This window comes from Phascolarctos cinereus, unplaced genomic scaffold, assembly GCF_003287225.1.
Source record: "Phascolarctos cinereus isolate Bilbo 61053 unplaced genomic scaffold, phaCin_HiC Scaffold_4;HRSCAF=312, whole genome shotgun sequence".
Lineage (NCBI taxonomy): Eukaryota > Metazoa > Chordata > Mammalia > Diprotodontia > Phascolarctidae > Phascolarctos > Phascolarctos cinereus.
In genome coordinates, this window is record NW_027555847.1 from 179,401,037 (window position 1) to 179,902,192 (window position 501,156).

General features: G+C 38.6%; 2 protein-coding genes and 2 pseudogenes across 3 annotated transcripts in view; all 4 read right to left on the reverse strand.

Moving 5' to 3' along the window:
• Positions 1-139,202, reverse strand: part of DMRT1 (doublesex and mab-3 related transcription factor 1) — a 148,502-nt gene extending 9,300 nt beyond the window's left edge. The window contains exons 1-4 of the mRNA XM_021001756.2: positions 138,617-139,202; positions 131,741-131,915; positions 75,516-75,799; positions 48,684-48,828 (exon numbers count right to left, since the gene is read on the reverse strand). Of these exons, the coding sequence (XP_020857415.1) occupies positions 48,684-48,828; positions 75,516-75,799; positions 131,741-131,915; positions 138,617-138,985 (973 nt within the window). The 5' untranslated portion in view covers positions 138,986-139,202. The remainder of the gene's footprint in view (positions 1-48,683; positions 48,829-75,515; positions 75,800-131,740; positions 131,916-138,616) is intronic.
• Positions 50,416-50,887, reverse strand: LOC144456652 (large ribosomal subunit protein bL27m pseudogene; annotated as a pseudogene).
• A 72,154-nt stretch (positions 139,203-211,356) lies between the features above and the next one.
• Positions 211,357-211,569, reverse strand: LOC110218793 (ATP synthase F(0) complex subunit k, mitochondrial pseudogene; annotated as a pseudogene).
• Positions 211,570-235,150: 23,581 nt separating this feature from the next.
• Positions 235,151-486,689, reverse strand: KANK1 (KN motif and ankyrin repeat domains 1). 2 transcript variants are annotated; one of them, XM_021001791.2, is made up of 13 exons: positions 486,527-486,686; positions 393,300-393,410; positions 306,981-307,098; positions 267,618-270,287; positions 254,563-254,775; positions 253,280-253,385; positions 251,774-252,004; positions 250,209-250,296; positions 246,853-247,072; positions 242,406-242,548; positions 241,670-241,870; positions 236,958-237,056; positions 235,151-236,239 (listed from the first exon to the last, which is right to left on the reverse strand). In XM_021001791.2, the coding sequence occupies exons 3-13, from the start codon at positions 307,015-307,017 to the stop codon at positions 236,177-236,179; spliced, it is 4,071 nt and encodes a 1,356-aa protein (XP_020857450.1). In that variant the 5' UTR covers positions 307,018-307,098; positions 393,300-393,410; positions 486,527-486,686; the 3' UTR covers positions 235,151-236,176. The 2 variants fall into 2 exon arrangements, with proteins under 2 accessions (XP_020857450.1, XP_020857451.1); XM_021001792.2 differs by lacking the exon at positions 251,774-252,004 and having other exon boundaries at positions 486,527-486,689.
• Positions 486,690-501,156: the final 14,467 nt, after the last annotated feature.

Genomic DNA, 501,156 nt, shown 5'->3' on the forward strand with positions numbered 1-501,156 from the left:
TATACAGGGCTCTCACTCCTCGATAACGTCTTTCTAAACTTGTAATGCTTAAAGAAAACTGTCACACTTTAAATGCTTGTTGACCTTACATCTAACCAAGCTTATAAAGCTGCAGCAGATTATATACAAATTTTACGGTTCTAATTTTGACAGAAAGAAAGAGTAACACTGAAACGACGTTTTAAAAAAATAATGTCTTACAAATAACAAGCAACCATTCTAAGTACTCCACAAAGAGGTGAATACCAGAAGTCCTCAGTTAATCTACCAAGTTTCTCATGACCTTCAGGTGCTGAGCCAGCTTCTGAAAAGTTGTGATGAAGCTTCTGAACGTGGTGATCACATCACAACTTACCTCTAAGACTAATCCGCTCAAGGCCACATAGACCATATACAGGCATTTCTCCCATTGGGTAACATAAAGGGACAGTGCTGGAGTTACATAGCTACTTACTGGTTATATGAACAACCACTGGGAGCCCAAGTTTGCTCATGGATAACAAAATCAGGATAACACCTAGAGAAAATACATCTTGGAAGACTGTTATGAGTTTCAAATGGGATACTTACGTGTAAACTTTTTTTTTTCCTTTGCAAACTTTAAAGTACTATCATCATCATTACTCAGAGCTTGAGTGTTCCCCGACTGGTTAACTGAGGGGGTTTATTTGAAGGAACAAAACCATCAGATTCATAGAACATTAGTGTACTTCTAGGGACCTTAATTCTACCCCATTCAAGAAACTTCAATGGCTCCCCACTACCTCTAGAATAAAATAGCAACCCCTCAGCTTGTCACAATTTTGGTTCTAACCTGTTTTCCATGTTTATTGCACATTACTCTCTTTCACAAACTCTTTATGATTTAGCCAAACTGACCTACTTCCTGTTCTTTGAACTTCTGATATAATACTGCACCTCTCACTACCACGCCTTTGAAAGGGCTGTCAAATGCAGGCCTCGTTATCCCCACCTCTTAGGGCAAAAGTCATCTCCTATGGGACACCTTTTTTGATCTCCTTAATTGCTGATGCCCAATCCCTCTCCCTCCTCCTAGAATTATGTAGTATATACTAATCTGTCTACCTGTACCCCATCCCTCCCCAGATAAAAGGTAAACTCCTTGAGAGGAAAGAGTATTTTTAAAATTTTCTCTTGGTAGTCCTGCAGGCCAAATCTAGTGCCTGGTACATGGCAGACACTTAATGAATGTTTGTTTGATCAGATTGGATGTTAGAGATCAGTCTCTTCATTTTACAGGTGAGGGAACTGACCGAAATTCAGAGGGGCTTAGTGATAATTGTCACAAAGCTAATTAGTGGAAGCTTCAGACCAGAATTCAGGTCTCCTGACTCCTAGCCCAGGGTTCTTTCCATGATATATTCTAGAGCCAGCCTCCCCTTTTTGTGTGGGTAATGGAGGGTACAGGTGGGTACAGTTACATAATTATACAGATACTATCTTTTTTGAAGGGAATGAGAAGATGGTCGATCAAGAAAACTATTCTCTAAACCACAGGTGCTTGAATGGAGAAAGAACAGCAGTTAGGCATTAACTTTCAGACCAAAGTTATCTGGTAAAAGGAGCTTCTCTCCCTGAAAAGTGTACAACCAGTGAACAGAAAATATATACTTGAACTTGCCTCATATATAAATGTTCTGTAATAACAGCACTCCAAACAGAGATCATAGGATCATACATTAGAACTAGAAGAAATCTTAAAAGTCATCAAGTCTGCTACCAACCCTCTCTCCATTCTACAGATAAGAAAACAGGTGGAAAGAGATTTAAGTGATTTGTCCAGGATCACACAGCTGGTAAATGTCTGAGGCAGGATATGAACTCAGGTTTATAATCCAGCACACTATCTACCATACCACCTACCTAACCTGTGCCATCAGAGAAATTTATAAACAGAAAGGGAGGGCCAGTTAGAGAGAAGGATAATCAGTGGGCAGCCCACATTCTTCATTGGTAGCCATGTCAAATGATCTAGTAGAAAGCCACCAGCACTTTGGGTAAGACCTCATGTCCGAATTTATAAGAGAACACAGCCAAGAGTGGCACAGAATGGGCAGATATGGGTATGTCACAATCTTCATCACTGAAGGAAATGTTCCCCCTGACAAGGGAACAACTTAGGTAACACCTGCCTTACCTGTAGCATTTAATAATGAACAAGGGAACAAGTGAACACAAAGGCCATATTGTCACAGGGACCTGCAGCCATTCACTGATGATGTCTGGCCTTGGACAAAATCAAAACACCACCACCAAACAGCCCCTTGCCATGCAATTTGGCGAAGAATGGAGTATCCTATTCTTTGCCAATCCTGCTCTCTCCTCATTTCCTTCCTCCTGTTTTTAGATGCTTGGTCAGGCAGTCAGTCAAATATTTATTAAGAATTTAATATGTGCCAGGGCAGTGTTGGAAGTAGGCCTCTGCTCTCTTCTTCCCCCAAAAGAAGTTCTTGTTTCCTTTGGAAAAGGGGGGTGATTTTTTTCATTCCTTAAAGTTTTTTTTCCTTTTTCTTTGAGGCGATTGGGATTAAGTGACTTGCCCAGGGTCACACAGCTAGTGAAGTTTATTTTTTTTACATAATGAACTTTAAAAAATCAACAAATAAAAATATTTCAATATTTAAAGGAAAGAAAAAGAGGATTATATATGACACTATAAACTTCAATCCCAGTTTGGTTTTTTAAAAAAAATGTATTAAATTGAATGACAGTAACAAAACTCCCCTATCTGCAACCCCTTCTTCCTACTCTATTCCACATATTTTTTAAATGTCTAATTGACGCTCTTTTCTCTAAAGAGAAAAAAAAATCATTACTAATAATCTACTACTCCTAGTCCTCTCTCCCTCCAACAAATAAAAGCCTTTTCTTGTAACAGACAAGTTTAGTTGGGACAAAATAAATCCGAACATTGGCTGTGTCTAAGAGTATATTTTTAACAATCTATACTTCTTTGCTGAGAGATGGGAAGCATTCTTCATATTAGTCTTTTTGATTTATGACTGTTCACTGCATTATTAAGTCTTGCAAACTAAATAAATACAACCTAATCATCATTAAATCTTTCAAACTTTTAAAGTTTACCTTATTGTAGTCATTGCATAAACTGTTCCAGGTCTGCTCACTTCATTTTCCATCAGTTCATACAAATCTTCCTAGGTTTCTCCAAATCTGTCCCTTTCATTTCTTCTTACAGCATAATAATATCCCTTTACATTAATATAATACAATGTGTTTTATCATTCCCCAGTTGATAAATACCCACTTTGTTTCCAGTTCATTTCTACAACCAAAAGTGCTAGTAATAAACACTTGTCTACAAATTGATCTTTCCCTTCTATCTTTACCCACTTTGGGTATTGTGCTTGGTGGTGGTGGTCAAAGGTGTGCACAGGTTAGTGACTGTGTGGATATAGTTCCAAATTGCTTTCCAAAATGGCTAGGCCCATCAACAGAGCATCAATGTGCCTGCTCATATTCCCACAGGCCCAAGGAGGATGTACTAAGTATACTACCAGGGCTATCTGTGCTGCCAACAGGATATGGTCACAGGCAACAGTGCCACCCTTAACATGACATTGGCCAGGCCTGAGACAGCACCCTCCTCCTATCTGTAAGGTCTGGAGCTGCCCACAGAATGTTGACCTCCAGAGTGCAGACAGAAGAAAACAATGTGGAGAGTGAACAGTTAACGCATCTAAAGCAATCTCCTCCCACTGCCCATGCCCAAATCCACTGGCTTAGTTTCAACAATTTTAATGTTCAGGGTAAGGTGACTTTTGGTTTCCTTCATCATTCATTTACACTCAAAGGCGCAAAGTTAAGATCTACTCCAAAATGAAATCGGAGCCTGTTATTTTATGTCTTTTGACCCAACTCAGCCGTTGACACAGCACACAGGACTCAGGTTACACAGACACACTTGAAGTCTGGGGCCAAGGATCAAGCTCAGCTCTTCCAGAAATATTAACTTTTGATGAACAGGCACCAGAAGGGCCGTTATACTCAATATTGCCAAAATGGCATTAATTCAATTAAGCTTTTGTTAGGAGAAACTCTGGAAGCTCCTTGAGGACAAGGCCTATTAATGTCAGTTTTTTTCCCCTTTGTTTCAATCATAAATGTAGGCAGCCACCCATTAATCTGAGAAGGGTCCCACAGGCTAAATTTCATAGTCCATAGGCTAAAAAATGCTCAATTTCCAGACCTCTGTTTCTTTATTTGTAAAATAAGGAGACTGAATTAGGTGACTTAAGTTCCTTTGTGGATTCCTTAAGAATTCTTATAGGATACCTATGATCACAGGAAATAAATGCTATAATTCAAGTGTGAGGGAAGGCAGGAGACATTTATTAAGCACCTATTATGTGCCTGGCACTGAGCTAAGCACTTTACAATATTATTTCATTTACTCTTCACAATAACTGTGAGACAGGTGCTGTTATTATCCCCATTTTACAGTTGAAGAAACTGAGGCAGACAGATTGAGTGATTTGCCCAGTTAGGTATCTACGGCTGGATTTGAACTCTAGTCTTCATGATTCCAGGAGCCAAGTCACTGCCCCTAGGGTTAAACGGGGTTAAGAGCAAGTGTTTGCTTAATGTTAATATTAAAGTATAAAGTTAATGTTTGGTTCCTTCCTCTACTCTATGAGCAGAATAATCCTCAAGTTTTCATATCCTTCTCCCTCTATTTAGCAAGTAGGACTTTGGAATCCCTTTCTATCCCAGGTTTGTTGTGAATTGTTTTGGCTCATCCTAATAATGTAAAGATAATTCAAAATCCCTTTCAAAAATAAAACTGTCCAATTACTTGTCTTAGTATAGAAGGAAAACGCTGGATTTACAGCCAGAGAAACCGGATTTAAATTCCACTTTGGACACTTACTTAACTAGCTACTTAACCATGGGTGAGCCATGGAATTTCTCCAGGTCTGTTTTCTCATCGGGAAAATGGGAATAAGAAGATCTTGAGGTCTTCCTTCACAAGGCTCAAATGAGATAATTTACCTAAAGCACCCTGCAATTTCCAAAGAGTGATATAAACGTCAGTTGTTATTGTTATTAGGGCATATGGTGCAGAGGAAACAGCACTATCTGGAGTTTCCTGTCAGAGAATTTGGATTTCGATGCTGACTCTGCTACTTACAACCTGTATAACCCTAGGAAAGTCACGGGTTTCCCCCTCTGTAAAATGAGATTAGATTAAATTATCTGTAAGGTGTGCCTCAACTCCAATTCCTGTGGGAACCTGGGATAAGTTCATCTGACACCGATCTGGGCAAGATGCTTTGCTTACCTGCTCTAGTCTCAGTGACCACCTTGGTTTAATCATCTACTGTATAAAAGAGGAAAGATAGTCAAACAAGTCTTAACAGTGGTATCTTCTCCCATTCAAACAGGTTCCAATCTGTTCACACATTTTCAACATAACAGGACTTTTAAAACCACAGCTTTACATAGTAGTTTGTTTCCTCAGAGGGGCAGTAATGCAATATAGGCACCTGGATCCTTCATGACTAAAATTTTTAAAAACTACAAAACTGAAATTGATGAGAACCTTGTTTAAGCAGAGGGGAAAATGAAAATAATATAACTGTTTATAGAAAGAGGCAGCTGCACTGGACTTTTTTTTGTATCATGGACCTCTTTGGCATTTAGTGAAACCTACAGACCCCTTCTCAGATTAATGGTTGGTTGCCTAAATTCATAATTGGGGGAAAAGAAGCTAAATTTCAATTAGAAGTTAATGAAAATGAAGATGAGTTTTCTTCCCCCACCCAAGTTCAGAGACTTCTTGGGATCTATCCATGGACCCCAGATTATGAACCCCAAGTCTTGACTCTCAGGTCCAATGATGTAAGCCCCCTGCATCTAATCCCCCCCCCAACAACTTATGGCAGTACATCTCATTGAATTTGACACATAATTCTACATGATATTTTGTGAGGACTTAGTATTTTAAATATCTCATTTTAAAATGCACACCTTTAGCACATCTCTGAGGTTAATATTTCTAGCAACACTTTCTTCATTTAAAAAGACATAATTCTATCCATTTTAGGTAAATGTAAATATAATACAAATATTAAAAAGCTACTTTTAATATATGATCTGACACTTATAATTTAAAAATAAATATAGTGCCCCAAATTAATGTGTTAATGGGCTAATGGACCATAAATGTATGCCTTAGCTTAATATACAAATCTAAAGAAATATTACATTCCAAGTGTTTTGCCCACTTTAAAGGACTATGTAAATTTGAACTATTATTATTATCTATAATTACCAAGGCAACTTATTCTCTTTAAAAATAAAATTATATATCCGATGCATTCTGCAAGATATGAAACTGTGCCAATTCTTGAAGCGGCCAAAGACAATTTTATTTCTTAACTTTCTGTTGCTTTGTCATTTGGTACCAATTAAGTACTTTGATATCTGTTTTATGGCTAGTCTGTTAGTAGAGAATGCACAAGATGGGGATCTGAATTATATCGACATTATTAGGATCAGCCAAAATAGCTCACAACAAATCCGGGATAGAAAGGGGTTCCAAAGTCTTACTTGCTAAACAGAGGGAGAAGGATATGAAAACTTATGAATTATTCTGATTATAGAAAGATGAAGGAACCAAACACTAAGAATGCTCTTGATTAAAAGAGAACCCAGATTATTAGGATGAGGACAGAAAATTTCAGGCATTTCTGGACAGGAGAGTACATGCCTACTACCAAATAGCATGTGGTTTTTTTACCACCTCAATACTACATAGCTACTGCTGATAGACTTAGGAGTTCAGATTACAGGAGCAAGCCTACACTGTTTTGGAAAGGTTGGTGTTAGGGGTGAATTAAATCAGAAAATAACTGCTCAGATTAGAACCTTTAAGAAGGCATTTCAAACTATGTACATAAGATCCCAAATGGCTAAACACTTAATGTGTTAAGTGTTTTTAAAGTATTTAAATCCTTTCCACTAAGTCTCCCAAGACTAGGCTTCCACCTTGGAGAAATTAAACAGAATAGTAATAAGGAATTTAGATAATGCTCTCTTGTCTACACCACTCCAGGTGTTAGTGACATTCCCACATGCTGGCAAGGAGAAGACCTCCAAGTCTTGTTTTGACAGGTATTTCAGTCTGCAGGTATCCTTATTTCCTGGGCCTACCTACAAAACTAAAATCAATCATATAGACTTTCCTTGATTGAGTGATTTTTTTATGGTCTTGGTCATCCTTGGTATTTGTTCCCTTGATAATGAGATTCTGAAAAATTGTGTTCCTAATACTAAGTGAAAACTTGCTCATTTCTGTACAAAAATAGGACAAATTCCCCCAAATCAGACCTTAAAGGTGTTTACACAGGACAAATTACAGGTTTGAGTGTTCCTTTTCCCAAGTAAACAAAGTGGGGTTAGAGTGTATTGTTGTTTGGGGGAGTTCTTTTGTTTGTTTTAAGCTTCGCTCTTGTATATTCTTTGTGGAAACTGCAACTTGGTGGGGAAAAAAGGAAACACTTTGACCTGGAAATTATGATTTGTAAGATGCGCGAATGGGAGCAAAGCAGGCTCTATGATGTTTGAAAATCTGTCTACAGTATAGAAGAACCACAAATGTAGAGCTACAAGGGACCTTAGAGGCCACTGTGTTCAACCCCTTCATTTTACAGATGAAGCACATTTTACAAACTGAGGCACAGTGAGACGAAGTGACTTTCCCAAGCCAAAGTCACAAAGCTAGTATCTAAGGTGCGATCTGAATCCAGATCTTCCTGTCTGAGTAGAAAGTAGTTTGTTTTTGTACCTTACTATAATGCTCTACTAATAATGCTAACTGTAAGGATTCAGACTAGAAGGGACACTTTCAAGTCCAACTTGCTCATTTCATAGATGAGGAAATTTCATTCAATAAATCTTGACTGCCTGCTTGCTCCAGAGTCCTCATAAAAAATCAGTTTGAAAATATAATGAAAAGAACAATATAAGGGACAGAAAACGGCAAGGTTCCTACAAAGAACAAGTCTACCCCAAAGGCCACGTGTTTGTTGTACTGAAATAAATTAGCCCTGTGTGCCTCATTGAAGATTTTGACATATTAATGCCATTTGTGGAACATTAGTAGATAGATGTGCTAGTTCAAAGACAAAACTTTATGAAGATATTTCTTCACTTGAATAAGGTTTTTTATTTAACCTTTCCAAACAGAGAGACACATACACAAACACAGCATTGCTATCCCCGAGAAAACGGAATATAGACCACAAAAGAAAGAGGTTACATGACTAACTGGCTTGAGTTTACTATCCACAGAGAAGTTATCAATAAGGATCATTAACAACCTGGCCTTCGCTTCAGACATTATTCCTCATCCCAATATCCTTTAAAATATTCTTCAATGATCAGTTGAATAGAAAGCTTGTGCATTAATTTTGTAAATGACACCAATATCAGGGATTCAGGGTAGGATCAAGAAACTGAGATGTGGTATTCAAAGTGACCTTGGGAAAATAGGAATCAATCAGAAACAAACCAAGTGTAGTTTAGAGAAGGGAACATAGTCAAAAATACAAAGCCTAGAAGAACTAGCTGCATGTAAACATAACAGAAAAAATGAGGACTTATTACGTGCACTGCAGATGACAAGTCTATAGCGTATGACTTGGTAGTTAAGAAACCAAGTATGACAAGAGGCTCATATACCTGCAGGAACCATGAACCACGAAGTGTAAGCATCCTATTATAGTCAACCTTACTCACAATTTCTGGGTTCTGCAACCAGAGTTCTATGGAAAGGAATAAAGTGAACCCCCTGCCATAATTTTAATGGTTGGGAAAAGAAGACCAAGGGGAAAATTTAAAGAAATTAGGAGAAAGGCATTAAAATGATTCAGTGACGACAAGCAACTAACTAACTCAATAATAAAGCATTTAGGCACTTACTATGTCCCAGATACTGTGATAAGTGCTGGAAATACAAAAACAAGCAAGCAATATGATCCCTGTTCCTAAAGAGTTTACATTCTTTTTTTATTTTATTAATTTATTTTTACTTTTCAACATTCACTTCCATAAGCTTTTGAGTTTTCTCCCCCTCTCTTCCCACCTACTTCCCCAAGATGGCGTGCAATCTGATATAGGCTCTACATATGCATTCCTATTAAACGTATTTTCACATTAGTCACGTTGTAAAGAAGAATTAGAACCAACAGGAGGAACTACAAGAAAGAAGAAACAAAATAAAACAGAAGAAAAAGAAACAGCAAATTGTATACTTCAATCTGCATTCAAACTCCATAGTTCTTTCTCTGGATGTGGATAGCATTTTCCATCAATAAGACTTTTGGAGATGTCTTAGATCCTTGCATTGCTGAGAAGGGCTAAGTCTATCAAAGTTAGTCACCACACAAAGTGGCTGTTACTGTGTACAACATTCTCCTGGTTCTGCTCACTTCACTCAGTATCAGAGCATACAAGTCTTTCCAGGTTTTTCTGAAGTCTGTTTGCTCATCATTTCTTATAGCACAATAGTATTCCACTACATTCATATACCACAACTTGTTCAGCCATTCCCCAGTTGATGGGCATCCCCTAAATTTCCAATTCTTGGCCACCACAGAAAGAGCTGCTATAAATACTTTTGTACATGGGGGTCCTTTTCCAATTTTTATGATCTCTTCAGGATACAGCCCTAGAAATGCTATTGCTGGGTCAAAGGGTAGGCACATTGTATAGCCCTTTGGATATAGTTCCAAACTGCTCTCCAAAATGGTTGGATCAGTTCACAAGGAGTTTTCATTCTAACAGAGGAAGACAGCAAACACACAAGGGGAGATGGAAGGAAGGACATAATTTGGAAATGTCCAGGAGTCTTGGTTCTGAACAAGAAAATATGAAAACCTCATCTATCAGACCTTCCTTCCCTGCAAAATCATTCTGTATCTCCATTAAAGGTAGATAATGTTCACCAAAATATAAAAACGAAATAACTCTGAAAGACATCAGAATGCTTACCAATATCGTGACCAAGTGAGCTTAAATTGCAATGTGAGTTACAGATAAAGAATGAGTCCTAACAGCAGCTGTTACACTCAGAAATGAGTGACTGAGACAGGAAGTGGAATGTCTTCTTAAAGTCTCTGAAATACTAGATTTCAACACTTTTTAAGTGCTTTCTAGGTAGAAAGACAGACTATATTTCAGTTTGTTTAGGTTCTAAACCTGTAGACAGAGCTAAAGGAGCCTGAAGATTATCAAGCCTGAATGCAAGGAGTGCCAAGAAGCTGACAATTTGTCTGGATCAATTGATTCCTCTTAAATTTCACTTTTATTTTACTGCAGCAGCTTACAAGAGTTCCTTGCTTACATGCAGCATTGATACTAATCAACCAACAGAGAATTTAAAGTGTCTATTATAGGCTAGGGCTAGGCACTGAACTACATTCTGGAGATACAAACATGAAGAATGAAACAAATTCTATTTTCAAAGAAAGAGCTTTCATTCTATTGGATGAAACAAGGTATAGTGAGACTTTGGAATTGTGGGTTCAAATCCTACCTCAGATACTAAGTAGCTCCATGACCTTATATATTGTCACTTAGGCTGTGCCTCAGTTGATCACCAGTAAAATATGAGAATTGGGCTTAATGTCCCTGGAGGTCTAATCTATGATCTGGGTACATATATAAATATGAATGAAATAAATACAAGAGTGACTGACGGATGGAATTTGCCTTACCTCTTCTTTATGTGGACACAAATATAATCTTTTTCTTACGAAATTTAAAAAAAAGGTTTCTTACTCAGTTTTACAGTTTTTTTCTGTGATTACTGTTTTCTATTTTTCATTGCAAATGCCAAAATATTTCGGCTACATTTTGAGTTAAACTCTTCTAGCCTAACTACCATCTCTATTATTGATCCTATAGGAAAATCAATCAATCAATTAATCCAGCAATTTTTAGAGGACCTACTATATACTCAGCAGTGTGCTTGGTGCTGTACAAGCTCTGCAAATAATAAAATGTCCTTGTCTTGACGAAGCTTACAGTTAGGCAGGGAAAATGAGTTTTGAGTAAACAATATACTTAGAGAATTATTGCTAAACAAGCCATTAAAGCAATGGTTCTTAGCCCTTTGGTGTCCCTGGTCTCTTTTGGCAGCTGGCTGAAGCCTATGCACCTCTTTTTGGGAAAAAAAAATGTTTTTAAATACATACAATAAAATACATAACGTTTACAAAGTAAACTAATTACATCAAAATATAGTTACCGAAAAAAATGATAAACAAATTCACAGTCCCTAATTTAAGAGTCCTTGGATTTAAAAAAAAGCATTGGAAACTGCCTAGACTAACCATAGTAAAAGATGTCTTAACTTTAATTAGACAATCATGTTAAGAAAGCATGGGTACATTCAAGCAAAGGGTTGGTTTTTTTTTTTCCGATTTGGTTTGGTTTTTTGCTATTCCAGAAGTAAAAGTCAACTCAGAATACCGTAACACCTCACTTCTCTGTGGACCAGTCTTCTAACAATCCTAACCATGTGGGGAACAGAGCCAGGAACTTAGAAATAAGGGGGAAAGGCTACTGCATCTCTAGAATAATTTCTTACCAAGCCATAACAACTAAGACATAAATTTTTCTATTTTTGGTCAAAATTTTCCTGAAATTTCTTTAATAAAACATTTTAACAAGTATGCTTATATATTTTTCCCACATACAGAAGAAGTTCAGAAAGAGCAGCCTAGAAAAGGGATGTGTTTGTGTCTTTGAGGTAGAGGTTGGGGAACAAAAGGTAGGACTATTAATATCAGGCAAGATACAGTGAGACCAGTCACACTCACGACATGACAATGCAATACTGAGTGAAAAGACAGAACATTAAAAAAGCAGATAAACTCTAGTGTAGTACAGGCTATAAAATGATGATGGCCCTGAATTACAAAGAAAAGGTTCAATTTGGGGTCCTGGTGCATGTAACACATTTTGGAAAAGTCATCATGAAAAATGTTAAAAAAGAAAAAATGTACAATTGCACATAGGGGATAAATTTTGTTTTTTAAATTATTTTTTATTTCTTTCATGACGTATTTTTCCCAATTACATGTATAAAAATTTTAGCAATCACTTTCCAAAATTTTGAGTTCCAAATTCTCTCCTTCTCTCCTGCCCCCACTTCCCTCCTTGAAAAAGAAAGCAATATGATTTCACTTATAATGTGAGGTCACGTAAAACATATTTCCATACTAACCACATTGGCAAAAGGAAACAGAAAACAAAACAATAAAAATAAATAAAAGCTTAAAAAGTATGCTTCAATCTGCATTCAGAGTTCATCAGTTCTCTTTCTGGAGGTGAATAGCATTTCACTTATTTATTTTGCTTTTTGGTGAGCAATCGGGGTTAAGTGACTTGCCCCGGGTCACACAACTAGTTAGTGTCAAATGTCTGAGGCCATATTTGAACTCAGGTTCTCCTAACTCCAAGGCCAGAGCTCTATCCACTCATTGCACCACCTAGCTGCCCCATGAATAGAATTTTTCATCATGAGTCCTTTGAAACTATCTTCTATCACTGCATGGATCCGAGTAGCTAAGTCTTTCCCAGTTGCTCATTGTTACAATATTGCTGTTAGTTTACAATGTTCTCCTGGTTCTGCTCACTTCACCCTGCATCAATTCATGTAAGTTTTTCACAGGTTTTTGTGAAAGTATCCTACTCATCATTCCTTATAGTGTAATAGTACTCTAGCACAATCATATACCACAACTTGTTCAGCCATTCCCAAACTGATGGGCATCCCTTCAATTTCCAATTCTTTGCCACCACAAGAAAAGCTGCTATAAGTATTTTTGTACAAATATATCCTTTTCCCACTTCTTTGATCTCTTTGGGATACAAATATAGTAGTGATTTTATCGGGTCAAAGGATATACACAGTTTTATAGCCCTTTGTATATAGTTCCAAGTTGTTCTCCAGAATGATTGGATCAGTTCACAACTCAACCAACAATGTATTAGTGGTTAAGTTTTAGTGGATAAGTTTTAGTTCCATAGAAAACCTCATTCCTCCTGTAATGCCAAAAAAATGCGTGTTCCATTCTTGTCCTCAAAACCAACATGGACATAAAGAAACTAGACTTAACAAAAATGCCATTGATTCACTCACTCTCATTCATTAATTTGTTCAACAAATATCAAATGAGAATGGTATAATTAGTTTATAGTCACTTTGTGTATCTCTCAGTATTATGTTCAATTTATAATTTCTTGTTACTGACAGAAATGTAAGGGGGGAAAAGAGAGAGAGAACAATGGAAAGAACACTGGAGTCAAAGGACTTAGGTTCAAATCCCACTAGTGATGCTTACTACCTTTGTGATATTTCCAGGTCACCTAAAACTCTGAGTCTTGGTTTCCACACCTGTAAAATGAGTTCGACTAGATAACCTTGGAGACCCTTTCCAGCTGTAGATCTATAATGATTAAGACAACACTAAAGCGGGACTAGATTACTGCAAGTTTTGTGTCCATTAATAATGGCCCTTTTAAAAATTGTTGTTGTTGTTGGGGCAGCTAGGTAGTGCAGTAGACAGAGCTCTGGCCTTGGAGTCAGGTGGACCCGAGTTCAAATCCGTCCTTGGACACTTGACACATGCTAGCTGCGTGACCCTGGGCAAGTCACTTAACCCCTACTGCCTCACCAAAAAGCAAAAAAAATTATTGTTGTTAGTCAATCAATAAACATTTATTAAGCACCTACTATGTGCCCATTACTGTGCTAAGCACTGGGATACAAAAAGAGATAAAAGACCATCGCTACCCTCAAGGAGCTTACAATCTAACAGGAGAGACAAGCAAACAAGTATGTACGAACAAGCTACAGACAAGATAAATGGTAAAGAATTTTAGAAGGGAAGAGATTAGAATTAAGAGGGCTTGGGAAAGGCTTCCTGTAATGATGGGATTGTAGTTCAAACTTAAAGGAAGCCAGGAAAGCTAGCAGGCAGAGTTGAGGAGGAAGAACATTCCCCCAGAGAAAATTTCCAGGGCTGAAAGATGGGAGTGTTTTGTTCATGGAACAACCAGCAGGCCAGTGTCCATGGATCTAAGAGTACATTTCAGCAAGTAAGCAGTAAGATAGGAGGGGACTAGGTTATGAAGGGCTTTGAATGCTCTGGCTATTGGGAGCCACTGGAGTTTATCTACTTGTTTATTTATTTATTATTATTATTTTCATACTTTCTGTCCTATGAAGCACTTCACTGGAGCTATAATCCCACCAACACAGCCATTCTTTCCAATGGTGCTCTTACTACATTAATGGCCCAGCTCATTTTGTGACCGTACACTTCTCTCTTAAACCACTTCTTGACCACAGATTATTATTTGCAGTGATGAATTCAGAAAAACCTAGAAAAACTTGAAAAAACCTTGAAAGACTCTCAAACTGGTTGAGAGTGAAGTGATCAGAGCCAGGAAAACAATTTATATGAAGTTCATAATAATGTAAGTGAAAGTTACTCTTAAAGACATCCAAACACTTATCAACATAGTGAGACCAATCACAGCATTAGATGACTGATGATAAAGTAGGACTCATGGCTGCATGACACAACATGTATTTGTAGGCATGGCCAATGCGTTTATTTGTTCAGCTGAATTATACTGTCTTTTACAAGGGAAGGATACTATTGGGGTAGGGGATGAAACAGCTAATTGGGTCTTTCTTTACAATTATTTTTACTTCTACTGTTTTGCTACTTATAAGCAATGCTGATTATAATCATCTGCCATCCTCCTTTTCCTTACATTTTTACCAATGAGTTTACATTCTCAAATGATGTTTTTCTAAGGATCTCTCTGTCTCACTGTCTCTCTCTGATAAAGAGATCTAGACTGCTCGTTAAAAGTTTGCAGGCTTTTTTGGCCTCTTTCTTGTGGTGACTACATTATGTCAGTTAAACTTTTGCAGAAAACAATGCCAACGAAGGTGAGCATCATTGCCCTTTTCCATTAGCAGCCTTATTACCTTATGACTATTACTAACTATGAAGAAGATGAAGAAAAGCAAGTAGAATATGGACCATTAGACTTGGAGTCAGAAGACCCAGCGGTTCCCAAGTCCAAGCTCTACCTACCTATAGTGTGACCTTGAGAAAATCACTTACCTTCTCTAAACCTCAGTTTTCTTCTCTGAAAACTGTGGATATTAATACTTACATTATTTACTTCACAATGTGATTACTAGAATAAAATGCTATTATATAAATACTAGTTGTTATTATTATAGCTGTTATTGTTAAAAATCATAATATTATGGCTAAAAGACTGGGCCACCATGGGGCTAATACCATCTTAAGAAACGAAAAATGTAAAAAAAAAAAAAAATACACATTTGATTAAATCTGACTAGCCAAAAAAATACCAGAAACTTGGTCACAATATCCTGAGCTTCATCCTTAATGCTACTGTTGAAATATTTTAAATGCCTGAGCTCTGAACACAACCCACACTTTCCTCCCCTGCTCCCATATTCCATGTAGATCAAGTATTTTCACACTTGGTTCATCTCCAATGAAGACTGTAATTAAATCTTTAATTTGAAAACAAGAGTGAAAGTCCAGCACTTACTGCGTTATTGGCAGTATTCAAGAGCAGGTCAAAGAGCAATCAAATAACAAATGATGACCTCAGCTCTTTCATGCTTAAGTAGTCTGCTAATTTCAGAAAATACTAGCTCAACTCAGAAGTGACAAATCTACATGTCTTAATGCATAACCTTTTAGGAAATCAACAGGATACTATTTAAAGTTGCATTAACAAAATGCTAATTTTAAATGTGCTACCCCAACTTTATAATTAATTACACACAGTTTGATCATTTCCAAACCTCATTTTTGGTAACTATTTTACATACAAGGAGGCTCCCACAGTCCAGAGCTGCTGTCAAGATGACTGTCCTGGGGGTTTCAAACTGCACAGCACAACGGCAGGAGTCCTGCACAGAGATGTCACAGCACTGGATTCTAGTGCACCTCTATAATCTCTGTGTAACACTGTATAAACTATTACAGCTATCCAAGCCACAGTTTGCACATCTGTCAAATGAAGAATTAGAGATCAAATGATCTCCAATTGAAAATTCTGTGATTCTATTATCTGCTTGGTAGCCCTGCTGGACAAGAGCCTCTCAGAACACAGTAGCTAACAGCTCCTGTATGTGTACAGGGAGGGAGCAAGGCCATCCATCTGTGTTTTTCAACATCCACCTTAACTGATGTGATGACAGACAGTGGAAGTTTGACCTGGCCCCAAAACATCTTCCCTCCTACTAGCTACACATTTCAACATCATTCCTTTTTGTGCACTGAGGCAGTGGGAGAACCAGTGAAACTCAATCCATCCCCCTACCCCCCATAGTTACCTGAGATAATTCCTAAAGCACAAATATGACCGTATCACTTCCCCCTCCTCAAGAAACTTCAGTGGCTCCCCATCAGGATCAAATACAAACCCTTCTGTTTAGCATTAAATCTCTTCACAACACCCATCCCCCTACCCTTTCTGGATTATTACTCTCCTCTCCACACACTCCACAGTATTCGTGCACAACGTACCATTCAGGCTCTTTCTCACACCTGGAGTGTAATCTTTCCTCACTTCTGCCTCTTACAACTTCTAGTTTCATTCAAAACTCAGCTCAAATACCACTTCTTAAATGAAGCCCTTCCTGATTCTTCCTCCTCCCATTATATTTGTATTTAAATATTTTTACATACTAAAATGTGTACACATTACTTTTCCTACCCCATGTCCACAGAATGAAAACCCCCTTGCTGGCAGGTCTGTTTTGTTTTTCTTCCTTCCTTTCCTTTTTTTTTTTTGGTCTTTTTATGATCAGAGCATAACACTGTGCTGCTTAATCAAAACACTTGTCAAATAACTGACTGGCTCAAATCTATGCAGAAAGGATAACAATTTAAGCAACTGGCAGACATTTATACACCGACTCCATTTAGTTTTTTCCCTATTAGTTTAGGAGATCCTAAAAGACCCCTGGGCAAACAAGACCATAGAAGTGACTTTTGATGGGGGGCAGATTCAGGAAAATGCCAACGCAGGGGTATTACTCGAAGGGAGTTATCGAAAAGGAAGCCATTCTGTGCTGGCTGTCTCCTACCATGGTTACTACTTCTGCCTTCCTCCCTCACTCTGCATCCTCTTCCTAGTCTGCGAGGTGGGACAGGGGATTGAGTGCTGGACCAGAAGTTCAAAGGTGGCCTCAGGTACTTCCTAGCTTCGTGACCCTGGGCAAGTCACTTAATACTTTCAGCCTCAGTTTGCTTATCTGTAAAATGGGGATAAGAACACCTACTTTGGAGGAGTTATAAGGTTAAATGAGAGTATCTGCAAACAGCTTTGCAAGTTTTTTAAAGGGCCATATGAATGGTGGCTATCATCATCACCACCACCATCATCATCATCATCATCATCATCATTTCCTAAAGACCACTTAATGTTGTTACTTCCTGATATCCTATCTCTGACTCTTATTCCTTCCTCACAGCTTGATACAGATGATACCCAGCATCTCTCACAAACTCTAATCCCACATTTCCAATACCCTATAAAACAGCCCAACCTGTGTACTCTCCCTCAGCATCTCCAGCTCAACACGTTCAAAACTGAGTTAACATTTTCTCCTAAACCTGCTTCTCCTCATGACTGGACTGTCTTTGGCACCCCTACAGTCCATTTCCAATGGTAAGTTTGAAGTTATTGTTGGCTGTCTGCTTGGTCCTCACCTCTCCTATCTAAATAGTTATCAAGTTCTGCTTACCATCTCCTGCCTTCCTCTGTTTCCCACTCCCACCATGCTCATGCAAATTATCATTGCCATCTACTTGGACAACTACAGTCACTTCCTAAGGAGTCTTTCTGTCTCCATTCCAATCCATCCTTTTGTTGTTGTTGATAATGATGATGATGACTTGTTTCAGTCTTGACTTCATTTGGGGTTTTCTTAGCAAAGATACTAGAATGGTTTACCATTTCCTTCTCTAGCTCATTTTACAGATAAGGAAACTGAAGCAGAGTTAAGAGACTTGCCCAGGATCACACACAGGTATTAAGTGCCCAAGGTCAGATTTGAACCCAAATTTTCCTGACTCCAGGCTAAATATTCTATCCACTGTGCCAACTAACTGCCCAAAAGGGCATGTGTGGCTAATATGGAAATGTTTTGCACAACTCCATGTGCATAATCGATATATTGTTTGCCTTCTCAAGGAGTAGGGAAGGGCAAGAAGGAGGGAATTTAGAACTCAAACTTTTAAAATGAATGTTAAATTTATATGTAATTGGGATTTATTTAATTAAATAAATAAAAATTTATCAAAACCCCCCAAAAAGAGCATGGTGGGAATGACTTGGGGTAGAGAGAGGGCAAGAAGTCCTCTGAACTTAAAAGCTACACAGTGGAGTTTTTAATACTTCATATATGCCATGGGTAGTGAGTGGCTGCAGACTTCTTAGATGCCTACAAGCCAGGAAGTACATTCTCAAAAAGGATACAGATTTTTAGAGGAAGGAATAACATTGACCACAAATAACAACCTCTCCTCCCCCAAAAAAAGTTCCCAAGGAGAAATATGTTAGCAACTGAAGAGATCAGAGGATAGCAGAAGGAGCAGGCACAACCCCAAGATCCAGTGAGATGAGAGATTTTGTTTCTTTTCCCAATCTGATGGTAGATACCAGTAAAAACACATGCCCAATAAAAACTGAAGCTCTCATCCTCATAATGACAGGTGACTTAAAAACAGGGAGGCTAGTCTTAACACTCAGAAAAGCGGGGTTCAAGTCCAAGCCTGACATTTGCTAGGCATGTGACCCACTGCAAATTACTTCCCCACTCCCTAAGCCTTGGTTTCTTCATCTGTGAAAATGAAAATGACAGTTATTACCTACCTCAGAGGGTCTTCATAAATAAAGTGCTTTGTAAACTAAAAAAGCACTGTACAAATATGACATATTATTGTTACTTCACTCCCCCAAATAATTCTTGTCTCCCTTTACTCAACACCTTGTACATCTCCATTTAGCTGCCTTAAATACACACAGAGAATTCTCCCTGGAGCTTGCTAGGTGCGGATTCCATTCAAATCCACAAGGCAGTGTTTTCTGTCTGCGTAAATAATTACCTGGTGTCACCTTATGTGACCTCCTAGTGAGAGAAGGACAGAGACAAAGAAAAATGAACCCATTCACCCCAGTGAGCTCTAGCAGGCCAGTCAGTACTGCCTCATGGCCAGCCATATCAAGGGCTACTGATACATCTTACAGAAATGGTATGGTCACTGGACCTTTGTCCACCATCAGAGGAAACCTATCAATCAGTGAAATCAACAGAGACTACATTTCATGCTCAAGCCTAGAATGCAGGTAACAGGAAATTAATAGTAAAATAATGACGCTTTAAATTTATATACTACTCTTCTCTGAGAACTAAAAGAGAACGCTTTACACATTGGCTGCTTGACTTTGGTTAAGTCACTTAACCTTCTCTGGGACTCTGTATCCTCATCTATAAATGTAAATATCTTTAATGTTTCAGCTCTGAATAATCACAGCTTAAAAGTTGTTTCTCACAGTGCCCCTTAATGATCATCATTTTTTATTGCAGATAAAGGGAACTGTTTAATTCATTAGCATAATTACAGGATCAATATTTATTTCAAGATGAAAAGGGGTAAATGGGTTTACATGCTTTATTCCATGTCTGAATTAAATTACCAAAACTGAGTTGGCAACTAACACCAGCTGATAGTTTCCAAAGCAAATCAAGAGTGGAGGGGCATCTTCCTGCCCAAAAGACTTAGCTGTCTTTATTGATAATGGACTCAGAGCTCTAGCGTGTCCCTGAATTTGATCTTCTAAAACAGAAATGGCTTACTACTTCCATGATTTCTGTGCACAGGACTTCCCTCTGGCTTCACGATGACAATATCTACACAAGTCAAAATTATCATGAGTACTCTGTTCAGACAGCTTTTGTGTTATCAAAATATTTATTGATTTTCTCTTCTTCTGATTGGAACATAAGGTGCATTCTATAGAGTTTTGGGGAACGAAAGCATGACACAACATAGTAACAATGTAGTTACAAGAGCAGACCCCTCCGTCCCTCCCAAAAAAACCCTAGAACTGCCAATGGTGCCTCTGCTCAGATGCAAACCGTTAGTATGTTTAAAACCATAACTATTAAGAAAGACATGATTACATCAGGGGATGTCTGACTCCAGATCTGTAATAACTTGTCCTGTCTGTATTCTTCTTTGGTGTATCAAGTCAAAGCACCAGTCACTTGGAAATGCATCCTGACATCTTGGAAATTGGCCACAAATGGCAGGAGTGCTATTTTGCTGCCATGGTTACTGACCCAAGAATGGGTGATGGGGAGAATTAACTATAATAGTGGTACAGTAGCCTCCCCTCAAAAAAAAAGTTTATACAACTGAAGTAAGCAGCAACAGACCCCTTGGCATAATGGGTAGAATGCTAGAGCAGGAATCAGGAAGACCTGGGTTCAAATCCTGCTTCTGTCAATTGTATGACCCTAAGCATATTACTTAGTCTCTCTGTGATTTAATTTCTCATGAGGAGGTTGGAGTAGGGGGTCTCTAAGGTTCCTTTTTATGACCCTATAACTACTCTATCTGGAGAGAGTGTCTCAGAGCAAGGGACAGGAAAACAGGGCTGTATTTAACAACCTAAGTCTCTTCTTATAATTAGGAATCTTAAGCCTCCTCTAAAGTTCTGCTCTGATGTTTCACTCTGGCATAGAAGCAAGCCTGGATTATGAGTAGGCCCACTGTATACAAGCTAGGGCAGGTACAACCTACAAAGATAGAAAAGATTTCAAGTATGAGGCCCAGTAACAGATGGTGTATTTATCGTCCTAGCAATAGCCTAGCTATGTTCAGAGAGGCTCACTGCCAGAAAGATGCCCACTCAATAATATCCTCTCCCCTGGAAAGCAACTCATGAAACCATCTCAAGGATGATTTTTACATAGCAGCAACAGAGGAAGCACATCCCTAAAATCACAAAAGTTTTGAAGGATTTGATTAAAAATCATAGAAGTGTAAGTGTTCACAGAGATCACCTAAGCTAACTCATGGATCAGCAAAGGTAGAACTGGAAACTAGGTCTTCTGACTCCCCATCTATAAACTCTCTGCCTTTCACTTGTGAAATCAGGGGTCCACATCTAAATGATAATAAATATACCTGAAATATTTTTTAAATATCATATTATATAATGCTATGCTACATATTACATATTATATCATATCACATTGTATTATATCATATTATATCAGATGTCACTTGCAGCAATATTGCATAAAAAAAAAACACCTGAATTAAGGGAAAACTTCAAATGTTATCAGGGAAAAATTCAAATGTCCTTTCTGACACTTGCTAGTTTTTTGACCATGCACAAGTCACTTAAAACTCTCTGAACATTAGTTTCTTCATCGGTAAAATGGGGATTATATGCCTGAAGTATTTACAAGAATTAAATGAGATAATATTTATAAACTTCAACATACTAACACCAATTCCTCTTCTTATTATCCCCAAAAGGGGGCAAGAAATTATAAAAATAACAGCTACCTTTTTATATAGCTAATGTTTGAAAAGTACTTCATATATGTAACTCTATTTGATACTCAAAATACTCAAAACCACCCCATGAGGTAAATGCTAAAGGTATTATCTCCATTTTACAGATAAGTAAACTGAGAGCAAAGTTAAATTAGGTGTCCAGAATCACAAATGCCATTAATTGGCCAAGGCTAGAGGTGACCCCCCCAGGTATTCCTGACCCTAAGTACAACATTCTGGCTATTTCATACCACAGAATATGCATCATAAAGACTAAGAAGGAAATCTAAGTGTAAAAGTGAGAAAATCATCCTTTTAGTCTGTCTAAAAAGTAAAGTCTATGAATTCACTATTACTGTTTTTCAAAGAATAACTTGATCTTCTCTGTCTTTGTCAAATTAGGTGTTCTATCTGTAACATGGATTAACGGCTTGCAAAACTTTAATTGTTTTAACTATAGGTTCAGGCACATGTCTCCCAAACCACAGGTTTCAAAAGTTCCTTTTGGCTGCTGTCTTTTGAATTTCTGGCATAAAGTTTAAAATGAGGAAAGACAAGCTGTGCAGCAAGTTTCATCTTGATGGAAAGATGAAATGACCGAAATTCAAACTTTTATGTAAAGCTGAAAACAAAATATTAAAGGGCTTTCAAACTAAGCACCCATTATGTACTTTGTCATTATTTTTTAATTAGATTGTGCTAAGTTTATAATTCACATTGATAAAATTTGAAATTGTTGTTTTTCAGTCATTTAGTTTTGTCTGACTGTTTGTGACCTATAGGCCCTACAGGGTCTGACTGAATCCAAACTTCACAGAACAAATCTCCTTAATAAAATGATTTGTTCTGTAAAACCCGGACTCAGCCAAAAAGCCACACCCAAGGACCTGGAAGGCCACATGTCTTCTCAAGGCCACAGGCTCCCCACCCCTGCTATAGGAGTTTTTCTGACAAAGTTATGGGAGTGGTTTGCCATTTCCTTCTCCTGTGAATTATAGTGAATAGAGGTTAAGTGACTTGTCCAGGGCTACACAGCTAGTGAATGTCTGAGATCACATGTGCACTGAGGTATTCCTGACTCCTAGGGCAGCTAGGTGTTGAAGCGGATAAAGTAGCAGGTCTGAAGTCAGTAAGACTCATCTTCCCGAGTTCAAATCTGGCCTTAGACACTTACTAGCTGTGTGACACTGAGCAAGTCACTTCACCCTGTTTGCCTCAGTTTCCTCATCTGTAAAATGAACTAGACAAGGAAAATGGCAAACCACTTCAGTACCTTTGGCAAGAAAACCCCAAATGGGGTCACAAATAGTACAATACAACTTAAACAACTGAACAATATACAATAACTTCCTGACTTTAGATCCAGCACTCTATCCACCAAGCCACCACCTATAATTTGAAACAATTTCTCCCTATTACTTCAATGAAATTACTACTGATTTTTGTTAAAATGTCAGGGAAAACAGGAAAGAAGAGTTAATTCTACAGGGGAGTAAATAAATAACCGACTTGATAGGAATGAAATGGGCATGTCAAAAAAGACACTTTTATTATTTCTTAGTCACTATCAAGGTAGATTTAGCAAACAACATCCAGAGTTTAATGCTCACACACTTCCCAAAGTGTTAAAACTCAAATCCAAAAGGAAAATCTGTAATTAATCAACAAGCATTTATCACATGTCTACTATGTGCCATGTCACACTAGTGCTGGAGACACAAAATCCAAGAAATGAAACTCCTTATTCTCAAAGTACTTACGTATAAGCATTTGACGTTATAAAGGAAATATATTTATAATAAGAGGAGTCTACCTACTACCTGACAGAATAAACTGTTGCTTTAGGTGATAATGAGGGAATACAGGTGTCAGAAGCTATAAGAAAACAGAAATAAGGGTAAAGAGAGAGGCAGGTCTGGCCTTTAACAAATGGTGAATGCAACAAATTGCTCGTAAATAACATTTGATTCCTGAACCCTGGACCAAGCTTGCCCCGGATTAGTCCCTTGAACATAACATTCTGCTTTAATACAGTACTTGAAGGTTTGCAATGCATTGTGCATGCCTTACTGTCCGGGGGAAATATCTAAGGGAGAATGGCTTTATATCCACCAGCCTGGAATGAGGAATTCCTGAGTTTAAATCTGAGCAAGTCACTTAACCTCTGTTTCCCCATCTGTAAAATGAGGATAATACTAGTACTTACCTCCTAGGGTTGTTATGGGGATCAAATGAGAGAATATTTGTAAAACACACAGCACATATTAATTAAGCATATTCATTCTCTTCATCACAGATAAACTAATTTCTCAAATAAAGTGGTTTCCAAGGAGTTAGGCACTGAGTCAGCATAAGGAAACAGACAACCACCTACCTACTCCCAAGTCAGTTTTTCACGCAGTAGCTTCTCTACTTTGTCCCAACCGCATTTTAAGTATGACCAACATGCATGTATTAAAATGCATCAACCAAATCAACAAACACTTATCAAGGCCTTCCTAAGTGTTCTAGGCCCTGTGCTAAGCCCTGGGGATACAATGACAAAAGGCAAACAATCCCAGCCTTCAGGGAAATTAAATTCAAATCAAGGGAACACCACATACACATAACATTCATGTACATAATAAATATACAGGAAAAGGTAATCTGGGAATGGGGTGTGTTCACTGCAGAAGAGCAGACAGAGAGGACACCAGAAAGACTATTGGAAGGAGGTGGAGCTTGAGCTGAGTTCTGAGGAAACCAGGGGGATTCTGAGGGAAGATGAGGAGGGGAGTGTACACTCTAGGCACCAGGGAAAGCCAGGGCAAGAGGCAGGGAGATGGGAAATGACCTGCCCTGCGTTTGAAGCAGGGAGTAAGCTAGTATGAAAATATAGCTGGAGGACCTCTTACTGCACAAGAATTAGTAGCAGCCATATTAATAGAGTTTGCTCCCAATTATACACAGAGAGGAGACTGAAAAGACCGGCAGGAGCCAAACTGTGAAAAGATTTAAATGCCAGACAGAGGAGTTGAGGGTTGATCCTGGAAGCAATAGAAGCCCCTGAAGTTTGCTGAAGGGGGTGAAATGATCAGACATGTGCTTGTATTTATTGAGTCTGTACTAAGCTAACAGCCCAATGTGAGCTATTGTGGGGAAGATAAAGAAGTTTAATAGAGCAGGAGTTCTGTGAACTTGCTTTTTAAAGAAATATATATTTTGATAAGTGTATTACATGATAACTGATTTTTTTATAACCCTCTTTATTTTATGCTTTTGAAAACATTATTTTGAAAAGGGATTCATAGGCGTCACCAGATTGCCACAGGGGCCCAAGAACCACACACACAAAAAACTAGGAACCCTTCATTTAAGGTGTAATTCTTATTCTTAAGAAGCTAATAATCTAATTGGAGAGAAATAAAATGTAAACACCCCCCCAAAAAAGTTGCATAACAAGAAAAAGATTTAAATAGTGGTTTAAGGAAGTGACAAAAGAGACATCAGAAGGCAGTCCATGATTAATGGCCGCGTGAATTGTACAAACAGTAATTGCTGTGGATTCAAAGGAGGGAGAGATCCCTTCAAGCTGGGGCAGCCTGGAGAGCCTTAATGGAGGGGCTGGGGCTAGTAATCAAGCCGCATCTTTGGCTAGACACAGGGGCGCGGGTAGGACATTCCAGGCTGGTCCAAAGAAAAGGAGCTAAAGCAAGAGGGAAGGCAAGGGAGAGGCTTATCCTGGGATATAAATAAAAGAAAGTAAGTTAAAAGAAAACACATTACCAAGACAAATATAAATGATTCTTGGATTATTGATGCCTTTCCCCCATCTCTCTCCACTAGTATAAATACATTGTGGCCCCTTCTCCTCTGGAGAAAACATATGAGTCAACAATAATGCAGTCAGTGTTAACATAGTAAATGGTTTCCATTCCAACTAATGCATACCATGCATTACGCCTTCACAGTGCAATAGAGCACCTTTGGCTCAGAGCAAGGGATGATCAAGAGTGGGGTTAGATGCTAAAAGGTCCAGGTCAGAAAATAAATGCAGCTGCACCAGGACAATATTTATTTCTTTGGTAACTCAAAATCAAGACACCAGCATACACTTGCATGCCTATGATTTTATCATTATTTTATATTTCAATTGGAAAAAATGCTGGTGACTGAGATCTCATTCTGGGGTATGAATAGTTCCTCCACATTCAGGCCTACGTCCAGGGCAACTTCTCTGCTGTTCACAACCCAATTCCCTCCTAGGTACTTCCCTGTATCTATACATGGTACTTCTCCGAATGCTCTATGTCTAGAAGCAATGGGCACAATTACAATTAAGTTAAGGATGGAAGGAAAGCTTCTAGCCTAGATGTATGTTTTTCCAATACATGTCAGAGATCAATGATTGCATTTGACCATAGAGCACAGGAACACAAATGCTAAATTACCTCTCAGCACTCATAGATTATTAGAACTGGAAAGGATGGCAGAGGTCAATCTAATCCAGCCCCTTTCATTTTACAGATAAAGGCAATTTACAGATTAGGCCCAGAGAATTCCTGTGACTTGATCAAGGTCACACAGCTAATTTTTGACAGACGCAGGTCTCCTAACTCCTACTAATGCCAGTACTCCCTGAATCCTTTAAAGAAATGGCATTAAACCCTAATACTCTAGTACTAAACGCCAAAGATGAGACTGTTCATAGCAACATCTACCAGAAAGCTAGAAACAAGACATGTGCCCAATGATTGAGGAATTACAGGCCAATTATGGTGTGCAAATGTAACAGATATTACTTGATAAAGAGTGATGAATGTGAAAAATTCAGAGAAGCATGAAAAGACTTGTATTAATGCAGAGTGAAGAAGAGAGAGCCAAAGGAACAATCAATCAATCAATCATCAAGAAACATTTATTAAGTGCCTACTACATGCCAAGCGTGGTGCTAAATGATAGAGACACACACAAAAAAGCAGAAGACAGTTGGGCTTACCTCAATTAACAAAACAATATAAACGAAGTCAATACTGAGAGGCAACAAAATGCTGATTTTTTATGTCTGATTACTACCATGCTGTTTAAAGATACAGATATAAACTATCCTTCCCTCTTCTGTTAATGACAGACGAGACTTTTTTCTGGGTTTTTACTGCTGAGGGGGGTTTGTTTGGGTATTTGAGGGGAAGTTTCTGTTGTGTCAAAACAAAATTCATCAGTAACTTTTTTCATATAATCTACAGCTGTTTTTATTTTTTAAATTAACTAATTAATTTTTAGTTTTCAACATTCACTTCCACAAGACTTCTGAGTTCCAAATTTAGTAATTTTTTACAAATTAGAAATGAATGTTGCAGAAAACCAAGAGTCGAAGAGGTTGAAGATCTATCACAAACACTAAGAAAATACTGTGCTTTGGAACTAGACAAGTAATAGACAATCTTTTTACTGCTAGGATGAATGTGATTAAACAGTACCTCCAAACATCAAGAAATCAGCACATTCCTCAAAGTCACTTTGACAGGAGAAAGAATGCAGTTATTTCAACATTTTTTCTTTCAATAGTAGAGTAAATACAAGTCAATTATCACATCTTTACCCAGTGAAATAAAACCAAACAATAAAAAAGAAAATATTTCTAAGCTTAGTTTCTTTTGCTTTTGAGTTCCTTATGTGTCAGAATGTTCTTTATAGCACTTGAGCTATGATGTAAATTAAATATTAATTAATAATATCAGTTACGGATATATTTGGTGTTATTACATGTGCCTAAATGTGATTTTGGTTGTGAAAATAATTCAGCTTGATTATTGCATTTGATTTCCCCCCCCCCAAAATGTTACAATGCACAGAATTTCTTGGTCAATTAAATGACAGTAAGATGGGCAGACTTTCCAGGTGCCCATAGATTGGAGAATGACTGAACAAACTGTGGTGCATAAATATACTATTACTGTGACATAAGAAAAAAATTAATTTAAAGAATGCAGAAAAGCCCAGGAAGACCTATAAACAGATGCAAAATAAAGTATGCAGAACCAGAAAAAGAACACAGACAATGACTAGAACAATGGAAATGGAAGGAAAAAAAATGAAACTGAGTAATCATAATGGTCAAACTTGGCCCTAAAGGAGAGAGGAGAAAAATGCACTTTCCCCAACGACTATGGGTGTGGAACACAGCATACACAGTCAGAGTCAGCTGATGAGTTGCTCCTGAAATGCTTTTTTCACCCCCTCTTTTCTTTCTTTGCAAGAGGTAAGTTCTCTGGAAAGGAAGGAAGAGGGGTATATTTGCAAATAAAGGTGATATAAAAACAAAATATATCAATAAATTGTTTTTTAAAGACAGGCAGACCTTCAAGATCTGCAGCCAACAGGATTGAAAAGGGCACAAATTATTTGCCCCTAGACACACATATTATTCCAAGCTTAAAAAAAAATCATCTGTACACAAAGAAGGGCAGCTTTAATATTTGCAGTTCTGATTTACTTCAACAGGTCTGGAGGGGACGTGATTCATTACAATCCATTTAGCCTTGCAACAATTGCAGCTCAAAAAAAAAAAATCTAAACATTTCTGAAAACGAACACATGTGCTCTCTTTGCAGCGTAAACCTCCAATAGCCTGGGGCCAGTGCTAATACAAATGTAGTACAAGGCATTACAACACTGTTGGGTGCTAAAGCTAGCAATTATACTGGTATTTAACCAAATCTATCGCTCATCAGAACAGCGGTTAGTGCAGGAGTCAGAGCGAGACACGCTGACACAGAGTGCAGCTACTTAACTGTCCCCTCCAGCGATTACACTTTCTCAGACTGAGAGTCATGTCAAATTAAACAACTGCACATTGACATTTCGTTTCTGGAAACATTAAGGGGTGATTGACAGCTCCAGGATGTGACCAGCCAATCATTATAATCAACTAACCTCCCGTTAGCTTATTGGTTATGGAAAGGTTTGGGCTCTTCTATTCTGCTTTTCTGAGCATGGTGAAATGGATAGGGCTCCAGACTTGGAAGCCAGGAAGATGTGAGTTCAAATACAGCCTGACACATTTAATGGGTGACTCTGGCCTAGTCACTGAATGACTCTACGGATCTGTGTATCTTCACCTGTAAAATCAGGAGTTTGTACTCTGACCTCTAAGGTCCCTTCTAACTCAAAATCTATGATCCAATGATTCTTGTAACATTTCAAAGTCATCCTTCTGTTTGAGGGTCTAGGAGTTACAAAAGACCGGGGTCCTAATGTACTCAGAAATGCACATTTAAACCCAAGTGGTTTAAGTGGTGAACATTTGTCATTCACATCATATAAACTTCAATTCTCACTCTTCTGCTTCAAATTCTAATTTTAGAAAGAGTCTCTGATTTATTTCCACTCCACGCCTGTTCCATACTCTACTAGTAGAAAAAGAGAATAGGTCAAGAAAATGTGGAAGATTAGGAAAGACTTTTTTTTTTTTAATTCATGAAACAGTTCCTGGCAGAGGACAAGAAAACAGAATCTGATTTGTTTCTAAAATTTAACATCTTACTTTTGGATGGAGGTAGTGTGTCACAGAGGGCAGCTAAGTGGTACAGTGGATAGAGCGCCGGGAAGACCCCATTTCAAATCCAACTTCAGAGATGCTAGCTGTGTGACTCTGGGCAAGTCATTTAACCCTGTTTGCCTCAGTTTCCTTATCTGTAAAATGAGTTAGAGAAGGAAATGGCAAGACATTCTAGTATCTTTGCCAAGAAAAGCCCTAACAGGATCAGGAAGAGTCAGATATGACTGAAATGACTAAACAAAGAAGTAAGTGTGTCACAGCAGAGGGCACTGGAAAGGAGGGTCAGGAGTTCTGGTCTGTAATAACTCTAGCATGATGACACATGATAACTTGCAACAAACAGTTTCAGTCTCCTCATCTGAAAAATGGGAATAATAATGTTTGCACATGAACTCTGCCTCATTTTGAGGGAATTAAATGCTTACAGTCATAATAAAGTTGCATCATTCAAAAGCAAAGCTGGCAACAAGTAAGTATACAATTCTGTTCAACCTCACAATTACACTTCTTCCAGCACTCTACAGTTCTAGGACAAATGACTCAAAACTCTGGAGAGAAAAGAGGAAGAATAAATATAGAAAGTAATACGAAGAGTAACAGCAAATACCTGATAGCTGAGCTCATCATTCTTTTTCACTGTGTCAGTAAAAAGTCCTATATCTAGTACCTTATTGTGACTTGGACAATTCAACCAAATTCAAGTGTAAGTCTCATCACATCTCCTCCCTACTCAATAAACTCCAATGGTTTCCTACTGCCTCCAGGAACAAAAACAAAATGCTCTGTTTTGCATTCAAAGCCCTTCATAACCTAGCCCCCTTCCAGTCTTCTTACTCCCCGACACAGAGTCTTCCATCCCGTTTCCACCAACAAGCCACTCCATCTCAGCTCCGGGCATTTTCTCTGGCTACTCTCCATGCATGGAACACTCTCCCTTGTCCTCTCTGGCTTTCTCTAAGTCCCAAATAAAATCCCGCCTTCTACGAGACTTCCCTATGTCCCCTATTATTAATTCTAATTCATTCTGTTAATCATTTTCTATTTTATCCCGTATATAGCATCTGTTTGCACACTGTCTTCCTGATTAGATTGTGAGCTCCTTGAGGGCAAGTACAGTCTTTTGCTTCTATTCGTACCAGCACTTAGCATAATGCCTAGCACATAGTAGGCACTTAAATGTTTATTGATTGACTGGTTGGCTGGAGAAGAAAACAAACTGGGCCACAAACGCAAGAAGGAAGACATGAGGCATGAGGCCACTGCTCTGGGAGAGGGCAACTGATGGTGGGGCTGCATGCAAACAGTATAGTTAGAAGAGTTAGGGCAGTCATTGCCAGTGTATGCAAGATGGGTCCTTTACAATTTTGCTGAAACAATTCAGGACACCATGGAACGACAGCAAGATGGAGGCAAGTACAGTTTAAGTTAAGGTGACAAAGAGCAGACACACTGACCCAGTGTCCCTCCCTGAGTGTGTCCCTCCCTGCCTTTCTCTGTGTCCATCGCTGAGCTCTGCTGATTCGCTAAGCCCTGTAGAAGAGAAGCTAGGAAAACAATGGTATACGTTCCCCCTCAGGGCTCCTCATTCTATGTGATCCAGCTGACATGCCCCCTTTTTAGTCTGATTTAGGAGTAATCTGTGCCTTCCTACTCTGGACCCGGTAGAACTGTCAGACATTATTTCTGCCATTAAGACATGCCCCAGCAGGAAAGTATATTCACAGGGCTGAGAACAGCAGTTAGGAAAAATAACAATAATTATGTGGCACAAAAGAATTAGATTAGGAAATACTGGACAAGGAAACAATTTCAAAATGTTTCAGAACTTGGCAAATTTTAGTACAGTAAACAGAGTAATATATATATATATATATTCCCTTCCTATTTCCCAGCTACTAAACAAAAAAAAGAAGTTCAAATATGAAGAAATAATGCTGTTTGATAATAACAGCTGGCAGATTTTGCATGAAGAAAACTATTATAAATTCTCAGCTTTCTAGTTTAAGAATCTTAAGGATTAAGGGGCAGCTAGGTGGCATAGTGGATATAACACTGGTCCTGGAGTCAGGGGGATCTGAGCTCAAATCTGGCCTCAGACACTTACTAGCTGTGTTACCCTGGACAAGTCACTTAACCCAAACTGCCTCCCCTCCCAAAAAAAATACTAAGAATTAATTAATAATACGAATCAGTTGCAACATTTTGGAAAGAGCTAACTCAGAAAACTTGGGGTCAGGCCTCACCTCTGACACATAATAGTTGTGTCAACCAGGGCAAAACAGTTCATCACATGAGCCCCAGGCAACCTTCTAAGTTAAAGAGAAGGTGCCAAGAGAGGAAGCTCCTCACTGAGAGATCTCTAGAAGGATGAAATCACAGGTCCAGTAAAAAAAAAAACAGGATTTATATGGTTTAAAAGTAAGTTTTCATTGGTACCTCTACATTGCCTCCTCTAATACGAGCTATGAAGAAAAGAGACCATCTTCCTTCTCCAGCACTTAGCGAAGTGCTTTGCACATAACATTTTATAAACACTTCTTCATTCATTCATTCATTCATCTGTCGTTATCCTGACTTTACATTAGCTTCCCTAGTTTTAGATGGACACTCTGGGCTACATTTCCACTTTCCTTCTCTACTGAGTTTAATGTCACCTTGCAAGTCCTCTGGTTTACTCTAAGAGCATAGTTTTATACCACATGTCCTTTTTCTCCAGGATGGGTCTTCCTTTTCTGGACTCTAAATGACTATCCTTAATTCACTGGCACAAGTGGGGCCCATTCTGCCCACCAACAGGTGGGATGCCCACAATTTCATAATTATTTAGATCATTAAGAAGCTTACAGATACAAAGAAAAAAATCACGAACAAATGTTATTATTTACATTTATGTTCCTGTTCCCCATTGATGTCTGTGTACCATTTTCTTGTGAATAGCATAGTAAAGTATGCCACTGATAATCACAGAAGCTCAGAACTTGAAGTGACCTTTGGAGTTAACCTAGACCAAATTTCTTCTTTTATAGAAGAGGAAGCTCTAGAAGCTAGCAAGGTTAAGCTACTTCTAAGCGTATATATCTAGTTCGTGGTAGCACTTGGGTGAGAATCCAAGTTTCTAACTCTGTCTTCCTCCTCTTTCTCTTTTCCTCTTTTCCCAGACCCACCCTTGCCAAACTCCCTCCTCCAACCCCTCAGTGTAATGTCCTTTCCAACAGACTCTAGTTTAGTTATGGAAAATCAAGACAAAAATAACCTCAATACCTAACCATGGCAAATTATTAATATTTGAGTATGCTGACTTGGAAAAGGATGACTTGCCTTTGTCAGGGACTTCAATGGGAAAGGCATTGCAAGCACACATTTGGCACTCAATGAATAAGCACCCATGATGTCTGATTATAAAACAAGTTTGTATCACCTGCATAAAGAAAGGCATCTCAGATCCATTTACAGAACACTGAAGCCCTTTGAACTGTAGACAGGCAGCTCTCCACACATACAATCAGCTTGCTGTATCCAAAGACCGAAGAATTCTTAGTGGCTGTGCTAACTCCTTCTGCCTCATAAGAGAGAGGAATGAAGGAGGGCATTCAGAAAATACTGCAGTCTCCAAACCCGAATTCCTGTAAAACTGCCGGCTATGTATCAACACTTGTCTTTCATAACAGTATGAGGCATACAGTTGACAAGCAAAATAAACTGCTTTCTAACTGACTCAGCTCCCGATAGGGAAGAAGCAATCAGTAAGCATTTATTAAGTGTCTACTGCATGACTTGCTTGGTCCCAGAGGACAGAACTAGGATCAGTGGGAAAGGGAAGGGAATAAGCATTTATTAAGCACTTGTTATGTCTCAGGCCCTGTGCTAAGCTATGTACCATACTGTTGTTCAGTCATTTCAGCTGTGTCTGGCTGTTCGTGACCCCATTTTTCTTGACAGATACTGGAGTGGCTTGCCATTTCCTTCTTCAGCTCATTTTACAGATGAGGAAACTGAGGCAGAGTTAAGTGACTTGCCCAGGATCACAAAGCTAGTAAGATTCTGAGGTCCGATCTGAACTCACCAAGATGAGTCTTCCTGACTCCACACCTAGCGCTCTTTCCACTGCACCACCCAGCTGCACCTTTACCATATTTCTGTTTTTGTCCAGTGGCTCAAGGAAGCAAAATCCGGCTCAAAACAGAAGGGAAAGCCATAAAGATTAATGCTCCCACTGTGACTACCATGGGAGGTAGCAGGTTCCTCTTAAGTGGAGATCACCAAGCAGGGCCTAACTGGCAACTCTGCTAGGGTGCTGCAGCCAGAATCCATGCAACAGGCAGAGATCGGGACTATCTGATCCTTAAGGTCCCTTCTGACTCAGCAGTTATATGATTTTGAAAGACTGTTTGAACCTAATAAAGCTCTTAACATTGTGAGGAGCACCTGCTCCGGAGGAAATGGGTTCAAATCCTGACTCTCATGCTATCTTTGTGGCCTCAGGCAAATCACCTTGGATTGGATTAAATCGCCTCTGAGGTCCCTTCCAGCTTCACATCTCTATGAGCCTATAAGCCAAAAGGAGACCAGTAAGCTGAATGTATGAGAACTACTGATTAAAATTTCAAATGTGAACACTGGCACAATTTTAGTTATGCTGATATTCAATTACACAACTTTTTAGGGGGAAAAAAAAGCTGAAAAAAATCCAGCATCTTTTTTGTATAAAATACAGTATGTTAAACAGGTGGTATAGTACATGCCTATTTCCTAAGAACAAATCATAAGATTCAGTTCCTCTTACTGTAAATTTAACCTTACAGACAACAAAATATAAAAGTCTTCCAAATATAATAAACTCTGGCTATAATCAAATCACCAATGTATTAGAAGTCAAACTCTAAAACTGAGCTATTAAAATTGATGAAAAGGCTTTCAAAAAAAGAATCTGATCTCATGTCAACTCTCCCCCCCACTTTTGCAGGATACCATTTTCCCCCGCCCACGCCCCACTTCTGAGACCCTAACATTTCAGGTTCAGAGGACACAAATGCTGTAATGCACTGTACTTGTTGTTTTAAGCAGCTGGACAGACATGGGCACTGTCAGGTCAGCCACACGTTTTCTACCTCTTTCTTCAGGATCAAAACAAAAGAATACTCTACTGTTGATCCTACATTACACTCCTCCAGAGGTCATCACAGTGAACCTGCGAGTGTGTTTTTCTTAAATACATGTTTCATGAATTAGGATTTACTCATTAATCTACATGCCACATCCCCATGGCCCCACTTCCATTCAGTCTAAGTAAATAAGGAACAATTCACATAATAAAAGGTCCAGGAAAACAAGTCTAAATGAAATCTAATATTATTTATGCTGATCTCTTTTAAAAGAAAAGAAACAATAACAACAAATTACATGATCCAGATCACTGGGAAGAAATACTAGACTTTAAGATAGAATTCAGATCTGTAAATAGAATAAGTCAGGCTATTTTAAAAATATATATATAATAACTTTACTATGCTTAATAGAGAATTTTTAAATTGTGTAGGTTAAACAAGAGATGGTACGTGTCAGGGCCTGAATATTATTTTTTTCACAGTATTTATTTTTAACATCAGAGCTTTTAGTACCAATGTAAATAAACCTGATCGTGCAATAAATTCAGTGTGCTCTTTATTCTGAAGATTTCAGGTAAAACACCATAAATCTCACCTTCAAAGAAACATTTTTCAGGATGACAGACACAGCAGTAGGATTTTGATACTCACTGAAAAATTACTAAGTAACCACCTGACTACCTCAGAAACCCTGCCTGTGTTTGTCATATTCAGTAACACAAATACCACACCATACAAGTCACTGTGGTGGTCCTGCATGACTCTTTCACAAAGAAATATCTTACAATGCTACCTTGAGAATGTAAATCTCCCACTACACCAATAATGTATCTCCTTATCTCCACAGGGAAGGGGCTCTTCAGAATGTAGTTCTCCCACTGCACCAATAATGTAGATCCTTTTCTCCACAGGAAAAGGGATTGTTAAGACCACAAAAGCACAACCCAATGAAACCAAACTCTATCACAAAGTGGCAACTTACCTAATCTTCCCAACCCATTTCAGGCGGTCCCTTTTAGGCCAATTTCAATCCACCATGGTTTAGAAAGGTACATAAAATTGAGTCACCATCCATTACAAACAAAACACACTTAGAATATGACCTAAGTCTCTAGAGTATATTCTAAGTATATGTATAAGAAGACACACACGCATATATAAATACATATAAAGCTAACTTTCAGTGTTCAGAAAACAAAAGCTATCCCCATATAACAGCCAAATTCCTACATAACTCAATTTGGACATCTCATCTGGTGTGAACTGCACTCATTCCTAGTGTAAACCCCACTGCGCTCTGCAGTGATATACTGTAATGTCACATCGCAATGTGGATTTACTATAAAGGGCTGCTGACGAGTTTCAGAGCAGTAAACATTGCAGCGAGGTGTATTTCACACTGAGCTGGTTTTTATGAAGAACACTTCACCGCCCAGGCACGGCACCGGGATGATGAATGGTGAAAGATGCATGACAAGCTTCATCATTGTTTGTAAATCTTAACTGTTCCTGCTCACTAACTCTGGAGGCAATTTTCAAAGACAGCAGGCCGACAGAAGGACAGCACAGCTTTCCTGAAGGTTATTCAAGTTGTACTTGGGCTAAGCCGTGCCTAGGAAGGGCCGGGCAGTGAAAACCAACTCACTGGTTACCCTGAATCCTAGCATTCAAATTGCTATGTGTGGGGGAGATTTGAGGAGTCTCAGGATAGAAATTCTGACTCAGAGGGTTATGTTATACAAAAAGTAAAAGGCATAGGGATATTAGCTATTCAGAAGCCTTAACTATTCACAAAACGAGCCAGGAAAATGGTGGGATCTGATGCTGTAACCAAAGTCCAGATGTTCACAGGAAGCACAGCTGTTCAGTGCCTATATCATCCATAGCAGACAACTCAAGTGTTCACAGTTCAGTGAAATCAGCTTTAAGAGGAATTGTCCTTTTTTGTTGTCTTGTTTTTTTAAGAATTGAAGTTTAATTATGTCACCCAAACTAGGAATCATTACATGTTCAAGTCCTAGTAGCAAAAAACATTATTATAAAAGATAATATAATAATTTTAAATTTGGTAATTAGATGATGATAATTTGATAATGATTTTGCTTCAATATAACAACAGCAACAACAATAGTTGTTATGATAAGCAAGTTTCCTGCTCAAGAATTTTTAACTGGAATCCAAACTTTCACACGCTGTCAAATGATCTATATAGGTTATTCTACAACTGTTAACATTTTTAAAACTTAAAACTCAGTAAAAAAGACAGTTGATTTTTTAAAAAATTCACGAAATAGTAAAACTGTAGAGGAGGATTTTCCTTCTCTTGCAAGAATCGTCGAGGGCAAGGATTTTTAACCATTTTGTGTCACCAACTCTGGCAGGCAGGTAAAGCTAATGGACCCCTTCTCAAGATAACTTTTTTCTAATGCACAAAATGAAATATGTAAGACTACAAAGGAAACCAGCTACATTAAAATAAACATGTAATCTTTTTTCACCCAAGTCTGTAGACTCCTTGAAATCTAGAAAACTGTATAGAGTCATAAAAGGCATAAATCAAAACCCTACCTTTACTATTTGTTAACTCTGTGACCTTGGGCAAAATACTTATTATCTACGGTCCTGTTTCCTCATCTTAAAAATGAGAAGGCTGGACCAAATGACCACTGATGCCCCCTTTCCAGTTTTAGATATCTGATACTAAATGGAAATACCTTTTAGAATCTTAAGATTATTTCTTAGAAGAGGCTTGTAAAATGCATGACATCACATCTTGAATAAATGCCAGCTATGTTTAGAGCAGGAAAGGTCAATTATATAATTCTTTAACTGTGGTTCTGTTGACACTTTGATTTTCAAAGCTAATTATCTGCTGTTTTACTTGAGATCTTCTGCCTTTATGATAATCCCTGCCTTACATCACAGAACTGTAAGAATAAGTGAAAATGCTTTGAAAAACACAAAATATTGTGCAAATATAAGGTATTCCTGAAGGGCACTCAGAGCTTTTTAGAAGGAAGTCAATAAATTCAGGGGCCTAAGTCTTCCTTCAACTTTTCTTTATGTTTTATGGTCAGGGAAAAGAGATCCATATTGTGAGATTACACCACATATTTATGCACATCATGTTAATTTTTACTAGAGTGTGTAATACTATCCAATTCTTTTTGAATAGCTACTTAAGGGGCAGCTAGGTGGCGCAGTGGATAGAGCACCCGCCCTGGAGTCAGGACTTGAGTTCAAATCCGGCCTCAGACTCACTAGCTGTGCAATCCTGAGCAAGTCACTTAACCCCAACTACCTTGCCCCCCCCAAAAAAAGGATAAGACTTGAATAGCTACTTAACTCTGGGACTGTATGACATTACAAAACAGGAAAAATAGCCTGTCTTTGTAAAGCATCACAGTGGGCAGACAGATTTTCCTTAGATAAGTAAGTCTGACCTACTGCAGGTGGTTTTCTTTGAACTGCCTGCCATTTCTAGACAACAGTTTGGTAGTGACTTTTCCAATGGTAGCACCTTACCTTATAGAGTATGTATTATGGCCTAACATCCCACAATCCGGCCAAGATTTTTCATCATGTTATAAAAACTTTTTCTTCCTCCTCAGAATTTCTTAAAAGATAATTTTTAAAGAGGTGGGGGAGGGAAGAGAAGAAAGAATTAACTAATAAGCAAAATCATATGGTGTGTACAGCTATCTATATCTCCCCATAGAATATACAGACATGTATCTCTATATTGTGTGTGCGCATGCGTGTGTGAGAGCGAGTGAGCGAGAGTGAGCGAGAGTGAGCGAGAGAGAGAGAGAGAGAGAGAGAGAGAGAGAGAGAGAGAGAGAGAGAGAGAGAAATGGCAAGCCACTTCAGTATCTTTGCCAAGAAAACCCCAAACGGGGTCATAAAGAGTCAGATAGGACTTAAAAAATGACTCAACAGACAAAGACGCACATAAAGAAAATGTTAAAACTCTAGCATTACCATTTTCCCCTTAGGTTACGAGTTTGCTAAAATTGCTACAGCCAATGATATTGTATGGGAAAGAAGAGAGTACTGGGTGATAAGAGGACCCAGTAAGGGTTCTTAGGTCACTTCTTTCATTTAATGTGCTTTGTGACTTTGGATAAGTCACCCTATCACTGGAGCCTTTAGTTTCAAGTGTAAAGGGGGAGGAGGGAAAGGAGGAGGCAGAAGATCGGATCAAATGATCTCTAACAGCTCTTGCAGCTCTAAATCATATATTCTATCTTCTAGCTAACTATGAAGGAAGGAATGAGGGAAGGAGGGAAGGAAAGAGAGAAGGAAGGGACTGATTTATTAAACACCTATGTGCCAAGCACTGTGCTAAGAACTTTACAGTTATCTCATCTGATCCTCACAACAACCCTGAGAGGTAGGCACCATTATTAACCCCATATTACAGATGAGAAAACTGAGTCAGGTGGAGATTAAGCGACTTGCCCAGGTCACAGGGCTGTTAAGTACCTAAAGTCAGATTTAAGCTCCGTTCTTCCTGACCTAGTAATCTACCCACTGCACCACCTAACTGTTATGCTGAATTACTATACAGCACCACCTTGTTTATTTCAAACTATCTCTGGAAATGAATACAGTCTTTTCAGCTGAATATTTTAATCTATTAAAATTCAATGCTTTATAAGCCAAATTTACAAGCCCATAATTTAATTATCTCCTAAGTTACCTACCATGTTTGAAAACCAAAATCCTCTATACGATATTACCCAAAAACGGACGGGCACACTTCAAGAGAGACATTAAAAAGACTTTCTGATTTTTCTGGACAAACTTTCAGTAAGGGAAGTCACAGTGTAGAGGTTGCACATAGTGGAAGGCATGAAGCATATGCAAGAAGCCACCATTTAATTTGTTGGCCTGCTTTATTCCCCTTGAGTAAAACTCATAAAAGTCCCAGAATCTTTACAGATGGGAATTAGGATAGTTGAAAAATATATGACCAAAGGAAAAGGATCTTGGGGTAAGTCACTTAACCTGCTTGGTCTCTTTTTTCTTATTTATAAAATGAAGGGGATGTACTGGGGTCCTTCCAGCTCAAATACCATGATTCTGTGACCTAAGTGAGTCTTTAGAACATGACACTTTTGTTTCATGACCACTAGAAGGTGGACCTGAAATAGCTGGTCATGACCAAGAAGCTACAGTGAATTCAAAATAGACAGAGGAGTGATGAATTTTGCGCTTGTAATTTGCGAAAATCTACAATTTCATATAACAAATATATGCCAAAAGATAGCTCCTATCATGATCTGAAAGAGCTTTTTTAAAAATTCTGGCCTCCCAAATTTCTAAGTAACTCCAAATAGCTCTTGCAACAGTTTATAGTGATGGAAAATAATAGCTTCCAAAAGAGACACTGATTTGGACTTGAAAGCACCAAGACGGGAGATCTGGAAATAGCTCAGGTGGAGCATGAGAAGAAAATGAAATCTGAAACTATACTTTAGTATGGATCCAAACGAGTCAAAAGTAACACAAGGAAAATAATTACACACTAAAAATTGAGACTGAAAAACAAACTGACAAGAAAGGATGAAGGTACAAGTTTTTGCCATTTTAAATGTGAGCTATTTTGTAGCTGTCCGTGGAAACTACTCTGTAAGAACTCCTTGTATTTGTTCATTTGACTTACAGGTAGATAAATATAGATATCCCTATCCTGTCTCCCACCAGGACTGCACTGGGCAAAAAAAAAAAATCCTATTTATATTTATTGTTTTCAAGTCTTTCAGTCGTGTCCAACTCTTTGTGACTCCATCTGGGGTTTTCTTGGCAAAGATACTGGAGCGGTTTGCCATTTCCTTCTCCAGCTCATTTGACAGATGAAGAAATGAGGCAAACAAGGTGAAGTGACTTGCCTAGGGTCACAGAGCTAGAAAATGTCTAAGATCACATTTGAACTCAGATCTTCCTGATTCCAGGCCTGGTATTCTATCCACTGTGCCACCTAGCTGCCTTCCTATTTATAAAGCACTTTAAAGTTTACAAAGTGCTTTAGATATATTACCTCACTTCATCCTCACAACTCTGTGGAGAACATGCTATTATTATCCCCATCTTACAGATGAGAAAACTGAGTCTCACAGAGCTTTAAGTAACTTGGCTCAGGATCACAATGCTATTCATCTGTATGGTACTATAGGAAAAAAAATTCCAGTTCTGTCACTTACTTGGGTGTCCTTAGCTAATCACTTCTCACCTCTCTAAGGGGCAGGAAGGTGTTGGACTCCATGACATCTGAAGTCCCTTCTACCTCTAAATCTGTGTCTAAGGTGGGATTTCAATATAGACTTTCCTGACTACAACTCTAGCACTCTAGCCCCTAGTCGCCTCATTAGCCAAGTAACAGCAGTGTCATAAAGTGTGACTGCTTCACGTCCAGCTGCCAGCTGCTTCCAGAGAGCTTCCTCCACTACCATTCACAGAACGAAAGCTAATGAAAATCTGAAGTCATCTGATTTCCGCTCTCTTATACCCTGCCCAGCACAAATGGGCAATTAACACAGGAGAAAAGAAGGAATGGAAAGGTACGTTGAGAACATCTATTGTTATAGTACAGGAGAGGCTAGGAACATAGACATCTACATGGCGACTGAGTCACAGAAACCTTAGAAATGGGAGGTGTAAAGAATGAATATCAACACAACCTTTTCAAATCTCATGGAGAAGGAAAGGAAGACACAAAAAAGTAAATCTGTGTTGATATCTAAGTAAATAAATAGATTTGGACAGTGAGGAGAAGAAACTTCTCAGTTCTCAACTAGTGCTCTGGGGGAAAAATGATTATTGATGATGGGACAAAATTTTCTATTAAGTGCAGAAATCACTCAAGGCAGGAAGTATCGGTACCAATTTGTATCTAGGAAAGTACAATTCTTCTGTCACTTTGTACATTCCTCCTCTTAGGGACATTTATTTGGAGGAATAGAATCAGAGACTTCAAGGCCTAGAAGGGACTTTCCATTATATATAGCATTGTCTCCCTGAGCTAAAGAACAGATCACCACCATGCAATGGTAAGGGAATGCTGGAAATATCACTATTTTCAGAGTCTTCAGGGTCTGAAGGAAAGGTCTTGAATTAGATTTGAATTTAGTAGGAAATACAGTAGGGGAGAAAATGTTCGATTCTTACCTTCAACTATGGGCTATGGTGTATACAGTACCATATTCTGGTCATACATACATGTGTATGTTCACACTAAATTTTTTACAGAGTCTTAGAGCCCCTCCAAATCACACACTTCTTTCAAAGATTACAAAAGCACTTTTTTTATCCCAGGCACAGTTTCTTTGGTATAAAAAGGGTTTCAGGCTCAGAAGAATCATTTAATCTCATTAAATTATAAACCTAACAATAATAATGTAGAATAACTTTTCACAGAAATAACTAATCACTCATTGGCATATAGGCCAAAATTCTGTGCATAATTTAGAAATTAGTTGTTTTTGTTATTGTTGTTGTTTTAATTTAAGAGGAGGGATGGAAACTTATGGGACGGGGGAATGTAATAATTGTTTTACAGGGAAGGAAAAGTTTTATTTTCCTTTGAGAATGCTATTTTTTAAAAAAATTAAGTTGTTTTTCACTATCAGATCACTGAGCTTGGATCTAAGCAAAAAAAAAAAATTAATGGAAGCAATTGATGGTGTGATTAGCTAAATTTGGCCTGCCCCATGAGGGTCATTAGTTAGTGGTGCAGAGGTGATTGATGTGAAAATTGCCACCTTCAGACAAATGGTAAGCTTGCTCAGCTATCCAAGACAGAAAATTGTGTAGCTCAGTCTTGGTTAGAGAACAGGGAAGTCACTGAGAAAAGCAAATGAGAAATGACATAATCTACTTCCAAAAGCAATTTAAAGTCCAGTGTAGTCAGTAGTCAAGCCCCACCTATGCAAAACTTCACAGGATATGAACCACTTTGTTGTACACCAAGCTAACTTACACAAGGGGACCACTCTCCTATTATTCTTTTTTTCCCCAACTTGTCTTTCCCACTCCCAGCATCCAATCTACTCCCCAAGATGGCAAAGTGCATTTGGAATTCTGTGCACACTGAAAAGATCCCAGTGGGTCATCTCACACTGTTAGGTAGACCAGATGATACCGTAAGGGACCCTTTCGACTTGAAAATCCTATTATACTACAAAATTCTTTGTCTCCATATATAAGGCACCTCTAGTTTCTCTCACAAGAAGGATATGAAGATGGAGGGAACTTCAGAGATCATCTGGTACAAACAACCCTCACTGGAGCTCAGGGTTGGAATGAAGTAGAAAGAATGTAAGTTCTTGGAGGACTACACTCGTTTCATTTTTCTTTATGTACCCCCAACTCTTAGCGCCTCCACACATTTTATAAGGCGGTAGCTTTTTTCCACAAGTTTTTTCTTGACACTGAGCTGAAATATGCCTCCCCACAAGATATGTCCATCACTCCTACTTCTCAGCAATGAAACCAAGCAGAACCAACTCTCTTCCACAAGATAGTCCTAATGTTTGAATACAATTACTATATCCACACTATCTTCTTTTCTCTAAGCTAAATGCTACTGATTCCATCAAGTAATCCTTGGGGGGAAAGGTTTTCAGCCTCTTCCCAATCTAGTCATCTTCCTGGAGCCATGTTCTGTTCATCAATGCCCTTCCTAAAACGAAGCAGCCAAAACTCAACACAATGTTCCAGGTGAGATATGAGTAGGACCGAGTAGAGAAGTTAACGAAATTAGAAATATCATCTCCTTCATTCTTAACAATATGCCTTTCTCAACATAGCCTAAGGCTGTATTATCTTTTTTTTTGTGTGTGGTTACCACATCATACAATTTAGTCATATTAAGCCTATAGTTCATTAAAGTCCCACATCTCTTCTGTTCCAATTTTTCTATCACAATGGCTCCATAATCCTTTCCTTCTTTTTTTAAGCAAGAGCAAAATTTTAGATTTATCTCTGTAATGTTCTCCAAAAACCTTCTTTAGCTCTAAGATGGACAATGAGTTCTCTGTGTAATTAAATCACTCTCTTTGAATAAGTACTCTTTTTCTTCCTCACTGAAATGACTGATGTGTATTTCATTCTAGAAAGTTGGTAGAATTGTGAATGGATCCAACCATTCTGGAAAGCAATTTGGAATTATACTCTAAAAAAATTAGTTTAAAAGTGCATGCTCTTTGGTCCAGGTATACCACTGTTAAGCCTATACCAAAAAGAAATTTAAAAAAAGGAAAAGATCCTATAGGCACAAAAATATTTATAGATCTTTTTGTGGTGGCAAAAAAATTTGGAAGCTAAAGGACTGCCCATCAATTGAAATTGAATAAATTGTGATACAGGAATGTGATGAAATATTATTGTCTATGAAGAATGAGGTAATAGATTTCAAAGAGACATGGAAGGACCTGTATAAACTGATGCAGAGTGAAGTGAGAAGAACCAGAAAAACAATTTATACTTTAACATCAATATTACAAAAAAATGAACAATTCTGAAGTCTTATAAATGGATGAAGAACAAAATAAGCAGAACCAAGAGAATGATTTTATACATGAACAACAACACTGTAAAGACAAATAATTTTGAAAGCTATAAGAACTATGAGCAACATAATGACCATTCCAGAGACCCGATGAAGAAACATACTATATACTCTCTGACAGAGAGGTAATGGGATTAAGGGTGCAGATTTTAAAAAAAATAGGTACACATACTCACACACACACATGTATATATAAAACATACATACACATACATATATACTATTTTCTTCTTGTATATTAAGAAGATACACTTAAGTCAGGAAATCCTGAAACTAGAGGAGGTTACTACAATAGACATTTGGGTGAGGATCAATAAATAGTCTATATTGTCCTACAAGTATTCAACAGATCACTTGGACAGAAGACTGAAATAGGTACAAAGTTTTGGATACAGACCATGATAATAGTAATAATAATAGGTAAATGTAATTTACTTATTCCGTTTCTCTGGAATAAAGTTATACCCTTCCACAGCCATATTCCAGGCATAAATCCCAGTCTAAGTTATACCTACAAGATCAAATTTGCCTCCTTGCGAGTTCAGTTTGCTTATTTAGCTGTATTTTGTGCATTAAGTATAGATACCCAAGACCATGAGGTGTTTTTGCTCATTCTCTTCATAGATCTCACATTCTTGCCATATCTACTGGCACTCTTCTCATACTGTACTTGCTGTAGTATCTGATTTGGCAGATATATGGGGAGAGCTTTCTCCCTACCCCTACATTTTCAATATAAAGCCCCCCCAGTGGATCTATTTTTACTGCTTCTGCTTATCTGTGCTCCCTCCCTGGCCATCATCATTCCCATCTTATAAACTGGACTAGAAATCCAAATTCCTATCTCAGGAAAGATCTTCTTATTTCCCTAATCACCCTTTCTCTTTTGAAGTCCTACCTCCTAATCATGATGGATACATTACCTATTCCATTCCTCTAAAGGTTTCAAATTTTTTATCCCAAACTTCATAATCACTACAAATACTTCTTAGTCTATTTTTTCCCATATACATCATCAAGAATGGGTAATAGTCATCAGATTTGACCAGTCTGGAGAGGTTCTATGTCATGTCACTCAAATGTCCCTTACAAAGTTATACTGTTCATGTCAGGTTGGCATATGATTGCTTAGTTACCCCATTTGTAATGAGTAAAAAAAAAATCTCTACTTGCTGCTTCTTTTAACCATTCATTTCTGAAAGACTTCTTTCCTAGGATGCCTATGGATCCACACCATAAGAAACTGCTATCTGTTTCCTCTATTGGAAGCACTTTACATCTCTGCCCCTTCTTTCCTGTGCTGAAATCGCATCTTCCCTAATCTTTGAAGCTTTTGCTATTGAACTATAATGTGTTTATAATACAAAACTATCAAATTCCTTGTTAACCACGTCTCATATAAAGTTACTATATTTACAAATAAAATATTAAAAGAAAACAATTCAAAACTGTTCCAGTTAGGATGAATCAAAAATGCAAGACAATTATCTGACTTCTGGAAGCAACTCTTTTATCAGCTAAACCAGAATCTGAATGTTAAAGCTTGCTCATTTTAAGCACTGTAGGTTAGTTTCAAAATAACAACTTCTAATTCAGGCAGAAAGTGTCAATGTAGGTTTTCTCCGAAGGTCAACATCATGTTACTTTGCAGAATCCTAGCATGAATGCTGGCCATTGCTTTTCTTCTCCTACTGCACTGTTCTTTTTCTTGCCAAGTTACAATCTTTGCTGCCCAAATGTCCACTGATAGCTGATGTTCCTATTCTTCATAGAATTATTTTTGAATTTTATTTCTCTTTGTTTAAAATTTTTAAAAAAATTTATATCTAATGTATATTTTTATCAAGGTGCCTCTCTTTTTCCCTGATGCACTTTTGATTCTAATCTATGCAGCCTCAGGTGCCTTCCTAAGTTGAAGTTCCTCATTTTCTTTTCTACTGCTGTACCATATTAAACATAAACTCTTAGTTCTTCTCTCCAAAGACACCAACATCACCTTTTCCCTTGCCCTCATAACATACGTCTTTGTCAATCTCTGTGTCCCTTCCCCATGTGCCTTTGTCAAAATTCCAAAACCTTCAGCGGTCTTCCATTCTGTTTACACTATAAAGCTCTCACTTTTCTTTATGGAAATATTCCTTCACTGAGAATGAATTTCAATCATTTCAGCACTGACACATCTCTAACATATTGAGACACTTGTTTTACCAGACAATATATCGGCCATATGGGGTAGGACAGAATCATAATCATCAACCAATCAATCAACCTACATTTATTGAAAACCTCTGTCAGGCCCTGTGCTGAATATACAAAGACGAAAATGAAACACCCTTGTCCTCAAGAACCTTTCATTCCAATGTATTTGTTTTTCATGAAAAGTCTAATTTACTTACATCCAGAAAAAAATAATTCAAATAAATAATTAACTAATTTGTTGACTACTGAATTAATGAACAAATGAATAATTACAGTGCCTAAGGTATAGTAAAACATACAAATATAAGATAAGATCAATTAATTTACTAATCTGACTCACATATAAGGTTGGTATTGGGAAGCAGTAGAAAAAAAGGTGTATGAAAGAAGGGCATATAAATAGCACCAATATAAAATTTATATGTGAAAGGATAAAATGAGATAATATTCACAAAGCACTTAGCACAGTACTTGGCACATAATACAAACTCTTAATAAACGTTCCCTTCCCCTCTATGGAAAGTTCAAACTAGGCACTGAAATTAGTACAGAGAAGGAGGGAGGGTACAGGAAAAGGGCATTTAGACCTAGGGTAATTAAAAGATTTATCATGGAAGAGGTTTTATCCGAGATGGGCCTTAGGATCACAGACTTAGGGACATTAAGAAAACTTAGAAGTCATTTAGTCCGATCACAGACTCAGGGACATTAAGAAAACTTAGAAGTCATTTAGTCCGATAGACAGAATTTCAACAAGATAAGATGAAGGCCTGGGCCATAAGAGAATCTTAGGATTACAGATTTAGGATTGTAAGAGACCTTAAAAGTCAATGAGTATGAACTCCCTCATTTTACAAATGAGTGAGTCAAGGCCCAAAAAGATGCGAAGAGACTTATGAAAAATCACCAGGATCAAAGATTTATAGTTAGAAGGGACCTTAAAAGCCATCTAAGATTCCAACCCTTCAATTTTATACAAGAGAAAACTGAGGCCCAGAAGTGATTAAATTACTTGCAAAAAGGTCATACAGGTAGTTCAGTGGCAGAGGAGGGATTTGAACCCAGGTCCCTTGACTCCAAATCCATTTTTCTTTGCACTATCACACTGCCTCCAAGTGAAAAGAAATTTAAACCAAGATCCTCTGGTGCTGAATTCAATGTCCACCACATTACCCCATCTCTGCATTCTAAGCAGAGAAACGGTTATAAACAAAGGTGTGGAGAGGTTAAGAAAGCCCACTCTATACAGGAGAATATCAAATAATACCAATCAGCTGTCAAGGGCTGTTTTGCAAGGGACAGTATGAAATAAAGCTAGGAAAGAATGTATGGGGCTTAACAGAAGCCCTGAATGTCAAGCTCAAAATTTGTTTTCTTTTGTTTGGAGGACAGCAAGGAGGATGTTGCATCTAGTGCCCTTTATGCAACACAGAATCAATAACCAACTAAAAATTACACAATAATATGAGCAAAATTCATAATGAAACCATAAAACATCTACCAAATGGCTGTGTATCCATATTCTCTTAAACTCAGGAAATCCCCCCAAACATAGGATTGATCTAGACCCGAGTATTACAGGACACACCAAATTTGAATTTGATCCACTAGACAGTGAAAAAGCATTGGAGGCTTTTGTGCAAGGGATTGATGTGATCCAAATGATGCTGTAGGAACATTAAATGACTGCAGTCTGTAGGATGGATTAAATAGGATAGAATCTGGAGACAGAGAGATGGGTCAAGAGGCTTTAATAATAAATAGATTAGCCATAAATTTATTATCGTTGACTAGCTTAGTGGCAGTAGGAATGGGTACAAACTGCCGAAGGAAGAAACAACAGGATGTGATGACCAATTAGGTGTATTTGGACGAAAGAGAAGAGTTACTTTGAAAATTGAGGTCCAAGTAACCAGCAGAATGGAACTCTCATGAACAGAAACAGGAAAGGCAAGAGTAGAAGAAATCAAAGTTAAGAAAAATATTCAATACACTGAAATCAGTTGCAGAAATAATTTCATGATTGTTAACTATCTTTAAATGTTTACATTTCATGCTTATGACCAAAAAGCACACATTAATTATGTGTATACAATTAATCATTGTAAAAAGATACAAATGAAAAAATCTAAAACTAAAGTCTTTATCTATTCATTTCAGAAATATCAGAAAAAACTATGTTTTGTTAAGAATCATAAGGTGACCCAAACCAGGAGAACACTGATACAACAAACAGGAAAACAATACTGAAAGAGACCAGAACAACAATTCAGTGACCGATGATGATTTCTGAGGACTGATGCTTCCCTCCCCTTCCACCATACATATTCAAATGTGATCAATGTGTTGACTGGTTTTTTATTAACTATACTTATTTGTTAAAATGGTACATTAGATTGGGAAATAGTAATGTTTTCTAAAAAGATGATTTTAAAAGAATCCTTGTAAAATAGATTACTCTGTGACAAAACTTTGCAACACTATTGAATCTTATCCAGTTAGTGAATAACTATTCCCTCAGTGTAAGACTCTTTCTTCCATCTAAAATTAGATCTGGGTGAGTAGGCACCTACCGCTTGCTTTTGCCTCAGAATAAGAAGGGCTGTCTTCAAAAGCAAAGATCTGGGACACACTCTGGCTCAGGTATGAGGTGGCAGGATAATAAGAATGCATCCTGTACTGGGACCCCATGGCATGACGATTCTCGGTGTTCTTCATCTGTTAAAATAGAATAAAACAAATCAAGAAATAAATTCAAATTTAAAATGTGCTTCCTATTTACTATGAGACAAACTCCCCTAATTTTTCAGATTTATGAATCTAGAGTACAGGATCTCATCAAAGAAACATTATCAACCAAGAAGCCAGACAAGTTGCACAGTGAGAGTAAGGAATGGACAGCCCGTGTGTTCAGCTGGAACCCTTACGATGTCAAAAGGTTCCCTCAGAACAATGGGCGGAACCCCTCTGGCAAACTTATGGCTGGGCATGGATAGACAGACAGGAATGGAGGAGTTGTATTCTGCATCACTGAAGGAAATATCCACACTAACGTGCCCATGTTTTTATTTAATATTTTGAGTAGTTCTTCAGATCAAGAAAATAACCTGTATCATTACAAATAAAATAAAAGGGACCACAAACTATTTAAAGAGAGACGTAACCATAAATTCTGGTTCCCAAAGTACATCTCAGTCCAATAGTCAAGGAAGGGAGGAAGGAAGGAGAGAAAGAGAGAGGGAAAAGAAAAAGAAAGAAAACATACTACAGTCCTAGAAATTTCTTATGCTATAATCATACAATACTAAATAAGTATGATACTGAGTTTCCAATCCTAGGAATCTGATCTACCACATAGAGACAGGATAAGGACTGGACCTGTGATTCCAATGGTACAGGGAGCTTCTAGTGAAGAACTATCTCTAACAACAAAGGTTGGGCACCTCTTCCACAATCTAGAGTCTCAGAAAGTTGCCTAGAAAACTCTAAGATGATTAAGTGACTTGCCTAAGGTCACTCAGTCACTGTGTGTCAGAGGTAGGATACAGTTCTTCCAGGCTTGAAGGCCAGCCTCTTTCCATAAACCACATAGACGTTATTTCTTAATTTTGACACAAAAGTCTTTATTAAAGGAATGCACAGGACAAATTATGTGTATGTTCACAATATGATGAAGCAATAACCAAAGTAAATGTTGGGTTTTTAAAAAAAGACAAGATCCTACTAATAAAAAAAATGAAGTAGCACTGGCTAGAGCTGGGCAGTTAATTTTGAGTGTTGTGATTTCTCATAAAATTGTGGAAATTTATTAAATTATTTTCTAAACAAATTATAGACTTGAGTCAATGCTAAATGCAAAGAGATTCTTAAAGAAGAGTCTATAAGCATGTTATTTTAACACCCTAATAACTGTATTCATTATTTATAATCCTACGTATCTTAGGTTGTATATTTAAAAACATTATTCTGAGAACAGGTCCAAAGGCTTCACCAGGCCAAAAAGTTAAGGACCCACTTTCCCAAATCCAAATACACTGCTGATTTCTATATTATGCTTCAGGAAGTTTATGCGAGCATTATCTGTTTTTTTTTTTCCATGCTTTGAACTAATTTTATTTTGGACCTCAGGTTTGTCCACCTCATTACTCCTTCGGTGGTTGCTTCACACATAGTCTCTTCTGTGTTCACAGTCAACCAAACCCACTCTCTCTCAGGGAGACTTGCTTCCACCCTGATTCCTTGGCATCTGGCTCAATCTTCTGGCACTCTGGCTCTAGTTTTCAACCAATGACATGGCCAGGAGGCTCAGAGCATAGCCACCAATTTGAAGGTGCCCACAGGCTTGGCAGGGACAACTTGGACAAAAGTCTTGTAGAGCACAGCACCCTTGGGAAGCTGGGTGACCAAATCTACACCTTCAGGACTGCTGGGATTGGGCACACATACCTCCTTTGTGTAGCAGACAATGCCCTCTTCCAGGACATATAAACACTTGTTCTTACCCAGTCCTACATGAGCTCCTGGATGCCAGCAGAACTGGCGCTGAGTTCCACTGATATTACCAGCATGAACATATTGACCCTCCAATTTCTTGATGCCAGTGTTTGCCTGGTGACTTGCCTCCAAGGTTTTTTAAGCTACCTCCAGTCTTCTTGGAGGCATATCTAACAGTGGCAGCCATGACCTGAGGGGGAGACAGCCCTGCACTAACCACTCCCTGCGCCATGATGGGGCCCATTTTCTGCGCCAGCAATGATAGCAGCACCAGTGCTGCCATGGCTACCCTCGGTTCCTATGCAAGCATTATCATATCCCATCTGAAACTTGAGACTTGCCCTGGCTTTCAAATTTCTTAGAGAGGCAAATTTGTACTCAACCGCATCTTAACCTGCTTGCCTAATTTCAGACAAGGTGATGGGTCTCGCATGGAATTTACTCCACTCCTTTTCCTAATCTATCATTCTTCTAATATGTGTACTCAATTATCTTCTCCTATCATTACATTCTTCCTTGTATCAAGAGTGGAACAGCCTGTACTTGGAAGTGGCCAAAAAACAATGGATAAGATACTGTTTCAAATGTGGGTGAGGCCACATGAATCCCAGCTTCACAATAAGGAGGTATGGAATCCCTCAAAAAGGGAGTGATTGTTTGTGGTAACAGTTCAGAGCAAATAACTCAGCTGCCAAATAAAATAAAAAGGTTCCTTCTTTTGTTGGGACTTGCAAGGCCTCGGAATGGCTTTCTGAATCGCTTTTCACCTGTTACTGAAATCCTCATCCTATTAACAAGGCACAATATTTTTCTTTGTCCTTTCTTATTTATTTTTAAACATCCTTTTCTTTTTAAATTTTCAGTTTCAACTCATCTCCCTCCTTCCTACCCCCTTTCCCAAACACTCAGAAGGCAAGCAATATATCAATTTTACATATAAAATCATGCAAAACATTTCCATATTAGTCATATTTCAACAAAAAGTAAGAAAAATAGAGTGAGAAAATTATTCTTCAATTTCCACTCAGAGTTCATTAGTTCTCTCTCTGGAGGGGGATAGTATTTTTTCATCATGAGCCCTCTGGAATCGTCTCAGATCATTATATTGATCCGAGTAGCCAAGTTTTTCAAAGCTGATTACCATTACCACTTTGCTGAAAATGTGCTCAATGATCTCCTGGTTCTTCTCATTCTACTTTGCATCAGTCGTACTATAAGTCTTGCCATTTTTTTTTAAACCATCCTATTCATCATTTCTTATAGCACAATAGTACTCCATCACAATCATACATCACAGCTTGTTTAGCCATTTCCTAAACAAGATACAATATATTTTCATGCAATAACCAAGAATAATAAAGAAACTTTCTATATGACTAATGCATAGGGATGACAGAATGAGAGTAAGAAACAATGTGATTATATTTTTACTTTTAAGTAACATCAAGCAAATAGCATCTCTCTTGAGAGTTATGTCAATTCTCAGAAGACTAACAAGCAATAGTCAAAAACACACAATTTGGGGGGTGGAAATGCTGTTAGGAATACTATCGCCTTCACATGTTTCTCAAATGGGTAAAGAAATAATTTGAGCCTGCACCTGAAGGAGCAAGGCAGGCAGATAGGGAAGTCTTAAATACAAAACATACCAAAAAAATAAACACATGGAATTGAAGTTAAGATTCATCAATGTGGTACAGTGGAAAATGTGATGGATTTGAAGTCAGAGGAACAGATTTCAAACTCTGCCTCTGTGTCTTAATTGCGTGAGTTTGGCAAGCTGCTGAACCTCCATGAGACTAAGTTTCCTCATTGATAAAAACAAGGAGGATTTGGCTTGCATAATCTCAAAGGTCCCTTTCAGCTCTAAAAGTGAATTATTTTATATACTACCTGGTCAACAACATTTTGTCTGATACTTTGCTTTTAATACTAGCAACTGTCTAGTACTCTATAAAGTTGTGTGATTCAAATTTTAACTTCGGCCAAAGAAAAGGGAAGTCCTTTCTGGTATGAGCTCTTTTCTATAAAGGCTGACAAAATTAAAATATACCAGTTCTAATGAAATATACGATTCCTTTATCTACAATGTCTGAGAAAGAATCCACCTTTTTAATATGCCTGCTTCAAAGTTTTTCTTGTATGTGAGGAATGATGTGAGGGGATAGATGTGGCATTAGATTTAAGAGACACATACAGTGAACGCTATCTAAATCACTTAATCTGAGTCTCAGTTTCCTCATCTACAAAATGGGGATAATGTGTGTATGACATACCTTTACAGGGTTGTGGTGATGAAAGGGCTTTGCAAATCTTTTGTGAGTTATTCTTAATTACCAAGAATGAATAGTGACATGGACAGAACACTGGCCTTGGATTCAGGAGGACCTGAGTTCAAATCTGGCCTCATACACATAATAACACTTACTGTGTGATCCTAGGAAAGTCACTTAACTCCATTGTCTAGCGCCCCCCCCCAAAAAAAAGAATGACTGCACATGCGTAATCTATATCAACTTGCTTGCCTTCTCCAGGAGCAGAAAGGACAGGAAAGGAGGGAGAGAACTTGGAACTCAAATTTTTAAAAAACAAAATGTTAAAAATTTTTGTTTACATATAATTGAGAAAAATAAAAGAATGAATAGTGAATGTGAGTTTTATGGTTAATTAAATATTTTGCTTAACTTAGAGCACCTATACTGCCAGTTTTCATGTTACTTTCCCCATCTGAATGGAAGCTCCTTGAGGGCAGGGTTTGTTTTTGGCCCTTCTTTGTGTCCCCAGCACTCTGCACAGTGTCTGGCACATAGTAAGCCCTTAATTAATGCTTGTTGACTCAATGTGGCTTAAAAGAATTCCAATACTATATACTTATCATGAAATCTATACTGAATGTTACTTAACCTTTCTTTGATCATTCTGACCAAAGCCCTTTGCAACACCTTCATGAAAATGAGTACAACTTAGTACCACAGTCAAGACTCTGATTGCTTGAACTTTATGGTTACTTAAATCCTGATAAACAGGATTCTATACAAACTCAACATCCATTTATTTAATTTTTCATGCACCATAAAGTAGGATTCCCAGTATCTAGAGTTAGAAGGAGGCTTGGGATATTTTTCCAAGATTGATAAACCTAAAATCTCCAACTTCGATACAATATTGTATTTACATATAAAATCAGAGCTCTCGAGTTGAAAAGGACATTAGGTCACCTAGATCCTCTCATTTTCAAGATGAGGAAACTAAGTCTCATAGAGGTTATCTGATTTTCCACCATATTCCAACATATCTAGTCACCAAATCTTTCTATTTTTGCCTCCACAGCAACTATCCCATGTGATCCCTTCTCTCTACTCCAATAGCTACCACCTCAGTTCAAGCCCTAAACACCCCTCATCTACATTTTTCAACAACCTCTGAACTGGCCATCCTGCAGGTCCATCATCCATCATCCATTATCCACGCAGCTGCCAAAGTTGATTTTCCACAAGTCCAACTACAATGATGTCACTCTATCCCAAATAAAGTCCTTGGCTGAGCTTTTAAAACCTTTCACAACCTGGTCCCAACACACCTACTGAGCTTCACTGTATTCCCCTGCCTGCCCTCTATCATCCTAGCAAACTGGCCTTCTCTGTTCCTCACACATAACATTGTATCTCCCGTGCTTTTGACTGACCATCTAGTATTACCATAGGAACTTCATGGAATACTTTCCCTCTTCACCTCCACCTCAATGAAGCCTTCTCTTCCTTTCAGACACAGCCCAATAAAGTTTCCTGAACACCACCACCCCAAATGCTGATGAACTTCCTCATTATTTTTTTTTAATTCACAGTACACAAGAACAATTAAGAAAAATTTGAACTCTAAAGCTTTGTACAAACACACACACACACACACACACACACACACACACACACACACACATTCTAGCAAGTGGCCTGAGAGATTTGATTCCCCAAATCTTAAATTTAGAAGTACTTCCAACTTTTTAGCCTCATTCCCACACAAGTAACAATCACTAATCTCCATTAAGGGCAAACGTTCTTAACTTCGGGTCCACAAACCTCTAAAAAAATTTTTTGATACCTTTTCCCAATAAAATTGGTTTCCTTTGCATCATATGTATTTTATTTTATGTGCTTAAAAATACTGTTCTGAGAAGGGGCCCATAAGTTTCACCAATCTTCTAAAGGGATCTAACATTTAAAAAAAAAAGTGAAGAACCCCAACTGTATGATTTCACCTTTGAATACAAGCAGAAAAAAACCTGTTTTCAAAGTCCTGCCTACCTGCCTCAAATCAGCCTAAATTTAATTTCTACCTACACAGAGCTCAGAAAGTGCAGCAACAACAAAAACTACATCAAAATCGATGGGACGCTCAGTTAGGTGCTGCAGTGAATAGAGCACAGGGCTAGGAATCAGGAAAACTCATTTGTCTGACTTCAAATCCAGCCTCAGACACTAACTGTGTGCCCAGTCATTTAGCCATGTTTGCCTCAGTTTCCCCATTTGTAAAAAGAATGAGCTGGAGAAGGAAACAGCATAACACTTCTGTATCTTTGCAAAGAAAACAGCAAATGGGGTCCTGAAGAGTAGGACACGTCAGAAACAACTCAATAATAACAAAAGTAAAAGATTCCTTCCGGACAAATTATCTGGATAAATTCCAAATTTCTAACTTGAAATTTCTTCTGTTACCCCGACAGCCTTAAAAATGACAATCCTGTTAGAATGTGAATTGGTCATTTTTTTAATCTCTGGATACTGAAAATACAAACCACCTGTTTTGGTTTAGTTTTTTAAATTTTCCTTTTCTGTATCAAAACCTTACTATTCACTATTCCTGTGTCCTTCAGGGTTTTGTTTTGTTTTTTTTTAATCTTCTGATAAGGATCTGGGAATGTCACTGAGGCTTCAGAAGTAACCAAATGGAGGAACTGGAGGAACCATTCAATCCTGTTTAAGTGGATGGTACTTTGGTTTCCTTTGTCTCCAGGAGTGTGTGGAAGATGACCCATTTCTTTTCAACATTGTAAGTTTTGTTTTTAAACCTCTTAAATAAAAAAAACAAGTAAACAAAACAAGTAAAATCTAAAACTCCAGGATTTCAATGAATTATGACTACTATTATTATTAGTGTGTGGTAGCTGGCAAGCAAGAGACATGTTTTATAATCTTATTACTCGCACCAAGTCTATGAACCACAGTACAACCAACAGATGGGAGCTAGACTCTGCCAAGAATATGCACTGTATTAACCACTGAAGAAAATCTAAAGGCTTTAGGTTTTGTTTTATTAAACTGTTCAGAATACACAATCTGAACCATAAGGTTTCCTTTTTATAGATCTTGGCTACCCCATTTTATAGTAACAGTAAAATACCAACAAAGCATAAAAACTGTTTGACCCCAGCTCTGTAGAAAGATTCCTAAATGCAATTCTTTAGTCTTGTATTAACTCTTTGTTGAAGAGGAGTTTTTTGTACTTATGTCAAAATCAGCTCTCCTGCCTGGTAAAGATTTTCGTTTTCATCTTGCTTTGGGATTTAAGCCTCTAGTAATCCCAGCTTGTTTATGCAGGAGTTTTTAAACAGGTTAAGTTGCATCTAAATTGACTGGAAATAAATAAAGGAAGACTCCTTCTGGCACAAAAAATCTGGGCTAAAATTCCAAAACACCAGTAAACAAAGAATATGTACATAAAATTTGATATTTCAAAACTCCAAGGACACCACCAACCTTGGACTTTTTAACTGCAAAAGGACCATTTGAAATGAATCCTAGCTTTTACTAAATCAATATTTTTTAAATGAATTCAGTGCAGCTTCCGATACTCTGAACCTGGTGAACTTTGGGCATCCATGCTGACAGTAAGGGTGGTGATTTTCTAGGATTTCTGTGGTTACAAGTGCTTTTCCCTCCTCTCTCCCCCGCCCAACTCTAAAATTAGAAGCTGATGGTTATCTAAGTGTTCAGCCCTCATCTAATCACTGTGTGATCTTGTTGCAATTATTAACTCCCAAATACGAATTTTTTTAAGGGGAAACATGAAATAATCTTGTACCTTAGTCATCTGCTAATATCAGAATCACTCATTCTATGTAGGATCCAACCACATACATCCTCTTCCCCTCTTTAACAATTTAAGGTACATGTTACAATGTCCTAGGCCGGAAATTCCTTTAGGGGCTGGGGGAGGGGGTGAGCAAGCTTTCTAACTCACTGACAAATTGACTCATTCCTGGCAAATCACTACCCCTAGATGTTTTACAACAGAAATTAGCCAGAGGGGACTTTCTTTTGCCATTTCCAGATTCTGCAAAGGAAGTAATTCTTAGGGCCAAACCTCAGTTTAACAACCTAATTGATGAGCAAGCTAACTCATTTGCTGCTAGATTTTTTTTATAGATAACAGTCCGTAGATCACTGGGAAGTGTCTAAAAAGCCTAAAGATCTTACTTCTTCATGAAAATACTATTCCTTAATAGGGAGCCAGCATAATGAAACTAAACTAGCCACAAAAATAGTTTTCAATTTAGCTGGTTTTCCTAATCAGTACCAAGGACCAGATACAGGATATATTAACAGCCTTTTTATCCCAAATAGCTCACCATCCCACAGTATTATCTAGCAAGGACACACTCAGAATCTTTGCAAAGTGCACCCGGCGCCCTGTCACCAATTCCCACCTGAACTACTGAATCAGTCTTCTAACTGGTGTCTCTGCTCTAAGCTTCTCCCTTCTTCCACCAGGACGCCGAAGTGGTTTTCTGAAGCATACGTCCGACCACATCACTCCTCCTCCACTTGCACAGTGAGTTCCTATGGCTCCCTATCACTTCCAGGATCAAATAAAAAATCTTCAGTTTGGTATTTGCCCCTTTCCTACATCTCTAGTCTTCTTACACTTCTGTGCAATCTGTAACCTAGCAATACTGAACTACTCCTTATATGTGACACACAAACTCCCACCTCCACACTTCTGCACATCCCTGTGCCTCGGATGTCCTCCCTTCTTACCTCTACCTCTTATCTTTCAGGGCAAGCTCTTCCTTCAGCTCTAACCCCACCCGCAAGAAGTTCTCAGTTCCTTCATCCTCTAATGTCTTCTCTTTTGTCACTACTCAGCTTCCCTCTACTCTTTATCTTATACATACCTAGTTATTTACATGTGCTCTCCCCCTTTAGAATGTACTCTCTTGGAGGGTAGATACTGTTTTTGCTTTTCTCTGTAACCCCCAGCTAAGCTCAGCACAATGCTGGGTACCTAATCGTCACCTAATAAACAGCTGACTGGCCATCTGACCTCCAAATATCAGAGCTCCACTCCTCCTAAAAGCTTTCCATCCCTTTACTAAGGTTGTGCCATTGTCATTCTATTTCAACAAGATACATTACATTTCTGGAACCTTGGTCAAACAAAAAGAAACGAAGCCTTCTAATACCACAAAATCTGGATTGAGGAATGAGAAATCATCTACAATACGCTCACACCATCAACCTCCACTGAAGAATGGTGGGACTCAGTTTACTGAGTGACTCAAATTTTACCTACCGTTTGAATGATCTTTGTGCAGTTCTCCTGGTATATAACATCTTATATAGCTGAAATGAAATCCCTACTGAACCACATATAGAGAATTTATTAAAATATACAATGTTTTCACTCCTTTCAAATAATATTAACAGCTTATATTTAATGCTATTATTATTTAAAAGAGTGAAAGCATTAAATATGATCTTCACTGTCATGGATTCTACCAGATTAGGGGAAGACTTACCCCTCTCAGAGTAATATTTTTAAATGTTCAAAGTAAAACTCAAAGGATTACAAAAGAAACCAATTTTGCTAGAAAGAATTTCTTAAAAATCAGCTCCCAGGCCCAAGGTTTAGGACCTTGATGTAGAGCTTTTGTTTCCAAGCAGTTCACAGTTATTGTTGTTTCATCTTCGCAATAGGAAAAAAAATTCGGCATTTTAGAAAATAGAAGCCTACAAGGTGTGTGAGTGAGTGAGAGTGAGAGAGAGAGAGAGAGAGAGAGAGAGAGAGAGAGTGTGTGTGTGTGTGTGTGTGTGTGTGTGTGTGAGAGAGAGAGAGAGAGAGAGAGAGAGAGAGAGAGAGAGAGAGAGAGAGAGAGAGAGAGAGAGATGTCGGGGAGAGCATTCCACCCCTTTAAAATTGTCGAAACTGTAATGGGTGCGCTAGCCACAGCCTGGATGCTCTAGTGAATCACCATAGCTCAGGCCCTAATTCCCTCCCTGGTGGGCTGCTGTACTTAGCATGCCATTCAGTTCTGAGTCTCTGAGCTGTGAAAAGTGGCTAATCAGCTAATGGATATTTCAAAGGGAAATGATTACAGGTGACAACTTACTATGAAGCCTAAGCCCCAAGTGAACAGTGGAGTGTGACAAGAGCAGTTCATCTCCAATTAATGCTAATCTCAGAAGCTGAGTCCCTCTCTTGACCTCTTTTCATTGAACCCCTTTCCTTTCCTTCTTTCTTGCTATACCCCTTCATTTGATTTTCTATATTAATCATCCTCTCTCCTTTCCTGAGTCTCCCACTTCAGTGTCCCTCCTTCTACTTGCCATCATATGGAATCAAAGAGAATATTTTAATATTAGTTAATATTTAATATAATAATAAATATTTAGTACTTAATATAAATTAGTAATGATTTGAGATTGTATTTTCTGAATAAAACTTCAACAGTGGGTAGAGGGCCACCTTTGGAGTTTGAGACCTACAGAGTTAAGTATTGCTTCTGATATATACCGCCTAAGTGATCACGAACAAGTCACTGAATCTCTCAGTGCCCCTCCAAGCAACTTTCTACACTATTAGTTACATGCGTGTTGTTTATATAAATCAGTGGAATGATTTTGCATACCAGCAATTCCCCACACTGATCAAGTTGGCACACTGGACGTCCCCTTGCCCCATCAAAAAAAAGTGAATAAAGATCCCCATTCTTAACTTTAAAGCAAGATTAATGCTTAGTATCTTAAAAAATCAATTATTATTAATTTATTGAGTGCCTACTATGTGCCGAGAACAGTTTCAGATCCTAGAGATATAAATACAAAGAATAAAGCAATGATTCTCTCTTAAGAGCTTATGTTTTATTGGAGGAGCACTAACTTAAGCTTTCCCACTTTGGTACTAATAATACTCATTAGAGAAGAGTCAAGTGCCTTCAAGCATAATTCAGGTCAGGGAAAACTAAAATGAAAGGGATAACAAGATGTCACAAGATGGCCTTGGGCATTTTAGGGAGTGCTAGGGGCGGCCAGAAGCACAGCATAGAGAGTGCTGAACCTGGAATCAGGAAGACCTGAATTTTTCAATCCTCCCTCAAAATCTTACTAGCTGTGTGACCCTGAGCAAACCACCTGACATCTGTTTGTTTCAGTTCCTTCTTATGATAAATGGGGATAATAATAGTATCCCCAGAGCTTATTATGGCTCTTATTATGCCACTGAATAAATAAATGTTTGCTGAATTGCTTTGATTTGGTTCACTATGGCACCACTGTAGTTCTGAGAGTCCAATTTAAATAGAGCTTCAGCTTTCTAGGACTGACTCTCAACTTATATCTCTAGGAACAGGACCTCATAGGGGTTCTTCATCCCTCCAGTTCCAAGGCTAGAAACAGCATCTGCCTTCCTAACCCCTCTACTGACCTAATGCTGGCTTACCAAGGAAGGCACACAAATCTAAGCATAAATAAATTCGAGGCAGAAAGATAAAACACTCTTAGCCTTTCAGAGAAAAGTAATGCACATTCATATAACTTCTGAAGAATATAGTTGATTTGTTTTGGGTCGTGTTTAAACAACAAATCAGTGATGTAAGTTAGGGGAACCAGTTTCCAAAAGTTCAGAAAAAATGATCGGTGTGATCAAATGGAAAAAAAGGAAGACACCTCAAGACGAATGGGAGACTCATAAAGAAGAAAACCTGACAAAAATCACCATGCTTCTGATGAGGAAGAAAGGGGGGGTGTGTACAGTTTCACAGAGAAATTCCGCAAGGACCCCAGGGTTTTATGGCAATTATTCATTTAACAAATTTTGAGTAACTAGTCCAGATCAGTTACTGTTCTAGGTACTACAATAATGTGGAAAAGAGTAGAAGGGAGTGTGCCAAGTATTCAAGAAAGGGTGAGTACGTGACAAGCTTAGGTAGGTGGTAGGGGATGTCTAAGTCAGCACTAAGGGTGAGGAGCATAACAGGACAGGCAGAGATGCTTGGCACTGTACAACCAAGACACATACTATAGGAGGAGGAAAGGTGGATCTGAGCTTAATGCCTGTAAGTGACCTTCTGCATTGCTTAGGTTTCCTGAGGATAAAATGCGCTCTTCACAGGCGCCATTAACCAGCGTGAAGACAGTCAGAAGAGACTGAATGTGTCTACCAGTCCCTGCCTTGTCCATCTTCCAGTATATTCTATAGCAGTACTCAGTACTCTTCCCAATGGAAGAGAGTCTGTTGTCAGTAAAGGGTTAATCTTTGATGGGAAGGCACTTCAAAGGCAGCCCCAGCTAGGTTTCTGGTATGGTACTTCTTCCAAGGGGCTACCCAAATACATACCCAAAGTATGTATTTGAAAGCTCAAGTCAAGAACCTCTATAGTTACTTTTTAAAGCATTACTGAACAAATACCCTTAGACACTAAGGATTAGAGGAGCAAGATGGCGTGTGTAGTAGAAAGAACACTAGATTTGGAGCTATGGGACCTGAGTTCAAATTCCACATCTGCAAATTACTACCCATCCAAGTTTGGGGAAATCAGTTTCCTTCACCGTAAAAAGAGGAGACTGGACTAGATATCCTCCAAGATCCCTTCTAGTCCTAGACCTATGGTCCTATATTTTCTAATTTAAGTAATTTTATAGCTTCTTTGTATCAGATATAAGACTGTATCAATATAGTGAGACTGCTAAAAATTCTCCAAGGAAAGAGCAGAAGAAATTGTCGCCTTTGTAATTCAGGCTTCCCTCATTATCCTCACTTTCATGACAAGAACAAGAAAACTTCAACCCAATTCAATTTCTAGATTTCACTCACATGCACCTTACATGTTCTAATCTATAGTCACGTCTTGTCGTCTCTACTTTCACACGACATTTCTCTTATACACTCCCTTCTCTCCCTGACAAAGACCCTCATTATCTGGACTAGAGCAATAGCCCACTGGTCAGTCTCCCTGCCTCAAGTTTTCCCCCACTCCAGTAAACTCCCCCCAAGTGATCCTCAAACGTGTAAGTCTGACCATATCATCCCACCCACCCAACCCTTGCCCACCTCAATAAACTGTGGTGGCTCCCTATTACCTCCACAATTAAATAGGCTTTTGTTCAGGTTTTTAAATCCTTCACAACCAGACCCTTCCTACTTTTTCAGTTCTCTGACACTTCACTCTCTTCCAAATACTCTACAATCCAGCAACATGGGTTTACTCAATATCCCTTGAACAGGAGGTGTTCTGCTTTTCCACCTCCATCTCTTGGCTTCTCAAGCCTCCTTCAAGACTTAGCTTAAAATCCTATCTTCTGCAAGAAATCCTTCCCATCTTCTCAATTTCTGGTGCCTTCTCTCTCAATAAACATTTATTAAGCATCTACCATATGTCAGGTACTGTGCTAAGTGCTCAGGATACAAAAAGAGGCAAAAAACAGCCCCTGCCCTCAAGGAGCTTATAATCTAACGGAAGAGAAAACATGCAAACAAATATATACAAAGGAAGCCATATAAAAGATGAGCAGGAGATAACTTGACAGAGGAGAGGCACTGGGATTCACAGGGGTTAGGTAAGGTTTCCTATAGAAGGAGAGATTTTAATTGGGACTTAAAGGAAGCCAGAATGTCAGCTCACTGAGGGCAGAAAACATGTTTTGGCCCTTCCTCGTATCCCCAGTGCTTGGCACAGTGGCTGGTTAGTAATTTGTGCCAGATATAATAAAGGGATGATGGGAAAGGTGAGATGATAGATAGATAGATAGATGAATGAGAGATAAATGAGTGAATAAAAATGAATGCATGAGTAAATAAATGCTTACTGTTGATAATGAAGATTACAATGATGATGGTGATGATGGTGAAGATGATGATAAAAAATAAAATTAATTTGAACTTTTTAGGCACCAGTAACAACTATTCCCCCACAAAAGCCCCACGCTGATGCTTCCTTGTGTTATGGAGGTGACCCTGGGTTCTTGGACACCCTGACTGCAGAGTACAAGGTCTGATAGGTCCTACATCAACACAGAACTCCCAAGTATAAGACTAGCAAGGGACTGGAAGTCTTTCATCCAAGGAAAAGATCAGCCAAGTTAAGAGAGACTCAGAATAAGAAGGTGAGCCATGAAGTAATGATTTTTTTCTTTTAGCCAGAGTTACTTATGAAGACTGTCCAAGAACTAGAAGAGTTGTAATCTCCTTTAATACTAACGCTGCCTATAGCTTATTTATCCATAGTTGTCTGCATGCTGTCTTCCCCAATAGATGGCATGCTATTTGAGAACAAGGACTGTCTTATGCCTGTCTTTGAATCCTGAGTCCTTGGTACAGTGCCTAAGAAATGCTTACTGAATGAATGGCTATAAAATCCTTGAGGGTAATCTATCAGTGGGGAGAGCGCTCAAACTAATCAAATTGTGGGTTCCTGAAATATTTTTTTTTTAGTTTTCTTTTTTTGGTGTTTTGTTTTTGTTTTTTTTTAAGGCAATTGGGGTTAAGTGACTCGCCCAGGCTCACACTAGAGTGTCAAGTGTTTGGTCTGAGGCCACATTTGAACTCAAGTCCTCCTGACTTCAGGGCCAGTGCTCTATCCCCTGTGCCCCCTAACTGTCCCCTGAAATAAATATTATTGCAGTTACTACACAAAACTCTTTCTGTCCCTACTTTAATATAACACAGTTGTCTATCACTAACATTTCAAAACCATAAAAATCTTTACAGATAAACCTCTTCCCAGTCCAAATGCTCAGAGATGCTATTCGTAGAACTGATGTTAAGTCTTTGGCCATCCTTCTCACAGCTGTCAAAACAGCATTCCCAAAGCACAAATTCTGACGAAGTCACTTCCCTAATCAAAAATGTTCTTTTGCCTTTAAGGTAAAATACAAACTCCTCAGCTTGGCTTTTAAAGAGCTTCATAATTGGGTCCTGACCTTTTCACTTACTTCACTTTCAGACTTACCCCCAACCCCCCTCCCACTTACTTTCATCAAACTTAATTACGGCTCTCCAACAGAATAGCAAGGGCTCAATTTCCTGACCCCTAGCCTTTGTACACCTTGTCCCTCAAGCCTGGAAAGCACTCCCTCTTCACCTCTGCCTTTTAAAACACTTAGCTTCCTCCACGTCTCACCCCTCTCCTACAAGTTTTTCCCAATCTTTCTAGTTTTAGGTGATCTCTGATTCCTCGACTTTTCTTGGATTTACATAACTGTTACATGTTGCGTACTCCAATAAAACGTAAGTTCATTGTGAGAGAGGAGCAGGTTTTAGGGTTTTTTTTTAAATCTTTTTCTTTATAGCCCCAGCATCTAACACAGTGTCTCGCACACAGTAGGTGCTCAATCAATATTGGCTAAATTGAATTCACCTGAGTTTGAATCCTGGCTCTAACGGCTTCTAGCTACATGACCACTGGGAAATAATCGTAACTTCTCTGAACCTCACTTTCCCCCTCTAGTGAAACTAAAAATGTTGTTTGCACTAATCTGTCTTATAAGGTTGTTACAAAAATAGCACTTGCTAAACTTTTAGGTGCTACAGAGAGGTAAGTGGCAATTTTTTAACTGTCATTTAGGATTCTTCTTATATTTGGTCCATAGAAAGACAAAGAAAGATTTCACATGATATATATTCAGATTTATATAGCTATCACGTAATACGTATACATATATCTGAAGCTTTATATATCATATATGAATACATATGCAACACTCTTCAGTATGAAAAAGGGAAAGAAAAGGAGATAGCAAAGGCATCTTCTGGGACTTACTTGGACTTTAGAATAGGAAATCTCAGAGGTATTCATATCTGTCTCACCTTGATAGACAAACTTAATTAACCTTTGCTATTCTGTTCCAACCTACTGTTTTAGACAAAATCAGTGACCCATAAACAATATGTTACCATCAGAATCTCAATTGCCAAGACACCAAGAGATATAGCCCTATCAGCAGTATCGGAAAATAAACCACTTAGATTAGCTCCTCGAAGAAATATGGATTATATTCATGTCACACATGAGCTGTCAGAAACATTAGGATACTTTTAGCATAAATCTGCTATGTGAAGGCTATCTCATGAAGATAATACATGACATACTGCCAAAAGGCCAGGTTGGGATTATTTGGGGTTATCTACAAAGTTTACCTGTACACATACAAACACAAAGGCAAACAGACCAAAAAAATTACTGATCTGCTTTCCAAGTTATAGTAAAACTGTCAGTGTACTCTCATTTAAATAAATAAAACAGGTGAAAGTAACTGAAGAAATGTAAAATTTAAGATATCTGAGCTGGAAAGGACCCTAGGAATGATTTAGTGCAATACTCAGAGATCTTTAGTAGTTTGCTCAAAATCTCACAACTACTTGGATAAAAGCATCACAAGGGTAGAGAACATTTTATTTATTGGATCTCCCCTAGCACCTAATGAATACTCTTCGCATAGTGGGCACTTAAAATATCGAATGAAAGAATGAATGAATGAATGAATAAATAAATGAATACATAGTGACAGAGCTAAGACTAGAATCCAGCTTTCCTAACTCCCAACTCATTGTTCTTTCTACTAAGAACATTTTCTCCCAAAGAAAGGCATAGGGGTTCAAAGGAGTGAATGGGATGACCAATTCTCTGGGCTGGTATCTGAATTCAAAATTTGTCTCAAATACTTAAGTTGTATGACTACTATGCTGCTTAAGTCTCTTATGCAAATCACTTAATCTGTCAGCCTCAGTTTCCTCATTAGTAAAATGAGGAAACCTCCCAGGGTTGTTGTGAGGATAAAGTGAGATATTTGTAAAGTACTTTGCAAACTTTAAGGTTCAATATAAATGCTTATTATTATTATTTTCACTGGTCCTCAAACACTTTAAAGTTTCAGGACAAGAGTATTAAGAAATCCCTTCTATTAACACATCTTTGAAGGTTATGTCTGTAGAGCAATCCACAGAGGGCAGAAGCCATAGTTATCCTGGGAAACCCAGGATGAGTGCCCATAATGGAGTTTCCTGAATTCCACTACTGGTCTACAAAATGTTTGCTTCTAATTGAGCCTACTTGGGAGTTGTGATCCTTCACTCCAAAAATGAGAGGCAGGGGAGCAAAGCAGATAGACAGCTGTCCTTAAAGTCTGATAGACTTGAGTTCAAATTCTACCTCACACATGACCTGGGAAAAATTACTTGTAGGCAATTATCTACAACTATAAAATGCAGAAAAAGTGCTGATCTGCCTCCGTGGATGGAATTTCTCTACCCAGGAGCTCATTATACCAAAGAAATCACAAGTTCAGTCCCAATCCTTACCTTCACTGTAGTAATGCCCAATAGTAACAATCTTCCTATTTGAAAGAGATCTTCTGGGATCTTTCCACTATATGGGTTTTATATTTTTCTCAAAATAATTACTGCTCTGTTTTCACACATAGTAACTAAAATTAAAGGACAACAAGCAGATAGAAGGTCAAAACAGAAGGGGTAGAAAGACAAAGGAATAGAAGCTCATATCCTCTTGTCACCCTTAAAGATAAAAAATTTCCAGAAAGCTTAAAAGTGTTTGGAGGGGGGAGGAGGGAAGATTACCTCTAGCTCATAAAAAGTCAGAAAGATGTTGAGAAATCATATAACTCAATACCTTAAAATTACAGATAAAGAAACTGAGTCTATGTTAAATGACTCAACCAGGGTCACACAAACTAAGTTCCATTTTTGAAATAATAAGATTAAAAAAGATGAAACTAAATACTTTTTAAAGATCTGACATGATCTGATTAATCTAGAAACATAAAAAAGTATTGTCTATAACTCGGCTTGCCCATAACATTATGATGTTTAACATACTAAGTGTACAGATAAGACTAATTAAGAAAAAAGTTTCCTAATTCAATATATGTTTTTCATTTTTGCTACAAATACAGTTATAAACTGTTAAACTTTAAGGAACTCAGCATCTTTTAGCTTTTTCTAGCAAACAAAAACAAAGAAAAAACATCATTTCACGGGACACTTGCCCATCTTGTATTTCAGTGTTCATAAAAAGCATTTCTTTTAAAAAAGACCATTTTGAAGATAATGCAACTTATATGCCAACATCTCCTGGATTCAAATGCTCATTCTTTATTTACTGCCTGTGTGAACCTGAGCAAGCATTTCCTCTCTCTGGCCTTTGTTTTCCTTATCAATAAAATAAGGAGGTTAGATTAGATAATCTGAGGTCCCATCCAGTTCTAAATCTTAATTTATTTAATCTTATGATCTCTTGCAGAGGATGAGGAGGTAGAAAAATTCTAGGAAGACCTCAGTAAGACTCTCCAAATTAAATCAATATACTTCAGGATAGGAGGCCAGCCTTGGCATCAAGATGACCTGGTTCAAGTACCACTTCTGACATACGCTGGCTGTGTAATCCTAGGCAAATCATTTAATTTCTCCATGTTCCCCAACAACTCACTAAAACATTAAGTTTTAATGCAAATGTTGTTATGTATTGAAGAGAGAACTTCTTCACTGGGAGTTCCTATACCAATAAGATGTTAAGTCTGATCCAATAAGTAAACAGACAAATTGATACACTATAATTTCAATACAAAGAGAGTATAAGGAAGGATGATGAAAAAGATACTAAAAAAATGGTTTAGGATTTAGAATCAAGAGGCCAATCTTCGAGAATGAAGGACAAACCACACACACACACACACACACACACACACACACACACACACACACACACGAGTAATAACAGTCTTTCACAAGAACAATATGGACAAAATGCCCTGAATGGCAGTACCATTACGTGGATTCATGGCTGATTAAATGACTGTATCCAAAGAGACTTGATTAATGCATTAATTTTAACTTGGAGGGAAGTCAAGGCATGCTACAAGGCTCTATGCTTGCCACTGTTCAATATTTTTATCAGTACTTCGCATGTTTATCAAAGCTACAGGGAGACACGATGAGGAAGTCTCTCTACTCTCCTGATTTGGACTCTCTAACTTAAGGCCAAAAGATCACTCACTGACAGTTGGAAGAAATCTTAGAGGCCATTTGGAAGAGTCCCCTCATCTTTCAGATGAGACAAGAAGAAACTATGGAGGTGCCCAATATCTCATGGGTAGTAAGTAGCAGAGGTGAGGTTTAAACTCAGGTCCTCTTTTTTAAGCTCAGCACTTTTTACCTCATTTATCCAGGCTGGAAATATAGGCCAAAGCTAACAAGATTAAATTTAATAGGAATAGGTATAAACTAACCAATCCCCCCAAAGGTATCTACCATATGCCAGACACTGTGTAATTTCCCTGAACTTAGCTTTAGAATAAACTGGAGGAGACATAGCCTGAAAAAATTTAAGTGAAAAGATCTTAAGGATTTTGGTTCTTGAAAGTTCAATTAAATCAACCATAAGGCATGGCTAAGAAAAATTCCAATGCCATCTTGGGCTATAATTAAGAGAAATAATGTCAAGAAAAAAATAAGTAATAGTCTTCCTATATTCTGTTGTCATAATCAGAGCTACAAAGAACACAGAATAGATTTGCTTTGGCCTAAGTTAAAAATCTGTTCACAATTTACTACCTGGGTGACCATGGCTATCTCAGGCTATACACTGTAGCAATCATTTAATTCACTGCATACCTATGAGGAAGTCCTTCATTCTATTAAACATCAAAGACTAGCAGAAATCTATACATAGTCATTTAGAGGTTGCATGGTACAGTGGAAAGATCGTTGGATTTGGTGCTGAAGGGTTTGAATCCCATCTCTGTGTTCTTTCTCCTGAGTGACCTTGGGCAAGTGATGTTACCTCTCTTAACCTCAGTTTCCTCATCTGTAAAATTATGGGTGCCTTGGACAAGACAGCCTCTGAAAGCCCATTCTTCTGTTATGTACTGATTTGCAGAACACTGATGGAAATCAGACTACTGAAATCACAGAATTACCCATCGGAATTTTTTGAAGAGCTGCAGATCATTTCATCTAACTACTTCATTTTAGACATGAGGAAACTAAGGCCTAGAGAGGTGGAATTCTTTAAATAAGGCCACGTAACTAATTAATGGCATAGCAAGTAGAAGAACCAAAATCTCCAGATTCCCAGCCATAGGTATGCATATAGACCCAGGCACACAGTGACATCTCAAAAAAAGTTAGTATTTTGTCTTTTTTTTTTTCAGTTTGTATTTCTAAATTTGAGTTTTTAATTTTTTAAAGTTTAGTTAAGTTTTAGCTATTTACTCTGCTAAATAGAAATAAAGTCCCTTAGGACTAAATGTTCAATAAATGTTTGCCTTTATTAAAAAAAAAATGCCCTCGATGTATACCCCAAATAAATGTGCTGTATACAACCACAATTCAAGCCCAGTATGTTTTGCCTTTATGCTATATGTAACATTAGGCATGGCCTAGCCTTACTCCAAAGAATAAGCGGTAAAGGGCAGGAGGAGTAATCTGATAGATTTTTTAAACAGAAAATATATGATTAAGATCAAGGCAGCAATGGATTTAAGTAGAATGAAGTATTCATTGTATTTTTTTTAGAGGTATATTTTGAAATACTGAGTACAGTAATACTTTTGTTAATGAATAGAATGAGTTATAAAAATGCATTTTGGCATGAGTAACTATTATCAGAGGGGAAAAATAATGAAGGATGATGTAGAGGGTTTTATTCCAGTGAATTAACCCCATTTTCCCTTTCTTCTTCTACTTTTCCGGTCGCACTATCTATATTTCTCCTCAATCAGGTCCTGACTGAGTACCTGAAACAGTGTCCACCATCTCCTTCTTCAGCATCCTTTGTCAATGCCCATTGTGGTAGGGATCTAAATTGAGTGCTAACTCCCTCCACACCTAAGCTAATTTAATTAAAAGGAATCTTGCTCAGAGATTTGTTAATCCACAAAACAGTGTATGGCTGGGGAGTAGAGTAAGCTTTACCAAACAAAAATCAGCCGCCACCTCCCCAAATATACACTAGTGATGATCATTTAAAAAAATATTTTTTTAAAAAAAAACTTTGCCAGGGCAAGGGGAGGAGATGGTTATTAATTGAGGGATAGTTATTAATTGCATAAGGAAGCTGTTTTCATATTTGTTCATTGTAATAGATGGGAAGAATGTGTTATAAGATAAAACTTTCCAAAAATCTACTAAACCCTTCTTGACAACTCTATAGGCTCCTAATTGGTCTCCTTGCCTTTAGATTCTTCTTTTTCTAATTCATCATTTATTCATCTTCCCAAATAATCTTCTCTTTCTATTCTCTCTGTACATGTGTGTGCACACATGCATGTGTGTATGTATGTACATACATATATACACAACACATATAGAAATACTTAAATATAAAACATTACAAACATAGATACCGTGCGTGTATAAGTACATTTCACTTGCCTTGCTCAAAAATAATTGGTTGGTTTCCTACTGCCTACAGACACCTTAGCACAGCATTCAAGATCCTCACTGGTTTTTAACTCCATCCTTCCTTCAGCTCTCTTCTTCCCATTCTATGTTCTAGGCCCTCCTGCAGTCATGGCCTTGCACAGGACTATTCTCTATTTCCTGGATTACTCCATTCAAAACCTCTCCCTTCAAGGTCCTGCTCAATTGTGCAAACTTTACCAAACCTTTCTTGTCCCCTTCCCCAAAAGAGACCTGTCACATTTGGTGGGGTGGGGGAGGAGTGGTCTCCCCATCTCATCCAGGCTGCAAGTACAACAGACTCCCAGTCCTGAACCCAGTGCTGACAGGCAGACAAGCTTGACCTGTTCCATCCGGCAGCCAGATCCCCTACCCCCACCCTAGGGGCTCACCATAATTCTTGTTGGACTTAGGATGGACATTCGATCTGCTTTAGCCCTACTGCAACTCAGAACTCCCGAAACCACCACCCTCAGCCTCTCTAGTAGCAGACATGTGTCACCATGCCAGGACCTCCTCAGGTTTCTCACAGCCCTTTGTCTGCATCTCTCCTTTGCACTTATATCATTCTACTTTGTACCATATTCATTTGTGTTCCTATCATATGCCCTTATTAGACTGTAAGATCTCTAAGAACAGGGACTGTGGTGGTGGTTGTTTTTTTGCTGAAATCTCCTATCCTTTGGTGCCTTGCACACAGGTGCTTAAAAAGTGCACTGAATTGAATGGCTGAATCAATACATACTTATTTAGCACCTAATACGCGTGAGAGAAGGGATAAACTGTAGAATCATCATCGCCAAGGATGTCAAGGTAGTTTTATGTCAGGTGCCCCTCATCCAAGGAGCAGTCTCAGATGAATTTGTCTATCTTCAGCCAATAGAGACTTGTGTCCCAATCACAGATTCTCTGTCCTGTTATGCAACAGGAATGACATTTGTGGCACCGGAATCAACTCACAATCAATGGCTATTGTGGTTGTCCAGCAGCTCAGTTTCACTTCTGCATTTAATTGCCTGCAAAAGCTGTTTATTGCCTTATGCCCTCCTCCACCAGCAACATTATCTCTTAAATAAACATGTTGTACTAGGTTGACAAGGGAGAGGCTAATCTCAAGTAAGCAGAAATAAATATGTGAGAGCCTGGTAGGAAAGCCATAGACTTGTCCGATGAAGCAACGCCTCCCCACCTTTTTTCTGATGCTTTGCTACCTCCCCTTTCCTTTGGTATCACCCCATTCCGCCAAATACTTAGGCCCAAACCTCAAGCATGATGATTAGCAATACTATAAACCATAAAAATATCATGGCTACATTTCTTAGAGGATTTTATTAAGCCATTCTTCAGAAAGTCAACCACTGTCCTAGTTATCTTAAATTCTCATTTCAGAGGTGATAACCACATTGTCTACACACAGCTTGCTAGACCCATCAACATTGTAGGATCAGAGAACTGAGGTCTATAGCTCAAAGGGATCTTAGAGGTTATCTCTTCCAATGCCCTCTCATTTTACAAAGGAGGAAACCAAGGCTCAGAGAGCAAAATGAATTGCCCACTATCATTTAAGTAATAAATGGGCAGAGGTGGGATTCAAACCCACCTTCTGACTCCAAATCCAGTATTTTTCTCACTGTACCATGCTACTTCCCAGTGAGTATAATTTGAGTATAATTGGTATATAATAAAATGACAGATTTTCTCGTGGGTACACAGTGAGATTAAACAATTAGTTGTCACAGGGCACATCCTGAGAGAACCAGAAATGGGAATTGTTCACAGAAGCATAGACAAGGCTCCTCCCATTTCTGCAAAACCGTGAGGGAGGGAACCTTGGGAGAAAAAAGAAGAGAAATCTCTGAACGCCTGGATTAAATGACTATCACAGATGATTAATTCAGTGCAATCCTAAAGCTGAGGGAGATCTACAATACTGAGGAGGTGTTACCCTCCAGAGGAGCACCTGGTTGGTTATTTAACCTCCAGCAGAATGTAACGAGGCCCTTTTTTCACACCTCTCTCAGGTTGTTAGAATAAGGTCAATTCACAATGAAAGCAAAGACATTAGTAAAGGTGACATAGTAAATGTCACCTGAGGAATCTGGGGAATTTGTGAGGGGGAAGATTTCTGAGATTCCAGGCTCAGCTACAACTTAACACACACACACACACACACACACACACACACACACACACGCACGCACGCACACACGCACACTCACATGCTTCTTTCATTCTTTATCCTGTGAATCTTTATACCCATAACTACATTGTCTATCTTCTTTTCCCTTTAAAAACCTTAAACAACAATAACAAAGAAAAAGTCTGCTTGTAGTCTGTCATTCCCAGAACTAAAATAAAAAATACACCAAATTAGTGGGGAAAATTCTTCTTAGAATTTTCACGGGACAGTTCTTAACAAGAATTCAAATGTCCTTCTCCCCCACCCCTTCCTTAAAGCTATAAAGTTTCATTAGTGTGTTGGAGGAAAAAAGAACTATAGTTCCCTGAACATAGCAAACATTCAAAAAACCAGAACATAATAAGCAGGGGGGAAAATGATGAATGGATGAATATAGAAATTTCCATCAAAAGAACTAAATTTATTCCATAATCTTATTCCCTTTGGGGGAGGGGAAGGGTGACAATGCCTCAATACTTCAAGCTGTTTTTAACTACACTTTTCATTTTTTAAAACTCTTTAAAGAACCAACATTTTTAGCACATAGGCAAAGCAATGTTTTTAACAGGCTCTGATGATTAAATGACCCTTCAGAAGGTAGACATAACTAACATAGGGAGATGGCATTTTGGGCAACAGAGGCAGAGTATCTGGAAACAATGTCATATGAACTCCCATCCCTTTCAATCACCATCAAATAAATGAAACTAAAATGGAAGAGTTTTTAAAGTGGGGAGAAATCAGGTCAAAGATACCCCAAAGTCCCAAAGGCAAAGCTTTAGAAATATCTCAAAACTTCAAGATCAGCTTAGTTCAGGTTATCTGCGCATGATGTACCTGAAAGGCAGCTCTCCATGCTCTTGTGTATATTTTCTACACAGAAACTTTTCACTGATCTCTACAGAATGTAGAGTGAAACAGTATGTCTAGTATGTGACCACAATAGAATTAGAGTGCAGAAAATCAGCCACCACTCCTTACACAAACACTTCAGCATAGTGAAATTCAAGCACTCTACTCTAAATTTTAAAAAATAACAAAAGTGGGTACAGTGCAACAGTTCTCAATGTGTGATCCAGGGATCCCTGGGAGTCCCTGAGACCCTTTCTGGGGGTCTAAAAGGCCCAGACTACTTTCATAAAGGGCAAAGAGGTTTTAATTTCTAATTTGGTAAATACTGATATGCTATCTATCCACATAAACAAGACCTCTTTTGGGGGTCCTCAATAATTTTTCGGAGTATAAAAGAGTTCGGATACTGAAAAGTTTGAGAACAGGTTGTATAGTGGAAAAAGGACCAACTTTGGAGTTTGGAAGAACTGGGTTTAAATCTTCCTTCTGATGCTTACTGGCTACATAGCATCGCAGACAATTCCCTAATATAAGCAACAGATAAATTCTAAAACTGTTTTGGTAGTAGTTTCTATACTTGAGAGTGCTTCACACCAATGGAATTACATGTATGGATGTCTCACATGGTCCCCATTCCCCAAAGAAAGAAAATAATACACAACCTCGTTTTCAAAAGTAAGTAGTTAAGAAGCAGGTAGGTAGTGCAGTGAATAAAGCTCCAGCCTTGGAGTCTGGAAGACCTAAGTCCAAATCCAGCCTCAGACACTTGACACTTACTAGCTGTATGACCCTTGGCAAGTCACTTAACCCTGACTGCCTCACCGAAAAGCAAAAAAAAAAAAGAAGTAGTTAAGTAAGTTATGATGTCTACTGCACCACTGGGACATACACCATAAAGGTGTGTCTTCTGGAATGGAATCTGTCCCCAAAGTAAAGTGATCTTACCCTGATTCTTTTCTCCTGGCCCTCCATGCAGACCTATATTTCCTCTGTTCATCCTCCCAAGAAAGAAAACTCACAGAATTTATATGGAGTTGTAAGCTAAGAAAAAAAGCCTATGAGTTCATCTGTCGAAGTCAGAGGATCTTAACTTATTTTGTGTCACAGACCTCTGTAGAAGTCTGATAAAGCCAGGACCCCTCTCAAAATAATATTTGTTTCCTACATCAATAAATTTTTAAATGCTAAATTTCAGTTAGAGGTTATTGAAAATAAAGAGGTAATTTTTTCCCCACCCAAGTTCATGGGTACTCTGCAATCTCTCCACAGACACCACATTATGAACTCTTAACCTAGTCCAGTCCCCTCACTTAACAAATGAAAAAACTGTCAGAGATATAAAGTGACTTTCCCTAAGTTACATAACGAATTTAAATGACAAGAGTTCAGCCTGGAACCCAATTCTGTCAGACCCAAAGTTCAACAGTCTCCCTACTCATTACAATGGTCAATGCCATTCAGAGGACTGAAGTCAGCATGTCTGAAGATGCCCAATGAAAGCCCCTTGATCATATGAAAATAAAAGTGAGGATGAACTACTAGCAGGTTACTTCTTGATGAGAGTTTACCAATTACATAGAGATGCAAAACAACTTTAGAAAATGAGAAAAAGTACAAATTTAAAATACAAATTAAGAATGAAGACATTAAGGGGTAAGGAGGAACTCTTAAGCTTTTTGTGTGTCAGATACCACCCCCACTTTGGCAGCCTAATGAAGCCCATGAACCTCTTCCCCAGATACCATTTTAAGATGTATTAAATAAAATACATGGGATTACAAAGAAAACCAGTTATATTAAAAATAATTATAAAAAATTGAGTTCATAGAGTCCACCTTATGAAATTTTGCATTAAGATAACTGTTTCATTTGTTTTAGTGAGGTTTTTTTTTAAACTGGAAGCACCTTGCCCCTTTTCTGTGATTTTCTCTTGATTCTCTCATCCTCCATAATTAAATTGCAAAACTGAAAAAATAAGAAATCTTTTACACTTGCTCTGTAATTGGTCTGTGTATGACAGAGAGAGAGAGAGAGAGAGAGAGAGAGAGAGAGAGAGAGAGAGAGAAGAGAGGAGAGAGAGAGAGAGAGAGAGAGAGAGAGAGATTGATTTGCCTCTCTATATGTCGGTGTGGAAGGGGGCAAGAAGGTGGGAGTGTACAATATGCTCATTTTCACCCTCTAGGTGATACGGTACCTGCCACTGGTTTCCTGATTGGCCAGACACATAAGTTGCTGGTAGGCTCCGCAGGCTGTTTTTCACTGGGGATCCCCCAAGTGCGCTCCCCATTTCCCCAGAAGAGGAATCAGCGGCCAAGGCCATCGAATACTGAGGGTAGTTGTACAGATTGTTGTAGTATGGGAAGAGAGAGGGCTGGTAAAAACTGCCATAATAGGTGGAATCTGAGACCAGGTCAGATGTGTTCTCCAGGTGCCCTCTGCTGGTGACCGAAGGGATGTCTTGAATGACCATCCGACCCTCTGCAGAAAAAGAAAGAAAATAAACGTTAGTTTTTAAAATGTCTAGGCTCATCAAGAATGTTCCCCCTAAACTCTCAGCATGCAATTTCCTCTTTTTTTCACTCTCTAGTTTTGCTCTTCTGATAATCATACAGAAATTAAGTACGCTTAAGGAAGTGACTTGAAAAATGGCAGCCCAATGATTTCTTTAATTGGTAATATAAAAGGTACTCAAAAGCATTCTCAATTTCATACAGCCTGACAGGTTTGACTTCATAGACCAATATTTCTCAGCTTGGCTTTAGGAGAACCCAAGAGAGTTTAGTTAACCCGGAGTGAAATCCTTGAGACATAATTAATTTTAATGAAAACATAAATATTATGTGCAATACTGTTAGGATGAAGTTGAAGTGATTTTTAAAAAAAAGAGAAAAGCAAACAAGAAACAATAAGATACTACAGTTCTAAAATAGGTGCAAATCGGTATGCTGAACTCTTAAAATCAAGATAAACATTTGAAGCCAACATTATGTGCTTAACTTCCTGTCCCAGCTGATACTGTATCCTTCAGAAGCCTGGACATCAGCCTGAAGTTCTACAAAAGGATGGCAACTATCATCAAATGAATAAACTAAAGAGGCCACAAATAGGCCAGTCTGTCAACTTTCTTCGTCTTGTAGTTTTAAGGGATATATGTAACCAATCAATAGGTTTTTTAATATTCTCTCTGAATTCGGATTCACCAACCCCACATAACGTCCCTGCAAACACATTACTAAACCCTTTCTAAATTTCATTTTCCTTTACTTTTTTTCCTTTCTCCAGTTAATGAGGCAAGAAATTACAATTTCTTTATCTGGATCCTCCTGCTCCCAGCTCCCCTGTGTATGAGAGCTGTACATTTCATTTTCTCCCCTTGTGGGAATATAAGGAGTTTCAGAGCCTCTCCTAGGCAAAGTCTATATCTACTTTCTCCAGACTCACCCAGTGGATTTCTTTCTTCTTCTGACAACTAACTGCATATACGCCTTCTGTTGCCCATTTTTCATTCTTATAGGGAATACACTACATTAAAACTTCATTGGTCTTTGAGAGCCGTAATCATCCACTTACATACTAACCAAGTTATCAGGTAAAGAATAACATTAGAATGTGAGAGGCAAAGAACCTTACTCAGTTCACATTTCTCCTCAGTTTTACTCTACCAATGCAGAGTCACACAGCTCGGACTCAGTTTACCAATAGAAAAAATAGCAGTAACTCTTAAGGACAAAGAAGCAACACCTACAAATTTCTCAACAAGCAATAAACAAAAGGCTACATAAACTCAAAGAAATTACTTTTTGGCAGCATCTGAATGAACAACACCATCACTTTTCTATTACCTATTTTCTGAATTTCCTATTTCCCAACCCCTCCAAAATTGCTTCTTATTATTATTAGGTAAAATAATAATAGTTGACACACACCACGTTTATGATTTTCAAAGACACAGCTTTATACATATCATATGATTTGATCTTTTTAACACTCCTGAGAGGTACATACTATTATATTGCCATTTTCCAGATGAGGAGACGAAAGCTCAGAGATTTTGTCCTGCCCACTGTCACACTGCTAGAAAGTGTCAGAGATGGGAACTGAACTCGGGTTCCTGCCATGTTTAAGTCCAGTAATCTTTTCTCTACAGAAGCACTGTTAGCCATCAAGCCCTACTTTGTTCCATGATTTAAATGAACAATAGAATGATTCTTGACAAAATCAGAAATCCAACTTGTTTTATACCTCTGGGGCAGATGAACATACCTAAAACATATGGTACTTTAAAAATTCAAAAAATTAACTGCTAAGACTCCTAGTCCCTGTGTAAAGGTGGCTGCTTCATGTTATCTTTATTGCAAAGGATCAAATATCCATGGAAACATGCCACGCTTCGACTGTGAAGTGAAAATAAGGAGGTACTCCTGAATCCATCCTGTATCAGCAAGTCTAAATGTTACCAAGGCCACTCCTGACATTTTTTCCATTGTAACTCTCCTGAGATTAGCAAATAGTATCAGCCAAATTAGTTCTACTATGTAAATAACTAGAGTTACTTTGGTATCTAAATCATTCCATTGCCTTATTCACATATCATCTATACATTATATGCAATAAGAAACTCTGCATACACTCACAGTTTAATTCAGTCTCTTACCTTCTTTTGTCCTCAAATCCCTCTGCATAAAAAGTGTAATCAAGTCCTAATTATTCTCATAATGGAGGGAAAGCCCAGTTGTAAATACTCCAAAAGGGCAGGTAACACATATAAACATACATAAGTATATATCTGTATGTGTATTTTTTTATTGTTTAGTCATCTTTCAATAGTGTCCAACTCTTCATGACCCCATTTGGAATTGTCTTGGCAAAGATGGTTTACCATTTTCTTCTCCGGCTCATTTTACAGATGGGAAAACTAAGGCAAACAGGCTTAGGGGACTTGCCCAGAGTCACACAGCTAGTGTCTGAGGCCAGATTTGAACTCAGGAAGATGAGTCTTCATGACTCCAGGCCCAGCACTTTATCCACTGTGCCACCTAGCTGCCCAATATATATTTTTTTACAATATACATACGTGTGCATGTGTGTATGTATGTATGTATATATGTACAAAACCTTGAAATGTTTTATTATATAAAGATTTCCTTTGTTCATTCACTGGAAAAGCATTCACTCAGTGTCTGATATGTGCAATATGTTCTACCTAGGTGTTATGAAGTATAGTATATGTTATCCTCCCTGACTTCCTGACTTCCAGGAGTTCATAAGCTAGTTGTGGGAAATGAGACACGTATACAGAAAACTATCAGAGAGGGCAATATATAGGAGCCATAAATGATCAGGGAAAAAGGACCACAGGACCTCAGAGAGCAACTATGGTGGCCATGAAGGTTTCATGGGGCAAATAATATGGATTTTATTTAAACGGTATTGCATATGGATAGGACTTTTAGCAGGCAAAAAGGGGGAAAGGCATTATAGGCATGGGAGAAAAGTTAATTCATACCTCAGCTTAGAAAGTAAGTTTAGCAGTCCATGAAACATAAATAAATGCATTTTAAGGAAACCTTAATGAAATGCACTATAGGATAAATTATCTTTATTATACAGATAATTGTTATTTTTTCTCAATTTAGTAAACATATCACCAAATCTGACCATTCAAAGGGAGAAAAAATATTAGTTTTAACAAAAATACACCTCATATATACAGTTTTCTCTGCTTAGAAAGTTCCTTTTTTCAAGAGCATTTACAAGAAGTTAGGTCCATAGTCACTGTGGGAAAAGCAATAAAATATGGAAAAAACAAGGCATGCTCAGGTGGCAATGAAGAGAAAAATATAGCTGAAATTCAGGGGGGCAGCCAGGTGGCACAGTGGATAGAGTACTGGCCCTGGAGTCAAGAGGACCTGAGTTCAAATCCAGCCTCAGACACTTGACACTTACTAACTGTGTGACCCTGGGGAAGTCACTTAACCCCACTGCCTAGCCCCCTCGCAAAAAAAACAAGAAATGAAACTGAGGGAGAATTAAAAAAGAGAGAATGCAATCAAATTGTGGAAGGTTTTGAATGCCAAGTGGAGTTTGAACATTATCCTAGAATCCACTGACAGATTCTAAGGACAAGGATGACATGGTCCAGGGGTGTTGCAGAGTAGTTAATCTGAGGGTATTGGGTAGGAAGGAAATACTGGATTCTAAAAGACTAGGTAAGATTCTATTGAAATAGGCCAGAAATGTGGTTAAAAACAAAACAACAAACAAACAAAAATCCCTATACACTAAAGTGGTGGCAAGAGGAACGGAAAGGGACAGATGTGAGCCAGTTGTGTACCTGAGGTTCTAAGAATTCACTTTAAAGGAAAATAATCACATCACACCGTTAATGCCTTGAGGAAAAGCAGTGAAGTCGTCCAGCTTCCTTCACCCTTTTCAACCCTTCTCGCTGCTCAGTCGTTTCAGACTCTCCATGATACCATTTTGGGGTTCTCTTGGCAAAGATACTGGAGGGGTTGGCCATTTCCTTCTCCAGTTCATTTCACAGATAGGAAACTGAGGCCAACAGGGTTAAGTGACTTGCCCAGGGTCATAAGTGTCTAACACTGGATTTGAACTAGAGTTTGGGTCTTCCTGATTCTAAGGCCAGCCTTGGAATCTACATCACCTAGCTGCCCTTCTCAACCCTCCAGTGGAACCATTCCCTGAAACCCACTGCATGCCAGGAATACCTGATTCTCTTAAAATGAAGCAAAAGCAGCAGTCTAGACAGAAATGCATTCTCTTGGTTTCCTTTAACAGTCTGCAAAATAATTAAATAGCAAGGTTTATTTAATCAAACCACAATTCATTTCATCAGAGAAGGTGCTATCCAAAAGACAGATGCCTGTAAATCTAAAAATTAAGCATAAGAGTATGGTAGACGCTAAATGGCAGTAAGATTTCAGCACAGAGTCAATAATCCAACCTTCCAAAAAGGGGACACAAGTTTAAAAAGCACAAGTACACTTTTTCCATATACAAATAGCCACTTCTTTTGAAAAGGGCTATTCCTATTCACAAAACAGCCCACACTTCCATTACAGAAGTCAACATTCAATTCTAAAAACTTCATATGTAACTCTACCAGTTTGTATCATCTTTTGCTTTACCTTCTCCTAATCACAGAAACTGCAGACCTATGAACCCCAATCTGGCACATGAAAGGAAACACATTTTAAGTCTTTTAAATTACACAATCTTAGTGTATGAGTCTAAAAAGGCATATTAAAAAGGCAACTACCTTAACTATCTTAAACTACCTTGAAACACCTAAGAAATCTTTATCCTGGTTCCCATTTCATAATGTTCTAGGATCCAAGTCAGCAACATAACTCCACATTAACAAAACAAAAAATCCTAAGAGTACCAATCTTGGTCCTTAGAAAACATGATGGCTTTCTGAGATCAATCATCACTTTTTAAAAAAAATTTTTTTTACTTTACTGTTATACAAAATGAGAAAAGAAAAACAACTGCCATGGACACAACAGATCATAAGAGAGGATTCAATATGAAACAAATTTCCATTTCAAGAAAACCTATATAATAAATACTACCCATTGTTTCCAAAGCTGCCCAGCTTTCCTTTGCTTCCTTGTTGGTTTTCTTTTGTTACCTGCCGTGGAATTTTTACTTTATTTTTCCCCTCCCACCCTAAAGAAGGTTACTATTAAGCATGGATATATATAGATATCTATAAAAAACACATGTACACTCCTATACTTATTCTGTGCAAAACCATACTATCTTATTTCCTCCTACCCTTTGTTTCTCTGAAGGTAGACAGCATCTTCCTTCATAAGTCCAAATCTTTCCATGTTTTTCTAAATCAACCAGCTAGCTCATCATTTCCTCTACAACAGCAATATTCCTTTCTGGATTCAAAGAACATTTTTCTTCATAGGATCTTCAAGGTTAATTTGGGTATTTATAATAAGTCAGAATGACTTGGTTGATCAAAGTTGTTTTTAAAACAACTCTGTTGTTAGCATACACAATGTTTTCTTGGTTCTGCTGCTCATTTCCCTCTTTATTATTCCATGCTTTTCTAAAATCACTGAGCTCATCATTTCTTATCACTTATATCACTTTCAGAACTAGTGTGCAATAGGCATTTTAGTACTTGCATTTGGGGAAATAAAGCTAAATACATTAAATATTCTCATTGCTGTTACTGAACCAATTTGTATAAAAGGAAGGACCAAAACAACTAATAATGGCAATAAGCCAAAACTAGAAAAATAGGAAGCAGTGGGTGGGGTATTATAGAAATCCTATTATTCTACAGGCCACAGAACTCAGAAAGTAGCATAATCCTCTCCTATCCTTCCTCAGAATTATGTGCAAGGCAGTAGCAGTTACAGACTTTAATAGTTGATAACCTAACAATAGTACCAAAAATTTGCTCAGTAAACTTTTTAGGTTTTTCATAGCACTCATAGTACCTGCTACTTTTTTTTTTGTACTAATATATATAGGGTGAAATATGATTCACTCACTCATGAAAGATCAATATCTACACATGAGAAATACCATTATTGATCTTTCAGTGTTGTATGCTGGTCTTCAGGTCTATGGCATATTAATAGTAGTTAACCAGTAATTCATTTTAAGGTATATGGTTGGTTGGTTTTTTTTTTCTCCCTACAGAAAAGATTCTAGGAGTAGCTACACCTTGAGAGACCTATCAAATCTGTCTGTTGATTTCCTTAAAATCAGACCTCTAGCCTCATCTACCAAATGACACAATTAAGCAATCTCCTAAAAGGTGTACCTAAAAATAAGGTTATTTTACAAAAGAAATCCCCAAGACCTGTCTGCCCCGTTTCCCTCTCTCTCTTTCACTCCCTCTTAGCTGCCCAAAAGTAAACAACAGGCATGAAAACTAATTGCTGAACTTTCAGTGGTTAACAAAGTACTAGAAACATAGGAGGTACCCACTGATTGGGCTAAAATGGCTGTGGTGCATGAACATAATGAAATAACATTCTATGTTCTACAGAGAACAATATGAAAGTTCAGGAGAAGCACACAAAGATTTACAAGAATTTATATAGAAGAAAGTAAAAATTAGGAAAATAATATACATAGTGACTGCAACAACGTAAGCAAAAAGAAATCCCTGAAGTGCTATGTTGGCCCCAGAGATAAGTAGAAATGTACAGCCCCAGAGAAAACATACCTTTATCCCCTCTTTACAGAGTTTGGGGACTATGAGTATGGAATATGGCGTATACTCTCAGACATGGATGATGTGTTAATTGCTCTTGAATTATTTTTTCCCTTTTATGTTCAAATCTTTGTTAGAAGAAATAGTTCACTTGTTAGGAGAGGGGAGAAAGATATATTTCGAAATGAAGGTGGTATAAAGCAAAAGCTATCAATAAAATAAGAAAGTTAACAGCTGAGCAATGAGTCCTAGATCTCCAAGTCACTCTTATCAACTAACATTAAATGCTTAAGCACATACTGTGTTCTCAACAATTCGGTGTTGCTATAGAAGATCCAGGGTAAAAGCAGAGTTTATTCTTTCAATCAGTCCATAAGCATTTACTATGTTCCTACTATGTGCCAGACATGCTAAACTCTCAGGATAAAAAAAAAAAAGGTAAAATTAGTCCCTGACCTAGAGAAGCTCACAATCTTATGGGGGAGACAGCATGCATTAAAAAAGTAATACGCATGATAAATAGGAGAAAACCAACAGAGGAAAGACAGGGAGATTGGGAAAGGCTTCCTTAGGAGGAGAGATTTTAGCTGGGACTTGAAGGAAATCAGGAAGCAGAGGTAAGAAAGGAGGACAACAAGAGAAAATACCTAAAGCCAAAAAATGGAGTGTCTTATTTATCAAAGTTGATGGAGAGAGGGGAAGAAGAGATATGGTTCAAGGTTTCTTGGCATGCCACATGGGAGTGAATGTTTCACTATAATGACAAGGCTTTCCTTTATACCACTATTACTAAGTGGGTTTCTGGTTCTACCTAATTCTACCTGGGTACAATGTTGTTTCCCCAAATTGAGAGGAAAGCCCAACACCACAGAGATACATAAAATCTAGGTAATTGAAGAGGACATTTTTAGGATCCTTCCACTGTCTGGAAGAGAGGCTACATGGAACATACACATATTTTATGATTTGTGATTGCCTCCACTAATGGAGACTGAAAGCCTTCTACCACTTGATAGAATGTCTCTGAAAGTAGTTGTGACCAAAAAGTTCGTTAACTGGAAGTCAACTTAGTGATGAGGCTATCTCCAAACTTACCTATTTTATTTCTCAGGTGCCAGACATACAAAATGTACTCATTTGTAAAATGAGGTCACAAGACCATGGATTAAGAGCTGGAAGGGACTCTACAGTCCATCTAGTTACAGGAGAACAGATTTAGAACTGGACAGAACCTCTGGTCAGCTAGTCCAACATCTCATTTTACAGACGGGGAAACTGAGACCCAGGGAGGAATAAGTGACTTGCCCACAGTCACACAGGCATGGAGTATCATAGGTGGTATTTGAACTAAGTTCTTTGACTCCATTCTGTTGCTCACTCTTCCACACTGCTTCCCTCTTGAAAATCCATTCTGTCTCTGAATCTATGATCCACTGCTGGGCAGGTTCTTGAAGACTACTGAGCTTGCTAGGTGGTCCTAAGACAGCCTGTATACAGCCTGTGAGAACCCAGCATCCCCTGGTCCACAACTCAATGAGGCATCTGAGAAGGACTTTGACTGGCAGTCTTACTTGAATAAATAGAGAAAAATCTTGTCTTATGCAGTGACGTCCTGAAACCTCTCCAACATATATACAATTCCCAGATGGTAAAGAAAGGAGTCAGTTGGTCTCCTTAAAGAAACGAGAGACGTAGGCAGGCACGTAAGAATCTGATAAATGAGTCTGCACTTTACCTACTGTTCCACGCCATTAACCGATAACTGTAATTTTGTACAAGGGGGATGGACAATAAAGAGCAGAAGGCTCATCATAATCCATCATCGCTATTAGAAGAATGATTCAGAGAGCATGTCTTACCACAGTAGGTCACTTGTGCCATCTTCACGTACTAATGAAGACACATTATTAGCTAGCTTGTTTTTCTCCTTCCCTAGAAGTGGTATTGGGGCACAGCTACGTGGTACAGCAGAGTGAGGAATACTTATCTTCCTGGGTTCAAATCCAGCCTCAGACACTTACTAGCTCTGTGACCCTGGCCAAGGCACTTAACTCTGTTTGCCTCACTTTCACATCTATAAAATGAGCTGGAGAAGGAAATGGCAAACCACTCCAGTATATTTGCCAAGAAAATCTCAAAAGGGGTCATAAAGAGTTGGACATGACTGAAAAAAATGGAACTAAAGAGGTGGAATTATTCTTTCTTTTCTTTTGGAGGTAAGGCCAACTAGTTTATCCATACTCCTTTTTCCATTCCCTTTATCTTTCTGAAATGGTTAAGTCAAGGCTTTACAGAGATGATCACCAAGAGAGTCTCTAAAGAAAAGGGGCCTAGGCTAGGTTAAAAAATTACAGCTCAAACCAGGGCAAAGAAGAATGTCTTAAAGATGTTTCTGGTGTCAAAGAAGGCCCAGGGCCATTGTGTATAACTAGAACAAAGCAAGTCAAGCTTCAAATTGTGGGGGATACATGAAAGAGGAGATTAACGGAACAAAATGAAAGACCTTCAAAAGGAAGGCATATTGATCTAGCAAAAACAGCACTGGCAGGGTAGCTGAAAGACACCGCTGGGACAACAAAGCAGTGAAGAAAAATTTTAAATATTGCCTGTTAAACAGGTAAAAGTAAGATGTTAGAGGCAAGGAAAACCTTGACCAAAGGGTTGAATGAGTCAAGGTAGAAGTGTGTGAAGCTAGAAATTATCACCGAAACAAGGAGGAAGTAAAGAATGAGTAGCGGTTAATAAATAAACAAACAAATAATAAATACTGGGGCAGCTATGTGGCACAATCAATAAAGTGCTGGGCCTGAATTCAAATCTGGCCTCAGATGCTTACTAGCTGTGTGGCCCTGGGCAAGTGACTTAACCCTATTTGCCTCAGTTTCTTCTTCTATAAAGTAAGCTGGAGAAGGAAATAGCAAACTATCCCAGTATCTTTGCTGAAAAAGCTCCAAATGGGGTCAACAAAGATTTGCATACAAGATACAACTCAAGAAACACTGGAAGGAAAAGGTTTGATATTTTTAAAGTCATTAATGCACCTAGTCAAGGCATCAGCCTAGTCCAGGGATTCTTAACATTTTTTGTGTTATGCCTTCCATCCCCACCCCCACCCCCAACCTTTGGTAGTCTAGTTTAATCAACAGACTGTCTTCTCAAAAATGTCTATAGGTATATGAAATAAAATATGTAGGGTTACGAAGAAAACCAATTATATTGAAACACAGTGATCAAAATTTATATGTAGTTTTTATAAAAGTCTGTGGACTTGTGGATAAAAACCCATGGCCTGGACACCCCCTCATCATTGACAAACACTAAGGCACTGGTAGAAGGAAGGAATTTTTCCTCTGGAGATAGAAAATGTTCATATTTTCACTCAGTGACTGACAATTTTAAGAGACATGACATTCCCCAAACCTTAAGTTGCCTTACGTGAAATAATGATCTTTCTCCTCTCTATCGGTGGATGCTCCCTCTTTAAAATTACTCACATTTGCCCTCTCTGAAAGAACGTAACTAACTAGATGAGAACACATGGATTCAGGGAGAAAACTCTAAAAGGACATACCATTTCTGAAATAAGTCCTAAAGAACAGCACCCAGGGAAATTGTGGCTATCCCTTCTCATGACATGGATATTATTTCTTTTCTTATATTTCCTTCTCCTTGGACAGCCAAGTAGTGCAATGAACCAGGAATACCTGAGTTCAAACCCTGCCTCAATCACTTAATATATATCTGATATTGGGCAAATCACTTAACTCTTCAGTCTCAGTTAATTCATCTTTAAAATGAAGATAATAGTAGCACCTAGCTCACAGCGTTGTTGTAAGGGTCAAATGAGATAAGATATGAAGTGATTTGCAAATCTTAAAAGTGTTACATAAACTCTAGCTAGTATTCCTGATTTAACAGCACCTACCTACCAGGGTTGTTGTAAGGATCAAATGAGATTATTATAAATTATAAAGCACTTAGCATCGTGCCTGGCATAGAGTAAGTGCTATATAAATGTTAGCTAGTATTATCAGTTCCTGTGCTCTCTTAGTCAATAAAACTATCGACACAATCTCTGTTAAATACCTATTGTGAGCCAGGCACTACTCCATGCATTAGGACCTCAGAGACCACAAAATCCAATCTTGTTCTATAGACAGGAAACTGAAGCCTAAAGTAGTTCAGTGACATACCCAAGATCACTAAGGTGGTAATCATCACAGGAAGGATTTGAACCCAAGTTTTCTGACTTCTGAACTTCTGACAATGCTTTCTTATCCTATCCCCCTCATGACTCACTGGCCTAAGGCTTTGGACATAGTGATACTCCCCTATCATTGCTGAATGCTGTCAGTAATACTCAAGCCCAGTGACAGATGATGTCTGACTAGATTCTAGTCACAACTATGCCAACCTTTTCTCTCTCTAGCTCCATTTTCTTTCAATAATGGCTAGGAGACGGGGATTTTTGAGCCCGAGAAATTTTTACAATGAATTCCTACTCCAGTGCCTCATCACGTACCCATAAGTTCTCAAAGGCTACATCACCACAGCAAAAACTCTGGCAGGTCAATCCATCAATCAGTAAACATTTATTAAGCATCTAATAAGTGTCAGGCACTGTGCTAAGCACAGAAAATACAAATACGAAGAATGAAACAATTTTTATTATGAAGGAGTTGACATTCTAAAAGTAGAGGCAAGGGCATTTATATACAAAATAAACATAAAGAAATAAATATAAAGATACAAGGTAATTAAGGAGGGTGGGAAGAAGAGCATTATAGTAGCTGGGAGGATCAGGAAAGGCTTCATGGAAAGGTTAGTTAGTACTTGAGCTGTATCTATGCAGTAGACGTGAGGAGGGAGTACACTGCAGACGTGCAGTTGGCCAAGGCAAAGGACTGGAGATGGAGTATGGTAGATAACAGACTGAAGGCCAATTTGGCTAGATCACAGAGACTGGAAAGAAAGGTTGAAGCCAAGTAACTTTAAAAGCTAAGCAGAAACTTTAATTCTAGAGGCAATAGGGAGCCGTTGGAGTTTACTGAGTAGGGGAGTGACACGGTCAGATCCCCACTTAAGAAAAATCATGTTGGCAGCTATGTGAAGGATGGACTGGAGCAGGAAGGAAACAAGCATTTACAAAGTGCTTACAGGCACTTTGCAAATATTATCTCATTTGATCTTCACAATAACCTAGTGAGCCAGGTGCTATTATTAACCCCATATTACAGCTGAGGAAACTAAGGCAAACAGGTTAAGTGACACGCCCAAGATCATACAGTAAGTGTTGCAGGCTGGATTTGAACTCAGGTCTTCCTTAATTGAGGCCTAGTGATCTATCCACTGTACCACCTAGCTGTTCCCAGCTTACGCAGGGAAGAGAATTGAGGCAGAGCAACAGTTAGGCGGCCACTGCAGTAAGACCAGATGAGAAGTGAAGTGGGCCAGAACTAAGGCTATTATTTGGTAGAGAGAAGGGGTCAGTTGTAGGAGATGTCATGAGGGCAGCTAGGTGGCGCAGGGGATAGAATACCGGCCCTGGAGTCAAGAGGATCTGAATTTAAATCTGGCCTCAGACACCTGACACTTACTAGCTGCGTGACCCTGGGCAAGTCACTCAACCCCACTGCCTAGCAAAAGGGGGGAGGGGGAGGAGAGATGGAGGGAGAGGGAGAGAGAGAGACAGAGACAGAGAGACACACGGGGGGGGTCATGGAGGTAGAAAAGCAAAATTAGCCAACTGGTCAGATGTGTGAGAGGAGGGAGAGGTCCTACCAAACTGGTGATGGATTACATGTCATTGCCCAAGGACCAGGCTAGTTAAGTGAAGAGAGATTCACCACCAGATTGTTCTTGGGGTAATAGCTTTCATAATCGCAGCAACTCTGAAAGACCAATTATCAAGTTGAAGAAGGGCTGTGATCTATAGGCCAGAGAAGTACTCCCACCTACAAAATTACAGATCCCTGAAATAGTAAATTAAGTATTATATCTACTATCACAATGAATGCACAGAATGTGCCAGGTGTGAGTGGCACACACTTATAATTCTTTAGGAGGCTGGGAGTTCGGAGTTGCAGCAACACTAAAGCTGACCAAGTGTCCACACTAAGTTTAGCCCCAATATGGTGAGCCCCTGGGAGGGGCAGAGGAAGGCGGTCTTAAAGAGGGGTGAAACAGCCCAGGTTAGAAACAGAGCAAGTCAAAAATTCTAGACAGATTGTCAGAGGGACCAGGCCCATGAGTCCTGCTTCCAGCCACATGAGAGACAGGGACAGAGAGAGGGGAGGAGGTGGGGAGATAAAGAGAGAAAAAGAGAGAAAAAGGAGGAAAACACAGAAAGGAGGGAGAGAATGAGAATGCATGGTATAGAGAGAAAGATAAAAAGGAGTAGAGAAGAAAAAAATTCAATAGTGCTTTAAAAAATACAACGCGCAGGTTTCATCTCTGTAAAAGAACATTTTCTATAACATTCTAGTTTCCATAAAACTCCTCCCCCAACTTTCCCCCCATGCATTTCCTATGCCTAACCAAGAAAATTATGTGTAGGGAGTGACAGAATATCTTCTCCTCCTCCTTCCTTCTGCTGTTTGAGTAACAGGAGAAAATAAAGTGCATTGGTCCCAAGGTATACATTAACATGGTGAGTCTAACAACTGGGAAAAACTAGAGAAATGAGAATAGAAGTAAGTCAGAGTCTGAGAGGAAAGCAACAGCAACAGGGTAAGAAGATGTCTTTGCTATCTTCTTCTTCTTCTTTCCACTGGGAAGATGACCCAGAAATTCTAGAGAACATTTTAAGACAGTATTCAAGAAATGTCAATAGAATAAAGGAATATGCTGACTCCTCCTCCAGTCCCCACGCGTCAAAATGCAAGAGATCAAGACCACGGATAGTGACATTATGCACAACTGTCCTCTAAAATCAACTGAGAGGGCATTAATGATTCTAAACTCAACTACCTCTCTCATCTCTATAAAACATATGCTCTATCCGTTAGTACAAAGAAATATTTGTTGTTCAGTCTTTCTCAGTTGTGTCCAACTCTTTGTGGCTCCATTTGGGGTTTTCTTGGCAGAGATACTGAAGTGGTTTTCATTTCTTTCTCCAGCTCATTTTACAGATGACGAAACTGAAACAAACAATGTTAAATGACTTGCCCAGGGTCACACACCTAGTAAGTAAGTATCTGAGGCCAGATTTGAACTCGGGAAGATGAGTCTTCCTGACTCTAGGCCTGGTGCTCTATCCACTGCTCCACCTAGCTGCCCCTTTCACATAAATACACATTTGTATACTTTGCAGCATCTTTATATATCTGTCTAGATGAAAGCTTAACACTGAACAAAGACATTTGGGACACTATACATATTTTCTGAAAAAGATACTACAATATCTACAGTACTATATAGTATCTGCAGATTTCCAGATCTATTGTATAACAGTAAAGTGGATCCAGAATTGAATGGGAGGAGGGGGGAAGGTGTCTTTGTGAAGCAGCAGAGTTGTTTTTACGACCTTGAATTTCTTCTTAAAATAAGGAATCACCTTTTAAATATCAATATTCTACCAATATTGCTGTATGCCTGAAATTCAAGGAAAAAATTATAGGCTCTTCAGAATGGAAAATGAGCATCACTCAGGAGACAACGAAGAGGTGCATGGTGGATGGGGACAGGCTTCAAAGTATTACAAGTAAGGAATTCTGGAGAGCCAGAATAAAGGATTTAGCATAATAAATAAGTCAAAAGGAAGATGTACCAATCAACTGGTAAAAAAGCAAGAGGACAATCAAAGGATAACCCTTGTGTTCTGCTGGTATCCTCAAGATGATGAAAGCAAGGAGGACATCTAAAACGAGAGTAAGGCAATCAATAAGTATTTATCATGTTGACCACTGTGTCCACACAGGTTGGGCAGGCATAGACAGCTTGCAATCTGTACCACTGAAAGGGATGCCAACATTGACAAAATCACAATATTCGAATATAAAATAGTTATCATGGTGGTCTATAAAAGTACCTAGGGTATCACGTGATGAGAACCTAAGAAGGGAAGAAGGCAGGATTTCACAGATACCTGTTTTCAGCTGACCACATCTCCACATTTATCTCACTGACTCAACAGTAGGGAGAATATAAGATACCTCATTGTTTATTCTTGCTTGCTTTGAAAAAGGTACTTGATGTAACATCATAAATCACAATCCGAACGGCTCTCCTCCAAGATGTCTCCCACGAACATAAAAAGGTTTACATAGAATTTCTTGGAAAAGATCAAGCACAAAGTCGGGGGTCAATGTTCCTCTGATTGCCATAAGGTGAGGTACAAAGTGGAGGAAAATGCCCAATGAAAGCACTCATCACTGGTACAGGCACAGCCTATGCAAAATTCAAATGGAAGAGAGATTCTCTACAGGTTAGATTCATGTATGCAGCCTACTGCGTCCCAGAAGTATACAAATACCTCCTCAACAAGATCCAAGACCACTTCAAAGAGTGGCCTAGTGGTAGACGTGAAAAATACTGCATTCTGCCCACCTTACAGTTAGATAAGCAGCCCATTCAAGCAATTCACAAATACATGTATTTGGATGGGCACTGCAGATGAATAATGAGAAAGGCCCAGAACTGATGATGATGAAAAGTACTGGATTCCCACTTGTCAACTGGGGCAAAAAAAAACAATGAATTAATGGTTTTTTGAAATCTTTGCAGCTTTTCAATGACTAGCACTCACTCTCTGCCCCCATAATCTCCAGTAGAACTCTCTGTTATAACAGAGAAATACAGATCAGCAAAAACTGACATACTGGCCACATTTGATAATATATGCTTCATCCTGCATCTACACTCTGCCGTTCTCCACCAAGAGGAGGGAGGATAAAGAATCATAGATTTAAAGTTGGAAAGGCCTAGTCTGACCCCTTCATTTTATAGATAAGGAAATGGAGACCTAGAAAGGTCAAGTGATAGTAAATCCCTGTAAAAAAAGAAAGTATCACTTCTCATTTACTTTTGCATCTCCCCACTACCTTTCAACAATCTGAACATAACAGATTCAAAGGATTAAAAATCTATCTAGGACTAGGAAGGCCAACAAAGGTAATCCAGTCCAACTCTCTCACTGGACACTGAGGCTCAGTGTGGATGTCTCCAGAGCCTGAAATGCTCTCCCTTCTCAATTTCACCTCCTGGCAGCCCTGGCTTCCATTAAAAACCAGCTCAACTCCTACCTTCCATTTAATATATATTACACGCATTAAATGGCTATCATAACATATGTTCTTTAATATACTATGTTCATTAAATTTCATGTTATTTATAATTGTTATGTATTATATTTTGTTGTATTCATCATATATGTGTACATAGGGATTCACATGTTGAATGTCTAATTTTTCCATATTATCTCCCTCATTAGAATATAAGCTCCTTGAAGGCAGGTACTATATTTCTATCTTTCTTTGTAGCTCCCCAGCGCATAACATAGTGCATGGCACATACTAAGACCAAGCTACGTAATTTCTCTGGGCTCAGTTTCTTCACCTGAAAAATGAGAAAAGGGGGCACAGTGGATAGAGCGCCAGCCCTGAAGTCAGGAGCACCTGAGTTCAAATCCGGCCTCAGACCAAACACTTGACACTTACCAGCTGTGTGACTCTGGGCAAGTCATTTAACCCCAACTGCCTTAAAAAAAAATGAGAGAGTAACACTATTAAGTCTTTTTAAAATTTTTATTTATTTTTAATTTATGGAATAAAATAAGCATTGCTATAATACAGCATAATAAAAGATGATTGCACATGAAACTGCAAATCTATTACATACAACTTGCTATTCCTTTTAAATATGAGTTATCTTGTAATTCCCCCCCCCAGAGGTGGCTACCATTAGACACAAATAGGTATATATATGTATGTGTATACATATGTACATATATACATATATAATCATTCTATATATACGTCTATTTATCAGTTCTTCCTCTTGATGCACAGTTAATACAATAGTTAAAATGACTTATTTGCTCAAAGTTGTTCTTAAAATAATATTGCTGTTAAATGTATACAATGTTCTCCTGGTTCTGCTCATTTTGTTCTTAATTATTTCATGTAAGTCTATCCATGTTTTTCTAAGATCATTGAATCATCATTTCTTACAGCACAGCAGTATTCCATCACAATCATATACTACAACGTCTTTAGCCATTCTCCAATTGATGAGCATCCCTGCAATTTCCAGTTCTTCCAAAGTCCCTTCCACCTCTGGCTCAATAATCTAACTTATGGCAGGATTTGGTCATCTGCATACAAGGGGCAGACGCTCTGGATGTGGGATATTCTGGAGGCCAGGAAGACTGCTTTTTCTGCTTTGCCAAGACAAAGGCAGCCTCATGTAACCATCTAAACTAAGTATCAGAGATGCCTACTCAGGAAGGGATAGGGATAGGACCTGGATCTGTTACTTCATGGGAGAAGGAATTCCCAAAGAATGAAACTCCCTCCAGAAGGAGTATTTAAGTAGCCAGCATCATATAAGTTGTTCTTATCCTTAATCCTGAGGCTTTTCTGTCAAGTAATCGATATTATCAAAGCAAAACTAACCTGCCTTGGGGCAGCTAGGTGGCGCAGTGGATAGAGCACTGGACCTGGAGTCAGGAGGATCTGAGTTCAACTCTGACCTCAGACACATATCACTTACTAGTTGTGTGGCTCTGGGCAAGTCATTTAACCTCAACTGCCTCACTTAAAAAAAAAAACTAATCTGCCTCACCAAAGATCTACCACTCAGCCAAAACAAAATTAAATTAAATAACCCAGCTTCAAATTTACCCCTTGGGTACTGCGAAAGGTCAGACTTCTACCTCACAGCCTTCCCCAGCTCAGGTGATCAAGGATATGGACTGGATCCCTTGTTTTACTGCTAAACTATGTTGATTTGACTCCTGGCCTTCTCTGAGGTCAGACAGTAGCCTTGAAGGCAGTTGGTGTGATATCACTCCCTAAAGTCATAATCAGAAAATGCAGGAACAATATGTTTCTCTCACCAGACAATCAGGACAGAGCTAGTGTAGACATCAAACATAAAGTCGACCTCAGTACCCCACTTCTACTTTTTAATGCACATTCAAGCACAGAGTGGGGGTAATGCCGATATCCACCCTGCAAGCACACTTTTTAATCATTTTTCCCCTCTCCTCAGTGCCTCTTTCTGTCACTTAATTCTGCCTTTGAGAAGTAGAGCTCCACAGTATTTCCCCTGAAGCAAGAAAGGAATTTTATTTTGGGGCTGCTGTTGTTCCAGGGCCGAACTTTTAGCTTGTCATAAAGTTAATGTGCTATTCAGTGTTCACTCTAGGTAAGACTGTAGGGCTGTGTATTTTCTGCCACCCCTCAAAAGCCCATTACCTGTAATTACCCATTACCATGCATAATTATTTCTCCTAGCCTGGTCTATGACCTCTAGGACTTTATGCCGTCACAGCTCACTGCACCATCTTATCAAATTTGTGAAGGAAGCTTTTTTGACCTTTACTGCTTTTCAATGCATGGACAAAAGCTGCCTGTAAATTGTCTAACAGGTATAGCATGATTTATTACAGGGACACTATGGGAGCACACAATACATAATTTAGTCAGGAGCATTCCAAATCACCCACCCCTTCTTCTGGGCCCAGCCCACCACTGGAAGGCCAGCCGTTGGGACACCAGCAGCAGCAGCCACTACCTTGGAGAGCCGGGTACTCTCTCTCCTACCCCAGTCCACCAACGGGTAACTGGAAGACAGACCAGTACCACCCTCTACCATTGCACTAAGCAAGTCACAAACCTTTCTGGTCCCCAAACCAAGCCTCACTGCCCACTGTCCAGTTCCTACAAGTTATAGGATGCCCAGTGTCAAATGCCTTTACTGGAGTTATCCCAAAGCCTCTCTGATCCTTGAACCCATTATCCTCTGGGTAGGGGAACACCCATCTGGCCTGACAAGCTTATTGGGAATTGCCATTTGCCTTGGCAATCTCCCATGTCAGAACCTAAATACTACCTGGCCTTTCTGTCATGAAATGGGCATGAACATCTTTTATGTGCTGTCTTCATCAATTAGAATATGAATGGCTTGAGGTCAGGGAATGTCTTGATTTTTCTATTTAAATAGTTTTTGGAACATAGTAAACAATTAAAAATGCATTTCCATTTTACTTTCCAGAATTATCTATTCCACCTGTTAAGGCCCATCCTTAAGGTAAAAAGAAACTAAAACATAATTAACTTTCAATTAAATCAGAGGAACTCTATTAAGTATCTGTTTCCCTTTCCTTTCCTCCTTCCTTTCTTTTGTCTTTTAGTTATATCACTACCTAAGAGCACTTCTACCAAAAGAAGGAATGGTAACAAAGAGGAGATAAAATTCTAATCATAAAGCCAATATGTATTAAGTAGATTTTAAAAAACCAGAAACTTTTAAGGGGGGAAGATAGTTTGAAATTAAAAGCTAAATATATTTATTTCTATTATTCATGGACTTAAATCATACATAATAATAAACAGCATTCATATGTGTATGTATATATATATATACACGCATGTGTTAAGCATGAGTAAATATGTATTTATACACAAGTTATATGTATGTGTATATAAATATATATTTACAAGTTAAAGGTGTGTGTACATGCACACTACATGCATGTGCTTTACAATTATCTCATTTTATCCTCACAAAAACCCTGGGAATTATATTATTATTAGTAATTATTAATGATATTATTCCTATTTTACAGATGAGAAAACCGAGGCAAATACGGCCAAAAACCTAGTAAGTGTCTGAGACCAGGGTTAGATTTGAACCCAAGTCTTCTTTCTGACTGCAGTGTACCCCCTAAATACCTCTCTGTATCCCCAGGAATAAGAAGGAGGAAATTGAATTTGGCTTATTTTTACTTCTGCTTTACATCAAGAATAGTTATTTAGGATCTTGGTTTTAGAATCACAAGAGGATTCAGAGGATATTGAATCTAATCCTCTCATTTTATAAATGAGCTTGAACAAATCACAACCTCTAGGAAACTCAGTTTTGTTACCTGTAAAATAAGAGAACTAGACCTCCAAGTCCCCTTCTGTGTATGACCTTCTTATCCTCCCTAAGAGATTCCTTTTGATTACTGGACATTCTGTTAGATCAGTTTTCCCCCATCCTCCCCCCCAAAAAAAAACCCTATTCCTTGGACTCCTGGTTTCCCCCCAATGGCAACAGGGGTTCTGTGAGAAATTTTTAATGCTAGCCTTCATATCCTCAGATTCTGAGGGAAAGAAAAAAGACAAAGTTAGAAACAAAACAGAGTGGAGAGTGGTCTTTTGTCTCTGAAGGAAGCAAGGAGAGGCCCCAAGAGCAAGTCAAGAGTGGTCAGTGCACTGACCAAGGTCCAGGGCTAGATAAAACACTTATTAAGCTAAGGGCTTACAATATACCTGGTACTGGGCTAAATCTCAGGAATACGAATACAAGCAAGACAGTACCTATCTTCAAGTAACTCACATTTTAATAGCAGCAGACCATGGCTAAAGGGAGGCTGGAACACGTAGCAGGGAGGAAGGATATTGGGTTGGGAGCCCTTTCTAAAATGGTGTTCTTAAGCAGGGGAGCGACCAATAAGAGGTGGGCCCAGGGCAGAGGTTTCTGAGAATCCAGGCAAGAGAGACTGCTAGAATCACAGCTCAAATGAAAGCAAAAGTCCCAGTGTAAATCAAACCAATGCTGTCCAAACTTCGGTGAAACATCTTACAGAGATGCAGAGAAGGGTCTGAAACCAAAAGCAGAACCCAACAACTGTAGAAAGAAAGGCTTGTGTGTTATTACACCCTTCTCTTAGCCCTCTCAGACATGCTAGGCTCCTGAATGGTCCACACAGAATCACTATTCAAAGACTCATCAGTTCAAACCCATTGCCGGCACAGGGAATAATGCAAATTGAGCAGGACAAGAGCAATGTTTGGCTGCAGTCTGGCTGGACATCAAGTGAGAAAAAAGGGAATAATGTGAAACAAGACTGAGAAGGCAGGCTGGAAGCACCCTGCGGGCCTGAAATAGTAGGTTGTGGAGTTCATGTTTTTAAACTCCGGAAATCATAGGGAGCCATGGAAGACTTTTGGGGAAGGGAATGATTTTCCAAAGCACCTTCTCCAGACCATCAAACCACTCAAGCCCAGTCACAATGACAATAATTGTCAAATTAAATAGTAATCCAAAATGAATGGAGACTAGTTTGAGGTTGGAAGGAGGAACAACTTTAAACAACCCCTTGGAATTAGATCAAAACGGTCAAAGGCTTGAGCTTTCATGCTTGCAAATGGACTAGAATTAAGAACATTCTTAATAACAGCTCTTTTTTTTTTTTTTGGCTAGGCAATGGGGTTAAGTGAATTGCCCAGGGTCACACAGCTAGTAAGTGTAACAGATTGTTTTTTTTAATAGGTTCTTTCTTAACAAATTCTATTCTTTTTTTCTTTTGTGAGGCAATTAGAGTCACACAGCCATTGAGTGTTATGTGTCTGAGGCTGGATTTGAACTCAGGTCCTCCTGATTTCAGGGCCAGTGCTCTATCTACTGTGCCACCTAGCAGCCCCCTAACAGATTCTATTCTTAATAACAGATTAATCACCTAAATTTGAAATCTGGTAAGTACTATAGAAATGACTGACCAAATATAGCATAGTTATCCTTTCCACATCACAGAGGTTAAGGGCATGGCACGCCTGCAATCTGGAACATCCTATGAATTTGCCCTCCTAAAATTATAGTTGATGAACCCTCACCAGTGGGTTTGCTATTAACAGACAGCAAGCACCAAGCAAATTTATTTACTAAAATACAACAGTAAGAATGAAAGCTATTAAACATTCTTCTCATAAATCTTAAGTATATTCTTCCATAAATATACACAGAATCCACGGCAAGAGTGGTCATAAACTTATGAATATACTAGTCGTGAGGCATTACACATGTAAGAAACATGTGGCCAAGGCTGTTCAGACTTCAAGTAATGTGGCCATCAATGTCCTTTTCCTCCTCATGAAGTCCTTATTTATACTGTTCCCCACTGAGTGCAATATCCCTGCTGGGTGGATTGCTCAGCTGAAGCTCCCAGGGACCATGCCTCTTTGTCACTCAACTCAACTGCTAAGGTTAGCTCCCTACCTTGAAATGTTGCCTCAATTTATCCGTGTGTGGCTCTGGTCTGTTAGATGTATCTCAACTGTGCCCTCTTCTGGGAAAAGTACAGCTAATGGGAGTAGGAGGTAGCAATCACAGAGTAATCCGTTTTCTTCTTTTTTTTTTAATTAAAAAAAAATTTCTTTTGTAATCCTTTTTGAGGGGCTAGTTTCTTTCTCATCTGTAGTATCATTTCCTGAAGTGACTATAAGAGCTGGTGAGCTTAGCTTTTTTTTAAAAATAACTTTATTTATTTGTTTGTTTGTTTGTTTATTTCTAGGCTATTGGGGTTAATTAAGTGACTTGCCCAGAGTCACACAGCTAGTAAATGTCAAGTGTTTGGTCTGAGGCCAAACTTGAACTCAGTCCTCCTGACTTCAAGGCCGGAGCTCTGTCCACTGTGCCACCTAGCTGCCCCTGAGCTTAGCCTTTTAAGAGCCATCAGGGCCATGGCCAATCATTCAGCAAATTCTGTCCATTCTAGTTCAATCAAGGACAGATTTACATGCAGTACCAATGAAGGGATGACAAGGTGTGGGCCACATCTATAAAGATAGTTTAATACTTTGTTATCTATCCCTCATTTTCTGTGATTATTTCCCGTGCTTCCTAGGCTAAGAGGGGGTCAAAACTTTCTCTCTCCCCCCATTTGCTTTCTCCAGGTAAACATTTGCTAACTATGGAAAAACCAAAAGGAGTGCTTGGTGTATTCACGGTCTCATATTCTAATGACCTGGGAAGGCTTAACAAAGATCACACTACCTCTCTTATCAAGAGTCCTATTGCCACTTGGACCCACATTAACAACAAAGCTGCTTCTCTATTACATCCTGAAAATGACCCAAGTGGCAATAAACTGGGAAGCCCTAGGGACAGAGGGTTACTCCAATGAGCTACCTTCTCTTCCCGCTTCCCATTTAACAATAAAGCACTTGGCTCCATTTCCAGAGCTATCAGTTACAGTGGTTCCAATTTTATCTAGCTTTATAGTCTTCTTTTCCTCACTAACTATATTTAATCTAGGCACAGATAATAACCAAAGTATTTTTCAACAAAGTTTCATGCCTTAAAGTTTTTATAATGGGCCATGTGCTACTAAGATTCAAATGGCTATACTTAATCATTATTAGCCAGGATGCTGCTTTTCAAAAAATATCAAGCTCTAATAACATGCAACCTTGCAATAACTCTTGCCTAAAGATGGTTTAGGTGCAGCAATAAACCCTGCCAAAGACTGGATGAAACACTCTACAATAAGATCAAAGATTTAACTTCTGTATCTTTGCTTTGCTCTGATCCCAGGCCACCACTAACCATGTCAGCCATCTTGAAAACCCATGGCACTGAGTGTAGAGGGAGAATTAGAGATGAAACGAAGGACAGCTCAGTCCAAATCCATCTGTCACCACTACTAAGGAGAAAAACCTGAAAAACCTAAGTCCATGAATTAGAAGCATCCTTTGGTTGTGTATGTGTCTCTGTGGAAGGTTTCCTGATCCTCCCAACTTCTAGTCATGTCCCCATAAAAATAATTATCTTAAATTTACTTTGTCTATTTGTACATGTCTCTCCTTACAGAATGTAAGATCCTTGAAGGAAGAGATTGATTTTTGTCTTTGTATTCTTAGTGTCTTAATAATCTTATGATCAGTTGTTTTTGCAGTGGTATCTGACTCTGTGACCCCATTTGAGGTATTCTTGACAAAGATACTGGAGTGATGTGCCACTTCCTTCTCCAGCTCATTTTATAGATGAGGAAACTGAGGCAAACAGGGTTAAGTGACTTGCCCAGGGTCTCACAGTTAGTAAGTATCTGAGGCCAGATTTGAACTCAGGATGGAGTCTTCTTGACTCTAGGCCCAGTGCTCTATCCACCTTACCACCTAGCTACCCAATAATCCTAAGAGCCTTATTAAAAAACATAATTTAAGTGTCTGTAATCATAGACACTTAAAAGACTGTGGACTGCTTGACTGATAATGAAAAACTATAGGACATCATTTGAACTATAGGAGGTTGAGAAGGATGACTAGCACAGTGGATGACAAGAGCCAAGAATCAAGCATCTTCATAGGCTAAAGAACTGAGCTGAATCTAATAAGATGAAATTCAATGGGTATAAAAGTAAAGTCTCAGCCTTGATCAAAAAAAATCAATTTCACAAGTATAAGATCTAGGTGGGGGACACCTAGTTAGGGAGCAGTTGTTCTAAAAACTATCTGAGGGTTTAGCAAACTGCAAATTCAATATGATTAACAAGTGAGATGTGGCAACCACCCAAAAAGGCTAACGCAAGCATAGGCTGCATTAAGAGTGGCACAGTTCTCAAGAATAGGGAGGTGATCATCCCTCTGTACTCTGTCCTTGTCAGACCTTATCTGGAGCATCACATTCAGTTCTGAATGAAATAATTTAAACAGGACATTGATAAGCCAGAGGGTTTTCCAGAGAAGGGCAATCAGGATGGTAAAGGGCCTTGAGTCAATGTTATTTAAAGATTGGTTGAAGGAGTACAATGTGATCAGTCTGAAGAAGAAAAGGCTAGAGGGAGCGGGATATAACAGATATTTTCAAATATTTGAAGGTCCATCACATGGAGAAAGGATAAGGTTTGATAAGGGCCACAGAGGATGGAACCATGGCCTAGAACTTGCAAAAGGGAAAATTTAAGCTTGTTATTTAAAAAAAAACTTTCTAACACTCATAGAGTTGTCCCCTTATGTCAGGGGCTGCCTTAAGAGATGATGAGTCCCCCCTCTTCAGAGGTCTACAGGCAGAGCCTCTGCCTTTATGACCCTTTGGCAGCTCTGTTATTCTTTTCTCATAGGGATTCCTTTTGTGTATGGGTTGAACTAGATGGTCACTGGAGATCCTTTCCAATTCTCAAATTCTATGATTCTATGTTTCTGTGAGACACTGCTTCTATCTAAATCTTCAATACAAAACAACACAACTTTGAGAAATCAATTTTGTCAATTAATCACAAAGTCCAGGGGCCTTAAGTGTTCATCAGAAAACCTGATGCAACCCTCAACCTAAATAATTATTACTTAGGACCAGGCATATACTGTTAACTGCCATTTTTAAAAGACAAGAAAATACAAACGTAACTTTAGCCAGGAAACTGATTACAACTAGCTTTTTCTCATCTAAAATTTGCTTTACTGTGCCACAGGAGAACCAAGTCCCTTGAAAAGTAACCTTGTTCTCCTATACTCTATCTCCACTAGAAAGTGAGTACTGATATCAATCTCAGCTCAGTACTCGTCAAAACAGATCTCCTGGAACCTTAGAAAAATCTGCTGGTCCAGTACATCTTGTAACTTACATGGAGGTCAGCAGTATCATGTTAATTCTTCAAAAAAAAAAAATTACACAGTTGTAAACCTAATATAAGGCCTATCTTCTAGAATAAGTTTGCCAAGTCTGTGGGCAGTGGCTGGCATAACCCACAAGTACGTCAAATGCCAACTTCACCAATGTTTCTCAAGGCTTATCCTGTTGCAAGAACAATACTGATTTGAGTATCAAGAGAAAAAAGACTCAGCCAAAAAAAGAAAGAAAAAAATCCAAGGAGGCGAGAGTCATCATCTGACCTCAAAAACATAACCATACTCCTACTAAGATACAAGTTGTAAATTCAGTGATTTGAATTTTAAAACTATCAAAAGAGCGATGAAAACAGTACTACAAAACAAAAAGAAATAGGAACCTGAAAATCTTAACTATCTTAAGACATGGTGGGTGTCAAATTTCTTTTTTATATTACATTTTATAGACTAGAATATAAAAAAGAGAGATAAGACTCTAATCTCGTTTAAATCCTAAGAATCTCTCAAATTATTTTCATAAATATAAGGGATAGGATTTCATTGGCATAGGGAGCACCCTCTATTAAGCAACTTCTAGAGCAACGAGAGGTAAAATAACCTATGGTCACAAAGCCAGTATGTGTCAAAGGCAGAACTTGAATCCAGGTCTGTCTGGATTTAAAGAGGCCCTCTAACCAATACATTATGCTGCCTCATCCAATATTCACAAAGCTACAGGCTTTTAGGTTTGAAGGAAACCCTAGAAAGTCAATTTGTCTATTCTCTGACTTGAGGCCAAATGAACCATCCAAGATAGAGGAGAAATCTGGTCTACATTTAAAGGCCACCGGAGTCTACAGACTCAACTGAATAATAAACTTAGATGGCCAGGACATGACAGTGAGAGACAGAGAGAGAGAGAAAGAGATGAAGAGAGATAAACACAGTACTCTTCCCCAATAACTGAATCACCTTAGAGAGAAAGAATTCAAGGTTTTATTTATTCACAGGTATAGACTTAGAGCTGAAAAGTCCCCCGGAAGTTATTAATACAGCCATTTCCCACATGAGGACATTAAGGCCCCAAAAATGTGTTTTCAAATTCACAAAGATCATTCAGAGTCAAGATGGTAACCCATGTTCTCTGATCCCAGACCGAGTATTTTTTCTATTGCAACAACAATAACTAATGTTTATATAGCATTTTAAAGTTTACTAAGTACTTTACAAATCTCATTATCTCATTTTATCCTCACAACTCTGAGAGGTAGGTGATATAATTATACCCATTTTACAAATGAAGAAAGTGAAGCAGACAAAGGTTAAGTGACTTGCCTAGAGTCACTCAGCTAGTAAGTGTGTCTAAGACTTGAGTACAACTCAGGTCTTTCCAACTCAAGATTTAGGACTCTATTCACCGTGCCAATCAAATGTTGTTCTCTTTTTTTAGTTTCTTAGCTCCTAAATTGTGATCTGTTCTATCTTCATTCAGCTTTTAATATTTGATATTGCAAGGACATTTATCAACACTTTCCCATGTCTATCAAATCTATATTTTTTCCTGTTTCAGTTGTTGTATTTGTTTGCTATTCCACATTTTCCCTTTACAATAAATTACTTAAGTATAATAATTTTACATTCTTTCCATTATAAGGGCCTGGGTTCAAAGAAAACTGTATAAATAGTAGACTTTCAACAGAAAGTCCACTCAGAAATCACTACAGAAAGAGACATGTAACTGATTTAGGAGTTAAAGGGACTATGTATAAAGTTACTATACTGGAAACTAACAAGAAAGTCTTGGTTCTAAAAAGACCAAAATAAGTGGCAATAAATTTGGAACATTGAATCTACAACAACAACAAAAAAAAAAAGAAAGGAAATGAAAGAAACAAGAAGCTCCATCAGCGGCTTCTTTTTAGAACAGAGGGACCAAGAAACTGAAAATGAGCATCCACAGAAGCAACAATGTTATGGCGAGAGGATTTCAGAGCTGTCAAGATTTGAAACAGTGAAAATATTATAAAAGATGCTTTTGTGTAGGGGGAGCCACCAAAAAAGTAATCAAGGAGAAGGCAGAGAAATGTATTTCTAAGCAACGTGCAAGTATCATACTTTTTGTAACTGTTTATCATAAAGAGATTTGAACGTTCGTGCTCACTCATGATTCCTCTCTAATAAAGATAGGATAGACCATTTTAATATCATGCTCACATAGACATATGTTCACTGGAAGTTCAGCTAGAAAGTCCCTCGTGTGTGTGTGCATGTGTGTGCGCACGCACAACCATGAAACAAACCCCAAAAAAGTAGAGGCTTAGATTATCACAAGCCAAAATAAAGATGTTACAGATTTACATTCATAGCTAAAACAAACCAGATGGATAGATAGACAAGGCTAAAAAGTGATATTCAACAGTGACAGGGAATATGATTATTTAAGAAAAATCTAGGAAACAGTATGAAGAAGCAGACTATTAAGGTCTGAGGGGACTGAAGGAGCAAAATTAATAAGAGAAACAGAGTCAATGTAGATTAAATATAGAGGGTTTTAAGCCAATTATAAGAGATCAAAGAGAACATGAGAGGGGAGGAGTAGATTTGCAAGTAACTGGGTTAGGAGACCTTGGGGAGAAATATGACCAGGATAAAATCATTATAGCTTACACTAAAAATAATACAGGGAGTGAGCTTATAGAAAGAATTCACAAGGGACCACTCAAAAGGGAACAGCAACATGGTCACAGAAATCAAAAATATTTTTTAAAAGCTCACAAAACTTTGGGAGGGAATGTGGATCTAATACATTAGGACAAATTATTTAATGGTTCTAATCATTCAATACTTCCGCATTAACAAAACAAAATGTATAAATGAAAACTTCCAGAACCTACAGCTTGCTTTCCAGGCTATTATTTCTTCATAAGCAAACTACACTATGCATTGTTACACGGTAAACAGCCAAGAACTCTAAATGACTAGCTTAAGCTCATTCTTCACTACATTTTATATTTCTAACTTTGTCCCTCCCAAGGAAAAATGTGACATGGCCATTTCTGCAACATTAATTTCTCATAGCTACCTCATGACTGAAACCTTCCCCAGATTTTCATGAGACTGTACCAGATTATTGAAGAAAGGACTATAACTGGTTTTTACACATGATGCTAATAAGGAGATGACCACATTATAACTTTGGGGAATGAACTGAAAAAAATCATACAGCCTCAGTTAGCAGTCCTTTAGAAATGGTTCAACACTAGGAAGATTAGTTAAAATCTTGCCTTCAACACTACTAGCGGTGTGATCCTAGGCAAGTCACTTAACCACTACTGCCTCAGTTTCCACAACTGTAAAATAGAGATAGGGCAGCTAGGTGGCACAGTGGATAGACTGCTGGGCCTGGAGCCAGGAATATCTGAGTTCAAATCTGGCCTCAGACCCTTATTAGCTGTGTCACCCTGTGCAAGTCACTTAACCCTTTTTGCCTCAGTTTCCTCATGTGTAAAACGAACTAGAAAATAAAATGGCAAAGATACTAGAGTTGCTTGCCAAGAAAACCCCAAATGGGGTCATGAAGAGTCAGACACAACTGAAATGACCATTTTAACACATGTTAAAGGGATTTAGTATTCCATAAATCCCAATACCAGAAATAGTAGTGTGGGATTTTCAGCTGAATGGGCCACCAACACCCAAAATACGTAGTACTATGATAGCCCTCATTTCTCCAGAAATAAGGCTCTGGCCAAACTAAATGCCTCTCGACAACACAGTCCCTTGCACACAGTAGGCACTTAATGTTTACTGAAGTCCAACTAAATTCCAGTCACCTCCAGAAAATTGCCCAAGAGTGACCGAAGTTTTTAGGCGATAATAATTCATGAAACTGTCTATTAAATGTGTTGGAAATTGTCATGAGAAGCAGTAAAGGGAGTGAGGTTATTGTTTAGCTGTTTTATAGTTGTGTCCGACTCTTCATGACCCCTTTAGGAATTTAAGAACAAAGGTCAGCTAAGCCATACATCATCCCTGTGGACATGGCTAGAAGTAATTCTTCCTCAAATCTCTCATGCTACAGCTCAACCGCTCCTATACCCTTAATCATATTTTACTTTGTATTAGAGATAGAATACAAGCTCCTTGAGGGAAGGGACTTTTTATTTTTGTCTCTGAATCCTCACATAATTAATAATAGAAGCTAGCCTTTATTTAGCACTTTAATGATAACAACAGCATCTGCCTCACAGGATTGTCGTTAAGAGCAAATGGGTTAATATTAAAGTGGTTTATAAAATCTAATTTTCCAGATGAAGAAACTGAGGCACAGAGACTCTGCCTTGCCCAGAGTCACACAGCTAGGGAGCAACGGAGGCAGGATTTGCAATCTTGCATTTCCTACTCAGAGCCCTTCAACACCTAGCACTCCCCTTTTCATCTCTCCAGTCTTCCCTCCTCTTATATTCCCCTTCCCAACAAATAGTCTTCGATCCAATGACACAGGGCTCCTTGCCATTCCTCATACAAGACTGTGTTACACTCCAGCTCTTGACTCTGGTCATTTTCTCTGGCTGCCCTCTCCCCCTTGCCTGAAAAGCTCTCCCTCCTCATCTCTGCCTTCTGGCTTCCCTGGCATCCTTCAAAACTCCCACTTTCTACAATAAACCTTTCCCAATTTCTCTTAAGTCAGATGCCCTCCCTCTGTTGATTATTTATCTTGTATAAAGCTTATTTGCGCATAGTTACTTGCATGGTGTCTTCCTCATCAGATTGTGAGGGCAGGAATTGTCATTTGCTTTTCTTTACATTCCTAGCATTTAGCACAGTACTTGGCACTTAATAAATGATTTTTTTTTTTAAAAAAGGTCCTTCTGACTCCAATTCCACCTCTCTAAACTACCTCAAAGGCTGGCATAGATGCCTGGCATTTAATAAATGCTTACTGATTGTTTCTGGTTATTTATGTACATGTCTCTCATCTCTAACTTTTTATATATACCAATGGGGCCTAGAATAATATCTTGGTTGCTGAACTCGGTTGAACTGAATTGACAAGGAGGCAGGAAGAAGCATGAAACATGATGCATCAAGATAGGGTTTGGGGGCACTATTAACAGAGTGACTTATTCCAAAGTAAGAAGTCACATCTCTGAAAATATACTGTCTTCCAGAACCCCCAATGAAAGAGTTGTAAGTAATCATTCTCTCTTGTAATCTAGAGACTCCTTTCACAAATTATCTCTGCAACGGCAGCACAAGGAGGGCTTGGGAAACAAAGCCTGGTCTTCACAAATTAAGCAAAGGACAGGGGCAGATCATATCTACTTTCTCACTTGTACTCTATGGGGAGAGAAGGACAGAAAATGCTCCCAACTCCTCCAGGGCCCTGTTATCGAAGTAACATTCCAGAGCGGTCCTTCACAATAGACTATCTAACCTGCTCTCAACAGCACAACAAATGGGATAACGGCATGTCCTCCTTGCCTAATTGTCCTTCTCAGGCACAGGGTTTTGTTGGGGCTTTTTTCTTTCAGTTCTGACCAATTTTTCTCCTACTTTCAGATGTGAGCTTTTGTTCCCTGTCAAGCTGAGCTCCATCCCTGTAAATAATCCCTCCCTCCATCTTATACTACCTCTCAAATATTTATAGCGACTGTTATTTTTCTTTTCTCCAAGACATTCATCATTTTTGTTGCTGTTCTTTTCAATTGTTTCTAGTTTAACTACATCTTTTTTTGGGGGGCAGGGTGGAGACAGATCTGGGATGCTCAGTGATGACAAGAGTCTACCCAAATCCATTAGTACCAGAATAAACAACAGCTTCTCTATTCAAAAATAAGAAGCTAGACTGTTTTTGAAGAAGAATATCTGTTCTATGTGTCTTTCACACTTTAATCCAACCACTTACTTATCTCTCCAAAAACACAAAAGGATAAAAGGCAGCTAGAGATGGAGTTCAATATACAGAGGAAACAGCACCTGCCCTCAAGTAGTTTATAGTCTACTAAAGGAACACACAACATGTACACAAATAAGTAAAATATACAAAGAAAATAGAGATGGAAGAGGTTCACTATCAGTTGATAAATTATTATTTTTTAAACCTGACCACAGCAATCATGAATTACAGTGTGGTATAGTGAAAAGAGACCAGGGTTTCAAACACTGGTTCTCATCATGGGATGTGCAACCTTGAGGAAGTCACTTTTTACTCTCCTAGTCTTACTCATTTATATGTAGTACCTACAAGCTACTATAAACTGTCTAGGGTACCAAAAGTAAAGGGGCTTGGATACTTCATGTTAAAATTACTAGCACTTATAGAGTGCTTTCAGGTTTGCAAAGCTGATTGTCACACAACAGTCCTAGGTGACAGGTGCTATTATTAGTACAATTTTTATAATTAAGGAAACTGAGTCAGGCAGAGGTTAGAATAATTTGCCAAAGGTCACACATCTGATAAATGTCTCAGGCCAGATTTGAACCCTCTTCCTGATACCAAATCCAGCATTCTATCTACTATACTGCCTAACTGCCTCTAAAAGTGAGTAGAGTAACAAATTTTCTTACCACTTCCCAAGATTGCAAATTTTAAATGCTATATGAAGGTACCATGCATTTTTGTGCAACTGTACTTCAAGAAGCAAGTTTATGAAAGGTTTAAAGAAGAATAACGTGCGTTCAATACGAACCCAAACAGAAAAAGGATTCCACATAACTCTGAGGGGTATTGCAAATGCCCCTGTTTTTACTGACATCCTATGATTTCATTAAGCCTCAGAATGCTATAGGGTCTCCTCCATAAGATTCATAACCATTCAAAATATACTGGCTTAACAATACATACAGGAAAAAAAATTACTTTCCCAGATTATCACATGCAGTTTTGTAGACAACCTATCACATTAGCATATCAGTACTTATACTTTGGACAGATACTGCAGATGGAAAACCAGGTACCTAGAATTAAATAAACAGAATGAAGACAGAGGACCATACTGCATTTAAAAAATTGAACAGCCAGCCCCAAATGTTCCATATAACACAAAACTCATCGTTTTAATGCCAGTATCCTCCCAGTTATCTCATACAGCCATAAATTAGAGCACTCCATGACCACTGAAGAATCTCAGTATAACTAGTGACCCAAAGGACAAGGAAAACACACACATGACAGGGGGTAATTGGACTGCAGCTTTTTACCAACAATGACTTCAGTTTAAGAAATAGAACAAAAAGATCTCAAGGAAATTTATGATTGGAAAAGGAGGTGGATCCAAACACATATCAAAAAAAATTTTAAGTGTCAAGGGGAAGAAGTGAGAGCTTGAGTGTTGTGATGGTAACTACAACAAGTTCACAACAATCTGGAGAGACATCTCCAGATCTCTACTGGATGGATCCTGGCTATAGAGTTCAGGGGAGGTCATGAGTAAGAACTGCCCAGAGAATCATCAGATCCATGGTGATCCGCTCCTCTACAGGAAGTGCCCACCCATCAACGATAAGTATCAAAATACAATTAGTATTCAAAGCCATTAGTATAAAAATACCATGATTATTACTAAGATATGGAGGACTGCAATCTTTGTCAGTGGAGGAAGTACCCAGCATGATAAAATAATAAATATTTGGAAGCACACTGTCTAATGCTTCTACAACTTATGTTTTTAACCCATTCCTTGCCCAGACAGAGCAAAAAGCACAGGTCTAGGATCAAAAGAAACCAGAGAATGAAAAAGAAAAACTTTTGATAAAAATTAAAAACACAAAGCCTTCATATTTTGCTCTAGTTACTCCTATAATTGTATGCTTCAATGATCACATCAAGTATAACACTCTCTGACCTTATGCTACATTATGACTCTGAGACAGCTGACCATGTTGCATGGTATTTGTTCAACAAGAACCTTGAGTCAATTTTTTTAATGGCAAAAGTACTATCTTTTTTAAATTAGCAGCAAGGTGTAGTGGATAGGTGGTAGGCCTCATAACTGAGACCATCTGGGTTCAAGTTCAACCTTTGACACAGGCCAACTGTGTGACCCTGGACAAGTCACCTATCCATCCTTTCAGGGCTCTAAGACAGGAGTTCTTAAACCTTGTTTTGTTCCGTGGACCTCTTTGGTGAAGCTTACAGATCCCTTCTCAGAATGTTTTTAAATGCACAAAATACATAGGATTATAAAGGAAACCAATTATATTGAAATACCGTTATCAGAATTTTTTAAGTTCATGGTCCCCAGAGGTTAAGAATATAGGTCAATGAACAACTACTTATTAAGCACCTACTATGTACACTGTGCTGAAGATACAAGAAAAGGCAAAAAGCAATCTGTTCTCAAAAAGCTCACAGTATAATAGGGGAGGAACCATGCAAACAACTACATACAAACAGGATAAGGCAGGAAAATTGGAAGATAATCAACAGAAGGAATGCATTAGCATTAATGGGAATGAGGAAAGGATTCTCGTAAGAAGGTGAGACTTTAGCCAGGACTCAAGGGAAGCCAAGGAGCCCAAGGAGATAGATTTCAGGAAGAAGAGAATTCCAGGGAAGAGGGACAAACGCTGAAAACGTATCATCTGAGGAGTGTTTCAGGCAAAGAACGGCCAAGAAGACCAGTCACTGGATGGCAGAATACGCCGGGAATGGGCTGGGGTGTGGAGGTATGGAGTCAGGTATGAGAAGACTGAAATGATGAGAGCAGGCCAGGTTAAAAAGGGCTTTGAATGCCACACAGAGGATTTTATACTTGAGCTTGGAGATGACACAATTTACAAATTTATATAATTTATATCCCCTATGGGGAGGGGAACCTATGGCCCCTTAATAAAAGGATTTGTTCTGTAAAACTTGGACTCGGTCAAAAGGCTGCACCCAAGGACCTAAGAGGCCACATGTGGCCTCGAGGCTGCAGGTTCCCCACCCCTGCCCTAGAATTCATTACAGATGTGCTGGGGGGAGGGGGTTAGGAGAGGGTGATAAGCACCGTTCTGTACTTTAGGAACATCAATCTGACAAGTATGCCAAACTGCACTGTGTGAGTAAGTCCCCGACTAGGAGCTCCGTATGTGAACAAACACCACAGGTCTATTCCTGATCTCTATTCCATTAAATTTGTAATTCTCTAGAACCATGCAGCAATTCCTGTTCTGAGTCACTCTCATTATCAGTACCTGTGTTTGCTATCCTTTTTGGTATGATGCCCAAAGCACTTACATTGTCCTGAGAGACAACATTTTCGCTACTCATTCATTTGCTTTTCCCCCCCCTAATTATCAGCTATCTATCGATTGCATTTTTTCCCAAGTAGTCAAGATAGCATAACACGGATCTTTTCAGCTGCCTTTAATCTCCAAGGCCTTCACATAAGGTGCTCTACAACAAAAACCAGCTTAGCTCATATTCCTTAAGGTTCCTCTATTTCAGTTCAGGCAACTAGATGGCACAGTAGATAGAGTGCCAGGCCTGGAGTCAGAAAGACTCATCTTCCTGAGTTCAAATCTGGCCTCAGATGCTTATAAGCTATGTAATCCTGGGCAAGTCACTTAACCCTGTTCACCTCAGTTTCCTCATCTGTAAAATGAGCTGAAGAAGGAAAATAGCATACCACTCTAGAACCTTTGCCAAGAAACCCCCAAAAGAGGTCAAAAAGAGTTGGACACAACTGAAAATGACTGAACAACAGAAATGATATTTCCACACATCAACCAGACCAGCAGAGCTGATTATCAGAATGAGCTGAAAGACCTGGAGAATTCTAAAGGGATTATTTCATCAAAAAGAGATCAAATATACTTGGTAAAGTATATTCTGTATTCTTTAAAACTTGGTGATCTCTGCCTGGCTCCCTGTGGGTTACTTAGTTAGTTAGTTAGTTAGTTAGTTAACCAAGATATCTGATAAGCTCAAACACCCCATACTTTTACCATGGCACATAAGAGAAGTTGATTGTATATGGTCTGGCTGAGTGGAAAGCCAGTGGACAGCATTAAAACTCAAATGAGAAGTTTTTTGTTTCCCTTCAGCCAAAAGTCAGAGCTATGAGCTTACTTCCAAGTCTTAAGAATTAGCCACAATTTAGAAAAAGAAATATAAGACAAGAAGCCAAGGAAAATATAACACTTCTTGGCTTAGAAAATATTGAAGTGAATTCATGAGAAAAAGAAATCAGAGATCACTTAGCATGTCCCTAAACACTTAGGTCCTTAATGAATAAGGTCCATAAGGAACATAAACTTAAAGCTAGGAAAAAACCTCATAGAAAAGTTCTTTCTAGATGAATGCCACTACTTTATAGATGAGAAAATTCTGGCCCAAAAAGACCTGCCCATGGCCACAAAGGCAGGTCACGAGTGGCAGGTCCAAGATTCAAATCCACCTTTCTATGGCTCAAGATTCAGTGCTCAGTCTGAATCAAAGCCACACTTCAGAATTATCAACATTTATTTGTATAACTGTACAGTGCTTTAGAGTCTACAAAGCAGATTCACATACATCATCTCTTTTGATCCTTACAACTATCCTAAGAAATTGGCAGGAAAAGTGCATTACCCTAATTTTACAAACAAGGAAACCAAGAAACAAAGAGGCTGACTTGTCCAAAGTCACACTGAGGATTGCAAACCCAGTTGTTAAAACTTAAGTTCAGCGTTCTTTCCACTATACCATAGCTCATATTATCATTCATATAAACAGTAAAGACATGGTGGCTTCAGAGGAGGCCTTGGAATTAGGAAGACATGAGCTCAAATCCTGCTTCAGAAATTTTAATAGGCACTATATGACTCTGGACAAATCATTTAATTTCTTTCAGCCTCTATTTTTTATCTATAAAATGTAGATAATAATAGCACCTCCCTAACAAGATTGTTGTGAGGATCAAAAAAAACAAAGATAAGCATTTCACAAGCCATAAAATACTATGTCAATGATAACCAGTAGGTGGAGGTAGAGGTGGAGATGGTGGTAGTGATGGTGGTGTTAATAGTAATAACAGCAATGTACCACAGTGGATAGAAATGGCCTTGTTCCATGCAGGCTGTGTGACCCTAGACAAGTCATTTAATATTAGTGCCCCAGGCAACTGAATTAAAGACATAAGCTGCAAAGCAGGTATTAACTTGCACTGGTAGGGGAAATCTCATTGGGAGAAATCAGATTCTAGTCACCTCAATATAGATATGGTATTGTCAATTATTTACATAAATACATAGTACACAGTATGTAGAAAAATATATGTCCAAGAGGACTTATTTTCACTATTATATTTTTTTCGATTTCCATTTTTTCCCCCAGAAGGAATCTAGAGGTAGCAAAATTCTCTAATCTCTCTCTAAAATGAATCTGCCACTAATTGCTTTGTAAGTGAAAGGACATAGGAAGTCAGGATTCCCTGAGGTCACAAAAGACTTCTCTCAGACAAGTTACTAAACAAAAGAATGAAAAATATCCTCTTTTTGCTTCCTCTCTTCCTTTCTTCTTTTTATTTTTGTTTTGTTTTGTTTTTAGGCAATTCGGGTTAAGTGACTTGCCCAGGGTCACACAGCTAGTAAGTGTCAAGTGTTTAGTCTAGGCCGGATTTGAACTCAGGTCCTCCTGACTTAAGGGCCAGTGCTCTATCCACTGTGCCACCTAACTGCCCCCCTTTCTTCTCCCCAGCTAGACTTTCAGTCAAGAGATCAAATTGTCACAGTAACAAAGGACCACATGGTAAGATTCAGACACCACAATGAGCCCCACGCAGAGGCTGATGAGAATTCTGAACTCCTCAAAGCCTGCTCGCCAGATAATGAGCCTGGGATAATGCTCATCACACCTGGATTTCTTTATTCATGAGTCTGAGACAGGATAAAGTAGATACCCATTCCCCCTTTCTTTTTTTAATTAGCCTTGAGTGTGAAGTCTTGGGGGTGGGGGATCCCTATCTGCACAGAAGAGGAGAAAACCAGAAGAACTAGAATAGGATAGTTTATTTATTTAATCTTCCTTTTAATTGTATACTTTGTCTAATAAATTATATGATTATGTACTGAGTTATCTAAATCTACAGATGCTTTAGGATGTGGCTTGAGAGAGGAAATGCTGCTAAGGAGTGGGGGCAGCAAGCCTTCTATAACAGATTTTATATTTTAATATCTGATTAACGTGCCACTTCATCTCTTTAAATAATAAACTAGAACCTGGTCGGCAGGGTTTTTTGTTTGTTTGTTTTTTTAAATCACTTCTACGATAAGCATAAAAGCTAAGCCGCAAAAGGAGCAAGACTCCAGCCATATATCCATATAAAGGGATACTTCAATATGTTTGGGGAAGTAAAAAAAAAAAGTAGCACCCACCAGACAGTAACCAGAGATCAGGGAACAGTAGATCAAGTAGAAAGCCACCTGGTGGCCAACTAAGATATTGCACACTGAGCTAATCCAAACCTCTTGGCTGGAGAATTAATCCAAGGATAGCTGTGTCCATGAGAATAGTGGCAATGCTGAGTCAATGTCACACAAATCTTGTGCTTCACAGAAATGCTATTAATAATTAGACTACATATAACAGATGGAACAAAATGAGAAGTAAATTGTGTTAGTAAAGACATCAATACTGGAAAGTGTTTATTAGTGTATACACATAACTTGCTATGCTGTCATTTAGGAACTTTTATCACCAGTAAATATTCAGAAAAACATACCTAGTACAACATCAGATAAATCAGTACATATCTTCACACAAAAAACATATTGGTTATTCATAACTGCCTTAGAAGTTTACTATTTTCTCAAGATTTTTCATTCTACTTACATGGAAATGTGTTTTCCATGACTACACATGTAAACCTATGTCAAATTGCTTGCCTTCTCAATGTGGGGGAGGGGATAGAGGGAGAGAATTTGGAACTTAAAATTTTAAGAAAAAAATATTAAAATTGTTTCTGCATGTAACTGGGAAAAATAAATATCAAATAAGATGTTTTAAAAGGATTATTCATTCTAACTATATGGTATGAAAAAATTATGGCAAAAAAATTGTGACTCTCCCCTCCCCAGCTACACTCATAAGATAGACTGAATATGAAAAGTAATTAGTTTTGTTTGCATCAATTAACATCCTTGGCTTTTTAAATAAATACTAGTGGACAAACTAAATATATTTTAGAAACTGCAAAGTAAGAAAAATCTACCATCTTATTGTGACATACAGATTATCATTGATGTTTGCCTCTGACATAAAAAAATTCAACCCTGGTGAGTCAAAAACTAGATGGCAAAAGAAACCACTGAAGGAACTGCTTTAATTCAGTGAGCCAGCTAACAGCAGCACATGTGCTTTTAAACATGGATTGTGACATTAAATCCTTTTTCCTAGTTTTCCTTTTCCCTGTCAAATCAGCCTCAAAAACTCAATGTCACTATTATAGAACCCAGTCCCAAACAGGATGTAAGACAAAGAAAAACAAACATAAGGGGGAAAAAAAGATGACAAAGATCTGAAGAAGAGAGAGGGTAGAAAGAATAAAAAAAAAAGTTCTGTCTTAAGTGAGTTTAAAGGCAATGAGACCTTTAAGGAAACTGAGATTCAGGAGGGGCTTAGGAGACTAAAAGGTCCTAGATGACCGACAAGATGGGTGCAGAGATTTCAAGGGGGAAACATAGTAACATATCTGTAGATCCTCAAAACTAGTAAATTTTCTGACAGGGCAACAAGCTTTTAAAAAAAAAACTATAGATATCTGGGTCAAGTTTGACTCTCCCTCCCAAAAAAATAAGTAAAAAAGAAAATGGGCTGGTCACACGGTGAGAGCAAAGCATAAGCAATGGAGGAAAGAAATAAGGAAGGGAGGAAGAAGGGAAAAAGGGGAAAGAAAGAAGGAAGGGATCAAGAAAGGGAGAGAGGAACAAAGAGGAAAGAAAGGAGGAAGAGAGAAAGGAAGGAAAGGAGAGAAGGGAGGAATGAAAGGGAGAAGGGAGAAAAAGAAGAGGAAGGAAAAGAGGAAGGGAAGAAGGAAAAGAGGGAAGGGAGGAAGAAAATGAGGGAAGAAGAGAGGAAGAAAAGGTGGGAAGGAATAAGGGAGGAAGGAACAAAGGAAAGATGGAAAGAACAAAGGAACAAAGAAAGGAAAGAAGGCAAAAAGGAAGGGCTGCAAATACTGGACTTATCCCTGCGTCAAAGAGATGGGAGAACCTGGACAAGTCAGATTCTAACAGAATTATCCAGCATGCATAGGTTGTAATCTGCAATGATGGAGGGAATAGTCACCTTGATATGGTCATAAATACACTTGAGAAACTGAGCAAAAAGGTACTTATATTATCTTTACTAAAAGATTTTCAATAATATATGTGCTATTCAAAGCAAGTTTTTAAGTTGCACTTTTTAAACTGACATCATGTTATACACAAAAGTCCTTTTCACTACCCCTAGTTTTTTCTCTGAACTGTACAAAAGATTAACAATAAACTATTTTTTTTTTGTTAAAAAGAAAAAATGGCACCGCCAATTTTCTATGGCCACCCTCACTCTTTTTGAAGAAATGCTTGTCACAGGAGGTCTGAAAAATTACCTCAGGCTTTCTCAGGCTCTCTAATACTTTTGGCCTGTCAATAATATGGTTACAACGAAGAAAGCCTGTCTCTGGCTCCCTACATGATTTGTGTGACTCCTTCAAACACTATTCCTCTTTCACTGAAAAATGCATGTGATGATGGAGTATGAGAGGAAAAAAGCCCTGCTACACCTCAAGTTACACATTTGCAATAAGGAAAAATCTACTACGTCCCAAGCAATGCCACATGAACTCTACTTCTCTCATGAACAAGTAAGTATCTAGTGTTATTTCAGGAGATCCAGCAATGCTTCACTTTACTCATGGATCAGCTCCCTCTCTAGACTTCTCCTTCTCCTCCTCATCAGCCTTTCTACCCTGGAAAAGCATCTGTCCTCAGACCCTCCTCTCCGGATTGGTGAATCCTGAGACAGACCTCTATGTCAGAAGTCCCCTCCATCATGCTTCCCCTCACTCATAGCTTGGCTTACTTTGCCAATTTTTCCTCTTCTCCTCCTCCTCTTTTCTCTTTCTCCTAGAAAACTGCACTTTCTCTGCAGTGGGAATACCCTCCCCATTCCTTTCAGCTCCCCTTAATGTACTGTTTTCCTTTATAAAAATGTAAGCTCCTTGGGCAGCTAGGTGGCACAGTGGAGAGAGCGGCCCTGGATTCAGGAGGACCTGAGTTCAAATGCAGCCTCAGACCAAACACTTGACACTTACTAGCTGTGTGACCTTGGGCAAGTGACTTAACCCCATTGCCTAGCCCAAAAAAAAAAGAAAAAAGAATGTAAGCTCCTTGAAGGCAGGAAGGGTCTTGCTTGTTTGTATTTGTATCCCCAGCTCTTAGCACAGTGCTTGAGACAGTAATCCCTTAATACATGTCTGTCCATCCTTCCTTCCTTTTCTATCCATCTATCTGAGTCTAAGAAAATTTAACTGCAGTTTTTGTTTCAAAATATTTCCCTAAATTTAACAAGTATTACAACCGTCATGTCTCATATCATTGGATTTTCTGTTTTGTTCAGGGGTCAAGGAAGGGGTCCAAACATAGTGTGGAAAATACTGTCCAAAGACATAATCAATCTCCAACGTAAAGCCTTAAAACAGTTGTCTCCAAACGTTTTTGATCATGTGTCCCCAAAATATGCATATTTATTTACAAATTACATACATGATTATTGTACATCACATATATCATTTACAACAAAAATATATGCAATGGTTAGATAAGCTCTTAAGAGGATGAGATAAACATGAAATAAATACATTTTGAATAATTTTTACTTTATTGGTTAAAAAAACTTCTTTCATCAAAAATATTATTAATGATCTTTAGTGACAGCAATGGGTCTGGATATACTTCATTATCTTTTAAAATCTAAGTTTAACATACCTTTGTTGAAATTTACCAGCAAATTTCTATCTTCCCTGGTAATTAGATGATATATGTGTATTTGTAAATATATTATGTGTGTATGTAAATATATATATATATACACACACATATATATTTAGGCATACATTATATATGGAGAGAAAAATGAGAGAGACAGAAACAGAGACAGGATAGATAACTGAAAATGGACTTAAATCCCACAGAAATTCTTCATTTGGAAGCTTTTTAAACAGGTTGGAAAATTTTGTTTCCAAAGGTTGGTTGTTTTTTTTTTTTTAAAGATAAGAGTTTTTACAGGTGACATACATTGTTTCTGGAAACAGAAGTTTGGTTTTTAAAAATCTTGTTAACCATGATGGCTTCATACTATCAGTAGTTAATATCTAAAGATATAACATACATTTAAGAGTTCATGGCTGATGATAGTAGATATAAATCCCTATTTCAAATAATCTTCATAATTTCTAATTTGGGGGCCAACTTCTGGTAAGGTCTTGTGTATTGTCACCAATCTTCTTATAATGTAGCTGATGAAAAGACTGTACTATAAAGTGCTGTTTAAAGTTCCTTAACTTGCAGAACCCTAGAAAGCAACCCAGGCTTTTAGGCATTGCGATCAGAATCCTTTCCAAATCAGACCTCACAAGCCCGTTTTTATTTTTACTAGGTGGCCAAAGGAAATAGTTCAAATAAGTTATTTCTAGATGTGCCTGGAACTAGGCAGAGGTACTCTGATAAATATTTACAACCAGCTCTCTCCTACAAAAAGTACACAAACATACTTTTCAGTTTCATCTGCGATGTTAACATTTTCTCCATTGCTTTCTTAAGTCTAGACAATTGACAAAACAATAAATTAAGTCCTGATTTGTACCATTTGCCAATTTGCTCATATTGAAAATTTAACAACTGAGTTTCCAGGTGGGTCAAGCTGGCTCTAGTACTGGCTCTAGCCTCTGACTGAAAGTCACACGCCACACAAGTTGCCCATCTTTCATTTTACAGCTGAATTATAAGGTACTTCCCCTTCATGCATTCTAGGGACTAGCCAAAATAGTACTCTTGCTATTCCTCACACCCATTTCTGTGCCATCTTAAAGGCTTAACCCTACTACATCTGAAAAAGAAGGTGACGTGGGCCCATAGATGAGATGACATGGCAACTAGGAAGGAAAACAGCCAAGAAGACAAGGGGAAAGAAGGAAGAACTAGACTGCATGATTTGGGACTCAAAGTAATTCCTATCATGTAGCACTATTTCTACCTAGTATTGCTTCCCTCACAAACTGAAGAGTGGGGCACAAAACAGAACAAAAAATAGGAGATGATGGAGCAAGATCTATACGGGTAATAACACAGATACTGGCTAGAATAGGAAGCTGAAACACACTACTCAGAAGCTTTAAGTCCAAAAAGAAAAAAAGATTAAAGCAGGAATAAATCCGAGAAATTAGAAAATAAAACTCTGGAATAAATAAGAAGGAAAAGAATGAAGAGAATAAATCAAAGAAAATTTCTTAGGAAATATGCAAGAGGAAAAAAAAACATAAGACCCTAAGAAGTTGTAGAAATTTTGAATTAGTCACATAACTGAGAGAGGAAAGAAAATGACAAAAGAAGGGGAATAGATAACTAAATAAATTTTAAAATGAACAATTTAAGTAAAAATAGGGAAATAGGAAAGGGGAAATGGGGGAGACACAGAAAGAGAGCCTGTGTGAACAGAGCTGCATTTTAAGCAAAGGAGTTTAAGCAAAACTAATCTCAGTGACAAAAAGTATTCACTTAAAAGAAGGGAACAGTTTCTAGCAATACTACTACTAGGTCTGCATCCCAAAAAGATCCAAAAAAAGGGGAAAATACCAATTTGTACAAAGGTATTTATAGCAGTTCTTTTTGTGATGGCAAAGAATTAGAAATTGAGGGGATGCCCTTCAATTGGGAAATGGCTGAACAAGTCGTGGTATGTGATTATAATATTACTATGCTACAAGAAGTGATGAGCAGGACAGTTTCAGAAAAACCTGCAAAGATTTATATGAACTGATGCAAAGTGAAATGAGCAAAACGAAGAAAACTTTGTACACAATAACAGGAATACTATACAATCATCAACTATGAATGACTTCACTATTCTCAGCAATATAATACAATTCCAAAGGGCTCATGATGGAAAATGGCATTCACATCTATTGAAAGAACTGATGAAGTCTGAATGCAGATCAAGGTATACTGTTTTTCACTTTTGTGTGTGTGTGTGTGTGTGTGTGTGTGTGTATGTGTCTGTGTCTGTGTGTGTGTTTCATTACATGACCCATATGGAAATGTTTTCCATGACTGCACATGTACGCCCTATATCAAATCACTTGCTGTTTCAGGAAGGGGGGGAGGGAGACAGGGAAAGAATTTGGAATTAAAATTTCATTTTAAAACTTAATGTTAAAAATTGATAAATCAAGGAAAACAAACTTAACTGTCATACATTTAAATGAGAATGTACTAAACATTCCAAGAAAATAAGAATGGAAAAATGGGTATAAAAACAAAACCCTTTAATCTGTTCTTAAAAGAAATAAATATAAAAGGCAAAATCACAAATAGAATGAAAATAAGAAACTGGGACAAAATTTATTCTTCTGCAAATAAATCCTAAAGAACAAAAAGTTGCAATCATATTATTAGACAAATCAAAACAAAAGATCACAATACTGAAAGATGGTCAAGGAAATTATACTGCATTTAAAGGAACCACAAACACTGAACCAATATAAATGTTAAACATATTTGTACTACTATATTCATAAAGGAAGAGTTAACCAATCTGCAAAGACACAGATGGTAACACAATAATAGTAGATTATTTAATGTTCCTCTCTCAGAGCAAGACAAATCAAACAGCAAAATGAACAAAAGGGATACTATAGTTCTAAACAAACTGATGGAGAATATAGAAATAAAAGATTTATACATCTTCTGAATAGGAACATTAAAAATATATATTATATATTAAAGACCATAACAGCAGCTAGGTGGGGCAGTGAATAGAGAAGTGGAGCTGGAGTCAAAAGGATCTGAGTTCAAACTCAGCCTCTAACACTTACCAATTGTGTGACCCTGGACAAGTCACTTAATGCCTCAGTTTCCTTAGCTGTAAAATGAGGATGAATATTAATAGCACCTACTCACAAGTCTGTTGTGAAGATCAAATGAGATAATATTTACAAAGCCCTTTGCAAACCTTAAAGTGCTATATAAAAGCTAGCTATTATTATTATTAACAATATACATGTTTACCAGAATTGCATGGCACCTTTACAAAAATAAATCATTAAACACAAGGAAATGGCCAATACATGTAACAAAGAAGAAACATTAAACCTATCCTTTTACAGACCACAATGCAATAAAAATACTAATTCAGAGGTTACAAGAAAAACCAAAATATCTAAACATAGATTCAAAAAAAGAAATCCTAAGAGTGAGCCAAAGAATGAACAACAAATAATTAATAGCTATAAGAAAGACAATAAAATAATGAAACATTCATCAGAGGAAAAATTAATTAACTCTAAAAACATTAACTAAAAAACAGAGAATTAGTTAATTTAATACTAAAATTAGAAAATTATAAATGAACAAACAAATCCAAAATAAACACAAAGAAAAAATCTTGAAAATAAACTGAAAACCAAAAGACTATATAAATGAGAAACAAAAATAAAAGCTGGTCCTTTGAAAATACTAAAATAAAAGTTGATAAAGTTTAGCCAAACTGCTTAAAAAAAAAGTAGAGGAAAATCCAATCAACACAATAAAAATTGAATAGAATGAAATCACAATAAAGTAGATATAAAAAGGACTGTCAGAACCAATATACTGTCTGAACTATATATAGTTATATGCCGACAAAACTGAGAATTCAAAAGAGGATTATGTACAAAAATCTAAAATATCCAATTTAACAGAAAATTCTCCCCCTCAAAATTTAAATAATACAATCTCCAAAAAGAAAGAGGAAATTAAAGTAGCTATAAAGAAACTACTAAAGGACTAAGGGAAAGTCTTTGATTCATATAAATTTACAAAAAAAAAAATTCTATAAAACTTTTCAAGTAAACATCTATACTATATGTTCTCCAAAACTGAGAAAGAACTCTACAGAAAAAATGTAGTCCTAATATCAGGCCAAGACAAAGCAAAGAAAGAGAACTATAAACTACTATCCTTAAATGAATATATATAAAATTTATTTTTGAATATTTATGAATGTATTCAAAAATTTTACATAAAATCCTGGCTAAAGGACTCCAGACTACAGCAAATTATCTGTTATACCAAAATTCTGGCTAAAAGACTAAAACAAATTATAAAAATTATGCCAAAATCATTTCTTATGATCAAGTTAGACTTACATCAGGGATGTTCAAAAAATCTTATAGAGTCACCGAAGAAATTAATAGCAGAAAATTAACTGTTTCAGATTTAATTTTATACCAATCAAACTACCAACAAGTCTTTACAGAGTTCTGACAAAAATGACAAAATTCAACAGGAGGAACAATGTATTTAGAATATCAAGAGATGTAATGGGGGGAAAAGTAGGAATAAAGGATAAATAGCACTTCCAGACCTTGAACTATGTTATAAAAGCAGTAATTGTTTAAACCAGTGTTATCAAACTCAAATAGAAACTGGGGCCACTAAATTGTACGTAAAAATCCCCATCACCTCATATTGACTTAAAAAACTACATATTAACATTATTTATATTCTACCGTACTTTCATTTATTTTGTTAAATTTTTCCCAATTACATTTCAATCTGATTCAGGTAGCACTCAGAGTAATACTCCCAGGCCAAGTGTTTAACACTTCTAATTTAAACTATTTGATCCTGGTTAAAGAATAGGAAAAAAATATTTTTTAAAAACTATCTACTAGAACAGGATAGACAAAGAACAATAAAAAATAACAACTCAATAACCCAATATTCAATAAACTCAAACATATAAATTACCTAAGACAGAAGGCCTTATCTTCCAGTCTGGAAGACTATCTAGACCAATACCTTACCCTACCCAGACAAAATGTTGTCACACCAGAAACTCAAAATGGACATATGATGGGAATACTAAAGAACTTATCATAAAAAATTAGAAAAGAACTATATCAGCTACCTTTCATAGCTATGGCTAGGGGATGAATTCTTAACTAAACAAGGGATGAAGGCAATTACAAAAGCTATACATAAAATTTCATTAAAAATAAATGATTACTGACTGATTGAATGATTTGATAAAACAGCATAGTAGCATAGTAACATAAGTAAAAAGAGAACATCCCCTTCACAAACTTGGACCTCACTCTCCCTCAAAACAGCACCCAAACATAGGCATGTTCATGGGGACGTGTATTCCAGTGGAAAACCCAAGGGGAAAAGCACACAAATAGGAAACACGGTGCCAGGGTACCAAGGTGGAAGGAGAGATCACAGCACCTCCTGATGAAAGAATTCCACTGTTCTCTGATGACTCTTGTTTCTTACAATCCATTATTTCCTTGCTCCAGCTAGTCTTCAGCTATCTAGTTATCTTTAGGACTACCTACCATCTCAGGGAGGAGGTTGGGACTAGAAAGTCTCTCCCCAACAGAAAACTCAGTTCACAGTCCAATGGGTAATGCTGTGATGAGTAAGCCTTTTTTCTAGGCAGAGGAAAGCTCCGGATCTTTTAGCCAATGGCTATAAAACCTGAAGCCAGCATGTCTCAAAAACTGGACTTTCACAGAGCATGACCATCAGGAGCTAAGCCATTCGAGCTCTGAATTCTCCAGAACTATGCAGCCTCTTCATCCTCTATGTTTACTGCCCTGCCACAAAACTCATACTGCATTCCTACCTTTTCTGCCTCTTGATCTGAGAACTAGAATTAAATATAAGCAAGACTATATACAACTACCTCTGAAAGGATGTGAATGCCTTCATCCACCATTCTACTTACCATCCCTATGACTTCCCAGACCAAAACTCTCTTTTCTGACCACCACTTCCCTAAACGTTGTTTCCCCCATTAGAATGTAAGCTCCTTGAGAGCAGGGACCACCTCACTTTTCTACTTGTATCCCCAGCACTTACCACAGTGTTTGGCACACAGTAAATGCTTATTTTTTTTCACAAACTTATTCATGCAGATGTTCAGGCTAAGATCACATCTGTTCTTCAATGATTCTCTTTTTTCCACTGTTTCCTCTGACTTCCTCAATTCAATTCTCATCTGACTTGTGGTCAGAAATCACTTTAATTTTCACTATTTATCATACTCTGTTGTGCGTGGCAAGCAAGCTGAGTTAGCTGCCAGTTTCAATACCAAGAATTAGTTTTTGTACCAGCTGACCTTCATGCCACAAACTCCCTCTTTTTTTTTAAACCACTTCTATATGTTCTTCCTCCCATACCACCTTATACTTACTCTCTAAAATATGTATTCCTATAGACACATATATGAACTTGTCTAGCCAATTAGAATGCAAGCTCCCCAGGAGCATATTTTTTCAGTCTTTGTACCTTTACCTCCATCACCTAGCACATACTCTCTTAATATCTTGTATGTACCTAATTTTTTACCACTTGTCTCCCCCATTAGAGCATGAGCTCTTTGAGAGAAGAGACAGTTTTTGCAAAAGTGTGTCTGGTACACAGTTAAGTGTTTAATAGATGCTCATTGTCTTCACTTGATTAGGTTAGCAAAATGCCTGAACACAGGAGGCCTTCAATAAATGTTAAATGAGGGACAGCTAAGTGGTACAGCAGATAGAGCTCCGGCCCTGAAGTCAGGAGGACCTGAGTTCAAATCCTGCCTCAGAGGCATAACACATACTAGCTGTGTGACCCTGGGCAAATCACTTAACCCCACTGCCTAGCAAAAAAAAGCAGAAAACAAACAAAACAAAATAAATGCCACATGATTCATTTATTCATTGATCAGGGATAACAAAAGGTATCTGAACAAAATTTATGTTTTTGTCTGTTTCACAAATCTTAAAATTTCATCACCCAACGGCCAACCTGATGATAGAGGACACAGACTATCACCAATTTCCACATTCAAACTGCTGGCACAGCCTGGGTTCTCAAGCCCTAAAAAAGCCATTTATAAAGATTTTCAAAGAGCATACTTTGACATAGATTCAAAACAGTGGCTTATCGAAGAGCATTAATAATATTTGTATCTTCTTTATTGCATTCAAATTTTAATTATTTATCTTCTAATGTTTCTGTGACCCTTTGTGAATTATTTCCATTTCAAAAACTAAAATATAGGAATGATTTGATTTGCACTTAAGTTTTTAAAACCACATGGCCACTAACTTTTTTCTCTTCTGCCTGAATTTAGAAGCTTTTCATAAAACCAATTAAGTATTAGTGGCGAGGGTCCCAGGAAACAAATTCCACAATCAATCTTAGTGAAAATACTTTGACAGTTTTGTTGAAAATGTTTTAATAACTTCATTTGAGTATATAAAGAGAGATGATTTTCACCTACATGAAACTGAAATGGTGTATTAACTTTGGATAAAAGCTTCATTTGTTAATAGGACTTTAAAAAATATTTTCAGAGAAGCTACAATTTTTATTAGTCAATCAAGCAAGCATTTATTAAGCATCTACGATGTGCAAAAAGGGTACAGTGAGGACAAATGGGGAGCTGAAGAGAAGCCCCATCTAATGTTAGAGGCCAAGCTCATCTGGTCAAAGCAGCAAAGAGAAGCAGAACTAGGGAGAGGCTCCAGCTGCCAAGAGGGCAGGCCAGCATGAGTGGGAGGTGGTTTCATCAGGGGGAGCAGGGGAGTGGCAGCTCCCCAAGCCAGAGGGCTCCCAAAGGGAGGACACGGAGATAACATTCAGGGTTTCACTTACAATGAATAGAAGGGGGGAAAAGTTTCTTAAGGAGGTCAGAGAATCTGGACCATTACAGGCATCCAGAAACTGTGATAAATAACTGGCTACCACAGATGCCAGAAATTAAGGGGACAGTCCTAATAACTACTCTGTGATCCCATCATAACGTCAGGATTCATCCCTATCTTTCCCTCTGCAAGTCCCACTATTCAGAAGGAGGAATTTTGCTCATTTTCACAGGAAGACTAAAAATACCACCAGGCAACAGCAGGAGCAACCAGGCCTCGGTGGAAACCTACAAAGTTTACAACAGCACATTTCTAAGCCTTTTTCACAAACACCATCAAGTTATTCCCCCTTCTTCCTAAAAAGAGGTACAGTACTACATAAGACAGGGTGCAAAATAAAACGACCAACATTGTTAATCTCAGGTGACATTCCCAAGAAAACAGGCAGCCCAAGAATTACGTACGTACCTGCTAACACAGGGGTTCTTAACCTTTTTTTGTATCAGAGATCCCATCCCTTTGGTAATCTGGTGAAACCTATGGACCCTTTCTCTGAATAATGTTTTTAAATGCATAAAATAAAATACATAGGATTAAAAAGGGAAGCAGCAATATTAAAAATAAAGACGTGATTTTTTTCCTATCCAACTTTACAGTTCCTCTGAAATCTAGCCACGAACTAACCGTGAACTCCTTTAGGGTCCTCAGACACCAAGTTAATAACCTTTCTGCTAAAGAATCAGGTGAAGGTGCATTTCACTGGTTGCAGATATAGGGACGAGAGGAAGAGGAAACGATGAAACAGAAAAGGAGGGTGTTAGTAGTCTATAAGGTTGTCCAGAAAAATAATCGAGAGAAATGGCAATATCACAGCCTTCCTAAAAATAAAAAAAGTTAAAGCATTACACTAAAATGTCAAGATATAGCTTGTATGTATATCAATATGGAAAGAGCTAATTACTGGTAAATTATAATTTGGAATAAAAATTATTATGTACCTATCTATAGTTCTGCTTTCTTTCTGAATATCCCACAACATCTTAAAAAAAAGACTTTATGGATGTATATTCTTATTTACCATCTAATTCTACTAACATAGCTGACACCAATGAATGGAAAATGTTCCATAGCTAAGTCTGGGTGGCAATTTCTTTTAAAAGATGTCAAACACAGAGGTACTGTAGCATAATGAACACCCCACTGGGATTGGTGGCAGGAAGAACCATGTTCAAATCTTGTTCTGTGCCACTTACTTGCTATGACTACGGGAAAATCTTTTAACCTTTCTATGTGCCTCAGGCAACTCCCTAAGATTTATCTATTAAGGTTGTTAAGTTGGTAGAGGGAGTTCCTCACAGGAAATCACAGATCCTTCCCGTACTTTGCCGGATGATAGCAATTTTAACCCAGAAGATCAAGTACACACACCCCTCCCCCCAAAAAATCTCATTTTCTAGTCTTCTAGAACTCTTGACCAGTGTTTGAGAAAGGTAGGAAAGAAATGGACTCAAAGACATCAGGTGTCTAATAAGGCAAGCAACAGAAAGGCAAATCTAATTACCTACTCTTTAGAACTCTGACAATATGATAATAAAAAAACCCCCACAATTATTCAAGTATTTTTCATACTTGCCAAAGAATGGTTATTCTCTTAACAGCCAAAATGAAAGTGGTCTGGTAGAAAGAGTGCTGGATTTGCAGTTAGAAGCCTGGGTTCACATCCCAGCTCTACCACCGTATGGCACCAAGGAAGTCACAAACTCTTTGCCCCTTAGTGCCATCATGTGCACAATAAGGAGGTTAGAGAAGAAAATCTCTCCCAGTGCAGCTCCAATCTAAGCTGGCAAGAGGAATAAAATTGCTTTGAACATAGAAATCACTTGATCCGTATTTACTAAATCTACTAAAATTACCAGATATCATCTAAAACCAAGTGTTAGATAAATGTATTTAATCACTCTCCCCATAACAGTTCTCCTCATTATTTCCCTACTTAGAATTAAGAATATTTTAAAACCAATACCATGCACAGTTTTAAAGAACCAGTCATTATGCCCAAAGGGCTATAAAACTGTGCCATATCCTTTGATCCAGCAATACCACTGCAGGGTCTATATCCCAAGGATAGCCAAAAAAAAAAAAAGGGGGAAAAGACTTATTTGTTCAAAAATATTTATAGCAGGTCTTTTTGTGATGGCTGAGAATTGGAAATCAAAGTGATGTCCCTCAATTGGGGAATGGCTAAACAAGCTGTGGAATATGATTGTGATAGCATATTATTATGCTGCAAGAAATGACAAATAGGATGATTTCAGGAAAACCTGGATTTACATGAATTGATGCATAGTGAAGCGAACAGAACCAGGAGAACTTTGTACACAGTACAAGATGAAGAACTGCAAATGACTTAACTACTCCCAGAAACACAATGATCCAAGACAATCCCAACGGGCTAATGATGAAGTATGCTATGTGTCTCCAGAGAAAGAATTAATATTGATTCAATACAGACTGAAACATACTCTTTTTCCCTTCCCTTTTTTTCTTGTATTCAAGTCTTCTTGTACTAAATGACTAATATGGAAATGTTTTACATTATTACACATGTATAACCTATATCTGATTACTTACCATCTCAGGGAGCGAGGAGGGGAGGGATAGAATTTGGAACTCAAAATAAAATAAATTTGGAACTGAAAATAAAAATGTTTAAAAAATTTTGAAAAAGAACCTACCTAGGAGATCCCTGACAATCAGTAAGTGACCTCTGAAATTTTTCTATTTTAAAGAAGGTACTGCATTAAAAACATCAATTCAATCAAAGCATACTATTTTCACTTTGTTTTTCTTCGTGGTGTTTTCCTTTTGTTCTGTTTCTTCTTTTACAACATGACTAAGATGGAAATATTTCACATGATTGTGCATGTATAATCTGTATCAAACTACTTACCATCTTAGGAAAGGGGGAAGGGAAGAGGGAGGAGAGGGAGGGAGAAATTTTGGAACTCAAAATTTTATATAAAAAATTAATATTGAAATTGTCCTTACATGTAATTTGAAAAAAAAATACTATTGGGGGGGCGGGCAGGAATCAATCTTCATTCCCAAATGAACTCTCTACAAATTCCATCTCATTTTTTGGCTCCCACTGTGGATATTCATGTCTTAATTTTGCTCACCTCTTAACAAAACCTAAAAATTATCAATCTCACTAACGCAGAAATCTCTCCAACTGGCTGATGTAACAAATGGTGGCAAACAGGAGCAGCTGGGTGGCATGGTGGATGGAGTGCCCAACCTAAAGTCAAGTTCAAATCCAGCCTCAGACATTTACTAGCTGCATGACCCTGGGCAAGTCATTTCACCCTGTTTGCCTCAGTTTCCTTATCTGTAAAATGAGCTGGAGAAAGAAATGGCAAACCACTCCAGTATCTTCACCAAGAAAATCCCAAATGGGATCACGCAGAGTTGGCCGTGACTAAAATGACTGAACAATAACAAAGGGGCAGCTAGGTGATGCAGTGTATAGAGTGGTGGGCTGGGAATTAAAGGAGGACCTGAGATCAAATCCAGTCTCAGACAGTAACTGTGTGACTTTAAACAAGTCATAACCTTTCTGAGCCTCAGTTTCAGCTGCAAGATGAATGGGTTATCCTCGGTGGGGTCCTTCCAGCTCTAAATATATAACCCTAAGGTCCCCCCACTTTGGGGCTCCTCCATGTGGATAGCACTCTGGCTAGCAGAGGAGAATGGCGATCACTTCCTTACAGAGATCCTTCTCTACCTGAGTCAGCTATTATAAAGCTCTCTTTCTGAAACCAAAGGATACAATCGCCTTAAAAACTCTCAAGGTCCTTTGGCTCCTGAAGGAAGAAGAGAATCTGGTCACCCTCCTTTGACCTTGAACTTTCTATCCTGCTCCCACGCCTCCTGTGTGTAACTTTCCCTATCAATGCCTCTGAAATGCTCTGTCAGAATTTATGTTTACTTTGAGAATTTCATCTCTCCTAAAAATGCTCTTCTAAATGCCCTTGCAACTAAGGTCACCCACCCTGACACTCTTTTCCTCCACTAGCGAGATCTAGAGTACATTAGGTGTTCAGTCATTTCAGTCACATCCGACTCTTCACAACCCCATTTGGGGTCTTCTTGGCAAAGATACTAGAGTGGTTTGCCACTTCCTTCTCCAATTCATTTTACAGATGAGGAAACTGAGGCAAGTAGTGATTTGCTCAGGGTCCCACAGCTAGTAAGTGTCTAAGGTCGGATCTGAACTCAGTAAGATAAGTCTCCAAGCTGGGCATTCCATCCTCTGTGCCTCTTAGTCACCCAAAAATGTATTAGGATGGTCCCTAATTTTCTATTCCTGACCTAACTGAATCCATCCTCACCTAAATATTTTGCAATGATGCAATTTTATCTATCATCAATTTAATCTACAGTAATCAAGGCAGCTAGGTAGCACTGCGAATTAAAAGTGCTAGATCTGGAGTCAGAAAGATCTAAGTTCAAATCCAACTTCAGACACTCACTAACTGTGTCATCTTGGGAAAACTGCTTAACTGATGCTTGCCTCAGTTTCCTCAACTGTAAAATGAGGATCATAATGTTATCTACCTCCCAAAGCTATTGTGAGGATCAAATGAGAAAACATTTGTACAGAATTTATATTGTTAATTATCATTGCTGTTGTTATTACAGTCTCCCTGGAGACCAGTGACTACCACCCTCAGAATCACAGAACGCATTAGAAAGGAAACTTAGAGATTATCTTTTCTAGTTCAACACCCTCATTTTACAACTGTAAGGTCGAGAGATGGGTAAGGACTTGTCCAAGACTATACAGCTATGTAGGACACCCAGGACTAGACTTCTGACTACAAATCTGACGTTCTTTACACTAAACCAGGCCTTCTGCCCTCAACATTATGATACTGTGATGGGAAAGAATAATTCTATCTAACTCTGGATGTGTTCTTCACATCTACCTCCTCCTTGGCTCTTTCGTTTTTCCTGGGCTAAACTCCAAAACCCTAATTTCCAGGACCAAGTCGAAAGGATCAAGGATCTTCAACAAGTTGATTAAATATTGCAAACTGGTTAACTCCCATAAGAATCAACGGGAAGCCACTGCAGATAGGATTGAGTACAGGGGAATAACATGGTCAGATCTGTGACTTTTAAAAAATCACTCTGGTGGGTGTATAGAAGGTGGATTGTTGTGAGTAAAAGTGAGGAAGGGAGACCAATACAACAGGAGAATGGAGAGATGATGAGGCCCTAAACTAAAGTGGGGCAGCTAAAGTGGTACAGTGTATAGAGCCCTGGGCCTGAAGTCAGGAAGATCCATCTCCCTGGCCTCAGACACTTACTAGCTGCATGACCCTGGACAAGTTACTTAACCCTGTCGGCTTCAGTGAGCTAGAGAAGGAAATGGCAAACCACTCCAGCATTTCTACCAAGAAATCCTCAGAAGGGGTCACAAAGGGTCAGACATGACTGAAAACTGCTAAACACCAACAAAAAGTCGTGGCTCTAAGTAGAGGGAAAGTGTTCTTTAGATGGACTGCTGAGGATTGTAGGTAAGTCTGATGTTATGAAGACTTGAAAGTTTCCATGCCTTTGCACATTATTTGATAATATTCAGTAGTTATCCTTTCTCAAATTACTAAAAACTGTGTACATAGTCCTTATTTCTTTGGCAGGGATGTATACCTATTAGGGAACTTCTCGTTTTGGAGGAAGAGAAGTTCTTTAATGTTATTTTATAATGATTGTTATTCTTTTTTTTAGATTTTTATTGATTTCTTTTGGGGTTTTATTTACATTTACCCCTATATCCCTCTCTATCCCCTTCCCAAAGAGCCATCCCTTATAATGAAGAAAATACTAACCAACATTTTAAAAAACTATGAAATTCTATTGTGTCCCACGGACCCCTCACTTCTGTAAAGAAGGGGAGGCAGATGTCTTTTTCTATCTCTTCTTCGGGGTCTCCTCCATTTTAAGACTTGTATCATGATTTTGGGGGGTTTTGATGGGGTAGCATTTATCCACAGCCTTCTTTTCCTCTCTCAGTTTTCGCCCAGTAACTAAACCTAGTTTAATGGAGCCTAGGATTTGGAATATCCTTAAACCATTGTACATATTAAAGCAGTTCCCCTAAGAAGTAATGGGACTACAACAAGAACATACTTACCTATAGTACAGATGGTTGTTTCCTTCATGTCAAGTTTCTTCTCACCCAAGTCATCCTCCACACAAATCCCAAAGAATTTCTCTTTAGCAGATGTGACCATATTATTCAGTGAACTCCAGTGACTCCTTATTACTTCCAGGTTAAAATATCAAATCCTATTTTGACTTCAAAGTCCAACTTGGCCCCAAGCAATGAGAGCCTAGTCTGTAGAAACTGGCACAGTTTTGCTTTAATGCAGCCCTCCATACGGAGACTATCGGGCCCCCATTACAACTCTATCTTGCGTTTTTTCTACGTGTATATGCTTTGTCTCTGCCATCAGAATGTAAACTCCTTGAGAGTAGGGATTGTTTCTTTTCTTTTCTTTTTTTTTGGTCCATTGCCAGAACCTATGTCTTTTAACAGAGGCCTCCAAAAACAGGTCTAGGAAAAGCCCTTTAAAAGAAATATGGCTAAGGGCCAGGGGGTGGGGGTGGGGAGAAACACTAATCCTTTTGATTTAATATTGTATGTAATGTTTCCATAATTCAATTTTAGCACTTCCTTTGTATCTTAAAAATAAAAAGGTCCAAACTTGGCTCCCCTCGTCTAATTACCAACTAATACCTGAAAGGGGTGAGACTCAACAAAGAGGTTTACCTGAAGACGTAGTTGGAGTGCTTGGGGCCTGGGTTGGGCTGCTGCTCTCGGACATCAGGCAAGAGTTGCTCCCATTATTTTCTCTCTTAACAAGCAGTTCTGCAGCACTGGGCAAGGGAATAGGATGGCTGATCCCGAGCTCCTCCTCTTGCGCTTGCTGCCTTCTCAGTGCCACCTGAAAATTTGGAAAATAGAAAACAATTTTTAAGTACCTCCATTTTTTTTAACTTTTAGGTAAATTGCTTTTACAGACATTGTCCCTTACATTTATTTACAAAAGATTAATTTGGCATCAATCTTCAAGTATTAAGTGCCTACTACCACACACAATTCAGACATAGTGCTATCTGCATACAGTGAAGGAAAACAATCCATGCTCTCATGGAGCTTAGATTCAATAGGGAAGACAACATGTATGTACTTAAGTATATTCAGGATAAATAAAGGTAGTTCAGGGATAGAGACCACTAGCAGGTGGGATGATCAGGAAAAGGATTCACGAAGAAGAAAGCACTCGAGGAGGAGGTGAGAATATTCCAGATGTGGGGCGCAGCCTGGAAAAGGGCAGGAGATGAAATGCCCTACGTGATAAATGGTAAGAAGGCCAATTTGGCTAGATGGCAAAGTGAGGGAAGAGGAATAATAATAACTATTAGCTAACATTTATATAGCATTGACTATGTGCCAGACACGTGAGAAGGCACTTTATCTCTTTGGTCCTCACAATAATCCTGAGATAAAGGTGCTATTGTCATCCCCATTTTACAGAGGAGGAAACTGAGTCAAGTTTCCACAATTTGGGGTATCTGTAACTATAGTAAGCACCTTCACAGCATGGACTTTCATTTCTGTCTTTGTATATCCCTAGCACCCAGCCCAGCACCTGGCACTCAATAGCAGCTTTATAAATGCTTACTGAATAAATTAAGCTCCCTGCCCGCCTTCAGAAGGGAACTAAAATACAGTAGGGAATCCATGTACATCAATAAGTATACAAGCAAGCCTGTGATAAATGTAATAAAAAGAAATAAGTGCAGTGTCAAGAAGAATGAGGACTGAGAAAAATACAATTCGTTTAGACATTAAAGTGGTCCTTGATGACCTACCTCTAAGAAAGTGAATTTCCAAACTGTGATAGGGATGGAAGCATGTGTAAGAGATTAAGAGGGGAGTGAGTTATGAAGTCACCAACCTGCAAGTATGAAACGAAATAAAAAATCAAAGAAATGGGGTTGTAGCTAAAGGGTACATCAGGGGCAAACTAAGAATTTTTCCAATTTTGAGGCAAACAAGACAGCTGAGTGGGATAAAGTGAATTTCTACTAGAAAAGGAAAGAATAAATATGGGAGCAGGGTCCTCTTAGAGTAAAGAAAAGATGAGCTCAAGGGAACAGATAGAAGAAAAAACTAGCATTTACACAGCACTTAAAAGTTTGCAAAGTCCTTTAGATATATAACCTCATAGGTGTACTCTCAAACACCCTGGGAGGTGCTATTATTATCCCCATTTTACAGATGAGGAAACTAATTGTCTACAGTCATACAACTGATATCTAAGGCAGGATTCAAACTGAGGTCTCCTAACTCGAAATCATCACTCTATCCTCTATGCACCTAGATGCTAGTAATAAGCTAAAATAATGTAGTAAAATAGCAAGGTAAAATAAAATAGTCTCCCTGTGAAAAGGAGGATGAGATAGGTGTATATGCATAGAGATGTGTATACTATGTCAGTGTCTGCTACTTGGGGTAACTTGGGGACTGACTTGAAATTTCTTCCTATAGAAGGTAATATTCACTGGTTAAAGATAACGCTTAAAATGCAAATACACTGAGAGAATAATACACGGCACTAATCCTAATTCAAACATGGATATAAATGATTGCTATTAGAGCCTTTCTCCAGAGCTGATTTTGAGAGAAGAGCACAGCATGAAGAAAAAGGAAGAAGGAAGAAAGGGGAAGACTAGACAATTGCCTGAGAAGCAGAGCTGTTTACTTCAGTTTTAGTTTTACCTGGAGAGAGAAGGGTGGTCACAAGGGATGCAAAAATCACCTAATGAGAGAATGTGATCTGGGATAGAGTGCAGGCTTTACATGGCAAGCCACTCCAGTGTCTTTGCTAAGAAAATCCTAAATAGTGTCACAATTGAAAAATGACAAATTACCTAAGGAATGAGATATAAAACATATTTTGTCTCATTATTTCTAGAAAATAACTTTGCTCTGGGGGCAGCAAGGCCGCACAGTGGATGGACTCAGAAGGAGCCGAGTTCAAATTGGGCCTCAGACACTTATTTAGCAGTGTGACCCTGGTCAAGTCACTTAACTCAGATTGCCTCCCCAAAAAAGAAAAAAATAACATTGCTCTGGAATTTCCTGGGTTATTAATAACAACATTTTTTCTGTGCTCCTAAAGTAAGGAAAGGCAGAGGGGTGTAGGGATTTGTAATCAGAGGCCCTAGATTTGATTCCCAGCTCTGCTACTTACTACCTCTGAGAGCTTAGGCAAGTCTTCACCGCTCCATGCCTCAATTTCCCTATCAATAAAATTAAGGAAGTAGACTAAATGACCTCTAATGTCCAGACCTATAAACCAAAACACATCGGTGAGCAAAAGGACAAGTACAGAATCCCAAAAATTTAATTGCCACTTGCCAGGCTATTGAGTACAAATTCAGCTAGCTAATCTCTTGAGGTCCATTTCAATTCTTGGACTGTGGCTTCAGGAATTAGCTCTTTAGGCAGTCACGATGCAAAGTAGTAAACAGCCCTAGTTAGCCCCCAAACCACCATAGAAAACATGAAAAGTGCTAAAAAGTTCCTTGATTGAAAAAAAAAATCTTCTATAATACCAGCATCAAAATGTTAAAAGGTTTTCAACCAAAGTGGGAGAAAGGAAATTGGTCTTTGGAGATATCTAAGTCAATCAGTGCAAGACTTGACAGAAATACCATTTGTCCCCTCTCTAGAGAGGAAAAAAATGTTTGGCTAAAAAAAAATCATCAAAATGGGCTCCTAAAACACAAAATCAGTATTAGGTCAAGTCCAAAGCCCCAGATGCTACAAGGAAGACACCAGGGCAAAATCATCAGGGGGAAAAAAAAATAAATGTGTGTATTAATAATTTCACTATTCATGCTCTGAAAATGGAAAATATGATTTTAAATTAATGCCAAATCCTTCCAAATTTAAAAGTTATGGTATACTTTACCAGTCAGTAGCAACAGAAATCCAGGAACCTGATTACAAAGAAACATTTTAATAATATTAATACTTTGCATCTGAATAAATGCCTCATTTTATTCTCACAACCTTTTGAGAATATATCCCAAGTAAAAAGACTGACCTTTAAAAGCAGGATAGAGGACTGGTCTGACTGGTATATTATTTTCTCAATAGAATTTTTTAAAAGGTTCAAAAATTAAGCTTTCATTGATTTGCCTATGTTTATACTTATAAGTTAAACAGAGCTTCCCAGGTTAAAATGAAAAATGGGTACCCTACACATTTATTCTAAACCTTTAACAATGTGTTCACTTTTTAAGTTTACAAAGGACTTTCGTCAAAATATAGGTAATACAAGTATACTGTCCCCATTTTACCAAAAACCATGATTTTCCCATGATCATACAGGTTAAGTATGCAGCAGAGCTGGAATTTGTACTCAGATCTTTTGACTCTAAATTCCACTAAGCCACCTGAGAGTTATAGGCACAAAGGGGGTAAGAAAAGGAGAAATCAAAATGATCAGTAAGGCACTAAAGAAAAATTTGGAAGTCAGTTTAAGAAGTCTAATAAATTATAAAGATTATAAGTATTATTTAATTTAGAATTTAAAATTTACTTAAAATTACTTAAATACACTGCTAAGGAACAGATGTTAAACTTTGGTTTACAAACTGACTAGTATACTTAACAGGAAGAATGGGGCAAAAGTTTGAAATGTTTCTATACAAAAAAATGAAAAAGGATCTAGGAAATTTTGTTTATGAAAAAATAACTAATATTGCAAAAAGTCCATTTAGCAACTAACTTTTTTGAAGTGGATGTAATAAGAAAATGTACACTTTTGCAAGAGATTTTTAAATGGAATTTTTAATAATTCTCACCAGCAAAAACTTTGACAGAGAAGGAAAGTATATTAAGAATGTAATGATGTATTGGAGACCTCCATCCAAATTCTGCTCAAACATAACCTAGCTATGTGACCGGGAGTCTCATTTCACCCCTCCAGGAAAAAGATATATTATTTATCCAACATCACAGAGGTACTGTGCAGAAAACTCTTTACTAAACATTAAAATACAGAGAAATGTAAGCCGTTAGGTTAATAGTAGTAAGCAGATTTTTAAGGATTAACGTAACAGGAAAAAAAATAGTGTTATGTTCTAGAAATCCTGAATAGTAAATCTTAGAAGAACTTACCTTTCAAAAATAAAAATAGCCAACCAGTAGCCAATATTTATACAAAACATTATGGTTTAAACTTTAAGGTTTGCAAAGTACTTTATACAAGAATATATCATATATATTATCCATAATATGTATTTAATAATATGTTTATTAGTTATATTTACATGCTGTTATATTAACCACATTGTGTATGCTACATTAATGTACTGCTTTATATTTATCTATTATATACATTATGTATAATATATTTATATATTGTATGCATGGTACAATATACTTTATGCTGTGCATTTATACATTATATACACCATATCTAATATACAGATATATAATAATGTTATGTTCACTATATCTAACATTATATCCAATATTTTTATATAATTATATATTATTTCATTTGATGCGAACAGTCTACTAACACATTACAATGCAATTTTTTGTTAATTTTATTTAAAACTAAGAAAATTTATTATGAAATGTTAAATCTTCATAAACAATACTGGAAAGACCTATTTTGAAAAATTATAAACTCTATAGATTAAATGCTATGCTCCCCACAATATCTATTTTAAGGTGTATAAGTAAAAATCTATAATATTGTTTCTATCTACAAAAAACTTTTTAAAACCTACAAAAATGCTTTAAGTGAACCATTTCAATATATTTTGGTATATTCGAATATTCAGTATATTCTTTTCAATTAATTGAGATTAACTAAGAGATATCAGGAAAAAAATCACAATCTACTTCCATTACTTGAGTAGCATCCTGTTATCTTTAAAAAAAAAAACTGTGAAAATGCACCAAAAAACTACCTTTGCAATAAAATAAAAATACAAAATCAAAGGCATAAAAGTGTGTCATCTTTTTATTTTATCACTTTATTCTTTTACCACTAAATTTCAAAAATTAACATCTAAAACCAATTTCAATGAAGGATATTTACAAGTCTATAATCAAAAGTAGCAATGTTTGTAAATACTTCTTTTCATTCTTTAGAGTAAAAAATATCCTTTAAAAAGTGAAACACAAACCAGGTGGAAAGAATGTATTTTCCTTTGTTAGATATAAATACAGCCTCTTTTCAGGACGAGGAAGACAAGTCTTTCACAACAGACTAAATTTCTAAGCAGATTTTAAAACTTATTTTCCCTCTAAGATACCTAAAAATCCTTAAGGCAAATGTTTTTATTTTTAAAATTGGGCTTTAAAATAAATTATTATGTTTTGCTTAACTGTACTTAGGTGATACAGAGGTTCTTTTTTCCCCTGTGGGTAAAGGGAAATAAAAAGGGGGGGGAATGAAAGCTTGATAAATGAAAAAAAATAAAAGAGTTTTACAAATACATATAAATTCTAAGGGGTGGGATGTCAAAGAAAGCCTAATAAAACTACCTTTCCAAGTGAATCATATTGCATATTGGAGGGGAAGAGCACTGCATTCAGTCCAAGACAAAAAAAAAAAAACACTCTTCTCCTGGCTATTGCAAAAACTAAGTACACCACAAACTTTAGTTTTTACTACGAATTACTCACATCTTCCCCCACCACCTCCACCTCCACCTCCTCCCCTAGTTCTCCACTTCCCCTTGAAATACATGCGCCAAGAATGTCTCCCCCTTAGCGGTTTTCGGCGTTTCTCAGCCTTTCCCAGGGGATCCACCAGGGATTTGGGGGGAGTCAAAGGGGTCCGCGCAGCCCTCCCGGGAGTGTGCGCGTGTCCAGCTGCCGACCTGACCAATGCGGGGAAGGGGAAGAGGTATGTACTAATACTTGGCGCTTTATTTTTTTAAATTAATTTATTTTTAGTTTTCATCACTTGCACAAGCTTTTGTTTTCCATTTTCTCCCCCTCCCCCCCATGACCGCGCGCAATCCCATAGGGGCTCTCCACATACATTCATATTAAACGTTTTCACATTAGTCGTGCTGCTGGGCGCTTTAATTAAAATCCAATTTCGGCTCCTTTCTCAAATAGAGACCTCCCCCACCAAAAAAACAGGCTTTGTCCCCAAACCAATGAAATGAAGCAGCAGCAAAAGTTAGCCCCAAAGTTTGACGCCCTCTCCCAAAGACAAAATAAAAATAGAAATACAGCATGGGAGAGAATGAAATAGATGAAAGAAGGATGGAAAAAGGAAAGAGGAGAAAATAAGGGAAGAGAAGAAAAGAGAAGGTAAGCGAAGGAGAAGAAAAAGGGACCAAGAGAAGAATGAAAAGAAGGAAGAGGGAAGAGAAGGGAAAGGAGAAAGAGGAGGAAAATGGAAGAGAAGGGGAAGAGAAGAAAAAAGGAGAAAGGGAAGAGAAGGGAAAAAGAATAGAAATAGAAGCAAAAGGAGAAGGGAAGAGAAGGAAAAGAAAGGAGGAGAGGAGAAAAGGGGGCGGTGGCGGCGGGCCCTCGCACCCGGAAAGGCCAGCCGCAGCGCGCCCCGGGCGCCCCGACGCCCTCCCGGCCCCTCACCTGGGCGGCCATGACCCGCTGCCTCTCTGCGATCAGGTTGCACTTCTTGCACTGGCAGTCCCGCCACATGCAGAAGCGCTTGTGCCCCTTCAGGGGGGATGCGTAGCCGTGGTTCCTGCAGCGCGCACACTTGGGCAGGCGCGGGGACTTCTTCCCCGCTGCCCCCGACGGCCCTAAGCCGCCCGAGCCCGAGCCGGGGCCCGAGCCGCCGCCGCTGCCGCCGGCCCCGCCGCTGCTGCTGCTGCCGCTGCCTCCGGCCATCCCTAGCATGGCACCTGCGCCCTTCCCGAAGCCCCCGGCCTTGCCCCCGGGCCCAGGGTGCCCGTCGGACGACGTCGAGGGCTTGCTGTAGGAATCCTCGTTGGGCATGTCTCCACGATTGGGGGATCCCTCCCCTGAATCGGAAGGAGGATCAAAAGTCACCCCAAGGTCTCCTCTCCGCTCCGCCGCAAAGCGGGGCGCAGGAGAGCTGCGGCCTCGGCCTGAGACCCGAGGCGAGGCGCAGGAGCAGCGGCCCGAGCGCGCAGCTCTATTGCTGGAGATGCGACCGGGAGCTGCCGCGCGGAGCGTATGAGGGCGTGTGTGCCCGCTGGCGCTTTTCTACCCTTTCTCTCTCCCCGCCCCCACCGTCCTCTCCCCCACCACCTTTTTTTTTTTTCCCCCTTTGGCGCGCTTGGCGGGGAACTTTTGGATACTTTTTCAGAACGTTCCCGGGACAGCTAGAGGCGAGAGGGCGCGCGGGAGCCCCGCCCCGCCAACTCTTATCTCACGCAGCAACTTGGGCAGCTCAGGAACCGGAGGGCTGAAAAGCTACTGTCTCTGCAACCTTGTCCCTTCCCTCCCTAGCCCAGGACCACAGTTCCCTCCCTCTTTTACTCGGTAGCACAGATATGCACGGCCCTCCTTTCTCGCCTGGGGTTCCCAGTGCAAATATGAGAAAAGGAGGTGTAAAGAGAGTGGGCATTGTATGATCGTTTCAGGAATTAGGGCAGTAGGGGTGGGGAGGGGGGCCCTAATTCACACCCTCAACCCCATAGACTGGGGCCACTTGATGAATGGCTGCTAAAGTATTCTTCCAGAATTACCTTCTTCATCCTGTCACATGCATCCCCTAGCCTTTTAAAAAATTGTTTTTCATGGAAAATCCAAATTCCCATAGCCAGACCTTAAGAGTGCTCTGCTATATGGATTCCTCTTGTATTATTATCAATGCCATTGCTCTTATTTCCCTGCTTGGAACATCGGTTTGCTGTTATCTCCTATGTTCCTTAAAAAAGGTTCTCATTTTAGGGTCTTTGCACATACCAACCTGGAATGCACTTGCCTTTCATTTTCCCAAACCCCTGTATCATTAACTCCACACAACTTGAACATTTGCCCCTTAACATTTGGATGTTGATTTATTTTTCATTTACAAATATGCTGCTTTGTGAAATGTCTTATTTCAAGTTTTGCCCAGTTAAAGGAATTTTTGAAGTTAGGGATTGTGTCTTCTATTGCTTTTCTGTCCCACCAGAGCACCTAGCTTTCCTGCTGTTGACTTATCAATTCCCAGGTTCTTCGATAAGGAAAAAACTCTTAGCCACTGACCCTAAACAAGTCAAAGCAATGTTACCTGCCACTTCACTTAAAAGAAAATTTCCATTTATCTCCAGTGACCTTAACACTCTACTAACGATAATAATAAGACCATATATTTACACAGCACTTTAAATTTTTTTCAAAATCTATCAAATAAATTGAACCATTTAATCTCAACAATGCTGCAAAATAAATCATGAGTCAGGAGAGACTCCAGAGTTCATGTAGTCCAAATCTCTCATTTTCCAGATAAAGAAACTGAGGTCAGAGAAATTAAGTGAATTGCCCAGGAATATACGGGTAGTAAGTGAAAGAGTTGAGATTCAAACCTATAGTCTCTGACTCCAAATCCAATGTTCTTTCCACTGCCTCATACTGCCAGGGAAGCAACTTGATCAAGTTCACAATTAGGAAGAAGGTTCAGGGCTCTTGTCTTTCTCTCTCTCTCTCTCTCTCTCTCTCTCTCTCTCTCTCTCTCTCTCTCTCTCTCTTCTCTCTCTCTGTCTCTCTCTCTCTCTCTCTCTCTCTGTCTCTGTCTCTCTCTCTTTCTTTTTGTCTTTCTCTGACCTCTTTCTCTCTGACTTTCTCGTTCTCTCAGTGTGTCTCTCTGTCTTTCTTGCTGATCACATTGCTTCTCACTAAACAGTTTTTCATTCAAAAGTCATTGAGTACCTAATATGTCCATAAATATATACTATGGCTGGAATATGGTACCCAAACAAATTCTAAAATCACCAACAATTTTAAGTGCCTGCACTCTGCAGCCCGTCCACAGTAATCCTCACTCTGTGGTTTAATCATGGCCAAGTGATGACCTTGACAGTTACAAACAGCAGAAAAGAACCTGTGGCAAATCCTATTTGACTGCAAAACCCAGCAACAGCCTCTGTATCTGTTACCTGAACAGAAATGCTAGCTAGATTAAGAAAGCATCATCACCAGCAAATGGGCCACTAGATGCTGTGGAGGGGTTTTTGTCGTTTTTGTTTAGCTACAGGAACGCAAAAAGACTTTTACTAAGATGCAGAAGACTCGTGCTCTGCTTTAGTGAAGACAGAACCCGTAGCAATAAAAGCCTAGCTCCTCTCAAACCCTGAAGTTCATTGTTGGGAATAAAAAAAACCAGTACTTGGTTTCAAGAAGTTTACAGTCTAGAATGGTCCAGTGGAAAGAGCACAAGCTGTGGAGTCAGAGACTCTGGGTTAAAATCTCACCCCTCAGTTTCCTCATCTGTAAAATTCGGAGGTTGCAGATAGCGTCTGAATTCCCTTTGGGGTCTAGATCTATTATCCTAATAGAGGTGATTAAATAATTATAATAATAAATCCTAAATGGCCATGATGCAAGTTATAATATAAAAGTATATAGGAGATGTCTTAACAAAGAGTGGTGGGAGAGATTTAAGAAGACAAATCTCATTTACAGCTGGGAAAATCAAAGAAGGCTTCATGAAGAAAGGGACACCTAAACCAGGCTTCAAAGGAAGAGGGGAAGCCTTATGACACAGAAGAAATTTTTGGCATTATTGCTTGAATCAGAGAATCTTGGTTCAGATCGAAATCTGGTATTTACTGTAGATGTGACCTTGTCACTTTAATTCACTATCTCATTTTCTTCATCTGTGCAATGAAGGAGTTGGACTAAAGGACCTCGGAGGTCTCTTCTGGCTCTACATCTATAATCTTATGAAGATTTCTCAAAAGGGAAGAGATTAAGAGTCAGGAACAAACTTCTTATAGAAGTTTGTTTTTTTGGAACAGCATATGCAAAGACATGATCCTATAAGGAGGCTTTTTTGGTTGTTGTTGGTTTTTTTGAGACAATCTGGGTTAAGTGACTTGCCCAGGGTCACAAAGATAGTATCTGAGATCATATTTGAACTCAAGTCCTCCTGACCCCAGGGCCAGTGCTCTGTCCACTTCACCATCTGGCTGCCCATTTATTTTTCAAAAGGGCAAAGATTAGAGGTCAGGGACAACCTTATGAAGACATGAAGGTGGGTTTGAGTGAGGCAAGACCAGAAGCGGTAAACTGTCTAGTTTGACTGGAACCTAGAGTGTATGAAGGGAGAATGATGCACAATAAATGCGGAAAGGTAGATTTTGGAGTGGGAAAGGCTAGATTAATGGGGTTTGTGTATTTTTCAGTAAGCAATGAGGAGGAACATATAATTCTGGAAGCACTATGAAAGATAGAATGAAGATGGAGAGAGGCTAGAGGCAGGGAGGCCAGTTAAGGGACTGTTACAATAGTCCAAGAGATAGGTAATGAGGACCTGAACTAGGATGGTAGCATGGGAATGTGAAGTGGGAGACAGATGGGAGAGATACTACAGAACCAGAATCAGCGAGACTTAGCAGCTGTTTGGATGGGGAGAGGGTAGGGGTTGGGTTGACAGAGAGGGAAGAACCAAAGATAACTCATAGGTTTCATTGATATAGGGAACTCCCTCTGTCGATGCAGGTTGGCAAATACTTGCAATTTATCATCTTGGAGAATTACCTGACAGATTATGACTTATCCAGGGTATCACAGATGGTAAATGTCAGAAGTGGGGCTTAAACTCAGTTATTCCTGACTCCAAGGCCAGATATTTATCCACTAGGTCACACCACCTCTCATTGCACATGGTGGGTTTTTTAAGAAGTGTTTGTTGACAAAAAAAGGGGGGAGAGGGGCAACTAGATGGATAGAGTGCAGGACCTGGAGTCATGAGGACCTGAACTCAAATCTGGCCTCAGACACTTATTAGCTGTGTGGCCCTGGCAAGTCACTTAACCCCAATTGCTGCCCCCTCCAAAAAAAGTGTTTATTGAATGAGTGAATTAATGAATGAATTTCTCAAATCCCTCTGCTCTGGATAGAGCTTTCTTAATTTTTTCTTTGTATCTGGAGATAAAGTCTTTCTCCTATCCAGTATCAGTCCTATATTTATATTTTATTTAGGTACACAATTCAAGTTACTAAGAGAATTGAGGGGTTCAAACCCACATAAGTAAAAGCACATATACTCTCACATCATCCAGCTTGACACAAGTTTACAGTATTGAATGGCTCCTTCCAAATGGGTCTTATCATCATTCCTTCTTTAGTTTAACCCTAAAACCTTTTCTCCTCAGCCCCAACCCTTCCAGTTAGAATTCTTCTTCATAGTAGTTCACACTGACCCCGCCCCTCACTTTCAGTCCAAGGTCAGGCCATCTCCGCTAGCCCCCTTTTGGTCCCTGTAAGAATACAGTTCTTTCCTGTTGGGAACCCCAGTCCACCCCCGTTTGGCTTCTGGTCAAAAATTCTGCCTGCACAGCGAGTTCCCTCAACCAGCTCAGATCGTGTTCCTCTGGCTTCATCTCCTAAGAATCCTGTTTTCTCTTATCTCTTCTCTCTAGCCCTTTTCTGAATGTTCTTGAAGGCTGTTCCGCAGCCTTTCCATTCCAAAGCAACTCATGTTGTTCTCTCTATCAGCTCTTTCTTGTTGTTATTGTTGTTGGAAACATTGTTTTCTTTAAAAAAAAAAAGCGCACCTTCCTAATTCCCCACAACTAGACTCTCTTATTTCATACCATTAAGATATAAGGAGGTTTTATTCCTCTATGTACACTTAGGGTTCACATACCTTTTCAGGGGTTCTCCATATAGTTTTGTGCTAATGCCAATATCCACTTACTAAGGAGAGCTCTTCCCACCCCCATTTTCTTCTAAGACATTTAAAGTCCTCAAACTCAACATGTCCAAAAATGAACCATTGTCTTTCTCCCCAAACTCTCTTCTTTTCCTAACTTCTGCTTTGTTATAAGAGACTTTTCACAGAGTTGGGGGAATCTGTACATTTTTGTAATGTTAAATCAATAAAGCAACCAAAAAAATCTACTTCTTTGGCACCACTTCTTAAAAACCCACCATGTGCAATGAGAGGCAGTGTTGCCTACTGGATAAATAGCTGGCCTTAGAGTCAGGAATAACTGAATTTAAGCCTCACCTCCGACATTTACCATCTGTGTTGCCCTGGATAAGTCATAATATATCCAGTAATTCTCTAAGATGATACCAACCTGCATTGATAGAAGGAGTTCCCTATATCAATGAAATCAGTTCTAGTCCCTTTCCCTATGTGCAATGCATTGACCAAAGTATGAAATAAAACCCAACCTCTATACTCAAAGGACTTTTAGTCTAGTAGGAATGATGAGATTGGCATGCAAATAAATAAAACTATTTAGAATATGACTATCTACACGACCTTGGGAAAATCACTTAACTCCTCTGGGCTTCTGTAACACTAGGGAGTTGCACTAGCTGACCCACCTTCCAGATTTAAATCTATGTTCCTATAATCAAGGATGAGAAATAGGAGTGTTGCAGATGAGACGAGGAAAAGAATGCTTTTCAACTAGGAGAAGCAGAGACGGGAAGAGCTAGCATTAAAATTAGCCTTACAAGTGGGAATGGAATATGGGAACATAGAAATGGAGCACGGATGGAGATTCCAAGCTCAGCAATGGTACAGAGGTGATTAATAAGTGTTTGTGTAACATTCCCATGCCTGTCTTTCTGTAAATCCATAACAGGAATGACTCAATTTGAAAGAGGTCTTGCTCCACTTAATACAGGATCAGAATATAATAAGATTTAGAACTGGAAAAGATTTAGTAATCATCTACTCTAGGGGTTCAAAAATTTTTTGGTACCATAGAAACTTCTGGCAGTCTGGTGAAGCCCGTGGACCCCTACCCAGAATGCATAAAATAAAATTTAAAAGCATAAGATTACAAAGGAAACCAATTATATTGAAACATAGGTTGATATATAAATTTTAATTTATCATATTTTATTAATTGTTAATATTTTAATTATTAATTTAAAATAATTATTAATATATCAATTTTTTAAAAAATAAGTTCTCAGTCCTCAGGTTACTCTAACCCTAAACCTGATCTAATCCAACATAACAAAATTAAGCTATAGAGGTGAAGTAACTTTCTCAAAGACACAGCTATAAAGGCAAGACTTAAAATGAAGACCTCTAACTCCGAACAGTGTTCTTTCCAGTATCTCAAGGATACCAATGTAGTCATCCAGGTTTTCCATCTGTTGTCTATCATTCTCTATATTCATACATTTCTCTGATATTTTCTCTTTCTTGGAGTCTGGTTATCTGGTTATACTTTTCAAAATAAATGGTATAGACATATCTATACATATATGTGAATATATAATAACAAATAATAATAATAATTAACAGATCATAGATGGAGGAAATCATTAAAGGATGAAGTGTCAGGGGAAGGATTTGGAAATGAAATAGGCCCAGAAGACTTGATAAATAAAATTCAAATAGGCAGAGAGGAACAGAAGAAAATCCTACATTGGGGAACAGTGTGGACAAAATCTTGGAGTCAGGAATGTAGGGAGCTTACATTATAATGAAGGATACAACAAGTACATGTAAAATATATACATCATAAATATCAAGTAAATAAATACAAATATATACAAAGTAGTTAAATACAAGGTAGTTTCTGAGGGTGGGTACTTATTGTTAATATTGTTGTTTGTCCTTTGTTCTTGAAGAAGACGGGACATCAGGGGAGGTGATCCCATGTGCAAGTGAATTGGATTTAAGTGAGGGAGGGCTGTTCAAGACCTTAGCTTAAAAAGGCCAAGGTCTCCCACTGCATCCAGCTCATCTCCAGGGAGGAGGGTACTAGTGCTTAGGGGGATCAGGAAAGGCTACATGCAGAAGATGGTACCCTAATTTTGAAAGAGGAGAGAGACTCTATGAAGTACAAGTGAGGAAGAGCAACCATTCCAAGGGCATAGAAGTGGAATATGGAGTTTAATGAATGAAGAGAATGCCAGCTTACCTTGGTCAAAGAATACGGGAGGAGGAGAAATGTCCAATAAAGCTGGAAAGATAGATTACAGCCAGGTTGCATCTTTTTTTAAAAGCTAAACAGAGGGGCAGTTAGGTCTTGCAGTGGATAGAGCACCAGCCTTGGAGTCAGGAAGACCTGAGTTCAAATTTGGTCTCAGACAGTTATTAGCCGTGTGATCCTGGGCAAGTCACTTAACCCAGTTTGTCTCCAAAAAAAGGCTAAACTGGGCAGTTTATATTTGATCCTGAAGGCAGTAGGAAGCCATTGGAGTTGGGGGATCATGTGGTTATATGTTGAATATATGTGGTTATGTATTGAATGCATTGGAATGGTGAAAATCCTGAGGCAAAGAGACCAATTATGAGACTATTGCAATAATCTAGGGGAAAGGTATGAAAGGTATTCTGAGTAGAGAAAGGGAGTCAGATGGAAGACATGGTGTAAGGGTAGAAATTAGACTGCGTTCTAGGTCCTCCCAAGTTAGGTTTTGGTTAAAGTAATATTCCACTTATCTGGAGATCAATTGCTTTGAACTTTTATTTATTTATTTGTTTGTTTATTTTTGGTATGGAGAATAGAAGTGGAGATTTCAATGCTTATTTTTGTGGAAAATATTATAGTTATACCTATTACTAATAATCTGCTGATTCCTGAGAACAACCAAAATTTACCTGTAGTAAATGTGGCAACTAAATTAATTTTGTAACTTACAAAATTCTCTTTCATTTAGGGAAAATGTTTGAAAATTAAAGAGATATTTATATTTTATCCATGTCATATAGTTACTCAAATGCTTTCTTCCTTAATTGGGCCCTTTGGTGAAATTAGCATTATTATTATTATTACTTGTTTTATTGCATTTTTAAAAGAAAAAGAAAGAGTAATAGTAAATTCTAAACTAATTTTTAGGAGTTCAAAGATTAATTGGAAATAAAAAGCACATTTGACAGGGGTCTTACTATACCTTTTGTTCCATAGCTTCTTTCCAAAGGCATCGTTAATAAAAGAAAAAGGGAAATGTGAATAGGTCTTATGCTTATCAATGATACTGCTTGAAGGAATAACATTGTAGGTGAGTAAGGTAGCAGTCCATAATTTTTTCCATACATGTTCTACATGGTATAGAAAGACTTGGGAATAGTATAATGAATAGTTTGTGTCTGATTCAGAGCTATGAAAATTGAAACCTTAAATGGACACATATATCTGCTATTATGTATTTTCTACAAGGCTTTTTTCGTGTTTTAAAAGAAAGGCCTGTCAGATTTTCCTCTTTATTAGCTCTTGGAAAAAGCTTGGGAAGTAATAGATTAATTTAATTTGGGGTGAAGGAAATGTTAATTGTGCATCAGAATAAATTAGAGGGAGGGGCAGCTAGGTGGCGAATTGGGTAGAACACCGCCCTGGAGTCAGGAGGACCTGAGTTCAAATCCGGCCTCAGACACATAACACTTACTAGCTGTGTGACCCTGGGCAAGTCACTTAACCCCATTGCCTAGACAAAAATTAAAAAAATTTTTAATAAAACAACAAATTAGATGGAGCATAGTATGTGATGCCAGTGATTATATGCTTGCTTTTTCTTTCACTTCAACCTTATTAACTAAAATCATTATAAAATAATCTGCAACATGAAATGCCAAAAATATTTTAATTACTATTATTTATGTAGTATTATGATGCAAATTATTATAATGTAAATTATAAATTGATAATATACATAAGATGCTGGTAAGAGCCTATTGCTATGATTTAAAGCTCACCAAAAGGGCTGTCTGATCGAAAAAATGATTGATTGATTGATTGATTGACTGATTGATTGATTATAAACTCCTTGAGGACAGAAACTATATTTAGCCTCTATTTGTATACCCAGCTTTAGTAAAGTGTCTGGCACATAGTAAGCAGTTAATACATGTTTATTGATTGAACTAAGAGCTTATTGCCATTCCATTTGACAGAAGTCATAAATCTCAGTGTTGCTAGAATGGGGGGGGGGGAACAGGCACACCCAGATATTGGTTTTTTTAAATATAAATTTATTTATTTTTCGTTTTCAATATTTACTTCCACAGGATTTTGAGTTCCAAATTTTCACCCCATCTCACCCTCCCCCCACCCCATGATGGCATACATTCTGAATATCCCTTCCCCTAGTCTGTCCTGTCTTCTATCTCTCCCCCCTTCTCTTATCCCCTTCGCTTCTATTTTCCTGTAGAGCAAGATAGACTTCTTTACCCCATTTCTTGTATTTCTCATTTCCCAGTAGCATGTGAAAACATTTTTTTTAAACACATGTTTTTAAAACTTTAGGTTTCAAATCTTCTACCTTCCTCTCTCCCCACCCACCCTCATTGAAAAGGCAAGCAACTCAATATAGGTTGTACATGTGCAGTTATGCAAAACACTTCCATAGTAGACATGTTGTGAAAAACTAACTCTGTTTCCCTTAATCCTATCCTGCCCTCCCATTTATTCTATTCTTTCTTTTGACCCTGTCCCTCCTCAGAAGTATTTGCTTCTGATTACCCCTTTCCCAATCTGCCCTCCTCTCTATCATCCCCCTGCTCTCTTGTCCCCTTCTCCCCCTGTTTTCCTGTAGGGTAAGACAGATTTCCATACCCAATTGAATGTGTATGTTATTCCCTTCTTAAGCCAAATCCTATGAGAATAAGATTCCCATTCCCTCTCACCTTCCCCTTTCCCCTCCACTGTAAGAGCATTTTCTTTTCTGTTTTTTTTTGTGAGATAATTTACCCCATTCTACCTCTCCCTTTCTTCTTCTCCTAGTATAATCCTCTCTCATCCCTTAATTTTATTCTCCAGATATCACTTCTTCATCTTCAACTTACCCTGTGCCCTCTCTCTATATATCTTTCTATCTATCTATCTATCTATCTATCTATCTACCCATATATATAATTTTTCCCCTCCAACTACCCTAATACTGACAAAGGTCTCATGAGTTATAAATATCATCTTTCCATGCAGGAATGTAAACAGTTCAACTTAATAAGTCCCTTATGATTTCTCTTTCCTGTTTACCTCTTCATGTTCCACTTGAGTCTTGTATTTGAAAGTCAAATTTTCTATTCAGCTCTGGTCTTTTCATCAAGAATGCTTGAAAGTCCTCTATTTCACTGAATGACCATTTTTCCCCTGAAGGATTATACTCAGTTTTGCTGGGTAGGTGATTCTTGGTTGTAATCCTATCTCCTTTGCCCTCTGGAATATTATATTCCATGCCCTGCAGTCCTTTAATGTAGAAGCTGCTAAATCTTGTGTTATCCTGATTGTGTTTCCACAGTACTTGAATTGTTTCTTTCTGGCAGCTCATAATATTTTCTCCTTGACCTGGGAACTCTGGAGTTTGGCTACAATATTCCTAGGAGTTTTCCTTGGGGATCTCTTTCAGGAGGAGATCTGTGGATTCTTTCAATTTCTATTTTGCCCTCTGGTTCTACTATATCAGGGCAGTTTTCCTTGATAATTTCTTGAAAGATGATGTCTAGGCTCTTTTTTTGATCATGGCTTTCAGATAGTCCAATAATTTTTAAATTCTCTCTCCTGGATCTATTTTCCAGGTCAGTTGTTTTTCCAATGAGATATTTCACATTGTTTTCTAATTTTTCATTCTTTTGGATTTGTTTTACAGTGTCTTGATTTCTCATAAAGTCACTAGCTTCCAATTGCTCTATTCTAATTTTTAAGGAAGTATTTTCTTCAGTAATCTTTTGGACTTCCTTTTCCATTTGGCCAGTTTTGTTTTTTAGGGCATTCTTCTCATTGGCTTTTTGGATCTCTTTTGCCGTTTGGGTTAGGCTATTTTTTAAGGTGTTATTTTCTTCAGTATTTTTTGACTTGTTTTTCATGATTTTCTTGCATCACTCATTTCTCTTCCCAGTTTTTCCTCTACTTCTCTTACTTGCTTCTCAAAATCCCTTTTGAGCTCTTCCAAGGCCTGGGACTGATTCATATTTTTCTTGGAGGCTTTGGATGTAGGAGCTTTGACTTTGTTGTCTTCTTCTGGTTGTATATTTTGATCTTCTTTGTCACCAAAGTAAGATAATATAGTCTGACTCTTTTTGCACTGCTTGCTCATGATCCTGGCCAATTACTTGAGTTTTAAACTCTTTGTTAAGGTAAGAGTCTGCTTCCAATGTGGAGAATGTACTGTCCCAAGCTTCGGGGGTTTGTACAGCTGTTTTCAGAGATGCTTGTAGGGACCTGTAAATTTTCAGTTCTTCCAAGGTGGTATGATAAGGGGTGAGGTGTTTACTCCTTTCCTGGCCTGTGCTCTGGTCTGTTAGTGACCACAAGTACTCCTTTCTGTCCTGTAACTGTGAGGAGGGTTTTCTCCTCACAGCCACTACAAGCTCCACCACGTCAGCGCTCCTCCTCACCCCAGGACCACTGCCCAGAACTGTGACCAGATCCAAGCGCAGGCAAAGCAAGGGATTCCTGCCTCAGCACTGTCAAAGAGATCCCTGCAATCCCTCTCTGATCAGCCACTCAATTCCCCCTCAGTCTGTGGGCTGGAAGCTCAGGACACAGCCAACTGGCTCTGAGACCTAGCTCCTCTCTCACCGCAGAAACAGACTTTTCCCACTGACCTTCTAAGTTATCTTTGGCATTCATGGATTGAGGAGTCTGGAAAACGCCTCAGTCCTCTGAGGCCTGCTATAGGTTTGCTGTGGCCTGCAGACCCACACCACACTGCGCTCCGCTCACAGGCCGGTTCAATATACCCTTCTGATCAATCATCCAGGTTATCTTGGGCTGGAAATTTGTTTCACTCTGTCTTTTTGTGGGTTCTGCTGCTTTAGAATTTGTTTAGAGCCATTTTTTATGGGAATTTGGAGGGGTTTAGGGGAGAGCTCAAGCAAGTCACTGCTTTCACTCTGCCATTTTGGCTCCAGCCCCCCAGATATTGTTTTTTCTTACATGTACAATACAGTCTGCCTGGACGCAATCGTTTTGTACAGAGCAGTCTACCAGTTTTTTTTTTAAATAATAAAAATGACACTTAGAAATTAAGCCTTAAAGAAGTAATTATGATAAAGATTATCATCATTGACTGGACTCTAGGTCACTCTTCTAACTTTCTACATACCTTTAGAACCTGCCTACTAACATCTTTAGGGATATCAGTATTTTTATAGTTGACCCCTCTAATACTCTGATCACATAGCTCATCAGCCCCAGTGGCTTCTTTTTCTACTTCATTTCAACCACACTTTGGCACAGCCTTGACCCGTATCACCTCTAAGCTATAGAGGGCTACACACTATAGTGGACATCAAGCTGAGTTTGGAGTTAGAGGTCCTATGTATTTGAAACCTGGCCCTACTCCCCTTATTAATTCCCTGTGTGACTTTGGATGAGTCATTCCACCTCTGTTGGTTTCACCTTGGACAAGGTTATTGTATTAGACCTTATGGTTAACTGTTTTTCTTTGTTATAAGTAAGGATTCAACTTTTTTTTGAGAGGGGTAGGAAGTATTTCCCAAAAGGACAATGATTTAAAGACAAAATCCATTCGATAAATTTTATTTTTAAAAATTAGAGTATTTAAGTGAAGTGAGCAAAGCTAGAACATTAATAACAGCGATATTATAATGATAATCAAGAGACTTAGCTACTCTGATCAATACTATACAGTGATCCCCAGCAATTCAAGGGACTCATAATGAAAATGCTGTCCATCTCCAAAGAGAGAACTGATGTACTCTGAATGCAGATTTAAGAGTATTTTTTCTTTATTTATTTTTCTTGCTTTCCCCCTCCCACAACATGGCTTATATGGAAATGTTTTGCATGACTTCATATTTATATTGGTTGTCTTATTTCTTGCCTTCTCAATGGGTAGGAGAGAGGTAGAGGCAGGGAGAAAATTTAGAACTGAAAAGAAAAAAAAAAGAAAGAGAGGGTATTTGATCTATTGGACTCCAGAGCATTCTTCTTTCTAAATGCCCTTAGAATGACTACCAATGACTGCCCAGGTCCTTTCCAACTTATTTTAAATCCGTGATTCTCATAGATAGGTCTAGAGTAGGCCACATCCTACATATAACTATTGAGATCCTGTGATCTTCAGTTTTGAATTTTCACTCGCCAATTACCACCTATCCTACCTATTTTATATTTTCTTACACTAAAACTCCTCAGAATCACAGAATCTCAGATAGGAAGGGACCTTAGAAGCCATCTCTAGTGTAATCTGGCCCTAAGCAAGGCTTCTCTCTCCAACATATCTGAAAAGTGGTTTTCCAGCCTTTGCTTGGAGACTTCTGGTGAGGGAGAGCTCACTACCTTTATTCTGACCTCTAGTCATTTGAGGGTTGCTCTTTGCCTTCATTGTAGCCCGATCCCTCCCTATGCTTCCAAACCTTCTCACTCTTCTTTACTCTGTCACTTGAATGATTCTCTGGCCACAGGGGACAATGCTTCAAGAGACTTAGGAGGAGAGAACTGAATGCCTGAGCTAGTCCCCAGTACCTGTTCCCCTCACCCTGGGTTAATTAAGCAGGTAAAGCCGTCAAGTGTTGTCCTTTAACTGAATCCGAACTTCACAGAACAAATCCCCTTAATAAAAGGATTTGTTCTGTAAAACTTGGATTCAGTCAAAAGATCGTACCCAAGGATCTAGAGGGTCACATGTGGCCTCAAGGCTGCAGGTATCCCACCCCTGGACTTTAGCGTATTGACCATTGCCTTGAAAATAATAATACTAGCTAGCATTTATGTAGCACTTTAAAGTTTGCAAAATGCTTTATGTATGTTAACTTATTTGATCTTTATAACAGCTCTGTAACATAGATGTTATCAGTGTCTGTTTTCCAGATAAACAAACAGAGGAACTGAGAGATGATGAGGTGACTTGCTCACAGTCATACAACTGGTATCTGAGACAGGATTTGAACTCAGGTCTTCTTGACTCCAAATCCTGCACTGCACCACCTAGCTGTCGTATGTTAGAAATTGAAAAGAGAAAAAGGGGAGTCATTTGTACCCTAAAATTCTTCTATTAGGAGCACTGTTTTTAATTGTTGTCCAGTCATGTAAAATGAGCTGGAGAAGGAAATGCAAACCACTCCAGTATCTTTGTCAAGAAAAACCCAGATGGGGTCACAGTCAGATATAACTCATTTTACAGATGAGGAAACTGAGGCAAACAGGGTTAAATGACTTGCCCAGGGTCACCCAACTAGTAAGTGTCTGAGGCCAGATTTGAATTCAGGAAGATGAATCTTCCTGACTCCAGGCAGGGCACTCTATCCACTTCACCACCTAGCTGTCCCTACTGTTTTTTGTTTGTTTGTTTGTTTTTGGTGAGGCAATTGGGGTTAAGTGACTTGCCCAGAGTCACACAGCTAGTAAATATCATGTGTCTGAAGCCATGTTTGAACTCAGGCCCTCCTTGCACTAGGGCTGGTGCTCTATCCGCTGCCCCACCCAGCTTCCCCTGTCCCTACTGTTCTTAATAGACATGTTTTAAAAAATGGTAGCAAAAATTTTAAAGAAAGAATTTCAGTTGATGCCACTTCACCACCAGTTACTCTTTTGTGCAGCTCCTTATAATCTGTCTTCCATCACCATCATGTTACTGAAACTGCCTTCACAAAGCTTGAGGGATTTTTTTTTTCATCTTCATCCTCCTTAACATCTCCTAAGCATTTGATACCACTGACCATCACATGCTTTTGGACATTGTCTCTTTCCTTAGCTTCTAGAGCATCGCTCTCTTGTGTTTCTTCCAGCTCTCTGACCAATCCTCTCTCCACTTCCCTAGACCCTCATTCTCTTCCCAGTCTGAGTCCATAGCTATATTGCCTTGTAGCTAGATTGGGAAGTAGAAGGATTAGCAAGCGTGCCTACTGGCACCAAAAAAAAAAAAATGCTGGTTACAGCTAATTCTTTTGTGGGAAACAATTCATCTTTAGGTACAGCCTGATGATCCTCCCTCCACATTGTTATCCTGACCTCGCTCTGCGCAAATATCTCGTTCCCTGTTCCATGCCAATCCCCACCCCCATCCCTGAAGTCTTTCAAAGGCTTATGAACTCCATCTTCCAAGGCTGTCTAAGATCCCTTCCAGCACTACATTTATGAACTCGTGACATATGCATAGGTCATTCTCATAGATTTTGTAGAGACGGGGAAGTGGGAGTATGTATCAGTGGTTATTGATTGTTTCTCTGACGTTGTTATTACTAAAATAATATTTGTAATTTTGGGCAAGTTTTGAATACCTTCCCATCTTTCGGATCTTTAGAGTTAATCCCTCAAAGCCCCAGAATTTCTGTCCCTTCCAACCCAGAGCTCCTCTGTGTATGCTTGGTCTAATCTTGAGTGGCTCTTCTTTTGGTTTCTGTTCACTTCCGTCGATGATTTGACTATGCTGAGAGGTAAGAATGAAAACAGGCACATCACCTTCTGCTGGTCACTGAGTGATGAATCCTTTGATCATGGGAACCAATTAAAGAAACAGGGGATAAGGACTGGACCTGTGGTTTTATTAGTAAGAGGAATTCCCAGATGAGGCAACTCCTCTACTAATACAAGTCAGCACTTGCTTTGCAATTTATAGTCTGAAAGAGTTGTTTGATTAATTCAGAAAACCATAAATTAACATTACCCAAGTTGTAGTGTATTTGTATTTATTTTATTTAATATTTCCCAATTACATTTTAAACTGGTTCTGTCATTCACTCTGGAATTTGGGAGGAAAATAAAGGAAATGATAATGTCAGTTTCTTCATCTGTTAGAAAAGAGGGAGGGAGGAAAGAAAGAACAAAGGGAGGAAAGAAGGAACAAAGGGAGGAAGGGAAGGAGGGAGGGAGAAAGGAAGGAAAGAAGGAAGGAAGAGGCATTTATTAAATAGTGCTTATTATGTGCCAGGCAATGCGCTATGCCTCTTTCAACATAGCCTAAAATAACATTGGCTTATTGTTCTTATGAGTTATATTGAACCTGCTATACACTAAAAACCCTAGATATAGTCCACAAATATTTCTATCTCTCCATGTCTTCTCTATCGTGTTTTGCTAAATTGATTTTAAATCCACAAAAACTTTACATTTATCTCTATTAAATTTCATCTTGTTAGATTTATCCCAATTTTCTAACCTGTTTAGATTTTTCAAAACCTGATTCTGCCATTCATTATTTTAACTATTCCTCTAAGATTTGTGTCATCTGAAATTTTAGTAAGGATGCTATCTATGTTTTTACCCAAAATTTTTAAAATGCCAAACAGCCCAGAACCAAGTTCCCCAGATCCCTAGGGAATTCTATACTGACCCATGAATGAGGCAGCTAGATGGCCCAGTGCATAGAGATTTGGGACTGGAGTCAGGATCAAATCCAGCCTCAGACACCTACTAGCTGTGTGACTTTGGGGCAAATCACTTAGCCCCTGTTTGCCTCAGTTTCCTGAAATGTAAATGAGAATAATAATACCTATCTCAAAAGGTTTGTTGTGAAACTCATATGGCATATTACTTGTAAATCCCTGAGCATAGTGCCTGGAAGATAGTAGGTGCTATCTAGATGCTAGGGCAGCTAAGTGGCACAGTGGATAAAGTGCTGGGCCTGAAGTCAGGAAGAGTCATCTTCCTAAGTCCAAACCTGGCCTCAGACACTTACTGACTGTATGACCTGGGGCAAGTCACTTAACCCTATTTGCCTCAGTTCCTCATCTGCAAAATGAGCTGGAGAAGGAAATAACAAACCACTCCAATATCTTTGCCAAGAAAACCCCAAATGGGGTCACTAAGAGTTGGACATAACTGAAAAACAACAGAACAACAACATGTAAATGTTAGCTATTATTGTTATTATGAAATTCAAAACTGACCTCAAATACTTCCTATTTGAACCTTGGGCAAGTTACTTGACCTTTATCTGCCTCAGTTTCCTCATCTGCAAAATGCAGATAATAATAGCACCTACCTCCCAGGGTTGTTGTGAGGCTTGGGTGAGAAAATATTTGTAAAGCACATTGCAAACCTTAAGGCACAAAAATGCTAGTTGTTATTATGAATGGTTACTTTTTGTGTTCAGTTTTTTAGCTAAACTAATTGTACAATAATCTTGCTCTTCTCTCTCCATCTTGTCCACAAGCAGAGAATGACAGACTGTTAAATGCTTTGCTAAATCCAAGTTAACTCTATTTAAAGCATTCTCCTTATCTACTAATCTTGCAACCCTGGGAGGAAGGAAGGAAGGAAGGAAGGAAGGAAGGAAGGAAGGAAGGAAGGAAGGAAGGAAGGAAGGAAGGAAGGAAGGAAGGAAGGAAGGAAGGAAGGAAGGAGGGAGGAAAGGAAGAAAGAAAGAAAGAAAGAAAGAAAGAAAGAAAGAAAGAAAGAAAGAAAGAAAGAAAGAAAGAAAGAAAGAAAGAAAGAAAGAAAGGTTGTACTTGATAAAGTCAAGCATAGGTAGAAATGACCAGAATTTTTTTCTCATTCATGTATTTATTCCACAAGCAAAAATAAATTATACCTTAAAGCTATAGCATTTAATAAGAGTAAAGGAGAAGTGCTGGGAAGTAACTGTGCAATAGTCCAGTCCAAAGTGCAAAACTTTTATTAAATGCTGTTCTGTTCCCATGGTGGAATAAATACAGAATCTTCATCTCTGGAATATTTAAAGAGGTCAGAGATCAGGCATATAACTCTTTTGAAATTGTATGACAAAGTTATGAGTATATGGATAGTTAACAGAAAATAATTTCTATTAACAGCATGCTGCAAGGTGGAAAAATTCCCCAAATTAACAGTTAATTAAATTCCCAGTGAAATTCTGGTGTCAGAAAGAACAGATTTTTGGCACCAGAAGTTAAAGGACTTCCTGTCACTGGTGCAGCTTCAACGGATAAATCCCCTCCTCCCTTAGCAAGCACGTCTGGTTACAGAAAAGCTTCCCCCACCTGCAGTCTCTCTCTCAGGGCCTCCGATAGGCACAACCAGAAATCCCTGGTGGCCTTATCCAGAAATTTTATAGGTAACACCATTCTACAATCTGACAAAGATGTTTGTGTCTTCCAATCTATCCATTTGCAAAGCTGATTATTCCATTTTAGCATCCTTTAACGTTCTGAAGTAAATAGTAGTATTTTTCAAAGGATGTGACAAAATAACTGCACTAAATGGAAAACTGTTTGTTTTGTGAGTGCCTTGCCTTGATTTACAAAATAATAGCTCATGAACATGAAGTAATTTTCAATTAACTACCCTAGGCATTTGCAGAAAATGCAAAACCAGCACTGAATGTTTCACTACTAGAAAAGTGCCCTGTACCAACTACTTCAAGTCATCACGTACTTTAGCATGGGAAGATGTTGTACATTTGCACTAGGAGGCTGAATATCTTGCCCTGCTGATGATCTTCTCTCCTCCAGATCTCCTCGCGTCCCATTTTCCACAAGAAGGGAGTGGAGGGCGTAGGGGGAGCTGTTCCTGTGGAATTATTTGATCACAGCGTGTGCCTACAAGTTCTGGTCGGAATGTGCTCTACATTCTCCCTGTGAACAAGGAAAGCGCACCAGCTCCTTGGCTAAATAGATGTTGCTGTCATTGAGTCATTTCAGTCATGTCTGACTCTTCATGACCCCATTTGGGGTTTTCACAAAGATACTGGAGTGGTTTGCCATTTCCCTCTCCAGCTCATGAGGAAACAGGCAAACAGGGTTAAGCGACTTGCCCAGGGTTACACAGCTAGTAAAAGCTACTTAATACTTATAGCTCAGAGCCAAGTTATTTGTTGGAAAGGTTTTGTATAGTACCTGTTGCCCATCAGATCACATCCTCCTAGCTGATAGATAGGATACTATCCCTAGATTCAAGTTAAAAAGACTTTTCTTTCAAAAAGTAAAATCAAAAATTACTGGTAGTTTATATTGTATAACCTTTCATGTACATATATGTCATTGTAGTTCTAAGGTTGAATAAGGGCAGCTAAGTGGCTCAGTGGATAGAGTGCCAGGCCTGGAGTCAAGAAGATTAATTTTCCTAAGTTCAAATCTGGCCTCAGACTAGTTGTGTGACCCTGGGCAAATCACTTCACCCTGTGTGCCTCAGTTTCCTCTTCTGTAAAATGAGCTGGAGAAGGAATGCAAACCACTCCAGTATCTTTGTTAAGAAAAACCCAAATGGGGTCACAGTCAGACATAATTGAAAAACTGAATGAAAGTCTTAGATAGCTTAAAATCCTATGTATTAATTATCTCATCTTCACATCCTTGAAAGGAGTAGAAATGCAATGTATTATTGGAGAGACTATGGGACGTGGAGACAGGAATTTAAGGCTTAGATTCTATACTAGTTGTGTGACTTTATTTTTTTTCCAAGTGCTTATATTTCTTTTTTTATTAATTTATTTTGATTTATCAACAATCACTTCCATAAGCTTTTGTTTTAAATTTTTCTTCCCCTCCCTCCCACCTCCCTCCCCAAGACAGCCCACAATCTGATGTAGGCTATACATATACATTCCTATTAAGCATATTTTCACATTAGTAATGTTGTAAATAAGAATTAGAACCAACAGGAGGAACCACCAGAAAGAGGAAACAAAACACAACAGAAGAAAAAAAATAGCAAATAGCATGCTTCAATCTGCATTCAAACTCCATAGTTCTTTCTCTAGATGTGGGTAGCATTTTCTATCATGAGGCCTATCCTTGCATTGCTGAGAAGGGCTAAGTCTATTAATATTAGTCATCACACAACATGGCTGTTACTGTGTACAACTTTCTTCTGGTTCTGCTCACTTCACTCTAGTTGTATGACTTTAGACAAGCCACATTTAACCCTTTTTGAGCCTCACTTTCCTTATCTGCAAAAAAAAAAATGCGAAAGTTCTTACAATGTCTACTTTATCGGATCATTCACAGGATCATAATTATAGAGCTGGAAGAAACCTTAGAGACCATGTAGTCCAATCCTTTCATTTTACAAATGAGGTAATTGAGTGACAGACAAGTTAAGTGACTTGACCAAGGTCACACACATAGTAAGTAGCAGAGCTAAGATTCAAACCCAGGTTCTCTAATTCAGATCCAGCACTCTTTTCATTTTGCTTTGTGTATTGTAAAGTGTGACATAAATGTGAGTTGTTACTATCAGCTATGTCCGTTAGACTGTATGCTCCTTGAGGGCAGGGCGTGCTTTTTGACTTTCTTGATATTCTTATCACTTAGCACAGTGATTGACATATGGTAAACTGTTATTAAAGGCTTATTGACTTACTGATGGCCAAATGGCATAAAGAAAATGCAGGTAACATAAAATAAAGTACATGGTAAACCTCATAGTTACATAAATTTAAGCTATTATTAAGAGAAATAGCAAGATAAGGGCTAATGAAATGAACATTGGACTTGGAGTCAGAAGATCTGAGGGGAAATCGTAGTAGCCAATTCCCTACATTATTTTGTAGACTGTCTGGTGGTAAACCTATATAGACCTGCATAGACTTTCCTTCTGATTTGGCAAAGGCATGACTGCTTAACCAAATGATTTTATTGACAAGATTGTTGGCTAGGGCAGTGATTCTCAGAGTGGGGTACGTGGACCACCAGTGGCCTTGGGAGGGTAGGGAGAGCTAGTCCTGATAAACTGGGCTAAAGTACACGACACATTGAAATCAATGTGTTTAATTTTTGAGTATATTTTACATTAAGATTTGGGGCAGTGAGGCAACAAGGTGGTGCAATGGATAGAGCACTGGCCCTGGAGTCAGAAGGACCTGAGTTCAAATCCAGATTCAGTCATTTGACACTTACTAGCTGTGTGGCCCTGGGCAAGTCACTTAACCCCAATTGCCTCACCAAAAAAAAAATTGTGTGGTATTGGTACTGGGGCAACTAGGTGGTGCAATGGATAGAGCACTGGCTCTGGAGTCAGAAGGGACTGAGTTCAAATGCAGACTCAGACACTTGCTGTGTGACCCTGGGCAAGTCACCTAACCCCATTGCCTAGCCAAAAAAAAAAAAAAGATTTGGGGCAGTAGATAGAGTGCTAGGCCTGGAGTCAGGATGACTTGAGTTCAAATGTAGCCTCACACACTGAATAGCTGTGTGATCCTCACATGGCTGACTTTCCCTAAATTGTAAAATGGGAATACTAACAGCACCAACCTCACAGGGTTGTTACCAAGATCAAACGAGATATTTGTAAAGCACTTAGCTCAGTGCCTGGTATGTAAGGTGCTATATAAAGGCTTATTCTTTCCCCTTACAAATTAACAATATCTGAAATAATAGCCTTTCTAATTGTTATTTGTCCAGTCCTGAACTCTGCAAAACTGTTGGTTTGTTTTGGAGGAGTTTTTTGGCTATCAAAAGAGGTGAAAAACGAATACTTTTTTAGACTTTTTGCTCTGCTGTCATGGTTCTTAGAGAAGTAAAAAATTATAAACCACTGAACTAAGGCAGCCCAGAAGTACTGCATTTCTCTAGGGGAGCTAACGAGAATGAAATCTCACTCCCAGCAAAAATGAAGGGCAAGAATAATTTTGTAGTGACCTGCATAGAATATAGGATGTTAATATTTCTGTCACAGCCAAGTGACTGTTTATCTTTGCTCAAATTGCTGGCTGAAAGAAAAAGTAAAAGGGGTCAAGGAACTCTACTTATCAAAAGAATTAAATGTTCCTTTATAAAACAGAAGGAAGGCTCAATGTGAAAACAAAGGAAAAAAAAGAGAACTGAAAAAGCATAGGAGAATCCTGACTTGTGTCAGGAGATGGAAGAGTGGAAGGAATGTAACAAAAGCACAGGGACAAAGGATCACTAAAAACTTGGTGGACACATAAAAGGTTGTTCCCAAAGAAGAGGAGCTGGAAACTGACGAGGAAGTATCTGCTTTTACTGCAAGGAATATTGTGGGAGATCTAGAGATGCTTTCAGGGGTGAATTCATACAGGAAGGGTCCGAAGAAGAAGAGACAAATGGTCAGTGAGGGTCTTTCTGGTTGCTTTGAGGTGCTGGGTGTGGAAAGGCAAAATTGAACTTATATCTACTTTCTCTCTCAGCCTTCTTGCCAGAAGCCCCTTCCATTCTTTACTACATAGAAGTAAAGTGTCCCCCTAACACCCCACCCTCATAACTCAAGCATGTGAAGACTTCCCCTGACAGGACTGAGTTCCCCTGCTGAGGGGTGCTAAGGCAGCTATGTATGGATCTGAAAACAAGAGTTGAGAGGTCTGATGTCTTAATGAGGCATACACCCAAGAAGTGTGAAAGAAATTCCTAGAACTTACCAAACTAGATGACGACCACCCAATTCTGGTCATTTGTGTGAGCACAAATGATATGACCTAAAGAAACTTAGCTGCCTAAGTATAAAGATTAAGCAGTCGTAGGTAAAAAATTTAAGACCAATGGATTAGAGATAGGATTTTGTCGCTGATGCCAAATGTCAGCAAAGGGCTTCAGAAGAAAGGAGTAGATTTTTTGGTTGTTTTACCAATTTGTTTTCTTTTAATGTTACAAAAATTTACAGATTTCCTCAACTCTATGAAAGATCTCTTATTACAAAGTAAAATAATTAAGTAAAACCAATAAGATAGTGATCTCATCTGAACGTGCTTGCAAAATTCCATATCTGTAGCACCCTTATCTCTCTCTATTTAAAAAAAAAATTAACTAAAATCTATTTTCTGTCCCTCCAACCTGCACCCTATTGAACAAAAAATAGAGCCTATCATCAGCTCATTACCCTTAGCTAGGCATGTTCACGAGTTGAGACACTGGCCCCCTTCTCTGCACTCCATGCAGAGTAGTCTGTAATTGCCATTTAACATCTCCCCAGTAATCCAATTGGTGTTTCCTTTTCTTTAATAGGAGTAGATCTATGAATCCTTCTTAGCTCCGTGAGAAAGGATAGCCATGGATGGGAAGGGGCTCAGAAATACTAGGACTACTTTAATACTGTTGTTGTTCGTTCTTCATTTTGAAGAGGACCAGTGACATCACAGAGTGATGTCTTGACTTGCACATGAATTGGATTTAAGTGAGGCAGAGTTGCACAAAGTTGTCAGTCTAGCTCTTTCTTCTATAGTCATGGAAGACCAATGGCAAGACAAGAGTTAGGATGACTGGTGCTGGCTAGGGACGCAGTGGATGACCCTGGCATCTTTGATGTCTGACCAAGTTCTAATCATTCCATAGCACCCGTTTCAGCTGCCTTCAACAACAAATTATTTTCATCCTTCCATTCTGTCAGGGAAGTCTCACAAGCTTGAGTTATGAGGGTGTTAGGGGATGCCTTACTTCTATGTAGTAAAGAATGGAAGGGGCTTCTGGCAAAAAGGCTGAGAGAGAAAGTAGATATAAGTTCAATTTGCCTTTCCAAGCCCAGCACCTCAAAGCCAGTAGAAAGACATCAAATAAACTAAAGGGAGCAAAAGAACACCATGAATTGAAAAAGTGGTAAAGAGGGAAGACTTTCTTGCATAAGAGGCATTAGTGTCTAGTGATGTCTAAGCTCACCCTACCCCCTCCATCATCTCAAAGTAGCAATAAATGTGCCAAATAGAGTAAAAGAATAATATCAAAAAACAAAGAGGATATAGGAAAGGCTTTGGAATAGTTAGTGACATCACATAAATACCATCAGAGGGGCAGAGAAAGAGAAAAACTGACCACACAATAAAAAGAGAGTCAATACAACAAATCAGTACTATGGGATGAAGGAAATCCACTCAAAAATCTGTGGTAAAGGGGAAAATACTACAATAAATTCACTAAGACTTCCAAAAATGGAGCAGCAGCAACAACATTGAGAATGATTCAAGACAGCAATAAAAAAATTAAAAGTAGAAATAAGGAAAAGGATCAGTCAGAAATAGAGCTTTCAAAGACAAAATCAGCAAGAGAAAAGAATAAGTAATGTACAGAAAATGGCGGAGAAACTCCCCTAAACAAGAGCTCTTCAAATAAAGAGAATGGCAGATTTGGGACTCAAAAAATAAAAAAAAGTCCAAGAAAAACTGATTAAACAAAACCAGAAGATCGTAAGATTAACATATATATATAATATCAATGATATTTACATCAAATTAATATAGTAATGATATATTGCTATATTTATGTAGTATAACATCTCATATATAATCTTTCCAAGCCATAAAAATTGAACTTTAAAATATTATATAAAGAGAAAATAACCCTAGATCTTTCAGAAAAATATAAGGAAATAAAAATCTGAATATCATGCTTCAGGAATGTAATATAGGAAAACTCCACAGAAGTATTGAAAACGCAGGACAAAGTGTAGAAACTCCAAGTTTAATTTAATCAAAAAACAATGTGATCAAATTATGGAATTTAGATTTCAAGTAAAAAATATTCCAGACAATCAAAAGAAAATCCTTCATTTAATAATGAAAACAAATTACAAATGCTCAACTTCTCCTTCTGTATGAGAAATAAAATAACACTACTTGGTCTATTTCCAAAGACAATTAGGGGAAAAAGAAAATAACTTATATGTTCTAAAGTGTTTATAGCAGCTCTCTTTGTGGTGGCAATGAACTGAAAATTGAAGGTATGCCCATCAATTGGGGAATGGCTGAACAAGTTGTGATATATGATTTTGATGCATACTTATGAAAAGGCTTACATGAAATAATTAAGAGCAAAATGAGCAGAGCCAAGAGAACATTGTATACAGTAACAGTAAACAATAAAAATAAAACATAAAAAATGAAAACAGCAAAAAACAAAACAGTATTGTTTTAAGAACGACTGAGCAAATAAGCTATTTTGACTATTATAAATACTGAAATTAACTATGAAGGACATGAAGAAAGACTATCTGCATTGAGAGAAAGAACTGATAAACAGAATGTATACAACAATTTTACAAATATGCCCATTTGTATCTAATGAAATATTGACTTTCAGGGAAAAAAAAGTTATTCCTTCAAAAGCAACTAGAGGCTAGTGAAGTATTTCATATGCCCATGTACCCACCAAATAAAAGTAAGATGAGAAAGGTAAATAAAGGGGCAGCTAGGTGGTGCAGTGGATAGAGCACCGGCCCTAGAGCAAGAAGACCGAGTTCAAATCTGGCCTAAGACACTTACTAGCTGTGTGATCCTGGGCAAGTCACTTAACCTCAATTGCACACACACAAAAAAAGTAAATAAGAACATCTGGTAAGAAAAAATATAATCAATGAATAAATTGCTTTTGTGGTTTGGGGGCTTCAGAACTAGGCAAATCAAGCTGAGAGATAGAATGAGTGGATCAAAAAGCTTACATAAAAATTACATTAGAGAGAAATATAATCATGAGATAGTATATACAAATTTATGGGATTTAGCTAAAGCACTCCTTGGGGAAAGTTTATCTCTCTAAGATATATTTTTTAAATAAAAAAAGATAGGGTTAATGAATTAGGTATGCAGTTTTAAAAATAACATTGACAAATGGAAAGCAACCAGAAAAGAAGAAATTTTTAAAATCAGAGAAGAAATCGATCAAATTAAAAATACAAAGACTTGATAAGCAAGGAAATTGATAAGCAAAGCAAAGAGCTGAGTTGTTTAAGACTAATAAAACTAACAGTATTAACTGATCAAAAAAGAGAGAACATAAAATCAAATTGCAAAATTTAAAAAAAAGTGAATTCACAAAAAATGCCAAGAATTTTTTTTAATTTCAGAAACTAGTATATATATACATATATATATATATATGTATATATATATGTATATATATGTATATATATATATGTATATATATATATATATATATATATATATATATATGTATATATATATATGTATATATGTGTGTGTGTGTGTATATATATGTAATCATGTCCAAGAAAAAATGAAAATTTAAAGCAAATGGATAATTATGTACAAAATATAGGGGTTGGGACTCAATCTGTGATTTAATTAGTATAAGGAATTCTTAGTTAAGGAAACTCCCTTTCCCAATTCAGGTGGCACCTTCTTTGAATCTTACTGTCTCAGTGAATTGTCTACAGCACCAAGGAGTTAAGTGTCTCATCCAGAGTCACACAGTCAATATGTGTCAGAGGTGAGACTGAAACCTAGGTGTTCCTGGCTTCAGTGCCAGTTCTCAGTCCACTACGCCATGATGTCTTTTCACAAATCTCACAAAATACAAAATACTCAAATGACAAAACAAGAAATAAAGATCTTAACTCAATGCTAAACAAAAAAATCAAGTAAATGATGAATTAACTATTGAAAGGGTGTGCAAAGGGGACTCTTGGTGTAAATGAATTATATAAAATGTCTTAAAACCGGATAGCCATGCTATAAAAATTCTTCTCAATAATTGAGATAGAAAGCATACTTTTTACCAAATATGGTGCTTTTAACTAAATCAGAGAAGGGTAAAAAAAAAAAGAGAGAATTATAGCCCAAGTGCACTCAAGAAAGAATATTTATGCCAAAATGTAAAATAAAATTTTAAAAAACAATAGCAATATACCCGCAAAATATTGATTATTATCAAGTTGGATTTATAGCGGGGATGATAAAATGGCTTGATATTTGAAAACATAATTAATTTTACAAATAACAATCCCTACATAATTATATCAATAAAACCTGAAAAATATTTTGACAAAATATAGCACTTATTCATATTTAAAGCCCCCCAAAGAATATGAATGCAAGGATCCCTCTTTGATATGATCAAAAGCGTATTTTTAAAACTAAAATCTATAATTATTTGCAATTGACAAACACTGGAAGCTTTCTCAGCATGGCAAAGGATAAAACAGGCATGCCCCATCCCTTACTATTATTTAATGCAGGACTTGGAACACTAGCAATAGCATTAAGATAAGAAAAAGATATTAAAGAAATAGCAACAGAAAGAAGACAAAAACACTCCTATTTTAGGAGATAAAATAAATAAAGAATATTTTAAATCATATTTAAACATATCATATCTATCATATCATTATTTGAAAGTCCCAGAGAAGCAGTAGAGAAACTTACTGAGACAATTAATAGCTTAAGTAGTAAGGCATAGTGGACAGAGAATTTGTCTTAGTATCTGGAAAGCCTGGGTTTAGTCCTAGATCTGATACATACTGGGGGTGTGACTGAGCAAGTCATGTAACCTCTTAGTGACCCAGGAAAGTCACTATAAGACCATAAGTTGCAGAGCAGGTGCAAATTGGCCTTGGTGAAGGGACTTTCCTTGCAGGAAGTTACATGCGCCAAACACAAATAAAAAAGTACAATAATATGTAAATTTAGTGTTCTGTCAGTCAAACTATCAAGAAACTACCCTACAAAAATTAAACAAAATTATTGCAAAATACGTTTAAAGGAATACAAGATCGAGAATTTCAAGGAGAGAGAAAAAAACTGGGGTTGCAGCCAAAAATATCATACCCAGCAAAGTTAAGCATAATCCTGAATGAAAAAAAAAAGGATATTCAATGAATTACCAGACTTTCAGGATTTTATTGTAAAAAAGACCTGAACTTAACAGAAAAATTGTCATACAAGATCCAATCGAAATATAAGGTACATATCAAAGACTAATTACAAGGGATTCAGTAAGGACAGACTGTCTACTTTTTGTATGAGGAAATATAAACTGGATATCTAAGATTGTAATTAGTAACTGGGTAGTTCTAAAGAAAGATTGGGATAGACCTGAGCAAGATGTGATTCTAAAAAGTAAAACCATCTAGGAAAAGGTAAAAAGAGTAATTATCTTAAATAAATGAGATGCAAGAGGAAGAACTGACGTGGAGGAATTGGATAGGGAAGAAGGCTAGTAGTTCAGGAACTCTACTCTCATTGGGAATGGGTTAAAGAGGAAACAATACATACATATATACATATATATATATATGTATATATATAATATATATATATATATATGGATATAGATATAGATATATAAGCATAAAAGACCTTTAAATTCGGAAAGGAAAAAAAGCTAAGGCGGTAGGGATGGGTTAGGGATTTTTAGAGGGAACCCTACTCACATCAGATCTGGGTTAAAGAGAGAACAATATATACATTTAGAAGGGAATAAAAGTCTTCCAAATTTATAAAGAAATAAGAGGAATAGGGAATAGGATGAGGAGGGGGTATAGAAGGGTGTCTAGATTAATAGAGATGGGATAAAAAGGGAACAACATATATATTTGGAAGGCTATATAAAAGTCTACTAAATTCATAGAGAAACAAGAGGGCAAGGGGAAAGGGTGGGGGGAGAGGATAAGGGATGGATCCTTGGGGAGGCAGGTTAAGTAATAGATGGGCAAGGAAGTGGGTAGAAGTAGAGGAGTCAGGAGAGATGGGAAATAAGAGATATACACAAACATAAAATAAAGATCAGGAGTAGAATTTATTAGGGAAAAAAGTAGGGCTAGTAATCACGATCTCAGATAAAGTTAAAGCTAAAACAAATTTAATCAAAAGAGAAAAATAAGGAAACTACACTATATCAGCCATATTCATCAATATTGTTTTAGACTATTTAAAATAACTAGAGAGCATAAGGTTGGAATATTGCCGTGGCACAGGAAATGATGCATTAGTGGATTTAGAAAAATATGAAAAGACTTGGACTTATGAAGAAGATGTTATCCACCTTCAGAGAAACAGAGGACAAACAAGTATAGTATGGTCTTACATAGATGCATATGAATGTATATGTGTGTATATGTGTATGATTATAGATATGTATGTATATGTATAGGTATGTAAGTATATGTATATCTATATGTATGTATATGCATGCTTATGTGTATATAATATATACCCAGAGACACATATGTGTATATATACATACATGCGTGCATGCATGCATGTAACTGCACTTAATTGTAACCTCCTTGAGGGAAGAGGGGGAGAAAGGGGAAAAAAAAGAACAAAGTAAAAAGTGCACAACGAGAACAAAATAAAACCTACAAGGAAGTAAAGAAAAGACGGAAAGCTCTGAACACAATGGATAGTATTTATTATATAGGCTTTCTTGGAATGGAAATTTATTGCTATATATTTTTAATCTCATGTTCTGCTGTGCACATGGCAGTGCTTTTTTTCTTTTCTTATTTTGTATTTAAGTTTCAATATTTAAGTTTGTTCTTCCTTTTGTGTTTAAATTTAAAATAAAAAAAAGGAATTTCAAGGACAATAATGGGAAAAAGGAGGAATGATGAAAGCATAGCATTATCAGATCTTAAGCCATATCATAAAGCAATAATCAAAACTATTTGGTGCTGGTTAAGATAGATCACTGGAACAGTAGATCAACAAGACCTGTAAGCAAACAAACATAACCAGGTGTTCTATAAATCCAAGAACACAAACTACTAAGGGGAACCACTCTGTTCAGCAAGAATTCCTGAGAAAAATGGAGCACTATTTGAAGGAAAACAAGATTAAACCACCATTTTACAACACACACTACAAAAATCTCCCAGTGAAGAAGCAATATAAAACAGAATCTCACAAAATAATTAGAAGAGAAATAGCATTAGAGAACCTTTCAAAACTATGGGATAAAAGAATAAATGAAATCTAACAATAACCACACAAAATGCTACAAATAAGAGAAATACATATTAAAGCAATTCTGAGTATCTCTTCATTTCTATCAAATTGAACAAATTAAGATTGGAGAAGGGCAAATATCACAATTTTTCAAACAGAGAAGAGAATGGAATCAGGAAACCCCAGGACGGTAAGTCCTAGTAAGTAATAAGTACTTTCTCTTCCTCTGTTGTGAATTCTCCTTTTTCATGTTTGATTTTGGAAATTTAGTATGTCTTTTAAAAAAAAAATCAAGTTCATTGCTTCTTCTGTTGTTTCCTTTTTTTAAAAAGAGAAATACTAATTTCCAAAATCACACATGAAAAAGGAGAATTCATAACAGAGGAAGAGAAAGTAAAGGGAGTGATTATAAACTATTTTGCCCAATTATTTGAAAACAAAATGGATAATATAAACGAAATGAATGGATATTTACATACCCAGATGAACAGAATAAGAAATTGGAAATTTAAATGATGCAATCTCAAGAGAAGAAATTGACTGATCAAAGGATTTGTTCATTTCCTTTAATAAAAGGGTTTGCTCTGTAAAACTTGGATTCAGTCAAAAGGCCCCACCCAAGGACCTAGAAGGCCACATGTGGCCTTAAGGTCACAGGTTAGCCATCCCTGGACTAAATCATAAAAGGACTTTCAAAGGAAGGGAAAAACCCACCTATGAGCAGACAGGCTTACAAGTAAGTTATATCAAGCATTCAAAGAACAAGTAATTTCAATATTGCATAAACTGTTCACAAAAATTGGGAAAGAAGACATACCAGTAGGCTCTTATGAAATGACATCTGAACCAAGGAGATACACATAAAAGAATGAAAACTATAGAACAGTATTTCCAATAGATATCAATGCAAAAAATATAATATTAGCAAAGAGACTACAGAAAATATTTGCTGATTTCTACTATGTATAGAAAACTGATGGATGTTGTATGGGGAATACAAAGAAAAACGATAGTCCTAAGGAGCCCACAGCCTATTGAGGAGACAAAACATATACAAAAATAAATAAAGTTTATGCAACATAATACAAGGTGATTTCAGTGGGGAGACAGCATTAAGAAGTGGGGGAGGGGGACCAGGGGAGGGTCAAGAAAAGCTTCCTGCGGGAGTTGATGCCTGTTCTGTCTCTTAAAGCAAGTTCAGGATAAGAGATGGAGGTAAGGAGAGAGGGCATTCCAGGCAAACCACTTGCACAAACATAGAAAGGCAGAAGATGGAACATCATACACATGGAAGAGTTAGGTCTGTTTAACTGGAATGGAAGGTCCTGAAGGAAAATACTACGAAATAAGATCAAAAGGTAGATGGGGAACCAGTCTGGGGAGGGCTTTAAGAGAATTTAATGTTTTGGGGCAGCTAGGTGGCACAGTGGATAGAGCACCAGCCCTGAAGTCAGGAGGACCTGAGTTCAAATGTGGCCTCAGACCAAACACTTGATACTTACTAGCTGTGTGACCCTGGGCAAGTCACTTAACCCCAATTGCCTAAAAAGCAAAAAAGAGAGAGAGAGAGAGAGAGAGAGAGAGAGAGAGAGAGAGAGAATTTAATATTTTACAAAAAAAAATTTCTATTTTGGAAGAATCTTCTATTTTATCTTAGAGGCAATAAGGAACCATTGAAGATATTTGAGCACAGGGAATGATATGGTCAGATCTACTTTTTAGGAATTCTATACCAATTTGGCTGCTATGCAGTGGACAAAATGGAGATACTGGAAGCAGAAAGACCGATTAGGAAGCAACCAAACAGTCCAGAAAAGAAGTGATAAGGGCTCTATAAGTGAATAAGGGAGAACAGATGAAAAAAAAAATGTAGTGGCAGCTAGATGACTCAGGAGATAGAGCATTGGGCCTAGAGTTAAGAAGGCCAGAGTTCAAATCTTGCCCTCAGACACTTACCAGCTGTGTTATCCTGAGTAAGTCACTTAATCTCTGTCTGCCTCAACTCGTCTGTGAAATGGGGATAATAATAGTACTGATCTCCCAGCATTGTTGTGAAGGTCAAATGAGATATTTGCAAACTTCAATGAACCTGGGGGCAGCTGGGTGGTATAGTAGATAGAGCACTGGCCCTGCATCAGGAGAACTTGAGTTCAAATTTGGCCTCAGACATTTACTAACTGTGTGTCCCTGGGCAAGTTACTTAATTCCAATTGCCTCTCCACTCCCCAAAAGAACTAAATGTACCTGTCCTGGAACCCTGCCTTCACAGGGCTTCCCTGCCTAGCTGTTAGTAACATCCAAGCTGAAATCTTGGGCTCTAAGTTCTCCTGGCTTGAGTCCCTAGGTCCTGGACTCCACTCCATGAAACTAGAACTGAAAAGGGCAAACAGAACAAAACCAAAACCCCAAGCCTGTGCCTCAGGGCCATAGGGCCTAAGAGAATTCCCCAATTACTGTATGATACCATTCAATAAATAAAGAATCCTTCACGCCTAGGCACTGTTGGAAGAGTAAATGAATGTGCCAGATAGATTTAAAGATATAGGAAGTTCTGGCTATGTAGCCAACAGAAGGAGGCTGTTTCCATACCTGTGATAGAGTATAATAGGATGCTGTTTCCCAGAAACAGGTCTCTCACATTTCCCAAATGGGTGTTTTCATATAGGTGACCTCAGCATGCTTCAAAACTCTACTTTATATACATATGAATACACATATATGCATATATTATACATGCATACATGTATACATTATATATATTGCATATATATAATGGGGGAGGGGAGTCCATGCATATATTTGTGTAAATATAACACATACATGTGGGTATAAAGAAAAAAAGAGAAATTTTATTTCCATTGAAATCTTACTAGGAAGTCATATCATGCCATGGAGGATAACCCAGAGCTCTCAAAGAGAGCACACACAGGCTCTGGTAGGTCTCATGATTCTAGAAAGACATTGACTATGAGCCTGGTTTCAGATTATGTACCTGTCGTCTGAGAACTGAGTCTAAGTATGAAAGTTTCATCACAACAAGATTGACCATCAGGTAATGAATTTTCCTGAGCATAACAACACACAAAGATGTTCTAGAGTTATAGTGTGTATTGTAGAACGCTGGTTTCTATACTGATATGTCATAAGAGAATAAAATAACTCTATAAGTGTTTCATTATCTAAAGTTCATTCAAATGTTCAGTTGTGTCTGACTCGCCATGATCTCATATGAGGTTTTCTTGGCAAAGATACTGAAGTGGTTTGCTATATCTTCCTCCAGTGGATTAAGACGAACAGAGGTTAAGTGACTTGGTCAGGGGCACACAGCTAGTGATGGTCTGAGGTCAAATTTGAACTCAGGTCTTCCTGATTCCAGGCCCAATGCTCTATCCACAGAGCCATCTATCTGCCATTTGTTATCCAAATGTACCACAATTTACTTAGTTCCTCATTGTGAGACATGTAAATTGTTTTCACTTTTCTACTTCTGTAAGTATTACTGCTACCTTTGTTTAACTTTTTTTCTCCTGGATTATTTTGTCTTGGCTTTCCAAATGCCCTATATTTAAGGGAAACCTTAGAGAGTGTCTCAGAAGCAGTGACCTTATTTAAGGCAGCAATTTGTCAGCTTAATTGAGAGGTAAAAGAAATAACTGGCAATTCCTAGAAATAAATTACATTTTGAACAAGACAGAAGTACAGGAAGAAGATGGTTCTAGATGTAAATTTAACCATAAGTCTTCATCATAAACACAACTTGTTTCACTGGGGCTGTAATGAAGTTCTTCTGGGTAGTTCAGAAATCCTGATGTGGGATGCCTGTGGTCAGGCTGTCAGAAATTGAGTAATGCAGAGTTAGTTCTACAGCTATTGACAGAATAACAAATTTCTATGGAAATTACTTTTAATACTGAATGACCATGACTTAATTGCCACATTTTTTAAAAGGCTGGCTAAATCAAAGAACACTAACTCTTCTCATTGTTTACAAAATTGAAGATGGATTAGAAATAAATGCTGTCTTCTACATAGATGAGATTACTGAATTGTAGAATTTCCTTTTGTTGCCAAGGATATTTAAAATGTAGTAAAAAATCCAAACCAAAGCTCTAGGAAAACAAAACAGAAAAAAATTCAGAGATACATTTAACATATTCTAAGAAGAACACTGCAGTGAGGAATCCAGACTTTGGAACTTGAAGTATAATGAAGCATGGCTAATCAAACAGTTTGCTTTAGCATAACATTATTCATCCCAACCAGGAATTAATAAAGTTAAAATAATCCTAATGTAGAAGCATCCAATTTTCACAGGTTCACAGACATGGTAGGGGCTCATTTGATCCAAGGTACTGCATTTCTCATGAGGTTCTTGGACTCAAGCTCAGGACTGGTTAAAATTCCCGGGACTGAACTACCATTTATTTACATGAGATTTTATCAGAGAACTGGGGGGTGAAAAAGGAAAAAAAAAAAGGTTAACCACATGGAGAAGCAAATCCTGAAGAGTCCTAGAATGTTCCTTCCCTTCCTAACCTCCCTACGCTTCCTTCTTGCCCTGGATCTTCTACTCATCTCGTCTGAGGCCTTCTGACTCTGGAGCATCTTTCTGCCATGCCAGCCCCCTTCTCCCGCTGATGAGCTCCTTCTGTGTGTGTGTGTTGAGGGGGGATGTCATCTATTTTGGGGATAGGTCCAGGAGAACCATGCTTCTTTCGCTTCCTGGCTCTCCAGACTTTGTATTCTCCCTCCTTCTTTCAGGCTTAATTTTTTTGTCTTCCTCCATTAGCAAGTAAGATCCTTGCAGGCAAAAAATGTGTTTCTTTTTGCTTGTATTCGTATCCTCAGGGTTTAACATAGTGCCTGGTAAATAGTAAGCACTTAATAAATGCTTGTTTTGTGCTGCCTTATTTGGTTCGAAATGAATTTGCTTAAGGGCAACTAGGTGTCAGTGGATAGAGTTCCCCATCTTCCTGAGTTCAAATCTGGCCTCAGGCACTTACTAAGTGGTTTGCCATTTTCTTCTCCAGTTCACTTTACAGATGAGGAAACTGAGGCAGAGAAGGTTAAGTGACTTGCCCAGGGTCACACAGCTAATACATGGCTGAGGCTAGATTTGAATCGAAGAAGATGAGTCTTCCTGACTCGGGGCCAGCACTCTAGCCCCTGCGCCATCTAGCTGGAATACTGTGCTTAGTTCTGAATGCCACATTTTTTGGTAGGGATGTTGACGCAGTAGAGTATATGCTAGGGCGGGGCACCTAGATCATGAAAGGTCTTGAAGCTATGTCATGTGAAGCCATGTATTCTTAAGAGTTGGCATGGAGCTCAAAGGCCATTTCATCTCGTGGAAATTGCGATATTTAGCTTAGAACACAAACAGGTTAGGTGGATTGATAGTGTCTTCAAATATTTAAAAGATTTCCTTATGGGAAAAAAGAGCAGAATTATATTCTGTGTATCTCTGAAGGGCAAAAATTTGTTGTTCATTTGTGTCCAACTCTTCATGACCCCATTTGGGGTTTTCTTGGCAGAGCTGCTAGAGTGGTTTGCCATTTCCTTCTCCAGCTCATTTTACAGATGAGGAAACTGAGGCCAACAGGTTTAAAGTGACTTGCCCAGGGTCACACAGCTAGCAAATGTTTGAGGTCAGATTTGAACTCAGGAATATGAGTTTTCCTGACTCCAGGCCCGGCATTCTATCCACTGCATCACCTAGCTACCCTGCAGAAATTTGTATGGATGCTAAAATAAGCAGATTTCAGTGCTGGATACGAAACAACTTTTCATCATTTAGAACTGTCTCAAAACGAAATGAGTTCTTTCACAAAGTGGTTCATTTCCTCAGCTGAAAGTTTTCAGCTTTCTAGGCAACTGTCTGACTGACTGTCCAGCTAGATGGTTAGCTAGTTATCATCTACCTATTGCCTACGATATGCTATATTCTTTGTGCTAAGGACATAAAGACAAAAAAGGACAGAGTCCCTGCCCTCAAGGAGCTTCTGTTCTATGAAGAGGGAGAGGACCTAAATCCTATTTGTCCCGAATGACTGAACTTTGGCCATCACAGAACCATAGAAGTAGAACTAGAAAGCATCTCAGACACCAACTAGATCATTACCTTTATATTACTGATGAGGAAACTAAAACCAGGGAGACTCAGTGACTTGTCCACAGTTACACAGGTAGTAAGTGTCAAAGGTAGGATTTAAATCCACAGTCTCTGAGTAATCCCATTGCCTCCAGAATCAAACATGAAACACTCTGTTTGGTTTATAAAGCTCTTCACAATCTCACCCCTTCCTACCTTTTCTAGGTTCTTTACCTTTTACCCCCTCCACATAGTCTACGATCCAACAGCACTGGCCTTTGTGCTGTTCCCCACATACAGGATTCTGTCTACCAACTAAATGACTTTTTACTCACTGTCTCCAACGTTAGGATACTGTCTCTCCTCACCCCTGCCTTCTGGTTTCCTTAGGTCCTTCAAGACTGAGCTCAAATCCCACTTTGAGCAAGAAGCCTTTTCTGTCTTTCCCTCCCCCTGCCCCATCCCTGCCCCCCTCCAACTACCTTCCCTCTGGGCTTACCTCTCTATTTTATTTATTTTATATATGTGTATGTATGTATGTATGTATACACTCACATGTCTGTGTATTTATATATATGTATGTGCATACAAATATATAGGCATATATATCAGCTAGTTCATAGACTATATATTCATATATATATATAGTCTATGAACTAGCTGATATAAACCTATATGCTGATAGATAGATCTATAAATAGTGGAAAAGGAAATGGAAAACCACTTCAGTATCTTTGCCAAAAAAACCCAAATGGAATCATGAAGAATAGGAAACAACTGAAAAATTACTGAACAACAATAGATAGATATAGATATAAATACATATAGAGATATCTCATAATATAGTTGATTGCATGTTATGTCCTCTATTAAAATGAGATCTTTGAAAGTCAAGATCATGTTTTTGTTGTTCCGTCTTCAGCATTTAGCACAGTGCCTGGAACACAGTAAGTGCTTAATAAATGCTTGTTGGTTGATTGTTTATTGTGAACTTTGGGAATCACTTGTTGATCAGGTTGAAGCGTTCTGGATGTGGAGAGGGTGGGAATCCTATTCTGGTTTACACATTTTTGTTATTTTGTTATCCTACTAAATGTATGTATATGTGTATGTGTACGTATATTTATATACACAGAAATATATATATGTGTATATATGCATGTTTATATATAACAATATAATGCAGTTAAAATTATTATTACTATTATTTTTTATCTACAGAAGGCTCTTGCTATAATGTATATATGTGAGATGGAAACTGGAAAGAAAGCCCTGAAGTGTTTCTGAAATCATATTCTTAGCATATTAGTATAATGAGTTTATCAAATTAGCTAATTATCTTCATAGAATGGCAAAGAAAGCCAAAGGTACATGTATTGGAGTGGGGGTGCCATGAAGAATGGAGACAACAAAGGAGAGGAATCTCAAATGTGATAAAAAATGTCTTTGCCTTCAGCAGTGTTGTTTGGGATTGGAGAGTGAACATGCAATTTCTAGGTCCAAATGTTATTAATTAAAAGGCATTGTGGTATGGTTGATGGAGTGTTGGCTATGGAAGAACTGGCTTTGGATCTTTCCTTCAATGTTTGGTTCAACTAATAATGACATTCCTAAAACACGGGTTAATTTGGAGAGAGACACAGAGAGAGAGAGGAGAGAGAGAGAGAGAGAGAGAGAGAGAGAGAGAGAGAGAGAGAGAGAGAGAGAGAATCCAACAGCTGGGGAATCAGGGAAGGCTTCACAAAGGATATGGCACCTGAACTAGCTTTTGAAGGACTACTGACATGAATCTCAAAAGATGATAAGGATTCTGAGTACTGGAGATAAGAAAAGAGTGCACTCAGGCATGGGGTATAGCCTGTGTTCATGCGGGGAAGGAGAGGTGACAGAATGTTGAGTTTAGGGAATAGCTAAAGTATTGAAGCTGATGTGAAGGGGAAAAAAAGATATGCTTTTATAACATGTTCTTTGATTCAGGATAATAGTCCTTATATATTGACCTCTAGAAAGTCTGTGAGCCAGAAAACTAAAGTTTGAATATCTGTTGAATACTCATCCTTCTTTTCCAGCTCTTGTAGAATAAATGTCTCGTCTTTCACTGAGGGCGTATAGTACTTAAACTCTTTCTTTCTCAATGCTTATGGTATTTTCCCCTTCTGACTTGGAAGCTCTGGGTTTTGACTATGACATTCCTACTTGTTTTCAGTTTGGGGTTTCTTTTAAGAGGTGACCTATGGATTCCTTATATTTTAATTTTACCTTCTGCTTCTGATAAATCTGGGCAGTTTTCTTATAAGATCTATTGAAATATAGTATCCAGTTGTTGTTTTTTTTTTTAAATTTGGTCATGGTTTTTAGGGAGTCCTATGATTATTAAACCACCTTGACCTATTTTCCAAGTCAGCTATTTTTGCTAGTATATACCTTACATTTTCTTATAGATTTTCAATATTTTGACTTTGTTCTGACATTTCCTTTGTCTCATAAAGTAACTGAATTCTTTTTTTTTTCTTCAATATATTTTTAGAGCATCTCCTACTTGGATAAAATTTTCCACCTTCTTTTCTAAACTATTTTCCTATTAATTGCCCTTTTCTTACTCTCTTATTTCTTTTTTTTTTTCTAGTTACTCTTTTGGCATTATGGTCAAGCCCTCATTTTCTCTGAGGCTCCAATTAGAGCTGCTTTAGAATTACTTTCTTTGGACTTATCTCTTGGGCTTTCTCATAATCCATACTACTTCTTCATTGTGGTTGGTGTTTTCATATGTTTACTCATGTTTTCAGCCTCAGATCTTGATTGGGGATTTTGTTCTCAGGCTAGCCCCCTCTGGCATTCTCAGATGAGTTGGGTAGGCTTTGTGTGGTTCTGTCCTCTCTGAAGTCTGGATGCAGTTGCAGTATTGATTGGGATGGAGTAGCTAGTGTTATGCCCAGCTGACAAGAACCAATTGTTAAATTTTTAGTTGGAGCATCTATACCTTGGAAGTCATCAAATGCTACAAATTAGAACTTGATTTATTGCTTTGTTGATTGCCTAGACATAATAAAGTGATGGGGAAATGTTAATGATGCCAATTAGACATAAAAGTATGTCATGCATACTTTTTTTTTTTTTGGTAAACATTTTCCGGCACACACACCCCTTGATTAGGCTCTACCCTCTGCCTTGATCCTTGGCTTCCTTCTGGTTCAGCCTCTTGGTGGTTCCCTGCAGATTCTGGATTCAACCAGACTATTTTTTTCTCCTTATGTGATTCCCAATCAGGAACTAGATCTATCCTTTGCTGGATATTACAGTGGTCTTGAGCCTCCAGCACAGCCCCCTGCCATGCTGAGTTGGCCCAGTTTCCTGCTGTAGCTCCCAGTGATCCTAGAAGTGCAGAGTCAGACCCTGTCTCCTTGTGCAGTTACCTAAAGATCTGATTCTCTCCTCACTTTTGTTTCTGACACATCAGGGTCAAAATTTACCTTGGAGATCTGAATTACTGGATCTTGGATCAGTTTACAACCACTCTGTCCAGACTGCTGGCTGGCTTCAGGTCCATTTGAGGAAGCTCTCAGGGGTGGGGAATCTGCAGTGGGGAACAAACTTCGCAGAAGTTTGGATTCAGTCAAAGGGTCACACAGGAGGACCAAGAGGGCCACATGTGGCCTCGAGGCTGCAGGTTCCCCACCCTGCTGCATCTAGCTTATCTGGTGTGGCTCCTCTTCCAGGATTTCCCAGACTTCTGGGCTATCTACAATCTATTATTTTGTTGCTGCTGTTATCATTATGGTTGGTTATTGTTGTTTTTCTTACTACTACTATTAACTAAGATTTATATGGCAGTTTGAGATTTGCAAAGCACTTTATATATCTTTTTTCATCCCCTCAACAATTCTCTAAGGCAGCTGTTATTATTATCCCCATTTTAAAGATAGGGAAATTGAAACTGAAAAAGGTTAAGTTACTTGTGGAAGGGCATACGACTACTAAGAATGAGACAGGATTTGAGCTTGGGTATTATTGACACCAAGTCCAACATTCTATCTACTCTGCCACTTCATGACCTAGCCTCTCTATGTACCTCTTTTGGCTTCTAGCCATGTTTTTTGTACAGTTCTAGACTGGATAGAGGTGATATCTTCCATTTTTTTTCCATCTTCTTTATCATAAGTTTCAAGGGTGCCTGCGGGTATTTGCTAGGATTTATGAAAGAAAAATGGTTTTCTCTACAACCTTTTGTGTTTCACCTTAACCAGAAGTTCATTTACTTATTTTGTAAAGGAATCATAGGAGTGGTACCAAGAAGCCAGGAAGTGCTAGTTGTACCCTTGCCAAAAGGAGATCTCTCAGGCTGAGTTAAACGACTTGTCAAGGTCCCACATGATTCCTTTGATTCCAGAATAATTTTATCTTCTAAGCTGAAAACGAAGGGCAGGGCTCAGTAATTCAAAGAAGATCCAGAAGGTGGCAGAAATAAGCCACCCATCTGCAGCTGCTTTTACTCTTCATTGTGTAAATGTATTGTCTTAGCCCTTTGGATTTTAAAACTATGGAATCAGAAAGACGTTTCATTAAATGTAACAGCTGAGGAAATGAAACTTCGTCATTCTTCTGATGTCCTGAATTTTCCAGTAAAAAGTCACTGTTTCTAAAAAGGATTTTTTTTTTTACTATGTCCACTGTCCACATTTCCTAGCCTATTAAAATTATCTTACAATATTAGTAATGTCCCCTTTCTAATAATAAGGATGCTTACAGGGCCTGATATGTACTAAGCACTATATAAATGTCAGCTGTTATTATGATTATTATTATTATTATTATTTTAGTGGTCACACTGGTATACCAGTTTGAGTTGGCTAAGAGCATCATGGAGATCTCAAATACAGATCAATTTACATGGATATTTATCATATTATTCCAATCACCCTGGCCTTCTATTTAAAATGCTTTAATAATTCCCTGTTGCCTATGGAAGAAAATTTGGCCTTGTTAACCTGCCATTCAAGGCCCTTAATAATTTAAAACCTCTATCCACTGCCTTTCCAAACTTATCTCCTACCACTCCCTCTGGGCACACTGGATTGCTTGCAATCCCTTGTATATACCCTGTGGACTCCTTTATGTTTTTTCTCATGCTATTCTCTGCGCCTGGAGAGTGCTCTAATGTTCCACTTCTAGCTTTTGAAATCCCATCCACTCTACAAGGCCCAGCTCAAATGTCTCTTCTTCTAGGAAGTCTTCACTGATTCTCCCAATTGAAAATGATGTCTCCTTCTTCTAGTCTCAAGTAGAACCTTATACTTTATGCTTTTGATAATCTACTCTGCACTGTAGTTATGTTCTAGTATTTTTTATTATTATGTTATATTATTGTTATTATTCATATTGTTAATTATTAATTATTAGATCGAATCCAGTAGATTCGGTAATTAGTATATCCAATTATTAATATTATTAATAAAGTTATTATTATGTTATTATATTATTTGCGCCCCCGGGGGATGACAGACTACTCTGCTAGTATCCTGGGGATATGAAGAAAAAGCAAGGAATGTCCTCAGCATCCTAAGGGCAGGTACCACACTTTATCAAAACTTTGCATCTCCCTTAGGGCTTAGCACAGTATATATAAATTGTCTTATAAACCTTAAAGGTGTTGTTGTTGTTGTTGTTTGTCCCTTTTTGAAGAGGACCAATATCATCGTGATGTTGGGATAATGGCTGAAATCTTCACTTGTGTGTGAACTGGGTTGAAGTGAGGCAGAGCTGCACAAATTCATCAGCCTAACTCTGTCTTCCAGAGTCATTGAAGTCCAATGGGTGGACAAAAGTCAGGATGACTGGTGATGGCCTGGGATGCAGTGGAGGACCTTGGTGTCTTCAATGTCTGACCAAGCTCTAAGCACTCCACAGAACCTGCTTCAGCCACCTTCGTGGCCATTGGAACAAATTGTCCTTATCTGTCCATTCCGCCAGGGAAGTCTTCACATGCTGGGGGTAGACATGTCCCTAACCCACCAATGGGTTCAAGGCTTGTCCGTTACCCTCAACCTGTTTTAGCTCATTTGCTGGGATAGTGTTACTGGGGTGTGGCCACTGTGCACGCTATAGCTTCTTGGAGTCACAGGTCAGAGTGTGTTCAAGGTGGACACCAAAGATAGATGAGCAGCCCTGAAAAGGGCTGGGCAAACCCTCACATCAAAAGTGCTAGTCCTCCCTGGGCACCTCATAACACCTTAGCACCTTAAGGTGCTACATAAATGTCAGCTATAATTCGATCTGTCCATAGAGTAAGGAAAGATGTTCCTGGAAAGTAAGTCTGTGATAAGGCCCATTTATAATCTGGAGGTAGGGGATTAGAGAGTGAGTGTATATAGGAGCTCAAATAGGAACGTGAAATAATTTGGTTACATTTCTCCCAAGACCATTTTTTCTGAGATCCAACTCTAGCAATACAAATAGTGTTGGACTCATTGTAAGTGCTAGATGGCGCAATGGATAAAGCATTGGACCTGGAAACAAGACCCGAGCTCAAATCTGGCCTCAGACATTAACTCACAGTTAATGGGCAAGTCATTAAATTATTTTTTGATTCAGATTCATCCTCTGTAAAGTGGGGCTAATAGTAGCACCTCCCTCCCAGAGATTTGAGGATCTCTTTTGGTTGAACTGAGATTTTATCTTGCTCCCATCTAAAGAGCTGATTTACTCTTGTATATATTCTGGAATATACTAATCTGTATAACTTTTCTGATTTTTGCTTATTATTTGTTTGGATACATGCATTTACTTGCTATTCACTGTTGATGGTCTTTTATGAAACCAACATTTGGTGGAAAGAAGTTAAGATGGTGTGAACTAAAAGGTTACCCTCCCCTGTAAGAGTGACCAGAGAAACAACTTTTTGGGGGAAAAATTATGACCTTAGACCAACAATGTTTAGGGGAGGGAGAGAGCTAGATATAAATTCCACTCAATACCCCTCTTAGAGAGAGATAAAGGAAGGAGTGAGCACCAAGCTATGGACCTTCTTCTGTTCCCTTCTAAATGGGAAATCTCAGTCTCCCTTTGAGAGGGGTGGGCTAGATTGCAGACAGATCTATTCATGCAATCCATTATCATACATCTATATGTTTGAACAACTCATGTGGACATATATATGTTACGTGGGCACATATCCTACATTATGATTATTTTCCCTTGCCTTCAGTGTCATCCTGGCCAGCTCTGAAAATGGCACTGGTTGTAAAATTACTTTTTTAGGCCATTTGGCAGAGACAATAAAAGATAAAAATAGTCAATATTGGATAGCTAGATTATGTGAAGACAGATACCCCAAGATACTGTTCGAGCTGTAAATTACTCCTCCTATTCAGAAAGATAGATAGATAGATAGATAGATAGATAGATAGATAGATAGATAGATAGATAGATGGATAGATAGATAGATAGATAGATAGATAGATAGATAGATAGATAGATAGATAGATAGATAGATAGATAGATAAACACCACTGAATTGTTTGTACCCTCTAAACCAGTGAGCCTGCCACTGGACATATATGTCAAAATATTTGTAGTTGCACTTTTATGGAAGCAAAAACATAGAAACAAAAGTGGATGTCAGTTGACTGAATATGGATGGACAAATTGCATGTACTGCACAAATATAATGAAATATTTTTGCATCATAAAAGATGATGATTATGAGGAGTTCAGAGAAGGTTCAGAAGATTCATATGAACTGATACAGCATGATATAACCAGAAGCAAGAGAATAGTATACACAATGGCCACAATAACATAAAAGGAAAACAACACTAAAGGACATTAGAATTCAGACCAGTGTAATGACTGGTCTTGACTCCAGAGTACTGATAATGAAACCATACCCTTCTCTCCCTTTTGATGGAAGTATGATAGGCCATGAATGTGGAGTGAGTCTTAGACCATCAAAATGTGGTCACTGAATCAGTTTGTTTTATTTTATAAGGGAAGGCTCTAAGGTGGAGGAGAGGGGCTTTTGGATTAGAAAAAAAAATTAACTCAAAACATCAATAAACCACTCTTTATAAGCATTTCAGGAGTGGAATTATACAAATGCAAGGAGAACTAAGCATTCTAGAAACATCCATTTGCTCTATAGTTCTCACATTCCCTGTGGGGGAAAAAAATAATTGAACTAGTGACTTAGAACAGTAAGCCTCTTTGCATGACTCATTAAATTGACATGTTCAATACTTTCACTTCATGCTATACAAATGATAGAATCTTCTGACCAATCTATACTCTTAAGCTCTTTTACATTGGAAAAGCCCCACCATGTAAGTGGTCTTAGTCACAAACATAAGCATCAATTGATATACAAGACAGTCATAATAGAGCTAAATTTGATAAATCATTGAAAGTGTGACCCAGTCACTTCCAGCCTCTTAAATCAAGACACACAATTAATTGCTACTCTTTTATTTATTATCTTTAATCTCTCATTGGATACAGTTGACTTGCCATTTCCCGGGATGAGGCCATGGCACAAACTGCAAAGAATAATTTGTAAATGGTGAAGCAATTTCTTTGTTACAAATCAAAACTCATCCAATGTAAATCTTCCTCATCTTTTCTTCTTCCCAGAGACCTCTAATTTACAAAGAATGACACTCGGTTTTTCTTCTCTTTACACTTGACTAGTAGATAGTGAGGTCAAAATAAAGATATTCTCCTCCTTCAAGGTCATCAGCTTATCTCCTGGGCTGGTCAAAGGGATTCCCATGTATTCCCAGGAGTCATTTCCCCACCAGCCCCAAAAACCTGTATCTAATGCCATATATTTTCTGGTGAAATATTTGCATGGATAATGATAAATGCATCAAGTAGCCTCCTTTGGTTTTCCTTACTGAATACGTGGGACTATAATTGGAGAATCTGGTCTGATTCATCTCCATTCTAGCAACATACTTTTATGATACTCGAAGTTTCATTAGTTGCCACAGCCAAAGAATTCATCACCAGGTGATCAACATACTAGTGATAAGCCTCTCATTACCTAGGTGGACAGGTCCTTAGGAAACAGACATAGTCTGCCAATGTTGTACTTGAAGCCTTTACAGCATGGTAGAAGCTGCCAGAGTCTTTGTTTTTAATTAAATCTAACTTTTTTTTCAACTAGCAAAAATATTCACTTCCTCCTGCCTTATAAGGAAAAAACCCCATAACTTTGTAATAAATATGTACAATTAAGCAAAACAAATTCCTGCATTGGCAATGACCAAAGAAATACATGTCTCCATCTGCACCCTGATTCCACCCCTTCTCTGTGAGGAGGTGGGTAGCATGTTTCATCATCCATCAGTCCTCTGGTATCATGGGTGGACCAGAGTTAAGTTGTTCAAAAAAGCTACCAGAATTTAAACTCCAACAAGAGCCCAGGGTCACCTCCAGGCCACAATGAGCCTTTGGACAAGGACTTTGTGGAGGTATTTTAAATGCCAAACTTATCAATAATTTCACATTTTTGAGGATTTGGACTTTTAGTACAGTAGGCCTTTAGTCAAATTCAGTGAATGTCTACTAAGCGTGTGTGGGCAAGGAATTGTGTTATGTGCAAAAACAAAGACAAAATACAAAAATAGTACCCAGAGAAGTATAATATAAAATGTGATGAGGTAGAGAGCATTAGTTTCTAGGGTATCAGGGAAGACGTGATGGAGGAAGTGGCTTCTGAGCTATGCCTTGGAAGAAAATAAGGATTCTGAAAGGTGAAAAAGAAAAGACTGTGTATTCTAGACATTCTAATCATAACCAAAGCAAGAGATGGAATGTTGAGCTCAGAGAATATTTACTTGTCCAATTTGACTGGACCATTGTGTATGCAAAGGAAAGATATGTGACTTAAAGCTGGAGAGGTAGATTGGTGGTGGGTTGTTATAGGTCTTGATTGCTAGCCTAAGGGGTTCATCTTATATACTAGAGATAATAGGGAGTAACAGAAGTGAAAAGGACAATGATATGTACCTTTGGGAGATTCATTCACTTGTTTGTATATCTATTTATTTGTTTATTTTAGGCGGCAACTGAAGGATGGATTGGAGAGGGGAGGCATTGGAAAAAGGAAATCCAAGGAGACTATGATAGTTCAAGTGAGGGGGTGGCAACATGAATGGAGAGAAAGGGCCCATGGCAAAGATGTAGTGGAAACAAAATCATTAAGATTTGGCAACTGAATAGATAGGGTAATGAGGGAGGGGAAGAGTCAAAGATTTCGAGGTTTTCATCTTGGATGACTATGAAGATGAGGCACCCTTAATAGCAATAAGGATGAATTTAAAGGCCTCAGGGATTGAAGATTTTCAGTTTCTTGTAATCTTATGAGGTGCTACTCATAATTGCCTCCATGGAAGAATTTCAAGAATCTTCTCCTATCTTCCCATGTTGTCCCACTTGACACTCAAGGTTAGAGGATGTAGGGGGCAGAGCCAAGATGGTGGAGTAAAATCAGTGACTTGTTTGAGCTCTCCCCCAAACCCCTCCAAATACCTGTAAAAATGGCTCTAAACAAATTCTAGGGTCACAGAACCCACAAAAAGGCAGAGTGAAACAACTTTCCAGACTAAAACAACCTGGATGGTTGATGGGAAAAGTCTATTGTGCTGGGCTGGGAGAGGAGCACAGTTCAGCGTGGGAGGCGCAGCAAAGACCAGGCCTCAGTAAACCTGGAGCAGGCCTCCAGGGACTGAATCTCTAGCAGCTGCAGCAGTTTCCAGGCTTCTCAACCCACAAACACCAAAGTCACCTTAGAAGGTCAGTAGGAAAGGTCTGTTGGATGGGGATGAGAGAGAAGTGTGGTCTGGCCCCAGCCCTGGCACAGCCCCAGCATGGTGGCAGTGACTGCTTCCAGAGTCCTTAGACCACACAGTGGGGGAATCAAGCAGCTGATCAGAGGGGCATTGTAGGGATCTCTTTGCTGATGCTGAGGCAGGATTCTCTTGCTTTGCCCATGCTTCCTTACTCATCCCTCCCTGCCTTTCTCCCTTCCTTCTTCCTTTCTTTTTCTTCCTTTCTTTCTCTCTTCCTTCTTTTCTTTTTCTCTCTCTCCCTTCTTTCCTTCTTCCTCCCCTCCTCTTTCCCTCCTTCCTTCTTTCCTCTCTTCCTTCCTCCTTTCTTCCCTTCCTTCCTCACTCCCTCCTTTCTTCCTTACTTTCTCTCTTCCTTCCTTTCTTCCTTCTTTCTTTCATCTCTCTCTCTTTCTTTCTTCTGATGAATAGCAGCACTGACTGATTTGACCTACATGGAATGTGCTAACAAACACACTGAACAGACAGTGCAGAAGGTTCCCTGAGCAGCAACAAAGGGCCTGATTAATCTACAGCCTGGATACAAAGTCCTTGAGCAGCTGATAGAGCCTTGCATTTTCTAAATGCAATAACTGTAAGTTCAGGTACATCTACCCTCCTCTTTTTCTCTCTTCCTTGCCTTGGATACATGTTATACTTGCTGTTCTTTGGCGTGTTTGTTTACACGTGTGTTTTTCCTCAGTGCCCTGAAGTCTGTCTATAATACGAGAATATGAGATGAGCCGATCTCTAAATTACTTTTCAGCTCTGATCGTTCATAATCTTCTGATTCAGTTACAAAGTGCCTCCCCGCAGAATGACTCCTAGAACACACAGCCTGATGGTGGTGGTGGTAGAAAGAGCACTGGACAATAATATTATTAATAATAACAAAAATAATAATAGCTAACATTTACATGGCACTTTAAGATTTGCAAAGTTTTATGCACATTATTACATTTAATCCTCACAACAATCCTATGAGGTAGGTGCTATTACTATCCCGTTTTACAGATGAATAAACTGAAGAAAAAATAACAATATCTTATTTATGTAGTGTGTAAAGGGTTGCAAAGGGCTTTAAATAGATTATCTCTTTTGATTTCCCCAATAATTCTTTAAGGTAGATAGTATAGGTTTTACTGTCCCCATTTACAAATGAGGCATCTGAGACTCTGAGAGGTTGTGACTTGCCCAAGGTCTCACAAGTGTCAGAAGTTGTATTTGGACCTAAGGTCTTCTTGACATCCAGTACTCTATCCTTTACGCTACCCTGCCTTCCTAAGGTTCATTTTGCCTTCTTGCTAGTCATAGGATTTTGGAAAAGTCAGCAAAACCTTGGCAAAGAAGAAATTATGCTGCATGAGGATCCGTTGAAAGAGACAAGGGTGTTTATCTTGGAAAAGAGAAAACTAGGAGATATGGCATGTCTCTTTAAGTATAGTCAGTTATATTATAATGCTATGTATGTGTTCCTAAGAATCACTGCACAATGCAAAATTGTGCAATAAAAACCACAAGGCTCATGGGGTTTCGAAATAGGGTAAGGGGTACAACACTCAAAAACTTTTTCAACAACATATAAAAATGATAGGAACCTAATAAAAATGGTAGTACAGTTTTATATTAAATAGTTAACACATAAATACTACAATAATTAGTGGCAGTATTAGAAGTATCAGGCTCCTGCTCGGTCTGTGCCCTTGCTCCTAGGGGACATCTTGGGCTGACAAACTCAATGGCTCTAGGAAAGAGGTTGGCTTTAGTGGAACACAGACCCTGAGCACAGGCCATGCAGGAAGATGTGAGGATGGAGTTTGAGAGTACAGACTAGCCTTCCCCTGCCCACAGTTGTTACTGTACCAGAAGATGTACAAAAAATATGGCACCTTACAGTGACAAATATCTGAAGTTTGCACATGGAAATGGGTGTCAGGAGGGTTGCAGCTTGTGCATTATTGTGAATTAGTGCAGTTTTTTGTGTCGTCACAGTTTCTTGAGGATGAAATCTCAAGTAAGCAAACATGAAATTAGATTACACTTACATTGCTACCTAAATGTATCAACCAAGTTGGGACAAATTCGGATTTTTAAAATAAGAGGTATGGCAGAACTGACTGTATTTAAAGACTATTGTATAAAAAGGAGCAGATTCGTTCTGCTTGGCCTAGCAAGTAAGAACTATGAGCAGTAAGAAGCTCCAAATAGACAAATTCAGATTTGATGTAAGGAAAAACTCCTAACAATTTTAGAAATCCCACTGTTCAAAAGTAGAGTGGTCTCACTCAAGGTTTTTAAGTAAAGGCTGAAAGATCAATTCAATTCAATTCAAACTAATCTAATTCAACAAGCAGCTACTTTGTGCTATGTCTAGTGCTAGGTGTTGGGAATAGAAAGACAAAAACCAAACTGATCCTGCCTTCAAAGAGTTTACACTCTATAACGGAAAACAACATAACCAGAAGAAAAATATTCACAAAATATTAAATCACAGGTACAAATAGGTATGGCATACTGGTAAGTGTTTAACAATCCACTTTCCAGAAAAAAATGTACCCATGAACCATGTTTAAATTTATTCTGCATTATTACATTTTTCCATTGCTTTCTTACGTCTAGAAGTCAACAAAATAATCAATCAAGCCCTGATTTGTACAGTTTACTGATTTCAGAGATTTAAATGGTCACACTGAAAATTTAAGAGTTGTCTCTCCAGAGTTGTGAAAAGGTGACTCCAGAGCATCCCTGTGTGTTCCGATACACTTACCACTTCCCCAAATACTTTTGGGAATGGGGGGAATCCTTTTCCAGGTGTGGGTTGAACCAGATGGCTTTTGAGGTCCCTTCAGCTCTGAGATTTCATGATTCTGATTCTAGGATTTTCTGAGTCTAGTTTTCCTTATTTGCGAGGGAAAAGATATATGATTTTTAAGGTCCCTTCCAACTCTGAATGGTTTTTAGGAGGATCAACTGTGGGCTAGATTTTTCAAAGAGAGATTTGAATTCTGTTAGCTTGCGCAGAAACAGAGAGAAGGGAAGAAATGGTTAACAATTATACAGAAAGTCTGCAGAGCTTTTCCTAGCCAGTGGTCATACCATCTTGGGTGATGGCAGAAGAGACTTATGGCCACATAACTCGATGTTTCTGCAACTTTGTAAGAATAAAGGATTTTTACCAAGCATCATTTGGCCTGATCATTTCTTGGTTTTGAAAAGTGGCTGCTGTTTGTTCCTAATAACCAATTCCTATTATGATATTCGCTCGGCATACGGGTGTAAATTGTATGCATTTTTAAAACTGTCTGAACACCTATTTATGCAATAGACCATATCTCCCCTCTCACCAGGCTGCTGTGATCTATGAAATAAATGATATACATTTAAAAAACAATCTGAACGTATGTTTACCTGAAAGGCAAGTATGGCTTTTTAAAGAGCATATATGGGTCATTGGGTAAATAATACACATTTTAACCAATTTTAAAATTGACGTGTCTGGCTGGGAGTCGTTCTATCCATCATATCCACTCTTGTACACTTCAGTGAAGGTCTTTTTAGGTCATTCTATTTTAAATATCACGTTAAGGTGCTCACAAAATTATGAGATGGAGAAGGCAAGGCCTAGAATGATCAAAGTTTTGGGCATGTGTAGATTCATGTTTCGTAAATGATGGCATTTGCTTTTTTCTGCCCTGCTGACCTTTTCCCTAAAGACTGCAAAAAATTGAAATTCAGGAGCACCCAAAGGGCAATGGAAAGGCACATGATGGGTGTGATAAGGCTGCAATACATCATAAACGAGGACTTACAATAGAAGATTGGTAAAAAGGATCACGTCATCAAAGAAATATAGGCTCAAAAAAGAAAGGCTAGTCATGTGGCAATAATAATAATGGTTCACATTTATACATCACTTTAAGGTTCCCAAAGCTCTTTACAAACATTATCCCATTTGACCTTTACAATGCCCCACGTGAGCTAGGTGCTATTATTTTCATTTCATAGCTGAGAACAAGAATAAAGAATAATTAATGGACAGCCCACATGCCCTACTGAGATATATGAGAGAACATGAGAGATATATGAAAGCTATACAATACAACAAGAAAATCATCCTTCCCCTTTTGCCCCTCATAATGTGCGGTGCCCCTAGGAACATGGAGAAAAGTCAGACAGGATGGCCAGACATGGAGAGACAGTGTCTGAACTTCAGTGTTGGAGGGAATTTTTTTTCCCCAGTGAAGGTAATTGGGGTTAAGTGATTTGTGGAGTCATACAGCTAGTGAGTGTTATGTATCTGAGGTAGGATTTGAACTCAGGTCTTCCTGACTCCAAGGCCAACACTTGTATTCACTGCACCACCTGGCTGCCTCATGGAGGCAATTTTTTGTTCAGTCATTCCAGACTCTCCATGGCCCCATTTCGGGTTTTCTTTGCAAAGATACTGGAGTAGTTTGTCATTTCCTTCTCCAGCTCATTTTACAGATGAGGAAACTGAGGCAAAGAGGGTTAAGTGACTTGCCCAGGGTCACACATCTAATAAGTATCTGAGGCCAGATTTGAACTCAGGAAGGTGAGTCTTCCTCACTTGAGGTCCATTGCTCTATCCATTGAGCCACCCAGTTTCCCACCATTGGAGGGAATCTAGTCCAATCCTCTCATTTAATACTGAGGAAACTGGGGACCAAGGCAATTAATTGATTTGTCTAACATCAAAAAAGTAGTAAAATATTAAAGGTGGAATTTGAACACAGGTCCTCTTAATCCCAGAGCTAGAGTTCTTTTTATTGTACCATACTCTGTCTTCCACTAAAATTATTGTGCTAAAACATTTATTTTTAATAAAATTTTATGTAATTATTATATATTTTTCTTCCCTCCTACTTTGTCCAATTAAAAAAAAATTCTTTATCCATAGATCTCACAAGTACATTTTTCCACACTTCCCTAATTTACTTCTGTTATCACCCTTTATGTTTAAATCATTCATCTATTTTGACCTTATCTTGGTATGCCATTTGAGATGTTGGTCTATGCCTAGTGTCTGCCAAGCTGCTTTCCAGTTTTCCCAGCAATTTTTGTCGAATGATGAGTTCTTACCCCAAAAGCTTGGATCTTTGGGTTTATCAAACACCAGATTACTATGGCCATTTACTACTATATATTGTGTTGTAATCTATTCCACTGATCTACCACTCTATTTCTTAGGCAATACCAAATTGTTTTAATGATTACCACTTTGTAATGTAGTTTGAAATCTGGAACTGCTAGGTTGCCTTCCTTACCATTTTGTTTTCATTGATCCCTTTGATATTCTTTACCTTTTTCTATTCCAGAGGAATTTTGTTACTATTTTTTTCTAGCTCTATAAAATAATTCTTTGGTAGTTTGATTAGTATTACACTTTCTCTGTTTTTGCTTTCCCTGGTTTAAATATCAAAACTATATCTGTGTCATAAAAGGAATTTGGTAGGACTCCTTTACCTATTTTTTCAAATGGTTTATATAGTATTGGGATTAATTGTTCTTTAATTATTAGGTGGAATTCATTGTAAATCTATGTGATCCTGAGGATTTTTTCTTAGAGAGATCAATTGTGGCTTGTTCAATTTCTTTTTCTAAGTTAGGGTTATTTAAGTATTCTGTTTCCTCTTCTGTAAATCTGGTCAGTTCATATATTTGTAGCTATTCATCCATTTCACTTAGCTTGTCAATTTTACTGGAATATAATTGGACAAAATAACTCCTAATAATTGCTTTGATTTCATCTTCATTTGTAGTGCATTCATCTTTTTCATTTTTGACACTACTGGTAGCTTGATTTTCTTCTTTCTTTTTTTAAAATCAAATTAACTAATGGTTTATCTATATTATTTATTTAAAGCCAGCGCCTAGTTTTATTTGCTAGTTTAATTTCTTTATTTTCAATTTTATTAATTTCCCTTTGATTTTCAGGATTTCCAATTTGGTGTTTAATTGGAAGTTGTTAATTCATTCTTTTTCTAGTATTTTTTTTTTAGTTGCATGCCCAATTCATTGACCTGCTCTTTCTCTCTTCTATTGATGTATGCATTTAGAGAAATAAAATTTCCCCTAAGTACTGTTTTGGCTACATCCCACAAATTTTGGAATGTTGTCTCATTGTTGTCATTCTCTTTAATGAAATTATTGATTGTTTCTATGATTTGTTCTTTGATCTTCTCATTCATTAGGATTAGAATATTTAGTTTTCAATTAGCTTTTAATCCATGCTTCCATAGTCCTTTATTAAATATAATTTTTATGCATCATGGTCTCAAAATGGTGTATTTAATATTACTGCTTTTCTGCATTTTGTTGTGAGGTTTTTATGCTTTAATACATGGTCAGTCCAAAAGAATGAAAAAATAGAAGAGAATGTGAAATATCTCATTGGAAAAACAACTGACCTGGAAAATAGACCCAAGAGAGAGAACTTAAAAATTATTGGACTATCTGAAAGCCATGATCAAAAAAAGAGCCTAGACATCATTTTTCAAGAAATTATCAAGGAAAACTGCCCTGATATTTTAGAACCAGAGGGCAAAATAGAAATTGAAAGAATCCACTCATCCCCTCCTGAAAGAGATCCCTATAGGAAAACTCTAGGAATATTGTAGACAAATTCCAGAATTCCCAGGTCAAGGAGAAAATATTGCAGGCAGCCAGAAAGAAACAATTTCAAGTATTGTGGAAACACAAACAGCATAACACAAGATTTAGCAGCCTCTACATTAAGGGACCAGAGGGCATGGAGTATGATATTCTGGAGGGCAAAGGAGATAGGATTACAACCAAGAATCATCTGTCCAGCAAAACTGATTATAATCCTTCAGGGTAAAAAAAATGGTCATTCAATGAAATAGGGAACTTTCAAGCATTCCTGAGGAAAAGACCAGAGCTGAGAATAAAATCTGACTTTCAAATACAAGACTCAAGTGAAACATGGAAGAGGTAAACAGGAAAGAGAAATCATAAGAGACTTATTAAGGTTGAACTGTTTACATTCCTGCATGGAAAGATGATATTTGTAACTCATGAGTCCTTTGTCAGTATTAGGGTAGTGGGAGGGAAAAAATTATATGTATGTATAGATAGATTGATAGATAGAGGGCACAGGGTGAGTTGAAGATGAAGGGGTGATATCTGGAAGATAAAATTAAGGGGTGAGAGGATTATGCTGAGAGAAGGAGAAAGGGTGAAGTAGAATGGGGTAAATTATCTCACATGAAACAGACAAGAAAAAGCTTTTACAATGGAGGAGAAATGGGGGAAGGTGAGAGGGAATGAGTGAATTTTATTCTCATAGGATTCGGCTTAAGGAGGGAATAACATACGCACTGGGGTATAGAAATCTATTTTACCCCACAGGAAAATAACGGGGGAAGGGGATAAGAGAGCAGGGGATTGATAGAGGGGAGGGCAGGTTGGGGTAGGGGATAATCAGAAGCAAAAACTTTGAGGAGGGACAGGGTCAACAGAGAGAATAGAATAAATGGGGGGTAGGATAGGATGAAGGGAAATATACTTCGTTTTCACAACAGGACTACTATGGAAGTGTTTTGCATGACTACATATCCCCTTTATCTTATTTCTTTTCTTCTACTTCCCTGTTGGGTAAGATAGATTTTTATTACCAGTTGAGTATGTTATATATATTTTGTCTTTCTGAACCAACTTTTTATTAAAATTTTTTTATTTTATTTTTCCCCAGTACACTTTCTTTTTTTTTAAATTTTTTATAGTTTTCAACATTCACTTCCATAAGCTTTTGAGCTTTAAATTTTCTTCCCCTCCTTCCACTCCCCGCTCTCCAAGACAGCATGCAATCTGATATAGGCTCTACATATACATTCTCATTAAACATATTTTCACATTTGTCAAGAAGAACTAGAACAAATGGAACCATGAGAAAGAAGAAATAAAACAGAACAACAAAAAAAGAGAGAGAGAGAGAGAGAGAGAGCAAGCAAATAGTATGCTTCGATCTTCATTCAGATTCCATAGTTTTTTCTCTGGATGTGGATAGTATTTTCTATCATGAGTCTTTTAGAGTTGTCTTAAATCCTTGTATTGCTGAGAAGAGCTAAATCTATCAAAGTCAATCATCATGCAATGTGGCTGTTACTGTGTACAATGTTCTCCTGGTCCTGCTGACTTCACTCAGCATCAGTTCATGTAAGTCTTTCCAGGTTTTTCTAAAGTCCACAACAGCACAATAGTATTCCATTACATTCATATACCCCAACTTATTCAGCCATTCCCCAATTGATTGGCATCCCCTCAATTTCCAATTCTTTGCCACCACAAAAAAAGCTACTGTAAATATTTTTGTACAAGTGGGTCTTTTCCCCATTTTTATGATCTCTTTGGGATACAGCCCTAGAAGTGCTATTGCTGAGTCAAAGGATATGCAGTTTTATAGCCCTTTGGGCATAGTTCCAAATTGCTCTCCAGAATGGTTGGATCAATTCACAACAATGCATTAGTGTTCCAATTTTCCCACACCTTCTTCAGTATTTATAATTTTCTTGCTTTGTCAGGTTAACCAATCTGATAGGTGTGATGTGGTACCTAAGAGTTGTTTTGATTTGCATTTCTCTAATCAATAGTGATTTAGAGCATTTTTTCATATGATTATAGATAACTTCAATTTCTTCATCTGCAAATTGCCTGTTCATGTCCTTTGATCATCTACCAATTGGGGAATGACTTGTATTTTTATAAATTTGATTCAGTTCTCTATATATTTTAGAAATGCGGCCCTTATCAGAGACACTGCTTGTAAAAATTCTTTGCCAATTTTCTGCTTCCCTCCTAATCTTGCTTGCATTGGCTTTGTTTGTGCAAAAACTTTTCAATTTAATGTAATCAAAATTATGCATTTTGCATTTTGTAATATTTTCTATCTCTTATTTGGTCATAAATTCTTCCATTCTCCATAAATCTGACAGGTAAACTATTCCTTGCTTTCTCAGTTTGCTAATAGTATCAGCCTTTATATCCAAATCATGTACCCACTTTGACTATATTTTGGGATACAGTATAAGAAGTTGGTCTAGGCCCAGTTTCTGCTATACTATTTTCCAGTTTTCTCAGCAGTTTTTGTTTTTGAACCAGTTTAGACATGAGTCAGATTTAAGCATTGTCCACCCTCACTCCTCACCAGTTTCTTCTCTGGTATAAAAACTCTTCCTTGCAAACCTTTTTTATGTGAAATAATTTCCCCCATTCTTTCTCTCTCTTCTCCCTTCTCCCAGAGCATCCCTCTTTCTCACCTATCCATTTTTTTTTATTATCTCAGCATAATATACTTGCTCCTATACTGTCTTGATAGAATCCTTCTAAATGCCCTGATAATGATATAGAAAGGTATACAGTTTAACCTTATTGAATCTCTTATGATTTGAGTCTTGTATTTGAAAGTCAAGTTTTCTATTTAGCTCTGTTTTTTTCATCAGGAATTCTTGAAAGTCCTCTCTTTTATTAAATAGCCATTTTTTCTCTCTTGAAGAATTATACTCAGTTGTGCTGGACAGGTTATTCTTGCTTGTACTTTCAGCTCTTTTGCTTTCCAGAATATTAGATGCCAGCCGTCTACTCCTTTAACATGGTAGTTGCTAAATCTTGAGTGATCCTGACTATGGCCCCACGATATGTGAGTAGTTTCTTTCTGGCTACTTGAAATATTTTTCCTTTGACCTGGGAGCTCTGGAATTTGGCTACAATATTCTTTGGGGTTTTCATGTTGGGATCTCTTTCAGATGGTGATCAGTAGATTTTTTTTTCAATTTCTATTTTATCCCCTGGTTCTAGGATATTGGGGCAATTTTCTTTGATATGTTGTTGAAATATAATGTCTAGACTCTTTTTTTTTTTTACCGTGGCTTCCAGGTAGTCCAATAATTCTTAAATGATCTCTCCTTGATCTGTTTTCCAGGTTAATTGTTTTTTCAAGCAGATATTTTATATTTTCTTCTAAAAGTTTCATTCTTTTTGAGTTTGTTTTATTGTTTCTTGATGTCTCATAAAGTCATTAGCTTTTATTTGCCCACTCTAATTTTTAAGGAATTATTTTATCCATGGAGATTTTCTAACTCTTTTTCCATTTGGCCAATTCTGTTTTTTAAAAGTGTTATTCTCTTCAGTATTTTTGTGCTTGTTTAACCAAGGTGTTAATTGTCTTTTCATTATTTTCTTCCTTTGCTTTCATTTCTTGACCTAATTTTTCCCCTACCTCTTTTATTTAATTTTGAAACTAAATTTTTTGTAGCTCTTCCAAGAATTCTTGTTGGGCTTGTGTCCAATTTACATTTTTTCTTTGAGGCTTTGCTTGTAGCTGCTTTGACTTCATTGTCTTCTTCTGAATCTGTGTCTTGATCTTCCCTGTCACTATAGTAGTTTTTTATGATTAGCTTCTTTTTCTGTTGTTTTCTCCTTTTCTCACACTATTTCTTGATTAGGAATTTTATGTTAATGTTGGTTCTATTCCTGGCATAGGTAGGTGGCTCAGTGGATTGAGCACTAGGTCTGGAGTCAGGAAGACCTGAGTTCAGATCCAGCCTCAAATGCCTACTAGGTCTGTGACCCTGGGCAAGTCCCCTTAAACTCTTTTTGCCTTAATCCATTTCAGAAGGAAATGGCAAACCACCAGTATCTTTGCCAATAAAACTCCATGCACAGTATTGGCATGCTATGATCCTTGCAGTTATAAAGAATTGAATGCAACTCTTTCAAAGCTGGTGAATAAATAAATGAAAACATATTTATTAAGCACTTTGTATGTGCTAGCAAGAGAGGCAGCAGCCTGGCATTATGGACAGGTCTGTTTTCCAATGCAAGAAGACCTAGTTCAAGTTTGGACTCTGATGCAAACTAAACCTGTGACCCTGTAAGTTATGTACCCTCTCCTTGCCCTAGGCACCTCTCTAAGACTTGAAATTGCAAAGCAGATGACTACCTGAACGTTTAGAAGTTTCTCACCTCACATCCCTACACTGATAAAATCAGAAGTCTGGTTTAAAGAAAAAACAAAACAGCAGCAGTCTGCACAGGGCTAGGTGCTGGTGGTACAAATGCAAAAGCGACTCAATTTCTGTCCTCAATGAGTTTATAAAAGTTCATAAGGAGAGAAGAGAGGGAAGGGAAGAGGGAAAGGGAATTTTCATCTGGAGAGTCACAGGGGTTTTGAGTGGAGCCATTTGGAAGTTAATTATCATACCCTTTCCAAGATCAATGGCAGTAATTGATTTAATTACTGTTCACAGATCAGGAGGTGGAAATTTGGAGGGGGGCGGGAAATGAGAGTGCCCAGATAGGCCCTGATTTTCTGGTTGAGATGTGGTCCTAGAGGATAAATCCTAGGGGGTTGCCTGGGGCATATAGATTGAGATAGCACAAAGCTGCCTTCTCCCCCCACTTGATTGGCCTAAGATTCCTCTAAGCAGCATCTTGCTCCCGCCTCCGCTGGGCATGTCCAGGACAAAGCTGCCCCGGGACCTGATTGGCCTCAGCTACCCTGTCGCAGTTTCCTGATTGAGGAGTATAAAAGGTCTCAGTTTCATGTATTGCCTCTCAAACTTGGTGGGTACCTGAGGTCTTGCCATATGAATTCATCCTACCCTGTCCTGGTGAGTTTCCTTATTGCATGTTCTTGCTGTAAGGTAAACCTCCTTTGTTAAATGTCCAATGATTTGCCAGCGCCTCATTTCATCCTGACATTGAACCCAAACTACATGGGTGCTGGCCCTCGTACCAAGAGAGTGCTGGCCTTAGAGCTCACAACATAGATATTAAATTACCTTCTCAGAGCAACTCAGCTAATTGCTATCTGAGATGGGTTTTAAACTCTTCCTCAGTCCAAGCTAGCAACGTATGCACAAAACCATGCTGGCTACCTTGATAAATAGGGCCTCAGGGCTTTGAAAAACAGGCTACAGCTAATCCCTGAGTAGGTTTGAAGCATGGGCACAGATTAAGAGGGACCATAGAAAACGTGTCAATTACCCAGGGCCTTTGAAATTTGTTCCCCCACTAGCACAGACCACTGCTTTTCAAATGGTGTATGGAAGTCAGGGCAGCATTGCGCTGTTTGATTATTTCCTAACACAAAATGCTCATCAACAGAAAATAAATTAACAGCCGGCATTAGACTACACTGTGTTCTGTGTGCCTGGCGGATCTGTCTTCCTCACGTTAAGTGCTCTGAAGGTCCAGTAGTCACTGATTAGGTACCCACAGACAGTCACTGGCCAACTGAGCCTTTCGGGTGAGCTATTTGTCTACATCATGAAAAAATAAGGCAGCCTTAATGAGACACCTTGGTTAAAGATACCATATTAGAAAAGAGTGCCTGTAACTAGATGGGAACCATTTTTCTTAAGCAGAGTATTAAGAGTCAATATAGACAAGTCAATACTTTGCTTGTAGAGTAAGGGTCAATACTTTGCATGTAAAAGCATCTCAATCACCAGTCCATATTTCACACTGAACTCAATAAATGGAATAATCTATGAATCTATTAACATCCATATTTACTTAGTCTTTGAGGTTGACACCCTGCCAGTGACATTAGCCTAAGTTATTACAACTAAGATTTACGTTGGTAGTAACTTTCCTTTACTGGCTTTAGAAAGGCTAGTAAATCCTTAATTGCTAAAGCATCCTAGGCCTTGTTTGCATATGAATGAGTACTTGTAAAGGAAAGAGTGATGTGTTTAGAAAGATATACATTCCTAAAACACTGGGTTTTTTGGTTTTTGTTTTTGAAATTGTGTTACTCCTTTGCTGTAGATCTGCTATTCCTTGTGCTTCACACAAAATCTGGCCTCCATCTATCTTTCTAATATTCTCTCCAATATGAATCCTTCATTCAGGACAAATTGTACAGGCAGTATCCCTTGAAGTTGTGTCTTGTGACTTCTTGCTTCTGAAACCTTGCTTATATTCTTCCATCTTAGAAAACCGATTGAAATCCAATCTTCACTGACCAGCTCAATTCTACACACACACACACACACACACACACACACACACACACACACACACTTTATACATTCAATCAGTCTTGGAAGAATAGCCATGGTTTATAAAAGTCAGTCAATAAACATTTATTGAATGCCTACCATGCCCCAGGCAGTATGTTAAGTGCTAGGGATACAAAGAAAGGCACCCCTACTTTCAAAGAGCTCACGGTCTAATGGGGCATCCAACATGGAGACAACTATGCACCATGTATGCAGGATAATTTCGAGATCATTGGTAAATGGAAGGCCCTAGAATGAAAGGAAATTTAAAAAAAAATAATTAAAGGGGATTGCAAAGATCTTACAAAGATTCTTGTAGGAGGCAGGATTTTAGGTAGGACCTGAAGAAAACCAGGGAAGCAAGGAGGGGGAGAATTCCAAACAATGCTTCCCAGGTTTCTTGAAAAAACCACCGCTTTGCCATTGCTTCAGGCACAAGAATATTCCACTACATGCTTATGCCACAATTTGTTCAGCTATTCCCCAGCCAATGGGCACCTGATGCAAAGTGAATTGAGCAGAACCAGGAGAATGATTTATACTCTAACAAGAAAATTGTAAAGATGAACAACTTCTCATCAATGCAATGACCAATTACAATTCCAGAAACCCAGTGAAGAATGTTAGCCATTTCCAGACAGAAAGGTGATGGACTAATGAATAAATACACATAATGAGATATCTATTTTTAGACATAGCTAATATGGGAATTTCTTTTGTTTAACTATGCATACTTTTACAAGGGTTTTCTTTTTCTTTTCTGGGGTAAAATAAATGGCTATTAATTGAAAAAATAACATTTAATTTAAAATAAAACACAGAATAGGCAAGGTGAAGGGTCTACCTGCCTGTGGAGTAGGTGTCAACATCCAGGATGGTGAGGTCCTACCTCCCTGAAGTGTCATTGAGTGTGGGCTTCTGGAGAGAGGCAAGCTTGTACTGGTACAACCAGGATACAGTAAGCACCTTGGAAGATAATGTAAGCTGTCTAGAGGAAGAATCTGGGAATTGAGCCTTTTTTTCTGAAGGGGAAAAAGAAGGAGAAGGAGAATGGTGTGCGATAGGAGAGCTATGATTTGGCAAGCAGCACAGTCTGGTCGAACAACAGCTGGATTTGACATCCGGGGACATAGATTTAAATCCTAATTTTGCCATTTTCATCTTTCACCAGTCACACTACCTTGTAATAACTTTGGACAGACCAATTAACCTCTTATTTATCAGTAAAATGAGGGGTGTTGAATTAAATGATCCGAGGTCCCTTCCAACTCTGACTCTATAATCCTCTTTTAAGCCTTCAGGGGCTACCCAAACTCCTATGCCTTGCTCTGAATGCTTGTATTTTTTTTTAAAATAATGATCTTAGACTGTGATATCCCCGTGGCAGTTTGAGGTTCCAGGGCAGGCTCTAAAGAGAATGTTTAATTCCTTCAGACAAAGCATTCCCTCCTGATCACTGACACCAGATAATAAATGTGTCTTCAGGTAATTAGTGTTGCCTCTTTTCAGAGAGCTCCTAGTACACGGCAGTTTAGATATAGGCACCAAAAACTAAGAATGCCGGATGCATACTCCTCCACCTTCAATCATATTTCTATGAAGAAAGATAAATATCTATGACAAAACCACAGAAATTAGTCAGTTCACTTTTAAACACAGAGAGAGAAAATTATACAATACAAAGTGGGAAAAAAAGACACTCCAGAGTATAAAAAGTTATCTTGAGCCACTTCTTATACTAGACTCCAGTTTGATCCTATCTTGGCTTCTCTGAGTATGTCAAAATCCCAGTGTACAAATTGCCAGAATACATTCTGGATTCTCTGTGACTACAGTAACCTCACTGTTGTCATAAATTATATCTCCCTTTCCCTTCCTACATATACAATCTGCCAACAATGCTTTTAAAATCTGGAATTCTTGGAAAGTGCTATTAAAAAAATGTTTCTGTCTAAAGTTTAGGTCAAAATTATGTCATGTTACACTGTAGGCTGTGTTACTCTTATGAATCTTTTTCAATAATAAATTTGTAATATTATGAGATTGGCTGTGCTGAGCTGCACCAAATGCATCTCGTGAAACACATATTATTGGCCCAAATACAATGGAGTCTTTGAGTCCAGAGGGAAGGCCCAACTGCTGATGTGTTCCTGGACTCCCAAGTCCATTTATCCAGGATACATGACTGAGTGACAAGTGATCAGGTCATATTCGTGCAAAAAAAATAATCAAACTAAAAAAACCCTTTTTGATAGATCCATGGTGAGGCTGATGAACTATCACGTGGAGAAACAGTAAAGTTGATAGGGAGGGTTTGAAAAAGGCCTCAATTCTCAAAGCTCTTTCTTGATTTCTAGTCATAAAGGTAATGAGTACTTCCCTATCTATTTTTTTTAAGTCACGTCAATTGATAATTCATAGCAATTGATGGATGACAATATCATAACACTTAAATAAATGAGTGTAGTCTTGTAAAATGGTCAGTGGGGTTTTTGTTGATGATGTAATGGTCATCATGTACTTTCATGCTCTTGGCAGAGAGGGGAGAGAGCTAGTCTTGGAGCCAGGGAGCCTGACCCCGGGCTCTGGCTCTGGCAATGCTGACTGTATGACTCTAGTCAACTCTCTAAGACTTAAAGTTTCAGAATCATTTCAAATCTGCTTCAGTAAAAGGAGTTTCCTCACGGGAAGATTGCTACACCAATTGAATTGGGCAGCTAGGTAGAATGGGCTGGAGTGGGGAAGACCTGAGTTCTATCTAAACTTAGACATTGACTAGCCATGTGACCCTAGGCAAGTCACTCAAACTCTGCCTCAGTTTCCTCACCTTAAAATGGGAATAATAATAGCACAGGTTGTTGTGAGGCTCAAATATTTTTAATACGTTTAGCACAGTACCTGGCATATAAATGGTTATTCTCTTGGAGGAGACTTAGTCTACAGAAGGAATTAAGTAATAAAGGCATTTGTTCCTTCCCCATTTGAAATCATAGTTTAAGACCAAGAGAAAAAAAACAACAAATACACCAAGCACTGTACTAAGGGTTGGAGAAAAAAAAAAGTTTAAATGAAGGACAACACCTTTTCCCACCTCACAGGTCACCAAATGTAGGGAGGCAAAGACCTGGGTTCACAACATGACTGTCAATTTCTGTGATCCTGAGCAAGTCAGTTACCTTTTTATGAAGCTCATTGCAAGTAAGGATTGTTTCATTTCTGCCTTGCACACCCTCCATGCCCTTCAACAGATTTATGAGTTTCAGCCTCGTGGGCATGACCTTTTTTTTTTTTAAGTACTGTCACATCTAGGGTGTGATAAACACAGGTTGAAGGCCAGTAAAGTTTCAGATCTTGCATGAGCGGGTTGAGTTCCAGCTGAGCCCAGGAGAGCCGCTGTGGATTCAGGCTTCTTACCATGCTTATAGCAATTAATAATGAGTGGAAAAAATAATAAACAATCCTCTTTTGCTCAGCTTTCAGGGGGGATCTGAGTGGTAACTTAAATCTCTGGGTTAGCTGTCATCCCCAGGCAGAGAGGAGATTGAGGGGAAGGGGAGGGGAGGGGAAGAGACAGACAGACATCAGCACAAAAAGGCTTTCTGTCCTTTTTTAGGTAGAGAGAGGCTGGGGCTAGGAATAGGGATCAAATGAACTATGAGGTTTATGTCTAATGTTACATGTGTACTTCTACTTTTGCTGCATCTAATCTAATTAAAAAACTTTTATTATTTAGTACTAAAAGTGACAAAGAACATCTGCAAAAGCTTAAAAAAAATCTGGAATGTTCACTAAGTACTTAAAATATTTGGATGTTTTAGGAAGCTGGGATATCCGTTAGTAAGAGAGGATTCAGTGAAGCACGTGGCCAGGGACTTAATGAAGGGGAGGAGTTAGTCAAAGGGGGGGGCATGGGGAATGAAGTAGAGTTGTGATTGGGTAATCACCCACGAAGGGGCGGAGCCAAGGGGAGAGCGGCAGCTATCTAAGAGTAGGAAAGAGGTCTAAGGACCCCCGATCTGGAGCTGGGTGGTGCACATGATAGGTGCCTTTTGAGAAGTGGAGAGTGGGATAGAGTAGTGGTAAGTGCCTAATGCGTAAGAATCTGTATCCTGGTTCTTACTCAAGATAATGTAAATTTTCTCTTCCCTCCAATAGACTGAAAGCCCCTCCCCCCATAATATAAGTTTGGGAGAGCAGACATTGTTGCAAGTTTTTTTGTGTGTTCGCTGCCCAGGAGGTAGGTAGATGGCTTGGGGCTGGAATCAGGAAGACCCGAGTTCAAGTCCTACCTCAGACACTGTGTGATCCTGAGTAAGTCATTCAAACGATTGCCTCAGTTTCCCCAATTGTAAAATGACTGTAATAATATCACCTCCCTCCCAGATCTCTTAAATGAGGTAATATTTTGGGGGAAAAAAAAACCCTTGGCATAATGCCTAGCACAAAGTAGGTGCTTAATAAATGCTTGTTTTTTCACTTCACAAAACAATCCCTGAAACAGCAGACAATTAATACCTGTTTGTTGACAGAAACAGGGCACTGGTCACAGGCACCCTCTATTGTCACATGGCTGTGGTTTTTAAAATCCTATACATATATTCTCTCATTCTGTCCTTAAAATAGCCATGTGGAACAGGTAGTGAAAGTATTGTTACACATGTTTTACAAATGAAGAAGGGAAGGGAATAGTAGAAATAATAATATAGTTCCTACTGTGTGCCAGGTACTTTGCAAATATTACCTCATTTGATCTTCACAAGACCCCTGTGATGAGGGTGCTGTTCTTATCCCAATTTTACAGTTGTGGAAACTGAGGCAAACTGAGGTTAAATGACTTGCTTAAGGTCACACAGCCAGTAAGGGTCTGGAGAAGCTGAGACACAGAGAAATAAATTGACTTGCTCAAACCCATAGTTTCTGACTCCAAGTGGAGCAGTTTCCATTATCTCATGGACTCCTCCTATTTTATAAGGGCAGGGACTTTATTTTAATAGGACAGACTACCCAAGTGAATAACAATGAAGTACAATCTTCCATCAGCTCCCCATGGCCACCCACCCCGCAAAGGAACACACCCATCTTAGACAAGTCCTGCTCCTGGCTGAAAGACTTGGATGGTTTGCTCACTGAGTAGCTGGCTTTGCATGTATACTTCACTGGATCTGCGTTCTACCTTCAGGGCTGCTGTTCTCTGCCTTTGCCACCGCATTTGCTGCTACTATCTCCTAGAGCCTCCATCTGCAGCTGGGACTTCTGTTTTCTCAAAAGAGAATGAGAATTACCCCCCCTCCCAACATCACTGGGGCTAAGCAACACATGTTCAGCTCTTTTATTAGTCAGGCTCATAGCCACCCATACTGGCAAACACCCCCCTGGAAGCTGTTAAGGTCTATATTTTTTTCAACCAAACATCCTTCTTCCAAAATGGGGAGTCTCTCAAGCTCTCTTTCAACTGCTGCTTAGTATGAGGACAGTAGGTCTCTATCCTCCTTTAAATTAAGAAATTAAGAAAGAATTAATAGCAACCTCTGCAATAACAGAAATGGGCTGTTCTAGAATAGGATAAGCTCATTGCCACTGAAGTTATACTAAGCTAAGGCTTTTTCGCCTTCCATCATAGATTCTGTAGGTCCTTCTGTTTGGCTTTTATAGTCCCACTTAAACACTCATCCCCAAGCATAACAAGGTGATCCAGAATGCTCAGATTTTCCCATCCTGGTAGGTTATACAGAGCATGCACAGGTGTGGTGTATTTGCTAACAATTGACTACATAGGATCTCTGAGGATTTCTTCACTCATGGAGTGACCAATTGCTGAAAGAGTTGATATTTTAATATGTCATGATAAACCGTGAATGGTCCCTTGGTTGTCATTATACACACACACACACACACACACACACAGAGCGAGGGAGGAGTTGGGGTACTTCATCCTTGACCTCTTGTGGCTGTGACTCTCCAGGTGATAAGATATAATTCCAATGAGAGATAGAGAAGGATTCTCCTTCTCTACCCCAATATCATGGTGACCCCATTGCCACACTCCATGTATGTGAAGCGAGGCTTACCCTTTGTGTTTGTTTATTCATTATCTTGGTTGAATGAGTCCCAAAAGGGACATATCCTAGGTCCTAGGACCTTGAAAATTTAGAAGATCAGGAGAGCCTATCACTGGTCTGAGCTGAATGGCAGTGGTGGCTAATGACATCCTTGGAGTGATGGGGCTCACAAAGAGGGAAGCTTCTGTGTCAGAAAGAGGCCCAGCTTAGCTTTTCATAGGCAGACTGGTGAGAGTTGGCCAAGCCAAGGTGAAATGTTAAATGGCTAATTAACAGTCTTTCAAATGATGTCCAGATGACACTTAACTACCAGCCTCCCGGCATATTCTAACAGTGTTTATAAGTTACTAAATCCTATTTAAATTATTCTATTAATGTGTACTGATTCTTCCTATATTTATCATTTCTCTCTCTATAGGAATAAACTACCTGTCCCATCCATACCTGATTCATATTTATACATTGAGAATCTGTTTACTCCCCCAATCTTTGGTGATTCCCTTAGACTTTTGAACGATAGCTTTTATTGTAATTAGCAACATTCCTTGGCATCAGGGTGAGGATTTATTAGCAATCCAAGGAATGTGAGAATAGGGTGTCTAATTAGAGCCTAATGGCACTAATTAGAGGTCAGGCTTCCCCTGCACTGAAGCTGATCTACTACTATATCACTGGGGCCATATAGGTCAGGAAGGGAGACAGCCTGGCCTTGTACTCCTAGGAGTTGTTCCTCTGTGTGAGACTTATACCAAAAAATTGGTTAAACAAAACTACTATTTGACAGTAAATACAGGTATATGTACTATAGCTCTGCCCCTTCTATACCAAGAGGAGAGAAACAGTTCATTATGCTTCCCATGACCAAAACTGGTTATTTCCATCAATCTGAATTTTTAAATTTATATTATTATGATTATATATATATATGCATTCACATACATTATGTATATGTATATATAAATAATAAAGATAATGAAATATATGCAGAATTACCTATATATATGGAGAGAAAGAGCATATTTCTCTGAAGGATATGTGTGTGTGTGTATATATGTGTGTGTGTGTATGTATAATTTCTTACAACAAAATAGTATTCTATTATATTCATAAACCAGAATTTGTTAAGCCATTTTCCAGCTGATGGGCACTTTCTTTCTTTCCAGTTCTTTGCTTCTACAAATAATGTTGTTATGAATATTTTGGTACATGTGAGAACTTTGTCTTTGGCCAGGATTTTGGGGGGTTTATATGTCTAGTGCCGGACCTACTGGGTCCTCGGGCATGAATAGTTTCATGACTTAACCTTTTTTTCCAGAATGGTTGGACCATTTCACATCTCCACCATAGAGTTCTTATTTTGACAGTTCACAGAACTGCGATAGGCATCTCAGCATACTCCTCTTCTAGATTTCAAAGGTGGGAAGGAAAGGGGCACATTGACAGTGATCTTTGGCCCTGGGGTGAGACGGAGAATGCTTATGGATGCTTTCCCCTAGGATGTCACAATGTTATTGATGTGCAGTTCCTTGGGACAACCACAAGATGGTGTAAAAACTGCACCCAACTGTGGCAGGGCAGAACAGGGCTTGAAAAACTTTTTTTTTAACCATTGCTTTTGGGAAAAAGTTGAGGCCCACGTTAGTCGAAAGAAACCTATTTCATTTTAGTTTTTGTTAAAAGAGAAAATATCCCCATGTTTCCTTTTTAAATTAACCCCTTGCAATTGCTAGTGGTCCCTAACCACTGTACAGGAGCAGCTTTCTCAAAGGTCAGCCAGATCAATGTCTCAGTCCACATCCTCCTTAAACTCCTTACAGCTTTTGACATTGCTGACCACCTTCTCTGCCCTTGACTTGGGACTCTACATTTTCCTTGCTCTCTTCTTCCTTCTCTATCTCTTTCCTAGAATCATAGATCTAGCTCTGGAAGGAACCTCAGAGAACATCTAATCCAACTCCCTCATTTTACAGTTGAGGAAACTGAGGCCCAGGTAATTTAAGTAAATTGCCCAAAGTCATAAAGGTGTACACGGATCCTCTGACCTAGAGTCAGTGTTCTTTCCACTGTACCTACCTCCTGTCTCATCCTTTTCCTAACTCCTAATTATGGCCGATGCTCAAAGGTCTCTTCTTATATCTCTGCACTCTCTCTTTGGAAATAATCATTTGCTCCTGGGTCTTCAACTAACCCCTCTATTTAGATGACTCCCAAATCTGTGTCTTCTGCCCCGACTTCCTTCTATACTCCAGACCTGAATCTGCAATTGCTCGTAGGACATCTCTCCATGAATATCGCACCAGTGCCTTAAATTCAGCATATCCCATACTGAGCTCACTGCCTTTCCCTCTAACTGGGCTCCTCTTTCTGACTTCACCATTTGTCCATGGCATCACCATCCGCTCTTTCTCCCGCATTTGTAATGTTGGATTAATCTTTTTTGGGTGCACTGCACAGAATGCCAGGCCTGGAGTCAGGAAGATTCTCCTTCCCGAGTTCAAATCCAGCCTCAGACACTTACTAGCAGTATGACCCTGAACAAGTCATTTAGCCCTTTTGCCCTCAGTTTCCTCATCTGTAAAATGAGCTGATGAAGGAAATGGCAAACTGCTCCAGTATCTTTGCCAAGAAAATCCCAAATGGGGTCACAAGAAGTTGGACACAACTGAAACAAATGAACAACAGCAAAGTCTGATCTACCCTGCCTGGCTCTCAAAGCGCTCCACAAACTGGTACCAGTCTCTCTCTCTAACCGGCCACTGTCCTCTACATACTGTCCACCCTCCTTCTGTATCTTGGCTCAAGGTGTTCCTTGTACCTAGGATGCCCTCTTTGCCTGTCAAATTTCTACCTATTTTTTTTTAGGCAGTTGGGGTTAAGTGACTTGCCCAGGGTCACACAGGTGGTAAGTGTCAAGTGTTTGGTCTGAGTCTGCATTTGAACTCAGGTCCTCCTGACTGCAGGGCCAGTACTATATCCACTGTGCTACCTAGCTGACCCCTACCTATTGTTTCTTACTTAAAGAAAAAAAAAACAACAACAAGCCAACTTTATTGGTATCTTTTGTTCTTATATCATTTTCATTTCTGAATACAGGGTGTCCCAAAACTTTTAAACTTTGAAAGTTTAATAACACCCTGTGCATTAATCCTCTCTTATCCAGTGAGTCTTCCTTTATAACAGATAATAAAGGGGGAGGTAGGAAGGCATCTTCGCAAAACTAATCAATGTGCCAAATGGGTCTGACAGTATATACAATGCTCCACAATCAGAGGCCCCCTCCACCTTGCTAAGAAGTGAGTAAAATGCATTTTCTCTTCTCTGGTCCCTCCAATTGGCAACAGCCTTCTCAGGTTAGACTTCAACTTGGTTTTGTAACTTTCTAGTGCATTCAGGTTATAATTTTGCGCAATCTAGTTATCTGCTTGTATCTTACTCCTCTTCCCCTCCCCCCGACTCCAACATTTCAAGGTCCAAAAGAATAGAGACTAAGTCTTTTTTTCTATTTTTATTTTTAATCTTTTAATTTATCTCTCCCTCCTACTATCCTCACATCTTTCTGTACCAGTTCAGAGTTCTTCCCAGTTTCCTTTGAAACTATTTCATCACTTTTATGGCGTAATAAGAATCTATTAACGTTCATATGCTATAATTTGTTCAGCCATTCCAATTAATGGGTACCTCCCTGGTTTTCAGTTCTTTGCTGCCACAAAAAAGAACTGTTATAAATATTGTTTTATATGTATATATATATATATATATATATATATATATATGCATATATATATGTATACACACACACATACACACACATATATATATGTATACACACACATATATATATATATATATATATATATATATATATATATATATATATATATATATACACACACACACATATATATATATATAGGACCTTTTCCACCTTCTTTAATCTCTTTGGAGTATAGGCCCAGTATTAATTGGATTAAATGGTATGCACAGTTTAGTAACTTTTGGGATATAATTCCAAATTGCTTTCTAGAATAGCTGGGCCAATCCACAGTACCACCAACAATGCAATAGTGTGCCTATTTCCTGTAGTTCCTCCAACATTTGTCATTTTTCCTCTGTTGTTGTTGTTGCCAATCTGATGGGTGAGATGCAGAACCTCAGAGTTGTCTTAATTTGTATTTCTCTAATTATTAGTGATTTGGAGGATTTGTATATGGTTTTCAGAACATTTTTTTTTCTTTTGGAAACTACATGTTCTATCCTTTAACCATTTATCTGTTGAAGAATGGCTCTCAGTCTTATAAATTTGATCTATCCTTTATATATCTTGGATATGAGACCTTTATCAGGGAAACTTACTACAAAGATTTGTTCTAATTACAGTTGTATTAGATTTATTTGGGAGTAAGAATTATCAAAACTATCTATGTTCTCCTTAAAAACTAGCACAATACTCCATGCTTAATAAATATTTATGTGAAAAAAAATGTTTATGTGAATATATGAAAAGGGCAAAACAGAAACCCCACCTTTGACATATATCCCAAGGAGGTCAAAGACAGGTTATATACATACAATTTGGAGCAGTACTTTTTGTAGTAGCAAAAAGATGGAATACAACTGGGTAGCCTTTGATTTGGGAAAGGGTTCAGTATTTGTTGTATATGATTGACAAATAACGTTATTGTTCTATAGAAAATACTATGAACAAGCCAGAGAAACATGGCAGAGTCTTGTAGTGATGTAGAGTCAAGTAAGCAGAACCAGAAGAATATCTACAAGGACCATAATAATGTAAATAAAGAAAAACAACAATAAAAGACATAAAAACAACATTAAAAATCTGCCAAACATAGTAATTGTTCTAATAATGACCGATTTGGGCCCTCCTCTCAGTAGAGAGGTAGGGAGGCTGTGGGAGTGGAATGTTATAAATGCTATCACACTGGTCATTTTGGTTTTATTGTTTTTCTGTCTTAGAAGAGAGGGTAAACAGAGAGGAAGGAGATAGAAGGAAATAATGGTGGTGTAAAAAATACATTAATAATTTTTTTAAAAAAAAAAGGGCAACTAAAACCAACAAATACAATTAAAAAAAAATCAGTCCTATATTACAGCCAGTTAAAAAAGCAAAAGGGGGGAAAGAAAATTACATGGGAGAAAGGTGTCTCAATGTTTACGAAAACCTTGAATGGCAGAAGTCTTTACTAATATTTCTTCAAGAACCCAATGGATCTGTGACCTCATTGATATGAGCATTTCCTCTATTAATATATATCACAACCCATGCATTCTTTGTCGAAAGTGACTCTTTTCATGTCCTCCGCAGGGTCTAGGGATATGTTTGCAAATATTTAACAACTGCCTCTCCAGGGAGGAAAAAGTATGCAGAGCACACTGTAAATTTAATCTAAACTATTAATATTTTTCTCCATCACTTAGGTCTAGACAATCAGGAAAACAACGTATCAAGCCTTGATTAGTAGCATTTGCCAATTTCCAAGGTGTAAAAAAGCTCACACTAAAAATTTAACCATCAGCTCTCCTAAAGCTGGCTCCACTGCACTCCTGTATCTATCCAATGTGGTGCGGGGCTTCTTGATTTCTTAACCTTATGTACACTTACTTTAGAAATGTCACTAGCAGTGAACGTACCAGCTAAGTAGCTAGGTGGCGCCAGTGGGTAGAGTGCTAGACCTGGAGTCAGGAAGATCTGAGTTCAAATGTGACCTCACATACTGTGTGACCCTGGGCAAGTCACTTAACCTCTGCCTCAGTGTCTTCATCTGTAAAATGGGATGAGAATAGCACCTATCTCCCAGGGTGGTTGTCTCAAATGGGATAATATTTCTAGAGTGCTTTGTAAATGTTGAAGAGCTATATAACTACTAGCTATTATTAATTCTTATTATCCCTGGATAAACAATATTTCCACCTTCTATTTGGGTTATGCATTTTTTTTTAAGATTCCTTTTTTGTGCAGATTCCATTGTGAAGATTCCATGCTTTGTGCCATGCAGTTTTTCCTCCTCACCCTCCATCTGCCTTGTACCTATCTATTGCCATTTGGGTGACCTTACAATGTCTAATCTGACTACTAGTGCATTATTTAAAAATTTTTTGAAATGATATTTTAGATTAGAAAATAAGCAAATTTTACCACAAGTATTTTAATTCCTGTCTAAGGTCTAGAAGCACTATGATTATTTAAAGTCCTGTTTTCCATGTTTTTAATTTAAAAAAGAAATTTGTTGTTCAGTTATTTCAGTCATGTCGAACTTTTTGTGACCTCTTTTGGGGTTTTCCTGGCAAAAATACTGGAGTAGTTTGCTTTTTCCTTCTCCAGCTCATTTAACAGATCAGGAGCTGAGAAAAACAAGAGTTATGTGACTTGTCCAGGATCACACAGCTAGTGAGTGTCTGAGGCCAGATGTGAACTCAGGAAAATGAGTCTTCCTGACTTCAGGCCCGACACTCTATTCAATATATCATTTAGCTTCCCTTTAAAAAAGTAGAACTGCTTTACATTCTGGAAGAAGATGTACGGGCAAGACTGCATCAGTTTATAGGGGTCTTCTTGATGGGGTGGATCATGGTAAACATCCCTATCTTGTTACCTTTCATTATATTGCTACTAACACTTTTAAATCCATTTTGCAGGGGTTTTTTCTGAGTTCATGTTTTATTTCAAGACTTGCAGATCACATGCTGAGTTGACAGGAGGTCTTTAAGCCAGGGAACTTGATAATGAACAAAGTACACACACACACACACACACACACACACTGGACTCCATTTATGTTGCTTTCACTGCTGGAGTTTTTTAGACCTTCCCTTGAAGTAAAGTATGAGCAAAGCGATTCCTCTGTAAGTGGCCAGTACATAATTCTTTCTGCCATTAAGGGTGTATGAATTGAAGTATTTCTTAAAACCAGGGAACTGATACTGATTGTCAGATTCTGGGCCTGCCATAATTGAAATCCAGACAGCCGAAGCCTCTGCTTCCACTGCCCTTCACTGTCCACTCTTGCATTTTCCTAATAATCCTAAACAGCATTGCCTCTTGGTACATGCCTTGTTGAATTAATGAAAATAAACTGACAGCAAAAGGTGGCAAGCTTCCCAGCTCTGGGGTAGTGAAATAACCATGTCCAAGAGCCAAGAATCTCTGAGATTTAAGGAGACTAGAAGATGATCTCTGAGAGTTGACTTGGTCAAGGACATCCAAGATACCCTTGCTGTTCCCTTCCTGTGGGCTGAAGGAGATGGTATCCAGTGGCCAAGAAGAAGAAAATATTTGGGCACTTTTCAACCAGCCTAAAACATAAAATAAAAAAATGAAATTTTCCATAAAGAGTGTGAGTAATAGAAGATTTTTTGGTTTTGTTTTGGTTTTGTTTATCTGTGTGATGGCATAGAGTAGTCAGGCACAGCGCCTCCCATGGAAACCAGAAAAATTGCAATCTTGCTGTTGCTAATGATAAAGGTGATTAGATTTTTCTTTTTAGGGTTGTGCAGGAAGAGGAGCCAGTAATTCCTAACAGAACCCTCCCTCAAACATACCAGGGTCTGAATCAAGTTCCATTGCTAATGGCCACCAGAGTTTTTAACCAGTTTGACCCCAGCCCACTTCCTGCCTCCCACAGGATTCAGAAACTCCTGGCCTGGTGTGCAGTAGGGGAATGAGGACACCACCCACACCGTACTGAAAGCTGTCATGAGTTGCAACAGATGGTAGCTTTTCCAGCCCCTACCTCTGTATTCTTGTGAGGTAGGTTATTATTTTCTTTCTGTTTAGTCCCTTATTAAAGCTGATTTCATCTTCACATTGATTGGCTGAATTCCAAATGAATGGTTAAGTAAAAAGGCAGGTCGGGCCAGTTAAGATGAGTATCTATTGATAAAGGCAGAGCTTCCTCTTTGTTATCCCCACTAACCTGCTTTTGTGACACCCTAGCTGGCTTTTCCCAAAGGAAGAAAATACCAAATCTCTATTTGATCTTCTGTTTTGATAAAACCTAAGGACCATCTTTTCTTTATCTATCGAGCATGCTTGATTACAGTTCAGTAATAAGACCACAGCCACACAGACACGCACTTGTCACGATTTCGCTTCTCTGCAGAGAACTCAGAACCCTTTAAATCTAAAGGCAAACAAAATACACCCAACCACCACAACGTAGATGAAAAGTTCCACTAAAAGCAGCTAACTCTCTGAGTGACTGAAAAATCCGTGATGGTCCAGGAGAGATGATCAAGCATACTGTCCTTACCTCAGAAAGGTCGCTGTACCAAGAAAGTTTGCTTGTTTTTCTTGAAGCCAGCCTTCAATCTAGAGGACTGAGGAGAAGGAATATTTTTCCCTAGAAATAACAGTAATGTAAAGACAAAATACATTCATAAAACTTGCCTTGCTGTGGTTGGCAGAGAATTCAAACCTGTCCCAGACGCTTACTAGGTATGTGACCCTGGCCAAGTCACGTAATCTCTGTTTGCCTCAGTTTCCTCATCTATAAAATGAGGATAATAACGGCACTTATCTCTCAGGGTTATTATGAGGATCATATGAGAATGTAAAGGCTTAGCACAGTGCCTGGCACATAGTAAATGCCATATAAATGCTATTTTTATTTACCCATTTATTTATTTATTATTGTTTCCTCCCTTAGATTGTAACCTCTTTGGGGGCAGGTCATGTCTTTAGCCACTTTTATATGCCCAGTACTTAGCCTGGTGCCTGGCATATACTAAGTGCTATATAAGTGTTAGCTATTATCATTTTTATATATTTTATTATATATGATTATAAATATGTTATCATAATAATAATTATTTGGAAGAAAAGCAACCAGAAAGACAAATATAGTTTATTATCTGATATGGTAGAAGAGGCCCTAGTCTTGGCTCTGCCATTTATTAGTCATGTGACTTTGAACAAGTCATTTACATTTTTTGGCATCATTTTTCTCAGTTTTTCTTTTCTTTCTGTTTTTTTTTGGGGGGGGAGCCTATTCTCTCATCTGTAAAATGGGGCTAATAATTCCTGCCATATCAAAAAAATAGTAGGCTGGGGAAGAGGATTTGGGGGGGTCGGGAAGGGGAGAAGACTCCCCTTATTAACAAGACTGGCAGCGCTCTGCAGCTTGTCTTTGTGGGACACTGAGCAGCTAAGCCGACTTCCCGAGGGTCACCCAGTCGGAGTATGCTACCAAGTAAGACGTGAAGTACGTCTCTAGACAAAGAGAACAGCTCTCCATCCCTTCAGCCATGGTGTACTGTTACAAACAGAAAGAGACAACCCACAGAAAAGCACTTTTTAAATTATACAAACTGTAAAATATAGAATATAATCTTTGTGAGGGAAAGGATTAGATATGTTCTCAGTGCTTAACACACAGTAAGTACCTAATTAATGCTTGATTGATTTGTTGAATTGATTGAATGATCACTTCTTGTTGTTCAGTCCTACATCTACTGCCTACTGCCTTGTTGGCAAGGACAATTGAGTGGTTTGCCATTTCCTCTCAGGGTTGTTGTGAGGACCAAATGAGCTAACCTAAAGTTCTTAGCACAGTGCTTGGCACACAGAAGGTGCTTAATAAGTCCTTCTTTCCTTCCTTCCTTCCTTCCTTCCTTCCTTCCTTCCTTCCTTCCTTCCTTCCTTCCTCTCCCTCCCTCCCTTCCTTCCTTCCTTCCTTCCTTCCTTCCTTCCTTCCTTCCTTCCTTCCTTCCTTCCTTCCTTCCTTCCTTCCTTCCTTCCTTCTTTCCTTTTTCTCCCTCCTTTGCTTCCCCTCCCTCTGTCCACATATTGTACCCTTACCTGTGAGTGCTCTGCTCAAAGGAATATAAAATTTGATCGCTGAAATAGCAAGATATTGTAGTGTTTAAAGGCTAGATTTCCTTTTTATGGACCATGCCTTAAAACCTCTCTGGTTCTCATTGATTGGCTAACAATGGGTCCCAGCCCAAATCTCACTTGGTCATTGTTTGGATTCTTGATGGCTCTGAGTGAGTGTAAATAGCAATCGCTTCTGTTTTGGCCAGAAACCCCAGAGGGGCTTCCCCTCCTCTGGCTCCTTCTAAGGCTATACTATAGCATCACTTCTTCCAGCAAGGATTTCTACTTTGCTTCTGCAGTCCTGCCAGGTTTCAACTCCACTGTTGCCCTCTTAAAATATACTCATCACTTCTAATCTCATCGCCAAGCTGCTAACTCAAGCCTTGATTGACACCTGGCTCCCTCAGCTTCCTCTCCCCTCTGTTCCAGGGGCTGGAGTAGCAGACTTCTCCCAATGCCTTCCTTTTTATAGATGGCAGAAACTGGACTCTCAGCCCACTCTGCTTTGCATCTGGTTTCAGCTCCACAGACCAAGATGCTCTCATACCTGGCACCCCGATGTGTCCCCCCCCCATTTGTGTGCTGTCTTCTCCTTTAGATTGTAAATTCTTAGAGGACAGAGACTGTCTTACTTTTTTATTAGTTGTTATCCCCCCAACTTGTGCACATTGTCTACTTTTTAGGATAGAAGCTCCCAGAGGGCAGGGACCATTTTTGCTGCTTCGTTGTGCTTAGCACAGAAGTTGGCCCAGAGTAAGAAAGTAGTAAATGCTTTCTGATTGATCATCTTCTGTAAGAACTTTACTATAGCAAGGTGAAAAACGTATTAAGGTATGGATAACCGTGGGGATTTCCCTGGAATGGATTCTAATTCCATGGTGGTCCTTTCCTCTTCCATCAACTTTTCACCTAAATGAGAAATCTGGATCCCATGGGATCCTTTGAATTAAATAAAAAGCTGCAATTCTTTTTTTTTTGGGGGGGGTTGCTTTTTGGTGAGGCAATTGGGGTTAAGTGACTTGCCCAGGGTCACACAGCTAGTAAATGTCAAGTGTCTGAGGCCGCATTTGAACTCAGGTCCTCCTGACTCCAAGGCCAGATCTCTATCCACTGTGCCACCTAGCTGCCTCCCCCCGCTTATTTTCCTTTTTTTAAAAGCTGCAATTCTTTTAGAGAGATTACCATCCAACCTGCTCCTGTAATATACTTGTGAAATCCACAGCCTGGCTGGCAAACACTGCCTATGTACAATGGCTGGTGTGTGCTCCTGGTAAGAGAGGACTGGAACAACTTGGAAAATGTATATTTTATACATTTATTTACAAAAGATATACATAAATGCATGTCTGTATGAATACCTAGGCTGCCCCCACATAAGAAATGGATCCTGGAAATCATATAGTAGAGACAGTATTGAATTTGGAAGACCTGAGTTCTAATCTTGACCCAGACACTGTGTAATTCTGGGCAGATCACTTAACCCTTCTCAGTCTCATTTGTTTTCTCATCTGTAAAATGGGCATAAGAACAGCACTTGTCTCAAAGAGTTGTTTTGAAGATTAAATGAAATAACATAAGCAAAGCACTTTGTAAGCCTTAAAGAACCACACAGATGTTGACTACAATTGTTATTATTAATTATTATGAGTATTTCACTTTTCCAAAATCAAACAGTTTGGGAAAACGTATTTGTTGTTTTTGAGTCATTTTTCAGTCATGTTCGACTTTTCATGACCCCATTTGGGGTTTTCCTGCCAGAGATACTGGAGTGCTTTGCCATTGCCTTCTTCAGATCATTTTACAGATGAAGAAACTGAGGCAAATAAAATCCAGTGACTTGCCCAGGGTCACACTGCTAATAAGTGTCTGAGCCTGGATTCAAACTCCTCTCTTCCTAATTCCAGGTCCTGTGCTCTATCCACTGCCCTTGAAGGAGATGACTTCTTTAACACCTCCTTCAATGAAGCAGGTGCTAGTAAGCATGTCCCCAGGGCATAATTTGTAGATTTAGAACCAAGGGTCATTGAGGAAGTTCAGTCTGTTACCTGCTGCCTGATCTTCTACCCTGAGCAGTTTAATCCCTGGCAAGGAAGATGCTGCCAGAAATGATGCCCTTGGGTACTTCACTGCTAGAAAGGAAGTCACTGGTATGGTTCTGGACAGGATTTGGAAGCAGAAAGGCCGGGGCATGGGTCTTCAAAGCTTAGTTTGCAGTAGCTTTAATGGGCCTGGTTCTGTTTTCACCTCTCTGATGATGGGACATCTGTTTTCACCTCTCTGATTGATTACCCATTATCAAAACTGTGGTCACATCTAAGTTTTTCATGTGTCTCTGTAAAAAGTCTTTCATCATGTCTGTGAAATTAAAGCCTTGAAGAAAAAAGTCCCTTCCAACTTTAAACCCTGGAATCCTGTTTCTCAGGGGCTCTTGGGAATTCTTCAGACTACTGACTCACATTTGTATAGAGCTCTAAAGTTCAAAAAGACATTTTTCTCACAGTTGCCCTGTGGTAAGTAGTGAAAATATCTAGAACCTCTCTGTACAGTTGAGCATTATTCTAAGGCAAGAAAGCCCACATGCCATATACTGTCTCCTTTGTCGTGTTTGATGGAAGGTGGGGGAACAAACCTATTAAGGGAAAGCTTATTAAAAGTTCTAACTGTACATTATCTAATGTTGGATTGTGTCTCCATGGGAGGCAAAATACGTTCTTGACTTTTTGTGTAGAATGTAAGCTTCTTGAAGGCAGCTAGGTGGTACAGTAGGTGGAGCACAGGGCTTGGAATTTGGAAGGTTTATCTTCAAATCTGGCCCCAGACACTTACTAGCTGTGTGACCCTGAGCAAATCACTTATCCCTGTTTGCCTCAGTTTCCTCATGTGTAAAATGACCTGGAGAAGGAAATGGCAAACCACTCCAGTATCTTTGCCAAGAAAACTCCAAATGGGGTCATGAAGAGTCGGACACGACTGAATGACTATAACAAAAAACAAGGGGAAGGGAAAGGGAATATGCATTTATTAAGCACCTACTATGTGCCAGGTACTAGGCTAAGCATTTTATAATTATTTGATCGTCACAACAACCCTGTGATGTGGGTACTATTATGATCGCTATTTTATAGCTGAGGAAACTGAGGCAGACTGAAGTTAAGTGACTTGCCCAAGGTCACACAATGCATGTCTGAATCAGGATTTGAACTCTGATCTTTCTAACTCTAGATCCAGCATTCTTTCTACTGTGCTACCTAGCTGACTATAGAGGCCTTTGTAAAGAGTCGAGCATAGTGCTTGACACCTAAGGACAAAGACCGAACCTGTGATTTCAAATGGTATGGGGAACTCCCAGGGGAGGAAACTCTCTCTGCCAATGCAGGTCAGCAATTTCTCCTCAACAAATAGTCCTAGAGGGTTGTGGAGAGCTCGGAAAGGTTAAATAACTAGCCCAAGATTGCACAACCAGTGTAGGTATCAGAGGCAGGACTTTAACCCAGGTCTGTGACTCAAATCTCAGGACTCCACTGCAACAAAGTGCCTTACAGGCTTCAGGGCTGACTCTAGTCACTCATTTAGAGGCCTTATAAACACGAGTTGATTGATTGATTACGGGATTATAGGCATAGAGCTGGAAGGGACATTCTAGGCCAACCTCATAATCTTACAGATAAGGAAACTGAGGTCTAGGGTGCAGGGGTGGGGGACCTTCAGCCTCGAGGACACATGTGGCCCTCTAGGTCCTCGAGTGCAGCCCTTTGACTGAATCCAAACATCACAGAACAGATCCCCTTAATAAAAGGATTTGTTCTGTAAGACTTAGACTCAGTCAAAAGGCTGCACCCGACGACCTAGAAGGCCACGTATGGCCTCGAGGCTGAAGGTTCCCCACCCCTGGTAGGGAGTTTGTGGTTTGTCCAAGGTCACACAGGTAGTAAGCACTAAGCGTGGGTTTTGAACCCGGGTCCTCTGATTATAGTCAGTAATACTTTCCCTTCTCCCACACTGTGCTTGACCTTGCTTGCTGATCCAGATAGTTCTATTTCTTAGAACTATGGCTCTTCCCATTCTCCCATGTCAACCCTGCACTCTTCCATCCCTTCCTGTAGACTTCTATAGCACGGATCCTCATTATTTTCTGTCTTTTATAGGGGCTTTTTTTTTTGGCTAGGCAATTGGGGTTAAGTGACTTGCCCAGGGTCACATAGCTAGTGTCAAGTGTCTGGTCTGAGGTCACATTTGAACTCAGGTCCTCCTGATTCCTGGGCTGGTGCTCTCTCTACTGTACCTATATTCTGTCTTTTAAATTAAGAAAAAAAACATTGTCATGTACCAGAAAATATAAACTATAAAAAGCGTCAGTAATCCAATTTTCCTTTCCTTCACATTTATGTGTCTAGGATGAGATTTGAACTTGGGTCTTCCTGACTCCTGGTCCAGACACTTAACATTGTTTCAGGGGTACAGGACCATAGTGTAATACAAAATATTAGACAAAGAGTCAGAAGACCTGGGTTCAAGTCCTTGTTCTATCACTCCCTACTCATGTGGCTTTGGGCAAGTCACAACTCACCCTCTATTTCTGTATCTGTAAAATGGGTATGCTAACAACTACCCCATGTACCTTATAGAATTGTAAAATCAGATGAGAGCTTATATGTGAAATTACTTAAAAAATGAGAAAAAATATTCAGAGAGGTAAAGTTGGACACCCAAGGGGTGGCATGAAGTACATTGGGAAGTTTTAAAGGCAAAACATGGGGATCAAGAGTGCCATGACCTGATTTCTCTGTCTTTTATTATGTCCAGTCAAAGTGTAGTGACTCAATTCTGAGTCTTCAGGTTACTTTTTGGTTCTCCCATTTGTGGGGTAAACAATGATTTATTAATTATCTTGTGCAGAAATTGCCTTAGTCATAAGAGCTATGTGTAATGCAGTCAAAACTGTTGAGTGGCAGGGTGTATGTGGAAGAGAGATTTAACTCATATTTAACTGTATTTCCCTGGAATACAGTCCGCATTCCAGATTAATTTCCTCTGGCATGCCCTGTACTTCCTATCTCTTAGAATATGAGTTCCTAAAGCTAGAAATACAATCCTTGCCAGTCCGGACTATGGAGAATAAATGATCTTATCTAGAAATGAATCATTGCTAGAATTCATCAGGATGGCACACACTCATTAAAAGACAGAGCTGGTTGCACCATGAGCCTTCGTGATGGAAACTCCTTGGTGAGGCTGTGTTGGGGGAATTCAATTGATTCTTGCATTATTCCATTCTAGGTCTTAACATGCAATGTCATGTCTCTCCCTTGGAAACACCCCTTGAAAGAAACTCAACCAACAATTTCAGCTCCTTTAATACTCTTCGTCAAGTTCTTGGACTCACTAGACTCTGCCTGTTTGATTAGTTTTACATCATTTACCATTGTGCCTCCTGCTACAGTCCCAGTTATCAGCAGTCTTACTCTGTTGGTAAGATTGTTATTGGCTCTGCTGTTGATGACAGTAATAATAAAGGTGGTGATGACGATGATAAAGCTGATCACTTACATACATCAGGGCACCTTTCATTTGGAGCTCTAAAGAGATGTTATAAGCAGCAATTAGTCCTCATACCATTGCCATGAAGAGGGGTCAGTTTCAACATCCCCGCCCTGTGCTGAAGGAAACTACCACACTCTATAGACATGCTTTTTGTGAGCAACAATGGCATCATTGCTTGAGTTTACTGGGATGGCATGTAGAGTGATTAGAAGGCAGAGCCTGCTGCTTCCATGGCAAATTTATTGCAGGCAGATACTGATTTCCAGCACAATGTGTGCTCTTAGAGACTATGTCTTCAAGTGGATACCAGAATCCTGACTCTGCATGTGCCATCGCCTTTTGTCTGTTCGGACATGTTTGGCGTCCTTGGCAGAAACTGGAGAATGAATGGGTAAAGGTGGTGAGAGGTGACTTGGCAAAGAAGTGAAGAGAAGACTTTCTATAGTTCTGTCAATTGCAAAGAATATATCAGAACTTTCAACACAGGCCGAGTAGTTCATTTGCAGATGATGGAGAATGATGAAAAATGCTATTCACCTCTGGAAAGAGAACTGATGAACTCTTGAGTGCAGATTGAAGCATAATTTTAAACTTTATTTTTCTTGTTTTTGCGTGTGTTTTCTTTTGCAACATGACTAATACGGAAATATGTTTTGTATGACTTCATATGCATAATGGATATATTTTGCATGACTTCATATGCATGGGTGGGGGAGGGGCAGGCAGGAGGGAGAGAATTTGGAACTCAAAATTTTAAAAAATGAATGTTAAAAAAATTTTCTTACATGTCATTGGGAAATATTTAAATAAAATTATACTTTTTTAAAAAAAGAAATGATAGAGAATAGGCTGGCACTGGACAATTAAACCATCCTCTTATGCCTCTGAGCAAAGAATCATGTGGAACAGGGTTAGAGAATACTGTGGCAGAGAAGCAGCATGATGGACAAATTATCCGAATTTGAATCAGTAGGGAGAGGGAAGTTGGAAGAGTTGAGACATAGCTGATATTTGAATTTTGCTGGACTTTCTTGCAGGCAAAAGCTGAAGTTAGCTTCTGTTACATAGTAACAAATTATTATACTATATAAAATATATATTTTTATAAATAATTATAAAAAGTATTTGTTAAGTGCCTACTATGTTCCAGGCACTGTGCTTTGCAGTGGGATTACAAAGACCAAGGATGAAACAATTCCTACTGTCAAGGAACTTAGTCTGCTAATGAGGGAAGACAACAAATACATATAAAGATATCTACACTGGGGCTGTAGCAGGAATCAGGTGAATGTAGCAGAAAAAAATGCCAACTGAACGCAGCAGAGAAAACTAACTTCTGGAGGGGAAAAGAGAGAGAGGAGAGGGGAACTGGGAAGACTGCTGTAAATTAAAAAAAAACTTCACTCAAAAGGCCCCAGGAACTAAGCCTCCCACCCAGCAGCAGGCTATGCTATGAAAGCCACCAATATGAAATTCAGAGGAATGCAGATCTTATAAGCAGATTTTGTACCAACTTGTAGAAGGTTAGCGTTGTTGCCAATACAAAGCACAGGTCACTCTCTCTCCTAGAAAAAAGTAATGGCATTGGAGGAATGCCTCTACTTTTCAAGTTACCAGGTGGAATTGAGTTCCTTGAGAGAAGCGTTTCAAATAATTGCTCGCATACATAGCACTTTTAAGATTTGCAAAGCATTTCACAAACATCTCATCTGATCCTCACAGCAACACTGGGAGGTAGGTGCTGTTATTATTCCTATCTTACAATTGAAGAAACTGAGGCAGACAGAGGTTGACTTGCCCAGGGTCAGACAGCTAGGAAGCATCCGAAGCAGAATTTGAATTCAGGTCTTCCTATCTTCAGGTCCCCCACACTATCCACTGTACCACCTAGATTCCTAGGTGGTTTCAGGGAAAGCAAAGAAAAAAGGGAATCTGAAGAGACAGAGGGACCACAGTTGGGTTAGTAGATTGAAGAGTAGAAGAAGGAAAGAGAGGAATCAAAGAAGGACCATAGAACATCAGGAGCTGCCTAAGAAGTTTTAGGCTCTTTTCGTAGAGGGAAGAGCTGGAAAAAGCAGCTTCTTGTTCCAAGGACTGATGATATGGATTTCCAGGGGCTCCTAGGAGATAGGTCTTCTTGTAATGGTTCATAAACTCAGATCTGGGAGGTCATAGTAAGAGATGAATAGTAGTAGTTGTGAATCCTTGTTGAGGGAAGACCACTTGTTGACCCAATCAAAGTTCTGCTGTCATCTGGGGACATATCCAGGATAAGACAGGCAGCCTCCCAAGACTTGTCATGGCAGACTTGATGCTCACCCCCTATTCCCAATAATGCATAAAGAGAGACGATAACACCTGAAGGAACCCAGAAAGTATTACTAAGCATTATTAATTCCTGGAAGGAAATTGAAGCCCTTCGGGGCATACATAGTATTCTTGTCACCAGTGACAACTGAAAGTTGGAGCTTAAGAAACCAGGCAGATTTGGGAAATGAACAACTGGTTAAGAAAATGGCATCACAGAAGTAGATCTGGATTCCTGGACAACGGCAAACACGTTCCTAGGCAGAGATGTAGTACATTTAACAAGTCAGTAAAAGTTTCGCTGCCCCGAGTGTAAGAACTTTGCCTTTGTGAGGACTTTAAGTTGAAAATGGAGGGAAAAGGAAAAAAAAAACTTGCCCATAGCAGTTTATCAAATGAAATATGACAGAGTAGTAGTTTCAACATAGGAAGAAAATATGAGCAAAGAGATTTGTAGCAATTCATGTGAAATACACATAAAAAGAGCAATCAATAAAAAAAAGTCAATGGTTTCTGGAGCACAGTCAAGAAAATGTACTTCTAATTGGAATGGTAAGGGCCTAAGCGAATGGAATATTGTATATTCAGTCAAATGTAGTCAATGGGTTGATTGTTATATTTTAATATTTAAAATAACTGTTACAAAGGAAGTTTGGCTGGGTAGAGGAAGTAGGAGAGATATATCTGGAAATAAATGTGATGTACGAACAAAAATCCTCAATAAACTTCACAAAAATGCCATAAGACCTCAGATAACAATACACAAATGTACAAAGTACATGCAATAAATGAAATGTACTAGAGATTCCAACTGAGGGATGCAAATTCAACCTCATAAAGATGGTGGGATAAGATTCTTGACTTGAATGTTATTATGGGCAGGTATACCTTTTTCTAAAAAAAAAAAGAAGAGATTACAGGGATAGTGAAATAACAATGCAAATTTAATATATGAACTTCAATGAGGAAATTGGCAGCTAGATGGCACACTGGATAGAGTGCTAAACCTTGGAGTCGGGCAAATCTGAGTTCAAATTTGGCCTCAGATATTTACTAGCTGTGGGACCCTGGGCAAGTCACCTAATTTCTGTCTGCCTCAATTTTCTCATTTGTAAAATGGTGATAATCATAGCATCCACCTCCTGAGTTGGTGAGGATAAAACAAGATATTTGTAAAGCACTTTGCAAACCTTAAAGTTCTATATAAATGCTGTTGTTATTGTTATTGTTGTTGTTGTTGTTATATTCACCATTTGGGGCAATAACAACGAAAGGAGAAACCAAAACATTTATTGTCATTGGGGTGTAGAACTGTAGAATCTGACTCGGAAGGGGCCTCAGAAGCCTGCTGGTTCAGCTAATACATAGGAGTCATCCTGGACGCCTCAGTATCCTATCAACCCCTCACTTCCAAGCTGTTGCCCAGGCCTGCTAATCTCACCTTTGCAACATCTCTTGAATATGCCCTCTTCTCTCCTCTGACACTGTCCCCATCCTGGGGGCAGGCCATCATCACCCCAAGCCTAGCCTCCTGTAATAGCTCACTGGTGGGTCTGCGGCCTCAACTCACTCCCCACTCCAGCCCATCCTCCATTCGACCACTAGAGTGATCTTCCTAAAGCATAGGTTTGATCCTTTCACCTACCTACTCAATGAAGTCCAGCGGCTTCCTATTGCCTCCAGGAGCAAATACAAAATACTGTTTGGCATTCAGAGCCCTTCATAACCTTTCCAGTGTTCTTAATACTTTATTTCCCAACACATACTCTTCAATGCAGTGACATTGGCCTCCTGGCTATTCATGAACAAGACCTTCTATCTCTTGATTGTGAGCATTTTCTCTGGATGGCCTCCATGCCTGGAATGCTCTCTCTCCTCTGCTCCATCTACTGACCTCTCTGGCTTCCCTTAAATGTCAACTAAAATTCCACCTTCTACTGCAAGCCTTTTCTAATCCTTCTTAATTCCAGTGCTTTCCCTCTTTCGCTTCCTAATTATCCTGTATGTAGCTTGCTTTTTTTTTGTTTTATGTTTGTTTGCATGTTGTCTCCCCCATATGAACATAGCATTTAGTACTGTATAGGTTATTCATTTGTTTAGTCACATCTGACTTTTCATGACCCTGTGGACCCATGGCACACCAGGCCTGCCGATCTTCCACTATCTCTCGACGTCTGTCCAAGTTCACATTTGTTGTTTCCATGACACCATCTATCCATCTCATTCTCTGCCCTCCTCTTTTCATTTTGCTTTCATCGTATACACATAGGGGTCATCTCCAGTTGTCCTGATCTATGTCATGCCACTGGACCCCGATGGCTCCGGAGGAGAAAGTGAGGCTGGTGACTTTGCACAGCCTTCCCTCACTTAAGTCCAATTCATTTGCAAGTCATGGCATCACCTTCCTGATGTCACGGTCCTCTTCAAGAATGAAGGGCAAACAACAACAACGCCCACGTGACTGTAAGTTCCTTCATGGCAAGGTCTATTTTTTGCAACCTGTGGTATCCCCAGCACTTAACACAATGCCTAGCATAGTCATTGCTGTGAAGTCATTTTTCAGTCCTGTCTGACTCTCTGTGACCCCAATTAAGGTTTTCTTGGCGGGATACTGGAGTAGTTTGACATTTCCTTCTCTAGCTCATTTTACAGGTGAGGAAACTGAGGCAAACAGGGTTAAGTGACTTGCCCAGGGTCACACAACTAGGAAATGTCAGAGGCCAGATTTGAACTCAAGAAGTTGAGTCATCCTGACTCCAGGCCCAGACCTTTATCCACTTCTGCCTAGTGGCTAGCACATAGGCACTTGATAAATATTTATTGGCTGACTTTTTTGAACATTCTCAAGCAAAGTGGTCAGACAGCCTTCACTTAAATTCTCTAGTGAGGAGGAAGTCACTACTTTCTGAGAAAGCTCATTTTGGACTGTAGTTCTTAAGATGTTTTTCCTTATATATAATGGAAATCCACTTCCCTACAACTTCGTTCCTACTAGATAAGTTTTTGGTCACAGTCATGACTCTCATGCTGCTACCCCCATTTCTTTCATTTGCTTTGTCAAATCTTGCTAGTAGGTTATGATCTTATAAATATTTAGGTGGGAGTAACAGCAACATTGTGAGATGACTGACTTTGATAGACTTAGATTGAAGCATACTATTTTCTCTCTCCTTTGTTTCTTTTTTCCATTGGTTCTAATTCTTCTTTACAATGTGACTAATGTGGAAATGTTTAATATGATTATACATGTACAGCCTATATCAGATTGCACGCTGTCTCGGGGAGGGGGGAGTGGAGGGTGGGAAAGAAAATTTAGAACTAAAAATCTTATAGAAGTAAATGTTGAAAACTAAAAACAGATGAAGAAATTTTTTTTTAAATGGAAAAGGAAAAAATTATTTAAGTGGGGAGCTACTTGTCTCTGCACAAGATAAATTCCTTTAAGAAAACTGGGAGTGTGATTCAAGTTGATTCCTTCTCTCAAAGTGTACAAATATGTTTGCATTATTCCATCAGCCACATAATAGTGTAAACAAAATTTGAATGGCCATGGTTAGATCGTATTGTGTGTTTTGCTCTACAAATGAGGTATCATGATGCAGAAGACGGAGGCAGACCTGGGCTCTGGTTTTCCCTTTACCATTACTGGTTCTACATTAGACAAGTCACATCATCTTTCTGTGCTCCGTTTCTCACCTGTACAAAGTCACCTGAAGGCAGATCTAGGCTCTGGTTTTCCTTCTACCTCTTACTGGTTCTACTGCCTTAGGACACATCATCTTTCTGTGCCCCAAGTTTCTCACCTGTACAAAGACACCTGAAGGCAAGGTGCTATGCCAGATCCAGAGAGTCTTGAGGGATGCAGAAATCTGTAATATTCAGAAACTGCCTTGTTGAATTCCATTATTTTAAAGTGACAATCTTCTCCGACTACCTGCCATAGTTTTAAACACCTGTTTCTTGTCTGCAATAAAGAAAGACATATACCATGACTAGTCCTTTCATATTTATATAAGTAAAAATGGGAGACAACCATGGTGCAGGGAATAGAAAGCTGGTCTCAAGTGAGAAAGATATAGATTGAAGTCCTGCCTCTGACACCGACTAGCTGTGTGACCCTGGGCCAAGTTACTTAACCTCTCACTGTTCTAGGTAACCCTCTCTAAGACCATAAATTGCAGAGAAGGTGCTGTCCTGAGCTGGTGGGAGTTTCCTCACCTAGTGGATCCCTATACTAACGAAATTACGGGTTCAGTGCCTATCCCTATCTAAATAAAAAAATACATTCTACAAAAGAGAACACATACTGGTCCCATATTGCAATAGTGAGTAAAGGAAGGATATTTATTAATGCATTGCCTAACTGAAGAGCTCTGAGGGCCCTGAAGGCATTGATTGCCTCATCTGAAACTCTCATAGATTACTTTATTGATGGAGAGGATGTGAACAAGTCACCCCTCCAGACAACAGCAAGGACTTTCCCAGAATAATATATGAATTCATTTTTAGGTGTCTAGGTAAGGGAAGGAGAGAACACAGGGGCACATCAGAGCATAATCAGGGAAGCTGCTAGGGAACTGAGACTTAAAAATCAAAAGAGATACAGTTTGTGGGAAACATTAATATCTGAAAGAAAGAAAAAAGACCAGAAGACCCTAAATGCCTTTTCCCAGAACTAGAAACACTGGTTTCTTTTCCCTTTTATTGTTCATTTCCATCCAATCAATGAACCCCAAAGCTAAGATGAGAAAACATGGTATGACTTCAGATCGAGTGATTCTTCCATGGGTCCACAGGCACCTGCTGTCTTCTGGCAAATGCTTTTGTCTCTCATTAGTTAGTGAGCACATCCAGGGTGACAGCAGTCAGAATCCCGAAGAGACAAACCATTGTGGCTTCTTTGACAATTCAGATGAAGTACATAAAGTCAGAATTCAGAAGGGAACAGCTGCAGGGAACACCAATTGGCACAGCCCTCTCTCCCTCCACTGTTTGTCTTCTGTGTGTCTCAGAGTCTTGAAGAAGAGTTCATCCCACTCAAATTAGTATTCATTGAGTCAACACAAAGAGTGAAAATGGTTTGAATTAACACAAAAAGGACCTTTTCTCTTTCTCCAAGTGAATGTGTGGAGTCATTTTGCTTATAAGCATCCTGTAAGCGAAGTAAAGGGTCATTGGGCAAGATGCCAGCACTCAACCTAGAATGTGTAAGCGCTAACTCCTAATCTTTCACCCTTTTGGATAAATGATATACACCCTTAAACACAAGCTGTGATTATAGTCACTACTAATAATAGCTAACACTTACCACTTTGAGGTTGGCAAAAGGGCTTTATATATGTTAGCTGACAGATTTGAGTTACTGGGAAAAAAGATTTGCTACGTTACATAGAAGACATTTTCACATTCCCCATGTGAAATGCAGGAAAAGCTAAATGCATGGATCAGACCAGGGAAGTTAGGAAAATGCACTATGGCTGATAGTCACATCCAGGGATTCCTGAACTGCAACCTCATGCACTGGGAAACTCCTTAAGAGACGCATATTTAGGGCTGCGACTTCAGGGCCACAATACCCATCTAGAATAACGCTGGCTGTTAATACTGATAAAGGCAAAAGGTATGAGGCATTTAGGGTCTTCTGGCCTTTTTTCTTTCTTTCAGATATTAATGTTTCCCACAAACCATATCTCTTTTGACTTTTAAGTCTCAGTTCCCTAGCAGCTTCCCTGATTATGCTCTGATGTGCCCTATGCTCTCCCCTTCCCTTACCTACATGTTCCTAAATAAATAGGAATTCATACATTATCCTTGTATCTCATTGCTTCAGTGAGTCTGTAAAATGCCTCTCTGTTTGTTAATTTTGTCTCTTCGGTACAGGACTGTCAGTCTTTTTCACCCCTCACTTGAGGTTGTAAAGGACCATTTATTTTTATAAAAAGCTTCTCTTTTTCTCTACTCATACAGCGAGCACTCATCATTTTTGCTTGGACTATTGCCTCCTAATTGGTCTCCCTAATTCCAGTCTCTTCTCTCACCAACCCATCTCCTCCATAACTATTTAATTAAAATGCCTAAAATACACATGCACCCATGTCATTCCTACACTCAAAGCTCTTCAGAGGCACCCTATTGCAGTTAGGATAAAACAACAGTTTCCAGCCTGGTATTTAAAGCACTTCATTCCCACCTACCTTTGCAGACTCATTTCATATTCCTCCATTCATACACTCGTCATTCCCATCAAACTATGCTATGTTCTATCTGCCAACTTTATGCTTTGCACTGGCTGTCCCAAGTCTTTAATGACCTCCTCCTCACCCCTGCTAGGCTTTTAGAAGCCCTGGCTTCATTTACAGCACAACCCAGGTATCACCTCCTAAGTGAGGCCTTTCCCTGTCCCTATAGTTGTTAATATTCCCTACCTCTCGAAATGACTTTGTATGTGCTTAGCATTTATTTTTCTTAGCATATATTGTATCCCCTTGATAGAATGTAAGCTCCTTCAGGGCACAGACTCATATATTTTTTTTTCTTTATATACCAAGAATCTAGCATAATGCCTTGCAAAAAAAAAAAAAAGCCAAAAACTGGGATGGGGAGGGATAGAAAAAGGGCTAAACTTGTGATTTAGTCTGTTTAGGGAACTGACAGGGAAAAAAAATTCCCCCCACCAATTCAGATCAGTGACTATTCCTAAAGGATTGCCAAGGCTATCAAGAAATTATGACTTGTTCACAGTCACAGTCAATATGTATCAGGGGCAGGACTCAAACCCTGGTCTCTCTGACTTCAAAGCCAGCTTCCTATTTACTATGCTGTGGTGCCTCATGTACCTTACACATATTAGGTGCTTCAATAAATATTTGTAGAGAGAATATGCATTTATTAAATAAGCATTATTTAAGAAATATTTATTAAGTGGCATATAAGTTTTGCGGTTTTTTTTTTAAGGCAAAGGGTTAAGTGATATACCCAGGGTCACCCAGCTAGTGTCTGAGGCCAGATTTGAACTCAGGTCCTCCTGACTCCAGGGCCAGTGCTATATCCACTGTGCCCACACAGGTTCTTAAATGTTTATTGATTGACTTTACACATAGTATCTCATTTGATCCTTGCAACTACAACAGCTCTGGGAAGTAGGTGCTATTATTATCCCCATTTAACAGATGAGAGAGGGGCAGCTAGGTGTCGCAGTGGATAGAGCACTGGCTCTGGAGTCAGGAGGACCTGAGTTCAAATCTGGCCTCAGACACATAACACTTACTAGCTGTGTGACTCTAGGCAAGTCACTTAACCCCAAATGCCTAAAAAAAAAATGAGGAAACTGAGGCAAATAGAGGTTAAGTGACTTGCTCAGGGTCACACAGCTAGTATCTAAGGCTGAATTTGAACTCAAGTCTTTCTGACTCCAGGCCCAGTGGTCTGTGCATTGAGCTATCTAGCTAAATTCAATTCTATTAGAATATTCTACTTATCTTGTCTATATGACAGAATGGGGATGTGCTCCCACTTCATCTTCCACTCAAAATTCCAAATCAAACTGAAGTTTTCTTCCCTCTCCATTTTTTCTGTGCTTCTTCCGCAGGCCCACATTTTGTGTCTCTCCTTTGCTCTTCCATACCCGATGAAGGGTGTTGATCTTCATGTGCTCCAAAGTTCTATTTACCCTCAGGGACAAAACCTCTTTTTTGGGGGGCTTCCCTCTGTGGGAACATGAGGCTCATAATGCATTAGTGGCTGAAGACTGGATTCATCAACATCCCAAGGGGATCTGCATTTGCAGCTAAGCGAGCATTTAGCCCCTTGAGGCTGCAACTTCCAAGAACTGACAGATGATGCTAAAAATTGTTGGCAGGAAAGATGATCCTTGTCAACTTCCTGTGTGCTTCCTGTCCAAAGACCAAACTTTTAAAGGGTGACATATCCCAGCAGAGGAGGGAAGTGAGCTATCTGAGCCCGCAGGGAAATCCAGGAATAATTAATGATGATTTATTTCCACTAAGTGAATAGACAGAATCTTTCCTGATTTGGTGGGGTGTGGACAGCTGGGAGAGAGATGAGGATGGCTTCTGTGTTTCTAGGGTGCTCAGGTGGGAAGAAAAGGTCAGCTCGGCTTGTCCTTGGCCTTTTGCAATATATTTTCATGTCATGTGGCACGTCAGGTGTGCCTTCCCGAATAATGATGCCCGGTAGAGTTCTGGCAACCTTGACCCTCTTAAATAAATAGCTTAGGTGCTGTCAGATATTTTTCAGCATGTGCTAATTGGAGACTTCTGGAAGGCTGAGAATTTTTGTGCTGGCCATATCATAAATTTGCTACTGGATCTCAGACATTTCCCCCAAAATTGTCTGTTTTTAAGAATTATGCAGGGGCAGCTAGGTGGCTCAGTGGATAGAGCACCGGCCCTGGATTAAGGAGGACCTGAGTTCAAATCTGGCCTCAGACACATAACACTTACTAGCTGTGTGACCCTGAGCAAGTCACTTAGTCCCATTGCCTAGCGAAAAAAGAAAGAAAAAAAAATTATGCACATGACAAACAACAATAAAAATGAACGTTTTCATGTAAAATGTGTATGAAATAGTGAGTCTCTATTATGTATAAATTGCTCACCTTTTATTTAGATGGCACATTTAAGAAAGTAGTTACCAGTATTGGCTTACCTTGTGAACCACTACCTTGTGAATATCCTTCTGCTTTCTTCGGCAAATTTTAAAAATGTTTCATTGATATTTTTTTTAAAAAATCTCTAATCATTACTGCTCTACACTGTCCTACTTCAAAAGCACTTCCTAATAATTTAGTCATGCAAAACAAATTCACATTGCTTTTGTCTGAAAAGTATGTCTCATTCGGTACCTACAGTTTATCATCTCTCTGCCAAGAGATGAGAAGCATTCTTCATTGGTCTTTTGGCGTCATGTCTAAACATTACTTTGATCATATGATTATGCCTTCAAGGCTGGAGTCATTATATAAATTGCTCTCGTTTCATTCTGCGTATCTGTTCATATAATTCTTCCCAGGTTTCTCTGAATCTTCCTCAAAGATTTCTTTAGCCCGTTCTCCACCTGGGGTTCTTAACTCATCAAAAGGCCTTAACACTTAAGGCAGAGGGGCTTGTTTCTCAAAATGTCAATTCCTTCCAGCACAGTTGCCTGGCACATAATAAATGCTTGTTGACTGACTTCTGAACGTTCTCCACATCTGGCATGTGTTCTTATTTCCATTCACCTACGAAATAGCCTCTGTGACCTGGCTTTGATGTAAAAGCTGAGCTAGACTGTGGGAAATGGTTTCCAAAGAAAACCGCAGCCTACAGGATTCATTTGTCAGCTAACACCACTCATTATTTTTGTTCTTTTTCCACTCCATGCCATACAAAGTAGTTACGGACATTGATGGATCCAATACCAGTTAGGAATAGGAATACTGGTGCTAAGATAGGAAATGGGAGTCTGTGAACCTTTACCATACTGTGGGGAAATTAGTTCAATCACACCCTCTTGAAAAAACCAACCAAACGCCCTTAACTTATACATGTATATTAATATATACATAGGTATACATATACTTCTTTACTTCAATGGATTCCTTGATCTCATTGATGTCAGTAACCCTTCCCTTCATGGATACAACCCCTCTAAGTCTTTTCATCCTATGCCATTCTAGCTTATGTTTTCCCACAGGCCTTCCATATTGTGTCTGCCTAACGTGCTAGAGGCCTTCCTCAAGGGGCAGGACTCCACAAAATCCTACTTGGATGTATCATTGTGTTGGGGCTCTGACCTTGGGGAGTTCTTGAAGGCTGTGTCACAGTGGTATAAATTTGGTCAGGTTCCACCATTTTGGAAAGGCTTTCAATGCTATTCCAAGGACAGACTATGGTCTGTCATTCAAGGACCAACCTAGCAAAGGACAGGCTCATCACGAGTTGGCTGAACATGAGGTAATGAAATATTTTTGGCCATGGCAACCCATGATTTGCAGATAGATATGCAAAACTCACTGGCTTCTAATCTGTGGCTGTGATAAATAAGAAAGAGGCAAACACATGATTAGTAATTTCCTTATGGAAGGAAACAGAAGAGGTAAGTGGTTTGTGGTCACAGACCAGCGCTAAATAAAAATTGTACTCTCTCAGTAAAACAGAAAATGTAAAACTGATGTGGTTACAAATTCTGAGTTGGAGGTTCACTCCTCTCTTCTGAACTGAGTGGATACATTCCTGCTTTGTAAGGAGTTAGGAAAGGAAAAGATAAGCCTGGGAAAATTAGGAGAAGGACCAGTTTGCTTGACGTATTGAAAGAGCAATCAATTTGGCGTCAGAAGACCTGGGTTCAAATCCCACTTCAGTCATTTATTATCTATGTGACCTTTAAAGTTACAACCTCTCCAGGACTCAAGTTTCCTCTTCTGCAAAATGAGGTTGGACAAGGTGGCCTCTAAAATGCTTTCCGGCTCTTTTGTCCATAATCCTGTATCTACTGACCACTCATTTTGTGCAAGGCAGTGTCATGCAGTTGTGTATACAGTTAACACTCCCTATGGAAATGACTTCTACGAAAGATGATCTAACTGATGGAGACATACTGAACGGCAACAAGGTTCAGAATCAGAAATAGTGTTTTTGTAAAACCCAGGAGACCTTTAATATTAAAAAGGAAAATATCGTATTTTTTAAAATCGTGAAGGAAGATTCCTTGGTTCTTCCAAACATTGTTTCCGAAGCCGACATATGGTAACTGACTTGGATTCGCCAACCCTCTCCCTCTGGTGTTATTTTCTTCAAGCAAAGAAAGTATTACTAAAAGCTTGATGTCCTCAGACCATCAAAGGTTTTTAAGCCCATTTATAAATCCCGGAAATGGAGATTAGAATATAACAATATGTGTCCTTATATTCAACTCAGTCCATGGTTTCACAAAATTACTCCTGTACCAGCCCTGCTGTGGATTCTAGGTTCTGGCTTACATCACTTTAGTTCCAGAAAGCTCACAGGCCTTGGATACAGGAAGCTCAGGGTCTACTCCCAGGCCTGACACTCTTAGTTTGGCTAAATCACAATCTCTCTGGACTCAGTTGGGCCAGAAGCTCTATGAATGCATGATCCTTCAGCACTTTGATCTCTACGGTCTCTCTTGGTTCTTATATTTTATGATCTCTTAAAAGAGCAGCCTTGGTTTGACATGGGCTGAAAAATAAACTTGGGAGCCCTGGTTTCTACATCCTACTCAACTGCTGACCTCTCTTTGTGAACTTATTAAGTCTCCTGATACAAATTCTTTCACAGACTAGCCTCAATAAATCTAAGGCATACCAACAGGGGATAATCAAATTTGTTTATACAGCTTAGATCCCAAGAGAAAAAGAACTCCGAGTGCCTGGTATTAAAGCAACAAGAAATAAATCAAGTTATATGAGCCAAAGGTTATGTATATTGGATAACACTTAAACAGATAAAACAAAACAAAAAAAACCCAAACCCCACTTCCTTTTCTTTATTCTCCTCTCCCCACCATCATATAACAAAAACTATTCAAGGTGCAAATATATTTTTGTATAGATTTGCAATAGCAACTGTATTTTTTCTTTAGAGATAAGATAAATTTTCAGTACCCTGGGCCACCTGAAAGCTGTAACCCTCTATTTCAAATCCTTCTCCCCGATCATCTTGCTTTTAAGAAAAAAAAAATCATGACTTCACAACTTTTACAAACAAGCACACAACATGCCATTTTGATTTATTGTGACATTTCTGACCTGGGGAAATGGGCTTGAATAATTACTGGAGCTGAAATTTAGCTGTAATCCCAGAGCTAACAGTTCTATTCTGGGGGAGAAAAATTCCCTAAGACCTTAATGATTTCAGGAATTCCAACGAGACCTCACTTTCACAGTTCACCTAAAAAGATAGCCTTCCTGGGGCAGCTAGGTGGCACAGTGGATAAAGTTCCAGCTTTGGAGTCAGGAGGACCTGAGTTCAAATCTGGCCTCAGACACATGGCTGTGTGACCCTGGGCAAGTCACTTAACCCCAATTGCCTCACCCAAAAAAAAAAAAAAAGACAGCTTTCCTGCCTCCAGAGCCCCTCTGACACTGAAAGGGCAACTGGCTGAGTCCTAACTTGAAACCTTTTTCTAAATTACTACCCGTTTTCCTACGCTGTTCCTGGTAAAAATCATCCCTCCTGAGCTAGGAAGACAGTATTTCAGATTATAATCCAGCTCTTAGAAAAACGATTTACAGATATACCTCCCTCTGCCCCAACAATGTTTAATGAAAAGCAATGGGTCAAGTAAACTTTCCATTGAGATTTCTGTAGGGCAGTCAACACAAACACCTGGACTTTAAAATTCACAACTCTTTCCTGTGCCATAGCCCCTATCTTTACACTTTGGCTATCACATCTCACTCATTCAAAGATGATAATTTCATTCCCTCTGTGACTCTCTGTGTGGCTTGAAAGGTGCTGTTTGAAAAGAGCAAAAAGGAAGTCCTGGTTCTGCCTGGCCTCACTCCTTTATCCTCTGTGAATCACATGGTCATAGCAGTAAAAATTAGAAATCAAAGGTTGGTATATTTTTTTGGACATGACAATAACTAACTCTGTGGGCCTCCCCCTGGAGATTACCTGTGTGAAGAGCTGTTCGGTTAATAAAGTCTTAAATTTCAAAACCATGACATGCAACCTGCAGGAAAGGTACCAGTGCCCTCAGAAGACGACTTCTCCACATCAGTAGTCCCAGACCGGTGAGGCGCTCACTCTCCCGGCCTCACTCAATACATCAATCAGCTTTTACTGCCTCTGCCATAACTCAACAGTGTTGGGAGTGGACAGCAATCAAAAGCCAGGCAGAGGAAGAGTAAAATAGCATAATGAATTTTTATTTTGAAAATATGGCAAGAGTCTAAGGCACTTCAAACATTTAAATACATATAGGTCTAAGGTGAGTGTGACATGATATAAAGGTTTCCATAAATATGCAGAACTAAACTATCTTCCTCTATATTCCCGATCCCTCTAACATAAATCAAATTTTAAACATTAGCTATGAATAGGGATGTGCAATTATTAATAAAAATATGGTAATATTACACATAATTCTTCATGTGTTTAGTTACTAGAGAATATAAAAGTTGAAAATACTGTGTGAATTAATTTCATATAGTTATCTTTTATATAAAAAGTTACATAATACATCCAATAGACATAATGAACTGTAGACATTTTCTTTAGTGAGTTTTTAGACTTCGGAGAGTTCTACCTTCCATTCCTAAATCTGAAGAAACCCACCAGCTTAGACCCAAGGAGCTTAAACAACCAAAACCATTCCAATTTTCTTTGTTTAAAACGATGGAGATAAAAGAAAAAAAAATGTAATGGAATTTAAGAGAATTATTGCCAGCAAATTCCACATTTAGTAAATATAAATATCTTTCAAGAAAAAGAAACCACACGTATACAAAATCTGAGCACTAGACAAAAGGGATGTCATTGAGACCATGACATTATCAAGAATGTCACAGGGCTGGGGGCAGGTGAAGAGGGGAACAACGTAAAAGCAGCCTGCTCAGGTGAGTTTACAATTCCCGAAAACTGTACATAACGGAACATAGAGACTTGACAGCAACAGAATGGGATGGTGGTGGGTCCAACATAGGTGGAAAAATGGTCAAAAGTTACAGCACTACCTGCGCTAATCAGCAAGGTGCTCCGCCTATCGCTTTCTTTAACGTTTGAATGTTTTCTGCCTTTCACACTGGGCTTCTGCTCCCTGTTTGCTGGTGAGTTCAGGCACAAGACATTTACATTCAGTTTCTGTCACCATAAAAACAGTAACAGTTAGCAGCTTAATGGTGGCATGAATATGCAGGAATATTTGCCCATCGCTAATCAAACGACCCTCTGTGGGTAGGGCCAGGCAATGTCTTCCTTCCAAGCCTAGGTGTGCCCTAGAAAATATGAAGGAAAAAAAATGGGGAGGGTGTTATTTAGAATGACTTCAGCTAGTTAAACAGGGGAAGCGGTGTATTAGGCCACTCGGGTTTCTGACACAATATAGTCACTTTCAAACAAAAATGCCTCACATTAAGCAGATGAGTCTTGGCAGGGCTGAGAACAGTACTGGCCAAACCCCAAACTGGGGCAGCCACTGGAGAGTTGGGTGTCTGAGGGCTCTAGAATCCCTAAAATCAGCAGGAAATTTTGAAGCTAATCCCCTTCCTCCCACCAACCTCTATTTAAGATGATTCCTCCCAAGACAAAGGCTCAGTTAACACAGATACCACCTGTTTCCAAGGCTCAGGTTTCTGGTTAAGTGTGAGCATGGAATGAAGCCCAAACTGGCCTTATCCCTGAAATGGAAAGGAAGAGAGAAGGGCAGAGATATCGTGGTCTGGGTCCTCGAGTAATTTTTCACAATATTTACAAAGAAGACAACAAAAGTAATGGTAGTAGAACAGCCCAACCACTATCTCAGAAAGGATAAGGAGGTGTTGAGGACATCAGGTCTGGCTTGTCCTGTACACAAGGCCTAGGTTGTTGAGGGGGGAGAATTCAAGCTTTATCAGGGAACCAGAACATCTAGATCTCCTGGGCTCCCACCAAGTAAGAGCGAATCAACTTGGGGAATTTTAGCTTATCTCTATATCTTCAGTATTCAACACTGACCGGTGACTGGGGTTTGGAGAAGTTGACGTGGGCATAGAGAAGAACAGCTATGTCTTTGTGTCCTGCTTCCAAGGCAATAGAGAGTGCAGTGCTTCCGTCCTTGAAAAAAAATGGAGAAAACCAAGTCAAAAGTCTCAAAGTGTTAAGATCCTTCATCTAAATTCAGGGTTAAAAGGGGCAGAAGGAACCAACCAAACTCTAGCATTTAGAAGCTGACATGTGCAAAATGGAACTTCTTCTCTTTCCCTCAAACCCAGCCCCCTTCCCAATTTCATTCTTTTCACTAAGAACATTACAATCTTCCCTGATGACCAAGTCCATTGGATGATAAAATGTTAGACTTAGAACAATTCAAAAAACTGCAGCCTTGAGATCAAATGATCTGTTTGTTCAGGGTCACCCAGCTATTGTCTGGAACAGGATTTGAATTCAGGTTTTCCTGACCTCTACTTCATTGAGCTAACTTAAGTTCAGAAACTCAGTTTTCTTTGATTCTTCCTGTCTCCCCAGCCCCCATTCAATCAGTTGTCATATCTTATTAAGTCTAACTCCTCAGCATCTCTTGCATCTACCTTTTTCACACAGCCACCATTCCAGTCCAAGCCTCCATTACTAATTATCTCTCCCTCTGCCTCCAGTCTCATTCATCTCTTAATCTTATTTCACACAATGGCCAAAAGATAATTTTACCAAAGCATGGGTGTGACCATGGCATTCTCCTGCTCAAAACTCTTCAATGGATACAATATAGTCTTCTCAGCCTGGCATTCAAGAACCTCCCTATTTGGCTTCCAACCTATCTTTCCAGCCTTATCTCTCCTTCAAAAACTCTGCATTCTAGCAAACTGACTCCTGGATAGTCTTTAAATCTGTCTTCTCTCACCTTTACCTGAGTTGTGTCCCATGCCTGGACTATTCCTGCATGCCTCACCTACACCTTTCACAAACCCCCTCTGCTTCAAGGATCAACTTAGGTATCGCCTTCTCTCTGAAGCCTTCCTGGATACTACCTGTTAATGCTCTCTCCACTTCTTCAAATCACCTTATAGTTAATTATGTATTTGTCCTTAATTTATTAACCTATATGTTGCATCTTCCCAGTAGCATGTAGGCTTCCAAAGTCAGGATTGCTTTTTATCTTATTATGAACTTACTAAGTTTGACTTGGAATGATTTGTTTTATGAGGCAATGACACTGTTACAGATCCTCTTAATGAGGGATATAGAACCTTAAATCCTTTATTATCTCAGTAACATTACAAGTTACATTGATGAACTAATGATTCCTGATGGCTTACATAAATGATATCAAAAATTAAGGGGATTATAATTTATTTTCTTCATTCCATAAAAGTTCAGCAATCTCAGAATGTCTTAAGTATTTTCATGCTGTTTGAATGCTTTCTCTCTTTTAAACAACAGGAATTGAGATTGATTAAATGCCATCACAGTGTAATTCAATTTATTTTCTCCATAAGCTCAAAAAAAAAAAAGGCTACTTGGTCATAAGGGTGTGAACTGCCTCCTTAACTAGCCTCTGCCTCCAGTTTCTCCATCTTTCACACAGCTACTGAAATGATCTTAGTCATGGAAGAGGGTGGACAGGTCAACTGCTTGCTTGGAAACCTCCAGGAAAAAAACTGCTAATTCCTTAGCCTGGAATTGAAGGCCTTCTATAGTCCAGCTCCAAGCCCTCTGGTAGTCTTACTTCATTCTGCTCTTTCATCTTTATCTCACTTTCCCTCTCACCTACATTCAACCTTCTGTTACATTTATTTGCTCATATCTCACATCATCACTGTTAAAATTAAAAGGAAGCCATGGCATGGACAATTACTGACTCTCCCCTCCCCCTCAGCTCTCATATTGGCAAGCCTTATCCATTCTACCCCCACCACAAGCTTTCATGTCTGTTCTCTCCTATTTATTCTTATGGCTCTCATTCTAGTATAGACACTCGTTACCACATGAACCACTGAAATAACCTCCTAATTGGTCTTCCGGCCTCTGCCCTCCAATCCGTTTTTGCACTCTGTTGTCTGACTAATCCTCATTATTCATAGACCTGGTCATGCTGTCCCTCTGTTCAAAACCTTTGAGCCTTTCATTTTTGTATCCCTACTGTAATGCCTTGCACAGAGTAGGTTCTTTATAAATGCCTCTTTAAATGAAATGTTTGATTAACAGTGACCATAGCCAGTTGCTTGGCTTCTGCCGTTTCACTGCTTAGCTCTGATTCAACGCCCTTATCCTGATTCCCCCCACCCTTTTCCTTTTGATAAATGAGGATACAGAGGCAGTTAATTAAAGAGAGGCAACTCAATCTGAAGACTTCCTGGACAGTCAGTATGGCTCTATCAACCTTTTAACAATGTTGGCACAAGCTGCCCTTCCCTGATATTAGCCAGAGGGAAAAAAAAATGACAACCTACATCTCCTGTCCTGAGGAAAAGGAGGGCTGGAAATGTTAGCTCCTCTGGGGCAGAGTTAAAGGAATCTGCTGGAGCAACAGTCCACAGAGGTAGTGGAAATGCCACAGCGGCTTATTTTTCATGCCCATAAAACCTTCCACTGACTTCCTTATCTTGCTGGCTTAGACCCTACTGAGTGGTTTGAAGTCTGAGACAAAAGAAAACGTTTTTCTTCCACCTTTTCAATGTGCTCTACTGAAAGCAAGCTGTGGTCAAAAGCCATGCTCCCCACAGATAAGCCTTTCACAATTAGAGAAACAAGGACCAATGCCTGCCTCTCCATGCCCTTCTCAATGGACACCCCCCCCCACCACCAGTGCTAATTCCCTTGCTGACCCTCACCCTTGCCCTAGAATGAGATTTCAGGATTGTTTATTTTTCTTTCCCAGTGGCAGGAGGGCAGGACAGCTACAAAAATAAATGTAATACCAGCTGAAGTAGGGAAAGAGGTGGACAGAAAACCAGCCTGAGAATCTGCATAACCTGGGTTCAAACCCTCTCTCTGACACATACTGGCTTTGTGATCATGGCAATGTACTTCACCTCAAACAAAAACCAAACCAACAAACAAAAAAAAACCCAAGAAAAATAGAGTAAAAACCAATATGCTTCAATCTGCATTTAGACTCCACCAATTCTTTCTCTGGAGGTAGAGAGCGTTTTCATCATAAATCCATAGGAATTGTTTTGGATCACTGTATTTTGGAGAACAGCTGAGTTGCAGAGCAAGTGATCCTGCAGCTTCCTCACCAGGAGTCCCTTCTATACTAATGAAATGACATGTCCAACCCCCAAAAGGCAAAAAATTGTGAAAAGCACATGGGTGTATGAAAACTCACGTGATCAAATGTGCAAGTTTTTGACTCTTCCCTTTCCCGAGCTGCCCACATATGACAGCTGATGGGTCCTGTCCATTCTACCCTTGCCATGCCAACATATCTGGTTTTTCCTGGCCTCACTGCTACCACCTTAGTGAAGGCACTCAGTACTGCCCACCTGGACCACTGACATAACCTCCTAACTGCTCTTCCTGCTTCTATTTTCTTTGCCCTCCAGTCCATTTTCACACTGTTAACAGATTAGTCTTTATTCTTCACAGACCCGGATACATCGGTCCCTCTGCTAAAAACCTCTCAATGGCTCCCTACTGCCTAATGAGTGAAACCAGACTCCAAGCCTGATCTGTAAGACTGTCCATAGTATGGTGCCACCCTAACTTTCCAGCCTTATCTCACACTATTTTCCCCTTCAGTATATGCTATGTGCTCACCAAATGTGATTTACTATCCCAATTTCCCAACTCTGGGCCCTCAAGTCTGATACCCAGAATGATTCTCCTTCTTCTGCCCTAATACCTGCTAAATGAAACCTATCAAGGCTTCAAGTTCTAGCTCAGCTAGCATCTCCTCCATGAAGCTTCCCAGATCTCTTCCTAAGTGAGTAAAGACCTTTCTATACTCAGAATTCACACTGTCCTTTGTTTTCACTTACTGTACTATTATGCATTATAGTTGTTTGTGTGATAACAATAATATCTAGAATTTAAATTTTTGCTTTAAGATTTCCAAAGATATTTGCTTTACAAATATCTCACTTGATCCTCACAACAACCCTGAGAAGCAGGTGCTATTATTATCTTGGTTTTTACAGATGAGGAAACTGAGGCAAAGAGAGGTTAAGTGACTTGTTCAGAGTCACACAGCTAGCAAATGTCTGAGGCTGGATTTGAACTCTGGTCTTCCTGATTCCCCAGCACTCTACTGACTACACCATCCAGCTGTAGGTGCTGTATGTCCCTGCAAGATAAGATCAGTGAAGACTGTGACTGTGTCAGTTTTCTGTTATGTCATACAGGATTCAGCATTTGGCTTAATAAGTAACTGCTGACATGCCAAATAAAAAATCACTGTACTTTGTTCTCTTGTCCTAATCTGGCTCTATCTAAAACACAGAATTGAATGTTTCGATCTGGAAGAGACTCCCCGAGTCCAATTAGTCTAACTCCTTCATTTTATAGATGAGGTTTGTAAAGGTTCAGTGACTTGCTCAACATCACACAGGTAGTAAGTGGCAAAGGTGGGATTTGAACCCAGGACCTCTGCCTCCAGATCAATTACCCTTCCCACTAATATCATGTAGGTTCCCATAAACATTGTCAGTATCATTTTCTGTGTCACTCCATTTCTTTCCTCCTCCCCTAAATAAGAAGGCCCAATTCCTAAGGTCTTTGTTTCTGCTTACATTGTCCTCCAAGGTACCATTGCATCCAGGCTGTGCCAGTAGGAGCTTGACTATCTCTACGTGGCCATGCTCACTGGCACACATCAAGGCAGTAGAGCCTTCATCATCCTGGATGTTGACATCTGCTCCACAGGCCAGCAGACCCTTTACCATGTCGATTCTTCCATGACTGACTGCAAGCATTAGGGCTGTCTGCCCAGCCTTCAGGAATGAAAAACAAACAAACAAAACACCCGCAACAGAAAATTAGAAATTGCCACAGAGGCCATGTTGGAAACAGCTGAAGGGTCTAGGGGTCTGTATCAGGCTAGAGATAAGGAAAGGATCTTAGCTGGGAGAGCTGAAGGGTATCAGACCAGGGACAGGATCCAGGTGACAGAAAGATGAAAGGGGGAAGAACACTAAAAAGCAGGCAATATGAGGAGTTCTTCCGGGAGATAATCATCAAATAAAGAGTATCAAATACATTATATCCAGGAGGATTCGAGGAAAAGGAGACAGAAGATGAACAAAGATTCTGATTTAACATTTCTTTGACTTGTCTCTGGCTGACTGGAGGCAGTCTTGTGCTCAGAGACTTCCTGAGCACAGCAGTGAGCAGCCACAGGCTGATTCCACTAGAAAGGAAAATTTGGTATCTGTGCCAGCCATTCCAAGATGCTAAAAACAGCTCTTCCCTAGCCTTCCCCGCCTCCTAGAATGGACCCATCGCATATGACAAAGCAACAGTACTGACCTGGCTAGCTTTGGCATTCACGTCTCCACGGCCAAAAAGTTCTTCCACGACCCTCATATCTTTCTCAGCTTCCACAGCAGCTAGCGCCGCCAGCATGATGGGGGTATAGCCAGCTTTGTTCTGATGGTCTACATTACACACATCTGCAAGGGAGAAGGGGAATCCCTTTGGAATGCGGCGCTCCCCCTGCCCTGAAATTTCTGTATGCAAGAATGTAGCAGGCACTCAAAGGATATGAATAATTCAGAAAGAAAGTTGATGAAATGAGATCTTTTTAAGCAAAATATCCCTTTTATCCCCCCCCAAAAAAGACTGGTATAAATGCAGGGGTGGGGAACTTACAGCCTTGAGGCTGCATGTGGCCCCCTAGGTCCTCAAGTTTGGCCTTTTGACTGAATCTAAACTTCACAGAACAAATTCTTTTTTTTTTTTTTTTGGTGAGGCAATTGGGGTTAAGTGACTTGTTCAAAGTCATACAGCTAGTGAGTGTTATGTGTCTAAAGCCACATCTGAACTCAAGTCCTCCTGACTCCAGAACCGGTGCTCTACGTACTGTGCCAACCTAGCTGCCTCCAACAAATCCTTTTATTAAGGGGATTCTGTGAAATTTGGATTCAGTCAAAGGGCCGCACTTGAGGACCTAGAGGGCCACATATGGCCTCAAGGCCACAGGTTCCCCACCCCTGGTATAAAGGGAAGAAAAAGCACAAGTCACCTTTTGTCTGCAACGGGTGGCTGAGGATGAGGGGGCACGGAAATCCCCCAACCATCACAGCTTAGGATGGTAGGAGATTACTTTACTTAGGTTTATATTTTCCTCCATTTCTAATATATATGTTTTATATTCCCCCCACTTCCTGCTGTTTTTTTAGTTGCTTTGATCTTTTTTTTTTTAAATGGCCTGTTCCCACTGGTTCTTTTCCTCCATTCCATGATCCCTTCTTTCCATTTGGGGTTTTACTTACCCTTTTTCTCGCCTGCTTTTACGTAGTTCTAATAATGATGATAGCCAATATTTATACAGCACTGACTATGTACCAGGCACTATACTAAAAGTACTTTACAATTTTCTCCTTTTAGAAAATGAAGAAACTGGGGCAAACAGACTCCAGGTAACCAGCATTCTATCTATTGTGCCACCTATTCTACCCTGCCTCCTCCCTACCACCACCTTTCTTCCTCTCAGTCAAGCAGATTTCCTTTTGCAAAAAAAAAAAAAAAGATTTCTGTCCATTTTAAAAATTACCCATCTTCTCTATGTTAAACCTTCATTCTCTGATTCATGACCCCTATAATTATCTGATCTCTCTGTTTTCTCGGTATTCATCATATAATCAAAGGTATTCTGGGCCTTTCCCTCTAGATGGTTTCTGCCACTCTTCTCTAGAACTTGCCATGAGACCTCTTTAGGCAATGACAGTCCTGGAGGGGAAAAATAAAGGTGGTGAGGTCCATGTTACAGCAACACCTTAAGATCACAGAATAAGACCTAGAAGGGACTTGAGAGGCCACTGAATCCACCCTCTTCACTTTATAGATGAGGAAACTGAGGCATAATTAAGATTAAGCGATTTTCTCAGGGTCACGGAACTAATAAACATCTCAGGTAGGATGAAATAAATTGTGCAAGTCTGTGAGAAACTAAACCCAGAGCTTGTGTGGACCACTGGCTGCTCCTTGTGGCTACCTGCTGTGGCCACAAAGTATTTTAGAATTCGCAAAGTGCTATTTTTGATGTCTTTGGATCTTTAGAAGTCTTACTCCAACTAAATGACATCAAGCCCCAGGCCTATTTGGTCTGAGAATGGATATACTAAGTCCTCTAAGAAACTGCCAAGAATTAATAGAGTCATTCTTTCTGTACACACCTAATAAAGCCAGACAATTTTCTATTCCTATAATTCTTAAGAAATCTACTGGGGCTTACTAATTTACCATCGAGTGGGTTTTAAATGTGTCCAGCGCATGTTAATTAAAGGAAAGGAGTGGGAAGGGCAGGAAAGGGGCCTTATGAGACATCTGTGTAAGACCAGATGTTTATTTAAGCTAAGACGTTAAAGATGAGAAACTACATCAGTTCAATAGCCTATTACATTCCAGGGACGCTATGTTCTCTGCAAACATGGAACACTGAGGCGAAATGGAGTTTGCATTTTGGGGCCCTTTAATATTTATATTTAGTAAGAAGTTCCCCTCAGATGCTGCATATGTTCTCTCTCTCTCTCTCTCTCTCTCTCTCTCTCTCTCTCTCTCTCTCTCTCTCTCTCTCTCTCTTTCTCTTCCTTCCCTCCCCAAATATAGTTTATTGATCTACACTAGCTATAGGAATATTTTTTTTTGTCCAACCTGAAGGATTCTCTACTTCTAGCAATGGCATTAACTCATTTACTTTCCACAGAATATAGTTAACATTCTCCAATGAACGTTGTGCCTTTTTGCAAATCTATTTTCAACTACCTTCTGACGTTTTCACTTCAAGAATTTATTTTCTGGCATTATCAAGGAGTAGAAAGGAAAAGTCTCAGATTCCTTTAAATCAAAGTAAGTAATTATCACCTAGGTTACCAGTCATGTTGTTGTACTTCATACCTGAAGAGAACTAAAATGACATCACTATGTTGGGGTCAAGGTACAACGTGTCTGACTGCGGGTGATCAGACCAATGTGAGCTCAGAGGGCTCTAGTCCATTTGAATATTTGGGACGGAGATTACCAGGCAAGATAGAAGCCAGATACCAAGCAAACTTAGATGGAAAAAGGGCAGCTCTGCCAAGCCTGCTCCCTTTTTGTGGAGCTAAGAAGTGATGACTGTATCCTCCTTTCTAGGAAATGGAAGAAAATGAGAGAGTTGAGTAGGGAGGTGGAAAATAGCAATGGGAAAACTTGGATGATTTTCTAGTTTCTCAAGTCAGATCTTCCCCTTCTGGCTTCATTATGTGCTTCCAGTTCTTCTTGGCTTTAAAGCCAGTTTTCTGTCTATTATGTCATGCTACCTCTCTCAAAATCAAACCTAAATGATTGAGGGAGGAGGAGAGAAAATACACACACACACATATGTGTATGTGTATATGTGTGCATGCAGACACACATACACATATATTTTTCTACACACACACACACACACACACACACACACACACACACACTATTCTCTTTCTTCATCAAAACAATTCAATGATCAAGGAATAATTCAGTCCACATACCAATCCATGTCCTGTGGCACAGACAGACTATCCTTGATTTTCTAGAATTAACACAATTTTAACTGCAGCGCTGATAAGAGTAATATTGACTTTAAACTCCTACCACTACAGTAGGGGATGTGCTGGCATAGTGGGGTGCAAAGAGCTGAATTTGTAGTCAGAAAATTTCAGTTAAAATCTCAATTTGCTCTTTATAATTACTATGAACCTAGACACATCATTTTACCTTTCTGAGCCTTCCTCATGTATAGAATTAGGAAGTGATTTCTAAAGTCTTTTCAAGCTAAGTATCTATCATCTAATGGTTTTTAATTATTTTCCAGTAGTTAGGTCTGTACATGCATGGTCTCTTGCTCAAATTCTCTTTTTATGATAAATGTTATACCTTTGCAAGATAGCTGGCTGGAATGATACAGTCTATAGCCATGGCCTGCCCTGGAATCAAATCCATAATATGTGCTTCTTTAACAAAGAACTCCAGTCAACTGAGTTGGGGATAGGTGGGTAAAATGAGACCAAAAAAGCTTAAATGGTTCACTCTGAGAGTAAGAATATAATAATACTAAATAACTATCTACAGATCTAACACTAAATAATCCAAGAGTAAGAATATTGTAGTATCAAAATATATAATATTATATACATATTATATTATCATCACAAGATATTACAATATCACTAAGTAAAACTGCCTCTTCTTTTCCTACTTGACTTTAGCAAGATGGTATTCAAAACCTTATTTCTAGGCAGACAAGACATACCCTTTATCTAATATTACTTAGATTTTAAGCTTCACATGTTTTTTCTAGAACTAAATAAACATATGTTGTACTATGTGAAGAGGGAGGAGAAAAAAGAGTCATTTAATTCTGATGCAAATGAACCAGGCTAATGATAACCTACATAAGATCTGAATTCAAATCCAGCCTCAGCTGCTAGCTACTAGCTATGTAACTCTGGGCATGTCACTTAACTTCTGTTTGCCTCAGTTTTTCCCCCATATATGAAATGGAGAAAATACAGCAAAACACTCCTGTGAGATGGCTAGCACAAATATTAATCTCTCCATTTTACAGATGTTAAAACTGCATCTTGGAGAGGATGGCCAAGGGCTTTCAGCTATGAAGTATTAAAGAAAGGGGATTTTCACCCAGGGTTTGTTCTCTTTCCACTCCTCCCACAGGCTCTCTGAGGAAATGTCCCAACTCTTTCATTCTGGGTGACGAGGAGGGCAGCCAACATACCGGCATCCAAAAGCAACTTCACAATCTCGAAGTTTGAGTGGGAGACACTGTAGTGGAGGGCTGTGTTTCCATTGCCATCTGCCATGTTGATGATATACTGCAAGACCTCCGGGGAGACCTCCTCAAAAGCAGTGATGTAGTCTCCAACCATGGCAGGGATAGCTGTCTTCTGACTCGATACCCGAAACCATTCGTGCTGGATGGTATTGAGACAGAATCTCTGCCAACAAAACCAAAAGGATTGCCATCAATTTTTCCCCACTTCTATTTATAGGTGTTCTAAGTCTCAAGTTAACAGTCTAGGAAACCAGGCCTTTTTTAGTCAAGTATAGGCAAGAATCTGGTCTCAGAAACAACCAATCCAAAATAGGAGCTGCTATTTCTTTCTCCTACTCAAAGTTAACAAACAAAATCACAAGCTGCTGAGAATATTGATATGGGCCCCCAAACCAAAAAAGAGCTATAAAAAGACACCTTCCTTTGATGTCTTTTTTTTCTTTTGGGGAGGCAATTGGGGTTCAGTGACTTGCTCAGGGTCACACAGCTAGTAAGTATCAAGTATCTGGGGCTGGATTTGAACTCAGGTATTCCTGACTCCATGGCAGGAGCTCTATCCATTGTGACACCTAGTTGCCCCTTCCCTTGACTTCTTAGAGGAGGTGGGGTACCATGGGTTTGAAGTAATGCATAGAACATTGGACTTTTTCAATACGTTGATTAGTTTTGCTGAATTTTTTTCCCTTTCATTTTTTTTCTTCTCTATTATAAAGCATGGCTTACTAGGACAGAGAGATAGGGAAGGCTAACTGGTTAAATACAGGTGATATAAAAAGATCAATAAAATAATTTTCAAAATAACGTGTACGCTTTAAGCCCTTTTACATACTTTACAAATGACTCCCCTAAAATCAGCAGTAGGATCCCTAATGTCCCCCAACTACACTCTGAGTCACAATCCTGGACGATGTTAAAAATAGCTGCAACAGTATAAAATATTTGTACAATGCTTTATAGTTAAAGATCTCGTTAAATGCACCATCTCATTTGATCCTGCAATTGCAACTTCCTTGCTGAGATTGGAACATTAAGTATTTTTATGCCCATTTTAGAGATTTAGGCAACTTAACTTTTAAGGAAGAGCAGCTAGGTGGTGCAGAGGATGGAGTGCTGGGCTTGGAATCAGGAAGACTCACCTTCCCAAGTTCAAATCCAGTCTCAGACATGTAATAGTTGTGTGACCTTGGGCAAGTCACTTAACCCTGTCTGCCTAAGTTTCCTCATCTGTAAAATGTGCTGGAGAAGGAAAGGCCAAACCATTCTAGTATCTCTGCCAAGAAAACCCCAAACGGGGCCACGAAGAGTCAGACACAACTGAACAAGAAGCTTGAGTAAGTGAAGGTTAGGGTTACTAAGAGCTGGGGCATGAACCCAAGTCCAACGCTCTTTAAATTGTGTTCCCTCCAGTGTGAAGCGGTAGGTACTATCAGCTCTAGTCATGTGGTAAGTGGTTTGCTGAACAGTTTGGGAAAAGTACAATCTGTTGAGTGGGTTTGTCTGAATGTTTGTTGGGTTCTGTCAAAACAAAATCTCCCTCCAAACCCTCACAAATTAAAAAACCAAAACCAAAACTGTCTTCTTTCCCATTTCTACCGATGTTCACACCAAATTACTTACATAGAAATTCATTCAACAAATATTTATGAGAGCCTACCACGTACAGCCAGGTGGTTCTACAGCTCTAGGCCTGTGGTCAGGATGTCCTGGGTTCAAATCTAGCCCCAGACACTTCCTAGCTATGTGACCTGGGCAAGTCACTTAACCTTTGTTTGCCTCAGTTTTCCCATCTGTAAAATGAGGATAATTAACAGGGCTTACCTCCCAAGGCTGCTGTGAGGATCAAATGAGATAATACTTGTAAAGTGCTTAGCAGAGGGCCTGTCACATAGTAGGCACTTAAAAAATGCTCATTCTTTTTACTGTTTTTTCAACACATTCACTGTATTCCCCTTAGATCTTTGAAATTTTGGGAGAATGCTTTAAAATTTTCATCTCTAAACCTCACTGTCACCTTCCTTCTCTGTCCTACTCCACTGATGTTACTAATTGGTTTGGATGGGTTTACGTAATTGCATCAAAAGTGTGAAATGACCACAGGGTATCTTTAACAGAACATATACTTTACTAGTCCCAGAAGCAGAGAGGCTCTATCTTCTGAGCCAAATAAGGCCAAGACGGGGGCTCAGGCAACCTGGGTTCTAATCTCAGCTCTGTTATTAAATGGCCAGCCCTGGGTAAGCCACAACTTATCAAGATTTCAGTTTCCTAACCTGCCAAATGACAGGGCTGGTCTGGGGTGTTCCAAAAATGGACCTCCATGGGATATATGACAGCATGATTTTTTTTTAATATATATTTCAGAGTTTATTTAAAGTCAAGTACAGATATGCATGAAAATAAATGGTCCCATTTGTATGGGCCTGTCCATAAATCTCTTCTAATTCTAACTTTCTCTGATGCTGTGAGTTTAAAAATCAATCTTTTTCATTGAACGGCTACATCATAATTTCTTCTTCACTCAGCTGTTATGCAACCATACCAGTCACTGCAGAAAAACCCCAATGCACGTGATTGTTGAGATGAGCTCTCTGAATGCCCCTAAGCTCTGGGCTGCCAGAGAAGGGAAGAGTCCCAGTTTCAGCTGAGTCAGAAACCCAAGGAGTTGGTAGGCAGGGTTTGTCAGATTCAGTCAGTGTGGCAGAACACAAAAGCAACCTTTCCTAGGACGTTCATAAATAGCAACGCAACCTTAATCCACTTGTTTTCAGTTGTTTCAGAACCTCCTAGAAACCTGAGGCCACCGTGGTCGCTCGTAGGGTTAAGAATAGTTGCCGTATGCATTCCACATCAGAAGATAATATGCAGTTTTGTAATAAAAAGGAATGCTGACTTCTGCCCAGACAACAGGCTTTTAAAAAAAGAAAAAGAAATGTGCTTCAAATTCTAGCAGGCTGATTCCTATGATGAGCCTGAAAACAGGAGAGGAATAGGCTGATGCAAAGAGCCTGAACCTCATTCACATTTCCATTTCTACATGCCTCAAAGATGAATACACGCTCCCAAGAAAAGTACAGGGTGGATAAAAAAATCTGCAGAGACGGAATGGAAGTAAGTGGTCAATGTGTTGCTTGCACTGAGAAGAGGCAGTGTGACTGCTTGGCCCACTCATTCCATTTAAGGTTCAAGGGAGGAGAAGGTTGTAAAGGAAAATAGCCTTAGGCTAGTATATAAACCATGGTTCACATTAACATCAACTTTACAGAGACCAGTAATGGGGACCATACACTGGTCTAGCTTACCATATCTTTGCTGGTCAGGGCTTTAGGATCATTGATGTTATTTTTCAGTAGAATACACGCAGATAGCATCTTTTCATTTAATTCGTACCTAAGGATAAAAGAATAAAAGCTAATTGATTTGGATTTATAAAGAATAATTCTTAAAACAAAATTTTTAATCCTTTAAAATACAGGAGGCCAAATGGCCCAGCTGAAGCCTCAGATATAATACTGGCCCCTGAGGATCCCCCCCCCCAAAAAAAAAGGCTGGTTGGTACTTAAAACTTCACACTTGGATTTTACATTCACTTCCAGCTTCTAGTCTTTGCTAGAAGTTTAGTTCTTATAGTGAAAATGGCTTTTGCTTTTACAGTGGTTCTGGATGCAAATATTAAAACAGAGAATTAGGCTTAAAAAGCATGATTTACTCCCTAATAATGGGTTTAAAACAGAATTATAAGTATAAATATTGTTATTTATATATAAATAATTATTTATACATAGAAATAAAATTAGTATAATTATGAATAATAAAAATAAACAATTTCAATTTATTATTCTTATCCACACACAAAGACTATTACATACACTTATATTATTTTCATTTCTACACCAAGATATACCATACTTTGGGAGCTCATTTATTGATCAGAAAACTAAGTACTTGTTTTAGTTGCTGGGGAAAAAAAGTGCTTCTTTTAAGGAGGTAAAAACTTAAAAGTCAGAACAAGAATGTGAGTTACCTGAATACACCTGCAGATAAATGTAGACCAATAACACTTACCTTCTACTAATGTAGCTGAACTTTTACTTTCCAAGTAAAATTGAATGGATCTTGTAGGGGCTATTTGTACTTATCTTAATGAAGGATTACAGTGTATTATTTGTTTATTCCCTTCAATCCTTGGCTTCATTTTCCCTTTTAAAAAAAGTCTACGCCATATTTGCTGGTAAACATTAAGAGCTCCTGCATTCTAAGCTAAGTATATTTCAGAGCTTTTATTTGGGATTTTACTTCATTTAGTTATTGGTGATGTTCCAAAGTCTACTCCTAGTAATATTCTCCAATGGAAAACTTACAAACAGAATAACGGTTCATCTTTATAATTTTCACTTTTAGTTGAAAACTAACAAAAATTTCTACTCAACAACTAACAATTCTATAATAATGGCTTATTTATATCTGTAAGGATATACATGCCTAGAGACAAAGCTTTTTAAAAAATCATAAAAACTCTTTTCTGTCACTAAAAATTTTCAGTTTCTCTTAGAAGTGAAACAGACACACAAACAATAAAAGCTTTAGAGGCACATGTGAGTGGTGTTCTCGGGTGTAAAATTTGGTCCAGGAACAAAGATTTCAGAAGTCTCTATGGTGATCAAAAGCCAAATAAGAGATGTGGTCACGTTCCCTAGCTTGCCCTTTAATAGAATGACTAGAAATGAGAACATTGGTCCATTTGTTAGTTTTCTTTTTTAAGGAGCTCTGACCAAGATTGCTCTAGTTAGACAACTCTATTGCACCTGAAGTAGACATTACACATACTATAATAGGGTAAGGGGGAGGGAAGAGGAATGTACCACACCTCTCTCTGATTTCCACCTTCTCTGGTTTGCTTTCTGGAACCTTTATCTCATTTTCCTCCACACCGACGGACCTGAAACTTTCAACATTAACTGCATGGTGCCCTTCCGCCATTCCCTGAGTGTCCTCCTCCACCTCCTCCTCCTCCTCTTCAAGGACATCACATTCATCATCTGACTCGGAAGAAGAGCTTTCATCTGAGCTGGAATCTTCGCTTGAGGTTGTTTCATACCTAGGTGGCAATTGGGATTTCAGGAGATGCACACGCGTGTCCAGATAGACCCAGTGATATGACTTAGAAATTTCTATTAGGGTTAGTGGAAAGAATACTGGTTTAAGGGGTCAGAAGACCAACCATTTTAGTCCTATGTGCCACTCACTACCTCTGTGACTGGGAGCAAGTTGCTTAATTTTTTTGGCCTCAGTATCTGCATCTGTAAAATGAGGGGACTGGACAAGATACTCTAAAATCCTTTTCAACTCTACAGTTTTATGTAGGGGAGCTCTTGAAATAATAATAATAATAAAATTAGGACTTTAAACTTTTACATCCTAAGTTAAAAAGACTGACCCCTTTCAAAAGTCATTTAAAGTCCTGTGGCTTTATGAGATGAGGATGCTGAAAGAATTCTGAAAAGAATAAAATGTCCTGGGCAAGCAATGGATATGATGCATAGCTTTAAAAAAAATTCCATCACATCTACTGCAAAGTACGGAAACATACTTATGAATATAATTCAAAAGCCAACCAGGTCTGAAAGTTGCCCAGTTCTTAATTTTATTTCTCATTCCTTTCATTCTTTTCTTTTTTTTTTTTTGGATCAGATAGAACAGAATGGATCAAAACACAGATGTTAACTTTATATTCCTTAATGCTCATTCTAAATTGTTTTTCTTGCAAGTATCTCTATAAGAATTTTTATGCACATAATTTCAGAAAGCTATTTGAGTGTCTTTCACTGGTTAGTTGTCTTGGGCCATTTGTGGGAAAAGTGGCCAGACGCTGAGATGTAGGTCTTTAGGAAGAACAGAAAAACACAACAAATGAAAACCGAATACAGCACACTACTCTACATAATCAGAAGGTCCCTGACCTGGCTGCTCATTAGATTAAAAGGTCAAAAGTCTTAAAGCAGAGGGCCAATTCCATTATGACCCTTTGATTTCTTTCTCTGTTATGTTTTGAATTCTGACAAGAAGTTAAGTGTGTTCAAGGACTAGTCAGAAACCTGCTGGTGGTAATTAGTACTTCAGGAAGGGCAGTTTTCATTAGTAATCAACCAGAAGTGAAGATGATATTTGTTCATTTTCATCAGATACTCCTTAGATAAAAGACACGAGTTATCAAGGAGATAAGAGAAAAGAAGCTCCAAATATGACTTTTTTGGGTATTGTTAAATCCAATCACAGGCTAGGGTAGCAGCAGCCTTGAGGTGATTTGGTACAGGAAAGAAGGAAAGGAGACAGGTCATCAGGAAGAGAAATAGCATCACTCTTTTTGCCTTACCCTCCATTGATGCCAACAAACTGAAGATTCTTTTTTGTGCTGTTGGACTCTTTTTTCCCATCTTTCTTCATAATAGACTTCAGTGTACTGTCATTATTGGCACATACTGTGAAAAATAAAATAACACCCAGGAACACACATCAATACCAACTGGACAAAAGGCTAACGTGCCTCAAAGACAAAATCATCATACATCTGTTATATTTCTGTTTATAATAAATAAAATCTGGGGCAAGTATGTTTGAAAAAGTGAAGCAGAGCCTGCTGGAAAACTGTGGGTGTATAAACAAAATGACATTCTTTCAAAATTACATTAAAAACGCTTTTGAACTAGAGGCGCAGAGTAAGATGAGATCATGCTTTTTTTTTTCAGTGCATGGCTTTGTCTTGGTTGAGTATACTGATCTGTTACAAGACTGGGCTTCTGCCTGGGGAGGAGACAAATTGGTGGGGAGTGATAGTATTCTTCCCCACCCCCTCCCAAAAAAAAGGAAGCATCAGTGCAATTTTATAAAAACATGCAAGACACTAGAAGGAATTTCAGAAGAAAGCACAGACAAACAAGGCAGCTTTGTTGCTTCATGTTAAATTTAAGAACATTAATGTTAGCCACCACTTCTATAGAGCTTTATGGTTTGAGAATCACACAGCCACATGAAAGCGTCTGAGGCCGGACTGGACCTTGGGTCTTCCTGATGCCAAGTCCCATGCTCTATCTACTCTATCACCTGGCTGCTTCACTAAAACAAAGAGCACTTCACAGTTTCACATACAATCTACTTTTTCTGTCCTTTGACCATTAAAATGTTCGTGTTTATTAAGTTTATAATTTAAAAAAGAAGAAAATGGAAAAAGCCACTTCTGAAGTAGAAAAATAGCTGTTGTCAAATCCAGTTTCTTTTGCCATTAAAGCATCACCAGGAAAGGCACGTGAAATTTTTTCTCCTATCAAATTAATCCCTTAACCTGTGATGATTTCATTAATAAAGGAACTTCTAGGTAAGGGAACTACCTCCACCAGTGCTTGTCAGGACTTTCTCTGCAATGTATGGTTTTAAAGGTTGTCTAGACCACTGACGAGTTATTTACCTGGATTCAACAACTTGAAGCTAGGTTTAAGTTCCTAGCTTTGAGTCAGCTCTCTATACACTAGGTCCATGCTGACTTTACATATAGTAGGTGCTTAATAAATGTTTGTCCAGTTACATTTACTTGGATGGCCAGAAATGTTTAACATGGGATTGTGGTGTTAAGAAATAGATTTAACAAGTGTGTGGAATTACCGTAGAGGCCAGAAGCAATCTGATCATCTGTTAGGTTAATTGGAGATGTCGTGTCTTCAGAGAGGAATGACTCTTGGCCACAGCCAACTCCCACCATAAGAACCTTTGTCCCTTTTGTGATCCCAGCCTCCTGTTCATGAGTTGTGATTTCACCATTTGAAGTCACAAGTGATGAAGTAACTCGACTGTTAGAGATACATTCCAAATTATGTCCTGGTGAAAAAGAGAGAGAATGAAACAAAGAGAGAACACTTAGGGTTGCGGTAAACACTACGTCTAAATGCAGATATTTATTTTATATTTATTTTAGATACATCTAAACACAGATTAGATGATACAGATTAAATTAAATTAAATAATATATATTAAACAATATAAACAATGAAAGAGTGCTGGGGCTAAAGTCAGGAAGACTCAGCTTCCTTGAGTTCAAATCTGGTTTCAGAAACTTATTAGTTATATGACCCTGGGCATGTCACTTAACCCTGTTTGCCTCAGTTTCCTCATCTGTAAAATGAGCTGGAGAAGGAAATGGCAAGCCACTCTAGTTATCTTTGCCAAATGGGGTGACAAAGAGTCAGATGTGACTGAAAATGACTGAACCAGAATGATGCATCATTGAGTTAGGAGATTAAATGCCACAGTTAATAACCCCATGGCAGGGATAAGAGAGTTGGCGGGAGGGGTGTCATCTCCAAAGCTTATAACTTAATTGCAAATGTTAAAAAAAGTTTTGATTTTTTTGCCAAGCACATAAACTAAGCAGTGTGCTTTATTCATTCTCCATTCTCCATCCCTCAACACTAGTTCAGTGTCTCATTCAATTCAACCAATATTTATTGTTTCTACTTCTACATCACCTTTCCCAATCCTAGATCATCAGACCCTCATCACTTCTTGCCAGGACTATTGTAACAGCCCTCTCGGTTTGGTATCTAAGAAAGCTACAAATAAGACACAATTTCTGTCCTCAAGAAGTTTACAATTTTGCACAAAATTACAAAGTGAGTGTATTGGAGAGGTGTAAAAAAACTGCTCTGTGAGGTACAAGGGTTAGTACATTGCTCCTAACATGCTCATCTTCCTACCTTTATCCATTCAACTATACTCATTTTACTAAGGCAATTAAAAACACCCCAAACTACCCATGTCTCCTGCCTCTTCAAGAACTTAATGATTTTGAATCCCCAATTAGATCAATTCCTAATCCTTCTTTTCGGTTTAAAAAAAAAATCAGTAAAACTTTATAAAAACATACAGAACAACAGAAGAAAGCACGGATGAACATGGCAGTTCTGTTTTTTCATGTTAAATTTAACATACACTAATAACAGCTAGCATTTTATAAGAGCTAGAACTTATATGAGGCAGTTTGATGGCTCAGTGGATAGTGCTGGGCTTGGAGCAAGGAAGACCTGAGTTCAAATCCAGCCTTAGATACTCATTAGCTATGTGACCCTGGGCAAGTCACTTAACCCTGTTTGCCTCAGTTTCTTCATCTGTAAAATGAGCCTGAGGAGGAAATGGCAAACCACTACAGTATCTTTGCCAAGAAAACCCCAACAGAATTGGACATGACTGAACGATGACAGAACTATATAGTGCTTTGAGGTTAGTAATGCCCTCTACAATTGGGCTTTGACTTTACCCATTTACCCATGATTTCACTGCCCAAAGCTGCTTGTCCAGTCAAGCTGTGGCTGTTTTCTCATCCCCCTTCTTTCCCCCCACGTACCTACCGCCAAATGTTTAACTGGCTTTGCAAGAATGAACACACACAGACACAGACACAGACACACAGACACACACACCCCCACACCCACCAGTATTTGGTTTAAAAAAAAAAGCTAAGAATAGGAACAATATTCGAAAATACATCTCAAATAATGCTACACTTCCACCAGTCTGTGTCTGATCTCTGCTACAAATAGAGGGAACACTGACTTGCATTTGCTCTAATTGCTTTTTGTGTTCCCAAGTGGGTTGTCAATAGCTTGTGCTTGAGTACTCTGTGGCATGCTTCTTTTAGGTCCTTTTCGGTGGCCATCAGCACTGTAAATACTCCATTATTGCTTGAATTCGACTTAGAGGTATCTTTGCATGCAAACTTGGAGAACTCTTTTTGAGATGATTTAAGACAAATGAGAGAAGGAGACTGTGAATTAGTTGTCCTCCCATGTTCTTGGGATCACCGAGATAGAGCTGGGACGGCTTTTCGGATTCAGAGTCAGAAGGCATAAGTTTGGATCTCAGCTCTACAACTGTCTGACACAATAACTTGTCCCCAGAGGTGATCTGGTAGACGTTTAACAACCAGCTTTCTGTGGGGAAAGGAGTAGATCGGGCTCAGGACATTTTTAAGTTTAATCTGCATTACTAACATTTTCACCATCACTTTCTGAAGTCCAGAAAAGCAATAAATCAAGCCCTAATTTGTAGCATTTGCCAATTCCACAGGTATAAATGCCTCACACTGAAAATTTAATAACCAGCTCTCTCATAAGTCTGTATGAGCAGGCACTAGCACACCCCTGCTTCTGGTGGTGGTGGTGTTCAGTCATTTCAGTCATGTCCCCATTTGGGGTTTTCTTGGCAAAGAAAATGCAGTGGTTTGCCATTTTCTTCTCCAGCTCATTTTACAGATGAGGAAACTGAGGCAAACAGGATTAAGTGATTTGTCCACTGTCACACAGCTAGTGGCTGAGGCCAGATTTGAACTCAGGCTTGTACAGATCACTTAATCCCTCTGGGCTTCAGTTCTCTCAGGGAGTTAAGGCTAGATGACCTTTAAGGTCACGTCCCAGGAGCAAACAAACAATTGTGTGATCTTAGTCCAACTCCCTATTTTTAGGGAAGAAAACTGATGTCCAGAAAGTTTACATTATTTTTCCAAAGTCACACAGGTAAGGAGGAAAGGGAATAAGCATTTATATAGCACCTACTATGTGCCAGGCACTGTACATTTTATACTTTACAAACATTAGCTCATTTGATCCTGAAAACAACCCTGCAAGTCAGGTGCAGGTATTCTACTCACTTTACAGTTGAGGAAACTGAGGCAAACAGAGGTTAAGTGACTTGCCCAGGGTCACACTACTCGTTTGTTTTTGAGTCTACATTTGAACACAGGGCTTTCTGACTCATCATTCTAGTCACTGTACCACCTAGCTGCCTCAGAAGCAGTATGTGTCCTAAGTAGCATTTGAATCCAGAGCTTGTAATGCCAGAGCCAGCGAGCTTTTCACTGTCCAACACTGTGTTTCCCATTTGGACAGGACTTTTTTTTTTTAATAGTTTATTATTCCAGCTCGAGTCAGAGGTAACTTATCTCTATTTCTATCAAATACCTTTCAGAGTGTATTTACATTCTGTCTGACCTTGAATAGATCAAACAGTTCTCTGAACATGGGCAGGCTCCTATTTGTATTTGTAAGGTATGCAAGCCATGAAAACTTCTCAGATGTGAAAGTCCAACCAGACAGAGCCATGCTCATACAAAAATTTCATACGAAGTTTCTATTCCACAAACAGAAATGAAAGCTTCCGAGAGGCAAATTTGGTGTTAATGTTATGGTTAAACTTTCCAAAATGGAACTTTTTGCTTTGGGAAGTCACAAGATTAGAAATTTTGAGCTGGAAGGGGCCTTAAATGTCATCTAGTCCAGATTTTCCATTTTATAGATGAAGAAATAAAGGCCCGGAAAAGCTATGATTTGTCCAAAGTCCCAAAAGTAGTTAGTGGCAGAAGTGAGATTGAGATGAAGATCCAGCATTTTTTTTACCCCAAATCCAGGATTTTTTTTTTTCCAGGGTACCACACCGAGTTCCAGTGAGTTCCTTCCCACTGGAGCTCTTTCAACAAAAGCTGCCTGGCCACTCATTCAGGTATGAGTTAGATTATATAGCTTTTGAGGTCTCTTCCAACCATGAGATTCTATGATTTAAACAAGGCAGAAAGATTGTCAACAGGATATAGAGCTGGACAGACCCTTAGATAGCAATTAATTCAACTCTTATTTTACAGAAAGTGAAACTCATGCCCAGATAGGGTCAATAACTCACTTGAAGTCATAAAAGGAAACAGAGCCTGGCACACAGTGGATGCTTTACATTTATTCACTATTTTGAGACCAGATACTTCTGACTCTAAATACAGTCCTTTTCCTACAGCCTGCCACAGCAAAACTGGACTTCTTAAAGTAGTCAAGTAAACTAATGTAAAACAAATGTGACTTAAATCAGAGTTCAAGGCTCCTTTATAGTTCCAACACATTTTTAAAAAAAATCTCTAGTGTTTTTTGTTGCTGTTTAGTGATTTTCAGTCGTGTTGGACTCTTGGTGACCCTATTTGGGAGTTTCTTGGCAAAGATACTGGAGTAGTTTGCCATTTCCTTCTCCAGTTCATTTTACAGGTGAGGAAACTGAGGCGAACAGGGTTAAGTGACTTGCCCAGGGTCACACAGCTAACAAATGTCTGAGGTTGGACTTAAACCCGGGTCTTTGGGACTCCAAGCTGAGTGCTCGATCCACAGAACCACCAAACTGCTCCAAGTGCGTAATGAAGGGGAAGTAGGCAATTAAGTCACTTTCCCTCTGGGATTCAGTTTTAAAAAGGAGGAGGCTGGAGTGGATGTCATTAAGATCCATTCCAGCTCTAAATGCTTATGAGTCTGTAAATAATTAGAGGAGCTGTTACTTTAGTTAACACTCCTGGATAACAAAGTACTAAAGCCGCCGGGATGGTGGTGGTAGTGGGCATTCACTGAGCTTCCTCATCTTTAAAATGAGATTTGAGTAGATGGTCACCTTTGAGGTTCCTTCAAGCACAAGATCTGTGATCCAAGGACCTTCCTTTTCAATACTTAAAAGATCCCTGATCTCATTAATGAGGGTATGCCCTACATAGCTTGAACTCTATCCTTTGGCTGGTAGGTTCATCAACTTCTGTGGCCAAAAAAGGAATCATCACCTGAAGGTTAACCTTCTGGTCATTAGCCTCTTTCACATTTAGCAAGGTTGGTCTTTGGACAAGACACAGTTAATTGTTATTAAGTTGTTTTAGTCATGTACACATTTGGGGTTTTTCTTGGCAAAGATTCTGGAGTGGTTTTGCCATTTTTTTCTCCAGATCATTTTAAAGATGAGGAAACTGAGGCAAACAGGGTTAAGTGACTTGTATAGCTAGCAAATGTCTGAAGGCAGATTTGAACTTGGTGAGACAAATCTTTCCAGCTCCAGGCCAAGCACTCTTTTCACTTCACCACCTAGTTGCCCAACTCAAAGCCTATCTAGTTTGACAGAAGTCACCCACATTGGTTCTCCAGTGCCATTAGAAATAGCCTTTGAGAAGTGAGGGTCTCCACCATATCCTAATGAGAGCTCAGGTGAAGATTTCAGTAGAGGTTTTAGATCTCACCTCCTAACGATAAAAGTCTCCGTAATATTGTGTTCATTCCAATTCCATATTACATTTGGCAGCTACTGTAGTTAGTAACCATAAGAACTCAGACTATGCATCATGACATAAAAAATTTGAAATACTTAGCATAATTCAGCATTTAAAAAATGTTGCAGAATCATAGAATAACGAAGCTGAAGAGATCTTGGGAGATTATCTCTTCCAGCTACCTTTATGGTAATTATTAATTCAGAATGTCTATCAGTTACTGGTATACATTAATTGATCTCTTCTATGTTACATATTTTCAAAGAACAACTGCATTCCATGCTGACTTATTCCAAAATACCTTGGCATGCCAACCCACCGTCCTCTATTTAATTGTGCGCACTTTCTGAAAACGTTGATTCCACGAACAACACAGATGTATTAATTAGCTATGTTACAAAACCAAATTTCAATTCAGTACAAGATTCTCTTCAAAGAATACCTAACATGCTGGTCTATGGCAGGTAGGGCTGAAGTTTGCTACACTGATGTATTCCAAGCATTCACTTTGGAATTCTGGCCAAACTATGTCTAAAAGTCCAAAGGGAAAGAATTCATTTGATGTTGACCATAATGGCACTGGGCAGGACATCAGGTCATTCGTCTCATGGCAGATGTGGGTGGTTTTTTTTTTAAATGAGTAAGAGGTGGGAGTAATACTTGAACAACTTATTCCCTTTCTGCACATTTCAATCATTCTAGAAGTTGAAAGTCAATATTCTTCCTGTTACACAATCTGCACCATGACTACCATGTATTCTTTCAGAGTTTCTCCTAAGAATACTCTCTTGAAAGTCAGTATACATAGCTACCAAAATGGCCAGTCAAGGTGAAGGGCTAAAACCCACCTTTCTGCTTAAACATTCAGACCCTAAATATGGGCACTTTTAGGGAACATAGCCTCGTTTAGGGTCATTTTTATTTCATGAAGACATGCCCAGGATTGCCCCAAATGTAAGGAAGGGCAGATATTTAATTAGAAGCAAGCTAAAAAAAAAAAACTAGATCGGATTAAAAATCAGATTCTCCCTCCTCACTGCCCCACCCACCTTTAATTACATACCCTCCCAAAACTTGACCCAGAAAACCCACTTAAATACTGGATTAGCCAAAGGTGGGGTCAAGCCCATGAACTTCTACATCTTTGCTCACCCAAGGTGAAGTCTCACCTCTGAAACTTCTGTGAGGATACCAGCCCACAACAGGCCCTTTTCCTTCTCCTTAACACTATAGGCTTGCTGTAACTCTGACACTGCCTTCCAGGGTTACCTTCTCCAGTGTTCAATCTTACCTCCTCAGCTAGACCAGAGGGTTGTATATATTTGTATTCCCAATGATGCCTAGCACAGTGCTTCACAAAAAGATATTCACTGAAGAAAGAACCATAGATAGGAATGAACAATAGCTCATAGTAACAGATTCTGATCCCTTTCCCCCCAGATTTGTGACCCGTGCCAGGAAGACTCTTCTTCCTCAGGTAAAATCTGGGCTCAGATACTTCCTAGCTGTGTGACCCTGGGCAAATCACTTCACCCTGTTTGCCTCAGTTTCCCCATCTGCAAAATGAGCTGGAGAAGGAAATGGCAAACCACTCCAGTATCTTTGCCAAGACAATCCCAAATTGGGTCATAGAGAGAGTTAGGCATGACTGAAATGACTCAACAACAACATAGATGTATATATCTCTTTTAATAAGATGGAAGCTGCTTAAAGGCAAGGACCATTCTATTATTTCTTTTTGTATCCCCAGCAACTCAAACAGTCCTGGCATACCAGAGGCACTTAATAAGTGTATGCTGACAGAATGCACTTGTAATTTTCCAAAATTCTAAGTGAATTTTTGTTTCTCAAGTCCCACCACAGAAAGCTTTAAAAGATCCGCTTAGGTAATACTAAACAAATAGCTCCATAAAAATTCTTAAAGATCAGAATTCTGTAAAGTTCTTCCTCTCAGAAGAAAGCAGGGCCTAATACACTCTTAAGTTAAAATTCAAGCCAAGGTTATTAGAGATAATAAAAAAAAAAGTCATAGGAATTTTTTGTGACCACACTAAAGATTTCTATTGATAACAGTAGAAAAGATTTCTCCTTTAATAATTACACTAACAAATTTTAAACTAGTATCTTTACCTCTTTGGTGGCCAGGCAGCATAGTGGAAAGAACATATTGGTTTGGACTTAATTGCTTGCCTTCTCAATGGGGAGGGTAGAGGGTAGACAGAGGGAGAGAATCTGGAACTCAAAATTTTTTTTCAAATGTGGAAAAAATAGATAAACGAAAGAGTATAATTGGACTTGGAGTCAGAAGTCCTGAGTTTTAATCCCACCTCAGATGCTTGCTGGCTCTGTGATCTTGGGCAAGTCATTTAACCTTGCTCGGCCTCAGTTTACTCATGTGTAAAAGATGCATAGTAATAGCACCTACCTCTCTGGGTTGCTTCACAGATCTAATGAAATAACGACAGTTATCCCTTCTATATCCCAACTTTCCTCACTGTGATTTTTATATATCATGGGTTGGCATAAGAAATTAAATGGGAATTTTGGGGAGTTTTGTGGAAACCACAGATGATATTCGAAGACCAGCAGACACCAAAGAAGAAGTTAAGAAACTCAGAAATTCCTAAAAGATATGTATAGTATTGTATTAACATCAACCTATTTTATCTTTTAGTACCATAATAATGTAGACTTCTCTGGCACAAAGGGAAGGCCAAAAAATTTTACATGGATTTTTCAGATCATAGCACCTGTAACCCCTGCTATGTGGAGGTGATAACTGTATCATAAGAAGCGCCTTGCAAATATCATAAACAGCTCTTACTGTCGACTCCGTTCCAGGTTCAATATTGAATTTTCTTCTAAGTTTAAATTTCAGAAACAGTAGTTTTATGTTTACTTCTTGTGCTCTTGTGGCCCTCGTCAGCCAATCAATAACTTAATAATTAAGCAACTACTATATGTGGCATATAGTACTGGGCCACTGCCCTCAGGGAGCTTATGTTCTATGGAATGTCAAAACAATACACTCTAATCTTAAGATGTTATTGAAATTCGGGGGGGGGGGGATGCATACCATGACAGTTAACAGATGCATTCTCTGGGTGGAGGGAGGGAAGGGTGGTGTGCAGAGTGAAGAAAATACAGACACGTCAACTAGAAATAAATGGTAATTTATATAGATTATCCAGCTTTGGCTTGATGGCCATGTCTGCCAAGTGGGTTTTGCAATTACATAAACTGCTTATAATTCACACACTTTATAACAAAATGAAGATAAAAAAGACTATAAATAGAGAAGCTGTACTTGTGAGGGATGGATTTTTAAAAAGTTATGGCAGACAGCCTATCCAAGCTGAGTTCAGCTGTTATTTACAATTTGATTTACATTTGCTCTGAGACAGCACGACAGCTATATTTTTAGAACATCTGTAACAGCAGTGAGCATGTCTAGACTGTCCCTTCTCTTTTTAAAAAGGAAAACAAAACAAAAACCACCACAACCTCTCAAACCAAACCCAGTGCCAATTATGTAAAGAAGTCAAGCACTGACCATTTCTTCAAAGCATTTTAAAAGAACAGCTGATGGAGGCTTACTTTTTCTCCTGATCATCTGGTGACACTAAAGGGGATTTGAACCATATCAAGTCACCAAATCTCAGCTGTATCACTGCCATTAAAGAAGTCTCGTGTTCTAGAGAAATTGATGGAAAGAGCTTTCCCTCATTTTTGCTGAATAAAATGCACGACACTAGAAGACAGTGGATCATTCTACAACACAAAAAGGAAGGAGGAGGGGAACGAGCATTTATTAAATGCCTACTGTTTGCTTGGCACTGTGTTAACTGCTTTGCATATTTAAGCACTTGCAAATATCTCATTTGATGACAGATGAGAACACAGCAGCTTAGCAATAAACATTTCAAATCTGTTTGCTAAATTCACTAATAAAGAATCATTAGGGGGCAGCCAGGTAGTGCAGTAGATAGAGCACCAGCTCTGGAGTGAAGAGGACCTGAGTTCAAATCCGGCCTCAGACCCTTGACACTTACTAGCTGTATGACCCTGAGCAAGTCACTTAATCCCACTGTCTACCAAAAAAAAAATCATTGGAATCATAGATCTAGATGTGGAAGGGACCTCAGAGGTCATTCAATTCGAGACCCTTGTTCTATAGATAAGAAAAATGAAGCATAGGGGGGTTTACCCAAGGGGATGCAGGGAGTAAAGGTCTGTGGGCAGATCTGAACCCAGATCCTCTGACTCCAGAGCCAGTCTTTCCTTTCAGTATGGTAAAACCCTGGATCGAAAGTGTCCCTAAAAACTAAGCCCAGTGTCAAGCATACAGCTGATATTCAAAAAATAGCAGTTATACCACAGACTGAATCTTATCACTTAGAAACATGATATATAGCAAAACCTGATAATCAACCCTCTGGTCATGGCCCTCTCCGTGGGTTGGTCCTTGGACAACAGAGTCACTTAGAGGGCCCAAAGCATCTCCCCTGTGGTGGAGTTCTACTGCCATTGGAGCAGCCTTTGAAAAGCCAGGTTCACATTTACTTTGTCTTTTAAAGGTCTACCTGGATTCCCTCATTGGCTCCTCAGAACACTATAGTGGGGTATTATTTCAGAGAAAAGGAAACTTCAAAGAACTGACCTGCCTATAGTCACACAATTAGTAGCGTTGAATTAGGATTTAAGAATCCAGATACTTCCTGAATCCAAGTCTTTCTATAGCATCATACTGCCTACGCAGCCAAGTGGGGCTGTAGACAGAGCACCTGACCTGGTGTCAGGAAGACCCGAGTTTGAATCCTGCCTCAGACACTTATTAGCTGGGCCAGTCACTTGAAGCTCGCTGTCTTAATTTCTCATTTGCAAAATAGGGATAATCACAGCACCCACCTCCCAGAGTAGATATGAAGATAAAATGAATAAGCACATGTAAAGTGGGGTGGTTAAGTAGTTCAGGAGATGGAGCGCTGGGCCTGGAATCAGAAAGACTTGAATTCAAATACAGCTTCAGACACTTACTAGCTGTGTGAACCTGGGCAAGTCACTTGATCCTGTTTGCCTCAGTTTCCTCATCTATAAAATGAGCTGGGAAGGGCAAACCACTCGAGTATCTTTGCCAAGAAAACCCCAATTGGGGTCACAAAAACAACTGAACAAACATCAACATTTAAAGTGCTTTGCAAACTTTAAGATACATGTCCTATCAGGGTAACGATTCAAGTGGCCTGTAAGGTATATGCTGTCTTTTGCATGTATGGCCCAATGGTACCCTGCCTGTGATCTGGGATTCAAATCACATTTGGAACTGGAAAAGTCTTTAGGTCTCATTTAATCCAACTCCCTCATTTAAATTAAAAAAAAATTAGTATTATTATGAACTACAGAAATATCCACAAATAGGACCATTTCTCCACCCATCATCTCTGTTATGAACAGCTGGTTGTTTTTGCAGATGAGGAAACTGAACGGCACAGGTGACAGGGTTTTTGCCTGTAGTCAAATGAGGAGCAAGCACCAGAGCTGGGATGTGAACCTGCCCTCTGGACTCAAGTGTACAGCCCTCTGATTAGGCTGTCTCTATGAAACCCAAGGTGTTTCTCTATAGCACATTTCACTGGCCTTTCAGGAATTTATTAGTTGGGTTGTATTTTCTCAGGTGTTCCACTGACCCTACATAACTTTGACAAAACGCTCACCCCTTTCCCTTGAGGATTCTCATCTGTACCAGGCAAATCTTTTGCTAAAATTGTTTGTGGTGTGTGATGACATACGTTTATAATGACTATTGAAAATGTTATTATAACAATACGGAGCTGCATGTAAGCAAAATAACTTCTGCGTAATTTGTTTGGTCATTTTCCACAATACTTGTTGATGTCCAAAATACAGCCCTGGCATAAATAAATTTATTTGTATTTATTGATGCCAGAGCAACAGGGATTATATGAGAAACAAAATACGCTGCTATGATGCATTTTGCATTTTGACCAAATTTCATTTTTTTTCCCTTTCCCTGCTCTTGGTAATCTCTGATTGTTTGTAATTTGCAAACTGTGTCAACCATTTACCAGATTAAAAAAATGTTAAACACAACGATGAATTTATCATTTTCATCTCAACTATTAAAACACTGAAAATGGGTCAGGAAAAGGACGGCACTTCCCCAAACTCTCCATCCTTGCTGACTTGTCACGGGAAAGGCACCCTGCAATACTATGATTAAAAACACGAATGTGAATTATAGATACGGACTAGGCAAAGTTGTTCCTGGGTGCCTTAAAGGGACAAGGCATGTTAAGTTTTAGAGATGCTACTAATGTTTAGCATATGAGTACTGTTTCATAAAAATTGATGTTTTAATGGCACCAGACACAACTTTTAATGATTAGTGAGGTGTACGTGTTTGAAGAGGAGTGTGAAGAGTCAGTAAAATTGGAAATAGTCAAAGTAATGTGTATGTAATGCGCCCAGACAGACATTACTCTCTGTTCCCAGTTAATGATTTTATAGACCAGTCATTACAACGTTACACCTCAATATTTTTGGCAAGAATGTGAAACAGAAAGCTCAGTTAGGAAAAATCTTTATTAATAGATGATGTTCTACTGCACCTGTGTCTAGAGATATTTAAAGATTTTATTTTGGACTTAGGATCTGACGTCATGTTTTTAATGCCCTCCCTCCCCCAGCTTCCCCTTTTAAGTGCCTACCCTCCCTTTAAAGTCCAACTCAAATGGGCTTTGAATGGGAAGCCTACTTCATCCAAGAAGTCTTCCCTAATTCCCCAGTTACAGCATTTTCCTCCCTTCCTCTCTGCTTCCCTCCCTCAATTGGGATGAAGTGACTTGCCCTGGGCTGCACAACTAGTAAGTGCGCATTTGCATTTGAATTCAGGTCCTCTGGACTCCAGGGCCAGTGCTGTATCCACTGGGCCATCTTGCTGCTGTTGGTACAGGGTGCTAACAAGATTTTCTGTAGGAAAGGAAGGGGGAAAAACCTAAAATTTGTTGTCAAATTTGAACAGTAAAAATAACTTTGCCATCTCCTAAAGGTCTTAAAGGATTATTTCCCATCTGTCAGTTTTTTTGGGGGGAAGGGAAAGATGGGGGAGGTGGAAACCTTTCATTTCATTGATGTAGGGGATTCTCAGGGAGAAAACTCCTTTTACTAGTGTAAATTAGCAAGTGTTCAGCAACATATAAGAGTTGTGTAGGGTACTGGGTGGTTGTGACATGGCCAGGGTCTGTATGTGCCATGGTGACTTGAATGTTGGTCTCCATGGCTCTGCTTGCCTCCCTCCCCTTTCACCTACACTAATCTTCAATTAAATGAATTCTAACATAATGTTAATTATGGACACAAATGGTAAGGAATTTGTTCATGTGTTCCTTCATAAAATAAACGTTAAATCATGCAAACCAAATGGGATGGCCAGACTATGTCATCTGCAGCCTCATGACCATAAAGAACTCTTGGGCTAAGAAACATTCCCCCCCCCCACAAAATAAGATTCAAACAATCTAAAGAATGCCTCAGAAAGACCTCTTCACCACCTTTCCCCACTTCCAAGCCTATCCCAAATGCAGCCTACCTGCCATTTTGTCCAGGTTCTGTCTCTGGAAGTCTACGTTCCTTAGTTCTTCAGTACTGGTGTACTTCATAACAGAATTGATGGATGACAGGGTGCTAATGAGCTGTGAGTTGAGCGAGCCAATCTGAGAATGAGGCTCCCCGAAAGCCTCTGCCAGTTCACTGTAGTTTTCAGCCAGCAGTGTCTGCTGCTCTGCCAAGAGCTTCTGGACAAGTTCGATGTAATGATCTAAGCCGGTCATTATTTCAGAAGGAGCCTGGGTTGGTGGATCTTCCACCAGTTCACCCACAGGTTCATCTCCAACACCTACGCTCCTCCTGCTGGCTGCCGACCCCACAGTCAACTGGGGGGGCCCACAGGCCATATTCCTCAACTTAAGACCCACCAGGTAGTTCTCATTAATGTTTATTTGTCCCACTCCTGAATCTTTGGTCTTCACAGCAGATGGCCTGTCAAACCCAGAATCGCTGGAAAGCAAAGTCCCAACCCCAATGGAACGAGTCTTGGTGGAAGCATTGACATCCTTGACCCTGCCCTCCCCGACTGCCACAGTCCGCACATCCACAGTCCTAGTATTAGTCTGTTTGTCAAAAGTGCTTAGGAAAGTATTAGTGCTGGAGTCCACCAGAAATGTCACCTCTGTGTTAGTGAACTGGTTTACCTGTTCCAATACTGTAGTGGTATGCTGGTTCATGGTTTGAGGCACAGCCATGACAGAGGATTCCACCAGGAAAACAGACTCCGTGTTCATGCTCCGGGAATCATACTCCTTCGGAGAGCAAATAGTCACATTTATAGAACAGTCTCCACAACCTACAGACCGCACTTCTTTGACATCCAGCTGTGCCTTGCAAGGAGTCTGATCACCCAAAGGCTCTTCTGTATTACTGCCTGTTACACAGACGCTGGTTTCCACACCCACACTCTTGTCACACATCTCCACGGACCTTCCAACACATTGGTCACGCGCTTCCACGTGCTCCTTCACGATCCACCAATTCATGGGCAGCTCGGGCCCAACGATCTTATTCTCCCAATCAGGCTTGCAGGAGATGCCTATGCTACATGTTTGTAGCTGAGTCCCCACACAAGCATCCATCACATCTACATGACTACCAACCATCTGGTCTCTCGTCTGCACCACTGCCTCCACCATCCTGCTGAGAACAAGCGGCTGGACCATGGAGGCTTTGTCAACTTTTTTCCTGGACCCAGCCGCCTGAAGCTCTTGTTTTAACTTAGTCATCTCCCGGTCATGGGTAGTTTCCTTGAGCTGAACCTCAAGCCTATAGATTTTCTCTTTCAGAGCTTCTATGGTCTGCTGCTGCAGCTCTATTTCCTTATCAGCTTCGGTGGTGACACCGAGCATTGTTTCTGTTACCCCAACTCCAGAGTCCCTGGTTTCTGTCTCCGTTCCCACCGCAGCTTCCTTGCAGGGCCTAGAGGACCGGTGATACAGGACAACGTCATCCATGCTGTTATCCTCACCCACGGCAATGGACCTGTACTCCTTGGACGGACACTCCCCATTCTCTCTTATCTCTGGGGAGGTCTCATAGCTACTGTCCTGGATCTTCTTCTCCAAAGCTTGCATCTCTGCAGTGAGCTGTCGAAACTCCCTTATCCTCTGAGTGCTCTGTTCCATGCTCTCCATCTCCTCCTCTTCACAGTCTATGTACAGTTCCCCTCTGCCTCCTCTCCTGACCCGTGAGAGCTGCTGCATCTGGGAAGCATTTCCAGCACTGTAGGATCGCTGCCTCACACCACAGGCATCGTTCTGGGAGGGAGACCTTTGGTTCTTCAACTGGGAGACCAACTGCCTCTTCTCCTCTTGCAGGACCGAGATCTTGACCTGCAGCACTGGAATGGTCCTCACCTGCTCTTCCAGCTCCTTCAAGCGCTTCAGGGCAATGGCCATGTGTTCTCTGATGTGCTGCAGGTGCAACGGGCTCACATTGGTCACGGGAGTGGAAATCCCAGAGCTCACTGGGCTGTGCCGGAGAGAGCTACCCATGGAAGAGGCAGTTGCAGCCGTGGTGTAAATACTGTATTCCCCATTGCCTTGGTACCCATTCTGAAGCTGATGGGCTACGGGATTCCCAGGTCCCATGAAGGAGGGGAGCGAGCCTGTGGAGCCCAGACCGCCAAAACTAGCCAGCCTGGGTCTCCGAAACTCTCCCGGGGTTGCCTGCATGATGACCTTCTCCTGTTCTAGTCTTCTCCGAGTCTCCATCAGAGTTTTGGTGACATGAGGGTTATGCCTGGGGAGCTGGGGTGAGGGAGGTGGCAGCTGTCTGTTTTCTGGGATGGCAAGAAAAGTGGGGGAGGCCTCGGGAGGGGCAGGCTGCCTGGTGGCTACAGAGGCTGTTACTTGGCTCCTGGCTGTTAGGAAGGAGGGGCAGTGTTTGTTATCATCACTATTAGAAGAGGACAGTGATTCAGTGGAAGCCCATACACCTAGCTGGCCATGGGTATCCTTGGTTCCTGTGTATAAAGGCACCGGCTTTCGCCTCTTCTGGATGTTAAGTTTTTTGATGGTGTTCCCCTTCTGTATGTCATCTACATACTTGAGGAAATCTAAGTCCAGCTGATAACCATAGGGGGTCTCCACAAAATAAGGATCTTTCTGTTCTTTCTCACTGTCTCCATTTAGCACACTCTCTGATTTTCCTGCAAGAGAGAGAAAAGAAATGTTTTCACGCTATGTATTTATTGTAATGGTAATGATAAAAAACATACAGTTTATAATAGGAATAGCTTATATGCAAAAACTGAAACTTCAAAGTTTTCCTAAAACAATGAAGTATAATAAAAAGAGATACCAGACTGGGAGTTAGGATTTAATCAGACTTTACCCTTGGCTTTGCCACTCATCAGATATGTTTCAATTTCTTCACTTTCAAAACTTTCAAAGACTAGGTGATTTCCAAGGCCTAGTTCAACTCTAATATTCAATGGTTCTACAGCCAATGTTTCCCTTGTCAATCAATAAGCATTTATTAATAGCCTAGAATGTGCCAGTCATTGTGCTAAGTGCTGAGGATATAAAAATAGGCAAAAGACTGTCTCTTCCTTCAAAGAGTTTAGGATCTAATGGGGGAAGCAACATGCAACCAAATACATACAAAAGTAAGCTATGTACAGAACAAATAGGAAATAACTAACAGAGAGAAGGCACTAGAATTAAGAGGACCTGGGGAAAACTTTCAATAAAAGATGAGATTTTAGTTTAAAGGAAGCCAGGGTGGTCAGTATTTAGAACAGAGGAGGGAGGAAGTTCTAGGCACAGAGTAGAGCGAGAGAAGATGATCAGAGCCAAGAGATGAAATGTCTTGTTTGTGGAACAGCCAGGAGGCCAGTGTCACTGGATTGAAGAATATGTGTCAGGGAATAAAGTGTAAGAAGACTGGTAAGGTAGGAAGCGGTTAAGTCACAAAGGGCTTTGAATGCCAAACAGAGCATTTTGTATTTGATTCTGGAGTCAATAGGGAGCCACAGAAGTTCATTGAGTAGGACAGTGACATGAGCAGACCTGTGCTTTAGCAAAATCACTTTAGTGGCTGAATGGAGGATGGATTGGAGTGTGGGGAGACTTGAGGTCTATTGGTAGGCTACTGCAATAGTCCAGGTACGAGGTGATGCCCTAACATGGTGGCAGTGGCTAAAGGAGAAGGAAGTAGCATACTTGAGAGATGTTAGAAAGGTGAAATTGAGAGGCCTTGGCAATAGATTGGACAGGGGGGCGGGGGGAGAGGTTGAAGAGTCCAGGATGACTGCTGGGTTGTGAGTTTCTGAAGAGGAAGGCAGGAAGTGGGGAAGAATCAGGGGCAAAGAGAATGTGTTCTGCCTTGTCTTCAACACCCCCATTGCAGTGAGGGTAATTAGGGCCACATATTTATAATTCTTACTTTTCCAATGTGCAGATTGCGGCACAGGATTTGTTCTGCATCAGGAGCAGATCAGACCATCCTTCTTCAGTACTGATCTCTCAATCAGTAGTCAGAATTCTAGGCTACTCCATCCTATGTGATTCCAGAGATTCTGGCTCTGAGGGAGAGCTCAGCCTCCAACTGATTATACCCAGAAACCTGCATGGCATAATAGTAAGACTGCTGGATTTGCAGTCAAAGGATATGGGTTCAAATTCCAGTTCTGTCACTCACTACTGCATGACCTTGGGTAAGTCGAGTGTCCCCTTTACATCCAAGTTTCCTCCATGTCCAAAATGAGGGGGTTGGACTAGAATTCATTAACTGTCTTCTTATTTTTTTGGGGGGGCTAGGCAATGGGGTTAAGTGACTTGCCCAGGGTCACACAGCTAGTAAGTGTTATGTGTGTGAGTCTGAATTTGCACTCAGGTCCTCCTGAATCCAGGGCCGGTGCTCTATCCACTGTGCCACCTGGCTGCCCCGTCTTCTTATTTTTTAAAAAAAAAGTTCCTTCATTTCTTTTTCTTTCTTTCTTTCTTTCTTTCTTTCTTTCTTTCTTTCTTTCTTTCTTTCTTTCTTTCTTTCTTTCTTTCTTTCCTTCTTTCTTTCTTTTTTTAAAGTTCCCTCATTTCAAGAAGCATTATTTTCTTCCAACTCTTTGGACTAAAGCAGTCAATAAGAACGTGGAATATTTCAGTTGCATGGTACATCTGAACAGATGAAGTCAATGAAAATAATGGCAAAACCATGCTCAGACCACTGAGTCAGTCATACGGCATTTAGTAAAAGCTGTTTCTGACTAAACTGAACCAAGACAAACAGCAGACTTTTTTTAAAAAAAGAAATTACAGGAACCTCCAAAGTGCAGCCCTACGGATGTGGGAACAGTATATCTGTTCCTGCCAAACATCAATGGGACTCATGTTTGTCTTTTTAAACTACAGACCTTTTCAGCGATATGGGGGGGGGGGGGAAGAAGAAGCTCTTCTGGTGCTATGTTTCAGAGAAAATGAAAACCATATCTAAAAACTAATGCCCCCCCCCAAACCCCTAAACCCAATAGATAAAATAATCCAAGCTGTTAAAGGACAATTGCAAACTATTAACAACCATATTAAAAATGCTAAAAATCACCATTAATAAGAGAAATGCGAATCAAAACAACCCTGAGATTTTATTTTGTATCCAGAGAGCTGGCAAAGATAACAAAGGGATGGAAATAGTCTATTTTAAAGGGGGTGTGAAAAGACAAATACACTAGTACATTGTCAGTGGAACTGTAAATTAGTACAACCACTATGGAAACCAATTTAGAATTACACAAATAAAGCGGCTACAAATATTCATATTCTTTGACCCAGAGATTCTACTGCTACGTATTTTCTCTCTCCTCAGAATTTCTTTTTCTTCTTTTTTTTTTTTTTGGTGGTAGCAAAGGACTGGAAACAAAGTAGATGCCCACTGATCAGGGGAATGGCTATATGACTACAGTATAGGAATGTAACAGAATGTTATTGTGCTAAAAGAAAGGGTGAAGATAACAAACATAAAGAAGTGTGGGGCAGCTAGATGGCACAGTGGATAGAGCACTGGCCCTGGAGTCAGGAGGACCTGACTTCAAATCTGGCCTCAGACACATAACACTTACTAGCTGTGTGACCCTGGGCAAGTCACTCTCTCTCTCGCCTCCCCCCCTCAAAAAAACAAAAAGTGTGGAAAGTCTAACATGAACTGATGTTAAAGTGAAATAAACAGAACCACGAAAACAATATACATAATCACTAAGATTTCACTACTGTAAAATGGAAAGAACCACAAAACAATCAAAAATGAGTGTGGTAAAATTGTAAAGAAAAAGCTTGGCTTAAAAGAAAAAATATGAGAAAATACCTCCCTCAACTCTAAAATATGGAAATTCAAAGAGACAATTTCAAGGGACCCCTTAACATTGTAGAGGGGAAGATGGGTCCCATGGGTGTGAAACACTGTATATAACAATAGATTTTTCCCCCAAAGTATTTCTTGTAATTCTCTTCTTTGGTCTAAGGGATGGCTCTCTTGGAGAGGGAGGGAAGGGGAGGGGGGAAGGATACAGAGGGAAATATGGATGGTGCAATGAAAACCATATCAATAAAAACATTAATTTTAAAACTATACTATGTAAAGGAAAGTGTACTTCCAGAAGTTCCTTTTCCCCCTACCCACTGAATATTTATAGCTGAGACAAGTTTTGCTATTTTGCTAACCTATTACTGTCTCTTAGATTCTTGCCTTTTTTTTAACTCTCCTTTCTTACTTGATTTATAAGAAAAAATAGGACGAAGAGGCCCTTAAGAGAGAATAAAAGAGTTGTACATTCACTTCCTGTGTTTTTTTTAATCCCTCTATTTAGATATTAGGCAATATTTTCAATTCCAACCCCCTTTAAAGTATCCCATTTAAAATCTGATCACAATGCAACTTCTTTCCTACTTAGAAATATACAACAAGGGCAGAGTAGACACAGGGCTTTATGTTAATCAGAAAAGTGCCTTTTAAAATATATCTATTTCAATTCCACAAACATGCTCACTAAAAGTATGCAGTCAGACCCTTTCCAACACTGTCTTGAATTCCATAACCAAAAGAGAAAGTGCAGGCTCACGTGTCAGGCAGAGGCAAACAGTTCTTCCTCACACCCACGGGACTCCTGTGTCATCCAGGCATTCTCAATCAAAGCACCCAGATCTTAGCATAAAGTCCAGGAGGTTCAGTCTCTCTTCCTAAAGCTCTCCACTGCTGGCTAACCACACAACAAGAAAATGCAGTTCTGTGGCTGGACCACGTCCCTCCTCGTCTCAGCAGTCACCAGAAGCACACTTGACTCAGTAACCTTCGGCCCCTCTCCCTCTCCCCCGTTGTGCCAGCGTGATTTGTCATAAACAAGCTCTCAAGCTAGCTGAAGCTCTGCCTCTAAATGTCCTCATCCTTCACCCCATAAGGAAAAGAAATTCTACATTAGTGTAAACTTAGCCAAGCCAAGCCCACGATGTCATAGGCTGAGTTTTCACCAATGAACTCTCTAGCTTGCCCCAACGACACTTAGCTGCTCAGCATTCTCTGTTTTCTTAATGAAAAGAGAAAAATGGGAGCCTGGGGAAAGAAAGGAAGGGGGAGGTAGAAAGGGAGAGAGGGGGAGGGGGGGAGAGAGAGGAGGAGGAGGAGGAGGAGGGGAGAGAGAGAGAGAGAGAGAGAGAGAGAGAGAGAGAAGAGAGAGAGAGAGAGAGAGAGAGAGAGAGAGAGAGAGAGACAGAGAAGTCTAGTTTCCTCTATCCAATTTTCCTCCAATTAAAACAAAGAGCAATTTAAACACCTCCAACCTAAAGACTGTCTATCTACTGTAACCGGCAGTGACTATTTAGTCTACCAATCAAAGACAGTTTGTATTCTGCCAGAAACTGGGCAGGAACACAAACCCTCAGCTACCTTAGAGGGGTGAAGGCACAAAAGATTTCAGTGTTCTCCGTGGCCTCCCAGAAGAGTAGCATTGCACTGAGTAGAGGCTATATAGTGGCTAGCTTTACAGCATTATGTGAAGCCTGGCTCTCTTCTCAACACTCTGGTGTGTAAGTAACAAGGAGTCATCTTTTAGCACGATTATGCTTCTTTGGTACTGAGGGAAAAAATCTAGGAGCCTTTGAAGACAGGTAATTTTTCCCCCCTTTATTTTGAAATGGTTTAAAAAAAACCCAATGTAACCCATTTGACTTTAGGATTTAAAAACCTAACACAAAACGTCATTCTAAATAGCCAACACTCTCCCTGGCAAGCTATTTAAAACCTCCTAGGGTTGTTTTTGCCAGGATCATGAGACCCACAGGAGATGGCAATTTAGGGTGAATTAATTTGGAATTTCTAAATCCAAGTTGCAGTAAAGCTCCGAGCTACAGTGAAATAATTAGCAACTAACATTTACATAGAGCTTTAAGGTATGTATTATCTCCTTTGATCCTCAAAACAGTCCTTCAAAGGTAAGTGCTATAGTTATTATCATCATCCCATTTTGTAGGCAAGGAAATTAAAACTGAGGGAAGGTAGTTGATTTCTTTCCTGAGTCACATAGCTAATAATGTCTGAGGAGGGATTCGAACCAGGGTCTGCCTGGCTCTGAGTGCAAGACATGTTGTCCACTATGCCAGCCAGGATATAACTGTGCACAAATACTGTCTGCTCCAAGACTATCTTCACTCTGACAAAGTTTGCATTATCACTATTTATTTAGCATTGAGAGAATACCTCAGTAGCAAGAAATACTTTAAATCTCTTGCCGTAATTACTTAAAATCCAAGTTTCATTCATCTCCGATGAGAAAACCAGAGTTGTGTTATTAAAGATGTAATTTTTACAGGTCCTTTAAAAAAAAAAAAGACAATCAGGGTTAAGTGACCTGCCCTGGGTTACACAGCTAGTAACCAGAGATGTGTTATTAAAGATGTAATTTTTACAGGTCCTTAAAAAAAAAAAAGACAATCAGGGTTAAGTGACTTGCCCTGGGTTACACAGCTAGTAACCAGAGATTTGTTATTAAAGATGTAATTTTTACAGGTCCTTAAAAAAAAAGACAATCAGGGTTAAGTGACTTGCCCTGGGTTCCACAGCTAGTAAGGGTCTGACGCCAAATTTGAATTCAGGTCTTCTTGACTTCAGGGCTCGTTTGTTATCCATTGGCTCCACCTAGCTACCCTGTGGATCTTTGCTAATAATTGTTTCTATTTTGTTGTTCAGATGTGTCTGATTCTTCATGACCCTCTTTGGGGTTTTCTTGGCAAAAATACTGGAGTGATTTACCATTTTCTTCTTCATCTACAGATGAGGAAACTGGGTTAAGTGACTTGCTCACGGTCACACAGTGACCTGAGAGTCTAAGGCCTAATCTGAACACCTTAGTCTTCCTGACTTCAGGCCCGGCACTCTAACCACTGTGCACCTAGCAGCCCAAATGTTTCTATAATTAAAAGTATTTCAGTGCCACTACTTTTAAAAACAACTTTTATGCTCTTGAAGCATACACTTTAAAAAGCCATAGTATTTATGTAGTTTTGAATTATAAATGCCTGATCTTTCTAACATCTGGAGGTTTTATCGTCTTGATAAAAATGTTTGTTTCATGAGAGGAGTGACACGTCTTCATCTTAGTACTGCGTACATAGCATCTGTTATGTAATTTTTTGATTGAATGACTCAATAGCAGAACATAACAGAGCACATTCTGACTTAGACAAAATATCACTGCTCTATTACAAAATGGAACTATCAGTACCATGACACTTGCACATATTCTATAGAATGGAGGTCTTGTGACTATCTAAAATCAGGTTGGACAACAACCACAACAAAAAATGTATACTAAAATAAAGTATAAATAGTAAAAAGGTTGAGTCTTGGGAGAAGGGTGATATGAAAAAGAATAAAAAACCTAAAGAAGGGTATCAGTTAGAACTTTCACCACAAAACTGACAAAAGAAAATGTTTTATGTATGAATACACTGGTTTTTAAAAAGTATAATGTCAACAATGGTTCTTGTAAGAATATTAAAATAAGTAGGTAATAGTAAAATAGCTAAAAAAAAACCCAAGAAAAACTAACAAAACAAGGATTACTGCTTTTTTTTTAGTGGAGGAAGAATTTTTTTTATTAATTTATTTTGATTTATCAACAATCACTTCCATATGCTTTCGAGTTTAAAATTTTTCTCCCCCTTCGCCTGATCTGATATAAGCTATATATATGTATACATTCTTATTAAACATATTTTCAGATTAGTTATGTTGTAAGTAAAAATTAGAACCAATAGGAGGAACCACCAGAAAGAGGAAACAAAACTCAACGGAAGAGAAAAAAAATAGCAAATAGTATGATTCAATCTGCATTCAAATTCCACAGTTCTTTCTTTGGATGTGGATAGCATTTTCTATCACGAGGCCTTTGGAGATGTCTTGGAGATCCTTGTATTGCTGGGAAGGGTTAAGTTTATTAATATTAGTCATTGCACAACGTGGCTCTTATTGTGTACAATGTTCTCTTGGTTCTGCTCACTTCACTCAGCATCAGCCTGTTCATCATTTCTTATAGCACAATAGTATTCCATTACATTCATATACCACAACTTGCTCAGCCATTCCCCAACTGATGGGCATCCTCTCAATTTCCAGTTCTTTGCTACCACAAAAAGAGCTGCTATGAATATTTTTGTACATATGGGTCCTTTTCCCATCTGTATGATCTCTTTGGGATACAGCCCTAGAAGTGCTATTGCTGGGTCAAAGAAGGATTACTGTTTTAATGACACTCACTTGTAGTAAAAGATTAGAAAACCATAGACTAGTAAATGCATTATAACCTTATACAATGTCAGTAGGCTTTCAAATGGAAGAACAATGAGCATATATACACATATAATATGTGCATATATACATCCATGTGTATATATTACATATGTATCTACATACATACATACACACACACACACACACACACACAGAGCAGACTACCCTTGTTCAAGCAGGGAGATTGTTGAGAATTATAAATGACAAAGTTAGAGAGGTGAGAAACTATTAGCATAAATAACCAGAAAGGTGCTAAGCCCTTCGGAGAGACAGTGTTTCTGATGTTCCAAATCCTATTTATGAAGGCAAAATGATGAAGAGACTTGGTGAAGAAACCTTCCAAGTAAACCTTGTCTTTCTATTATTTTGAGACACTTATAGTCTCTTTTACCCAGAAACGCTACCTGTTGCTGATTAAGCTCCACAGTCTGGCCAATTTGTATTAAGCAGAATATCTCATTAGGTATGAACACAAGGAAGGAAAATTGTTGAGTCAGACCCAGAGAAGGCCCTAGTCATGATCTCTTCCCACATTTACAGACTAGATGGTACAACTGCTTTCTTTGCCCACTGAGCTGTTTAAAAGCTGCAGTATCAACTAGGGTCAAGTGGTGGGAAACTAAAAAAGAATATGCGATGAATTAAGAAAGATGTGGGATTAATGTTCTCAAGAAGCTAATGACTCTGATCATTAAAATAATTAAGTTAACAAATCAGCTTGTCAGAGAGTTGAGCAGTGGGATGAAGAGGAGGGAGAAATGAGAGAGAAAGCCATCTTAAACAGGTTTAACAGGAAGACTTCCCTGAGGAAGTTGTCGGCATTAAACTCTTTGAAAAACTGAGAGTTTCTGTGTACCCTTGTCTGTTGTAGAAATGGTGGCTTGATAAGAAGGTGAGCACAACTCAGTCACTGTAAGGTGACTAAACAATGTGGTCATTAACCTTTCCACAAATATGGCTTGGTCCTGTCAAATGGACTTTCAATAATGAAGCAGTATTTTTTAAAGTGGCTCCTGACCCCTCCCCCACCCTTTTAAGCTAAGTCTACCTTTTAAGGTAACTACTAACCCGGACTTATGCAATTCTCCAAAACATTTCCTGTAAGGGTAATAATAACATTAAGGAAATAGATTACTATGCCAAAAAATCATAAGAAATTACCGGCCAAAAAGAATACTGTGTCATCAATATGTCTCTGTGCTAAATATGAAAATAATGTGCTTATGAGGATAAATCACAGAGAGCTGGGCATCAATTAATGGAACCAATTCATGAAACCATCCACTAAGCTGGGTGTTGAGTGTGTGTGGGCATGCATGTGTGCAATTTACTCCATCATTTGATGGAATACCCACACCAAAATGAAATCAGAAGTCTTTCCAATTCCTTAAGTATAGCTAAAACATAATGGAGTAAACAGTTATAAAGTTTCTCACGTCAATGAACCCTTTTAGCTTTGGTCCCAAATGCCCAGACTTCCTTTCACGAATGGTAACGCCATTTCTTTTTTCCCCATGTGTCACATAAATTACAGGCTGTTTCACTCCCCACATCTGTTCCATTATCTCCAGTCTCTCAAATGCCCAAGCAGCACCATATTTGGATTACAGGAACCGATGAGTGAATCTCCAGACCTCATACTATATGATTGGTCTAGGGGAGATGTGTTACATGGATAGAATAGCTATCTAAGAATTCTGTCCATCCTTGAAGGCTCAACTCAGGTCCTATCTTTAAAATACTTCAGTTCATACTAATCCCTTCTCTGAATTCTTCTCTCATTTGTCTGTGACATCCATTTTGACACTCACCTACATTGCAAATTAATTATTCCCTATGTATGAATATGTGCATTGTTTTTCAAACTAAATTATAAGCTGCTTGAGGAGAGGAACTGGATCTGTGTTCCTTTTTTAAAAATAACCTCACTGCTTACAATGACATGTACATATTAAAGGAATCCAGAGGGTTCAAGTTGTAAGGAACCCCTCTCCTATACATTATAGCACTGGAACACAGAAATAACTTACCCAATATCACATATTAAAAGTTAGTGAAAAAGGCTAAACTAATACTCAAGTCTTTTGATTTCCTGTCTACTGCTTTTTCCACTATAAAACTTCATATCATTAAGTGTCCTGTGTTAATCTGATCAGGGAGTTTAAGTGAGCTAATCTAGGAATCTGAACAAATAGCATCTGGTCTCACTCCTCTTCCACTTGCCAATTCAATATTTCCACTCACCAGAGTCAACCTGACAAGCAGAATTTGGTTTCCCTTCCTCTCTGTAGAATCAGCTCAGTAATTCTGGCTATTAGCCTCAGAGAGACAGTGGTTCTCAGACCCCTGGGGTTTCCTCAGATCCTCTCACAAGGTCCTCAAGATCAAAATTATTTTTATAATAATTTTAAGACATTATCTGCCTAAATACTACTCCCTTTTCTAGTTAAATATCTGTGTGAAGCCAGATTGTTTTCACGTACTTTAACCAAAACAACATATCATAGCAGAGTGAATGTGAATGCAGATATGAGAATCCATTTGTCTTCTATTAAGCTAAATATTGAAGATATCTGAAAAATATGTAAAGCGATGCCACTCTTCTCACTAAATTTTGTTGTGGCAAACATAATGATATCTCATTAATATGTGGTTTATGTTAAAATGTAATGTTTGTTATTGTTATTTTTATAATGAATTCATTAATATTTTAAAATTTACCCATTTTAATCTCTAATATGGTAAAATATCATTAGATATAATCAGTGTTGTACTGGTAAATGTTTAACAACTGGCTCTCCAAAAGGGGGGAAAAAGTACACATGAAACATTTTAAATTCTGATTAACATTTTCCATGATCACTTATGTCTAGGCAATCTTCAAAACAATAAACCAAGTCCTGATCTGCAGCATTTGCCAATTTTTGAGTTATAAATGCTTATGCTGAAAATTTAACAATTGGCTCCCAAGCTGGTTCAAGCTGACTCCACTACATCATTGGATATAATCTATATAAATTTTTTTTGGGGGGAAGGTTCTCAATAATTTTTGAGGGAGTAAAGAGGTTATGAGACCAAAAAGTTTGGGAACTGCTGCTTTAAGATATCTAATTAACATCGAGAACTTCAGGCAGATAGAGGTTAAGTGCTTTACCCAGGGTCACACAGCTAATAGGTGTGTTAGGATGGATTTGACTGACTCCAAGCCCAGAGCTGTATCCACTTTGCCAGCTTGCTGCCTCTTATTTCTATTAAGGGTAGCACCATCGTTCCCGTCAGTCAGATCTGCAGTCTCCTCCCTCCCCATGTAGTCAACAAACCTTGTTTGTATCTGTACATCTGTCTCCTCTGTAATTACTTGGCTTAATTCAGATCCTTATCATCTCTCGCCTGGACCATTTCAACAGCCTCATAACTGATTTCCGGACCTCAAATCTTGCTCTACTCCAATCCATCCTCCACACAGCTGTCAAAGTGATATTCCAAAAGTGCAGCTCTGACCACATCACCCCCTACTCAATAAATCTCATTGGCTCTTGGTTACTTCCATGACCACGCATAAACTCCTTTGCTTGCTTTTCAAACTCTTCACAATTCTGCACCAACCTACATTTCCAACCTTATTATACTCTAATCCTCTTCTTGCCCTCGTACCAGGCTTCTCTCTCATACAACATTCCATCTCCAGTCTCTGGGTCTTAGCACTGTTTGTCCCCATGGATGAAATAAACTCCTCCCTCACCACTACTTTCAACATTCAGCTCAAATACCACTTTCTGTGTAAAACCTTTTCTGATCCCCAAAGTTTCCAGTGCTCCCATCTTGTGTTTGTGTACATATGTATGTGTATCTACATATTACATATACTTGTGTATATATTTGCATATATTATATATAATATATAATGTATGTATGTTTGTTTGTTTGTTTATTTATTTATGTGCATGTTGTCTCCCACAGTAGAATATCAGCTATTTGAAGGCAGAGGCTACCATCTTTGTCTCTTTATCTCCAGAGCTTAGCACAGAGAAGCTTCTAAATAACAGCCTGCTGTCTAATTTAGAGGATGGTTCCCTCTAGTAGGAATATATCTGAAAAAAGAAGGTGATGCAAAAGGTATAAAAATAAGACTAAAGATTTTTGAAAGTAGCAAAAATGAATGACTCAACTTCTCTGATTTACATTATTCTTGGAGGAATTGTACTTTGTGTTTGGTGTTTCCATGGCAACCCTGGCAGTTTATTTTACGCTTAATTTTGAAATGCTTATACCAGCTGTAGATAAAATGGGTCTTTTATGCATTCACTAGAAACTAAAAATTGGGCCTGAACTTAGCCCGACTCTACCACTTGCTCTCTGTGTGAATTTGTTCAAGACACTCAACTGCTCTGAAACTCAGTTTCCTCAACTCTAAAATGAGGAGAATGAATTCCCTTTCATCTGTAATTATGCCATCCTACAGACCTACGTCTGTGTGGACAAGTGGGTAAGTGAAAAAGGGACCAAATGTGGTGATGGTAGCCTGACTACCATTAACATTTCTATTTGCCACAGCCCTAACACTGCAGCTAGGTGGAGTATTAGATAAAGCACTGGGCTTGGAATCAGGAAGAATCGTCTTCCTGAGTTCAAATCTGGCCTCAGACATTTTTTACTGGCTGTGTGACCCTGGGCAAGTCACTTTACCCAATATGCCTCAGTTCCTCATATGGAAAATGAGTTGGAGAAGGAAATGGCAAACCACTCCAGTATCTTTGCCAAGAAAACCCCCAAACAGGGTTACAAACAACTGAACAACAAAAACCCTTCTCAAATTATATTTTAGGCAGCTAGGTGGCATAGTGGATAGAGTGCCAGGTCTGGAGTCAGAAAGAACTCGGGTTCAAATGTGGCCTCAGACACTTACTAGATGTATGACCCTGGACAAGCCACTTAACCGTGCTGGCCTCAGTTTCCTCATCTGTAAAATGTGCTAGAGAAAGAAATGGAAAACCACTCCAGTATCTTGCAAAGAAAATCCCAAATGGAGTCATGAAGTGTCAGTGCTGAAACAAATGAAGAACAACATACTGGAGGATTGATGCAGAAAGCATTCTCTGTCTCTTAAGCTAGAGTATAAGGAACTTCTGGCCCTTCCCTGCACGAAATTTTTCTGCTGGAATCTTGCAGGCTAAAATGGGATCACCGACTGTCAGTGTAATTGATTAAGACTCATTACAGCAACCACTGTGGCTCATTTGGATAGATTCTATGTGTCTGTTTTGGGGCGGGGGAGGGTGCCAGATGCAAGTGTGGGTATAAGTTAGGATAATGCTTTTTTTCTGAAGGGGGAGAAGGGAGAGATGTTGGTGGCACTGGAGGCCTGCTTTGAAGGACAGGCTTTCTTCTCTATGTCCTTCAGTAACCTTATCTAATTACTATCTACCCTAGCCAAACTCAACCTTCCTCCAAATTTTCCTCTTTCTGCTAAAGGTACCATCATTTCCCTCCCTCCCCCAGTCTCCCAGGTTTATGACCTCAGTGTTATTCTTCACCTCATCTACCATCAGTTGTCAAATCTTGCCGTTTTCAACCTCGATAACATCTCTTCCATCCAATCTCTTTTCTTCCCTCATTTCCACCATCTTAGTTCAGGTCCCATCATCTCTCACTGATCATTGTAATGGGCTCCTAATAGGTCTCTTTGTGGGCATTCTCTTCCCACTCTGGTCTCCCCTCCGCACTGATGCCAGGGATGTGCCTGAAGCATAGACCAAACCATCTCCCTCTCCCATTCTATAAACTCCAAGACTCTCACTTACCTCTAGGATAAAAAAAAAATCAACTCCTCCTTTTAGCTTTAAAGCCCTTCTTTAAACCGGCTCCATCTGATCCTTCAGGCATCTTTATGTGTTACTTCATTTCCCCTTTCCAAACCTTTGCATTGGGTGTACCCCCTTGTCTGCAATGCCCCATTTTTACTTGCACCTCATGGAAGCCCTCTCTTCCATTAAGAAGCAGCTCAAGAACCATCTGCTTACATGAGGCTTTTCCTTGTTTCCCTAACTGCTACTACCCTCCCTCCCTAACTATTTTGTGCCTAACTACCTTGCAACTTACCTCTGGCATAGCTAGGTGGAAAAGTGGATACAGTGCTGGGCCTGGGGCCAGGGAGACCTGAATTCAAATCCAGTCACAGACACTTACTAGGCATATTGTATGGTCCTGGGAAAGTCATTTAACCTCTCTTTGCCTCAGTTTCCTCCTCTGCAAAATGGGGATAATAATAATACCCACTCCCCAAGGTTGTTGCAAGGATCAAATGAGATATTTGTAAAGTGCCTGGCACTTTATCATTATTTATTTGCTTTCTTTATATTTATTCTGTTTATACATATACATACTTATATATTTATTTGCTTTATGTTTATTCTGTTTATACTTATATATGTATATACTTGTATACTTATATATGTATATACTTGTGTGTGTGTGTGTGTGTGTGTGTGTGTATGTATACACACACACACACACATACTTGTTGTTGTCGCCCCCCTGACCCAGTAGAAGGCAAATTCCTTGGGAGTAGAGATTTGTTTCATTCTTTATATCTATATTTTTTGCTGAGGCAATTGGGGTTAAGTGACTTGCCCAGGGTCACACAACTGGTAACTGTTAAGTGTCTGAGGCTGGATTTGAACTCAGGTACTCCTAACTCCCGGGCTGGTGCTCTGTCCACTGCGCCACCTAGCTGCCCTCTCATTCTTTATATTTGTATCCCCATGAATTAGCACAGTGGCACACAGGAGGCAGGAAATAAATGCCTGTTGAATTGTTATAGATCCTTGACTACAGAGAGGCTTCTCTGAAAAAACCCCAACCAGTAGTCACATCTATCCATAGAATCACGGACCCTTGAGATGAAAGGGACCACATTTGGCCAAATTTGTACCTTGGAAGGAATCCTTTCTGACAACATCCCAAAGAAGGGGTCATGCAGCATCTGCTTGAGGCATCACAGCCACAGCAAGCAAGCTCTCTCGGGCTCCAACGTTCCCCTTATTCATTGCAGAACTGCCTTAATGACCTAACATGTCATGCAAAGGCCAAAAAAACAAACAAAAAAAAGAAATATTCCCTGACCTCTAGAAGCTCATTTGCTTTTGAGGGAGAAAACATGTATATAAAAACATACACCAAATACATATTTTAAAATACAGTTATTTAATTCTTTAAAAGGCAGTTGGAATTTTGGTTCTAATTCTTACTACCAAGCAGAAATAACAGAAATTGCAGCATGCTTTTTGCAGATGCAAACTGCTTTCTGCACAACTCCATGAAAAATTATTGCAATTACAGTTATCCCTTCCATACTGTGATTTTCCCCATCACAGTTTCGATGTATTGCAGGTCGGCATAAGAAATTAAGTGAGAATTTTAGGGGCATTTTGTGGAAGCTGTAGACAACACAGGAAGGTCAGCAGACGACACAGAGCCTATGACCAAATATTTAACCCAAATGTTACAATAACGTACTGCAGATACCCCATAAAAGAAAAAGAAAAAAATTTCTTTCTCCTCTGGTACAAATGGAGGGCCAAAAAATGTTTCATGGATTTTCCAGACTGTAGGGGTACTGCACCCCCTAAACCCCATGATATAGAAGGGATAGTTGTATTATCAACCTTATTTTACAAATGAAGAAAAGTGAGGCTCCAAGGTCAGGAGACTTATCTAAGGTAACACAGCTACCATTCAAGCTGAGGTCCTAAAGGAAGTCTGCTGCTTGGTTACTGAAAAACAAATGAAGGCTAAAACTTCCTGGCTAAATGTTAAAGAAATATCTTTAAATATAAATATACCACAGCCAAATGGTTGTAGCTATTTTACCTTGAGAAAAAGAAAGTCATAAGCTGTGATTTCAAAGTACCATGTTTCTGCAAGTTCCCATGAAAACTGAATGACAGGCCTTTCACAGACATACCCTACAGGTACTTGATTTTTTTTTTTAAATAAAGAGTATGTAAGTATTGTTGTAGTCTAAAATTTGTACTACAACACTTAAGATTAGAGCAGAGGTGGGGAATCCGTGGCCGTTAGGCCACAGGTTCCCCATCCCTGGATTAGAACAATACATTACAAAAGAAAAACAGAAAAAGGCATGTTTAATCACTCTGCAGCAGAAGTAGGGGAATGATATTGCATAATGATTCAGATACTTAGAGTTTAAGTCACACTTAACTGTCTATGGAATGTTGGGCAATTAATTCCCTTTCCTTCTCAGGGCCTCAGTTTCCTCATCCATAAAATTAGTGGGTCACCCTAAGATTCCTCCCATGGTTATAACTGTATGATGTATAACACCTTATAAAACATTTATGACATCCCTTTAGTTACATGTAATCCTGTTCTCCTAACTGAGAGCAAGGGAAAAGGCCGCTGGCTGTAGCATCAGAAAAGATCTGGATTTGAATCCCAGGTCCGACACTTACTTGCTAGTTAGAGCATCTTACTCTGTTGCATGACATCATCATCATTTGGTAAAAATATTTCCTTCATCGCTGAGAAGCACTGATGCTTCTCTGACCCTCAGTTTCCTTCTCTGTAAAATGGGGGTAATATTTGCAACTTCTCCCATTCAGGGCTATTGTGAGGGAAGTGCTTTGCAGACTATAAAGCACAATGAAAGTGTGAGTAATTGGACAGCTAGGTGGCACAGTGGATAGAGTGCCAGGACTGGAATCAGAAAGACTTGAGTTCAAATGTGACCCCCCCGGATACTTACTAGCTATGTGACCCTGGGCAAGTCACGTGACCCTGTTTACCTCAGATCCTTATCTGTCTGGAAATGGCAAATTACTCCAACATGTTTGCCAAGAAAACACCAAACAGGGTCAACAAAGACTCAAGATGTGATTGAGCCATCACCACTACCAGTACAACAATAATAGATAATATAGTATCCTAATAATAGCTAATATAGTATTTTAAGACTTGCAAAGCATGTTACAAATATTATCTCATTTTAGCCTCATCATAACTCTAGTGGAGAGGTGCTATCATTATTCCCATTTTACAGATGAGGAAACTGAGGCAGAAACAGGCTAAGTGACTTGCCTAAGGTCACACAGCTAGCCAGTAAGTGTCTGAATCTGGATTTGTACTCAGGTCTTCCTGGCTCCAGCTCCAGTACCTGATCCACTAAACCATGTGGCGTACACTGGTTGGTCACGGCATGACAGTTCTCTAGAGCTGCTGATTCCAGAATGTAACTTCCCTTCTTTATTTCTACTGTTGACACAAGTGTTTGAAATTTTAGAAGCCATTCTGAAGGTGAGTGATTAAGAAAAAATTAATATGGTTTCCCATCAAATAGATATTACGAATCAAAGATTTCCAGAGGGGCCAGAGGTGACATACTTTCATAAAGTATATCTTTTGTATATTATGAAAATACTTTCATATATACTATCAACCCAGAAAACGACAGCGACAGAGGCCCTGTGGTTTATATCCTAGCCTGTGCCTCTATACTTAAAGCCAGCTACATGTTATCTAAGCTGCACCTAATCTGGAACATTTTTTACTCTAGGTAGATACTCATCAGTTCACTATTCTGTGGTACTTTCCAAAGCCCTTTGCCTTTTTGGAATAAATTATTTTAGAAATACTGTCCAAATCATAACACACTTAAGTTTTCTCTTGTGTGACTGTGAAAGATGTTTTTCAAAATTAATTTAAAAAAATATAAAACTGTAGCTTTAACGATGGGGAGGAAATGTGTCACCTCAAAGGATAATTTTCTGAAAAACGGCAGTGACTCAAATCAGACACGTAGAATGAAAGAGCTTTTCCAGTAATCCGCTGCTGGCTTTTAAAAAGACATTGTGCTATCTACAGAACACAGTGCATTCTAAGTACCTTTTCTATTTGAATAAAATAAAGTGCTTTAAAAAATTCAGTTTTAAAAATAAATGCAAACAGTGACTGCCAAAAATATACCTAGACAGTTAAACCCTGACAGCTAATTTGAGAACTCAGCTAAGCCATCACTGGCCTGTCTGTATGGCTGGAGGTAGCCACACTGCCCTCAAACAGTAACATCTTTATGTTCAAGTGGCACCTCCAGCTGAAATTTCCAGTGTACAAAAAAAGAAAAAGAAAACAAGAAACTGAGTGTTCCTTTCCAGGCTACAGTAAAAATAAACATTCTGTTAGTACCATCACACACACACACACACACACACCACACACACACTCACTCTCTCTCTCTCTCTCTCTCTCTCTCTCTTCAATTTGCACTTGCCCAGCTCCAACGCCAGGTTAGCGTTCCCCTCCCCTGTTATTTAGCACTAGGCATTCTTACTTACCCAACCCCAGAATGAAATAACACGATTTTCAGTCAGCAGGAAGTCGAGTCCCAAGCATGCTTCCTCAGCAGCACGCTGGGGAATGCACACCGGCTCCGGACACATCAGCAGGCAGCGTGCCTGGGAGCTGCCTCCGAGAATTTATTTATACCCATTTGGAATTTCCTGGCAGAGCTGGAGTCTGCCAGCCACTGGTGTTTCATTGTGATGTTTTTCAATGTCAGTGAAACAGCCATAGTCACCGGTGAACAAAGTTTCTTGCGAGGGGTTCAACTCTCTAACCAAAGTATACCCAATAGAACAAATCACCTACTACCAAAAAAAGTGCACTAAAAAAAAAAAGCAGCAGTAAATCCTGTGGGTATAGCCTACTACTGACAAGGAAATGTGAACAGAAAGTCAGCAGCTGTTTCCTTAGTCTTCCCTTTGCCTTTTTTCCTTTTCCCTACTCCTTGCCTGGAGTGTGTAGAACGGCTCATTGATATAATTTAGACCTTGGTCTGTACTAGGCAGCCCATGAAGGAAATGATTCAGGTTTAAGCTGTACCCAATGTGGGTGGGTTGGTGGTAAATGGCCTATTCTCCCTGGGTTACTCTTGTTTAATTCAACATGTAATTTAAAGGCTAAAAACATTCAGTGTTTATAACCTACAGACCCACTTTTTTAGGGGGGGATGGAAGGGTTATACAGGGAGGAAACAGCCAAGCAATATGTCTAAACTAGATCATATAATTCTTGGCTTCAAAAATTCCAAAAACTTGGGTTTCCCAGTAATAGTAACAATTTAAAAAACCTTTCAGCAAAGCCTTATTTGCTGCTGTTGTTTTTACTAACTGCAATGGGTTTGAAGGCCAGTTAAGTTGCATGCTCAGACCTTGTGGATGACTTATATTTTTTAATCACCTTCGATAAAGAGGCTCATATTTTTAGCCCTCCGTTCACCTTTGCCTAAAATGCATACAGTGAGCAAAAACAATCAATTTTCTCACTGGGCAAACAGGCAAAGCTAGTTCAGATCAGAGATTATGTTTATGGATGATTATAAACGAGCTCCTTGTAAATTCACTGCACATCACACCTGTAACCTTTCCCAGAGGGATACCTGGGAATTCTGTAAGGCTCTACTGGATCAGTTATTTCTAGAAGTTCACCTAAATGTGCTGTGCACCACGCAAAAAGCCATTTCATTTCCAGTCTTTGCAGATGAGGGTATGTCCCATTTCATGTGACAAAAAGGTCGGAGACCCCTACTTGGAAAAGGGCATACATTCTGAGTTGTTTTTTCCCCCTAGCCTGAGCTGAATCATCTAACACATTCTCACCTACTGACTATGGCCAGACATATACTTTGCCAGATGCTTGGCCAGAGTTAAGAGGGAGAGCAGTCTGTCAACATACAGATTCTCCATTAAGAAGCAAAAGGGAGTCATGCTGGTCTGCTAGGTAGTGAGCCAGACTAGGAGTCTGGAAGACCTGGGTGTCAGCACATACTGTCCATATCACTGCAGGCAAGACACTTGAACCTCTCAGTGCCACAGGCAACTAGCTCAAAGACAAGCTGCTGATCTCTATCTGGAGAAGGGGCAACTAGGTGGCACAGTAGGTAGACCCTGGAGTCAGGAAGACTCATCTTCCCAAGTTCAAATCTGGCCTCAGCCACTTACTAGCTGTGTGACCCTGAGCATGTCACTTAATTCTGTTTACCTCAGTTTCCTCATCTGTAAAATGAGCCAGAGACAGAAATGACAAACCACTTCAGTATCTCTGCCAAGTAAACCCCAAACAGAGTCATGAACAGTCAGACAAGAATGAAATGACTGAAGAACAAATCTGTGGAGGGGTTTTATGCTCCAGGAATTCTCTACATTGATGAAATCACAGATCTGGAATAAACAAATATGAAGCAAAAAAGGAGCAAACCCAGGCCTTTCTAAGTGATGAGACCTACTGGATCTAAAAGGGTCTTCTGTGACCATTTCCTCCTAACCCCCCCATTTTACAACTGAAGGAACTTGGGTACGGGGGGGGACATTCATGAATACCCCAAACCCATTTTACAGTTGGCCTCATGGCATTAGGCAAAGCTGGAATTAGGATCCAGGTGCTGAGTCCAAAGCCAAAACCTTGATTATGGCAGCAGTTCTGAAATGTTTTGGTCCCAAGAATGCTTTACAATTCTTTTTTTTTCTTTTTCTTTTTGGTGAGGTGATCGGGGTTAAGCGACTTGCCCAGGGTCACACAGCTAGTAAGTGTTATGTGTCTTAGGCCAAATTTGAACTCAGGTTCTCTTGACTCCAGGGGTGGTACTCTCCCCCCTGTACATTTATTTTATTTTTAGGCAATTGGGGTTAAGTGACTTGCCCAGGGTCACACAGCTAGCAAGTGTCAAGTGTTTGGTCTGAGGCTGGATTTGAACTCGGCTCCTCCCGATTCCAGGGCTGGTGCTCTATTCACTGCGCCTCTTAGCTGCCCCTAAAGCATTACTTTCAAACTTGGCAGCATCAAAGGTTATTTTGTTAAAAAAGAAAAAAAAGTTATGAAATGGTCAATATATATCCAAATGTGGTCTCTGACAAAACTGGTTTGAATCTAATTTAAAACTGCATGAACCATATAAAAGCAAATGCTGATACCCTGACAGAGACTAAGTCAATGCAAATTTACAAGCAAATTCCTCACCAAAAAAAAAAAGTTATGTACTCTAGAGTACAACAAATAAAGTTTGATGTTCACTGGTGCCTTTTTTGTTCAAAATATTTAAGTGTATAACAGAAAATTATATACCTAGAAAAGATCAAAAGAACAGTGAGGTGGAGTCCCATCTGGAGAAGCCTGAGGGGAAAAGTCTCTTTAAAGACTCAGTGGAAGATAAGAAATGAAAAATAACAGTATCATTTAAAAGACAAAACAAACCAATTAAGCATTCTCTTTTAAAAATGTTACTAAGAAACATTTTTGTTTTTATGGGATCAAAGAGCTTTTTAAAATTAGTGGGGAGGCCCTGCAGATGAGCAAAAATGACCAAAAAAAAAGAGGAAAATGTCAATGTTAGAGCAATTGTTGGGAGTCAAGCATACAAATATACCACTGATAGAACTGTGAATTGGTCCAACCATTTGGAAACGCAATTTGGAACTGCAAAAAAAAGGTGACTAAACTGGTTCTTCTCTTTGAACCAATGATCTTACTAATGGCCATTTGCTGAAAGGAAGAGAAAGAGACAAAGGTCTAACATATATCGAAATATCTGTAGCAGCACTTTTTGTTGCAAATAAATGTAAATAAAGTAGGTGTCCATTTCACTGGAAAATGGCTAAATACATACCCTATAGGTGAGGAATTCATACAAGATTTATCTGAACTCATGCAATGTCTATTAGGGAGAACTAGAAGCAAACCACAAGCATCGTATAGGTGTACCTACTATGTTGCAGAACAATATTCGTAACTACTACAACACATCACTAAAAGGAAATTGTTAACTGACCAATTCATTTACAATGTTCCAGAGAACAATCAAACACACCTTCCCTCCCCATAGCAGGGATGGTGAAAGAAGACTATGGCATAAACCAACAACTGGTTTTGCTTAACTATTTTTCTTTGTTATAAAGGCAGAGTTCAATTCAAGGTTAGGAAATGGGAGGCTGGTGGTGGTTATATATCCAGAAATAACTGTGATGTAAGAATAAAATGGATCATTAACTTTTCTTTTTTAAATGAGGAATTTTCTTGTAAAATAGCTTGTTTCTCATCAAGATGGTTGGATGCTAGAGGTAACTTTGGCAAAAAAAAAGTAACCATATGCAAATGATGGGCAACACCTATCTGCTGACAATACTTATTAGGAAGGGAGGTAAACTCAAGAGGATGATGGAAAACCACTCCCTTCTGATTGGAAAATGAGAGTCAGAACTTTGTTATCTTTTCTGAAGAAAGAAAACACCCCCCCACCCCAATCTCAAAACCAAACCACCCAACAACAATAAACCTTGTTCTTTCTATTGTCTTAACTCCGGCTCCCTGGAGTCAAATGCCAGGCCCTTTTGACTTTCTGCTACCTTATCACTGACATTCTTCCCCTCCTCTTCAATGCCAACTGCTACCAGCCCAGAGCAAACCTGCATTAGTACTAACCTGAACTGTTTCAATGGCCCCCTAACTTCTTTTCTGCCTCTGCTCTTCCCCTCTGTCTTTCCCCCTGACTCAACCACACGCCCTGCTTCACAATGTTCAAAAACCAAGAAGAAACCTAAAAGCAAATTTTAAACCTTTAATTAGTTGATGGATCAGCCAAGAAAGTACACACTCACTAGACTTTTCTAGAGAAGTTACTGAAAAATTAGTAGAACCTCCTGAAAGGGTTTTTGATGCCAAATCATCCTGGAAGGCTATGACTCTGACACAAGAATTCAAGATAGGTTACACAGAAAACCAATTTTTAAAATTTAAGTGGTGATAATAACAATTAAGAATCAATGGCAATGACACAAACTATACTAAGTATCTTTTCTATCTAGGGGGGAAAAACACCCAACCTACTACAGAATTCTCTTTTAATATTTAAATTTAGCTTTTTCCAGGAGTATTTTTTTAATAAAATACCATAACAAAAAAAGTTTAAAGTATGCTTATTTCTAGAAATATAAAGAACTATACTTAGGTATGTCTTTAAAAGCTTGCCAAGCGGTATCTTTTCTATCTAGAGGGGGAAAAAAAAACACCCAACCTACTACAAAGTTCTCTTTTAATATTTAAATTTAGATTTTTCCAAGAGTATTTTTTAAAATACTGTAACAATAAAAAAAGTTTAAAACACACTTATTTCTAGAGATATAAAGAACGAACACAGTGAAAATCATGACCGTGGACAAACAGACTCTAGGAGTTATGCCTTAGTCAAAGGTAGGAGAGGTGGGTGCTAAAAGATTAAAAAAAAAAAACTAAATCATTAGGCTGTGCTTTATAAAATCAAAAGCACAGAAAAGCATGCCAATAGGATTTTTTTACCTATCTGTTTTATCTATTTGGGTTGGTGCTTGGGAGTATGAAGGTGTAAAGATAGGCCACAGTGATCAGACTTGGAGGGAGGGGCAGAAAGCTGATGGTTACAAGGATGAATAAAGGTCCAGCTCTTGTTTCATGTGTCATGGCTTAACACAGCTCCCCTCCCCCTTTCAAGCATTGCCCAAGAGGTCTGACAAAGAATGAGGTAGATCAAAAATACCAGCCCAACAAGTGCTCCTGGCTTTTCTTTTCTATTGCGTGTATACAAAGCATCAGGTATTAGCAGAAGGAAAAAAATCCCTCTCCACCTCTCACGCCCTGCTTGATGGGATCAAGGGCTAATATTGCTGAATACGAATTGCACTGGTTTCAAGGAAGTCTATCTTGTAGAGAACATCTCTTGAGAAGGGAAGAGGTCTGTTTATCAAAGGAGGTTCAAAACAATAGAATCAGGAGACAGGTTATCAACTACAGGAGATAGAGGGTGCTATGGATGAGGTCACTCATGGGGCCTGTCAGACAGGTTCTCCTAATCTGTCCGACCAAACTTTCCCAGTCTCCTTCACTGGCTCGTTGTCCTCTCCCTACTCCTTAAGTGTGGGTATCCTTCCAGGCCCTTTTCCTCTTCTCTCTCTACATTCCCTTAAATGCTCATCTCATCTGTTGCCATAGATTTTAAGTAGTGAAGATTTAAGTATTATTAACTCTACGAAGATGACTCCCTGATCTATCTCTCCAGCCCCAATCTTTCCCACCTGATAGACCTTTAAACCTTCATATCCCTCTCAACAGCATGCCAAACTCAAATCGGCTGAGAACCAAGCTCATAATCTTCTCTTCCCCCTACTGGGAACTTATATTCTCTTATCTTCATACATTCCTGGGATAATCCTCACCTCTACCTCTTAGAATTCCTATCTTCTTTCAAGGCTCTGCTAATGTCATTTTTTCCCCATAAAGCCTTCCCTAAGCCTCTGAGTTAAATGTGTTTTCTCACCTTCTCAATTTTTCCCTAAACACTTTGGATCTCTTCCTTGCACCATCAAACACTATCTGTACTTAGTGGTGCCTCTAATTTTCCCTTTGCCCACCCCATAATGGACCCTTCCTTGAGTATAATTTTTTTTTTAAATCTATGAATACAGAACCCTAAGTGTAGTCCTTTGCAGGAAATCAGCATGTAATAAATTTCTGCCAACTTGCTTAACTAGAATAAAATGGATTACTCCTTGTTTTCCAACCCTACAGAATGCAGGGGTAGAGGGAACAAACCCATCTTAAACTGGAGGCAGGGTGACTTTTCCAAGATTACTTGGCACTCTTGATGGTTTGGACTTTTGGTTTTACTAAGAGTCAGTTAGGGAGGCCATCTCAAAATCCAAGTCAGAAACTAACTAATAGCTAATTGAGAGGGAAAATATAGGGGGTGTATAAAGACCTTAATAAAGAAATAGAAAAAAAATAAGATTATGTCTAAGGATTCCTAGACTATTTAGAATCAAGATATTAACTAAAGGTAGCCAGGTGGCTCAGTGGACAGTGCACTGGGCCTGGAGTCAGGAAGACCCAAGTTCAAAGCCAGACTCCTGGGCAAGTCACTTAACCTCTGTTTTCTCACTAGAGAAAGAAATGGTAAACCACTCCCGTATTTTTGCCAAGAAAACCCCAAATAAGGTCATGAAGAGTCTGATTCAGCTGTACAACAATAACAATCATTAATTGACTAAATATACCAGGCCAGGAGAGAGAATGAGGCTGAATTCATTACTCACATTCTTACTTTCACCCTCTGTCTTTGACCTGGTGGTGAGGGAACTGAGATGTCAGGCCACACTTCTTTTGATACTTCAGGCACAAAAGACCCTGGTTCTGAAATTGGAGGAACTGGGTTCAAATGCCACCTGTGCTGCCAACCTCCCCAACGTGACTTAGTACACTTAACTGCCCTGGGCCTCAGGCTTCCTTGTCTGCGAAATGGGGAGGTTGAATTAGAGGACTTCTCAGGTCCCTTTCAGCAATATGGTCCTATGATTAATGAACTCCCATTTGAACTGACACAGTTTAACCCCTTCCTTCCCCAAAAATTTCTAGCTGAAAGCAAACAGTAAAATGGACTCATTTGAATTTTACTCCCTGCCTCCCTTTTTCAAAGATCTCCCCTCTATTTGTGTTTAGGGTATTTATATAAAGTAAAATGTCACCTACCAAGTACGTAACAGAAGACAGAGAAAAATACCCAAAGTAGTCTTGAAAATACAATAGATATTGGATAGTGCACCCATCCTGGAGTCAGGAGGACCTGAATTCAAATCCAGCCTCAGACACAGAACACTCACCATCTGTGTGACTCTGGACAAGTCACTTAACCCCAACTGCCTCACACCCAAGAAAACATTACAACAGATAATCTGATATTGGTTCTAAGGATGATGACATTTAATAGATCAGGAAGCAACACCACAGAGCAGAAAGTATACTGGATTGGAGTCAAAGGACCTGTGAACATTTCATGAGAAGGCTGGTCTAAATGACAGTTCTCCTTGAGCTCTGAAGTTCTACAAAACTGTGTAACACGTGGCCTGTTAGAGGCACCACATCAAAAGGATGGAAAGCCAGCCTTGGGTTAAGGTCTCGGCATTGCCAAACCTGACTGTATGACCCCAGGCAATTCTAGTATGTTATAGAGAAAGTTGCATGGACAGAAGAAGCTCCTCACGCGGTACACCCAGAACCTACGAGGAACAAATCACAGGTCCAAGTTTATCTAATCCCATCCTAAGTGCCTCTCAAAGGAGCTCAAGGTATGAAATAAATTGGTCATAACATAAAATAACAGCTAACATTTATATAGGGCTTATACGGTTTGCAAAGTGCTCCATGTATATTATCTTACCTGATCCTCCCAACAACTCTTCAACGTAGGCACTATTATCCCCTTCTGACAAATGAGGAAACTGAAGCCGATTTCTCGGGATCACCAAAATTAGTAAAGCCTGACCGAGGCAAAATTAAAACTCAGGTCTTCTTGACCCCAAGTGCAGGGTTTTCACTACAATACCTATTCATAGCAACTGTGGGTGATTATCAGAGGCACAGAAAAAAATAAATTATTATAATCCTTATTCAAATCAGGAGGGCATGGGGAAGAGAGAATGGCTTTGTGTGGCAAGAGTTCAGGAAAATAACTGTTGAGTAGCCAGAGAAAACCTCTGGTATGTAGAAGAGTTATTAGTGGAAACCCACATAGAAGTACAAGATTCTTAAAACAGGACAAGGAGAGATCACTCCTACTGCAAACTGTATTCCACTGGAAGCCTAAGAAAGCTCTATCACCCTACTTTAGGTATCAGGGTGAGAAAACAGAAGCTGGCCTGGGGAAGAACAATAGAAACAGGTCAAAATAAGGCCAAAGGCAGTGTACAGAAGAAGAAAGGGGAGGATGTTGCCCGATTCAGCTCAAAGGAAGCTAGAATTATGTTTGGAGAGAGAAAAATAACAGAAGAATGCTCAACCCCCTCTAATCTTGAAAGCCATCCTTAACAAAACAGCACTGTGTGGAGACTAAATATTCAAGAGTATATGAGAGGGGAAAATTTTCACTTAGTCTCATGGTGTGCGCTGTGTACAAAGAAAGGAGTGGAATAATTCCTCATGGTATTTTGCATCAGATCATTCTCACACTGAGTAGATTTTCTGTTCTGTCATTTATCAGCAGAGGGCTGAATGGCAGGACTCAGGTGGTATTTAAAAAATTACTCTATTCTCACAAGTTTTTTTGTTGGTTTGTTTAATTCCTCTCTGTTTTGCTTAACCTCCCCCAAACACCACCAAAATCTGAAATCACCACGATCTGAAACTTCTCCAGCATAGTGAAGTGAAAAGAACGCTGGATTGGACATCAGAGGAGCTACTCGGGTTTGAATTTCTAGCTTTGCCAGAGAGGGAGAATTTTTCCTCCCTGTGTTTTAATCCCTTCAATAAGTGACTCAGTTTCTTTATCCATAAAATGAGAGAGTTGGATTAAATGGCTTTTAAGGTCTCCTTCAGTTCTAAATCTCTGATCCCTGCATCTCCTTTCTTCATCAAGGAGTTTAGCCACAGCCAGCCAAAAAAACAATGCCCCAGAGGGAGAGCGCTAAACCCTCACAGGCTTCAGAGAAAAATGGAGCCAGGGAGATTCCCTGTCTCCTATTTTTCTACCAAAAGGTCAATATCCTCAGGTGGTGAAAATTCCAACTACTGCTTTTTCTTCATGTGCCAAGAGAGTTTCCCAGCATCCTCCTAAAGAATACAGTTATTACTTACACGTGTGTGTTTGTGTATGTGTCTGTGCATGTGTTTACATGTAAGCAAACAAGTTCAGAAGTTAGAGCCTATTTGATTCAGTCTTAATAGAAGACTGGGTAGATAACCAACCACCCAGCCTGTGCTGATGTGTCCGTTTTCTTTCCCATTTCCAAACGTGAACCCGGGGGCAGATTTGGAACTTGTGTAAAACATGCATGGTGTGTTCATGGAAAATCTGGTAGCACGGTGCCCTAGGATTTTGTAATTTTCCTGTAAGCTGCATCGACGACATGCAAACCAAGACCTACGGCCCCCTCCCCCATCATCCCCAGTCAACCCCCACCCCACAAACTTCCAGGTCCCCACCCTCGTTTGTTTTATATGATAATAGTGATTCACTACTTCTTAGGGTGGGGCACCAATTTGGGTATATGTGGGGTGAGTTCTACAGGTACTTCTGCATGTATTTCTGCCAGGGCACATGAAGAGGGAAAAAAAATCAGCCTTTGTTCTCCGAGTTGGGAAGCAATATGCCAGATTGGATAGCCAAAGAAAACATTTCCCTGGAACCACCCTCATGTGAATAGGAGGCCAGCCTGTCAAGTCTACATTGTTGGGGGAACTGAATCCAGATAGATGCATAGGAGGTAAAGGGCACACACTGACAGCAGGAAGAAGAGAAAGCTTCCTTTTATTTAAAGAAACCAGACTGAGGCAAAGCATCAAGAATCTCATTCAAATGTTATGGTTCAACACAGCTTTGGGAAAAAAAATATGCTTTTAAGACTTTTCGCAGCTGACTTAAAAGAAATTTAACAAAACCTCCCTAGGTAACTAGATGACTTACTGGATACAGGGCTGGACTTGGGGTCAAGAAGACCTGAGCTGGAATCCTGACCCCAATATTTATTAGCTCTATGATCCTGGACAAGGTACCTCTCTGTACCTCAGTTTCCTCATCCACAAAATGAAAGGGGTTGGACCTTATGATCTTGATGTCATTTCTAGCTCTACATCTATGGTCCTATGATTTTCTTTATAGGACTTGTTAAGTTTTTTTCCTCAAAAATCCTCAGATGTATTTGATATGAAAAGGCATTGGTTTTGTTCCAACTTAGAGGTCAAGAAACAGCAAGGAAAGATCATTAAGCTGGGCACTGAGAAAAGTGCGAAAGATTGGGGTAAATTTGGTAGGTTTGCTGATTTGTAAAAATTCTTTGCAAAGCTGGGGTAATGTATCAAGTGATATAAGAGCTATGTTAAGAGAACAATGTTATAGGACTGGACTAAGTCATCTCTAAGGCCTATGATCCTACATTAATTAGATCATAACTCTTGCTTCCAATGCCAAGGAGAAAGCTACATGTTTAAATTCTACCAGTAATCTGCTTTTGACCCAGAAACAACCTCAATCTGCATCCCAATCTCTTTTTATTTTGTGGGTCCCAAAATACTGTGGGAGATATTCAGGTAGTAGTTATGCCTATGGCATAATTATCTCAAATAATGCAATCTATGTAAAGTAGCATGCAAACCTTTAAGTACTAATTGCCAGGTATTTTAATTGTTGTTGTTATTGTTGTTTGCCATTTTCTCAACATGCTACCCTCACTTCCTGAGCTCCACATTGGACTGAGTCCTAGAGAAGTTTCCTTGTAGCTTGCCAAGTGGAACAAATATAGGGGTTTTAAAGGATGTGTCTTTATTTGTTTTACCTTCCAAAGAAACTTTGAGACTCAATGTTCACGTGTTCTTGCGACAGTCTTCTCCTTTCTGTGATTGAATGCTATTTCCTTCCTTTCAAATCCTGTTCTTAAACATAAGAGATGAACGAGCTACTTTCTGTGTTTATGTTTGACACTTCACTGGTATATTTATCCTTTCAGCTCACTTAGAAAGCAAGAACTTTACTAGCTGCTCCCTCTACTGGTCAGAAAAAAAATTAAGGCTTCACACACAGGAAGACTGTAAATTAGAAAGTTGTCTTATAAGGAGAAGAGACACATAAAATTAAAATATTTTTCTCTAATCCTATTTTTAAATAGTTTTCAGGCATATATTAACAAAGAAAGCTATAACTATATGATGTTGACTAGATTTGGGATCAAGAATTTTATCAGAATTTCTCTTGGCATATTTATGTTGTGTTATTTTTTTGTAAAGACATATAACTACTTCTAAAAGCATAGATTTAGAACCAGAAGGATCTTCAGATGAGAAAACTGAGCTTGAAAAGAGTTTCGGGAACCCCTAAGGGTCTGTGGACCACACTTTGAGAATCACTTGCCAAGATGATTTCATAGATCCCTTCTAATATTCAATTTATGGTCCTATGAAAACACCTCAAATCCACCAACCAGCCAATCAACAGGCTCTTTTGAACTGGCTACTATGTGCCAGGCACTGTGCTAGGTGTTATGAAGACAAGTACAGAGAATGAAGCAGTCCCTCTTGGCAAAGAGCTTACAATCTACCAGAAGGCTGGCCTTCCCCTGTCCCAATTAAAATGACTCGTAAGTAACAAAAACCCTTCCAACGTGTGATTGTTTATGACCAGTTACAGAAGCTACTCTGACAGGACTCCAAAAGAACTCCCCCTTTACATAAATGTCTGTAGTGGAAGTGTAACTAGACCCATGACCACAAACACAGCAGAGAGTAAGCTTCCCTGTTATCTGTTACTTGTAGTCTTCAGGTCTGGCTTGTGGCCCGAAGGCTACAGGTACAGGGCAATGGATAATGGGGCAAATATATCATCCTATGTTTAATGTGCAAAATGATCCAAACAAAATACCTGCTCCTGGACCCACTTCTTTCTTTCCAACACACTCTGGTATATTTGCTTACTTTTAGTTTACTCTAGTCCTTCCCTCTCTCCCCTATCCCTTCTAGCCAGTTCTAGTGTCAGCTCTCAGAAATACTGGGATTAGAATTCTGCTCACTGGAAAAATCCCTGAAGCAACACGATACATATTTTTAGGAAGTGAAACCATTTTTCTATATAGAACTGTCAGTTGGTAAAATGCAGGGGGCTAGGTTTACAAATGAATGCTTACACATTTTTGCCTTCTCTTGTTTCCAAAGACTTCATAATTCAATGAAAAGGAAGTCCCAAATAGGAAGTAGACCTGGTCTCCAAAGCATGAGTGTGGGGTGCCTTAAACATTCAAAAATGAATAACTAAGCTTGTGACTCAGACCAAAAACATATAAGTTTCTGAAAGAACAGTTTGGTGTGACTTCTGAGTGTTAAGAACAGTAACTAATCTTTGATTAAACAAGAAAATAAGTGTTCAAAGTGAAACATTTTTAAAACCTAAGATCAATTGTGTGATCATTTTGCCAAAAGTTTTAGAATGTATTTTTTTAAATAAGGATTTGTGACAACTCTCTTTTTCTTTCAGACCACATCAAAAATTGAAACCAGTTCTATACAAATGTCCCAACTGCAGACTTCTTTTAACTGAGGTGATGAGAATCTTTCCCAGAAATTCCACAGCATGAGCTTTTTGAGAAGGGGTAGGACCCAGGTAACAAAGCATTTGTTGGACAGGGAATCAGAGCAAGGAAGGAAAGCAGCAACATCCCCATGTATTTAGATAGTTCTATGGCCCAGTCTGTCCATAGAGGTAAAAAGACTCAATTACAAAAAATTCTCAATACTCACTCAGTTAAGTTTGCGGGTTACCATAATGTGGTATCTTTAACTCCTTCAGCAAGAAGTGGTTTAATCCTTTCACAGAAGATCCAATTAGCAAGGATCTAAAAGGGTACCTGGAGTAGAAATCCCCAGAGCTCTGAAGTTGATCTCCACTCGGCACTCAGAGGGGAAGCAAGAGACCAGATTGCAGGCTTCCAACCCTCAAATTAGCTCCTGCTCATCTGAAGATAAATCACCTGTGCTTGGCTTAGCAGGAGAGCTATTCGTCTGTCTGAAATCTGATGCTTGCCCCATTAGAAGTTGCTCAAGATTTGAAGGGAGAAAACTTACAAGGTGAGCCTCGTTACCTACTAAACTAAGCCTTAAGGGTTTGCAAGGCAGGCACGCCCCACTACAAGCAAGGATCTCTAAGGAGATTTTTTTCAGGTTCTCAGTTAATGCAGTGATTTCTTATTGAAACTTATGGGGTCCTGGTTAATTTGGCATTTTTAAAGTTCAAACATGGTTGATTTTGTTTTAAAATAAGCAACCCTTACTGTACTGAACTTTAGGATTCAGAAAGTCAATATATCACCTGCATAATATACAAGAAAGTGATGTCTAGCTTATTAATGTCTGAGCCTTATTTCTGTTAGTGTCTGACTAACCTACAGTGACACTAAGAGCTGAAATAAATAGATAACTGTACAAATACAGAAATCTTAGCTAATAAGCTGAAGTGATATTTTTCAAAGTGCTTTTTGAAAAGCAGAAAGTGCTACATAAATAGAAGATGCTTTTTATTACAAACGTACATATTAATCTTCTGTTCGATTGGCCATACAAAATTGGCCATCAATACAGTATTTTAAAAATCTCACATTACATCTGACCCTTACAGGTGGGGAAGAAGCCAATCATTATTTACAAAACTTTCTTTTTCCACAAGTTTTCATAACCCGCCTATTTTTCTCCTTTTTTCTTTCTCTTTCTAATAGCTTTCCACATAGCATGTTTCTTATTTCCTTCTTAAATCAAATGGTACAGTTCCACAAATGATCAAAAAACTGCTAAAAGGCAGGTACAGTGGAAAGAATATTGGCTCTGGAGTCTGAGGACTTGGGTTCAGATCCTGTCTCACTACTTGTATAACCTTAGAAAAATCACTTATCATTTTTCGAATGAGGAATCTTAGACTATATAAGTGGTATCAAACACAAACGGAAATGGATTCTTGATCCTGCATACAGACTTAGAAAACCACAAATTAACATTATCTATGTTGTATTTTATTTTTTAAAAAATTGTTAGGCATGTCTTAATTATATTTATATAATTATATTTTATATTTTATATTAATTATATTTTAATCTGGACAGGGGGAGAGGGGCACTGCACCCACAGGGTTGCACTGCCCAGATTTTGTCACCTCTGTATAGATGACCTTGAAGTCCCATCAATCTCTAAATCTATAACCCTATGGTGTTTTGTTTTTTGTTTTTACTTTTAGGCGAGTGGGGTTAAGTGACTTGCCCAGGGTCACAAAGCTAGTAAGTGTCAAGTGTTTGGTCCGAGGCTGGATTTCAACTCAGGTCCTCCTGACTTCAGGGCCGGTACTCTATCCACGGCGCCTAGGGTGTTCTTTATTTCTAGTTTCCAGCAGTGGTGTGTCATTTCCACTTTTCAAATCCTACGATTACCCAGTTCCCATATTTATTTCACCCCCATCTCTGATGAACTCTATTACCTAAGAGAAAGTCAGAGAGACAAAGTACGTAGGTCCTCATCCTTTTGGGGGTTGTGTAAGGTTTCCCTGGAATTTCATCCTCAGGATGATCAAGCTCTAATTAGCACCCCCTCCCCCATTTCCCAATCAGTCCTTGGGCACTCCCAGCCCCATCAGTTGTTGCCTCTGAGGGGCACATCTGTGACACACAAGATCATTTCCATTCCCCTCTAACTTAACGAACACCTGGCTTCAAAAGATACAGGGATAGTTACAGGCAGCCAAGTTTGTACAATCCAGTTTTATACTGACAAATTCCATGTAACTCTGCTCTAAAGCTTGATGAAGTAGGCTCACGGTCTTGCTTGAGGAGAGCTCCTGCCCAGGAAAATACTGACATGGGGCAGGAAGGAGGGTGAGAGGGGGCAGAACCACAGCATTTAGGCTCATTCTGCTCTATCAAACTTTCATCAGTGGTCTTTGGACCCATTCTGTTCTTAGTCTTGTCAAACTCCAGACTACTAACCTCTTTAGGGAAACAGCACCTAGGTGGTGCAGTAAACAGGGTGCTGGGCCTGGAGTTAGGAAGACTCAACTTCCTGAGTTCAAATCCTGACCTCAGACACTCAGTAAACCCTGGAAAAGTCACTTAACTGTTTGCCTCAGTTTCCTCATCTGTAAAACGAGCTGGAGAAGAAAATGGCAAACCGCTTCAATATCTTTGCCAAGAAAACCCCAAACAGGGTCATGAAGAGTCAACTGAAGAACACAACTGAAAAAATGACTCAATGGCAACAAAAACCTCTTCAGGGACGACATTCCATCTTCACGCCTTTGCATAGGCTATCACAAGTCTCCCTTCCCCCACCCCATATCTAGAATACACTCCTTCCTCTCCTATGCCTCTTCAAATTCCAGGTTTCCTTCAAAATAGCACAGGAACCATCTCCTATATGAGGTCTTAGCTAATCCCCTCAATTATTAGAGCCTCCCCATGAAAATTACATATACATTGCCTATATTACATATTGCCCCCCTCTCCCTGCCATGTTAGTCCCTTGAGGAGCTGCATGCCTAGCACCTTGCACAGTGCCTAGCAGATCACTGGAACCCTATAGACGTTTGTTGATTGATTTACATTCCTAGTTCCTAGCACAGAGTCTGACCCACAATAATGGATGCTTAAATGCTTGTTGATAGATGAGTAATAACCATTTAGGTTGATACAAATAATAAAGGCAATACTGCCATCTTACATTTGCTCAATGCCTTTAACTTTTCAAAGTGTCTCAATATCCACTATCTTATTTCCCCTTCAAAGTCTTCCCTGAGATATGGCATTGCCATCTTCATGTGCTGCTGTACCCTAAACAACTGGGAGTTTTTCCATAATTTTCTGATATATCCTGTCTCCCCTAATTAGAATGTAAGCTCCTTGGGGGCAGGGACTATATCAGCCTTCTATTTGCATCTCTAGCACTGGACACACAAGTGCTTAATAAATGCATTTTCACTGATTCATTTTCATCCTTCATTCTCAAAGTGGACCAATGACATCACAAGGGTGATGCAGAAGCATGAATTGGATACAAGTGAGGCAGAGCTGCGCAAAGTTATGTGTGTGTGTGTGTGTGTGTAAATAACTTTACACATATATATGTATACATACACACACATACATATACTTTCATTATATATTTAAGCTACATGTAACTTTGTTCTAAGAACTTTTCCAAACACAAATTACAGTTCTATAACTTTAAAGTATCAGTAGATCAAATCTATAAAGACACAGGTAACTGAAAATTTAGCAGAAATATTCCTGACCTTAAAGCCTGATTGTTTTGATTTCAAATGAATGAAATGATTCTCCAACACCTGTTGGCTTCCCTTGGCTTAATCACAAGTTTTAAAAGCAATGAATAATCATGACCATTTTATAGGGCTCATATCATTACATTTATAATGCCAACCTGCACTTACTCAAAAAGAATGAAATGTTGTCTGAAATAAATGAAAACAAAAACCTGTAAACATAAGAAGGATGGAGTGTTTTGGTGCAGCCCCGAATGGCTGTTCTTAAAAGAACACACCTCAGTGCTCAAAGGTACCTTAGAGATCATTTCATCCAAACTTGCTTAATCTACAGGGGGAGCTGAGGTATTTGCCCACAATCACTTATTAAGTGGAAGGGCAAGAATTCAAACTTATTCCAAACCCAGCATTTCTTTGCATTCAATTCCTATGATGTTTTAATGCATGTACTTAGAATATTTTTCCTGATAATACAATGAAAGGCTGAGCCTCCTCCAGGGCAAAGGAGAAAATGATATAACGCAAAGAGTTTCTCCATCTGAAAAAGCACTCTACATAGACTGATGGTAGAAGTGAGAATTCTACATTCTAATCCAGTCTAATAGATGTGAAGGCAGAAGTAATAAGTCAGAGAAACACAAAATACAAAATAAGAGCATAGATTCATAGAATTTTGAAGCTAGATGTAACTCAACTCCCACCTTCCACCTTTAATTTTTTTTTATAAATGAGGAAACAAAAGTTGAAGAAATGTTTAATTTCAAGAATACAGAATTATTGGTAATGCTGGGAATAGAGCCCAGGTCTCCTAAGTCCCAAGTCAATGCTGTTTCTGAGCAAAGAAAAAATGGAAAATCAATGGACAATGGTGTTGAGATTAAGACAGTCAAACCCTTAGTGATTGGGGCTGGGGGAGGGTGGTGGTAGTGGGGAGAGGGACAATTTATTTAACAAAAATCTACAGGTATTGTTCAAATGATTATTTTAAAATAAGTTCAAAAGCCTTCCATACTAAATCTCTTAATAAGAAAATTATGGGGCTCATTTCTCATCTTTAGATCATTTATTCACTTAGTGGGTGCTTATGAGGACTGAAATTTGTCAAAAGTCAGGCAGTGGAAGGAAGGAGTTAAAGAAGAAATGGGCAAGTTGAGATGTTTTGTCTCTGAATAACCAACCATAAAGCCAACTGACTGGACTCTATGCCACAGATTGGACATCTAAGGTATACATGCCAAAAGTTACATTAGATTTTTAGTAATTTTGGCAAATGGAGCTCTAGAGAGAAGTGTATGTGGAGTGGAAATTTCTATTCCATCACCTTCCTTCCTCTCTTATCAGTTAATTTGTAGGTCAGGTCTCCTGGGCATTTAGAGTGACAGGAACTTGGGCATTCCCTCCCATGGAGTATACCCAATTACAACTGAAAGAAAGTAAAGTGACAATGACCAAGACTGACCCTAATGAAGATTTATCAGAAGGTGGAAATAGAGGACTGGTATGGGACACAGCATATAATGTAGGACTCAGTTGATGTGTTGAGTTAGTTTATTGTTTATTATTTATTAAGAGAGAGTAGAGATGGGGCAGGGAGGGAGATTTTGGGAACTGAGGTGTTGTAAGAACAAAGAATATCAACTTTTTTAAAAACAAAAATTACAAAAATGAAAATTTTAAAATATACAGAGTGTCCCAAAAGTCTAAAGCTTAAAACAGCCCTAAGAAGTTTGAGACATCTTACATTTATGAACTGATATTTAAACCTTCAATCTCATTATTCAGCCAACCCCTTGGAAAGAAGATAAACAGTAAATGGGGGCAGCTAGGTGGTACAGTAGATAGAGCACCAGCCCTGGAGTCAGGAGAAACTGAGTTCAAATCCAGCCTCAGACACTTACTAGCTAGCTGTGTGACCCTGGACAAGTCACTTAACCCCCACTGCCTCCAAATTAAAAAAAAAAAGCAGTATTGACTGTTTATTGTACCAGTTTGCTGGATTTCACATGTATTTTCTGACACAATGCTAGGAACAATCCAAGTCAGTTGACAACAGAGTTCAATATGCAGGAAATCCAAAAGAAAGACTAATTCTTAGGAGAATCCAGAGTAAACATCAATGAGTAGAAAATTATTCTGAAATTCTAGTGATTTGAACTGTATACTCTCATCTTCATGTTACTAAAAGTAAAATTACTTTGTGCAAAGTCACACAGTGTTAAAACAAAACAAAAATTGCTGAATTACCTGAGGCACAGAGATTAACATTTGCCATTTGTGACATTTCTGTTTGAATTCAAGGCCAAATTCAGAAAGGAATTAGGAGTCATGCAAATGTCCCATCAAGTCCTGAAGTATGTCCGGCCTGTAACAACACAGAGAAAACATCATAACATTTTTGCATAATATGGACACACTGAGTCTTAGGAATAGTCAATCATTTTTCGAAGACTTACCATGCATGACCTAACAATATGACTAGCAAAGCCTACTTATTAACACCCCAAAATAAGATCAAATGAGATTTTGAACTAGTAAGTCCCTGAATACAGGTTAAGTATAATTAATGAAGTCCTAACTGCCCACTAGCTAGCCAGAAGCTCAGAAAAGTGTCAAACTGCCAGGTAGGACAATCCCAGCTAATCCTAATCAGGCCATCCAGTGCTTGAACAGGGATCTGTCTCTTCAGGACCTCTGACAAGTGGTCACCCAGTCTCTAGATGCCCGAAGATTTCCAGAGATAAACAACCTTCTACCTCTCAAAGTGACATTCCAGTTTAGGTCAAGTTCTAATTGTTAAGAAGTTATTTCTTATATTAAGCAAAAATCTGCCTGCCTGAATTTTCTATTTATTGTTCCTACTTCTGCTCTATGGGGCCAAGCAGAAGTAGCCTGGAAAGAGAAAGTCCAAGAAGGGATGGGAGGCAGGTGCTGATAAGAGTCACTTGCATGGACATGATAACAATAATAAATGACTTCCTACTGCTACTGTCCTCCCAAAGAGATTCTAGTTCAACTCATCCACATACCTCTAAGATTGACATTAGAGGGTGAACACAAGGCAGATACAAATATATTATTCATCTTTAACAAATTTAAAAATTTATATTACTCTTCTAAAAATTAAAGTGAATATGGAGGAAATTTGGCTATTTGGGTAGGTCATATTGGCATTTAAGTTTCCTAACATGGGGCAGCTAGGTGGTACAGTAGATAGAGCACTGGCCCTGGACTCAGAAGGACCTGAGTTCAAATCCAGCTGCAGACACAAAACACTCACTGGCTGTGTGATCCTGGGCAAGTCACTTAACCCCATTGCCTAGCCAAACAAACAAACAAACAAAAAAAAACCCAGGTAAATTTAAGTTTCCTAACATGTTTCACAATGCATATAGTACTAAAAACAACAAAGAACAAGAATAACAAAAAAAACCACTTTAGGTTTCTGAATTAATTGCACTGTAGTTTTACTTAAAACTACAAACTTCCAAACAATTGTTAGAATTAGCTAAACCCAATGCAAGCATCATAAACAAATCACATGGGGTCACAGATTTAGAGCTAGAAGGGACTTGTGAGATTATTGATTCCAATCTCATCATTTAAAAAGTGTTTTATTTGTTTTAACCAGTCAAAATCTGCCATCTCACTCTCCTACCCCAACCCCCTAGTTAAGAATATAAGAAAAACAAAACTCATTACATACAAGTATCAATAAAAACAAATTTCCATGTTGGCCATTAAAAAAAATTTTTTTTTGTCTCATTCTGCATTCTGAGTTCTTCTCTCTATCAGGCATAGGGAAGGGGTCAGACCCAGCTATGTGCTGGACCAGCTGGAAGAGCTGATTATTAAATCATCAGTGTGAGCATTGACACCAACAAAATTGGCAATCACTACAAAACAGGGCTTGATTTATTGTTTTGTTGAGGGCATCTAGGTGGCACAGTGGATAGAGTGCCAACCTTGGAGTCAGGAGGACCTGAGTTCAAATTTCACTTCAGATACTAGCTGTGTGACCTTGGACAGGTCACTTAGCCCTGTTGACCTCAAAATCCACCTTTAAAATGAGCTGGAGAAGGAAATGACAAACCACTCCAGTATCTTTGCCAAGACAACCCCAAATTGGGTCACAGAGAGAGTCAGGCATGACTGAAATGACTCAACAACAAAGAAAGTGTTAATAATGAAGATTAAACTTAAAATGCGTATTTTGTATATTTTTCCCTCACTGGAGAGCAAGCTATCAAACATACCAGCATATGTCTGGTTAAAGACATACTTCAAATCTCAAATTTACTGAGTCTGGCATGCTTTCTTTGCATTACACCATCCAGTAAGTAGCAACATACCAGTTTCAGTGTTTCACTAGCTCTAACTATGGGCCCCAAAAAGCAAAAAAAAGAAAAAAGAAGAAAAGAAAAAGAAAAAGGGTAAAGCTGGCTAAATCAATTTCTTTTGAGAGTTAACAGAGACAGATGAGAAACTCTGGAGTCTGGGATGAAACTATCAGAAAAAAAAATACTACAGATGCTGAACAAAAACAAAATAGCTGGGCCAGAGTAGCTTATATTACTTATATTTCAAACTCCTGTTTCTCACCCAAATAAACAGGAAAGAAAAGGAAATGACTGATAGCTGTGACAGTCTAGGGCAATACTTTCTTACTACCTGGCCAATGAATTTCCCCTGCCCTTCAAATGGGTTAGTCCTGATAACAGATAATTGTGCAAAACTACAAAAGCTCCTCTATTAGGAAAGAAACCCAATACAGTTAAAAAAAAACTGGAAGTGAATAATGTTGAGTTAATACTTAGCCTCCTGAGCTAGCTACACTGCCTTCCCAACTGCAGTGTCCATAGCAATGGTAGGAATACTAAATGCTAAAACCCCTGTATGGCTGCTTCAGATAACCTCCCCCAGGCCTTCTTCACTTGAGCTAGCAAGTGTGCTGTTAGGTAAGTGGGTGGTTCTACTCTTTTCTTACTATATGACAATCACCTACCACTGTCTTGGAAAAAAGGGCCATGGTTAGAATCCAATGGGTCAAATTTGGGGAGTAGTAACTGGCTGAAGTAGCAGCAAATTCGGGGAACAGAAGATGCATTAGCTTGAACAATACCAACGAATTAACCCCTCCCCCGCCCCACTAACTAAAGCTTTGGCGGTGAGTGGAGCAGTGAGGAGGATAAAGCTAGAATCTCATCAATATCCAGAATCAGGCAACTTTAAATAAACCAACTAACACTATATATATTTTTTAAACCAACTATCCCTCTTCAAGTATGAGCTCAGCGTTGACTAGTCCCTTTAAAGTGCCCTCTGCTTTTGTATATTTTCACTTCCAAATTCTAAGTAAATATGGCTATTTAAGATCTTACAGGTAAATGGAAGGCAAGCAGAGACAAGATCCATGTGTTATGAGGGAATGAAGTATGTCTCCAGGTATTTTGGTTTAAATAGTGAAACCTCCTTCCCTGCATCTTGGGGCTAGAATCCCTCACATTCACCTTTTCTTATTGCACATGGACAAATGAGCTTCCTCACTGACTCAGATTTGGGTTTTTCCACCAAACAGATACATAAATTCAAACTGTACAGAAATGTCTGTAACTAGGTATACAGCAAGCACTGTTGCAGGGGTAGCTAGGTGCCACAGTGGATGAGCTCCTGGCCTGGAGTCAGGAAGACTCATCTTCATGGGTTGAAACCCGGCCTCAGACATTTACTAGCTGTGTAACCGCGGGCAAGACACTTAACCCTGTTTACCTCAGTTTCCTCACCTGTAAAATAAGCTGGAGAAGGAAAAGGCAAACCACTCTAGTATCTTTGCCAAGAAAATGCCAAATTGGGTCACGAAGAGTTGGATACAACTGAACAACAACAAAAGAAGTATTGTGGCTAAGAGTCTTCAAATTCTTCCTCTGATGCTTACTCTCTAAGTGACCTTGGGCAAGTCACTTATCCTCTATGGGCCTAGGTTTTCTCACTGGTAAAATGAAGGAGTTTGACTCAGGGGTGGGGAACCTGCAGCCTCCAGGTCACATGTGGCCCTCTAGGTCCTCAAGTGTGGAGAATCCAAACTCCACAGAAGAAACAGCAGCCTCCCCACCCCTGGTGATGGTCTCTGAGTTCTTTATCTCTGAATTTGACTCTGCCATCAACAGACAGCCAACCTACATATGTTTAGATGAACCATCAGGGATATAATGCCTTGTATGTCATAATTTAGAGGAATCCTACCTAATTATAAATGCAATCAATAGCTGTTTTGTCTGTAGACCTATAAAGCTCAGTCCTTCAAGTATGTGTGAAATTAATTTATAAACAGTAGAGAACACTCTAATTAAGCAATCATCTACTCGTGTGTTTCCAGAACGAATACAGGCAGTATCTGTGGGGAAGAACAGGTTTTATGTTGCATTTCAACTTTCCCCATTATTGTCCGTGGCTGACGCAGTGGCAGGTGGCCACAAACTGTGAGGACTCTTTCTTTTCAATGTTATACAGATTCTTGCATCAGCACAGTCAGAAAAAAACAGAAAAGCACTGGCAGGGACACATCTCTCAAACTGTGGCTCCTCTCTCCTCTCTGGCCATGCCAACTAGTAAATCTTCAGTGGTACAATAGTGCCCCAATGCTGCCAATGAAGAAGGAACTCTTTATCATGGGTTTCTTTTAAAGGCCTTGGGAAATGATTGCAGAACAAAAAATTATGTCTTCCCTTTTGTTTATTGCTAGGGATGGAAGTGCAGGTGCTGTTAATGGCTCTTTAATGTAATATAAAATAACCCCATAAAATCCTTAGGCTATTTGGGAGCTGGAATATCATAGCTCCAGAGTGAAAAAAAAAACACACATGAAAAATATTCATTAAAAAGAGGGAAAAAACCAAACAAACTAGGTCCCAATAATTCCTCATAACAATCCTAGAAGAATCAGCTATGTATATTCAAATTTAAAATTTTAGGGGGGTGGTAATTTTTACACATCTATGCCCAGTGTTATAGTTTGAAGAGGCAGGGTACGTAGAATGAATCTGTAATAGATGTGTAAGGAATACTGGGATTCAAATAAGTTTACCTACAAACATCTCAGAATTTCCATTCCCGTAGTACCATACAAGATATTATTATGAAGTTATAAGACTGATTTTAAAAATCATTTGTACCCAAATAAGTATCATTCCCTTCAAAGTTCCCTTGGGAGATGATGTATTCATTCTGAGTGCTAGACCCAACTGTGAGACTATTCTTTTGCCTTGAGAGAAAGGTTATGGGGCCACATGAAAACAAGTTATGCAATTTTACATGTGGCCCATAAACTTTCTCTTAAGGCAAAAAAAAGACTTTCAAAATTGTGCTGGGCACAGAATGAAGGCATCAGTGGGTTTTTTTTTTAACCAAAACCAATATAATACAGCTCGAACACTCACCTTTTCTACCAGCTTTGTTTCCAAATTACAACTACCTGTTTCCTAAGCTCATTCAACCCTCAAATGATGCAGATTTGCCACCAGGGAGGACATTCAAAGAAGAGCATACCAAAAAATGTCTCACAATAGCAATCTTACAACAATAAGATAGTCTCTCAGAGCTATGACTTCAAAGGGGATACATCACACTTAGTTTACTTTCTTTCTTTTTTTGGGGGGGGGGGTTTGAGGCAATTGGGGGTTAAGTGACTTGCCCAGGGTCACACAGCTAGTAAGTGTTCTGTGTTTGAGGCCGCATTTGAAATCAGGTCCTCCTGACTTCAGGTCTGCTGCTCTATCCGCTGCACCACCTAGCTGCCCCCCATCACATTTAGTTATATGTCATTTTGGGTATATTTATTCCCCATGCCCAGCCCTGCCCTTTCCCCTGCAAAGAAGAGAGTCACATTTCTTTATAGTCACATTTCAAACAAAGTGGATAGGAAAAATAATATATGTGAAAAAGGAATAAAAAATATACATAAATCCAGCACTTTGTTAAAATGGAAATCAAAGAAATTCAGGCTTCATTTTTTAGACTAAAAAAATAACAAACAGCCAAATAACTTTATGATGCAATGTGTAATATCTACATGTACTTATATGGATCCATATAACACACACAGGTGTGTGCATATACATGCATGTATATGTATGTAGACAAATGCAATATCTACAAACATACCCACAGAACAAGTATTTATTAACTGCCTACTATGTGCTCAGCAATGCACACAGAAAAATAAAATGTCCCGTCTTCAAGAAGCTTGCATTCCATCAGGGGAGACAATACACACAGGTACAATTATATACAAACTACACAAAAATGAAGGAAACTACACAAAAATCGAGGGAAAGAAGGCGCTCTCATCTGGGAGGGATCAGGGAAGGTCTTATGGAAGAAGGTCATGCTTGAGCTAAGCTTAAAAAAGAAACTCTAAAGATGACCAGGTCCTAATTCTTCACTTGACAGATAAAGAAGCCGAGAACCAGAAAAATTATGTAATTTCCTTGTGGTCATTCAGGTAGGTGGAAGCAGAGGCAATGTCAGAAGAGAGTTCTCAGGGCCACTAGGCCCGGGTACTTTCCACTAAACCAGTGTGCTTTCTAATCAATAAACACAAACACCAACTCCCTGGGCCTTTGCCAAGATCCAGTCTGTAGCTAATCTGTTTGTAAGGTTAGCACCCCCACCCTGACTTGAACTGCAAATGAATACAAACTTCATAATTATTTTAAAATTTATTTTTAATTTATGGAATAAAACAAGCATTCTCACAAAACGGCATAATAAAAAAAAAGATGGTTGAACTGCAACCCTATTATATACACCTTGTTATCCTTTTAAATATATAAAAAGGTTATCATGTAAATTTCTTTTCTCTCCCCCTCTTTTCTACCCCACCCCCTCCCCCCATCCCCAATCATGTTGTTGTTCAGTCATATCCAACTCTTCTAGGGCTGGATTTAAGTAATTATTGTAATAAGTCTACATCACTTGCATTTCTTTTCAGTCCATTTCCCTTATATGTTGTGCCTACAATATGTATACAAGTACATAAAAAGTAGTAAAATGAGGGGCAGCTAGGTGGCGCAGTGGATAGAGCACCGGCCCTGAAGTCAGGAGGACCTGAGTTCAAATGCGCACCTCAGACCAAACACTTGATACTTACTAGCTGTGTGACCCTGGGCAAGTCACTTAACCCCAATTGCCTAAAACAAACAAACGAACAAACAAACAAAAGTAGTAAAATGTAATTCAGAGGGGAGAAAAGGCTAGTAACTCTCACGTAGGAAGGCAGCACCTGAAAAAAGCTAAGGTTTCTATAAGGCAGGTGTGAAAAGGAAGTGCATTTCACAAGGAGGGGCTGACCACTTCTACAGGGGAATAATGAAGGAGATGAAGACTGCCTCTGATACTTACTGGCTCTGACCCTGGGCAAATCACGTAACCTGGCCTCAGTTCTTCTTGTGCACTATGAAGAGGTTGGATTAGACCTTGATTAGCAACTAAGATTCTCTCTTCCTCCTCCTCCCCTTCCCTGCCCCCATCGGAAATGATCCAGCCATACTTAGCATACACATTGTTGTTGCATGTGACACTGCCATCTCAACCATGCCATTGCACTTGATGTCCCTATCCTCCCATGCCTGGAATGCTCTTCTACCTCATCTGCACAAGCCTCAGCTCAAATCCCACCTTCTGTAAGAACATTTCCTGGTTCCCCCTTAATGCTACTGCCTTCCCTCTGTCTGCTATTCTGTGTGTGTGTGTGTGTGTGTGTGTGTGTGTACACACATACATATATATCTACACACGCACACACGCACATACATATATTTTGCACCTATTTATTTACATGTCAATTCTCCCATTAGAATGTAAGCTCCTTATGGGCAGGTATGTGTACCAGCTTTCTTTATCTTCCCTCTACTTTACTCGGTCCCTGCACATACTGTTTAATAAATGCTTGCTGACTGTGCATGTAATACTTTAGACTAAATACTATCTAAGATAAGCAATAAGATAAGCAGCCCTACAAGCTCTTTGAGGGCGGGGACTGCTCCTTTTTTATCTTTGAATCCCCAGTGCCTAGGACAGTACCTTGTATACTGCAGGTACTTAAATGTTAGTGAAATGGAAAAAAACATGCCTTGGGATAAGTAAACTTAAGACCCTGTGGGGTGTCACTGTAGGTAAGGGATTTAAAAAAAGAAAAACAGAAAAAGGAAAAATGAGAATAATTCTGTGGTTAAAAGGTTAAGATAATGAAGTGAAACAAATGTCAATATTGCTTCTCAGAAGTGTTTATATTTACCTACCTTGTAAGAGACCTGTGGTTCTGGCCATGAAAATTCAGGTTCATGGTACACTTTACAAACACTTAAGAAAAGAAACTGGTTTCTTATACTTATTCCACCCATCTGCCATAAATTCGTCCTACACACCCTACCTCTACATACAATCAAACTGGGTATGAATGTGCAAAGAATACCAAACAGTGTCTGTCTCAGACTCTCTCTAAGCCAGTTCCAGTAATTATAAATCATTCTAAGCTAGGCACAACTCCCAAGAGCTTACAAAAGCATGGTGCCACAGGGCTGACTAGTGAAAGCCATCCTTAAGCCTACAGTGTTCGTCAGCTTGCACAGACTGCATTACCGTCACCACAGATGCTGCAATGCATCTGTGCTACTTCCAAAGCACCTCAACAGAATGGAGAGAGACAATGGTTTCCTTCCAAGAAATTCACCAGAGTAGAGACTTCTCCTAGAATGACAAATGCAGGCTGAAGACAGAATCAACTAAACTTAAAAAAAGGGCAAAAGTGACTGTATAAGAAGTAGCTTAGATTTCAGCACAGCCGGGGGTGAGGGATGTTTACTGAGTTTAAGAAGAAATTCTTAATGTGTAAGTATTGATGTTTTTCTCTTAGGGGACATTATTTTATGGACCTTTAGGAGTATAATAACATGTTACTGACTGATTTACTACAATATATCTATGATTAGTTTAGGGTATATATTAGGAACTTGTCTGAGACTATCCATAAATATGACCATCTCATCCGCTTAACAAACATTTATTAACCATATATAAATGTATATATAGGTTGTATATTATACATTATATAATGTTATTAAATGATTGCATATTTAATACAATATATTATATATCATATAATATATAATCACAAATGACTATAATTATGTAATACACTGCATATTATATGTACATATGTGTATACATAAATATTGTATATATGTATACAGCAATATATACATGTATATATACCTACATGTAGGTGCATATATATACACACACACACACACACACACACATAGATGCGATATATGTGCACACATGTGTGCACATACACAGTACTGTGGAGCTGGAGATAGCAACAAAAGTTAGTTAAGAAATGGTCCCTATCATCAAGGAATTCCATTACAAGATGATTTGGTGATTTGGTGATAATTGTTCAAACTCACAGATGAGGAATCCAGTGTGGATCATGGTACCAGACGAAGAAGGCAGAGAACAAATATGAGTTCGAGACATGTTAAGTACACATAGTATGTACAATCTACTGTGGTTTAAATGTTTCCATCACTTTTTCTAGTAAAACTTTTCCTAGAATCCTATGGTATTCTTCTCTTCTGTTATAGCTAAAAAAAAAAATTCCCACAATGATTCTTCCCTCAATCAGCTTCCCTGTCTTCTCTGGTGACTAATTTAAGAGTAATGACAAGATCAGAGGAGGGGCTGTTTCCTTTTCACAAATCAAAGCACTTTCAGAGTTGGAAAGGATGTCAAGGACCATTCAATTCCTACTTGCAAAAGAATTCCCTCTACAATTTCCCCAAGGTGATCATCCACTTGCTGCCTGAAAACTTCCAGGGAGAAGAAAACAAACCTATCTCCCAAGGCAGCCCACTGCTCTTTCGAATGGCTCTAATCATTACGAAGTATTTCCTTGTTGCTCAGTCATGTCCAACTCTTCACGACCCCATTTGGGGTTTTCTGGGGAAAGATAATGGAGTGGTTTGCTGCTTCTCCAGCTCATTTTACAGATGAGGAAATTGAGGCAAACAGGGTTAAGTGACTTGCACGGGGTCACACAGCTAGTAAGTGGCTGAGGCTGGATTTGAACTCATGAAGAGGAATCTTCCTATACCAGGCCCGGTGCTCTATCCACTGTACAACCTAGCTGCCCCAGTGTTTCCTCACATTAAGCCTAAATTTGCTTCTTTGCAACTTTTACCCACAGCCCTTTGGTCTATCCTCTAGGGCCAGGATGATTCTAATTCCTCTTCAATGTGGCAGTCCCTCTTTAAAGACCTGCAGAAAGCAGACCACCCTTTCTTGTCCCTTGAAAGAGCTCTGGATTTGGAGTCAGAGTGCCTGGGTTCAAATTCTCCCTCTGATACTTACTACCTGTGTAACTTTGGGAAAATCATGTAAAATCTCTGGGCTTCAATATTGCAATCTGTAAAATAAGGGAGTTGGGCTAGATAACCTTGGAGGTCCCTTTCAGTCTCTAGACCCATGATCTCAGGCAGCAATGTGGCATGGTGGATAGAGTTCTGGACTTGGGAGTCAGAAAGACTTACGTTTAAAGCCTTTCTTAGACACTTAGCTGTATGACTTTTTCACGCAATTCATTAAACCTCTCTTCCTCAGTTTCCTCATCTGCCAAATAATAATAAGGGGGCAACATAAAGAGTTCTGCAAAAGCCCAATGATTGTGACCCTAGTCCCATTAAATCACACATCTATCAATCAATAAGCATTAAATATCTTCTGTGTCCCAGGCACTGTACTAGATACTAATATAATAAATGAAACAATTTATACTTGCAAGAAGATTACATCGAAGACTGAAAACAACTCCTAAGAAACAATCTGTACTTGCAAAGAGATTACATTTGAGCCCAAGAAACAACTTGTAGGGTGAAAGTCTCACATGTGTCCTAGCATTAACATGACTGAAGTTCGAGGAGCTCCTTATATTTGCTACTAGCCAAACCAGAAGGTCCTGAATGATGCTTTTCATTAAGAGCAGCAAATCTCATTTAAGCCAGTGCTCTATTGAAAGCTCAGAATAATGGTGGCTTTGCGTTCTCATTGGAATGCGGCAAGCCTGCTGTGGCAGGCATGCGTGACTCAGCCTGAGTCATGTTTGTGCTCATCTGCCTACAGTGGGGTGCGCCCTACTGCATCAGATGGCTCATTGGCATCTGTTCCTGAACAGGCCTGGTTTGACACTAGGAAGTGCGTGAATGAGTCTAGCATCCTGTCAGCACCTTTCCCCTAAAACACAGCATTCAAGAATCCTAAGGCGGTACAACAGTCAATAAGAACAGTGGGGTGCAGTGAAAAAAAGGATGAGGTTGGAGTTGGAGGACCCAGGTCTTCAACTTTCTTTGCTAAATATTACTTATTTCTTTTTCTCCCCTCCTCTTCATCTTACATCATTCAGACATTTCCCCCTTGCCTTAAGTACTTTATCTCTTCCTTTACTTCTGGTCTCTAATGAAGAACTGGCCCATTTCATTAACACCTCTCCAAGCATTCTTGATCCCATCAGCTTCCTCTCTCCTGTCTTTTGTAGTAGACTACCCTCGGTATCATACCCTGTCTCCAATCTTTGATCTCTCTCATCTACTGGCTTCTTTCCTGCTACCTACAAACATTCCCATGAACTCCTTATCCAAAACAAACAAACAAAAGCACCAACCAACAGACCAAAACTGCTTGCATGATTCTGACCATTCCCATTATATACCATCCACTATCTCTTCTTTCCTTCTTGATTGAACTGCTAGAGAAATCTGTCTACAAAAAGTACCTCCATTTCTTTTACCTTCACTCCTAAATCTTCTATAATTTGGTTTCCCATCTCATCATTTAACTAAAACTGACTTTTCTCCAAAATTAAATGACCTCTTAATTGTCCAATCACATCGTCTTTTTTTCAATTCTCATCCTCCTTGACCTCTTTGTGATCTTCAACACGGCTGATTACCATCTTCTCCTGGATATTCCATCCTCTCCAGGTTCTCACGACACTGTTTTCTCCTAGTTCTCCTCTTACTTGTCTGACTGCTCCTTCTCAGTATCCACTCCATGCCTACTCACTGTGGGTGCCACCCCACCCCTAGGCTCTCTTCTCTTTTCCCTCTATACTGTCTGGCTCGGTGATCTCATTAGTGTCCAATTATCATCTCTGTGCAGATCATTCCCAGATCTATATACCCAGTCCAAGTCTCTCTCCTTGAGTTCCAGTCTGGCAGCACCAAATAAATGCCTTTTGAGCATCTCAAACTGAATGTTCTGTGGCATCTCAAACTCAATGTGTCCAAAGCAGAAGTCATTATCTCACACACAAAAATAACCCTTCCAACTTTCCCATTATTGTCAAGGGCAATGCTATCCTTCTAGTCACCCTGCCTTATAACCTCAGGGTCATCTTTGACTTTATTTCCATTCACCTCACATGTAGGATTGTAAAACCTTATCATTTCTACCTGTTACAGCACCTCTCGTATATGTATACACACCCTTCTTTCCACTCACACAGCATCTACCCTAGTGCAGGCACTCATCATTTCTTACCTGGGACATTGCAACAGCCTTCCAATTGGTGGCCCCTGCCTCATCTCTTCCCTTCCAATCCAAATCTCTATCCAGCTACCAAAGGGATTTTCCTAAATTGCAGGTCTACCCATGTAACTGCCTGAGTTACAGTACTGGCTCCCTATTTCTTCCAAAATCAAATATAAATTCCCATGTTTGCACTTAAAGTCCTTCTCCACCTGCCCTGCTCCTACGTTTCTAGTCTTCTTATATTTTTACTCCCCTTCCTCAATTCTACTGATCCTGGCACACTGGCCCATTCACAGTTTTTGGAACACTACATTTCCTCTCCTGACACTGTAGTTTTTACTGGCAGTCCTCCAAACCTAGAATGCCCTTCCTTTTCACCTCCACCTCTCAGCTGGCTTCCTTCAAGACTCAACTTAAATCCCACCTTCCCTAAGAAGCTTTCCTCAATCTCCCCATAGCTCCTCTCGCTGCTAGTATCTTCCTTTGGAGATTATACTACAGATATTTCTAGTTCAAACACAGTGATTTACAAGCTGTTTCCCTCATTAGAATGAGAACTTCTTGAAGGTAGTCCTTTCTTTATATCACCAGTACTTAGCATAGTCCCTTCTACATAGTAGGTGATTAATCAATGTTTGTTGACTAATATTGACCAAGTCATTTAACTTCTTTGGGTTTTGTTTCTTTATCAGTAAAATAAGAGAGTTGGATTCCATGATCTCTGAGACCTTTTATCCCTCAAATCTATGTAATGGGACCAAAATTCACTCAAAACCTTCATAACCAGTACTGAAAAAAAATGTACAGGGTAGGACAATCTCTGGCCTTTTCAAAGAACCTTTAGATATCCTAATATGAAGATCTAAAAATCCATACCATGAATAAATACAAGAACATCACTGGTCCAGCAGAAAATGCAATGACTTTTTGAACCCAGGGAAACTGGGTTCAAAAACTCCACCTATGAGAGTTACCCTCCTGTGTGACCCTGGACAAGTCACTGCCTCCATGGAGTTAGGTTTTCTCATTTGTTTCGACTAGATTACTTCTGTCTCTCAATCTACAGTCCTGCACTTAGAATTAGATAGCAGCCCCAGAAGAAGGCACAGGCAAATTCCCTACTTGAAGTCTTAATTCTGGTTATCCTGCTTGGCACAGGGATCCTGAGCTCAGACTAAATCACTGTCCTATCAACCTCCATGTCTCCCCAGAGCAGTGACTTGGAGAGAAGGAAATGATAAGTCAATGCCCTTCAAACTGTGGCTTAAAAAAAAAAAGCCAAAATGTCACATACAAACAAACAAGCTTGCCACCTGAACTGCCATTTTCTCAGAAGCACAGAATCTCAGGGTTGGAAGAGCCTTGGAGTCCACTAATATCTCTGTAACATGCCTAAAAAGGAGTTATTCAGACTTTGCTCAAAAACCTCCAATGAAGAGAACCTTCTGGGGCAACCTATTCCTTCCATCAAGCTTACATTAGCCTCTGCAGTGTCCACCTTTGTCTAGTCTTACCTTCTGGGGCCAAGCTGAACAGCCTTTTAATTACTTGAAGATAATTACAGTGTCCCCTCTTCTTCCCTCTCTATAGCTCTCAAGGTGCACATAGCTGCCTTTTGGGGGACTTCTTTTCCTCTCCAAAGGTGCCAATGATGTTTATTTTAGCTGGATTTCATTGGACAGAAATGTTGGGGGGAAAGAATCACAGAGTAGTTGCTGGCTGACCTCTTCTTCCCCTGAAAAGGCATTGCTGTCGATGGGTTCCATCCCAATATCAAAATTTTATTTTATTTTAATTCATTTTTTAGACACTAAAGATGGCTTATAAGAGATGACTTGGATATATGCAGAATTATTTCCGTCTCAGCCTGGCAGGGTGTATTGAAGCTCTCTTCTGAAAAGGTCATCAGTAGTACCCAACCCCTAACCTAATGGTAAGCAAAAAGTCCGAGAAAGTACCATGTCAAAGGGAAAGAAAGCCTAACCCTATACCAGAGACAGAGAGAGAGAGAGAGAGAGAGAGAGAGAGAGGAGAGAGAGAGAGAGAGAGAGAGAGAGAGAGAGAGAGAGAGAAGGCTGAGTGTAGATCAGCAACAGGGCCTGAAGATTTTTTTAGAAGATAATAACTGCTCAAGTGTGATAACTAAAACATCAGAGCTAAAACATTCAACTACTCCATGGTCCTTTACCATGAGGGACATATGAACAAAGTTTCACAAATGGAATTTTTTAAAAAACCTAAGTTTATCTACAAGTTTCAACTTCTTCTCTTAATGAACTTTTTCATTAGTACCATTATTACAGTGGGAAAAAAGGTTTTTTTTAAAAAAATTTTTTCCCTCCTTTCTCTGCTTTCCTTCTCCCTTGTACTAGCATGGCACCTCACACATAATTAATCAATAAACATTTATTAAGAACCTACTATGTGTCAGTCACTAAGTTAACATCCATCCCATCACAGGAGGAATCATGGATTGAGAATACTTCCTATACCAAAGGTTTTTGTGATATGGACCCATTTAGCAATCTAGAATGATCATATGTATGATGGAGAGTCTGGGAAGAGAAGTTAGAAATAAGAAGCCTGGAAAGCCAGGCTGTCAAGTTTTAGACGCCAGGCTCAGAAATTTATATTTTATGATTTTGTTTGGGAGGTAATTTTGAGGGGTGATTTTTCAGGTACTTTTTCTTGAGACTTTACTACATCTTTCTTTGATTCTTATTCAACTATTTGACCGTATCTGTCTATATAAACTAAACATAATTTTTCAATTATTTTGCTTCTAACTGGCCAACTCCTCTCATCCCCCCCATATTCCTATTTCATAATAAAAATATAATCATAGGAGGGGTATCACTATTAGTCAGAGTAAAACAGTTCCTAAGGAATTATCAAGAATTGTGCGAGTCTGAAAGTACATATGGAAATGTACACTTCTAGTTTCTATTTTAAGATATTCTCACTGGGAATTCATATCTTTACAAAAGGGTCAGCAATCATATTTCACAGCATATGAGAGACAGAGAAACAGTCATAGAAATAGACATCCATTCCCATAGCTGTGAGCCTCCTTCCCTTTTTAAGAAAATCTGACTCTGTGTGTGTGTGTGTGTGTGTGTGTGTGTGTGTGTTGCTTTGAAGTTGTACAGCTTTCACTTACAATGGCCAAGCAGCAAAAACAAATAAAGAGAAAGGGAATAGAGGGAAAAAAACAAAAACAAAAACCTAGGAATCAGAAGCCAAGATTTTAAGATCTACCCTACCCCTAACTAAATAAGTGACTTTGAGAGAGCCATTGTTTATACTCAATTTCCTCATCTGTAAAAATGGAAAATACAGATGAGGGCTACAGTCAAAGCCTGTCCCTCAGAAATAAAAGTACTAATTGATTTTAAAGTTGGCTACCATTTATTTTACAGCAACTAATTTACAGGTCACTATTTTAGGACCCAAAAGTTTATTGTTGGAAAACTCAAAAAAACATTTGGGGATTACTGCATATTAACTATTTGTGCCACACCTGTCAAAAATATGGATTTAGGGAAGAGATGGGTCACTATACACAAGAAGGCCAGCACTTTGCACAGTGCCTGGCTCATGGCATGCACTTAATAAATGCTTTTTGATTGACCAATGATTGATTTGAAGCACTGGAAACCAGCTGAGAAGACTCAGACAAAATAACAAGAGAAGAGAACGTAGAACTGAAAGTCAAGAGAAGGCAACTGAAGTCAACAGAGCTCAGAAGTTGTCAGGGGCTAAGCACAGCTAGACAGCCTACTAGAGACATAGTCTATAAGTTGTGTGGGGAGTTGATCTGATTCGATGAAGGATTGAGGCTGGAAATAAGAAAGGCTGCCTTTCTCTTCAGAACTTACATTGTCCCTGACCAGCATCTATGGCTAGGATAGCTAGGTGGCAAAGTCTACAGAGTGCTGGAACTGGAGTCAGGAAGACTCATCTTCCTGAGTTCAAATCTAGATACTTACTAGCTGTGTAACCCTGGGCAAGTCACTTAACCCTATTTGCTTCAGTTTTCTCATCTATAAAATGAGCTGGAGAAGGAAATGGTAAACCACCTTAACACCTTTGCCAAGAAAACCTCAAATGGGGTCATGACGAGTCAGACATGATAGAAAAGACTGGACAACAAAATGGCTTGAGAGAGGGAAACCACTCCAAGTCCTTGGAAAGCATAACTGAATAGCTTTATAGATCCTAGGCTTAAAGGAAATGACTTTTTTCCTGAAAGAGTATTGTCATAGTGCCTAGCCAAGGGAACATACCTAGAACCTGTAAAGCTCTGCAGACCTCAGGCTTTCAGATGCTGTTAGCTAAAAAAGGCCTTGCTTCAGGAGCTGAAGAGTAACAGAGGGGTGGCTTTGGCCAGGAGGAGAGAAGGGAAGCTCATTAGGTAGAAGTACAGCCCAAGTGACATGGGATGGAGGCTATTCCCTAAAGAGACTGCAGATATCCAAGTGCAAGGCCCAGAGTCGTGAACTGCCCCAGGCACATAGGCTTCAGTAATTACATGCCTCACCATGAGGGTTCTGTAAGTTTGTGGCCACCCTTCTACTTTTCCCCCTCACCCATCAAAACTGTGCGTGTTCGGGAAGTGATCCAGGGTGTAGGCTGAGCTGCAGTGCAAGTGCACCAGAAGAAATTGACTTTATATTAGATTTGGTCTTGACCACTCATGGAAGTTCCGATGCTTCATCATAGTAGGAAGAAGGTCCTGAATTCTCAAAGGCTAAAGAAGTGAGTGGGACACCAGGCTGGAAATTACTGGATGCCTATATGTGTCTATATTCTAAGGACCTATCCAGTTAAGTGCAAAGAGGCATATTAATAGAAGAGTCACTTAAAATATTAAGTTGCTATTTTTATCATCAACTTAACACCAAACCAAATTCCCCTAAAACAACTCCATTTGAGGGGCTAGTTAATTAACTTCTTTATGGGAGAACAGTGACATCCACGACACAGAATATGTTCAATCATTTGTATTAAAGGATATTCCTACTTCACTATTTGACACCCTAAGGTGTCAAACACTAACACTATGCAAGTTTCTCACTATATTAACCTCTCATTCTGTTACTACTCTTCAGCACTGAATCACAAGCATACTTGGTACATTTATACAGTATTCAAAAATCTCAACCAAACGCTTGGTCTGTCAAAAGAGTAGGCTATGGTGATGACTTAGCTGAATGAGTGCATAGAATCACGGAATCTTAGAGATGCTAAGGAACTTAGAAAACATCTTTTTTAGGGGATTGAATTAGATTGACTCTATAGCCTACTCTTGCTCTAAATCTATGAGCCTATGATCTCATCAACACATACAGAATGAAATGTGCAGAACCAGGAAAACATTACACACAACGTAAATAGAAAGAACAATAAAACAAAACTGAATGTTGCATAATTATAACAACCAAACTTGGCATAAGATTAGAGTTGAGAAAATGTATCTCGCTCCCTTCAACTGCAGAGGCAGGGGTCTACTGGTGTGGAAAATTGTAGATGCTATCAGACATGGTCAATCTAATGGTTGGTTTTGCTGGACTGCTCTTCCTTCCTCTTTTTAATTTAATTTTGATTATAATGGATGGCTTGAGGGGAGTTGGGGGGAAGGGTGTGATGACTTTTCAGAAATGAATGTGATGTAATAACTAAGGGAATCAATCAAAATAAGAGTTTTCCTTTAAATTATTGGAACTTTAGGCAAAACACTAGGTATGCTCTAGGTCTTTACACAGTTTGGAAATGTGAACAAATGTAGGCCACTCTCTTACCACCCGTTCTTCCCCACCCCCAATTCTCCCTCCAGTCTTGGAGGTATAGGGCAACCATAACAATGAGGCAGTGCCTTCCTTCCCACTTGGTGCCAGAATCCCTGAATGACAGAAATCTTCCTTTTCAACGCCCTTCTGCCTTTATGGTTTGCCCTCTCACATTCTGAGGGGAAGAAAAGAGCCTTAGCAGTAAATAGAACCAATCCTACCAGCCTACCTTCTATTCCCCATCTAGTATGTAATATATTGAAAGGACCACAAAGGAAGGCAGGAGAGGTGGCTGAGATGCAAGTGTGCTTGGCTTGATATAGATGGATGGCAGGAGAAATCGGGATCAATAACCATCTTAACACGTATGCTCCTATGAAAAGCAAGTCTGCAATGGCTCTTTAAGAAGGAATGTCAATCTACAAGCTCCAACAAGCCATGCTTTTGTGAAAAATGTTGAAGTGTCAAGGCTACAGTTCTGTGCTAGCATGAACAAATAAATGTTTTTATCTTAACACCTCATTAGGCAAACTGCTTATGGATTCCAAGCTGTAATCAGACAACTCCTACAAAATCGACCAAAGTAAATGTAAAGGTTGCTTTCCAGCATGATACTGGAAGGAATCCAGAATGGGAGAGTCTGTGAAGACAAGCAGACCAAGAGATCCATAGCATGACTTGCCTGTCTGATCTGCATTTGATTTTTCTTCTATACTCCATTCTATGGTACTGATCCCATACTGTGGGATGTCAGGGAGGGAAGGAAGAAGGTGGAGGGGAAGAAGAGAGAGATGGGCTTTAGGAAAAAAAACTAGCTCTCTACTCTGTTGAAACAGGAGGAGAGAAAAATACATTGCTAGAAGACATTAGCACTCTAAAGAAATCAGACTAGAAAGACACTCTTAAAAATAGCTCTGGTTTCCAACCTTCCTTCAGTGCTTAATAAATAACTGTTATCTTGAGGCCATGTAGGGAAGGAGAAAGAGTACGGAAATTGGAAGATGTGAGTCTTGCTTGACTATGTTATTTACTAGCTGTGTGACCTTGCGTTAAGTCATTCCCCTTCTCTGAAGCTGCGTGCTTGTCTGTAAAATGGGCATAAATAATAATAATAATAATAATACTAATGATAAACATTTGCACTACCTACCTCACAGAATTGTTGAGAGGGAATATGGTAAATCTGAATGTACCAGAGATGTAAGTTGTTGTTGTTGTTGTTGTTGTTATTATTGATTTGAGATATGGCAAAAGACTGTTGGAATATAAATTGCCATAGCAGGAGGTCACTTTGGGGCAAAGTTATCAAACAGATGGCCCCCTGCCAGCAAGCAACACTCCCTAGTGGAATCTAAACCAGAATAAAATGTAATTTGGAAGTATTTAACAAAAATAAATAAAAATACAATAGAACACAGATAATGTTGATATGTGGTTTTCTAAGTCAATATGTGGCCAGCCAGGATCCTTATGTACAGTTTATTTCCTGATTAATCACTGATTCCTAAACTGACACTTTCAGGGTCCAAAGAAAATTGTTAGGAGAAACTGGTTATGCTTGATATGGAATTAAAGAAAGGCGCTAAAGAGACATAAAGTTCTAAGATTTCATTAAATTCAAGTTCCTACAACTCACTTCTTTCCATATCATACAAGAAGTACTGTAAAACACAGACTAAGATTTTTAGATATATTTATTAAAACATATTAAAAACATCATTATGCCTGTGATATACACCAAGGATCTATGATTCCATCAGTATGGGGCTGACAGAGATTGTATCTTCTGTTCAGTTGGATGGATAGTACCCAAAAGTAGTGAAGGTCATAAGGGTCCATCACTCTCTAGCAAACCTAATCACAATCCTCTCCACATTGGCCTATTAGCTAGTATGTAGCAGCCTATATTCAACCCCACATACTTTGTCATGGCCTTCTTTTGGCATTCTGGTTGGAACCCACAGACTTTGTTTCAAAATCTTTTTTATGCATAAAATAAAACATATAGTATTACAAAGGAAACCAATTACACTAAAATATTTATCAAAATATCAAAAAAAAATTAAAAGACCTCAGGTTAGGAACTCAGACTTTGTAGTTTATCAGAACCTGAAAGAGCTGGTTCTCTACTGTTATAGCCTTCAGGGTACCAGGCAGGTCTATATCATAATGAGGCAATCAAACAAGGATATATTTGTATACCTTTAACAGTATCTCTAAATACTCATATCTATTAATATGCCAATGACAGGCAACACTCTACACAGGAAAGAGCACTCAGGTTGGAGTTGGAAAGATCTGGGATTGAATGCCATGTCTAACACCTGCTAGTTGTGTGACCATGGGCAAGTAGTTAAATCTGAGCCTCAGTATTCTCATCTGCAAAAATTAGGAAAATAATATCCAAAGTACTTAATTCACAGAGTGGTGGAAGGATCAAATGAAGAAATACTTGTAAAATGCTTTGCAAAACTTAAGGCGCTATGCAAATGTCAACTATTATTATAACTATTATTCCTTCACAATATCTGGTAATTCCCATCTTCTGCAAAGAGGTCCATTCAAAGAGAGGGAAGACCAAGGCAATTATTTATAAAAAATTAAAATATCTATGTTATTTCTTAATGTTCCCCCAAATTCCCCTGACTCAGAACTCAGAATCTGGTGGTCCATTCATGGCTCTCAGTTACTTATTCACTTTAAGATATTTAAAATAGCATTATGCCAGGTTTACAAAGTAGAAGTACTATAAAAACAGCGTGTGTGTGTGTGTATGTGTATGTGTGTGTGTATGAAAATAATCTTGTATCAAAACACGGCAGCTAGGTGGTACAGCAGATAGAGTGCCAGGCCTGGAGCAGGGAAGACGTCAGTCAAGTTCAACCTCAGATAATTACTAACTGTGTGATTCTGGGCAAGTCACGTCACCCTGTTTGCCTCAAGTCTCCTCATCTGTAAAATGAGCTAGAGAAGGAAATGGCAAGCCATTCCAGTTATCTTTATCAAGAAAACCTCAAATGGGGTCACAAAGAGTTAACATGGCTGAAACAAGTGAACAAGGAGAAAAATTAAAATAGATTTACTCCTTAATCTTCTTAAACACTTCATTCGCACTTACTAGCTGTGTGACCCTGGGTAAGTCACTTAACCCAATTGCCCCACCCCCCCAAAAAATTAGTTTACTTGCCACCAATCTAAGAAATTTAAGGTCAGCAAAATTATTTTTACTCTAATTCATGTGATGCCTATTTATTTATTTTTTTCTTACTTTGCTTTAGCTATGCAAACCTAGCTAGACAGTTTCTATTGATTTCTAAAACTTAAAAAGATTTTTATCTGTAAGTGGACGGACTCTCCTAACTGGTTTATTTCATCAAAATAAGTAGGCAACAGAAAAAACTTGAGGTCTAATTCTCAAAGTCCAGTTTATTGCACACTGTATCTCATTTATTTTTATTTCTAGCCAGTTGTGGTAGATTTTCCTTCCTAAACTAGTAAAACAAATAAAGATCACAGATACTTATCATCTGTTATGAAAATGGACATGACTCCTTTGTAAGGAAAACAAACATACTATTTCTCATTTTCTTCGTGGAAAGAAGACTATGGTTCAGGGTCCAGTTCTAATTAGCTCTGGCCCATTTGGATCTGACAATGACTCACTGAGAGACCTTGGACAATGCCACTTAAGCTTCTTTGTGCCTGGTTTGCCTTTGTATAACATGGAGAGGGATGAGGGCTACATGAAACAATACAACGATTGCAGGAAACATCACCATTTGTGATATTAACTAAGAACTACAAATTGTATTTTAAAAGATCGTGGTGGGCTATCTGTGAAGATTTCACGTTATTCAGATCAGAGGTGTTACCAGAACGCCACAGTTCAGGATACTCTAGCACAAACCTAATTTCCAAAGAGGAATCTGACTGACAGACTAGAAAGTCATTTTTAAGACTGTAGAAAACAAAAAATGATAAGTAATCAAAAAGAAAAAACCAAACATCTGAGGAAAACAAATGTGTAATAACATAATTTAATCAAATTGATTAAAATAAATTATGCTCCATGCTATCATAGCTAGATGTGCCAAAAGGCTCCTTCTTTCTTTCTATTAAATATAAAATATTAAATAAAATTACCTGATTACATTTAATATATCATATTAAATCACTATTAAATATAATTAAATTAATTATTAAGTAAATTTAATTTTTATTTAACCTACTAATCTATTAACTATCATGTCAGATGACAAATCGGAAGAAAAGAAAAAAGTACTAAAACAAAAAAACAACCCAAGCACACAAAGGCATCCTTAAAAAAAACTATCCCAAAACATAAGTTTCTTACCCGGTGCCATCACTCCTAGACTGACTTTACAAAGCAGGAAGTGCTGGCGGGATGAAAAGACTGCCAAGGACACATAAAAATAAAGTTCTCAAATACCCAAAGGAAGTACTCGATCTGTCTATCTATAGCATTGGATGATGGGGAGAAAATCTAGCACCCATCACAGACTTATAAGGAGATGCTGACACATCTCCTTACTTAAATGAACAATGGAAACAGCAGATTTAATACCTCTGGAAATGTCAAATCTATTTTAAATATGAAATTACTTACCACAAAGCTCCTAGCAGCCTTGCATTTTGTATCATGAAAAGAGTAATGGGATCTGGAGTCAATTTGAATCCTGACTGTTATTTACAATCTGTGCAAACTGGGTCAAGTCCTTTTACTCTCTCTCTCTCAACCTTAGTTTCTCCATTGGTAAAATGAAGAGGTCAGCTTGGATGACCTCTGTGGTCTCATCTAGCTTTAAACCGATAATCCTCTGATCTCACTGAAAAGTTCAAATTCTATCAGTTCTATCACACTTTGTTGTTGCTGAATAGGTTCAGCTATGTCTGATTCTTCATGACCCCATTTGGGATTTTCCTGGCAAAGATACCAGAGTGGATTGCCGTTTTCTTCTCCAAATCGTTTACAGATGAGGAAACTTAGGCAAACGGGGGTTAAGTGACCTGCTTAGGGTCACATAGCTAATAACTGTCTAAGGCCATATATGAACTCTCTCCACTACCCAAGTTGCCCTCTGTTTATACTTACAGACTCCTAAGTTCACTGAGGGCACTAGACTCAGTGCCTAGACAAGTCAACATATCATCTTGAGACTTTAAGGGTTTATTACATACCAGGTATGGTGCTAAGCTCCTGGGACACAAACCATGTGTTTAATAATTATTAAACATTATTAAATAACTTATTTATTAAATAATTTAATAATCATTAAATGCCCAGAAACTTTAGCTGTCTATTCAGCTTTATCTACAACTATCTGCAATTAAGACTCATTCAGTTAGCTTGGGAATTATAGAGGATACGTAAGATAACGTTTCTAGAAAAGCTACTATGATTTCAGATTCCAACTCCCACGTAAAAATTCCAGTGGTCTCAAGTTCTACTCCATCTTCCCTTTGTCAATCAGTCAATAAATATTTATTAAGCGCCTACTATGTGCTGGGCACTGTAATAAGCTCTCGTGTTACAAAAAGAGGCAAACGACTGTCCTCAAGGAGCTTGCAATCTAACAGAAGAATCTGCATGCAAACAAATATATACAAAGCAAGCAATATGCAGAATAACTAGGACATAATTAAAAGAGTAAACACCCTAGCATTAAGAGGGGTTGGGGAAGAATTCCTTAGAAGGTAGGATTTTACTTGGGACTTAAAGGAAGCCAGGGAGGTCAGTAGTTGCAGAGGAGGAAGGAGAGCGTTCTGACATGGGAGTCAGACAGAGGAAATGTCCAGAGCCAAAGACAGTGTGTCATGTATGTGGAGCAGCCACACACACTAGATTGAAGAGTACATGTTAGGGAGTAAGGTGTGTATGAAGACTGGAAAAGTAGGAGGGTAAGTTATAAAGGGCCTTGGATGCCAAACATAGCATTTGGTATTTGCTCCTGAACATCATGAGGAGTTAGTGAAGTTTATAGGGTGGAGGGGGGGATGCAGGGGATGACATGATTGGATCCGCATCTTTGCCCAAAGGTCATCCATCACTCAGAAAAGTTGCTGTGAAAATATACATATGTGTGGTTTACGGAGTTCCCTACTAATGAAATGGGGACGGGGACAGTTGGCAAAAGCTCCTGCTTTTTGTACATTGGCCAAAATTAAATAAATAAATAAAGCAAAACAAGAAAAAGAAAGACTGTTGTTATCTCTCACTGCCTGTCTTAAGACCACAGAGGGAGTGTGTTTGTGTGTGCCACAGGGACTCAGCGCATTCTCCTGGTCCATTTATTCACATGCTTCTGACCAATTATAGCACTAAAAAAAGAAACCTCATGAACAGAAAGAGCTGATGCTTCCGAAATAAACTGTGACTTGGGATTAAACCAGAGAAACCCAAAACCCAAGCATTCATTCTGTCTGAACTTAGCCATGGGCTGCATTCTAACAACCCCGGGGTTATCTCCCTAGTACATCATGGGGAGTAGGGGTCAGCAGCAACCTGTGGGAATGAGGAATTCCAGATGAGTAGCCAGGGGGAGCCGTAGGCAAAATATGCTGTGACAGCTTCCCAAAAGTTACCTGGAAGGCTCCTTTCCTCTCTCCTAATTTCTTCCCTCCCACCCCTTGGTATCTAAACTGTGTGCCATGCCTCATTCTTGATCTAACCAATCAATTAACCAACCTTGCTTTGGTAAGTGCTAAATAAAGAACTAGTTAATAATTTTATAAAAAGCTCCTGCCCTCCTTTATTCAACTGGAGATAAGTGCTTTTTTTTTTAAAGGCAGATAGAGAAAAGACTATTATATTACAATCTCTCTGCCATCACATATTATTATTTCTGCTAGTGACCCCATCTCCTAAGTGCATGGGTTTGGAAATAGGAAGACCCAAGTTAAAATTCTGACTCCCTTCTGAGCTGTGTGGTCCAGGACAAGTCACTTAACTTCTGTTTGCCTCAATTTCTTGATCTGTAAAAAAGGGAAAAAAAGTAGCACCTCATGGGGTTGTTACAAATGGAATAACATGTATAAGGCTTTGCAAACCTCAAAGCATCTTACATATGTGCTTGGTATCATTAGGTTTGATGTTGTTCTGCTGGCAAGTTAAATAATCATGAAAGCATTTATCAAAATACATGATGTTCCAGGCTCTGTCCTATCTTCAAAACCAGGAGGGTGGGGTCCCAGACAGACAAGTTTCTGTGCCATCACAGGAACAAACATTTAAAGGGGGGCATGAGATTCAGTAGAGCAAAATAGCTTCTTAGCTGATACCTGGAGGAAGGAGACAAGGAGCCTCTTACAAGTGAGTGAAAGAAGGAACCACATTTAGGGTTGGTTTTTTTTTTTTTGTGAAGCAATTGGGGTCAAATGACTTGCTCAGGATCACACAGCTAGTAAATGTCAAATGTCTGAGACTGGATTTGAGCTCAGCTCTTCCTGACTCCAGGGCCAATGCTCTATCCACTGCTCCACCTAGCTGCCTCCTAAGGTCAGTCTGAATAAAGAATAACTATTTTCATACATACATAATATATATTAAAGGGGTTTTTTATGTGCCTTTGTGTGGTACAGTGGCTAGAGTGCCAGCCCTGGAGTCAGGAGGACCTGAGCTCAAATCCAGCCTCAGACACTGACTAGCTGTGTGACTCTGGGCAAGACACTTAACCCTGTCTGCCTCAGTTCTTCATCTATAAAATGATCTGGAGAAGAATATGGCAAACCACTCCAATATCTCTGCCAAGAAGATCCCAGATGGGGTCACACTAAGAGTTGGGACATAACTAAAATGTCTGATCAACAATATTAACTGTCTATCAATATAATTAATAACTGAGGTGAAATGCTTTTAAATGACATAAAATAAACACAATCACGGCTGTTGCCTGAGTAACTCAGCTTGTTCTTGTTAATTCAACATATGTTAAAACAACTACCACCACCACAAATTGGGTACACAACACTATGTTGTACAGTGCAAAGGCTAATTGCAAGGGATTCCAAGATAGATAAGACATGGACCCTGCATCTAAGGAGCTTACAGCTCAAGAAGAAGGCAGAGGATGCAAGTCACCGAAGCAAGAGACTGAGCTGAATGCAAAGGATAAGTGCAGGAAATGTTTACTTTCACCTGTGGGAGGGCAAAATCAAGGTTCAGAGAGGTATCCACATCTGATGTAGGTCTTGAAAGAAGGAACCTGGAAGTCCAGAGGGGTGGAGGAGGAGGAAGAAGAGTTCACATCAGACGTGAGAGCAAGGAAAAGGCAGGGCAAGATAAACAGAGGAGACAGAGGAGTGGACTGGTTGGGCTGGAATATGAGAAGGGAACTGCAGGAGGTTGGTCAAATGAGGAAGAGTCTCAAAAATGCCAAGATCGGGAAAAGAAGCAGCTCAAACTTAATTCAGTTGATAACAGGAGATTTTTGAGTGGCATGGTGTACATACTGGGGGGGAAGGGCAGGGTGGAATGGGAAGAGAGAAAGTGGGACTGGACCTCTAGTTTCATCTTGGTCAGGAGCTCCCAGAAAGGAAATTCCCTGACCCAACACAAATAAATCTGCTTTGCAGTCTACAATGTTGCAGTGTTTCTCGGAGGCACTGAGAGTTTAAGTGATTTGTTCAGGGTCACAGAACCAGAATGTGTTAAAGGATGCACTTGAACCCACGTCCTGCAGACTCCAAGCCCAGCTGCCTATCCATTATACCATGTCTACCCCTGGACATGTTCATGGCGATGCATTAAAATGATTACTCAGCCAATAGGGTGCCGCCAGACTGGTGGTAGGAATCTTTTTGCACATTATTTACAAGGTTCTAGAAAAGAAGTGAGGGTCTGAACTAGGGAGGTCACAGAGGGAGAATAAGGAGGGGCTAAACTCACTTAACCCTGTTTGCCTCAGTTTCCTCATCTGTATAATGAGCTGGAGAAGGGAATGGCAAAGCACTTTAATATTGGCTGAGTAAACTCCAAATGGGGTCACAAAGAGTCAGACATGACTGAAACCCCCGAACAATAAAAACTCAAGAGAGTAATTAATAAGTTAATAGTAAGAGCTGGAAGCTGAGTCAAAGGTTACAAAAGACTGGATTGCCGAGAAGGAGGGGACAGGTCGGTAGCATGGGGTAGGGGAGGAGCACATGCGGATTGATAAATTAATGGAAATAGAGAAGTTACAAGGAGGGGCAGGTCAGCGACATGTTCAGAGATGAGAATTTCAGTTTAAACATGTCAAGCTGGTGATAGCAGCAGGAGATGCAGGTGAAAATTTCCCTCAGGAGCTAGGAAATATGAGACTCGATGAGAATGGGGGTGCAGATTTAGGATCAGCTGTCTGAAAGTGATAACTGAAACCTTGAAGTAGATAAATTCCACCGGGGCAAAAGTATATAATTAATGATGATAACTAATATTCACATGATGCTTTAAGATTTGCAAAGTGTTTTGCAAAAATTAAATCTCATTCAAATCTTACAATAACCCAAGTAATGTAGGTGGTATTGTTATTTTCATTTTACAGATGAGGAAACTAAGGCTCAGAGGGCCTCAGCTGGTGATGATATGGATAGAGGGCAGGACCTAAAATCTGGAAGACCCATGTTCACATCTTACTTTACTTACTAGCTGTGTGACTCTGGGCAAATCAGTTTGTCTCAGTTTCTTCAACTATAAAATGGGATTATAACAGCCTTACCTCTCAGGGTAAAGTGAGATATTTGTAAAAGAGTTTAGCGCAGTGCTTTCCATAAAAAGATCATTTCCTTTTTTTCCAAGACAAAAAGATAATGGTTCTAATTCCAATTACTACAAAGCTGAGCATTAATTTCATAGAGTTGCCCATTGTTACTCTATCATGGCTTTGTTTAGTTTCTCAAACTCCTCCTGTATTTCTTATTTCTGTCCAGACAGTATGTAGTATATTCTGATGACAATAGTGCTCTATTTTTGCCCAAGATATTCCAAAACCCAAATGTTTTCCACATTGGCCCTCTCCCAATTTCCTGAATCTCCCCACATGATTATCTCCTTTTAATATCCGTTGCTTGTTTGCACATCACACCTTCCCCTACCTTCATTAAAAACAAAACAAACAAAACAAAAAAAAAACACTTATGAGACCTCCAAGGCAGCTTTCAAGGAAACCAAAATCTGGGTTCTTGAGAAGATATTAACGGAAGAAGAAATCTGAAAGAATTGTGGCAGTGGAAGCACCAGGAATGGATTTTGCTACTTAATGTGAATCAACATGGAAAACCTCCCTCCATCTGGATGAAGAAAAGGTGACAGATTAATAGTATTTGATTTTGTGAGTAATAGTGCATGACTGTCCCTAGCTGGTAGACAGATATGCTTAGTTAATTCCAATAATGAATGAAACTTGAATATGCTAACTATTTGCATGATTTTCTAAGTGGCTGGCATCCCAGCTTCTTAGAGGGACAAGTCAGGCACCTAAGGTTGAACCACAGAAAGCCTCTGTGGCCTGGGATATTCAGGATCATATATGAACTATACCAAATAGCTCTATGTATGCCTATACTATACCAGCAGGTGTGAGTGACCTGTAGAATCCCTTTCTTGATGAGCAAAGAATGCAATCATTCTTCCAAAACAAGGAGCTGTCAATAAATGTAGGTCATAAATTTGTGGTTCATTTGTGGCTTTTGTATTATGGATCTCGGCAATCTGTAGGTTATCAAGGAAGAGGAAATATTCCTTTCAAAAAATGGAAGACTTCAATATGAAAGCAAAGAAATAATCAAACAATAAACATTTATTAGATGCCTACTATATGCCAGGTATTGTGCTAAGCAATTTGGAACTATGCCCAAAAGACTATAAAACATCCCCTTTGATCCAGCAACAGCACTTCCAGGGCTATATACCAAAGAGATCATACAAGTGGGAAAAGTACCCACATGTACAGAAATATTTATAGCAGCTCTTTTTATGGTGGCAAAGAACTGGAAACTGAGGGGATGCCTATCAATTGGGGAATGGCTGAACAAGTTGTGGTATATGAATGTAATGGAATACTATTGTGCTATAAGACTTTCCAGAAAAACCTGGAAAGACTTCTATGGACTGATACTGATTGAAGGGAGCAGAAAGAGCCATGCTGTGTGATGACTAACTTTGATAGACTTAGCCCTTCTCAACAATGCAAGGATCTAAGACATCTCCAAAAGTCTCATGATGGAAAATGCTATCCACATCCAGAGAAAGAACTATGGAGTTTGAATGCAGATCGAAGCATACTATTTGCTTTCTTTTTCTTCTGTTTTGTTTTGTTTCTTCTTTCTTGTGGTTCTTCCTATTGGTTCTAATTCTTCTTTACAATTTGACTAATGTGAAAATATGTTTAATAGGAATGTATGTGTGGAGCCTATTATCAGATTACACACCATCTTGGGGAGGGAGGCAGGGAAGCAGGGGGAGAAAATGTAAAACTCAAAAGCTTATGGAACTGATTCTTGAAAACTAAAAATAAATTAATTTTTTTTTAAAAAAGAGGTTATGAAGGAATTGTGGTGGCAGTGGTTGTAACACAAGGAAAAACTTCCTAACAATTACAGTTATGCAAACATGAGTTGGGCTTCTTTGGGAGATGGTGGGATCATTTTCACTGGAGAACCTCAAGACAAATGGATTCACCATTTGTCCACTGCATTGAAGAGGGGATTTTTGGCCATTGTGAGATTCCTTCTGGCTCTAAAAGCCTGATTTCTGTGATTACGGAGATCAGAATAGAGTTGTTAGGAAGTCACAAGGTAAGAAGTAACTCGGGCTATCATGTAGCAGTAACAGCCCAGCTGAAGTTAGCACAAATTTGTTGTGAACCTAGTCAGCAAAATCCCACTATTTCCTTCAGTAGTATTCAGAAGCCTGGGAATGGGAATTGGGTAGGCAGATGGAAGGAGTCATGTAATATTAAGGGTTAGGCCTTATCTAGTGTTTTATCATTAGTCACCAGCATATCTATATGGTATCATGCAAAGTGATTTCAATAGACAAAGCCTTGCCCTCTATTAATTTCCCAGCCAAGAAAACACAAGCACAGACAGAACTATATACAAATAAAACAAAACTGAACTAATTCACAGTTAAGCCTAGAAAATAAGCTTATTTAATGCAATATTAAGGGAAATCACTAGGCTAGAAGTCATGTATACTTAAGGAAGGGGTAAGGCTGACATGAAACGGAACTTACTTTCCAAGCAGATAAGAAAGGTTTCCTGAAAGAGGTAAGAATACAGGAATTTTGGGTTTGGTTTTTTTTTTTAAATAATCAAAGGAAGAAAAACTCCAAAAAGATAGTCACAGAAGATGACAAAAGAAACAGTGAAATTTTCCTGTGGAGAAGTAACAAGTAATGTGTTGTTGTTATTGTTCAGTCATTTTAGTTGTGTCCAATCTTCGTGACCCCATTTGGGGTTTTCTTGGCAAAGATATTGTAGTGGTTTTCTATTTCCTTCTCTAGCTCATTTTACAGATGAGAAAACTGAGACAAACAGGGTTAAGTGACTTGCCCAGGGTCACACAGCTAGTAAGTACCTGAGACTGGATTTAAATTCATTAAGGTAAGTTTTCTTGACTCCAGGCCCAGCTCTCTATCTACTGCACCACCTAGCTCCCCAGTATAGACCTTCAACTCTAGCCAGATTGTTCTAGTAAATGATTCCTCAGATGCATATTTTGTATATACCTGCCTCCACACTTTTGCTCTCATCAATCCTTTGAGGCTGAGCTCTATTTCTGTTTTCCACGAGACTTTCCTTAGCTATTTTAATCTATAATATTCATAACTTTTCTGATCAACTTTAAGCATTATTGCTGGTACTACTCTTTTATTATTTTCCATATGCCATCTTGTATTGTTAACGCTTAATGAGTATGTCTTTCCCTTCCATTTAGATTATAATCACTTTGAAGGTAAGAACTTTGTCTTACTACTTTTCCAAGGTACCTTTCCCCAAATACTCTATTCTATGATAGATATGTAATAAATGCTTGATTCTGATTAATTGAAGTAATATTTCTTTCTTTTCCACAGGAGTGCTGAATATAACCTTGCCAAGCATTAAATAATCTCTCTTAGTCTCAAAGAATTTTGATTTTGTTAATGTGGATACTGACACAGATTGCAACCCTTCTCCAATCTAGATGACTTTTGTGAATTGCTATTCACAAGTGCTAGACATGGCTGAAATGACTGAATGACAAAACCATTCTGAAAAGCAATTTGGAACTACACCCAAGAAATAACTACATTCTGCGTACCCTATCTTTGACCCAGTGATACCACTACTATACACAGTCCTGAAAGAGAAGGAAGACAGAAGGAAAAGGTCCATGTGTTCAAAAATATTTATAGCACTTTTTGTGGCGGCAAAGAATTGGAAACAAAAGGGATGCTCATCAATAGGAAAATGGCAGAACTACGGTACATCAGTCTAATGGACTATTATTGTACCATAACAAAATACAAAAGGGATGGATTCAGAGAAATCTGGGTAGACTTGTATAAGCTGACACAAAGTGAAGTAAGAAGAAACCAGGAGAATAGTTTATCTATTGATGACAATAGTAAAAAGAAAACTCTAAAAGACCATTTTAGATTGTGAATTTTAGATTAGAATGATAATGAAGCATGCTTCCAACTTTTGATTGATAGATAACAGACAAACTGAAGGTATAGAATGAAACATTTTCAAATACAATCACTAAAAAACAATCTTGTTTTGTTTAACTATAATCATTTATTATAAAGGAGGGTTTTATTTAAAGGAGAAGAGACAACAGCGGAGGGGAGGGAGTGGGTGGGTAGTGAGGATGATTCAAAGAAGAAAAAAGAAAGAGCATCAATAAAACATACTAAAAACACACAGAATATGGTGGAAGGAAATCTAGTAGGGGACAGAGACAAGCACCACGGTCCTTCAGGCCTAGCAATCCATCTCACTGCTATACCTAGGACTTCTGTGCCTTTCAATCTTCCCCACAACTGAATTTTCTCTTACATATTGTTGCTCAAAAAAAGAGAGTGAGCTTCTAGGGAGCAGGGACTAACATTTTCTGTTTGTATCCCCAGCACTTGTCACATAATAAACATTTAGTAAACGCTTTTTCATTTATTCAAACAGGTCAGGGTTAAACACTGCCACACTTTATATATACCTTAACAAAATTTAATATACTTGTTCAGTCGTGTCCAACTCTTCATGAACCCATTTGGGGTTTTCTTCACAAAGATACCAGAGTGGTTTGCCATTTCCTTCTCCAGTTCATTTTACAGATGAGGAAACTGAGGCAAACAGGGTTTGCTCAGGGTTACATAACTAGTAAGTGTCTGAGTCTGGATTTGAATTCAAGAAGACTAGTCTTCCTGGCTCCAGGCCCAGTATCCACTATGCCACTTAGTGGCTTCTTAATATGTTTAATACATACCTTAATATATGTATGTGTATGTTTGTGTGTGTGTACACACATACATTTAATATATACTTTAACAAAACTTAATATATACCTTAATATATGTGTGTATAGACTTAATATATACTTTAATAAAACTTAATCTACTTAATAATTAATATATACCTTAATATAGGTATACATATAGACTTAATATATACTGACAAAATTTAATATACTTAATATATGTGTATATATACTTAATGTATACTTTAACAAAACCTAATATACTTAATTCTTAATATATACTTTAATATATGTATATTATACTTAATACATAATTTAACAAAACAAACTAAAATAAAATCACAATTTCATAGACAATCTTTTTTTCTGTCTTATGTTACAAAAATAACATAGGGACAGATCTAACCTTGGTCCAGTTCTCTGTATGTGGCTAAAACAATCTTTGCTGAAGTACTCAGGTGCCCTATATTATACATTAATGAATTAAAAACTAAAAGGCTCCACACAGGTCACCCATATGGGTGAGTCAAATTTATACACAAAAACTATGCCTTATTCCAACAGTAATTAATTTTTCAAAAGCTCCTTCAGGAAAGTTTTGCCCCTTTTTGCCCTGGAGGTTGCCAAACCTGCATGCAAAAGTAGAAGTAGCAAAAAATAAAAAAATACAAGCTGCTTTATTTTGCATGAAACCACTGTCTGCACCAGTTACACCAGATATAATAAGCAATTATCTTCTCAATGCTCCCAATAATTATCTCCTCTAACCAGTTTTTAAAGTATTTCCTGTTCAACTTTCTTTTCAAGTTTAACAATAAGATTAATTAAACCATTGATTCTGTTAGCCTCTACTTTGTAAATCTCAAGGCGAGGTCTCAATTGCTTAGACAAACTAGCACATGTCTCTACATAATCAAATCAAATTTTTCCATATCATTTTCAGAGGTGAAAGGGTGAATAAATTCAAAAATGGAATCAGATTAAAAGGACATTTAAATCTGGCACAGATACCATGATACTATATACTGTAATATATAGTACTATATATACTATTTTTAAAGTATTTGTGTGTATATAAAACTATATAGTATGTTATTATGTAGTATGTATATATCTAGATATAGTACTATATACGATACTGTGTTTTAGTGTGTGTGTGTGTGTGTGTGTGTATATATACACACACACACATACAGAGTACTATATACTATACTATTTTAAAGCATGTGTATATGTATATCACTATATTATTGTGTATGTGTATACACACACACATACACACACATATATATACACATATACCTATACGTATACAAATGAAAGCAAAATGAAAAGAGGAGGGCAGAGGATGAGATGGATAGATAGTGTCATGGAAACAATAAATGTGAACTTGGACCAACTTTGAGAGATAGTGGAAGATCAACGGGGTCTGGCGTGCCATGGGTCCGCAGAGTCATAAAAATTCAGACATAACTGAACAAAAGAACAACATATATAGTCAGTACTAAATACGATGTTCACACACACACATACATACATTTATATATTTTAATATATAATATATAACAAATTATCATATGACATATAATTTTATATGTGTATATACACACACTAGAGACACACACAAATACACACTAGGTTTTTAGTAAATATATACAATCCTATAATTACCATGTTTTAGTGTGTGTGTGTGTATATACATATACATATATATAGTTCTACATATTATACCATGTTTTAAATATATATTACTATATACTATACTATGTTTTAGTAACTATATAGTACTATATAACACACTACAACACTATAAAAAACACATTAATACTGTAAGGTTCAATTTTTGTTGAATGAAAAAACAATATTTATTTTAGTACACATATATAGTACCATATACTATACCATGTTTTAAGTGTGTGTATATATAGATATGTGTGTACATATGTATGCATATATGTATACACACATACATACAGCACTACATGCAATACTGTTTTTAGTGTGTATATATATTACTATATAAACAGTATTTTGGTCTGTGTACAGTACTATATACTATTTTAAAGTGTGTGTGTGTGTGTATATACACATATATATGCGTGCACACACCATTTTAAAGTATATGATAAACTACTAAATATCTTTGCCATATTACCTTTCACACCCAATTCAATAAATTTCAACAACTATAATTGATCAATTATAAAATGCTGTTTGACATTCTGAACTCCTCACAACCTGAACTCCTCCTACCTTCCCAGTCTTCTTACACCTTTCCTCCCTCCAGGTCCTCTGTGATCCAGTGACATCAGCCGTCCGAATGTTCCTCCAAATAGAAACTTGACCTCTAAACTCTAGGCCTTTTCACTGGCTATCCCCCATGGCTGGTATTATCTCCTCCTCCTCCTCATCCTCATCTCCTGGCTTCTTTCAAGTCCCAGCTAAAATCCCATGGTTTACAGGAAGCCTTTCCTGATCCCCTTTACTTCTAGAGCCTTTCCTCTGTTGATTATTTCCAATTTATTCTGTATGTAGCTTGTTAGTACACAGTTATATGCACATTGTCTCCCCCATTAGACTGTGAGATCTTTCAGAGCAAGGCCCGTCTTCTGCCTTTCTCTGTATCCCCAGCACTTAGCATATATACACACTAGAGACACACACATCCCCAGCACTTAGCACCTGGCACACAATAGTCACTTAATTCATGCTCCCAAAGCATCTGAGCCAATGTTCTCCCCCTGACCCCCATCTAAAATGAATATGCACTGATGATAACTTTTTCGGGTTATTCTTTGTTACAGAACATGCTGATTCCACATTACTCAAATTAGGTTATTTTTGAACTTGAAACATTGCTAGAGCTCATAAATACTTATCTAGGAAACTGATAGGGTATAAAATGTTCATAAGATCAAACAGAGGTCAAAGAAATACTGGAGCAAAATAAAGGCAATTAATGCTGCTCTTGTGCCAGACGGCCACACGTAAGAAGTATTCACAGCGGAATGGAGTAAGGAATGCAGTGGATTTTGAGGCAGAAGACTTGGGTTCAAATCTTATCAAAATAAGTGATCAAAATAAGGTATGAAAAATAAGTGATAATGACCTTGGTCAAGTCCCTTAAACTTCAGGGGCCTCATCTTCCGTATCTTTAAAATGAAGATGTCAGATTAGATGGTCTCTAAAATCAGACCCCAAGATCTGATGTCTGAACGCAGACATCCTAACATTTTTGGCAAATCAAATTAATAAATGGTTATTTTGAAGTATTTCACAGAACTAGGAAATCTATAGCTAATGGTTTTATTTTATAAGGAAATGCACATCTGTAATAGAAGATTCAGGGGTTTTTTTTGTTTGTTTTTAATATTTAATCGAGTTTCTATCTTGGTGGGCAACTGATGGTAGGGTTAGTAACTTTAATGACTGGGCCAACATAATTAGGACAGTTGTCCCCAGTGTTATCTATAAGGATCTACTTTTAATCTTCCTAAATTATAAAGGACATGAGGGAAGAGAGAATAGGATGGAGAGCGGAATGGGAATAGGGTCCTTGTGGTGGAGTTAGATATCTCTTCTATGCTAGAAATATCTATAAGCCTTGAGGCTTAGCTAGCCAGTCAAAACCAATCAACTGGGAAGCCTTGGGGCAGAGTATGGTGATAAATGAGGCCAAAGTCAGGGGTTTGTTCACAATATGAGCCAGACACCTTGTCCCATGGACACACACTACATCCTTACATCAACTTCCGTCTTGTCTTCTAAACATTTCCCACTGGTATCAGAGGAAGCGGGCTAAGACTTTATGTATGAGATCAGTGCAAAAACACACACATTAATACTACAGGAAATCAATTTTTGTTGCTTGAAAAAACAAAATTTGATTTAAAATTTAATAATAAATAACTTTTATATAGTGCCTTAAGGTTTGAGAAGTGTTTTACAAATATTACCTAATTCTATCCTCACAATAACCTTGGGAGATAGCTGCTATCATTATCCCCATTTTACAGATGAGGAAACTGAGGCAGACAGATGTTAAGTGACTTGCTACAGCTAATAAGTATCTGAGGCTGAATTTGAACCAAGGTCTTCTTGACTTCCAGGTTCAATGCTCCATCCACCGAACCACAGGGCTGCCAACGAATGCTAGGACATTATTGATTTAAGCTTGTTAGAGGAAAAACTGGGAAAGTATGGTAGAAAATGTGCTAGAATTGGACTGAAGGGCGGCGTTCAATTCCTGGCTTTGCCAATTACTAGCTATTGTAACCTTGACCAAAATTCATTATCTTTCTAAGTTTCTATGTCCTCATATTATAGGGATAATAGCAAACTGTATCATCATCATAAGGTGCATCATCATATATACATATATGTGTACACACACACACACACACAAAATGTATTATTGTTGTTCAGTCATTTTCAGTTGTGTTTAATTCTTTGTGACTCCTTTTGGGGTTTTCTTGTCAAAGATACTGGAGTGGTTTTCTATTTCCTTCTCCAGTTCATTTTTATTTTATTTATTTGTTTGGTTTTGGTGAGGCAATGGGGTGAAGTGACTTGCCCAGGGTCACACAGCTAGTAAGTGTCACCTGTCTGAGGACAGACTTGAACTCAGGTCTTCCTGAATCCAGGGCCAGTGCGCTATCTACTGCACCATCTAGCTGTCCCCTCCAGTTCATTTTACAGATGAGGTAACTGAGGCAAACAAGGTTAGGTGACTTGCTCAGGGTCACACAGCTAGTATGTGTCTGAGCCTTAATTTGAACTCATTTCTTCCTGACTCCAGTGCTGGGGCCACCTAACTGCCCCATCATCTCACTTTTACCTTACAAACAACCTTGCAAAAAGATAATCTACGTAAACAGTTTTTTAGAATGTCTAAATGTTAGGGAGGAAGACATCTTCTCTACCACTTAAGAAGAAAAGGCCTTACTTCTTGCTCTGGAAAAAGAGTACATTTTCTTTCATTGATCAATCTTACTAGAATTTTAGGATCTTGCCCCCTTAAAGACCTTTTAAAAAGACAGTACAATGCAGCCAACTATGAGGCAGGGATATCCTTGAGAGACCGATGTTCAAGCTTGGGTGCTTGCTTTCCTCACAACTGTACAACTGTAGTACAAAATTCTGTTAATTTCTTATTAAGGGAGGAATCAAATAAGAAAATGAAGAAGTCTTGCCTAATTAGGAGTTAGATAATCCAAGAAAAGTCAGACAACACTGAGTCTTCCCATCTGCTTCCTAGGGGGAAAACCATCAAAGCCTTTTAAAAGAAGTCTACAGAATCACAAAGTATGACACTCACTTGGGCAAGGCTTGTTCTGGGGAAAATTAAAATCAGCATGATTCCAAGTCACTAGAATATAGGCACTTTACCCTTTCAGTACCCCAAACTAACTTAACACAAATATTTAGGGGTTTATCACCCTTGATCACTTCGGCTGCATGGACAGCAAAACCAAACAACTCACTTCAGTTCTAGGTTGCTAGACTCTAAGACGATCTAGACTTTGAGACATTTTATCGTCCAGGAAAGTGACTGGATCAAGTAAATTTGGGATCTATGAACGGGGATTGATAGCTTTATTCATAATAAATGCTTATGTTGTTATCAACATAATACCATATAATAAATTATTATAACAAAGCTATTGATTTGTGAAGCTGAATAATAATAAATGCATTTTATTATAAATTCCCAATAATGTTTTTATAATAACAATTCTCATTATTATTATAAACCAGGTAAAGCTATTCCAAGTTTACTGTCCAGTCCTCCCCCACCCCTTTCCAAAAATGCAAAAATAAATTATCCACCAATACACAACTAGGACTTAAGTCAGACCTTAACTCTGTTATAAAGGTTTGGCTAAATGCATAAACTAGAGAAAATTCTCTTTTTGTCATCACTTTTTTGCTAATAGTTCCAACTGCTAAACGAAGGAAAAGCCTGTATTTTAAGAGGAAAATACATGAAATAACCCCCAATGTACTTATTAGTGGGGTTAAAAAAAAGAGAGATAACTAGAAAAAGAGAGGTTGTTTGAAGTACACAAGAGGTCACATAAACAGAAAAGGAATTAAAAGAAAAGCCTCCTAAGACAAAGGAAAGGGAGTAATATGAAAAAAAGAGAAGAAAATGAAAAATACTGGTAGGCAATGACAGAACAGGGAGAGGAACTTAAAAGGGAGGATGAGAAATCTGAATGTGATTCAAGAGGGAGTCACTGAAGGAATTTAGGGATGGGAGGATGGCTCAGGATTAAAATGATAACTTTTGGCAGGGGGAGTAGCAAAGGGGAGGAAATTAAACAGGAAAATGAAACCTTAAGTGGTGGAGATGTGAATGGTCTCCAGATAAGCAGCATAAGTATTGGTAAGTAAAGTAAGTAAATAGATCTTATAGACTTAAAGTTAGGGCAGAATGTAATGACAGCCATGTTAAAAAAAGAGAGAGAGAGAGAGAGAGAGAGAGAAAGGGAAAAAATAGAAAGCAAAGGAAAAGACTGGTTGAAAATTCCTTTATTGTACAAGTCTGGCTAGAGCCTCGTTCAGATGCTAATCAACCAAAAACCAAAATAGAAAACAAAGAAATTCAAAACAGAGGTGGCAGAGAAATTGGCAAAGAGATGAAATTCAGATTTAGGCAGGGCAGCTGGCACATTTGAAAAGTTATCTATTTGCATGAGTCACCAGTGAGATAGGATTTGATAGTGCGTTTTCCACGTGCAGTTATTGGCCAAGTAAAAAGACACAATAACCACCTAATACTAAGAGGACCACAGATTATAAAACACTTTCACAGTCAAGTGAAGTTGCTTTAACTGTTTTTCAGACACGTTTTATTCCTAATGGGGCTGTTTTCTTTGAGCTAAACCTAGGAAGGACAGAAAGTAGATCAAAAAACTCTTAACCCTACTATTAAACAAATCTCAGATTCTGTTTCTTTCTCTAGCAGAAGCATGTGGAAATCTAGGGTTCTTAACAGTCAATAAAAATCAACTTTCTCTTCCGCCTTATCTTATATTATTCTACTCTGCACTTTCTCTGCTCCAGCCAAACTGAACTGCTCTCATCCCCCACATCCCAACAGACACTGCATTCTCATCCCTCAACGCCTTTGCTGGGCTGATTCCTATGTTTAGAGTCCTCTCCTCTTTTCTTTTCTGTGGATTCTTTTAAAACTCAACCAGCTCTTCAAAGATGTCATCTTTGGTCCCCCATCAATAACACCCTTGCCTTTCACAACTGATGCGCTTCCATGCATCTGTGACTTCCCATCCTGTAAGACTCCTGTCCAGTCTTAACCAAAATCCTCTACTGAGAATTTACCCAACATACTAGAAGCCTTCCTCTGTATTTCTTCTCATTACATGGATACTACTGGGGCATGTGAACTTGGCTTTCTCTCTATGACTAGCCCACCTCTTCTGAACGTTCACACACCTCTCCAATGGCAACCTTTCTGAGGCTTCACTTACACAGTTCTCCTCTGATAATATTTCACAGTTCACTCTGATCCTCCACGCTTCTCTCCATGAACCTCTGAGTAACTAGTAAATTAAATGTCTTTGGAACTGGTAATCCTCGCCCGTCAACTGGGGAATGGCTAAACAAGTTGTGATATGTGAGCATGATGGAATACTAATATTCTGTAAGAAAAGATGAAATGGTTAATTTTAGAAAAACATGGAAAGACTTGTATGAAATAATGAAAAATGAAATGAGTAGAACCAAGAGAACATTGTATACAACAACAGCAAACACTGTTCGAAGAATAATTGTGAACAACCAAGTTATTCTGAGTACTATAAATATTCAGATCAATCATCAAGGACCTATGAAAGAAGATACAATCCACCTCCAGAGAAAGAACTGATAAACAGAAGTATGCATAGTATGGTTTTACATATACTTATAAATCTGCATCAAATAGTGGCCTTCTCTAGTGCAGGCTGGAAAGGGAAGGAGGGAGACAATTTGGAACTTAAAATGTAAACCAAAAAAAAAAAAAAAAGGAAAGAAACTGGTAGTCCATGACTCAAATCCATCAAATCCACAAAAAGAATACTACTGGGGTAGCCAGGTGACATAGTAGATAGAGCACCAGGAGGACCTTAGTTCAAATCCAGCCCCAGACCAGACACTTAACATTAGCTGTGTGACCCTGGACAAGTCATTTAACCCCAATTGCTTCACCAAAAATAAAAAACACTACTGTTTAAATAAATGAGTCTTTATTTCAGAGAGATGCTTAGGGTCACTCTTTCTCCTCAGTATTTGCACCAATGAACCTAGTCTATAAATTGTCCATCCAAAGTCTAGACAATAGGCACTCTTTGTTCATTTGATTTTTCAAGTGTGAATGGGCAAGCCATTTAAAAAAATCTGCATTATTATGGATCTCATTTAGGAGCCCTGAAAAGTTCCACAGCTTAATGCGATATGCACAACGTCATATCACCTGCAAATAGGAAGAAAGCTCTAGAGCAAAGGCATTCCAAAATGGCCCACGATTAAAATGTAACTGGGAAATGTTTAACAAAATAAATAAAAACACAATAAACACAATTTTTAAAAAACCACAAAAAAATAAAGACAGTGTTAATTTGTTAATTTTCTAAGCTAATTGGTTTATAGCGATCTGTTTCTATTTGAGTTTGACATCGCTACTCTGACCATTTATAAGGAAATCACTTTTCTACTTGAGCATCTTTGTACTGTACTGGGTATCTTTCATGAAAGTGGCAAACACCTTTGGTAAGTAGAAATCTTCCCATTTCTATCTTCTCTAACTTTGCTTTTAACTCTCCAATATTCTTGTCATATAGTATTTTGTTCTATAGCTATCAATGTTGGTAACTTAGCTCCCTTCTAGACTATAAGTTCTAGGAGGATGGAAAATGTCTTAGTTATTTCCTATCTTTCCTATAAACTATTATAATGTTCCACACACAGTAATGTGTTATAATATGTTTATGTGCTATTTGTATATGTCCTGTTACATTTCATTTATAGCAAAAGAATTAGCAAAAAAAAAAAGGACAGAATTTTCTCCATTTGCAAACAACTTCTTCAAGAAGTTTGGAACAGTATCTACAACAAAGCAGCTCTTGTTAGCTAAATACTTGAGCCAGATTCAAGCTCTCAAACATTTTCAAATTTCCTATGACGGACCCATACTCCACCTTTGGCCAACTGTTAAACATATCATAGTTTTCTTATTTGTGTCATTCAGTTAATGCCCAACTCTTTGTGACCACATGGACCACAGCATGCCAGGTCCTTCTATCTTCTACTATTTCGCTAGGGCAGTCCAAGCTCATGTTCTTTGCTTCCATGACACTCACTATCCATTCATCTCATCCTCTACCATCCCCTTCTCCTTTTGCCTTCAATCCTTACATCTGGGTCTTTTCCAATGAGTCCTGTCTTCTCATTATGTGACCAAAGTACTGAAGCTTCAGGTTCAGTATTATTCCAATGAATAATCAGTTAATTTCTTGTCCAAAGGACTCTCAAAATCTTCTCTACCAACACAATTCAAAAGTGTCGATTCTGTAAGGCTAAGCTTTCCTTATAGCCCAAGTGTCACAGCCATACAAGGACCTCCTTTTTTTTTTCCATAAGGAACAAAAGAATGCTCTAAAAATAATTTTTTTTTAAAGCAAATAGTTTCCTCTGAAAGAAACAGAACTTCTTGTTCCATGAGCCAAGTCTGATTTCTTCCAACTAATGCTCTGAGAGAAGATGCCAAGGGCTACTAACGACCTGCATGCTAGTGACTTCTCCTGGGATATCAACAGGAGTAACTGCCAATTGCCCATGGGTAGCAGCTTTTTATGGAGAGGCTCCACAAAGCATTTCACAAACGCCAATTACTTCACTCATCACCCCACTTAGTTTCTTCATGATAGAGTGGCAATAAAACCTAAGGCACAGTATGGCTAGATGGTTTGCTCAAGGGCATAGATAAGTCAGAGACAAAGCCAAGGGGTAAAGTAAGTCACCTCCCTCGCCAGCCTGCATTATGAGTGGGCTTTGGCCTCTTACTAATGATCTGCTAAGGAAAGATCATTCTGGGTTTTCAGCTATATTTTTAAAAAATTGTTGGGATTTTGTTTTTTAAGTTTTCAGTGTATTTTGCAAAACTCCTTAACCTCAGCTTTATGTTTGGTTTTCTTCAAAAATGAAGGATGAACAGCACAATATACAATATAACCTGAGCTTCAGGGTTCTACAATGTAAGACATTGCTCTCTACACATTCTTTGGTGCATGTGTGTGGACCTGTAATTTGAAGGTAAAACGCCTGGTAAGGAATCATCCCCTACAAGTGAGCAAGTTCAGCAACTTAATGTCTCAGACACTTGCCTAGGGGTACTGAGAAGTTCAGTGATTTTCCCAGGTTCACACAGTTATGCGTCTTAGGTATGTGTCTTGAGTCCAAGTGTTTGGATTCTTCTCCTGCCTCTATTTCATATGATGCCCCTTAATGCACTCTACATTATGGCCAAACAAATGTACTGTCTATTCTTGGAAAGAAGCATCTGATCTCACTCCCCCATGCTCTTATATCAACTGTCCATCATGCCTGAAACGCACACCATGCTCATCTCTACCTCTCAGAATACTTATTTCCTAAAAGCATTCAGCTCTTCCATGACAACACACCCTCCCTCTCTCCCTCCCTCCCTCCATAAATTACCTCATAATTATTTGTATAGATATTACATCCTTCCACTAGAATGTAAGCTACTTGAGGGCAGGAGTTATTTTATTTTTATCTTTTTTTTTCCCCCATCCTTAGAATGATGCCTTACAGACAGCAGCCCTTATATATTCAAAGGAACACTTTAAAGGTCCACTTGTAGTAGACCCAAGGACAACTTGGAATCTTTTAATATAGACCAATATAAAAAAAAACCATCAGGTAAGAGAAAATAGAATGTTTCAGCTGTGACCATGAGACATATTACTTCCAATTCAACAAAAAGAAGGAATTATTGGCCATAAGACGGATGTACTAGATTAGAATAAGATGGAAAATAAAATTTCTGTAAAACTTAAAACAGTATAAAAGAAAAAAAGAGACTGGAAGATATTTATGGCAAATCTGATATAAAAAACTTGACATATGTCGCTTTCCCCTTCAGTCATTTCAGCCAACCTAGTAGATGTAAAAAATATCTCAAGGTTGTTTTAATTTGCATTTCTCTAATCAATAACGATTTAGAACATTTTTTTCATATGACTACAAATTGTTTTGATTTCTTCATTGGAAAACTGCCTGTTTATATCCTCTGATCACTTATCTACTGGTGAATAACTCTTATAGATTGTTATAGATTTGACAAAGTTCTTTACATATTTGAGATATAAGACCTTTACCTGAGGAACTGCATAAGGAATTGTGGCTAAAAAGTCACAGAGGTAACCTCTAGTCAATGGTCAATGGATACAGGTAGAGACAGATGCTGAAAGAAATGGAAACTACTAACAATCATTTGAAAAAATGTCCAACCTCAGAGAAATGCAAGAAAAACAACTCTGAAGTACTGCCTCACACCCATCAGACTGACAAAAACATTTAAAAGCAACCAATCACAGTGGTGGCAGTGATATGACAAAACATATGCTCCATCAGTGCTGGGGAAGTGCAAACTTGTAGAATCTTTCTGAAGAGCAAAATGTCATGCAAAGTAGCAAAGGCTCCTCAAAAATTCCTTCATTAAGAATATGCCTTACTGTATCCCAAAGACAGCATACAAATGGGAAAAGGACCCACATGTACAAAAATATTTATAGCAACTCTTTCTGCGGTAGCAAAGAAGTGGAAATTGAGGGGATGCCCATCAATTAGGGAATGGCTGAACAAGTAGTGGTATATGAATGTAATGGAATACTATTGTGCTATAAGAAATGACGAGCAAGTGGAAGGTAGGTGGCATGGCAGATAGAGCACTGGCTCTGGAGCCAGGAAGACCTGAGTTCAAATCCGACCTCAGACACCTCACACTTACCAGCTGTGTGACAAGTCACTTACGCCCAATTGCCTCGCCAAAAGAAAAGAAAAGAAAGAAATGGTGATAGACTTAGCCCTTCTCAGTAATGCAAGGATCTCTAGAAGTCTCATGATGGAAAATGCTATCCACATCTAGAGAAAGAACTATGGAGTTTGAATGCAGATCAAGGCATACTATTTGTTCTTTTTTTTTCTTCTGTTTTGTTTTGTTTCCTCTTTCTTGTGGTTCCTCCTATTGGCTCTAATTCTTCCTTAAAATATGACTAATGTAAAAATATGTTTAATAGGAATACACACACACACACACACACACACACACACACATACACGGAGAGCCTATATCAGATTGCACCCCGTGGGAGGAAAGAGAGAGAAAAATTTTAAACTCAGAAGTGTACAGAAGTGATTGTTGAAAACTAAAAATAAATTAATAAAAAAAAAAGAATATGCCCTAAGAGTATTCTGAAAAGCAAAGATACAAACAAAAAACAAAGAGCTGTCTGCACAAAGATTTTTATCCGATGGCATCGTGGGTAATTGCAAGAAACTGGAAACAACTTAAATGTCCAATAAGAGAGAAACTGTTAAATAAACTGGCATATACTATACTAGTACATGAACTGTTGGAAAAACCTCAAATCCAGCTTTGGACACTTACTAGCAGTGACAGCCTGGGAAAGTCATTTAACCTGTTTGTCTCAGTTTCCTCATAAAAAAGGAGAAAATTGCATCTATCTTCCAGACTGTTGTGAGGATCAAATGAGATATTTGGAAAGTACTTTGCAAACCTTAAAGCACTATACAACTACTAGCTGGCTATTATTTCTATAAGAGAAATAAGAAAGACAAGTGTTTTAATTACAAAGAATCTGGAAAGATTTTTATGGAATAATGAAAAATGAAAAATATTGCCATCAAATAAAAAAGTAGCTGAGAATGAATAGACAAGAGTAACCAGATGCCAAGAGACGGAGAAATGGGAAGAAAAAAAAAACACCTCATGAAACTTTATGAACTGAAATAAATTTCAATGATGTTATTATGCAAGTACAGTTGCTTGTATTAATGATTCTAATAAAATAGGTAATTAAAAGAACAAGGTAGGTGTCCATAACAGGAACATAGACTTGGATGTAGAAGAGTCTTTGGAAGCCATTTAAGGTAACTAACTCATTTAACGAATGACAAAACTGAGGATCCAGGAGGTTGAGTGACTTCCCCTTGGTCACACAGGTAGTAAACATCAGTGGTGGGATTTGATCCCAGGTACTCAGTCTCCAAAGTCAGTGCTCAGTCTGGGGCCACAAGCATAGAGTCCAATCTGGATGCAAGGGAATTGATTAAGGGACTAGTAAAGGTCCATTCTAGTCCCAGGATTCTATTATTTGGTCTTCTGAAAGTATCATAACAAACAAAAATACATTAATCCAGTAACTTTTCACAGGGGCCTAGAGAAATCAAGTAGGAGCTATTGTAACATAGTAGAAGCTTGTGATTCCAAGTTTAGAAAACAATAATTTGCTAACCATGACTATGAATTTCTTACTGTGAGATTTAAAGCTAATATTAATCCTGCTGGGGTCTGAAATGAGGGAAGTGATAGTCCCACTAGCCTGTTCTCTGGTAGGTCCACAACTGGACCGGTGTTTCTGGTCCTGGGTGCCATCTTTAATGATGGCCACTAAAAAAACTATGGTATAGCCAAGTGTTTGTAGTAAGAATGGCAAGGGGACTGAACAATATTCAATATAAGAGTCAGATGAGGGAATAGAGACTACAGAGTTTAGCGAAAAGAAGGATGCAGCTAGCTGGCACAGTAGATAAAGAGTACTAGATTTGGAGTCAAAAAGACCCAAGTTCAAATCCACCCTCTGACGCTGTGTAACTGGGCAAGTCACTTAATCTCTCAGCCTCAGTTTCCTCAGCTGAAAAAGAGAATTATAAGAATAGTACCCACTTTACAGGGTGGTTTAAGGATGAAATGAGATATTTGTAAAGAATATTTAAAACTTAGAGTATTATACAAATTCTAGCTATTATTCATAAAAAAACCTCAAAAGCTGATATTGCAAAATTACAAAGAACAAGCACAGCTCAAAAAAAAAAAAAGAGAGCTAGGAGAAGATATCTCATCCCTACCCTGCCCTTTTACATAGGTGGGAGGTCACATGCATAATCTGCCATACATATGTTCTAACTTTTTTAGTGAGAATATTAGCAGTCAATGATTAGACTTGTTTTTTTTCCCCTTTGTTCCAGAGCCTAGAAACTAGAAGGAAAGGGTAGAAGATGCACAAAGATGTTCAATTTAAGCTTGATCATGAAAACTGAGGACTGTTCGGAAGTAGATAATCTGGTCTCCGATTCCCCCATCCCTGCAGATGCTTAAATTGAGGCTGTTCAAATACCTGATGAGGATGTTAGAGAGGGGACTGACTCTCCTTCAAGTATGAGTGGGCTAGATGACTTTGTGGGCCTTTCCAGTTTTGAGACGCCCTGACTGGTTAACAAAGTAGCGAGCAATGGCTTTAAGCTAAAGACTTAGTAGAATTAAGATAGTCACAGAGATAAATTGCTCATTATAGTCAACCAAAACTAAATCCTATTATATTCAGATATCTAATTCTGCAAACTGAATCATTCATTTCAGTGTAAAAGCTCTGCTGTTTTTCTTGGCTTATGGATAAGGTTGATAGGTGATGGGTGGAGGGGATAAGATAATAACACCAGGTGAATGCCCTAATCCATACAGTGTGAGAAATGAAAGGGATATAATATACTGAACTAAGAAGTGTAACAACATTTGAGGTTGCACTCATGTACCTACACAAAAATGTCCGTGCTTGTCCAGACTTGAACTAGTCAGCTAAGGATACAATAATAATTTTTTTTAAATAGCTTTATCACCTAGGAAAACAACCCTAACTAAAGCTGCATCTATTCTAAATAAAAGCAGAGCAAACCAAAAATGATACGATAGACTTATGAGGCATAAGGTGCTGATGAGTACAACAACAGTATAAGAATTGTGTGTGGGAAAGGAGACTATGACAAGATCAAAAACAGTTGTGTGCCCTGGTCAGACCTGTGCTTTAGAATCACAGGAAAAAGGCCTTTGGCAGCTGTGCTGAGGAAGGAATGGAGAGGGGATAGATGGAGGTAGGGAGGCTCATTCAGAAGCTACCACAATAGTATACATGAGTGATGAAAATCTGGACCAGAACGGTGGCTGGGAGAGAAGACAAGTGTGCTGTAAGAGAGATGTTGTAGAAGTAGATACAGGATGAAATTAATTAAGCAGAAGATTTTTAAGTTCTTATTTCCCATTTATCCTGTGTATATATCTCGTTTGTGCATAATTTGCATGTTGTTTTTCTCATTAGACTCTCCTTGAGAGGAGATACTATATTTTGTCTTTTTATGTGTCTCCAGTGCTTAGCACAGTATCCAGCACAAAGTGGGTGCTTAATAAATGTTTGTTGGCTGTCTTGATTGTTTCCTGAATGACTTATAGATGGTTAAACATGACTACTTTGAACAAATGATAACTGTTAAGCACAGGGGCATTTTTAGCACTTAAAAAACTTGGCCAACAAAGGCCATTCAAGGTAAGAAAGAACTTTCTAAGAATTAGCATCACCTAAAAATAAAATGGGCTGCAATCACAGTGTACTCCCCAACAATGACCAAGCAGAAAGGCTGGATTACCATTTATCATAGATACTGAAGAAAGGATTCATGCCTCCAGTTGGACTACATGGCCACCGAGTTCCTTTTCAACTCTGCTATTGTCTTCTTCGATGACCTCAAAACTGATGTCTTGCATGCGGACAAATACCAGAAATCAGGCATAGGCCCCAAGAAAAATTAAGGTCTCATACCAAGCCCATCCCTGATGTCTTGACCTTAGTCTCAGCCTTGTCCTCCTCCTTTCCCTCCTCACTGGAACAACAAGAAATTAGCATAAGAACACCATATCTCTGGGGTGTTGTATGACTTGAATAATTAATACATGTAAAGTCATTCAAGAGGCATGGATGAAAGGCCCCATAAAAGTCCAAAGTACTGTATCATTAAAATCCCCCTCCACTCCTCTGTAATGACTCTCCAATGGTATCTGAAAGCAAGGACTAGAGAATCATAGCCACTACAGTGCCTAGCACACTATCAATGTGGACCTTTAAATATACAGTATACTGCCTTTTGTTACCATTGGCCATTCCCTCTGAGTTCCTCCAAATTTTGGGTTTTTACAAAAATATTGTTAAAGGGAAAGTCACATAGAAGTCAATTTCACAATCCAAATAAGCATTCTTAGTGTATTTCTTCTACCTACTTCCAAATCCTTCCATCTCCTTGAAAAACACGTAAGACCTGAATGAACATAATAGATAATGAACATAATAGCACAACTTTTTTCCCTTCTTCAGCAAGTTTATTTTCTCTTTCAAGATAACTATGGTAACATAGGACGTAAATTACTGGAGGGTTGGGACTGTTTAGCTGTTGTTTATACAATGCCTTCACTTTTTTTTTTAATTGTTAAAAAGTTTGGAGAAGTTGCTACGGATAGCAACTAGGTGATGCATATTTTACCAAAGGACACCCATCAGATAATACTTGTCATTTATATTGGGAGTTTTAAAGTTTGCAAAAATGTGATATAATAAGTCATCAATACAATATAAAAATTTAAAAATAAAGTGTGCAAATGTGCTTTAAAAATATTTTCTCTTTGAAGACTCAAAATGCTCTTTTGACGTAGGTGTAAAGAAATTATTATCCCTATTTTACAGATGAAGAAACTGAGATTCACTTCTTCCTTCCTCAATGAATTCATTGCCTGGCTCACAGTCTCTAGACTTAAGACTTTGGCCTTCACACTAAGACCCTTCAATATACATAGTGATACTCTCTTAAACACTATAATACCTTTTCAGTTCCTCATTGTACTCAATTTCTTTGCCTTCCCCTCCCCACTTCCACCTACTGACTTCCTTGGCTAGGTGGATAGAGTGTAGGGCCTGGAATCAACAAGTTCCTGAGTTCATATCTGGCCTCAGACACTTACTAGCTGTGTGACCCTGTGCAAGCCACTTAACCCCATTTGACTCAGTTTCTCATCTGCAAAATGAGCTGGAGAAGGAAACAGCATACCACTCCAGTACCTTTGCCAAGAAAATCATGGGGTCACAAACAGTCGAATGTGACAGCAACAACAAAGTTACAGAGGGAATGACTACCCTTGAAGTCCCTACCCTACCCTTTAGTTCCTAAAACTACCATTTAGGGATACCAAGAAAGGAATTATGCAGAAAGTAGAAAGTACTTGAGGGGCTTCTTGAAGCATGAGACTCGGTGAGGCATGAGTGAGGGAGGAGAGCATGGGGGGTGTGGGAGGGAGGGCTACTGGCACTGAAGCCTGGAGATATCAATGTCATTCAAAATACATCCCTGGATAGACCTGGAAGATCCGCTTTCTTCCAGGAAAGGGTACCATTTAAATGCTACAGAAAACTTCCAAACTTCACAGAACAAATCTCCAAAGCTGGATTCAGTCAAAGGGCCACACTTGAGGACCTAGAGGGCCACATATGGCCTCAAGGCCGCAAGTTCCCTACCCCCTAGTTGGAAATCCCCATAGATCCCCAGAATATATTTGAAGAACCACTAAGTATGGACTATCAAGTTAGCCAGGCTTCATACTTTCCTCTCCGAACCCCTCCTTTCAGTGACAACACTTTCCGTTATGTAACCAAAAAGAAAAAAAAAAGACACTTTTATTTAAAAAAAAAAATTATAATCTTGGGGGCAGCTAGGTGGTACAGTGAATAGAGCACCGGCCCTGAAGTCAGGAGGACCCGAGTTCAAATCCAGCCTCAGACCGAACACTTGACACTTACTACCTGCATGACCCTGGGCAAGTCACTTAACCCCAATTGCCTAAAAATTTTTTAAAAATTTAAAAAAAAATTTATAATCTTAAAAGGGAACAACTGAAAGAGATCTAAGAATAAACAAACAGCTGCAAATGTGTGGACCAGGAACCATGACTGCTGGTTTGTATTTCTGCCAGGAAGGTAAGCACAGACTGAAAGCCATCAGCTTAGACCCAAGGTGGTAAAATTTTAAGCTGAGAGCCACTTTTCTTCACCAGGTCATTTTGATTGGACTCTTGTCCTTACTGTCTGAAAGTAAAGTTTCTGACTTCTTGTTACCATCAGCTAGCACTAAATATCCTTCCGATGATGATGATGATGATGATGATAATGATGATGATTATTATCATCACACCAGGATCAGGCAGATGGTGGCAAGGTTGCAGTGACCCAAGCTTTTCCTCTATCTAGCCCAAGGGAAAAAAAAAATAACTGCTTATTGTGACTAGACTAATCTATCCAAGAGAGTAAGCACAAAATATTTTTTTCCAGTTTGACAAACATTTTAAGCATCTACTTTTAGGTAAAGCATTAATGTTAGGTATTGGGAATATAAAGTCTAAAATAAAAAAAAAACTTCTCCCAAGGAACACACATCACATATTGGGATGTAGAAGACAGAAGTAAAATATAAAGTAATTTGAAGGGGGTATGTGAAGGTGGGCTAGGGTCAGAAAAAAACCTTGTGTAGGTCGTGTGGACAGTAATTTGAAGGAAACTAGGGATTCCTGAGAAGGAAGTGCATTTAGGGCAGCCTGAAAATTGACAGCAGAAAGACAGAGGAATGACAGAGATCTGAGTCTGGCGAACAGCTAATAGGGCCAGTTCAATGGATATATTGTTTAGTTTGCAGAACTTTTCTTCCCCTTCCTTTTTTCATACTTTACTATAATGAACAGCTCTACAGGAAGGGCTGAGGAGGAAAATAAAGAGAGAAATGCAGTGATGTATGAACAAATATAAATGAAAATTAATTTTAAAAAATTTACACAAAGAGATCATTTTTTCACCCAAAAAATACATGCATGAAATTAAAGCTTTCTGATTAAAAGGCGGGGAAGGGCACCACACACATAAGCATTTTCTACTACTGATATGTTCCCTTGAAAACAGGCACATGAGGACATGCATAACATGCATGATGAACATCTCATAAATTACAATAAGTGAATATTTAACTCAATGTTAAGATTGCCAGATCTGTTTTTATGGTCTAATATCATCTGTTGGCAGGTTAACAATAACCTACAAAGTACTGTAAATGTCCAGGCTGTAGAACAATTATTACAAGGATTACACTTTAATCCAGGTTGTCCTAAGCTATCATAGAAGCAGCACAAGACTACAGTTTGGGGAATGTCTAATGCCTTTGCCCAAATGGTCTTTGTTTTAATGCCCACTGACACACAACAGAATAAGTTGGCCTGGACGGGGGGTAAAGATTGAGTAAGTGGCACTTAACTGGCACCTGAATCTGTCTGTGAATAGAGAAGTCACAACCTTTCTGGGCCTCAGTTTCCTTATTAGTAAAATGTACAGATTCAACAAGATCATGAATTCTTAACCTGGGATCCATGAACTTAAAGAAATTTTTAAAAAATAATTTTATTCAAATACAATTGATTTCCTGTGAAATCCTGTGTATCTTATGCATTTAAAAATAAGTGGTCCATGACCCAAACCTTAAAACACTTTTACAAACCTTAAAGTGTTATATAAAATGCTAACTATTATTATTATTATCACCTGATTGATCAACTTCATCAAGCAGCATTTACTTAAAGGGAAAACATACTGCGTGCTAGGCTGCAGAAGAAAAATCTATAATGTACTGATTGGTTCTCACCTGTAGAAAAGGCTTCATATGTCACTGTCATAAAAAGCTTTCTTCAGACTTTCTGGGAGACAGAAATTTATTTAGACAAGTAAATGCCACTGAGTTAGCTGTTATAAACTGGGATGCATGAACCAGGATTTCATTTAGATTTCAGCACAATCAAGCAGCTGGAGCAGACCAGACTATCTCCCACTTCTGGGTCATATCTATCTTTCAGCGTCTGTCTTGTCCATCTGTTATCTCTCTTTCCCCCTGTGCTTCATTCCCTACTCTAGTCTTTCCACTGGAAAGGTGCTACTATATTCTATGTTACTTTTCTTCTCTATTGGGAAAGATCTTAATTCAGAAAGGCCAAGCTTACCCAATGCATCCCTGGGCCATCACCAAGTCAATACCTATGTCTTCCCACTGGACTTCTCATTGGACTTTAATGACTCTGGAGAAGAGACTGAGCCTGACAACTATGCAATACTCTGCCTCATTTAAATCCAATTCTTGAGCAAGTCAAGAATCATTCTGTGATGTCACTGGTCCTCTTTCAAGACCCAAGGACAAACACCAATTTATACTTAAGAGGGAGCTCTAGAAAAGCTTCACCTACCACCTCAAAAGAGATTTCCTGACACTCACAGCTTAAAAACGCTTTCCAAGGAAGCTTCCTGGAGGATCAGATCAAATTTAAAACCAAAGATGGCAAACTGAGGGCACAGGTAGAGACATCAATCAAAGGCTTATTTATTGAATGCCTATTGTCCTCGATTATGTCAAGCAACCTAGAGTGGCATCATAAAATGCCATTCCTGCCTTCAAGGAGCTTATTTTCAATCTACTTGGGGGAAAAAAGTTTAACACATATGAAACAATTAGGGAAGAATATAAAACCCTGGGGCAGCTAGATGGCACAGTGGATAGAGCACCGGCCCTGAAGTCAGGAGGACCTGAGTTGAAATCCGGCCTCAGACCAAACACTTGACACTTACTAGCTGTGTGACCCTGGGCAAGTCACTTAACCCCAATTGCCTAAAACAACAACAACAACAAAAACGAACAAACAAGAACATAAAACATCATAAAATCAAGTTAGAAGTGTATTGTATTGAATGCAAAGCAATGAACATGGAGATCTGGAACTCAGGGGCTCTGATTCAAATTTAAACTTTGCTGTGTGAAGTCACAACCATTCTGAGACTCAGTTTCCTCTTCAGTAAAATATGCAGATAGAACAAGATCAAGAATTCTTAACATGAACTTTTAAAAATCTATTTTGATAATTGTATTCAAATACAATTGCCTTCCTTTGTAATTCTGTATTTTATTAATTTAAAAACAATTCTCCTGAGAAAGCATCTACAAGCATCACCAGACTATCAAAGGGGTCCACAAATAAAAAAGCTTAAAGAACACCTGGACTAGATGTGGTCTCTCAGTTCCCTTGCAATGCTAACATTCTGATTCTACTCAAGGAAGGCCTCAGAGAAGAGCTAAATCGAAAAAAAAAAGGGAGCAGACTTGGGAGGCAGACAAAGAATGCAGTATTGTAAGGGACCTAGGATCATCCACTCTAAACACCCCATCTTACCGATAAGGCCCAGAAAAAAATATGATTTGCCCACCAGGGTCACACAGCTAGTCAATGTCAGAGCAGGATACAGAACCTATCTCTCTTGACTCTCAGGTGTCTGGTGTTCCTTCAGTCACATTTGCCTCATAACAGATGTCACTAGCTTGGACCAGTGTCAGCAATCCAAAAGGATCTCAGCAAAGTCTCAGAAATTGACAAAACTAATCTTCACTAAAAAGGAAATATGTCTTTACCAATTTGTTCAACTGCATAGGGGCACTTCATAAACTCCACATTACAGCCAAACTGGTCTATTTGATGGGACTTGAATTCTATATCCTATTTTAGCACATGACTGTTTTTCCTCAGGCCTGGTATGGATACCTTAAAAAAAGGTATACATCTACTTTTTAGAACCCCTGATTCTTTTTAAGGTATCCATACCATAGGCTTCTTTGGAAGTGTGGTGAAACCTATGGACCCCTTCTTAGAATAATGGGTTTTTGTTCTCTTTTCTTTTTATTACTAATTGAAGGAAATGTTAAATTTCAGTTAGAGATTAGTGACTATAAAGCTATAATCTTTCTCTAACTGAAATTTAACATTTCCTTCAATTAGTAATAAAAAGAAAACAAAAAACCCATTATTCTAAGAAGGGGTCCATAGGTTTCACCACACTTCCAAAGAAGCCTATGACACAAACAAAATGTTATTTCTCTTGTCAATAATTATTAGTTTACATGCTGTACCTTCTACCCCTTCTAAGTATCCTATCCCAGCCCAGCAGACTAGAAATTCCTTGAGAGCAAAGACTTTTTTTCCTTCTCTTTGTATCTGGTCCCTTAGCACAAAGTGCCTTATACATGAGAGGTACATAATTGAAGACCTGTTAGACTTAAGTCACATAAAAATAGTCTTATCTTCTCCAGACCAACTCAACCTATCTCAAACAGAACCGCACATAGATGGTATAAAGCTTTCTTTTCTTTCTCCCTTTCTTTAAAGGTTAGTAAAGGAGGGTATCTGGAAATCAACCAGACGAAAAGGGCAATAGAGAGTTCTTAGGAAAATGAGCACGAGTAATAAATAAAACCTCAGCCTTTGGTGTTCTTCCATGTTGACAATAAAATAAACCTAAATGCTGGGTTTGTTACGGTCACTTATGCTAGATCCCTATCACCTAGGGTGTTGAAATCACCCCTACTTGCCTGTCATTAAAGACAATTTGTAGGTTCCAAGGAAGGCAACCCTCTTGGGGAAGGAGGTGTGGTCCAAGCCACAAAAAAATACAAGTCATTCAGGGTCAAGACATAGTTCACAAGGTAACCAAATCCAAGGTAGAGGGAGTTCCCAGAAATGGTTCAAATCCAGAAGGATCAAAACTGAATAAACAGGTCAGTGAAACACATTAAAAAGGGAAGAAAAAGGTAATGACAGAATGATGATTTGTCTCACCTCATCAATCAAAGTGACAATTTTTTTTTATGACTTACTCTAGGCTAATATCAGCAACAGACCTTATACTAAGCCAAGATGATTTAGAAAAGAATCCATTTCTTCCATTTAAAAAATAATTAAAAATATGAAAAGAGGCACCATGGCATAGCTGATAAAGGGCCTGCCTTAGAGTGAGGAAGACCTGGGTTCAAATCCTGCCTCTGACACCTAATAGTTGTGTGGCCATAGGCAAATTGGTTAAGCTTTCAGTGCCTCTAGGCAAATCTCTAAGAATATCAAGTGGTGGAAATTTCCATAAGGGGAGTTCCCTACACTGAGGAACTCTAAAGTCCAAACTAAAAATAAATAGGCACATATCTTCACTCTCCCCCCTCAATCACACACATACATCCACACACACACACACACACACACACGCACACACACACACACACACATACAAACACACATACACACATAAATACACAGAGGATATTTTCTGACACCTTTCCCCCACTACACGGGATGAATGTCAAGGCCACCCTGTAGGAGGGAAGTGATGTCCAAACTGGAGCAGCTACCTGAGAGACACATGGATGTGAGCTATTTGGTCAGTTTAAGAGTAAAGCCAGGTGTGGGGGTAGGGCCTGCTGGCCAATGCCAAGCTAGGAGACATGTCCTAGAGTGAAGGTGTTGCTACAGACAAGCTACAATGACATGGTATGGTATCACTCAATGCTTAGGGTCACCAGTGAGGATGCTAACCTGGTCTCAGAAGCCTCTACTTCATGGGTGATGCAGGGACTTCACTAAATCATCCTAAGAATTATAAAGCTCAGAGGAGAGAAAAGAGAACTCACAAGGAAGGGATTTTTCCAGTCTTTTTCTACCCCTTTTGGTGTTCTGTGCCGTTAAGAACAACTTGTTCTTAGAACAAGGCCTTGCACACACTATGTGCTTCACAAATGCCTGGTGAACTAAACTGAATGCCTTTGTTTATCTAAGAGTACAGAGGGGAGCTAAGTACCCTCTGACAGACATGAGCCAAATCCTCATAGGTCCAAGGGAGATAGCCAGAGAGATTATTATTAGACTGAGGCCCCAAGAATTAAACCTAGTCTGTTTGTCTGAATGATTTTTTTTTCTAAGCTAATAGTATATTACACATGGAAACTTACCTTATTTGGGCTCAAAACCACTCACCTCTACCTGATCTCCTTACCATTAAGATTTTACTACAGGTCTGTGACTATAAGAGGCTTTTTTGTTTGTTTGGTTGGTTTGGGGGTTTTTTTTGGGGGGGGTGAGGGGGAAGCTTTTTCATCTCTGCAGTCACTTTTAATCCAGAAGAGGCTAAGCAGACCCCAGACCCATCTGCTACAGTACTGGGCTGCTGTCCAAGACTACTGAAATACTTGATTATATCCACTAAACATGATACTTTCTCCCAGCAAACAAAAGAAGTAAAAAAGAATATGGAGAAACATTCAAGGGGAATACAAAGAAAGTGGAGTGTATTAAAAGGTTTTACTTTTAATGCGCATTTTTTTGTTCTTTGATATTCAGAATTACAATGCACCTATTAAAAAGTGCTGCCAATACTGCCATCTAGTGAACAGTTCATATAACAGAAATCTTAGCATCGTTTCTGAACTGCATTTTAAAATGGTCTCAGAAGGTCAATAAATATCCTCCTCTCTATCTCATTGATACATCTATCTCACAACATCCATTTTAAACTTATTCCTTAAAGGAGTCCTAGGCAAGACTTAAAAAGGAACAAGAACAAAAACAACCTCTTTGACCAAAAAACCACCAAACTGAAAAGTTTACAATCATAGAATCATAGAATGATTCAAAGGTGGGGTTAGGAACTAAATGTAGCTTTCCAAGGAAGGATGCTTATAGTCTTATTTCAATAGAACAAATGTTAACAAGTTATAGAAATTTGTCACATTAAAGTTGTAAGACACCGTAAGTACTGTTTAGATCTCCAGATCTGAAAATTTCAGGCTCTTCACCAAACCATGTCAAACACCTGTGGATGACAGGCCCTTTACCTAATTACAAATCAGATCAGGTTCCTCTATTAGCTAGAAATAAAACGCTCCTCTTAAAGGCAGAATTTTAAGATAACAGAATTTTAGAGAGGGAACTTTAGACATTATCTAATCAATTTCACAAATTCATAAGTATAGAACATCTAGAGTTGGAAGATGATCTAATGTGACCCCTCTGTTTTATAGGTGAAGAAACTGAGGCCCGCAAGCTACGTAACTTGCCAAGGTCACATTGATTATAAACTGAAAAAAAGATGTGATCTGAACACAAACCCTGCACCCTCTCTGTATCACTTGGGCTCCATTCCTAGCTCTCTGACTTTTCTACTAACGAGGCCTCCTCCCTCTGGAAGGTCATTTCACCCCTGAACTTCTCACACACTGGAAGTACTCTCTACTCCTGTTGCCTCTCCCTCTGATTGGTCAGTTCCTTCTGGAACCTCCATTTTAAGGAAAATGTCCAGGCCTGCCATGTCTTCATCCTCTCCAAGTTCCAGTCCAGACCCTCCAGATTTTCTCTGCCAGTGTCCCACCTGAATAGCCGCCCTCCATTTTCAATTCTTTTTTTATGTACTGTCTTCCTCATTAGAAAGTAAGCCTCTTGAGGGCAAGGACTGTTTTTCTGCTTGCATTTGCATTCCTAGCACTTAGTGCTAGGGAAATAAAATAGTTTTTACATATAACTGGGGGAAAATAAAATACTAAATAAAAGCTTAAAAATTATTTGTTGATTTGCTGACTCCTAAACTTAAAGAGATTAAATGAGATGCCCTCAAAACCCAGCAATAAATTACTATTAGATTCTAATATTCCAATGTTCTTTCTCCATTTGAGAATATTCTCCCAGTCTCCTCATTTATGGATTTAATCAATCAACCAGTAAACTAAGAGACCTTAGTTTGATAGCTTATTCTTATGGGAAAACGACATGAAGAAGTCTGGGAAGGACAGTATGTCACAGTATGCCTTTAATCTAGCCAATATAGGGTAGATGCAAAACCAAAGGGAGGGAGCTGAGGTTATCCCCCTCCAGGAAAAAAAAATTAGTTGGGGCAAAGAGGTATCAAAGTTTGGGGAAGATCTTTTTTCTTGTACTGAAATGCCTTTTAATGAAAACAAGTCTCACAACAACCTTGCACTCTTTTTTCTAAGAAATCGGAGGGCTAAATATCTGTAAAAACAATAAAGTCACAGGAATCAATTCTGCCTCTTTACTCAGCAGTAAACTTCACTGAAAGTGGAAAACATCAAAATTTCTGTCAAATGGTTCTTAGTGATGGACAGAAAAAATGTCCTGGGGCCATAAACATTACCGAGCTGAATTCCTTAAGTATTTTACATAGCTCATCTCACTCCAACTGTCTCAACTTCTTCCAGTTCCTGAAGTCACTGCAATCACATTAGTGCCCAGAATATACATTTCCTCCTTTATCTCTAAGTCCATTCATCCTCCACTCAAGTCCAGGAAAACTGGAGCCTGTCTGCTACAGCCATCTCTTGATCAGAGTCCCTGAGGGTGCATGGGTAGTAAGTGCTTAACAATGCTTGATACAGAATCCTACTTTTATCAACACAAACTGCTATTTTAAACAGTCACAGAGCACACGCACTTTGGAATGAGAGAATGACTTAGATTCAGTTTTCAAAATACAAACGCATACACACAACTAAATAATCCTTTGTACCCCTACCAAAAAGTGTGGCAGAAAATGATTCCAAGTTACCACATCTCTATCTCTCCCAACACACCATAAACAGAAACGTTTTTTACAAAACCTGACTCACCTCTTCCACCATCCCTTCAACTCTCAACAGCTTCCAGAGGGGCTATTTAATTGAATTCTCACAGTTTCTTCCCCTTAATCATATGTCAGCTTTCTTTCTTTAGAAAAATCCCATTTCACTTGACCTACCACATGCCTCTAAGCATGTAAGTTATTCTACGGAAAACAAAAGAAAACATAAGTAATTCTGTGGCAACAAATTTAGAAAAAGATTTTAAATGTCCTAACAAAACATTGTCACTAAATCTAGAGCTAAAAGAGACCTAAAAAACCCTCTAATAAGGGGGTCCTTTCTTTTTTAATGTCATCCCAAAACTGCTTGTTCATATCTCTTGACCATTTATCAACTGGGGAATGACATCTTCTTATAAATTTGATAAAATTCTCTATGTATTTGAGATATGAAACCTTTATCAGAGAAACTGTCTATAAATGTTTTCCCCCCCAATTGTCTGCTTTCCTTCTAATGCTGGCTACATTGGTTTTTGGGTTTTTCCCCAAAAAAAGCTGGAACAATTTATTTTTTTGTCTGAGCAGTTTTCTTTTTTGATTTCTTGAAATATCTCTGAAAAAAAACAGGCTTTTTCAAAAAAAGCCCATAGTGTTTTAAGTGGAACTACTTGACTAGCCTTTAAATTCAAATCATTCTGGCTTTCATCGAACAGCCAATAATAGCCCAAGCGAGGCCTATGTGGCTGATTTTTAGGTTTGATGGCTTAGAATGAGTGTAAATAGTGACTGTTTTCTGTTCAGGCCAGAAACTCCAAGGGTCTCCCCCTCTCAGACTGATATCTTTGGTATGGTAAATTGGGCCGGCTTTTGTTTCAATTCTTACTTAGCCCTAAGTCATTGAATGGACTAGGACTCAGACAAACAGACCTAAGAAAGACCTAAATTCCAAAAGACCAAGGCCATCTACTGCATCCTGGGTTATCGCCAGTCATCTTGACTTCTGCCTTGCCACTGGACTTGAATGCCTTTGGAGGACACAGTGAGGCTGATGACATTCTGTGGCACTGCCTCACTTAAATCCAATTCATACACAAGTCTTGACAGCATTGTTCCTCTTAGAGAATGAAGGACCTAACAATAACAACAACAACAATATGGACCATTCTGGCAGTGGGGTGAAGTCTATGGATTAATATTATTAACAAATAAATTAATACCTTAAAATGTATTTTGAAAAAGAGTGTTTTATAATAGACATAGTCATCCTCTGGGCTAGGAAGACCATAGTTCAATTCTCAAAATGTTTTAAAATACATAAATAAAACACAGATCACAAAGCAAATCAATAACACTGAGATGCAGATATTTGTGTGTGTGTATGTATATGTGTATGTGTATATATATATTATACACACATACACACACACACACGAGAGAGAGAGAGAGAGAGAGAGAGAGAGAGAGAAGAGAGAGAGAGAGAGAGAGAGAGAATTTTTTAAAATCAAGCTTGCAGACCTCAGTTTAAGAACTTCTGATCTAATCTAACCATCTTTATGTATCACTATAATAATGGACACCATGAACCCAGAGTGCCCTTGAGCCAGAGAGCTAATTCTGGCTAACTAAAGTTATTTTCTCCCTGCCAAGAGTGAATCTAATTCACTCACAATGTTGATGTAAATATAGAACAAGTAATTTTAATTTAATATGGGCAGTTATTCAAGCTTTGAACACTATCAAAAATTAAACAACAGAAAGGAAAGTAATACTGCTGGCTAATTTGTATGGTAAAAGAAGACTAATTTAATTTTGTTTCTATTTAGACTTTTTTTTGCTCAACAATTTAATAAATCCAACCCTAGGAAATGGAGTAAAGAATAAAAAAAACATGACTCTTACCTTAAAGGAAGGAAGGCCAAAATCTGGTATGAAAGGAGGGAGAGGTATAGAATATACGTATGAAACAACAACATGACATGTGTTTTCTTTAAAGTGGTCATGCAGAGTAAAGAGCATCTGATTTGAAGTCTGAGAATTTGTATCCCAGAGCTGCCTCTATCTGTGTGACTTTTGGCAGGTCATAATTTCTTTGGGCCTCATAAGGAGGAGTTTGGACTAGATGCCCTCTAAGGTGTTTTCCAGCTTTAAGCCTATGATACTATTGCTAGCATTGAAATCATTGCCTCCTCTTTTAAAAATACACATAGATAGCAGAACTATAGCAAAGTGAGAGGTCACAAGAAAGCTTGCCTCTTCAATTTCCTCTTCCAAAACAGCAAAAAAGCGCAGTGGATAGAGCACTGACCCTGGATTCAGGAGGACCTGAGTTCAAATGTGGCCTCAGACTCATAACACTTACTAGTTGTGTGACCCCAGGCAAGTCACTTAACCCCCAGTGCCCAACCAAAAAAACAAAACAAAACAAAAAAAGTGAAAAAAATGTCAAAAGAAGGAAATGTATCATAACACTCAAAAGAAAAAAAGTATAATCATGCAAAGGAATAAGTTAAAAAAAAAGCTCCAATACATTGGAAAAAAAAATGTTATGGATTTAAAGAAATCAAGGAGAAAATCATCAAAAAGAAAATGGTACTGAAACACAAGGTGCAGCTTTGTGGGCCTGGAATCAGGAAAACTTGAGTTCAAATCTGGCCTCAGACACTTATTATGTGACCCTGGGCAAGTCATTTAATCCTGTTTCCTCATCTGTAAAATGAGCTGGAGAAGGAAATGGCAAACCACTCCAGTATCTTTGCCAAGAAAACTATAAATGGGGTCTTACTAGCTTGGCGATCAATGACAAATCACTTAGCTACCCTAAACTGCAGTTTCTTTACCTGAAAAATAGAGATAATAATATCTTTTATATCTCATAGAGTTGTTGTAAATGATCCAATGAAAGCATGAACAGTCTTTTGCAAAACTTAAAATGATGCGTAATAACAATAACAAATGATGATTAGCATTTCTACAGTGCTTGAAGGTTTCAAGCACTTTACAAATATTATCTCAATTGATCCTCACAACAACTCTGGGAAGTAGGTGCTGTTATTATCATTACCATTTTTGCAGATTAGGAAACTGAGGCCAACAGAGGTAAGTACTGATTTGCTCCTGATCATACAGCTGGTAAGTATCTGAGGCTGGATTTGAACTTCGGGTTTTCTTAATGCCAGGTCCAGGGCTCTGCTTACTAGCTGCTTCAGTATAAATATCAGTTGTTGTTGCTATTATTATTGTTATTATTATTATTATTATTTATTATTAATTATATCAAATATGGGCCAATTATGTATGCATGCCCTTTATATAAAGTATTCCCAGCCTGTATCACTAAACTATATAAACATATAAAAGAAAACCATAAGTTATCTAAAGAGTAAAAAATGGGTAAATATTATTAATGAAAAATTAACACTTTAAAAATATTTTTGAGAAGCAATATTTTATAGTAGATAGCGAGTTTTTGTCAGAGTAAGGAAGATCTTGGTTCAAGCCATGTATTTATCTAATTGGCTACATTACGTGATCCTTGGTGTCCTGGACAATTTTCTGAGGCTGTAAGTTGTAGAGAAGGTGCTGTCTTGGATTGGAGATAAAGCCATCACATCTGGGAGTTCCAGACACCACTGAAATTACAGATCCAGTCCCTATCCCTATCATTACTATTTCTATTATTAAAAAGAGAAAGTAATGGGGGGGGGAGAGAAAAGAGAATCACAAGACGAGATAAAGGAATTGAGGGAAATGAATGAATGCTAGAATGAGATACTCATCTATTCAAACAAAAATTTCAAATTACACAAAATGAAATGACTTAAGTTGCAATGCAGTATATGCAATTAAAGAAATGATGGATGTGTCCCCAAAATCAGATTCCTAGAAGTTCGAAGCATTCTTTTAAAAAAATTGCTTCTCCACCCACCAGCCTCCCAGGAAGCTTCTTCTAGGATCCTACTTCCACATCTAATGTGAGGTTAAGATGGTGATGTTAAGGTTGCAGAGCAACCCAGCTCTTCCATCCATACACACCCCAGCAAAAGAAAAACAAAACGTAACAGAAGTCAACTCCTCTATCTAGTCAAGGAATTTACAAAAAGACACTAAGAGCCCAAGGAAAAGACAGGGAATGAGTTCATACCAGGCAGGAAGAGATTTCACATATTAGAGCAAGCCACATAAACAGACCTGAAATCTGTAAGGGCTAAAAAAAAAGAAGCCAGACAAGGGAAAATATGAGTGAATACCAAAAATAATGATGAAATACTGTGCATTAAGAGAAACTCAAGCAGATGTCCAATGAAAATAATCAATCAGAGGGGCAGTTAGGTGGCGCAGTGGATAGAGCACCAGCCTTGAAGTCAGGAACACCTGAGTTCAAATCCCACCTCAGACATTGACACTTATTAGCTGTATGACCCTGGGAAAGTCACTTAACACCAACTGCCTCACCAAAAAAAAAAAAAAAAGAAAAGAAAAAGTGGTCAAGGAGAGATAACTTAAGATTAATTGAACTCCCTTGAAAACTATAACCAAAGCTGCTGGTTTCGTATTGTTTTTATTTGGTAAGCTATTTTTATTTGCCCCTTGCTCTAACAGGGTGTAGGTAATTTTCTTTAATGATTTCTTGAAATATAGTGACTGGAGTTTTTTGTTTGTTTTTTCCCTAAGCATTCCTGATATGAGGAGAGCTATAAAGAGAAACTCTGAAAGTCAAACACAGGAGTCAAGAGAAACCTAGAAAGGTATTTAATTACATTTAAGCAAATGGAAGGGCAAATGTCCCTTCAGAATCCCACAATTTAAGGTCACAGAGAATTAAGAAATATACTAAGAAAGAAATGAGGAAAAAGAGGGAGGAACTTACTATTTAGCATCATTTTGGTCCATGAAACATACAAACATGAAGGAAGGGACTGGGAGCGAGGACATCTCATGAGCCTTATTACTCTTTGAATCACACAAAGGATGCTGAACACATACATACAGACATATATGCATACATACACACACAAGTGCATACCTATATACATGCGCACACAGAGAATGTGGTGTGGAAATATATAAAAACCCACAATTAATAAGAGGGGACAGTGAAAGGGGGATACACATAGCACTACTCGACACACAGTAGGCACTTAATAAATACCTGCTAAATGAACAGATGACTTAAATAATTTAAAACAGAAACAAAGTGGAAGGAAATCTACTGCAATTATAGAAACAATACTCCAATAAGAGACTGTATAAAGAGAAGCATTCTAAGAAATATGACTCAGGAGGGTTAAAAGAAGCATGTGAAAACACACACAGGTTATCTCCCATGCTTCTAGTCAACTAAATAGTTGAAGGTAGAGATACAGATAAATGCTTCCATTATCCCCACTCCCTTCCTCTTCTCAAAATCTTCCATTTGTTCTTTATTACTATTCTTTCAGTGGATAGAATCTGGAACATCAACTGGGGTGGGGGCTCTTAAGTAACTTTATGAGCTGGCTTCTCAGGTGTGGTTCAACAGCCACACCTCAAAAGCTGACAACCATTTGTGTACAAAGATTCAAGTCTATCTGCTCTCCTCCCTTTGGGGAAGACGGACAAGTCTACACCATGGGCACTCTAGTTATTAACCAACAATGCCAGCCGTGGTAGTGTAATGGAAGCTAATAAGCCAAAGAATATCATTCTAGATTTCCAGAAAAGGCACAGAACTTCATCTAGCTTTTGCATGTGCAATTGCCCTAAAGTTTTAATTCTTGCTCATACTTGGCATCAGGTCCTAGTGAGTCTATTTGGAAACTAATTTTAATATCTGATAATCAAGCAAACCTTCATGTTTTTCTTAAATGCTACCAGTGGGCTGACCAAATGGAAATCATAACACAGTGCTTTAATTTTGGATAAGGGGAAAAAAAAAAAGAAAGTAGAACAGATACTGAAAAACAGGGCCTGGCATCAGGTAGAAACTCAACAAAGGGGAAGCTAGGTGACACAGTAGATGGAGTGCTGGGGCCTGGAGTCAGGAAGTTGAGTCTTCCTGAGTTCAAATTTGGCCTCAGACACTTACTAGGCGTCTGACCCGGGGCAAGTGACTTAACTGTCTGCCTCAGTTACCTCATCTGGAAAATGAGCTAGAGGGGCAGCTAGGTGGCACAGTGAGTGGCCTTGGAGTCAGGAGGACCTGAGTTCAGATCCAGCCTCAGATACTTGACACTCACTAGCTGTGTGACTCTGGGCAAGTCACTTACCAATTCTCAGGTTTGCCTCACCAAAAAGAAAAAAAAAGCTAGAAAAGAAAATGATAAACCACTCCAGTATTTTTGCCAAGAATACCTCAAATGGGGTTACAAAGAGTTGGACAGGCCTGAAAAACGACTGAATAACAACAAAGAAACTCTACAAACACCCTCAAGAAGATTAAAAATCTTCTCCACAAGACTTATAATTTTTATAGCATTTCCATTAGGGTACTATGCAAGTAAAACTTAGTTTATACAAAAATCTTTCATACAATGAACACCTACGGAAGTTGCATCACCAAAAACCTCTAGTGAGGGACCCCAAATGGCATAATCAAAAGAGGAACTTCAAAAAACTGATACCATGTGTTAAAACTCTCAACAAGTTATACATGGTAGGTTTGGGGCTTTGAACATAACATTCTTCCTGACCTTCTTTGCGCATACAAATGTTTGAAAACTGTCAAGTTAATAATAAAAAAAGACAGTGTCAATTGAGTACTGGACATCACCAGATTCCCTCACCATTGGTTGAAATTCTCTGGCAAAATAGAAAGCTGGCCTCAAGAGTCATGAAAGATTTAGGTTCATATCTGACCTCTGACATCTACTGGCTCCGTGACAAAGGGCAAATCATAAACTTCTCTAAGACTGTGAAATGCAAAATAAGTAAACATCTACATAAGAAGTGGTCATTGTACTAGCTCCTTACAGGAAGCACCCTACCTTATAAAAATCACAGATTAAGGTTTTTGTTTTTTTTTAAGGGGACAGAAAATAGAAGCTAATCATTTTCAATGATCCTTGACCTCTGCTCACCAGAAAAGGTTAGCCTAGAAATCAGAGATCATTTAAGCAATAGTACAAATGTTTTGATTCTATAATTCTAATTTCTGAGTGGCTAAAGAAAACAGGAACGGGCCTCTAAGCCTAAGGTGAGGTATGTGTGCAGTATAGTTATTTAGAGATGATTAGAGAGCGGAGTAGAAGAAGGAATTTATACATGAATTAACAGGCCCATGAGGGTGTTGTTATCCAATCAATCCATGTGTAGGACTCAACAATTTGTTTTCAAGTATATTATACAACATGACAAATTCAACTTTATGACTACTCTTTGTGACCCAGCAGAATGCATATAAAGAATGCTCATCAAAAAGGAAGAAAGAGGAGTCTTTATGGTAAAATTATTCTGATAGTCCCATTTGTAAAATAAGACTATGCTTTAAAGCTGATTTATATAAAACAGGGTAACACTACATGCCTATTAGAAAAGGGCATAACAGCACACACAGGAAAAACCAAGCGTATTCAAATACATTCTTGCTCAGATTATGTTGTTGTTATTAATCCTTCGTTTTCAAAAAGGATCAATGACACCATGGGGTGATATCTTAACTTTCACCAGAGATGCTACTCCTCCCTGAACACCCCATACATCTGGATAGATAACCCACTAAATTCTCCCATTTGCTAGATGTATTATGGCCAGTGAGCTCAGTCCAGAACTGAATCGGCAGATAGAAATCAGGATGAATGGTGTGTAAGAATAAGGAAGTGTTTTCATGACCTCAAGCTCCACAAAAATACAGAATCAGAGTTTCTGCAAATATACACACACAAATATACATAGACTTAGGAGACTGACTAGTCCAACCCGTACCTGTTAAACATGAAGGGAAAGCAATTCACTGTAATATGACTTGGTGGGCAACATTTTGCCTTGAATGTAACTTTAGTTAACTTACTTTATGACTTATGAGAGAAAAGTCACAATTACTTAGAATCCCTGTGGGGCTATATACATACATACATACATACATACACATACATATACATATACATATACATATACATATACATATAACACATGGAGAAGCAGCAAATTGTGGAGTCTGAAGGACTTGGTTAACTCTTGCCTGGGACGCATACTGGCTATGTGACCTTAGCCAACCCATAACTTTCCATTGTCCTGGGCAACTCTCTAAGATAAGAAACACAGAGGTTATTGATTTGCATTTCCTAGAAAGCTTTTCCATACCAGGAATTCCCCATACAGATGAACTCACAGATCTGGACCAAAATGTACACCTCTATTCATCATCATCATCTAACATTTATAAAGCACCCACTATGTGCCAGGCACTAGTCTGAGCACTTTACAATTATTAATCATTATCTCATGATTCTCCAAGCAACCCTGGGAGGTAGGTGCTATCATGATCCCCATTTTGCAGGTTAGAAAACTTCAGCAAACAGAAGTTCACAACTTTTTCACTGTGCAGTTTCATTCTGTACATTTCTCCTTAGGGAATATTTATAGATTTTTCCTAGGCAGCCTCTGTGTACTGGAAAGCATGAGATCAAGAGCAGAGACCCAAATTAGGGTTCCAGTCCTCCCGTGATATTGCTGTTACTCTGAGCAAATCACTAAATCTCTCTGAGCCTCACTTTCCTCATCTTTAAAATTAGGACTGTGCTTATGGCTCATTAGCCCTAAATTTTATCACTTCAGACAAAATGTACAAAACCAGATTAATTGCTTATGAACACACAAATTCCATGCTCCTGCCAATGATGCACCTGCACCGATTCCTAAAATTTTTCATGTTTCCAACTCCATACCTTTGTTTACACCATTCCCACTACTTGAAATGTGCCTATGAGACTTCTGCCCATTTCTTCAAGGGACAACTCAAATGCCCCCTCCCCCCTCCCTGATCACTACCACCCCAACAGAAGTGATTTTCTCCCCAATGTACCTCCCTTCTTTCCTTGCAAAGGTGGGAGAGTAGGAGGGTGACATATTTCATAGATGATCAGCCATAGTTGATGCATTCCTTTGTTTTGATGACCCTTCACCTTCTCTTTCCCTTTCCTGCCATCTTTCTTTTATTTTTGAGACAGCTAGGTGGTTCAGTGGATAGCTTGCTGAATGTGGAGTCTGGAAGACCCAAGCTCAAAGCCAACTTTAGACATTTCCTAGCTGTGTGACCCCAAGCAATCTGTTTAACCTTGGTCTGCCTGAGTTTCCTCAACTATAAAATAGAGATAATACTAGCACCTATCTTTGCAAACAGGATTGTTGTGAAGGTCAAAGTGCTCAGTAGAGTGTTAGACACATGTTATTCAGTTAGTTATTCAGTCACGTCTGATTGGGACAACATTTGGGTTTTTCTTGGCAAAGATACTGAAATGGTTTGCCATTTCCTTCTCCAGCTCATTTTACAGATATGGAAACTGAGGCAAACAGTTAAGTAACTTTCTCAGGGTCACACAGCAAGTAAGTGTCTGAGGCCAGATCTGACTCAGGTCCTCCTGACCCCAGGCTTGGGAAATAGTTTTTTATTAAGTGCTTACTAATGTGCCAAACCTAGGTGGCAAATAAATGACTATTTCCTCTCCTTCCTTATTACAAGGGATGATTGACTGGACAAGGGAAAGGGGAGGGATATGTTTGAGAATGAAGGCAATGTAAGAACAAATTATCAATAAAATTAAAAGGCACTCTTTCCTATCTAATATCATTAATACTGTATTTATGCACTGTACACAATCCTTTACTAATACATGTATACATGCTTGTCTTACCTCCTTTATGCCAGAGCAAACTCCTGGATGGTTGGGACTATGTACTATTCTTAGGGCACCCCACCCTTATCCCTGCCCAATGTATAGACTACCTAATAGGCGTACAACAATATTTTTAAATGAATAAAAAATGTCTAAATTTACTTTCAATTAGTTGTCCTCTACATACTAAATCCCTCAGGCTAGGAGAAACATGAACTTATATTGCCATCACAAAAGCATGACCAAACCTGGGGCACTTTTAAATACTTTAATGTCCAGTTGTCTTGAAGTCCAAATTCAAGCAAGAGGCTGAGGGGAAGCTGTACTCATCCCACCACAATGGTTTTGAAATAAATACCCACTCAGAAACAATTAAGCCAAGGAAGCATTTCCAAATCCAGCCCCAAAGCTGACCTTCGTACCCTCTGCTGTTGTTAAGAGTGATGGAGTGTGGTGAGAAGGAATGACAGGGTAAGCCACTCAAGGCAAACAAGGAAAGAAGGAAACAAAGGATGAATGCACAGAAATTACCATCTCTTTCAGAACATAGATACCAGCACCCAGGGGTCTTCCCCAGCAGGCTATGAATGAATGGAGGAGCAGGATATTTACTACACTTCTATGAATAACCAAACTGCTAATTACCCTAGGTTCACTGCTTCCAACACCCTTAAAAAGGGAAAAGACAACTGAAGTGTCTAGTGTCTAATAATACCTTGATTCAGTCATAAGACTTTCAACAAACCAAACTTAGGGTAGAGGAAGCAAAGGGCCATTTGTATAATGGTTTCTGCTCTGTGGGGAATCTGTAAAGTGCACATATTCATTTAGCACAATGACGTTTTCATCTTGCCTTTGATTTTTGATTTTCAACTAGCTCCCTGAGGAATGATTTATGGCATAGCCTAGTAGCACAGTCCCTTCAGACCAGACGCACAGATCCAGACAAGTTGTTTGCAAAGATAGCTGCCTAATTAACTACTTGCATCCAATTTTATAGAATGACAAAAAAAAATATGAAGAATTTTCCTTGAAGAACTAGCTACGTCAGGGAGTCTCCAGCATGCATGTTAATTCCATTTACTTACATTTATTAAGTGCCTGTAATATGCAAAGCATTATGTTTGTTTTTTTATCACAAGACTATATTTTTTATGCATTCAAATCTGACCAATTTATACCTCCTGCTTTCTACTTCTTGCTCTGATAACAGTAAAGAATTCAATGCTACCATAGTGACTAGAAAGGGTGAGACTATCAACTACCCTATGGCTCCACTCATAATCCCTGTGATTCCCCAACCCAGACTGCGCCCTGGGCCCCCACTCCTCTGTACGTGTTATATCCTATTAGAACATAACCCCAGACCTTAGCACATTGCCTGGAACACAGGAGACACAATATAAGGGCTCTTCATTCATGCATTCATTCATGAACAAACCAGGAAGTTAAAAGGTCTATTCTTGGTTTTCAATTTATAAAAAGAATTCCAGGTCAGCACTAATGAACACCAATGACTACATCATTAATTTAAGGAGTCCAGAACTCAAAGAATAGAGGAGCAGATTACTAGAGGATAAGTTGCCCAGAGAAGGATGGAAAACATCACCATGCATTCTAAATCCAATTTCCATAGATCTGCTCCTCTGAGCTCATTTATGAGGGGATGTATCAAAGGAATGAACAAATGCAAATATATTTATTAAGTACAGATGATATGGTAAGCATTGGGGATATAAATACAAAAGCAAAGACAGTTCCTGCACTCAAGAAGTGTACCTTCTAATAGGGAGGCGATGACATGACTCACGATTGACTTTGATTTGAAAAAGGAACTCAAAGCCTTTAGTTTTACTATGTATAGACATGCACAGAAGTAACAGAATTGAGAGCTTCACTATCATAATCATAGTAGCAAATGAAAGAATCTACCCAATATGCAAGGAAACTGAGTAGCACACACAAACATATCCATTTAGTGCCTTGCTTTCTCTTTGAGGTCAGCCAAAACTCCTGAGGCTTCTCTGTCACCAGTATATCTATCCTTCATTAGAAGAGAAAATGAATCACACATAGATCATGTTCAGCAACATACGTAACTGTCAAGAACATACAAAATCAGAAACTAAGCAACAAAGGGTGAAAATTAGAGAGATAGAAACAGATAGAGATCGGGAGGCAGAGACAAGCTGATTTGGGGAAGGGGGAAGGGGAGGGAGAGGGAGAAAGAGAAGGGGAGGGGAAGGAAGGAAAGGGAAAGGGAGAAGAGGAGAGAGGGGGAGGGGGGACAGACGCAGGAAGAGGGGAAGAAAAGAGAATGTGAGACCCAAGGAAAAAGCAAAAATGTACATTTGACAGTTCTTTCTTTTATGTAGTATTTTGCTGGGCAATTAAAAAAGCTGCTGGAAATTGAACCCTTGGGATCCTCCATTTTTCAGTTCTTGGAGCAGAGAGAAGGAAGAGAAGGGTAACATAGGAAGAGGGACATCAGAATATTCTGAAAAAAAATCAAGCCTGAAGACATTCTCATGCATATTAATGGCAATCTCTGAGACACAGGTGAGGGTGTGTCACAACTCTACCTCGCATACCACGAAAGAAAAAGGAACAGGCAGGGCCAAGACAGTGCCTTGGACTGGAGAACAGCACAACTGCCACAAAAAGCTTCCATACGCCTTAGGTAGAAAAAAAATGGCAAATAAGGAGAGCAAAGGATACACCAAGAAGCAGCCCCTGTGCTCCAATGGTATCCAGACAATGTCAAGACAAAAGAGGAGAAGGCTCCCAGAACAAAGGACCCTTCTGATGGTCAGTGCTTTGATTCACACAGGGAATTTATAACTCAATCAGAGAGACTAAGACAATAAGTCACAGTCCAGGCCAACTCACCCTATCCTACTTCTGTCCAGACCCACCTATCTATCCTGGAGATCCACTTGACAAGCCAGAAGCCTTCCTCTGTAGGTCTTGATATTGTCTGCAGTTATTCTCTGGTTTTGTTGAATTACTGGGGCCATCATGGGCCATAAACCGTTTGGAAAAAAAAAAAAAGGTCATATATGTTGTCCCATCCCCCCCCACAAAAAAACCCAGAAAAAGCTAAGGTTTACATTTGTTTTACTTCGTCTTCTTAAAAGTGAGAACAATATTAGAGTCTACTAATGAAATGTATAAATTAAGGATAGGGAAACATTTTTTAAAGTTTAATTTTCTATCAATTAATGAGCATTTCTTTTCTTTCCTCAGTGGAAAAAGAAAAAAAAATCCTCAACTAATAGACATAATCAAGCAAAACAGATTACTATTATTGGCCACATTCAAAAATGTATGTCTCATTCTACAACCTGAGTTTACCCTCTCTGTTAGGAGGTGAATGGTTTGTTTCATCAAATACCCTCTAGAATCATGGCTTATCATTACATTAATCAGAGTTCTCAAAGTCTTTCAAAGCTGTTTGTTTTTATAATGTTACTATCGTATACACTGCTCTCCTGGTTCTGCCCACTCCATGTTGGATCAGTTCGTGTAAATCTTTCCATATTTCTCTAAACCACCATTTTCATCATTTTAAGAAATGAAACATAACAGTATTCCATTGTTTTCATGCATCATAATTTGTTCAGACACCCTGCATTTGATGGGCACCAGTTCTTTGCCACCACAAAAGAATTACTATGATATCTGTAAACATATTCGTCCTTTTCCTATTTATTTGATCCCTTCTAGGTATAGACTCAGCAGTGGCATCACGGGCCTAAAAGAAGGCACAATTTAGTAATTTCTGGCACATGATATCAAATCAAACCTTTGCAATCCAAAGGCATAAAGTGATTCTACTTCCCAAAGGTATTTGTTCCTTTGGGTGAGATTAAATTGATAGGTTTCCCTCCCCTAAATTACAGGAGAGAGGATCACATTGCCCAGTAGATATTGAATGACTGATTAGAAAGAAAAGGATGGGTCCTCAATCTTGGTTAGGCTTTGACTCAGCTGACTTTGTCCAGGGAAAGGCAATGCTGTAAGGAGAGAGACCTTAGAGGCTGCTCATTTGGACCTGTGAAAATAAGCCTCTCTTCTTTGCCTTGGCAGTTGTTTCTTTTTAGGTGAAGGGGGTTAATTTGGAGGCTATGACCTTATGAGTTTTGAAAGATCAAGAGAACATGTAACCGGAGGGCAGAGAGTCTGAGAGCTGAGTCCATACCGAGCCCAGCATCAATGCCCAGCAGTAGCTGACTCCAGGACTTAGTAGACAGCTAAACAATGAGAAACTTTTTTCAAGTCTGAGCCCACTCTCTCCAGAGACCAAGGTGGCATAGAGGAGATCTGAAACGTTATGGGGACAAAGGGGAGATAACAGGGGAGATTTTGTATCATGTGTTCAAAGTAAACATCTCTTTATAAAAATGAGAGACGGATGGACAAAGGCATACCCACCCACACATACATACAGTTACAAAAGAATGGGGAGAAAATCTAAATCAAATATTGGAAATTCCAGAGCAGGAGTATCCTGGTTATATCTAGCTTGTCAGAGACTTCAAAGACTACAGAATTTATACTCTCATTTTCAAAAAGAGTACTGCTTTATCTGACCTCTCTAAGAGCTGCCTATTGTGTTTCTCTTTCAGTCTTGAAGAGGACCACAACATCAGGGAGGTGATGACACTACTTGTGATTGACTTTGATTTGAGTGAGGGAGGGCTGTGCAAGGTCACCAGCCTCACTTTCTCCTCCCGAGCCATCTGGGTCCAGTGACCAGATAGTCATCAATATGACTGGAGATGGTCCAGGATGCAATAATCATCTTCTAGCAGCAGACAAATCTTTGTATTCCTGTATCCACATCATTAGTACTACTTGGAAATCTCCAAATCTTAGTTTAGGCATATACTGGGATTCCTGAGGACTAGAGCTCAATTGATAGAATGAGAGAGACAGAGAAAGTCAGAGACACAAAGACACACAGAGATACAGAGACACACAGAGAGACCAGAGACAGAGACAGAGACAAAGAGATATCACAGCTCCAATCTTTCAAACCAACCTCTCAGACTGGAATTAGTTTTTCCTAAGAAAAAGAGCTGCCTGATCAAAGATTCTTAGGTGTTGGGTTCAGGGAGGATATGAGTCCAGGAGAGCATGTGGGGTGTGTTCCACACCATGCCAAGGCAATGGAATGTGAGGATTATACAGACCCTTCATCTTTTCATTTTCATGAGAATTAAAAGCACTGTGAATGAGTTCTAATTAGTTTTCCTCAACACTGGCTCTCAAAGCCAAAAGCCTACTGGATTTAGAGCTTTAAAAAAAAAGCAGATTAGACAAGGTTCTGAAGATAGGGCTAGAGGTAAAATTTAGGGTAACTGTAATTCACAGGATTATAGATTTAAGCTGGAAAGAACCATGGGGGATCACTTTGTCTTCCCCCCCCATTATCCCCACTCCCTGTCGTTCAGCTGTGTCCAACCCTTTGTGACCTCATTTGGGGTTTTCTTGGCAAAGATACTGGAGAGGTTTGCCATTTCCTTCTCCAGCTCATTTTCCAGCTAAGGAACTGAGGCAGAGTTAAGTGACTTACCCAGGGTCACACAGCTAGTAAGTATCTGAGGCTGGATTTGAACTCACAGAGATGAGTCTCTCCAGGCCCAGCATTCTATCCACTGTACCATCTAGCTGGCCTACCCCCAGAAGAGGTGGAAACTGAGACCTAGAAAGAAGTGGCTTGTCCATGGTTACCCAGGCAGTAAGAAGCAGAGCGAAAATTTGAGCTCAGGTCCTCTGACTCCAGAGCTAGCCCTCTTTCCTGTGCATCCGTCCATCCGTCAATCAATAAGCATTTATTAAGAGGCCATTTAGTACAATTCTCTAATTTTATGCAGTTAGATGGCGTGAAACCTGGAGCTAGGAAGGCTTGAGTTCAAATCTGACATCGGACACTTACTAGCTGTTTGCCTCAGCTTCCTCAATATTAAAGTGGGGATAATAATAGCACCCCTATGTCACAAGGTTGTTGTGAGGATCAAATGAGATAGTATTTGTAAAGCACTCAGCACACTGCCTGGCACACAGAAGGCACTTAATATATGCTTATGAAGAATAAATAAATGGAGGCCCAGAAACGTTCAATGACTTGATCAACCTCAGAGATCATAAGTAACAAAGCCAGGGTTAGACCCTGATGCCAAATGCTACTCAGTTCCCGTGACTCCAAGAGCAAGAACTCTGTACCTGCCTCCAACCTGATACATTGGCATGACTTTTAAAAAGAATGCCTCACGGGGAACAGTCACTCCATCAACCTAGCACTTGTGTGTTAGAGCATGACATGTAACCTGTTCTTAGAAGCCACTTTTTCAAATGCAAAATACAAATTTAAATTCTTTTCTAATTCAAGTTTTGTTTTTAATATGAAGCCAGTAATTATACATCTATAGGTCACCAGCAAAGACTTGCATGTTATTGACATATATAATGCCCCAAGCCTCTTAAAGGTTCATGTATTTAGAATAGGGAGGATAAAGTAATTCATCTGACTAAGAAATAATGATGTCAAAGTATCACAAGGAATTAAAGAGTCAGCCCTTGTATACAAAGCTCTCATCTTTTCACTCATCAACAGGGCAAGAACCATCAATCACAAAGCATTAGGATCATAAATCCTGAACTGGAAGACCTTGGTCCATCTAATTCCATTGCCTCATTTTAGAGATGAGAAAATTGAGGCCATCTGGCACAATCCTTTCATTTTACAGATGAGGAGAATGAGATCCCAAGAGCTGAGACGAGTACACAAAGTCACACTGGTAGCATGTGGCAGAATTCAAATTCAGGACCTTGAACTCCAACACGAGGCAGCTGGTGCAGTGGATAGAGTACTGGACCTGCAGTCAAGGAAGCCTGAGTTCAAATCTGACCTCAGATACTTACTATCTGTGTGAACCTGGGCAAGTCATTTGCCTCTGTTTTCCTCAGATTCCTCATCTGTAAAATGGGGATAACAACTCCTTCCCAAAGTTGTAAAAATATCAGTTATAAAGTGTTTGCAAACCTGCAAGTGCTATATAAATGCTACTTATTAGTATTTCCACTGTTCAATGGAATCCCAGTGTGATTACTCCCTCTACCAATGCAGATCTCAACTCCTATTATGTCTATGCAAGACATTTAGAAAGTAGCTGTGAACCAAAACAATTCATTATTACTTTATGGTCCTTGGACAAAATTCTAAAACCATGTTCAAAGGCTTTCTAGTGTGGCAAAACCTACCAAAATTTGTGTCCTGATGGAATAGCTAAATATAAGATATTACTCCAGAAACATGGCATAGTAGAAAGAATACTGACTATGAAGTCAGGAGTACCAAAAAGAAGCTAATGCCTTGAGAGGATAAAAGCATTCACCCATCACCTATCAATCAGGATGGATCTTTTAATTTTAAAAAAGTCTCAACTATGCTCAAAGGGTTATAAAACTGTGCTTACTCTTTGACTCAAAAATACTACTATTGATTTGGACCCCAAAGAAATTAAAGAAAAAGGAAAAGAACTGATATGTATAAACATTTATAGCACCTCTTTTTATGGTGGCAAAGAATTGGAAATTGAGGAGATGCTCATCAGTTGGGGAATGCCTGAACAAGTTGTGGTATATGATTGTGATACAGAACTATTGTGTTCTAAGAAATGATGAGGCAGATGGTCTCAGAAAAACCTGGGAAGACTTATATGGACTGATGCAAAGTGAAGTGAGAAGAACCAGGAGTTCATTGGTCACTGTAAATGCAATATTTTAATGATGATCAATTGTGAAAGACAGCTGCTCTGATCAATACAGTGATCCAAGACAGCTCCAAAGGACCCATGATGAAAAAATGTTTATCCACTTCCACAGGACTGAAGAACTCTGAGTGCAAACTGAAGTATAATATTTTATTTTTCTTGCTTTTTTGTGATATAGCTAATATGGTAATACATTTTGCTTGATTTTGCATGTATAATTGAAATCCCACTGCTTGCCTTTTCAGTGGGTGGGGGAGGGGAAAGAGGGAGAAAAAAACAATAATAAAGAATGAATCAATCTATCTATTTATATCTTAAGCTCCTGCAAAAATGACATTGTGCTAAGTCCTGGGATACAAAGGCAAAAAGGAAATGGTTCCTACCCTCATAAAGCTTACAGTCTATTAACAGCCTACTAGAATAGATTTTTTTTTTTAAAGACACGGGAAAGACAAGACTAAAAGGGACCCATCCTTTGGTGGTAGATTTAGAGTTGGAAGGTGCTTTAAAGGAGTCTTCTTATTTTTCAGATGAGGAAGCTGAGACTCAGAGATACTAAGTGAAACATAAATATAGCTATATCAGTCTGTCCTATCTCATACATATGTAATACATCTGTTTTATTTGTAGCAGCCTATCACACCTCATGAAATAGTAGTAGTAATGATGATGATGATGATGATGATCATAATAATCATACTACTATAATAGCTAGTGTTTATATATCACTTCAAATTTTATCAATATTATCTCATTTGATTCTCAAATCCCATAGAGTAGCCCAGGTCACACAACTAATAAAAGGTTGAGATAAGAATTGAATTCAGGTCTTCAGGTCTCCAAATCTAATGCTCTATACACACCTGGATCCAGCTAGTTGCCTGCTGAAATAATGACCACTTTTGGTAAAGTTATGGGATTTCTTTTGTTTGACTAAAAATTTTCCAATTTTAAGCTTTAAGGATGTGTCCCTATTCTAATATCCATTATATTATATATACTTGAAAGATTTTCAAAACCCTCATTTTACAGGATGAAGAAAATGACATCTAAAGAGTCTAAGCAATCTGCGCAAGGTTAGAGATAGAGAGTTAATGGGAAAACCAGGACTAATTCACAAATCGATCAAATTCATCAATCTCTTATTAAGTGTCTACCACGTTGGAGCCCTTGTGCTCTCAGCTCTCAGCCCAATGCTCATTCCAATATGTGACCCTATCCTTGCTTCATCAATAGCAGCCTATCAAAGGAATTAAAAGTAAAGACATTTAGAAATAGGAGCATCACCAGTAAGGTTATCTTCTCGGGAGAGAGAGAAGAAAAAGATAAGAATTTCTAACAAAACATTTTCGGATTTGATGTTCCAGATAGAACACCTGGTTAGATGGTCCACTGTCTGACCGAATATGACAATTTTAAAATGTCCTTACCTTCAATAAATACACAAATATTTATGAAGCACCTACTATGTGCCAAGCATTATGGGGATACAAAGGAAAAAAATAAGAGTTCTTGCCTTCAAGAAGCTTAAACTCCATAAGAAGAGACATGTGTACACAAATAAATGAAAAATATTTGCAAAATAAATACAAAGTTATTCATACTAGAAATACCTATTTGCCTTTATTTGGTTCACATCTTACAACCCCAGCTAAGAAGAGGCATAACATTGCATTCATATATATCACAAGGATTTACTTACCACCTGACAATATCCAATATCTAGGGCAAGCATCAGGTACATGCCACACCCATGCTCCCAGGCAAGGACTCAACTCTAATGTAATGGAAGAGACTGGTAACTGTGGTTACACCTGTTAATCACTTCCACCTGGCAACCTTTTAAATCTACTTCACACAAACACCCAGATCCCCTTCACACAGCTGACAATGTGGGAACCTTGTTCAAAAAAAAAAAAAGAGGTCAGGACAAAAGCAGTCAAAAACATTGGGGCACCTTGCCATTGGTGAAACCAGAAAATAGTCTTTCTTCTTTTCACAGCCCACAAATTCCTTCAATTCAAAAGATAATCACAGCCCAGATCTAGAACCAGAAAGGACCTCAGATCCTCTAGTCCAACCCCTTCCTTCTGTAGAGAAGAAAATGAAGCCCAGGGACATTAAGCCCAAGGTCACACTGGCAAGAATCATCTACACTAGATTTGAACCTAAGCCCTCTGACTCCGGAACCTATCTTTGCATCAACTTTTCAGAGACTGATGGAGAGGAGGGAAAAAAACCCAAAACAACCCCAAACCTGCTTAACCCCTCAAGAACATTCTAAAAAAAATCCCTAATCTTGTCTTACTTGGGATGTTACCAAGTCACTAAAGGGTTGGGCATTCATGAAATCTGTCAACAAGAAGAAATCTTTTGGCATGAGACCCAAAAGTACATGAGGGTGACTTGCCAACTTTGGGTGTGTGGGGTGGAGAAAAAAGTCACGTTTGGGGTTGGGGCTGGGAAAGGAGTGGGGAAATGAGGCTCGGGAAGCAGAGGAAACATGCCTAAGAGACAGAAACACAGCTAGCTGTTTACCTACTTCACCTTCTGCGTTAGGCTGAGCTGCCAACATATTTTGAAACAGGCTGTTTATCCAAGAGAAAAGAACTGGCTTGTTCTTAGAAGGTACATTCTGTTCAAACTGTTATATATTTTGACATGTTGTATGGATATGGAGAGGCTTAAAGCTACATAACACTTCACCTCTCCTTCATCAATACAATGCCTTTAGCTATACTAGAATATATTCATAACGCATTGACTGCCATAGCAATGAGGTACTTCAACAAGCATGATATTTTAATGTGGAATAACAAGAAGGGGAAGAGAGGAAGGGTATCGACCTTTTCTTTGGCCAGGAATGCCCTAAGAAAGCTGTGAGCCTTTGCTGTGTGTCACAGAAACCAAGGAGACTTTTTAAAAGCCGCCATCTTTCTAGGCAATATCACAATACAGCAATATAATAAATGAGTATTGATGGATGGATAGTTTAAGGAGGATGAAAGAGAGTGAGGAAAAAGGAGGTTAAAGATTAGTTGAATAAATAAATTCGGAAAGTAGAAAGGCAAATTGCTTTAACTGATTTCGGCCCCTTAGGAGAGTAAAGACAATAACAGCCAGAGACTAGGCCCTTGAGTGACAAAGGCAGGGGGCCAGCCCTGAGGTAGAAAGCTATGTGCCTCTTCATTGCTTTTAATCCCTTTGTAACAGACATAGGAAGGATTATTTTGACTGCCCTATTCAAGACTAGCATTCTGAGAAATTATTTCACAACTTTGAACATTAATAAAATACAAATTGATCTCTAAGAATGACTCTAGGAGGGTAGGTATATCTTATACTTTTCCAGTATCTCAAAATGTTGGGCACAATGTAGATGTGTGCCCATAAATATTTCCTGATTGACATGGAAAAAAACATTATTATATAGAAAGTTCTAGAAATAAACCTGACATCACACAATATGAATCTTCAGATAAATAACTTGTAAATAAACTAGCAAGAACAGAGAAGCAGGGCTAGGTTTGCTGCATAAAAGGTAAAAGGGTTGTTTTTCTTTTAGACAGAGATGGGGAAACCACCAGTTTTCACCGACAAAGGTGATTAACAGGTGAACGTCTCTGCACTTTAGTTCACCTGCGTCTCTAAGGTAATTTACATTAACTCTTTATTGTCCCTTCCTCAGGGAACGGTGACTAGCTACTGTGCTTTCAATACATTAATAGTTTCACAAAAGCTATTTGGTCCATCGATATTAATGTCATTATTTGTTTCCCATCCTGGAAGCCAAATATATTAGAATTCACAAAACCAAGGTAATTTGGATCAAAACAGAACTTTCTCCAAAAGGCAACATTTCAAAACTCTAGAAAAATGTTCTTACCACCATAATTAAAGGTGCCACAAAATCCTCAACTTAATAAAGCATTGTGAGAATGTCAGCAAAAATGCAGAGCTGTTACCAAGGATTCTTTTTTAACAGAATGGGGGAGGGGAAATACCCATGCATAGACCCTAGATTTCCTCAGAAAACAAGTCCTTTACTCTCCTTTCCCTCATCTTATCTAAGTGGCAAAAAACTAAACAGGGTATAAAACAACAAAAGCAAACTCCAAAAAGCCATCCTCTTGACCAGGGTTTACTGAAAGATGTTTTTAAAATATATTATTGTAACAGATCTAAAAAAAAGTCTGTATATTTAAAGAACTGAACTGAAGTAAATTTCAGAAAAAAAATTCAGTGCCCTAGTCTTCATTCTTTTGTGTCCATAAAAGAATCTACCAAATCCTCATCAATGTTAAGATTATTCAAATCATCATTATTTTTAAAAATCCAAAGTGTTTCTCTGCTTCACCTAAATCTTTGGTAGTTCTAATTCCCATCTCAAAATGAGATATTTATGTTAAGGCAGAGGACTTAAGAGATTTACAAAGTCAAAAAGAATTCATAACTCCTATATTTTTAATCATCCATCCTCCCAGTGCATGATTTAGTCCATAATTCCCATGAGAAAAATGAAGAAAGTTTTGAAGAACGACTTATTCCCAATGTAAATCTCCAGCAAGCCTCTGTCAATCATGTAAGTCCTTTTGCCCCTGGTTAGCCTTTCTCTACCTCAAGCCCGAAAACTACATTACTATTTAATTGCTTTGTGACTTCTCATTTTATTAAAAGGCAGAAAAAAAACATCAGGAGCTCAAACACAGAGATAAACCCTCCACAGTAAATTGTCCCCTTAAGCAATGAAATTTGCCTCTCAAAATGTAATAAGGTGAGTACTGTGCAAACTCCAGACAAGGAAAATTCTGCATGCCAAGTCCACAACCTTCATCACTGACAGAAACCTTATAGTTCTCTAGAGCACAAGGCTGTAGATCAGAAGGCTTTTTAACACATCTACATGTTTCCTCAAGTTGGTGTGAAGGGCACAACCCAATGAGTCACTTCCCACCCTGGCCATCTCCAACTTATCTTCCAAAACAAAAGCAAAAAACCCCAAAGAAAACAGGGGAAGAAAATGAGGTAGAGGATTTAGAATGGGAGGAAGTGATGAATAATTTTACATCCTCCCCATACTAAAATTGTAACTCACTGGAGGACAATTCTACTTTAGACAGAAAAAAAAATGGATCAGCTTAAAGGTGAAGATTTCTTGTATTTCCCCAATTTCTCTTTTAAGTCCATCTTCCATCCTTATTGATTAGCTATAGAAACCATTATAAGATTATATGACATTACTGAACATGCATAGTACTAAGTAGTTCTGGGGTACAACTTTACAGACTAACCTAGCCTTCATCCTCTTGCATGAATAAGAAAGTGGGATTATAATATGGTTCAGCAAAACTATAAGAAAGAATAATTCTCTCTCTCTGTATCTCTCTCTCTCTCTCTCTCTCTCTCTCACACACACACACACACACACACACAAAATCTCTCTCTCTCTCTCTCTCTCTCCCCCCCCCCAACTTTATAACTTATAAAATACTTTCACCTGATAACAACATCCCATCTCATCCTCAGAAGCCAGGCTAAGATGACAGACCCAGTGGACTTTCCTGGACAATGAAGACCCTTCTGGCTAGGAGCAAAATTCCTGGGACTCAAACAACAAACAAGAAAGCATTCTTGAACAAGCATTTCTTAAACAACTTTGTGCTTTTTTTTTTCTAATCTTAAACCATGTTTGTACCCAATACTATAAGAAGCAGAAGACACAAGACAGCCCTTGCTACCTTTGATCATTTGGATGACTAATTTTAATTTAGCGGTGCATGTCTACTTCATCCCTGGCAGTTCCTAGCCATATAATAAATGTCAACCCTGGCATCTAAGGTCAAGAACCACTTAGTGTGCAATAAGATTTTCCATTGCTACAAAAATGAAGATTCGGGGCAGTTAGGTGGCACAGTGGATAGAGCACCGGCCCTGGATTCAATGGAGGACCTGAGTTCAAATCTGGCCTCAGACACATAACACTTACTAGCTGTATGATCCTGGGTAAGTCACTTAACCCCACTGCCTATCACCCCCCAAAAAAAGAAAAAAGAAAAAATGAAGATGGTACAAGTCTATACAACACCAACTGACACTAAAGTTCAAAAACAGCCTAGTGGTACATCTGCTTTCCATGCCCTGTTGTGAAGACTCCCAATGAGAAAAGCATTAAAACCTAGAAAGCAGGATGACGTTTCAATAATACACGTGTGTATGTGTGTGTATATGTGTGTGTGAGACGTGTGCAGTATTATTTATTTAGAACTGGAAGAACCTAGTTCCTCCAATTACAGAATTAAAAAAAAAAAACAACTGAGGCCCAGAGGGGATGATTTGTTTATGTTCACCAAGGTTAAGGAGCAGGGCTGGGATTTGAACCTGGGATCACCTGGCTCCTGATTCAGCATTCTTTCCACTCCTCTGGGTTATCTCTTAGCAGCTGGAAACACATGGAGTCGTTGTCAGGTGGGATATTTTTCCTCCTTAAACAGAAGCTTCAGAAGGAGTTTTCCCTTTCCTAACTGGAATCTGTGGATCACTTTCCCCTCATTCACAAGTTGTTATTATTAGACCAAGTGTAAGAGATAATAAACAAACAATATAGGACAGGGGTAGGGAGCCTGGGGCTTAAGGCCACATGACCTTAAGGATGCAGGTTCCCACCCCTGACATAGGCAATATATTCCCCTGAAAGCAAGGCTAGAGAAACCACAGGATTCTGATGACCAAACCAGGTGTACAAATGTATGCTTTCTAATTTCAGCTACGTCCTTATTACTGCTGCTCAGGCCATCCTTTTCATCTCTTGCCTAACAGATTACCTACAAGGGCTGTGCTGCACCATAGGTCTTGGAGGACAGAGACCTGGATTCTGGTCACTCACTGGCATCATTTGTGTCCCCTAGGCAAGCCAATCCATCACTTCTGAACCTCAGTTTCTTCATCCCTAAAAGAGGGAGAATAATACTTACACTACCCTACCTGACAGAGCAACTAGGTCCTGCAGAGGATAGAGTGCTGGGCTTGGAATCAGGAAGACTCATCTTCCTGAGTTCAAATACGGCCTCAGACACTGATTAGCTGTGTGACCCTGGGCAAATCACGTAACCCCATTTGCCTCAGTTTCCTCATCTGTAAAATAAGCTGTAGAAGGAAATGGCAAACCACTCCGGTATTTCTGACAAGAAAACTCCAAAGGGGGTCACAAAGAGTCATACATGAATGACTAAAGAACAATAAAAACTATCTGAAGGGATTGCCTCAACAAAAGCATTTTGGGAACTATAAAGGACTATGGAAATATGGCCTCATCACTGCCACTAGTCAAAATGCAGAGAGGGTGTGGCTTAGTGGATACAGATGTCACCTTAGATTCATCAGGGAGACTTGGGTTCCAGGCCGTTTCTTTGGAACACTGTCTGTGTGATCTAGGCAATGAACTCAAACTTTCAGTGTTCCAGACAACTTTCTAAAACTGGGGTTCTTCATTTTGTATGTGCTTCAAGTACCCCTTCCCCTCTGGCAATCTAGAAGCAGCTTTGGGACGCTGCTTGACCAAAGTCATGAAATCTATTGACTCCTCCTGAGAATAATGTTAAATGCATAAAATACAAAGGAGAACAAAAAAAACCAGTTATATTAAAATACAATTATCAAAATCCAAAAAAGAACTGATAAATAGAAGTATGTATAGAATAATTTAACATATATGTATATACATACACACATATACCTATTTGTGTCTAATGGTAGCCATCACTAGGGCAGGGAAGGGGCAGAGAAGGGGAAAAGGGGGGGGAAGAAATAGCAAGCATAGCAGATTTGCAGTTTCACATGAAATCATATTTTTTATTTATTAAATTTATAAAGTTAATTTGGTTTTAAAATAAATTTATTTATTTACAAAAATACTTATTTTATTCCATAAATTAACAATAAAATAAATTAAAATTTAAAAATATATATAGTTAAAAAGGATCCCTGTTTTAAGACTTGAAGTGCTGGTTTACACTGCTAGTGCAAAACCATTTTATAAGGAGATTCCTATGTCAATGAAATCACAGATACAGTAAAAACAAACAAAAATAAAAAACAAAACCCAACTACTAGTCACAATGACTATTGTAAATCCTTTCCATTGTAAATCCTCCAACTGCTGAAATCCTGTGTACCCACCCCAACAGCTAAGAGGAATAGTAGCCAGAGTGCAAGACTTGGAAGTCAGAAAGACCCGAGTTCAAATTCCATCTCAGATACTCCCTAGCAGATTGACTCCTAGACAAGGCACAATAAGCCTCAGTTTCCTCATATATATAAATGAGGACAGTAATAGCCTTGTGTGACCTTGGGTAAGTCACTTAACCCCAATGCCTCCAAAAAAAAGAGGAAGGAAGGAAGGGAGAGAGGGAGGAAGGGAAGAAGGGAGGAAGGAAGGAAGGAAGGAAGGAAGGAAGGAAGGAAGGAAGGAAGGAAGGAAGGAAGGAAGGAAGGAAGGAAGGAAGGAAGGAAGGAAGGAAGGAAAGGAAGGAAGGAAGGAAGGAAGGGAGAAATGCGTCCATAAACCAAAATCAGTATGTCATTTCTTCTAGAACTCTTTCAGAAAAGAGCCTTGACCGTCATCCTCTAGTGTACCTCCACGGTTTTTCTATTCCCTCTGAAGCCATCTCAATTTTACCTTCAATCATATAGCTTTCACCCTCCAGGAAGCTATTGTTCAGTCATTTCAGTCATGTCAGAATCCACGTGACCCCATTTGGGCTAAGCTTAGACAAACAACTATAGAGACCTATGCCCTACAAACTTCCAACAGTCTTACAAGCACAGGAGCCAATTCATTATACATGACAGAAGTACAAAGAATTAGAGCTATTTGTTGTTTAATAAGATCAGAAAAGTCCTTTTTACTGGATGCTGACATTTTACAAATAGCTTTGAAAACCAATCAAGCACTTTTGAAATTTGGACTCATTATTTTCAGCCGATCTATGCCATGGAGAGGAGAGGAAAACTCTTTCTTGAAATGTCAAAATGTTATTTAAGAAAGCCTGAAACATTTACAACCAGACTAAACTTTCTCCATTAACTACAGATAAAAAGTGAAATGTTCTTTTCTTTAAAAAGCAACATAAAGAAGGGCCTCTTAGAAACGACAACTTCACAAACATGAATGTGATTGCTTTATCTCTATTTTTCTTTGTTACCCTATGGCCTTGTTTCTTTAACATGTGTTGGCCATACTGGATAGTACAGTATAATTCTTAGGATAAGGGGCTGATCTGACTAGCATTTCAGTTTTTTGTTAATTTAAGCTACGTAATGACAACTCTCATTCTTTGGGACCAAAACCCATGGTTCAATTCTAATCCTACATATCTTTGTGAACACATACATGCTGATTTAATAAAATAAACTCTTTAGCAGATTGTGAGATAGATGCCTGAGGTAAAAAAAAGAGAAGAGAATACACTTAACATGTTCCCAAACCAAAAACAAACCTTCTCATTTTGAATTACCAAACCACACCACAAAGGAGCTTACCTTATTTGTGTATGTCGAAGATTTTTAAATCAAGTACTGTTACGATATCAAGTGAATGGAAATGAATCAATGGTTCAGCAAAGCAGTCCATTCAATTCCATGAAAATTATCCTGAAATGTGAAAGAAAATATCATTTAGACACATTAGAACATGTTTCAAGTAAGACATAAATAAAACAGTACTAAATCAAGCACCAGAGAAATCCAATAATGACACGTAACACAGCAAAACCTCATTAGCTTACAGTAATTGGTGTAGGATATGACAAAGAAAGGCCCAGAGGCAAGCCTAGATAAAGGAAGGTTTCTCAGAATTCTCAATTCTGTGGTCAACTTATCCCAGAAATGCCCAGAAATAGGGAAGGTTTCCTTTCCAAGGATGGAATCTTAGGTCTGTGGCTCTTCTACTTAAAGGGATTCATGAGCAGTTACTCCTCTCCTTTCCTGCCCAATGAAGTTGTCTCTTTAAAAAAGTCCAATATCAGCCAAATAGTGACACCTCAGCCTCATACTCTTGCTTCTCCCTGACTTTGAACTCTATATGATTAATATGAAGTTCATGCTCAGAAGAACTGGGTTTAATTCTGGGCACCAGGAACAATACTGACAAAGTGGAACTTGTCCAGAAGAGGGCAAATCAGGATGGTGCGGGAAATTGAAAGCCTGCCATAGGGGGATAATCTGTAGGCCTAGAGAAGACTTACTGGAGACACAATCATTGCCTTCAAATATTTGAAGGATTATATTGAGTTTGTTGTACTTGGTGCCAGAAGGCAAAACTAAAAAATAATGGGTGAAGGTTGAAAAGAAGCAAATTTTGGCTTGAAAAATGGAAGTTTTCTCACAATTACAGCTTTCAAAAAGAAAAATGGCCTCTGGAGGTACTGTCTTCTCCATCCTTGGTTGGGCAACCAATTGTCTCTAAGATATTGTGGAGGAAAATACTACTTTGTATATTGAATAATAGTGTATGAGGTCCTGTCCAACTCCAAGGTTCCGTAATTCTATTCCAGTTATGTACACTAAGCACTTATCCATACCAAACAAATTAGTCCTTAGTTAAAAGATATTTTTGACCATGCACTAGTTATTTCATGCATATTAGTGGTATCCCCCTAACTGCTTAGTAAGTTTTTTGATTTTGGGGTCTTGTATTATGTACCTAAAACAGAAGCATAGAAATACAAGTTAGTTGGGTTTTTTTTAACGTGTACTTTATATAGAGAGTAAAATAATGTAATTTCCCAAAGTTAATTTTTGAAAAACAAGTTTCATCAAGTGGAATTCAATCAATAATAGTTAGCAATTCTTTTTAAATTCAGGTAATACTTTTGTTATAATTACTTCTGAGTTACAAGATATGAGCTAAAAAATAACTAAACCTATCATCAAAACCCTAAAATTATTTCAATATTTATAGAACACTCAACAAATTAATTCTTTTCTTGAAACAAAGTTGCATATCTTTGAAATTTTTTCTAGTTTTATTCCATACAAATACTATTTATTTTGATTTTTTTTGAAAAAAAGTATTGAATTCTGAAAAAAATCTCTTAACTTATAAACATTTATGCTTTAAGCTAAAGTTTATTTATCAATCTACACTTTTCCCCTCTATTTGGAGAGAGGTTAAGTACAAAGGACTAGCATAAATATTGGTAATATTATCTATAGAAATCTGGAACCTCTGACTTAACCTAGGTGACGAGTATCTAGGAATACCTGGGACTATAATTCTCAGGCAAACATTCAAAGACAAGCATGTATATCTTTAATAACATAAGAAATGTCATATAGCATCAGATCTATCATCTAGTTCAGAGTTCTAACTATGACAGAATTAACAAGTAATATGTCACAAAGTCCCACATTATCAAATTTAGACTACTGGGGCAGCTAGCCCTGGAGTTAGGAGGACCTGAGTTCAAATCCGACCTCAGACCAAACACTTGGCACTTACTAGCTGTGTGACGCTGGACATGTCACTTAACCCTAACTGCCTAAAAAATAATAATAATTTAGACTATGGTTATCCCTTCCACATTATGGGGGCACCTCTACAATCTGGAAAATATGCATAAAATTTTTTGGCACTCCCTTCATACCAGAAAAGAAATCTGAATTATTTGATATTAAAAGATAAAATATGCTGATATTACACAATATTCTACATATATTTTATGCATTTCTGAGTTTCTAACTTTTTCCGTGTCATCTACTGGCCTTCGCGTGTTGTCTGCAGCTTCTAAAAACTCTCCAAAATTTTCCATTTAATTTCTTATGCTGACCCGCAATATGTTGAAACCACAATGGGGAAAGATGAGATGTGGACGGGATAACTGTATCATCTCTTATTTTGTACCATCTAAACAGTCAGCTAATTAGGTACCTAGTCAAGAGTTAATATTTGCAGACATTTCTTAGATAATAGCCTTTCAGGATCTACAAAGCACTTTATGTATACTATATCATTTGATCCTTGCAACACTTTTATAAGACGAGTTGCTACTGTTACTATCACCCCCATTTTACAGATAAAGCAATTGAGGCAGAGTGTTAAAGGTTTGTTCATGATCACACAGATTTTTATTTGTTAGGGGTAGGATTCAAACTTGAGCTCTTTCCAGATTCCAAGTTCATCATCCTTGCTACTACAATTGTGTCATTTATTAAATATATTTAAATTTATTTATTTAAACATTAATTTACTAGTAACAACTCATTTACAAAATTCTTTAAGGTTTACAAAGTGTACCCCTGACAATAATCCCATGAGGTATTTACTTTCCTAAAGTCAGAGTGTCAGAGCCAGAATTCAAACCAAGGTTTCTCTGAACTCCAAATTCGATACTCTTTCCATTACACAATACTAAAGTCAAGGGGTTGGGAGTGGAGATGAAGGGAGGAGGAATAGTATGGAGCATCTGCTTAGACCAAAGGGTCTTAACTTCTTTTCTGTCATGGACCTCTTTGTCCGGTGAAGCCTATGTAACCCTTCTCAGAGGAATGAATTTATTGAAAAATTCTTAATTTAAGTAAGTGCAACATTTCAGTTAGGGGCTAAGGGAAAATAAAGATGTAATTTTTTTTCTCATCCAAATTCAGAGACTCCCTAAAATCTTCATATCCCCTTCTTTCTACCTACATGGCCACTACACTAGTCAGGCCCATCATCTCTTAATCAGCCTCTCCCTTTTCAATGCATCTTCCACACAAATGCTAGTGACTTTCCTGGAGTACATCTGACCATGTCAGTCCCATACTCAATAAACTTCAGTGGCTCTCTGTTCCTTTTAGGAGGAAATATATTAAGTCATCTACTTGGCCTATCAAAACCTGACCTAATCCTATCTTCTCAGTCTACTTATCACATATTACCACCTTTCACACACAGTAGAATCCAGCCAAATGGGCTTTCTAACTGTTCCTTCCACTTCCTCTTCTGGCTCTGTTTCTTTGAACTGTATGTCCCCAATGCCCAGAATATCCTCTCTTCTCACTGCTGCTTTTAGCAATGCTAATTTCCTTCAAGGTTTAGCTTTCTCCAGAAGCCTTTCCTTCTCTACCCCCCAACCCTGTCTGCTATTGCTTTATTCCCTAAATAATCTGGTATCTATTTTGTGCATGTATGTGTGTGTGTATGTATGTATGTGTGTATATATATATATATATATATATAGTATGTATATATGTATATGTATATATATATATATATATATATATATATATATATATATATATATATATATATATATATATATATATATATATATATATATGTATGTGTGTGTATTGTGTGTATCCACCCCCCATGGATGGAGATATAGATACAGAGAGAGAGAGAGAGAGAGAGATACATAGATACATAGATAACCTCCATCCAAAGGGTTTCCTCCGTTAGAATGAAAACTCTTTGAGGGCAGGAATTATTTCAATTCCTTCTATTCCCAGCACCTAGCCCAATCCTTGGCATATAAGAAATCCCTAATAAATATTTATTGAGCACTTCTAAGGCTATATCCCAAAGAGATCATACAAATGGGAAAGGGACCCACATGTACAAAAATATTCACAGCAGCTCTTTTTGTAGTGGCAGAGAATTGGAAATTGAGAGGATGCCCATCAACTGGGGAAAGGCTGAGCAAGTTGTGGTATCTGAATGTAATGGAATACAATTGTGCTATAAGAAATGATGAACAGGTTGACTTCAGAAAAACCTGGAAAGACTTGTATGGTCTGATGCTGAGTGAAGTGAGCAAAACCAAGAGAACTTTGTATGCAGTTAACAGCCACGTTGTGTGATGACTGATATTGATAAACTTAGCCCTTCACAGCATTACAGGGATCTAAGACATCTCCAGAGGCTCATGATGGAAAATGCTATCCACATCCAAAGAAAGTACTATGGAAGTTGAATCGCTATCATCTTTTCTCTCTTCTGTTGAGTTTTGTTTCCTCTTTCTGATGGTTCCTCCTATTGGTTTTAATTTTTACTGAAAATATGTTTAATAGCAGTGTAAATGCATAGCCTATATCAGATTGTGCACCGTCTTGGGGAAGGTGGTAGGGAGGAAGGGGGAGAAAAATTTTAAACTCAAAAGCATATGGAAGTGATTGTTGATAAATCAAAATAAACTAATAAAATTTTTTAAAAAAATAAATATTTATTGAGGGGCAGCTAGGTGGCACAGTGGATAGAGCACCGGCCCTGGATTCTGGAAGACCTGAGTTCAAATCCGACCTCAGACACATAACACACTAGCTGTGTGACCCTGGGCAAGTCACTTAATCCCATTGGCTAGCCAAAATAATTTAATAAATACTTATTGATTAAAAAATGCTAAATATTTATCATGTGATATTCCATTATAGCAACCCGTATTCATCTTATCCCTCTACTAGATCCAAAAAGAGGTCAAAAAGAGGTAAAAATAAACAGAAAACCATGTATCCATCTGAACCTTAAGTCTTGGCTCCCCAAAGAGTTCTTCTATTACCAGAGTCTAATCACTCACTTCATAAACAGCATGGCCTTCAGTATGGCGGACAAACCTGGCCTGGCTTTGTAGAACTGTGAATACTTACCTAATGAGAACAACTAATTCTGCTCCTACCCTTGCTCTAGCAAATGCGAGCCTCTGATCTACTTTAAATCAGCAGGCCAGCCAACAGAATTTAAAATGAGTCGAGTCCACAAATCAAAAAAGCCTTTCAGTTAGAAACTGTGGTTACTCACTTTGAGTGAAATAATAATTTAGTTTTTTTTCCTAAGTATTATTTATACCATGAATAACTAAACTAGGCATTATTTCTAAAAAGTATTGACTGCAGTTTGTGAGCAGCCCCATGGCGCAGTGTAAACAGCTCTGCTCTTCATTACCTCTTACTATGTGACCTTGGACAAATTATTTTACGTCTCTAGATCTGTTTCCACATCCACAAAATAAAGGAGTTGGCCTAAAAGCAGCACCTAATATTGTACAGCACGTTTAAGACCTGGGTTCAAATACTGTTTCAGATATTATCTCAATGGATCAAAACGAGCCTGGTGTTGTGACCCTTAGCCTCCTTGTCCAGAGACCTGGGTTCAAGTCTATCCTTAATGCTTAAACAGGCAATCAGCCTGACCCTGGGCAGGCTACTTTTCAGAAGCAGGCAGACAAAGATCTGCATTAGCAGAGGGAATTTCTACCTCAGGAGTTCTCTATAGCAACGAAATCACAGGTCTATTCTCCCACACCTCCAAATATTAGATTCTCACAACAAGATTGTAATTTTAGGGTTAAGGAAACTACAACTGTGACGAGTGACTCACACTGAACTATTATGTGAAGCATCCTTTGAACACAAGTCTTGAGCCTAACTCCAAGTTCAGTGAACTTTCCACTAAACCACCCTTTCTGGCTCTGAATAGGGTGATCCTATAACCATGTGGAAGTCGCTTCATCTCTCTCCAACTCAGTTTCCTTATCTGTAAAAATGAGGAGCGCAGTTGTCCTACCTATACCTCTCAGGGTTTTGCTGTGAGAAGAACATTTTGCAAGTTGTCAACTTTAAGACAGCATTGACATTTGGCTCTCCAACACTGTTTATAATAAACATGATTCTAAAACAACATGTTTCCCCTTTATCAATAACACCCCCCCTTACTTTAGTAGCTCTGCTAAGGGCAAAGTACATTGTTCACCCCATAACCATGGTTATGGTAATCACTGAATTAGCCCTCCTGTCCTGCCCTCTTGGAAGTGTCTCCCGTTACTGTTAAGTTGAAATTTCTGTAAAGAAATATTAGCTTGAAACCAAGGCTACTTTATCAGTGAATACAACTGTAACCCCATGGCAAAAAACAAACAAAAAAACCCCTAAACAGTTCCAGATATCCAATGTCCATCCACTTCTCCAACAAAATGTATACCTAAATCTCAACTGCAGGGGAGTAGCAGCACAGCCCTCCTATATATAAATATTTTATGTGCAGCTCGTAATGAAATTCTAGATGAATATATAGTTGAAGAAACTTTGCTATCAGCTGGTTGCACAAGTGAGCTTTTTTTCAATAAATAGAAAGTAAGGCCATTTCATTCTACTGGATATACCCCCTGAGTTAGAGCTCAGAACTCCCCAAACGCTTTTATTACTTAATTGTCTTTCCTCTCAAAATTCCATGGTTGTACAATTGCTGTCTTTGGGGAAACCAGCCTGCAAAATGAATGCCAGACTAAGTGGTTGGTAATTGAGTCACAAGAGAGATTGGTGATGTTCATTTACAGTTAATTCATAATCACTAAGAGGACAGAAGATAGTACAATGGATGGAGTGATGAGCCTAGAGTCAAGAAGAATCATCTTCCTGAATTCATATCCAGCCTCAGACACTTACTAGCTGTATGACCCTGGGCAAGTCACTTAACCCTGTTTGCCTTAGTTTTCCCATCTGTAAAATGAGCTGGAGAAGGAAATGGAAAACCACATCAGTATCTTTGCCAAGAAAACCCAAATGGGGTCACGAAGAGTTGGACATGACTGAAATGACCGAACAACAACAACAAAAAGAGGACAGAAGATCATAAATCTATATGCAAAGTATACTGTCTTGACCCAAGTCAGATTTCTCACAGGAACTCACTGGCCTCTTTAAAAAACAAAATAACAAAAATAAGAGTAAGACAGGAGGACATCCCAGCACAATTAAATAGTCTTTATTTTTTATTCATGGAATGCATCTACAAAACCTTCAGGTCTCCCAAGACAGCTCTAGGCTGGGAATTGGCTGAAAGAAAAACAGAAACACAAAAAGAAAACCCTTTTGGCAGTGAGGTTGCAAACAACAAGGATCACTGCTGAGAAGAGGTGTTCTACAATGATTGGTCATTTTGGCCTAGGGAGGGAAGGGAATGCTAATTGGCTGGCAATTCTCTTCCAGAGGGCCAACCTTTTCACAAGGAAGTTGAGAAACATTGGACGGAAGACAGAAAAGGCAAGAAAGAAGAAAAGCAAGGGAGAGGTTTAAAAAAAAAAGTAGTGTTGGCACCCCAGGCGCTGGAGAAAAGAGCTAGCAAAGAATGAACAAGTGCATAGCATGGGGTGGTGTCTCAGTGAGGCCCTAATGATATTACTATCTTATTATTAATATTAATAATTAATAACCCTTATATTATAAATTTCCTTTTAATAAATTTAATAAAAGTCATGCATTATTATAAATATTGTTATAATATAATAATTAAAAATTAATGAAAATAATATTAATAATTAATTAACAGCTTCTTCATCTGTAAAATGAGAAATGAGGCAGCCTGGGTGGAATAGGGGTGTGGGACAGGTGATGGGTAAGGTATCTTCTAACTGTATAATCCTATACTAAGCTCAAGGCACATTAGTCACAGGAGGGTAGTTGTTCCACGATGAGACATTAGTATAGCTTACCCTGAGGACACAGTGTCTAGTAACACTGACCTGCCCGTGTTACCTCACAGAAACAAAAGAAGGCCCATATGAACCATTAGCATTAACAACAATTATTACTATTATTACTAACATTAAGTTATTCTGCCAGAGGAAGGAACTGAGTTCAAATTGAAGTATAACAGTCTCACTTTTTTTTTTAATATGGCTAATATGGAAATATGTTTTGCATTATTTCACATGTACAAATTGATTTTATTTTGCTTGCATTCTCAGTGAGTAGAGAAGGGGTGGGAGAGAATTTGGAACTCAATTTAAAAAGAAAAGAATGTTAAAAATAAGTAATATTTTTAAAAAGCCATAAAATCATTATCAATATTAAATAGCTGGCATTTATAGAAGGCTTTAAGGCTTTCTCCTGATAACTGAGTTATCTTCTGATGATAATAAAGAATCTCTCCATTTTTCTTTTGGAATTTCATTAAAAATTTTTTTTAATATATTTTTCCAATTACATGTCAAAACTATTATAATAAAGAATCTCTAAGTTTAGAAGGAGCAAGTTCTCTTCAAAATAACCTAGCATAAACGCTTGAAGTGATGGGGGAGAGCTAACCATTTTTTTAAAAAATTCTCTTGTAATCCCTAAAAATAAAAGAATGAAATTTAAAACTCTGGAGTTTGACTTTATACCCATTATGTAGGTAAGCAGGGTAGTACAAAGGAAAGAGCACTGGCTTATGAAACAGAAGACCTGGGTTCAAATTCCACTTCTGACACCACACTATGACCTATGCCAGTTTGGGTCTGTTTCCTCACCTATAAAATGAGGACGAACAAGATGGCTTTCAAGATTCCTTTCAAATCTGCTTCTATATCATGAAAATAGCAAAGATGATAAAAGATGTAATAGTCAACGCTATGGGAAGTTAGCTACACTAAGTAGAAGAGCAGTGAATTGGTCTAATCTTTCTAGAAAACCTTTCTTGATTAATTCCAAAATGCTCACTACTGAACGTATACGCCAAAGGAGTTTAAAGACAGAAAGCTTCCATGTATACCAAAATACTCATAGGGCTAGGGATGGGAACTGGACCTGTGATTTCATTAGCTAAGAGTAGAGGACTTCTAGTACCAATGGTGCTTGGAGCTTTTCTGCAAATTATATTCTAGGGATCTGCTCAGAGTGGTATGAGGTTAAGTGATTTGCCCTGAGACACACAACCAAGTATGTATTCGGAGGCCAGCCATATCACGCTTCCTCTCTATTCATAATACTGTGCCTTTTTTGTGGTAGCAGAACACTAGAAATCAAAAAGATGACCCAAATAAGTTCTCAAACTTATTTGGCCCACTGCCCCCTTTAAAATAAATTACTCAGCACCCCTCTGGAAATATTTCTTTAATCAGTTAACCTTTTTTAAATTTATAACATTTCAAAAAAATACAAAATACATATTTTTAAAATGATGCGTCTTAGGGGCAGCAGGTGGTGCAGTGGATACAGCACTGGCCCTGGAGTCAGGAGGACCTGAATTGAAATCCAATCTCTGACACATGACAGTCACTAACTGTGTGACCTTAGGCAATCCTAATTGCCTCACCAAAAGAAAAAAAAATGATGCATCTTAACTTGAATAACTTATTGTAAATTTGCGGCAGCTTTTCTGCATTGAAATTATGAAGACACAATATTGCATCATGTAATCATATATTTTCATATTATAATAAATCACTACACACACATATTCCTGCCAATGCATGCTGGACTTCCTGACAATGCGTGACAATGTGGGACAATGCACGACATGCTCACCTGCCAACACTTGCTTGTTAAGACCCATCAGTGGACTTGACCACTGATCAGTTCTAACTTGCATTTTTGCGTATATTTGGAAAATAATGTAAACACTATGACTTTAACTTTCTTATACAACAGATGAAACATGTGCAAATGGTTTTTCAAAATTTTCTTCACTCTTCTTTCCTTATGCTTCCACTACCCCCTTATTTTTATTCAACGCCCCCCCAACTGCACCCAAGGCTACTACAGCCCCCTTGGATAGTTCCAGCACCCCCCCCGGAGTGGTATCACCCACTTTACTAACCTATGTGTGTATATGATTGCCAGGCAGTATTACTGTGCCATAAAAAATAACAAACATAAAGAATCAGAGAAACACAGGAAACACAATATGAACTGATGCAAAAAGAAGAAAAGAGCATCAGCAGTACAAAGTACACAATGACCACAATAATTAATTGAAACAACACTAAAGGGCAGCAGAACTCGGATTAACTGCAAGTATCAGTATGGGTTCTTAAGGACCATTATGGGTATTGATGTTGGAAAAATTGTCAGAGGCATCTCTGTGACTTTTCTATCTTGTTTGTTTTCCTCTGTTACTAGGAGGCTGCATGGTCAGAGTACTGAGAAGAGACTGTAAGAGACAGTGTTAAAAAAAAAAGGCACCAACCTATTTTTAATGACTGTTTTTTGTACTCACCCTCCATGAACCAATAACAGTGAGTGAAAATATATCAGATGGAAAGGTCAGCACAAATTGTGGACTGCAAAGCATGTCACTGTTATCAGTGTAGAAATCACTGAAAATGTTTCATGAGGAATGCTTACCAATCAAAGGAAACTGGTGGGAATAGAGAAGATGATGATGATTTTTCTAAGGGTTTTGGGACAGGGGGTAAGAAATCTTTCAGCCTTTGATTTAGTAACTCATATTGTAGAGTGACTCTATGTTGTCAAACTCCCCAGGAGGGCATGCTACACATGCTTTCACATTCCACCTTTATTAGAAAAAAGCAAATTACCAAAGAGTATATCATCAATGGGGCCTTTTGGCACTAAGTTCACTATACATCCATCCCTCTGACCCCATGTGCTATAATAAAAAGATAACGGGAAAAAAATTTTAATGAAAAGAGAATGGGAGTGGAGTCAGAAGCAGGTTGGTTCAAGTACTAGCTACTTCCGCCTCTTACCACATAACTTGGGGTAAGTAACCTAACATCTGTAAGCCTTGGTTCCCAATTCTATAAAATTGTGATAAAATTGCTTGGCTCAAATCCCACAAAAAAGGCAATAAATCTTTTCTGTCCTACTGCCTTCCCTCTCCAATTCTATAAAATTGTGATAATTCTGCTTGGCTCAATTCCCACAAAAAGGCAAGAAATCTTCCCCAATCACACGTTTTTCCACCCTACTGCCTTCCCTCTGGTATCACCTCCAATCTACCTTGTAAATACCTGGAATGTTTTGTTTTCATGTTGTCTCTCCCATTAGAATGAGTTTCTACTTGACACTTAGCAGGTACCAACAAAGGTCTACGTAGTCAAAGCTATGGTAATTCCAGTATATGGCTGTATATTCCAATATATGGTCGTGAGTGCTGGACCATAAGGAAAGCTGAGCCCACAGAATTGATGCTTCTGAATTGTGGTGCTGGAAAAGACTTTTGAGAGTCCCTTGGATAGCAAGGAGATCAAATCAATCAATACTTAAATAAATTAATTCAGACTATTCAACGGAAGGAAAAATACTGAAGCTTAAATACTTTGGCTGAATAATGAGAAGACAGGACTCATTGGAAAAGACCCTGATGTTGGAAAAGATTGAAGACAACAAGGAAAAGAGGACAACAGAGGATGAAATGGATAGTGTCATGGAAGCAATGAACATGAGCTTGGACAGACTTCAGGAGACAGTGGAAGACAGAAGGGCCTGGCATGTTAATAGTCCATGGTGTCATAAAGAGTCAGACACTACTGAATGAAAACAACAAATAGAAACTTAATGATAGCTAGCAAATATATAGCATATTATGGTTTGCAAAATGCTTCACAAATATATCACTTGAGCCTCACAACAACTTGGGGAAGCAGGTGCTATTGTTATACCCATTTCACAGATGAGGCAACTGATAGTTTGCCCAGGGTCACACCTCCATCTAGAGGCTGAATTCAGGTATTCTTTATTCCCAGTCCAGCCTGCACCACCTATGAATTGTCTGATCTCACGCACTTCCAGCTGGGGGGAATGTCCTCCCTTCTTCTCTCTACCTGTAAAACTCTTTACTGATCTTTCAAGGACCTGCTAGAATTCCACCTCATTTTCAGTGGCTGAACAAACTTTCTCCCTTCTCTGAAATGTTGTTGAATTTTATACAAGCCAGTTAGTCTTTAGGCAAATCTGAGGCCCAGTCAAGTTAAATTTGGGTGGGTACTGTAGCCAATGAGTGATGGGTTTTTTTTCAGCTGCCATCTCTAAAGAAGACAAGTCATGGAAAGGTTGAAATAGATAAGTATGGAAGGATTATAATCTATATATAGAGGGAGTACCCACTTTGATAATAACACAGAATCATAAAGTACTCTCAGCCATCTTTTCAGGTGTCCTGGTTTCTCTCCATCAAGGTAAAGTCTTTGAAGGCAGAGATCACGTACTTGGATCCCTTACATCTGATCTTATGTGCCTTGCACACAGTAGGTACTCATTCAATATTTCTTTGCTTGATACTAACATTTTTTAATACGAAAAAATGTTCTAAATCACCACTGATTAGAGAAATGCAATTGAAACAACTCTGATACCTAACAGATTGGCTAATATGGCAGAAAGGAGAAATGACAAAGTTATGACAAAAGAGAAATGACAACTGTTAGAGGAGATGTGGAAAAATTGGGACACTAACATACTGTTGGTGGACTTGTGAACTGATCTAACCATTTTGGAACTATGTCCAAAGGTCTATAAAACTGTGTACCCTTTGACCCAGCAATACCACTACTAGGTCTGTATGTCTTAGAGATTTTTAAAAAAAAAGGAAAAGGAAAAGGAAAAGCACTTATATGTAGAAAAATATTTATAACAGATCTTTTTGTAGTGGCAAAAAGTGGAAATGGAGGGCATGCCCATCAATTGGGAGATGGCTGAACAAGTTATGGTATACGATTGTGATACACTACTATTGTGCTATAAGAAATTACAAGCAGGATGCTTTTCAGAAAAAAAAATGGACTTACATGAAGTAAAGCAAAATGAAGTGAGCAGAAACAGGAGAACACTGTACACAGTAACAGCAATATTGTACAATGATCTGTAAATGACTTGGCTATTCTCAGCAATACAAAGATTCAAGACAATTCCAAAGGACTTACTGAAAAATGCTGTGTACCTCCAGGGGAAGAACTGATGGATTTTAAGGAATGGGTGAAAAAAAAGTTGTGATACATGAATGTGATGGAATATTACTGTGCTGTTAGATACGATGAATACAGAATAGTATGGGAAAATTTACATGACTACTACAAAGTGAAGGCAGTAAATTCTCAAAAACAAAATACACAATGACTATTACAACAAAAAAGTAAAAGAAAAAACAAGGGGCAGCTAAGTGGCGCAGTAGATAGAGCTACGGTCTTGGAGTCAGGAGGACCTGAGTTCAAATCCTGCCTCAGACACTTATTAGCTGTGTGACCCTGGGTAAGTCACTTAATCCAACTGCCTCTCCAAAAAGAAAAAAAAGGTAAAAGAACAATAAAACAATGAAAACTGAATGCTATTCTGGGAAATCATAATGATAAAGCTTGTATCCAGAGAAGATATTAGAAAGTACCTTTCTTCTGCTTCTTTGCAGAGAGAGGGGACTGTGAGCTATATATACTACATATGTAAGGTTTTTCAGTCTGTTAGTTCTGTTGAACTGATTTTCTATAAGAAATAGCTCCCTTTTGAGGGGAAATAGAGTGAAATGCATTGGTAAATAGAGCTGATATAAAAAACAATCAACAAAAATGCATTTTAAAATTAATGTATCATTTGCAACTGTCTCTTCATCTAAGGATCTGCATTCCTTGGGAACCCTAAAATCAGCTACCAAGTATCTAAAAAATTGAGGTAGGTAGTAGGAAGCAAGATGGAACAAAAATCAACAGGTATAGAAAAATGTTGGTGTGGAAAGAGACATTGAGTTCAGCCTGAGGTATTTCTACTTAGAGATCATAGATCTAGACCAGAAGAGTGCTTAGAGATCATCTGGTCTAACTCCCTCACTTTACAAGTAAGGAAACTGAGGCCCAATGATGTTAAGTGACTCCTAAAATCACAGGGTCATTAAGTAGTAGGTATGGGATCTGAACCCAGGCCTTGTGGCTGCAACCAGTTTTAGACCCACAGATTTCAGTTTGAAATAGTATATACACAAGCACACTGTGATGCTTGCAACAACAGCTTTTCAATGTGGTACCCTGTGAGAAAGAAATCTCTCTTCCTATTGAAAGAAAAAAAAAATACAGGCTGCTACATCCACTTATTTCGAGGATGACAATCATACTTTCTCTATGATATGGAGGGCTTTCATGGTATGCAGTGGTGGGGAATGAGGGCACTTGGGGGAACTCAGCAAATTGTGCCAAAGAAATGTTCTCTCAAGCTTCAATTAATTATCAAGAGGATTAGCTGTAGCATTTCAGTGAAGGCAGTTAAGGATCTGGCAACCTGCCCACTCACCAGCCTCGAGCTCTATAGCCTTCGGGCACAGAATCTTCTCAGTTCTCCCAATAACAGTGGACCCTCCAAACATCTATCAGCTTAAGGGTCAATGCCATGCTAAAAAAAATTAGTGATTCCAATTTCTGGCAATATAAATTGTAAAGATGGGGCTCCTACAATGTAAAGTATCTAAGACTCAGGAGGCAGATTCCAGGGTTACTTAACACTAGCTTCTCTGGAAGAATATATTAGAAGCAATTGGGCGACCTTCCAATCAACTCTTCATGCCCTTCAGAGCCCGAATCTCTCTCCAAGTAACTCATGACTTTCTACAATGAGTCTCCAGTTAAAACTAACTCCACAATGAAAACAAAGAATGTGCTGTAATCACATTATCCATCTGCATGCATTCAGCTCAATCTTCTAATACAAGACTCAGTATTTTCTATGTGTGTCTATCATGCACACACACCAACTTCCCAAACCAGTCACACTTACTGAAGCTCAATGAATTCTCCAGTATTTATACTCAAGTTTTTTTTTCCAGTTATCACAATCAAGCTGGACTGGGAATATTTTGAAATTCATTTCAAAATGTTATCAAGAAATTCCAAATTCCTTACATTTTACTACCCTTTTCCAGGCTCTCCCAACTCTCAATAATAGCTAGCATTTACACAGCACTTTTAAATGTGCAAATATTATCACGTTGGTCATCACAACTACCACTAAAGGAAATTCTATTATTTTTTACAGATGAGGAAACTGAGGCTAAGAGCTATTAAATGACTTGCCCAGACTTACTCTGCTAGTATCTGAAGCAGAAATTGTTATCATCTCTTCCTGCCCTTAAAGTCCAGCATTCTGTCCACTATGCCATCTAGGTACCTAAATTCCATCCCTGGGAGAGGGAAAGAAAAGAGGCTGGAATTATTTCCAGATTTCTTTTGGGAAATAAAGTCCCGTTTAGGACACCTAGTAAAGTGCCTCACACATAGTAGGGGCTTAACATTTTTAAAAACTTGTTTGAGGGGCATGAGATGAAATGGCATACCAAATATTTGTGTTCATTTTGCCAATAATTTAGATACCTTAATACTTATATTAACTCCTTCAGGCAATGAGAAAAATAATTTTATGAATACAGCAGATGTATACTAAGTAACTTTCAAAAAAGACCTTTGTGGTCTATGTTCATACCCTCTGATCCTGCACTACTAACGCTAGGTCTGTATCTCAAAGATTTTTTTAAAAAAGGAAATAACATATTTGAACAAAAATACTTGCAGCAGCTCTTTTTATGGTGGCTAAGAACTGGAAATTGAGGGGATGTCCATCATTTGGGGAATGGCTGAACGAGTTGTGTTATATGATGGTAATGTACTATTACTGTGCTGTAAGAAATGATGAGCAGGATGATTTCAGAAAAACCTGGAGAGAATTACATGAACTGATACAAAGTAAAGTGAGCAGAACCAGAACACTTTACACAGTAACAGCAATATTATACAATGAAAAAGTGAATAACTTAGCTATTCTCAGCAATACAATGGCCCAAGACAATCCCAAAGTACTAATGTTGAAAAATGCTATCAGTCTCTGGAGAAAGAACTGATGTTGTCTGAATATAGAATTAAACATACTATTTTTCTCCTTCTTTCCTTCTCTCTTTCTTTCTTGTCCGAGTCTTCTTGCACAAAAAAAAAAAAACCTAATATGGAAATGTTTTACATGATTGCATATGTAGAACCTACATCAGATTGCTTAGTGTCTCAGGGAGCAGGGAGGGGAAGGAAGAAGGAAAGGATAGAATTTGGAACTCAAAATTTAAAAAAAAATGTTGAAAATTGTTTTTACATGTAAATTGGGGGGAAACAAAATATTATTAAAAAATAAAAATAAAAGTCCCCTGTGGTTGACTTCTTTCTGCCACTATTAATATTTATATCCACTCAGATAACAGACACAATACATATTTGGGCAGAAAAAAGCAATTTGTTAGACCTAATAATTACAGTGTCATAAAGGAAATTATGGCAGCATCATTTACTGAAGACCAAGGAAGAAGGACTTGAGAAGAAAGGTAACATTTACCAAATTTAAAAACATTCCAAGCCTACCTAGCACTGAGCTACCTGTACTTTGGCAAACAGATGGAAAAGGGGAGAGAAAAGAGAGACCCAATTTGGAATCTCCTGAGTTTAAAATGTAGGTGCAAAGAGTAGTGAGAAGAATTTCCTATTCTCCAATACAAACAGGATAAAAACTTCTTAAAGCTTGAAGGGAGAAAAAATCTAATTACTAAGACCTAAAGACAAAGAATAGTGAAGGAGAAAAAGATCTTGTAACTAATAACTACAGACAGGAAATAGTCGGGGGAGGGGCGGGGGGAAGCCTTCCCAAAAGACTGGTTTTCAGGCTTTAACTAACTTAGCAGACTGCCCCACACTAACTAGGAAGACTAAGGCTTGAGGCTTTTTATGAGTTTTGAAGAAGAAAGACATTATTATCCACAAAATAATAATCGGCTTTTAAATATAAATTCCTATTTTGCTCTCCTGGGAGTAGCTTATGCACTGACAGAAGCTGGTTAACAGCATTAATATATTTTCCATTAAAATGAGAAAGTTTCCCTTTTGCCCTCCTCCTTTCCCATCCAAGACAAATGATCCCTATTTTTCAAGGCTTGGCTAAGATTATATTACCACCTCTTTCATGCTGTCTTCTTTGACTTTTTTTTCTTTTAAAGACCAGTCTCCCCATTTCTCCCAAAATAGAAATGCTAGGGCTATTGCTGGGCTAATGCCATTGGTGATCAACATGGGAGCTTTGACTTGGTGCTACATTTCTGGTTCACCCCTTCTCAGGGGCTCACCACAATGATGCCAAACAGTGCAATTTTGTAACCCACTGCAGCTCAGAACTCCTGATCTCAAGAGATCCATCAGCCTTAGCCTCCCAGGTATCTGGAATTACAGGGATGCACCACCCTATCAGGTATCTTCCCTGATTCATCACACATACCCCCTCCCCAGCCTTAAAACTCTCCCCACAAATTACCTAGGAGTTCCCAGGAGAGGCTAAATCACTGATCCAAGTGAGCCCCCATGTTCCCCTACATACATATAGCTATATATATGTGTGTATACATGTATTTTAAACATGTGTGTATATAATTATATATGTATATATAAAACATGTCATGTAACATCTAGAAATTTATACCCTAAACTTTTTATAATACATTCCTGTAAAACATCTGGCTAAAAATGCCATGATAAATGAAGGCTTCTCAGCTCCTTAACTGAAAATCATTGCTTAAGAATATTTACTGGGACATTCAACTTAGGAGACTAAATTATAAATTATCTTAAGACTAAATTATAAATATCTTTAAAAGTAAATGTCTAGGAAAGAACTTCCTCCTTACTCATCACCAAGATATCCTGTTTCAGTCCTGTTATTCTAGGAAGGGCATCCCATTCCCAGTAAGGTTTCTGTTTTATAATTCTGTATTTTCCCCGGGGATACTTACAGCTTTGTGACAATAGAGTTTCTAGTATTAAAACAAACTCATTCAATTATCTCTTCAGCACTGAAAGAGGAATAAACCTGATGGAGTCTGGAATTCTGTAAATTACCACACTCACTGGGAATTGCCCCTCTAATGCATCTTTTCTTTAGCACATCATGGAGTGAGATCATGTATCACTGATGCTGGTTGTTACCTTGGCAATGCATTTCTCTGTTGGAGACACATGATACTCTATCATCATGTGGAATAAGTAAAAATCCCTGCAATGACCTGAGCCTCAGGTGACTTGAATGTTTTATATCCAATATGAAAAGAAAGAATTTTGCTAATATCCAATTGGATTGTTTTTCTATACTCCTCAAGGAGTTTTTCAAAATTTATAAATTTTCAAACAAGAGGCATATATGAAAAATTGCTTATGTTAATATAATTTTTTTGAAAAAATACCAGATACCTTTAATTTTGGATTTTCAAAATAGCATATGTCAAGGTGGAAATTTTCATCATGATAACATTATGATAACATCTTCCTGTGCTGACTTTTTTCTAACTTTAAAATGACCAAAAAACCCAAAACCCTGAACATTTTGGCCCTTTGACTATTTCAACTAATTAGAGCATATTAATAAGGCAAAGGTACTTGTGAGAGGGCTCGTTGAGGTCAATCACGCAATTCAGAAAGCTCCCACACCAATCATATATATGTTGGTTAAATGGTTAAAAAATACACCAAACATCACAAGATTACATATGAGACCCTGTCCATAGCTTTGCTTCTATCTATGTAACCTGCACCAAATTGGCATAAAAGAGGTCCCCTCTATAGTAAGGGGCCATGGAATGAGAACATGACTATTTCACAAATGAAAATCTGTGGAGTGCTTTAAATATGGAATGTTTAGCTGGGAACTCAAAGTTTCTCACTTAATTTCAGCTTCCAATAAAAGTCAGAACACAAGAGAAATAAAGACTGAACAGAGAGCTGGGCTGGACTTATTAACACTGACCATCCCTTCCATCTTGAAACTCTCCTTTGGCTTCTAATACATTATCCTGCCTTTCCTTTCATATTCTCATAGAAAATACACTTTCTCCTCTTTAATTAAATCCCTCTACCTAAAAAAGATAGCAAAGTCACAGTTTCACATATAAGCCACCTTTTTATTTTTCTAAATATAGTAAAATGTTATTTTGATATTTATTAAGTTCATAACAAAAAAAATTCAATTATAAAAAATTTTTTAAAAGCTAAATCCTTTTACCTGTATATGAATGACCACATCCCTTTCCCTTTCCTAGGGAGCTTAGATTTGTTGAGCCAGTATGGTAAAGCCAGCATGTCAAACTCAAATAGAAACCCATCTCTTTGGGGAGCATGTTGACTTAGAAAATCACAAATTAATATTATCTATTTTGTATTGTATTTTTTATTTATTTTGTTCAACATTTCCCAATTACATTTTGATCTGGTTCTGGGCTTACTGGGGAGTTTTGATGTCCAGAGTTTGATAACTGGCATAGAAGACAGTCTGCTGGACTTAGGGGGAGATAGACCAGGGGGGCTCTAAGGAATAAGTCTATAATCCATATACTCCTCCTCTGTAACAACATCAATCTTCTTCATTCAAATATGTCTAGGACTCAGGGGTGGGGAACCTGGAGCCTCAAGGCCCAATGTGGCCCTCTAGGTCCTCAAGTGTGGCTCTTTGACTGAATCCAGACTTTACAGAACAGATCCCTTTAATAAAAGGATCTGTTCTGTAAAACTTAGACTCAGTCAAAAGGCGGCACCCAACGACCTAGAAGGTAACATGTGGCCTGGAGGCCACCCCCAGAGGTTCTTCCTGGAAGCCTCATGGCCTAGTAGCACTGGACATGAAGTTCAGAAAAACTGGGTTCAAATCTTGCCGTAGACATTTATCAGCTGTGTGACACTAACCAAGTCACTTAACTTTTACATTCTTCAGTTTCATCTGTAAATGAGGGGGTTGGACTTAACAGCCTCTATGATCCCTTCCAGTGCTAAATCAATGACCCATATGTAAAACAACAAAAACCCCTTCACTTGACCCTGCTACCCAACCCCTTCGTTTTACAGATGAGAAAATTTATGTTCAGAGATTTAAGGGTCACACAAAGATAATTAATTAGCAGAGCCAGGATTTGAACAGAGTCCAAATCCAACCTGCTCATTCTTTCACATTACCTCTCTTCCTATTTCTATTTCCTTTCACTGAACTTCTCAAAGTCAATTCAAGAAACACGTATTGTTTGCAATCTGCAAAACACTGTGGTTAGTTAAAAAAAAAATGGAAAAGCAGCCCCAATCTCAAAGTACTTGCAGTCACTCAAATGGACCCCTTACCACTTTCTGAATGTCTGTTACATTCTTTGTATTTGCATCTCTAGCATCCTGCACAATAGCACAGAAGTCTTAATAAATGCTTGTTGACTGATTGGTTTTCCAATTATGTCCTCCTTATCCCCCTGCAATCTAGTTGTGTCCAGCCTTATATTGAAAATGATGCCAAAGGTTTCCTTAATGCCAAAACCAATGACTTTTCGCTCTGTTCTACTTCTCTCCTTGACCACTGGGCTGGACTTGTTACTACTGACCATCCCTTCCATCTTGAAACTCTTCCTCCCTTGGCTTCTAATACATTGTCCTGCCTTTTCTCTTACTTCTCTAGTTTATCCTCTACAGAAGGCTCAGAAGGGAGTGAGAGAAGTGGCGCCACAGCAGCAGAGGCATTCTGAAGGACCTTAGCCACAGAAGAGGAATGGAGATAGGAGACAATAGTTAGTAAAAATGGTAGGATTAAGTGAGAGGTTTTTTTAGGATAGAAGAAACATGGGCATGTTGGTAAGCAGCAGGGAAGGAGCCAGTAGACGTGGAGAGACTGGAGATAAGATCATAAGGGTGGAGGTGGGAGTGGCAATCTGCTAGAGAGATTGAGAACAGATGGGATTGAGGGTAGAGAAGCTGAACTTCAAATATACAAACACATTTACAATATCCCGTATAAATCACCTCTTCTTCTAATTAAACACACCCAATTCCTTCAAACAATCTAGTCTTTCAGTCATTTCACCAAGCTGGTCACCATTTTCTGGACACAGTTTGGTCTAAATCTTTCCTAAAACGTAGTGCACAGAACCGGACATGACACTTTGGAAATGGTCTCAACAGGGCAAAATATACATATAGAGAAATTACTTCCTTCAGTCTGGACACTAATACATCTCTCATAATGCAACCTAGAATAGTATTGGGCAGCTAGGTGGTGAAGTGGATAGAAAGCTGGCCTGGAGCCAGAAAGACACATCTCATATCTGGCCCCAGACACTTATCAGTTATGTGACCCTGGGTAAGTCATGTAACCTTGTTTGCCTCAGTTTCCTCATCTGTAAAATGAGCTGGAGAAGGAAGTGGCAAACTATTCCAGTATCTTTGCCAAGAAAACTCCACATGGAGTCACAAAAAGTCAGACGTGACTGAAAACGACTGAATAACAACAAAAAGATAGTATTTACTTTTTTAACCCTGTAGTAGCACTCTTGATGATACACCTAACTGCACACAGGAATCACACAAATGGGTAGTCACAGATAGCTTGTGCTCTGCATTACTGGAGGAAGGACGTAGAGCAAAATTACAGACTCATTCAAATATCAGGCAAACAGTCAATTTAGACAACCAGGTGGCTACATAGTACAGTGGATGGAGCACTGGGCTTGGAGTCAAGAAGATCAGAGTTCAAATCCTGTCCCCAGACACTTACTAGCTGGGTCACCCTGGGCAAGTCACTTAACTTCTGGCTGCCTCAGTTTCCTCAAGTATAAAATGGGGATCATAGTAGCGCCTACCTCTCATAGTTGTGAAGATAAGGTAATATCTTTAAAGTACTTAGCCTAGCACATAGTAGGCCTTTAATAAATACTTGTTCTTTTCCTCTTCTCCATACTGTAATGGGTCAAATACAAAAACCAACCATGACTTCAAATGCACAATTTATACAGTACAACATTTCATCTCTGAATTCAACCTATGAATATGTGCATGCCTGCCTACTATTCCAAGGAGTGGGTATTAACAAGTGGGAGAAATTTTATAATAAGATCAAGGAAAGGAAAATAATCCTTCTCTCAAGGTCAAAATATATACTAAATCAGCAAATGTGTGATTTCTACCAGCAGACTTCAGGTATTTATAGTACCCACACTGGATTAAAAAAATAAAGCAAACAACTCCATACGTATGCCAGTATCCCACAGAATCCTTGGAAAAAGTGATGACAGTACAACTCACACATTTTATAGATAAAGGGTTAAAAAGCAGAAGTCCAAGGACACTTTCACTGACAATATTTATTTAGCACCAATACTGTGCTCAGCTTGCCACTAAGGCCTGCTCCAACGCACAAATCAGAACCCGGGTTCTCAGTCAATCAATTAAGGAGCATGTTAACTACCTACTCTTTGTTAAAACAATGTCACGATGAGAATACAAAGTAAAATGTGAAACATCCCCAATGTTAACATTCTATCCTGGCTTGTATGCTCCAGGAATGCCGGCTCCTCAAGAGCGCACGCTGTATTTGATCATTTCTTGGCACCCCCAATGGCTGGCCCTACACCTGACATGCAGTGGGGGCTTAAAACAGGCTTGTTAATTGGTTCCGCTGGTTAATTGGATCAATGTAGCTATGCTTGGTAAACGCATTACTGGAGAACTGATTATTAGGTGATGAACTTGTCTGACCACAGAATCTCCGAAACAGGCCGCTAAGGTAAACGAAGGGGCTACAAACAATGCTGGTTAAGGAAGCCCCTGCAATAATAAAAAACACTCATCTTCTGAAGCACGTGCAAAGCACTGGGGAGACATTACATATCATTTATAATGATGGGCTTGGAATAGAACAGGGCTACCAAAATGAAAAGGGTGGCTAGGTGGCGCCATAGTGCACAGAGTGCCAGGCCTGGAGTCAGGAAGACTCCCCTTCATGAGTTCAAATTTGGTCTCAGATGAGTACTAGCTGTGTGACCCTGGGCAAGTCGCTTAACCCTGTTTGCCTCAGTTTCCTCATCTGTAAAATGAGCTGGAGAAGGAAATGGCTAACCACTCCAGTATCTTTGCCAAGAAAAGCCCAAATGGGGTCTGGTGGAGTCAGACATGACGGAAAAATGACTGAATAACAAGCCAAAATAGAATCAAACCGAGCACATGATCCTAACTATATTCTAATTATACACTTCTAATATTTAAAAAAAATACAATCGTGCATGTGATTAACTACAGAACACAGCCTTGTTATAACAGGCAATTTCCCATTTGTACAATGCCTATTTATAAGCTCACTCTTTCAGTAACATCATATTATCAGGAGAGACAAAGGGAGGTGCCATTAGAACTGAAACAATACAATTCTTCCCAAGGATACAAGCAAGTGATTCACACAGAAAATTACTCCAACTACCCAGGGTCTATTCAAACCCATTCAGTAAATGGGACATTCATGTTTTAAGAGGAGAACACAACGAACACAGAAATATAAATACACACACATACAACTCACTCAGGCAAAGCCAGCCTCTTTAAAAACCCATTAGTCATTTTCTTCGAAAATAGAGACTTCTGTGCCAGACAAGCAACAGTCTTCCCAACCCCGCCCCATTTTCTGCCTACTCCCCCAAAATATTTGATGGAACTGCCAGGGCTGTTTTTTTTAAACTTACCTATTTATGCAAAGTATGCAATTACCCACCTCCCCCAAACTGTGAAGTCTGGAGAATAAATTCATCACTTTTCCAACATCTTAATTCTACTTAAATTTTTACACCTACAGAAAGGAGTTTTTTTGTAGTTGGATCAGTTTTTGGAATTAAACTCATCTTTGTTCTCTGCACTTGGCTGCAAAGTCTTTTAAATAGTCTCACATCGACAGGGTGTGAAACAGTGGCAAGGAAAAAAAACCAACCAACCAACCTCTGGAATTCACCAAGAGTAGAACTTTGGGAAAGTTATTTTCTCTGGATTTAAGGGAAGGGAAAATGAGAATAAAATCACCTTACCACATTTCACAAGGTTGTATGAAATGTGCTACATGCACATCTTCGTGCACACACACACACTCACACACACACACATACCAGCATGCATATTGCGAATTCCTATCCTGGTTTGTGATAGTTCAAGATACATTTCTCAGGTCCTTTTTTCCCTTACTCAACAAAAAGTGGTATCTTCCCAAATTCCACAACATCCTCCTAGATTTGGACTCTCTGGTTGTTGCAACCAAGATAAGTGAACTAACTTGAACAAACAGATGATACTGAACAGAAGTCACAGTACTTAAAATGTATTTTGTCTGCTCTGGAAAAATCTAAATCTAGTACATATAATCCATTTATAAACTGTTTAAAAGTTTGTACACTGATACAACCATTTACTCTTCTCCACTTCTACCAATGCCATGTAATAGTATTATTCTGTAACTCACCCCACATTTTATATATTTACTGGCTTGAGAAAATGGTTTTAAAATCATGGAGGCCACCAAAATTGTCTGTATTCTTTTTTGGACACACATTTAATTAAATGCTTATAGAGCACTATGCTGGGGAGAACCAAAGGTTAGATAAGACCTGTTCCCCACCCTCATGGAGTTTATAATGTAGACAACAATTAGACTCAGAGATAATTGTCAACACAACAAAGTATAAATGCATTAAAATTACAAAACAAAAGCATGAAGTCTAAAATGAAAATCTGTTACTAAGTGCAGGATTTTGAGAATGTTTCCTGGAGGAGTTGGATAAGAATATTAATAAGTGAAGGTCAGGGAGGAAATATTTCAAACAAAGAGTCCACAGGATACATTTGAGAGGTAGAAAAGTAGTCAGGTTAGATTATGGAGTGTTTGGTAGGAAGTAATATAAGAAGCTACAAAGGTAGAGTTGTGTCAGATTGTGCAAGGCCATGAATTCAAGGCAAAGGGCTTAAACAAACAAACAAACAAACAAAAAACAACTTCAGTGATTCTCTTTTACCTATAGACTTGGACAAAGCTATGGCTAAGAAAGATTATTCTGCCTAGAATATGATGGAGGGATTAGAGCTGAGGTGGAATGGTTATGGGAAGACAAATGTGTTTCATGTAACAAAACCCTATCATGTAGTAGCGTTGCAAAACAAGCTAGAAAGTGAGAATTGAGATATATAATTGTAAATATCTTCCATAAATAACACTTTCAATTAAGGAAGCTCTAGACCACGGATTCTTAAACCTGGAGTCCACCATAGATATGAGGGGTTGTATGAACCTGGATAGGAGGGAAAAAAAATCTTTATTCCTTTGTTATTCTATGCATTTTATTTTAAGCATTTAAAAACATTATTCTGAGAAGCAGATCCACAGGTTTCACCAGATTGCCAATGGGGTCCTTGGCAGACAAAGCGTTAAGAACCCCTGTTCAAACTATACTTTGTGGACTTCTCCACAGGGCCCCTTAAAACTATACCCATCTTGAGGCCCGGTGGGGAAGTCAGGAGCAGAATTTGTAACTCAGAACTTAAAAAAAAAAAGAATGCTTAATTTTACATGTAATTGGGGGAAGAAAATACTATTAAAAAAAACTGATTCCTAAATAAATGAGTCTGGAATGATTCTTCAAGTGAAGGCAAAGGTTTTGCATTAATTTCTTTTGTATTTTCTAGAGAAACTCAGCTCCAGGAACCAACCAGCAACAAGACCTAAAACTATCTGACTAAATTTGAATGGAGGCAGTAGTGAATTAGACAGATTAACAGGTATGGGCCCCAAGCACACAACGAAATAAAATCAGAAAACAAAAATGAGAAAACTAGCATTAGCTGGAAGAAAGGAAAACAAGAACACCAATTTTTACCCTAACAATTTGGCATTTCATCATTATAGCAAATGAGGATACTATTTTGCAAACGTCTTTCAGGGTTTTGTTTGTTGTTGTTTTTTCCGAAGAGAACCTAAATGATAATTATGTGTAATGTGTAAACTAATTATAAGTTCATATTTATTTAACATCTTTCATCTAAGAGCTCAAAGTTTATACCCAATAACTAATTAGACCTAAATGCTGTGAGGCAGGTGACAATCTTATAACTTTGGCTTTTTGTATCTACCCAAAGATCTCCTGAAAACTTCCTTGACCAATTTCTCCAAGTACCAGCATGCAATACAACAAAAGTCACCATCCACCCCACTCAGTTTTATTCCATTTCTACACACTGCATGAACAACTTGCCAGGGCAAATCAGTGGTAAGAAAAAAAAAATTAACTCTTTTACTAACTACTGGATTAAGAATTTCCCTTTTTTACCTAAATTCTTTTGAGACTTTTCAAAAGTTGAACTTTAAAAAAAAATCCACATTCCTCAGATTTTTCTTTAAGGTTTATGATTTACTCTGAGAGAAGGAGCCTAGGGAGAAAGGTATTCACCTGACAATTAGAGAGCCTGGGTCCCAGTCCTAGACTTACCACTTCTTAAGTCATGAGACACTGAACAAGTCACAACTTATCTCAATCTGTTTCTTCACCTGGAAAATGGGGATATAATAATGCCCTGCCCACTTTGCATGGCTTTTATGAGTGACTCAAATAAGATATGTGAAAAGCACTTAAAATATTTTAAGGTAGTCTATAAAAGTGTGATTTATAATCATCATCACCAAGTTAAAGACTTCCAAATGTTCACCTGCTCATCCAAAAAAAATCCTTTTCATAAAATATCATGACGCAAGAACTTTTGTTTTTATATTTTTAAACTAAGAATAATAGCTGTCGTTTATTTATGAAGTAGTTTACAAACATATCCTTTGACTCTCACAATCCTGAAAGGCACATGCCATTGTAATCCCCATCTTTCAGATGAAAAAAATTTGGCAGAAAGAAGTTAAGGGACATGCCCAGGATCACACAGATAGTGTTTATGACTAGATTTGAACTCAGTTCTTCCGGACTCCAGGTCTGGAACGCTATGTACTGTGCTGCCCAGCTTTCAGCTTCAATCGAGCTTAACCAAGTAAATCAAAACAGCGATTTGGGACTTGAGAAATGGCTGGGGAAAAATAAGTGTTCCAACTCAGGACCCAGTCAGTCTTTCCCTCATGTATTAATGATGGAGGCATTTTAATAATAGCGCTGTTTTAATTGCATCTAAGAAAATATGACATGTTTATATTTTTAAAAACTGCTTGGCTGAAATATAACAGATGGTTGTCTCCGCATAAGTTAATGATGTTATTGTAAGGTTAAAATAACGTATTCAACAAAAGACAATCGTCAGCATTTTTGTCACCACAGGAAAGTATATTTAACATTTCAAAGGAAAGGTTTTCCTCCACCTAATTTTGTTTTGGTAATACATTTTTAAAAAATTACTACCTCACATACATGTGGGGAAAGTGCAGTTGTCACATAAAATATTTCAGCTCCTTACAATCAAATGTTTTATATTCCCATACAAGTTTAGACACCTCCCTGTAAGTAAAGTAAGATACCTCCCTGGACCTACTATACATCACACTGTGTATTTGCAGTTTAATAAGGAGTGCTAGAACACCTGGTTACTGTAGCCAAATTCAGTTGGAGAAAAAGGAGGCATGAATGGTGGATTCGTAGTTAGAAGACTGGGTTGGAATCTGACCTCTGCTAATTACTACTTGGGTAACCTCAGGTTAATCAATTATCTTAGCTTCTGAATCTGTAAAATGCAGATGGATTAGCTAACTTCGAAGATCCTTTCAACCTATAAGTCTATTAGAGCCCTTCAGGGTAATTTTATCCCAAAACACAGACAGCTGACAAAACATTCAAACAAAATTGAAATGTCACCTAACTGATTTTGAACACTAGAGGGACCAGAATTTAAGAATACCTCAAGGACCAAATTATCAACTGAACTGGTACATTTTTTAATCCATAAGGCAAAGAAATAAATATGATAAAACATTTCTATTTTAAAGTAAAATTATTTAAAAATGTGTCAGTTGACCTGCCTGGCTGGTCCTCTGGTGTTAAACCATGACTGAGGTGGTAGATATCTATATTCATTTAATTCAACATTAATATTAGTCACTTCAAACAATGTCCAGCCAGAGGGAGAACTCAATTCAAAAGATACTTAATAATAGTAAAGAAGTGATTAAATCACTACCTGGCAGTTGAGGATCACATCATTATTAGACTGTGAGCTCCTTGAGAGGAAGGGCTGGGGTTTTGGTTTTTTGTCTTTCTTTGTATCCATCCCTAGGGCTGAGCAAAGCACTGGGCACATAGTCGGCACTTAAATGTTGGTTAACTTGACTCATCACCTCTCATCTAATTATGGCAGTGGCTTCCTCCTTGGCCTCCCTGCCTCAAGTCTCTAATTCATGGTCCCCACAAAGCGATCATACTCAAACCTAGGTCTCACCATGGCAATAAATTCTTGTGGTTCTCTATTACTTCTAGGATCAAATAAAAACTCCTCTATTTGGCATTTAAAGACCTCCACAACCCGGTTCCAACCTACCCCTTTCCAGCCTTGCTACCTCTTACTCCATTTTGTGAACTCTTCAGTCAAACAAGCAATCCCATTGCCCATCACACACAACACCCCATGTCCCTTTACCTTGTACGTATTTATGTCCACACACATCTTATTTTCCTCAATAGAATGTAAGCTTTGAAGGGAAGGGACATTTTGATTCTTGTCTTAGTATCCCCAGCCCCAGCACAATACCTAATGAGCATTTATATAGCACCTGCTATGTGCTAGGGCACTGTGCTAAGTGCTTTTGACAAGCATTATCTCATTCGATCCTCACAACAACCCTGCAAAGATGCTGTTATGATCCTTGTTTTTAACTTGAGGAAACTGAGGCAGAGGTTAAGTGACTTGCCTAGGGTCACACAGATAGTAAAGGCTAAGGTAGGATTTAAACTCAGGTGTTTCTGACTCCAGGTCCAACACTTTATCCACTGTACCACTAGCTGGACAATAGCTACTCAATAAACGCTTGTTGTAACTGATTGACATTAAAAATATTTTTGAACTGCCTCTTCCTCATGTTTTTTCCAGTATAGACTGACTGATAACAATAAGCCATGCATGATCTCTTGAACCCTGGTACATATTTCTGAGATGGGGTTGGACATCCTGAGAAACAGGTAAAAAGGGCAGAGGAAAAAGAAATAGGAGAATGGGGGGGGCAGAAATCAACCTCCAAACACTGGCCACCTATTTTAATTAATATAGAAACTGACCCACCACTGTAATTATAAAACACTGAAGAAAAAAAAGTTCTCTTCTCTGAGATAGCCATGTGAGATGACTCCTTCCTTAAGTGTACTTTTCTGATCTTTAAACATTTTTTAAGTAAAAAATAACTTTAAACCAGATGGAGTCTTCAACAAATGACATAGTAAGGAAACTGATGTTTTCCACCTTCTTAATCTTCTCCTACTTCTTCTTAAGCTTCTCCTACTTAATCACTGATAAAATAATCAAGCCTCATTTCAAATAACTTTTAAAAAGTCCTTTAGACAGCATGGCTAAAATTTCATCTCTCTTCTATTCTCCCTTCAAAAGTTTGCTTCAAAACAGTATTTTGACAGCTTGGAGATACGTGGAAGAATTCTACAGTCACTAAAATGCATTCAACATCTGTAGCGAAAATATAAATCCACAATCTAAAATATTTTGAGTATTTCTTATGAAAATCTTTCTGAGACAAGGCCAAAGTCTTGCTATGTAGACAGTTAAATATGTAATACATTTTGTTGAAGATGACAAAAATCACAAATGTATTCATACTATGAAGGCACTAATACTAGGAAAACATTTCATTCTAAAGAGAACAGCCATGTGTCTGATCTAACCACAAACACCTTAAACAAGAGAATTCATTTCAAAATATTTTCTTTAGAACCACCCTAAATTACTACAGACAAAAAGCTGAGGGTGTAGAGTACAGACTTCATCAGATTAGAAGAGAATGTCAGTAGATGAATTAAAGAAATTACATTTTGGCATGGATACAACTCTATGCAATTTCAAACATTTCAGGTAGTGGGCAAATTTCCAAGTTCCTGCTACTTCATTCACATCACTTTTTCCTTCCATTGGCCTTTCATAATCACCTGTTCGTAATTTGTGAGATATCAAACAATGGAAGATAACTTTAACTTCCAAAACTTAGTTTATTCTACTTGCAACACAATTAAAAGACTAACTAGTAAAAGACAGGAAGCTATTCAGTTAAAAAAGCTTTCAAAATTCTATTGCTTAAACTAGATTTCTGAACTAAATACTATTTAACCTCTCTCTGGACAGCCATTTAGGAAATCAACAGGAAAACCTCAACTGCCCCTGTAATTAACAAGAGAGACCCTCTTCATCCACATCCCCAAACTGTCCCTTTTCTTTTTAAGCTTTGGGGTTTTGTGTATGTTAAGAATTTTAAGTGGCAAAGAAAAAGTCAACAAAATTGTATTAGTCACTTTCTCTTATAGGTAGCAAAAGAGAGCCAAATGGGAACTGAATTCTCAATAAGTAATATGCTACCCTGTGCAGAGTTCAAAGCAAGGTCTCATGGAAGACAGAAAATGTTATTCAACAACAACAACAACAAAACCCCACCACAACCTTATATGGGACCAATTATCCATGATTCGGAAAAATCAAACATAACTTTCAGATCTAAAAGTGAATAATTTCATGAATGGTGGCCGACAAATCTGTGTAGGCTAGATCTCAGGCAAAACTAGCAAAATAAGACATACTTTGGGTTTTAGTACCTCCTTTCCCATAAAGGGTAAAGAGTTGGCTTAATCTATGCTCAAAGGACTATAAAACTATGCATACCCTTTGACCCAGCAAAACCACTGCTATTCGTGTGTATCCCAAAGAGATCAAAAAGAAAAAGAAAAAGGCTCTACATGCACAAGAATATTTATAGCACCTCTTTTTGTGGTGGAGAAGAATTGGACATTGAGGGGATGCCCATCAGTTGGGAAATGGCTGAACAAGTTGTAATATACATATGAGTGTATAGAGTACTATCAGTCCTATAAGAAATGACAAGGGGGTGAGTTTCATAAAAACATGTCAAGACTTATATGAACTGATGCAAAGTGAATTGAGAAGAACCAGGAGTTCATCGTGCAGAGTAACAGCAATGTTGTAATGATGATCAACTATGAAAGACTTGGTTCCTCTGATCAACACAGTGATCCAAGACAATTCCAAAGGGCACATAATAAATAAAATGCTATCCATTTCTAGAGACAGAACTGATGAATTGAGTGCAAAATGAAGTATAATTTTCTTACTTCCTTTATTTTTTTTTGCTTTTTAAAAAATATTACTAACATAGAAATATGTTTTGCATGATTTCATGTCTAATTGATATCATATTGTCTGCCTTCTCAGAGGGGATGGGCGGGACGGTGGGAGGTGGGAAGAGAATTTGGAACTCAACATTTTTTAAAAAGAGTATTAATAATAAGTAATACATTTGGATTTTTAAAGGAGTTGGCTTTATTATCTCATCTCACTTTTATTTTAAAGGTGAAAAAATTTTATGTATGGTATTATTTTCAAATTTTAATCTGGAATGTGTAATACCAACCATCATTCAAAATTTTTTTACCTTTATGGCCCTCTTCCCTCATCTTTCCTTTCTTTACAAAAATCTACTTAGGCACTTTCTTCATTGACTCTCCATCAACTCTTTGGTCTATCACATTTTCTCCCCTTCTATTTCTCTCTCAAAGTGAAAATCATAAAAATCAAAACTTAAAGAGTTGGGAGGTTAATTAGAAGCTTCATCCAATCCCTTCATTTTACCTGTAAGTCGCCGCTGAGGCCCCAAAAAAGTTGAGTGACTTGCCCAGGGTCACATAGCTACTAAGGATCTGACTCACATTTTGCACCCAAGAATCCGGGTTTGCACCCAGGTCTTCCTAACTCCTCAGCTGGTGCTCTCTTCCACTATGCTATGGTACTTCGAATGAACTGAGATGGAACTGAAAGAACAGTGGACTAAAGGTCAGATGACCTTGGCATTTCTTTGTTGTGCAGTCAGTGGTATCTCAATTTCCCCATCATTTCATTTACAAATGAAAATAATATTGACTTTCTTATCTGATGTTACCAGGACAAGTGACTTAACAGGAAAATAGAAAAGAAGCCAGTATTATATGAATGTAGGAAACAAAAAGAGTCATACGGACTTTCTGTAGGTAAATGAATTACCTCTATTCTAACTCTGCATGTACTTGGTTTTTCCTGACTTTCAAAAATTGTACCTTCTTTTAATATGAATATATATGTTGAGCCTATATCAATTTGTGTGCTGTCTTGGGATGGAAGGAGGAGAGAGATTGGGGAGAAAACATGGAACTCAAAATCTTATGGAAGTCAATGTTGACAACTAAAAATAAATAAATAAATGTATTATTTAAAAAGATTGTACCTTCTGAAAAAACTTCATTCAAAGACATCTCAACCTATTTTTGAGGGATTTTTTAAAAGTATTTTACCACCACTGTCTCTGGAAAGACTAGATGATAAAACCTACTTTCATCCTCTCCGAAGAGGTGAAAGGACGAGGGCAGCACAGGCTAGAAAAAGGAAGCAAGTTTTGCTCTGCCTTAACTTTGAGGGGAACAAAACTATTCTCCAAATCTTTTATGAAGTCTGCTTATAAAAGTTTGGAGCTTTTTTTTTTAAACAATGATACTACACATACAGACTGAGGCAAAGCAGGAGGTCACCCACCTAACACTAACCCAACTGCACAGCCTCTAAATATTTCTCTCACCTCCATACAAAAAATATTCTGCCTTTAGGTTTAGGAGGATCAGGATTTTACTGGCATTGCACACCTGCTCTCATTTCTACGGCAGGAGGATGTCTCCTGACGTGATTTTCGAACTTTTCTTTCTTTTGCTTCTCTCTGGGAGGGTGAGACCACCATTAATTTTTTACTGTGCATAACCCGTAATAAGAGAAAAGGTATCCCAGGAAGCAGTTCAGTCCTAGAAAGCACATATAATAGTCAGCCACCTGCCAGGGGATTGATTATTCACTTGGTTCCTAGTTCCTGTGTTGCAGGGTCGAAGCACCTAAGTGCAGCGAGGGGTACAGAACAAAACAAAGGAACCAGGTGGCTTGGGGGATGGGTCCCTTCCTCTGACCAGCCTCCAAAGGAAGCATCCTGCCTTTTGTAGCTCAAGTTATTTCCTCATACTCAACTGTATTCAAGGGCAACAGGATAAACGGGGAAGAAAAAAAAAAGAGAGAATCCTATAGCTAAAATCCTCTCCAATTTTGGGGAGAAAACAAAGAGAAATTTACTGAGCTTTACATTCAGAGGAAGAGGGGCTTCTCTCTATCAGCGTAATTAGATTAAAATTCTTTGGGATATCATCTTTTCATCAACATATTAAAAAGCCTCATAAAATTAACCAAGACATCCATGATTATATGAATACATGAAGAATAACGTTATCAGGTGAGAACACCCTCCACCAGGTACAGGCAATCTATCTTTCCTGAGATACACAGAGGTTAAGTGATTTTCCCAACCAAAAAGGTCATGTCTGCAACAGCATTTTGAGGCTGCATCTTCCTGCTTGCAAATCCAGCAATTTATCCCAGAGGTATATTGGGAGGGAGGGATGAAAGGAAGGGAGAAAGAGGAGGAGGGAGAGGGAAAAGAAGGAAGGAAGGAAGGAAGGAAGGAAGGAAGGAAGGAAGGAAGGAAAGAAGGAAGGAAGGAAGGAAGGAAGGAAGGAAGGAAGGAAGGAAGGAAGGAAGGAAGGAAGGAAGGAAGGAAGGAAGGAGGGAAGGAAGGAGGGAGGAAGGAAGGAAGGAAGGAAGGAGGGAAGGAAGGAGGGAGGAAAAGAAGGAAGGAGGGAGGGAAGGAGGGAAAGAGAGGAAGGAAGGAAGGAGGGAAGGAAGGAGGGAGGAAAAGAAGGAAGGAGGGAGGGAAGGAGGGAAAGAGAGGAAGGAAGGAAGGAGGAAGGAAGGAGGGAAGGAGAGGAAGGAAGAAAGGAGGGAAGGAGAGGAAGGAGGGAGGGAAGGAAGGAAGGAGGGAAGGAAGGAAGGAAGGAAGGAAGGAAGGAAGGAGGAAGGAGGGAGGAAGGAAGGAAGGAAGGAAGGAGGGAAGGAAGGAGGGAGGAAAAGAAGGAAGGAGGGAGGGAAGGAGGGAAAGAGAGGAAGGAAGGAAGGAGGGAAGGAAGGAGGGAAGGAGAGGAAGGAAGAAAGGAGGGAAGGAGAGGAAGGAGGGAGGGAAGGAAGGAAGGAGGGAGGGAGGGAGGGAAGAAAGGAAGGAAGGAAGGAAGGAAGGAAGGAAGGAAGGAAGGAAGGAAGGAAGAAAGGAAGGTCATTTCCCCAACCCACCAAGAAAGAAACTGAAGTCACTTCTGCACCCCATTCCCCACCCTCAATAATAACTCTTATATAGTCTCTGATGAAGACAGCCTATATTGTAACCACAGTAAAAATAAATTACTCATTTCCCAAGGGACAAAATTTGAGAATGAGACCAAAAAGTATTACCAAGTCACTACAAATGAAATTCTACCTAGCAGTAGTAACTTGGACAGTAGTGCTTTAAGGCCGTAGGCAACTCACACACTTTCCCTAAAGAGTCACTGGAGAAGAGGAACTAGAAGTTCAGGGAGAAGCAGACCACAGGGTACCTACCCAACCCCCCCAACTTCTTCCACCCCCCACCAAAGCATGATTCATTTAGTTTTTCTTAGAAAGAATAAAGGAAGAAAAGAGGAAAGCTAGTTAATCCACCTATTCTCTCCATCTCCTTCAGTCTCTGACAGAAAAGAGAATGCAAAAAAGATAGGTGGGTGGGTGGGTAGGTAGGTAGACAGACACAGACAGACAGACAGATAAAGTCAAGGAACTAGAATAGAAAGTGTAGAGAATCATACTGAAACAATGTATAATCAATTCTATATTGCTACAATTGAAATTATCTAATAATTTGTAATATTTTAAACCAGACCCTTGCTATTTTTCATATTTTCAAGCAGGCCATTTCTCAGAAATGCTTGATAAAAATCCCTACCTTAATAATGACCCTGAGACTGCAAACCAAACAAAGCTTCTTGTGCAAAAGGTGACAAGAGGCCTCTTCAGAGTTACAGAGCACACCTGTGGCAATCTTGAACACAAGGGCCCTATATAGTACCAACAAATGCTTATCAATTTTCAGAGCTCTCTTGGGCTGCTCACCAAAAGCTGATAGGAAAGAAAGAGCTGCGATCTGTCCCTTGAGAAGGCTCTTTTCTTTGTCATTTGCAAAATGCTTCTTTCCTTAGTGCAGGCAGTATGCTTTGCCAGAGATACTAAAAATAGCATTTCCTTCAATTTACACTTTTCTATTTGCAACACTTCCACAGTAGGAGGCTTTTTACAACATACTACCTTCCCCTCACCCCAAAAAAATGGATTTGTCCAAACCTAAGATTAAGAAAAAAATTTCCTAACAATGAAAACTGTTAGGTTATAGAAAGGGACTGCAATTTTCCTTTAGATCTTTAAGAACACCTGATTCTCACCTGAGATGCCTGAAATCCTGTTTGGAAAAACCAGAATGAAACCCTGAAAACCCCTCAAAAACCACTTTTAGTTGAATAAATAAAAGATCCCATGATCCCATGACTAGAAATGAAGCTTAACTCCTTTATGGTTAATCCCGAAAGTTCCACATAATCTCAGCATTAAAAGAAATCTCAGCTATCATCTAATGATTCCATTCTAACCAATTCCTAAACAAGGACTCCCTTTTACAACTGTGGTGATATGCCTATTTCTAGAGGAAATACATTTCACTCCTGTTTTTGTTTACATTGAACACAAATCTACTTATATGCCTATTTTCCCATTCAGAAGACTAACTATTGCCACTTTTGTTGTTGTTCAGGATTTTTTTTGTTGTTTTATTTTCAGTCCTGTCCAACTATTTGTGACCCCATTTAGGGTACTGTTAGCAGAGATATACTCCAGTGGTTCACCATTTCCTTCTCCTCATTTTACAAATGAGGAAACTGAGACAAACAGGGTTAAGTGACTTGCCCAGAGTCACACAACTAGTAAGTGGATTTGAACTCACAAGATGAGTTTTCTTGACTTCTGGCTCAGAACTTCATCTACTGCACCACCTAGCTACCCCTACAAAGGGATTCACTACAAAGGTTTAAATTTTAAAACAATAATGGGCTTGCTTCACTATTTTTTTTGAAGCAGAAGAGAAGAACTGGAGATAAAATCAACCTACCAATGTAGCTAATTTAGGGGCTCCCAAGGGGAAAAAAATAACCCCAAATCTCATAAAACACCATATATACCAAAGGAGAAAAGGGGGTTAAAAATTCCTGTTGTATTTTTTTTCAATGAGGAAACGCATTTCTGAAGTGTGAATAAAACTTTAAAAATCAGGTAACAAGGGGCAGCTAGGTGGCGCAGTGAATAGAGCTCTGAGCTTGGAGTCAGGAGGACCTGAGTTCAAATCCAGCCTCAGACACTTAATAGTTACTAGCTGTACAACCACAACCCTGGGCAAGTCTCAAAAAAAAAATCAGGTAACATTAATCCAGCTGAATTATTTTCCCAATCAAGGTACATCACATATAGAACAAAGACATTTTAAGCAGTCTCTGATGTTAAAGCAATTTTTTTTACACTCCATACATTTCCTCCCACCCACAATTTTTGACAATTAAGCAAAAGATACATATAAAATATTGGACAAAAAAGCCACCTTTCCTCTTCACAAACATCCCCATTAAACATCAGAGATATTAAGTTCCCTTGTGCATGAAACACAGGACATGCTCAGTTGGACTCTGGAGGGGCATCATAAATTTGGCAAGTCCCCCTTTAGGCCATGTAAAATCATCAAATGAACCAGTCAGCATGGCTGAAACATACTCACGCTGCAACTGGAGAAGACTGAAAAAGGACACCCACAGCAATAGACCTGCTAATTAATCCCTCTCTTCCTCCCCGCTGGCCCAGAATATTTGAAGCAACTGAGCAACTGTGATCTGGGAACATGGTTTGGACAATGTTGAGATAATGATTTGAGTTGGTTTCCAACTGCTGGGAGATTCCCTGCAACCCTATCTGGTGAGAACCACTGGCATCCTTTGCTTCCCAACGTCTGAAGCGAGACATGGTTCAGAAGGCTAGGAATACTTCCTCCCTTTTATCAAACGTGATATTTAAGAAGCCCACAGGCTGTGCATTATAGTGTCAATCTGACATCAATGAATTAAAAAAATCACACACTGAAAGCAACTGAAATCCTTGGTTGACTACATAGGATTTTCTGATCAACAAAATTTTAAAACATACACATGTTAGACTATATATTCCCAAAGTGAAAATCAGATCACAAGAAAACTTTGTGTTACTATATTATCAGAAATCGAAGTGCTGCCAAAAAAAAAATTGAGGGTGGGGAGAAGGAATTGTCTAAATCTGCACTTTCAACAAGTTGCCTTTTTATGCAAAAAGGTTAAATGATGACACGCCTCTGGTTATACAAAAATGTGTATCAGGAGGAGCTAGAATGTAGTTCATCACAACTCCAAAGCCAGGCTTCTGCTCCCTATGCCAAACCTGTAAGAGCGATCCTACAGAAATAGATCAGTTATAAAGCCAGAGAGAGAGACTGCAGACAACCAACATGCAGTCCTAGCAAAGGCAATTGTAGCAATACATTCTGACATCACATCACAATAAAGGATGGGACAAACCCCGCTGTTTAGAGCTCAGAACATCTGGGAGTCAAAAAGATCTGAATCATATCCGTCCTCTAATACTGACTTCACAGGGTTATAGTGGTATAGAGTATATACACTGGGTGTCCCAAAAATCTCAGGCTGCCATCTGCACTGCTGGAAGGAACGCCCACACATGGATGACAGCACAGTTCCATTACATGACAGAATCCAAGCGCAACACTTTGATGTCACTATTAAAAAAAACAACAAAAACAAAATCCCCAAAGAGAAATTATGCTTATGGTAAGTCTAAAAGCCAAGAGTATTGTGAGCCCTACAGCAGGTATCAAATTCATTCACATGTGATACACTGGCAGAGTTCTCTGTACTCAAAGCACTTCAGAGTACTCTGTATTTAAAAGGAGCCCATCACACAACTGTACAATCTGTGCCCTGCTGCCGTCCCCAAGGAAAGAATCTTAGAGCTGCCACAGACTGAACCCCAAGGTATATGTCTTTGTTCTTTGAAATAGTGATGATATCAACCTCAGATCATTCTATAATGAACTCAGGTGAGTTTGTTCAAATCTCCAAATGTGTCTAGCGTAATCCAAGGAAAAATGGTTCATTTCCCTGATGGCAACTTTCACTATAAAATCAGACGACACAGAAGGGACCTTGGAGAACATTTCATCTAACATCATCATTTTGCAGATGAGGAAACAGATCCAGAAAGATTAGGTGATTTGTTAACAACTCACTGGAGAGTCAACATTCAAACTCGGGTCCTCTAACTCCAAAGCTCTGTCTCCCCCAATAAGACAAACAAGAGATTCCATAGAGCCTGCTGCAGTGATATTTCTCTAAGAGATGGAGCCACCCAAACCACCACTTCTGCCTTTTCTACCTCCAAGTTATAGATAACCTTTGCACAAAGGTGTCACTAGATGACTTGAGAATTATGTTCAGCTCCTGATATGAAAGGAATACGCATTTATTAAGCACTGTGCTAAGTGCTTTACAAATATTATCTCATTTGATCCTTACAACAAATCATCATGATATAGTTGCTATTATCCCCACTTTATAGTTGAGGAAACTGAGGTAGCCAGAGGTGGAGTGACTTGCCCAGAGTCACACAATTAATAAGTGTCTGATGCTGGATTTGAACTCAGGTCTTATGACTCCAGATTCAATGCTCTATCCATTTATACCACTGACTTTCTCTCATATGAAAAGAAATACTTATTAGAGGCAGAAAAATATCAATACTTTATTCAACACAAGACTGTGAATTGTTTAGAGAAGTTGATCAAAGTCATCGGCACTTCCCCAAATACCTCACATTTCTTATATGTGTCTTTAAGCTTTACAAATGCTTTTCTTGTAGGAATGCCAGATGTGAGTACAGTATCACAAATGTCATTTCTTCTGGTGCCGAGGATGAGGAGGAACTTAGTGAAAGGTCTCCAAAGGATAGGCTAAAGAGTAAGGACTTAGAGATGCTAGATTTGGGGCTGAAAAGGTCATTGAGTCCAGCCTGCCTCATTTTACGGAGGAGGAAACAAAGGCCCAGATAGGTTCAGTGATTTGCCGGGGTCACAAGCTACTGTCTAGGGGTTAGGATTTGCACCTAGGACTCTAAGTGCAGTGCCTCTACAGAGGACAAAAGCAAGTTCACCGTAGCTGTTAGTACACAATGGACTGAAGTGGCCAGAGACTGGGAACAAGACTAGTTAAAAAGGTTATTACATCCATCAACTGGATGAGGGGAGAAAAGATTAATAACCTTTTGTTGTTGAGTTGTTTTTCAGTTGTGTCTAACTCTTCGTGACCCCATCTGGGGTTTTCTCGGCAAAGATACTTGAGTGGTTTGCCATTTCCTTTTCTAGCTCCTTTTATAGAAGAGAAAACTGAGGCAAACAGGGTTAAGTGACTTGCCCAGGGTCACACAGCTACTAAGTGTTTGAGGCTGGCTTTGAAGTGAAGAAGATGAGTCTTCCTGACTCCAGGCCCTGGCATTCTATCTACCGAGCCACCTAGCTGCTCCATAATGATGATTGATGATGATGATGATGATGATGACAATGATGATAACCCATTTTTATATAGCCCTTAGTATGTGTCAGGCACTGTGCTAAGTACCTAACAATTATCTCATTTCATCCTCACAACAACCTGGAAGGTAGGTGCTATTATTATCATCTCCATTTTACAGATAAGGAAACTGAGGCAAACAGATTAACTGGCTTGCCCAGTATCACACAACTAGGAAGTATCTGAGGCTGGATTGAATTTAAATCTTCCTGACTCCTGGCCCTCTATCCACTGCACCACCTAACTGCCCCAATCAGAATGTAATAGCAGAAAGGAGTAAACATGGAGAACTGCAAGAATGACACATAGTAGAGTCTGACCTGGGAGTCAAAAAGACCTAGATTCAGGGTCTACCTCTGCCATGTATCAGCTCTGCTGAACCTTGGGACCAACAACCTAAACTTTCAATGCCCCCAAGCAACTCTCTCAGACCAAACTGCTCAGGAGTTGCTCATCTACATTGGAAGAGGGAGTTCCTTGATTAGCAGGATCCTATGTCAAAGCAATCACAGATCTTACAGAAAAATTATTCCCGTTTTACAGATGAGCCAATGGTGGTTCCATCACACAGATAATAAACATGAGAGCCAAGATTAGAAGCTTGGTGTCTAGACTCTGAATCCAGTACATTTCCACTATACAAGAATGACATCCTACAGGTATTCTCTGTAACCCTGCTCTCCTTGATAAGAACTATGGTTCTGGGTGAAAACATCCATGTTAGAAATAATACTCTCCTCTAAAATATTAAATGTGAAGTAACATATATCACACATGCTCATTACATATGATAATCTTTCTAGTGCAAAAGTGGGTCTGATTTCCCGTACTGTACTCTAAAATTTCCCCACTCCTCCGATATCTGCTAAAAATACCAAAATGAACACTATTGACCAGTTGGGTAACCATGAGGCAAATCACTGCACCACTCTGGACCTCAGTCTCCTTCTCATCTTTAAAAAAAAAAAAAGGGGGGAGAAGGGAGTTTAGACCAGATGACCTATGATTTTATATGGCTGAGATCGCTAACAAGTCCAAAATTCTACAATTCAGACATTTCATCCCTGAGGGGGGAAAAAATCCTACTAGATAATAGTGATTCGCTTAAAGAAATCAACAGAATCTGCACCTGTTAGCCCACTGGTGATTATTTTTGACAGCTAGGAGGTGGCAGTGGTTAGAAGGCTACATTTGGAGTAAGAAAGACCTGGGTTCAAATCCTGCTTGGACACTTAGTAGCTATGTGACTCCGAGCAAGTCACTTTATCTTTGTTTGTCTCAGTGTCCCCATCTGCAAAATGAGGATAAAATAGCACCTACCTCCTCTCAGGTTGTTTTGAGGATCCAGTAAGATAACACACGAAGCATTCTTTAAAGCAAACCTCAAAGAACATTATACATAAATGCTTGACATTATTATTATTATTTGATATATGCTAGATATATTATTTTCAGTGGGAATCAAAATTCAGGGTCTTCCCTGTCAATAAAATTAAAAAAAAATGCATCATATGCATATTTTTTCCCCAAATCAAAGAAACAGAATTTGCTGCAGGAAAGCTCCAGTGCTGAAGTCATGGCCAGTGAAAAACGAAGAATGAGGAGGGAAACAAGGCATCTGAAACGGCAGCTAGCAGCTGCCAGGAAGAAGGTCATATGGCCGCTGGGAAGATGCTTTCTTGTTCTCTGAGAGGGGTTCTTGAGTGAGGCAGCTGGCTCTATGGAGAGGACCTTCACAAGTCAGGGGTTCCAAACTTACACATTCCTTTAAAATATTTTCATTAAATAGATGTATTTTAACTATAAAAAATACCAAGGTTATTGTTAAAAGTTTTCTACTTGATAGAAAGATCAGCTGGCCTGGAGTTAAACATCTGATTCAAACTCCTTAGGTTTCTACTTTCAACTGCAGTGATGTACTGTGGGTGTTTTTGTTTTGCTTTTTCCACGTTTTTCTTTCTTTTTTTATTTTATTTTTGCATCCTCCTAAAATGTGCCTTGTATTAATTTCAGGTAATTTTTTTTTACACTACTCATATTTCCTTATAATTAATCTCAATTGCCTCAGAATCTCTTTGTACATGCACCACCCTCCAGAAACTGTAGTTGTCATTTTCTATACCTACTGAGCGCTCACTATTAAGTGCTCTGTGACCCTGGGCAAGTTACTTAACCCTTCAGTGCCCCAGGCTCCTCACTAACAAAATAAATTGCAGAGCATGTGATGATCTGCAGGGGAGAGGGAGCTTCCTCACTGGGAGATCCTTTCACCAAGAAAAATCACAGCCCGGGTTTAAAAAAAATACAAACCAAAACTAATAAATAAATCCCTATCCTGTGCTCTAGCGGTTTTTGTATGTGTTTCTTTGTATATGTATTGTTAAAGGGAAGATATAATTCCTGCCCTCAAGAAGACTGAATCCTTACCAAGCCACTTGTCAACAAATGCAAATTACTATCAATACTGGCAACCTGAGTATAATCAGCACCGGCTGGAGTCTCAATCAATCAGGTAAACTTTCCGGAGGAACTGAGTTATTTTAAGCCAAATTTTAAAGGCAGAGAGAAACACATTTGGTAAAACAGGAAAATCATTCCAAGTGGAAGAAAGAGGTGGCAAGTACAAAGATATAGAGGAAGGAACTAGGGAGACAGATGGGCATGATGTGTAAGTGTGAGACAGAGAGAGAGAATGAGAGTGTGTGTGTGTGTGTGTGTGTGTGTGTGTGTGTGTGTGTGTGTAAGATTAGTGCAAGGTCTCTGAAGGACAGGTTAAAGGATATGAATTTAACAAAGGATGATAGATGGAAAGGACCTTAGAGGTCAGTGAGTTCAACTTCCTTCCCTTGTTTTACAGATGAGGAAACAAAGGTCCATAGTGGTCCAGTGACTTGTCCAGGGTCACAAAGTTAATGTCTGGGATGAGACTCTTACCCAGTTCTTCCTGATTCCAGGTCCAATGGCTCAACAGAGGGCAACAGGAACTTCACTCTAGCTACTAAGTATTGGATAAGCCTGAAATGGCCAGAGACTGGAAGCAGGAAGACAAACGGATGGCTTCTTCCACCAACTGGGTGAAGAGAGCCAGGATTGTAGAGCCAGTGGTAGATGTGGAAATGGACAGAAAGGGGGCGAATATAGAGAATCAGCAGAATAGGCTGAGGGATTGGGTAGGAGGTGGGGAATATGAGGGTTAGGGAAAGAGAATAGAGCTGAAAACATACAGGATTCTACATGGTGGTTTGGCTACAGGAATGGGGAAACTGAGAAGGAAAACCTCATTTTATCACATTTTGGCAAAGATTAAGATAGAAAGCTCAATTTTTGATATGTTAAAAACCTTCTGTGTTGGTAGAACATGGAAGTGGCTGGTGCCTAGGGCAGTTCCATCAAACTCAAATAGGAACTGGGGCCACTAATCTAGACATAAGGATTCCTGGGGCCACGCATGGGGGGAATGGGGAGTGGGAGGGTGGGGGAGAAGATAGGGTAACAGGACAGGGTAAAAATAGAGTCTTAGAGAGAAAATAGGGAGTAAAAATAAGATGGAGGGAACTTCACAAAACAGTAATTATAACTTTGAATGTGAATGGGATGTTTACAGCAGCTCTCTTTGTGGTGGCAAAGAACTGGAAACTTCACGGATCCAGATCAATTGGGGAACAGCTGAACAAGCTGTAGTATATAGTTGTGATGGAATGCTACTGCGCTATAAGAAATGATGAGTTCAATGATCTTAGAAAGGCATGGAAAGACTTGCATGAAATGGTGAAGAGTGAAGGGAGCAGAATCAAGAGAATGTTGTATATAGTAACAGCAAATACTGTTTTAAGAACTAAGTCATTTTGATTAAAAAATGCTACCTGCACACTCTAGAGAAAGAGCTAATATGAGTGCATATATAGAATAATTCTATACACACACATCCCTATTTGTGTCTAATGGTAGCCACTGTGAGAGGGAGAGGAAAAAAAGGAAAAAGAAAAAAATACAATTTACATGACAACTTTATTATATATTTAAAAGGAATAGCAAGTTGTACATAATTGCTGTAAATCTGTTATCTTTTTTTATTATACTATGTCATGAAAATGCTTGTTTTATTCCATAAATTAAAATTTTTATTTTTTTAAAAGAAAACCACATGTTAATATTATCTAAGTTTTACTGTATTTTTATTTAGTTAGTTAAATATTTCCCAGTTATATTTTAATCTGGTTCAGGCTGGCTGGCCAGGTAATGAACTGGGAAGTCTGATACAGTGGAAAGGACATTGGAGTCAGAAGACATGAGTTCAAATTCCATTTCTAGACACTACCCAGGTTACCTTAAGCAAGTCACACCTTTTTTGAACCTCAGTTTTCTGACCCCTAAAATAAGGGGAATGGACTAGATGAAATGTAGTCTCCCTTCCAGCTCCATGTGATCCCATGATGTCGAATCACCTGCATAAATGGGAAATTTAACATGATGTCGGGAGGTTGAAAATACAGAGAAAAGATGAGCCTTGCTAGCCATGTAAAATGGGCAGGAGAAAGGAGGAGATTTTAAGGGAAACAAGAAGCAACTAGCAAAAGAAGAAAACCAGGATGCTGGAATATACATTAGAAACTGAAGAGGTGGGAAGAGAACTTAGTGGTCATCTAATCTGACCTTATTTTACAGATGAGGAAACTGAAGACCAGGGTTCAAGTCTGACCCTTGACACATATTGCCCTGGTCATTTCATTTAACATGTGTCCCTTGGCCATTGTCTGAGACTGTAAGTTGCAGAGCAGGTATGGATGTGACCATATCACACCTATCATGATTGGTTAACATGACAAAACAGGAAAATTATAAATTTGGGAGAAGATGTGGGAAAACTGGAACACTAATGCATTGTTGGTGGAGTTGTGAACTGATCCAACCATTTTGGAGAGCAATTTGGAACTATGCCCAAAGAGCTATAAAATGTAGATACCCTTTGACCCAGCAATAGCACTTCTAGGGCTTATCCCAAAGAGATCATAAAAATAGGAAAAGGACCGACATGTACAAAAATATTTATAGCAGCTCTTTTTCTAGTGGCAAAGAATTGGAAATTGAGAGGATGCTCATCAATTGGGGAATGGCTGAACAAGTTGTGGTTTATGAATGTAAATGGAATACTATTGTGCTATAAGAAATGATGAGCAGGTGGACTTCACAAAAATCTGGAAAGACTTGTATGAACTGATGCTGAGTGAAGTGAGCAGAACCAAGAGAATGCTGTACACAGTAACAGCCATGTTGTATGATGACTGACTTTGACAGACTTAGCCCTTCTCAGCAATGCAAGGATCTAATACATAAAAAAGTCTCATGACAGAAAATACTATCCACATCCAGAGAAAGTACTATGGAGTTTGAATGCAGATCCAAGCATACTATTTGCTCTTTTTTTTCTGTTTTGTTTTGTTTCTTCTTTCTTGTGATTTCTCCTATTGGTTTTAATTATTCTTTACAACATGACTAATGTGAAAATATGTTTAATGGAGTATATATGTAGAACCTATATCAGACTGCACACTGCCTTAGGGAGGGAGGTGGGGAGGGAGAGGGAGAAAATTTAAAACTCAAAAGTTTACGGAAGTGATTGTTGAAAACTAAAAATAAATTAATTAATTTTTTAAAAAAGGTCTCACCTGGAGCTCTCTGTACCCAGAAGAAATCACAGGTTTGGTCCAAACAAACAAACTCCAAAACAAAACATGAGCTATTAGTCCTTCTTCTTATATCTCCTAATGGCATGGAAACGACCCTGCGTTTTCAGATTACATTTGCCCAAGCTGAGACAAACAGGGAGTGTCTGAAACAGGATGAACCCAGGTTCTCTTGACTTTCTGGAGTCACTACTATACCTAGCACACCACAACACCTTCAATATTTAAATATTAGTGAACATGTGTCCTCCCCGTAGGGTGGCTAGATGGTGCAGTGGACAGAGTGCCAGATGTGGAGTCAAGAAGACTCATCTTCTTGAGTTCAAATCCTGCCTCAGGCACTTACTTACTAGCTGTGTGACCCTGGGCAAGTCACTTAACCCTATTTGCCCCATTTTCTCATCTGAAAAAGAGCTGGAGTAGGAAATGGCAAACCACTCAAGCATTGTTGCTAAGAAAACCCCATATGGGGTCACAAAGAGTTGATCACAATTGAAATGACTCGATAACAACAATATCTCCTGATATAGATCCCTCTGTCAGTGGTAGATTGTCTTTTTGAGTTGCTAAGGCTGCAAATATTTTTCATCTTCTAAGCCAGCCCTGTAGTGGTGAGATTCTACACTTACTAGTAGGCTAGTCTTTCCAAAGTCACTCAGCCCATACTCAAAAGCTTTTTCAACTTAGTAGCACCTACTATAGCTTTTGCTGACCTGGCAGAACCTGAAAGAACCCAGGGTCATCTTGGTGTCTTTGGGAAATACCAGAGTAAGGACGTTTTGGCAAGTAAAGTGTTATGGCTCCCATTTTTTTTTAAAGTTTGTTTTTTGGGGGGGAGATTATACCTATGATTTCTTCTAGGCACAGAGAGTTCTGGGTGAGAAACTTCTCTTTCTAATGCACATCAGTATCTGCTCTACAGCTTATATTTCCAGACAGTTGTCCAGGAGCACTGAGAGACAGTCAGTATGTGTCACACAGGGTCCACACTTGAACACAGGTCTTCTGAACTTAAACCCCTTCTCGTTATTTATTCACCATGCTAAGGAGCCACGTCTCCTGTTGATATAGTGCTTTACAATTTGCAAAGGTCTTTCTCTTAGCTTTGGAGGACTTTACCCTGTCAGCTCCAGAACTCCTGTCCTGGGTCTGGACTGGCTGGTGAGTGCTTCACACATGGCCCACTTTATCCACTAACTGCTCCAGGCAGGCTTCCATTTATCCCCCCATCACTTAATCTGCAGCCCCCTTGCTGTTTTCCTTCAGAGTTCCCCCTGAAACAACCACTCTCTAATCCTCTACATGAAACAAGTATTCTTCATTGAAACTCTAAGAGTTCCTATGTAAAAGAGGCTAGTGTGCCTGCTTCTGAGATAATGCCGATTAAGAACTACAATTCAGAGTTCTTAGTTCATGTTTTAGGAACTACTCTTCCTCCCGAGGGTACAGAAAGTTGAAATCTCTACAAGGCTCAAGCCATGGCAGTCATCCTTAATTTGTTGTGGTCAGGTCAGGCTAAGCCAAGAAACAGAAACCGAAGACCACTGTTATTAAAAAGTACTTGATGGCAAGGAAGATAATTTCTTTTCTTTTGAACTAAGTGTACTTTTTAATGGTGTGGAGAAATAGAAATTTCTGAAGAACAACAAAAAATCGCTTTGGGGCAGCTAGAGCTGAAATGCTAACACCCACTCATTCAATGGCATTTTGGAGGATATACATAATTAAATCATGAGTGTCCCAACATGGACACACTGCAGTCCATCAGGTGGCAGAATTACCTCTGGATTAACACAAAATTCTCAGCTCTTCAGTACTGACTTGCCCTGCATGGAGTAAATAAATAGCCTTGATTTTAAAATTATTCTTTTGGGGGCAGATAGGTGGTGCACTGGACAGAGCACTTGTCCTGTACTCAGGATGACCCAAGTTCAAAATCCACCTCAGTTGTGTGACCCTGAGCAAGTCACTTAACCCCAACTGCCCTGCAAAACAAATTTTAAAAAATTATCCTTTTTTTCCCCTTGACAGATGAAGAGCAAGCTCAACACCAGGGAGGATAAATGAAATTTTCTGTCCAATTTCCTTTAATTTTGGCCTAACTCAAGTCATTTGAATTTTTAAGTGGTTATCCATCCAACTGCTTAGCCATCAGTCACACAGGTATATTCAGGAGAAAAATCAGACCTCAGCCTCACTCCGTTATCCTCAACACCCCTGCAGAACTACTGGCTGCTTTTTCGTTTGTTGGATCATTTTTTTAAAATAAGGCAGAAGAGGAAAACTGTTAGCTACTCTAAAATTTGAAAATTGTTCCAGTTCTCCAACTCAGCATTCTTCTTAAAAATTTTATTGATATCTCTTGTTCTTACATCATCTTCACATTCCTCTCCTTTCTCTTCCCAGAGAAGCACCTCTCATAACAAAGAATAAAAAGTGGGAGAAAAAAAGCAATTCAGTAAAACTGACCAAGATATCAACTAAGTCTGACAGTCTGAAATTGAACATTTTCTTTCTCAAATGCATCATATCCAAAATCAAATTCTTCATCTTATTCTTGAAATTTGCCCCCAAGCCAACTTACTTATCTAGTCACCAAGTCTTAGAAGTCATCAAGCCTCCCAGTCACCTGATACTTTTCTGTGTTTCACCTCCCATATCCTATCATTTACCACGTCTTGTTGATTTTACCCCCTACTTTATCTTGGGCATCCTTTTCTTTTCCAATGCCAGAGCCAGCTTCAGGCTTTCACCATATTTTTATATTAATAGAATAGCCTTCTAGCTGTTCTGGAATTCAATATCTCCTCTTTCCAATCGATCTTTCACACAGCTACCAAAGGCGTCTTCCAAAATAGGCATCTGCTCAAAAACATTCAGCATCTTTCCATTACTTCCTAAATAAAACACAAATTCCTGAGCCTTACATTCAAGGTCTTCCACCTTTGTAGGCATATTTTGTACTATTCTTCTGTCTTTCACCCTAAGCTCTAGGCAAACTGAACTTCTCCCTGATAACCAAAGTTAACAGTAACAAAGTTTTCCTTCATTTTCTCTGATTCAGGTGTCCCAAACTCTCTCTTCTCAGCTCTACACTTTGAACCACCTCATCTTTATTAACTCACTCCATTCTCTCCTCCTGGGGTCTAATTTCAGAAGAGGTAGCCCTTCTCCCTGTCAAGACCAATGCCTCTATTTGTGACCCAGATCCTACTCTGGTGAGCTCTCCATCTCTTATATTTAAATAAAATTTTCCCTATGGTTCAATCTTCACTGCCTACCAACTATCCCCATCTTTCTCATCTTTTAAAGAAACCCTTCAATTTATGCATTTCTTCAAGCTATCATCTTGTACCACTCCTTATCACAGCCAAACTATACTAGAAAATGGTATCTTCACTATTGCCTCTACTTTCTCACCTCCTACTCAATTCTACCCCTTGCAATCTGACTTCTGTCCCATCTCTTTCTTCAAAGAAACTGTTCTCTCCAAGGCCATCAGTGATGTCCTTATTGCTAAACCCAATGATCTTTTTCAGTCCTCGTGCTTCTTGATCTGTCTACCTCATCTAATACCATTGCCTCCTCCTTTTATATTATCTCTCTCTTCTCCCCCTAGCAGCTCCCCAATCTCTTTTGCAGGAGCTTCATCTGTGGTTATGTCCTTGGGACACACTCTCATCAGCTCTTACAGATCCATCTCAATGCAGATGGTTCACAAATGTACATATCTAGCCTTCATCTTTTGAGATCTCCAACTACCTGTTGAACATCTCCATCTGGATGTCCTACTGACATCTCAAACTTGACACATCCAAAACAGAATTCATCATCTTTCAACTATACAAGATTGATAGCAACTCCAACAGATAAACAGCCAAAGGCTATTTAATACTAATAGAGGAACACAAGTTAAAACAATTGAGGTACCATCTAAATTAGCAAAGATGGCAAAAAAGCAAAATGACAATTATTGGAGGATATGGAAAGACAAGCAAACTGGCCCAGTTATTCTGCAAAGCAATTTAGAACTATGTCCCAAAGGTCAATAAACTATGCTTAACATTAGCCCCACAGATTCCTTTACTAGACCTGAACCCATAAAAAAAAAATCAAAGAATGAAGAAATATAGTATCCACATCTACAGAAGTTATTTATAGGGGCACTTTTCTAAAGGGAAGGTTTCAGAGAATCCTGGGAAGACCTACATTCACTGATGCAGAACCAAGTAAAACAACTGTGAAAGTCTTACAAACTCTGATCAATGAATGACAATCCTTGACTCCAAAGGACTGATGAGGAAGCATGCTTGCTACCTACACCTCCTAAAATAGAGGGAATGGATCTAAGGTACAGAACGAACATATACATACATGTTTGAAAATGGCAAATATGTATATTTATTTTGCTTGACTATGTTCAAAGGATTGTTTTGCTTGGGTAGGCAGAGAAAGGCACTCATGATTGAAAAAGGCACTCAGGGTTGAAAAAGAGAGAACAGAAAAAAACGTGGAGACAAACATTTTTAAATACATAAAAGAGAAGTGAAGGAGGTGCAGGCAAGCTGCTTCTGCAAGTTAACATGTTTAAGTCCTTAAATACTTAAAAAGCAAAGCATGCTCAAGGTAAGTGATTCAGGGCTGGCAGAGGCACTGAGGGGGTACAGAGAGTACAATGCTCAGCCTAGAGTCCTAAGTTCAAATGCAGCCACCGACTGCCTCAGTTTAAACCTCAAGTGTAAAATTAGGATAATCATAGCACCTACATCACAGGGTTACTGGGAAGATCAAATGAGGTAATATTTGTAAAACATTTTGCACAATACCTGCCTTTAATGCTTGTTCATTTCCTCCTTTCCCCTCATCTACAATCTTTTTCCTCTGATCTACTTTGTACATGGAAGTGCATATTTTATTTGGTGTTTAAGTTTAGAAAAAAATAAAATAAAATAAAAGCTGGTTCCTGCCTTCTAATCTTTTTTTTAAATACTATATTGCTTCTCTAAACCCAGGTGGCTGTCCAAAGAATCAATAGGAAGTCTGTTTAATCTTTCAGTGCCTCAGTTTCTCTATTTATAAATTGGGAGCAATCATATCTGCCTCTAGGTACTCCAAAAAGATATCAGAAAGACAGTCAGTCCAGTTCTTTTCCCATGCGCCTGGAAGTACGGTCCATTATATAATACAGACTGCCTGACTCACACAGACACTTCTGTAATAGTGAAAAAGAAATCAATGAGACCACTCCCTATAGGTAGTATACAATCTCAATATGTCTACACCTTGACTATCTACTGCACGCTCAGAAAACATAGATTATTGTTGAAAAGGGGATGAGAAAGATGGCTGCATAGGCATGCTAAAACAAGGCTCCTGGCACCAGTTCCACCACTAGCTGCTTGGACGCCAGGCAGTCCTACTTTGAGGTGAACAGAGTTTTTCTCCTTTGAAATGGCCCAGCCAGATTGCTTGTGGTGCAGACAGTGGGTGGGAGGATAGGAATAAATATTTAACGTCATCCATGCTTTCTTCCCTCCCCATTCAGAAGGGCATTTACCTCATCTTTTCCTAAAAACAACAAAGATGAAAGGAGCTGAACACGCAGTACTATTATAAGGCAGTAGAAAAGAAAGACATTCCAGCATAATGCAAGTTCCTTGAGGACAAGGATGACTCCCTTTTTTTGTCACTGTGTCTTTAGCACCTAGTACAGTACCTACCTGGCAGAATGCTTGATGAATGTTTCTGGGGGTGAACCGAATGGGTCGTTTGGGGTGATCTATGGGTTATTCTATGTACAAGGGCCAGATGCACTTGGGTCTGTCAGAGGCGGTCAAGCCAGTAAAGGAAAAAAAAGAGAAGAAAAGAAAAAAAGAGAGAGGAGGGGGAGGGGATCATGAGAGAGAGGGGAAGGGAAAGAAAGAGAGAGGGCAGAGGGAGAGAGACAAAGGAAGAGAAAGAGAGAGGTGAAGAATAGGGAGAGGGAAAAAGAGAAAGAGAGGAGGGAACAGAGAGAGAGAGGGAGAAGTAAAGAAAAAAAAAAGAAGGAAGAAGGAAGAGAGAAAGAAAGAAAGAAAGAAAGAAAGAAAGAAAGAAAGAAAGAAAGAAAGAAAGAAAGAAAGAAAGAAAGGAAGGAAGAAAGAAAGAAAGGAAGGAAGAAAGAAAGAGAGAGAAAGAAAGAAGAGAAAGAAAGAAAGAAAGAAAGAAAGAAAGAAAGAAAGAAAGAAAGAAAGAAAGGTGATGCTTCTATGAATGACTTCACTAAAAGAAAATAATCAGACCCAGTCTGGAGAACATTGCCAACCCAGGTAGGAAGTGATGCAGCCGAATTCCACAATCTTTTATGCTTTGGGTAGAAGCCAGAGAAACTTTATGCTGGGGGGCAGGAAGACTTTGATAAAAGAAATTACTCTCAGCACTCTAATCTGGCTTCCCTTCTTTCCATTAGTTACATCACTCCAGTTAAGATATGATTACTATCATTGCAATTTACAACCTTGGTATAAGACTAAAGCTATTTCAACAGACACACAACAAAATTAAAAACAAAACAAAAACTAGCACATTCTCTGGGGCTCTCACAAAGCTTTATGAATGAAGCATGATAAAAAGAAAAAAGTATGAAAGACGTTTTCACAGCTGCTTCCTTCGTCTTTTATATTAACATAGTGGATTTATAAATTTTATTAGTTCATCCTTCAGCCCACTTGTTTAAATACCAATATTCTTCTGACAAGCTTTGATACACCCTCTATGTCTAGTGCCATAAGGAATATCATTGAAAAAATATATGGTTGGAAAGGGAGACAGCAAGAACATAAACCAGCCTAAGAGGTCCACTGACTGGCACCCATGAAATATAAAAAGATACAGACTACAACCTTCAGTATATCGAGCAGATCTTCTTCAAAAGAGATCCAGGAAAACATATAGTAGAATCACATGGGATGAGAAGGCATGGAAATTTGAGTCTAAACCAATAAGAGGGGATATTCCTACCACGAGGTCATAGACACGTCTCCTGTATTCTCTTCTGTTGAAGTTCTTTGATGGTGAAGCAAGTGAGACCACCATCTCAAAAGGATCACAACTGAAAGTGACCTAAAGGCCCACGGAAAGATACATGTTGGGATAAGAAGGCTGCAGTACATTATCAGTGCCAATGGGCTCAAGAAGATGCCTCTATGAAAGATGTATGGAAAGGCATGACCAAGAATTATGCTAGTCAAGAAGGAATGGATAACCACAAAATTACAGAGCTAGGAAAAAAAATAATAAACTATATCTAGAGAAACAGAAAGTCAAGAATCTCTTGGGAAATAACGAAAAAAGTAAAAAGAAAGGGGGCCTAGCAGTACAGGATCTCAAACTATACTACAAAGCAATAACCATCAAAAATGATTTGGTACTGGTTAAGAAATAGAACGATCAGTCAGGTGATTGATAAAAGCAAATAAACATAGTAATACTCTCATGTCTGATAAACCCACAGACCATTTACCAGAAGAACTCAACCTCTGACAAAAAATACCACAAAAAATTGGAAAGCAGGGGGCAGCTAGGTGGCATAGTGGATAGAGCACCAGCCCTGAAGTAGAGAGGACCTGAGTTCAAATCTGGCCTCAGACCAAACACTTGACACTTACTAGCTGTGTGATCCTGGGCAAGTCACTTAACTCCAATTGCCAAAAAAAAAAAACCAAACTGGAAAGCATTCTGGCAGAAACTAGGTATAGACCTATACTTTACACCATATACCATGATAAGGTCTAAATTGAAAGATGAATTGGATATAAAAGGTAACATTTGGAGGAGCAAAATTGTCTTTCACATCTATGGAGATGGAAAGAGTTCACAACCAAACAATGAATACAGAAGATAACTCTGAGTACACAAAACCGAAAAGCTTTTGCACAAGCAAAACCAGTGAGTAAAATTAGAAGGGAAACATAATGCAGGTTGGGGGGTGGGGTGGGGAGAGAACAGAACACCAGAGGGAATCTTTGCAGCAAATTTCTCTGTTAAAAGTCTTATTTTTAAGATATATATACATAGATAGATATAGATATAGGTATAGATATATATACACACACACACACACACATATATATATATATAGATATATATATACACACATACACACACATATATACATATGTGTATGTAGGTAGGTATGTATGTATATGGAACTGATACAAATTTAGAACGAGAGCCATTTCCAAAACGATCAATGAATGGTCAAAGGATATGAATAGACAGTTTTCTAAAGAAGAAATCTGAGCTATCAATAGCCATGTGAAAAAAAATGCTCCAAACCACTAATAACTCTCACATTCCACTCCATAACCAATAAACTAGAAAAATTACAAAAATAGAAAATGACACATGTGGAAGGAGCTGCTGGGGAAAATGGCATATTAATGTTCTAATGGCAGAGCTCTAAATTGCTCTAGACACTCTGGGAAAGCAATTGGAAGTATGCCTAAAAGTTACTGAACTATACTAATCCTATGACTCACTGATATCACTGCTAGGCTTTTACCCCAAAGGGTTCTGGGGGTGTTAGGGTTAGGATGAATATATACAAAAATATTTATAGCAGCTCTTTTTTTGTGGTAGCAAGGAACTGGAAACTAAGGGAGTGCCCATCAATAAGGGAATGGCTGAACAAATCAAGGTATATGAATAGAATATCATTGTGCATAAGAAATAACAGAGGAGAATTTCAAAGAAACCTGGGAAGACTCATATGAACTGATGCAGAGTAAAAGTAAAGACAGCCAGGAGAACAATTTATAACAACAAACATTATAAACAATTTCGATAGACTTAAGAGGAACTCCAATAAACACAATAACCAACCACAATTCCAGAGGACTGATGATGAAACATCAGGGTACAGATTGAGACACACATTTTTTTGGACATGGTCAATATGGGAATGTTTTGCTTGGCTATCCATATTTCTTTGGTTTGGTTTTTCTTTTTTCCTTTTTTCCAATGGAGAAGGTGAGTAGAAAAAATATTTTATTAATCAGAAAATAAAATTAATGTTAATAAAGCAGATAATTGTAATACACATCCAAAAAAAAGGAATGAATGGATAATAATAGGTTTAATGTTTGCAAATCATTTCTCTCTTTTGATCTTCATAACTACCCTATAAGAGAAGTGTTATTATTCTCATTTTGTTGTCCACAGTCATCCAAAGATTAAGTTAGTATCTGAGGTAGGGTTTAAACTCAGGTCTTCCTGACTCCTTTCTTATAGCTCAATCCTTTCTAAGGCCACCTAGGTGGGGCAGTGGATAAAGTGCCAGGCCTGGAGTCAGGTAGATTCATCCTCCTGAGTTGAAATCTGGCTTCGGAGACTTACTAGCTATATAACCCTGGGAAAGTCACCTAACCCTCTATGCCTCAGTTTCCTCATCTATAAAAGGAGCTGGAGAAGAAAATGGCAAACTGCTCCTGTACCTTTGCCAAGAAAACCCCAAATGCGGTCATGAAGGTTGGACATGACTGAAAATGACTGAACAACAACAATAGCAAACTTCCTGACTCCAAAAAAGTTCAGCAATGCTATCCAATATGCCAACTAGTTGGTTATGGAAATGGATGGCAATTAACACAGGTGTAAATAATGCCAAAGCCAGTGAGATAAGATAGACTGAATAAGGTTAAGAGATAATACTTACATGCCAGCCAGCTGACAGCTGCATAATAGAAAAATTTATCTCCCATTAAGACAAAAATTAAATCAAAGCATTCACCACTGATACATAAGGAATAGATGCACTTTTGTCAAAAAGTGTCATCAGCATTTCTGGAAAAGAAAATGTGATATACCATGCAAAGACTCTACCACACTTATTGAAAAGGCAGTTTTCCACAAATAATAAGGAGTCTACTTTCCGACCAATCCAGCTAAAGCAAATTTTTTCATTTGAATATGTGTTAAATCCAATATTAATTTTAAAGGGGTAAATTAAAAGAGAAAAATTTTAAAGGGGAGATAAGTTTTAAAAGTTATTTTAAGAATTAGTATTGTGCATAACAAATGTGTAAATATATTTAATACGACTGCACATGTATAGCCCATAACAGATTGTATGCCGTCTTGGGGAAGGGGGAGGGGACGGAGGGAGAAAATTTTAGAACTCAAAATCTTATAAAATTGAATATTGAAAACTAAAAATAAATAAATAGATCTTTTTAAAACAGAGAGATAATTAAAAAAAAAAGAATTAGTGTTGTGGTTTTAGGAGCTACCGCATTTCTGCATTAACATTTTCTAAATTTCCTGTGACCACAAGTCATATAGATCTAAAAGCTCATTCCTTTTACTCCCACTAATAATTCCACTTACTATCCTAATGCCCTTTTCTTACATTTGCTAAGGGAGGGAAGATATCAGTTTACAAGTAAGTGCTTATTTGGATGAGTCCAGTTTACCAAAATTGGGGCAGCTAGGTGGTGCAGTAGATAAAGTGCTAGGCCTAGAGTCAGGAAGATTCCATCTTCTCGAGTCCAAATCTGGCCTCAGATACTTACTAGCTGTGTGACCCTGAGCAAGTTATTTAACTCTGTTTGCCTCAGTTTCTTCATCTGTAAAATGAGCTAAAGAAGGAAATGGCAAACCACTTCAGTATCTTGGCCAAGAAAACCCCAAACAGGGTCATAAAGCATCAGACACAACTGAAACAACTGAACAAATTTACCCAAATTAGGAAGAATGAAGCAGTCTTTCTCCTTTATCTCCAGACTGTGTAAAAATGGTTAGTAGTATAAGTGTAAAACCTACTTGTACCCTTCTACCTAAATCATCAAATCAGAGGACTAGGAGGCAGAAGGACACGTTAAATGGGAGAATGGTTAAACTTGTAATACATGAATGCAACTTAATATTATTGATCTTTAAGAAAGGATGAAAAGGGGGCAGCTAGGTGGCATAGTAGATAGAGCTCTGGCCTCAGACATTTGACACTTTTGTGTGACCCTGGGCAAGTCACTTAACTCCATTGCCTAGCCAAAACATAAACAAACAAACAAAAACTGAATATCATAGATGCAGAGAATCATAGGAAGGTTAATGTGAAATGATGTAAAGCAAGCAGAACCATGAAAATGACACACAGGGAACAAAATAATGGAAGCTGAATACTTCAAAATGATAATGGCCAAATTTGGCGCCAAAGAAGAGACACAAAAAGGCACCTCCCTCGTTTCTTACAGAGGTGGGGGACCATGGACCTGGAACACTGCATATAATGATGAACTTGACTAAACATTTCTCCTCCCCCACTTCTTTTTTAAGAGGGATGATCCTTTAATAGAAAGAAAGAGGGAAGAAGGGAGAGGAATAAATTGGGGAATATGGCCAATATTAAAATAAAAGAATTAAATAAACAGTTCAAACTTTAAATACATTTTAAATAAATTAAACTTTAAATTAAAAATAAACTTTAAATTAAATAGTTAAATCACATGGTATATTTAGAATGCACCACATTCAACCTCATCATGTTACAGATTTTTTAATAAAAGCAAAAACTAAAAAACTGAGGCCTAATGAAGGTTAAGTAATTTTTCCAAAGTTGGTGTCAGAGCTGGGCTCAGAACTCAGGTCTCCAGACTCCCAGTTGCTGGCTTGGACTCCACACTGTGTCACTTGTCTCAGGCCAATTTTCTATAATCTGGGAGTGACAGCCAGTAGATTCCCCAACTCCTCCTGAACAATGATGTCAGCGCCAAATGATTTTGTTTTGCTTTTCATAAAGATGGGAAAGGGGAGGCATGGCTTGGGGACAATTTGATAATGAAGCCAGCTAGTGAAAACAAAAATTCCAGCCTGAGGTTTGGGGGGGGGGGAAGGAGCAACACATCAGCTCTTCAAAGAATGCATGCATGACCTTTGTATCTGGCTCCTTTATTCTGCTCCCCCTCCCCTTGAATGAACTTCAAACTAGAAATGCTGGACTTAATTTTGGTTGGAAGTAACTGGGGATCCCCACCTGCCACTGTTCCTGACTTCCCAACTTCTCCACCTGATCACCTAACAGGAATTCAGGATTTAAATAAATTATGTTAGTGATCTTATGTATTTAGTATTTTCCATTATATAAGGGCTCACAGGCCATCTAGTGGAACCCCTTCACTTAAATCCAAATCACTTGCAAGTCAAAACATCACTCTCCTGATGTCATTGGTCCTCTTTGCGAATGAAGGATGAACCAGTCTAACCAAAACTGAGGCCTAGAAAACTGACTTTCCCAAAGTCACTCAAATACAAAGTGTCAAAGGTAGGATCTAAATTCATAGTCAGTGTTCTTTCCAATACCCTCCAAGGATGGTGACAATTTCTAATTCTTCCAGAAACAAAGGTCTACTACTGTATGCTCCCATACCACTCAGGGCTAGTCAAACCCTCCCTGAGGCTTAATGAGTTTTACTGACAAAATTAAGGATCAAAGCTCTTTTCCCCTGACCTTTGTTCCTACTCCATGAAGTAAAAACACACCCAACTTCATCTCTGATCTACCGTTAAATCACTTTATTACCAAAGCACCATCTTCAAAGCAATGAGCAACTCACTAATTGCAAGTGCACTAACTCATGTAAGCGTGTCTGACACTAAAGAATAAAAAATCCGGGTGCAGAAAGATTCCTTCTTTGCAAGCGAATTGTGCAAGGCTCCCCATCATCCATTGTAAGCCACCCACCTCTTCTAGCTTGCAGCTGTGTACATAATGTTTATGACTGCCCTCCCCAGCTCCTTTCACTCCCAGGCAGAGATAAGAAAAATACTGTTGAATGAGATGCCATCGGGAAGCAAAGCTCTCCTGGGTTTTAGAAAACAAAGTTTTTGGGGCAGCTAGGTGCAACAGTGGATAGAGCCCTGTCCCCGGATTCAGGAGGACCTGAGTTCAAATCCGGCCTCAGACACATAATACTTACTAGTTGTGTGACCCTGGGCAAGCCACTTAACCCCACTGCCTAACCAAAATAAAAAAGGAAAGAAAGAAGAAAATGAAGTTTTTCCTTCCTAACATTTTTCCATAGAAAACTCTAGTGAGGATTTAAAAAAAATACCTTGGTACAGCAGAGAACAAAAGAAAACCTATAAGGAAGCAAAGAAAAGATGGATAGTTTTCAATATAATGAACTGTATTTAATATATTAGCTTTTTTGAAAAACTATTGCTATATAATTTGAATCCTCTCCTATGTTCTGCTGTGCACATGACATTTTTTTGTTTTTTTCTTATTTTATATTTAAGTTTACAGTGTTTCCTTTTTTCTTATTATGTATATAAGTCTTATTATATATTTAAGCATTTGTCTAAAATAAAAAAAGAAATGAAAAAAATTTTAAAATACCTTGGCCACTTACTTAAAACAGAATTTGGCCTCATAGACTACTAACAAATTCCACTGTTCAAGGTCCCCCTTAATTAAGTAGAGAGCTTGAAATGATGACCTCCCTGGCGTTGAATTTCCCAATCTGTAATGGGAGCATTGGACCAGATGGTCTCCAAGATCTCTTCCACATATAGACTTACTATCCTAACAAGTGGATAGAACGCTGGGCCTGGAGTCAGCAAGACCTGAGTTCAATCCAGTCTCAGACATTTACTAGCTGTGTGACACTTACTAGCTGTGAAACGGCAAGCCAAACCATCCAGAAGCTTTGTCAAGAAAACCCCAAATGGGATCACAAAGAATTGAGCACGACTGAAATGACCGCACAATAAAATCCCAAGAAGACTATCAGAGAAAAAAACCTAACCACCTGTTGGCCCATCCCTTCTATCCACTCACATAGCTCGTTCACTTCAGGCCCTATCACCACTCTTTGTTTAGAGCCATTTTTTAAAACAGGTATTTGGAGGCGTTTGGGGGAGAGCACAAGCAAGTCATTGCTTTTACTCTGCCATCTTGGCTCTGCTTCCCCATCACCACTCTTGTAGACTATTGTTACAGCCCCTTAAAGCATTCCTGTTTCCAAAATCTCACCCTTCTCCAGTCTAACCTGTGATGTTTATAATCTCTGTCACCCAGTCAGCCACTGGAACTGGCACCAACGATGCATTCAGTAAGCCTACAGAAGAAGAGCTTCCATCCTCAAACTTTTATTCAATAACCGAAAGTATTTTTTTTACTCCTGCCCCATGCAACGGTCCATAGAATATTAAATATAACATAATAGTGGCACAGTGACTACTTCTTTCTGAACTCTATCAAAAAATGAGAATAAGATCCTAACCATAACATACCAAAAGGCCTTTGGTTACTAGTCTCTTTCTTTAAGAAATAAAATAAAGATAAATTTAAACAGGAGTTTCTTATTCCAGGATCGACCCAAAAAATTATTCCATGATTCACTTTGCAATCTGTTCAAAAGCCAAGCACAAATGAACAAATATTTATGTACAACCTACTGTGTACAACACTTTGGCATCTAGGATGGACTCTGGTGTTAGGAAGACTCATGTTCCTGAGTTCAAATCTAGCCTCAGATACATACTAGCTGTGCGACTCTGGGGAAGTCACTTAACCCTCTTTGCCTCAGTTTCCTCATCTGTAAAATGAGCTGGAGAAGGAAATGGCAAACCACTCCAGTATCTTTGCCAAGAAAACCCCAAATGGGTCATGAAGTGTTGGACATGAGTAAAACGACTGAACAAAATCTACTGTGTACAAGAACTGGCAACAGAAAGAGAAAAATGAGCTCTCTCCAACAGCTCACCTTCTAAAGAAAAAAAGAAATAAGAGGTTCTCTAAATAGATGACACCTGGGCCAATACAGCAACTTCCAACATCCTACTGTAAGAGATTACAAGCTCCACGAAGGTTAGGGACCATAATTTACCTAAAGTCCATCTCTCCCTCCTAGCACCTAAACCAGTACTTCAAACAGAGCAGTTGTTTAACAAATGTTAATTAATTTATCACGATGAGTTTTTAGATCCTATATTTCCAAGACACCTGATATTTTTTCTAGCAAGCAAAATGCTTTAAAAAAAACATACTGGAAATAAGGACTCTTTTTTTTCCTCATCTCTAGATAAGAGACTTAAATACAGTAGCACACTTAAGACTTAACACCTGGAGAAGTATAATAGAATCAAAACAGAAAGCCCACAGATGCAGAAGCTTGGCTCCAAAATTACTGATCCATAAACCAACAGGTAACAGACAGTGTTGGGCAAACTATCTTAATCTGGGCCAGAGCCCCAATGAAAAACACAGGACAGTAAGTATGCCAACCCCTTCAGGTCTACAAAACCCACTTCTTTTTACCTCATTTGTTGATTTTATATCTACACTACACGTTGCTGGTTGAAAAAAAAAAGGCATTGGAGCTTGTTTTCTCATTTCGATACCAATGATACAATCCAGTTACTGGGTTAAAAGGAAAGAAATTTTCTCCGAGTTTGCAAATTAGTTTGCAAAAAACAGCCTGAAATAAAAAAAATGTCAAATTATAATACAGGAAGCCATATTCAAAAGAAATCTACAGATGTGTAAAGAATAGGAATGCAAATAATATGTAGATATGTATGCCCTACATATTTTAGCCAAATATAAGCATTCTTCTCAAAATTCTGGCTCTGCTGAGTAAACAGTTATTTGCCAAAGGCAGCAATATTGTATCAGTTTCTTTTTTCTTTAAAAGATTCTGATCACAGTCATTTTGATCAGTAGAGCAAAGTAGGGTGTGTGTGTGTGTGTGGGTGTGTGTGTGTGTGTGTGTATGTGGGTGTGGGTGTCTGCCCAGTGCCAGTTTTATAATCTCATATTGAACATCAGTCTGTTACTGCAAACAGCAAAAACCTGGAAACAAAGTAGATGCCTATCTATTGAGGGAATGGCTAAGCAAGTTGTGATATTGTGAATGTAATAGACTAATACCGTGCTGTGAAAAAAAAGGAATATGATGAATACAAAAAAGCATGAGGAGAATAAAATGAACTGAGGCAAAGTAAAGTAAGCAGAACCAGGTAAACAATATGTACAATGACTACAACAACGTACAAATATAAAGAAAAAGACCAACAAAACAATGGAAAATTAACACTATGAAGTCATAATGTCCTAATTTGACCCCAGGGGCATCTAGATGTTGAAATGGATAGAGTGCATGTAAGACCTGGAGTTAGGAAGACTTATCTTCCTGACTTCAAATCTGGCCTCAGGCACCAGCTGTATGACCCCGGGCAATTTACTTAACCCTGTTGGCCTCAGTTTCCTCATTTGTAAAATGAGCAGGAGAAGGAAATGGCAAACCACTCCAGTATCTTTGTCAAGAAAACCCCAAATGGGTGCACAAAAAGCCAGACACAACTGAAAAACAACTGAGCAACAACCGAGTTTGAGCCCAAAGAACACATACGAAAAGCCACCTCCCTACTCACCTTCTTTGCAGATGTGGGGGATACCAGGAGTAGAATACTGCATCTGTAACTAAACTTTTTTTTTTTTGACAAATTGGTTAGTTTTGTTGAACTGCTTTTTCTTCGTTTTTAAAAATTCTCTGTTATTAGAAACTACTTTTTGGAGAGGGTGGGAGGAGAGTTACATTTGGAAATATAAGTGATATTAAAACAAAAATAGACAGGTGGGCAAATAAATAAGCAGCTTAATGAATGAATGGATATATATTTCTTAAATTCTAGGGCTGATTCACTATGACCCACAGAGCCTTAATTTCCAAAGGAAATACTATCTGTATGCAGCTTCATATATCCCTAGTGAAAAAAGGTATTAGTATTTGCTTTCTCATTCTGATACCAAGGGTACAGCCTGGCCAGCAGTATAAAAGGAAAACATCCCTGAACCACAAATTCACTTCCAAAACTCAAGCTGAGTGACATAAACCTGAAATCATATTTTTATATTAATAAAGGTCTTATGTAAATTTATAAAAGTATAAAATTATAATTTAAGCTTAAAGTTTTCCATTTAAATTTGAAAGCTTAGAACTATATTAATTCAAGAAATTTGCCAAAAGACAACTAACTGACCACTGAAAGAACAGAGTCTCTTATAAACATTTCTAGAGGAAAGACAAGCAGAACTCTTGAGTTAAAAAAAAATGGCAAGCCAACACCTAAAACTTACTGCAAACATTTTTCATTAAAATCACAACTTTTCAAAACACTGTTGTTGAGTTGTTTCAATCAGGTCCAACCACATCTGGGGTTTTCTTGGCATAAGTGCTGGAATGGTTTTCCATTTCCTTCTCCACCTCATTTTACAGATGAGGAAACTGTGGCAAAGAGGGTGAAGTGACTTACCCAGGGTCATACAACTAAGTAAGTATCTGAGCCTGGATCTGAACTCAGATCCTCCTGATTCCAGGGCCAGTACTTCTACACTTAGCTTTCCTAAAACAAAACATTGGTTTAATTTTTCTTATATCTAGAAGGCTTTCATTTAGAAAAGTGCTCTCCTTTCCATATAGTATCAAAGGGTTGGAAAGGACCTTGGTGTTCACTGATAAAATCCCAAACATCACCTAAAAAGAAGAAACAGAAATACTCTCACAAGAAGATAACTACTTGGGCTTACAAGTTTTTATTTTAAAAACTAACCCTCCTATTAACCTAGGAAAAGTTTTCCTTCATAATTTCAAATCAAAATTTTCTTAATGTTTAACATATTAACATCTATAGCACTCTGAAGAGGCCAAAAAAAGGAAAAACACAGGTTTTTCTGTTAGTGGATTTCCATGCTAAAGAACTAGATTGTAGACAAAGTGTAATGGAAATGAATCCAACCATTTCCTATGTTTTTACCCAATAAAAAAAATGTGGGGGCGGGGCTGAGATGGGGGTGGGGAAGAAGATCTTAAATTGGCTTAGTATTTCCTTGGCCTTTAGAAGACCCTGGGGAGAACAATGGTAGTTCAGAAGGCAAGGTTCAACTGAGCTCATTCTTTCTAGAGAAGTGTAATTAATCTCTAACCTGAGGAGGGGATGGAATAAAAGTTACAAATTAAAAAGACAAACCAAACCAGTCTCTTAGAGAAAGATGGAGACATCTCAAGAATCCAGCTTATAAATTCTACCTTGCTGCTTAGATAGTCTAATTCCCCACATGGAATAAGATTAAAAATTAAGATTTGAGATAGATCCTGATTCTAAGGTTTATAAACCATTATTTCATTATAACAAAGTGTTCATCTGAATGAACTGATGTGTAAAAGAAAAAATGCTTTCAACAACAAAAAGAATGAGAAAATCCTAACCACTACAATCACACAGCTGAAAGCTGACCTGATGAAAATAAATACATACTAACCAAAAAGCCCAGTTTCTTAAAAAATAAATAAATAAATATGAATGACAGAGTGGTTCTTTCCATCCTCAAAAACAATGTTAAGAAACAGTCTGTAGGAATATCCCATTCACAGTGTTTCTGTGCTGGGCAGCAATATCTTCAACAACAAGAACAAATAGAGTCCCCAGCTTACCCAGGGGCCTGGTAAAAGATAATGCCCTGCCTTGCCTTGGAAACTCCAGTGCCCTGCTCTTCAGCTCCAGTTCCGGGCTGACAGCCCTTACTGCCAAAGCCAGCAAGCGAAATGAGAAAAAGCCCTGCTGTCTTATACAGGAAGGTCACACAGAAAGATGGCAATTCACAGGCCTACAGCAGATGCCCTGAAGTCGTCAGCCAGGTTGTGGCCAACATCACTCACCATGCTTAGGAAGGGTCAGTTTCTGGTGGGAACAGGCAAGAGTAGAGTTCAAACAAACATTCATCTAGGGAGGAAAAGTGCCAAAATACTCCACCAAATTAGTAGGTTGCCCTCGGTAGGGCAGATCAGACCCCAGAGCTAAGGTGGGAAGGTCAGGTTTGCTTTGGGAGGGAAAGTAAGGGCAACTCACTGAGTACGGATGTTCTCCCCTGAGCCAAACTCTAGGAGACTTAGAAAGGGGCACAGAAAGGAGACACAAATCACAAAGAGAGAGAGACTTACACTGTAACAACCAGCACACCACACACACTGAGACCCTTCATGATGGAGTGCAGTGAGCTAGACAAAACGGCAGGGAGGCCTACAAACCCTCTTTACTACAGGCAGGCCAAAATCAAAATCTGGTCAAATTTGGGGAAGTAAACTCAATAGCCATGAATACTTTACTAAGGGTCTCAATTATAAGCAATGGCTAATAAATTAGCATAATGTTACTCTTTTCAGTTCATTGACTAAGAAACCCATGACAATGTATTTAATCACTGAGTCACAGGCAAGCTACTGATCTGCATCAATGGAGGACACTTCCACACTGAGAGCTCCCTATAGTGATAAAAATCACAGGTCCCACCTTCCACCCCCCTCAAAAAACAAAAACAAAGACACTGCATTCACAGTATGTTACTTTATGAATGAAAGAACAATTATTCCAGTGATTCCCTCTCCTACGGGCAATCCCATATTTCTCTGGCTGTTCCTCCCTCATGCCTGGAATGTCCTCCCTCCTCATCTCTGGCTTCTGTCTTCCCTGGATTCCTTCAAGCCTCAGATAAAATTCCTCCTTCTCCAGGAAGCATTTCCCAATCTCTCTTAATTATAGTGTCTTCCCTCTGCTGATTATTTCCAATATTTCCCATATACAACTTGTGTTTTTGGTTTACAAACATTTTGTTTGCATGCTGTCTCCTTCATCAGACGATGAGCCCCTTGAGGACAGGGACTGTCTTTCATCCCCAACTTTCAGCATGGTGTCTGGTACATAGGAGACACTTAACAAATGAGTACTACCTGACTATTAATATGCTAAGCACTGAAGTACAAATACAAAAATGGAGACACTCACCTTTCAAAGGACTTACATTCTAATGGAAGAGACTAAACTTATTTCAGCTGTGCGGACATTCTTTCCATGGATGCAAGATCCTATCCCATCCATGACTTTTGCATCCTGGGCAATTCTTACACATGTCTTTCTAGAAATCCTTCAGAGGATCTCCCCAGAAAAATAAAGGAAGACACAACACCCAATGAGAAAGGAAGCCTATATATTTGGCAGACATAGTACATAAAGGCAACTTGTTTGCATTAGGGATTCCTAGGCACCTGGTAATCATCAAGCTAAGTAAGGTTGAGCCATATCATGATAAGATGAAAAGCTAGCTACAAATCAAGCATCTCAAGGTGCCTCCAGTGGGGCAAATAGGCACTTTGCCAGGGCAAGTATCCAAGAAGACTACCAACAGAAATGGCAGAGATTTGAAGATGTTGCTTCTACAACAAGTATACACACATACACACACACACACACACGCACACACACACACACGTAGCAAGCAAAAATTTTCAGTGACTGGCAAAGAGTTTGTGTTTCCGTGGAGGACATGAAACAGCTATGTATTGTGCAGGACCCAGCTGGGTCTCTGTTGCGGGAGTAATATCAAATATCTTTCTTCTTGCAAGTTAGTATAGTTTTCCCCTAAAAGACAACAAAGCTGTCCCCTGGGATTTGATGGGTTCAGGGGACTAAGGCTCAAGCTAAGTCTTGACTAGCTTCCTAGTGGTGACTTGGCTCTCTGGTCACCTAAGGGCACTTCAGAGTAGGCCCAGGTACACTGCCCTTGTGATGAGACTCAATTCCATGTTTCCATATGGAAATACACATTTCCATAGAAATTTCTACACAAGTTAAGTGCTGGAGTATCTTTGTTGAATATCTTTTCCATGCCAAAGCTAATTAAGCCTTTTACTCACCCATGGGTATCTCATTTTGTTCCAAGATCAAACCTGAACAGAGGACCAGCCCAAGTCCTGTCTGCCCATTGAAATCTCACAACTAGAAAAGGTGTAAGTGATGTATCTACTTCCCAGGTTACCAGGGGAAATGAACTGCTCACTAAAAGTACTGAAGAAATGCTTCCTAGGCACCCAAAGAAGAAAAATCATCTATTTACAGAGAAGAAACCCTGTTGTTTGTCAGAATGTTGGAGGAAGAAAGAATTCAGCAAAATAGGGGGTAAGAAGAAAGACCAATGAATACTTATTCATAAGTAAAAGGTAAAAGTGTTTTGTGCCATTCATAAGAGAAAAGTAAAAGTTGTAGCTGGGTGCCTTGAGAAGAAAGTAGCTTTTAGTGTGTGAAGGAAAGATGATGGACCCAAAGGTACCTCTAAGAGAGAGGTCGCCCTCTAATGATCAGAAGGGAAATTTGGATGTCCCTTTGATGGGTATTCTCAGGTCAGGGATGGATTGGACAAGACGGCTTCCAACATCCCTTCTAACTTTAAGCTATTTTTCTTACTGAGTAGACTATTTGTTGACCAAATGTGATAATGGTTTGCTATCTTTATAGAGCCCATGTCCAGAATGTGATAAATAAACACTTAGGATCTGTCAAAATTGATGACCCCTAACCCATTCCCGAGAACTTCATATGGGAACAAATAATAACTCCAGAAATAACTTGAGAACACTACTAGAGATTATGTAACACTGGGCAAGCAACAAAAACCTTAGGGACACTAGCGGTATGCTGCAGACTGAAGGCAGGGGAATCAAAAGATTAAGGCAGGTTCAGGACGTAAATAGCTAAATGAGATAATGGTATATGAATATAGGATTTCAGGACCACAGATGAAAATATGGGGTTTATCTCATGAGAACTAGTACAAATATATTTGTCAGATGACAAAAGAAGGAAATAGTAAATGTCGGAGGGGCCACTGCATAAATACAGGCACAACGGGGAAATCAGCCTAATCATTCTGGAACTCAATTTGGAATCATTTTTTTAAAAGTGCTTAAAATAAAAAGTGACAAAAAATGTCCATACTCTCTGACCCTAAGGTCTCACTGCCAGGCTTCTACCTTATAAAAGATGAACTCACAAAGGTCTTATGCACAACAAAATATTCCTAGCAGTACTTTTTGTGGGAGCAAAAAAACCTAAAAACAAAGTAGATGCCCATGGATTAGGGAATAAGTTTGCTAGAGGAATGGCTTCACTAATTGTGGTACATGAATATAAAGAATTCAGGAAAGCAAGGACAGACATCAACTGAAGCAGGACCAGGAAAACATATGTAATGACTACAAGAGAATAAATTAAAAAAACAAACAAACCTGAATCTTGGACAATTGTAATGATGTTATATTGACCCAAAAAACCCTTATTCACATAAAGAAAAAAAATATCTAAGAGAGACTTACTGAATGTAGATGCAAACTGAGGAACTCAGATTTTAAATAAACATGTAGAGAAAAATGGAAGCAAAGGTAGGTAATGATGGATAAATAGAAATGAGCAGAATAATCCTATAAGAATACTACCATAAGTACTTAAGGTTAGCCTAATGTAAAGGAGACAAGGAATAATAACCACAAAGAATTTTTGTTTTTAGCCATATTCAGGGCAAAAGAAACATCAAAGAAGAAATTAAACTGTAGGTTGGAATGAATAGGACAATAACAAATGATGGAGAGTCAGCCAAACTACTCAATCCTTGTTTTGCTTCTGCTTTTTCTACCAAAGAGAATGATCTTCACATTGAGAAGGATAGAACAAAAACAAGAAATGTTTTAAAACTTCGGTCAAGGAAATAAGCCCTGAATAGAAACAGTCACCCAGCTAGTAAGTATGGAAGGGAACCTGGAACTCAGGTCTTCTAACTACAAATCCAGTGTTCACCAAAGTGGCCTCTATAACAGAGCTGACTGTGTTCAAGACTGGCTTAATTTCCCCTTTCAGACAAAGCTTTCAGCAAAATACATCTCTCGTGACATTCTTAAGTGTAAGAGAGAGATAGAGAATTGGTGACCACTTAAGAGCCAAAATGACTCCACATCAACAACACTCAAGAAAAGGTCACAAAAATCACAGTATCTCTGATGAGATAGTTGATAACAGAATTAACGAATTCAGAAGTGGTTCAAAGAACAGACCTGTGGAATAGTTATTAGGTAATTTGAACTTAGAGACAGGTCTCTAGTAGAGTAGCCAAGCGGATCTGTCTTCTGCATTGTTCAACATTTTTCCCATGTTTCGGATAAAGACATAACTGACGTGTTCATCAAATATGCAAAGTTAATTATGCCAGGAAGAATAATAAAATTGTTGAGGTCTCTTTGGATCCTATCACTCAACAGGCTCCAATGACAGCCTAGACACCAGAGGCCCTGCAAAAATGAACTGGGATTTTTAGTAGATGAGAAATTCAGCGTTGGCAATATTTCATGGTGTCTGCAAAAGTTAAATTTATCTTGGGTGATAGTAAGACATATAATAAATTTTTCTTGAATTTGAATAGTGGCCAGAACAAGGAAGCTGACAGTCCCACAATATTCCATAATGGTCTAAGCACACCTCAAGCATCACATTCAATTGTGGGCAACACACTGTATTTATTTGTTTTGTTTGTTTATTTATTTTGGTTTTCAGCATTCACTTTTACAAGATTTTGAGTTCCAAATTTTTTTCTCCCTTCCTCTCTCCCTCCCCACCCCAAGACAGCAAGCAGTCTGATACAGGCTATACATGTACATTTACATTAAAGTTTCCACATTAGTCATATTGTAAATGAAGAATCGGGAAAAAATGGAAAAACCACAAAAAAAAAGAGAGAGAAAATAGTATGCTTCGATCTGCATTTAGACTCCATAGTTCTTTCTCTGGATGTGAATAGCATTTTCCATCATGGGTCTTTTAGAATTGTCTTAGATTGCTGTATTGCTGAGAAGAGCTAAGTCTATCAAAGTTATCACACAATGTTGCTGGTACTGTACAATGTCCTCTTGGTTCTGCTCACTTCACTCAGCATCAGTTCATGCAAGTCTTTCTAGGTTTTTCTGAAACTGGCCTGATCATCATTTCTTATAGCATAATAGTGTTCCATTATATTCATATAGCACAAATTGTTCAGCCATTCCCTAACTGATGGGCATCCCCTCAATTTCCAATTCTTGGCCACCACAAAAAAAAATGAGCTGCCATAAATATTTTTGCACATGTGGATTCTTTTCTATTTTTTTATGATATCTTTGGAATACAGACCTAGAAGTGGTATTGCTGGATCAAAGGGTATGCACAGTTTTATTGACCTTTGGGCATAGCTCCAAATTGTTCTCCAGAACGGCTGGATTAATTCACGACTCTAGCAAACATGCCTCAGTGTTCCAATTTTCCTGCATCTTCTCCAACATTTATCATTTTCCTCTTTTGTCATATCAGCCAATTGGATAGGTTTGAGGTGGTACCTCAGAGTTGTTTTAATTTGCATTTCTCTAATCAACAGTAATTTACAGCATTTTTTCCTATATCTATAGTCTAAATCCAAAGCTATCTAGCTTTAATTTCTTCATCTAAAAAATGGCTATTCATATCCTTTGACCATTTATCAACTGGGAAGGCAACATACATTAGGACCAATAATGACCACAAAAATGGACCTAGAGACCATGCCACATGAGAACTGGCTGAAGGCACTTCTGATGGCTGGCCTGAAGAAGGAACGACTTATGGAGACAAGATAGCTGTCTTCCAGGAGTGGACTGTCTGTGATGTTGTAGAAGAATTAGCTTTGTTCTCCTTTATCTGATAAGGCAAAGCTTGGCCAGATGCACTAAGGCAAATTGAGACTCAATAAGGAAAAACTTTCTAATAATTAATGATGTCCCAAAACCAGAATAGGCTACCTCTGGTTCCCCTGCACTGGAGGTCTTCAGGCAGAGGGTAGATGATCATTTGTTTGAGGATAAGGTGGAGGGGATTCCTGTATAGGTATGGGGTTCAACAAGATGATTTCCAAGGTCTGAGGTCCTTCCAACTCTGAGGTTCTATAAGCAAGGAACCTAGACTTTCAGGGTCTCATTAAGAAGCATCTCAAGGTAGAAAGAACCCTGGCTGGACTTGAAATCAAAGTTTGACTTTATAAGCTTACTAGCTTAAGTCTTACTTAAGCTTAAGTTCTTACTAGCTATGTGACCATGAATGAAACATTTAATTTTCTTGAATGTTATTTTCTTATCTCTAAAAGAGAACTAACAACACCTGCCCTACTGATCTCACAGGGCAGGTGTAAGAAAAGGCCTCTGTACCCATGAAGTGCAATATAAACATGTTTGTACTTTTTTTCTTAAAGGAAAAGTTTCTAAGCATAACTGTTATATGGATTTGAACCTTAATCATAGCACCTTTATTAAGCATTGAGTCCATTTAACAGTAGTTTTTCCCATTAGATTAAGCAAACATGGAAAGACAGATGAAAGAAGCTATTTTTTTCCCCACTGTTTTCGAGATAATTTGATAATTCATTTTGGCTTACGGATTTATACAGACAGCACTTTGTTCTACTGAGTTGGGCTGCAGGAAGACTTGAAAGAAGATTGAGGAAACAGTGGCAATTGGATAAAAAACAGATGAAACATTGTTTCCACTCATGAGAAAAAGGTACTGTACGTTTTCTGGGAGAGGTTAGAAGACGCTGAAAAAACCATATGGTCTTTCACTAACAGAAAACACAGGACAATCCAATTGGTTTTATTTGCTCACCCCTGAGCAAGAAAACAATGCCTAAAATTTGATACCCACCCTTACCCCCCCAAAAAAAACCCCAAGATCTCTGCTTATCTAGCAATTTGTGAAAGAAGCAGGAAAGACAAAGTCCACAAGGCCTTTTAGACATGCTCAAAAGACCAAGTCAGGGCCCCATTTACTTCAATCAACATGATAAAACAAAATTCCAAGTCAACAAAAGAATCTAAGCAATCCCTTTGCGTTAACAGGCTTTAATTTATGCATAAACCTGTTAGAAATAATTCTTAAACAGGTTACCAAGTTTCACCCTGGAGAAGTGATGAGAAAATGTGCCCCCTTCCTTATCTTCAGCAGAGACAGTCTACAGGTGTGGAATTTTAGCATCAGATTCAGTTTATAAGTTGATTCATTTTGCTAAATTGCTTCCTCTCCTTGCCCCCGCCCCAGCCCCCAGTACCCTCCCCCCATTTTTATTCTTTATTACAGGAGATGGCAGTCCTAGGAGGAGAGAGGGAGGGATCTATTTGGAAGTGAGGGTGATGTCCAACAAAAGATGTCAATAAAGATAGTTTAAGAAAACAGTAATCCTTGACTTTAGTAACAAATTCTCCCTGTCTCCCATTGTAACTTACCGGTGACCTCGAGTTCTCAGATTCTAGACAAAGTAAAGCATGGGCTCTGGTAAGACCTACCAAGATGGAAGACCTTAAAGCTGAGTACGCAATATACTATCATTCAAACACGTAGGCAGCTAAATTCTGAAAGGTTCATCACTACAAGTTTTACCCCTAAGCGATTTTTCCAGGCAGCATAAGTCATGAACAAACTATATATGTTTAATTACTGATATAATCTTAATCCTGGAGTTTCCCTTAAATTCAATTATCAGTTTTTAAATCAGTCAACACGCATTTATTAAGTACCTACTATGTTCCAGGCACTGTGCTAAGCCATGGGGATACAAAAATAGTTAAAAAAAAAAGTAGTCTCTATTCTCAAGGAACTCATAGTCTAATGGGAAAAAAACATGCAAACAAATATATACAAGCTATATACAGGATAAATTGGTGACAGTCTTACTGTGCTAAGCACTATAAAAATATTATCTCACTTGATCCTCACAACAACCCTTGGAGGTAGGTGTTATGATTATCCTCATTTTTCAGTTCTAGAAACTGAGGCAGAGGCTAAGTGATTTAAGTAGGGTCACACAACTAGTAAGTGTCTGAGGCTATATTTGAACTCGGGTCTTCCTGACTCCAGGCCTGGCCACTACCTAGCTGCACTAAGATTAAGGAGGACAAGGAAATGCTTCTTGCTTATTAAATCTCTACTGATTAAAAATTTAAGCTCTTTCTTCAAATGACTGAAGAAAAAAAATAGCTGTGGACTATAGTTACAATTTGATAAATTTCATGTGGCATATTTGGCATTGAACGTTGCTACACAGGATTATTTGGGCAGACATGAAATTAGTTTCCTCTTATTGGGAGGCTGTATTAACACTAGTGAGTGAATGCTCATCTTGATTAGATTTCAAATTATACGTTTGAAGAAAAAATACCAGGCTCTTATGACACAGACCAAGTTTTACCTGAGCTTCAAGATTTTATGCTCTTAAAAAAAATCTATGTGTACAAGATTTTTATAAGCAACTAGGTGGCACAGTGGATAGTATCAGCCCAGGAGTTGGGAAGACTTGTCTTTTTGAATTCAAATCTGGCCTCAGACACTTAGTAGCTGTATGACCCTGGGCAAGTCACTTAAGCCTGTCTGCCTCAGTTTCCTCATCTGTAAAATGAGCTAGAGAAGGGCAAATCACTCCAGTACCTTTGCCAAGAAAACCACAAGAGTCCACAAAGAGTTGTACATGACTCAAACAAATGAATAACAAAAAAAATCTTTATAGTAGTATTCTTATAGCTCCTCAAAAATGGAAATAATAACAGCCAGTGACACATAAATGCTTTACACACTATCTCATTTGATCCTCATAACCATCTCTTAAAGTATATAGTACAAATATTTATCCCCATTTTACATATGAAAAAAACAGAACCTTGCAGGAGTTAAGCTATTTGCCCATGATCACACAGCTGACCAGTGTCAGTGGCCAGATACTAATCCAGGTCTCTTCTGATACAAAGTCCCGATTCAGTTTCCTCCTATAGGGTACTCAGACCTCACCTAATACTTTGTTTTAGAAGGGAGGCAGCAAGGTACATTGGCAAAAGGAGCATCTGAAGTTAAGGGCTCAAATCTGATCTCTGCCACTTACTAAACACATGACCTCTAGCAAGTCATCTTCTCAGGCCTCAAGTTTCTTCATCTGTAAGAGAGGGGTTAGATGAAATGATTCCCAGAGTGCCTTTCCAGCTCCAACTCTGTAGTCTTGATACACTTACCAATGTAACATTTTGTATTGCTCCATGAGAACAAAAACCGTTTTTATAATTAAATGGAGGGAGAGGGGAGGCAAACAAAATGTAAAAGCTCAAATAGTACAAAGTTTATGAATATTGATTATTGTATCCCTAAAAAAGGTTTACAACTTCAAGACACAAGTAAGACTTTTGAAAAACTGTGAACAATATGGAATTTGGAGCTAGGTGTGACCTTATGTTTTTAAACTATATAACTTTAACTAAATTTATATTCCATACTTCCCCCCGAAAAAAATAAGGGAATTAAAAACCACTAAGCACAATTTAGAGTTATAGAAAATAAAACAAAAACTGCCTCCCTTTCTCAATCAAGCTTCAGGATGCGACTTCATCCATTTAATTTACTTAGGTAGCAAAAGCTACCAATGTTGATGTTGGCATTTCCCTTTAAAGGGCCTAAAACAAGTTCCATCTCCTCCCCCAAAAGAAACAGTACACCGCCAGGAGAACTAAATCTCCTTCTCAGTTCTCATCATATCTCTGCAGCTGCTGAAGGTGAATTCCTATTCCAACAATGAATTTAAACACCTGGAATAACCCTGCCACCCACTCCCCTTCACAGAACATCTTAGGGATCGGCAATATCACCAAGTTCAATTATCAAATTAGAAATGTTGAAAGAAGAAAATCGTGTGCATGAAATTTTAGTCTTCAAACAAGTGAAATACTGTAATCCACAAACCAGGATGCATGCCAGATAATCAGTTTATTCATGAGCGGAATTCCTCTCCCACAACCCGAACAAAAAGGAAAAAATGTTTTCTAGGGCATAAACATCAGGGACTTGCATACAGAAGAACAGCCTTATAGCTGACCAATGTAAAGGTTCCCTGATCAGTAGCTTTCTCAAAGTGGCCATACCACTCTATACTACCTACCTCACAGAGTGGATGTCAGGAAAGTGCTTTATGAACTAGAAAGTGCTACAGAAATATCCGCTATTAGCAAAGTCTCAGCCAAGGTGGAGAGAATGGAGCTTTGCCCTAAGGTCCCAAAATTTAGAGGATGCTGTCTGCACTTGTGCTTCTTCGAGGAAGAAGGGAGGAAAAAACTGAGTTTAGCATCCAATTAGTGATAATAATTAGCTGAAATAGAAAGCTACTACATGGAGAAGAATCCACTCTCCCATTTCTTTGCCTTTGTATAGGCCATATCTCATGAATGGAATGCATTCCCTCCTGCCCTCTGCCCTAAGAATCCCTTCTTTCCTTCAAAACTCAGCTCAAAAGACACCTCTACATGAGGCCTCTCTGGACTCCCTGAGCTGCTTAGAGTTTCCCATTGCTACCTCATATTTACTTTATATCTACTTAGACATGGACATGTTGTTTCCATGAAGAGATGCATATTATATTCCTTGAAAAAAGACGCATAGGATTTTGAAATTCAAGCTGGACAGAAGCTTAGAAGCCATCAAGACAAACTTCTTCATTTTACAGAGAAGGAAACTGAGCCTTAGATAAATGAAGTGACTTGCCCAGGGTCACACAGCTGTCCAAGGCAGACTGAACTTGGGTCTTATTGGCTCTCAGTATCCACTACACTACCAGAGACTGTTGCTTTTTTTGTCTTTGTATCCACAGTGTGTTTAGAACAGTCCTGATACATTGTAGGACGTCCAATGCATGCTTCTCTACTAAGCAATGGAGTGCTTCCTTTCCCTTGACACCTTGCACCCAGGCTTCTGCACAGTCCATCCTGTCCCAACCCCCTTTTCCAGAAACACCTGGAGTCAATGCCCCCAGCACTGATTTCTCCATGTTCCTGGGGTTCTCTCTCTCCACTCCAATGCTCACACTGGAGTCACTCTCACCACAGAGCACTGGGTCCCAGTTGATTTGCTAAGGATCACTCTATTATTAAAAATTACTGGAGATATTTTAAAAGCAAAGATGAAAGGCAGATTAAAACAGACTGTAGTACATTACCAATGATGACTCGGGCCAAGGAGTAAAAAAAAAAAAGCAGGTGAAAAAGATGGGACAGTCACGTCCCATGTTCCCCATGAAACAAGAAAAAGAGACAACAGATAGAACCAGATAGAGACAAGCAGACAGTCAGAAGCATTTATTAAGCACTTACTGTGTGCCAGGACTCCATGCTAAATGATGGGGATACAAAAAGTAGACAATTCCTATTCGAAAAGAGCTTATATTCTAAGGGGGGAAGAAAACATATAATGGAAGAGTTAGAAAGGGGTGGGGAGAGAGAGGGTAAGGCAGCCAGTGTGGAGGTGGAATGGACCAGAGAGCGAACAGGGTAGGAAGTGATCAGCATGACTGGGACTTCTGATGATATGGCAGGTTCAGGCAAGGTCTCACCAAGAATCAGTCAGTGGGGAGAGTTATTCAACCACAGGAAGGCAAGGAAGCCAGTGGGGAGGTTAAGCAGACTGGGATGGATAACCAGAGTGGTATCTCCCCGCCTAACTATTAAAGCAAGCAGGAAAAACTCCAATATTAGATGGTTCCCTCATGCAGGATTTGTGAGAAGACAAGGAAAAGAATAGCAGAGAATGGAGAGAGAGCGAGCCAGGTTTTCCATCTGCACAGATAGATAATGGGCACAACCAATAAGCACAAAATCACAAATCCAACGTCTTTAAAATATAAAGTGTTCAGTGTGTCTAAATCATTTCTTAACACTTGTCTTTACCTCCTCACTTCCTTTAAGAACTCAAACAGAAAGTTCTTTCTAAACCAACAGTACTGCCAGTTATGATTTGTAGCATTGTATATAAACCAAGTTACATAAAGACAAAAAAAAAGTAGTATCTTCATGTAATAAAACTTCACTTATGACAAAAAAAGATAAGGGAACATTACTCATGCCTGTCAACAAAGAGCAACAATTAGGCTCATGAGTTCAATTTTCCCCCCTTGGTGGGAAAGATATTATTGGCAGAGTAGTAGGAAAGAATAAAGAAATGTTCTAGCAGGGGCAATCCTAACATGCAAGAAGTAGATGGTGCTTGTTGGGGGAGGAGTGGGAACAAAAAAAACAAGTCACAAAGGATTCAACATAGTAATGGGGAGGGGGGGAGAGCAGGGAATCACAGAAGCAAAGAATCATAGAAATAGAAGGGACCTCAAATCTCCAAGTTCAAAGAATTTGAACTCTGTTCTCTGTGACTCAAATTAAATCTCCCCATATTATTTTCATATCTCAAGGAGTGAAGAAGTCAAAGTGGTGTCAGATGAAGAGGATATTACCATATCATTACTTTTCTTCTCCTAACCATCTTGCCAAAAAACAAAGCTGTTCAGTTCAATCGTTTTTTTCAGTTGTGTATGACTCTTGGAGACCTCACTTGGGATTTTCTGGGCAAAGATACTGGAGTGGTTTGCCATTTCCTTCTCCAGCTCATTTTACTGATGAGGAAACTGAGGCAAACAGGGTTAAATGACCTGCCCAGAGTCATACAGCGAGTAAGTGTCTGAGGCCAGATTTGAACTCAGGAAGAAGAGTCTTTCTGACTTCTGGCCCAGTGCTCTATCCACTGTGCCACCTAGAACATACCAAAAAACAAAACAAAACAGAAAAACCTAGAATGAATAACAAGAACTTTTCTTTTGTTCAATAAATAATTAGTCAACACATGGATAACCTATATCAAATTGCTTGCCTTCTCAATGAGGGAGGAAGGAGAAGGAAGGGAAAGAATTTGGAACTCAAAATTTTTTTTAAAAAAATGTTAAAAATTGTCTTTACCATGTAATTGCAGGGAAAATAAAATATTAAATTTAAATTTAAAAAAATAAAGGAAGTGAGCAAAGCTATGAATATAATACCCTTCCAGTCCCCAACAAATGAGGTGATATAGAGGGTGGCGGGGTGAGGGGGGAAGATTATGCCATACACAAGGAATAAGTTTCTACATTTATATATATTCTAAATAAATATTACTCCTTAAAATCTAAAAAAGGAAGAAAAATGAGTTCTAAAAAAGATTAATACTGAGTCAGCATTTCCCAAAATAATTTATTTTTAAGTTGGCAACATATTGATAGTGCTCTTAAATTCTGGCCTAGGAGATAAAATGAAAATTTGAAATGGGGGTCAAGAAAATGTTGGAGGAAATTAATCCCATTTTCCAGCTAAAGAAGGGTCACGTGTTTTTTTGATACACTGAAGGGCGGAGCACCATAGTAAAATGGAAGGAAGGCTAGTCAATAGACCTGGGTTTAAATTCTGGTCCTGCCACTTCCTATACCTGGGTGACCATGGTTAGGTCACTCAATTTTGGAGGGCCTCCATTACCCACTGTAAAGTGAGGGTGTTGAATTAGGTAGACTCACAGGCCCCTTGCAGCTCTAAAACTGAGATCCCATTCTGTTCTTTCAAATGCTGAGGTGATGCAATTGGTTACTGAAAACCAACCATCTCAGTGGATCGCAAGTTCCAGCAGACCCTACCAGAATGGAAATAGTATGGTCCCATACAATTCCCCTAGGTCTGTCTGTCATGCTAGGACCAGCCCTGCTAAATGATTGAATGCCAGGCACTGTTCTTTCAATACAAATAGAAACATGAGACACATTCTGCTTAGAGGAGTTTACACTACTGAAAGGACACAATATATAAGGAGACAAGGAAACATATGGGATACATGCAATTAGAAATAAAGAACAATTGAAAACACGGCTAAAAGAATCAGGAAATGCCCCTTGAAAAACCTACATGGCACTTAAAATGAACCCTTAAGGGAACTTCACCAAAAAGCTGGCCACAACAATTCATGAAACATTTTACTTAGGGGGAGGAACTGATCTATAATCAATTAACAAAGGGCCAATTAGAAAGCCCTAATATATGCCAGGCACAGTGCTAGGCACAAAGTAAACATGGTGTCCAGAAAGTGTAAAAACAAAGTGCAACTTTATCAATGGTAACCAAAATGAAGAAGTTGTAGACTTAAGTATTTAGAAGGTAAAATAGTTCTAGCATTTTGAAATGTTCTCACAAACCTCCTGCTCACAAAGTGTGGGACACCAAACTCTTCTACCTCATTGAACTTTAGGAAAAGGCACGGTTGTGAGTTACTTGTCAACTTTTGATAGAGGAAGGGCTGAGGATAAGAACTAAAGAATCTGTGATGAAATTCTTCATTAGATGAGTGGTCAACATCAAGTCAATGAGCATTTTGTTGTTCAGTCATGTCCAATTCTTTGTGACCCCTTTTGGGCTTTTCTTGGCAAAGATACTGGAGTGGTTTGCCATTTCCTTCTCCAACTTATTTTACAGATGAGGAACTGAGATAAACAGGGTTAAGTGACTTGCCCAGGGTCACACAGTTGGTAAGTGTTCTGAGGCTGGATTTGAACTCATAAACATGAACCTTCCTGATTTCAAGTCCAGTGCTCTGTCCACTGAGTCATCTAGCTGCCCAAACAAGCATTTATTAAGTGTCTACTATGAGTGGTCAAAAGATATGAGCAAATTCTCAAGAGAACTAAAAAATAAGAAATTGCTCCAAACCACTAATAATAAACATGAATTTTTCTTGCAAAAACTTAAAATTTCATTTCACATCCACCAAATTGGTCAAAATGACAAAAGGCAAAAATCAGTCATTGTTGAAGGGGCTGAAGAGAGACAAAGCCATTGATCTATTGTTAGTGGAGCTGTGAATTTGGTCTAACCATTCTGGAGAGTAATTTGTCATTAAGCTAAGAAAACTATTAAAATGTCTGGCTCATACCTTTTGAGCCAGAAATGTCACTGCTAAGCAAACACTCCATGGAAGTCAAAGACAGAAAAACAGCAAAATATTTAAACCATCACTTTTTGGTGCAGCAAAGAAAAGGAAGCAAAGTAGATGTCCACGGACTGGGGACTAATTATAGTACATGAATATAGTGGAATGTGACTGTGCTCTAAGAAATTAAGAAGCTGAAGAATTCAAAGAAGCTTGGGAACTTCCCATGTTTGAAGTAGAGAAAGGAAAACAATACATAACACAACGATGACCACAACAATACATATGAAAGGAACAACAATAACGAAAAAACAGAACAAAAACAACCCAGAACACTCTAATTATAACAAAGTTTGACCTCAGAAAAGTGAGAAAATTGGGGCAGCTAGGTGGTGCAGTGGATAGAGCACTAGCCTGGAGTCAGGAGGACCTGAGTTGAAATCCAGCCTTAGATAGATAATACTCACTAGCTGTGTGACCCTGGGCAAGTTACTTAACCCCACTGCCTAGCAAAAAGAAAAAAAGAAAAGAAAAGTGAGCAAATCATGGTGCATAATTCATCATGTATGGGCTATAGATAGAAAGTTAGAAGAGACTTTAACCACATTTAACAGATGAGGAAACTAAGGCACAGAGAAGTTAAGTGACTTCCCCAAAGTTACATAGGTAGTAAGTAGCATAATCAGGATTTGAGTTAATGTGGTGTTTAACTTTGCTAAACTGCTTCTTTCTCTTTAAATCTTTATTACAAGGAATGACTCAATTGGTAGGGGAGGGGAAGGGATATATTTAGAAATGAAGGTGATGTAAAAACAGAAGATCAACAAAAATATGATTCTTCATTAAGGAGAATAGTCTTGTGATGGCTCAAATTGAACCCCATTACTCAATTCCATTAGCTAAATGAGTTTTTAAAAAAATCTCAGAGGTACAGGACTGCTAAAGCTGCTGACACCATAGGAAATGTGTAGCTGTTCCCAATTAACTGATTACTTCTGTAATGAAAAAAGCATAAACTGCTGCCTGTTTGGGGCAGATTTTTCTAGGGGGAAAAAAAAACCAAACCAACAACTAAACCATGCATCTGTTATAAATTCTTCCTAAGAGAATTTTCTGCATCCATTATTTAGATGCAAAGGGTAGAGAAATAAAAGGCAAATAGGTGTACAAGTTTAAAAGCCAAGGAAGGGAAAACAAGAATTGGGTTACATAATCACTTAGAGTACACTCCCACGAACAAACAATACACACTTTTCTGATGCTGCGAGTGGTTAATGAGAGTCTCACCCTCAGAGCTGTTTTATACAGAACAATGCCCCTGTCCCTACAGCCCTTTCGAATGACTTCAAAAAACACTAGCCTCACAGCCCATTAAAGGACAGAAGGCTTGGCTCTGTAGCATTCTGGCCCAAAGGGGGGGTGGGAAGGATGTCACTTTAAAAAGCCATTAACCCTAAGTACCCAGTGAGTATATTTATTAAGAGCTTACTATGAGCCAGATATCACGCCAAGCACTAGTAATACAAAGAAACACGATTGTCCCTGCCCTCAAGGAACTCACAGACAACATGCTAATAAATAACTGCATACATACAAGACACAGTCAGAGTAGACAGAAGGTAATCTGCAATTAACCATATACATACAAGGTTCACACAGAGTAGATGAAAGGTAATCTCAGGTAAGGTAATAGCAGCTAAAAAGATTGAAGAAAGGCTTCCTGTAGAAGGCTGGATTTGAGCTGTGTCTTGAAGTAAGTCAGGGAAGCTGAGGCAGAGGTGAGGAGGCAGAGAACTTCACGCATGTGAGACAGCCAAAAGTCCCAAGTGCTGACTACTCAAACAGTCCAATTATCAAGACATAGTCCATGAGCAGCAACAAAGAATAGTCCAAAAGTGAATGCTCCCCTCCACCAAGCCTGGGGTAGGGGAGGGAGGAGAAGTGGACCCCAAGAGAAGGACATCACAGGAATGCAGAAGAGAGTGGTAGTGATACTACTAGAGGACCATAAGGCACAGTAGGTAAGTTAGTTCCCCTTAGGCTGGGGAAAGAATTAGTCTCCTGAAATGCTATCTACATCCAAAGAAAGAACTTTGGAGTCTGAATGCATATCGAAGCATATTATTTTCTCTCTTTTTTTCCTTTCGCATGGTTTTTCCCTTTTGTTCTGATTCTTCTTCCACAATATGACTAATGTGGAAATCTGTTTAATATGATTGTACATGTATAAACTATATCAGAATGCATGCTGTCTTGGGAAGGGGGAGAGAAGAGAGTGAGGGAGAAATAAATTTGAAACTCAAAGTCTTATAAAAGTGAATGTTGAAAACTTTTTTTACAGTAATCTGAAAAAATAAAATAAAAAATAAATAAAATTAAGTGGGAAAAAATAAAATCCATTCCAGTTCTAGGGAAAAAACAATAACAATAACAACTGGTCTCCCGGTATAAGTTATAGCTCCGGCAAGGAGAAGAAGAGATTGCTTGCAAGAGCATAACCGTAATACCACTTCAAATCTACATAACTTTTATCTGGGGAATTCAGGATGCTAGTCTTCTCGTAAATTAGAATCACAGATTGAGAGCTGAAAGAGTCCTTGGAGATCTGATGCAATTCTCTCCTTTTACAGATAAGGAATCACATAATTATATATTATATGTGTACAATATATATACATATGTGTGTGTATATATAATATATATGTATATGTATATATGCATGTATATGTATATATGTGTATATATATGTGTATATGTGTGTATATGTATATATGTGTGTATATATGTGTGTGTATATATATATATATATATATATATATACATACATATATGTATGTGTGTATCCTCACTTTACAAAGGTGACAATTGAGGTACAGAGACTCAAAAGACTTGCCCAGGACCATTCAATCATAGAGCGTCCCCAGTGTGGGCATCACTGCAACAGTAGCATGGGCTGAGCTCATGGTCCAAGTGCTCTAAATACAGGGTTTGGAAATCCCAAATACTAAGATACTGATCCCAATAAGTCAAGTGTTTCATTCAGGGTCCTAAGTATGTGTACTCCTCACCTCACCAGTACCCCATCTCTATTTCTGCTGGGCATCAGGGGCAGCTGCTTGGCCCACAACTGGAGAAATGCTGCCAATGCCAGCATTTTCCATATTTACAATGGCTGTACATTACAATTCATCCTGTAAACCACCTACTGGATTGGCCTGGGTAGCTAAGTGGCATGGTCGATAAGAGCTCTGGGCCAAAAGTCAGGAAGACTCATTTCTGTGAGTTCAAATCTGGCCTCAGACATTTCTTAGCTGTATGACCCTGGACAAGTCACCCAGGGAAATGGCAAACCACTCCAGTATCTTTACCAAGAAAACCCCATAGCTGGCATGCTATGGTCCATGGGGTCACAAAGAGTTGGACATGAGTGAATAAAAAAAAACAGTAAAGAATGTCATGAAAACCCAGAAAGAAGGGTATTCAGGACAAGACTGGTCCTATCAAGAGTTGTCAAATGCAGCAGAGACGCCAAGAAGTTATGAGGGCTGTAGAAAGATAATGAAATCTGGCGAGTAAAAGATGACTGGTAATTTTGGCAGGAATTGTGAGGTCTGAATCCATATTTCAAAAGAGTGAAAAAAGAGGAAGTAGAGGCTGGAATAGCTTTTTTTTTCTAGGAGTTTGTCTGAGAAATGGATTTAGGACTATAGCTTGAGGGAATTGTAGGGTCCAGGTGAAGTGTTTTTGTTTTGTTTTGTTTTAAGGGTAGGGGAGAGTTGGACATGTTTGAAAAGAGTAGGGAAGAAACCAGTGTGATAGGGGATTTAAGATCTGAGAGTATAAAGGGCTGATTGAGAGCAACCTGCTGGGGAAGATAGTTATTATACACTTTCTGGTACACATCAGTGATACTGACTTTTCACTCCAAAAGAATGTAAACTCCTTGAAGGCAAGCACCTATCTTTTTATTCCTTCCCTGCTTCTCTGACCCCACCCCTAGTAGTAGCAGTAGCAGTAGCAGTAGTAGTAGTAGTAGTAGTAGTAGTAGTAGTAGTAGTAGTAGTGGTAGTGGTAGTAGTGATAGTAATAGCTGGCCTTTACATAGCACTCTAAGGTTTATAAACTGCTTTCTATGCTGTTCATTTAAATCTAGCAACAATCATGAAAATAGGTACTAATAAGTACTATTGTTTTTTATCTGTAGATGAGGAAAATGAGGATCAACTCACATAATTGTCTGAGACATGATTCAATATCTGAGACCTCCTTTAACTCAAAGTCCAGGGCCGTTTCCACTATACTCCATTGCTTACACTGGAAAAAGACTTGGCTACTTAAAAAAACAAACAAACAAAAAAACCACTCCAATTTCATCACAATCTCCACACTATGCATACCTAAGAGTGTTTACACAAAGCTATAAGCCTTTCTTTTGTGCATTTAACAAGACATATCTACCTTTAAAGTTTGCAGAAACATATATACACGCATACACACATACACATATATTCATTTACTCTAACACTTAATCCTCACAACAACCCTGTGATGCATATTATTACCACCCAACAGACCAGAAAACAAGCTCAAAGAGTTTAATTGACTTGCCCTGGTCACAAAGCTAACGTTAATAGTAAAATCGGACCTCAGGTCTTCTTAAATACAAATCCAGCACTCTATCTACTGTTTCTATTCATATGTTTAATACCTGAGTGGCAGGATATATCCATGAGCATTTGTTTTCGCCATTGTTTGTCTAGTTAATCAATAAACATTTGTATCTTTTTAGAAAAGGATCTTAATTGGGGGTGCATAGAGTGTTAAAAAAGAATTCTTCCAGAATCTTAAAAATCACAATGGGTCAGAGAGGTAGCTAATTAAGATAGAAGATCTATAAACAGCTTTATGTTCTGAAGATGCTGTGAGAAAAAAGGAAAAAAGTGGGGAGGAAGGATATATTGGAGGAAAATGAGAAGATGAGGGAAGATTTTAACAAACAATCTATTAGGGAAAGTAAACTATACAAACAATTGAGGGTAGGTGGGGGGGGTGAGAGGGAGCTAGAGTCACTTGAACTTCATTTTCATCTAAACTGGTCAAAAGAGGGAAGAACAGAAAAACACATTGTTTGGCATAGGAATACATTTAACTCAACAAGGATACAGGCAGAAATGGGGAAGATGGGAAAGAAGGGATTAGTCAAAAACAGAACAAACTCTCAGCTTAAAGAAGGGATAGTGAAAAAAAGGTTAAAGTAAAAAGAAAGAGGAAAACAGGAAGAAAGGGAGGGAGGAAGGAGGGAAAGAAGGAAGGAAACAAAGATACCAACTTGGAATAAACAGGGATTAAGTATAAAGAAGAAAAAGTATAAAACAATAGGATAGAGGGAAATAAACACTTAACTATCATAGCTATATATGTGAATCAGATTAGCTCATACATAAAATGGAAAGAGGCCGGAAGAATAGATTAAAAGAAAAAATCCAACAAAATGTTTATAAGAAACACTCTTGCAATTCACACGGAGTTAAAATAAGAGGTTGAAGCAAAATCTATTATGCTTTAGCTAAACACAAAAAAGCAGGGGTCACAATTATGATTTCAGACAAGGTAACAACAAAAACAAACTTAATTAAAAGAGATTAAGAGGGAAATTACATTCTCCTGAAAGGTAACAAAGAATTGATTTCAGTGTTTACTATATATTCACTAAATGGCAGTGCTTCTAAATAATTAAGGGAAGAACTAAATTAGTTACTAGGAGAAATAGACAGTAAAACTGCAATAGTGGTGGACCTTAATTTACTCTTATCAGCCAAAGATAAGACTAGACAAAAAATAAACAAGAAAGAAGTTAAGGACCTAAATAGAATTTTAGAAAAATTTAATAAGGCTAAACTTGTGGCAATTACTAAACAGAAAAAGAAAGGAGTATATATATTAGGTGTACATTGCACCTTTACAAAAATTGATATTGGCTTAGGACATAAAAACACACACGGTTTGGTGTAGAACTACAGTTAACTTAACAAGGATACAGAGAGGAAAACGAAGAAGGGAAAGGAGGGATTAGTCAAAAACAGAAGAAACCCTAAACTTGGAGAGGAATAGCTAAACAAAGGTTAAAAGAGAAAAGAAAGAAAACATACCAACTTAGAATAAACAAGGGTAAATAAATGAAGAAAAGCAGAAATATTATATATATCCTTTACTGACCACAACACAATAAAAATTATATTAAATAAATGGTGAATTTTATTTCCTGGAAAAAAGTATTAAAAAGCAATTGGAGATTAAATAATTTAATCCTAAAGAATTGGTGAGTCAAAGAATAAATCATAGAATTGATAAATAATTTTATTAAACATAATAACAACAATGAGAACATACCAAAATTTAGGGGATTCAGCCAAAATAGATTGTAGGGAAATTTTTATAACTCTAAACGCTTTTATTTAAAAAGAAAGAACAGATTAACAAATTGTAAATGTAAATAAAAACATTAGAAAATGAACGATTTTTTTTTTTAGTGAGGCAATTGGGGTTAAGTGACTTGCCCAGAGTCACACAGCTAGGAAGTATTATGTATCTGAGGCCAGATTTGAACTCAGGTCCTCCTGACTAGAGGGCCAATGCTCTATCCACTGCGCCACCTAGCTACCCCAACAAATTTTTTAAAACTCAATTAAACACCAAAGAGAAATCTTGAAAATCAAAGGGATTAACAAAATTGAAACAAAAAAACTATTAAAGGAATAAATAAAGCTAGGAGCTGGTTTTATGAAAAAGCCAACAAAATATATGAGCCATTAGCTAATTTGATTAAAAAAGAAGAGAAAAGCCAAATTAACAGTTTCTAAAAGGAAAAAGGAAAATTCCCCCAAAAGGAAGAAGAAATCAAGGATATTATTAGAAGTTATCTTGCCCAACTATATTAAAATAAAACCAATTTAAATGAAAGAAATAGTTATAAAATTATAAAATACTAAAATTATCAGAACAAGATAATTTACAAAGTCCAATATCAGAGGAAGTGGAATAACACATAAATGAACTTTTAAAGAAAAAACTCAAAAGACTGCATGTATTCACAAGCTAATTCTATGAAATATTTGAATAATTAATTCTAATACTATAAAAAAATTATTTGTAAAGATAGCAAAAGAAAGGATCTTACTAAATTTTCTTTATGACATAGACGTAGTCTTGATACCTAAACCAGGAAGAGACAAAACAGAAAAAGAAAACTATGGGCTAATTTTCACAGTGAATATTGATGTAAAAATTTTAAATAAAATATTAGCAAGGAGGTGAAAACATAGCACAAAGATTATTTACTATGACCAGGTAAGATGTATGCCAGCAATGCAGAGTTGGTTTAGTATTAGGAAAACTATAAACTCGATTAAACATATCAATACTAGAAGAAGAAAAATATTTTTGTATCAATACATGCAGAAAAAATCTTTTGACAAAATACAACACCTATTTCTATTAAAAACACTAGAAAACAGGAATAAATGAACCTTTCCCTTAAAATGATATATGTATGTGTGTATATGTGTGTGTGTGGCAAGAGCTATTAGTATATGTAATGGAGATAAATTAGAATCCTTTCCCATAAAATTAGGGGTAAAACCAAGATGTCCACTATCACCACTTCTACTTGACATAGTACTAGAAATACTCGCTATAAGTAATAAAATAAGAAAAAGAAACTGAAGGAATAAGCACAGATAAAGAAAAAACAATTATCCCTTTTTGCAGATGATATGATGGTGTTCTTAATCCTAAATGGCCAACTAAAAGAATAATTAAAGCAATTAATAGTTTGGCAAACATTCAAGATATAAAATAAGTCCACACAAATCATTAGCATTTCTATATGATGCCAATAAAATCCAGCAAGAAAAGATAGAAAGAAAAATTGCATTTAAAATACTTAAATACTTAAAATACTTGGAAGTCTACCTTCCATGATAAACACAAGAACCATACAAATACAAGAAGAAGCCATGTTTAAACAAATAAAGATAAACCTAAATATTTGAAAAACTAATTGCTCATGGGTAGGGCAGGTCAATAGAATAAAAATAGCAATGATATCTAAATCAATTTACTTATTCAATGCCACACCAATCAAACTACCAAAGGATTACTTTACAGAATGAGAAAAATTATAACAAAATTCATATGGAGACAAAAAAGGTCAAGGATCTTATGATAATGAATAATGAAAAGAATAGAATGAAGGGAGAGACCTAGAAGTTCCAGGTCACAAACTAATCTCTAAAGCAATAATTCTCAAAACAATTTGGTACAACAAAGTTTGATGAGCAGAGCAGATTAGCTACATGACTCAGAATCAAATGTATCTTAGTACCTTAGTATCCAGTACACACAAGCACTTCAGCTAAGATAAGGACTAGCTATATTTGGCAAAAGCTGATGGGAAAATTGGACAGAAATGTGAAATAAGTTAGATTTAGATCAACAATTCACACCAAGATAAACTTCAAATGGATATGTAATCTAGATATAAAAGGTTACATCATAAACAAATTAGAAAAATTTGGAAAACTTACCTAAACAAGGGATAGAAAGGATCACAGGAAATAAATGGATAATTTTGGATAACATAATTAACCTATTAAATGGATAACATTAAATTTAAGTTTTTGCACAAACAAATCCTATAAAACTGATATTAACAAGTAAACAATTAACTGGGGGAAAATCTTTGCAACAAGTTTCTCTGATAAAAGTCTCATTTCCAGGATCGGTACTGATATTTATAATAAATAAGAGCCATTTCCAAGTTAATAAATGGTCTAAAGATATAAACAGGCAGTTCTCAAGAGAAGAGGCTACCTAGAGTCATGTGAAAAAATGCTCCAAATCACTACTAACTAGAAAAATGTAATTAAAGCAACTCTGCGATTCCATCCGCACTCTTCAGAATGGCAAAGATGCCCAAAAAGGATAATGATAAATGTTTGAAAATAGGCACATTGATGCATTATGGGTGGATCTTTGAATGGGTACAACCATTTGGCAAAGCCATTTGGAATTATACACAAGAACATACTCAACAATACAGGCCTTTTGACCAAGCTATTCCACTGCTAGGCTTACACTCAGAAGTTATCAGAGAAAGTAGAAAACGTTCTACGTGCACAAAAATATTTATAGCAATTGTTTATCACAAAAAACTAGAAACTAATAGGATGCTCATCAACTGAGGAATGGTTGACTAAGTTATGGTACATAAATATCGTAGAGTACCACTGTGCTTCAAAAAATAAAAAATAGAGACAGCTAGGTGGCACACTGGATAGAGCACCGACCCTGAATTCAGGAGGACTTGAGTTCAAATACAGCCTCAGACACATAACACTTACTACCTGTGTGACCCTGGGCAAGTCACTTAACCCTACTGCCTAACCAAAAAAAAAAGAAAAGAAAAAGGAAATAGATGATGTGAAAGAGACATGGAAAGACTCATATGAACTGATACAAAATGAAGTTAGAAGGATCAGAACAATTTCTATGGCAACATCAATATCATAGAAATAATTCTGAAAGACTTTTTAAAAAGCCAATAAAGAATGAAATGAGCAGAACCACAATAATTTATACAGTAAGAAAATTTTAAAGATAAACAACTTTGAAAGTTATAAGAACTACAATCAATATAATGACCATCAATGATTCCAAAAGATCGATGATGAAACATCTTCCTGACAAAGACATGACAGATTAAGGGTACAGAATAATATATTTCTGCATATAGCCAAAGAGGGAATTTGTTTTGCTTGACTATGCATATTTTTATAAGGAACTTTCTTTTCTTTTTTTTTTTTTCAGAGGGGTGAGAGGGTGGGAGAAAAAGGATTTCTGTTAATTTTTTTTTTAATAGAAAGATGAGAGTGGTATAGAATGCACTTTCAGATGAGGTCAGTTTTGATGGTTTCACTTAACTGCTTTACTTGTTCCAAAAGACCTCAAGGAGCAGGGAGTACTGTAAATGTTTGCAATGTAAAATGAAAACAAATTAATAAAACTTTTTTTAAAAAAGCAGCACTTTACTTTTTCTTTTTTTGCTAAAATGCCCACCCAAATAAAGGATATTAGCAGAATGCCTAAAATTCCACTTAAATATAAACTTTTACCTCTTTTTGATGAGTCAGATTCTAAATATTTAAATTTTAAAAGTGAGATTTTTAACTCCTTATTAGAGTGCTAGGGGTAAGGGGATGGGAAGGAAGATGGTTGTTGGTAGGACACAGTAAAACATCCCATTAAATAAATGTGATACCTAAAAGTAAAACTGACCTACATTTACCAGGCTAAACATAGGAATAACCAGGGTATTAAAAGTTCTTGACAGAATCATATCCTGAAAATACTGAATCATATATATATACTAACATTAGCTGTTAGGTCTAACTAACCCTGTTGGATCAGAGAGTAGGGATCCAAACAGATAGTGACAGGCTAGAACACTGGGCTAGAATATTCTAATGTGGAATTTAATAGGAACAAATGTAAACTCTCACATTTGGTCTCCAAAAACAAAAAAAAAATCAACTTCCCTAGTATAGGCAAGGCTAGACAGTAGTTTGTAAGGAAATGCTCTAGGGTTTTTAGTGAGCTGCAATATGAGTCAAAAGTCTTATATATTATCCTTGTTTTATAGTTGAGAAACTGAGGCAGACAAGGTTCAGTAACTTATCTGGGGTCACGAAGCTAATAAGTGTCTAAGGCCAGATCTGAATTGTCAGGTCTTCCTGACTTCATGCCCAGCGTTTATTCACTGAAATACCTAGCTTCCTCAAGAGAAACAATAGTATCCAGAAGGAGGTAATATTCCTGTTATACTCTGCCCTGCATAATCTCCATCTAGAATACTGTTTCCCATTCCACATTTTAGAAAGGATAGTGATAAGCTGAAAAGTATCCCAAAAAGGGTAACCAGGTGAAGGACCACTATGTTATATGAGGATCTCCTGAAGGGAGAAGAGGTGTTTAGCCAGAAGATGTAGGTACACCACCTGGTAAGGTCTTTAAGTATTTTAAAGGGTTACAGTACACAAAATGGGTGAAAATTGCAAAAAGGAAAATTTTAAGGCTGATTTGAAGGAAAACTTCTAACCATTTAGCACTATGGACAATGGAAATGGCATGCCCTGGTGAGTAACAGGCTCTCAGTCACCAGAAAGGTCTCAAGCAAGGAGTAGACCATTCATCTTGTACACAATGGAGGCAACAGTTGAACCAGATGATTTCTGGGGCCTTCCAACTCTGAGGTTTTGATTCTGTACTTTCTCAGTTTGGATAGTTTCAATTCAGTCACTAAAATGTGAGGCAGTGCTGTTACTATCTTCACTTTACAGATGAAGAAGCTGAGGCCAAGATGAGTAAAGTGACCTGTATAAGGTCACACAACTAGCAAGTGTCTGAAGATAGGTTTGACTCGGCTTCCTGACTCCCAAGTCCAGCGCTCTATCGAATCAGTAAGACACCACCTAGCCTTGCCTCTGAGTCCTACTCATCTATCTACTTCGGTCTACCTGCCGTCCTCTCTCTCCTTATTCTCCTCAGCTCCTCACCAAACCAAGTCCCTTCTATTCTCCCTAACCCCAGAAAGATTTCCCAGCGCACATCAAACCCTCTCATACACATCACTTTCCTGACAAGGCAGTAATGTATATAAGGAAATTAATAAACACTACCACTGATGATGAGCATCCAGCTGCTCCTAAAATAATCACTCAAAAGATTTAAGTTTTAGAGTATTGATTCTGGCAATTATTTGCCTGTGGTTTTCTTTTGAACAATAACAAAAGGACTCACCTCTATATTTAGTTCTGTTGCTATTGTCCACCCCTCCTCAAAAAAAACAAAACAAAACCTTTGGACTCATTTTTTGCTGAGGAGAGCCTCAACTAGAGTAATTTATGGGCTAGGCGGGACAGTAGTGCTGCAGGCAGAAAGCACAGTGCGCACTCATCCCCTGAGGGGGATAAAATGCATTCCTAATTTACATACCTTTAGAAGGAGACATTATTCCTCAGTGGCTGCTTCTCCCACCAAAGAAATTTTCAGCTTCAACAGCACAGCCCAAACAGAACTATTTTTTTCAACTCACCAGGCCACTTTTCTCCTCCAGCTTACTGCACAGTATAGGAAAAACTGAGACCCAACAGTGGTTAAATGACATGCCCAAGGTCACTTCAGTAATAGGCAGAAGCAACATTTGAACCCTGGTCCTCTAACTTCAGGCCTAGTAAGTGTTCTTTCCACTATACAACAACTATTATTCCCATTTTATAGATAAGGAAACTGAAACTTTGAGAAGTTAAGTAACCTATGTAAGGATAACAGATCTAAGTCAAATCCAAGACTCAAATTTAGATTTGAATCCAGATCTTCTGAATCCAAGGCCAATATTCTTTCCACTGCAGGTAAAGTATTATCTCATTCTCCCTCATTTCCTGCACATATATCTTTCTCATTCAGTCCAAATTTAAGATCACAGGTTTATGTGAAAAGCTTCCCAATGTAATATATTGTTCATATTATACAATATACATTGGGCTACCGTCAAATAGGAAAATAGGGAATCCCAACTGGAGAAGGAAGTTAGTGTTGAGAAGGGGGGACAAGTTGAAGAACAGCTAAGTGTCATTTAGTTCTTAAATTCATAATCAAATCCATCACAAATTGGGAAAGGGGACAAATTTAGAAGCAGTAGGAATCGCCCCTTTATAAAGGAGTATAGCAAAGCTCTCCATTTCCAGCCAGCAGATCTCTGTGAGCCAGACCACCCTGACCTACTTATTAATTAATAAGCAGAGATGAACAGGAGACTACAGTGCAGAAGCACTAGATGAGGCCCTATTTTTTTGTAAAAAGTTAACAGTCGCTTAATCAAAGCCTTCACTAAGTGATCCGAGGCTCAGCAGAGTGTTTGCCGGCTGATGTACAGCACCCAACGAGAGAAGTTTACTAACAAAGTTCCAAGAGAAACAGGCAGATAAGTTATGAATCATAATGGGAAAATTATGTGTGTGTGTAAGGTTTGGCTTTCCAGGGGTGGGTTGGGGAGGGGCTTGGGAAGCAGGGAATCCAGAAGTCGGGGTTTTTATTAACTATTATCCCCGGAGGCAAAGCCTCTCTGGTCTTACCCCAACAAAACCCGATATGCCATAAACAAAAGGAGTCTTCACCCCCACTGGCCTGGGCTCCAGACCTGGGTTGAATGGGAGGAGGCAAAGGAGGAAGGGAAGGAGGGAATGCAATTTCCCTCCCCAACTCCCTTGTCTAACCTACTTCTCTGGGCCGTAGCAATGTCAGCTGAAGGGGAATTCGAGACAACCTGCTGCCTGAGGGTTTAAACAGGAATGTAAATAGCAAAGCGAACCTTCTTCCCCTGCAGAAAGGAACTGGGGGGGGGGAGGAGGGGAGGAAACAAGTATGATCGCATTGGAAGAAGCCCCGACACTGGAAAGCCCCTTCCTCCACTACGAAAGAGCCCTGTGGCCATCGCCTTGTGCCCCTTGAGCCAGTCCCTCCCCTCACCCCTAGCCAAAGGCTGAGCAGGCTGCGGTCAGCAGTGCGCCGCCTCCCAGCCGGCTGACCGCTACCTCCTAACAGCCCGGCCCGCCTCCCTCTTTCCAACATCCCGACCGACCGGCTGTCTCCCTTCCCACAGTTCCTTTTGCAATAGGAAGGCAGAGAGCCCACCAACAGGAGAACCCCTGGGGTCCCAGGCGCAGCGAGGGAGCAGGGGGAGTGGAAGACCAGGTCAATGTAAAGTGTCCAGATGCGAGAGCAGCTGCCCCTACTCCGCCCTTTAGTAGGCATTCCTTCCTCCTTGCGGGCCAGCAAAGCGAGGAAGGGGAGGAAGGGTGCCGGCTTTCCCTTCCTCAAGTACCCTAAAGCCGTGCGCAAAGTTTGCCTCTCGCCCCAGGGCTTCCCCCAGGGGACCAGGTGCCGGCGTGCGTCAGCGCGCGCTGCCCCGCTCCGCCCCTGTGAGACAAGGCTCAGCTGCCCCTTCGCTTACTCACCTTTCGCTGCTCTTCTCAACCTGCAGCCGCGCGGAACCCGGGCGCAATGATGCTCCTCCTGCGGCTGCTGCAGCTGCTACTGCCCGGGACAGAGAGGGGAGAAGGCGGAGGGAGAAAGGGGCGGAGTTTGCGAGGGAGTCCTAAGCGCCAGAATTCAAACCCTCGACCATAGAGGGATTCCCCCCTTGCGTGCACTCCACTTCAGACGGAGAAGGCAGCGAGAAAAACGAAGAAAGGAAAAAAAGAAAGAAAGAAAGACCGAGCGTCCAGTGCGGACAGGAGACTTCTGTGTTGACTTCTTCCTCCGTCCAACCCTGCTTGGGTGATCCCGAGAGACACCTCTGGGCTGTGTGCTCGGCTGGCTGGTTAGCTCCTGCTCTCCTCCAAACTTCACCCTTTGCCAGTGTTCTTTGTAACTGCGAAATCGGCCACCGACTGTCCTTCAGTGCGCCTGCGCGCGCTGCCCCAACTCCACAATGCCACTCAGCTAACCTTACCCCCCACACCTCCTCCTCCTCCTCCTCCTCTCCCAGTCCCCGGACGCTTCTACAAGGAAAGGACTGAAAAGAAAGAGTGGCTGCAGCCTGTACACCTCCTTCGGTGGCAAAAGTGGGACCGAACCTTCAGTATGAGGGACGGATAAATTAGTTCAGCTTGGCTCACTGATCTCTGAGGCTGTGCTGAACTTCATGACCCGCATATCCTATTGTCACTCCTTAGTCTCCAGACTTTCCTGTGACCTTTTTTCTCTGCCTGGGCTTGCTTCTCACTGTCCCCACCCCATCTTCCCCCCAAAAGGAGGAGTTCAGAAGGTGGAAACTTGCCTTCTGCATCAATGAAGTGGACGAGTCACAATCCAGAGATTGGGGCACTATTCATTGCTGACCAAATGGTCACAGCAACCTCACACCCTCGCATATAACCAGGAATGGACTCCACCATCAATACTTATAGAGCTTCACACAGTTTATCTTTACAACTACCTTGCAAGGTAAGTAGTGCAAATTTTATTACCCCCATTTTACCAAAAAGCAAACTGAAGCTCTGGTCGAGTGACTTACCCAAGATCACCACATAGCTCAGCCAGGTTCAAACCGAGGTCTTCCACTAAACCCAGAACTTGAAAGACCTCTGTGATCTGCGGCAAGAAACCTAAACTGCGTTTCAGATTGCTTCTTGGTAAAACGGGGTAATAAAATTTGTTATTATCTAACTTGCTGGGTTTTTTATGAAGATAAGCAAATAACGTGTAAAACTTTTAATGCAGTGTCCTTAGGCTAGGTTTTCTGCATTACAATTTGATGCGACGAAGCCAGGCTTAGTAAATCGAGTTGACTTCCAAGTCAGGAAAACTTGAGCTCAGGTCCAGCTTTTGATACACACTGGATGCTGGGCAAGTAACTCAACCTCTGCTGGCCTCAGTATCCTCAACTGTAAAGTGGAGGTAATAACAGCACATCTCTCAGGGTTGTCTATGAAGATCAAATGAGATATTTGTTACAGCTTAACAAGAGCGACCGGCACATAGTGGGCCTTAGATAAATGTTTCTTCCCTTCCGCGCGTTTATCTGCCCACCTCCAAGAAACTAGTATAGGATAATTAAATGCTAAGTGTTGTATTACATACTAGAGTTGTAATAGGAACACAGTGAACAGTGATCAATGTGGCTGTGAGGAGAGGGCAGCTAGGTGGCGCAGTGGATAGATCCAAGTCTTCCTGACTGAGGCTTGTCTTCTATCCACTACACTTCTGTGCCTCTCCACACCTGCCTTGAGTTAGCAACCTACTAAAAATAAGTAAAATTTTTAAAAAATCATCTCAATCCAAAAGCTAAATAAATAAATAAATAGAATGGGGCGGCTAGGTGGCAAAGTGGATAGAGCATCACCCTGAAGTAGGAGGACCTGAGTTCAAATTTGGCCTCAGATCCTTAGCTATGTGAACCCTGGGCAAGTCACTTAATCCTGATTGCCTCCAAAAGTGACAAAACAAACAAACAAAAAAATAACTAAGAATTTTTGTGCTGAATCTTGGTAGTGCCTTTTTTTATTTTTATTTTTTGAGAATGGAAAAGGGTTTATTATAAGTACATCAAGGTAGCAACACATTGAAGGCTGATCACTGGAGATCAGTGATGGTTAAGAGATGGAGCCAGCTTTTTTTTTTTATAACTTATATAATGAGATAAAGACAATTCAGTTAGGTCCACATCACCAAAAGAGGTCTGGTCCTTGCATCTCAGTGCTTCCCCAAGGTAAGAGTACATGTGCATCTTGTTTGTTGTTCTTGTTGTTTTTAATGCCTAGTTTCTCTAAACTTTTTATTTTTTTTTCTGTGAAGGTTAAATGATATCTTAATACATACATCTTGAGTTGATTTTTAAAAGTCCAACTTTAGTAGGTTCTTTAAAAGCAGGCTACTACATGAATAAGCTGTACTATTTGTTACTGAAAGACTTTACCCTAGTCCAGGAAATTTGAGACAGGGTATTTATCATTTTAATCTTCACTATCATCATTAAACATTCATTGAGTCTTCAAAAGGTGTAGGGCAATCTACTAGGAGCTACTGTAGAGGGATTATGTGCAGACAGCTGACACATTAGCCATAGAGCATGTGCTATAGATTGTCTTCCCACTACAGTAATTACTAGTGTCATCCACTCAGTTTTTCAGAGAAACATTAATCATGTGAACTTTTGACTGTGACTTCCCTAACACCATTCTCTAACCCCCCAAAGCCAAACATAGGAACAACTTGTGGTATAAATCACATGGAAACTTTAATGAACTGTATCTATCTTACATGGGATCATGTATTCAACATGATGTTCAGTGGACGTGGAGTCAGGAAGACTTCATTTAAAATCATTCTTCTCAAGCTAGCTGTAGGACCCTGGGCAAGTCACTTACCTCTCTGAGCATCAGTTTCTGCATTTGTAACAGAGAGATAAACCTATAGTACCTGCCTCATAGGGTGGTTGTGAAGCTTTAATCAAAAATATGCCTAGAGCTCTTTGTAAACGTTAAGTTGATATATGAATGTGAGTAATTGTTTTTATTTATGAAAGTGCAGAAACCAGTATATAAAAGCTCAGTCACCTGTCTCAAGAATGTATGTGCCAATTTGCTTATAGTATCAGCCTTTATGTCTGAACTGGTACATACATTCTTTAGATATAAAAGTTGATACTATCAGCAAATTAGGACAGCAAGTAATAGTTTACCTGTCAGATCTATGGAGAATGGAAGAATTTATTACCAAACAAGAAATAGAGAATATTATGAAATGTAAAATGGATAACTTTGATTACATTAAATTAAAAAAGCTTTTGCACAAACAAAGCCAATATAAGCAAGATTAGAAGGAAACAGGAAGCTGGGAAACAATTTTTATAGCCAGTGTCTCTGATAAAGGCCTCATCTCTAAAAGATATAGAGAACTGAGTCAAATTTATAAGAATACAAGTGATTCTCCAGTTGATAAATGGTCAAAGGATATGAACAGGCAGTTTTCAGATGAAGAAATTAAAGCTATCTATAGTCACATTTTTAAAATGCTCTAAATCACTGTTGATTAGAGAAATGCAAATCAAAACAACTCTGAGGTACCACAAAACAGGAAAATGATAAATGTTGGAGATGTAGGAAAATTGGTACACTAATAATGCGTTGTTGGTGGAGTTGTGAACTGATCCAGCCATTCTGGAGAGCAATTTGGAACTATGCCCAAAGGACTATAAAACTGTATATACCTGTGACCCAGGAATACCACTTCTAAGTCTGTATTCCAAAGAGATCATAAAAATAAGAAAAGGACCCACATATGCAAAAATATTTATAGCAGCCCTTTCCGTGGTGGCCAAGAATTGAAAATTGAGGAGATGCCCATCAGTTGGGGAATGGCTGAACAAGTTGTGGTATATGAATAATGGAATACTATTGTGCTATAAGAAATGATGAGCAGGTGGACTTCAGAAAAACTTGGAAAGACTACGTGAACTGATGCTGAGTGAAGTAAGCAGAAGCAGGGGGACATGGTACACAGTAACAGCAACATTATGTGATGACCAATTGTGATAGACTTAGTTCTCAGCAATGCAAAGATCTGAAAAAATTCCAAAAGATTCATGATGGAAAATGCTGTCTACATCCAGAGAAAGAACTGTGGAGTCTGAATGTACAGTGAAGCATACTATTATCTCTCTCTCTCTGTGTTTCTTCTTTCTCATGATTTTTCCCTTCGGTTCTAATTCTTATTTAAAACATGACTAATATGGAAATATGTTTAATATGAGAATGTATATATGTACAGCCTTTATCAAATTGCATGCCATCTTGGAGAGGGAGCAGGAGAGGAAGGGGCAGAAAATTTAGAACTCCAAATCTTATAGAAATGAATGTTAACAACTAAAATTAAATAAATTTAATAATAAAAAAGGAATGTATGTACCACTGATGAGTAGAGCCACCAGTATTTCTGGTCCCTCTTATAGGGACATAAGCTGCTTACTTGAATAACTTGGCTATAAGATGAGCCCCAATACACTGTGAAATTATACTTAGAAATCAGTCACCAAATATTTGTTAAGCCCTTACTATGTGCCAACCACTGTACAAAATCAAGCAAAAAGAAGGACAGTTCCTACCTTGAAGGAGGGCATTACCCCATGGGGAAAGATAATACATAAAAGGAAATTGAAGGGAGGGTCACAAAGGTGAAACCTGCAAGTGCAGCCTGGTAAGAAATGAAGAGATGTTTGGCCCGGGTGCCCTTGATAAATGGAGGTTCTAGGAGGAGCCACCCAATCAGAGGGAGAAGCCATAGGGGCAGAGATTACTTCCAGTAGTGTTAGTTACAGTGAGTCTGAAATTTAAAAGCCACTCTTACCAGAGGTCTTTCCCTGTCCTTCCTTCCTCTACCCCACCCCCACCCCAGGGACTTTTGCTCTAAGGTTAATTTGTATCTACTTTGTCTGGATATTGTATATACTTATATGTTTACTTATTATCTCTGGTATTAGAATGTAAACTCTTTCAGAACTGAGACTTTTCACTTTTTATATTCCCCAGGCTTTTAGTACTGTGCCTAGCCAATAGTAAGTACTTAATTAATGTCTGCGATTGATTTTGAGCATTTGTAAACATTCCAGATCTGGCACCTACCACTAGGGAAACCGAGGAAATTACCGTTATTAGTGTTTCAGGAGTCTGCACTCCTCTGTCTCCTCACTCAGCTAGACTTCCCAAGCTTCCTTGATCATCATTGCTTTCCATGAAATGACCCTTTGCCTTCAACATAAAGTGAATGAACAACTTATCCAATGAATACATTTATGCACAACTTGTACATTTGCCTATAGGAGTTTTATTAGTTCTGTCCTTCTCTGTATTGTCTGTCTAATAAGCTCTTTGAGAACAGAGAAAGAATTCAAAGAATATTAAAAGAAATATTCAGAAAATCTGTGATTTCATCAGCATACAGGACTGCTATTGTGGGATCTCCCTCCATGAAACTAGATCATAAATGAGAATGGAACTCATGTCATCCTGATTCCAAGCCCAGCATGCAAACTCTTCTGTCAAAAGTTGCTTCTCAGGGACCTACCATATGCTATAATTAAACATAAAAATAATTTTAAAATTATCCCTTTACATAGCAAGATTTTTATTTTTTACTTATGCATAAAAAAAAGTACAATCCTTTATCTGCACTTTGCAGTTGAGGAAATGGTATAGCAGTCATTCTACCTAGCAGTAAAGAGTAAATTCATTGTAGCATCAGAACTAGAAATTAAGCTCATGGAAACCTTTCGAGAAAAGGTGAGGACAAAGACAATAATAATAATAGCACTAAAAGGCTGGCTTGTTTTTGTGCATTTTATTATTGTTCAAAATAACTCAGTTAAAGATACAGGCAATTTGATGATGCAATGGATAGTTCTCTAGAATTGGTTCCAGGAAGACTTGAGTTCAAATCTTGCCTTACTTAGACTTACTTAGCTGTGTGACCCTGGGCAAGTCATTTAACTTCTAGAGACTCAGTTTCCTCATCTGTAAAATGGAGATAATAATGATACCTACATATCAAATGAGATACCATATGTAAGGTGTTTTGCAAACCTTGAAGTGTTAGAGTATTAATTATTAGCCTTCACATAGTCCTTTCTTTTTTTTTTAATTTACCTTTGACAATGAAATAAACTATAGTTTATATAACTAAGTGTTGGTTGACTAAGATCCTTTGGTCAAATTGGACTAAGAGGATCCCTTTCTATTTCTAATAAGTTATGGACCAGCAGTATTTAGGCAGACGGACAGATAAAATTCTTGTCTCACTATTCCTGCCAAGACTGAGGGAAAGAGCCCCCAGTCCGGTGGTGTTCTGGGGTTGTCAGTCCCTTCTCTCATTTATTTCCTGGCTCTTCTCATCTTCTCAGAAGTGATTAATAGCTCAAATGATATCCCTACCCACCCACAGCTTGAGTGTCTGTTTTACACTTTAACAGACAACCCATGAGGGGCAGCTAGATGGTGCAATGGAGAGAGCACCGGCCCTGGAGTCAGGCATTTTTAGGTAGCTAGGTGGCACAATATATAGAGTAGTGGGCCTGGAGTCAGGAGGACTTGAGTTCAAATCCGGCCTTAGACACATAACACTCACTAGCTATGTGACCTTGGGCAAGTCACTTAAACCCATTGCCTAGCCCCCCCCCGGCCAAAAAAAAAATAGACAACCCATGTGCGGACATGCATGACCTATATGGGCAGTACACATCTTACATATAAATTCTTTAAGGAGAAGGGAATAAGCATTTATATAATGACTATTATATGCCAGTCACTGTGCTAAATTCTTTATAAATATCATCTCGTTTTATCTGCATAACAACTCGGGGGTTGGGGGGGAATTGGGGAGGGGGTGTCGGTATTATTGTTATCCCCATTTTACAGTTGTGGAAATTGTAAGTAACTTAAGTAACTTGTACCAGGTCAAATGCTAGCCCATGTCTGAAGCCCCATTTGATTTCAGGTCTTCCTGAGTCCAGGCCCAACACTCCATACATTGTGCTCCCAGGGCCCAGAACAGTTAGTTAGTTACAGGCTCTTAGCAAAAGTAAAATTGAATTAGAGGAATTATTTTTTAAAAAAGGGTAAAACAGATTTATTCAGGTATATTTTGCCCATTTACCAGGGGAAAAAATGTCAGTTATGTGAAGAATTTTCATTTAGAATTCCCTGAAACAACAAAAACACGAGGAAAAAATATTGATTCAGTGAACAAATAAACCAGGCAAAGATAGAGGGTCCACCCTGCCCCTCACCTCCCAATCGTCAAGCATGTAATCTTCTTTTCTGTATATACCTGTCTTATAATGCACAAGAAAGTCTGAGCAAATATTTACTTTTGAGATCAGACAAGCTCACACAAATAACAGGTCTCACAATGAATGACATGAAAGAACTTCCTCTTTTCCTGGATGATGTGCTAATCATTGCCCTTTCTTCTAGACACAGAGATAGTGTTTGATAGGTCAACATATGTTTCAACTTTTCCTAGTGCTGTCTTGAACTGCACATTGAAGGTAATTTTGCTCATTTTACTAAGGCAAGTTGAGAAGTTTTTCTTTTTTAAAAATATTTTATTGATTTTTTTTACATTGTCTAGATTTCACCCAATATCTTCCCCTATGCTCTTTCAAAGAACCTTCCCTTATAACAAAAAAATTTTAAAAAATAAAAATAAAAAGAGGAAGAGAAAAAAAATCAGAAAGATTGATCATACATTAAAAAATTCTGATATTATATATATTTTACACTTGTGAACCCCTCCCCCACTTCTACAAAGGAATGGAGAGTAATATCTTTTCAAGTTTCTTCTTTGCGGCCAAATTTGTTCTTTGTAATTTTGCAACATCCATTTTCAATTGTTTAATGATCAGTCTTTCCATTTACATTGTTATAGTTATTGTGTGTATAGTTTTCTTGGCTCTGCTTACATTGTTCTACATCACTTCAAGTAATTCTTTCCGTGCTTCTCTGTACTCATCAGATTTGTTATTTCTTACAGCTTGTTAATCTTGGATTACACTCATGTACTGCATTTTGTTTAGCCATGCCCCAATCTGTGGACATCTATTCTGTTTCCAATTCTTTGCTACCACAAAAAGTGTTCCTACAAGTATTTCAGGTTACATGCAGCCTATTTGATAGAGGTAATAGCAAAAGACAAAACAGATAATTTTCATTACATGAAATTGAAAAGTTTTCGCACAAACAAAATTAATGCACCTAGAATAAGAAAGGAAGTAGTCAACTTAGAAAAAAAATCTTTGTATCACATTTCTCAGATAAGAGTTTGGCATTCAATATATAATGACAACTAACAGAAATTTGGGCTGCTAGGTAGTATAGTGGGTAGAGTACTGGGCCTGAAGTCAGAAAAACTCTTCTTCCTAAGTTCAAATCTGGCCTCAGGCACTATCTTTCTGACCCTGGACAAGTCAAGTTAATCTTGTTTGCCTCAGTTTCCTCATTTACAAAATGAGCTGGAGAAGGTATAGCAAACCATTCCAGTATCTTTGCCAAGAAAACCCCAAATGAAGTCAAAAGAGTCAGGTGTGACTCAATCTAACACAACAGAAATTTATAAGACCAAAAACCATTCCTCAGTAGGTCAAAGGACATGAACAAGTAGGTCTCAAGAGAAGAAATGTGAGCTTTGCAGCTAGGTCCCAGTTAGTATGAATAATGGATCTTTTGACATGGTCACATGTATTTAAATTATCACTCTTTGAAGTTATAATTTTGTAAAATATGGTCACTGGTTTTAGCCCAATGACAATAGGCAACACAAATTCAAATAGGGAACTCATTATTCACACTAATCAGGATCTAGTTATTTTAACAACCATATAAAATGTTCCAAATTACTAATCTCAAGAGAGATGCAAATCAAAATAATCCTAAGGATGCACCTCATACTCAGCAAATCGGCAAAAAATGATGAAATATGGGGAGTAGTCAATTTTTGAGGGATTATAGGAAGACAAGTGCCTAATGCATTGTTGATGTAGCTGTGAATTAATACACATTTTGGAAAGCAACTTGGCATTAAAGCCAATAAACTTTTATGGAGCACCTACTATGTGCCAGGCACTGTGCTAAATGCTGGGAATACAAATATGAAAAAGGATAGATGGTCCCTGCCTTCAAGGAGCTCACAGTCTAATGGGGAGATAGCATGCAAAAGGCTAGGTACAAACAAGCTATATACAGGATAAATAGAATAATAAACAAACAAATAAATAATCAACAGAGGGAAGGCATTTGAATTAACAGGGATTAGGAAAGGCTTCCTGTAGGAAGGGGGATTTTAGCCAAGATTTGGAAGCTAGGAAGTGGAAATGAAGAGGTGAGAACATTCCAGGCACCAGGGACAGCCAGTGCAACATGGAGTGTCTTGTTTTAGAAATGGCAAGGAAGACAATGTCATTGGATCAAAGTGTACTCATGGGGTGAGGGGAGAGTATTAAGCGTAAAAAAGGGGGAAGGGTAAGATTCAGGAAACTAGGTTTCAAAGAGCATAATGTGAAATAGTTTCTACCCCCAAAGAGTTTACAATCTAGTAAGTGGAAGATGCTATTATATAAAGAAGTGTTATGCAAAGTAGAGTATAAAAGTGCATAAAAGAAATTCAAACAAAGTGCTATGAGGATTCAGAGGAAGGAGAGCTCATTTCTTATTGGACAGAATCAGAGAAGCCTTCATGAAAAGGTAGCATAGGAACTGTGACTTGAACAGTAGGAATTTTAACAGAAGGAGCCATGGAAGGAGGGTGTTAGTAAAGGTAGAGAAGTATAGGGGAAATTAGAAGGAGGCATAGTCTAGTTTAGCCAGGACATATGGTACCTGATAGAAGGGAGAGAGAAAATGTTGGAAAGGTAAATTGGAGCCAGATAATGGAGGACCTTGAATGTTAAACTAATTTTTTGGTAGGTAACAGAAAATTTTAGAATTGGAGAGGACCTTGTAGATCATTGAGTCTTACCTTTTTATCCTACAATTGAGGAAAGTATGTCCTAAGAGGTTAAGTACCTTGCCTAAGACCACACAGGTTTTTTTTATATTAAATAGTAAAATAAAGCTTCATACGCTGGTCCCCTGACTCTAAACATAGCCATCTTTTCATTGCATCATTCTGGTCTCAAACAAATCTTATGTTGAACTGTACCTGATGGATCTTTAAGTCCTTATCAGTGGGTCACAGGGATTTAAGGTGAAGATCAGAGCTCAGAAGTAGCCAGGCTCTATTTTCAATCTATAATGGCATCATATTTCTTCCTCTTATACTACCCTCCACCAAAAACATGTCTTAAGTGAAATAAAAATAATTATAATAATCATCACTTAAGGAATCATAAATCTTCAAGATTTTCAAAGCACTTGCCTTTTTGTGCTTCTCTTGAGTCTTCTGTTTGAACGTCAAATTTTCTGTTCAGCTCTGGTCTTTTCATCAGCAATGCTTGGAAGTCCTCTCATTAAATATCCATTTTCCCCCTGAAGGATTATACTCAGATTTTCTGTGTAGGTAATTCTTATTTGTAATCCTGCTTCTTTGTCTTCTGGAATATCTTATTCCAAGCCTTTCACTCCTTCAACATGGAAGTCTTGTGTGATCCTGACTGTGGCTCCATGATATTTGAATTATTTATTTCTGGCTGCTTGAAATATTTTCTCTTTGATCTGAGCTCTGGAATTTGGTTATAATGTTCCAAGGAGTTTTCATTTCTCTTTCAGGAGATGATTAGTAGATTCTTTCAATTTATATTTTGCTATCTGAGTCTAAGATATTGGTATAGTTTTCCTTAATAATTTCTTAAAATATGTCTAGGCTCTTCCTTTGATCATGGCTTTCAGATAGTCAATATATCTCTCCTCAATCTATTTTCCAGGTCAGTTGTTACTTTATCTGATTTGAGGAAAGAGAATAAGCATGCATTAAGTGCCTACTGTGTGCTAGGCACTGTACTAAATGCTTTACAAATATTTTCTCATTTTATCCTCAAAACAGCTCTGCAGTGTAGGTGCAGTTATTATCCCCATTTTATAGTTGAGGAAAATGAGGCAAATAGAGGTTAAGTGAATTGCATAGGGACATACAGTGCACATGTCAGAAGAAAAACTTGAGGGTTGGGGCAGAGCCAAGATGGTGGATTAGAGGCAACCCAGTTTAACTCTCTCAACATTCCCTTCCAAACAACTTTAAAATAATGCCTCAAATAGAATTTTGGAGTAGCAGAGCCAACAAGAGGTCAGGGTCCTGTTTTTCCAGTCTAAGAAAACTTAGGAAGTTAGCAAGAGAAATTGGTGAGACTGGGGTGAAAGCCTGTCTGGAGCCTACACACTAGGTGGCTGCGATGGCAGCCACAGCAGCAAGTTCAGGAGCTCTCAGCCCAGAGACAGGAAGGAGGTAAGACAATTGCTCAGAAAGAGACTAAAGGGGACCCTTTGCTGGCACTGGCACTGACCCTGAATATAGCTGGCACTGATTAACAACTCTGTTGCCCATACCCAGTTCTGAGTCTCAGTTCCAGGGTGGACAGGAGCAGTGAAGGTCAGTCACAAGGAAGCAAGGGCCCTGGTCACAGTTCCAAGACAAAAATCTTGTGGATGCAAAGGAGCTCTATCTGGGGAAAGACCAAGAGACCAGTGACCATACCTCTTCCATGATCACATCACCTTGGAGTCACTAAAAACTTGAAGATCCTCCCAGAACTAGCTCTGAAAAAAGCAGTGAAAAAAAGACTAAAGCTTGGGACAGTCCCCACCTGCAGGTAAACAGAGCACAACTTTAACAAAAAGGTAAAAATCAGGAAGTAGACTGGAAAATGAGCAAACAATAAAAAAAAAAGGACATGACCATAAAAATCAGCTATGGTGACAAGGAGGATCAAGACACAGACTCAGAAGACAACAATGTGAAAGCAGTTACAAACAAAGCCTCAAAGAGAAATGTTATTGGACCCAAGGCGGACAAGATTTTCTGGAAGACTTAAAGAAAGAGATAAGAGTGATAGAGGAAAAGTTAGGAAAATAAATGAGAATGATGCAAGAAAATTATGAAAAGAAAATTAACAGCTTTTTAAAAAAAAAAGCACCAAAAAATACTGAAGAAAATAATACCTTAAAAAACAGAATTGGCCTAATTGTAAAAGAGGCATAGGAATTCACTAAAGGAAAGAACTCCTTAAAAAGCATAATTGTCTAAATAGAAGAAAAGCTACAAAATCTTGCTGAAGAAAATAATTACTTAAAAATTAGAATTGGACAAATTGTAGCTAGTGACTCCATGAGACATCAAGGAACAATAAACAAAACCAAAAGAATGAAAAAATGGAAGAAAATGTGAAATATCTCATCAAACAATATCAACTAACCTGGAAAATAGATTGAGGAGAGATATATTGGACTATCTGAAAGCCATGATCAAAGAAAAGCCTAGACTCATATTTCAAGAAATTATTAAGGAAAACTATCCCAATATGTTAGATCCAGAGAGTAAAATATAAATTGAAAGAATCCGCTAATCATCTCCTGAAAGAGAAAATGAAAACTTCCTGGAACATTATAACCAGATTGCAGAGCTCAGATCAAAGAGAAAATATTTCAAGCAGCCAGAAATAAATAATTCAAATATCATGGAGCCACAATCAGGATCAAACAAGACTTAGCAGCTTCCATGTTAAAGGAGTGAAAGGCTTGGAATATGATATTCCAGAAGACAAAGAAGCTAGGATTGCAAATAAGAATTACCTACACAGAAAAACTGAGTGTAATCCTTCAGGGGGAAAAATGGATATTTAATGAGAAGACTTCCAAGCATTGCTGATGAAAAGACCAGAGCTGAATAGAAAATTTGACATTCAAACAGAAAACTCAAGAGAAGCACAAAAAGTTAAACATGAAAGAGTTATGACTGATTAAAAGGGTCTCAATAAAGTTAAACTGCTTACATTCTGAAGATGATACATTTAACTCCCAAAACCTTTATCACTATTAGGGCAGTTAAAAGGAGTTTACGTAGAGACAGAGGGCATAGATGTGAGTCAATTATGTTGGAATGATCTCAAAAAAAAAATGAAAAGGTGAGAAAGAGGGATGCAGTGGGAGAAGGAGGAAAGGAGTGGCAGAATGTGAAAATTTTTCTTATATGAAAGAGGTGTGCAAGGAACTTTTACAATGGAAAGGAAAATGTTGGGATATGTGGTGGGCAATGCTTGAACTTCATTCTTTTTGGAATTGTTTCAGAGAGGAAAGAATATATAAACACACACACACACACACACACACACACACACACACACACACCCCTACACACACATATAGGGTATAGAAATATAACTTACCCAATAGGGAAATAGGAGGAAAAAGGGAGAAGGGAGGAATAAGAGGAAATAATAATAATAGGAAATAATAAGATGAAAAGGGAGGGGATGATAAAAGGAAAGATAGCTTAAGGGAAGCAATAGTTAGAAAGAAAATAAACTTTTGATAAGGGATAGGATAAAAAGAGAGGAAAGAAGGAACAGAAAAAATAAGATAGACAAAAAAACACAGTTAATAATCGTAACTGTGAATGTGAAAATGGAATGAGTTTACCTATAAAATGGAAACAGCAGAATGGTTTAGAAACCAGAATGCAATAAGATGTTGTTTATAAAAGACACACTTGAAACAGAAAGACATACACAGAGTTAGAATAAAGGGCTGGAACAGAATGTAATATGCTTCAGCATATTTAAAAAAAAAAGGCAAGGGGGCAGCTAGATGGTGAAATGGATAGAGCACTGACCCTGGAGTCAGGAGGACCTGAGCTCAAATCTGGCCTCAGACACATAATACTTACTAGCTGTGTGACCCTGGGCAAGTCACTTAACCCCATTGCTTAGTGCAAAAAAAAAAGGCAGCTTAGGTGGCACATAGAGCACCAGCCCCAGAGTCTGAGGACCTGAGTTCAAATTTCGCCTCAGACACTTATTAGCGGTGTGACCCTGTGCAAATCACTTAACCCTGAATACCTAGGGGAAAAAAAGAAGAAAGAAAATGAACATTATACATCATGACTAATGGGAAAATATGCTTAATATGAATGTATAAGTAGAGCCTATATCCGATTGCACACCATCTTGTGGAGGGAGGAGAGGGAGAAAATTTAAAACTCAAAATCTTATGGAAGTGAATGTTGAAAACTGAAAATAAATAAATAAAATATTTTTTAAAAAGGGCAGGGGTAGCAATCATGATCTCAAAGCAAAAGCAAAAATAGACCTAATTAAAAGTGATAATCAGGGAAACTACATTTTGTTAAAAGGTACCATAGACAATGAAGTAATATTTAAAAACATTTTACAGAAAGTTTTTCTGATAAAGGCTTCATTTCTCAAATATATACTGAGTATAAAACTGTCATACTACCTCTCAACTATTATGTATTACAGGTATTATTACCCATTTTATTCAAACTATTTAAGTTCAGAATAAAAATAATAGCAGCTAGTAAGATCCAGCATCACCACTCTCCCCACTTCTTTTGCCTGACTAAGCATTGGCCTTTGTCCTTGACTTAG

Bases quoted from the DNA above. Each gene is read 5' to 3' on its own strand.
- KANK1 (XM_021001791.2), bottom strand. From the start codon at position 307,017: ATGTCACAAATGGCAAATGTTAATCTCTGTGCCTCAG. The intron at 270,288-306,980 runs GTAATTCAGCAA...TCTCTCTTGCAG, and splicing joins TGTTAATCTCTGTGCCTCAG to GAAAATCAGAGAGTGTGCTA. The intron at 253,386-254,562 runs GTAATTCCACAC...TATTTTTCACAG, and splicing joins GATTGCTTCTGGCCTCTACG to TATGTGCCAATAATGACAGT.